Source organism: Pinus tabuliformis, chromosome J, assembly GCF_031772625.1.
Source record: "Pinus tabuliformis cultivar Carrire ecotype Pingquan chromosome J, CPIR1, whole genome shotgun sequence".
NCBI lineage: Eukaryota > Viridiplantae > Streptophyta > Pinopsida > Pinales > Pinaceae > Pinus > Pinus tabuliformis.
The window spans coordinates 676,053,594-676,630,309 of NC_142295.1; the positions used below are offsets into that span (position 1 = coordinate 676,053,594).

General features: G+C 38.3%; 2 protein-coding genes across 2 annotated transcripts; both read right to left on the bottom strand.

Annotated features, from left to right (window-relative positions):
- Nucleotides 1–32,930: 32,930 nt before the first annotated feature.
- On the bottom strand, nt 32,931–286,710 carry LOC149228665 (HEAT repeat-containing protein). Its single transcript, XM_089378318.1, has 21 exons — nt 286,566–286,710; nt 286,014–286,263; nt 268,278–268,433; nt 193,674–193,852; nt 183,210–183,317; nt 177,908–178,078; nt 177,236–177,808; nt 177,049–177,123; nt 176,815–176,943; nt 176,641–176,715; nt 176,319–176,528; nt 175,972–176,124; nt 175,615–175,841; nt 175,287–175,404; nt 112,371–112,503; nt 112,088–112,292; nt 111,851–111,956; nt 111,618–111,758; nt 111,323–111,448; nt 111,054–111,174; nt 32,931–33,647 (listed from the first exon to the last, which is right to left on the bottom strand). The coding sequence occupies exons 2-21, from the start codon at nt 286,210–286,212 to the stop codon at nt 33,277–33,279; spliced, it is 3,576 nt and encodes a 1,191-aa protein (XP_089234444.1). The 5' UTR covers nt 286,213–286,263; nt 286,566–286,710; the 3' UTR covers nt 32,931–33,276.
- A 127,067-nt stretch (nt 286,711–413,777) lies between these two features.
- On the bottom strand, nt 413,778–414,635 carry LOC149228666 (uncharacterized). The gene has a single exon (XM_089380829.1). It carries the CDS (start codon nt 414,633–414,635, stop codon nt 413,778–413,780), a length of 858 nt encoding a protein of 285 aa, XP_089236955.1.
- Between the last annotated feature and the right edge of the window lie 162,081 nt (nt 414,636–576,716).

Below are 576,716 nucleotides of genomic sequence, written 5' to 3' on the forward strand. Positions count from 1 at the left end.
TGTCAAATACCTCCAAGGTCAAGTCAACCTAATGTGTTGTCAAGTCAGCCTAAATGAAGAGCCACGCCCAACCTTGAAGAAGCCTATATATAAGAGGAACTCATCCTCCATTTGGATCACTCACTCACTCATCTCTTATGCGAAGAAGCAGAAGTCAAGAAGGAAGTGTGAAGAAGAGGAAGTCGAAGAAGTCGAAGTTTCTGGGCCTTATCTATTCTTCTAGGAAGTTCGTAGTTAGGGTTTTTCTACACTAGATATTCTGGGGTTCGATTTTGAAAAAGAAGAGAAGGGAAGGCAATTGAAGGTCTCTTAGGGAATCCTACTAGCCCTAGGACTCAAGTCAAGGCAAGAAAAGTCAAGAGGAAGGATATTAGAGGGAGATCGAAGTCTCCTAGAGGAGGAGGAACAATTATTGGGGAGCAAAATTTTCAGATCTACTAGGAGGTCGAAGATATTGCAGTTGGAGGTCATGGTAGACTTGATCTTGGAGGGTATTTGTCTGAGTCTAGGTCATGGTATTCGTCAATTGAAAATTTTGAAAGATAAAGAAGAGATTTACGGATTTCCCCCTCAAGAGGAGTGGTTTTGGCCCTAGCTTGTGGCCTATATACTATGTCATTGTTCTTACTATTTTGGTAGTTGTTTTATGTATTGCACATTGGAATAATAACGAACAAAGTTAATAAGTAAAAAGGTAACAGAAATAGTTATCAAGTTAAGAGAATTAACATATTCATTGCCCTATTGAATTCTCAACACCACCCTGCATGTCTCCCCATGTCTCCCCAAAAGCACGTCGTGGGGAAACATTTCCTCAAACGTCCCCCCATGCCAGGTGTGTGGGTTGCAAGAGGTGCATGTGCACTCCACCCTAAGGGACGTGTCTGCATGGAACATTACTTCCCCTTCTTTGACATTTTGTCTTCTCATAAAGACACACTAAGATTCAATGACTATGATTTAATCTTGGCCATTGAGATCAATAGTGGAGATATAATTTCTCATTGACCCACTTATGTCACTTGAACTTTAATACTCATAGAATCACTTTATCCCCTCATCACCTTTTTCATTAATTAGACCAAAAATTCACTTTACAACTTTAATGCTCATAAAGTCATTTTAACTTTATTTCTCATATATTTAAATCAAGGGATCATGTTGGACACTTTTTCCAAGGCAAGATACCCATGCCTTAGAAAACATGTGTCCTTGGTACAATTTTTCTAGCAACCCACCTATAGTAGTAGTGACTTGGTGCTTTGTGTCCTATTTCGGGGGTTGCCATAGCATGTGTCGGATACTCATAATTCCATTTGCTTTGTGTCATGTGTCAGGTGACTTAGCTTGTTAGGGAGGAATTCCCATATCTATTTTTCTAGCCTAGAAAACCTCGTTACACACGCAATGCAAACAAACATGGGATAGGAGTGATGGAAATGGCATCTTTGATAATGGTATCCCTTTTTAAAGACAGAGTGACAAGCAAAACAAGGACCAAAAATGTATTGTCCCAAATCAGAAATTTTTGGAAAAAGTGCTTCATATAAAACTATCATGCATTTTCCAAAGGATTTCCATGTAAAACCAAAACCATAAATCTATAAATTGCACAAAATCTCATTAAAATATCACAACACAAGGAACAATGAGAAATGCAGCAACCAAAATCCAACTTTATTATATATAAATACATGCCAATGCAATAGTTGGGAATGACCTTCCGATCTCCAAACTGAAATAGAAGAACAGTCACTACGCATGTGGATTTTGAATGAATCCGCCAAGGGGAGATGGGTGCTCGCCCAATCTCTCTATATCACCCGACGGTTTTCGTCATGGGGCTACCAATGGAGTAGAGAACTGGGTCCTCAACCTCTCATACAAGAAACAATATCAAAAACCAAGATGTCCTCCAATGGTCTCCTCCTCTTTTATAGATTTGGACTCCTCTAGAACCTTCTATCACTTTTCCCTCTTTTAAATGAAATAGAAGAACAATCACTACACCTATGGATTCTAAATGAATCCACCAAGGGGAGATGGATGCTCGTCCAATCTCTCAATATCACCCGACGGTTGTCATCGTGGGGCTACCAATGGAGTAGAGAACCAGGTCTTCAACCTCTCATACAAGAAACAATATCAAAAACCAAGATGTCCACCAATGGTCTCCTCCTCCTCTTTTATAGATTTGATGGACTCCTCTAGAACCTTCTATTTTATTATTATTATAATCATGGGACACTTTTCCCTTTTTTATTTCAATTAAAATATTCTTTTTAATGCGGGAAAATGGTAAATTGGCCACTTCATCTCCTGAGGTCATTGAAAATCATATCTAACCATCCCATCATGTAGATCTTCTCGTTCTGGTTCCGACGAGCTATTACACTGAGGTGTTCTGCCACGTATTCCTCCTGAAATGCCACCTTAAGCGCAATTAATTGAGTCAAGCCCACTAATAACTCAGTTTTCTGAAAGTTGTCGGAACGCGCTGGAATGAAAGGCAAACTGTACAGATGATGGAATATAGCAAGTGAATGCCATCGAACCTCATAGAAACTCCTCAAAACTCCATCAGAACCTCTGATGACATTAACTGCTCCACTGTCCTGGCCATCCCCTACCCTGGAAATCCATCCTGGTTGTACTACGAAGAAGAATAAAAATGGGGACATGAGAAAAAGTTGAATGGTCTCCCAAATAAGTAGGTGTGTGAATAAGTTAGGCACACTCTAGTTGTTGCAAACAAGAAAAAGGTTCTAGCACATTGTATAGTTGATTGGAAACTGTATCCAGAATTAAGATTGTTATACTAGTCATTTAGGCATGGTCAGGGCATGATATTCTTCCCTGTGAACAAGTGGATCCACTTTGTATGCAGCAAATTGTAGACTACAATGTTGTTAGACTCACCCGCATCAAATCTCATTTTTTTTTTCCTCATACTTTTATTTTTCAATAAAATGGGTAATTTATCTGAAAATAGAGGAGTGGTCTCTTTCAAATCTATTATTTGGTAGAGAAAGTTGCTAATTCAATTTTTCCTATCAGGTGGAAATATGGTTTGCAAAGCTGTAAGCTTCTTACTTGGATCTAGAAGATACATTTAACAAGGTGAACGTTGGGTGATGATACTAAGCATTTAAAAAATACAGTGTAACCTTATGTTGTACCGAGCTTCAGATATGGATGTGTTCAAACTTCAAGCTCTTGATCTGCACATCAGCACATGACAAAAGTGAACTGCAACTGTTGGCAGCATGTGGTGTGATTTGTTTTATGAAGATTTTCATGCTTTCTACATACATAGGTTGAGGATAATATCTTGATATCAAAATAGGGAATAAAGAAATCCATATAGCAGCTTGTTGGCAATGATAAAGGTGATAGGCAGTGCCATATAAAGCCTATACATATCTATTCAGATCAGCACTTCTGAAAAGTGATGGGTTTAACATATGCATATCTACTAACTTAGCATCCCAATGAATATGATCCAGGCCATATCGTTCTCATGGTATATCAAGCAAACAAATGTAGCACTATGATTAGTTTATCCTGACTCAGAAAAGCACTTAACTCAACTGAGCATATCCATATTGAATTGGCATCATTGCAACTCAGCCTGTGACCCAGCAAGACTTTGCTGTATAAAATAAATGAATCTCAATCAGGCACAAGCATGTTCTTGGAGGTAGAAAGCAAGATTTAGAAAAGGAAAAATGGACTTCCAGATAAGTCTGAATATAGCACTCCACATGAAGACTAAAATCGTACTCACTTTGGAGTAATCTGGATTCTTCTAGACATGAAAATTGGCTACTATGTAGATGAAAGGTGGGCATTTCCCTCATCCTTTTCTTGAGCTGAGTTTAGGCCACCTTAATGCTTATAGTTTCTACCATATTCATTTATTGACGAACCACTATTTTGACAATAGTTGCCAATGCTCTGGAGACAGTTTTCAAGTCCTTTCAGCATGCAGAAACTTTTTAAACTAGTTTTGGGACATGTTCTCTGCTCCTGTTTCAGCATGTTAGTGACACTCTTATAAAGTGCTTTTGTGGTTTTTTAGCATCATTTGATGTTCCATATTTAGAGATCTCAGATGTCACTTGTTATTCATATTTTCATCATAGAAGAGCACCAATTTTGGAAGGACAACCAGCAGTATAAGCATCTTTCCTAAATATAATCTCAACAGTAGTTAAAGTACCATAATTAGCATGTTTTTCAACAACAACAAAAAAAAGTACAAAGTGAGTGCAAATTTTGGATTTGGTTTCTCTCATTTCAGTATAATTTCTTCATTGAGGAAGACATTGATTTTGAGGACATGAAAAGGAAAATGCACTAATTTGGTCCAGTTTCTTTGCCAAGGAAAGCACTTCACTTCTACTGGCTTACGTACATTCATTGTTGATGTTTTTGGGAGATGGTTCAATTATTGAACCTGCTTTTCTTGGACAGACTGATTTTGGGTCTCAAGTTCAATATTAAAGAGATGAACAAGAACAGAAGATCAGTGTCATTCAAAGTCATTTTTTCTTTTTCAGCTATCAAGTTATCCTACATGCTTCGAGTTTTACGGTCTGAGTCTACAAAGCTACAGTGGAATATGATCATAGGTTAATATGGTTTAGCAACGCAAATATCATGTGTCCCCTTTGGCTCCTTAGTGCAGTTCATAGTCTCAAATTGTATCAGATTTGTGTATTTTGGCATCTCTGATTAATGGAAGTTGATTTCTCTGGTCTATGACTAAATGGCAGGGCACATCCTATAGGGGGGCCATGTCTACTATCCAACATGTCAGACACATGACGCAGTAGGACATGTGACTGGACTCCAACACGTGTTTGGCATGTGTCTTACAACAGAACATGTTCCGAACACATGCCCTATACATGTCCTTAAATGTTTGACACCATAGAATGAAAAAGACCTGTTAGGACTTAAAAGTGATTTTTCTTGATGAAGACAAAAAAGAGGATGTGTTTCCGAATGAAGTGGGTTTGGACAGCAGTGAATTGGCATTAGCCAACTTGGATCCTTATGAGCCAGTGCTAGAGCTGGTCACTTTTGATGACAGTGATCCTCTTGAGGGGTCATCTTCCACACTAGTATATGCTTGGATGGGATACAAGGCAGGATAAGGAGCATGAGGATGGGGGAGAGAGAAGTAGCAGTGGTGGCGATTTTGATGATTCTGACATGGAGGACTACTAACTGTGATGAGCTATGAGATTCTTCCATCTGCAGTTCTAGTATCTACCCTATTTTGTATTAACCATTTGAATTCCCACATTTAACATCAGTCAGTGTCTATGTAGTATATATCGATTTTGATGACACCAAATGACTTAATGAGAAAACTACAGTTTACGGTTCTAGCTTCTAAAATTCTAATTTTAGACGTGTATTGGATATTCTAATTTCTTGTGTTTGATCAACATTTGTGTAGTAATATTTTGTACATGTTCTAGCTTCTAAAAATATTGAAAGTATATATATATCAGTGAAGCACCACCCGTATAAGACCCGCGGGTCTTGGCAGGATCTATAGCAAGCCGGGTGAAGCACAAAAATTAGCTATTGTGACGAAGCACAAAAATTTTAGCTATTGACAGCCATGATAAAATATTTTATTAATAATTGAATATATGATGATTACATTCTCTTGAGAGGCCCTGGCTATATACCGCCTTAGGTACCTCTTGGTGAATGGGCATGATCTTTGATCATGCCCTTTGCCCAATAATCTATAACTAACTAATTTTTACATAACATTGCCTTCCTCTCAAAAGAATGCTTTGTCCTCAAAGCATATGTAACGACGGATGTTGCTGAATAAACGTTTCAGTCTCCCATGAAGCTTCTTCTTCTGGTAAGTCCTTCCACTTGATCAAGTATTCCTTGATTGTATGAGATCAAAGCTTCTTTTCTCTAATAAATAAGATACCCTTTGGTTCTAGAATGACCCTTCCTTCATAATCTAGAGATGGGAGCGTTGTTTCGCTGATTGATGGTCGCCCAGTGCCCTTTTAAGGCAGAAGACATGGAAGACGTTATGAACACGACTTTTCTCTGGAAGGCTTAAACTATATGCAACATGGCTGATCTTTTTATTGATCTAATATGGTCCATAGAACTTTGGTGCCAATTTATTTTTTCCTTTTTGTTTCAAGGATAATTGTTTGTATGGTTGGAGCTTGACAAATACCCACTCTCCGACTTCAAATTCTCTTTCGGTTCTATTTCGGTTTACTTGTTGCTTCATACGGTTCCTTGCATTATTCAAATTTTCTTTTAGGGTTTGGACGATTTTTTGGGTTTCTTCTAGTTGGTTTTTAACAACAGGTAGATTTGTCTGGACGGTAGCTAGATCCTTCCATTTTGGGGGTTCATATCCATACAAAGCTTGGAATGGCATCATTTTTGTTGATGTGTGATAAGTAGAATTATACCACCACTCAGCAAGATGCAACCATTGAGCCCACTTATTTTGTTTTTCTATAGCGTAGCAACATAGGTAGGCCTCCAAACATTTATTGACAACCTTTGTTTGTCCATCTGTTTGAGGGTGATAAGCGGAACTCATATTTAGGTAGGTTCCTATGTGGTTGAACAATTCCTTCCAGAAATTACCCTTGAATTTGGCATCTCTATCACTCACAATGACTTTTGGAAAACCGTGTAATTTATATATATTTTTGCAAAATATTTCAGCGATTTGTTTAGCTGAGTCTGATTTCTTTATTGCGATAAAGTGAGCATATTTGGTGAGTCTGTCGACCACTACGAAAATCTTATCCTTACCTTCAGATACGGGTAATCCTTCAATAAAGTCCATCGATATTTCTTCACATTTCTGATTCGGAATGTTTAAGGGGTAAAGTAATCTAGGTGTCATAATATTTTCACTTTTATTTCTTTGACATGTGTCACATTCTGCTACATACTACTGAATATCGCGATTCATCCCTTTCCAAAAGAATGATTGACGTGCATTGTAGTAAGTTTTAAAGACTCCTACATGTCTGGCTGACAGTGAATCATGTGACTCCTTGAGTATCTTGGATTTAAACTTGGAGTTTGCATTCAGATAGATTCTTCCTTTGTACCATAGAATATCATTCTTCCATTCAAATTTTGAGATGTTTGGAAGGTTATTGATTACCGCACTTATTTCTGGATCCTTTGCATACTCACTTCGAATCTCATTAAGCCATTTAGGCACAACAACCAAGACTGCAAGTAGTGTTGGTTCTTCGTCTTTCCTAGATAGGGCATCTTCTATTACATTGTCTTTTCCCCTTTTATGTAGTATTTCCATGTCAAAGGCGGCAATTTTTTCAATCCATTTTTGTTGTTCTTCAGAAAGTGTTTTTTGTTGAAGGAGGTGTTGGAGACTGTTATGAATAAAACATATATAAATAATGTAAAATAATGTAAACAATAATGATCATAAATAATGATTAGTTAAACTAGTAATTAGGTTGAAGAGACATGTCTAAATGAGACATGACTCTCCATGAAGAGACACTTGCTTGGTATATAAGCTAAGTTGCAGGAAACGCTGGCAAGGGAGGAGTTTTCGTACGGAAACGGAAACTAAACGCGGAAACGCATACGGTACGGCCCAGAAATACGTTTCTGGCCGTACTGGCACGTTTCTCGAGGTGGAAACGTGGCTAGTACGGCCAGAAATGCGTTTTTGGGCCGTACGACATTGTTTCCACATGCAACTTGACTTTTTTTTTATTTTTTTTTATTATTTTGTCTTCTAATTTTTAATTAGGTTTTCTAATGCCTTCTAGTTGCTTCTAGATGCCTGTCTAAAGTTATAAAAGTGAACTTTTGTCCTAGCGTTGATATGCAGCTCATCAGGAAGTTTGAGGCATATGCAGTTCATGGTAATGTTAAATTCTTAAAGTAAAAGTGATATTCTCCTTTATTTTTCATTTTCATCCTTTCACTTAAATTTTTAACATTACCATGAAATGACTCAAGATGTTTGAGAGTGGTTTCGCCCTCATTGGATTTCATATGGAGAAAGTAGAATTTTAGATCTCACTCAAAATCCAGCAAACTTATCTGTTTTTCAGGATTTCATGATTGGGGGGATTGCAATGTTTCCATTGGATTTTATCATGTACTAGGGTATGGAACTTGTATTTAATCAAGAGAACCAAGCCCTCTATGCAGGGGAGACTCCCAATAATCAAGAGCATGTAGCGTACTAGGGTATGAAACTTGTATTTAATCAAGAGCACTAAGGTCATTCGACTATGTAGGAGGAGGCTCTCAATCAAGCACGAGACAAGAAATTAGAAATTTCTCATGGCTGATTTTGGATATTTCTATTTTCATTATGTGATCACTCATGAGTAAATGTGATGTAAATTTAGAGACTTATAGTTTATGCATTGACAATTGACAATTTTATTATAATGTAATAAATTGGAATATATCATATATGCTTTATGATTGCACATATTTCTTAAATGTCCTAATATATATATATATATATAGATATTCGTGTTTCCCTGTTTCCAAAATTTGGGGGGGTCACGTTTTGTACCGGTGCCCGTTTTGGAAACTCATATCCATTTCCGCATTTCGTTCAACCTTTTATATAAGCAAGCCTCTTGTTCTCATTGTAAATCATTCTCATTCTTATTCAGATTTTAATATATAATATTTATATCCTCATGGATATCTTGATATTCCAAGTCTTTTGGAGTAATTAATTTATAGAAGGAACTTTGTTCGCTTCATTTGGTATCAGAATAGTCGATCCTTTGGTCGCTTCACTGCTGCACAGAGCTCATTCTCCGGTCACTGGCCCTTGGCCATCAATCGTCATCAACTTTGTTGTCATACTTGAAGCGTTTCGCTACACATTGGGAGATTCTCCAATTTTCAGGTCTTTGGCCATTTGTTTAAAAAAAAATAATAATAAAAAAAAAAAAATTTAAAAATTAAATAAATATATATGTATATGTATACATATAAACTTTCAAAAAAAAAAAAAAAAATACAAAATAGATCAATATAAAATAAAATAAAAAGGCATTGTCACAACAAATATATATATATATATATATTTAAAAAAAGAGATAAGAAAAAAAATATAAGTTCATAAAAAAAATCTATATATATTGGAAAAACATAAAAAAGCAAACTATATAAATATTAATTTATATAAAAAAAAATCAAATAATAATAATAATAAAAAAAAATATGAAAGTCAACCCCAGTAAAAAAAAAAAAAAAGACAATGCGTAGACTGTCTTCTAGCCGCCTGTCGGACGCCCAACAGTCGCCAATGACAACAACATTGGTTGTGACTGTAGTTGTGCCATGTTGCGGGCCGAAAGCCTACACAGCCACCGTACCGTCGCTGTTACCGCTTGATCTCGTTCTTTGCGTCTCCCTGTCAACCATTACCCAACCATGTTGCTTTGTCTTTCAGACACCAATATTCTGTGGCTTCCGTTCTTCTTCCACTATCGTCGTGCCTCCTTCCATTGCCTGTTCGCTTCATTTGGTATCAGAGAAGTTCGATCCTCTGGCTGCTCCACCACTGCATAGAGCCACGCTCGCTGATCCAGGTTCTTGGCCATTGAAATTCGTCAACTTTGTTGTCGTTGAAGCGTTTCGCTACAAACTTTTGGAGGATCTCCAATTCACCAGTTGGCTTGTGGCCGTAAAAAAAAAAAAAAAAAAAAAAACAAAACAAAAACAAAAACAAATTTGTATTAAAAAATATATATATATATATAAATTAAGAGGAAATTAGTAGAGTTAAGGCTATTTAAAAGAGGAGAATATTTGGAAAATATATATATAGAAGAAAGGGATTTATTTTTAAAAAAAAATGATTTAAAAAGTATTTAATATTCAAGAAGCAAAAATGGAGTCTAATACAAAAATGAAGGCCATAATATTCCCAAAAACCTTACCCAGAGACAATAAAGCGTTATTTAACATTAAAGGAAATCTCACAGGAAAAGATGTTATTATTTCTATTTCTCCGGCAGAAGATGCAAATTATATAACACCTAAAATCGCAAACCAACTAGTGATCCCGGAGTCAAATATAACTGAAAAATTAGACTTTTTTCGCAATAAAATATATGACATAGCCAATTTACAGTTAAACATTGAAGATTATACATTTGTATCACAATTCTCAGTTCAGACCCTATGGAACAATCAAGGTGACATTATTTTGGGATCACCCTGGATGGAAATGGTAGGATTTGTCATCTTAAATACGAAGAAAAAGTTTCTAACATTTTCTTACAAGAAGAAGAAAATAACACTCCAAGATGTTACACTGAAACCAAATTTAGTAACGTCAGAAGATATATCAGATATTTTAAAAGTAATTTCTCAAGAAGGTAAAAAAGTATTACAAAATATGCAAAATGAAATTGACAACATCACTGTTGACAAAAATGAAGAAGTTTCTCGACTTAAAAACCATAGTGAAAAATTACTGACGCAAATTAAGAAACTTAAGAAGGATAAGTCATTAGAAAACAAGGTACAACAACTTATCGAGAAGGAAGCATCTAATGTAGGAATTCAAGTTAAGGACAAAACAACAGAGACCGATCCAGTGAATGTCACAACTCAAGAAGAAGACAAGCAAGTTGAAGAAAAGACACACTTGGATGTTGTAGTTCAAAAGATAAACGCCCCAAGTGAAGGTTTGGTAACGAACTCAACCACATCATCCCCTGAAATAAATCAAAAAATTTCCACACACCTAATAAGGGAAAGTAAAGTCCCCTATCGGCATCCAAATCATGAGAATAGACAAATCAACCATGCTATGTATCGGGACCATTCAGACCAGAAACAACAAACTGATGTTCCAGAGAATAATGACATAACATCAATCCAATCTTATACTGACAAATCGTTACAAAATTCCAGTGATCACAATACTACACAGAAGATTAATCTAGGATGGTCTGATCCCTTCTCGGTGCGACAATTTTGTTTGTCACTTAGAAGATCATATCAGCTTGTATCAACGAAGATGATTGTTCAGAGAGAAATTCATTTGAAGCCGAAAAAGAGATCAAGCCTTTTTCATCAACAAGCTTTGAGGACAAAGCATTTTGAGGAAGAAGGCAATGTTATGAATAAAAATATATATAAATAATGTAAAATAATGTAAACGATAATAATCATAAATAATGATTAGTTAAACTAGTAATTAGGTTGAAGAGGCATTTCGAAATGAGACATGACTCTCCATGAAGAGACACTTGTTTGGCATATAAGCAAGCCTCTTGTTCTCATTGTAAATCATTCTCATTCTTATTCAGATTTTAATATATAATACTTGTATCATCATGGATATCTTGATATTCCAAGTCTTTTGGAGTAATTAATTTATAGAAGGAACTTTGTTCGCTTCAGACACTCTTATGGTCTGTTCGAATAGAGAACTTACTTCCCAAAAAATATTGTCTCCACTTAGCCAGTGTGTGCATAATAGCGAGCATTTCCTTGTTGTATGTGGACTTGAGACGTTCTCTTTTATTGAGCTTCCTGCTTTCAAAAGCTATTGGATGCCCTTCTTGCATTAACACTGCACCTATACCGAATCCGAAAGCATCACACTTGATGATAAATGGTTTAGAGAAATCTGGAGTTGCCAATACTGGGGCACTAGACATAACATCCTTCAATTCTTCAAAACACCTTCCTGCTTCCTCATCCCATTGAAATGAATTCTTCTTTAAAGGTTTGTCAGAGGTGTCATTATATGTGCATAGTTTTTAATAAATCTTCGGTAATATCCGGTCAATCCTAAGAACCCTCTTAGCTTGGATACATTAACCGGTTTGGTCCATTCCTTTATAGCTTTGATTTTATTAGGGTCCACTTTTACGCCTTCCTAGGATACAATGTGTCTGAGGTATTCTACTTCTTTCTTTCCAAAGGTGCATATGGATTTTTTTGCATAGAACTGATGCTCTTTTAGTAGTGTAAGAACTTTATCCAGATGTTGTAAGTGCTCCTTCCAGGTTTTACTGTAAATTAAAATATCGTTAAAGAATACTAATACAAACTTCCTAAGATATGGACGAAATAATTCGTTCATAGTGGCTTCAAATGTTGTTGGTGCATTGGTTAACCCAAACGGCATTAATTTAAATTCACAATGACCTTCGTGTGTTCGGAATGTCATTTTTGGTATGTCTTCCAACCTAATTCTGATTTGGTAATACCCTGACCTTAAGTCCGATTTTGAAAAGTATTTTGCGCCATGTAGCTCATCCAACAATTCAATGATAAAGGGTATTGGGAATTTGTTTTTAATCGTTATTTTGTTTAATCCTCTATAGTCAATACATAGCCTGAATGAATCATCCTTCTTCCTTACCAATACCACCGGAGCAACATATGGACTTTTACTTTTCGAGATGATCCCACACTTTAAAAGATCTTGAATTAATCTCTCAATTTCCGTCTATTGGTGAGGTGGATATCGATACGGCTTGATGTTGACGGGGTCTGACCCTGCTTTGACTTCTATTGTATGCTCAATTTCTCTGTTAGGAGGCATTTTCGTAGGCAGGTCTTGAAATACCTTTTCATGCTTTTGAATTAGATCTTGTACCTCTGGTGACTCTTCACTGATTATATTTGTAGATAACATTTCTAATTGGTGACATTGTACTATGTAAGCGGGTGCTCCTTTTCGAATCATCTTCATCATCTGAGATGATGATACAATTCGATTCTCTAGTGCTTGTAATCCGTGTAATTTGTACCTCTGGCCTCCCCAATTAAATCTTATGAACTATACTTGATGGTTGGCAGCATATGTGCCTAGAGTTCGTAGCCATTGGATACCTAAGACCACATCTACTCCACCTAATGGTACAGTGAAGAACAAAGATTCTAAATTAAAGTCTTGAATCTGCAATTTGACCTTATGGCATTTCCCTACCTTTTCAATCTTCTTACCGTCAGCTACCATCACCTTCATGTTTAGTAAGGGGAATAAGAAAATGTTGAGTCTCTTTGCCACAGTTGCATATAAAAAATTGTGGGTGCTACCAGAGTCGATGAGAACCACTACGTTGTTCTTCTTTATATGTCCTTTCAATTTTAGAGTATGAGGTTGTGATATACCTGTCATAGCTGATAATGACACTTGCAAAATACTTCCATCATCTAATTCTGGAGAGAATTCTGGGGCATCTTTTGTTTCTTCTATGTCAAAATCCTCACTGTTTGAGTCATTAGTTGCTTCACAGTTATATAGGTTCTTTGATTCTTTTCCTTTAGCACACCTATGTTTAGGGTCACACTTCTCGCCACAGCGTTTGCATTTGCCTTCTTTTATCCTTTGTATTTCCACATTAGATTTTTAACCTTCATGACGATGTGGTGGAACATATCTTGTATTATTCGAATCCACAGACTGGGGCATTCTTCGTCTCGAATATACTTTTTCCGATTTTGACCACAGTGTTTGTTCAAATTTCTTTTCAATTGTTTTTTCTTTTCATCTTGCTACTTCTATTGACGTAATGTCATGAAGCTCAAGTTCTACTTGTAGATGACTTTTAAGTCCGGAGATGTATGATTGAATTAGACGAGATTCTGATAACCCGGGTACTCGTGTTACTAAAGTCTCCCATTCTCGAGTGTACTCATCCACACTTCTTTTTTGTCGTAATTTGATGAGTGTTGAAAAGAACTCTTCTTCCCTTACAATTTGGAATCTTTTAAAGAATGCATCTTTAAATTTTCTCCAACTGATGGTGATTGTCGTCTTCTTCCACCACATATACCAATTATATGCTTCTCCTTCCATTTTCAGGGAAGCGTGCCTAATCTTTTCGTCATCATTGTCAATGTCGTAAATCTCGAAGTATTCTTCTGTTTTATTCAACCACGCAACACTGCATTTTTCGTTCCCATCGAATTTAGGCATCTCAACCTTTGCCTTTCGCTGACATGTTGCTAATGGTGGAGCGAAAAGAGGGCGTTGATTGTTGAATGCATCCCAGAGTTTCTTAATTGAAAAAGTCGCGTTACTATTTCCTTGATGGGGCGTGGCTGATTTTTTAGGAGATACTGGTTTTTCGTGAGAATCTGTTGACTTTGTTGAATCTGATGAATTGTGCTCTTGATTACCTCCATCATCTTGGAATAGTTGTTCGAGTGTAACCTTTGTCCTTCCACACAAGGTGTTTGGCAATGTTAATGTCTGATTATGATTCATTTCGGATTGGATCTGGTTTTGCCCACGCTGTAGTTCTATCTAATTTGTCGTATCCTGAAGCTTCTTGATATCGTCGGAATGCCTGAAAAATTTACTTTCAAGATCGACTAATTTTTTGTTGAAATCATCGGAATGGCTAGTGATCCTATTCTCCAAGTCAATCAATTTTTTACTGAAAACGGCCATTGACATTGATGACATTGAACGAGTTTGTGGGGGTGTATATTTGTCCGCCAGCTTTTTAATTAATTAATTAATTAATTTTTTTTAACATATATATATAACAAAAAAAAAAAATTAATTAATTTAATTATATAACATATAGTTTTTAAACTATATACTATGTATGTATATATATAAATAAATTATATATTATATACAATTATAATTAAAACGATATAATATATATGAGTTCATATGATGTGGGAAGAGACAGGTCAAACGACGGAGAATTTGGGTGGCCTGAAGAAGATAGTGGACGAGTGTGCAGAGGACGGCAAACAGCGGAACGGTGTGTAGATGATGGCAGACAGCGACAGTGTGCAGATGATGGCAGACAGCGGACGGGCGGGCAATACTTCGGAGAGCCGTAGTGATCTGATGGGGACGGCAAAACAGCAGGATGAAGAGGATGGCACTGAGACGAAAGAACAGCGGGATGATGGGAAGACTAGCGCAGTTGCACAGTCAGATGGCGGAAGGATAGGGTGTGGGAGCACGACAATGGAGTTGAATGAGTGAAGGAAATAGTGATACCAGATGAAGCACAAAAGTTAGCTATTGTGACGAAGCACAAAAATTTTAGCTATTGACAACCATGATAAAATATTTGATTAATAATTGAATATATGATGATTACATTTTCTTGAGAGGCCCGGGCTATATATCGCCTTAGGTACCTCTTGGTGAATGGGCATGATCAAAGATCATGCCTTTTGCCTAATAATCTATAACTAACTAATTTTCACGTAACACTGGGTCACTCGCATAGAATCCACGCTTAAGGCCCAAACTCAGCGGGTATTTTATTAAACCTGGCTACCCTTATAAGACCCGTGGGTATGCCATAAGACCCGCATCGGACCCTTATAAGACCTGTCGACCCTCAAAAGGCATATTTTTTATTTTTTTATTTTTATTTTTATTTTCTTTTTTGGACATGAGGTTGGAGGGAAAGGGAAATTGGAGGGAAGAAAATGCTTTATAAGCCAATTCTCTCCCTTCCATTTGTTATTCACTTGTCATTTGAGTGTTTGGCTAATTTCTATGAGTGTTGAGTGACTCCAATGCATAGTGAAGGAGCTCTTGGAGGAGGTTAAAGGAGGCTTCATCGAATCAGAACCAGCTTGTAATTTCGCTAGTTCTCTTTTATATGTTTGGCATTACAAACTGATAATCTTTGTTGATTTTTTTGCAGCACATTGGTGGATAGATTGTGGCACTGAGTCACCACAATTACAAGAATTCGCCACTAGAGTTCTGAGTCAACCCTGTAGTGCTTCGTCTTGTGAGCGCAATTGGTCAGTGTTTGAGCACATCCATAGCAAAAAGAGACAGGTTGGAGCATGAGAGGTTGGAGAAGTCGGTTTTCATCTACTACACCCTTCGAATGCTCACAAAACAAGTGCAACCAAATGATACAGATCCAATTTTATTGGATACTATTGATTTAGACTCTAATTGGGTTGTGGAGGAGTCCCCTGATTTGAGTTGGCTTGATGAAGAGACTAAGGATTTCTCTAGTTTTCCATCTCAAATGGAGACTCCAAATACACCTACCTCGCAGTTGCTTCAGCGTTCTCATGTTAGCACTAGCTCCACGAGGGCTTATTGTAGGCATAGTCGTCCATGAGTGATGAGACTCGACATTGTTATGAGACAATCATTTATCATTTATGACATATCTATTTGAATTTTGAACTTGTTGACATTTTTTATTTTAATTATGGAATCATGAGTCCTTTTCTTATAAAGTATCTAAATGTTTTGCTTACAAAAATCGAATATGTTATGTTGTACTTTTATAGATATGAGATAATTTAATAAATTATTGCAATATTGTGGTTTTTATAACTTATAAGGATTGGAATTGTCATTAGTTTCTTTTCTGTCCTTAAAATTTACCATATTTTAAAGTTTTTTTGTATTTTGACGAGTCTTATACGAGTCTTATAAAGGTCATTCTCGAGTCTTATACGAGTCGACGAATCAATAGCGTGACGAGTCTTATACGAGTACGAGTCGTGCAACATATATATAATATATATATAGAGAGAGAGAGAGAAAGAGAGAGAGAGAGAGCATGTCACCCATAGCCAGTATCTACGGTCGATGTGTTCCATGTCGGATACTCATATCCACATTTTGTCTATCTCTTGTGTCCCTATGTGACGTAGTTCTATAATTGCATTTAAATGTTGACAATTCCTTTGTGACTATGTCTGCTTTATGATCTCAGATTCTAGGATTTTTAATTAGCAAAATTAATCTATGATTATTTTGCTGATTTTCCTCTCGTCGATCTTCTTTCATTTCCCATTGGACTTGGCACAAGTCACTTAACACAATTTACAACTTACATTTACAAATTATAAGTGCAGAAATGGAATATTATTAGTTCAAATATTCGAGAAATCTGCCTATTGATCTGCAAACTTCATTTCTAGATCTGCATTTTCCTTCACTGATATAAGATCCTAATTTGCATAATTTTTGAGTTCACGAGAAAAGTTCTCATGGGAACACACACTAGTTCCAAAGACAGATTTGTTGTTTGTGGCATAGGAAATGAATCTAGATGTTCTCAGACCCCCTTGTGACTGATTCCCCAAGGGACAATTTTGAGCAAAACAAGGAGGGCAAGAGAAAGGGGAACAGGTTTCCAGGCTGCTGAACATTACCTACAGGTGTACAGGGATGCCAAAAAATAATTTAAAAAATAAAATATTTAGATTAAAAGAAAAACCTTTGACACACAAATTCTAAAGCAGAGGACTCTGATACAACTCAATAAAGTAATTCTTAAAGAACAGATCTGAAATACCTTGTTTGTGATGATATTAAAACCCAAAATGGGAGTAAGGCCCTACAGTACAACAATCTGTAAAACATAGGAGTAAAAACTGTTGTCATGATTATCCCCCGTTACAAAAACATATTATATGAGTATGAATGATGAACCGGTGAATGGCTATCTTTTAGCAGAGAACCAGTCCAACCTAGGTATCGGATTGGATAGGGGGCATCCAGATGTCCCCAAAACAATTGGGAGATGTATTCCAGAGCTCCTATACTTTCTCGTATGCAAGGTAATTCTCACACCTTCATGGGTGTGTCACTGTGTCCACTTTCAAATAGGAAATTCCCCTCGTAGTCCCCAAGTCCCCAAGGATGAGGAGATAGACAAGACAAGTCCCAAGCATGCAATGTTTAGTGTAGCATTATTTTACCCACGATATAAACCCTGCCGAGCTTGCTCCACTTAATACAGCATTTATAAATACTATACAATTATAACTCCTTCAGCAAGCAATTCTAACTGCTAATTAGCACTGTGAATTCAAAGCACATGACCTAATTCACTAACTTCAATAAACATTTTACAATTCTGACTATAAATCCAATTCATCTGCGACAGAAAAGTGCAGAAGAGAGAGGGAGAGAGATCAGTGATTCTCTGAGATGATAAACCACAGAGGAAAGACTTTATGATGCCTCTTCAAACCTAATATTTTCAGGCTCATCAATCCTTTTTTCAATGTATCTCAACTTCTTGTGGCAGTAAGTACCAGCTGAACGCTCCACTTCTTGAACCTACTGGCTGCAAATCACTGAGAAATCAGAGTTCCTCCCACCTGACCAATGAGAACCCCACCCCTCAGAGACATCAGCATTCCTCCCACACGACTAATGAGAACCCCACCCCTCAGAGACCTCAGTGCCAGACCACATCGTGCAAAGCAATATCCACTGGATCCACAAGCAGCTCAACTGACATCAGGTGGTTTTTCTCCAAATTTGATGTTAACTAATCTCAAGAGTACTTCCCAGGATACTGCAGCTAGAGCCTCTCAGCATCAAGTAATAATAATAATAATAATCCAATTTTAAGGTAATGGCTAAGCCAGACACCAATTTGGCATATGAGACCCCCTTGTTTATGGTACAAGGGACCCACCTCCGCACAGCAATTTGACTGCTAAAGTCTAGAAAAGCATACATACTCTATCCCCTCTAGCTTTGAACCTGCTACGTGGAAGATATTATGTAATGAACAAAGTTTGTTATAACAGGTTAAACACTACAAAAGACTTGGAATATATAGATCTCCATTGAAGATATAAGAATATATATTATAATGTATGATGGAGAATGATGACAGAAATGAGAGTGAGGGGCCTGCTTATATACCCTAGGCAGGTACCCCTTTATGAATGGTCATGTCCATAGGGGCATACCTCTTCATTCACTAATTAATCATTACTTATGATTTGTTATTATTATTTATATTTACATTATTTATATCTATATTTTATTCATAACATTGCCTTCCTCCTCAAAAAGCTTTGTCCTCAAAGCTTACTTGATAAAAAGAATTGATCTGAATATCGTCGTCTCAGAACTTTCATCTTTGTCGATACAAGATGATATGATCCTTGGAGTGATATATAAAATTGTCGCACAGAGAAAGGATCTGACCATCCTAAATTAATCTTCCGTGGAATCTTTCGATTACTAGAAACTTGTGATGAATTGTTATCATTGGACTGAGTTGTGTGCACTTCAGTATCCTTTTGAACATAAGTTTGTTGTTTATGTTCTAAGTGATACAAATTCGTATATTGATTGAGACATCTATTCTTGTGATTCGAATAAAGATAAGGATTTCTTTTGGTTTGTCCTTTCCTTATCATTTGTGTGGCAAGATTCTGATTTACTTTAGATTTTGATGTCGTTGAGTTGATTATAGAATCTTCACTTGGGTTTTTCATCATATGAACTGCAACTTTTGAATATGTTTTCCTTTCAAAGGGGTTGTCATCTTCTTGAGTTTTGATATTGACTAGCTTGGTATTCGTTCCTTTTTCTTCAACTTGGACGGTTATGTCTGAAGACTTTGATATGTCTTTCATGTTGAGTTCTTCTAGTTTGTTTTTCAAGGATTTCTTGTCATTTTTAAGTTTCTTAATTTGCGTCAATAATTTCTCGTTGTGGTCCTTGAGGCAAGTAACTTCTTCATTTTTGTTAGTGGTGATTTTGTCAATTCCTCTTTGCATATTTTGTATCGCTTTTTTACTTTCTTGAAAAATTACTTTTGAGATATCTTATATGTCTTCTAGTGTTACTAAATTCAGTTTCACTGTAACATCTTGTAGCGCTATTTTTTTTCTTTTTGTAATAAACTGTCAAAAACTTCTTTGTATTTAGGATGAAGGACCCTAGTGATTCCATCCAAGGCGAACCCATAATTATATCACTATTGTCGCAAAATAAGGTTTTAACAGTGAATTGCGAGACAAAAGTATAGTCTCCAATACTTAGTTGTAGATTGCTTATGTCATATTGTTTGTCACTTGTGTCGACAAAATTCGCTTCAATTATATTTGATTCAGGAATCACTAATTGGTTAGCACATTCAACATAATTATTATTTTGTGTAGGATTGATAGAAATGATAACATCCTTTCCCGCAAGTGATCATTTGATTTTAAATAGCGCACCGACACATATACTAAAAGTTTTAGGAAATCCTTCATTACTAGTCTTCATTTTTTCTTTTTTCGGGATGAGCTTTAGGGTTTTAAAAACATTCCTCCTTTGTACTTTCAAAATACCCCTTATGATATTTGGAGTATAATAGTTTATTTCTGTTATTGTTATGTAAAAAATTAGTTAGATTAGGTTTATTATTTAATTTTCAATTAAATTAGGCGAAAGGGCACGATCATAAGATCATGCCCTTTCCCAAAGGGTGTCCATGGCAGTATATAAGCCAGGAACCCCATTTGTAATCACCATCATCTATCTATTTATCTTTTTAATACAATATTTATACACATATTTCTGCGTATCAGAAGTTTTCTGCTTCATTGGTATCAGAGCGCGTTCGCTCCTCAGGCTATATTCATCCGCTGCCAATCTCGATTCCCATACGCACACGCCCTCCCATTCGCTGCTCTCAACACCTGTCCACAACCACCGTCAGCGTCTATCCCTCTACACCCACCGTCACCCCGTCCCTTCGATGCTACCGTCTCACTGCCAGCGTCGTTCCTCCCTATCCGCGTCCATATACATTATCGTGTCGCTGCCTCAGATCCGGGTGTGCTCGCTAAACCGCATCCATCAGCAATCTGTTGCGTCCAACTGCCAGTTATCCAATCCCCCGCAACGCTGTGTTCCCCGTCCATTGTGGTGGCTCTGCGGTGATTTCCGCTCAAATCTTCTATTAAACTGTCCGTTGGAAGAGTTAATCGCTGCGGGACGTGACGGTCAGCATAGACCTGTTGGGCGTGGTGACATATGTTATATATATATATATATATATATATATATATATATATATATATATATATATATATACGTGACATATAATATATATATATATATATATATATATATATATATAGTTATATTATATATTATATATAATACATATAATTTAATTTATTTATTTTATTTTATTTTAATTTAATTAATTAAAAAATATATATATATATATATATATATAAAAGTTAATTTAATTAACTAAATTTAATTTAATTAATTAAATTTATTTATTTAAAAAATAAATTATGTCATATAATTAAATTAATTAATTTAATTTAATTATTTAAAAAAAAATTAAGCTGGCAGATAAATACACGCCTCCGCAAACTCGCTCAATGTCGACAATGACAATGGCAGATTTCCAGAAAAAAATTGTTGGATTCAGAGCATAAGATAAATAACAACCACGACGAGGTCAATAAAAGATTAAATGAATTTCAGATCAAGCTTGGGAAGCAAGCTGATGAAATCAAAAATCTTCACGATACGACAAATCGAATAGAAACAAAGATGGAAAATTACCATGTCCAAACAGAAGCAGGCATCAGAGAGGTCTTAACAATGCTGAAAATTCTGTGTAAAAGGTCGAATTGTACACCCGAACAACTATTAAAAGAAGGTGACGAGAATCAAGAACACATCTCGTCAGATTCAACAAAGTCAACAGACTCTCATGAAAAAGTTGAATCCCCAAAAAAATCAGCGACACCCCACCAAGAAGTGAGTAACACAGCCTTTACAAACAAGCAACTCTGGGATAACTTTGCCAATCAACACCCTTTTTTCGCTCAACCATTAGCAACATACCAGCGAAGGGCCAAAGTTGAGATGCCTAAATTCGATGGAAACGAAAAAAACAATGTTGCATGGATAAATAAAGCAGAAGAATACTTTGAGATATATGACATCAATGACAATGACGAAAAGCTCAGGCATGCATCCATGAAAATGGAGGGAGAAGCATATAACTGGTATATGTGGTGGAAAAAGACAACACACGTCATTAGCTAGAGGAAATTTAAAGATGCATTCTTCAAAAGATTCCAAGGTGTAAAGGAAGAAGAGTTCTTTTCAAAACTCATCAAATTACGACAAAAAGGAAATGTGGACGAATACACTCAAGAATGGGAGACCTTAGTAACACGAGTACCTGGGTTATCAGAATCTCGTCTAATTCAGTCATACATCTCGGGACTCAAAACCCATTTACAAGTAGAACTTGAGATGCATGATATTACATCTATAGAAGTAGCAAGACGAAAAGCAAAAACAGCAGAAAAGAAATCCGAACCAATATTTTGGTCAAAAGCGGAAAAAAACATATGCAAGACGAAGGATACCCCAGTATGTGGACTCAAAAATACAAGATATGTTCCACCACATCGTCGTGAAGATGAAAAATCTAATGTGGAAATGCAAAGGATAAAAGAGGGTAAATGTAAACGTTGTGGTGAGAAGTGGGACCCCAAACATAGATGTGCTAAAGGAAAAGATCCAAAGAACCTATATAATTGTGAAGCAACCAATGATTCAAATAGTGAAGATTATGACATAGAAGACACAGAAGACGCCCCAGAATTCTCACCAGAATTAGATGACGGAAGTATTCCGCAAGTGTCATTATCAGCTATGACAGGTATATCACAACCTCAAACTTTAAAGTTAAAAGGACACATAAAGAAGAACAACGTAGTGGTTCTCATCGACTCAGGTAGCACACACAATTTTTTAGATGCAACCGTGGCAAAGAGACTCAATATCTTTTCATTTCCCTTGCCAAACATGAAAGTGATGGTAGCTAACGGTAAGAAGATTGAAAAGGTGGGAAAATGCAATAAGGTCAATTTGCAGATTCAAGACTTTAATCTAGAGTCTCTGTTCTTCACGGTACCGTTAGGAGGAGTAGATGTAGCCTTAGGTATCCAATGGCTATGAACTTTAGGTACTTACGCCGCTAACCATCAAGTACAATTTATAAAATTCAAATGGGGAGGTCAGAAGTACAAACTACACGGATTCCAAGCACCAGAAAATCAAGTTGTATCATCATCTCAGGTGATGAAGCTGAGTCAAAAGGGAGCACCTGCTTATGTAGTACAGTGTCACCAATTAGAAATATTATCTACAAATATGACCAGAGAAGAGGCACCAGAGATACAAGATTTGATTCGGAAGCATGAAAAAGTAATTCAAGACCTACCTATGAAGATGTCGCCTAATAAGGGAATTGAGCATACAATAGATGTCAAGGCAAGATCAGACCCCGTCAACATCAAGCCGTACCAATATCCACATCATCAAAAAACGGAAATTACAAGATTAATCCAAGACCTTTTAAAATGTGGGACCTTGGTCATCTTGGACTATCAAGGACTTTCCCGAAGAAGATGCTTTCTGGGAGAATGAATCATTCTTCAACAACATCCATTGTTACTTATGCTTTGAGGACAAAGCATTCTTTCGAGAGGAAGGCAATGTTATGTAAAAAATTAGTTAGCTTAGGTTTATTATTTAATTTTCAGTTAAATTAGGCGAAAGGGCACGATCATAAGATCATGCCCTTTCCCAAAGGGTGTCCATGGCAGTATATAAGCCAGGAACCCCATTTGTAATCACCATCATCTATCTATTTATCTTTTTAATACAATATTTATACACATAATTCTGCGTATCAGAAATTTTCTGCTTCAGTTATATAAAATTAAATAATTTGTAGTTAGTAAGTAATTAAAGGGCATGAACAAAGATCATACCCATTCACCAAGAGGCACCCAAGTTGTGTATAAGCCAGGGCCTCCTACAGTGTAATCATCATTCAAGTTTATTAATAAAATATATTCATTTGTTGTCTAATGCTAAGTTATCCCCACCATATGGTATCATAGCCGATTGAATCCTCCTGCATGTGCTAGTTTCACCATCCATTCTACACTTCCCTCACACCCTCACCATCGTTGGTCCACATTCGTTGTTCCCTGTATGCTACGTGTCCTCAATCGACCGTCCACCCCGACGTTGTTCCGTCCATCCCTGAACCAGTTGCCACAAACCAACTGTTCTGTCACCCTCTGTTCGGCCTTGTCTCTGTCCACCTTAACTCCCGACGTAGACAACAATCGACCCCTTCCCCAACACTACCGCCACCTATTCGTGCCCTATTAGAGAGGGTGTTTGTCAACAAAGGTAGCATAACATAGCCGCCGATTTTTTTTTGGGACACGACCAAGCAACGTGACTAGTCATAACTCGTACGACTATATAAATTATATATCATAACTTATATAACTAATATAAGTTAATTAATTCACAACAAAGAGTATAGAGAGTCAGTTCAAGAAGAACAAGAATGAATTTAAAAAGGATTAGGCAAACCTTTCAAGTAAGGTGGATCAAGCAATGGTGATGTTGAGTTGTATTTGTGACAAGATAAAGATTACACCTGATCAAATACCCCAAAATAATAAAGCTACTCAACATCTCAATTCTCCAGATTCATCAAACTCACATGAAAAACTTGAGTCTCCAAAGACATCTTCCACACCTAATCAAGAAAATAGTAACATGAAATTTCAAAATAGGCAACTCTAGAATCCATACACCAATATGTTGTTTTCAAATCAATACCCCATCTTCGCATCGTCAATAGCTTCATATCAATGAAGAGCAAAACTCGAGCTAACCAAATTTGATGGTAATGAAAAATGCAACGTTGCTTGGTTCAATAAAGCAGAAGAGTATTTCGATATTTATGGTATTGACAATGATGATGAGAAGATCAGGCATGCTTCCATGCAAATGTAAGGTGAAGCATATAACTGAAATATGTGGTGGAAAAAGATGACACTTGCTATCAGTTGGAGGAAATTCAAAAATGTGTTCTTTAAAAGGTTCCAAGGTGTCAAGGAAGAAGAATTCTTCTCAGCACTCACCAGATTGCAACAAAAAGGAGATGAGGACGAATACACTCGAGAATGGGAAACTTTAGCTACATAAGTACCTAAATTATCAAAAACTCGTCTCATTCAATCGTACACTACGGAACTTAAACCCCATCTCCAGGTTGAGTTCAAGCTTCATGACATCACTTCTATAGAGGTAGCCAGACAGAAGGAAAAAGTTGCTAAAAAGAAACACGAAAAAATGCAGTGGTCGAAGGTTGAAAGAGTATATTCAAGACGAAGATTTTCCCAAGCCACGAACACAGATAACACAAAATATGTTCCACCACATCTTCGTGAAGGAGAAAAAGCTAACTTGGAAATGCAAAGAATGAAAAAAGGCAAGTGCAAATGTTGTGGCGAAAAATGGGACCCTAAACATAGGTGTGCTAAAGGAAAAGAGACCAAGAACCTGTATAAATGTGAAGCAACTAATGATTCAAACATTGATGAATCAAACATAGAAGAAATCGAAGATTCCCCACAATTTTCTCTAGAACCAGATGATGAGAGCATTCCACAAGTATCATTATTGGCTATGACAAGTATATCACAGCCTAGAGATTAAAATTAAAAGGACATATCAAGAAGAACAATGTAATGGTTATGATCGATACCGGTAGCACCCACAATTTTTTGGACTCAACCATGGCGAAAAGATGCAACATTTTCACATTTCCCATGCCCAACATGAAGGTTATTGTAGCTGACAGTAAGAAAATTGAAAAGGTAGGGAAATGCCATGAAGTCAAATTGCAAATTCAAGACTTTAATTTAGAATCTTCGTTCTACATTGTACCATTAGGCGGAGTGGATGTGGTCTTAGGTATCTAATGGCTACAAACCCTAGGCACTTAGTCTGCCAACCACCAAAAGCAATTTATAAAATTTAAATGGGAAGGGCAGAAATACAAGGTATATGGGTTCCAACCACCTGAGAACCAAATCATATCATCATCCCAAATAATGAAAATGATTCAAAAGGGAGCACCAACTTATGTAGTACGGTGTCATCAATTAGAAATGTTAACTTCGAATCTAGTCACTGGAGAAGCACCAAAAGTCCAAGAGCTAATTCAAAAGCATGAAAAAGTATTCCAAGACCTTTCAAGGAAGATGCCTCCTAAAAGAGAAATTGAGCATACAATAAAAGTCAAAGCGGGATCAAATCCCATCAACATCAAACCATATCGATATCCACATCATTAAAAAACTGAAATTGAGAGATTAGTCCAAGATCTTTTAAACTGTGGCATCATCACAAAAAGTAAAAGTTCGTATGTTGTCCCAATTGTATTAGTTAGAAAAAAAGATGGATCGTTCAGATTATGCTTCTGTTATCGAGGACTAAACAAAATAACAATAAAAACAAGTTTCCAATTCCTTTTATCGATGAAATGTTGGCTGAACTACATGACGCTAAATATTTCTCAAAATTGGACTTATAGTCAAGTTATTACCAAATCAGAATAAGGTTAGAAGACAGAGAAAAAATTGTGTTCCAAACACATGAAGGTCATTACGAGTTTAAAGTAATACCTTTTGGTTTAACCAACGCACTAGAAACATTCCAAGCTACTAAGAATGAGCTATTCTGTCCATATCTAAGGAAGTTTGTGTTAGTATTTTTTGATGACATTCTAATTTATAGTAAAACATGGACAGCACCTACAACATTTGGAACAAGTTCTTACTGTGTTAGAAAAACATTAGTTCTATGCCAAGAAGTTCAAATGCACTTTTGGGAACAAAGAAGTAGAATATCTCGGACATGTAATATCCTAGGAAAGAGTAAAAGTAGATCCTAATAAGATCAAGGGTATAAGGGAATGGCCCAAACTAGTTAATATCTCCAAGCTAAAAGGATTCTTAGGATTGAGAGGGTATTATCGAAGATTTATTAAAACTATGCCCATATAACCACACCCCTACTGAACCTTCTAAAGAAGAACTCATTTCGATGGAATAATGAAGCAGAAAATGTTTTGAAGACTTGAAGGAAGTTATGTCTAATGCCCTTGTATTGGCAACTCCAAACTTCTCAAAACCATTTGTAATTGAAAGTGATGCCTCAGGTTTTGGCATAGGAGCAGTACTAATGCAGGATGGTCACCCAATCACGTTTGAAAGCAGGAAGCTCAATAAGAAAGAACGCCTCAAGTCTAAATAAAACAAGGAAATGCTTGCTATTATGCACACATTAGCCAAATGGAGACAATATCTCTTGGGAAGTAATTTTTTAATACGAATAGATCATACTAGTCTTCAGCATCTTCTCCAGCAGAAAACTCTATCTACAGAACAATAAAAATGGATAGAAAAAAATCGCTGCTTTCGACATGGATATATTACATAAGAAAGGGAAAGATAACATAGTAGTTGATGCTTTGTTGAGGAAAGACGAAGAACCATCATTACTTGCAGTTTCAGTTGTTGTTCCCAAATGGCTTAATGAGATTCGAAGCGAATATGCAAAAGATCCGGAAAAAAGTGCTATAATCAATAACCTACCTCAGAATTCAAAATTTGAATAGAAGAACGATATTCTATGGTACAAAGGAAGAATTTATCTGAATGTAGATTCCAAATTTAAAACCAAGGTTCTCAAAGAGTCGCATGATTCACTGTCAGTTGGACATGTAGGATTCTTTAAAACCTACTATAATGCATGCCAGTCATTCTTTTGGAAGGGAATGAGTAATGATATTCAAAAATATGTAGCAGAATGTGATAAATGCCAGAGGAATAAAAATGAAAATATTAGGAGACCTAGACTACTTCATCCCTTAAACATCCCGAATCAAAAATGGGAGGAAATATCAATGGATTTATTGAAGGTTTACCTATGTCGGATGCTAAAGATAAATTCTTGTAGTAGTCGACAAATTCACCAAGTATGCTCACTTTATTGCAATGAGGAAATCAAACTTAGCAAAACAAATCGTTGAGATATTTTGCAAAAATGCTTACAAATTACATGGATTTCCCAAGGTCATTGTGAGCAATAAAGATGCCAAATTTAAAGGTAATCTTTAGAAGGAATTCTTCAAACATATAGGAACCTACCTCAACATCAGTTCAGCTTACCATCCTCAAACGAATAGCCAAACAGAGGTTGCCAATAAATTATTTAGAAGCCTCCTTACATCGTTATGCCACAGTCAAACAAAATAAGTGGGCTCAATGGTTACATCTCGCTAATTGGTGGTACAATTCCACTTACCACACGTTAGCGAAAATGACTCCAGTTCAAGCATTGTATGGTTACAAACCTCCCAAATGGAAGGAATTTACTATCATCGAGACTTCCAGCTGTTAAAAAACAATTAGAAGAAACCCAAAAAGTCATCCAAACTCTAAAAGAAAATCTAAATAAAGCAAGGAATCATATGAAGCAGCAAGTTGACCGAAGTAGAACTGGGAGAGAATTTGAAGTTGGAGATTGGGTATTTGTTAAACTCCAACCTTACAAGTAGTTGTCCTTAAAACAAAGGGGAAAAAACAAATTGGCACTAAGGTTTTATGGACCCTACCAGATCAACAAAAAGATCATCCATGTAGCATACAGTTTAAGCCTTCTCGATAAATGTCATGTTCACAATCTTTTTCATGTATCATGCCTTAAAAAGGCACTTGGTGAACATCAATCTGCGCAAATAACACTTCCGACCATAGATGAAGAAGGAAGGGTTATTCTAGAGCCAAAAGGTATTATCTCCATCAGGGAAAAGAAGTTGCGATCACGAGTAATCAAAGAATACCTGATCAAGTGGAAGGACTTACCAGAATAAGCTTCTTGGGAGACAGAAGCATTTTGTCAAACAACACCCATCATTACATATGCTTTGAGGACAAAGCATCTTTTCAAGGGGAAGGCAATGTTATATCAAATTAAATAATTTGTAGTTAGTAAGTAATTAAAGGGCATGATCAAAGATCATGCCCATTCACCAAGAGGCACCCAAGATGTATTTAAGTCAGGGCCTCCCACAATGTAATCATCATTCAAGTTTATTAATAAAATATATTCATTTGTTGTCTAATGCTGAGTTATCTGCCCCACTTCCCCTCTTTACCTTATAAATACCTTCACAATTTCCCTATATATTTTATAATACTTTTTATACCCTTTTCTCTCTCTCTCTCTCTCTCTCTCTCTCTCTCTCTCTCTCTATATATATATATATATATATATATATATTAATAAACACACTTAATTATTAGTGCCCTTTTCACTTTCCAAAGGAAGTGACCATATGACAGCGATTTCGTACACCAATTCGGCCACACCAATTAGCCATACGATATAATGGATTGACCATATGCTACGATGGTTACAAATGAGAGCGATGGTGGTTAGTCAAGAACATGTGACTAATCAGCGTAGGCCTGGATCTTCAATTAAAAAATCAATACGTATTGGCTACGTGAAGGGCGACAAGGTCATTGGAAGATGGTATCGATACAGCGGGGAACAATACAAATGGCAGCGGTGATTTCGATGGATTGGCAGACTCTGGATATAAGCGAGAACAATACGTTTGCAATTGCGGTTGTTGCACCTTGTCTATTTATTTAATTTGGCTATGGTGGTTGGTTGCTAGACAGCCACAGTGGAGGGCACAATAGGGTAGAACACCCAATCGAATGGATGCAATGGTGGTTGAGCTACAATCAAGGACTGCAGGGTCATACGATGTGCAGTCGAACAGTGTTGGATAACGATGGATGGCAACAGAGAGGCAGAAAGTGGTTGGAGAGGTGGCGACATGGTGGTGGTTGGGTCCATTGTGCGTGGTCTGCTATCAACAATCACAGGTAAGCTATTTGTTTGTATATGTATATTTCTTTTTGTAAGCGTAACTTTCATATGTATTTTTTTATTTTTATTATGCAATTTCTGTTTTTATATGATTTTTTCTATATATGTAATTTTTTTTAAAATCTCTTACTTTTCCTAAATTCCCTTTTTTTAAATAACGCTTTTTGTTTCTTTAATAAAAAAAATTATGATTCTTTTTTCCAGTGTTCCATGGGGTCGTGTCCCCTCACCTAGGGGTCGATTTTCCTAGCTCCCTCGCACTCTGGGGACTTGAGGACGACAGGGGATCATTTCCCCACGATCCCAAAAAGCAGGGTGTTTCCTCGATTTTGGTGGTTGAATCCTCCAAATGGGATCGTTTCCTAGGCAAAAGGGATCATGAGAGGTCGTTTCCCTAGAAAAAAACCATAATTTTTTTAATGAAACAAAAAATCCTAATTTTTATGACTTGGGAAGGGTTTGAACTTTAAAATTTATTTTCAATGTTCATTTCACATTGTTTCATCTTTTCATGGTTGATCCTAATTTATTCATGTAGCAGCTAGATGCAGAGACTAGCGGGGCATTACCTTGAGCAATTATGCTCATTTATGATTTATCATTTGATATGTTCTTATGTTATTAACTTATTTGCTTTTCTGTTTCAGACTTCAGTTGTAGACTTTAGTTTATTTTGAATCTTGATATATGATATATTAGACTTGAGTCTTGACTCTATAAAAATTTGACTCTTGATGTATCAGACTTGACTTTTATTTCAATATTCAGTATTCATAGTTGGAACTTCAATATGGTTTAAACTTTAAACATTTATTTTCATTGTACATTGTTAGTAGTTACATTGTACAATTACAAACTTACATGTATGATGTATGATTATATGATATCATGCTTTTCGTTTTAAATTTGTTTCAGACTTCAATTATATGATTCATCGATTTATCATTTATCCTTCATGATGTAAGTGTTATATATTATATAATGATAAAGATAGTTACATTATAAATATTAAAATTTCAATGATATATCATATATTTTTATATTTATAAGTTTTTAAGACCCCGACGTCCCCCCGTGTTTCCTAAAAATTGGTGGGGAGCTTTTGCATAGGTCGCTCCTGCGTATCCCTGCTCCCTCGCCCCCACGTCCCAGAAACTTGGTGGAACATTGTTTTTTTTCTAATATATATTTTTTTATCTTTTTTTCAATCCTTTCTTTTAGTTCTTTTTTTTTAGAATGGCCAAGGGGCCAATTGGCAAAAATGGACAAAACTCCAAAAGCTTGTACAAAATGCTTCAACGGCAACAAAGTTGACGAATTTCGATGGCCAAAGCACTGGATCGAAGAACAAGGCTCTTGTGCAACGGTTGAGCGCCCAAAGGATTGAACAGCTCTGATACCAATGTAACAAACAAAGTTCATTATAACAAGTTAAACACTCCAAAAGACTTGGAATATATAGATCTCCATTGAAGATACAAGTATGTGTATTATAATGTATGAATGACAATGATGATACAAATGAGAGTGAAGGGCCTACTTATATACCCTGGGCAGGTGTCCCCTTATGAACGGTCATGTCCATAGGTACATACCTCTTCATTCACTAATTAATCATTATTTATGATTTGTTATTATTATTTATATTTACATTATTTATATCTATATTTTATTCATAACACATTATCATGCTTTGCACTGATCCATTTAGAGTGACATCTGAAGACAGGGATACCTTTTATCCTCCTTTTTCCTCCATTGTACATCTATTTCTAGTAATGATGTTGATATTGAGCTACAGCCTTGCACCTTGTAGGGTTTTCCTCTTTTACCCATAGTATTCAAAACTGGAACCGATGACCAGACTGATCCACCTAATATACCGAGTTTCAAACCAGAACTAGTCAAACCAGGATTGGTTAGATCCCAATGAATCGGTTTTCAAAAAACACATGAAATAATTATTTTTAATGAAAAAAACTAATTTTAAGATTTAAAACCATGATTCCAAACCAATAGAGACAAAATATGCAAAGTTTTCTCATATATATACCATGTAAAGGTGAATATATCAAAACGGCACAGAATGCAATACATATCAACAACAAAATATATAATCAATGAAGCTCTAAATGGCCTCTAGAGTCCAAAAACAAAGCCTACAAGCTATGGGGGCACTGGCCTACTACAAGTCTACATATATGATATTAGTCATCAACATTATCACTTAAAACTTCTCATCATGATCACACTTAGTTGATTGAGCCTTGACACGTAAGCTTTGCAACTGTGTGAGTCACAAACTTCTTTGTTGGTTGAGTGACTTGAGTCTCAAACTTCTGAAGGTATTCTGCCCTAATATGCCCTATTTCTTCTTTTGGTGCTCTACATGGCTTTACATGGCCTCCTATCCCAGCCAAGTGTTGCCTGAACCTGTTAATGCCCCCTCTTTCAATAGATTTTTGGCATTTTTTGCAGATCATTCTGCCATCAATCATATCACAATGAGCCCATTCAATAACCTTGGCTTTTGAAGGCATGGTGGTTACTACTTAGCCCAAACTCTTTGATGTTCCACTACTCCAGCAAAAACTCATCACTCTCCAAGCTCACAATGAGGCTCACAAAAACTCCAAATGAGATGTGTGAGGCAAATGAGAAGGGAGCCCTTTTATTGGCTTGGAGGGGTTGTTTCTGGAGGGAAACAACCCTTAGTTTCCCTCAAAAACACTTCAAAAGCTGAAAAAAAAAACGTGTTTTGTGGATCCATGGTCGGCTTGGCAGTGAACCAGCCAGTTTATGATGGAACAGACTGGTTTATGGGAAAACCAGCCAGTTGTATCATAAAACGGCCGGTTTTTGCCCAGTTTGACTAAAAAACCAGCAAGGAGGGTAGTTCAACCCAGTTTTTCTACCGTTCCAGTGGCTTTGGCTTTGAATACTATGCTTTAAGTTTTACCTAGATCCCCCTACTCTTTTTTATTGTCAATTGTATCTTTCCCTTTTTGCTACCTTTTTTCAATCTAGGAGTATTTAGTCTTCAATGATTGGTTGTACACTCTAGTCCCATTGACCTATTTCTTGGCCATTTTCTAGACATTAATAAAATTATTGTATCTGATCTATTGAACATAATCTACTTAATAATAGGCCCAACCAATTAACATTTAAGCCAGTTGAGATCCACTTGATTGTTTGCGGTATCAATGAGAATATCATATATCTCCATCCTACTATTAACTTATGAAAGTCATCATGCATTATTAGACAAGCTTATCATTTCTACTCAGACTTGCATATCAAATTAATGTAATATTTGACCAATCCAACCATGAAACAAATTCAAAAATTTTCCTTTAAAAATCAATGATCAAATTTGTATAAAGCAATTGTGATTCAAAAAGACTGAACATGAATGTTTTCAACACAATAAGATATGTATCTTTCCAAAGACTTTCCATGTTCGAAATACACATTTAGACTGATAAGGAAGAACTACTCTGATAAATCAAGGACACAACTTGCATGTTCCACCAAGTGATCCAACCAAGCACCTGGAATTCCCAGGATGATAGGCTACAATGAGAGGGGAAAGAAAAAAGTCGTACTCTGTCTTCTCCAGGAATCACATAATTTATTTTTATATATTACAGAAAACATTTACTGATTAAAAGCAAGTTAAAGATCTGTAGTGCTCAACTAAGAGACAAATGGGCATTTTCTTCTACTGGTTTTCCTTTACCTCTGATCATTTCAGTGAAGTTACCCCTCATGATCCTTCTGAATCTATTATCGTCAGGTTGATACGGCTGTTGTCCAGCAGTATCAGATAGATCCCCTGTATCTTTCTTTCCCAAAAGGCCAGTCTCTCCAAAAATGTTGCTCACTGAAGTCATACTCAGGTGGCTTCCCATCACCTTTGTAAGTGCTTCCAATGTTCCTCCGGACCTTTCTCTGGCTATGATCTCCAGAGCTTCCTTATGAGCTGGATCAAGGGAATCTGGGTCCTTTAATAAGTTCTGAATGGATGGCAAAAGCAATTCCCGGACACTAGTAGGTGCAAGGTCTGCAACAAAAATTTCCCAACGTTATGAAACGCTGCAGTCTCAAGACCAACACATAAAGTAATGTTAACAACATAACTATGACTGTGATTTTATCCACCTGTCACACCAGGAAAATATCTATAAAATACAAAACAAAGACAAAACATGCTATTGAGTATAAACATTGTAACAAACAAATACAATTGCAGATTGACAAAGGGATGAACAAGTAAAACATTTCAACTGAAAATCAACTTCCACAAATTATATTCAATTCAAGGGCCATTTTGCAACACGGAGGAATCCTCTTTATGCAGCAAAAGGCATTTAAATATGATGATGCAAATTCAGATTGACAAGGCAATGAACAAGTTAAATACAAGTTTAATTACGCAAATATACAATGCAACTGCCATGTTGTAGATATGCAAGGGAATAAAGGCCAAAACTTCCAGGTTCAAGATGATCCAAAACTGTTAATTTTTAGTTAACATGTTCTTTGCTTAGGACAGTTGCTTCATTAGCCCATAATTAACTCCATTAATGTATTAACAATCACATTAATCATTAACTTATGACAGTAACTGATGAAAGAACATTCAACATAAATACAGAAGACAAGCCAAGACAGGAGAACACAAGGATATGGCTCAAGCCAGGGAAAAACCCCAAGATGGGGGAAACCCTTGAACAATTCTTCTTATTATCAATATCAAATGTTCAGCAGAGAGAGTACAATAATTTAAAGTCAGAATGACTTGCCAATTGACGACCCTTAGACAAAAGAAGGGCTTGATCAAAACTGTAATTCTGGCACCCTCTAGATTGTCAAGTTATCCTTTTTTTAACATTCTAATTTGTTCCAACAACTTTCAATTAAGGCTTTTCAAACGATAAATTCCTTCATCTAGTTATGAAGGGCCTTCATTGAATTTCTTCTCAAGACCACCTTTTTCTTATTCTAATTTTTGCTTCATAGCCTTGCACTTCTTGACTTGTGCAAGTCATTTATAACTATAATCTTTTAAGCGAGAAATTTCTGCATTTTTATATGTGATGACTTTGTTAAATACTTTTTGCATCTTTGATATTGACTTTTGACTTTCTTCAACGATCACCTCTTTTAGGTCTTTCAATGAAGGTACTATCAAATCTAAGTTCACTATAATGTCCTAAAGTGTCACCTTCTTCTTCTTATCAAGAAAAGTCAAAAAAAAAATTCTCCATGTTTAATACGAAGGAACCTAGTGTTCCAAACCATGTTAAACCAAAAATCATGTCGATTGTTGATTTGAGGTAGCATCGGATGTGCTCTAGCCATGAAAATTGGTGGAGAGGCTAAAGCACATGATATCTCCAAGACCCATAAATGGTTTGAGCAGATTCTAATCGGTTTGGGAGATATTAAAATAATTAAATACATAAAATCATGATTACATTTGTCATTATGAAGACTAAACCTAGTTACATATTTCAACACCCCCTCTTAACTAGGGAGGTATTCATAATCCATACAAGGTACTTAGACATTCTCAAACTGAAGAATTCTCATAAGAAGAGTCGGATTGGGAAGCCATCTCATAAGCTACTCCCTTAGCTTATGCCAGAGCATCTCATCATACTAACCATCATTGTCACATAGCAAGGCCTTGACTAACAGCTCTATCTCTCCACAAGATCGGAGCACAATGTTGATGAGACCAATGACTGACAAACACCATCATCATTGTCTCTCAACGCACAAACCCCAGCCGGGTGTTCACAGGGTATGTCCTTTTAGGACAATTCCTATCTTGGAAAAAAACATCCTCAAGTAACTTCCTCTTCAACTACTCATATCTTGGATGCCCTACCTCATCCTCAAAGAGTATCAGAATTAGTCTCGAATGCTTACCCAATCCTCCATTCTTTCTTCACAATATGAAGACAAGAATGATGTGTCTATCTTTCCCTCTCAACTAGGGATGATATACCCATTCCTATCAAAGGAATGTACCCAAGCTCCCTCTTATCCAGGGACTTGTCCAAGCACCCTCTTAACCAGGGACTTCTTACCAACAATAGCTTTCAACTCTTTGGTGGAGATCTTGGTACCATCAACTGCTTGTAGGGCTCCTCCTTTCGATGTCATGAACTACATCTTCCTCATTATGGAACCTTCATCTTTCATAGGGCATCGGCCATCCATTACTTCCCTTCACGAACCATATCAATCATGTCATCCTTCTCTTTATTGGAAAGTGATCTTCTAGTCCACATCTAGCTTTTCTTCATCCAGCTACCTTTTCCAAGTCATGTTATTTTCAGGATCTTCCATCCATTCTCGGTTGTAGGTTATGTCTAAAACTCTCTTTCGGTAGCCCTGTCTCAACCCAACCAGATGTTGTTCAAAAATCAAAATGAAAATCAAATCAAATTTACCTTTTATGATGGCCTTTCATCATGACATTTGCTTGCTTGCAACATCAACATCATGCATATCCATAAACACATCTCCAAGACATTCAATGTCAAAGGTCTCCTTCCTTTACAGCCTTTATCAGAGTCTTCATGACTTCTCCATGGAGATGTTCTAGCCAATTTTCTTAGTCATTGGATGTTGATCACTTATCTTATCTTTACGTGACCATAGTTGCATTTCTCACGAAGTCCTCTTCCTTTCCTCACATATTCTTCCCAAGAACTTCTACACATAGTTCCTTCAACTTTTGTCAACACCCTCATATTTCGTATGAGGACATATTATGTTGATTTCATCTCGTAAATATGTGAACTAGCTCAAGACATATGCCTTCATGCATCTTAACAAAGGAACAGATCCTTCTTCCTAGAGCATTCACCCATGCTATCTGCAGCTATATGACGACATGACTTAATCTATCAAATATATACATACCTTTTTTCTCCTTTTGGTCATCTAGACTTCCTTCGGCAACTTCCTTTCCTTGCTAGAAAGATATTCAACCATTTTGACATGTTTCACTCCTTTGTCACCATAACATCATCCTTCTAAACAATGGACCGCACACAAGCTGGAACGTAGACCATCAGCGAGACATTTGCTTCTTCCAAGTAGAGGTGAATCTTCTAGTAAAGATTCCAACGGAGGATCTTGATTATCCTCATCTTGCAGATGTTCCTTCCTAAGAATGATGATGCATGATGATTCTTTCTATCATGCTAGATGACGTGCTACTTATGCTTTCAATGAGGTTACCAAGAGCTACTTCCTCTTTGTGATGACAGCTACATTCATGTAGACTTCTACTTCAACTATCCTTCCATGCCTTCTATGATGAAGTCATTTCAATTCCAATTCTAATGCATCCTATTATTCTAGTGATGCTTCCTACCATGATAGCTATATCTTACAAAAATTGAAAAGAACTAAATTAAGGAGATTATCTTAGTCATAGTAGAGATCTTTCACTTCCTCCTTTGATTTCCTCTTGTCAGGTTCTTCCACTTCTTCGGTGATATGGGCTTTCATTCCTTTCTTTCCTTTTCATGTTGTCTTTGTTGAACTTAGGACAATGTCTCTTGTAATGCCCATATTCCTGACAGTGGTAGCATTGGATCTTTGACATATCGATCTTCTTTTATTTCTGAGGATCAAACTTCCCAAACTTTCCTTTTCTCTTAGCCATGGCAGCAAATGCTTGAACTTGCTTGTTTGATCCTACATCACTTTTTTCCTTCAACCTGGTTTCTTCAATCTTACACAATGACCAAAGTTCACTGAATGGGGTAGCTTCCTTCTTTCCATAGATGCTTGATACAAAGTTGACCCATTCCTCTGATAGGACATTGAGCACAATTGTGGTCATCTCTCTATCGGACATTATTTCCCCCAACTCTTGCAATTGATCCCGTATTTCTGACACCCTCATAAGATATGAGGCTATTCCTTCTTCTTTGATGCCTTCATCTTATATAGCTCGATTCTCAAAGATATTACTTCTCCTACAGTGCTTACGAAGAATAATTCTACCAGTTTTTTGTAGATGACTTTTGATTTTTCCAATTTTGCTACATAAGGGATAAGAGAATCCTTGATTGATTCTATAAGGATTCTTTGAGCCTTTATTCCCCCCTTCATATACTTTGTTAGAGCTTGATCTTCTTCCTTTGGTGGTTCGACAATTAAACCATTAACATGTCCAATGACTTCATTTTCTGTGAGGATCAAATCTGTCCTCTTCTTCCATGGAAGGAAATTTGATGACCCAGCCAATTTGTTGCTTTCCTTGCAAAATGAAGTCATTTTGATAGATTTAGACATAGATATAAAGATACTTACTTGTCAAGTGAAGATGCTTCTTTGATGATGATATCTTCAACTTGATGCCTTTCTTGATGATGTTGATGATAGAAGATGTCTTCTTGATGAAGATGTCTTCCTTCAAAAGTGATCCTTGACTCAAAGAGAGGGAGATCACCTTGATTCCTTGATGATGATGACAATGCCTTTTCTTGCTTCCTTGGATGATAGTGTAGAATGTGGTGGCTTTCCCAAGGTGCTTCAAATGTAGAGTCTTTCTTTGATTGAGTGGATGTCGGGTCCTTGAGGTCTTCTTTTCTTTGTGATGAAGATTGTTCAATGTGTAAGCTTCCCAAGAATGCTTCAATTGAAGAACCCTTCTTTGAATGAGCTAGGGTTTTGAGGTCTTCTTTGATGCTCCTTAATTACTTTCTTCAAGATGATGAGAGGGTTAGTCCTTCTTGATGATTGATGCTCTTGATGTTTCCCAGATGATCTTCTTGTGCTTCGGCCCTTGAGTATCCTTCTTTAAGTTGCCTTTCCTTGATGTAGTCACCTTAGCTCTAATACCATGTTGAGAAATCTAGGGGCAACAGATTAGGTGATTTCTCTTACTTTGATAACTTCTTGTGATGTATTTTACTAACTTAATTAGCTTCTTCTTTCACTTGATTATATTTAGTGTTCTTTTCATCAACAGCTACCAAACCATAAAGAACAATAAGCCAAGAGGACACAAGATATAGGCAATCAGCGAAGGCCAAAACCTCTACTCTTAAGAGGAAAACCCACAAGAATTCATCTCTTCTTATAGAACTTCAATTAACGAATTGAAGACCTATGACCCTTGACAAAGACCCCTCCAAGACCAAGTAAAACCTTTCCTACTTGATGAGTTTTCCTTCCAGCAACTTCAACCTCAACAACTTCTACAACTTCGACTTCCTAGCAGATTCTTCTACAACTTCAACCTCCAGCAGTTTCATCTGCAAAACCCCAGGTGACGTGTGAGAAAATGATAGTGATTTTGTCCTTCTTTCTTCTTCACTTGAGATGAATCCTTCTCCTTATTAACTTGGCTTGCAAGGGAGACTTCCTTTAACCCAAAGATCGACTCTCTTGGAGTGACTGTAATTCGATACTTGTTGTTGCAGAAGGATGCCCTCTTCTTCCTCGCTCCTAAGTTTCTTTCTTATCTTGATTGAACTTCTTTTGTTGTTGCATGTGTGTGTCCTCAAAGAAGATTTCCTCCCAGGTACCAACCTATCTTTTATGGTCATTGTTATTCATGTGGAAGGTTTGGACATAGAGCTGCAGAATGTCGCGTGTATGTTTGGAATGAATATAATTCTAGGATATCCTTCAGAAATGGATATTCCAAAACTCAGCATAATATCAACAAATTTGATCAGTTGAGAGAAGATGTCGAATGTTACAAATGTACAATTTTGGACATATGGCTAGGGAATCTGAAATTCCAAACAGGTACAACTATTATCGGCAAAACCCTAGAAAAAAATTTGCAAGATCACAATATAGACACCAAACGAAATCTTCTATGAATAACATTGAATGTTACAAATGTCATAACTATGGACACATAGCTCATAACTGCAGGTACAAGAAGGAATCAACCATGAATGAAAAGCTTGACAACGAGAATAAGAAGGTTTGGAAAGGAAAACAAGTACAGAATGAACAAGTAAAGATGAGCAAGAAAAGCAAGAAGGCAATAAGGTCCCAACAGTTATGCGTTCACAATTCGTAACGAATTGTGAGGAATCAGTAGTTGCTTCGGTTAATGACTCGAGGCGAAACAGTCCGTTAAATGACACATTATCCTGAACAATTCATCTTATCGACTCCTAGAAATTTGAAGATGAGCAGTCTATGCAACAATATATGACACAAGTCTACGATTGACAGACAGGGAGTTTGAACAAGATGGCAGTTTCATTACATGTTCAAGGGGAGACGAATAGTTAAAGTATTACAGATTCAAGAAAGTAAGTGCTGACAAGTAATCTCTATGAGAGAGTGGGTCGAGACAACCTAACAATTATCGAAGTATAAGTAAAGAATTTGCCACAAAAATTCGAACTGAGTTTGAAATGTCTATGCTTGGCAAACTAACATACTTTTTAGGGCTTCAGATTTCTTAGTAGGATAAAGGAATATTCATATATCAAACCAAGTACATCAAAGAAATGCTCAAAAATTCCAGACAGAAGATTGCAAGCCAGTCCTTACCCCTATGATAATAGGTTGCAAGTTAAGCTTAGAAGATTTGTCATAGGATGTGGACCAAAGGTTGTATAGATCCATGATTGGTAGTCTCCTATATGTGATAGCCTCCTGGCCTGATGTCATGCAGGTACAGTGTTACTTGGGAGCGGGAGCAAAAGCGGGGAGCGGAGCGAAAACGGGAGCAGGAGCGACATTTTCAGAAGCTCCCGATTTGGGAGCGAATCCCGGAGCATTTTTTATAATATATATATATATATATATATATATATATATATATTTTGATACATATATGTCAACAAAAACAAGTAGAATAATGAATTAGATATAAAAAACATAAAAAAACATAGATTGAACCATATAACAACAATCATCTAGAAGTTATAATCTTCATCAACCACGTCCACAAGTTAGTAACATAGTAACATACAACATATTGAGTCTCATGATTCATCAATCTTAAAGTTTCAAGCTTTCAAAATTCAATATATAGCATTTATCATCATTGATCACCAAAGTTGTACTTGTAAGCTAAGTGTAACCATTACAACAAATAATATCTAACATGAAATGAAATGTTATAAAATGAAATGAAATGAAACTACTTTCAACTTTCATGAAGCATCATATTCATAATTCATTACTATGAGTTATAATTGCCAACTTCAAACTTAAATTGTCATATATTGTTTAAAACAATATCATAATAAATATGAAAGAGTCAATAGTTATAAAAACTACTAGAAACTAGAAAAGAGAAGTAAATCTATTATCTATTTCTTATGCTTGGGCCTCTTGCCACCACAAGAAATGTTTAATTTTTTAGTCTTGTTGGAAAATCAAGATCTTTGTCATTAATATCACCCTCTAAGCATTAATATCTAGAGGTATCTTTGTTATTACCTATGTATCTGTATAGGGATCTTTGTCATTAATATCACCCTCTAAGCATTAACATAAGATAGAAAAAGCATAGCATGTCAAGTCAAGATTTTGTTTGAGTGATGCATACATTTTTAGGAGGGTCATGATAGAGGAGTTCGACAACCAATGTCACTAACATCAAGGTACATAGAGGGATTGGTGCTCTTGATTAAATATGAGTTCCATACCCTAATACATGACAAAATTCAATGGAAACATTGCAATCCCCCAATCTTGAAATCCTGAAAAACTGATAAGTCTGCTGGATTTTGAATGAAATCTAATATTCTACTTTCTCCATATGAAATCCAATGAGGTAGGAACCACTCTCAAACATCCTGAGTCATTTCATGCTAATGTTAAAAATTTAAGTAAAAGGATGAAAATAAAGATCAAGGAGAATGTCACTTTTACTTTAAGAATTCAACATTACCATGAATAGCATATCAATACTAGGGACATAGACTTGATCATTAAGCTGCCCCACTCAAAAATTATTTGTTTCTTTCAAAAAAAATTGCATTTCGAACATTACTACAAAAAAAAAAAAAAATTGCAAGAAAAGCAAAACAGTCCCGAAAAGGCAGGAAGCGAAAAAAATTTTAGGGAGCACGCTCCCGAGTTGCTCCCGCACAGAGCGCGCATTGGGAACAGGATCGAGGGGGAGGGGGGTGCTACCCCGCAACATTGTGCAGGCAGTTGGACAAGTAGCAAGATTCCAAGCAACACCAAAAGAATCTCATATTATTGTCATTAAAAGAATTCTTCGATATCTTAAGGGCACAACGGAATATTGTCTATGGTATCCCAAAGGAAATGATCTAGTTATCCAAGCTTTTACAGATGTAGATTGGGCAGGAAGTTTTGATGTTCGTAAGAGTCCCAGTGGAGTAGCATTCTATCTAGGTGGTTGTCTTGTTTCATGGTTAAGTAAAAAACAGACTTCAATCTCATTATCCACAACAGAAACAGAATATATCGCGGCAACAGCTTGTTGTACACAAGTTCTCTGGATGAAGCAAACTTTGCAAGATCTTCAAGGCAAGTTTGATGAGCCTATTCCCATCTTTTGTGATAACACCAATGCCATCGGTATCTCCAAGAATCCTGTGATGCATTCCAAAACGAAACACATTCCGATTAAATACCATTTCATTAGAGAGCAAGTCGTCGAAAGGAATATCAAGCTTGAATATGTTGGTACAAAGGAACAAATTACTGACATCTTTACCAAACCATTACCTCATGAAGCATTTCAGTATCTTCGCCAAAAGCTTGGGATTGTCCCAAGTTTTTATTAGACGCTTTCTCTTATCTACTCGAGTAGAAAGGTGGAGTGGAGGTGTGTACAGGTCTGCAGGATGGTTGCTTGTCAGGGGGAGTTACCCTTTGCCATTGATGACAAAGGAGGAGAGAAGGCAGTAGGAAGAGGTGTCATGATCGCAGGGGGAGTACTAGTGTTGCCATCAATGCCAAAGGGGGAGATTTTTTATCAGTGGTTATCATTAATGTCAACCCAAGCAAGGGCTACCCCAATCTTGCATGGGCATTTTGACTTGACAAATTACTCTATTATGAGTCAAGGATCTTCTAGATGTATTCTACTCGTCGAGATGTTTCCGTTGATATATGGCACGCCAAGTAATTCTTCACGGTTTGAGACATATTCATGTTTGAAGTTAGTAACCCCAGTTAGTGGGCTAAAACCCTATGGAGTTGTGGCATGGCACTCATAATTGGTTGTGGTTATTGAATATTAAATAATTAATCAAAAAATTGCTCCTAAAATCCCTCCAACGTTCACTTGTTGAGGACCCTCTCAACTCAAGACATTCATATAAATAATGATCCTCATATCCTCCTCGAGTAGGGATTTTGTGGCTTCAAACAGGTCATCATGGCATTTCGCTATAACGTTTTTTGTGCGAAGCTTCAGAAGATGAAATTAAAACCCATTTGAGCCAAAATCTTGATGAACCTCATGCCGAATTTCAAATCTTGGTTCGCTATATTGTCAAAGATATGATCTGAGGAAGTTAGGGTTTTGCAGGCTCCTGAATTCCATGTCAAATAGGTGACGTTGGGAAAATTGTCATAACTTTCTCTCTGAGCATTGGATTCAAATTTCGTAAATAGTCACAAAAAGAGGACGGATTGTAGTTTGTTGCGTAGCATTTTCAGGGGCCAAGGTCGCAACAGTGATGTGGCACTTCGTACAAGTTCGCTTTACTGAACCGAGATATAATCAAGTCATCGTGGGAGATTGGGCATAACTCTTTCTTAAAGAATCCAATCTTGATCAAACCTGTGGGGTTGCAAAGAGGACTCAAAGGGCTACCACAGGACGAAATTTCAGACCCTGCAGTAAGGACCATACATCAACAGTCAAGGGTAAGTCGCAAGGTATGTATGATTAAGTGTTTACATTTGAATTTTGAGTATCATCTCTGACATATGTTCTTTCAGGACAACGCAAGTATATACAGGGTCTTGGTTATATCTTTATGTCTGTATATGTCACAGTTAGTTTTGATACCACATTTCGAATGTCCTATTCTTGATACTACACATTTGATGCTACACCAAGTCTGCTAAATCTATATGATGTTGTAAGTTCATGTTACTTGTCTTGTCATAGTTGATAGAATGGTCTTTGTTGTTGTACTTATAACTTGGTTCATCACAAGTCCAGGGTCTGTCATCAGTTTCTATTGTATATATCTTTAGGTCAGTTTTGGATATAGCCTTGCATAGAGTCCAAGCCTATATCAAGAGTGGGAGTCTTTGTCTGCAACAAGTCAACAACAAAAGTGACAAGAACGTTTCAGGTATTCATTGTAATTTTAATTTGTATTTATTCATTATTATGCACTTACATGTGTTTTGCAGGCAAAGGTAAGTTGAAGGGTATTTTGTTTTTCCTTTTGAGATTGGGTTTCACTAGGCAAATTTGCATGCAAGTTGAAGAAGATTCAAGGACAGCATCAAGCGAGCATTCAAGAGTTGAAGTATCAAATCAAAGGAAGCATTGCAACAGGACATCCTTTAAAGACATGGCAGCGATCCGTATATTGTGAAGAAGTGTCAAGGCCAAGAGTCATCATTGTAAAGTTGTAAAAGAGTCATTTGTAAAAGTGCCATCAGTGGAAGAGTCATTATTGTAAAAGAATCAATCTGCCTAGAGTCGAAAAGGCATTGTTGGGAGGTATAAGAGTCTCTGTTGGGATGATGTCATGGTTGGGTTGCAGGTCATAGTGTGATTGGGTGTTCAGTCAAAATCATTGTAAATCATATTGTATCGTGGATCATTGTCCCTGGTACAGGAATCCATACTTGTATTATTTCAATCATTATAGGGTGGCAGGGACATGCTAGGCAGGTGCATGAAGTCGCCTACAGGTTGGAGCTTGTGAACACTTCAGGGTGGCAGGTTGGTCTAGGGTGTTGGCGCATCCATTCAGTTGATTACTAAAGAAACCAGGGTGTTGGGGCGTCCTTCCAGTGGGAGCTAGAGAAGAATGTTTTTCTAGAATACTAGGAAGTTGTTGCTTTCATTTCAGTTGGGGCTGAAGATTAAAGAATTTATTAGAAAATCATTCAGTGGTTTTTTACCAAGAGGGGGTTTTCCACCTAAAATATTTGTGCCTATTGTGTTCTTTTATTTACTGTTATTACTGCATAGACATTAATAATAATTTAAGATTAACTAATGCTCTGAAAAGATTTAAAATTGCTAATTGCTAATGAATACTAATTCACCCTCCCTCTCAGTATTTCCAACACGGCCCACCCAAACAAAAGTCTCCCTCACAAAACCGAAGTCAAACAGGGTCAACACTGGTCAAAGTCATTCTCTTGAAATTTGGCCTCCTGAAATTTCGGTCAAATCTAGTCAACGCAACAACTAGAAAAGAGAATTCCTTTGGCACGTGTGGAGAGAGAGAGGCCCAGAAATCCGTACAATCAAGATGAGAGAGAAAGATGAATGAGATGAGATGCCAAAATGAAGAGGAGGCACCTTGTATTTATATGCAACGTTGAATGCTTAAGGAGGCTAATGTGATGGTTGGCCGACCTTGACAATTTGTCCATAATCAAAATAAATTCATAACTTCATTTGTACATGTCAGAATGGGATGATATTTAGATCAATCCTACACCTCTCGGAGAGAGGAATCCAAGAAAAATATCAGCTACCTGATAAGAGCTATCCAAAGTGATGTTTAGACCTAGTTGCCAAATTTAACATTCCCTCTCAACTAGGGAGAACATCACCTGCCAAACTGTCTGCCGATTTGTACCATCCCTGTCACTGCAGCGCTCTGCTCTAGTGAACCATGAATAAAGAAGAAATGATCAAGAATGTATCATACCATTCTCCACTGACCCGAAGTCAGTCTCTAACAACAAAGAATGTGGCATACCACTCATAACTAACCTGTAGTTAGTTTCCATTGATCCTAGATCAATATCAACATCCTATCATAGGGATTACGGTAGTACACAATGCATCCATCGGTAGTACTATGTCCCTATCCTCATTTCCCTACTCATTGTCCAGATGAGAGGTACTTCCCATGAGTCCCGGACTGCATGGGTAGGATGTGCCAGCAGGAGAAGGTGAACCATTCATCCTACTCATATGCCATAGGGGAGGGTGAACCACTCAACCTATGCATATGCCACCATGCAGTATCACAGGGGAAGGTGAACCATTCACCTTGTCCACAGCGCACCACTACAAGAGGTGTGTCACCCTATGGTCGCTCATCGCTCCAAGAAGTACCCTGAGGCCCTGTTGGCTTGAGGGGGCTGGACCCAAGTTTAGAGTTAGTTCCGCTAACCAAGAAAACCCTACACTACCGGGTGTAGTCTCACCCGACGCAGTATTTGGGGATGCTAGAACCAAGTGTCTGCATCCAGAAGGCTATGTGATCTAGTTTAAGGTACTTTTTTGCATTTTTAGTTCTGATCTGACCTTCGCAAACCCTTATTCATGAAACTCAAATGATTTCCAGTTAAATAGGGTTAAACACTTCGTGTAACCATCTAATCATGCATAAAATAACATCTAACAGTTGATCTGATTCTTCGCAGGGTAATTAGGATAAAATACAGATAAATATCATTCAGTTTCGTGTAAGTACAGAAAATACATAAGTGCATAAAGATAGACACATAATTGCTTCAAATATCTTTTATTACTTCAAATCTTCCCTTTACAACTTTCCAGACCCTATGCACACAACTACAAGGGCCCGCACACTCAGTTGCGAACTTTCCAAGGTCTTTGCACACTCCGCTGCAGAAGCCTTCCCCTTCACCCAAAACGCAGAAAGATCTACAAGTACACACCTGAAATCATATCATAATATGAATTCTTACTCTTGACTCACTAGGCCAACCCTTTATATACTATTTTCTATTACAACACCATGATCTGCAAACCATGGGAGGATCTCAAAACAATACCAAAATGTAAGGGGTTTTGACCTTTCTAAAACCCCTTGACTCCTATTTGACCTGCGCTACTCGTGCTCCGCTCCTCAAAATGTGGAGATTTACAATATTTTAACAAAATTGACCCGGGCGACCTTGTCCCAACGGGCCCCCAACACAATTATGTGACTCGTCCTCGAGTCACTCTGCTAGTACGCTCTAGACCTTTTCTTTCAGGCTGGTGAAAGAAGGCTTCATTGGGTGAAGCGCCTCAGTGCATTGAAAGGTTGCTTGTCGAACTTCTTCAACCAACTTTTCCGTAGTTGGCCCGTCTGCTGCTAAGTCGATGGTTCGTTGCGTCTGCTGCATACTCTTAAGTGTGCGTTCCACAGTCTATGAGAGCTACGTTGCTTCTTCCGTTGGTTGCATGCAGTGATGATCTGCATCTTCTTTCGCAGCTCCTCGATATGTCCTTGCAGGGATGTCCCATCTTTCAATCGGGCGAACCGTTGCACAGGGGCTAAGGTGCGCATCGTTTCCTTTATCTCGTCATGCTACAACTGCTTATCTGAATGGCAACTTCGATCTTCTTCACCTGTGGGTCCTCCTGCAGCGAGGCCCACAATTCGAGAGTCCCCTCAAACAACTAGCTACACTCCTTGACTGCAGCATCGAGCTTCGTCCTATCTATTCTTATGGCAGCCTCGCGTTGCTCTGATTTCCGATGGTGTGGTGGGTTGCAACTTTAGTTGAAGCTGAGTAATTTGGAGCTGCAGATCGAAGCGAACTTTATCCATCTACGCCTTTGATTCTCTAAACACATCTGCCAGTTGCTGCAATTTTTCTTCAGAAGTGGTCTCCGACTAAATCTGGAGCTCGGGGCGCTCACTGCATACTCTTGAAATGGCCTGCTCCAACTGTGCCCTTCTCGCAACTGCCTCATCATGGTTCTAGAGATCTTTGTGCTTTTCATCGCACATCTATTGTCTAGTGATCTATGCATCCTTGATCACGATTAGAGCCCACTGCTCTCGCACCTTAAGCTCATCTGTTACACCTTGGTGTAGCTCATGCAATGTGGATAGGGGGAACGTCACGAGGTTAATACTTACGTCTTTGGGTAGGAGGGCAAATGTAAGGATCCATCAGGCAGGGGTATAGCGCAGAGCTCTGATGTGAGGATCGATTGCAAACTACCCAATGTCGTTAGCTCCGCACTCGCTTGAACCTAGCTTGCCTTAACCTATAACTCTATGAGGCCCGCCTGGACCTTTGTCAAAACGGACTAATATTGATCTTCAATATGGCCCCAACTTTCTTCTCTCACAGTCCTAACAATATCTCCAATTTCATCAAGGTCCCCCTCAGTGAGGACCATGGCTTCCACACCAGCGGTCTTATCAGACTTGTGCTTCTTGCGTGCGCCTCCCGCAATTGACCTTTGTCACCATTTAAGAATAAAGGGAGAATCAATGTTCTCCGGGTCTACAATGGGGTCTTCAGTACCCTGATCCAGTTCTTCGGTATGTTGCTCTTTGTCGTGCTTGCCCTCTGGTTCCTGCACTTTATTTTTCTTAAGGCCGATGGTTACCTTTTGCCTTTCCTTTTGCACTACTTTACCGGTGCCGGTAGTGCCTTCTGCACTATTCCCTATTATACCTTCGACAATATCTGTTGGAAGGAGCCAGTCAGTCAGCCACTGAAGGACTAACTGCATGATATCGTCTTCAGTGACCAAAACCGGCAACGTCGTCCATTTCTTCATTAGATCGTGCCTTGCAAGAATGTATACATGATGGAAATCAGCCTTAAAATCTGCAATGCACCGATATTATTTGAACAAAGTGGGTGACAACCATGATTTTTGGTTAATCACCATAAGCAATTCTGTTTCAAACAACACCCAGAACATCTTGTTTTCAATGACACAGTCATGGTCCTTCATTGCCCACAGCGAGGCAAATTTAGCAGCCTCGCACAACTCTCGATTCGTCATTGGGAATTGGGAATCCTCTCGTGTTCTCCAAGCTATCAAAGCGATCAATGATAACAACCACGCGTAGTGGAATGTTTTTCCTTCTTCCTGGGCTTCGCAGAAATCATCCAAGAATTCTTGGCAGAGTTACTTTGCTCAATTGAATTGGACCCCCTAACTGCACTGTGCGGCCAAGGATACTACTGGTGCTTGCACTTCCTCGGCACGACATTTTCTCATGATTTTGCCTGCCAAGATCTGTGTAGCGAACCACACAGATTCATTCGACATAGAACTAATGGCATATCCCCACAACTTCTTCACCAACCCAAGTCACTTTTCATTTGGTCCACAAGATTTTTCACTTGTGACTTCCCCACAAAAGCATCTGCGGGGTTCGCTCCCTGATATGGTAGCGCTATGATTCTGCGGATCAGCATATCGACAATTGGGATGGGCCATCCCAGCCAGAGGCACCCGTGATGAACCAGCGCTAACAACTAGCGCACACAAATGGTATTAATAATATTGAAGCTAAAATGTTGGACATACAACATATTAAGCAACCCTGCGCGCTCAATACCAGTCGCCCACTTCATTGGTTCAAGCCTTGTAACGCTCGTATCCTCATAGCAGACTGATTTCAAGTATTTATTGGGTTCTAATTGCGGCAATTTCTCATGATCGCCCAAATCCCAATCCTTCATCTTCAAAAATGGTACCCAGGCCAACAAGTCGCCCTCAATAGGTACTTCCGTCGGCAGGAATGTCGTGAATACCTTAGTTACTTTGGCGGTTGGTTTTCGTGGGGGTATATACAATGGCAGCTGAGAAATTGGCTCCACGCCTTCTGCGTTGATATCCTCAATCCCCATATTCATTTCTTCTTCGTCCAAGTCCTTGGGTTCCATAGGCTGCTTGTTTTTATCCATGCGACCCTTCTGTCTATGCTCAGTTGGGATTTTTTGTGGTGATTACCGAACCGAGCCCTGTTGTGTCTTTTTCTGCTTTTTCTCTCCTGCCGCTGAGACAATTGGTTTTGGCCTTGGCGACCTGGGTGTTGTAGCAGGGACTGGCAGTATTGCAGTCATGATATTTCCTAACCCTCTTCAAGAATTCTTGCTCAACCTCTACCCAACTCAGGTAACTAGACATATAGCAATACATTCGGCTCTTTAAGCGCAACACATAATAAATTCTCAAGAAGCAAAGTGGCCAAGTGTGGAGCGGGGTGTGATATTTATAACTTGATTTGAATTCAAACTGTCTGTTCCCTCGTCAATCTTGCCCATAAATGTGATTTTGGCAACAGATTCTCTCAAATTTGCACCTTAAATTCACTTCCCTCGCTCCTTTTATCAGCAAAATAGTTGTCAAATCAACTGCAGTTGTGCCAACAATCGCTCTTTGGGCAAGCTGTGTGGCAATCCTCCTTGTGGCGCAACTACCTCGTCGTAGCTGCTATCTGCGCGCTCTTCCAACCAGTGTTGCAGGAACCTCCCCCCCCCCACCCCCCAAGGATCCAAAGGCAGATCCGCGTCCCGTACGGATCTGCCACCGATCCTTCAGCAGAACCGCGGATCGGAAAATCGGATCCGCGGTTCCTCCGTCTTTTGGTGATTCCTACAAATTTGGATTCGTGAGGGCCCGATTCGCGGCTCCTACTGCCCGATCCGCGGTTCTTATTTCTCGATTCGTGGATCCTGAAAGGATCGGGTGCGGATCTGTGGAGGTTCGGGCGTGTATCCACCACGGATTGCCAACGGATCCGAGAAAAGGTGGATGATTCCGCAGGTTTTTTTTGTTTTTGGAAATTTCAAACTGTTTTGTGAGGAACTACACTTTTTGAATACTCCCAAGGTACCCCTTGATGCTCCCTAGACGCTTCCTAGATACTCCCTAATGGTAATGTTAAATTCTTAAAGTAAAAGTGGCATTCTCCTTTTTCTTTACTTTCCATCCTTTTACTTCAATTTCTAACATTACCATGAAATGACTCAGGATGTTTGAGAGTGGTTCCAACCTCATCAGACTTCATATGTAGAAAATAGAATTTCATATGCCATTCAAAATTCAGCAGACTTAACAGTTTTCAGCATCAATGGGATTGTGGCATTCCACTGGATAATATCATGTATGAGGGCATGTGATTGGAATTTAATCAAAAGCGACATGCCCTTTATGTACCCAAGTGTTGGTGTTATTGACTGTTGAACTCCTTTGTCATGGCCTTAGCAATTATGTACCCTTCACTCAAGTCAAAATCATTGATCAGGAATGTTCAGCTTTCTCTACCATATTATAAGGCTTGGATTAAGCTATTTGATCAAAATCAGGCAATGTTGACTAAAATCCTTATAGAATTGAAGTAGAGGCAAGGCTAGACAAGAGAAGAGGAATCTAGATTATAGATGGTTGATGTTGGAATAATTAATCATTGATGTACAATGGATGCCATATCTATCTTGATTTATGTAAAACTATGCATGCTTTCATGTCTTCTACAACTAATTTGGTATTTTGGATGTTTTTTTAAATATAAATGCAAAAAATAAAAATAAAAATAAAAAAATTATATATATAGGAAACGCTTCCAAGACGCTTCGCTTCCTAGATTTTTGGAAAATGACACTTCCGCGTCCCCGCTTCCGAAAACTGTTCCCGTTTCATCCCCGCTTCCAAAAACCATCCCCGTTTCATCCCCACTTCGTGCAACATTGCTTCCAACACATCGTGCACCCTTCCTTCTTTGACAATTTTTTTCCTTAACAGCGTAGTTTATAGTCTCACGCTTTCTTTCAACTACCAGAGGCACTAAGATTTCCTGCGTCCATGTAGTCATTGCGCAAGGGTGGGTTCATCCCTATAAACCTACTCCCATTAATCCTACCCATAAATACTTCCCCATTCAGCTTTGCGAGCTGAACTACACCACCATCCAAAATGTCCTTAATGACATATGGTCCCATCCAGTGCATCTGAAACTTTCCCGGAAACTTAGTAAACTTGTTGTCATACATTAGTACCAAATCGCCAATTTTGAAGGTGTGTTGTTTAATGTGTCGACCATGCCATGCCTTTTCTCTAGCTCTTTGTACCTGTTGATGGAAGCCGGCCAAAAAGCGGTCTTCCTCTAATGCCAGCAACTGCGTGAGGCATTCCTCCATGATGTTGAGACCTGCCATCTTGGTTATTGTTGTGATTCTTAAGCTGGGCACTATGTATTCCATCGACATTACCACTTCTTGTCGGTTGAAAGGGTGTTTGCCAAGTCAATTTCTTACAGGTAGTCCTATAGGCCCATAAAATCGTCGGTATGCGCACATCCCAATCATTCCTATTAACATTGCATACTCTTTTGATGGTACATCTGGAACTCCTCTATTAAAGCCGTGATTCTCTCATTCAAGAAGTGTGACCCTCTATCACTCATCAGAATTTTTGGGCATCCAAACCTTGACAAAATAAACTCAAATATGAACTTTGCAGCACTGTCCGTGCTACAATCCTTCACAGGTTGTGCATCGGCCCACCTGGTTAAGTATTTTGTCACAGTGATAATATAAGGTGCTCCCGTCTTTTTTCCTGGTAGTTGAATAGCTCCAATGAAGTCAATTGTCCATTTATCAAATGCTTCTAATGTGACCTATGGATTTAATGGAAGTGCATCCCTCCTCGATGGTCTCTCGGTCCTTTGACACACATTGCACGCACTGCAGTATTCCTTGGAATCTTTATGTATTGTTGGCCACCATAGTCCTGCGCATAGGATCTTATGTGCAGTGGCCTTACCTGCATAGTCTCCTCCAACGACACCACCATGTGCTTCAGCTAGAATACTGTGTCTTTCATAATCAGGCACATATCGGCGTAGAACTTCATTCGGCCCCATCTTACATAGTTGTCCTGCAATCACAGAAAAATTGGCAGCCCTGACAACTAGTTCCTTCTTTTGCCGCATCATATAACCTTCAGGAGCTATGCCAGTAGATAAAAACTAAATGATATCTGCAAAATGTTCGTCCGCAACCCTGACAGCAAAGAGTTGCGTGTCAAGTAAACCTTCCTCAATATTTGTAGACTCTTTGCCATTCTCGATCCGAGAAAGGTGGTATGGTCCAGCATTCAATCTCTCGGGCTTCACTATGACTTCAAACTCATATTCTTGAAAAAGGAGCAACCACCCAAAGATTTTCCTTCCCAACATAGGCTTATTGACGAGGCACTTCAAAGCAGAGTGGTCCATGTACATTTTAAAGTGCGCACCTAATAGATAATGCCTGAACTTCTATAGTGCATAAACCATGGCCAAACCTTCGCACTTTGTGGTTGAGTAGTTCCTTTCAGCCTTAGATAGTTTCCGACTAGCGAAAGCAATCAGGTGATCAATATCTCCTGCCCTTGGTTGTGTTAAGACAACTCCCAACACTATGCAAGACGCATCCACATGCACATGAAATTCTTTCTTCTAATCTAGGAATACTAGGATTGGCACCGTAACCATCTTCTCCTTTAGAGTATCGAAGCTCTTCTGACAATCACCATCCCAGCAAAACGTAACATCCTTCTTTAACAGCTTCTCCATGGGCACAGTGATATGCGCATAGGCCTTAATAAACTTCCTATAGTACCCAATATGACCCAATGTCGCACGTAGCTGCTTTACGTTCCTAGGGGGCTCCAAATTGATAATGACAGCGATCTTAGCTAGATCTACCATCAATCCCTGCTTACAGACAATGTGGCCTAACAATATGTCGTAAGTTACATAGAAAATACATTTCTTCAAGTTCAGAGAGATCTGGTTCTTCCTATAGGTATCCAACATCAGGCACAGACTACAAAAATGCTTCTTGACCATCCCAAACATTGTCCAATCATCGAACTAGACTTCCAAAAACTTATGAACGAATTCCTTGAACACTGCGACAACCACCCTAGAGAAAATTGTAGGGGCATTTTCGAGAAGAAAAGGCATAATTGTATACTGGAATGACCCCCATTAAGTAGCAAAGGTAATCTTGCTTATGTCCTCCAACGCGATCTTAATTTGGTGGTATCCTGAGAATCCATCCGTAAATGAGTAAGTTTCCTATCCGCCAACATTCTCAAGAACTTCTGTAAACAGCGTAGGGAATGGATCATGGACACATGCATCGTTTAGCTTCTGCAGATCTACGCAAATCCTGATATCGCCTTTTGTTTTCTTCTCTTGGACCACCATAGGAATGACCCACTAGGATTCCTCTACAAGCTCGTACCTTTTCCTTGTATTTGGGGTTAGCCCGATATGGGCATTATTTAACTGGCTTCGCATCAGGTTTTGAATTGATCTTCATCACCCCCAAATCTCCTACTATCCCTTCAAGTTAGAGAACTTGGTTGGAAATAAATCCTGATATTCATGTAGTAATTCAGCTACCTTATCCACTATATCTTCATCCCAATAGTCACCAATGTTCGCGAATTTTGGTTCTTCTTTTGAACCAATGTTAACCTGCTTTGTGCACACCAGTTACGAAATATCAAGGATTTCCGCACTGGGTCCCCCAACTTCGCGGTGTCCCTCTGATTCAGGGATATTAATATTCCGCGGATCCTCATCAGCTTCTTCTGTTGTAACATTGTAACATTATAAAGCATGTTGCAGTTGCATACTCCAGTCAGGTTGTACCCACGTGATAGGTTCGACAAGTGTTCAAAAGATCGTTGTTTTAATTTCCTAAAGCGCTTCATCAATACATGCAAACCTATCTTCAAAACTGAATGTGAGCAAGAAACTTTCTTTCATCTCATCCTAGTCAGCAGTCTCATGTCACAGCTCTGTTTCTAAATACCAATTCTTCGGGATAACATCCAGGGTATGAATATGTGCCCACTCAGGTTGAGGTATTTCACCCCACGCCTTAGTCCATCGCGCCAAACGTTCGCGCGAATCATCCTTCCCTGTGTATTTTTCAGTGAGTCGAGTGTTCGTGTAGCCAAATCTTAATTGCATCATTCAATGATATTCCTTCCAGTCAACAAAATTATCCCTGTGCATACCCCACCATCTTGCAGGCTAGCTCTTAATGCTAGATCTAAGGCCTGGAACTGATGTTCCTCTAGTACATCCCTTTCAAAATGTTCAAGAAATATATTGACATCACCCAAGCCATCATAATAGGGTAACTTATGTACCTCAGTAGATACATAGCGTAGTGATTTTGTAAGTCGATTACATCGCAGCATAGAGACCTCATGCAACTGATTCTGCTAGTTTTCTAACTCTTCATCCGAGTCTGATTAGCAGGATTTGTCCTTCTCCCAGTTGATCCTTCCATCCGCAGTACGATTGTTCCAATCTTCATTCTGTGTAGTTAACTTATAGATGTGCTCAATGTCGTCATCTTCATAGTGATCACAGTTCGTTTCTATGTACAACGCACCTTTAGCTGAATCCAACGGGACAATTACTCGAAGTTCATTTTTCGCAAATACCATACTTTGCTTCTTTAAGTTGATGATTGCATTCTTGTCAAAAGCCCAATCAATCCCGAGCAACATTGGGTATGGATTACTATCATCGAGGATCTCACTAGCTTTTAAATCGGCCACTGCTCTTGCACCTACAATATCTACAGTTACTCCATGCAGGTGCACCATTAGAATTATCTTTTATTGATTCGCCATGCGCAATTGAATTGGCGACTATTGTAACTTACGCTTTCCCATACGTTCCCAAGTCTACCTCAGCCGTACATTAGCGTCGCAGCCCAAGTCTAAGATTACCTAATCCATTTCGAAATCACCCATCTACGCATTCAGCTGCATCTCCCTACCGGTTCTTTTCTTGCTTTAGTTTACCTTATTGACTGCGCGTTGTCCTGGTAACAACTTATCCTTGCTGGCACAGTTATCTATTAGTTCTTGCAGTCCCTCCACTACCTTTTGATCATGCAGTAACTTCATACAGGTCTACAGAAACAATTTCAACACTGTGGGATCTAACTCTTAGGTTGCAGTATCATCTTCAAGTTTCTCTTTGCGCGAGGCGATCAGCATCGGGTTCTAAGATGTAGAAGCACCTGAACTCGTAAAATTATTTCTTGCCTCCATGAATGCCTCTTTTTCTTTACATAAATCAAACCCAACATTCTTTTCACCAGCTTTTCGAAACCATGACTCTAATTCAGGCTCTTTGCCTTCAACCTTGTCTTCACCAATGGCTACACTGCTTCGCGTGACTATGTTGACACTGGGATCGTCTTCGCACAACTCGGATCTCATCATTTGAATATTATGTGTTGGTTGTTGGGTCTTCTACTCCTCCATCTTCGCTATTCAAATCAAGCAATCTTCTATAACATGATCAAACTGACGACAATACTGACACGACGGGTGTGTTGGATTCTAACAGTCGCACACAAAGTGGCCTGGTTCTCCGCAGTTGTAACAAATAATCTAGCCCCGACCTCTTCCAGCTCCTCCTCCTCGTCCTCTTCCCCGTCCTAGAAAGCCTCCATGAACTGTAGGTGAGCCCTGGTCGTTTTGCGCACGGTTTTCAACCTGCATTCTATACAGCGGAGTTTTGTCCATCATTAGTTCGCAGCTTTAACATTTCCTCTCGTCGTGACCAACTAATTTACAAAAGTTATAACAAAGTTGCTTTGGAGATTGTATAAACTTTTGCAATAATAAGCAATTATGGGTTGAATGTTGTCCTGAAACTTGGCAAATACTACACCAGGTACTTGCACCAGTGTTGATCTAACGGAAAACTCTAGTTTTAGCGGGTTAGGACCTCTTGCAGCTATATCATCCTGGAATACAAGACATTGATCCTTATGATAACCTTCAACCTTGCATTTTGTGCACCAAACTTCAGAATGTATCTCTGACTTAACCTCCTTTACCTTCTTTAGATCTTGTAGCTCCATATGCAGGCTTGCAAGTTGTGCCTGGATCTGCTGAACTCCTACATTGATATCCTGGATCGGTGAAGCTTCTAGCTTCATCGTGATTTCCATGTACTTCGGCCTGAGACCAAATCTTCTGTTGGGATAACAATAATCTTAAGTGAGGTAATAGCGAAGCTATGTACCAGTCCCCATGTTGTTCATCTGAGGTCTGAAGGTTAGCTTAACTTGGTAAGCACTTCAGATGCTGATCTATATCCCACACAGATTCATTAACCCTCTGCTTAATCTCCTTGATCTCAGTCACACACTAAGCTTTCGACTTCGGCTTCGTGAATTCTGTGTTTAGTGCATCCATCGTATTAGCCAATGAAGCAGCCGGGTGAATCATGTTGTATTTGATATACCAGGTAAGCGCCATGTCCTATAGCGTTATAACCAATTGTGCTTTCTTCATATCATCATCATTGATCTGTTGTGCTTTCCACACAACTTCTATGACGAACCAAAACTGTTCAGGATCTTCTGATCCCTGGCCTCTGAATACAAGCATTTTTATTGTATTTACCATACTGAATAGTGGAGGTGGAGGTGGAGGTGTAGGTGTAGGTGTATGAGGTGGAGGTGGAGCGGATCTCAAAACAATACCAAAATGTAAGGGATTTTGACCTTCCTAAAACCCCTTGACTCCTATTTGATCTGCGCTACTCGCGCTCCGCTCCTCAAAATGCAAAGACTTACAATATTTTAAAAAAATTGACCCATGGGACGCCATCCCGATTCCCAACGGCCCCTCGTAACTCCCAGAGCTCACTATCCATCTCATACAGGACCCTCATAAGAGGGTCTCTCCACGAATCCAAGTCGTTCAGGGAAGGTTAAGAATTTGACCTTCCCGAGGGGCTTCGTAAGAATATCGATGACTTGCTCATCGGTCCCAATATGATGGAGCCTTATTGCCCCCCGTTGTACCATATCTCGTATAAAGTGGTACCTGATATCAATATGCTTGGAAAGATCATGAAACACGGGATTCTCAGAAAGATGAATCCCACTCTGGTTATCGCAGAAGATCACGGTGGTATCCAATGCATGTCCAAACAGCTCACTAAAGAGCTTCCTCAACCAAACAGCTTCACAGGAGGCCAAACTAGCAGCAATGTATTTAGCCTCAACGGTGCTTAAAGCAACCGACTTCTACTTCCTGCTCATCCATGATATTGAAGCAGAACCTATAGAGAAGCAACATCCTGATGTGCATTTGAGATCCACCACACTGCCAGCCCAATCCGCATCAGAGTAACCATGGAGCCTCACATTCCCAGCAGTGTATCTCAGTCCATAAGTGATTGTGCCCTAGAGATATCTCAAAAGGTTCTTGGCAGTAATCTAATGTATATGATGAGGCTCAACCATCGACAGACTCAATGTGTTCACTGCAAAACATATGTCCGGACGGGAGTTCACCAAGAACATCAGGGCCCCTATGAGTTGACAATACTCAAAAGGATTTCCCAAATCGGGCCCAACAGCACTTCCGCGTAACTTCTTGAAGTTAAGTTCCATCGGAGTAGTCACTGACTTGCAGTCCACCACCCCAAATCTTTCAGGTAAGTTCACAACATATTTTCCTTGAGAAAGGAAAATCTCCCCTTGCTTTTGCTAGACCTCCAACCCTAGGAAGTCATCAGTCCTAGGTCCTTCATATCAAATTTCGAAGCCAACTCTCTCTTACATTAATGAATAAGAGGGTTTGCACCTATCAGAAAGAGATCGTCCACATAGAGTACCAAGATGAGAGGTCTATCATTCTCAACCTTAAAGTAACGGTTCGGATCAGCTTCACTTCTTGTAAATCCCAGCTTCATTAGATAGCTATCGATCCTCTCATGCCAAGCCCGGGGTGCTTACTTCAACCCATAGAGGGATTTCTTCAACCTGCATACATGTGTCTGACGATCTTGAACTTCAAACCCCTTAGGTTCTTCCACATAGACTTCCTCCTTAAGTGAACCATGCAAAAAGGTAGTCTTGACATCCATCTGGTGTAGATTCCATCCTTGCAAGGCAGCAAGGGCTATAATCGAACGGATGGTGGTGTAACGAGAAACAGGTGCAAATATCTCATCATAATCTTAATCTACACCTTCCTTTTGAGAGAAGCCTCGAGCAACAAATCTAGCCTTGAACTTCTCAGCACCATGCTTGATCTTCTTCCCTGTTTGATTTTCCACCAAGGCTTTGAAGGCGCAGAACCATGAGAATATTTCGCCCTTTCTCTTCAAGAAATATATCCAAGTTTTGCGAGAGAAGTCATCCACAAAGACGGCATAATATAAATATCTTCCTAATGATGTCACAGGCAACATACCAGATCGATAAGAATGAACCAATTGCAAAATGTTTGTGGTCTTGCTATCACTTGAGGGGAATGGTCCCCTTGTATGTTTTCCCTCGGCACATCCTTGACATACACCTTCATGTTCTATTTTGAATTTGGGCATACCTGTAACCATCTTCCTTGCGTCGAGTAGAGCCTTATAGTGAAGATGAGCAAACCTCCAGTGCCATAGTTCGGATCGAAGAGATGTGTCGCAAGACATGGCTCCCAGTGGACTTCCTCCAACTTGATATAAACTGTCAACCTTGAATCTAAGAGTAAATGCTTCTTTGGAATTTCTTTTCCACACACGTACCTTTCCATCGATGAATGCCACCTTGAATCCTTTGTCTTTCATCGCCGAGATAGACACTAGATTCTTCATTAGATCAGGTACATATAGTATTTTTTGAAGATGAACAGTGTTACCTTGATTCAATTGAAGGGTAACATTCCCAACTCCCTTCACGAGATAGGTGGCATTGTCTCCAACGATAATTTCCAAATTTGTATCCTTCTCTATCAGATTTGAAAGAGCTTCCATGTACCCGGTGAAGTGCCTTGAGGCACCACTATCAATCAACCAATTTCCCGAAGTATGAAGGAGAAGCAATAGAGAGGGCAGATATAAAATCAAATTCCTTTTGCTTAGAATTTACAACATTAGACTCATAATACCTGGAGTTTCTTGTTCTTTTAAAAGCTAGATCATTTCCAACTTGAGTAGCGCAAGCATTCCTTTTCCCTTTGTTGTTGAACCTGCCATTCCTTTGATTGTTGTTGTTGTTGCCCCTGGAATGATTGTGATCATCATCATGAGATGTGTCCCTTCTATTTGAACACTCCTTGGCATAGTTACCAAACTTGTTGCAAACGAAGCATCTCCCCTTCCTTCCATTTTTGAATCTCGGTCTTCCTTGACTTTGCTTCTTTGAACCTGCATTGTTCTTCCTCTTGGCATGAGCGGAGAATGCGGTAGGATTATTCCTATTCGAAGGCATCTCCAATTCCATCATCCTTGTTTCTTCTTGAGAACATTTAGTCAGCAATTCTTCAAAACCTGGAATTCTATTGTTATTGAGAATAGTAGTGTTGAACACATACCATTCGGGAGGAAGAACTCCAAGGGCAATAAGAGTGAACTGCCTATCAACAATAGCTTCACCAATCGAAAGAAGATCATTTTTTATCTCGGTAATCCTCATGAAGTAGGATTGAAATCCTGACCTTTTCCCTTCTTTATATCTTCAACTTGTTCTTGAGGAAAAGAATTTGATTTGCATTGCTAGATTTGAACATGCCAACCAACCTGTCATATATCTCCTTTGATGTATTCAAACCAGAGATGTAAGTAAGTGCTTATGAATAGGATCCCTGATGATCTTATTGGCTTTGACTTCACCCTTCTTGTACTTTGTCTTAGCAGCAGCCGATGCATTGAAGGAGGTTCTGAAATCTTTCCCTACACATAATCCATCACATCTTGCTCTTCTAATGTCAAATCAAGAGATATTTTCCATGCATGATAATCAAACTTATCACGAAGCTTATCATCAGACTTGAAGTAGGATGTGCAGGCCATCGAGACTTATTCTTAATCAATGAGATCTCCTCTTAGTGATTGCTCTTCACTCTTGCTTGGGCTTTGTCTTCACCTTAGCTCTGATACCATGTTAATTTTAGGATAACAATGGTATGTTCTATGCTTAGAGCAATTTTACTTTAATTTTCTTTATTAGCCCAAAATCATATCCAATATAGCAATCACATCAACATGATAGTAAAATTCAGATAAAACATAAACAATAACAGTAGAAGACAAGCCAACACAAGAGGACACAACATATTGCACCAGCCAGGGACAAAACCCCAATGTGGGGAAACCCTTGACCAATTCTTCTTATAATTCAAAAGTTCAACAGAGAGAGTACAATTTACAATATTCACTTGCCCAAACTGATCAGCCAAAACAACAAGAACAGAAAGCCCTAACCAAAAATTCAACGTTGGTCAACAACGCTGAAATTGACCTCCAAAACAACGAGGTCAACCTAGGTCAACTTGGCCTCCAATAGCAAGATAATGCAGCCCAAAACAGTGTGAAAATAACTAGCCAAATCTGGTTAACAAAACTTAACGCAACAACTTGAATTAGGGCAGTCAACACAGGGGTCAAATTGCCTCGATTTTTGTGCCCAGAACAACAGCATACCTAAGCAGAAGTCTCCCTCATAAAACCGAAGTCAAATAGGGTCAACGCTAGTCAAAGTCAGCCTCCTGAAATTTCGGTCAAATCTAGTCAACACAACAACTAGAAAAGATAGTCCTCCTATTGCACGTGTGGACAGAGAGAGAGGCCCAGAAATCTATACCCAATCAAGATGAGAGAGAGAAAGATGAATGAGATGAGATGCCAAAATGAGGAGGAGACACCTTGTATTTAAATGCAACATTGAAGGTTGGAGAAGGCTAATTTGATGGTTGGTCGACCTTGACAATTTGTCCATAATCAAAATAAATTCATAACTTCATTTGTACATGTGAGAATCGGATGATCTTTAGATCAATCCTACACCTCTCGGAAAGAGAAGTCCAAGAAAAATACCAGCTGCCTCATAAGAGCTGTCCAAAGTGTTGTTTGGTCCTAGTTTCCAAATTTAACAGAATCCTTATGGAGAATTGGTCTTTATGTGATCTTTGTGGAATTGGAGTTGTAATGTTGTGCGACCACATGGGACCAAGTGGACCTAGAATTAGGTCAAGGATGCGGAGTTGATCAACCAAAGAGGGGCTTGACCTAATTATGGAGGAGAAGAGGATCAAAAAACAAATTTTCTTTTGAGAAATGAATGCAATGATCCAAATGAGAACACTAGCCAAGGGAAACCTAGGGAAAGAACGATCCTTGAGCTAGGGCTCGCTATATCTCAAGATCCCACTGTCAGAATTTCTTGAAATTTGGAGGGCCTCTAGAGAAAACCCTAGCACAATGATGGACAAGAGATTGAACTTTTTTGATGGCTACAATGGCAGAAACTCCAAGTATAACTTTGTTCACAATAATCAAGATGAATATTATCTACCAATGGCCCTCTCTACTACTGCTCCCCCAGACTCACTGGGAAATTGGCTTATTAATAGTGGTGCCTCAAGCCACTTCACTGGTTGCAAAGAAGCTCTCTCTAATCTAGTAGAGAAGACCAACCTGGAAATTGTTCTTGGGGACAACTAAAAATATCCCGTGAAAGGCGTAGGGAATGTCACTCTTCAATTGAATCAAGGAAATACAATTCATTTACAAGAAGTCCTATATGTACCTAATCTCAAAAAGAACCTGGTGTCCATTTTAGCAATCGAAGACAAAGGCTACAAGGTGGCCTTCATCAATGGCAAGGTACGTGTATGGAAAAAGAACTTCAAAGATGCTTTCACTCTTGGGTTTTGAGTTGATTCATTATATCAGGTGGGAGGAAGTCCGCTTGGTGTCATGTCTCGTGACACATCTCTTCAGTCCCAACTATGCCATTTGAGATTTGCTCACCTTCATTATAAAGCTCTACCCAATGTGAGAAAAATAGTGACCGGGATGCTCGAGTTCAAATTAGAGCAAGAAGATGTATGTCCGCGATGTGGCAAAGGAAAGCTCAGAAGGGGACCATTCCCCTCAAGCCAAAGCAAGACCTCAGATATATTGCAATTGGTTCACTCAGACATTGTTGGACCTAAGAATTATCCTTGAAATACATCCACTTTCACTCCATTCACACATTTTCTCACCTCTATTCCACCACCATGTCACCACATTAGCTTCACTTTCATCATTAAATGGGTTACCAATGTGTTTTCCAAAACATTATTAATTCTTAGTATTTTAAGTGAATTTGTAGTTAAACTTTAGAAAATAATATCCATATACTTATACCTAACAATTAGAATGAGTTTGTTGACATGTGTAGGTACAAAGGAAGCTTCTAAGGCACCCTTGTGTCGCATTCTATGTTCAAATTCGAATTTGAGGAGATCATGGACCTCATGGATAAGATCATGGACCTCATGGAGAAGATCAGGGAGGATAGGGTTATGTGTCACCATTGGTTGAGAGATATGTGGATCTGAAGAGGGAATAGTGGATCCACATTTATGAGTTTGTTATCATAACTTTTGTATAAATAGGAGTGTTATCTCCTTCATTTGTAATTTTGGAATTTAGAATTTAGAATTGAGAAGTTAGAATTTAGAACCTTAGGAACTTATAAGTTTGTAATGAGAAGTTAGAATTTGGAATCATTGTAATGGAGATTTTAGAGCCTCTTGGAATTGAGAACCTGTAATTGCAATTTGCAATTGAAGATAAATAAAATGGAGCTTCTTTGATCTTCTACATTTGACTTCTCTTTTGATGTGCTTGTGAATCCTTGGAAGGGCCCCCATTGTCTAGCAAGTACACTTTTGTTTTGGTAAGCTTTCATTTTATGTTTGTTTGTAAATTTCATTAGGTTCATATGTTTGAAATATTAACGAACAACCTTTCGTAAGAAAGTATAAACGTTTCTTTCAATGAATCTAATTTGTTATTTAATGTTTGATTTCATTAGTTTAAATAGTTTGTTCATTAAGATGATTAGAAATATTAATGAACAGTCTCCTGTAAGGGAGCTTTAATATTTCTTACACTTGTCACAATGTCTTTAGATTTCATTTTGTTAAATGACTAAATAGGTGTTGGAGATCCCAATGAAAGACCTCCTGTAAGGGAGCTTTGGCATTTCTTCACCTAGCTTAGTTTAGATTGTCTCTAAGTCCATATATATTGGATGATCCTTGAAGTTTACTTACTCGGATTGACAGTAAATGAAACTCTAATTTGCATCCGCATTTTAGACCTAACATACATATCTAATATGATCTCTATGAACTCCTTAGGAGGATATTTATATTACCTCACTTTTACATATGATTATTCTCGCAAGACTTGGATATACTTCTTGAAAAAGAAGGATGAAGTGTTCTCTTGGTTTCGTCACTTCAAAGCCTTGATCAAGAATCAAACCGAAAAGAAGATCAAGATATTAAGGGCTAATAATGGGACTAAGTATGAATCCAATGAGTTCCATGACTTGTACAAAGAGGTTGGCATTAAGAGGGTGACTACAACACCATATACTCCTGAGCAAAATGGTGTGGCGGAAAGGAAGAATCATATGATTGTGGAAGTTGTCCATGCTATGCTCCATGATCAAAAACTTCCTAAAGCTTCTATGGGTCGAAGCTACGAATACCACCGTACATGTGCAAAACCGATGCCCTCATCAAGCATTGGGTTCTAAGACTCTCGAAGCGATGTTCACTGGTAAGAAACCTAACATATCTCATTTTAGAATTTTTGGAAGTCCTGTATATTTTCATGTGCCGAAAGAGAAAAAGAATAAATTAGGTGCATCTAGAAAGAAAAGAATCTTCGTGGGCTATAGTGAAAATACTAAGGGCTATAGAATCTATGTGATTGGTCAAAGGGAAGTCGAGATTAGCCATGATGTCACCTTTGACGAAGATGTGGCTCTTAGCAAAGCTGACAATCTTCCTACTCTAAGGGAATCTAAAGAAGCCGACACCAGGAAACTGGAGGAAAAGGAAGATGAGATGATACCCGATGTGGAAGAACCTATGGATCCTATTGATCCCCCTCCGCAAGAGCCTTCCTCTTCTAGGAAGAGGCCTTCATGGCTTAGGGGGACACTTGATGATGCTGAAAGACACATTGCACCTAGAGCGACTTTCAGGGAAAGTAAGAAGCCGGCCTAGTATCAGGGATACCTGACCATCATGAGCACGATCATCCAAAATGAGCCTTCATCATTTGCGGAAGTTGTCAAGCATCAAGTCTGGAAGGATGTTATGACTGAGGAATAAGAGTCCATCATGCAAAACAATGTCTGGGATGTGGTCCCCAGACCCCAAGACAAAGTCGTTGTCACTTCAAAATGGCTTTACAAGATAAAGCATGGAGCTGATGGAAGCGTTGAAAAATATAAAGCTCATTTTGTCGCTCGCGGCTTCTCTCAAAAGGAAGGTATAGACTATGACGAGATATTTGCACCTGTTGCCCGATATATCACCATCAGCTCGATCATAGCCCTTGCTGCTTCGCAAGGATGGAACCTACATCAGATGGATGTCAAGACTACATTCTTGCATGGTTCGATCAAAGAAGAAGTCTATGTGGAGCAACCCAAAGGATTTGAGATTCATGACCAAGAATCTCACATGTGCAAGTTGAAGAAAGACCTCTATGGGCTGAAGCAAGCGCCCTGAGCATGGTATGAGAGGATCGATAGCTACTTGATGAAGCTGGGATTCACTAGGAGTGAAGCCGACCCTAAACTTTACTTTAAGGTTGAAAATGACAAACCTCTCCTACTGGTGTTGTACATTGCGACCTCTTTCTGACAGGTGCAGACCCTCTCATTCACAAATGTAAGAGGAAGTTGGCTTCTGAGATCGAGATGAAAGACCTAGGACTGATGCACTATTTCCTAGGACTGGAAGTCTGGCAAAAACCAGGGGAGATTTTCCTATCTCAAGGAAAATATGTGGTGAAGGTATTGGAGAGATTCAGTATGGTGGATTGCAAGCCCGTGATTACCCTAATGGAGTTTGACTTCATGAAGTTAAGTGATAGTGTTGTCGAACCTGTTTTACAAAATGCTACCGAGTATCGTCAACTCATCGAAGCATTGATGTTCTTAGTGAACTTCCGTCTAGATATATGTTTTGCAGTCAACACATTGAGTCAACATATGGTTGAGCCTCACCACACACATTGCATTGGCGCCAAGAATCTGTTGAGATATCTTCGTGGCACAATCACTAATGGGTTGAGATACACTGCCGGAAATGTGAGACTACATGGATATATTGGTGTTGATTGGGTAGGCAGTGTGGTGGACCGAAAGAGCACTTCCAGGTGTTGTTTCTCTTTGGGATCTGCCTCGATATCCTAGATGAGTAGGAAGCAGAAGTCGATGGCTTTGAGCACTGTCAAGGCAGAGTACATTGCTGCTAATATGGCCTCTTGTGAGGCGGGCTGGTTACGGAAGCTCTTCAGTGAGCTGTTTGGATTTACATTGGATACTACCGTGATCCTATGTGACAACCAGAGCGGGATTCGTTTATCATAGATTCCCGCATTTCATGATCACTCCAAGCATATCGATATCAAGTACCACTATATCCGAGATATGGTGCAGAGGGGAGCAAAAAGGCTCCAACATATCGGTACAGATGAGCAGGTCGCCAACATTTTGATGAAGCCCTTGGGAAAGGTCAAATTCTTGACTTTTCGAGAACGACTCAGTGTCGTTGAGAGACCCTCTTATGAGGGTCGTGTATGATGCATACATTGGGCTCTGCGAGCTCCAGGGGGTGCGGGGTACTTCTTGGAGCGACATGCGACCACAGGGCGACTCGCCCTCCCCTGGTGGTGCGCTATGTACAGGGTGAAAGGTTCAACCTTCCCCTGTGACACCCCGTGGCGACTGTGGGATAGGATGATTAGTTCTCATGTGGACCAGGATAATTAGTTCTCCTGTGGCAATTGTTGGATAGGATGATTCTATCAGGCCAGGCAGTAACTCCTCAAGACAAAAATGATTCATGTTTATTCCTTCAGGTAGGTCTTCATTAAATACATGAGGGAGAGATTGTTCAATTCATCTCCCGATGACTATTCATATTATTTATTTATCTATTTACATTATATTCACCCAATCACGAGGATTAGGTGTCAACATTCCCCCCCTTAATCTGAAGCGATGTTGGTGAGTCCAAGCATCATTCTGAATTGTTCAAGCTTTTCTCTTCCAAGCGCTTTGGTGAAGATGTCTGCAATTTGCTCATTTGTGGAACAATGACAGAGATGGATTGTTTTGGCCTCAACATGATGTCGAATCAAATGATATTTAGTATTGATGTGCTTCGTTCGATCATGGAACTTTGGGTTCTTGGCCAACTTTATTGCAGAGGTATTGTCAATCATGAGTGGAGTTTATTGTACTTGTTTTACCTGCGAATCTTCAAGAATTTTCCTAAGCCACACAATTTCTTTTGTTGCTTCAGTTGTTGTCACGTATTCTGCTTTTGTTGTGGAATCTGCTGGAACTGATTGTTTGCGTGATCTCCAGGAGACAGCTCCCGATCCAAGACTCATAGCATATCCTGAAATAGATACCCCAATTTCTTTGTCTCCATCAAAGTTTGAATCAGAGTATCCAATCAAGCTGAAGTCGTCCACCTGTGTATACTTGATTCCAAAGTCTTGAGTTCCCTTCAAGTACCTTATAACTCTTTATGCAGCAGACCAATGTCCCTCACAAGGCTTTTGCATAAACCTGGAGAGGATTCCAACAGCAAACGAAATGCCCGGTCTGGTAGTAGTTAAGTAGTTGAGACTTCCTACAAGTTGTCTATACTTTGTTGCATCCTCAAATTCTTTTCCTTCAATAGATGTGAGCTTTAAGTTTTGTTCCATTGGAGTAGTAAGAGGATTGCATTATGTCATGCCAAACTGTTCAATAGATCTCCAATGTATTTCTTTTCAGAAAGAAATATGGACTTCAAATGTTGGGTTAATTCAATGCCAAGATAGTAATGAACATAGCCCAAATCAGTCATTTCAAAACTTTTCCCCAATTCCTTCTTTATGGATGCAATGTAGCTTTCATTGTTCCCTGTCATCAAAAGATCATCTACATATACCACAAGGTATAGAACTGTTTTGCCAACTTTCTTCACAAATAAAGTTGCATCATCAAGATCATAATGTTTGAAATTGAGTTTCAGAAGATGCTCAGTTAGTTTTTCATACCAGGCTCGCGGTGCTTGTTTGAGGCCATATAAGGACTTCACAAGTTTGCATACTTTATGTTCATGTCCTTTCACAGCAAATCCTTCAGGCTGGGACATAAAAACATTCTCTTTTAGATCTCCATTCAAGAAAGCAGTTTTTACATCCATTTGATGGACTTTCCAATCGTTCTGATCTGCTAGGGCAAAGAGTGTACGGATGGTAGCCCATTTTGCTGTGGGGGCAAAAGTCTCCTCATAATCGACCCCTTCCTTCTGTGCAAAACCTTTTGCCACAAGCCTAGCTTTGTGCTTATCAAGTGAGCCATCAGCTTTATACTTGTTCTTGTAGACCCACTTGCAGCCAATTGGTTTGGTTCCTAATGGAGGATCAACCAGCTTCCAAGTGTCGTTCTTTATGAGGGCATCATACTCCTTTTGCATCGCTTCTTTCCATTCATCATGAGAAGCAACTTCTTTGAAGGAAGTTGGTTCAAAATCTGTAGATAAGTTCAATTCAGAATCATAAGAAACATCCATATCAACAGGTGAATTAGAGTCATCCACATCACATCCATTTTGCCGGTTTAAATTTCTAGTTCCTGTCTTTCGAACCTCATCAGGATGAACACTTTCAAGTGTTTCTGTCAGCCACTTTGGGGGACCTTTCTCAGATGGTCCAGGCTGCTCCGTTGATTGAGTTGGGACTGAATCAAGATTGAGTCTCCTAATTCTATCAATCACATCACTTAAAGCATCATCTGTTGTTGGAGTTTCATGCAGGGGAGTGTTCTTCAGAAGAAGATTCCACATGTTGATCTAGTATAGGAATCCCCCCTTCAAGATGTGGAATCTAATTATCAAATTCTTGAAATGATTTTGCTTTTGCGAATCTATCCAAGCGATCAAGTTGTCGCTCATCAACATTGTCAGTTTTGGATGATTCAAGAAAAATTACATCTCTAGATACAACAAACTTTTTATTTACTTCATCATAGAGATGTATGCTTTGGAGGTGTTTGAATACCCCAGGAAGATACACTTACGACTTCTAGCACCAAGTTTGTTTCTATGTACCTTTGGTATCAAGGCATAACAGGTGGAACCAAAGACCCTGAGATGCTTTACCAAAGGAACATGTCCATACCACATTTCATAAGGAGTCTTGTTTCTAATAGCATTAGATGGACATCTATTCTTTATATATGCAGCACATAGAACAGCATCAGCCCAAAACATTATCTTTACATTTTTGAAGAAAAGCATGGATCGTACCATATTTACGATTGTCCTATTCATTCCTTTAGCTACACCATTCTGTTGGGGATTATAAGGCACAGTTGTTTGATGTTTGATCCCATGTTGGCGAAGATAGTTTTCAAATTCATTTGATGTGTATTCTTTTCCATTATCAGTGCGAATAGATCCAATATGAGATTGTGCATCATTTTCAATCCATTTATGAAAATTCTTGAATGTTTGAAAAGCATCAAATATGTTCTTCAATAAATAAACCCAACACATTCTGGTGTAGTCATCAATAAATGTCATCATATATTTATTTCCATTTGCAGAAGGAACAGGCATTGGACCACATAAATCTGAATGAATGAGTTCAAGTTTTCTATGTGCTCTTGAATGTGAATCATGAAAAGATTGTTTGCTATGCTTTCCTAGGATGCAAGCATCACATTGCTTAAGTTACCTAGAAATTGTAGGCAAACCAGCAACACCATTTTTCTTCAAAAGCGGAGGTTGTCATAGTTCAAATGTCCAAATCTAGCATGTCATAATAAACTTGATGGAAGTGTACCTTCTTCATGATGAGAATTGTATGAGAAATGTTGTGCATGCGCAGAGGTTCCTTACAGCTTGAGAAGCCTTTCTTCTTCTATTCCCCTCATGACAAGTGAGTGGTCAGATGCTTTTCTCACCTCAAGCTTGCCATCAAACATATGAATGGAGTGACCTTGCTGGCGGATGTGAACCAAGGACAGCAAGTTTGCCTTCAGCTGTGGGAGATATAGAACATGGTGTAGAAGAAAGTCTGGAAGACCAGGCAATTTAAGCCTGATTGTGCCAAGCCCTGATGGCTTGATTTTTGATTGGTCTGCAAAGTATACTACTCCATCAACATTGTCAGTAAATTCTTCAAAAAAATCTTTTCTATGAGTCATGTGGCAAGTTGCTCTTGAATCAAGCAACCAATCATTTTTCCAAGAAGCAAGTGAAGCATTAAATAAATCTTCATTTACTCCAATGTTACATTGTGCCACAACATAGTGAGCAGATTCAGGTGCTTTACCTTTGTCTGTATCATTAGTTTTACCTTTCTGTTGGTTTCTTTGCTGCTCAATTTTGTCCCATGGTAGCTTGCATGTAGAGGCATCATGTGATCCATTTCTTTTGCAGCGAATGCAGTGCAAATCTACATTTTCTCCTTGAGAATGTCTACCCGCCCTGCCTCTGAAATATCTTCCTCTTCCTCTTCGACCACCTCTTCCTCTTGACGAATCTTGAGTAGGATGCTTTTCTTTATGAGCAAGGCACACAGCCTCTTCAGAAGATTCAAGGGCTGTCTTCTTTCCAAAAGCTTTCTATCTTTCAGCAAACTTTTTCACAAGAGAGTCAAAGGTGTTATCTTTGAGATTTCCATTTGCTTGCAATGACTCAAGATAATTGGAGTAAGTAGGATAAAGTGCCTTGAGAAAACCGATAAGAGCAGTATCCAATTCAACCTTAGTGGATTTGATATCATGCATTATAGACATTACTTCAGATGCAAGAGCAAGAGGATCATTATTTTGCAATTCAAGAGTGAAGAGTTTAATCATGAGTTGAACAACTTCCAGTGCAGAATGTGAGTCATAGAGTTCTTTCAGCATTTGTAAGGCTTCAAAGGCTACAAATAATGCATAAGCTTTGTTGTTCTTGTTTTCCCAAATGATGAGCTCTTTGTCTGAGGTAAGTTGTACTGGTTCATTGTCTCCATCTCCGACACACACTCCTTTCCACAACTCATTGAAAATGAGTGTGTGTTTTATCATCCGGGACCATTCAAGATAGTTCTCCTTGCCAGTGAGAACTATTCCCACCATGGATATGATTGAATGCATTCTGTAACAAAAACTTCTGCTGCAAAATTTTACTCTTAATGGGAAAAATATACATCTGATATGATGCGTTAAAGTATAGAATATGGCAGTGTTTAAACAGCACATATATGACAGCCTTAAACAAGATCACTCCATTGATACATGGGAGAGCATACATTCAATGTACAACACAAATATCAATCTTCACCTATTACAGACCATAGTATTGCCAACAAAAGCGGCAAAAAATATATTCACTGTGTATACATCCAGAAAATCTTAAAAAAAATACTGTTGTCAGAACACTGCATTACAACAACAGCTATATATCATGGAGCGATACCAGATCTCTGCTTCTCGCTAGTCCGACCTGCTCGCTGGAATGGCTGGAAATTTAGTGAGCTCAACGCTAGCAGCACAAACACAGTGTCCCCTTAAAGGGCATTCAATGCATAAAAATTAAATGGCATTCAATGTATATGAGAATGTAGAACTACAAATATACATATGCACCATTAATATGTATACGCATCATTTGAAATTTCACGGTAGGGCATCTCACTGTAGCAGAGTCGGTTCACAAAGGCAAAGTCATTCGGTCTTCCGCAGGGAAATCAACGCACAGACCAGCTTATGCACAGTCTCACAATGAGCAACAATGCATAAAATCCAATGCACCAGCGTACAGCCCTTCAAAAATTCTCAATGCGCACCAGCATACAGCTCATAGCAAAGGAACAAAACGCACCAGCGTACATACCATGTCAGACCAGTGTTAAAAATACCAGGAGAAGCGTATATGTGACAAATATGAAACAACGTTTATATGGAGCAGCGTAAGAACCAGGCAGCGTATTAATGAACACCATATTAACCAGTGAGCGTATTAATGAACACCATATTAACCAGGCAGCGTATTAATGAACACCATATTAACCAGAGGCAGAGCCTCACAATATCCATTCCTTGCTACTGTGCTTTTCCCTCAATGTAAAAATTGGAAATGTTAGAGCCGCACAGGGTGAAAGGTGTGCGTTCATATCCCACAGCTGTCACTGAGATTGAAGCAGGCGACTATTAAGGGGAATATAAAAACTCATATGACACTGAATGGAGGGCGAACAGTTCAAAAACCGTATATAACACTTGAGTTCTGCAAAAATAGGCAGAACATAGGCAGGAAATGGAGTTACAAGGGCAGGAGTAGTAAAATTAGGACTGGCTCTGATACCATGTCAGGCCAAGCAGTAACTCCTCAAGGCAAAAATGATTTGTGTTTATTCCTTCAGGTAGGTCTTCATTAAATACATGAGGGAGAGACTGTTCAGTTCATCTCCCGATGACTGTTCATATTATTTATTTATCTATTTACATTATATTCACCCAATCACGAGGAATAGGTGTCAACAGATTTGTTCTCCTATGGACAAGATGATTAGTTCTCTTATCGAGGCATCCTACCCATGTAGTCTGGGACTCATTGGAAGGACCTCTCATCTGATCAATGAGTAGGGAAATGGGGTTAGGGACCATTAGTAGTACTATCGATGGACGTATCGCTGTATCTACCGCACTCCCTATGCTAGGATGACCTCCATTGATCTGGGATCAAGGAGAGTGGTATGACACACTCTGAGACTGACTTCGGGTCAATGGAGGATGGTATGATACATCCTCAATCATTTCTTCTTCTTCATAGTTTAGCAGAGCAGAGCCAAGCAGTGCAAGGCAGTGCATTTGATGGCAGGGATAGGACTGACGGTCAGACGAATTAGCAGATGGAGTTCTCCCTAGTTGAGAGGGAGTGTTAAAATTGGCAACTAGGGCCAAACTCCATGTGGGTCACCTTATTTATGGCAGCTGATATTTTTCCTAGATTCCTCTTGTCGAGAGGTGTAGGATTGATCTAAAGATCATCCGATTCCGACAAGTATTTATGGAGATATGAATTTATTTGTATTTACTTGACAAATTGTCAAGGTCGGCCAACAGCTAAATGTGTGGCACACATGCCCAGCAAAACATATAAGTACAAGTGAGGTTGATTCATTATCAACTCATCTTCTCTCTCATCATCTTATTGGGCAAGCAAGAAGGACGAACTAGGGCAGCTTCTCTCACACATGCAAGAAGAAGGACGAATTAAGGCAGCGTTGACTTTCTGGGCAGCGTTCAAATTTCTATGGTTGCATTGACCAAACGTTGGGCTATTTTATGATGCGTTGACCAAGGGAAGACCTGTGCTGATTTTTAGGGGGATGTGTTGACCAGCGTTGACCTGAAAGTTGACCAGTGTTGACTGGTTAGGGTTGACTAAAGATTGTTGAACTTTTGACTGTTGTTTTGACTGATTATTGTGGACTGTTTTGGGCTGCTGAAGATAGTTGTTGAAGACCGAGGGCTTCAAGTTAACTAGAAGTCAATCCGGGGCTGTTTTGACCAAGTTTGACTTGGCTGATTTAGGGTTTGTTGATGCTGTTAAAAAATTACAGAATTCTGAATTATACTATTTCTCTCTGCTGAACAACTGAAGATTAAAGAAGAATTGATCAAAGGGTTTCCCCACATTGGGGTTTGTCCCTGGCTAGCCGCCACATCTTGTGTCTCTTGTCTTGGTTTGTTTTCTGTCGATTGTTTAATGTTCTATCTGCAATTTACTTTATGTTTATGTGATTGCTAAACAGTGGCTAATAAAAAGATTTGAAGTAAACTGCTCTAAGCATAGAACATACCATAATTTAACAAGGTGTTAGCCCAAAAACAAATTAGAAAATGAACTTGATGATGCTCCTTCTTTGCTTGGTGATAGGACCTTTCTTGAGATCTTCGCACTTCTATTCCTCACTTTCTTGCTTGTCCGAATTGTGTTCTCAAATGAAGGTCGAGCTGCCCTATATATAGAGATCTTGATCCTTGAAATAGGTCGACTTGTGCCATGGGGTAGGCCGACTTGTCATTCTGGAAACATCTTCATCTCTTTTGAAGGCCGACATGAGGGAGAGCTTGTGACAAGGTCTTGGAGGGTTTGTGACACAATTAACTTTGCTTTTTACAATGTATAATATGCCCAAATGGGTCTTCATACTTTGACATTGACTCAATAGACTTTATGACATGATGACCAACCCTAAAGGCTCACAATGGGAACCTTAACTATAAAATAAAATTCCTTGATCATGAAACCCATGATTCAAGTATTACAAAAATAATTTTATTTTCTTCTTCACATCAATTACATAAAATCACAATTACACGTCATTATGAAGACCAAACCTACTTACATTTTTCACCAGCACCACCCTTTCGCCCTGAAGAATTCTCAGGCTCCAACCCAAAGGAGACTCCACTCTCTTACCTTGCACCACCCTGCCACCCTAATCATTCGGCAAACCACGTTTCACAATTTCCAAACTGGATCCACCAATGCTCTGAATCAATACAATAAAACTGCAATACAAACTTTGTCATTCAAATCTACCTCTACTCAATCTGCACATCAGACCCTAGCTGTCAATATCAACTATCATAAATAATAATGCCTCGGCTTCTGCTCAACATTTCATAACCATATTGATCTCAGCATCAATATACAGTCAATCCTGAATCATGCAATTTGCAACCATAGCCTGTAACTGTCAATGTTACTACAACATGCATAAGTAGCTCTGCTCAACATCATTACCAAAACCTGATTGTTAATATAAATGTTGCAGCTGAAACCCTAGCTCAACAATCTCAATGTGATGTAAGCTTTGTTCAACAACTTACTCAACGCATTCCACTATCAAACCTTAATGTTGCTGAATTGTTTTTATCTGTGCACCTCTACAACCATAAAGATCATACCATAGGGATTCTGGAAAATATATGTGAAAAACTTTTCAGGCCTTTCGATGCATTGTGTTGATAACCCTGATCTTAGAGCATCTTCCAATTTCCAAATTCACTCAAAAGTGAACCCAAAGCCTCCCAAACATTTAAAATCAAATTCAAATCAATCGTTATACAAGTTGCCCTTTTTAAGATGCGCTCTGCAAAATGCCCAAATTAGACAACAAAATGATGTTCTCTAATTAATTAATGATGCAACAAAAGGATAATTATAAAATATGATTTAACTTCATAACTGACCCACACATATATTGTCAATGTGGCATCCTCTCGAACGTGATTTGCAATGGAGAGCTAGCTAACCATTCCTTCGCTTATACACAAATCCAGCGCATCAATATAGACTTGTTTAGTGTCACTGAGAGCCACTGAGATGCGCCAGAAAAATGCAAAGTGTGCACTTTAGATTTAATTCGATATGCACCCAACTTCATTCCAGCCATAATTTCCCAATGCACAGGATATAAATGCACATTGTCTCCACTCGGACTCCAACAACTAAATTGAACCCCATACTCTGCCATATGTAAACTTGATTCTGCACAGATAAATAACTTGCATTAAGCTTCGCTCTTGAAGAACACACAGCATCCCTATGTGACTACACCATTCTTGAGATGACACTCTATTGCCAAAGATGTTGAGAAAAGGAAGACATTCAGAGTAATCTCAATAGGTTCATCAATACAAACCAAACTCGAGCTCTCTGATGCATGGAGAAGTGTAGAACTGCTTAAGAGGATTTCACTCGTTTTCAAAAGTTAAATGTGCCAAGATATGCCAAGAAATAAAGTATGTATAGACCATCATCTGCTACAGATTAAGACACTACGTTGGTGTAGTTTGGATTCTAGGGACAGAACCTCCATCAATTAGGTTTGCAAATTATGTGTTAATCTTCAGAACAATGAAGTGTTTCAGCGTTAGAAACTTCATATCATGTCCCCAAGAAGACCTCAACCGAAGAAATTGCTTCAATACTCTCACAGATTACAGTGCCAAACATTCAAGGTTTCAAAGCTCGGATTTGGGCCTTCATATCTTCGCTGAAACGGTCTCCAAGCAATACATGCTAGCTTTTTGACCCAGATTAGATGCCAAGGTTAGTTCTGGAAATTGCAAAGAGTATTAGACTTAGACGGCGATGCCTCAGAAATAAGTATCAAACCCTTGAACAAAACCTTTTAACAAATATATGACAATGAGCTTTGTGTTGCCGCAGAGAATAGGTAAATTAAATAACAGGGTCATAGATCACATGAAGGCATGAACTTGGACGTCTCTCTACTGCTTTAGAGAAATAGTCTACTTGTCAACAGAAATAAGACTTCAGACCTTCGTTGTTTTAGGGCTAGAGATGATGCCTCAAAACTACATCATTTCATAACGTCTCAAAAATTGAATGCTGCCAGACTGTTGGACACAGATTGTCATTGATGTCAATATGGCAATATTCGAGGAGCAAAGGAGCCAAGAGGAGCAGAACAGAGGATGCAGACAGCCATCGCAGCAACAGAGGAACAAGCAGAGCTTTAAGGAAGCAGATAGAGCCATCAAAGGAGCAATGGGTGCATTTATATTATCGGGAGCTATCGGGCCACAAAAGAATTATATGCATGAAGATACAAGCGGAGGAGCACATATCATACGTATGTGTTAATACACTATCGAAGGCAGATTGCGGACTTGAAACTCTATACATGGGAGTGTTGAGTTGTATCGGGTCCAGCACATCGCATCGCTATGAGGGGTCTACGTTAACGTCGAGCCCTGACCCTATGCGACTTTCGATCGTTGATAGCGAGTATCGCATTGGCACTTCGGAAGTGGGAGCTACAATATGTCAAGCGGTCCATTGCAATCGCCGATAGCGATATCGCATCGGACCTCCGCCAAGGGCAACTCCCGACTGCGATGCATATCCACGTGGACCCGCCGCACATTACAAATATGACTTAATCTATGATCACATCCGTCGCATATCACAAGCTGTAAAGCCTTGCCACATTGGAAGCACCGACTGCGATAGGTTGTGGACCCGACGAGCATATTAACTATGGTTTAATACCATATCGCATCCAATCCATCGGAGCAGTGGAGGATCGGCCGTCAGCCATCGGCAAAGTCATGTGTCCGATATATAAAGGACCCCCGGGAGTCACGAACCGCCGATTGCGATTTAAGCCCGGATCTGATACAAGAATAGGTGTGATTGTAATATTTCCTGAAGTCCGCCTTTTAGTCTGTTTCACTGTTTTTTCTCATATTCTCTGTGTAATGGAATGTCTAGCTTGCACGGGATGTTTTAAGCCGAAAGGCTTACGATGGTTGTTCCAACGGTTCAGAAGGCTAAACGTCAGTGAAAAAGGGTGAATCATGGCAATTATGATTGCGATTGGGACAAAACATCTCCGTTTAATTGAAAGAACACTATGATGCCGCAATCATTGCCAAAAGGAGCACTGTTACGGTAAACCGGGAGGATGTGTTCTTCATGGATCGTTTGGACCAGTCTAATGAATCTACATATCCCTAGAAAGTCAATGAAATTACACAACGCAGAAGAAGCCGCAGCGACTGAGGAGGAAGCCTAAGAGGCAGTGTAAGCGGAAACGAATGGACAAAGGCATGAGAATGTATAAAACAATTAAAACAGAGAACTGTTCGTGTTGTTGTTGTGGTGAAGAAACAAAGTGTGAGGTAGCAGAAGCAGTAGAGGTAGAAGACGCAGCAAAAGCAGTGGAGGCTGTAGAGGCAGCAGAAGCAACAGAGGCAGGAGAGGAGTGAGAGAACCTCGGCTGAATAGCGTGTAGTAGCATACTAGTTTATACCAAGGTTGGGTTGGAGCCCAAGAGATTAGAGCCTCAGAACTGAACAGGACTGAAGTCATTGGGGGTAGGTGCTCCTAAGTGCAGAACCACTGCAAAACAGAGTTGGTGCTCTGGAGGTTGGAGCCTCACTAAAGTCCAAGTTGGAGCTTGGCAACTATTCACAATCAGATATATACTTATATTGTATTTATTTCATTGAACTGTCTTGAGTTTTAATAAAAGCATTAATTCCAGCTCTTGATTTCTATGTTCTGTGTATACATATACATATCCATATATGCTTTTGGCAATCACTAGAACAATTTAAAAAATAAGAAATACTGATTCACCCCCCCTCTCAATATTTCCAACACAGAAGAAGCCTTAGATTGATGTACAGAAAGGGAACAAGAGCACATAAAGATAATGCACACAACATTGCTTCAAATGTGATACAGAACCTCAGACTTCCAACTACAATAGAGCTTGCCCAAACAAATCACCAATACAAAAGAAAACCAAACCAAACCCTAGCCTCTCGTTAGATGGTCCTTTTCTCCGCAGCACCGAGTGCAAATTTAGAGCTAATCACATAAGAATATTCATTAAGTTCATATTATTTGGAGGAGAGATCACCTCCATGACCATAAAACAAATTACTAAATTCTTCGTGAAAGAGCCTTATCATCTTATCCAAAAGAAGACTGCCACAACACCACCCACAAATTGGGTCTTCCATCCTTAATCAAGCATAACTTCCAAACCGTGGAAAACTACGTGGTGTGCCTCATACCACCAAAATCAGGCTGACAAGGAGAATCCAATGGCGAAGATATCCAAGGCAAATTCAATGATCTGCTTCTTCAAACACCTCTGACAAGTGTGAGGTATGTCCAATGCCTAGGGAATCCAAACCCTGGAGCTAGGCATTCCAGCCATCCTTCCATTGGAGCTTCCAACTATTGCAATCCAAACAAATATTAAGAGCATTCATTTACAGATGTTGGCATCAATGACAACACCATTCAACACTCAAAGCATAGGAAACAAGATTTTCTCTAGTTGGGCATGTCTTTGTGGTGAAATGAAGTTTATCTGTGTTTATGGATTTGACTTCTCTTGCACTTTGAGGGTTGGTAAGGTTTCTGTGTATCGTTTGCATATTTTTGAGAGTGGAAGCTTTAACACCATATAGTTTATAGTGTTGTCCTTGCCAATAATTATTTGTGATATTCTTGTAGCTTTTGTATCTTCTCTTTATGTTCTTCTTTTATCTTTGTTTCATCAAGCAATCATCAAAACAAAACATGAAGATCAATAACACTAGATGCACACACTCAGCCAGGGTTAAAACCTCTCTCTAGGAGAAAACCCAGTCAAACTCTTCCACTAATCAAATTGAGATAGACCAAGACCTCAGACCTAACCAAAATACCTTCCTCCTCCACCAAGTCAACCTTCTAATATGATTCAGCAAACTTCAGTAGTCTCTTCTTGTCTAACAGCTACAGCCCAGCAACACTTCAAAATTTTGGCACAGCTACTCCAAAAGTTTGGTCCAACTACTCCAAAATTTCAGCCCTCCTGGTACATCTCCTTCACACGTGTGAAACAGAGAGAAAAAAAAGTTCAACTTCTTTTTGCTTGACAAAGACTTTTTTCTTCTTCGCTAGGGTTTTCTTCCTCTTCCTTGAATTTCGCACCCTTTTTTTTGCTTCTAGCTACTGCAAATCAAACTTCTTTTGCTCCAAATAAGCTGAGTTGTTGCCCTTTTATAGTGGTTGTGTGAGGTCAAATTCCCTTGATGAAGCCAACTAGTCCTTCTTTGAGGCTGACTTGGTGGAGGAGGCCTAAATGACCTATTTTATAAATAAATAAAAAATCTTGACTCAAGAAGCCCAAGAAGGGCCTTTTACATTATGACATGGTCAACAACACTTGACATAAACCCTAGAAGCCTACAATGAAGGCTTTGACCTATAAGAACCAATGACCCAAGCATGAAACCCATGCTTTAATAAGTCCATTTCTTTTATAATAAATTTATTTTTCTTTCTTTTGACAAATACATTACATCATGACTCAAATACAATTATGAAGACTAATACTAGTTACATTTTGCGACTCTCCCTCTTAACTAGGGAGGTATTCATAATTACACATATATAGAGGTACATGAAAGATCTCAAAGTGATATACTCTATGAAGAGTCACAAAACACGCAGTGCTACAAATTAGATACCTAGCCATGGTACTCTAATCAGGTGGGACTAAGGTGTACTCAAGCTTTAGCCACTCTAGATACCATCAGGCTTTTAAGCTCTAACACCAACCTAGGGATCTAGGTGTGTATCCAAGGTCGGAGTTCCATGACCAACGCCACCCTCCCTACTTCGGGATCTAGAAATCAACACATAGGTCAGCCAGATGTCCTCCCAAGCATCTTGTTGCCATAAGATGCCCCACCTCTCCTTATCAACTATATCAAATATATATCCATCAATCCAAACATGCTTCAAATGTTCAATCTATTTACGGAGAGATCATGCACAATCACAGCCCCAATCAGTAATAAACCTTCAAGCATATATACATCAGTAATAAATCTTCAAGCATATATACAAGTAAACACAAACCTTTGGGGTCCTCAATCATTCTAATGCTACTTATATCATCATCAAGTTATCCAAATACAACTCGTTGGAATCTTTTCTTCTTTTACTTCTTTAGTAGCACCAAATACAGCCTCAATACTTCTCAAATCTTTTGTTTGCAAATCCATCAGTATTCATTCATTGGTTTCATTCTTTCTTCAAGTTATTTACTATGATTTTCATAATACGCCCTCCCTCTCAACTGGGAGATGTGCCTTTTCTTCTATCCAAGCTCCCTCTCAACTTAGGGAGAACAACGGCTTTGGATATACTTCCTCCTTTCTCATGTCATCTAGATCATCTTGATCACCATCAGTCTTATAGCTTCCTTAATCATGCTCATCATTATTATCATCTTCAATTACGAACATCTTTAACATCTTGAAGATTATGCACCTGCAAAACTTTAATAGCAAATACAACAAAATACAAATATACAAAAGCATGAAGTCAACTATATCAAAATCATGTCATTATAATGGAAGCATCAAAACATTCAAGCTTTAGACATCATATACCTAAACTTAGTTAAGTTCATAATCAACAAGGGTCACATCTTTTTACAAACTAGATTAAACTTATTGTTAAGGTTTTGTCATAAACCCTAGACTCCATCTTCGAGACACAAAGCCTTAGATAACAATCCAATCATAGTACTATACATCTAAGGTTTCAACAATATGCTTTTAAAATTTACATGTCAAACTCTACTAGGGTTTGTTGCAAACCCTAGATTTTATCATCAAATCTAAATCATATCAATAATCAAAAACAACATCATTATGCCCAAGAATATCAATCTCTACTAGGGTTTTGTTGTATACCCTAGATTTCATCAACTATCAAGATAGCATACTTGCATATACATATCTGGGTTTTCATTATCATGCACTAGCATCTCATATCAATATCCATACCTACTAGGTAAACCCAAGACACAAACATCAATACATCAAAGTTAGATATACAACAATTTTGACCAAACTAGGGCTTCAAATCATGCGGGAGAATATACACCTAGGATTTCTTTCCTAGGATCTTATTATAACTATTGCAAGGGTTTTGTTCATAAACCCCAATTCACCAAACCCTAAAAATCTATGGTTTCATTTAGACAATAACAGCAAACCCTAAAAGACTAGGGTTTTACCATGACATTACCAAAACCCTAAACTTAGAATAGGATTCCATCATATGTTATAGACTTTATCAACAAACCCTAAGAAGACTAGGATTTCATAATCAACATTGACATACCCTTAGCATCAAGAGGCTAGGGTTTTACAGTGAGCCCTATTGACCACTGGAGTGATTATATGAAGACTCCATGCCCAAGGGTAATCCAAAGGACAGTTGTACCATCATATATCATCAGTGAACAGAGCTTTTTAACTCTACTTCTATCTTCTCATCATCTTTCTTGTACCGAGATTCCACACCATGCGAAGAATTGTAATAAGTGATACTAGTAATGATGATTTTTTGAGTCTATAACAGGCCTAGGATGTTGGGACTCGATCAGCAAACGAGTACACCTTGGAGTGTTTTTTATCTAATTAATTATCCCTTCTTTTTCAGAGGCGAATAATTTTCTGGGTTTTTTCACTCGTGTTTTACCCCAGGGCCCAAAGTTGGGGTGACGGTTTGAAGGTTGAGTCCCTAACACATCTTAGTGTCTAGAGTCAGTGTATATTACCATACTAAATCACACAACAAAAATCGTGGAATTTGGCTAGGTCTAAATAGGATTTTTTAATAATTAAAAATTTCACGCAAAACAGGATTTTTTAATTATTTTCTATGTAATGATGTAAATAAGTGGCCTTAGGAAATGTCTAGGGCGGGTGACTACTCGAAATTCATCCTTAGAGACCCAACATTATCCTAAGACCCACTTTGAGAGTCAAAAAACGACTTATAGTCCCTCAAAAACCGAGGAAAAAATTCAAAAAAAATCAATAATTGGAAGAAATTATAAAAATTTCCAAAGTCAAAATAAGTCAAATTTTGACATGGAAATATAAGGGAATATCAAAGGTGATGTGACATCCATGTGGGGCCACCCACCACATGGAGGAAAGGTAATGTCAAAGTTGGAAGTGGCAAGTCAAAACATTCCAAATAAAGTCAAAGAGGGTCCAACATTGAAATATAACGTATGATCAAATTACAAGTTGGATTTAATGTAAATGTTATGGAAATAAAATAATAAATAAAGAAGTGGGAAGGGACCCACTTTACTCCTTTGCATACGTAGAAAGCAGGCCCGTCAAATTAGCACATACAAAAAGGAACTCCATATACACCCAAGTAAAGAAAACTCCATGTTGGCCCAATCAACGTAGTTGCCACTTATCAGCATCTACAACAGTCAATACAATAGTTAATATGTAGATTTGGGGGGGACAGTCAACGCAAGTGTATTTATATATGCCAACCTACAATTCAAATTTTAGAGGATATGCAGATTGGTGGCCAAGCAATGAATATTTTTAATGCAGAAAATCAAGGAATTGTCTCCACTTCACGTTGGCTTATTGCAGTGATCCCCACGTTGTTCGTAAAGTCATCTCCAGCACTCACACAGAGGAAGAACTATAGCAGATTTATTTTGAAGATTTGTCTGATCTTGTCTTACATTTGACAGCGTCAAAGGAGACACAGTGGTCTACAAACAACAGTTTAGAGGCAACCAAACGCACAGCTAAATGCAGTCCAGAATAGGGTACAAATAGCAGTTTGAGTAGAGGTGTCATTCCTTTAATGGATTTGATGAAAAATCAAGGGGAATGTGCTCCCTGTTGAGCTCCTACACTCCACACATGGCAACCATCAAAGGAAATTCGAATTTGGCACATGAGTATGTTGTCCAACCTCAAGAAAAACATTGCCACATCTTAGAAATCAACTTACACAATTGACATTGGAGCTCCACATATCAAATTCGAATTTCCTTTAGATCATCATCAGCATGCCATTTGTCATTTCATTTTTCATTGGGATTGGCTCCCATAGTTCTAATTAAATGAATCTTTGGCTCTCATATTGTATCATGTAATAAGCTATTGGGCTTGAGGAAACGTTGTCATTTTGTACTTGCATGCTTCTTAATACAATCAAGACATTGGGGCTATTTGGTTGGTGTTCTCTTAGCGTTATGAGGGGATGTCCTTTCATGCTACTGCTATTGTGTTTAATTTCTTTTGCATATTGAATTAATATTAGTTTATACTTGTTATCTTGCTTGGATTGATGTGTGCAAGCTATGTTGCACATATCATTGATTTAGAGTAGTATTCTAGAGATAAGCTTGCCAATTCATTTTAGGAGGAATGCTTGGTTTATCTTATTCATTACATTGCTCTAATCTTGTGCAAACTAATATGTGTTCGAGTGTGTAGGAAAGATCTTTTGTATTGTGTGCAGAAATCCATCTGGAAGTGGCAGAAATCTCAATTAGATCAACTCACTCCTACAGTCACAATGACCCAAGACTCAACGATTTTTTTCGCTTCAAGTTTTTCATCCAACGAATAGCAAAAGGGAGTTTTCTTATTCTATAGCTACTTGATCATACATTTAAAATTCAAAATACTTCTTTGGTTCTAGTTCTTTCAAAGTTGTATCTCCTATTCAAGAGTCATTTCTAAAGCTAAGAAAGTATGGGGATTCACTCCCATTACTTGAGCCAGTACTTTGTAAATTAAATTCTAAGTTTAGTTTTGGTTTCTTTTTCCTAATTTCACACTGACAATTGGTTTCTTTTGTGTTTTGCATTGGGCGGCAAGGAGCTTGAGGAGAAGCTTTGGAAAACTACTCACTTGTTGGTATGCAGGACCCCCTCACGCTATCCAAAGACTGATTTCTAGGGAGGCCATAAGCACTTGGGAGAGATTTGCAAATCTGTCTAGGTCGTAGCCTTTTGAGCCTTGTGATTCTCTTTTGGAGAGATTTTTCCATCTTCAAGTTTGTTGTTATATTTTTTGGGGAGAGAGTCTAGCTTTGTTAGAGTCTCATCTTTGTAAAAATCTCTCTCGTATAGTGGGCTGCCCTCTTAGAGGCATTTTTACCCACTTTAAGCGCTAATAAAAGATTAAAAAACAAAAACAAAAACAAAAAAAAATTATTGGAAGGTGCTTGGGATTTTTCCCATGGCATCCCATTTCCTCATTTAGAGGAGGGATTCTTGTGGGTGGCCTAATCTTGCTTTTAGTTTTTCTTAGCTTTCTAGCTTTTAATTTCATATTGTGCATGCTTAAAATTAACATTTCACTCCACATGCAAATTTTACTAATCTTGTATTTAAATTCCCACATGCATATGCTTCCAAATTGTAAACTTGAGAAAATCTCATCTTCTGTGTAAACACTTCATACTTTAGCAAGCTTTAATTGTTTCATAATTTCTTTAAGTATATGTTTCGATACTTGGTCAAATTATGCCATATGTCATGAAAACTATTGGACCACTATCATTTATTTGAAACAATTGTTGCTTAAAGAAATCTATTCCATTTTACTTGTTTATTTTCCATACAATGGTGCAAACACATATGAGCTTATTTACATTCTAGCCTCTCAAGTTTTGCAAACTATTTCTCTTTGAAGCATTAATTTAATTTGGGAAATTAATACAATTTGCACTTCATCTAGACATTTTAGTATAGGAAGGCCCCAAGACTCACTAAAAATTACCTCCAACTTAAGTTCGTTGAATAGACTTTTAGAGACCCTCTACCTCTATTGACTCCTCATTGTGAGATCCAAATGTTTGGGCAAGGATGAGATCTGAGCACTAGTATTCAATTGTAACTTTGTCTTAGCACTAATCAAATAAAATGAACTAAGAACAACATTCCATCACATTTGTTTTGGTTTAAAGTCTCACATGCAAATCTTATTTCAAGAGGCACTTTAAATGCAAGCATTGTAATCTCTTTTAATTTTGCAACAAATTTAATTTTCTTGTACTTGGAAATTGACTCATCTTTTGGTTTAATTGCATATTGTCGTGAATGGTTGATTTCACTTTCAAGTACTATTATTTTGGGTTGCAAACTTAACTGCACGATGTCATCTTGGTCTAACATTTGAGTTCTTTTTGTATCATTTTGAGCAAGGTTGTTTCCATGCTTTGAGTTGTAGACTTATTCATCTTGAAAGCATTTATAATATCTTGTGCTAACAATTTATTGTTTCACTTTTCAGGGTTATTTTGGCTTTCCATTTGAATGCATTTCACTTCATTTTAAGCAAAATACAATTTCATTTCTTAAAGAGCAAATACTTGGAAGGCACTGGTTGTTGCTCATCTGATGATAGTTATTGCTCATATCAGTTTTTGCTTATAAATCTTAAAGAGAATCTATTTAACTCTAACAATTCTCCTAGAAACTCACATCCTTTTTAACTTAACTTTTCATGAGGGACCACCCCCCTTAGCTAACCTAGGAGATAGCTTAAAAGGAAAGAGTCATGATTAGTTTGACAACACCTTCTCTGAGTTTCCTGCCACCAACCACACGTTGTGGGGTTGAAGGCTTTTCTCACTAACTTGTAGGTAGGTGTAGGCAGCAGGGTCAACAAACCCTAAGGGTTAGGGTTTCATAAGAATGATCAAATGACAATAGATAATATAACGAGGGTAGGTTCAATCTAATGACTAATCACCCTAACAAGAATCTTTATGATTCAAAACCCTCGACATAAAGATGTTAGTAATACAAAGCAAATTTCAAAAGAAAATGATCATACCTTTTCTATGAAGAGAACCTTGTAACAAAACTTGTAATCTAAGACATACCTTGAATTGTTATTTAACAAGAATTTCTAACAAAATATATTGAATCTATGAACTATGAAAATCAAAACATAAAAGAAAACATTGCAAAACATAAAGTAGGATATGTGGGGGATAGTATCCCTAAGAGTCTCCCGCAAATAAGTCTTTGAATTCGGATTCTTATGTCTTGTTCTTCTTAAGTGGAGCTTCATCAACAACATTTGCATGTTCTCTTTATCTCTTCTTATTACTTGGATTCTTAGGCCATTGACTTTTGTAATGTCCCATTTTGTGACAATTATAGCACTCAATCTTTGATGGATCAACCTTCTTCTTGTGATAAGCAGAATAGCCATTTGAAATGTCATATTATTCATCCTCCTTGCTATTTACTAATGAGATGCAGGTTTCTTCTTGACTGCATGCATTCCACATTTGTTCAAAGGTATGTGTGTCTTTCCAACCGCTAATTCCTGATGCAAATGAGATCCATGATTTTGGTAGACCTAGTAATGCAACAATCACGAGTTCTTTCTCTGGTACAATTTCATCAATCGCTTGGAGTTCATCTCTTATTCTAGATATCCTTACAAAATATGATGACACAGTATCATTTTTTTCATTTTTATTGTCCTTGGTTCATTCTTGAGGCTAGTTATCTGACCAATGTTCTTGATGGTAAATAACTTGGAGAGAGCTTCATAAATTTCTTAAGCAGAATCTATATTGCATATATATGGGATAAGATTGTCCTATACTCCATCTACTATCAGATTCATGGCCAAGATGTCAGTTTCTCTGTACTTTTCTTTTCTTACACCATCTGTCAGTTTTTCAACTTTTCCTTGAACGAGATCCAAAACTTTATGCTTAGCGAGAATAAGACCTATCCTCTTTTTCCATGCCCTATGGTTGTAGGCTCCTTCTAGATTGTTTTCAGACTTCATTGTCATGTCTTCTACAGTAGACCTTCCTCTTCTTATATGATCCATATCCTTGATGATCTTCCTCTGTTCCTTCCTAAACTCTTTTTTCAATTGACCTTCAAGTTGCCTTTTCCTTCCTCCTTCACCTTAGCTCTGATACAATGTTAGAAAATCAGAAAGGTAGACAGATTTTCTTATGTTGATAATTACTTGTGATATTCTTGTAGTTTCATTATCTTCTCTTTATGTTCATTTATCTTTGTTTCATCAAGCAATCATCAAAACAAAACATGAAGATCAATGACACCAGACGTACGCACTCAGTCAGGGCTAAAACCCCTCTCTAGGAGAAAACCCAGTCAAACTCTTCCACTAATCAAATTGAGATAGACCGCAATGCTTGCCCTTAGCCTATACATCTTTCTCTCTCTAGCTCTAATGATGTGGCTACCGCTTGAGCTAGATCTACTGGGTTTGAGCAGTGTCTGTCCATCTTGGAATGCAACACGAAACCCTTTCTTATCATTCATCAAGATTGAGACAAAACTCCACCTGAGTTCTGATACCTATAGCACATCCTTTGCTTCCATCTTGCCTCCTAACTCAAGTTGGAATAATATTGTTCCAAACCCTTTAATTACATGCCTCATATCAATTCCTAAATTAACATCCAATTATGAGTCCCACTCGGTCAGCGTGGTGAACTGCTCTCAGGCTCCTATCATATGTCTTTTGGTTTCGCAATCTAGCATCCACGCACTTACTAGTAATGTGCTTGAGGTATGGTAGGAAACAAGTGTGAATTCTATCTCGAACTTCCTAGCAAACTCCTCCTGAGATTTTTGCAAAGATAGCTACAATTGGTTGTGTGCCCTTCCCCCCTATCTTCCTCTCCAGAAACTGTGAAGCATAGCGTCTCATCTTAAGCAAATCACAGATCAATTGAATTGTGAAAATTTTTTCTATTGCAGCTACTGGAGATTATTCTTCTAACTCAAAATTAATTCTGCAGTTTTTTTGCTTACGGCAAATAACGAATAAAATCACAGCTACAATTTTCACCATAAAAATACTACAGAAAATAAAATACTAGAAACTGAGAAATTCTAGCATACACACAAAAATTGACACAATTATTTTTGGACAACTGTCCCTAGAAAAACCCAACTTGGGAAAACCAATGCAACATATGAGAGTTTTATTATTAATGTTCAGCAGCAATTCTGAGTACAATAATGTAGATGCATAGCTAGCAATCTAATCTGAAGAAAACACTGCAAAAATATTGTGAGAATTTTTCTCACCCCACAACAATTTTCTGCCTCCGAAATAGCTTCCCTGACCTCTGCACTGAAATGCCTGCGTTAGCCTCTACACTATTTCTACGCTAGCCCTCCGAAGATTTCGGCCTTCCTTCCTTCGAACTGAAAGCTTCCTCCTGAAATGTTGTTGCGTTCCTCCTCCTCCTGCTACTCACCCTGTGGCTCTATCTTCTCTATTGAACTGCTGCTACTAAGAAAATCGAACTACATGGGCAACTAAATATCTGCACTAGATGATCTCCACCACCACATCGACTTTCTTTTATAATCCATTCTTGGAGCACCAACCGCCCAGATTAAAACTTAATCAATGGCTAGAATCATTATTGGGTCGATCAATGTGAGTTTCTAGATGATTCTCGTCTTATCTCAATTAAAATGGATTAATTAACCATATTCCCTAAGTTTAGACTTAGGAAATATTTAAAATTGGTTAATAATCTAATTGAGACACTTCTAGGCGGAATTTCCATAAATGATTTTTTGGTTTTGTAGATCTCATGTATGCTAGCCTCTCCACAAAATTTCGTGGCTAGAACACATCTAATGTTACAAAAACTAACACTACTTCTTAGCGAGGAATTTGTTCTAGTGTTGTTGCCCCCTATAGCAACACCCTGTCTCTATATCATCTCCTGTCTGGCTGCTGTTGCCCACCAACTACTGCGCAACTCTCATATTCGTTGTATTTGTGTTGTTGTTGACCCTGCCAACACTGCATCGGCACTGCAACTCCCTCTCATCTATTGCTATTACAACTGCAACATCCATAATAGCCTATCTCTGCTACTGAAACAGGTTCCCCACCATACCCATCTGTTCTTTGAAATAGACGAACTTAGCTCTCCCTAGAGCTTTCGTGAGTATATCTACAACTTGCTCTTCTGTGGGAACATATTGTAGCTGGATTGCTCCTCGTTGTACACAATCTCTAATGAAGTGACATCGAATATCAATGTGCTTCAACCTATCATGAAACACTGGATTTTCACAGAGCTTTATGCAAATATGATTATCACAATAGACATTGGTTGCCTCCATCCTCTGCCTAAACAAGCTCACAATCAACTTTCGAAGCCATATAGCTTTGCAAATAGTTGTGTTGGTCGTCGTATACTCTACTTCTACAAAGCTCAGTGCTACTGACTTATGTTTCCTGCTACACCAAGAAACCATCCCTGATCCAACACTTAAGCAGCACCCGGAGTTACTTTTCCTATCCATTGAATTGCCTGCCTAATCTACATCTATGTACCCAAAAAGTCTGACACCATCCTCTCAACTATATTTCAACCCGTACTCAACTGTGCCACGAATGTACCTCAGAATATGCCTCGTTGCTGCCCAATTTACCCTTTTGGTTGCACCATGAACTGACTAAGGGTATTAACTGCGAAGAAAATGTCTGGCCTAGTGTTGACCAGATACATGAGAGACGCAACGAGTTGTCTATACAAGGTGGGGTCGACATCCTTGTCATCTGATGCAACTATCTTCTTCCAGTTGGTAATCATGGGTGTAAACATGTGTCTGCAATCCTACATTCTAAACCTCTTCATCCAAGGAAGATATCCCCATCCTTCTGCCACACCTCCAATCCTAGGAAATAGTGCATCAACCCCAAATCCTTCATGTCAAATTTTGCTGCCAGGTTTCTCTTGCAATCCTCTATGAGCTATGATGATCCTGTCAAGAATAGATCATCCACATACAAAACTAGAATGAGAGGCTCATCCTCCACCATCAAATATAGAGGTTTGGATCTGCGTCACTCTTGACGAACCCCATCTGCTGCAAGTAGGTGTCAATTCTATCATACCATGCCATGGGAGCCTACTTGAGCCCATATAGAGCCTTCTTCAATTTGCACACATGCATGCACCTCTCCTAAGTCTCAAAGCCCTCTGGTTGTTCTATGTACACTTCCTCCTCTATCATCCGGTTCAAGAAGGTTGTCTTGACGTCCATATGGTGAATCTTCCATCCCATCTGAGTTGCTACAGATATAACTGACCCGGGTAGAAGTGTATCTGGCAACTAGGGCGAAGGTTTCCTCATAATCTATCCCTTCCTTTTGTGCATGCCCCTTTGCCATGAACCTAGCCTTGTACTTTTCCACATTGTCGTCTGCTGCATACTGGATCTTATAGATCCACCTCGAACCTACAATTGATCTGCCTTCTGGCCTGAGCACTACCACCCAAACATCATTCATCATGATAGAGCTATACTCTTCTACCATGGCATCTATCCACACCTAATGCAATGTGGCCTCCTGAAAATTGGAATGTTCTGCAACCTAAGCTACTAATGATTGGTACCTATCAGGTTGTCTGCATTATCGTTTGCTCGTCCTAGGAGTTGCAATAAACTCCTCTCCATCTCTTAATGTCTGACAAACCTCTTTGCTGGCTCGACCACTAGTCGTGGAAGGTTCTACCAGCTCCTCCTCATCCTGTCTCTGCTACTCCATCTATTGAGAACTCCCCAGATTTCCTGCACCAGAGGAAACACTGGTACTAGTCATAGTACTTGACCCTTGTGACTGTCCTCCTGCTTGTCCCACTGGTTGTTTTTGTTGTTGGATTAAAGGAACTTCTGCTGACTAATTCAGATCACCTATAGGCATCTCACAAGACCTTCTAAAAGCTCAGTCCTCCATAAACTTCACATCTCGCCTTACTACTATCTTCCTACCACTAGGAATGTAGATTCTGAATGCCTTTGAGGTTTCGTTGTACCCAACGAAGAACTCCTTCTCTGCAGTTTGATCTAGTTTAGTCCTTTTATCGTCTAACACGTGACAATAAGCAACGCTGCCAAAATTTTTGAGGTTGTTGACTTCTAGCTTCTTCCCTATGAAGACACCTTCTGGCATTTTCTTCCCTAATGCTCTATGAGGAGTCCTGTTTTGAATATACATTATCGTGTTATATGCTTCTACCCACAGAAATCTGGGTAGATCCTGGTCATATAACATAGCCTTTGCAGCTCCAACAATGGTTCTGTCTTTTCGCTCTGCTAGACCATTTTGTTGTGGATTATATGGAGTTTTCCATTCTCTCTTGATCAATGTTTTTAAAACCGTTTTTAAAAACCGGTTATCGGTCAAACCGGCCGGTTAGCAAGGCTGTCGGTCTGAACCGGCCAAAAAACCCGGTTTGATAGGGCATTTCGCCATGTAAACTGGCCGGTTTTAGGCACGCCCACCGAAACATGCAAAAGGCGGATTTTCACTGTGGTTTAGGGGTTTTGGGGGGGGGGGGGGGGGGGGGGGAACTAAAGGTGTTTTCCCTCCAAAAACACCCTCTCCAAGCTATAAGAGACCCCTCTCACTCTCATTTGTCTCACACAACTAATTTGGAGTGTTTGTGAGTGTTTGTGAGTTTGTTTGTGAGCTTGGAGGGTGTGGAGTTTTTGCTGAAGTAGTCATCTTGGAGTGGAGTTGGAGTTGGAGCTATTTGGGAGATAGTGTGTAGCTGTCAGTGGAGTTGCCATCTTCAGGAGGAGGCTAAGGGAGCTAGTTTGCATTTCCAGGTAAGGATTTGCACTTGATAATTCCTCATTTGAGTCTGTTGTCCATGAATTTTTTTTTCATGTTTTATAAACTTCTCACTTCTATGATCTATCATGTATGCTATAAATTCTCTAGCTCTATGCTATCAAATTTTGTAGCTTGAGCCTTGCATGTGCATTTGTTTTCCTACATTTATCTTTGGTTTTCCATGTTCCTTAGCTACAATTTTTTTTTAAATGGCAGATTTCTTTGCAAATTGTTATTATTTCAAGCAAACATGGCTCCAAAAGGAAAGGACAGTGCATGGGCTCATTGTGATGTAATTGATGGAAAAATGATATGCAAATTATGCCATAAATCTATTGGAGATGGGGGTATTCTTAGGTTGAAACAACACTTGGCTGGGATAAGAGGCCAAGTAAAGCCATGTGATGCACCAAATGCACTGTTAGGTCCTATTAGGGCATAATACATTTCCAAGCTTGAAAAATTTTATGAGGATAAGGTTAGGGAGAAGGCCATCCAAGATGACATTGCAAGGAAGAGGGAATTATTAGAAGCCATGAAAGAGAGTGGGTATGATGATTATGAGATTCAAGACTCCTCTTTTATCCCTTCCACCAATGACCCCTTTCACTATGTTCATCCTTCTGTTGGCCAACCATCAAAAGGAACAAAGAGAACAAACATCCAAAGTTATTTCTCATCTTCTGCCAACATTGCCTCTTCTAATCCCACCTCCTCCCAGCCAAGTTCTCAACCCACTTTGGATCAACATTGGAAAAGACAATGCAAAGAAACTTCTCACCAATACATTGCTAGATGGTGATATGATTCAGATATCCCATTTAATGCTGCTCGCTCACCTTATTACCAAGCTATGTGGGACTCTGTTATAGCTGTAGGAAAGGGCTTCAAAGGCCCTAGTATGCATGACTTGAGGGGAGCTCTTTTGCAAAAAGAGATATCTTCCACTGATGAGTATTTGGTTGATTTTAAAGATTCATGGCTCAAAACAGGTTGTTCCATTATGTCAGATGGATGGTCTGATGGAAAGAACCGCACTATCATTAATTTCCTTGTTTCTTGCCCTCAAGGAACCATGTTTTTGAAATCAGTTGATGCATCTGATAAGGTAAAGGATGCAACCCTTCTATTTGAGCTTTTGGATAACGTTATTCAGGAAGCTAGGGAGCAGCATGTTGTGCAGGTCATCACTGATAATGCCTCAAACTATGTTTTTGCTAGAAAGATGGTTGAGGCCAAATATAAGACCATATTTTGGACTCCATGTGCTGCACATTGCATAGACCTCATGCTTGAGGATATAGGCAAAGTGGAGTGGGTAAAAAACACTGTAGAGCATGCCAAGTGCATTACAAAATACATTTAAAACCACTCATGGGTATTGAACCTAATGAGGAAACACACTGGGGGCAAAGAGCTTGTTAGGCCTGCAATTACGAGATTTGCAACTCACTTCCTCACATTGCAATGTCTCAATGGTCAACATAAAAGCTTGCAGAAAATGATTTCCTCTAAAGAATGGTCTGAATCTCGGTGGGCTCGTAGACCAGATGGAAAAGACACCAAAAAGAAAGTGTTAGACACTTATTTTTGGAAAAGGTCTCTAGAGCTTGTGAAAATTACCGAGCCCCTTGTTAAGGTGCTAAGGTTGGTGGATGGGGAAAGATTGGCCATGGGCTACATTTATGAAGCTATGGATCAGGCAAACGAGCAGATACGGGCAACTTACAAGGACAGGGTAGCTAAATATGGCCGTATATGGGAGATCATTGATAACAAATGGAACAATCAACTCCATCGTCCTATACATGCAGCTGGGTATTTTTTGAACCCAAGGTATCACTATAAAAATCAGCTAGGAGATCAGCATGATGGGGAGGTCAAAGCTAGATTGATTGATTGCTTGGAGCGCATGGTCCCTAGCCATGTAGACAAGTTGGAAATACATAGACAGCTTACTGTTTTCAATATGGCAAGTGGTACTTTTGGCAAAAACTTGGCAAAGATGGCAAGAGATGTGGACCAACCACGTAAGCAATTCAATTTCCATTTTGTTTTTCTTTTCAAGTTAAAATTGTTTACGTTCTTTACAATTCAAATTATAAACTAAGTTACTAATTAATGTCTTTTTCTTTGCAGCACATTGGTGGGAGTCATTTGGTGGCCAGTGTCCTCAATTGCAAAGGTTTGCAATTAGAGTCCTCAGTCAAACTTGCAGTGCTTCAGGTTGTGAGCGCAATTGGTCTGTTTTTGAGCACATACACACGAAGAAGAGAAATCGTTTGGAACAAAAATGGTTAAATGATCTTGTTTTTGTGCAATACAACCTTCGACTGAGGAGGAACCAAATGATGAGCAAATCACCTGATCTAGATCCCATTGTGTTGGACGATATTGATCCAACATCAGAATGGGTGGAGGAGACTGAAGATCCTGTGTTTGAGGCTGATTTTGATATCGACATGGCTTTAGCGGGGGATGAAGCAGATTATGTGGCGGCATCAGAACCAGGATCAGTAGGGGCATCAAGGAAAGGCAAAGAACCAATGGAAGGCACTAGTCGCGCAGGTCGACAAACTCGTGCTTCCATTAGGTCCACTTCTATTGGCATTGGTGGCATTGATACTGAGGTTGCAGATCAAGCTGAGGCATCCTCAGACTCTGAACCAGATGATGTCTATGTAGCTCCTGATGATGATCTTGTGTCTAGTAGTGGTGATGAACTTGATGATTGATCATGTGTACACTGTAGACTTGTAGTAGGCCAATGGCCTCATAGCTTGCAGCATTGTTTTTGGACTTTATAGGCCATTTAGAGCCTCATTTCTTATGACTTTTGCTATTTTGTCGATGATATGTATTGTACTCGGTGCCATTTTGATATATTCACCTTTACATGGTATATAAATGAGCAAACTTTGCATATTTTGTCTCTATTGGCTTGGAATCATGGTTTTACATCTTAAAAATAGTTTTGTTCTAAGTTGCACGAAACGGGGAAACGGGGAAGCGACACGAAACGCGGAAGCGAAACGAAACGCGACCTCCCCGAATTTTGGAAACAGGGAAACGCGAATATATATAATAATATATATATATATATATATATATATATATTAAAAACATTTAAAAATTATTAATATATATATGTGCAAGACTGCAATCATAAAGCATTAATGATACATTTACTTAAACATTTTAACATTAAGATTAAATTTACATCACAATGATCACATTTACTCATGACTCATCACATAATGAAAATAAAAATATAGGAACTGGAAAATCCAAAATCAGCCTTTATTTATATTAGTATATGAGGCTGCAAGTACAATAAAGACTATAAGGCTGCAAGAACTATAGAGACAAGTCACAAAAGACTAATCCTCATCATAACAATCCTCATCAAAAATAGAAGCAGCAGAATGCTCAACAGTGGATGGTGGCGCTGAAGAAGATGATGCACCAATTCCACTTCCAGAATCCTCCTCAATATTCAGGGCAGCAAGAGAGAGATCCAAATCAGGATTTTCTGCATCCACATCCCATTCTTTAGAAGGACCACTGTTGTATTCTGGACCCCTACGAGATGCAAGGCGAAGGTTGGAGTGCACATAAACAAGATCCTCTGCTTTCTGTGAGCCCAACCTATTGTGCTTCACAGAATGAATAAAACCATAAGTGCTCCAATTCCTTTCTGCTGATGAAGAGCTTGCCACTTGTGAAAGAATACGAATGGCAAGGCTTTGCAAATGTACACCATTTGCTCCATGACAAATCCACCACCTAACTGGATTCATGGTGCTTCTCTCCGCCAAAGCTGATATATCTGCATAATCATCTATTCCTGCAGCAAAACTGGCAAATTCCTCCTTTACCTCCCTATGTAGGTGAGAAGGAAACATTCTCATTAGTGCTTTTTTCACCCCATTAGCCACCTCTCTATCCTTATGGGGTGCCTTCCTCTTCCCATTGCTTTTAGCAATAAGCTCCTCATCATAAAATTTGGGGTTCAAAGCATGTGCTAAAGTGTGCAATGGTGTATTGAAATTGTTCCACCGGTCAACAATGATTTTCTTGATCAAACCAGCAAAATGATCATCAACAAACAGAAGTTGTGGAGACTCCTGCGAAATGATTTCCATAGTTTTCTCAACCATGGAATCCATGCCATCATATACCTCTCCCAAGAAAGGTTGGTCAGTGTCAGCACTCCGGAGAAGCTCAAATGCAGGGGTTGTGAACTTTAGCAAGAAATCTACCTTGCTCCACCAATCCTCATCAAGGCACAATCTACGCACCATAGATCCCCGCTCTGAATCTGCTTGTCTCCACTCAATCCACAGTTGACTCACCACCATAGAAACTAATGCATGCTTAACCTCAACAAGGCGGCGCAACATCACGAAGTTTGAGGCATATCTTGTCTCAGCAACTTTTAACAACTCCAATTTGGAGTACTCTCGAAATATGGCCTGAGACTGGTGGTGGTTGGTGATGAATTTGATAATCTCCCTTGCATCCCCTGTGACTTCCTTTATCCAGGAAACTTTGTTGTCGATCTCCTCTAAGATCAGATTCAGATTATGGACAATGCATGGTGTCCAAAATATGTTGTCATACCTCCCCTCAATAATCAAACCTGCAGCTTTGCAAACTGGTGCATTATCCGTGATAACTTGCACCACCCTGTTAGCCCCTATTTGTTCAATAGCTTTTATAATAATATCAGCAATGAACTGTGCATCTTTCACCTCTCCTGAGCAGTCTTCTGCCTTGATAAACATTGCTCCTTTGGGGGAAGTGGCAATGATATTTATCAATGGTCTGCGCCTCATATCTGTCCAACCATCTGAGACTATGGTAACCCCAGAGCTACTCCAGGAAGAACGAATTGGAGCTAAAACGTCCTCCACAAGTTCCTTCTCATTTTTGAGAAGCTGGGTTCTGACTTTCTCATAGTTGGGCCCCTTGTACCCTTGAGGAGCTTTGTTAACTGCCCTCAACATATCTTGCCAGTAAGGAGAGCGAACAACATTGAATGGGATACCACATGCATAAATGCACCTGGCAACTCTGGAATCAGCTTCTTCTCTTGCTTGCACATTCACCAATCTAGCAATTCTGCTATCCTGAACTGATTGGGATGCCCCTGAGCCTCTGGTATGTTTGGGTGCTGCTTGTTCATGTTCTTGACTGTGACCCAGACCACCTCTCCTCTTTCTTGCTTCAACTACAATCCTTGGCTCAACGTTAGATGTAGCCTGAGTATGCTCATCATGCCTCCTCTTAGTACCATCCGCCTCATCTTGCTCTCTTTGATATGCCCTCCTAACCAACGGGTCTACTGTTTTTGAGCAACCCACAATCCCCTGTCCTCCTCCATGCAACAGATGCGCCTTCACTCTTGGGTAGGAGCCCTTGTACGTAATATTGCAAAGAGTGCATCGCCATTCCCATGAGCCACCACCTCCACATTTTTGAAGCTTCACCACATGCCTCCAAAGAGGATAATATTCAGCCCTTGGGTTGGCCCTAGGGTTTGAAGTTGCAGCTGCACTTTGGCTGGAAGCCATTGCTGCAAAAATAAATTAAAAAAACAAATCTGTAAATAATAAATTTATAAAAACGTTTTTCATATTTTTGGCTGTATAAACCCTAGAAAAATTAAAGAAATAGTAAGGAAAAAACTAAGAAATAAATGTGGCTTACCCAAATGAATTATCTGTGGCTGAATCTACCCTAAAATGCCAGAAAAGAGGAGAAATATGGCTGTAGCTGAGCCGAATCTGCTGCAAAAATAAATTTAAAAAACAAATCTATAAATAAAAAACGTTTTTCAGCAATTTAGCTGCATAAACCCTAGAAAATTTGAAGAACTAGTAAGAAAAAACTAACAAAATGAATGTGGCTTACCCAAATTAATTTTCTGTGGTTGAAACTACCCGGAAATGCCAGAAAAGAGAAGATAAATATGGCTGTAGCTGAGCCAAATCTGCTGCTACAGAAATCTCTTGCTGAAATCTCCTTCTCTTGCTGCTGAAATCTCTTTCTCCCGCTGCTGAAATCTACTTTGCTCAATGCTCAAAACACCAACTACTAAAACAACTGCCAATCTCCAAGAGAAACTCAGAAACTCCTTGCTGAATAGTGTGATGAGAGAATGAGAGGCCAAGCTCCTTTATAACTTTAGAAACGCTTTCTAGAAGTGATTAGAAACCCTAACCTAAACCCTAAAGTAATTAGAAAAAAAAAAATTTAACCGACAAGTGTTTTTTTAAAGGAAACGGGGCCCGTACGGCGGGGAAACAAGTTTCCGTCCGTACGGGCGCGTTTCCATCTCGGGAAATGCGCCCGTACGGACGGAAACTCGTTTCCCCGCCGTACGGTACGGGGAAACCCGTTTCCGTTTCGTTTCCTGGAGGAAACGGCCCCCTGCCCAGCGTTTCCTGCAACTTAGGTTTTGTTTCATTAAAAATTAATTATTTAATGTATTTTTTTAAAACCGGTTCGTTTAGACCAAACCAGTCCCGGTTAGACCGGTTCCGGTCGGTAAACCGGTTCATTAGGTGGACCGGTCCGGTCACCGGTTCTGGTTTCAAAAACATTGCTCTTGATGCCTTCCTTCGCATAGAAATCTGTGAAGTCTTTATCAATGTATTCTCCACCATTATCTGAGCGAAGCACCTTGATCTTCTTCCCTGACGCATTCTCCACGAGAGCTTTAAACTCACTGAAACGCTCAAAGACCTCACCCTTGGTCTTCAAGAAGTAGATCCAGGTTTTCCTAGAAAGATCATCAATAAAGGTGACAAAATATTCGGCATTGCTGAGAGCTCTAGTTGACATCGAGCCACAAATATCTGAGTGTATAAGTTCTAACACGCCATCAACTCTGCTGTCACTACGCACCCTCTGCACACATCATCATGTTCGATTCCAAGTTCGGGAACCCTTGTTACAGTTTCTTTGAGCATCCTGAGTGCTCCATGATGTAGATGTCCCATTCTCCTGTGCCATAATTCATTCATCTCCTTCCCACTGCTACTATTCCAGCCTATCAGCGCCATTGGTGAATCGATTTGTAACCTGTACAACCTGTTACTTCGAACTCCAATCTGTCTTAGCTTTTTCCAGCTCGGGTGTTTGACATACACTTTCTTCCCTACGAAGTGCAAATCATACCCCTTATCCTGTAACTAAGGTATTGAAATCAGGTTCATACTCAAACCTGGCACATGCAATACATCTGAAGCGTTGGTGCTTGCTCTTGACTCCCCCTGAAAATCTATGGTACCTCTCCCTGCTGGAGTACATTTCGTTATGTTTCCCATAAAAATCTGGAAATCCATCTGCTCCTCTCTGTAGTTAGAGAAATATTCTCTAACCCCTGTCATGTGAGCTAAAGCTCCACTATCTATATACCAGACTCCCTGTGAAGTTGATCCTGCTAAGCAAGTGAATTCGTCTTTCAATCTGGAAGACAATTTTAGTGTGTTATTTCTCTTTTTCTCTCGACGTGGATTCCGCTCTGCAACCTGCAGAAAAAACTCTTTGCGTCCAACTAGGATTCTGCTCAATGAAAAATTTGAGCTGCAATTGCTCCCTCTAACTGCTAGAATCACTAATCTGGGTAATTTGATTTTCCTGCCTCACTTAAACTGAAAAATCGAACTATTGCCCTAGTAACTCAAACTGCATGTTCTAGGGTCTATGCAGTCTCTTCTGGGAATTTCTATCTATTGCTCCCTCTAAACAACAAAATTCCTTTCTGCTTCTGAGCTTCCTGGCTGATCAATTAAGCTCTGATACCATGTGAAAAATTTATCTATTGCAACCACTGGAAATTATTCTTCTAACTCAAAAATTAATTCTGCAGTTTATTTGCTTACAACAAATAATGAATAAAATCACAGCTTCAATTTTCACCATAAAAATACTGCGGAAAATAAAACACTGGAAATAGAGAAATTCCAATAAAATTGACACAGTTATTTTTGGACAATTGTCCCCGGAAGAACTCAACTTGGAAAAATTGGTGCAGCAGATGAGGGTTTTACTATTAATGTTCAGCAGCAATTCTAAGTAAAATAATTTAGATGCCCAGTTGGCAATCTAATCTGAAGAAAAAATTAGCAAAAATATTGTCAGAATTTTTCTCACCCCACAGCTATTCACTGCCTCCGAAATAGCTTCCCTGACCTCTGCGCTAAAATTCCTTTGTTGGCCTCTCGCAGTCCCTATGCTGGCGCTCTAGAGATTTCGGCCTTCCTTCCTTCGACTCTTCCGGGAACTAAAAGCTTCCTCCCGGAATGTTGTTGCTTTCCTCTTCCTCTTGTTACTCACCCTATGGCTCTATCTTCTGTGCTGAGCTATAGCTACTGAGAAAATTGAATTGCTTGGGCAACTGAGTATCTACACTGGATGATCTCTACCACCACATCGACTTTCTTTTATAATCCATTTTTGGAGCACCAACGGCCAAGATTAAAACTTAATCAATGGCTAGGATCATTTCTGGGTCGATCTATGTGAGTTTCTAGATGATTCTCGCCTTATCTCAATTAAAATTAATTAATTAACCATAATCCCTAAGTTTAGACTTAGGAAATATTTAAAAATTGGTTAATAATCTAATTGAGACACTTATAGGCGGAATTTCGAGAAACAATTTATGGGTTTAGGAGATCTCATGTATTCTCGCCTCTCCAGAAAACTTTGTGACTAGAACACATCCGATGCTACAAAAACTAACATGAATAACTTACACAACTAGGTTCTTAACATACAATGGAAGCAAAAATAAAATAACCAATCTCATAAGACCGACCGACGAATTCTACCCAATCAAAGTTTTTCATTAATAATCCAAACTTACTTGTGATCCCATCCTAGGATAATGGCCCAATTGAGGAACCCTACATCAGATCTAGCTGATCAACCCTCTTTGGCTAATCCAGATCTCCTTGTTACCCTTCCTCAGACCCAACACTCACTCAAAAGATGCTCTCACTTGTGTTATTGTAGTGTGTCTTTCCCATCTCCTTAGCTTTGCTTTTATTAAGTTAAATCCCTAAACCTAGTTTCCAAAGTGATTGACAACTGAGATTGAATCTTGCCTCACTTGAGATCAATGGTTGGTATTCACTAAAGTAATTTACTTTACTTTACTTCTGCATACCTAGACACATAGTCATGTGCAGAAGTACCTGCCCAAGCTACAAACATCAAGAAAAAAAACACTTCAGTTAAATCAATTTTCTTCTCCAGCCCAAGTTCAGTTGACTCTACATGCACTTTTCAATGCACATTGATAGCCATTTCAAGGGTAATTTCACCTCCTACTTTTCGTAAGCAAATTAAGGAATTAGAGGGGGAAAGGAATTATAAATAGTAAATAAAAAGGGCAGGCCAAAGCTCACAAATTCAATTGTCTTCAGCAAGCAGCAGCATTACTCTCGTCTCCATATTCTTTCTTTATTATCTCTTCTAGCTTCTACTTTATTGTGTCTGAATTTTATTGTCAACAATTCTCTAATAGTCATCTTGGTGCAGCCAGCTTTTGGCCTTTGCAGAATAAAGCTTGGTTATGGTCTATTTATCTCTCTAAATTTGTTGACGCCTTGATGGTATCTTATGCAAATTGATAAAAAAAATTAAGCTATTTTTATTGGTGAAATCTGCCATTTAAATACGCCTTATATCTTTTTTATTTTCCATATAAAAAATTGATTTCCAAGGGCTATTCTACATATTAAAATGCTAACAATTTTACAAACTTGTTTGGCCACTAACTTGCCAGTCAAACAGCCATTACTTTGTTGTTTTTTACTTGTTATATTGCAGATTTATAAGCAAAAACAGCACTTGCTACAACTAAGGACACCCCCCTTGAAGTTCGCACACACCAGCCCGAACGGAGAGGGAGATTTGCTAGTTACACTAAGGCAAGATTTTCCTAGATGTTTCATTGATTTCTACTACAGATTTAAAAGGTTCTTATTTACAAACATTGTAAAAAAATTGTGCCAACATATTTCCTCTCTCTTTCAATTGAAGATTCTCTGTCAATTTTTCACTGACAAAATCAATATTTATTGGGTTTTGGCCAACAGAGAAAGCCTTACAAGGATGGATAGCAGCCAAATGGAAACCGAAAGGACACATCAATCTAAAGCTAGGACCGAAAGTCTTTTTCACAGCGATCTTCAACTGCATAGAAGATCGAAACAGGGTCTTAGACAACGGCCCTTACTTCTTCAACGTCGCTGGACTTTATCTACATGACTGGATCGAGCAATTCAACCCGGATAAAGAAGATCTCAGTTCAGCACCAGTTTGGATCCGGCTATACTCCCTGCCGCTGGAATATTGGGATGAGGAATCTTTAAAAGACATTGGAAACGGACTAGGAGAATTCATAAAAGTTGCAGAAGAAACAAAACACAGAAGATACACTTCCTATGCCCGCATTTGTGTCTACATGCACCTGAACAAAGCTCTCCCGGACTCGGTAAGTTTATTCCATGATGATTTTGAATGGGTTCAGACTTTAGATTACGAGCATGTTCCATTCAGATGTCGAAAATGTCATGCACATGGGCACCTATTCCGAGACTGCCCACTCAATGCCAAGCCCTCCTCCACCACCGCCTCAGGGCAAACCGATCAAGAGGGCTTTACTAAAGTGAACTCTCGGAAAAGGAATCACAAAAAGCCTACCTCTCAACCCAAAAATACCCCTACCAGTAATCCAAACCCCTCAACCAGCAATAGCTTTGATATTCTGGCTCAGACTGATTTTGTGGACCCTGTACCCCCCATGCACTCCCATGAGATTCCTAACCAGCCCTCCACTAAACCTCAACCAGATGCAGCTCCTGACCATGTCCCTTAGCAACCCCAAGCTACCCCCTCCACCACCTCCATTAAACAAATGGCCTGGAAACCTAATGGTATGGACATCGATACCCTTCTGACCATTCCCTCACCTGCAGCGAACATCATTACCGAGAGTAGTGATCTCAAGCAAATGGATGAAGAGCCTGAAAGCACTGACCTAGGAGACTTGGATATTTTTAGCCTTGAGTAGGCATGCAAGCAAAAACAATATGATAAGATCCCGACGAGACAACTAGAAAGTCTAGAGGTCATCCTTTCCAGAGCACATCAACAAATATCACTAGGAATCCAACTAGGAAGTCAGTGGGATGGCAAGAACTTGTTCAAGGACACTAAGAAAAGAGGGAGAAAGACATCTACAGCGAACAAACCTGATCGAGGAAATGTTGGTAGAATCTAGTAGATATTCTAAACTCACCAAGTACTACAGGCCACTCCCCAACCCTGAACCATGAAGCTCACATCATGGAATCTAAGAGGGTTGAACAGCCTTGGGAAATACAGAATGATAAAAAACTTGATACAGCAGGAGAAACCTCATATCTTCTTTATGCAAGAAACGAAATGTAACAGTACTCTTCTCAGTACCATCCTTTCAAAAGCATGGTCTGGATGTCACACAATGGCGGTGGATGCTATAGGAGACTCAGGTGGATTAACAATAGCTTGGAATGCACAGGATATTGTGCTCACAGATTTTAATGCAAACCGCCACTTCATTCAAGCTAACCTCCATATCATAGGGAACAATGTGCATGGTCATATTACTAATGTATATTTCCCGCAAGCTGCTGAGAACAAAATCACAATGTTGGACACGCTCACACTGCTCAACACCAACCGAACCCATCCACTCTGGATCACAGGAGGCAATTTCAACATGATCACCAAATTAGAGGAAAAATCAAGAGGCCGAATCAGATTGGACAATGAAAGTGAGTACTTCAAGGAATTCATACAAAGCAACTGGCTAATCGACCTGCCCAACAACAACGGAATATACACCTGGAATAATAAAGGGTTCAGTCCTCATCAGATAGCTTCAAGGCTTGATCGATTTCTGCTATCAGATAACGCCATCCACCTGGGAGGAGACCTCTCATCCTCTATTCTACCATTTGCAGAGTCGGACCATTGGCCAATCTCGCTACAGTGGCAACGGCTACCGTACCTTAACCCAAAGCTACAACAAGCCTTATCTTGGGGTTTACACTAATAAACTTACCCTTACTTCACTTTGACTTTCATTATACTTATCTCTTAGCCATCTTATACTTCACTCATACTCTCTGAGACTAGCTAAGGAACAAGAATATAGGAAGATATAGGAAAGGCTGAACTAATACTCTAACTAACCTTAGCTCATACTCAACTCAACTCTTATCGCTACACTTCATAACTTACACTATATCTTAAGGAAGGAACTCAGCAACTAGATAGATGTATCTGAAACAAGCACTAACCAAATTCAACAAAAAACACAGCTGCAGTACACCAACAATAGGAATTTGAGTTGCTCGAGCAACAAGTAGCGCATGTTGCAGTTCATCCCTAACCTTCATAGGCAGATGGTTGGACTGCGTCAGAGGATACGGGTGAATGATCGAAAAGGCGTATCCTCGTCACTTTGGATACCAAAGCCCTACTTCCTTTCAGTTCAAGACCCGGGGTGCTATACGCAGAATTCTCAGGGCCTAAAATATAGACGACAATGACTTTTTATAAGTAGGAGGTTTATATGCATGCATTTAAGAGCCCCCACGTCAAGCTCGCGAATCTAATGCTTAGCGGGAAACATTGAAATGGAATTTCTATTATAAATAGCCACTGTGACTCTCGTTCGGTTACAAATCCGATATTTTGACTGGGTCGAGTCAATGTAAGTCTCCCACACAATTCACTCCCAACTTCCCCCCCTTCTCGTTACGCTCCAAAAAGCCCTCCTTCCCTCTAGCGACATCATCTAGATGCCCCTCAAGTGGGTAACCGATTGCGCATCTCGGTTTTTGGATACGTTCAGCCCGCCTTTCACCTTATACATAGGCTGCCCATATACGTGCCCATCTCGTCCACTGAGTCCGCTGACTCCCGGGAGAGGGGAGCGCAGCCCTCGGCCTTTCAAACGACCACACTCACCAAATCAGGATCGAAAGGCAGAATTCCCTAAATCGTAATTTAGATCATTCCGGTATTAGGCAGGATACCCGAGATAGTGACCGCTGGCTTGAGAAATGATTTGGATTTGTTTTCATCCCTCTACCCCGGCGTCACTCAAGTACTGACCAAACATTCTCCGCAGGCCGAAGAACCCAGAATTCATTCGATCAAGGCCCCGGGCATCCTCGAGCCTCAATCCCGCGAGGAATGTTCGTTTTTGACAGTATTACTGACTTTGTGAATTACCACAGGCCATACCCTTCCGCTTTGAATCCTTTTGGTTGACCCATCCACATTTCAAAGATCTAGTATGGCAGGCTTGGAAAAGCTTTCTTCCCCTTGAAGGTTCCAAAATGTTCCAATTTCAGCAAAAGTTGAGGTTCCTAAAAGCGCAAATCAAACAGTGGAACAGTGCTACCTTTGGTAACATTTTTCAAGCTCATAAAGCCCTAGCTCAGGAAATGGAGAAACTCCAGCAAACCATCATCAAAGAAGGCAAGACTGAAGCACGCAACGAACAGGAAAAGAATTTTCAAACTCAGATCAATGAAAGAGAAAAACAAGAGGAAATCCTCTGGAAACAAAAATCACGAATAAGATGGTTAAAGGAAGGTGAGAGGAATACAAAATTCTTCCACTACTCAGCAATCCAAAGGAGAATGCATAACAACATCACCCAAATTCACAACCAACAAGGAGACCGACTGGAAGATCATGGAGATATTGAAAAAGAACTCATCAAGCACTTCAAATCAGTCTATCAAGAACCTCACACCAACAAAAAGCCAGCAATTGACAAGATTCTCACTCATATCCCAAGGGTACTAACAGATGAACACAATCAATTGCTTCTTCGTTCGGTAACCTTTCAAGAGGTGGAATCTGCTATGAAGCAGCTTCAGGAAGGAAAAGCTCCTGGTCCAGACGGCTTTACCTCCACTTTCTTCCACAAATTTTGGGATATTATCAAAGAGGAGGTTTGGCAGGTAGTCGAAGAGTCTAGAACTCTCCATTGGATGCTACCCTCCCTGAATGCAACATTTATCACTCTCATCCCCAAGGAAGATCAATCCAATATGCCGGACAAATTCAGGCCTATAGCCCTCTGCAATGTCATCTACAAAATATTTTCCAAAGTTATAGCCTCACGTTTGAAGCCGTTGCTTCCCTTGCTCATCTCGCCAGAACGATCAGGCTATGTCGAAGGAAGGCAAATCATAGATGGAATCATCCTCATCCACGAGATCATTCACTCTCTCAAGCACCACAAAAAAGCAGGTATGCTACTAAAAGTCGATCTCTCAAAGAGTCAAAAGCATTTGACAAGTTGAGTTGGGTGTACATTCAATCGATAACAAACCTTTGTTTCTCACCTGTTTGGGTTTGCTGGATCATGAGCTTAATCTCCACAGCTTTCTTTTCCATACTGGTCAACGGAATCCCTTCCACCCCCTTTCAACCCTCAAGAGGAATCCGCCAAGGGGATCCCCTCTCTCCATTCCTCTTTGTTATCATGGCTGAAGGGCTGTGTAGAACCATAAAGCATGCCCTCCAAGAGCAACAGCGTAGGGGAATCTCCCTTCATAATTCCCCTGCCATTACCCATCAGCAATTTGTGGACGATAACATGTTATTTGGGCATCCCTCGGTCTAAGAAGCCCGAAAATTCAAATCCCTCCTTGATGACTTCTCCGCCGCCTCTCGTGCCAGCATCAACACAGTTAAACCTCAGATCTTCTTTTTTCATACACCTGCCATAACTCAATCCTCCATAGCTCGCATATTGGGTTTCTCTATTTTCTCTCTCCCCTCCAAGTACCTTGGTGCCCCCTTAACTAATTCTGCCCTCAAGCACTCCTCTTGGCAACTTCTCCTCGACAAGCTTGAATCCCGCCTCACCTCTTGGACCTTCAGAGCCCTAAACATGGCAAGCCGATTAATCCTCATCAAAGTCGTTCAGCAATCTATGCCTCTGTATCTGTTCTCGGTTTTAGCAGCGCCCAAATGGGTTCTCAAAAAAATCAAAAATATCCAAAGGAACTTTCTATGGGCATCGGCAGGACATAATCGCAAATGGGCACTGGTCAAGTGGGCTACCGTCTGCCTCCAAAAAAACCATGGGGGAATCAGTCTTCGGGACCCTCAACATAGTAACGCAATCATGAGAGCACGGATCTGGTGGAAATGGCTTTCAGCCCCGCACACACCCTGGGCGACCCTATGGAAAGCCAAGTACGCCAACCACAGATCGAATGAAGAACTAATCAGGCTTACAGACACGGGTAAGGGCTCCCTAATCTGGGACTCGGCCAGAATGCACAGAAATATGATCCATCAGCACAGCTTTTGGGAAATAAAAGATGGCAATAGTGCTCGTTTCTAGGTGGATTCATGGCAGCAAAGACCCAAACTCAACAGCTTAATCTCACCTCCACCAACAGAAGACGAGGAAGTACATCGATGGGAAACGGTCAACCAATACTGGACCCCCACCCTCGATCAGGGATATAGACAATGGCGCAAAGCAGAACTCATCATCAGGAATGGTACAGAGATAATGTATAAGGAGCTGGACACAGAGCTAACCAATAGGCGAATTAGATTTTCTGAAGAAAAGGATATATTACGTTGGGGATATAAACCACGTGGCACCTTCACCACACAAGAGGCACACAACCTTTTAATCAATCCTCAGGCCAACAAGGACCCTCTTTGGGACAAAGTGTGGTCCCCTAAAATCTGGCCCAAGATCTCAACCTTTCTATGGCTGCTTTGCCATAAAAGAATTCTCACTTGGGACAACTTAAGGAAAAAAAATTCATGGCCCCTCAAGATGCCCCAACTACAAGCAACAAGAGGAAACCATACAGCATCTCATGGATTCCTGCAATCTGGCAAACAAACTTTGGGAAAAAACAATTTTCAGATGTCAGAAAGATGGCAGAGATAAAGAAGACATCACCAAAACCATTCGTCACTGGACCAAAAACCCGTACAAGAGTCCCTTGCTTAATGCATTATGGAGAATCATTCCAGGCCTCCTCGTGTGGACAATCTGGAAGGAGAGGAATCGGCGTATCTTCAGGAATCAAGCCACCCCCATAGAAATCATATGGAATAATATGTGCAGCAACCTTCAGGAAACTCTAGCACTCCAATCTTGGAGTATTGAGGACTTTCCCATCGAACCGCAAGAATGAAATATATGGATAAATTGGAACCTCAGGCTCATCCAGACTCAGGAAACACCCACCACTTCCATCCCTGCTCATCAATCTTCTAGCAAGTGGTGTCCTCCGCCCTCAGGATTCACCTAGCTCAATTTTGATGGCGCTTCTAAAGGCAATCCAGGTCAAGCAGGACACGGAGGAGTCTTCAGGGATCATTCTGGCAATCTCATGTTACTTTACCTAGGAACTTCAGGATGGGACACGAACAATTCGGCTGAATTGGAAGGACTATGGCAAGGTCTAAATCTCGCTCAGCAGCATAGCTACTTTCCGTTAATCATAGAAGGAGATTCTCAAATCCTTATCAACATGGCCAAACAAATAATACATGGGACTCCAGTAAACAAGCTATCCTATAGCTGGAGACTTGCAGCTCATCTGCAACACATTGAGCACTTGCTTGCAACTAATAAAGCAATCACTTTCAAACACATCAAGAGAAACGGCAAAAAAGTGGCCGACCTCTTGGCCAATCTAGGGGTGGTAAGTGATCGAACTCTATACACAAGTTCGCTTGAAATTATAAAAGATGCCACACACCAACAGGAATACACCAAGCTGGTGCAAATGGATGCAGCACCCCTGGATGCAGGTGTTAGATGAACCATTAATGCCCATCGGCCATCGGACAAGCAAGCAGCTAATCCTTATGGCAACTTGCGCCTTCCCCCATGGGAATTTAAGGCAGGTCCTGGTGCCTCGGTCGGTGACATTAACCAGCTGGGAAAACCGAGAAATTCTCTGCAATTTCAGAAATATGGAGCAAAGCCCCCTGCATTCACCCATTCGGCCTCTCAATTGCTCTTGCCTACCCGCTGCAGCAGAGCCGAGCCTTCGCACCGCCACGGGAAGACGTTGCAGACTCCTCTGCTGCGTCGACCTGGGCAATGGTCATCATTTTTCTCAGTCCTTTCTCTGCAACCTGCATTTTGAGATCTTGGCCCCTCGCTCCGGACCGGATTTGAATTCCCCTGTTCCTCTCAGCATCCCCTCCATTGTTCTTGCCCCACCTCCTGACCCTGCAATTCATCACTCGTTGCAGCTCTCTCATCGGAGAATCATGCGCCAACGTCATAGAATGAGGTGCAGGCATGGTGGTAGTCGGGGTGGCGCCACTCGCCCTTCATCTCTGCCCCCTTCTGTCTCCACCTCCCCGTCCGCCTCCCCACCCCCTAGCCCTTCCACTTCCCGCTTTCTTGGCAGATACCCGGACACCCGCAGTGGCCGAGGTAGAATGGGTACCAACGAGGTTCGGCGTTTAGGTGGAATCACCCAGCATATCACTTCCACGGCTTCTTCCCAGCAAGCTCAATTCCACTTTCACTGCTCCATGGATAGGCCAGTCATCATTGCCACCATCACGGTGGATTTCCGAGAGGTAATTGACTCATGCCCCGAACCAGAGCTCAGCCCGGAAATGAACCAGGCTCCTCCACCGCCAAGTAACTTTCAGGGGGAGCCGAGCTCCAGCCACCCGCCGAGAGACATGGACCATCCGTCCAGCAGCCGATAGCAAAAACTGGGAGGTGACGCCACCCATAAAGACAAAGGAATTCAAGTGGAGGACAATGCAGGTGGCGGGCAATCAATGGAAACTAGTTCAGAAGAATATGGCTGGTGTCCGATCGTGGAGGAGAAGCCACCAACATAAGCCACCTAGCTGTTGCATGCCAGGTCACGTGTCGGGTCCTGAGTTCGGTTCTGTTTATTTTCATTTTACTATGGTCAATTTTGAGTCTCGCGTCCAGCTCGGGTTCCGAGTTTCGGTTCTCATGAGTTGTTTTACTGTGGTGAATTTTGAACTATATTGTGGGTTTTACTACGGCTGTCTTACTGAATTTTGCAGTCTTTTGGTTAAAAATTTTGAATTCTGGAACTATAACCCCTGCGTGGGTAAAATGAACTCTTCTTATCTCGTTCTCAGACTGGTTTCCCCAACTGGGGCAGTTGTGATATCCAGGCTTGCTGTTTAAAATGGTCATATAGCTGACCTAGTACCGCAGAGGCCAGTGCCTCTTTGTACATTATGTTTTTATTAATAGATCAGTTTTACTTAGAAAAAATATATATATTTTGGATATCTAAAACGCTAAATGTCAATTTTCCCAACAAAACCTGTAATTTTAGATATCATGGAGATTCCTCAATTGTCAGTTATCTCATCCAATGTTATCACATCCAGGCCAATAATCAAACCAGTTGACCCAAAAATGTGAATTAGACCAGAACCGAAAAAAACTAGAACAAGAAACCGTATGACCAAAAAATACATAAAATATTCAACTTTAGAAAATAAAAATAAACATCCATATTCATGTGCATCCATATGAATCCAAACTATTTATACATGAATATGCAAAGTTTATCATTTATATAGCAAGAGTCTATATAACCAAAATAGCACTTAGTGTAATACATCTATGAATCAAAATACATCATCAAATAGGCTCTAAATCGCCTCTAGAGTCCAAAAATAGGCACAGTACTAATAACTTTCATCAGAATCTTCATCATCCTCAGGGTCAGAAAGAGTACACCCTACGGTAGGATTCTGGGTTGCTTACCCTGGCCCTGAAGGGTTGATACTAGGTTGATTTCTGTGGCCCTGAAGAAGTGGGTCCAAGTCCATCCACGAAAGATCTTCACTGTCAAACGTTCATTCCTGAGTCTCCACAACCCACTCTAATGATGGATCAAAGTCACCAGAAACCTTGTTGCTTGATTCAGATATCCAAGCTCAGCTCAAGAATTTTACAAAGCTCAAATGAGTAGTCTGAGTGAAATAGAGTTGGAGGGGTCTCTTAAATAGCTTTGTAGGGGTCTAGGTTGAGTTGGAAGTAAGCCACTCAACATGAACAAACAATTGATTTCTTTTAATTTGAATTTAATGGGTCGTCGTAAGGCATTGTACACAACCAGCTAGTTTTGTACGGAACCAGGCAATTCAGTGAAAAAGCCCAGTTTGGTACCAAACTAGCGTTTTCCAGTTCAGGGCAATTGGTTGGATCGGTTTTGCCTCCAAACCAGTCACACAGGCTGGTTACACCAATTCTGATATCCATATATCACTATGTATGTTGATCACCTCAAAAACAATATAATGTGGACAACAGCTCTACATTAGATTCTGAAAGAATATACTGGTAATAAACCTGTAGCATCCAAAGCACGTATCGCTTCACAAAAGGCATTGGCTCTCTCACGCCGACGAATCAAATCAGTTCCTTGTGTTGTGGTTGTGGTAGTGGTAAGCTGAAATAGCTTATGCAGAAGATGTTAGAAGAGTCAAGAGAACCAAAGAAAAACTGTTTGCAGCATACGGTGGCAGAGCAGGAATAAATGATAAATTGGAATTTACAATAACACAATTAACAAATAATTTATCTTTCATGTTTCTACTAGGTATTGAAATGCCCAGGATATATTCTCGCAGTCTGTCTGTTGTGACGGGGACAGCAATAGCCAAGGCACGGACAACAGCAAGTGCAGCTTCATGTGATCCATCTTCCAGAAAAGCATCCATCTGAACACGAATTTTATCAACAATCTGACACAGAAATATCACATGTTAGTCATCCCCTCTGGAAAGAACATATTGTGGGACAGATTCTGGAAAAAAAGGTGAATTTAGTAGACATTATAGAAACAGAAGTTTCTGTTTCTTAAGCATGTTAGAGGTAAGTTTCTGTTTCTTAAGCATCTTAGAGGTAGCATACCACTTCATTCTTGAAGTGTTGAGCAACGGCTCCAAATGCATCAATACTTGAATATTTGACATTAAGATTTGGATCAGAACCCAGTGTTATCAAAGCAGGTAAAATTTGTGTTGAAGCAACCTTCATGTCCACATAAGCAACCTAGAGCACAACAAAATAAAAAGACTTTAAAAATAAAAATTATACCGGTTACAAAGTAAACACAGTTGAAATTCTCCAAATGCATTACATACAAGAACTTTGAAAAGACTGGCAGCAGTGATTTTGACATTTGCAATTGTGCTGACAACCATCTCCCAAAGTACACCGACAATGGTTCCATGATGCTCCTCAAAGGTACTACATCAAGAGGCATAGAGGTTATATGACTATACTCAGAAAAGACTCCAGAATTTCATGGACAGAACATAATCCTAAATTTCAATGAGAATGTGCTTGAATTTGAAAATAACAGAAAGTCAAACACAGACCAGAGAAAGCGGACAGCATCAATCAGCTCAGGAGTATGAGATGGGGTCCAAGCGCCATGCTTAAGAGTACTGCGTAGAATCAATGACCTTAAATACTCAGCAAGCTGTGCTTGCCTACTGTGAAACCCTAATATCCCTGCAAGCAGTAGCGGAAGCACGCACATCACAGCCAGTCGCTCAGCCACTGCTGTTTTTGGTTTCAAGCCTGCAGTCAACATGTTGATCAGATCTGTTCCAGAAAAAAATATCAAATGCAAGAATGAGGCATAAGTCAAAATCTTACCTCTCATTCGAGATTCAAAACTGGAAGGCACGAGTATTGTGCCAACATTGTCTCCAACTACAGTTAAAAAGACTGGAAGCATTATACCACACAGATAATTTTCCCCAAAGTTCTTAGCCACAGCTAAAAGGAGCTGCATAAGATAATAGACTCATCAGAGCGAAAATCATTTAAATCAATATCATAGCACAAAATCAGATAAAGAGAACATACAATCAATCAACCAAATGGCATTGGTAACACAGATGGAAATTATATGAATGTCCACCAATAACAAAAGTGCTTGAGAGCACTACCATGAATCTCATGAATACAAACATGGAGAGGGGCTTAAAGCATCTCAGATCCATGCCTAAAAATAGAAAATAAATAGAAAATAGAATAGAATAAGTAAATCAGTTTAATATATATCTAAAATAGAATATAATGTAAATGAAACAAATAAACTTACTTAGAGCAGAACATTCCACTGTACCGACTCCAGAGTATAGTGTTAAAGAAGAAGACTGAGGGACAGAATGAAACAGAACAAGATAACATAAATTCTCACTGCAGCGATATTTGTCAGGGGAGCATCACACTGTAACAGAATATTTTTGTTTGCATGACCTGCCACCGGTCAAACTCGAAAGAACTATTATAAATGCAGGGAAATTGATCAGTAAATGGTTGGCCTGTGACCTGTCCATTTCACTGATCCATAAATGAGGGACTTATAGCCCACTCGCTTCACCAACACAGATCCTTTGTGGAATTTTCTTTTGTACACTGTAATCTATGCTCAGGATTGATTATATTGCTTGCTCTTGGGTGTAACTTGATGAAGAAACTGTAAATAGGTTCGGAATTTACAAATGTAATTTTGATCTTTGTACTTGTCAAGAAAAAGAAATATTATTTTTTGTGAATTATAAAAATGAGTTTCTTGCTCATTTCTTAGGAAAGTCAAAGAGTCAATGTCATGCTCTTCTTGAGCCTATATGTAATGTAAATGAGTCAACCTAGTGTCCAGATCAAAGCCCTCCAAGACAAGCACCATCACCTTGAAGAAGGCAGCAAGCGAATGAATTAACTAGCACAGTCATGTCGGCTCAATAAAAGACACAACCATTCACACTGTCATGTCAGCTCAAATGCATAGGCTGACCACTATATATATGCGGCTAGGGTCTACACAAAAGGACAGGAACAGAACTCGCATTCCTCTGAAGTTTCAGATGGCAGCTACAGGAAGGGTTTCGTATGCCACAGGAAGGTAATGTCGAAGTCTGTCCATAATGCAGGTTGGGTATATTTCAGGTGAATACCACTGCCTCGGCACCCTAGTTGCAGTCACTATCTCAGCATACTTACACTCTCAGAATACTATCTCAGTACTGTTACAGTCTTGGCTTAATTGAGATAAAGAGGACTTCGATGATCCTACAGTAGCACTCTCTATCTCGCAGTGACATGTTTTGAGTATGATCTCACAGTGTCATGCATTAACTTGACATGTAATCTGGACGCAGTCATGAATTCAGTCTCTGTCATGGATATGTTGAAGACATAGTTACAAAGTCTTGACCATGTAAAAGTTCTCGGTGCAGCTCTCACGAATACACACATATGGACCTTGTTGTTATGATGGTGATCCTGATGAAGGTGCAGAGATGATCTCAGTAAAGGCACAGTTGTGATCTCAATGAGCAGTCAAGGTGCAGCAATAATGATCTTGGCAAAGCAGTAATGATGATGTTGATCGCAGCACTAAGAAGAGGATTGGTGTCTTGGTCTTGGAGTGGCTTGATAGGTCAAGGGCCATGGTCTTGGTATTCGTCAATGAGAATCTCTATAAGAATTATGTGCGGATTTTCCTCTCCAAGATGGAGAGGTTTTGGCCCTGGCAGAATGCCACTTCTTGTGTTCTTGTCTCTTTGTTTTGGTAGCAGTTTGATGAAGTAAACACACACACTCATAATTAGAAGAAGATCAAGATAAGATAAAGAGTAAAAGCATTTTACAAATTGTTATCAAGTATAGAAGAATCTACCTAATGCTAATTGCCCTAGATTCTTCGACATAACTTGCACACAAGCAACCAGCTAATGATGCAAAACTAATCAGGACATAGTTTGAGATCCTTTTTTGTTAATCATCAAGCAGGCATACAAGAACCAAATATGCTACTTGGCTTCAAGAAATGGCTCTGCATCCATCCTTCAACAGGTAGGAATGGCTTAGTCTGAGATTGGCTCACTGCTTCAGTTCCTTTCTCATAAGGCCAAAGACTGCCAAAAATTGGAGACAAAATCACCTCTTTTTCTAGAGTGCAGCCACAACACTTCAATTTCTACCAGATTGCAAATGGATCTATGACAAAGTTGTTTGCAATAAGAGAAGGTAAAAGATTCTTACATGTTAAGATATTCCGATACATGGGAGATAGTTAAGTATAACTTGGTCTAGTGTAGAGTTAGGTAAAGTGTGTTTCTTTACTATGTACTTTTGTAATTTACAATCCGATGGTCACAATATATTCTAGACATAAAGTGATTCGAAAATTCATTCTCTCCTCGGTATTACCGACACTTAATCCATGGCTTAACACCCGATTGGTCCATGATCTCTATTTAAAGAGCATGGAGGGTCATTTGTAGGGTGACCGTTCATAAGAGAAACTTATGTAAATTTTCTTTCTTTTACATTAATAAATTGCCTGAAGTGGCCGCATTGGCTCAAGTCATGAATTGTTTCCCTCTTTGAGGGTTTTAACCACGTCAAGAATACTGGTGTATTGATCTGTGATCTGTTTGTCAGCGGTGTCCTTTCGTGTTCTATCTAAGGAGCTTACCCTGTAAATTCCTACATAGTATCGGAGCTATTTGAGGGCCGCATGTGTTGGTGATCCAAATCGGAAGCCAGTACAACTACATCCGACTATCGTTTCCTAGATCTATTGTTTCTGACCACTTTCAGGCCGAGAGGACTGCTCTATTGTGTTAGGTGCATCTGTTCCAATGAGGAACCCCTTTCGTTTCACGCAAAAAGGTTTCCAGTAGCCCTAGCTACGTCATTTTTAAGATCTGGAGGTATACCGTCTTTATTTGCAGTTTTAGTTATTTATCTCTCTATTTATTACGGTTTATTTATCTCTCTGTTTTTTAACCAGATCGATACCTTTCATTTCTATGTATGCTCTTTACCCTACGACTCTGTGCGATCTGGGCAAATCAGAAATAGAAAGGAAGGATTTTTCTCATGCGTATGCTCTTTTCCGCCGCACCTTAGTGTGATCTCGGAAAATCAGAAACATTGAGGAAAATATTTAGTTTCCGACAAAAGCTAACTTGAAGCCATAAAGTTCGGTTTTTTTGTATGTTCGTGTTGGGTTGTGTAGTTTTTTATTTTGTAGGCAAAAAGGACTTTTTCAAGTAAGCATGCACCCCAAAGCTTCAGTGACTAAAAAAAAAACCCTTCCTCTTTTCCAAAAATTACTAACCTTTCAAAAATTAGAGCCCATCAACTCGAGAAATGAGTAACCTTTCAAAAATTAGAGCCCATCAACTCGAGAAATGAGTTGCTTACGTTGGACCCCAATAATTTTTCTTCTATTGAAGATTTTTTGTCCAAGTTCAAGACCCTTAAACTTCTCTTGGAAGGTGTTAAGGTTAAGAAAGAAGATGGTAGGCTTATCTATTCCATTCTTACTAAGTTGGGACCAGCCTACTCTGTGTTTGTTTCCACCTTCCATTCTACTAGAGAAGCCTTTATTTCTCAAGGACAAGACTACAAGTCCCCCTCTTTTGATGTCTTTTGTGATTCTTTAATAAGAGAACAAGAAAAATTCTTACATCTTGGTCTTCTTAATCTTGGAAACTTTTCTAAAAAAGCCTTAGCCGACAACAACAACCAAATTCAAAGAATCCTAAGAAGCAGTATCCTAAAAAGAATGGTCCTAAACCAAACAAAGGTCCTAAGCAATTTCAGTCTCAAAATGAAAAATCAATTCAACAAAATGATAACGCAAATAAAAACAAAGGGAAGAAGACTGATAGACATTGCAACTTTTGTAATCGAGATGGCCACTTAGAATATATTTAAGAAGATGGAAGCCTTGGAAGCAACAATGAAGAAGCATAACATCCAATTGGACCACTCTTCAACTTCAACTTCAACTTCATCTTCAAGAATAGCACTTTCTGCATGTGGTTGTCAAGCATCTCGGTCTGGTTATGCACTAAATGTATCTTCTTCTTCTCATTCTCATGAGTGGCTCATTGATTCTAGAGCTTCTTATCACATGGCCAAAAACAAAGCCATGTTTTCTTCTCTAAACGATTGTAACACCAAAAATATATATGTTTGTGATGATAGATCTTTTAGTGTTGTAGGGACTAGAACTATTCATCTAGACAATGGTCAATTTAATGATATATTATGTGTTCCAACCTTATCCTGCAACCTTCTATTTGTATATCAGATAACTCATTCAGGTGAAGGTAAAATCGTTGAATTTTCACCTCATGATGTTGTAATTAAGGACCTAAGAGATGCTAGACAGATTTTAGCTACTGGCATTGTTAATGATTCTACAAGGTTGTATAAGTTTAACAACTTTGAGTCATCAACTCTTCCTCGGTATTTGTTGCTCATAATGACGAAGTGAGCAAACTTTGGCATGAGCGATTTGGTCACTTAAACTATCACTCCCTTCAAAATCTATGTAAAGAAAATATGGTGACAGGTCTTCCTATGGTATCTTGCAGAGATGGTGTTTGTTCCGGATGTGTACTCGGAAAACATCATCGGGATAGTTTTGAAAAACGTGCCTCTTGGCGCGCCTCATCCCCTTTACAACTTGTGCAGTTGTTTCATTCTCTGGCTACAAGTATTTCTTAACTTTCATTGATGATTTCTCCAGACGCACTTGGGTATACTTCTTAAAACTCAAGAGTGAAGTATTTAACATGTTCTTGGCCTTTAAGGCCTTTGTTGAGAAACAATCTGGACAACAAATTCTTAAGCTAAGATCTGATAATGGCGGAGAATATGTTAACAACAAATTCATCAACTTTTGCACTATGCATGGAATTCAAATGCAACATACTGTTCCATATACTCCACAACAAAATGGTGTAGCTGAAAGGAAGAATCGCACCTTAAAGGAAATGGCTAATTGTATGCTTCAATCTAAAGGACTTAGTCTTAATTTTTGGGCAGAAGCAATTAACTATGCAAATTACATAGTAAATCGCACTCCTAGTAAGGTTTTAAAGAATATCACTCCAAAAGAAGCATGGAGCTCAATTAAACCAGATGTAATTCACTTTTGTATTTTTCGAAGTGAAGCATGGGCCCATATTCCCGATGAGAAACATAAAGCCTTAGAACCTAGGAGTGAAAAATGTATTTTTGTTGGATATTCTAAAGATGTCAAAGGATATAGACTTCTTTCACCTAAATCCAAAAATTTTATCATTAGAAGAGATCTAAAGTTTGTTGAAAATATATCATCCTACGAGCCTAGTTCGGCAGATGTCCCACCTCTCTCTATCCCTTTTACTTTTGAAAATATTTCTTCTTCAAATGATGACAGTGAGGATAACAATCCTCCCCCGCCTTCTCAGGATCCTCCTTCAGCTCCTCCGCTTCCAAAATGGGTCTATGCTACTCAGGATGCAACGGGTTCTCTTGCAGGTGATCCTACAAATTAGTGATGTACACGTTCTCAGTTCAATAGACCCTCTTCTTTACTGGCTCAAGCTTCAGCGAATTATGATCCTGACACCTTTGCAGAAGCTTCAAGCCATCCAGATTGGGATACAGCTATGAATGAAGAATATCGTTCATTATTGACAAATGATACATGGGATCTTGTTCCTCTTCCAAAGGGAAGAAAACTTGTTAGATGTAAATGGGTTTACAAAACAAAGTTTGGACCAGATGGAAAATTTGATAAACATAAAACTCGTCTTGTTGCTAAGGGCTTTTCACAAGTTGAAGGCATTGACTATACTGAAACCTTCTCCCCTGTTGCCAAAAAGAACTCTATCCACCTTGTTCTTTCCCTTGCTACCTCTTTCAAATGGGAAGTCCATCTGATGGATGTTAAATCTGCCTTCTTTCATGGGGACTTGCATGAAGAAATCTATATGTCAGCTTAAGAAATCCCTTTATGGTCTCGAGCAAGCCCCTCGGGCTTGGTATGCCAAAATGGATAGCTTTCTTTTAGATACTACCTTTTCTAGGTGTCATTCTGACAATACTGTCTACACCAAGAAAGTGGGTTAAGTCTCTTATCATTCTTGTTCTTTATGTTGATGATCTTATCCTTACTGGTAGTGATCCCAACCTTGTAAACCATGTGAAGTCCAGCCTTAAAAAGAAGTTTGAAATGACAAACTTAGGACACTTGCATTATTTTCTTGGTCTTCAAGTATTGCAATCCAAGGAAGGTATTTCCCTTTCCCAGTCCAAGTATGCCTATGATCTTCTACGTTGCTTTCACATGGAAGACTGTAAGCCAACCCCTTCTCCCTTTCAGTCTGGAGCCAAACTTTTAGTCACTTGTACTTCCCCTGAAGTTGATGCTGCCTTATACCGTCAGCTTGTAGGAAAACTTTTGTATCTGACCCATACCCATCCTGACCTTTCCTTTGTTGTTGGCCTTATTGCTCTGTTTATGCAAAACCCACATGAAAGTCATTGGAAAGAAGCTAAAAGAATACTTCGTTATGTTCGAGGTACAGTTCAATTTGGAATTCATTACAGTGCAGAAGCATCTCCTCTATTGGTTGGTTTCATTGATTTCGATTGGACTGGTGACCCTGATGATTGAAAGTCTACTACAGGTTATGTCTCCACTCTTGCTTCTGGACCTATTACATGGGCTTGCAAGAAACAAAGTGCCATTTCTCTTTCTTCAACAAAAGCAGCGTATCGTGTCGCCATAGAAGCTAGTAAGGAAGCCTTGTGGCTTCGTCAGATCCTGTCAAAGTTTGGCTTCCAACAGCAGCATCCGATTACACTTTGGTGTAATAATCAATCCTTCAATCCTATCCCAAGTTGTTCTTAAGGGGGGATGTTAGGATATTCCGACATATAGGAAATAGTTAAGTATAACTTGGTCTAGTGTAGAGTTAAATAAAGTGTGTTTCTTTACTATGTACTTTTGTAACTTACATCTGACGGTCACGATATGTTCTAGACATGAAGTGATGCGATGGTTCATTCTCTCCTCGGTATTACCGACACTTGATCCGTGGCTTAACACCCGATTGGTACATGATCTCTATTTAAAGAGCATGGAGGATCATTTGTAAGGTGACCGTTCATGAGAGAAGCTTATGTAAATTTTCTTTCTTTTACATTAATAAATTGCTTGAAGTGGTCACATTGGCTCAGCCCGCAAACTATTTCCCTCTTTGAGGGTTTTAACCACGTCAAGAATACTAGTGTATTGATTTGTGATCTGTTTGTTAGCAGTGTCCTTTGGTGTTCTATCTGAGGAACTTACCCTGTAAATTCCTACATTACAGTATGTCTCTGATCACTACCCAAGCACTCAAGATTCTCATCAATCAACTAAAGAAGCAGTTGTCAATTGTTCAATTAGATGATCACAATAAGCACTTGCTTCCACAACAATGCTTGTGTCTATGGTTTCCTTAATGGAATAACAACACAGGGTCCATGAGAACATTGGTTTTGTTTGGAAATGTTTGAACCACTGTGCAATTTTAAACATCACTATTCCAGTCCCAAGATATCAGTGGCATTCATGAACACTGTTGCATCCATACCCCAGCAATTACCAAAGTATTACTATCCATTATTACAAAAAGGAGGATCGTTCCAATCTCTGTTGATAGGAGGGATGTGTTACACCATTCATTGTCAATACAACACTCATTAAGGTGGAGCATTCTATCATTAACAGCTAAGTTGCACGAAATATGGAAACACCTGGAAGTTTCTGAAACAGGAAATGCTGAAAACATGACCCACCAAAAATAGAAACATCGCCCGAAACGTCAGGAAGAACATCATATATATATATATATATATATATATATATATATATATTTTTACAATAATTTAATAAAACATTATCTTGCAAGAAAAAAAAAGTGACACATATATGACATTTTAGAAGGAAAACCAAGCCTATATCAACTCTCACAAATAATGCAAAAATCGAAAATTAGTTTTTATAGATGAGGCTATACATCAAAGGTTCCAAAGAAGTCGTTTATACATGAGGTTGTGTTAAAAATGAAATAAAAAATGAGCTAAAGACAATTATTGACTACATATCATTAATCATAACAATCCTCATCCTCATCAACAAAAACAGAGCAATACGCTTGTTCAGCAAAAGAGAAAACTCTACTAGCACTTCCACTTGCATCACCCCACTAATATCAAGAGCAGCAAGAGAGATATCTAAGTCTGGACATTTTGCATCCACATCCCAACGTAATTTTACATTTTTTCCTAGGGAATTCTAATTCTATGTTTTTTAAAATGAAATTAGCTTAGGAGTGAAATAAACTTTACAAAAAATGTTTAATAAGTGTTTTAAGGCCATAGAGGGGACCCACACCCTTCTTGGCTGCTTGAAAAGGCTTGAAACAATGAGTTAACTCACCGAAATGTTGCAGTTCCTGTCCGAAACGGGCCCAAAACACCATCGGCCATACCATATGAACCAATGTTGCACAACTCGTACTCAGCAAATACTCAGCTGGCATAGCACTCACCGACTCGGGAAGACTCAGGAACAAACTCGGGAAAGACTCAAGAAAGACACAGTAAATAGCAAAAACCTAAAAAATATCTCATTTTTTTGCATAAAAGATAAACTAATGGCATTTCCAACACATGCAAGTTATAAAACCATGGTTTACACAAGAATTCATATCATCATCTCATAAAATATGATACATAAGTTATAACATAACACAATTGAGATTTGTATTCAAAATTTTAAAAGCAAACTGAAAAATGATTTCATAAAGAAACTAACATATGGTAGCAAATTGCAAGTGCTCCATGAATTATAACATAATTAGAAAAATAGACAATGCCTCCATGTGCAATGTCATGTCTCATTCATCGGCACGAGGACGCCTAAAATAAGCCCTCGAGGAGCTAGTGCCAACATCAGTGGGCTCAAACAACAACTCTGAGGCAAGTATGTTTGGAGTTTCCATTTGAGAAAATGGCAGACTAGAGAGATCATGTGTCTCCTCATCAAGCCAACTCAAATCATCAGTAGGCAACTCCTCCACAACCCATTCAGAATCTAGATCAATGTCATCCAATGCAATTGGATCAAAATCCTTTGGACGCATTTGTTTAGTGAGCAGTCGAAGGTTGTAATAGATGTAGACCAACTTCTGCAATTGCTCATGCTCCAACTTGTTGTCCTTTTTCTATGAATGTGCTGAAACACTAGCCAATTGAGCTCACATCCTGAAGTGCTACAAGGCTGGCTTAAAACTTTGATTGCAAATTCTGGTGTCTCAATGCCACAATCTATCCACCAATTGGTTGTAAAAAACAACAAAAAAGTTTAGAGTGTTGCAAATTGCAATGCCAAACTTAAAGAATTTATAGAATTTAAAAATTGAATCTTACATGGCATTTTCTTGTCCCTCAATTGTATGGTTGAGCTAAATCCAAACATGCCAAATGCTTCCTTGTACATGTCTCGTTGCAAATTGATTTTGTCTTGAATTTCTTGGCTCGGGAACATCCTCTCAATGCATATCATGACACCTCTCATCACCTCGAGATCTCTTGAATATTAGACCCCTCATTATAGAATATGCTTGGATTTAGATATGCTCCCGCTGCATGCAACAGTGAATGTAGCCTGTCCCACCTAGAATCAATAATTTCCCATATAGGGAGATATTTAGATGAATCTCCCCTATAAAAAGCCTTGATGGCCTCTTTGGCCTTGTCCATGCCCTCATAAATGTAGCCCATTGGAGGCTTGTCTCCATCCATGATCCTCAAGACTCTCACAAGGGGCTCAGTTAAGCTAACAATCTCAGTGACTTTCTCCCACAAGTCCTCTTTGAAGACAAACACCTTCACAGCCATGGCATCTAGTTTTGTGCAATCTTTCCAAAATAGCCATTGTCAGCGACAAAACATCCATCTCAATGCTTCATACTCATGACAATGGGTTGCTTGAGCTCACCCTTTGTGAATTTTCTCATAAGACTCAGCACCCAAGCATGGTTATACATGTATTTGGTTATTTGTTTACACTCTACAACAACATCTTGCACCCACAACAACTTTCCGATGTCCTCTAAAATCAGGTCTATGAAATGGGCAGCACATGGGCTCCAAAAAATGGTAGAATATTTTTTGGTTAACATTCTTCCAGCTGCTTTGAGAATACTTTAACATTAATGCATAGTTCTGATTCTAGGAGTCATTAAACTCTAGCATGAAATCTTAAGCAATATTTTAAGGACACTTCAACCAATGCCACTTAAGGTTTGAGAGAGGCTCCTTTTAAAAATCAAGGTATTCAGTATAAACAAACTTAGAGGACGTATGTTTTCGATAATTAGACTAGGGCAGCATTTAATTCATCTTTTCCATTGATGATAGTTATTTGTGATATTATGTTCTTATTCCTTATTATGCTTATATTCTTATCATCAAATAAATGCCAAAACAATGAAGATCACAACCATAAAAAAATGAACACAAAATATAGTCTCCAAGCTAGGGCAAAACACCTCCAAGGGGAAAACCTAGAAAGAACATCTCTTCTTATAGAATCAATTTCAAAGGAGACTTCCAAGGCCAAAACCTAGACCATGACTGCCACCAAGAACCAAGCCAGCCACCCAAAACAACTTCCTGCAACTTCGGACCTAAAGCATGCCTAGAAACCCTAGACCTTTTACATGTGTGAGTTGTTCAAGCAGAATTTCAGACCTTCGAACATTTTCTAAGGCTTATTACTTCTTAACTAGGCTCTTCTAGCCTTCTTGGACTTTTGCATGCCTTCTACAAATTACAGATCGAATTCAAGACGTGAATATCAGTGTTGCACTAATCAGGAAATAATCGTGATTATATCGCTTAATCGCGATTATTTCAACTAAACGATAAAATCACACATAGTAATCGGATAAAAAAAATTGCCCGATTTTTTCGAAAAAAATCACGATTTTTTGGGAAAAAATCGTGGGAAAATAAAAAATTAAAAAAAAAAGTATATATATATATATATATATTATTGAGGAGGAGGTGGTGACCCAAGCTACCCCTGTCACAAGAAGAGGACGTGGCCTACCTCCTGTAGCTCCTAATTCTTCAGCTTCTAGAGCACAGCAGACTCCATAGTCTACTGCGGCCTGCCAACTCCACTGACATATACATCTAGAGAGGCAAAGGAAATCAGTAGTATTATACTTCAATTATTTGGTTCATTTCATTGTATATGACATTATGACTCATGACTATGACTCATGTATATGACACTATGACATTATGACATTATGACTCATTATTATATTTTTTGTTGATATTTTGAGGTTGAGTTGGGACTCGGGAGTCGGGACTTACTATTCAGGACATGATTCACTGTTGTGTGATTTTAGCATAGAAATGATATTAAACATCTTATATATTAGTTCTTTTATCATATTTATGTGTCAATGTATTTATTTTATGTTGTAGATGGTTCAGATATTAAAAAAAATTGAAAAAAAAATGAATATTTTTGTACCAAACAATTTTTTCCCGATTATTACTGATTTTTTCCCGATTATTACGATATTTTCCTCACACCGATAGTATCCTAATAACGATTAGTGCAACATTGGTGAATACTTCATGTATGTTCTAATGGCTCGAACCTCCATCTTTATATAGCCTTTCCTAGGGCTCAAATAGCCCTCACAAGGTTGACTTGAGCTAGGCTAGCTGACTTGATTCTCAGGAGTCTTCTAGACTCTTTTACATACAAAAATAATTTTACTTTCTTGATACAAGTGCCCGAATGGGTCTTTTACAATCTGCCAATGACTCTTTGACTCATGTAAACCCTAGGAGACCTAATGACAAATAACTGGAGTATGAAAGCCATGCTCCAAAAGAATTTTCTTTTGTTCTTTACATCATTTTCTTTCTCCTTTTGATAGACACATAAGATTTACATCATGACATCAGTCAAATGACAATTATGAACATCAAAACTAATTACATTCTTCAACACTCCCTCTTAACTAGGGAGGCATTCATAATTGTCCAACATGTACAAGGACATTACTCCCTTTGAAAAGTTCTCATAAAAAGATCTGCACTGATAAGCCATCTGTAAGCATCAACATCAACATTATGATCAACCAGCACTCTCTTTGAGACCTAACTAGACACGCTTTACTCCATTCAAAAGTCTTATGTTGGGAGGTTTTACATGTGATATCGCACTACCTCTACAAGGTGCATACCCCATCCAGATGTCCACAAGGTATGTCCTATTAGGACTATCCTTATCTTGGATTTCCAATTCTGAATCCTCAAAGAATATCGTGTTGAAAAGTGTAACTATGTTCGGTCTTCATAATGACATGTAATTGTGACTTTTGTAAATGATGTATTGAAATAAAATTATTTTTGTAAGCCTTGCTTCATGGGTTTCATGAGCAAGTGAATTTTATTTTAGATGGCTCCCATTGAGAGCCTTAGGATTTGTCATTAAGGTCAAAGAATTAATGTCATGTATGAAGAGCTCTACTTGAGCATGTGTAAAATGTATGAGTCAATTAAGTGTCTCAAAAGCCCTCAAAAGGCAAGCACGGTCCTCTTCTCTTGATGTCGGCTTCTATATTGGTGACAAAATCATGTCGTTTCTATATCGGTGACAAAATCATGCCAGCTCACATAAAGGAGACCCACCCACTAGGATGCTCATGTTGGCTTGAGTATATGGATGAAACACTATATATAGGAGGCTAGGTTCTTCGCATTATCATAGTCCACAACTTCACATATCCCTGAGATTTCGAAGGATTCGGATCATCTATGTTTCGGTGAACTACAGCTTGAAGGTTACAAGACTACAGTTCTGTGAAAGGGAATTTGGATCCGTTTTAAGTGTAGATCACAATGACAGCGAAGAAGTATATTGGTCTTTGTATAGACCACAGTTTGATGCTCTTGAAGTAGTCACAGTTCCGTATCATGCCACAGTGATTCGGTGCTATTAATGTTAGAAGAATTCGATGCCTCACAGAAGAAAGACCACAAAAGATCTATCTTGTTACAAGGAAGGAAGGGCTCGTTGGTATCTTAGAAGGCAGCGAATCTGGTTCAGTTGTAGGTCTTCAAGATTCGGTGTTACACATTGAAGAAGAGGTTCGGTATCCTTGTATAACACATTGACCACAGCTTGGTGTTATCTCTTATGACACAAAGTTTGAAATATAAGGAACCCAGAGAAAGCAATCAAGAAGGTGGAAGCGGACTTGTGTTTTGATCATGGAGTGGCTAATAGGTCAAGGGTCTTGATCTTGGTATTCGTCAATTGGAATCTCCATAAGAAGAATTTGTGCGGGTTTTCCTCTAAAAGAGTGAGAGCTTTTGTCCCTGACTCATAGCCTACATGTTGTGTCTCTTGTCTATCTATATTCATGCATTGGTTATTGCTTGATGAAGAAGAATACTAATAATCTAACTAGAAGAAGATACTAATCTAAAGAAGTAAAAGAAGCATTCACAAAGCTGTCACTAATAATAGATAAATCACCTAATATTAATGCCCTAGATTTCTCAACATGGAAACAAAGCTAAGGTGCTAAAGTCAAAGGAAGGGCATCTAATCAAAGAGACACTCAAGGATCGAGTTTCAATAAGGCACCTAAGCAAGTTGAAGGTTATCAAAGCAAAAGATCAAGATCTACATTCAAGAATCAAACCCTAGATCGAAGAGGCGGTCTACAACAATAAAAGTTTTGGATCCTATAGTCATCATAAAAAAACCACAAAGATCCTCATCAAGTTATCTACAAAGCAAGGTAGCTCGAAGTACTTTAAAGTTGAAGATTACATCTTGGGGAGGACAGTGATGAATTCAGACTCCTAGCACAGTCACACAATAGTTTGGATCTTTGTGTTGATGGATAGTTTCCGATGTCATATCACAATATCAAGTTGGGATCTCCAGGGTGAAAGAAGTTCTTATATGTCTATAATTTCGGCCAGATGATGTATAGAAGCCACAGTTTGGTGATGTGAAGGAGCTGCCATTAAGAGAAGTATTACAGTGTCTTGTTAATGATGCAAAAAGGACAGTTTGGTGTCAAGACAGTAATATAGTGCCATCTCAAGTGTGTCAATAGTTCAACGATATCATGTTATGCTCAAAAAGAAAATGATCTCAATGCATAAGAAGAACTGAAAGGAGAAAGGAGAAGATAATCAAGAGAGCTAGATCTAAAGGCGTTGTCATTATAAAAGGAGCAATCTCCTCTCACTAAAGAAGGGTTCTTCATTTGGAAGAAGATCATCCAAAAGGGAGCACTAATACATCTTCTTCAACCATCATTAAAGTGATCATGTTGAATATTTCATCTTCACTTGTCAAGTAAGTATCTTTCATTCTTTAACCAATTTGGTAAAATGACTGTGTTTGCAAGGAGATCTATAAGTTGGTTGGGTCATTGAAATTCCTTTCATGGAAAAGGAGGATAGACATAATCCTCGAAGAAGTAAAGTCATTGAACATATCAATGGAAAGGCCTCCTCTGAATATATGGAAAGGGATCAAAGGGCTCAAGGGATTCTTATGTAATCAGTCAAAGATCCCTCATCCCTATATAACAATATTGGAGACATCAAAGAGATATATATATATATGATAGGTTGGTAGAGCTATTCTTCGAAGATGCGATAAAGAACGTCACATCACTTAGATCTGATCTACACAAATTGAAGGTATCAATGGATAAAGGGTTATCTTCATAAGATCTCAATTGCAAGATCTGGGAGAGATAATCTTCATTGTTATAAATGCACTAATTGATGAACAAGGTAACCATGTCTATGAGGATAAGAAGGCTATCTCATTCAACAACTTGTGGCTTCTATGCAAGATAGAAGAAGACAGGTTGAGGGAAAAAGTGTTGAAGGATCAAATGAAAGGATTTAGACATTTTGTTGAAAGGAAAGAAGAGCATAGCTAAGATTCAATGCTATGAACATTACAAGAAAGATTGTCCTTAGCCTAAGAAGGACAATAACATGAAGAATAGAGAAGAAGTCCATTTCACCAAAGAATTGGAGGAAGCTTTGTGGAAATTTCACCTGTAGAACAAACCGATATATGCAATGTCCTAAAGCATAATACTTGTTCTACTTCTACAAAACATTAAGCGGAAGCATAATCGAATTCATGAGCAACATCAAGTAGAAACATGCATAACTAATCAAGAGAAATAATCACACATAACACAAGTTATATCCAGGGGAAAGCACCAGCATAAAACCCCAACACTGTATTATCAATCAAGTGTAGATCCTCAACAACATACAAAAAGAATCAGCTCAATAGCTATCCTGCTCTCTCTGTAATCTAAAGATCCTAATGATCTTCAATTAGAAGATGAAAATCATGGACTACCTAGGCCTCATTATATAGGCTGAAATTTGGCCTGATCATACCTGCTGTCACCTCAGGTCCAACTACGTAGTCATAGAGAAAATAGATGCCTTTCTTATGATAGGAATACTTACTAGAAATATCCTAGCATCTGATAGTACAATATCCCTCATCTGATCTCAACTGGGTCTCTGACAGAACTGACATGCAACAGTTATCCATGAGTGAATCCTCAGCTATCTAAAATAATAGTTGTCACAAGCATGCAAGCATTAACAAACTATATTTTATTATTTTAACAACTTGTTAAAACAATCTAACTGGACTTGACTAGTTAGAACTAAGTCAACTGATTCTCTCATTATAGAACTCATACTTATTCCCTCAATCAGTGGAGGAAATTAAGGATAAATTCCTCAATCAGTGGGACAACTCATCTGCATGCTCACAAAGACTTCAAATTCGAATTTCCTTAACTAATTAACTCAATTGAATTAATTAATTAATATTTCCAGCTGTTGTTAAGACCAAAATTAATTTTACTTCCTATAGATAGACTAGGGACTGCTATAAATAGGAAGGGACGCAGAAATGCTATTTTTAGAACTTTCTATTTTTAGCAGTTTCACCTCTCACCCAGTATGGCCAATGACCTCACTAGCCAAACTGCTATTTTTAGAGATGCTATTTTTAGCAGATCTATTTTTAGCACATTCTAAATTTAACATTTCTTGTTGCACATTTTTCAACACTCCCTCTCAACAAAAAAGGCTTTCTCTCAAACCCGATCTTGTAACTCTGGAATGTTCTGCATGCAACACATCTACCCGGTCCACTTGCTCCAACAACACTTGGAACAAAAACACTCCCAACTGACCACTCTGTTGGGCTAGGAACATACTCTGATGCTAAAGCTCTACCTGCTACTGACAAGTGCTCCCTCTCTAACATCTGCGTCACTGCAACATCTCCATGCATCTCGCACCATTGCACACCTCTCTGTGCCACCTAGCACTGTGCAAAACACTTGTGCCTCTCGCATTGTTGCAACCTGCTAGCTATGCACTGTCCTGGGATTCCCTGCACTGTCGCTCTCTCTACCGCTCCATCCGCATCTGTCTCTACCCAATCAGTTCGTTCCTGCTACTCCACATCAGGGCTCCTGTAGCAAGGTCTCATCCAAAAGATTGGGTACCTCAAGGATCCTGCTCCTCCTCCTTGGGATGATCACTCTATATCGCCCCACCTCCTACCTCGAGGTATGGTTGCATGTGTTCCCTCAGGCCACTTAGCTCGAAGTTTCCCCCTACTGGAGGTCTCCACATGAGTAGATGTCTCTAATCGATCTCCTCTCAGCTTCCCCTGTTGTGGCTGCTCCACAACCTCCTGAAGCTGCTACACCAATCGTGGCTCCTCCACAATTGTCTGAGACTTCTTCTGACGCTGCAAGTTGAGGAATAATATACCCTCTCTCTCAACCACCAAGTCTCTAACCTTTGCCTTGCTCCTCAAGGCTTTGCATGCATCTTGTACCTCAAGTGCATACAGGTTCTTGGCTAGCACACCAATCTATTTCCACTTTCCCGCTGTCACGAAACTTTTTGGAAAAAGAGTTGATTATCTCCCTCATCCAAACTCCGATTCAGCTGATTTTTTTTTTATTTTGGGTATTTTTCCGCAAGGAATCCAAATCTGCTATTTGTTTCTGAAAATTTTGTACATAAATTTTCAGATCTACTCTGCAAACTCTCAGGCCAAAACTCAAAACTTTGAAATCTCCTTTTGCTATATTGTTCTTTCTTAATCACCTTTGCTCCGATACCATGTAGAATTTTGTAGAATTTTTCTACAAATCAGCTAGCTCTGATACCATGTAGAATGTTTTCTACAAATCAGCTAGCTCTGATACCATGTAGAAATTCCCACTATAAATCACCTGGTAATGCAATGTACTAAAGCAAAAAACTTGATCTACTTCTACAACCAATTTAGCGGAAGCTTAATCAACCATGAGCAACATCAATAAGAACACATATAACTGATATGGAGAAATCAAATGCAAAACACTTGATCTATTTCTACAACCAATTTAGCAAAAGCTTAATCAACCATAAGCAACATCAATAAGAACACATATAACCTAAGTCACCGGATTCGTCCTAAACCCCCTGCGAATCCCGAATCCGGCGAATCCAACACGATTCGGTCCGGATTCGTGTCCAAATCACAGGACACGTCGTGTCCGAGGGCGTGCCGCGATTTTCAAAAGCGTGTCGTGATTTTAGGACACGTGTCCGGTTTCCAGGACTCGCTAAGCTCAGCGGGGGAATGAAAAGGGCGTGTTTGCTCATTAAAATGGTCATTTGGCAAGTGATTTGTGCTGTTGGAGCGAGGAGTAAAGCATTTTGGCAGCTTCATGATCAAGTTTAGGCCCTAGTATTGATATGCTATTCATGGTAATGTTAAATTCTTAAAGTAAAAGTGACACTCTCCTTAATCTTCATTTTCATCCTTTTACTTAAATTTTTAACATTACCATGAAATGACTCAGGATGTTTGAGAGTGGTTCCGGCCTCATTGGATTTCATATGGAGAAAGTAGAATTTTAGATTTCATTCAAAATCCAGCAGACTTATCAGTTTTTCAGGATTTTAGGATTGGGGGATTGCAATGTTTCCATTGAATTTTGTCATGTATTAGGGTATGGAACTCGTATTTAATCAAGAGCACCAAACCAAGAGATTTTGAATATGTCGCTCCCACTCCCGTTTTCGCTCCCGCTCCCTGCTTTCGCTCCTGCTCCCAAGTAACACTGTTCCTGATGATATGGGTCTGGACACCACTATTGAGTTGGCATTGGCCAACATGGATCTCAATGATCCAGTGCTAGAGCCTGTTAGATTTGATGACTTAGAGGGGTCAACCTCGATACCAGCAGATGCAGAGGCGACTATGGATACAACGGAGTAGGAGGATGTAGAGGAGAGCAGTGGGGACCATGATGATGGGGACAGTGATGCTGATTCTGATGTTGATTGATGCCTTGAGGCTTGTATACCTGTAGTTGTTTTATATTTTCTATTTCTATTTTCCATTGGCATTGCACCAACACTACCTATGTAACACATTTTGATTTGTTGACTTAATGAGAAAACTACAGTGTCAGTGTGTTTATCTTACTATCTTGTAGTTGTAAGTTGTCTTTCAGTTATGAATTATGAATCATGATTTAAATTTTTAATAGATTTATCATTTATGTGACCTGTACCACTGACATTTATTTGAATTTTGTATGTACTATGCATGCTAATAGCTATAGATGAAGATCTATGTTTGAAATCAATAAATTTGTATCATTAATTAAAATTTGTGTAAGAAATATGATAATATCTAATATTTAATATATCTGTATATTTTTTAAACACACACACACACACATATATATATATATATTTAATAAAATAATATATAACGTGTCTTGTTTCGGGGGGTTAGCGTGTCCGAATCCGACACCACGAATCTCGAATCCTACGTGTCCCGAATCCCCGTGTCAGGTGACTTAGCATATAACTGATATGGAGAAATCAAACACACATAACACAAAAGATATAACCAGGGGAAAGCACCAGCTTAAAACCCCAACACTGTATTATCAATCAAGTGTAGATCCTCAACAACATACAAAAAGAATCAGCTCAATAGCTATCATGCTCTCTCTGTAATCAGAAGATCCTAATGATCTTCAATCAGAAGATGAATATCATGGACTACCTAGGCCTCATTATATAGGCTGAAATTTGGCTTGATCATACCTGCTGTCACCTAAGATCCAACTACGTAGTCATAGAGAAAATAGATGCCTCTCTTATGATAGGAATACTTACTAGAAATATCCTAGCATCTGATAGTACAGTGTCCCTCATCTGATCTCAACTGGATCTCTGACAGAACTGACATGCAACAGTTATCCATGAGTGAATCCTTAGTTATCTAAAATAATAGTTGTCACATGCATGCAAGCATTAACAAACTATATTTTATTATTTTAACAACTTGTTAAAATAATCTAACTGGACTTGACTAGTTAGAACTAAGTCAACTGATTTTCTCATTATAGAACTCATACTTATTCCCTCAATCAGTGGAGGAAATTAAGGATAAATTCCTCAATCAGTGGGACAACTCATCTGCATGCTCACAAAGACTTCAAATTCGAATTTCCTTAACTAATTAACTCAACTGAATTACTTAATTGATATTTCCAATTGCTGTTAAGACCAAAATTAATTTTACTTCCTATAGATAGACTAGGGACTGCTATAAATAGGAAGGGACCCAGAAATGCTATTTTTATAACTCTCTATTTTTAGCAGTTTCACCTCTCACCCAATGTGGCCAATGACCTCACTGGCCAAACTGCTATTTTTAGACATGCTATTTTTAGCAGGTCTATTTTTAGCACATTCTAAATTTAACATTTCTTGTTGCACATTTTTCAACAAGTTTAAAGAAGGAAGTCCAAGGAAGAGAAGCATTAGAAGCAAGAGCTCGTGACATTGCCATAGGGAAACATGAAGGGCTGATGAAACACAATCTATGGTAGTCAACTTTGAATGATATAGCTCTTGGTGACCTCATTGAAAGATCAAAGGAAGAAGTCATCAAGGACAAGCTTCATCATACAGCAGTCAAAGGGGAAACATCTGTTGAATAAGGATATGCGAGATCCTCAAGATTCTCTGATGGAATCCTCATCGGAGGATTCACTGATCTAGAATGGAAGCAAGTGTTTCATCAGGAACTCCAACTTGTGGAATTCATGGATGATGATATGATGACATAAGAGATGAAGCAGATCAAGGGGTTGAAGATCTTGTCAATCAAGGAAGTTGCTGAAAGAAGCCTAGATGACCTAAAGGTAAATGAGGTATGTATGCTTATATTTGATTTTACAACGTCATGTTGTATGGTTGCAGGTAACTTGGATCACTGCTCTATCTTGAGAAGCATGATCAAAGGAAAGAAATCTCCTCGTACAAAAGGATATCAGAAGGCATGGTTCACACTAGACGAAATCAACATAATATGTCCTCATTTGAAGTATGAGGTGGTTGACTACAATTAAGGAACTCTGATTGGAAGCTCCTGGGAATGGAATATATGAAGAAAGGAAGGAAGAGATCGTGAGATATGCAACCATGATAAAGGCAATCAATATCCAAAAGACCAAGAAGATATGACTAGGAAATCTCTCGAAAAGATATGAAGACTGATGGAAGTCTGAAAAAGATGAAGACCCTTGACAATGGATATCTTTGGGAGATGTGTCAACATGTATGCAGGATGTTGATACCTACAGGAAGATCTCATAATGAAGGACCATTACAAAAGTAATTTTGATTTAAGTGTTCATTTCTTATTTTTTGAACAAATATCTAGATGGGCTTATGCAGGACTGCCAAAGGGAAGAACTATGGATGATTTCAAAGAGAACCATATAGAAGGATGTAAGATTCTTTTGGAAAATATGGCATGAAGAAAGCAGCATGACATGAAGCAAGGACAGATGAAGACTAATGGATCACTTTTTGATGAAAGGAATGATGACATGACTGACTCGTGAATGAAAGTGATTGATGGTTTGTGCCCTATGTAGAAGCCACAAAAGATGAAGACTCCTGAAAATAGAACTTCATGACATCGAAGGAAGAAGCTCTTCAAGCAGAGTTGGTCGAGGAGTTGTATGTCCCTAATTAAGAGGGACCCTGGAAGCAAGTTTCTTACTTGGAAGAAACTTGGAAATTCCTAAGCCAAGAGGGAACTTAGGTACATTCCTTTTGTAGGAATGAGTACATTCCTTTATTGGAATAGATATGTCCTCCCCGATTGACAGGGAGAGATAGACACATCATTCTAGTCTTCACCTAGGAAGACAGAATGGAAGATTGGGTAATAATCTGGCATCTGATGCTCTTTGAAGATGAGATAGGGCATCCAAGATAAGAGTAGTCGTGGACCGATATTCTTTGAGGACTGGTTATCCAAGATAAGAATAGTCCAAAGAATGTCATACTCTGTGAACACCTAGGTGGAGTATGTACCTTGGGAGACAATGATTATGGTGTCTATGAATCATTGGTCTCGCCAGCATTGTGCTCTAATAATGTGGATAGAGTTGTTAGTCACATCCTTGCTACGTGACAATGCTGGTTGATATGATGCTAAACAAATCGGTTACCAATCTAATTCTTCTTACGAGAAATTCTTCAGATTGAGAATGACCATGTACCATTATGAATACCTCCCTAGTTAAGAGGGAGTGTTGAAAATTGCAACTAGGTTCGATCTTCATAATGACATGTAATTGTGACTTTTGTAAATGATGTAATGAAATAAAATTATTTTTGTAAGCCTTGCTTCATGGGTTTCATGACTAAATGAATTTTATTTTAGATGGCTCCCATTGAGAGCCTTAGGATTTGTCATTAAGGTCAAAGAATTAATTTCATGTATGAAGAGCTCTACTTGAGCATGTGTAAAATGTATATGATTCAATTAAGTGTCTAGAAAGCCCTCAAAAGACAAGCACAGTCTTCTTCTCTTGATGTTGGCTTCTATATCAGTGACAAAACCATATTGGCTCACATAAAGGAGACCCACCCATTCAAATGCTCATGTCGGCTTGAGTATATGGACGAATCACTATATATAGGAGGGTAGGTTCTTCGCATTACCATAGTCTAGAACTTCGCATATCTCTGAGATTTCGGTGAATAGAGACAGCAAAGGATTCAGATCATCTATGTTTCAGTGAAGGCTACAGTTTGAAGGTTACAAGACTACAGTTCTGTGAAAGGGAATTCAGGTCCCTCTTAAATGTAGGTCACAGTGACAGTGAAGAAGTATATTCGTCTCTGTATAGACCACAGTTCGATGCTCTTGAAGTAGTCACAGTTTCGTATTATGCCACAACGATTTGGTGCTATCGCTACTAGAAGAATTCGATGCCTCATGGAAGAAAGGTCACAAAAGATTCATTGTTACACATTGAAGAAGAGGTTTGGTATCTTTGTATAACACAGTGACCACAGTTCAATGTTAGCTCTTATGATACAAAGTCTGAGGTATAAGGAACCCAGAGAAAGAATTCAAGAAGGTGGAAGAGGACTTGTGTCTTGATCACGGAGTGGCTAATAGGTCAAGGGTCTTGGTCTTGGTATTCATCAATTGGAATCTTTATAAGAAGAACTTGTGCGGGTTTTCATCTCAAATAGTGGGAGGTTTTGGCCCTGGCTCATAGCCTACATGTTATCTCTCATGTCTATTTATATTCATGCATTGGTTATTGTTTGGTGAAGAAGAACACTAATAATCTAACTAGAAGAAGATATTAATCTAAAGAAGTAAAAAAACATTCACAAAGCAGTCACTAATAGTACAGAAATCACCTAATGCTAATGCCCTAGATTTCTCAACATATCGATCCTCTTCAACCACTCGTATCTTGGACACATGTCGGTCCCTTTCCTTTCTTGGATGTTCTATCCTCAAGGAAACACAAATGCTTATCCAATCCTCCACCATTCTTTCTTCAAGGCCTTCGCTTAGACTTACAGCTATTAATCCTAGTCAATGCATGACACATGAAGAAAAGAATGCACATGTGATGTCCAACATCACTCCCTCTCAAAGAGAGAGAATATCCCTATTCTCCTTTTTAACTTGAGAATAGATCCTTGCTCCTATTCATGGAGACTCCTTAACTCCCTCTCAAATCTAGAGGAGATTCCTGACTTCCTTTCTTATTGGGAAGTCATATCCACAAGCTCTCTGGCTTGTCTTCCATAGCTGCATGGCTCCCTCTTTCCTTCACATCTCATCGAGGTTGCTTCCTTTCTCAGTATCATGGAGCCATCTTCACTCTTCAATTTTGTGACAAGATCCAAGTCATCTTTCTTGCTTATCACTTTCATCATAGATGAAGGCATTATATGGAGCCTTTCCAAACTTCAAGTTGATAATAGTTTCTTCATGAAAGTGATCTCCCTTATATACCTTCAGGTTATCTTCTCGTACTACTACCTTTCAATTTCAAAATGAATATATCTTGACTTTTTAATTTCCCAGGTATCCTATGGTGAGCTTACCTCAACATTCCATCCATACAGTTGAACTTGCCTCAATTGTCATCATGTATTCCTACAACATCCTTCCAGGTAGCAAAACAATAAGTTAATCAGGTAACCAATAATAATTATCAACATCAAACTTACCTCATCATGACAACTTTCTCATCATCAACATCTTCAAGGTCCATCTCCACCTTCCTTCATGCATCAGAGTGCCCAAGGATCGAACTTGATTACCAAGTTAACATTTTCTTCCAAATATTATACTAGATGTTGATCACTAATATATATATTCTAGAGAGAAAATCTTAATATTCTATCCATTCAAGAGTAAGTCAAATTCATCTTCATAAGCATTATATAACCAAATGAGAGGTTCACAGTGTATAATTTATGACCAATTTTTCTTGCAGGATTATATGAATCCTACCCAAAAGTTACTTTAAACATGCATACTTAATCTTTCACTCAATCATCTAGCTCTATGTATTCCATAAGCAGACCACAACTTGACCAACTGCACTCCTTCATCCCTTTAAGAGTATTTTTTCCAAACAATATGGAATATATACTAATCTCTATCATAATGACTTTTCCAACAACCTCCAAAGTGATGGTTCTTATAGGATCTTGAGGATCCACCTTGGCAACATGACTCCCTCTAACATAATGTTAGACAATTTATGGATGAACAGTATGCAATATGGTCCCCAAGGTTTTCATTCTTAAAAGACTAGATGATTTCTTCCAAGCAATTCAAACAAGTAGACTTTAAATGTGCTAGTATCACATGCTTTTATTTATCATGCCATATCATATAAAGGTTCTTCTAGAAAATACAATGATTCCTGCTTACTCCTTTAATTATTAGTTCCTTCAGGGTCCTTGTAGTCCCATCCTTCCATCATGCTCATCATTAACAAGTCCAAGGATTGCATTGCTTAGCCATCCTTCTCATTTTGCTCCCTTCATTATGTACCTGCAATAAGTACAACCAAGCAAAATATACATATACAAGAGCATAATGTCAATTTTGATGATATAGGCTTTCCATGGTATTCTTAGAGGGTATACACCTAGGGTTCTCAAGAATAAACCCTAAATCCCTTGATCGCTCCCTTCGAAACATCAACCCTAGGATTTTGCTATCATACATAGATTTCATCCAATTCCACCCTCGCTAGGGTTTACCATGTCCTAGATTTTTTTTGCAAACCCCAAATGTCAAAAGCTAGGGTTTCTATGAGGGAACAATTTAAGGTTAGGATTTCTTGTTTACCTAGGGTTTTCTTATCCATGTCCCATCTAGGGTTTATAATCCCTACACACCAAAGACTTTCAAAAAGGTGAAGTCTACAAACCCTAAATTTTTACCAATCACAATTTGGAGCAAAACCCTATTGTATTGCATGTCATTATGCAGACACACTGTATTTATGCATAAAAGAGTTATATGCGCCTTTGTCCTCCATGATTATTGGAAATTTCTATAAAACCTTCTTCAAGATCTCAAAATCTCGATCCAAAGCATTTTCACCTTCATTTGATGCCCTTGATTCTTGAATCAAGCTTATACCATCATACTTCAACTTCAGCCCTCTGATTAGGGCTCACCACAGACCCTGCAAATACCTTGAAACTATGTTCATTATACCTCTCCAACCTCTACAAGGTTTCTTGTTTTACTAGCCTACTAGTCCACTATAGGTCTTCCAAACTGTCATCTTAACCTATACAGATCAACCTTGTTTCTGAGCATAAATATAGAGACCCATGAAGCACCACCCATATAAGACCCGCGAGTACCCGTGGGTCTTAGTGGGTTCTATAGCAAGTCGGGTCACTCGCATAGAACCCACACTTAAGACCCGGACTCAGCGGGTATTTTATATAACCCGGCTACCCGTATAAGACTCGCGGGTATGCCATAAGACCTGCATCGGACCCTTACAAGACTCGTCAACCCTCAAAAGGCAAAAAAAAATAATTTTTATTTATTTTTTCTTTCTTTTTTCTTTTTTGGAAATAAGGTGGAGGGAAAGGGAAATTGGAGGGAAGAAAAGTTTTATAAGCACCTCTCTCCCTTCCATTTGCCATTCACTTGTCATTTGAGTGTTTGGCTAATTTCTATGAGTGTCGAGTGACTCCATTGCATAGTGAAGGAGCTCTTGGAGGAGGCTAAAGGAGGCTAACGAAGGCTTCATCGGATCAAACCTAGCTTGTAATTTTGCTAGTTCTCTTTTATATGTTTGGCATTGCAAACTGATAATCTTTGTTGTTATTTTTTTACATCTCATTGGTGGATAGATTGTGGCATGGAGGCACCACAATTACAAAAATTTGACATCATAGTTCTGAGTCAACCCTCTAGTGCTTCTTCTTGTGAGCGCAATTGATCAGTGTTTGAGCACATCCACAGCAAAAAGAGAAATAGGTTGGAGCATGAGAGGTTGGAGAATTTAATTTTCATCTACTACAACCTTCGAATGCTCACAAAACAAGTGCAACCAAATGATACAGATCCAATTTTATTGGATACTATTGATTTAGATCCTGATTGGGTTGTGTAGGAGGAGTCCCCTGATTTGAGTTGGCTTGATGAAGAGACTGAGGATCTCTCTAGTTTGCCATCTCAAATGGAGACTCCAAATACACCTACCTCACAATTGCTTCGGCCTTCCGATGTTAGCACTAGCTCCACAAGGGCTTATTGTAGGCATATTCGTCCATCACTGATGAGACTCAACGTTGTTATGAGACAATCATTTATCATTTATGACATATGTATTTGAATTTTGAACTTGCTAAAATATTTTATTTCAATTATTGAATCATGAGTCCTTTTCTTATTCGCTATCTAAATGTTTTGCTTACAAAAATTGAATATGTTATGTTGTACTTTTATAGATATGAGATGATGTAATGAATTATTGCATTTATTGTGGTTTTTATAACTTATAAGGATTGGAACTGTCATTAGTTTCTTTTTTGTGCTTAAAACTTACCATATTTTAAAGCTTTTTTTGTATTTTGACGAGTCTTATGCTAGTCTTATAAGGTTGATTCCCAAGTCTTATATGAGTCAACGAGTCAATAGCGTGACGAGTCTTATACGAGTACAAGTCGTGCAACATCGACAAAGACTTGGCCCTTGTTCCTGGTTGTACCACAAACCTTGCAACCTTCCTGTGCAACAGATCTAAGGGTCCCAGTCCTAACTAGATGCTCAAAAATGGCTACTAGTATTTGTTCCATAAACATGTGCCCAGTTTCTAATTGATCTAGCTATCTCAATCCTCAAACAATCTCAAAACCTTCTTGTTTTTGAGCATAGATATAGAGACTTGGCCCTTGTTCCTAGTTGTACTACAAGCCTTGTGGCCTTCTTGTGCAGTGGATCTAAAGGTATCGGTCCTCACTAGATGCTCATAAATTTGCCTTGGTTGGTTACTAGTATTTGTTCCATAAACATGTGCCCAGAACTCTTCAAAGAAATTTAGCCTAAATTGCTTTGTATTTAGGTCTTGAGATGGTCTTGAAGTAGATCACAAACAGTCCCTTTGCCATCCCATTGTTGGCTTTTTCGACCCTCCAAGAAGACACTTACAGGACTCGGCCTATAATTAGGGCACAATCAAAATCTTCAAATCTGTTCCTTGAGAAAATTGACTTCAAACTTATGATTATAGGCCCCGTTCCTCCTTGTGTATATGAACAGGACCCTCGACCTAGAATAGGTCTTTCGTTATGCTTCTTTGATCTCTTTACAAGATGATTAGACTGCATGTAATCTTCCTTTCGGTCTGTGCAACAGAACACTCAGACTTCTTTCTAACTCGACTCTTGATCTAGTTATCTTGATCCTCAAACAATCTCAAAACCTTTCGTCTCAAGCATAGAAGTATTCCCTTTTCAAGATCTTCTTTGCTTCTATGCAGACAATCCTTTCTTTTTGGCTTTTGGATTTTTGCAAAAACTCTTCCAGTGAACTTCCAGTTGCCAATATTCTTGAACTAAGCTCTGATACCAAGTTGGATAATTAGATTAGGGCCGCATTTAATTCATCTTTTCCATTAACAACAGTTATTTGTGATATTATGTTCTTCTTCTTCTTTATTATGCTTAAATTCTTATCATGAAATAAATGCCAAAACAATGAAGATCACAACCATGCAAAAATGAATACAAGATATAGGCTCCAAGCCATGGAAAAACCCCTCTAAGGGTAAAACCTAAAGGAGACTTCCAAGACCAAAAGCTAGACCATGACTGCCACCAAGAATCAAGCCAACCACCCAAAACATCTTCTCGCAACTTTGGACCTGAAGCATGCCTAGAAACCCTTGACCTTTAACACGTGTGAGTTGTTCAATCAAAACTTCATACCTTTGAACATTTTCTAGGGCTTCTTCCTTCTTAACTAGGTTCTTCTAGCCCTCTTGGACTTTCGCATGCCTTACACCAATTGCAAATCAAATTCAAGATGCAAATACTTGATGTATGTTCTAATGGCTCGGAGCTCCATCTTTATATAGCCTTTCCTAGGGCTTGAATAGCCCTCACAAGGCCGATTTGAGCTAGGCTAGCCAACTTAATTCTTGGGAGTCTTTTAGACTCTTTTATATAAAAAAATAATTTTCTTTTCTTGATCAAAGTGCCTAAATGGGTCTTTTACAATGTGACAATGACTCCTTGACTCATGTAAACCCTAGGAGACCTAATGACAAATAACTTGAGCATTAAACCCATGCTCCAAAAAAAAATATTTTGTTCTTTACATCATTTTCTTTCTCCTTTTGATAGACACATAAGATTTACATCATGACATGAGTCAAATGACAATTATGAAGACCGAAACTAGTTACATTCTTCAACAATATGCTTATTCTATGTTAACAGACATAGCCCTCAAAACAACATACCTTGTAATATGTCAACAACAGAAAGGCGATCTTCCTTGGCGATATTAGCAACTTCTATTTGAACTTCAAGTTCTTTCAATCTAAAACACTTTTTCTACTTGAGAACCGTATACCTTAGATGATCCAATCACAACAATATACCAAAACAAGGAATAGTGGTTGAGAAATCTTTCGGCATGAGGCTTTGAGGCTCAATCTGAAGGTTTATCACATTACAATATATATGTGTGTGTGTGTGTGTGTGTGTGTGTGTGTGTGTGTGTGTACTCAGTGCTTCATTGAATTCACTCCTTTAACATAAACCTTAGGCAGTGACAGAACTTCAAAAGATATTAGTCTTCCATTTAAGACATAAGACTATAAGATTCCATATCATTGAAATACTGAGGCATGGCAGAGAGCTTTCAGCTTCTTAGAACAAAGGATTTCGACTTTGAGAAAATGATAGACTTCAATCCTTCATATTTTATTCTCTGAGATATCTCATTAATCATATTACGTCTCCTAAGATTAGATCTCCAACTAGTGCTTCCAAGAATTCACCATAGCTTTGATACCATGTTGATTTTTACATGGTCTTCTTCACTAATAATTTCTTTTGATGTTTTAACTAATCTTTTGGACATTCTCAGACATCACTACGTCATTAAGAAAATCATACAAAAGACATCAACAGTACAATGATAGTAAAACCATGAAGAAGAAGCTAGACAATTAATACAAGATATTACCCTGGGAAAACCCACAATGGTGAAAAACACAGCCAATTGTTACCTTAGAGAATCAATGCAACAAGAGATACATTAAAGTCAACTAATGTTAAGTTATGGTATGTTCTATGCTTATAACAGTTTACTTCTTTTTCTTATTATATTCCACCGATTAGCAATCACATGTACATAAAGTAAAGTGCAGATAGAACATTAAACGATCGACAGAAAACAAGCCAAGACAAGAGACACAAGATGTGGCGGCTAGCCAGGGACAAACCCCACAATGTGTGGGCAAACCCTTTGATCAAATCTTCTTTTATCTTCAATAATTCAGCAGAGAGAAATAGTACAATAAATCTGATTCATATCAGCAGTAGCAAACCCTAGATCAGTAGCATCAGCATTAGCGGCTTCATTATCAAACTAGGGCAGACCATATCTCACAAACCGACAGTCGGATTGACTTCATTCCACCACCAAAAGTTTCGGCTTCCAGAGGAGGTTCAGATGAACCTACAGCGCAGTTCAGATGAGGAGATCTTCTAGGCCACGCAAGTCAATCTTTACTTCTGCAGTTGCAGCTTCAGTTTCAGCAGTTTCCAGCTTCAAACTAGGGCAGTCGATATCTTGCAAACCGTTCGTCGGATTGACTTCATTCCACCACCAAAAGTTGCGGCTTTCAAAGGAGGTTCAGATGAACCTACAGCGCAGTTCCAAAGAGGAGATCTTCTAGGCCATGCAAATCAATCTTTACTTCTGCAGTTGCAGCTTCAGTTTCAGCAGTTTCCGGCTTCAAACTAGGGCAGTCGATATCTTGCAAACCGTTCGTCGGATTGACTTCATTCCACCACCAAAAGTTGCGGCTTTCAAAGGAGGTTTAGATGAACCTACAGCGCAGTTCCAAAGAGGAGATCTTCTAGGCCACGCAAGTCAATCTTTACTTCTGCAGTTGCAGCTTCAGTTTCAACAGCTTCCAGCTTCACATGTGTGAGAAAGAGAGACCCATTTCAGCGCAGTAGAGAAGAGACTCATATCTGCGCAGTAGAGAGAGAGAGATGTGATGAGATGAGTGAGTCCAAATGAGGAAAAGTCCTCTTATATTTATACACAACGTTGGTGGGTGAATAGATGAGACTGTTGGGCTTCTGAGCCTACATGAGTTGTAGGTCGGCTTGATAATAATTCCATAATCAAAATAAATTCATATCTCCATGAATACTTATCGGAATCGGATGATCTTTATATCAATCCTACACCTCTCGACGAGAGGAATCTAATAAAAATATTATCAGCGATGAATAAGATGACCCACATGAAGTTTTGCCCTGGTTGCCAATTTTAACACTCCCTCTCAACCATGGAGAACTTCATCTGCAATCTGTCTATCAGTCGTTACTATTCATCCATCAAGTGCACTGCCCTGTACAGCCTGACCCTTGCCCTGCTCTGCTCTATTCTGCCTATTCTGCTTTGTCTTGTTCTGCCCTGCACTGATACGTACTGTTTTGCTCTGTTCTGCTCTGCTCTTGCATTGTTCTGTTCTGCTCTGCTTTTGTCCGAATTATGAAGAAGAAGAAATGATCGAGGATGTATCATACTGACTCAAAGTCAGTCTCAGAGTATGTACCACTGGTCCCAGACCACTCTCAACCAACCCAAAGTCAGCGTCATAGTGAGTACAACTCCAATGGTCCGAGACCAATATCATCCTCCACTGACTCAAAGTCAGTCTCAGAGTGTGTACCATTGATCCCAGACCAGTCTCAACCGACCCGAAATCAACGTCATAGTATGGTACAACTCCTACCACTGGTCCCAGACCAGTATCATTGATCCTAGATCAATGGAGGTCATCCTAGCATAGGGAGTACGATAGTTACAACGATGCGTCCATCGGTACTACTATGGTCCCTAACTTCATTTCCCTGCTCATTGATCAGATGAGAGGTACTTCCCATGAGTCCCAGACTGCATGGGTAGGATGCCACGACAAGAGAACTAATCAATCCTGTCCTCACAGGAGAACACATCAATCCTGCTACAATTGCCATGGAGAACACATCAATCCAGGCCTCATAGGAGAACACATCAATCCTGCTACAATTGCCATGGAGAACACATCAATCCAGGCTGCCATGGAGAACACATCAATCCAGGCCTCACAGGAGAACTAATCATCCTGCTACACAGGAGAGCGAATCATCCTGTTCCACAAGAGAGCGAATCATCTTGTCCCACAAGAGAGCGAATCATCTTGTTCCAGTGTGCACCACCAAGGGAGGGTGAGTCACCCTGTGGTCATATGTTGCTCCAGTAGGAACCGCAAGCCCTCAGAGCTCCCAAAGCTCAATGTATGCAACATGCAGGACCCTTGTACAACGGTTTCTTGCCGACTCCAAGTCGTTTGGGAAAATCACAGATTAGATCTTTCCTCGGGGCTTTGACAAGGTGTATCAACCTGTACATCATCTTAATGTGATGGAGCTTCCTTGCTCATCAACTTACCATATCCCAGATGATGTCTATCTGCTGGAGCAATTGACGAATACGAGATTCCTCAATAATTGAATCCCACCTCTGGTTGTTACAGAGAATCACAGTGGTATCCAATGTAAATCCAAATAGCTCACTGAAGAGCTTTCGCAACCAGAGTGCCTCACACGAGATTATGCTAGCAACAATATATCCTGCTTCGGCGGTGCTCAAAGCCACCGACTTCTGCTTCCTGCTCATCCAGGATATCGAAGTAGATCTCAAGGTGAAACAGTACCCGGAAGTGCTCTTACGGTCCACCACACTACCTGCCCAATCAACATCAGTATATCCAAGTAGTCTCACATCTCCGGCAGTGTATCTTAATCCATGAGAGATTGTGTACTGAAGACATCTCAAAAGATTCCTAGCATCAATCCAGTGAGGCTCAAACAAATATGAGCTCACAATGCTAACTGCAAAACATATGTTCGGACGGAGGTTCACCAAGAACATCAATGCAAATGAGTTTTTGAAACTCAGAGGCATTTCCCAAGTCTGGTCCGACATCACTACCATATAACTTCTAAAAGTTAAGATCCTCGAGGTAGTCACAAGCTTGCAGTCCATCATACCAAATCTTTCCAATATATTTACCACATATTTTCCTTGAGATAGGAAAATTTCCCTTGGCTTCTGCCACACTTCAAGTCCTTGGTCCTTCATTTCAAATTCAGAAGCCATCTCCCTCTTACATTTGTGAATGAGAGGGTTTGCACCTGTTAGAAAGAGGTCATCCACATACAACACCAGTATGAGAGGCTTGTCATCTTCAACCTTAAAGTGAAGGTTAGGATCAGCTTCACTCCTAGTGAATCCCAGCTTCATCAAGTAGTTATCGATCCTCTCATACCATGCTCGGGGTACTTGCTTCAGCCCATAGAGAGCCTTCTTCAACCTGCATACATGAAATTTTCGATCATAAATCTCAAATCCTTCAGGTTGCTCCACATAGATCTCTTCTTTGATAGAACCATGCAAGAACGCGGTCTTAACATCCATCTGATGTAGGTTCCATCCTTGTGAAGCTACAAGGGCTATGATCAAGCAGATGGTCGTATATCTGGCAACAGGTGCAAATATCATAGTCTATACCTCCCTTCTGGGATAAACCACGAGCAACAAAATGAACCTTATACTTTTCCATACTTCCATTTGTTGCATGCTTTATCTTGTAAAGCCATTTTGAAGTAACAATTGTCTTGTCCAGGGTCTGGGAACTACTTCCCAGACATCATTCTCCATAATAGACTCATATTCTATGGTCATAGCATCCTTCCATAGTTAATGCTTGATGACATCTGAGAATGATGAAGGTTCATTTTGTATGATCGTGCTCATGATGGTCAGGTATCCCTGATACCTGTTAAGTTTCTTACTTTGACGGAAGGTTCCTCAGGGTGCAGCATGTCCTTCAGCATCATCAAGTATCCCCCTAAGCCATGAAGGCCTCTTCCTAGAAAAGGAAGGCTCATGTGGATGAGAATCAATCAGATCCATGGGTTCTTCTGCATCAAGCATTTATTCATCATCCTTTTCTTTCGGTTCCCCGATGTCGGCTTCTTGAGAGCTCCTCAAAGTCGGAAGATTGTTCACCTTGCGATGAACTTTTCTTCAGGAGTCTTAGAACCCAATGCTTGATGAGGGCATCGATTTTGTACATATACGGTGGTGATTGTAGTTTCAGCCCATAGAAACATCGGAAGTCTTTGATCATTTAGCATGGCCCGAACAGCTTCCTTCATCATGCGGTTCTTCCTTCCCACCACACCATTCTGCTCAAGAGTATGTGGTGTAGTAGTCTCCCTCTTAATGCCAACCTCAGGTATGCCTGAGTGAACCAATTGTAATATATCGGAGGTTTTGCTTTGGCTTGAGGGGAATGGTCCCCTTTTGAGCTTTCCTTCGGCACATCCTGGACATACACCTTCTTTCTCTACTCAAAATTCGGGCAGCCCTATCACCATTTGTCTTACACCGAATATAGCTTTATAATGAAGGGGGGCAAACCTCTAATGCCAAAGTTCGAACTGAAGAGATGTGTCATAAGACATGACACCTAGCAGACTTCCATCAACCTGATATAATGAATCAACACTAAACCCAAGAGTAAAGGCATCTTTAACATTATTTTTCCATATACATACCTTTCCATTGCTGAAGGTTACCTTGTAGCCTTTGTCTTCCATTACCGAGATGGACGCTAGGTTCTTTTTGAGGTCATGTGCATTTAATACATCCTGGACTTTCTAGCCTTCTTGAATGGTTGTCCTCTTCCTCGATCCCCGGCTCTTCTCTTACCTTTGTTGTTGAATTTGTCATTCCTTTGATTTGCCATCAGAGGGATTTTGATCATCATCCCGGTGTGAGTCCTTTCTATCACGGCACTCCCTAGCATAGTGACCTTCTTTATCGCAGATGTAACATCATCCTTTTCTTCCACGCTTAGGTCCAGCATTTCCTTTTGATTTAGTCCCGAAATTATTTCTTTTCTTAGCATGAGAAGAAAAGGCAGCAGGAGGACCTTTAGGCAAGGGCATTTCCTGCTCTTCTACCCTTGTTTGTTCTTGAATGCATCTAGCCATTAATTCCTCGAAACTAGGAATTACATTATTGTTCAGAAGAGTAGTCCTGAACACATACCATTCAGGTGGTAATCCTCCGAGAGTTGTGAGTGCCATTTCTCTGTCAGTAATGGTTTCCCCAATAGATAGGAGATCGTTCTTGATCTCGGTGATTCTTAAGAAGTATGCTTGCATACTTTCATCTTTACCCTTCTTGATTTCCCTCAACTTATTTCTAAGAAACAAAACTTGATTTGCATCATTAACTTTAAATAAACTCACCAGTCTGTCGTAGATTTCCTTGGAGGTGTCTAGATCAGAGATGTAGGCCACCAAGCGCTTGTCGATAGAGTCCCGAATGATCTTCTTTGTTTTGACTTCTCCATTTTTCCATTTGTTCCAGACAGCAGCAGATGCATTTGATGAAGGCTCAACAATATTGCCTCTTACATGGTCCAGCACTCCTTGATCTTCAAGGGTTAGATCGATAGACATCTTCCAACCGTGATAGTCAGCTTTCTCACGGAGCTTGTCTTCAGCAGGAAAGAGTGTTGAGGACCCCATAGTTCTTTTAGGATAGCCTTGCCAATCTTCTCTTCAATGATTGCTCTTGCTCTTGCTCGGGCTTTGTCTTCACCTCAGCTCTGATACCATGTTAAGTTATGGTATGTTCTATGATTATAACAGTTTACTTCTTTTTCTTATTATATTCCACCGATTAGCAATCACATGTACATAAAGTAAAGTGCAGATAGAACATTAAACGATCGACAGAAAACAAGCCAAGACAAGAGACACAAGATGTGGCGGCTAGCCAAGGGCAAACCCCACAATGTGTGGGGAAACCCTTTGATCAAATCTTCTTTTATCTTCAATAATTCAGCAGAGAGAAATAGTACAATAAATCTGATTCATATCAGCAGTAGCAAACCCTAGATCAGTAGCATCAGCATTAGCGGCTTCATTATCAAACTAGGGCACACCATATCTCACAAACCGACAGTCGGATTGACTTCATTCCACCACCAAAAGTTTCGGCTTCCAGAGGAGGTTCAGATGAACCTACAGCGCAGTTCAGATGAGGAGATCTTCTAGGCCACGCAAGTCAATCTTTACTTCTGCAGTTGCAGCTTCAGTTTCAGCAGTTTCCGACTTCAAACTAGGGCAGTCGATATCTTGCAAACCGTTCGTCGGATTGACTTCATTCCACCACCAAAAGTTGCGGCTTTCAAAGGAGGTTCAGATGAACCTAAAGCGCAGTTCCAAAGAGGAGATCTTCTAGGCCATGCAAGTCAATATTTACTTCTGCAGTTGCAGCTTCAGTTTCAGCAGTTTCCGGCTTCAAACTAGGGCAGTCGATATCTTGCAAACCGTTCTTCGGATTGACTTCATTCCACCACCAAAAGTTGCGGCTTTCAAAGGAGGTTCAGATGAACCTACAGCGCAGTTCCAAAGAGGAGATCTTCTAGGCCACGCAAGTCAATCTTTACTTCTGCAGTTGCAGCTTCAGTTTCAACAGCTTCCGGCTTCACATGTGTGAGAGAGAGAGACCCATTTCAGCGTAGTAGAGAAGAGACTCATATCTGCGCAGTAGAGAGAGAGAGATGTGATGAGATGAGTGAGTCCAAATGAGGAAAAGTCCTCTTATATTTATACACAACGTTGGTGGGTGAATATATGCGACTGTTGGGCTTCTGAGCCTACATGAGTTGTAGGTCGGCTTGATAATAATTCCATAATCAAAATAAATTCATATCTCCATGAATACTTATCGGAATCGGATGATCTTTATATCAATCCTACACCTCTCGACGAGAGGAATCTAATAAAAATATTATCAGCCATGAATAAGATGACCCACATGAAGTTTTGCCCTGGTTGCCAATTTTAACAACTAACCAGTAGGATAACCAACCACCAAAGACCAAGTCAACGCTCCAATTTTTTTGTTCAAAGAATCTCTGCAACACGTCCTCTAAGGGTGCTTCGAAACTCGCATTATGCCACTTGGGTCAACCTCTTTCCACATAAAATTAACCATAGGATTCTCGGCCCCTTTCCTCCGATGGATTTCTCAGGTTGTCAGCCCTTTATCTTATAGATATAAGCCTCAAGTTCTCAGCCCTTTATCTCTAAAATAAGCCTCAAGGTCTCGGCCCTTTATCTCTAAAATAAGCCTCAAGGTCTCAACCCTTTACCACAGATCAATGTTGCATGAAACAGGGACGAAGCGAGGACGTTTTCAAGAAGCAGTGACGGGGAAGCATCATTTCCCAAAAATATAAGGAAGCAAAGCATCTCAAAAGCATCCATATATATATATATATATATATATATATATATATATATATAATAGACGCTTTTATATTCAAAAAAAACAACGCAAATACCAAATTAGTTGTAGAAGACATGAAAACATGCATATTTTTACAAAAATCAAGATAGATATGGCATCCATGATTTCATTGTACATCAATGATTGATTATTCGAGCATCAACCATCTAGATTCTAGCAATTACAAACATACATCAAATTTTTAAGCATATCATAAAACATAAAGCATTTAGAAGATAAAATCATCAAACATTCGCGTAACTTATCTAGCAGGTGAGCAACTGTCAACATGAGTCATGTCCAAAATTCAAATAATAATGTTTACAAAATAGGCCACTTGGCCACCATATATATATATATATATATATATATATATATTTGCTTTTATATTCAAAAAAAACAACCCAAATACCAAATTAGTTGTAGAAGACATGAAAACATGCATGTTTTTACATAAATCAAGATAGATATGGCATCCATGATTCCATTGTACGTCAATGATTAATTATTCGAGCATCAACCCGTCTAGATTCTAGCAATTACAAACATCAAATTTTTAAGCATATCACAAAACATAAAACATTTAGAAGATAAAATCATCAAACATTCAAGTAACTTATCTAGCAAGTGAGCAACTGTCAACATGAGTCATGTCCAAAATTCAAATAATAATGTTTACAAAATAGGCCACTTGACAACCACCAAGACACAAGTACACACTGAACTAGGAAGAGAAACACAAAAAGTTCGAATTCACAACAAAACTACAAGTCTAATCTATGACAAAAGTAGTAAATTGTGAATATATCTACTAATCTCTCATCCTTCCACCACGAACGAGTCATGAGGCTCCACGTGGTAGCAATGAAGTGTTGAAGAATGTAACTAGGTTTGAATTCATTTGGAGCACTCACTCTCTCACACAAGTTCGATATCAAGAAGAAAGAGTTGGAAAAGTGCGAAGTAGGAAAAGAAGGGTAAAAGGAGTGCGAAGTTGGAGAAGAAGGAAGAAAAAGGCAAAATCGAAATTTTGGGCTATCTATTGCTCTATCGTATGGATTCCTCTACGAGATCGAAGACTCTCTTGTCAAGTCAAAGTTGTGGTTGTTGTTGTTGCTGCCAGTTGTTGGGTCAAAGTTGTTGCTAAAGGGTTATCATTTGCAAGAAGGAAGAAAGGGATGACTTGGTGTGGAGGAAGTTTGTGTCTAGGTCAACAGTCTTGGATTATCTCAAGAAGTTATTAAGGAAGAATTGTGGACTGGGTTTTCCCTTAGATAGGGGTTTTTCCCTGGCTATCTACCTATATCTAGTGTTTGTGATCTTTGTGCTATTGTTTTGATAATTGCTTGATAAACTAAAAGATAAAAGAAGAACATAAAAATAAGAAAGTCACAAGTAATCATCTATATTAAGGAAAATATTTATGCGTTTCTGATTTTCTAACATGGTACCAGAGCTAAGGTGAAGAAGGAAAAAGACAGTTTGAGGATCTACTGAAAGGACTCTAAGAACGCTCGTAAGGTTGAGCAAGGGATCATATAAGAAGATATTATAAGGAAAGAAGCTTACTACCTTCAAGGACAATGTCTAACACAATGGAGAGAACAAATTAGAAGGAGCATCAAATTATAGGTCATGGAAGAAAAGAATTGATCTCATTCTTGAAAAGAACAAAGTATTGGATTTGGTCAGAGGAAAAGTGAAGAAACCTACCGAAGGATCTAGTGATGCAGATAAAGTGAAGTTTAGAGAGTCAAATATTGGCTATGACACTAATGGTAGAAGGTATAAAGGGCAATCTTGTCCCATACTTTTCAACATAGACCATGCTCAAGAAATGTATGAAGCCTTATCAAAATCGTTCACTATCAAGAACATCGGTCAAGTAGCAAGTCCTAAGAATGAACTAAGGACCACAAAAATGACAAAAGATGGCATTGTGGCTTCCTTCTTTGTAAGGATAGCAAGATAGAGATGACCTTCAAGCCATAGAAGAGATTGTACTAGAAAAAGAACTAGTGACTAGTGCATTATTGGGATTGCCACCTACTTGGAGTGCTTTTGCTGCAGGAATCATCAGCTGGAAGGAAACTCCTTCATTCAAAGAATTATGGAATGTCTGCAGCTAAGAAGAGATGAGAATCTCATTAGTAACCAACAATGAAGAAGCGAGAGTTCCAAATGCCTACTTTGTTCATCACAAGAAAGGAAACTTCAAGAAGTCAAAAGGGCCAAGAATAAAGGTAGACGTCCAAAATAGAATGCTACCAATGTCATAAAATGGGTCACTATAAAAGTGACTATCCTGAAAATTTGAAGAATAAGAAAAGAAACGGGGATCAAGCTAATGTTGTTGAAGAAGGATCTCCAAAGAAGAATAAAGTCGAAGAATCTTATATAAGGGACTTACACCACTAAGTCCTTTGCTCTAAGCTTTAGTTGTTTCATTTTTTTTTATTTCTAGTATTTGTAGGTTTAACATTTTTGAATTGTTTTTATAAAGTTATAGGTATCCCTCAAGTTTGGAGGGAGCCCTCGCCAAATTCCAAAGATAAGTATCTTATTCCTTATATTACCTTTTCATTTTCTGGTTTTCCTTACTTATCTAAGTTTGTTTGCATTAAATACTAATCACATTTCTATTCATATTTTCCTTGTTTAGGAAAGGCTTGCTGAATACTCAAGGATTATGGAAAAGGGCCTCACAAGACAAAGCATTGGAATTACAAGGTTTATTAAGAAACAAAAGGTATGCCTTAGATTAAAAGTTTTGCTCTCTTCATGATAAAGGTATATTCATTCTTGATAAGATATTCTATATTATTAACATTATTGTGTCTAGTTCTCTTGAATCATAACGATTCTTGATTGGGTGATTCATCATTAGATGAATCTACCTTCCTTGTATCTTCAATTATTCTTGTGGAACCCTAAAAAGTTCTTTTTTCAAACCTTAACTTAAGGGTATGTCGATGATAATGTGTGAAACCCTAGCCTACTTAGGGTTATTGATGAAGTTTCAAGAAAATGTTTGATGATGTCATGTTTGGGGTTTTGGTATGGTTATGAAAACCCTAACTTGCTAGCGTTGAATGGTGATGTCTGAAATCCCAAACATTTGAAGTATTGATAAATTAGGGTTTGTTGTTGAAACCCCAGATCTTTAAGGTTTGGTAAGGTTTATGAGCAAGACCATTATTTTAGATAATGTCCTAGGAATGAAACCCTAGGCATATGTTTGTCCATCTAATCAAATACATTCGATGTCTGAGTTTGTTTGTGTCATTGGGTTTGACTAACATATGTTGTTATGATATGCTTGTGCATGATGATGGAATCCTAGATATATGTGTTGACCCAATTGTTGATAGTCATAAGTCCCAGGGTTTGGAACTAAGCCTAGTCGAAGTTTGATACTCTAGCATGACAGTGTCTGTGAATTCTAGGGTTTTGTAACTAAACCTTAGTAGAAGTTCAATTCTCTAATATATGATGACAATGTGATAATCTGAGATTTAAGAAAGATTGTTGAAATCTGAAATTGAGTTGTGATTGGTTTTGATTGTTGAAGTAGTGTCTCATGTATGGAATCTAGGTTTTGCATTAAATCCTAATAGAAGTCTAACATATTGTTGGATGCATTGTAGAACTATATTAGTTTGAATTGCATCTATTGTAGAACTATATTCGTTTGCAATCTATTGTAGTACAGTATGTGATGTCTAGAAGAAATATTGAAGCCCTACATATAATGAAGGTTGTTATCTAGATTGAGGTGCTCGAAGTCTTGATGATGAAATCTAGGGTTTATGACAAAACCTTGGCATGTAGTTGAAGTATAAAAGTATGTGTTTTTAGTTGTTTATGAACCTAACTAAGGATAGGTATCTAGCGTCTAAAGTCTAATGCTTCCATTATTATAAAATTCTGATATGGTTAACTTCATGCTTCTATGGATTTGATTGTACTTGCTATCTAAGTTGTGCAGGTACATAATCATCAAGATAATGAAAATGTTTGTAAGTAAAGTTGATAAGCATGACGAAGAAAGTTATATGAATGATCATGCTCATGATGACTCTCATAAGAAGGATGGAAGCCATGAATGATTCTTCGATATTATAGACAGAAGTTGATCTCCTTAAGTTAAGAGGGATCCTGGATAGAAGAAATATTCCAAAGTTGAGAGGGAGGGCATATTATGGTCATACCTTGAAGAAGAAATTGCAGAATGCACTTTGAGGTACTTTTGAAAGAAGGAAAGCAGGATTTGATTGTAGATTATGTTGCTACATGTGAAGTAGAAAGGAGGTTGTATGGTTGAAGAAGCTTCTGACAGATTTGTTTGAGAAGCCTCTGGGTCCTACTGTGATAAACTGTGATAATCAAAGTTGCATCAAAATGTTTTAAGATCCCATGTTTCATGTTAGGGCGAAGCATATCAAAATAAGTTCCACTACATTAGGAACTTGGTGCAGGATGGGATCATGAAGCTACAATATGTCTCGACCGATGATCAGGTAGTTGATATAATAACAAAGTCATTTCCTAATAAGAAATTTGAATATCTTAGAAAAATGCTTGGTTTAGTAGATATTGTTGTTGAGGATGATAAAAGTTTGAAAGAGATTTGTTGAAGCTTTGTGTGTGAGACACATTACCTAAGAAGACATCAGGTCGGCACTATGTGTTGATGTCTAGATCCCGAAGTAGTGAGGGTGGCGTTGGCCATAGAGCTCTGACCTCGAATACGCACCTGGATCCCTAGTTGATGCTTAGCAAGTAAGCCTGATGGTACCAATGTTTTAAAACTCCGACTCCAATTCGGAAACAGTCGAGGGTCGGCTCCAACTCTGACTCTGTATCGACTCGAACAGTTTGATTTCAATGACTCAATCGTTGTAAAAAACACATTAAATATTTATTTTTTATAAAAAAACATAATTTTAAAGATTTTCATTCATGTTTCCAAACGCAAAGCTTTAGAATATAGAGAGAAGACAACATATGATCAAAGTAGGCTCATGAATATATCCATTATATCAAGATGGCACCTAGTGCACTACCCAATACATACATGAATGATGATATAGAGATCAAAACAAAAACACATAACCAAGGAGACTAGAAATGGCCTCTACAACAAAAGTAAACTTTGAAACATCACTAGTCACCAGTACTACTAACTACTGCTAGAGGAGCCAACATGAGTCAGAGAGGGAAACCCATGGCCCCTCCTCATCACCATCTCCAACTGCAACTGTAGAAGTTGTAGCACTAACAGGTTGCGGAGCAACTGCACGCTGAGATAGACGAGATATGCACTTCTGTCGTGGCTGAGCAGAGGAAGCACCTACAACCAGAGGACTTGGGGCTAGGCCTGAGGCTGGTACAAGTGTATCTGCATTCAACTAAACATTTTGTTCAAGTAATACCTCCGTCTGTAAATCAAAATCAGGATCCTCATTAGAATCAAACTTTGCTGAATGACTCTCCACTACCTAATCTGATGTTGGATCAATATCTTCCAACACAATGGGATCTAAATCAAGTCTTTTGTTCTGTAATTGGTTGTGTCTAAGCCGAAGGTTGTATTGGACATAGACTAGATCATTTAACCGTTTTTTATCCAAATAGTTTCTCTTCTTCGTGCGAATCCTCTCAAAGACAGACCAATTGCGCTCACACCCAATAGCACTGCAAGTTTGACTCAAAATACAAATTACAAACTTCTCCAATTAAGGACAATGGCTACCAAAAGCCTCCCACCATTGCGCTGCAAAAAACATAGTAGTGTAATGAGTTAGCTCAACAAATTATATCCAACTTCCAAATTATAAACAACTTAACAGAATAAGAATTTGAAAATTGAAATTTTTGTTTACCTAGCTCATCTGCTTCCCTTGCAATCTTTGCTAGGTTCTTACCAAAGGTACCTGTGGCTTTGCTGAAAAAAGTGACCTGTCGGTGTATCTCCAGTTGATCATTCTCCAATGGGATCATGTGATCAATGCAGTCAATCAATCCATCTCTAACCTCCCCACCCAAAGCTCCTGCCTCCAGAGCTTTATAATGATACCTTGGGTTCAAAAAATACCCAGCTACATGTATAGGGCGATGGAGTAGATTGTTCCATCTTTCATCAATGATTGCCCAAATGGGTCCATACTTAGCCACTCTGTCCTTGTATGTTGTCTTTATTTGCTCCTTTGCTTGATCCACATCCTCGTAAATGAAGCCCGTAGCCAATCTTTCCCCATTCACCAACCGCAACACCTTAACCAGTGGCTCAGCAACCATCACAATCCATGCTGCCTTTTTCCAAAATATTTCTTCATTAACTTTCTTTTTCAAATCTTTGCCATCATGTTTGTGAGTCCACTGGCTTTCATTCCATTCATCACTAGAAAACATCTTTTGCAAGTTTCTGTGTTGGGAAAGCATAGATTGCAATGTCAAAAAATGAGTTGCAAATCTAGTGATGGCACACCTAATAACATCCCTACCCATTGTGTGTCTCGTCATCGGGCTCAAAATCCATGAATGATTGTAAATACATTTTGTTATGCATTTGGCATGATCTATAGTGTTCTTGACCCAATCTAATTTGCCAATATCCTCAAGCATGACGTCTATGCAATGTGCACACATGGGGTCCAAAAGATGGTTTTGTGTTTTTCCTCTAACAGTTTACCAGCAAGAACATAGTTAGAGGCATTATCTGTAATGATTTGAACAACATTAGCCACCCCCACCTCCTCAACAACCTCATCCAAAATCTGAAACAACAATTGTCCATCTCTCACCCTATCAGATGCATCAACTGATTTTAGAAACATGGTTCCATGTGGGCAAAAGATAAGAAAGTTTATGATGGTACAGTTCCTTTGATCAGTCCATCCACCACCATCTAGCTATGTAATCACAAGCGGTCTCCCTCAATCCTTTCTTCCAATGCTCATCTAAAGTGGGTTGCATATGGCTTCTACTAGCTTGAGGACCATGTGCATCTAATGGAGAGGAGGATGTGACAGTGAAATAACTTTTGATATTCATATCACCTTTCTTTTTCATTTTACCCTTTTATTCTTGCTTGGACTCCAAAGAGGGAGGAACATAGCGGAAGGAGTTGGATGCATTAGTACAAGGGATAAATGAAGAACCCTCAAAATTAAAATGGGGGTTGGTAGCCATCATTTGTTGTATACTCCTCTTCCTCCCAATTTCAGCTTCTATTTCTTTTTTCCTAGCTTTTTCTTCCTGAAATTTCTCAAAGCTATTTAACAACTCCTTCCTAATGTCCCCAATTTGCGGTGATTCACATGGAGTAATTTGGCCTCTAATACCAGCCAAGTGTTGTTTCAACCTATGAATGCCCCTAGGACCCTCCTCAATTTTTCTATGGAAAAATTTGCAATGCATTTGATTATCAACCATTTCAACAGATGCCTAAGCAGCATCTTTCACTCTAGGAGCCATTTTTTGACTTGGAAATGAAAGGAAAAAATCTGAAAATGTAAACAAAAACAATAGCATTGCCTCAATGTTCATTTCTTTTACAAAAAAGACTTTTCAATTTCCAGATTTTCACAAAAAAATAAATAAGCAAAAACAGATTTTAGAAGTGAAAAAAAAATACCTCTAGGCACAAACCACCTCCTCAATGTTGCTCCAAAAAACCAACTCCTCAATGTTGCTCCAATGGCTGCCCAAGAAGCTCCTCACTGCTGCTCCAATGCTTGTCCAAGACTCCTCACTGCTGCTCCAAAAACAAACTCCACAACTCTTCACAAACTCCTCACAAATTCTCACACAAATGCAATGAGATATCTATGAGGAAATGAGAGGGGTTGGGTAGCTTTCATAGGGTTGCGAGAGGTAAATGGACCTCAAAATAACCCTAAGGCAAATTAAAATTGGTTGTGAGGTCCAATTTCCGCCCCTAAAAAATTTGTTGTCCGTGCTTTTGTGTCAGTGACCGAGTCGGCCGAGCCAACCAGGTTGTTACCATGTCGGCCGAGTCGATGACCGGCTCGGCCGACTCAGTAACAACTCGCCCATTCGTTCTGTTTCAGTCACCGAGCCAACCCGGCCAGGCATTGGCTCAGTCTGGCTCGGCCGAGTCATAGTTGGCTCGATCATTTTTTAAAACACTAGATGGTATCTAGAGAGGCTGAAAGCTTTAGTGTGTAACGAATAAAATATATAAATAATATAAATATAATATAAAAGATAATAATCATAAATAATAGTTAGTTAAGCTAGTAATTAGGTTGAAGAGGCATGTCTAATAGGACATGACTCTTCATGAAGAGACACTTGCTTGATATATAAGCAAGCCTCTCTTTCTCATTGTAAATCATTCATCTTATTCTTATTCACATATTTAATATATAATATTTGTATCTTCATGGATATCTGTATATTCCAAGTATTTTGGAGTAATTAATTTGTATAAGGAACTTTGTTCGCTTCATGTGGTATCAGAGCCACGTTGGCTGATCACCAGGCCTTTGGCTATCAACCTATCTACAACTTCGTTGCTGTCATAATTGAAGTGTTTCGCTACATATTGGGAGATTCTCCATTTTTTAGGTCTTTGGCCATTATTTAAAAAAAAATTAATAAAAAATAAAGAAGAAGGGTATATTAAAAAAAAGAGGAAAGGAAATATTATATTCCGAAGAAAAAAAAAGTGAAAAAAAATATATATACATATAAAAGGGTTTTACATTATTGATAAAAGTGCATAATAAAGATAAGTGGGAATCTTTTCAAGTATATTTAAAACTTTTTACGTGGAGAACCACGCGGTTTTAAAAACAACCCATGGTAATTGCCCATGGTATTTTAGAAAGTTAAAAGAAAAAGAAAGAAAAACAAAAAACAAAAGGAATGCGTTTTACATTTTACGTGGAGAACATTAACCGAGGTTTTAAAAACAACCCATGGTAATTGCCCATGGTATTTTAGAAACCAATGGTAATTGCCCATAGTTTTAGAAACCAGTGGTAAGTTTTACATTTTACGTGGAGAACATTAACCGAGGTTTTAGAAACAACCCGTGGTAATTGCCCATGGTATTTTAAAAGTAAAAGATATTTTGATAACATTGGAGAAAAAAGGTGTGATCTAAATAATTTTAATCGTTCAAATCTAAAGATTGTGACGGTACCAAGAGTCACGTCTCATCCAAATTTTCTGAGAAAAAGAAATATTATTATAATTATAAAAAGGGATACTATATAAGCCTTATATAGTTACATATAAAAGGAAAAGCGGGTCTCAAAAAAGTATATATAAATTTTATATAATTATAATTTTATAATATATATAAATTAAAATTATATAATATATATAATTTATAATTATATATATTAAAAAAATTATTATTATATAAAAAATTTATTAAAAGAGTGAACAAAAAAGGAAGAAGAAGAAGAGAATATTTGAAACATATATATATATATTAGATTTTTATAAGAGAGAAGTGGAAATATATTTTATAGATTAAAAGAGTATATACAAAAAAAAGAGAAATTATATAAAAAGAGAGTAAAAAAAAAGGAGAGAGAATATATCATATATAAATTAAGAAAAAAAAAAAAAAAAAGTGAAGAAAAAGAAAAAATATGGAATCCATGAGTAAGGAACAAAGACAATCAATCACAAGAGATATAGAACAATTAATTACAATATTTGAGCGACTTGAGAAGAGACAGAGAATGGATGATTCTCTACATCCATCATACAAAATGATGTTATCCAATGTACCGAGAAAGTGCGGCTAAAAGATCAAGAGAATGACAAAATAGCCAAAATTCAACAAAGCAAGGAAGTGTTAGAATGCGAACATAAAAATCTTGTGGATATACATTACAAAGAAATAATGGAAAAGGACGAAGAAATTTCCCGTCTCAAGGACCACGTCGAAAAATTACTGGCACAAGTGAAGAAGACTAAAGTCTCAAAGAAAGAACTCAAGCAGCATTTATCAAAACAAGAAGAGGAAAATTTACGTTTAAAGAACCTTAATAAAAATTTATTAGAACAAATCAGAGATCTAAAAGATGAAAAACTTAAAATTCAAAACACTGAAAATAAGGTTGATGAATCAAAAACCAAAGAACTTTTACGTCTGAGAAACCATAATCAAAGTCTGCTCAATCAAACTAAGAAACTTAAGGAGGATAAGAAAGCATTAAAAGATAAGTTGGAACAAGTCACTCAAGAAGAAGTATCGAAATCTCCAGTCACAACAGTTCAAGTTGAAAATAAGGGAACAAATACCGATCCAGTGAATATGACAACTCAAGAAGACAAGTCACTTGAAAAAACGACACACGTAAATGTGGCAGTTCAGACAATGGACATCCCAAGTAAATGTTCCATAACCAATTCAACATCTTCGCCAGAAGAAAATCTAAAAACTCCATATCGACATCCGAATCACGAAGGTAGACCATGTAGGAATTTACAAGGTAAGTTCCTCAGACAGAACACCAAAGGACACCGCTCACAAACAGATCACAGATCAATACACCAGTATTTTGACGTGGTTAAAACCCTCAAAGAGGGAAACAGTCCACGGCCTGAGCCAATGCGACCACTTCAGACAATTTATTAATAAAAGAATGAAAATTTACATATGCTTCTCTCATAGACGGATTACCCTACAAATGACCCTCCATGCTCTTTAAATAGAGCTCATGGACCAATCGGGTGTTAAGCCACGGATCAAGTGTCGGTAATACCGAGGAGAGAATGAACCGTCGGATCACTACATATCGTGACCGTCGGATTGTAAGTTACAAAATGTACATAGTAAAGAAACACACTTTACCTAACTCTATACTAGACCAAGTTGTACTTAACTATTTCCTATGTGTCGGAATATCCTAACATCCCCCCTTAAGAACAACTTGGGATAGGATTGAAGGATTTACAAATATGACACAATAGGAGAAGGAAGGAGGCACTAGAGCCTATCCCCCCTTAGTGACAACTTCCTGAACTCCAACCATAAATTGAAGTTTAGTGAACTTCGCCTCTGTGAGAGCCTTTGTAAAGATGTCTGCAACTTGATCATCTGTTGAACAATATTGCACTTCAAGAACATGGTCGTGAATGAGCTTTCTGATGAAGTGCATGTGCAGTTCAATGTGTTTGCTACGCTGATGTTGGACTGGATCTTTGCATAGTTGAATGGCACTTTGATTATCACACCAAAGTGTAGTTGGATGCTGCTGCTGAAAGCCAAACTCTGACAGGATCTGACGAAGCCACAAGGCTTCCTTACTAGCTTCTACGGCACCACGATACTCTGCTTCTGCTGAAGAAAGAGAAATGGCACCTTGTTTCTTGCAAGCCCATGTTATAGGTTTTGAACCAAGAGTGAACACATAACCTGCAGTAGACTTCCGATCATCAGGGTCACCAGCCCAATCGGAATCAGTGAAACCAACCAATAGAGGAGCTGCTTCGGCACTGTAATGAATCCCAAACTGAACTGTACCTCGAACATAACGAAGTATTCTTTTAGCTGCTTTCCAATGACTTTCATGAGGTTTTGCATAAACCGAGCAACAAAGCCAACAGCAAAGGAAAGGTCAGGACGACTATGGGTTAGATACAAAATTTTTCCTACAAGTTGACGGTATAAGGTGGCATCAACTTCAGGAGAAGTACAAGTGACTGAAAGTTTGACTCCAGACTGAAAGGGAGAAGGGGCTGGCTTACAGTCTTCCATGTGAAAATGGCGTAGAATATCACAGGCATACTTGGATTGGGAAAGGGAAATACCTTCCTTGGATTGCAAGACTTGAAGACCAAGAAAATAATGTAAGTGTCCTAAGTCTGTCATTTCAAACTTCCTTTTAAGCCTAGACTTCACATGGTTTATAAGGTTGGGATCACTACCAGTCAGGATAAGATCATCAACATAAAGAACAAGAATGATAAGAGACTTGCCCACTTTCTTGGTGTAGACAGTATTGTCAGAATGACACCTAGAAAAGCCATTTTCTAAAAGAAAGTTATCCATTTTGGCATACCAAGCTCGAGGAGCTTGCTTGAGACCATAAAGGGATTTCTTAAGCCGACATACAAGGCTGGAGTCTGTTTGTATAAAGCCAATAGGTTGTTCCATATAGATTTCTTCATGCAAGTCCCCATGCAAGAAGGCGGATTTAACATCCATCTGATGGACTTCCCATTTGAAAGAAACAGCAAGAGAAAGAACAAGGCCGATAGAGTTCATTTTGGCAACAGGGGAGAAGGTTTCAGTGTAGTCAATGCCTTTAACTTGTGAAAAACCCTTAGCAACAAGACGAGCTTTATGTTTATCAACTTTCCCATCTGGTCCATACTTGGTTCTGTAAACCCATTTGCATCTAGCAAGTTTTCGTCCCTTTGGTAGAGGAACAAGATCCCATGTATCATTTGCCAATAATGAATGATATTCTTCACTCATAGCTGCTTCCCAATCTAGATGGCCTGAAGCTTCTGCAAAGGTGTCAGGATCATAATTCACTGAAGCTTGAGCCAGTAAAGAAGAGGCTCTATCGAACTGAGAACGTGTACGTCGCTGATCTGTAGGATCACCGGCAAGATCATCTGCTGCATCCCGAGTAGCACGGACCTATTTTGGAAGCTGAGGAGCTGAAGGAGGATCCTGAGAAGGTGGGGGAGGAGTTTCATCCTCGCTTTCATCATCTGAAGAAGAAATATTTTCAAAAGTAGAAGAGATAGGGAGAGGTGGCACATCCGCCGAACTAGGCTCGCAGGCCGATATATTTTCAGCAAACTTTACATCTCTTCTAATGATAACATTTTTGGACTTAAGTGGAATAAGTCTATATCCTTTGACATCTTCAGAATATCCAACAAAAATACATTTTTCACTCTTAGGTTCTAAAGCTTTATGTTTCTCATCTGGAATATGGGCCCATGCTTCACTTCCAAAAACACGAAAGTGACTTACATCTGGTTTAATTGAGCTCCATGCTTCTTTTGGAGTGATATTCTTTAAAACCTTAGTAGGAATGCGATTTATTATGTAATTTGCATAGTTAATTGCTTCTGCCCAATAATTAAGACTAAGTCTTTTAGATTGAAGCATACAATTAGCCATTTCCTTTAAGGTGCGATTCTTCCTTTCAGCTACACCATTTTGTTGTGGAGTATATGGAACAGTATGTTGCATTTGAATTCCATTCTCAGTGCAAAAGTTGATGAATGTGTTTTTAACATATTCTCCGCCATTATCAGATCTTAGCTTAAGAATTTGATGTCCAGATTGTTTTTCAACAAAGGCCTTAAAGGCCAAGAACATGTTAAATACTTCGCTCTTGAGTTTTAAGAAGTATACCCAAGTGCGTATGGAGAAATCATCAATGAAAGTTAAGAAATACTTGTAGCCAGAGAATGAAGCAACTGGAAGTGGACCACATAAATCACTATGCACAAGCTGTAAGGGGGCTGAGGCGTGCCAAGAGGCATGTTTTTCAAAACTGTCCCGATGATGTTTTCCGAGTACACATCCGGAACAAACACCATCTCTGCAAGATACCATTGGAAGACCTGTCACCATATTTTCTTTACATAGATTCTGAAGAGAGCAATAGTTTAAGTGACCAAATCGCTCATGCCAAAGTTTGCTCACTTCATCATTATGAGCAACAAATACTGAGGGAAGATTTGATGACATAAAGTTGTGAAACTTATACAACCTTGTAGAATCATCAGCAATGCCAGTAGCTAAAATCTGTCTAGGATCTCTTAGGTCCTTAATTACAACATCGTGAGGTGAAAATTCAACGATTTTATGAATGAGTTATCTGATATACAGATAGAAGGTTGCAGGATAAGGTTGGAACACATAATACATCATTAAACTGACCATTGTCTATATGAACAGTTCCAATCCCTACAACACTAAGAGCTCTATCATCACCAACATATATATTTTTGGTGTTACAATCATTTAAAGAAGAAAACATGGCTTTGTTTTTGGCCATGTGATAAGAAGCTCCAGAATCAATGAGCCACTCATGAGAATGAGAAGAAGAAGATACATTTAGTGCATAGCCAGACCGAGATGCTTGACAACCACATGCAGAAAGTGCCATTCCTGAAGATGAAGTTGAAGTTGAAGAGTGCTCCAAATGGATGTTATGCTTCTTCATTGCTGCTTCCAAGGCTTCCATCTTCTTAAAGCATTTGGATTCTAAGTGGCCATCTCAATTACAAAAGTTGCAATGTCTATCAGCCTTCTTCCCTTTGTTTTTATTTGTCTTATCATTTTGTTGAAATGATTTTTCATTTTGAGGCTGAAATTGCTTAGGACCCTTGTTTGGTTTAGGACCATTCTTTTTAGGATACAACTTCTTAGGATTCTTTGGATTTGGTTGTTGCTGGGGGGCTAATTCTTTCTTAGAAGAGTTTCCAAGATGAAGAAGACCAAGGTGTAAGAGTTTTTCTTGTTCTCTTATTAAAGAATCACAAAAGGAATCAAAGGAAGGGGACTTGTAGGTTTGTCCTTGAGAAATGAAGGCTTCTCTTGTAGAATGGAAGGTGGAAACAAACACAGAATACGCTGGTCCCAACTTAGTAAGAATGGAGTAGATAAGGCTACTATCTTCTTTCTTAACCTTAACACCTTCCAAGAGAAGTCTAAGGGTCTTGAACTTGGACAAAAAATCTTCAATGCAAGAAAAATTATTGGGGTCCAATGTAAGCAATTCATTTTCAAGTTGATGGGCTTTAAGTTCATTTTTAATTCCAAAGACTTTAGTAATCTGTTTCATTGCTTCATCAGGAGTATCAAGTTCTGCAATATGGAATCTAAGATCTGGAGAAATAGACATCCCTATCAACCCACGTGCTTGGTCTTGCCTATTTTCCCATTTAGCTGCCTTGTCTTCATCTTTTGGTTTGGTCTCTTGGCCTGTGGCTATTCTGTAAAGACTTTTACTTCTAAGTAAATCCACAATGTAGGACCACCATTGGAAGTAGTTGGTGCTGTCAAGAATAACTTGGCATGGACTTTCCATTTTAAAAAAAAAACTGAAGCTATAGATGCTGAAACTAAGTGTTTCAATGGAAAGATCTCGAAAAATTAGGTTGTTTCAAAAAAAACGGTTCTGAAAACGGCTTCCGGATGAAGAAATTATGGTTTTTTGAAGAAAATTTGATGAAGTCGCCGACGAAGTGCGAAAATGTGTGGAAATGAAAAATCCGCCCCCACAAAATGGAAACTTGAACCCAAAACCTCTACTCTCATAAATTAGCTTTGCACCAAGTGAGCTATACAAAAAGTTTGAGAGAGAGAGGGGGGGGGTTGATGCTTTGGGTTGCGTGCTTGCTTTGAGAAAGCTCTTTTTCCCTACAAAACAAAAAACACAAAACCCAACACGGACATACAAAAAAAAAAAACGAACCTTGCGGTTCGAAGTTAGCTTTAGCCGGAAACTAAATATTTTCAAAAACAAACCTTGCGGCTCGAAGTTAGCTTTAGCCGGAAACTAAATATTTTCCTCAATGTTTCTGATTTTCCGAGATCACAGTAAGGCGCAGCGGAAAAGAGCATACGCATGAGAAAAATCCTTCCTTTCTGTTTCTGATTTGCCCAAATCGCACAGAGTCGCTTTGCAAAGAGCAAACGCAAAAATGAAAGGTATAGATCCGGTAATTAAAAAAAGCTAAATAAACCGAAAACCGAAATAAAGAGAGAGAAAATAACTGTAAACTACAAATAAACATTGTATACCTCCAGATCTTAAAAATGACGCAACTAGGGCTACCGGAAACCTTTTCGCATGAAACAAAAGGGGTTCCTCACTGGAACAGATGCTCCCAACACAACAGAGCAGTCCTCTCGGCCTGAAAGTAGTCAGAAACAGTAGATCTAGGAAACGGTAGTCGAATGCAGTTCTACCGGCTTCAGATTTGGATCACCAACGGACGCGGCCTTCAAATAGCTCTGATACCATGTAGGAATTTACAGGGTAAGTTCCTCAGACAGAACACCAAAGAACACCGCTCACAAACAGATCACAGATCAATACACCAGTATTTTGACGTGGTTAAAACCCTCAAAGAGGGAAACAGTCCACGGCCTGAACCAATGCGGCCACTTCAGGCAATTTATTAATAAAAGAATGAAAATTTACATATGCTTCTCTCATAGACGGATTACCCTACAAATGACCCTCCATGCTCTTTAAATAGAGATCATGGACCAATCGGGTGTTAAGCCACGGATCAAGTGTCAGTAATACCGAGGAGAGAATGAACCGTCGGATCACTACATATCGTGACCGTCGGATTGTAAGTTACAAAATGTACATAGTAAAGAAACACACTTTACCTAACTCTATACTAGACCAAGTTGTACTTAACTATTTCCTATGTGTCGGAATATCCTAACAGACCAATCAACCATGCTACGTATTGGTACCATTCAAACCAGAAACAACAAATTGATGTTTCAAAGAATAATGACGTAAAATCAATCCAGTCTTATGCTAACAAGTCATTACAAACTTCCAGTGATCAGAGTACTATACAAAAGATTAATTTGGGATGGTCTGATCCCTTCTCAGTGCGACAATTTTGTTTGTCACTAAGAAGATCTTATCAACTTGTATCGACGAGGATGACTATTCCGAGACAGAAAGACTTTCGAAGCAGAAAAAGAGATCAAGCCTTTTGTCATCAACAAGCTTTGAGGACAAAGCTTTTTGAGGAAGAAGGCAATGTAACGAATAAAATATATAAATAATATAAATATAATATAAAAGATAATAATCATAAATAATAGTTAGTTAAGCTAGTAATTAGGTTGAAGAGGCATGTCTAATAGGACATGACTCTTCATGAAGAGACACTTGCTTGATATATAAGCAAGCCTCTCGTTCTCATTGTAAATCATTCATCTTATTCTTATTCACACATTTAATATATAATATTTGTATCTTCATGGATATCTGTATATTCCAAGTATTTTGGAGTAATTAATTTGTAGAAGGAACTTTGTTCGCTTCATAGTCCATCTTAGTCCCACCCAGATAGATTGTCGTGGTCAAGAATCTAGTATGTGGCACCGTGAGTGCCTAAACTATTGGAGGACCTTAGATGATTGCCCTCGTCAGGAATCTAGTCCATGGCATTGTAGTGCCTAAACTCTTCATAGTTCATATGTTTTGAGATTATCCTTGTACTTGTTATTATGAATACCTCCCTAGTTAAGAGGGAGTGTTGAAGAATGTAACTAGGTTCGGTCTGCGTAATTGGATTTAAGTCACAATGAAATGTACTTATGAAAAAGGATTTTATTAATGTTATGACTTATTAAAGCATAGGTTTCATGCTTGTGTCATCATGTTTTAGGTCAAAGTCCCCATTGAGGACTTCTAGAATTTATTCTGAGGCATTAGAGTCATTGTCCATTAAAAGACACCCTTCTTGGGCTTTTGAATCATGTAAAAAGAATTAATATTGAGTCAAATAGGCTATTTGTCCCCTCCACACCAAGTCAGCCTCAATCTGGGTAATTCGACCTCACCAGAAGCCTACATATACAAGCAGTTTGAAAGCATTTGAAGCACTCACTCTCTCACACAAGTTCGATATCAAGAAGAAAGAGCTAGAAAAGTGTGAAGTAAGAAAAGAAGGCTAAAAGGAGTGTGAAGTTGGAGAAGTAAGAAAAAGGCAAAATCAAAATTTGGGGCTATCTATCTATCTATCTCATATGGATTCCTCTTGGAGATTGGAGTCTCTCTTGTCAAGTCGAAGTTGTTGTTGCTACTATTGTTGCCAATTGTTGGGTCGAAGTCGCTGCTGAAGGGTTATCATCTGCAAGAAGGAAGAAAGGGTTGACTTGGTGTGGAGGAAGTTTGTGTCTAGGTCAAGAGTCTTGGATTACCTCAAGAAGTTATTAAGGAAGAATTGTTGACTAGGTTTTGCCCTAGTTGTCCGCCTATTTCGGGTGTTTATGATCTTTGTGCTATTGTTTTGATAATTGCTTGATGAACTAAAAGATAAAAGAACATAAAAATAAGAAAGACACAAGTAATTATCTATATAAAGAAAATCTTTCTACCTTTCTGATTTTCTAACATGAAGAAGATGGTGAAGATGGTGGCTCGAGAAGTTATGGCAATGGAACTAATGAAGATGAAGCCCCTGTTGTTGGTGTTGAAGCATGGAACCTGGGAACCAAGGGACCCAATGGGGGTGGCATCTCAACTCGATCATCATCATCCTGGATAGGAGCATCCTCCAATTGCTCTATAATCGCAACACTCCATCCTCCCAAATAGGCTCCTCTGGAGTTTTGTCCCAAACCTTAAGGTCTTTATTAGTCTTTGCATCATCACAGTAATGGGACAACCATTGCAAGTTGTAGTGAACATAAACCAAGCTCTATGCCCGACCTAAACTTAACATGTTCCTTTTAACACTATGGATGAAAGAATAAGAGCTCCAACACCTCTCTGCAGAAGAAGATTTTACCACTTGTCATAGCACCCGCAATGCCAAAGTTTGTAGAAATAGTGGCACCTCCATGCATGTTCCACCACTCAAGAGAAGATAAATTCTCTCGATCTCTAATTGCATGCATGCTCCCAAATGGACTAGTGCTAAACGTATAGTTTCTCAAATGTTTTGTAGCATGGCATACTCCTCTTCATCATGGACTAATGTATCCAATGCTTTCATATAACCAGATAGAACCTTTGGATCTAGCTGTGGTTTTCTTCTGCTCCCACCTAGGTGCTGGTGTTGAATGTCGTGATGGATGATAGTATTTAGGTGTCAAAACATATGCTAAGGCATGCAATGGAATGTTTAGCATATCCCATCGTTTTTCCACCTCTGCACGAATATAATTGTACAAGGTGATATGTCTAGGCTCAACAATGTCTTTAATCTGCCCCAACATGCTATCCATTTGCTCATACACCTCCCCAATTATTGGTCGATCTGAATCTACAAACTTGATCATGTAATAAATTGGTTTGGTGAATTGCAAAACATATTTAATCTGTGACCAAAAGTAATTGTCAAGAATAGTGTCCTTGGCTACAATAGCACTATCTCTATCAGTGTTAATGTCCTCCCATGATTCAGTGGTCACCATATTAGTTAAAGCTTGTCTCCCCTTCACTAGCCACCTAAAGGTGAGGTAATAACTTGCAAGTCTTGTTTTTGCAAGTTTAAGCAACTGCAATATGGAGTAAGTGTCATAAAAGTAGTTTACCCTTGTATGCCTTGTGATAAATTTAATGAGTCACTTCCCTCTCTTGTAAAGCTCATTAGTCCATCCACATTCTCTATGCTTCACAATATCATGCATCAAAAGGTTCAATGTGTGCACCAAGCACCCGAACCAAAAGATGTGTGGATGAGTACACTTAGTAATTTTTCCTGTTGCATTATCAGTGATCACTTGAACCACATTATTAGGACCAACATCTTTGATTGATTGCAATATGAGATCTTCAATGTTTTGGGAAGTTGCACTGATGGAGGAGTCATGACATGCAATAAACATTGCACCACTAGCATAATCACCAAGACCATTTATCAAATGTTGGTTTCTAACATTTGTCCACAATCCACCCAATCATTTGTAAAACGTGTCAAAGCTCTTTGAGCCTTTGCTTGTTCTCTTTCTAAATACACTATTCAAGCTTTCTCATAGTTGGGGCTCTTGTATCCTTTTAGGGCTTTATTGATGGCCTTAACCATATCATGCAAATAGGGAGAAAAAATCACATTGAATGCTACACCGCAAGCACAAAGAAACCGGACTATCTTTCCATCCACATCATCCCTCCCAACAACATTCAGGAAATCCCCTATTGTTCTTCTACTTCCAGAGGTTGCAGAAGTACCATGAGGAGATGAGCTACCAAATCTAGAGGTTGCACTTGATTCAAAATGAGTTTTTTGTTTCTTGTTTTTCTGTTGTGCAGCCTCCTCTATTTGGATGTATTTTCTTCTTTGTTCAGCTGAAACCTTTGGGCAAATTTCTATCCCCACGCACCCTTTTTGTCATCATTGTCCAACACCCCACAAAGATGCCTCCTCACACAGGTATATGAACCACTATATGGTTTTCCTCCATGACAACCATGAGGGCACAAAAACTTGTAGCTTCCACCACCTTTTCCCCCTTCAAGTTTGGTCACATAATTCCACAAGGGTGTCAATGCAGCTTTCCCCTCTAGCATTTCAGTGTCCTCTTCATCCCCTTCCTCTTCAAACCCTTCCTCCTCATCATACATTGGGTCACTCATATGGGGACCACTATCCTCTTGTTCTTCTTCCCTTCTATTCCTACTCCCCCTTGCCATCATGAAAACCAAAAGTGGAATGATATATAGAAGCTCAAAGAACACCATTTTGGAATATGAATATAGATGGACAACCTGCAATGGAATGAGCAAGAAGAAAGAATGGAAAAGAGTAAAAGAGGGAGGAGAAAAAATATAAACAATGATAGAAAAATGGAGTTTGGGGTTTGCACTTACCTCTTTAGCTCTTGTGGATGGACGCCCTTCTTTACTCCTCCAAGCTCCTCCTCCTTCACTACACCTAGCTCCTCCTTCACTCCTCCAAGCTCTCCTCAAACCTCTCTTCTCCAAGCTCTCTTCTCCTCTATTTCTCCTCTCTTCTCCAAGCTCTCCAAAAATACAAGAGTGAGGAAATGGGAGGGGGAAATGAGCTTTATACCCATTTATTATTTCCCTAACTCAACCTAAACTGACTCCCAACTCAAGTTAGAGAAAAAATGAAGTTTTTGGGTCAATCGCCGCGGAACTGCTTGTCGGGCATTACATCCGCTCGAGATCCATAAGGATCCATGCCCGATCCACCGTCAGATCCGCCATTCAGAAATCCGAAACCGCAAATCAGGTCGGCACGGTTTTGAATTTCTAGGAACTGTGTTCGTCAGCCCGATCTGCAATTCCAGATTTTCAAACCGCGAATCTCATGGTGGATCTCCCACGGATCTGTACGGAACATGTATCCTAGTTTAGATCCTTGGCAGGGAGGTGTTTTGTGAAACATTGCCACAAATACAAGCCTTAAGGTCTCAACCCTTTACCACAAAACCATAGTGCCACAGAACCCTTTTGGAAAAACTCCTGATTTTATCCCAACTTTTTCAATAAAATCCAGATTTTTTCCAAAAAAAAATAAAAAGTCATTACAAAAACTACCTCACTCACGATTTTTTGGAAAAACTCCCGATTGTATCCCTACTTTTTCGATAAAATCCTGATTTTTTCGTTTTCCAAAAAGTCGCCAAAAATTCGGCCGATAAAATCGGCTAGCTCAAAAAATCAGACTTTGTCGATTTTATTGCGACTTTTTCCACACTAGTTCATGCATGCGAAGAGGCGCCTCATGGGCAGGCCAACTTGATCCTTGGAGGGTCGACTTGGTCTTTGTGGAGGAAAAAATACAAATTTAAATTTTTCATTTTCCCACTCTTAAAGAGCATACAAATAAATAATTTATTTTTCTTGAAAGCATGAAAAACATGCTTCATAAAAATTTCCTTTTGCATATATAATTCATAATCCAATATTACAATAACAAAAAGAATATTATGAAGACCGACCATAGCTACAAATTCAACATGTACAAGTATCTAGTACAACCAAAATCTTTGCCCAAATTTGCATGAGAAAACAGGTTAAGGGGGCAATAATATAAATTAAAAATAATAATAATAACTTAACCCAAAAAATAAATAATAAATAAATAAAATAAAAAATAATAATAATTAATTAATTAATTAAAAAAAATTAAAAATTAAAATAAAAATTAAAAAATTAAAAAATTAAAAATAAATAAAAAATTAAAAATAAAATAAAATAAAATAAAAAATAAATAAATAATTAAAAAATTAAAAATTGTATTGTCATGGAATCCAATCCTCTTAAATTTGATCACACCCCTAGGTCCATTTGCAATAGATTTTTTCTTCTGAATTTCAAGCAAAATGGTAAGTCTTTTTCTTTTTCTTTTTCTTTTTCTTTCTCTTTTTTTTCTTTTTTTTGTCAAAAACCTCAATATTGGAGAACTCCAACAATCATTGTGTGGCTAAAAGCCTACAATCTATTTGACAATTTATTCACAAATGATAATGAAATTTGACCAAGGGTCAATGGCCAAAGGTTGGGATCGAAGAACATGGCTTTGATACCAAAATGTGATCACCACATATGGTTCACAAACTAATAATCCAAAACATTTGGACAATAAAGATATCCATTGAGGGTAAAACAATGATATATAAATGTATAAGTATGAATGATATGATATGAGAGTACAATTGGGGCCCCATATATATACCTAAGCAGTAGCGGCCATTTATAAAGAGTCATGCCCATTGGGACATGTCCTTTCATAATTATTAATTATACTGTATTAATTATTATTATCACATTTTATTTATTTTATCCATATTTATGTTCATAACAAAAAACTAACTATATTGTGAATAGGATGTAATGTCAATCATGGAAGCTATAACAATACAAGACAATATGATGGTGGGTTGAGAAGAAGCGAGTCATTCTATGTTGCAAAAGTTTCCAGAATGTCAGTACAATGGGTATATGGGTACAAGTATTTGGTACAACTAGAAGCTTTGCCCAAATTTGAAGGAAAAAACAGGTTGAGATTCAGGAGTGAGTTAGAAATAATATAAATTAAAATAATAATAATAATGCCCTAGGTGACCTAATGGGGCTAGACTTGGGGGAAAAGCGGAAAATGTTAAAGATAGGGTTAAAATGATCACCCTTTTTGAGGGATCAGTGCGTAGTTCACTTCGGGATATGGATTCAAGGATAATGATGAGTAAGAACTTGGTTTCTTGATCAAGGAGGCCTGGAAATTCAACTTCGTCCAATGTTGAGAGAAAGAAAAGAAAAGTGACCTTCAAGCACTTATACTTCAAAGCAAATGGTGCAAGATTCTCGAGATAAATAAATCTCTAGGACATTTCATTCTTATAACATTGGCCCATACATTAAATTAGCTAAAACATGCTCAATTCCACATTTCAATAATGCAGCAATTAGCCCTAATTTTAGCAGTAAACAACAACAAGAATAATAGCATTAAAATTTACTTACAATGTTATAGATTATACCAGCATTTCATTTGCTCAATAAAGCTCCAAGAAAAGAGAAATAGCCCAAATCCATACATCAAAATTTATCAATCTCCAAAAAATATCCACCAAGGAAAAATTGTGAAATTCTCTATGATTAGATAGATCCCAAGTCAAGTGATGATCCAAATGAATGTATCTAACATCAATATATAGCCTCCTAAGGAGTTCGAATTAGCCTATGGGCCTACCTTAGCCCCTAATGATAAAATAATGTGCAAATAAAACCCCTATTGGTGACATGCCCACCAAACTAGCTCACAAATGTAAAAATAAGCCTCACAAGGGGCCAAATAATAATATGTGCATGTTGTAGGGCCCTCCAAAGGCTCAATAATATCCTGATGTGCCATATTGAAGAATAAATTCCTCAAAATATGATGGACAAGGGCGTGGCCGCTTGTTCTCCAAGTAGTAAACATGTGGTGCTCCCAGTGGGTACGAGGGCACATAGATGACCCCATGGGTCTCCATATGAATCGGAGATCCTCTGCAAGGATCCAAGTGGTGGAATGAATGTTGTCATGACATCATACAAGCCCTGGGACACCTGTCAAGAGTGTGGGGCTCCTATGGGGGCCTGCTAGCAGAATGTACCAAGCATATCACCATCATCCCAGAAGTGGATCACAAGTAATCTCTGAGCATCCATGAAGATCCGTGGAGTGTTGTCTGCTATGGTGGAGGCCAATGGCTCTCTATGCACACCCTACATGTGCCAATCTAAACCTCTAGGGGTTAGGATCCCATATAGGGAGACTAAACCCAAATGGAAACCACCTGTAATCCTACATAAGATCCAATGTGTCCCCTAGGCTTCCAGTACAACCAGTCATTAAAATAATCAGATAAAAGAGTTTACAAACCATGGATAACAACGAAGGCACTTCATAATGGCATGCCCTTCCATAGTGGGCTTTGGCATGTGCTAGTGTCTCCAGGCTCCAAAGGGGGTTAGCCAAGTACCTTATTAGGTGGTTTCAGCGCTTAAAGGGATAGTATGTCCAAGGTAGATCCCTCTAGTTCGGGTGGCAAGTGACAAAAAGTGAGATGGAATAGAGAATGAGAGGGGCAGCCCTAGGCCATATAGTGGGGCATAGGGGTAGCTAGATAAAGGGAAACCCATACATGGGTATGTAAAAGGAGAGAGCATTCGTGGTACATGAGATGCCCCGACCTTCATTTTTCCACCCTTCTTCACATACCTTTTGCCTTATATGAATTTTCTTTACTTAACTGCTTGAGGCTCAAAGGACAAGAGCATGATGTGTAAGATATAGCAGTGATTACCCCCTTTTAGGTAGGGCGGTTCATTGCCCTCCAGGGTTTGGGGCAATCATGGGTTCCTGAATGATAGAGGAGGCTCATCTAGGGCCTATGGGACCAGGGTGATGGCCAATGATTGGGGTAGAGCTCATGTAATGGCTTTTGCCCACGTGTTAATTATTTTTGTCCTAACCATCTTTTGCATTTTGTGGTACAATTTCCTGTTAAATGTGGCCAATTATGCTTTTTTACTTTTTCTTTTAATTGCTCAACCTTCGGGGCATCATTCCAGGCCTGACCCATGGTGGTGGCAAGGGGATAGGGAGGCTAGCCCTATGTGGACCCAGGATGGGAGAAAAGATGAATGGGAGTATAGTGAGTGGAAAGGGAGTAATATGTGCGGGGAAAGGAGTGGAACCACGCACCCAAAGTCAAGGTTTCCCAAGTAGTAGCACCCTAGAACTTGGTCAATAAAGGAGATCCCACGGGACTCATATCCAAGGGTAACAACCAAAAGAGATCAAGGGGACAAGAGCACAAACTAAGCCCACTCTTTCCGCCAAATCCCCCCATCAATCCATACCCAGAAGTATCCCTGATAAGTAAACTCAATACTCAATTACCAAATGACAAGACACACCTTTAGATTCAGGAGGCCCACTGTCAAACATACGATCAATACAGGTGGGTGAGGGACCACATGACTGGCTCAGGTGGCAGAGAAATGGCACAACGAGCTTGTAGGAGGCATCAAGGGGCTGCTGGCTGCCCGCTGAGGCTCATCATGGAGAAAAATTTCCCCTAGGGATATCACCCACAAGGTGGTGAGTAACAGTAACCACTGCATAATTCTCGTGTACATGAACATGACTGTTTCAAGTTTCAACTAACAACAAACTTTCAAAGTCTTTGGTATTTTGAATTTGATGTTGTTTATGAGCCGATATTGCATATCAATCAATAGGAATAGTGTAAGCTAGTTATCAACATTTGAAACATAAATTAGAGTTGTTCAATATCTTATTACTGGGTAGAAAGATCCATGTTTCTTCACTTAAGTACATTGGCAGTTTATGCCAAGTGTGCACAGATCTAAAGAGCTAAGTGGCATGAGCTCTCTTAACGTATATGACGTTGAGAAATTTGTAAATGGCATGACTGATAGATTCAATTGATTTTTCTATTGTTCGTGATTTCTAGGCATGTGAAACAAAGATCATTTAATGGATTTTCGGCTTGTCCTTATAATTTTGGGCCCCACATGACCAGGAGCTTGCGGAAATTCCCTGCATGTCAAGGAGCTTCTGGAAGCACATTCCCAAAAAGCTCTCAAAAAGCTCCCAAACTCCTGGGAGCAGTGAAATGCTAGGTATGGGTTGCACAATTCCCAGGAGCAGTACTTCTGATACTATGAATCCATTTAATCTGGCCAATTATGCCTTCAAGCCATCACCAACCACTGGAAAATTTACCATAAAATATTGAATGACACACTTCACAGAGAAAGTGAAGATAGTATTCAAGATGCCTGCTGCATACTCTTGGGTTTTCGTTTCGTGACTCTCCAATAAACTATTTAAGCAAGGTGAAAATAAAACAAGAAAGAAAAATTGGAAATAAAGCTTTCCACCAGTACCTTTGTGATACGTGTTCGAAGACTGTCCTCCCTAGAAGGCAACAGACAAGTAAGTTGGATCAGTGCTGGCAAACAGTCAACATGTAGCCAGTCAAAAGTTGGCCATTCTAATTCTTCTCTGAAAGACACCCAATTGAACAAGATCAGAATGAAAGAGGATAATTGGATAAGCAATAGAATGAACTAGTTATGTACACAAGGTTCAAGGAAAAAACCTACATTTTAATATCAGCAAAGCCCAAATTCATGATAGCAGGAAACTGATAGTGTATCTTGAAATTGATTACAGATGGTGTACTTGGAAGTGATCATAGAAAAAAAAACATACCTTGCATATGTTTCCAGCAAGTAATTGGAAAAGAATGAGTCATCTGCATCTGGTGTCTCAGAAAGGTGAGAAGGAAACGGACATGTTTCAATGGATGTCTGACACACAACAGGAAGCAGTTCTGTTAGCATGCGCAACAGAACATCAATGTTCCAACGTTCTTTTTCACCCAGTGCTCGAAGATGAGCTTCTATAGAACCATCAACCCCTGAAAGAGGTGGGCAACGCTGCAAATTTTCAATAAATGAAAAGTCAATGTGTCTGGATAATAAAAGATGAAAACTCAACATGGTAAAAACTCAAGCAGAAAGATACTAGGAAAAAAAAGATAGTCTATCCACTATTTTAATCAAATACCTGGGCACATGCTAAAAGATGAGAAAGCAAGACACGTAGAATATGCTCCAACTTTCCACCCCAACTAATCACAGCTGGTACTAGCTCTCTAAGTGAAGTATCAACTACTATCCCCGACGGATCACAAATGAGTTGAAACATCAAATCTTCAACCTACAAAATCAAAAGCTATAAGAAAACTTAAAAGATACTTCTTTTCACAAACAACTGTGACCATTTTGACAACATCTGCTCCTTAGTTTCCAAACTATAGCTGTTGTAACTTCTAGAGCTTACATTGCAGCCCATCTTGTCAACTCAGTTATCTGCTCCATGTTTGCTCCTGAGCAGTTATTAGTGAGGCTGACCTTGAAATATTTGTCCATATTTGGAAAGAGTGGTAGCAGCAGAGCCAAGTTATGAGCAGCAGCCTCCCGAACAACAGCAGCAGGATCCTCGACCAATTGTTGTACAATAGATAAGATGAGAGAAGTGCGGATCTCAGGTCGAACAAATTCTGCAAGCTCGCCACATGACTGGGCAACAAGCAATCTCCTCTCCTCATATTTGTGGTTGATCTGCGCCTCATCAAGATGACAGCTTAGGTCAGGACTCAGAATGTAATGTTACAGAAGTGTCAAGTACTACATTCTAAAAAGTTGTCATAATCAACACATACATGTAACTTACCTGCTCCCAACACTGAGGAAGTAACTCTGTTTCAGTTCGCATATCTCCAACATTCTTCGACAAGATCACACATGCCTATGATTAGAGAGCAGAAGTAAATTAGATCATTTTATATTTTATGTTACTCAGATACATCAGTAAAACTACAATTTATCATGGGCTACCAATACTCACATCCATTATACTTCTTCTTTGCTGTTCGTCAGGCCGTTTGATTAGGTTGAACAGAGTATGTGTCAAGGAATCGCGGGTACTGTTATCAGGATGCCGTTCAATTGCACACATTATCAAAGGAAGAAGTTCCTGTGCACAAGAAAAATTAAATATGATCAGACATACTACATGTCTACAATAGATAATAATAGTCAAACATCACAACAAATTATTGAACACTGTTTGCAAACCTACCTCTCTGTGGTTTATTAGAACATATGGGACAATCTTAGGCAGAGCATCTGCAAGGACCTGAATTGTGTCCAAACCCTGCAAAACAATCAATATAAAAGCCAGATGAAAGACTATTCTAGTAGCATGATCAAAAGAAATATCCACCGACGCTTCTCAACAACATTTTTATGATGCTGGAAACTCTTACCATGCTTGACACAGATATACTGTTGAGACCTGTTTGAGCAAGTGTGGTATTACTCTGAGAACTCACATGGGCAGCTGGTGTGTCTTTGTCATCCTTATTAATGACGGTAACATCATTCCCAGAGCCAATAAATAAGTCTCCCAAACTTTCTACTGACTGTGCACATTTATTAGTTGTTTCATCAGAGGGATTTCCATACACTGCATTATCTGTATGTGTGCTCACAGGTGTTAAGTCTGTTGAAATGGGGATAATTGCTTTTTCTTTAAGAATTTCCAGCTCTGGACGCCCCATATGCTTATCTTCAGTCACGTGGTCAGCCAAATCTTCTGAAGCTTTGACTGATGAAGTTGAACCCTTTAAATTTACAATTTCCAGCTGCAGTTTCTGGATTTCAGACTCATAGGCATTTAATCTGTCACTGTATGAAGTTGGCAACAATTCACTTTTAGAATTGTCCCATCCCATAGTAGTTCTAGAGCCCTCCAATTGTAGTTTTAATGATGTGATTTCAGATCTGCACTCGTTATGCTCCTTTGTTGCAAGTTCCAACAATTCTTTCAAACTTTGGACCTGGTGCATGTGATTGAGATTCTTATAATTAGAGTCCCATCATAAACATTAAAATAGAGCAATAATGAAAGGGAATAAAACTTGTATCTTGACTATGACCTGCTTATCTTTGTCCTTCATATCTCTTTGAGCTGATTCCAAAGATCTGCCTAGAGCACTTATTTGTGCATCAGCCAGCTCCTTGCTTTTATTCAGAGCTCCCTTTTCCTGTAGAAGTGCATCATTCTCCTTTCTTAGAAACTCTTTTTCTTGTATAATGGCTATCTTCTCCTGCATCAAATATCAAAATAGCAAGTCCAAAGTTTAATAGTTTTTTATAGTTATATCTCCATTGCAAAATTAAGAAGCCTCTCCCTTCAATTGGATGACAAGTATAACTCATGCAGTTCTTAGTATCAATTCATTTATTTCATCAAATTCTATGAAGTTTTGCATGCAATGGCATTTAGATGTATCGTGATAGCACCTTATTCTATATGCCAACAAAATCTCAGCCTGCTCCATAAACAATTACAGATAATTTTCAAACAAGCTTGTAAATCTCCTACTTGTCTGGACATTGTGTATCACCATATTAAACATAAAAATAGACAGACAAAACAATAATAACTAATGTCATTTTAAATTAGTTGTATTGATAGATTGATAAAAATGGTGTTTGAGATGTTTGATGGCATTATTTAATGTTAAACAGGTTAGGTATAAATTTTAATCTAAAAAACATTTGGGATACTTTTGGCAATTTCTACTTGCTGCTCTTCTTCAACTAATTAAAGATGAATGAATCACATTTAAATTTTGAACTTTGATGGATCTAAGCTCCAAATCAGGTAATGGGGTAGGTATTGTTCTCACTTCTCCTGATGATGGAAGTCTTTATTTTTATTTTAGATTGGAGTTGGAAGCAACACACAAAATAGTAGAAAATAAATGTTTATTGCTTGGTTTAAATATGGCTAAAGAATTAGGAATTAAATTGTTCGTGATTATAGGTGATTCTGAACACATTGTTATACAAGCAAAAGGCATCCATTCTTGTAAGAATGAGAAGCTCAAAAGATGCAGGCAGGCAGTTCTTATAGCCATGGATTTATTTGAGGCCTTAGGCCTTGAAGCAGATCCAAGTTTTATGAACACTACAGCAGACCTTGTTGTGGTTGGGGAGATGTACCCTATGCATATGCTTGGTTTGGCCTCACTGATTGATCCCACGGATCAGTAGGGCTCTTACCTGGATGCCATAGGCTTGTGGCCTTTGGGATGTGTTGGGTGCTATGTATCTTTCCTTATGATGAGACTAATGATCTTTCCCTTAGGCTATGGGCCGAGAGACCTATAGATTGGTCGGAGAGATTGATCTTGACAGAGAGAGAGAGACTTGTACTTGTAATCTCTCCCTTAGGCTATGGACCGAGAGACCTATGGATTGGTCAGGGAGATTGATCTTGAGAGAGAATTAAAACATCCTCCCTAGCTCAAAGGGAGTGTTGGAAATATGGTAGCCATGGTCGGTATTTTCATCATGTGAAAAAATTGAAAATTTGAATTTAAATTTTGCCTCCTAAATAGCTCAAGTCAGCCTCCTATTGTTTAAGTTGACTGGGACCCTTGGAGGCACCCATTAGACCCCCTTTTGGAAGACTATAAATATTTGAGCCTCTCCTCCTCATTTGGCACATCAATCATATATCATTTTCTCTTTGTTCTAGTGAAGAAAGAAGGAGGAGGAGATTGGGAATCTCAAGGAGACTTGGCTCTTATTTCTTGTCAGCGATTATGTTATGGTTTTCTGGATGTATTAATGAACTTTGAACTCTCTCTCTCTCATAATGAAAGATATATGGGTTTTCAACTTGTGGGTTTTCAATGTTCACCTTGTGGGTTTTTCCTTGGCCTCGGGCCTAATTTCTGTGTCTCTTGTCTCATGCTTATTTTCTAGCGCTCTTTCATGTTTATTGTGAGCTGATTCGGCCTCCGCCAAACTGAATCAACCCTCTTCCAGCAACTTGCTAAGGGGTTTTCGACTATTCACACTGCTTGTACGACTTCCCTTTACCTGCCACTCCGGCACTAGAAAATCACTAGGAAACTCTCTAGAATCCTGCTCCCAAATTTTCTATTGCTCCCTCTCTCTAACGCTCTCCCTCTGGCTCGAGCTACGCCCTCATTGAATCTGAGAACTGGTAGCTCGATCTGCCAAGATAATTGATGTTTGATGTGTCTCTCTCCATTCCTTCGAGTTGCTCTTTTAATCTCTCGTTGAGTCTTCAATGGCCATGATTAAATGTGCATCAACGGCTAGGATCAATTAGAATTCATCAATAGACGTCTCTAGAGCAATCTCAAACATCCTTAATTAATTAACTTTAATTTGCCACTTTTCCTAAGTTAGACTTAGCAAATAATTTAATTATGGAAAATTAATTTAATTAAGGTGTTTCAAAGCCATATCTCATGAAACCATTTTTGGGTCTTGGAGATCTTGTGTTCCTTAGCCTCTTAGCGTCAACTAAGACTAGAAAACTTGTCTAATGCTACCATAAACTAACACTCCCTCTTAGTGAGGAAGGTGTTCTCTCCATCATACTCCTCTACATCTCTTGACCACGACGTAGGTGTCTGGCATCTGTTACACCTCCTTTCTTCACATCTCTCATTGATTTCACTCCCTATAACTGGAATCATTGTGAAGAAGTTAATCTGCAAACGTTATCCATCATGCTACTGCATATACTCTAATCTCTCTCACACTATTTCTTCCATTGCTCAGCCGCTATCACTGCACTAATGCTACATTACTGCAATAGTGAGTCTGATCTCACCCTATCTCCCTCTGAAACAGAACTGGGAAATATCCCTTGGATGGAAACTTCCATATGGAGTCTCTCTTTGGCTGGAACTGCTCCTACAAACTATAACTGGGCAATTCGCACTACCTCCAACTAAAACACGAATATCTTGCAACTACAACTAAAGACTCGATCTCTACTGGTCTACTATTTCACTGCAACTGGCTCTGCAAATGTCCCTTGGGTTTATGACGGTAACTAGCTTTGCACTATCTACTAAGCACCTATTTGCATCTAATTGGCTTTGTTATTGTCTCTCACGCATCTAACTGAAACTAGCTCTGCATCATCCCTCAAGATCTGACTGCGCCTTGTTGACATGTCGATCCTCCTACTACTTTGTACTATGCGCTCTCGTAGCAAAGGTGTTGATACATGTGAACAGCAACTAGATATGAACTTGACTTTCTGCTGCTCACCCATGGATCCCACCCATCCAAATATCTAAAGTATCACGCTCCTCCATCTGGAGGTATCGCTGCCATCAATGCAAATTCCTCCAATCTAGAGGTCAACTCATCTATCTTTGTCGAAGTTGTTGTTTGTTGTTGCCCCTTCTTGTCCTTCTTCCTCTTGGGACACTGGGTGACATAGTGACCGAACTCACCACACTCGAAGCATTTGACCTTCAACAGGTCCTTTTTTTTCTTCACTCCTTTTGAGTTTTCTCCCTGACTAGGACCCTTCTTCGCGTTCCCTTTACCTGCAAGGACTATGTTTTCTATTCTTCTTCCTCCTCAACTTTCGGTCCCTTGCCACTACTGTTGGTAGCTCCCTCGATGAGGCTGAGTCTCAACTCCTCCTGAGTGAAATCACTCCATAGGTGTTCCCATCCTACCAGTTGATCTTATCCAGTAATCCCCTAAACGAAAGTCCGTTATTCCTTAGTAAACTCGTTTAGATTTGTTCGCACAAGTTCACTGTCAACGGGTTTTTATCCAACAACTACAAGCTCATCTCGGACTCCCTGAATCCTGGTGAGGTAGGAGGTCACATGTTGGAATTTCTAAGTCTAACCCCTTATAAACCCTTCATGTACTTTCTGATTTATTCCTACCTACTTGTTCTGTTATTTACCATGTGAATACTGGAAATAAATACAAGTGCATGCTCAACACATTACAGATCATCAACTGAAGGAAACAGAAACAAGCACACAAGTGACACCATTGTTTTTGGATTAATGTCCTCGGAAAAACTCAATGCGAGAAAACCGATGCAGCTATCTGAGGGTTTGATTTATTAAGCAATTTCATAATATAATCTGGGTGCCAAATCCGGCTCACCCAACAGAGAAAAATCTCGGCAGTAGTACCTCTCTATTCGAAAGCAGATATTCTGGCTAAAACCCCGGATAAACACTCTGGTAGCTTTACAGCTCCAATCTGCACCATGAAACACCAGTGTCAGCCTCTAGGGACTGCGTCAACCTCTCTCTGGCCCAGCGTTAGCCCAGCGTCACTTTGGCTTTGCCTACTTCAGCCTATGGAGGCACTGCATCAGTCCTCTGGCCCTCTGTGTCACCCACGCTGGCCCTCTAAGGCACTGCGCAGATCCTGGTTGCCTTTGCGTGAGCCCTGGCTGGCTCTGCATCCCTTTCTCCGGCTATTGCGCTGATCCTCCCAGTGCTATCTCTGCCTCTCTGCTTCTGTATTCACTGCCCGTCAGCTGCAACTCTAATCACTCTCTCAACTTTCTCAGCAAACCCAGCCCCAGAAAGTCGAAATCTTGATCTCTTGGTGCGTTCTCCAAGTGACCCTCAAGCCTCCTCTTATACTTTTCTCGTTGACAAATCAACGGCCGAGATTAAGTCCCTAATCAACGGCTAAGATTAGATCTGACTTGATCCATGACTTTTGGACCATTCTAACACAGTTTTATATTAATTCACATTAATATTTTAATTTCCCTAAGTTTAGACTTAGGGATTCCATTAAAAATATTGATTATTTTAATATCTCCCAAACTGTTTAGAATCTGCCCAAACCCTTTCTGGGTATTGGAGATCGCATGTGCCTTAGCCTCTCCACCAATTTTCGTGGCTAGAGAACATCCGATGCTACCCCAAATCAACATCACGCTGTCACCCTTCTGCATCTTTGTTTTCCTCAGCTTCTCCTTGAGAATCATTTTATGATTCTCAGATTTCAACTTAGACAAACGCCAAACGCCAAAGAAATCGGATTTCAACTTAGAACCTCACACCCATCAGCATATGTGTAATATGTCTACGAAAGATATATCTACATCCATGCTTATATATTTTTAATCTATGAACACATGCATATGTATTGATTAGCGTCTTGTATCGCACACCAAGCAAATTACAATTTACAATCTCCTTGCACTTGGCATGCCAAATTATTTATTTCATTTCAAGCCATCAGTATATTGCCTGTTAGATAAAAAAACATCTGAAGACCATAAAAACCTCATAAAGTGATGTTACCCAAAAAAGCATATCTTGAAGAGCTTGTAATGAATTACCTATTCAACACATTATTGGAAAAGATATTTTTGAAGTTGTTGATTCATTCAACAAGAACAATTACCTCTGCTGCCTCCACAGTTGAAGACAGATATTGAAGGTAATACCGCCGTAATGCATCTGGTACACATGCTGCCCTATTCTGCCAAACGTCAAGATTCTGATCTGTAACCTGTATCATATGTTAAACATGATGATAAATTTTAGATGAAAAATTAGATCTGAAGATAATATCCTTAGAAGAAACTTCAATCATGAAATTTTAACTAAAATACAAACAAAACAACAGATTTAGACAAAAAATCATATTTTTTAGAAATGGCAATGTCATGCAACCTTTCATGGAAAGTTTATTCTTTTCCAATTGGAAAAAATCAGAACCAATAAAGAGAGAAGGCCGGACAGATTTCCACCCAAATTGGCATTTTTAGTAAAGATGTAGATTCTTGATAGATTGAAGCCAAAGCAGACACACTAGCTCACCATGCTTATGTACAGAGTTAACCATGGGATTGAATTATGGTTCAATAATTTATCTGTTGGAGTATAACAGAAAAGTATAAAATATATGGTCACTTTATTAGTGCCATATGACCAATGTAGAATTATAATGTTAAGGCTAAGGGATTGGTGATCAAACACCATACTCAAATTAAAGCGTTATACAAAGATGGATTCTTGAAAGATTATTAAATGAGTGTGATATTTCAAATGTTGGGTAGCCTACCTTGCGATCCCATAGATGTACCTGCTGCAGCATCATTAGTGTATGTGGCCTTTAAGAAGTTGTTAAACTTTAATTTGATGAGTAGAGATGTAAAAAAATCCACTGTAAATAAGACAAAACAAAGATATCCATATAGGATAAAAGTATTTAATATAAGTTGAAAGATCATGTTACAAAAGCTCTTGTGACGATCTAGATACTCATTGTTTGATCACAAGCCTGGAGGATTCTGACCCTTGGGTATATGATCATTAAAATTATTAGCATCACTCTTTCCCCTTATAGGACATGACCTCAAAGCATGGTTAGGACAAGCCAGATCTTCGTTCCTTCTCATACAGCTTTTGCTACTCTTGATGTTGCGTTGCCTAAGGGAACAAGATGGTAAGAGCTTCAAAGTTTTAAACAAAATTGTTATTATGAAGGGGTCAATTCACCTTAATGTTTTTCAGAATTAAATGATGAGATGATTGAATAGTACTTCTTCAACTGAGATTCTCAATATATCTTCGGAAACAAGTTGAATTGGTATCTCAATATTTAGGAATGTGGACTGAGTTTTGTCTTGAATAATATTTGGTATATTGATTATTCCATATGATGACCTCCATGATTAGAGTGACAACAGGATCTAATAATTTATAATCATTTTGATATTCAGCAACCAAGGATGAGGGTATCAACACCTTTGAGATTTCATATGACTTCATTAGGTACAAAGAATAGAGCTTCAAAACCAGATAGGTAGGGTTAACTTGTCAATCAATGAAATATTGATCTTTTTACTATAGTAAAGATTTCGCTAATAGAAACACTTAGTTTTACACTTTTATTGCATTTGTGACGGTTTTCCTATTTACAGCTTATGCCTTGACTTTCACAAGTACTATTTACTCAACTAGATCTGTTAACATTTCTTTGTCAATCTCAGGAATAGATATGTCCTTTCTTCAATTGTTTTACTTCAATAAGTAAAGTTTGACATTGCTTCCTTAAACATGAGATTTCTTTATCTTTCCCAAGTAAGAATTTTCCATGCTTCTGTTAATTTTATTTGAAATCTTGATTATGTTGTTGTGAAACCCAATCATTTTGCTCATATTTTACCACCTTATGTTTTAAATGATAAACTTCATCATTGAAGCATTTGTTTCTCCTTTGCATTTCTTTAATTTGTTTGTAAATTATTCACGTCAATTAATATTTTCTTACAACTTATGATTTTGATGCCCTTGTTGCCCCTGTCGTTAACGTCATCACTTCTGTACTGATATTTTTACTAGATAACTTGACACTAAGTGGGCACACAAAGTGCGACGCTTCCCCTATATATATATATATATATAAAATACTTCTTTGTCCTTGTCAACTGTCAATACTGCACTAAGAACTGTATAAAACACCTTATAGCCACATGTGAGATTACACTATTCGCAATACTTCAGAGAGGTAAATTGACAGTTATATCTATTTTGTTTGTTATTCTTATGCTTCAAAATAGAATTGCATTGATGATTATGGATGATGGTTGTGAGCCGGTACTCTTTTTTTTAGACTCGATATACATTGATTATCCTTTTTCCCTGGATGGCCCTTGATGATGTATAAGTTTGGCAGCACCAAAATAATTTGTGTGGGGAATTTCTGATTTTTTGCTGGACTATAATAACTCGATCTCATTTTTTCCTTATTTTTAAAGGAGCAGAGTAATTGTTTCGCAAAAAAGTTGGTCACCAGCCAGTGGTAATAATTATAATGGCCAAACGCTGGATTTTAGACTGGCTTTGAAAATAAGTTGCCAAAGGGCGAGCTGGAACAATCTCCAATACCAATGTTACGAACACTTTAGCCTGACAACTAGAGGTGTAAAATCATCAAATGAAGATAATGGAAAATTCAGAAACCCATATAGGATGTATGTACTCAACATTCATAAGTAATGTTGTTACATAAGCTCTCATGATGACATAAATACTCATTGATAGTCACAAGGCTGAAGGGTTATGACCCTAGGGCTTATTATCATTATTGAATGTAAACAAGGCAAAAACAAGAAACGCATATAGGATGAATGTATCTATTACTGGTGAATAATGTTGTTACAAGAGCTCTCGTGATGACATAAATACTCAATGATAGTCACAAGGATGAAGGGCTATGACCCTAGGGCTTATAATCATTATTACTATTATTATCATTTATACATAATCTATAAATCTTATGTTCGACATTTTCATGTTTATTTTATCCTAGAACAATAACAGTAATGTATCTAAGAGTAATGATGCAATGTCATAACATGAGCAACAGATCATCATAATAAGATATGACATTTAAGTGATCGGAACAAGATGGTCGTCCACACCGTGATGCTCAAATCAGGGTTTGTAGGGTTTGATTTGAATACCATAGTAGAGTCAAGGTTTGTTGGATTTGATGCATTTTGGCTCTCTAAGGGTTGGGCTAAGAAGACGATGGGGAAAGCGCTTCCAAATCTGAGCAAACCTAATCCGAAGGATGCCCAGGGCTCAAAATCGTCGCTTGCACAAGAAAAGAAGCCAAATGCTCCCAAGCCCAAGATCGAAAAGAAATCTCCAATCGCGAATCCTAAAGCACTTGCAACCAAAGCTCCCGCAAGGGCCCCTTCCAAGACCTCTAAGCCCACGACTCCAAAGAAGGTCGAGAAGTTTGCAACTCCAAAGAGACCTACGAAATCCACAGCTCCAAAGGCAGCAATTCCCAAAGCCAAAAAACCATCTGTCACGGCTCACCATAAAGTCAGCTACTATGAAATGGTCTTCTACGAAAACAATTAGAAAGACAACAGCTCCCAAGGATGTGAAGAAACCTACTCCCAAGATAGTCGGTGGGGCTACAAAGAAAGCCAAGAAAATTTAGAATGAAGCAGATCGGGAAGGAAAACCCCCTCACACTCCTCCAAGATCAGGAAATTTGTTTGAAGATCTTTCCCCCATGGCTTGGTTTTCTTGCCACTCAAATCGTCAATGTTCCAAGGAAGCGGAAGTACCAAATTTTTCAACAAGGATCAGATCACATATCAGTAGTCTGTGTGTCATGGTCATCTCATTCTGCAAGTTATATATTTTAAATGATCTTAGTAAAACCATGAGTGAATTTAATGACAAATTCCATCCTAGGAGGTATTTTAACCTCACTGATTACCTAAGTTTTTCGACACGGCTAATCAAAAGAGTTTTTTCCCGCCAGCTTAAGCCCCCAAAGCTCGGGTGAAATTTATTTTCGAATTATTAGGTGAGTCCTAGTGTTTTAGTCGAGTGATGTAAAAATGGTTTGGGAATAATTTAAGCTAATTGGCTAAATTATTTTAATTACAAATCACTCGGTTTACTAGATCATATTAAGTCGCAGATGAGTTGTGTCTTGAGGGTCTAAGACGAAAGTGTATTCCCTCTTTGAGTCTTGTAAAATAAAAATCATATGCATTAGAGGGTTGGAAAAATAATTAATCCCCTCATGTTTAAATTAATTAATTTTTCTAGCAAAATAAAATTAAATCCTAATCCAGAAAATTAATTAATTAGAGCCAAAATTAAATTGTCTACAAAAATAAATTCTCCAAATAGAAAAATTCGTAGATCTTGAAAGAATAAATTTTTATAATTCCTCCACCGAGGGAATATTGTCTTTTTCAAGAAAAATTGGACCATTGGACCTTGGTAATTAAGTCAAAGTCAAAATTTTGAGGAAATTAACTCTAAATAATTAATTTTGAGCTAATTAAAATGGAATTAAATGATAAATTCGAAAATTCCTCAAAAATAAGAAATCAAGGGCCAAGATTAAAAGATTTTGAAGTATTTATCAACAGCCAAGATTATTTCGACAAAGATCAAAGAAACTAACCATTATTTTTCCGTTTTGAGGATTTATCTATAAATTAGAGAGTCATTTGAGTCTCTAGTCATCTTGATCTCTGGCTGGAATTGTTGTTGAAGCACTGTGTAAACTATTGTCTCGCTGGTAACTATTTTTTCTATCATAATAAAAGACTTTGGGGTGCAATTCAAGGTGTTCTTGCTTATTGATTTGTGGTATGTGTTGACTACGGGCATCTATATGTTGGTTGAATATTGATAAGATCTGTTTTCTCATTAAATGGAGATAAAATCATACTATTGATAGTTTTGAGCTAATCTTAGGTGATGTGATTCCCCATGTGATCTAACAAATTATTTTTTGAGATAAATACATAATGTTTGCAGGGATTTCAGTCCTTAGCCTCCAAGTTCACAAACTTAGGCAAGAACCATTGTTGCTTGGATCTCTAGTTTTTATATGGAGCATTTAATCTTCACTTGGGCTATAGTGAATCATTAATTTTTTTGAAGCATTTTAGTCATTCTTTCAAGTAAAAAATATTGGAAATTTTATTTTCTCAAAATCCATTTAAAAACCCATGTATATTTTGTAAATTAAATTGTAAATTAATTTTTCTAACTTGGTTGGGGTTTGGGTGTTTCTATTTTTATTTTTGCAGGTTAGATCAAGGAGTTAAGTGGAAGAAGAGCTAGATCTAGGCGAATTAAGGTCTCAAAATTCATATAGTAAAGATGGCCTCCAAGAGATTTATTAGACATTGGCCCACACACATCGGAATGAATGAGGTCTAATATCTCCTTAGACCTTGTATCATTGATTGTAAAAGGTTTCCTACTATTCTTTGTCAAAGCACGTCCCTTACATACTCTTTCACGATCTCCCTTGATGTTGGGGATGCCTTTTACCATTTGACTAAGAGAGGGTATTATCTTGTAATGAATATGCCCATATCTTCTATGCCATAGTTCGATAGGGTTGATCTCCATGTGAACTAGGGCTTGAGGAGATGGTGTTATAACTCTATATAGTCTTCCTTCACAAACTCCAATAACCTTTGCCTTTTCAATACTTGAATCCTTTCCCCAAACCAAAACTTTACCATCTACAAAGGTAACCCTATCTCCTTTATCTTCTAAACAAGAAATGCAAAGTAAATTCTTTTTCAAACCTAGGACATAGAGCATGTTGTTGAGGTGTAGCTTTGCTCCACTTTCCAACGTTAATGATGTACATCCAAGGCCCTTGACTACATAGTTGTTGTTGTCTCCTAGCTCCACTGCGTGTGATGATGGTTCCCTTGATAGAGTATGAAGTTGTCCACTTTCTCCAGACATATGTCTTCAGGCTCCACTATCAATGATCCATGCATTGTCATCATCAAGGGTACTTGTAAATACAAACAAGAACATTTCACTCTTGACTCTTGATTGTAGATGATCCTTCCATTCCAGCTTGCTGCAACTTTCATGATATTGAGACCCCTCGTCAAATAACTTGCCATAGAGGGAGTAACATTTTCTTTCAAGACTAATTTTCCCTTCTTCAAGTGATTGCCAACAAAATGATCTTCAACCTTCTTCGACATTAGCTTTGATTCCATGTTGAGAAATCAATGCTTGGAATTAGGGTTTGATTCCTCTTTCTTGATAATTACTTGTGAATTATGTTGGCTTCTTTTGCTTCTTTATTAGTTTATCTTTTATCAAGCAATTACCAAATTATATGTATATGAAGACCACAAGAACAAGAAACATAAGATGTAGGCACTCAATCAGGGCAAAACCCCTTCAAAGGGAAAACCCAATCCAACTCTTCCACTAGTAGATTCAGATCAAGATGAGACAATCCAAGGCCCTTTACACCTAGACAAAGACCTCCAATCACCAAGTAAACCCTTCCCTTTCATAGATGATCCCTATAAAAATATCCAAGTGATAGCTTCCAAATAGCAGCTTCAATCCAGAATTTTGGCCCCCAGCAATAGATTTTCGGCCCCTAACTTCAGAATTTCAGACCTGCAGTAGATTCAGAATTTCGACCCCAACAATTGCCTAGAAGCTTCGCACGTGTGAGAGATAGATAAACCAAGAACTCGTTTTAGGTCTTCCCAACTTCTTTCGTCCTTCTCCAGCTACTTTGCCCTCTTTTCTACTTCTCTTCCTTGAAGATCGAACTTGTTGAGTGAGTGCTCAAATAGGTTGAACTGCCTCTCTATATATAGCCTTTCTGTTGGGCCAAATTTCCCTAAGGTGGGCCAACCTCATGGGGACAGGGCCGACTTGGTGTGGAGGTGACAATAACCATTTTGACTCAAAAATAAAAAAATAAAAAATTACATGATACAAAAGCCCAAGAAGGGTCTAATAAAAATGACAATGACTCTAATGACTCAAGACAAAACCTAGAAGCCTTCAATGGAGGCTTTGACCTAGAAAACATTGACCCAAGCATGAAACCCATGCTTTAATAAGTCATTTTCTTTAATAATAAAATTTCTTTTAACAAGTACAATTATGAAAACCAATAATAGTTACATTCTTCAGCAGGAGAGGGCAAAGGTAAAAGCAAGCATATGTAAGGCTCCCTTTTCATGTCTCTTTTTTTTTCTTGGATAATCATGGTTTTATGTTTTAGTGGTTAGTGTTATTATTGTTGGAAGTGATATTTTTGAAGGCAAATATTCACACATGAGAGAAGACTAGGTGTGAGGATTTCATCCCTCCTTACCCCTTGAAGTAGTCTTCATATTCGGAGAGATTTATGTTGTAATAAAAATTTGACGTCTCATGTGCTAATGACTATTTTAATCCTATGAGATTGGTATTTTAGATTGAACTTGTTGTTTGGGTTGTCCATTCATTTGAATGCTTGTCTTTCTTCGTGATTTTTCCTTATCATCTCATGTTATGGCTCTTCCCTCACTATTTGAGTTGCATGTTAATTTGTATTTAACACATTGGTTGTGATGGTGCATCTAATACTAGGGCTCTCACTTACCCTCATATAACCTAAAATCCATTTGGACTAGTCATGGCACATCAATGTATGACCATGTCTTCCCCATATCACTACAAGCCCTTTTTGTTTGTATTCCTTGACTTAATAACCCTTTGATTGGCACTAGTCTTAGCAACCCACCAACTACTTAAATCTAAAGTATATCTTCCATCTTTGTTTTGTTAAGTCTAGTTCTCCATCTACACTAGAGATTTCATTGCATAAATTAAGTAGCCTTGTCTTAGGGAAGCCCCCCTTTGCGAACCACCTCCCAAAATTTTGCCTTACCTTCGTTTTGGAGCCTCCCTACCAACCATACTCAGCAACATGTCTTGCCTTGTCAAGTACACAAGCTTCAGTGATTTTCTAGCAGATTGCCAGCCTGTGCATGATAGCTTGTTGCACCCCCCTCAAAAGCCATTTCTCCAGACTTAGTCCAACTGCAGGCTGAACAGCTCCCCCAAGAAATTGCGCAATTCTAGAGGGGAACCAGCATTCCCTCTAGAAATTGCGCAATTCTGTCTGGCAGCGTGTTAGGCTCCAGAATTGCACAAATCTTCCAGTCAAGCTTCACTGAGAAAATTGCGCAATTCCTCCTAGCAGGACTGCTCAGCCCAGGAATTGCGCAATTTTGGGCAGCAGTCAGCTGCTCAGCCCAGAAATTGCGCAATCCTTCTGGGCAATCAGCCCAGCTCCCTCCCAGAAATGCGCAAATTTTCCCCTCAACTGAGCAGGCTGTTGCATGTGCCATTGAGTTGACCGGTTCCACCCAGGATCGAGAAAACTTGACTTGCATGCATGGGTTGCCTTTTCCTAGAATAGCAAAAAGAAACATGCAAAAAGCATCCCTATATTTTAGGGAGCTATTTTTAGCAACTGGAGGTTACATGCAAAGATCGTTTTAGAATCTTTCCTCCAAGTGTTGCTTTTTCCTAGATTTGTGGCATGCACATCATGAGCCTCAAACTTATTTATTCGATGCTTCAGAGCTCACTTATTCACATCGATCTTGGAGCTCTGACATCCCACATCACATCCAGGAGTCTTTGACACATCTAACTCAGCTATTCATGGGTAAGTCCTATTAACTTGTCTTTTGCAGCATTTCTGTCGCTTTTTGTGTTTTGGCTTGTGTGAGTGTTCTTTGCTTGATTTTTTGTGAATGCTTGTTGTCGTTTACATGCATACTAGCTTGTACTAGCACTGTTTCAGTTTTCGCATCCCACCGCTATCGCATGCATGAAGTTGTTTTGCACCAACAGTGGCCCATTCGGCGACTCGCTTCACCCACATGCATGTTGTTTCGTTTTCTGAATCTTTCACTCATTGTTTACATGCACGATCATTCACTCCTGCTTATGCTTAGTATCGCCATGCATTCACATTCACATTTGCTTTTAGTTGCCCGTCGGTGGGTCTAGCAGCCTTGGCCTAGACTCTACCTCAGCAAGACAGCGTTGCGTAATCCTGAGAGGGAAGGCTCTGTCTTCCTCTCAGGAAATGCGCATTTATGCCCAGTGACTGTCCTCTAGCCTTGCATTGCACAATTCTGAGGGACAATGACTGCTGGCCCAGAAAATTGTGCAATGCAGTCACTGGGCATGCAACCATTGCCAGCGGAAATTGCGCAGTTCCAGCAGCTAGCACGCCAGCCTAGATTGCGCATGCGCAGTTCCAGCAGCTAGCACGCCAGCCTAAATTGTGCATTGCGTAATTCCAACAGCCAACGAGCCTCCCAGACAGCCCAAACTACCTTTTGCGTAGTTCTCGCAGCCAGTGTCCCAACCTCCCAAGAAAAATTGGGCAATCCTTGTCAGTCAATCCCCAGGCATGTTGCATTTCGTTCCTCAAGTTTGCTTTGGCTTTAGCTGACAGATTTCTTGCCATGCATGTTGCTTTGTCTCTAGATCTAGCAAGTGTTCGTCCGCCTCTTAGCAGTTCGAGATCACTGGACTCCAAAAGAGCAGGATCAAAGGACACTAACTATTTATACATAATTTTTTAATGAGATTTAAAAAGCAAATAAAAGGTTGCCAGTAAAGGCTATTGCAGCCACATGGGCTGCAAGGATTGTTTAAGCCCTCAAGGGTTTGCATCATGTGGCAAAACCCACACTGCTCAACCTTTTTTAATTTTATCTTAATATATACGTATATAAAGAACAAATAAGTCCTATATGGGTCCACATAGCCTGACAGATGGGCAAATAATTTCCTCCCTATTTTTCTAATATTAGTAAACTAAGTTACCTGACACATCCCCCCATCCCCTGATGTCACAAATCCTTCGTGTCAGACATGTCACGTTCATGAAGTGTGTCAGACACAAGTTTGGCGCATGTCCCAGGCACAGGACACAAGTCAAAGTCGTGTCTGGCACGTTCCAGGATCATGTCCCTGTTCCAGACATGTATCCACTGTAAAGTGCCCTCCATGCAGTTTATACCTCTTTCGCTCATTTGTTCACTGTTTTGGAGCTGTGGAAGCATTTGGAGTGTGAATCAGGGAGAGAAATGAGTTTTAGAGGAGATTCAAACTTCAAATTGCAGGTAAGTAAATTTGTTATCCAAAAAAAAAATATTTCTGCTAGAGCAGTCTATTTTTTCTTCATAACACAGCAATCATGGCTCAATCAAGGGCAGCTGGAAAAGGGAAAAAGGAGGGGAGGAATGCCCCCACTGATATGCACAACTTTTGACTTTCAAAGGTTTTCATATCTTACAATGGTTGAAATATTCTTGGTCAAAAGATTATGCAGAGATTATTCTAGCATGTCACACCACAAGCAGAAAACAATATTTTTGTATGATTCTGCATTGCAATATTCTCAATGGATCCTGATTAGCAGCGTATTTGTTTCATTAATATCTAGCAACCATGAAAACTACGATAACCTCAACTTAATATCTTGTATACACAAGTGTCTACTTTGTCAAGCATTTACCTCTTCATAGAAAGTCATTGCAGTAAGTTTGTAGCCTGCAGAAAGCAAGAATTCCTTAACAGCACAATTTAGATCTCTTCTTTCATTGTCCTTTAGAGGACCCAAATTTGAAAAATGAATCTTTCCTCCACTTTGTTGCCAAGCTAAATTTTCTGTTCTGGGGGATGCACTGAGTTGACCTGAAAAAGAATTTTAAAGGAAACACTTACAAAAAAATTATTTGGAATAAGCACCCAAGCACAATGAACAAAAACTAAATAATTTAAAGCAAACCCAAAAAGAGGTCTGTCATATTTGCACAATGCCCAAATTCACGCTTGTCAATGATTCATAGTTCACTTTTCATTTGAATGCAATCAAGAAAAGAAATTGGTGACATCTGTGCAGGTAACAGTCTAAGACTCTAAAAATAAGTTATAATGTGACATGATTCAAACATCTGCCATTTAGTAATCCCCAACATGAAATTGCTCTCTCCATCATACAATATCCGAAAAGAAATCTTCATGCAGTACTGCGTTTTAGAGTTATTGAACATAGTTGTTAATATTTGTTCACATGATCTTCCAGATAATATAAACTGTTATGAAGCATTGATTGCTCTTATCACCACATCTATTGCCTTTGAGCACAAATAACTACCAACAGTTTTGCAATTTCCTATAGGTCTTAAAATTTCCTCTGAACCTCATTGTCAATCTTCTACCAAAGTTGGTTAACTTTGAACAAGCATTGGTACCAAAACACAAGAAATCCATTGCACACAATCCAACAAAAGATAAGAATTCTACCACTATCAAAGGTCAGTCTTGCATGACCTTGATACACAAGACCTCAACCATATATCCTCCCTGAAAGAGGCCAAAGAAGGTGAAGAAATCAAGCTCTACGTACAAAGTTGATTGTGCATGAGGAAATGGTGGACACTGAAAACCTGAGGATGAGAAAAATGACTTTTCTTCGGCAAGAGATAGAAAAGATAAAACAAGCAAATTTCTAGCAGGAGCCAACATAATATCTGAAACACGCACATGGCTAATCATGAATCTCTCCAGTATGGATGAGCAACCAATTTAGAGTTTACACTGGACTCAACAAGAAATTTAAATAAAGCGCTGGGAAAGCTGGCAATCCAAAAGCCTATTAGAGAAAGGAAAAGCACCACGACAACTTGGCAGAATGAGGACAAACAAAGGATTTCAACAGGCTTGTCCATTTTATCATACATTCATGATAACCTGGATTCTAATGACATATTCTTTATGGTGTTCTCTAGTGTCTAGCATAGCCAGCTTAGACAACTTAATCATTTTGATCTGATGTATACATGCCTATATTGACATATTTGGTGAGGATAACTAAGAGGTTTGTCTAGAGGTTTTGTTTGTAGATATGGGTTGAAGATAATAAGGAATGGCGTCATTTTGTTTAACAATAAGACAATGAAGAGTTCAATGCCCTATAACAAGATGTTTTGTATTACAATTCTATTTTAATATTAGATAAATTAATTTCGTAAAAAAAATGTAAATATATTCTCCCTTGAATGTAGGACTGATCCCTGTAAATTTTAGAGCCACTTATTTAAGAGACAAGTTCGAAAGTACTGTCATGAAATTTACAGTGTTCCAGAAATACCTTCGCAATAAAACAAAACAATTTAAGCTACAACTGAGATACTAGGTAGAGATGAAATTTTGCTTGATATGATAAATGATAACAATAATAACAATGAGAAAGAACAAGAGAGACGGTGCACTATAACAAATGATTCATTATGAAGGTAAGAAATACACCATTTCGACATAACAGGCCTAACTCTCTAAACATATCAGGGTGTATCTAAATCCCCAACTACGTAATTAACTGCTCACGTGACATAAGCCTAAGCAACCTTTTTACTTTTACTTTACTTAGACATACTTTATTTCATAAAATTGACATTAGTCATTATATCTCTAACACCCTCCACTAATAACTAACTTGTTAGCTTTGACATCTATCTTGTTTCTAAAATTTACAATCTTCTCCTTGAATAATGGGTTAATGAGGATAATAAAGTTGATTTGGGGTAGCATCGGATGTGCTCTAGGCCTCAAAATTTGCATGAAGGCTAGAGACATGAATTCTCCAATACCCAGAAATCGTTTTTGGAAATTCCACCCGAAAACAGTTTTATTAAAACAATTAATTATTTTTAATCGGACCCTAAGTCTAAAATTATGAAATTAAAATAATTAATGGGTATTAATCTAAATTGTGGATGGAATTTCTAGAAGAAGGCAAAGATCACGTCAAATGATCCTAACCATTGATTAGAATCTAATCTGGCTGCAGTTGAATGATCAACGAGAGGATTATAAGAAGAGACTTGACGAACACTTGGAGAACACACCAGAGGCAGATACTCAATTACCCGAGTAAGATCGATTTTCTCACTGGTCGAAGTTCAGCAAGAGAAAATTGAATCAAAGGGAGAGTTGCAGGTGAGAAAGAGAGTGGGGGCATCAGCACATTCAGACAGTGCAAGGCAGCAAAACGCAGAGCAAGAACAAGGTGACACAGAAAGAGGCAGGGCAAAGGCAGTTTGACGCAAACCCTGCGCGGGCAGCCTAACGCTGAGCTTGGGAGAGCAGTTTGACGCAGAGAGGACTAGAAGGATTTCGGGGAAGAAGAAGTGCTTCACCTGGGGTAGAACTTGGTCAAGAAGTGTCTATAAAATTTCTCATTCCTATTTCGCTGGTTGTAATTTGTACAAGAGAATTTGCTGAAGAATAATAAAAACCCTCATCTGCTGCACCGGTTTTCCCACATTGGGTTTTTCTGGAGACTATTGTCCAAAAATAACTGTCATTGTGGTTGTATTTGTGCTAGTATATTTCCTTACATTTATTTTCTGCAATGTTTTAAATGTGAAGGCAGAATATATTTCGATATTTGTCGTAATAATATTGTGGATAACTTATTTCTGAGGTAATAAGTAGAAGAAATAATATTAATCATTTCAGTAGGATTTCTGTTTAGAAATTTTCACATGGTACCAGAGCTACAGGGAAGCAAAAGAAAGAAGCTGGAGGACCCAACGTTGAAAGGAAAAGTGAATTCGAAATTCTTGCAGGGGCAAAAATTCAAATCTCCCAGAGGATTACGCAGTTCAAGCCAAGGAAATTGGATTTTGTGGGAAAACTCTCTCTGAGTGAGTTGACAGAGAGGTAAGTCTTTCCAATCGAAATTTGTTAGTGATAGAAGGAACAACGTAGTAGAAGATTCAGCAAGGAGGGTTGTCTCAAGTGGGACACAGTTCTTCCTGCAGCAGTTGTTGGGACAGGTTAGCATCAAAAATTGGCACAATATGGATACTCAAAGTGTCTCAGATTTATCTACCAAATTAGATAAAGAATTCGCATTCCTAGCAAATTCAGTGTCAGCGGATGTTTGGTACATTGATAGCGAGGCTTCAACTCATATGACTGGAGTACGAGAACATTTCTCGAACTATCAAGAAGAACAAATAGACTTCCAAATAACTATGGGAAACAGAACGTAACGTACTCCAGTAGGGAGAGGCACCAATGGAAGCAGGGACCAATGTTTTGCATGTGCTAGAGTTAGGAATGAACTTGATTTCAGTGTCCCAGTTACAGGAAAAGGGATATGATGTATACTTCATGGGAAAAAAGGTATGCATCAAACATCCAAGTTGGAAGAAGAAAAAGCAAATTGGGGTTTGAAGCAACAAGTTGTATATGTTGCATCTCGGATCACCAAAGGCACTGATAGGCAGCAACTGTAATGGTGAGAAGGAGCGAAATAAATTATGGCACAAGCGAATGGGGCACTTACACCATGGAGCACTGAGGATGCTCAGAGAGACTATTACAGGGGTACCAATCCTTAGTAGTGAACATGATGACTTATGCAAAGGATGTGTGCTAGGAAAGTACGCTAAAGCAGCTTTTTCCAAAAGTAACAATAGAGAAGAATGTGTATTAGGATTAATACACTCAGATATCTACAATCCTATGTCCACAAGGAATCTTAGTGGTGGCGAATACTTCATCACCTTTATCGATGATCACTCCAGAGAAACCTGGATCTATTTCTTAAAGACCAAGGATGAGGTCTTTAATCATTTACGAGAGTTGAAAGCTCTCGTTGAAAATATGACAAGGAAAAAGATAAAGGTATTGCGTTTAGATAATGGTGGAGAGTATACAGACAAACACTTCACATATTTCTAAGCAAAGGAGGGCATCAAAAGAGAGTGGATAGCTCCATATAATCTGGAGCAGAATGGAGTAGCAGAACAGAAAAACAGAACTATTGTTGGGGCAGCCAAAGCTATGTTGTATGATCAAGTTCCACCTATGTATCTATGGGCAGAAGCTTGCAACACAACAGTATATATCCAAAATAGAACTCATAGAGCATTGGGGAAGAGAACGCCTAAAGGAGTTTTCATAGAGAAGAAGTCGGAAGTCAGCCATCTCGGGATATTAGGAAGCATGGCTTATTGTCACATTCCAGGCAAGAAGCACAGTAAATTGGATCAAACTACAGAAAAGGGGTATCTCGTAGGATACAGTGAAACCTCAAAGGCATATAGAATCTACATTCCTGGCAACAGGAAGTTTGTAGTAAGATGGGATGCAAAGTTCATGGAAGAGAGAGCTTTCAGGAAATCTCGTGAGATGCCTGCAAAAGACCAATCAACATATGTTCTGTTAGTCCAAGAGCAGTAGGGGCAGCAAGAAGGACAGGCAGGAGGACATACACCTAGATCAAGTACAGTGACCAGCACTAATATCTCCTCAGAAGGAGGAAATGCAGATGATTCTCAACAGTCAGAACGACAAGATCAAGAGGAAGATTCGGTTGAGCCTCCTACCACTAGTGGTAGAACTAGCAGAGAAGTATGACAGACACTGAGGGACGCAAAGGAGTTTGTTGGAGCTCCTAGAGCCAAGAAGAGGCAACGTAGACAGCCAGATAGATACCAGGCATTGGTAGCTCAGGTTGAAGAACCCTCTAGCTTTCAAGAAGCTATTCAACACCAAGTATGGGTGGACAGATGCCATGGTGGAAGAATACAACTCCATCATGACGAATGATGTCTAGGAAGTAGTACCTAGACCAGAAGATAGATCACTTGTAAGATCACGATGGATCTACAAGATCAAGTATGCCGCAAACGGCAATATATAGAAGTACAAGGCAATGTTCGTGGCAAAGGGGTATGCTCAAAAAGAACAAACATACTATGAAGAGACCTTTGCCCCAGTTGCTCGATACACCTCTATCAAATCTGTTATATCCCTAGCAGCTCAAATGGGATGGGAGATTCACCAGATGGATGTCAAGACAGCATTCTTGAATGGAGTGATAAAAGAGGTGTATATATAACAGCTCAAAGGCTTTGAAACTCATGAGAAGAAAACCCATGTTTGCAGGTTGAAGAAAGCCTTGTACGGGCTCAAACAGGCACCCAAAGCATGGTATGGTCGAATTGATAGTTACTTGCAGCAGTTGGGATTTGTCAAGAGTGATGATAATCCCAATCTCTACTATTTGTTGGTAGAGAATGAGCCACTTATTCTGGTATTGTATGTAGATGACCTGTTCCTAACTGGGTAATCCAGGCTCATCCAGGATTGGAAGAAGAATCTTGAAGCCGAATTCAACATGAAGGACTTGGGATTGGTGCATTATTTTCTGGGGTTGGAAGTTTGGCAGAGGAATGGGGAGATCTTCCACGGACAAGGAAGGTACGCTACAGAAATTCTGAATAGATTCAGAATGCAGGATTGCCAACCCAGGGATACTCCCATGATCACCAACAGGAAGAAAATAGATGCATCAGAACACAAGGAAGTAGATCCCACCTTGTACAGGGAACTCATTGGGTCGCTTATGTATCTGGTCAACACTAGGCCAAACATTTGTTTTGTTGTCAACACTCTTAGTCAGTTCATGGTGGAACCAAAAAGGGTGCATTGGGCAGCAGCAAGACACATTCTTAGGTATGTACGCGGAACAATCGGATATGGGTTGAAGTACTCCCAAGGGGAGGATGTCAGTTTGAATGGGTTCACTGATGCAGATTGGGCAGGTAATTTAGTAGACCGAAAAAGTACCTCAGGGTACTGCTTCAGTGTTGGATCAGGGATGATATCTTGGTGCAGCAGGAAGCAAAAATCGGTAGCACTGAGCTCAACAGAAGTAGAATATATGGCAGCCAACACAGCTACGTATGAAGCCATATGTCTCGGAAAATTGCTTGTGAGCTTATTCAGAAAAAGGATGGAAGCAACCAAGGTTTACTGCGATAATCAAAGTTGCATCAAACTCTCTGAGAATCCAGTATTTCATGATCAGTCGAAACATATAGATATCCGTTGTCACTTTATCAGAGACTGTGTTCAGCATGGGACAGTACAGCTACAGTATGTCCCCACAGGAGAGCAGGTGGCCGATATACTCACAAAGGCTCTCGGAAGAGCTGAGTTCATTCAATTCAGAGAGCAGATGGGTATGGTTGAAAATTCATTTCAGTAAGAGCAGCAGTTTGCAATGCAGGGACAGTTGACAGTGACAATGCCAACAGTAGCACAGATGCATACATTCAAAGGGAGTTGTAGTACAGATATAGCAGTAACAGTGGTAGTGTCAAAGGCAGCAGTAGAGTTGCAGCAGCAGCGCAGTAGTTGGTGGACAGCATGTCAGGCATCAACAACGCAAAGAACGATGCTTCAGAGTCAGAGCAGTATGCAGTAGCAGTATATTGGTAGAGCACATTCCTCACTAAGAGGGAGTGTTGATTTGGGGCAGCATCGGATGTGCTCTAGGCCTCAAAATTTGCAAGAAGGCTTAGACACATGCAATCTCCAATACCCGGAAATCGTTTTGGGAAATTCCACCCGGAAACAGTTTTATTAAAATAATTAATTATTTTTAATGGGACCCTAAGTCTAAACTTAGGAAATTAAAATAATTAATAGGTATTAATCTAAACTGTGGATGGAACATCTAGAAGAAGGCAAAGATCAAGTCAAATGATCCTAACCATTGATTAGAATCTAATATGGGTCGTTGAATGATCAACGAGAGGATTATAAGAAGAGACTTGATGGGCATTTGGAGAACACACCAGATGTAGATACTCAGTTACCCGAGTAAGATCGATTTTCTCATTGGTTGAAGTTCGGCAAGAGAAAATTGAATCAGAAGGAGAGTTGCAGATGAGAAAGAGAGTGAGGGCATCAGCACATTTAGAGAGTGCAAGGCAGCAAGACACACAGGAGGAACATGGTTGTTGAAGAATCTAGGGCATTCAGAAATTAAGTTGATTCTTCATTACATGATAACAATTTGTGAAGTATTTATACAATTTATCTTAGCTTAATGTTTCCTTCATTATTAGTGTGTATATGTTAGCTTCATCAAACTGCTATCAAAAACCAAAAGAGACAAGAACACAAATATTTGGCTTTCTGCCAGGGCCAAAACCTCTACCTCTTGGAGAGGAAAACCCACGCAAAATTCTTCCTATGGAGATTCACTTGACAAATACCAAGACCATGACCCTAGATAAAATCTGCCTCTCCAAGACCAAGACATCAATCCTCTTCCTTGAACACTGTTGAGATCATCATGATTGTTGCACTACTGAAGCCATTATTGTTGCATCACTGAGATCTTCATTATAGCCTCTTTATCATCTCTACTTACCATCACACTCCTGCTACATCTTCACTTCTTGTTCTTTTCGTGTAGGATGTATACTCACATTAGTATCATTAACACAATGAAGCCACTGAGATATCAGGCTCATGATCCATATTCTATCCATACTAGAAATGCAAAGATCCTTCTTCATCATTAATCTATTAGGATTGTGATATATCTACTACAGAGATATTATCATGTGCTGCGTTTCATGAATATCATTACTAAGGGTATGCCGAGAATGCAAGTCATTGTGATCTTCTATTTTAAAACTGAGACAGTTATGGTTATGCCGAGAACGAAGACTTACTTCTTGAAACCCTCATTACTGCTGTACATTGAGATTGCAACAGAGATCTTACTTGGATCATCCGAGGTGCTAGATCCGAGTCACAATCATGCCAAGATTATCATACTCTTTCTCTGTCCTGAATCCGAGACTTGATTATCCTTATTGACATTGCGACTCATCAAGACTGTGGTACTATCCAAGATAATGAGACTATCCATCCATTCAAAGTCCTCTCATTCATCCAAGATCTGGTCTTGACTGTACCTTTCAATCATAGATATGTCGAAGTCCTGTTTGCACCTCTATTCATAGTTTGCCTGCACCTTAAACCCATCCGAGGTGCAGTCAAGCCCTTCTTTGTATCATAGTTTTCAAAACCGACCTTGCTAACCGGTTACCAGTCTAACCGGCCGGTTAGCAGGCCCACCAGTCGAAACCGGCCAAAAAACCCGGTCAGAGGGGGCACTTCTCCATTTTTAGCCGAAAATCGGTCCTATCCGGCTGGTTTAGGACGGAACCGGCCGGTTTGATACAAAAGCGAGAGTTTAAGCTAAGTAGTAGTCATCATGCCTCCAAAAGCGAGAGATACTGCATGGGCTCATTGTGATATGATTGATGACAAAATGATCTGCAAATATTGCCAAAAAGCCATTCAAGGAGGGGGTATTAATAGGTTCAAGCAACACTTGGCTGGGATAGGAGGCCATGTAAAGCCACGTGGAGCACCAAATGAAATAATAGGGCATACTAGGGCAGAATACCTTCAGAAGTTTGAGACTCAAGTCACTGAACCAATACAGAAGTTTGTGACTACAAAGTTTGGGAGTCGAGACTCAACCAACTGAGTTTGATCATGATGATTCACGAGAAGTTTCAAGTGATAATGTTGATCACTATTATAGTATTATCATATATGTAGACTTGAGTCTTGTAGTAGGCCACTAGCCCCATAGTTTGTAGCCTTTGTTTTTGCACTCTAGAGGCCATTTAAAGCCTCATTACTTATGTATTTTATCGATGACATGTATTGCATTTGGTGCCATTTTGATATATTCACCTTTACATGGTATATAAATGAGCAATCTTTGCATATTTTGTCTCTATTGGCTTGGAATCATGATTTTAAATCTTAAAGATAGTTTTTTCATTAAAAATTAATTATTTAATGTATTTTTCTAAAACCGGTTCGTTTAGACCAAACCAGTCGCAGTTAGACCGGTTCCGGTCGGTAAACCGGTTCATTAGGTGGACCGGTCCGGTCACCGGTTCCGGATTTAAAAACACTGCTCCGTATGCCTGCTTGTAGTGCGTATTTATTCCTCTATTCAAATGTGAAATTTCAAAGAGAAGAACCTGAGATTTGTCCCTTGCATTTGCAGATACCCTAGATGGGTATTTATAGTAGTGAGTGCTCCTATTTTGAGCCGACGTGAGCATATGGACAGTTGTGACTATTACCCAAGATGACATGACTTCCATTTATTCAATAATTTCCTTTTAATTCATTTTTGGAGCCGACATTAAGATCTCTTCATTGTTTTGCTTGCAGATTTCCGTGTGCTTGCTCTTGGAGGATTTTTCTTGGTCATGGAGGGTTGATACACAACTTTGAGGACTTGTCTACATTTACATAAGCTCAAGAAGAGCTTTCATTACATAGGCTCAAGAGAGTTCAAATTAGCGATTCGATATGCTTGGAGGGAAAATCGAATGGATGGAAGGAGGGGCCCACATGAGGCTAAGGAGGCCCAAGGAGTTATAAGGAAAGATCTGCCCTCATTTTGTTTCATCTTTGACATTTACAAACAACTACTCATCTATTCACTCTGTTGTTTAGCGAGTCTACCGGCTATTTAGACACGAGTCTGTCAAGCGGGAGATTCAACCTTTACTTCGGGCGACCATCCGTGCCCGCCCTAGGGAGGTTGTTCCACAAGAGTTTTCAAGAGTTTCAGGGCAGTGACATAAACAAGCAGCCAACGCAGAGCAAGGAGTGCGTATTTCTGGGAAGCCAGGAAACAAGTAGAGGGAGATTGAGGCCAGCAGAGATCATATTTCTTGTCGGGGAGTCTGGGCGCTAAGGTAGCAGCACTAGACCAGCATCTTTATTAGGTTTTACAGCCAGCTGAGCCAACATTCCAGCAATTCGAACTGTTGGGCTGAGGGACAATGCAGAGGCCACTCAACAGATTTTCGTGGTGCTTGGGAGCAACTAATTTGGGCCAAGAGCTTATTCGAGAAGTCAGAGGTTGGATAGTAGGGGTGAACTGAACATTTTGGAGGTGTTTTCAAGTGGATTTACAGGTAGTTTCCAACAGACTGAGTTTTGCAGCTACAGTTGAGGTGAGGCTCCAAGGGGTCGAAAATCAGAAGTCCAAACCAGCGAAAATCCCTTCTAGGTTTTTCTGGGTTTTGGCCAAGGAGTCCGGGGTTAAAAGCATATAAATTTTTGGGCAATTTTAGTACACTTTCCAACCATTCGAACTTTAGCAAAGCAACAATTTTATGGGCAGCGCAGTGCAGATTAGTGCAGCGGCTGGGCAGCCATCAGCTTAGCCATTTTCCTACATGGGTTTGGTCCTGCTTGTTCATTGAGACAAGCCCAGGTGCACCATTTCATCATCTATTGTATTTGGCTTTTAGAATTTAAATAAAATGGCTCAGAAGTTCTCCATTTGCAGTTTTTCTATGGGTGCTTGATGAATATTCGTTTTTGTAATTTGCTACATAGAATATTTGTTGTTATCACTTGCATTCCTGTTTAAGATCATTATAGTGGTATCAGAGCCTAGTTCTTGGCTCAGTTGTGGGGATTGTCTCCTTTTTTAGAAGGAGACCAGCAAAACATCACCTACCTGAGACAAAAGTACAGGAGCAGAGAAAGGGAGTTAGAGATTACTCCAGATACGGAGGACAGGGGGAAAGCGATAACAGAAGGGGAGGAAAAGGCAGAACCCAAGAGCAGGGAAGAGATGGCTTTCGACAGCCTTTCGAGGGCCCTGAGTGACTTGGCCAAGGGACAGAAAGGCATGCTATAAGAAATCAAGTCGCAAAACAAAGAGAGGACCACCCCTAGAGGTTTTCTGTGGGGAAACTTCTTGGGCCTCTCAGCCATTTAATCACCCCTCACCAGCAGCGCATAGCCCTTCAGTCAATGTGCCAGCTCATGCTACATTACCTTCCTTCGTGCCAGTGGCACAAATCAAGCTTGCAAGGGAGGAAGACACCCCTCAGATGAGAGATTACTTCGGAGAGTGGCAGTCTATGGGCAGAAGCCCTGTCCTTCAGAGATTACTGCAAGCTCAAGCAGAGTGAGAAGAACAAGGGGTATGGAGGACAAGGGACACAAAACTACGAGTTGTAGAGAACCATAGGGAGGATGTATTTCCCTACTTTCGATGGCATTTCCAAGTGCACAGCCAGGGCTTGGGTTGAGAAGATGGACACCTACTTTCGACTCAACCGGATGACAGAGCAGGAAGACATTAAGAGGGCCACGCTGCAGATCGAGGGGAAAGCCCATGATTGGTGGTTTCATGGCTTCACCACCCTAGGGCATGCCCACATAGTTTCTTATGAGGACTTCACCAAGAGGGTGGTGGAGTGATTTGATCAGAGGGACCCAAAGGGTCATTTCAGAGAGCTGACCCAATTGTGCCAAACAGGCAACTCGAAGCAGTACTTCTCTGGTTTTCTACAGGTGCCAGTGATGGTTTCGGATCTATCTGAGGCAAGGAGGGTGTATACCTTCATTGAGAGCTTGCTTGAGCCCCTGCGTGGACTAGTGAAGTCACACAGACCCTCCATGCTGCAGGAAGCAGTCTTGTGTGCCAAAGATCTGCAAGGGGCCATCCCCAAGACTAGATCACAATTTCCTGCATGAACCCCTTTCCCACAAAAGGGGCATGAGACTAGACCTCCACCTCAGAGGACCATATAGGGGAGGGGGCAGTTAGATGAGGAGACACGGAAGGACCTCTGGAGGAGGAAGTTGTGCTTCACATGCAGAGAGCCCTAGGCACCAGCGCATCGGTGCACTACTGGGAGAGCACACTACATTGAGGTTATTTCTGATAGTGACCAGGAGGACGAGGTGCGGCAGGATTGCAGTGAGGTAGATGGCGAGAGTCAGACAGACAGAGGACCACCACAACCACCTCCACAGGACGAAGCATCCCTTGCCCCAACAGGGGGAGTTCTCGCTTCCTTATACGGGATTCCCATATTTTTTACACTGAGGATCAAAGGCACTGTACAGGGACAGAGTGTGTCAGTGTTAGTGGACAGTGGGGCTACCCACAATTTCATAAATGCCCAGTTGGTCCAAAGGAGGGGCCTCACCACAGCAGAGTTCGAGGGCTTCTCATTCCTAGTTCCAGGTGACCATACCTGACAGTAGTTATGGGGAACTACTTGATGACGAACCATTTCTTTTTGGTCGATGTGCCAGACACCAACATGGTGATGAGCGTCCAGTGGTTGTATTCCCTTGGACGAGTCAAGACAAATTGTAGGAAGTCAGAAATGGAGCTCATTGGGCCGGATGGAAAACTGGTAGCCTTGAGGGTCATGTAGACTTATCCACCTCAAACAGTTTCGGCCCACAGGATGGAGGCAGATTTACGACATGGGGACATTGCATGGGCAGTTGAGCTGAGGATCTCAGAGGTTGGAGGACAAGCTCAACCACCACTGGCAGACATACAGGCCTTGCTGGATAGATATGCAGTAGTGTTTGGGGACATTCCACCAGACAAAGGATTTGAGCACGCTATTGAGTTGGAGCCGGGTGTGCAGGCAGCGATCACCACTCACGGGCATCACAAAGCCTATAAGGATGAGAGAGAGAAGGCCATCTAGGAGTTGCTAGCATTGGGCCATATCAAGCCAAGTTCTAGTCCTTTTGCTTCTTCAGTGGTGTTGGTGAAGAAGAAGAACGGAACCCTTCAAATGTGCATTGACTACCGGGCCTTCAACCGGAAGACACTGAAGAACTGGTACTCGATTCCCCGCACGGATGAGCTGATGGATGAGCTTAGAGGATCCAAGTACTTCTCTAAGATTGATCTGCGTTCAGGGTACCACTAAATCAGGGTGAGGGATCAGGATATCCCTAAGACAGCTTTTTAGTGCCACTATGGGCACTTCGAGTTTCTGGTCATGCCATTTGGGCTGACCAACGCTCCGGCCACATTCCAATCATGCATGAACCATGTCTTCCCTGGATAATTGAGGAGGTTCGTGCTAGTTTTCTTCGATGATATTTTGGTTTACAGTCAGACATGGGAGGATCACCTCCAACACCTAGAGGAGGTATTGCACATTCTGGAGAAGCAGTAGTTTTATGCTAAGCTCTCCAAGTGCGAGTTTGGGTTGACAGAGATGCTCTACCTAGGGCATATCATTGGCGCTCATGGGGTGAAGGTCCACGAGGAGAAGATTCAGGCCATTCGGGATTGGCCAATACCCCGAGATGCGACTACGTTGAGGGGTTTCTTCGCTATTTACACCTACTACAAAAAGTTTATAAAGGGTTCTCACGGCTGGCAGCACCCTTGACCGACTTGACCAAGAAGGGGGCCTTCGCATGGAGTGACGGAGCACAGGTTGCCTTCGATCGCCTCAAGGAGGTGATGAGTAGTTGCCTTGTTTTGGCATTTCCGAATTTTTCCCAACCATTCACAGTGGAGTGTGATGCATCTAGGGTAGGAGTTGGAGCAGTATTGTCACAGGAGGGGCATCCCATTGCTTTCAAGAGTCGAAAGCTCCTACAGCATGAGTTGTCATATTCCATATATGACAAGGAGATGCTGGCCATTATGCATGCATTGGCCAAGTTCTGCCAGTACTTGGTGGGCAATCGGTTCCGAGTGAAGATTGATCACAACAGTCTTCAACATTTCATGGGGCAACAGGGCCTCACTGACAAGCAATAGAGATGGGTCAACAAGGTGCAGGCTTGTGACTTTGATATAGAGTATGAGCGTGGAAAGAAAAATCTGGTGGCTGATGCTCTATCTCAAAGACCAGTTGGGTTATCTCTCATGAGCATCTGCCATGATTGGAAGGCTTAGTTGTTGGTGGAGTACTCCAAAGACAGGAGAGCATGCGAGGTATTGGAGGGTACCCATGCAAATGAGTGTTACTGTGTGATGGATGAGGTCATCTATTACAAGGGGCACATTTACTTAGTGCCCAACTTGTAGTTGAGGGAGAGTGTACTCTAGACAACACATGATTCACCATTGTCCGTGCACCAAAGGTTCCAGAAGACTTATATGGTTTTCCGAGAGAGATTCACGTGGAAGGGCCTCAAGGAGGACGTGTTGCAGCACGTGCAGGTGTGTGAGGCTTGTCAGAGGAACAAGGGGGAGCTAACCCACCTAACAGGATTGCTACAGCCACTTCCCATCCCGGAGGGGAAATGGGTAAGTATTTCGATGGATTTCATCACAAGGTTCCCCACAATGCATGGGAAGGATTGCATATACGTAGTAGTCGACAGGTTGACCAAATTTTCCCAACTCTTTGCCATCCCCACCAAGTACACGGTTGCACAGGTTCTCGAGTTGTTCTTCCAGGAGATTTTCAAATTGCATAGGCTCCTCAAGACCATAGTGAGCAACAGGGACAGCAGATGCATGGGAGGCTTTTGGCAGGAACTCTTCAGGTTGGTTAGGACATAGCTCACTCCTAGCACCAGCTATCACCCTCAGACAGATGGCCATACGAAGAGAGTTAATCAGTGGTTGGAGGGTTACCTAAGGAACTACATGACCGGTCAACAGAGGACTTGGATTCGGTGGTTGCATCTAGGCGAGTACTGCTACAACACCATGCACCACATGTCCATCGGTATGACTCCTTTCCGTGCCCTTTATGGATATGATGCATTGTCTTTTGTTGATATTGTTTTTGGAGACAGTCGGGCCCCAAAGGCCAAAGACAGGGTCCAAGAGAGCCAAGATATCCTCAAGGCTCTTAAGGATAATTTGGTGACAACCCAAAATCAGCAGAAACTTTACGCAAACCGACACGGGACAGAGAGACACTTTGAGGAGGGGGACTTGGTATACCTCCAATTGCAGCCTTACAAGTAGTCAACGCTAAAACAAAAAGGAGTTGAGAAGCTACAACCACGCTTCTATGGGTCCTACAGGGTGATTAGACGAGTTGGAGAGGTGGTTTATGAGCTAGAGCTGCCTCAGGGGAGTAGGATCCACAATGTTTTTCATGTCTCATGCCTTAAGAGGGTGTTGGGACAACAGGTGACAGCAGCAGCTGATCTACCCCCACTAGATGATGAGGGCCACTTGGTGTTGGAACCGGAGGCCATTTTGGAGAGCAGGGAGAGGAAACTGAGGAGCAGGACCATTAGGGAGTTCTTCATGCGCTAGAAGAACTTGCCAAATGAGGATGCCACCTAGGAAGGTGAGCACATATTGGAGCACCCAGCTTTGAGGTTGCTTGAGGTCAAGCAAAATTTGGGAGGGGAGGATTGTCATGTCCCTTCTCAAAGACATTAGTAACAGGGTGTTGCTACACAATTTTGCACATTTTGACTAAGGAAGAGGACCCCACACTTTCGACTTAGGGGCCAAATCGACCTTATTTAGCAGCTAGTGGAATGGGGGGGCCACTCACATGGGAGTTCGAATTAGCCATTCAATATGCTTGGATGGAAAATTGAATAGGTGGAAGGAGGGGCCCACGTGAGACTAAGGAGGCCCAAGGAGTTATAAGGAGAGATCTACCCTCATTTTGTTTCATCATTGACATTTGCAAACAACTACTCATATGTTCACTCTGTTGTTTAGTGAGTCTATCGGTTGTTTAGCCACAAGTCTCTCAAGCAAGAGATTCAACCTCTACTTCGGGGGACCATCTGTGCTTGCCCTAGGGAGGTTGTTCCACAAGCGTTTTCAGAAGTTTCAGGGCAATGACATACACCAATAGCCAGCGCAGAGCAAAGAGTGTGTATTTCTGGGCAGCTAGGAAACACACAGAGGGAGATTGAGGCCAGCAGAGATCATATTGCTTGTCGGGGAGCTGAGGTAGCAGCACTAGACCAGCGTTTTTGTTGGGTTTTACAGCCAGCATTCCAGCAGTTCGAACTGTTGGGTTGAGGGACAGCGCAGAGGCCACTCAATAGATTTTTGTGGTGCTTGGGAGCAGTTGATTTGGACCAAGAGCTCATCCGAGAAGTCAAGGGTTGGATAGCAGGGGTGAACTCAGCATTTTGGGGGAGTTTTCAGGTGGATTTACAGCCAGTTTCCAGCAGGCTAAGTTTTGCAGCTACAACTGAGGTGAGGCTCCAAGGGTGTCGAAAATCAGAAGTCCAAACCAGCTAAAATCTCTTTTGGGTTTTTTTGGGTTTTGGCCAAGGAGTCCGAGGTTAAAAGCGTATAAATATTTGGGCAGTTTTAGTGCACTTTCCAGCCATTCGAACTTCAGCAGAGCAGTCGTTTTCTAGGCAGCGCAGTGCAGATTGGTGCAGTAGTTGGGTAGCATTCATCTCAACCATTTTCCTACCTGGGTTTGGTCCTGCTTGTCCATTGAGACAAGCCCAAGTGCGCCATTTCATCATCTATTGTATTTGGCTTTAAGAAATTAAATAAAATGGCTCAGAAGTTCTCCATTTGCAGTTTTTCTATGGGTGCTTGATGAATATTTGGTATTTGTAATTTGTTGCATAGAATATTTCTTGCTATCACTTGTATTCCTATTTAGGATCATTACAATGTGCCATGCTTGGTCTTGTTGGTTCACTTCCTTCAGCTCTTCGTTCAACTACTAGATGTGCTTTGGGATCAACAACCCCAACTCCACTAGATAGCTCCAAAATAGTTCCAAGATGACAAAGAACCTCCAAACTTGTTGTTGTTCCTCTAAAACTCAATGTTGGTGCAGAATTTTCCAAGCTCTCATATGAACACAAACACTAGAAATCAAATGTGTGAGGCAAATATGAGCTTAGGAATTCTTTTATAAGCTTATGGGGCCATATTTAGAAGGGAACCTACCATGGTTTGCTTAAAACCACCTAGGAGTCACATCAACATGCCCAACCATGTGGCTTCCTAACCGACCTGTTTTTTTCAAAAATCAGCCAATCAGGTACCAAATCAGCCGAACCGGCTAGTTTGGTACCAAAACCGATTGATTTGGTATCCAATCGGCCTTGACTAGCCAACCAATCAGATTTCTTAGGCCAGTTTGATATTTCAATGAGCTAACCGGTCGATTTGACCAATTTTCGATTCTACCAGACCAGTTTTTAAAACTAGGGTTCACAAATCGACAATGATATTCAATGAATTTGCCCGAAATTGCTTAGAATGAACTAAGATTTTTAATGATTTGTGCCTTGTCCTTGATTATCAGAGTAAATATGTGAAAGGCAAACAAATATTATTTGTATTCGAAAGTTCATGTACTTTAGAAATAAAATGTACAACAAGAGCTATGCAATTATTTTTTTCTTGAACCTAGTACCAGGCAACATATTAACCTAACAGATTGCAGATCTACTAAATAAATGCACAGCTTGATGCTTGAGTTAATTAGTGGAAGCAAATTTACACATACCTAATCTCAATCACAATTATACAAACAGAGTCTGCCCAATCAACACTTCTTCATTAAAAATTCTGAACCTATTTGGGATCCCATCCTGGGATAATGGCCCAACTGAGAAAGATTACGTATACAATATGTCTTAGAACTGATCTAGCAGATCACGCCCTAGATTGGTTCTAGATATTCTTGGCTAATCTGGGTCTCCAAGCTGCCCTACTACACTTTTTTGAACATGGCACGCTAAAGCCTCACACTCCTCACTTGAGAAAATCCCTCTCTCATGTTGAAAATATCATCATCCTTCGCAATCTCCAAAATTTGATCTGGAGAAGGCTTTTCACCATACAACTCAGTGACCATATCTCTTTCATCATTAAAGTTATCTACGCCGTAAGAAGAATGGAGTTGCTTCACACTTTGACTTCTCTCCACAACCTCCATCCAATTCTCCATAGACAAGTGATGTTATGCTCTTAACCTGCAAAATGATACCCAAATACAGAATATGCGAAGAAATGATACCCAGAACATAGAACAGCAATGATTTTATTATTCAGAGAGTAATGTTCACTTGCCTCTTCGAGGGGGCAACCTCCAGTAGAGCAGAGCTCGCTTACAAAATAAGACACGATGCTCCTCGCAGGGAGTCTCTATCCTTTATATATGACTCATACATGCAATACCACGGATCAATACCGTGGGTTTTATTAATACCATCTATCTAATACTACGGCCCATTTGCAACTAACTGTGGTCCCGTCATTAATTGCGGGTTAACCACTTACAAATATTAGTATGGGCTTTATTGACTCTTGACTATGACGTGATCCCATTACATAAATAAGGGGGTTAGGGTGGGACCCTAACATGCCCTCCCCCTTGAGACTAGCCTTGTCCTCAAGGCTGAAGCTGCGGAAACTGCTGAAGAATATTGGCTGGTTCCCAAGTTGCATCTTCCGGAGAGGTGTCTTTCCATTTGACGAGGACTTCCTTAATCATGCGGCCACGCAGGTGCTTGTCTCGTGTGTCTAGGACCTGTTCGGGTTGAAGCCAGATTGACCCTTCTTCATCCAATTCAGGTAGACTCGTTTGAATTCTGCAATTGTTCCCAATCACTTTCTTGAGGCATGAGACATGGAAAACTGGATGGATTTTTGCAGTATGCGGCAAGGCCAACTTGTAAGCCACTTCTCCAATGCGCTGAAGTACTTGATATGGTCCGTAGAATTTGGGAGATAGTTTCTGACAACCCTTGTCTTTGAGTGATGTTTGCTTATATGGTTGCAGCCGTAAAAAGACCTGATCCCCTTCTTGAAATTGGCGCTCTGAGCGATGCTGTTCTACTTGTTCCTTCATGCGGTTTTGAGCTTGATGAAGATTCTCTTGAAGATGGGCGAGCATGGTGGCGCGGTGTTGTAGGAGTTGATCCACTGCTTGTACCTTCGAGCATCCCTTAATATAAGAAGTAGGGGAAGGAGGGAGTTGACCATAGACTGCTTCATAGGGAGTCATTTTGGTGGTGGCATGATAGTTGGTGTTATACCACCATTCAGCCAGAGGTAACCATTGTACCCAAAGATGTTGCTTTTCTGAAGTGAAACACCTAAGGTAGGTTTCCAGACATTTGTTGATGGCTTCAGTTTGACCATCCGTTTGTGGATGATAGGAAGTACTGAGTTTCAGTTGAGTGCCTTGTAGCCTGAAGAGTTCCTGCCAAAAATTACTTGTGAAGATTGGGTCACGATCGGACACAATAGAAGTGGGCATGCCATGCAATTTGAAGATATGATCCATGAAAGATTGAGCGACCAAAGTTGGTGCAAACGGGTGGGGTAGGGCGCAAAAATGAGCATACTTCGAAAGTCTGTCTACAACCACCATGATGACTGACTTGTTTCCTGACTTTGGAAGACCTGTAATGAAATCCATAGAAACCTCTATCCATATTGATGCCGGGATGGGCAACGGTTGTAATGTGCCTGGTGTATTGACTGTCTCCCCTTTGTGTCGTTGACAGACATCGCATTCGGCTACGAAAGTAAGGATGTCCTTTTTCATACCTGTCCAAAAAAATGATCTTCTGGTGCAAGCATATGTCTTCTAAAAGCCTGAATGTCCTGCAATGGGGGATGAGTGCAATTCTTCCAAAATGCGACTTTTGAGGGTGGAGGTTGGTGATATGACGACTCTGTCCTTATAGCGAAGAATCTCATCCTGCCACGAGTAGCCCTTGTTGGAATTTGGATCCGTCTGCAATTGAGAAATGAGTTGGGAGAGCCTGGGATGTGAAAACCATTCCCGGCGAGCTTCTTCAATCCATTCTGGAATGGGAAGGGAAATTGCTAGCAGGGTACTTTCCTCCTCAAATTGGCGAGATAATGCATCTGCTACCCTATTGTCTTGCCCTTTCTTGTAAATGATCTCATAATCATATCCCAGCATTTTGGCTAGCCATTTATTTTGTTGTGGGGAGGATAGGCATTGCTCCAAAAAATATTTAAGACTGTGATGGTCTGTGCGGATTTGGAAACGTCACCCCAATAAGTAAGGTCGCCAGGTCTCTACTGCATGTAAGATGGCCATCATTTCCTTCTCGTAGGTAGATTGGCCCAGATTCTTCCCACTGAGTTGTTGGCTGGTGAAGGCCAAAGGTCGTCCTTCCTGCATTAAGACTGCCCCAATACCCGTACCCGAAGCATCACATTCAATGACAAAAGCTTTGGTGAAATCAGGTAGTGCTAAGACTAGAGTGGAACACATGGTATTTTTTAGAGTTGTAAAGGCCTGTTGTGCTTCCTCATTCCAGAAGAATGAATTTTTCTTCAGGAGTTGAGTGAGGGGCTTTGCTATGCGACCATAATTGCGGACAAATTTGTGATAATAGCCTGTGAGACCCAAGAATCCTCTCAGGCTTTTCAAGGTCCGAGGTTGAGGCCACTCCTGCATTGCCTGGATCTTTTTGGGGTCCACCTTGACACCTTCACGCCCCACAATGTGGCCCAAATACTCAACTTCTTCCATGCCAAACGCACGCTTGGACATTTTAACAAATAATTTATGCTTGCGGAGCAGTTGCAGGAGTAGATCTACACGCTGAAGATGTGCGGCCCAAGTGCAACTATAGATGAGGATGTCATCGAAGAAGACAAGGACAAATTTCCTGAGATATGGTTTGAGAAGGTGGTTCATAAGGCTCTGAATAGTAGATGGGGCATTACAAAGACCTAATGGCATGACTAGGAACTCATAATGGCCTTCATGAGTACGGAAAGCAGTCTTTGGAATGTCGACTTCCTTCATGCGAATTTGGTGGTAGCCTGAGCGCAGATCCAGCTTAGTGAAGAATTGAGCCCCATTGAGTTCATCCAGCAAATCATCAACCACTGGGATGGGAAATTTATCTTTGACTGTCAACTTATTGAGAGCCCTGAAGTCTGGACACATCCGCCACTCCCCATCTTTCTTGAGCACCATGACCACCGATGATGAATAAGGACTAATGCTGGGACGAATGACACCTGCTTCCAAAAGTTCCTTGATTATTTTTTCTATTTCATTCTTTTGGGTGAATGCATATCTATATGGGCGCACATTTGGGGGTTGGGCCCCTGGAACCAAGGTGATGCTATGATCATGTTCCCCTCTCGAGGGTGGAAGCTCATGAGGCTTGTCAAAGACCGGCAGATGGTTATTTAAAATCTGTTGCATCTCCGGATGAATTGGCAGAGACTTGGTTGCGACTGCCTGGATGGCATTAAATTGAGCTATAACTCCATGATGGCCCTTTTTTAGCAATTTTTCCATCCTATGTGAGCTGATGATAGAGGGAGCTCCCGCCTGGAGTCCCCGAAGGGTATGTGTGGAGTTGTTCTGCTTAAAACTCATATATAACTCCTGGAAATCCATTGTGATAGGCCCCAGAGTGCGGAGCTAGTCAGCGCCGAGGACAATGTCACATCCTCCCATGTGTATGGCAAACATGTGGGTCTTCAACTGATAATCCCCCATTTGAAGTTTGACATTTTCACAGCGGCCTTCACATTTCATTGTGCCCCCATCCGCGATTTGAACTTGGAAGTTAGAAACTGCTCGTACAAAACAATGCACTGCTTTCGCGATTTTTTGATGGATGAAATTGTGTGTACTTCCACTATCAATCAAGACTACTACTGGGCGATGTTTAATAAAACCTCTGATTTTGAGAGTTTGAGGTGAAGAAATCCCTGCCAAAGCATGCAACAAAATAACTGGTTCGTCAGGTACATTGTCCTATTGGTTGTCCTCTTCTACCTCCTCATGTTTCTCCAGTGGTGGATCTTCCTCCGATGAGCTATAGTCAGTGGCATCAATTTGAAAAAATTTGGGCTCCTTGCATTTATGACCTGGGGAGTATTTTTCATCACAATAGTAACATAATCCTTGCTTTCTTCTTTCGGCCATTTCTGCAGGTGACACCTTTTGGACCTTAAGTGTTTGAGTGGTGCTGTGAGCCTGTGGGGAGCGACCCTTAGCGGGGAAATTTGGGCGACTGTACTGGGCTGCTAACACACGTTCCACGTTACGAGCTACCTTGCAAGCCTCTATCCACGTGGGAGGGTGGTGCAGTTGGACTTGGGCTTTTATGGCTTCTTTAAGACCGTTGATAAAACATTCCGTGTAGAACGCATTTGAGAGATCCCAGGTGCGGAAGGCTAAGGCTTCGAAGGCTGTAATATATTCGTCCACTGTGCCAGTTTGTCGGAGCTTAGTAAGACGACCCAAAAAAGAAGATTCTTGGTCAAAGCGGTCTTGAAGAGCTTTTATGAAGGTGGTCCAAGCCCGAAAAGGTCCACTGCAACATTGATGCCATTCCCACCATTGCCACCTTTCATTGTCCAAGTACATGCTCGCCACCATAAGCTAAGTATCATCATCTAAGATGTTATTCAAATTGAAATACTGCTCCATTTGTGCTATCCATGTTGTTGGCTGAGACCCATCAAATTTATGCATATCCAACTTGGGACGTCGCTGACGAGATTGTTGGTGGGTGCCCCAAACGTGAGGAGAGTGGCTAGACTCACCCTCACTATGTCCCTTGCCATTATACGCCTCCTCGTGGGCTTCCTCCTTGCCCTTCAAGATTAGTTTCGATAGGCTTTCAATTTGAGTTTGGATGGATTGCAAGGTTGTTTCAAGGTTGTCCATCCTCTCATTGGCCATAGCTTGAGCTCTAGTTTCTACCATGCACCAATCAGATGTTCTTGAGATTTGGGACCGCCCAAAAAAAAATTCAGTAAGAATTGAATGGTACCACCTTGCTCAGCTCGTCGTCCTGATTCTGATGGGCTAGATCACCAATAAGCGCCCCGGGAGATCTCAAACTTCTTTTTTTCTGAAAACTCCTAACAGAGTTTTACTCCTTCCTTATGAATACTGCAGTCGCCAAATCTTCAAAATGTCAATGCTGCAAAAAGTCCTGCGAAAATTATGCCCCGGTATAGGAACCCCACACACTACTCAGATCTGGTGGATCTGAGAGATCTGAATGGCGGATCTGATGGCTCTGCGGCTCTGATGGATCTAATAGATCTGAATGACTGATCTGTGAACTCGAGACTGCCAGACTGATGTCTGTTGCTGCTGCACCCCTTTGCACAAGCGGATCTGGAAGAAATGATGCGTGATCCCCCGACACAAAAGGGAACTATGGTCTTGAGGAGTGTCAGGTGCTACAGATCGCAATATACATAAGGGTCTGGCAATAGTACTCGGCCCAATGTTTCAGGGCTCTAACTAAGGAGGATCGACCGTACCCTTAGCCGTATAACCCAACTACCCTATCGTACGGGCGAGTAATCTCTCCGAGTGCTATTCTCGGTGTACTGTAGCCGCAAGACGGCCGACGGTTTATCTATGGCGAGGTTTCAAGGGAGCCTAGGGGGCTTCTGATATGCCCAGAGGGTACATGGAAGACAGTCCATGCGCGGTTCTGTCTAATGTGCTACTACTCGAAGGGGTACCCACAGGGGTTACAAGGGAGTCCAACAGACGTGACCACCTCTTGTATTTCCTGCGTGCATGCCTCCCCAAATCCGCAGGTTTATGCGCTCAACGACAAATCCCATGGTTTAAAGAGGCCGGAACACGTCTCTAGCCAAAAAAAAAAATTGCTAAGAAATGGAGATCCCACTGACCCTGGAAAGTGCTCTGATACCACTTGTTATGCTCTTAACCTGCAAAATGATACCCAAATACAGAATATGCGAAGAAATGATACCCAAAACACAGAACAGCAATAATTTTATTATTCAGAGAGTAATGTTCACTTGCCTCTTCGAGGGGGCAACCTCCAATAGAGCAGAGCTCGCTTACAAAATAAGACACGATACTCCTCGCAGGAGTCTCTATCCTTTATATATGACTCATACATGCAATACCACGGATCAATACCGTGGGTTTTATTAATACCATCTATCTAATACTACGGCCCATTTGCAACTAACTGTGGTCCCGTCATTAATTGCGGGTTAACCACTTACAAATATTAATATGGGCTTTATTGACTCTTGACTATGACGTGATCCCATTACATAAATAAGGGGGTTAGGAAATAAGGGGGTTAGGGTGGGACCCTAACAAGTGATGTTCTTTACCAACAACATTAATCTAGTCACTTGTCCCTGCCATTCCACTTTCAATGATCCTTTTCACAATAGGGCAGGTAGCCTCATCATGAAGGTCATCACAAGGTTTACAATAAGGTGGAGCTTGATCAACAAGATTTGTGGACTCAAGTGGGTTTGATGGCCTATGCTCATTAGGAGGGCCTCTTTTCTGCCATTTATCATTACTTCTATTATTTTGAAACTTATTTCCCTGGGACCCATCCATGGAAACCAATCGATTTTGAAGGGCGGTCATTTTATTAGAATGATTAACTTCCATGGTCTTTATAAGTTGTGTTAATTCTTTAATGGGATCACTTTCAGCTTCTTTAACTTCCTTTCCTTTTGACTCATTCCTAAGATGACCTCTAGTAAATCTCGGAATCTCAGACTTCCCTGATGCTTTTCTACATTTCTCCAATTCTTCAGCTAAAGCCTAAGCAGCCTTTAAATCATTAGGCTTAGCGCATCTTAGCTCATAAGAAGTTCTAGCTCCATACGCATCAACATAATAGATCAAGAGAGACTTTTCAAGAGGCTTAACATCCTAAGGTAAACTTTTGACAATATCATTAAACTTCTTATTAAAGTCCTCCATAGTCTCATTCTTATTCTTCTTGATATTACTAATAGCATTAAGCAGGTGTCTTTCTTCTCTTTTTCTCCATATTTTCCATTAAAAGTATCAATGATGGATCTTAAAGAATCGAAAGAGTTAACAGGAAACTTTGTGAACCAATCTATAGCATCTTCATCAAGAGAGTGGACGAAAAGTATCATATTTAAATCTTAATGGTTAGCATTGTTACACCATTTGCTCACACAAAGGTTGAAGTTCCCAAGGTGAGTTTTCGCACTAATAGTATTATTACCTTGGAATGAAGGTAGCATTTCGATGGCTTTGTCCGGAATAGCATTTAGATAACCATTAATGTTTGCAAAATTACAAAGAGCAAACAAGTCATCCATGATGTCTTGCTCAACTTGACATTGAAAGAGCAAATAGATATCAAAAATAGCTTCATGAAGCTTAACAAGAAGTCTATGAGAAGAGAGCATGTTTGATCGCACTCTAAATACCTTTTCAGGATCAAGAGTGGGGATAACCAAACTACTTGGATTCCTTCTAGTAGAAACTCTTGCAGAAAATGAACCAAGTGGAATCGCCACTTGAACATGAATCTAACTCCAAAAATCCAAAACCAAAAGTTAGTCATATTCCAGGTCAAAGAGGACTTATCCCCGGCAACAATGCCAAAAAAGATGTTGTGCACAAAATTGCACACCTAGGAATGTGGGAAAATCCTGAAGCCCACAAGGTGTGTTCTTTGTGGCAATGCTCAGAGAAAGGGTTGTCACCTATTCCCAACTCTCTTCATTTAGGTTCTCTCCTAGCTAAACCAAGGGGGGTGGTCCCTAAAGATGATTTCTAAGGAAAACATGTTAAAGATAACAAGTTCTAAGAGATTGGGATGTTAATTAGATGAGTTGAGCCCTCACCAAATTAACAACTTGAATTATATCTTGAATTTAGATTAATTTAGCAAGTACAAATAATTAGGAGCATATAACAATGAAGATAAATCAAGTAGATTGAACAAGATAGATCTTGAAAGGAAAAGCTATATTAGTAGACTAGTGCCAATGATCTTGCAAATATGATTTTCAAGTTATAACAAGTTGCAAAAAATGGAGAAGCTACAAGGAAAGAGTTAGTGAAACAAAGCCACAAGAGATTAGATACAATTTTGAGATATGAGCAATGAAATAACGATGGAGCTTGCAAGAGAATGTATCTTGTACTCAAATGAAAGATATGCTCAAATATGATGGAATGGCATTAAAGGACAATTAGCAAGAGCATGTAAATAAACAAGTACAAGAATATGAATGTAATACTTGCGAGTAAACAAAATGCCCACAATCCATATTTGTACGATAACCGATTATATGCAATATAGCAAAGTAATGTGAGTGTGTGATGCAAGGAGTGGTCTTTGTTAATTATTAAAGCCTACGTTAAGGTGTGACTTCCCCTCAATTCCTTCAACTTGGTAAGCACTGAGGTAATTGCAAGAAGGCAAGAGTGAGGAGGCAAAGGCCTCATTAATGAATACCCACCTAGGACTTCAATACAACTCGCATGCCTTCATTCCTACAAGGGACTCGACCACATGAGAGTTGCGAGGTCATGTTGTTTAACCTTTGCTCCAAACTCAAATTTAGGGAGATTGAATGATAGTTGAGGAAGTTGTCTCTAAATGTCTATCAACCAAGCTTATGCTTGGAGGTCAATTTTAGAGATGCAATGTTAACACCAGAGCTTCAATTGAGATGTAGATTTGGCAACTAAGAATAAAATGCTTCAAGTATGAAATATCTTATGAATATCAATTAGAAAAATACCATTTCACTTAAATGATCAATCAATTAATCAATGAAACAAGTGTGAATGAGATCATGAAATAAAGCTACTTCAAACGGAAATGACAATTAGATCAAATAGCTAATGAAATTACTCAATGAAAATGAAAGCAAGTTAGATCAAGTAGATGACAAGTGATTGAAACTACTTGCAAAATGAAAACGAAATTAGATCTAGCAACTAAATGACGCAATGAGCAAGAAAATAAACTAAGCTAGCAAATGCAAAGTAAACAAGTTAGTCACTAACCATCCAAGAGATCCTCCTACCAAATGAGATGGGATACCAGGGGGGAAAGCCCAAGCTCCCTCAAGGAAAAAAAAAAAAAATTATTATTATTACAAGTGAAACCCTCTTAGAGAGAAGTGAGGGTTTAGATCTAGAGGAGGGTTTACAAAATAGAGCTTTAGGGAGTTGATACCCTTCCTCAAAAAAACCAAGAAAGATACAAAAATTATTTACAATGATTATAGCAAAGTTTACAATGAAAATTTCTCCAAGCGACAATTCGCTTATACCTCTAATTAATTTCGTTAAAAGAGATTAGATGTCCAAGATTCAAAAGCAATTATGCACAAAGGAGGAAGGGAAATACTCTTATATGCTTACTGCCAAGGGGAAAAAGGGGCTCAAAAGATGTAGATCTATAAAGTTTCAAGCCTCCAAGTGATGATCTCTCCAATATCCATCCCAAAACCCTAGTCGTCTAGCAAATTTGCGCAAGGAATGAGGGGGGTGAAGGTTCGATCCATGATCTAGCGTAGGTTTAGCTTCCAAAAAAAATATTTTTCTCCTTGATCTTCAAGCATCCACCTATAAAAAATTGTGAAACATCTCTGAGCCAAACCCTCCTCCTTCAGATTTGCGCAAGCATAGAAAAGGAGATCCCAGTATATACAAGAGGAATATGTGATTTATAAACAAAATGGTTAGAATATATACATAAAAAATACAAGTGCTAACCCAAAGAGTATGAGGACACCTTCGTTCTTGGGTAAGCAAGAAACAAGCTCTAAAATACCTAGATTATTCAATAAAAGCACATTCATAAATAAATAGAGCTTTAAATTTATGATGTTCACAAGCTATGGCAAGGAAAATCCCTTAAAAAAAAATTCATATAATAAGCCTTTGAGGGAAATCGATGTGAGTTCTTCCAATTTTATCCCTTGAGAGTTGGTTCCTTCAACCGAAAACTTACCTAATGCTCAAGATCCGATTCAGAAAATAGATCTCTACACACTTCCAAAATATATTGTTAGATCCATAGGGGAATGGATAGCACAATGAAAAAAGAAGACTAGGGGTTCAATCGAAAACCCACTAGCGCTTCTAGATCTAGAGTATTTCTCTAATCCAGAAAATTACAAAAGGTAAATTGCATAAATTAGTCCAAGAAATGGCAAATGAATACTACTAACAGATTATAGATCAAATCATGTTAGAGCATTAAGCACAAATAAACCAAAAAAATATTACCATAGAAGTAAAAGAATAACACCACAAAACATGTGCCCCCAAAGTCATTCTTTATTATTCAGAAAATATCCAGTACAAAAATCCTACAAAGCTTCACTTAGCCAATAGCTTGATTTTACAATGATCTACAATGAGGAGCTTAGAGCTCAATTTATAAAAAAAAATGAGAGGTATCCTCCAAGTGGAAAATGTCTTGATCGGCTGATGAAACAGCGAGATCCAAGCCAAAAAAATTGTCACCCTTGATGAGGCCTACACAGATCTCTAGGATAGGTAGTATTTGCCTTGGAGGAGTGATAAATCAATGTCGGAGTGGCTTGTTCCACTAAAAAAAATTCTCCACCATTTTCCTCGAAAAACTCTCATTCAAATCAACCATCTTGAACAGTCCTCTCAAAAAATTTGATTTGCTGGGACATTAGCATTCTTTTTGGACCATCAAATTTTCTCTGGGTCATAGCTTCCTTGATGAGTGGAGATTCCATCTTTGACTTACTCTTTCCTTGGGAAAGTCCACTTCATTTTTAAATCATTTTCCACTTGGACAAAAATTTTATTTTTCTCTCATTTTGTTTTCGGGCTAATTATTTGCCAACTTTTTGTCAAAAATTGGAAAAAAATGGGTTTTGAGGGGAATATACATATTTTTCCACCCTCAAAGTGTGTCTAAATAGAAATTTGAGGTGTAGATGTCTAATTTTGATTACTCATACCCCCTACAACTTCTACAGACAACACTAATTACATTTACATCAAAATTTACATAAAAATCCCATCTAGCGGGGAATTTTTAACAATAAAAATTTGACACTTACAATCGACCAAATTCCGCAAAACTTTAGAGATAATGTAGTATGGTAATATACATTGACTCTAGACACTAAGACTCACCTAAGACTCTACCATCAAGCCGCACTCTAGCTTTGGGGTATACCTAGGAGAAAAACTTAACCGATTATAAGTGTTAAAAAACACAAATAATGAGCTTAGGAAAAAAGAACTCCCTATAGTGAACTCACTTGCTAATAGAGTCCTAAGTGACCTAAGCCTTTTACATGACTCTTTTTCATCATACTAGAATCATTTTTATGATGTCCCCGTAGGGATACGGAATTTGAACAGCAAATTGAAGAAAAGATGCAGATGAATTTTGGAATTTTGCCTGATCTAACAATGTTGGAATGCTCTAAATTGTGCTCTGGCCATGGAGTCTCTGACAAGTCTTCTACTGTAACTTGAGCGGTTAACAGGACCTAGGGTAACCCATCCGATTTTGAGCTATGTGGCATGTTCTCTCTCTCTTCCAGTCCCTCTCAACAACTTTTTGATCGCTTCATTACCGAAGATTCCTCATCCCTATCAGGGTCATCTAAACCTCATTATTTCTTCCATCCTCACTCGCCTAGTCCCTCCTTCCCTCTAGGAGGCTCCTTCCCTCTAGGAGGCCTAGGCTATAACCCTCCTAATATCTCCACACAAGTACTAGCTCAAAACAAAACCCTGGTTGACATGGCATTAGGACTTCAACTCTCAATCAATGGGGCGCTTAGAGTAGCGAATGCCCCAAAAGGTGCTACCAAATGATCTTTCTCTCCCTCAACTGCAGGGACCTAGACAGCTTTCAAAAACATCAGGCTCTCTGATGTCTAGTAGAACTCAAGGGAGTTGTCATTCTCCGTCTTCAAGGAACTTTGGGAGCGGGGGGTCACATCTTTGACATTTTGGGAAGAATACTACTTGGATGGCAATTCATATGCACATATCCTCGAGGACGTGCTGGTGGCCAAGCGATAGGGTGAAATCCTCGGTTCGTTAACGCCCTAAATTTCTAGGGGATGGACTTAGTGATTAGCCTCAAATTCAACTCTACGAAGCTCTATCAAGATCTCATGCTCATTATATATGGGACCCCCAGAATAAAATCCATTTTTTGGACTCTTTATCTCTAAAATTATGTATGGCCGAGGACAATCTTATCATTGGAGGGGGCCTAAATTTCTCATTGGGTGAAGCAGAGAGCTTGGTGCCCAGAGCATAGGCTAACCCAAATACAGAATATTTCTCAAGTTTTCTCATAAATCACAATCTCATTGACATCGACCCAATCAAGCTCAAACCCACCTAATGCAACAAAAGAACGTGGGAGGACCGAATTACAAAATGCATTGATTGCTTTCTGTTGGCTAAGCATCTGGTAGATAGTCTGCTTTATAAGGCAATGGATTGGAGAAGGTGGCGGCTCGAACCACTCCCCGATCATACTGGAAATTAAATCCATGGGGAAAAGTCCCCCCAACCCTTTCAAATTCAACTCTTCCTGGGTCACCGACAAAAAGTTTCGCTGAGCTAGTGAAAGCCACCTGGAGGCCTTTTGACCCTTTGTTGAATGTTTCAACAAGAAGACATGTCGCTCATAATCTCAAATCAGTGAAGGAAGCCACCATTAAATGGTCAGTAAGTGAAAGGAATAGGGACTCTCAGGAACTATGTGAACTAGAGGTTGATCGAAAGGCAACATCATAAGGCCCATTCAAATGCTATGACTCGAAGGAATCAAAGGAAAATATATCTCGCCTCGAAGGGAGGAATAAAAAACTCTTGGCTGTCATTGAGGCTACCTGGAGACTCAAAAGTCAAGCCATCTAGCTGGACGGGATGAGAACACCAAGTTTTTCCAAAACTTCACTAAAGGGTGGAAAATAAGAAATACAATCTAAAAGCTAAGGGACCCAGAGGGGAATTATGTTTCCTCTTTCGAGAACCTTGTTGCTCTAGGGACAAATCAGTTTAACTCTCTTTTCAAAGAACCCCAAAGGGCATCCATTGCAGAGGTGATCAAACTGGCCCTTTTCTTCCCATGCTTCACAATACCATATGACAATTGAGCACTTGATGGAACTAGTAACTATAGCTTAAGAAGGTCCTGAGCGAGTTCCAAAAGGTCAAGAGCCTAGGGCCAGATGGATGGTCAATTGAATTCATCCGAGCGCTTTTTGAACAACTATATGAACCATGAAGAAATTTTAGGCACCGCAATACCATCAACTAGATTCCTAACCAGGGCAATCTATTCAAGTGGGACTAAGATGGACACAAGCTTTCAACCCCTTTAGGTACCCTCAGGGTTACTTGCTAACCATCAACCCAAAAATCCAAGTGTGTATCCAAAACAGAGCTCAATAATCAACACCACCTTTCCAACTTCTAGACATCAACATAATGTGTCGGCTAGATGTCCTCCAAGGCAATGCTTCGCTCACCAAGCCTCAACACCCCTTGATCCAGCAGATCAAGAATGACCAATATCTCCCAATCAACCTGATTGGTAACCAGCATGTTATCAAAACCTTTGAGAGATTCACATGTACAAACACAACTCCAATCAATAATATACTTTCATATGTGCATAATCAAATACAAACCTTCGGAGTCTTTCAAACAACTTTGATGTTGCTTCTCAACTTTCCATAGTAGGACTATCAACCGAATCTTTGACAAAAGATTCCTCAATCATACATTTTCCCTTCCTACTTCCATGCAGCAACATATCCTCTGAAATTCGTTCTTCATCAAGCTATTCCCTCCCTCTTAACCAGAAAGCATCTCTTTATCCGAACTCCCTCTTAATCCTAGAGAGATCTCTTCTATTCATGCTTCCTCAGGGAGATCAGCTTCTTCTTTTCAACATCAGAGAATCCTTCGTGGCTTCCAATTATTTCATCAGAGTTATTATCATCCTCATCATGCTTGTCACATCGAGCATCTTCACCAGGTTGAAGATTGTGCACACAACTTAAATAGCAAGTACAACCAAATCTATAGAAGCATGATGTTAGCCATATTAGAATCACGAAAGCATTTCATCTTTATACATATCAGATACCCAAACTCAATTACAAACAAGAGACATATACTCTTCAACATCTTGCTAGGTTCTTTTGTCACACACCCTAGACTACTTCAGAACACTTCTCATTCCATCTAGGGTTTCAATGTTTCTTCCAAAGGTATGGCATACCTTCCTTCAACATATAGCAAACCCTAGAAACAATTCACACAAGTATAAAGCATCTAACAATCTTTCAAAAAACATATGTTAGACTTCTTACTAGAGATTTATACAAATTCTAGATTTCATACAAAAGAATCAATCAAAGTCAATCATAGTGTAGTCTTTAACCTAACCAGCTTCCACTAGGGTTAGTTCCAACCCCCATCAATCAATCACTAACATGACCAGTTATCACTAGGGTTAGTTGCAAACCCTAGATTTCTAATCAATCATCAAATCCATTCAAAACTCAAATTTCAACAATCTTTCACAAATCTCAATATTATCATATTGTCAACATTCATTAGAGATTTCAACTTCGACTAAGGTTCAACTCCAAAACCCTAGAATTCCATTTTCACAATCTCAGCAATCATACACAAATCTCAAATCATATTTCAAAGATTTTACATTGACTAAGGTTCAACTCCAAAACCCTAGAATTATATTTTGACAATCTCAACAATCATTAAATGCATAGATCTCAGATTGTTATACATTAGACAATGTCACTATTAGGATTTAATTGCAAAACCCTAGATTTTCATTTTTCAGCGATCATTTAAATCAATGTTCCACCAAGACTTTGAACGGGTAGACACGGGTGCGGGGAGACGCAAAAGAGGGACGTGTGGGAGTACCCTCAAATTTTAGGAAAATTTAGGGGGGGACAGGGGAACGTCGAGGTATATAATTTGTTTTCTTTTTTAATATATATATATATATATATATATATATATATATATATAAAATTCATATTCAATAATGAAAGCATAAATACAATGATACATACATAATTGAATTAAATAATGAAATACATTGATCCATACTCATCATCCTTACTAATACATACATGATTCATCCATAGACCACGAGATTCAATAATGAAATACTTTGATCCTTATTCATCATTCATTATTCACCATTCTAGGATCTACATTGATTTAAAAATTAAATTCATCATTCATCATTCTAGATTCTAAATTGATTCAAAACTAAAATTCACCATTCATCATTCTAGAATCTAATTAGTACTAAGTAAAATAGACTATAATAGATACCGAAATTTGAAGACTGTAATAGTAAATTGGTATAACTAAAACTCAAAAACAATGGAGTGATAAGTCTAAAAGTCACTCTAAAGTACACAGAGGGCTTGGTGCTCTTGATTAAATACTAATTCCATACCCTTGTACATGACAAAATGCAATGGAAACATTGCAATCCATTGAATCCTGAATTCTTGAAAAACTGTTAAGTCTGCTGGATTTTGAGTGAGATCTAAAATTATACTTTCTCCATATGAAAGCCAATGAGGTCGAAACCACTCTCAAACATCCGAATCATTTCATGGTAATGTAAAAAGTTAAGTAAAAGGATGAAAATGAAAGATAAAGGACAATAAAACTTTTACTTTAAGAATTTAACATTACCATGAATTGCATAGCATTATAGGGAAATATGCTCAAATACTAGGTTTCCCCTATTACAAACCATTGTTTACAAGCAAATTTAAGGGGGGGAATAGCCCATTTTGAGGGGGGCGTCCAGGTGTCCCCCTTTGGGAAATGCCCCCCAACGTCTCCCCGCACCTCCCCAAAAGTGGGGTGTGGAGAAATGTTTTTCCAAATGCCCCCTATCCCAGGTGCGAAGGGTACGCGCACCCAAACCTGTGGGACGTGTCCCCATGGAACACTGATTTAAATAGATTTCAGATTGTTATATCACACATACTATACAGTTTAACTTCACTAGCGTTTAGCTACAAAATCCTAGATTTCCAAATATCATCATCCTAGAATCTCAAATAAGGACTTCCAATACATCCTAAAACTCATGACCATCAATGGCTAGGTCAACACACTTACCTAGGAAATCATAATCATTCATAAGCATATCATATGTCCAAAAACGTTAATACATTTGACCTAGACCAAGCTAGGGTATCAATCAAAAGGACATATCCATACATGCCCAGAATTCATCATTGTACAAAGACTTTTCATATCATGTGTTAGTCAAACCCAACTTCACAATGATCAATAAAAGTTAGACACACAACCATCTTGATTACACTAGGGTTTGATGAGACAAACACACCCATACCAAGGAAAACATTTCTAAGACAATATAAGGGTCTTGCTCACACCTTCCACCAAACCCTAATGAGCTAGGTTTCCAATGTAGAAACATAGCAAACCCAAGATCGGGATTTTAGACCTTACCATTCAACCCCAACAAGCTAGGTTTTCCTAATCATACCAAAATCCTAAACATGACATCATCACATAGCAACATAGCAACACAGAAGTACAAGACCTCAAAACAGTTATAAATGCATCAGTATATCAGTACCCAATTTGCATATGAAACGAGTCCTACCAGGTCTGATCTAAGTCTGTGGGCAGACTTCATCATCACACAATTTCCTCTTATGATTGTGGCTTTCACTTCTACAAACAGTCTCATACCTGGAACAGCCTCTATCACATTATTGTCATCTATAGCAATGAGCTGTCACCTACAGCAATTTGATCATGCTTCTTCTTGATGTGTTGGGGCTTCCTTAGTTGACCTCCTTTGCAGTGTATTGAAGCTCCTTTGGACAGCTGATAAATCATACATCAAACTGTGGTTAGATACCTCCTTTTTCTGCGGCTAGATATCTCTATCCTTGCTGCGTCTGAGGGTTCCTTTTAATGTTGTGATAAGGGCTCTTCTAACTATGGTTTGAGGGCTTCTTTCACAGCGTATTAATGCTCCTCCTGGACAGCATATAAGTGCTTCTTGGACAGCAAATTAGGATCTTTCCTAAATGCGGATTAGGGCCAGAGAGAAGCCTCTTGTGGCAGCGGTTTTAGGCCTTCATTTGTTGTTGGTTAGGGCCTCTCCAACTACAGCTAAGAGACCTCCTTTTTGTGACTAAGTGTCACCCTCAACTGTGGATTAAGGTCTTCCCTTTACTGCGTATAAGTGCCTCTTGCTGCATAGAAACCCTCATTGACTGAGGCCTAGAGCACCCTTAAATGGTGTGACTAGAAGCATCCTCTAGTTGCTCCTTAGATCTGCGTAGAGCCTTCTCTTTTGACTGCGTCTAGATGTTCCAACTTTAACTGCGACTAGACTACTGCTAAGGCATCCTCCTTACTGCAGCTAGACTGTTGCTAGGGCATCCTCCTTACTGCGGCTAGGGCATCATAAGACTTAGGCCAGCGTATACTCCTAGTATCTCTCCTCCCACCAAAACCCAAAGACGTGGAGAGGAAGAGATCACAAGAAGAGTGTGTGTGTACAAATGACTTGAGACCTCCTCCTTTTATAGTAAAATGTTGAGCACAAGTGGGGTATATTTGGTTGCTGGCCGACCTTGATGAGTTGTCCCATAACACAAATAAATTATTCCATAAATACTTATCGGAATTGGATGATCTTTAGATCAATCCTACACCTCTCGATGAGAGGGATCCAAGAAAAATATCAGCTTCCATTAATAAGATGACCCACATGGAGTTTGGCCCTAGTTACCAATTTTAACACTCCCTCTCAACTAGGGAGAACTCCATCCGCTGATCCATATGTCCAACTGTACTATCTCTGCCATCAATGCCATGCACTGCTCTGCTTTGCTTTGCTCTGCTGAACCGTGAAGAAGAAGAATTGATCGAGAATGTCTCATACGATTCTCTAGTGACCCGAAGTCAATTTCATCTGAAGAGAGTGTGTCACATCACTCTTACTGACCTGAAGTCAGTTTTATTGATCCCGGATCAATATCACAAGAGAGTGTCTCAAACCACTCATACTGATCCTCGATCAGTTTCATTGATCATAGATCAATGGAGGTCATCCTCGCATAGGGAGTACGGTAGATACAAATATGCATCCATCGATAGTACTAATATGGTCCCTAACCTCATTTCCCTACTCATTGATCAGATGAGACGTACTTCCCATGAGTCCCAGACTGCATGGGTAGGATGCCTCGACAGGAGAACTAATCATCCTATCCACAGGAGAATGAATCATCTTCTCCAATGGATGCCACAGAGAACTAATCATCCTGGCCCACAGGAGAACTAATCATCCTGTTCCACAGTCGCCACGGAGAACGAATCATCCTGGCCCAAAGGAGAACTAATCATCATGTTCCACAGTCACCACGGAGAACTAATCATCTTGTTCCACAGTCGCCACTAGGTGTCATAGGGGAAACTTTTACCCTGTACATAGTGCACCACCAGGGGATAGTGAGTCGCCTTGTGGTCACATGTCGCTCCAAGAAGTATCCCGCGCCCCCCTAGAGCTCCCAGATCTCAATACATCATACTCGATCCTCATAAGAGGGTCTCTCAACGACTCCAAGTCGTTCAGGAAAGTCACAGATTTGACCTTTCCCCGGGGCTTTGACAAAATGTCTACGACCTGTACATCAGTCTCAATGCAATGGAGCCTCCTCGCTCATCGACTTACCATATCCCAGATAAGGCAGTATCTGATGTTTATCTGCTGGAGCAATCATCAAATACAGGATTCCTCAATAATCGAATCCCCCCTCTCGTTGTCACAGAGAATCACAGTGGTATTCATCATGTGTACAAACAACTCATTTAAGAGCTTTCACAACCATGCAGCTTCACACGAGATCATACTCGTAGCTATGTATTCGGTCTTGGTGGTGCTTATAGCAACCGACTTCTGCTTCCTGCTCATCCATGATATCAAAGCAGAATCCAAAGAGAACCAGCACTGAGAAGTGCTCTAGTGATCCTCCACACTGCCTGCCCAGTCAACATTCGAATAATCATGTAGTTTCATATTTCCGGCAGTGTATCTCAATCCATGAGAGATTGTGCCCCGAAGATATCTTAGAAGATTCTTGGCACCAATCCAATGAGGCTCAACCAAATATGAGCTCACCATGCTAACTGCAAAACATATGTCTGGACGGAAGTTCACCAAGAACATCAATGTGAAAGAGTTTATGAAACTTAGAGGCATTTCCCAAATCTGGTTCGACATCACTACCATATAACTTCTGAAAGTTAAGATCCTCGAGGTAGTCATAGGCTTGCAGTTTATCATTCCACTTCCGGAATCCAACTCCCTCTTACTTCTGCAAATGAGAGGCTCTGAACCTGTCAGAAATAGGTCATCCTCATAAGGTGTCGGTATGAGATGTCTATCATCCACAACCTTCGGGTAATGGTTTAGATCGGTTTCATTCTTAATGAATCTCAGCTTCATCAGACAGCTATCGATCCTCTCATACTACGCCCGGGGTGTTTTGCTTCAAGCAATAGAGGGCTTTCTTACACCTGTATACATGAGATTCCCGATCATGAATCTCAAACTCCTCGGGTTGTTCCAAACCTGTGGACCCGCTGCATGAGGGAATGGTCCCCTTATAAGATTTTCCTTCGGTACATCTCAGACATGTACCTTCGTGCTCTTCTTGAATTCAGGGATCCCTATCACCATCTGACTCACATTGGGTAGGGCCCCATAAGTAGACCTCTGGTGTTATAGATGTGATATGTCAATTGACATGATCCCAATGGACCATCCTGCAACTTGATACAAATTGCCAACCCTGAACCCATGAGAAAAACATCTTTGAAAATTCTATTTTTTAACACGTACTTTTCCATCAATGAGTGCCACCCTCTAACCTTTGACTTCCATTGCCGAAATGGACACCATGTTCTTCTTGCGATCAGGTACATAAAGGAGATTATGTAAATGAATCGTGTTACCCTCATTCAATTGAGGGGTAACATTCCCTACACCCTTTCCGGGATAGATAGTATCGGCTCCAAGTATAATCCCACGATTGTTTCCATCTCTACCAAATTAGAGAGTGCACCCTTCTATCCGATGAAGTGCCTAGGGTTCCTTACTTTCTTTGAAGAGTTGGCCATTTCCTTGATAACCTACATTACCTGTCATTCCTTTGATCATTGAAGATGTCCCTAGAATGATTGTTATCTTTATCAAGAGATGTGTCTCTGCGATTCGGACACTCCTTTGCATAATGGCCGAACTTATTGCAACCAAGGCATCTGCCTTTGCTTCCACCCTCAGATTCGGACTTCCCAATGAAGTGATCTTTAGGTAAGCCATTAGAAACTTCCGCTGCGCCATTCTTATAATATTCTCTGCTTCGATTTCACCCTCGGTGAATTTGAAGAGGTATGAAGAATCCACTGACCCTTTTGTCCTTTCCCAACTGTCTTCAGTGATTGCTCTTTCACTCTTGCTTGGGCATTGTCTTCATCTCAGCTCTGATACCATGTTAACTTTAGGGCATTGTCTTCATCTCAACTCTGATACCATGTTAACTTTAGGGCATTGTCTTCATCTCAGCTCTAATACCATGTTAACTTTAGGTATGTTCTATGCTTAGAGCAATTTATTTCAATTTTCACAATTAGCTCAATATCTTTTCCAAATTAGCAATCACATCAGCATTAAAGTAAACTGCAAATAGAACATAAACATAAATCGCAGAAGACAAGCCAAGACAAGAGGACACAAGATGTGGCGCTAGCCAAGGACAAACCCCAATGTGGAGAAACCCTTGATCAATTTTTCTTCTATGTTCTTCAATAGTTCAGCAGAGAGAGAGAGAGAGAGAGAGTACATTTACAACAAAAGTCAACACTTTGACTTTCTAGATAAGAGAATAGATAATCTCTACATGAGACCAGTTGAAGACATGTTGCTTCAACTGATTCTCCAAGGTGACTCCTTCACCTATCATTGTGCTGCATCTCGTCCATGTGTTGTAGCTCACTGTGTTGCACCATGTTGCACCCATCATCACAATCTGAGACCTCATGCAGCTGTTGTCCCAGTGTTTATCATTGTTGTACATAGTGCCACTGTTGCACCATGTTTACTGTTGTCCCAATGTACTTGTTGCACTGTACTTGTTTTTGTCCATGCTTTACTATGTTGTTGTTGTCCATGATTCTTCATGCTTGCAGTTGACCCATGTATAACTTGTTGATCTGATGAGGATATCTGAGGTTGTCCAACGCTTCCTATATGATCTTCAAAATAGACTTAATAGAGAGCAGCCCCAAAGAAACCTTTGCTATGGTGCTATGGCCTGTGGCCTAGCACATAGCAACACAAAAGTACAAGAACTCAAAACAATTATAAATGCATCAATATATCAGTACCCAATCTGCATATGAAACCAGTGCTACTAGGTTTGATCTAAGTCTGCGGGCAGACTTCATCATCACACAGTTTCCTCTTATGACTGTGGCTTTCACTTCTACAAACAATCTCATACCTGGAACAGCCTCTATCACATTACTGTCATCTACAGCAATGAGCTGTCACCTACAGCAATCTGATCATGCTTCTTCTTGATGTGTTGGGGCTTCCTTAGTTGACCTCCTTTGCAGCGTATTGAAACTCCTTTGGACAGCTGATAGATCATACATCAAACTGTGGTTAGATACCCAGTTTCCTCTTATGATTGTGGCTTTCACTTCTACAAACAATCTCATACCTGGAACAGCCTCTATCACATTACTGTCATCTATAGCAATGAGCTGTCACCTACAGCAATCTGATCATGCTTCTTCTTGATGTGTTGGGGCTTCCTTAGTTGACCTCCTTTGCAGCGTATTGAAACTCCTTTGGACAGCTGATAGATCATACATCAAACTGTGGTTAGATACCTCCTTTTTATGTGGCTAGATATCTTTATCCTTGTTGCGTCTGAGGGTTCCTTTTAATGTTGTGATAAGGGCTCTTCTAACTATAGTTTGAGGGCTTCTTTCACAGCATATTAATGCTCCTCCTGGACAGCATATAAGTGCTTCTTGGACAACAGATTAGGACCTTTCCTAACTGCAGATTAGGGCCAGATAGAAGCCTCTTGTGGCAGCGGTTTTAGGCCTTCATTTGTTGTTGATTAGGGCCTCTCCAACTGCGGCTAAGAGACCTCCTTTCTGTGAGTAAGTGTCACCCTCAACTGCGGATTAAGGTCTTCCCTTTACTACGTATAAGTGCCTCCTCTTGCTGCATAAAAACCCTCATTGACTGCGGCCTAGGGCAACCTTAAATGGTGTGGCTAGAAGCCTCCTCTAGTTGCTCCTTAGATCTGCGTAGAGCCTTCTCTTTTGATTGCGTCTAGATGTTCCTCCTTTAACTGTGGCTAGACTACTGCTAGGGTATCCTCCTTACTGCGGCTAGACTGCTGCTAGGGCATCCTCCTTACTACGGCTAGGGCATCATAAGACTTAAGCCAGCGTATACTCTTAGTATCTCTCCTCCCACCAAAACCCAAAGACATGTGGAGAGGAAGAGATCACAAGAAGAATGTGTGTGTAAAATGACTTGAAGACCTCCTCCTTTTATAGTAAAACGTTGAGCACAAGTGGGGTATATTTGGTTGCTAGCCAAACTTGACGAAATGTCCCATAACACAAATAAATTCATATCTCCATGAATACTTATCGGAAACGGATGATCTTTAGATCAATCCTACACCTCTCGATGAGAGGGATCCAAGAAAAATATCAACTTCCATTAATAAGATGACCCACATGGAGTTTGGCCCTAGTTGCCAATTTTAACAAAGAGGCAGTGTATCGGAATTCTGTAGCAACTTTTTCCAAAAACGTCGTTGAAATGGAGGAAGAGCTCATTGACTACTCCACAGATTCGATGGATTCAACACCAATATGGACAAATGATCCACCTCAACATCCATCCATGCACTCACCGATGATCCCCAGGGAACCGAATGACCAGGTCGGGCCATATATATCTGAAATGGAGGATAGTGTGTCCTCCCCAGTGTTTTTAAAACCGGAACCGGTGACCGGACTGGTCCACCTAATGAACCGATTTACCAACGGAATCGGTCTAACCGAGACTGGTTTGGTATAAATGAACCTGTTGACCTCTACTGGTCAACTACCCATGCAGTGCATCCCGTTTTTCTTGACAGAAAAAGCAGCACCTGATCAGCATGTCCGTGCCATCCTGCCATCATCAGCAGCTTGATCATTTTTGTTGTAAACCCAGTCTGCATGTATAAGTTGTAAATAATCTAAGCAGATCAGAGTCATGTATGTAAAGTTGCCTAGGTGGACCTAACTTTCTAATGATGATCTGCGTCCCGGGAGGTTTTTCGTCTCACCGATCTACGATCGGCAGAGTTTTCCTTCAAACCTGACCCCAAAGCCGAGATGGATTTCGTCATTAGAACTTTAGGAGAGTCTTATATGTTAATCTGCTAGATTATAGTTGTGTCGCAGAACTGGGTGTTCTATGAGGATCTGTATTAAGTGGGTTCATCCCTTTGGATGTAAATTGTAAAATCATGATGAAATGTGTCCTGAGGGTTGAAAAATGTTGTAAATCCCCTCATGAGTCCTAAGTCCTAGGTCCTAGGTGATGTTTCCGAAGGCTTAGTTCAGTGATCCATTTTAAAATGAATTAAAAAATTAAAAAAATGAATAAAAATAATAAAATATTGAAAAATAATAAAAAATTAAAAAAATCAAGCAAAAACCCTAACAAATAAAATAATAATATTTTAAGTTAATAAATCGACAGATGAGATCAAGAGATGTCTTGATCCTCATCAACGGTCGAGATCATTTCTGCATGGATCACTCGAACTAGCCGTTAGGATCATTTCCTTTATATAGGGTCTTAGGGGGTCATTTCAATTCATTCGATCTGTGAGTCAAAGACTGAAGAAGCTCTCTTGTAAATTTGTTCCTGGTTAATAAAGAAGACTTTGGGGTCCATATCTTGCTGGTGTTACTCTCTTGAAAATGCTGTGAGATTGTTTTGATTTTCTGCATATGTGATTTTCAGCTGTTAATAATAGCTTTTGTAGAGTATTGTGGGTATAGGTATCTTGCTCACTTGCTAGGGTTTGGGTGCTGTTAGGGTTTCTGAAGTAATGGCAGGTATCTCCATTACTTCCTGAGATCTAGCAGCATTCTTGCCCTCTTTACTGATGGTTGTTTCTGAGCTGTGCAGAAAAACCCTTGTTAAAGAAGATTTGGTGGGCGTTAGGGGAAGTTCTCGGCTGAACCAGCCAACTCCCACAAGCATTTTCTGCTGAGCCCAGTGGATTTGATCCTGGGTCTATCATTCGGTTTTATTTTTCTGATCTGCATGAGAGAATTTCTGAAGTTTCTTTTTACAGTGACAATCTGAAATTTCTTTTCTTTAAAATTTTCCTGTTCTTATTGTTAAATCTCGCTGTGAAGGGGCTAAATCTGTAAATTATCAGCTGTCTAGGGTTTTTAATTTTTTGATTTTTACAGGTTTCATTAGAGTTTTGTTTTCTTGTACAGGGTTTTCATCAAGATCAAATTTTCAGAAAGAGATTCTCGAAATCATAAAGGGATTGATCGAATTCTGGAACCCAGCAAGCCTGCACTCCAATTCAGATATTCAAGGCCACCGTCACTGTCTAACGAATCTGCGTGTTAGCGTTGAAATCACAACCGATTCACGTTTCACTTCCTATGCCGTCTGGTTACTGGTCTCAAGAAATGGTTTAAGGCTCTTATAGTGATGAGCAAAATCTTCAGCATGAGGATCAGCACTTGAAAGACGTTAAGGCTGCCTGTTGTCTCTGCCGTAAATGCAAAACCCTGCTGCCAAGCTCCCATTTTGTCTGCAAACGTATCGATTTGAAAGCCAGTTGTTGATCGATGTAATCGGTGACTTTAGCATTCATCCACACAATCTTCTCCAGATTGCCGCCATCACCTGTGCGTAAATGAGCTCTGGTGTGATTGCATGTGATTGACAGCGCATCATCGTGTAGCCATTTCACCTGCACATCTAAAGTCGATCCGCAGCCAAGAAGATTACGCTTGAAACTCTGCAAACATTTCATATGATCTTCACCGCCTCCCACGATCCCTGCATTCGTTCAAACAAACAAGCAAAAGATAAAAAATATAAATAAAATCGTTGAGATTTCCAGAGGAGCCACGGTTTTTGCCCAGGCATTTCAACTTAATAGCAGCACTGGCCTCAAATCTGCCCACGCGTCTTTCTTCAAATCGCTGTCGTCTGCCCTGCGGATTTAGCAATCATCAGGTAAAGCTTCACGTGAAACATTTTTTTTATTCAGCGCATGCCAGGTAATGTAAGGGCAAAATCGTATAATGGTGACGCTGTTATTTCTTCCGACGGTAGGGTTTCTCTGAAACGGGTTCTCATTCTGATTTTGGTACGCTGTGTTTTCTTTCAGGTTAACAGCGTAGTTTTGTTTCTTTTCGTTTTTAGTAGGTTAGCATAGCTTCAGGTTTAGTTAGGTTTCAATTTTTGCATAGTTTTGTTTATAATTTAAATAGATTTTAATTTTAGATTTTAAATTAGCGTATATTTCAATCATATGCAAATAAAAATGTCGTTTTCATTTTTAACGTGATTTTAATTCATATTTAGTTTATGTTTTGTTTTATTTAGATTTCAATTTAGTCTTTTAAATTTGGCTTTTAAAATATGAAAAATAAAAATAAAAAAAATATTTTTTTAGTTTTATAGTTAGATTTTAGATTTAGATTTTAGGAATTTTTTATTTAGTTTTAAATTTTGAATTCTAGAGTTTTTTTTTTTTTTTTTCCTTTTAAATTTTTATAATATAAAAAATAAAAAGATTTTAGATTTAGTCTTATATAGTTTTAGATTAACTTTTAGATTTTTATTTTTATTTTTAGATTTTATATAAAAAAAAAAAACAAAAAAAAAAAAACAAAAAATTTTGAAAAATATAAAAATTTCGTGGAAAATTTATTTTTGCCAGATTTCAGTTACTTTCACGTTATATCTTTATTGCTGAGATCTAGGGTTTTTTTTAAGCCGAGATGCGAAATTGATATCTGGTTGATGGTTATGATTCTCGTGGTGATTTAAAGCATTCATCTTTTCAAATTTTTAGTTGCTGGATATCTTTTTTTATCATTCTAAGAGCATTGTGTTTTAGCTGATGATAGATGATTGTTGTTCATGGTCCATCTTTTTTATATCATTTAACAAGTAATCATCTTAACCATAATCTCTTAAGGCACTGGTCTGCTAAATTAATCAAATCCTTCGAGTGCTTTTTATATCGTATCTCGTGTCTCCCAACCAACTGGTCGACAGTTGGTCCTCATCATCTCACAGGGACTACCCCCCTTAGCCGCGGGAGACAGGCTTAAACGGAGGGATCGGGGATCAGAGTGACAGCCCCCGGTCTGAGCGTTGTCGTGTCAATCTGCGCGACAACATTTTTTTGGCGCCGTTGCCGGGGAAATTGTCTTCTCGGCGTTTCAACGACAATCATCCTTCTCATTTCCTATCTTTTCATCTGGCCCGGCAACGCCAACATTTTTTGGCGCCGTTGCCGGGGATAGATTTTTTTGTCCTTGGTTTTTCAACATCTTTTCATCATTCATCGTTCATCTGTCTATCATTCGTTCGAGTCGGCAACGCCAACATTTTTTGGCGCCGTTGCCGGGGATACTTTTTCTCGGTGTTTCAAACGACAAATCATTTTTCTCATTTCTTATCTCTTCATCTGGCCCGGCAACGCCAACATTTTTTGGCGCCGTTGCCGGGGACACTTTGTTCTCGGTGTTTCAAACGACAATCATTCATCTCCTCATCTTTCTCATCTCTCAGTCGAGCTGGCAGATTCAATATTTTGGCATCTTTTCGTCACGTATCAGCAGTACCTCTTGGGTTTGTTTCCTGTTTGGGTGGCGACTCCATTTTCTTATTTTTTCCCAGACAAGAAGCCTACCGCATATCTGTTTGTTGATTGCTTTTTGGATCTTAGAATCAGATTTATCGTTCGAGTGGCGACTCCACCTCTTTCATCTTTTGATTTTCTTGAGCATAGATCTAGTTCTATCATCCATATCATCCCTTATTATTCATCATGGATTATTCATGTAAACCATGTCGTTTTACTCACCGTCTCCATGATTTTCCGGAGGAGGCCCTTCCTGAATTACCTATTTTTTCAGATGGTGATCCAATCGCTGCTAAAAGGCATATTGACTTGTTTATTCGCATCATGATCATATATTGTAGATCCCCTCAGTTTAATCATGACGATATCAAAATGCGTCTATTTGTCCTTTCTTTAGAAGATGATGCTTTGAATTGGTTTAACAATTTTCCTAAGGATTCTTTCACTTCTTTGGTTGATATTATCAATGCTTTTGAAGATAGATATTGTTATCCGAACAGCTTGCCTTCTACCTCTAAAATTGTTGAACAGAAAGAAAGTAATTCCACTGTTGAAGAAAGATTTCAAAGTCAGAATGTGTCATCAACCGAAAATACTGCAGATCAAGTTCATGATAATGAAAAATCAGGGGCAAATGACAATGAAAGGGAAGAGCAAAAGAAAATTTTATTAGATCTAATGATGCTGGTGAGAAATATGGAAAACAATCAAATTAATTATGTCAATGATGTGAAAACTTTATGCACTCATCTGGAAAAACGTATTAGGGAGATTGAGGTCACGCAAAGTCACCATGCTAAAGAAATTGAGGCCATAAAAACTAAATATGAAACAGAAATTGGAAACATGCATAGCAAGATGTCAGTCTTAGAGGAAAATATGGTGACCATGAAAGCTGATCATGATAGGGAAATTGACTCTATGCAAAATAAGTTATTCACTATGGATGAGGAAATGACTATCATGACATTCAATCATAACAATCAGTTGGCTGACATGCAAGCAAATCACATAGAAGAAATAAATTCCATACAGCACTGCTTGATGAACATAAAGGAAGGAAATGTTAAAGTAATAAAAGACATGCAAGAATACCATGCCAGACAAATCAATGATATAAAGGTTAAACACTCTAGACAGATGGATGCCATTAGAATGCAGGTTCAAAGGTTTCAGCAATTGGAAAATGAGAGAAACCAGGGAACATCAACAGATCAGGAGCCTTCTCATTTGTTGCAACAAGATTCATCTTATTATTGGGAGGTTGTTGATTCGATTGAAAGATGGTTGATTGAGGGTGATCCAGATGGACTTAAGAATGATAAAAATCAGATGCGGGCAAAAGAGAGACATATCACGCATACTTCATCTGATAGTTTCGAGACAGAAAGTTCCACCTCATCAGTAATTTATCCTGCCAGAAAGAAAAAGCGCAAGAGGAAGAAAATGAGACGAAGATTTGACGCATCAGACGGCCGCGAGCAGCTTGATTTTCGGATAGGAAGGAGTCCTACCATATGCAAAATTGGACATGGCACATCCGACAAGCAGCCGACAGATTTGCCTGAAAGCAGGCAAATGCTCAGTATGCACTATATTGAACACATCTGATGCCGTGAGGCATTTTTTGTATTGTATTTCTAACTCTACTCCTTGTCTTTTCAGCATTTCATTTCTGTTTTAGGATTAGATTTACTTTTCATGTTATTAGATAGTTAATAAATGAAGAGCTTTTATCTTTCCTGTGCTTAATGTATATGCTGATTTTTTGGGATGGACGCTACTTATTTTTGTGTTGTATGGATGCAGATTCTGGATTCTCACATTCCTGCAAGCAGCAACGTGTCCCCAAGTAGAGCCAGATGTTGACCTCTACTGGTCAACTACCCATGCAGTGCATCCCGTTTTTCTTGACAGAAAAAGCAACACCTGATCAGCATGTCCGTGCCATCCTGCCATCATCAACAGCTTGATCATTTTTGTTGTAAACCCAGTCTGCATGTATAAGTTGTAAATAATCTAAGCAGATCAGAGTCATGTATGTAAAGTTGCCTAGGTGGACCTAACTTTCTAATGATGATCTGCGTCCCGGGAGGTTTTTCGTCTCACCGATCTACGATCGGCAGAGTTTTCCTTCAAACCTGACCCCAAAGCCGGGATGGATTTCGTCATTAGAACTTTAGGAGAGTCTTATATGTTAATCTGCTAGATTATAGTTGTGTCGCAGAACTGGGTGTTCTATGAGGATCTGTATTAAGTGGGTTCATCCCTTTGTATGTAAATTGTAAAATCATGATGAAATGTGTCCTGAGGGTTGAAAAATGTTGTAAATCCCCTCATGAGTCCTAAGTCCTAGGTCCTAGGTGATGTTTCCGAAGGCTTAGTTCAGTGATCCATTTTAAAATGAATTAAAAAATTAAAAAAATGAATAAAAATAATAAAATATTGAAAAATAATAAAAAATTAAAAAAATCAAGCAAAAACCCTAACTAATAAAATAATAATATTTTAAGTTAATAAATCGACGGATGAGATCAAGAGATGTCTTGATCCTCATCAACGGTCGAGATCATTTCTGCATGGATCACTCGAACTAGCCGTTAGGATCATTTCCTTTATATAGGGTCTTAGGGGGTCATTTCAATTCATTCGATCTGTGAGTCAAAGACTGAAGAAGCTCTCTTGTAAATTTGTTCCTGGTTAATAAAGAAGACTTTGGGGTCCATATCTTGCTGGTGTTACTCTCTTGAAAATGCTGTGAGATTGTTTTGATTTTCTGCATATGTGATTTTCAGCTGTTAATAATAGCTTTTGTAGAGTATTGTGGGTATAGGTATCTTGCTCACTTGCTAGGGTTTGGGTGTTGTTAGGGTTTCTGAAGTAATGGCAGGTATCTCCATTACTTCTTGAGATCTAGCAGCATTCTTGCCCTCTTTACTGATGGTTGTTTCTGAGCTGTGCAGAAAAACCCTTGTTAAAGAAGATTTGGTGGGCGTTAGGGGAAGTTCTCGGCTGAACCAGCCAACTCCCACAAGCATTTTCTGCTGAGCCCAGTGGATTTGATCCTGGGTCTATCATTCGGTTTTACTTTTCTGATCTGCATGAGAGAATTTCTGAAGTTTCTTTTTACAGTGACAATCTGAAATTTCTTTTCTTTAAAATTTTCCTGTTCTTATTGTTAAATCTCGCTGTGAAGGGGCTAAATCTGTAAATTATCAGCTGTCTAGGGTTTTTAATTTTTTGATTTTTACAGGTTTCATTAGGGTTTTGTTTTCTTGTACAGGGTTTTCATCAAGATCAAATTTTCAGAAAGAGATTCTCGAAATCATAAAGGGATTGATCGAATTCTGGAACCCAGCAAGCCTGCACTCCAATTCAGATATTCAAGGCCACCGTCACTGTCTAACGAATCTGCGTGTTAGCGTTGAAATCACAACCGATTCACGTTTCACTTCCTATGCCGTCTGGTTACTGGTCTCAAGAAATGGTTTAAGGCTCTTATAGTGATGAGCAAAATCTTCAGCATGAGGATCAGCACTTGAAAGACGTTAAGGCTGCCTGTTGTCTCTGCCGTAAATGCAAAACCCTGCTGCCAAGCTCCCATTTTGTCTGCAAACGTATCGATTTGAAAGCCAGTTGTTGATCGATGTAATCGGTGACTTTAGCATTCATCCACACAATCTTCTCCAGATTGCCGCCATCACCTGTGCGTAAATGAGCTCTGGTGTGATTGCATGTGATTGACAGCGCATCATCGTGTAGCCATTTCACCTGCACATCTAAAGTCGATCCGCAGCCAAGAAGATTACGCTTGAAACTCTGCAAACATTTCATATGATCTTCACCGCCTCCCACGATCCCTGCATTCGTTCAAACAAACAAGCAAAAGATAAAAAATATAAATAAAATCGTTGAGATTTCCAGAGGAGCCACGGTTTTTGCCCAGGCATTTCAACTTAATAGCAGCACTGGCCTCAAATCTGCCCACGCGTCTTTCTTCAAATCGCTGCCGTCTGCCCTGCGGATTTAGCAATCATCAGGTAAAGCTTCACGTGAAACATTTTTTTTATTCAGCGCATGCCAGGTAATGTAAGGGCAAAATCGTATAATGGTGACGCTGTTATTTCTTCCGACGGTAGGGTTTCTCTAAAACGGGTTCTCATTCTGATTTTGGTACGCTGTGTTTTCTTTCAGGTTAACAGCGTAGTTTTGTTTCTTTTCGTTTTTAGTAGGTTAGCATAGCTTCAGGTTTAGTTAGGTTTCAATTTTTGCATAGTTTTGTTTATAATTTAAATAGATTTTAATTTTAGATTTTAAATTAGCGTATATTTCAATCATATGCAAATAAAAATGTCGTTTTCATTTTTAACGTGATTTTAATTCATATTTAGTTTATGTTTTGTTTTATTTAGATTTCAATTTAGTCTTTTAAATTTGGCTTTTAAAATATGAAAAATAAAAAAATATATATATTTTTTTAGTTTTATAGTTAGATTTTAGATTTAGATTTTAGGAATTTTTTATTTAGTTTTAAATTTTGAATTCTAGAGTTTTTAGATTTTTTTTTCCTTTTAAATTTTTATAATATAAAAAATAAAAAGATTTTAGATTTAGTCTTATATAGTTTTAGATTAACTTTTAGATTTTTATTTTTTTTTTTTAGATTTTATATAAAAACAAAAAAACAAAAAAAAAAAAAAATTTGAAAAATATAAAAATTTCGTGGAAAATTTATTTTTGCCAAATTTCAGTTACTTTCACGTTATATCTTTATTGCTGAGATCTAGGGTTTTTTTTAAGCCGAGATGCGAAATTGATATCTGGTTGATGGTTATGATTCTCGTGGTGATTTAAAGCATTCATCTTTTCAAATTTTTAGTTGCTGGATATCTTTTTTTATCATTCTAAGAGCATTGTGTTTTAGCTGATGATAGATGATTGTTGTTCATGGTCCATCTTTTTTATATCATTTAACAAGTAATCATCTTAACCATAATCTCTTAAGGCACTGGTCTGCTAAATTAATCAAATCCTTCGAGTGCTTTTTATATCGTATCTCGTGTCTCCCAACCAACTGGTCGACAGTTGGTCCTCATCATCTCACAGGGACTACCCCCCTTAGCCGCGGGAGACAGGCTTAAACGGAGGGATCGGGGATCAGAGTGACAGCCCCCGGTCTGAGCGTTGTCGTGTCAATCTGCGCGACAACAGAACCGATTTTAGAAAAATACATTAGATAATTATTTTTTAATCAAAAAAAACTATTTTTAAGATTTAAAACCATGATTCCAAGCCAATAGAGACAAAATATGCAAAGATTGCTCATTTATATACCATGTAAAGGTGAATATATCAAAATGGCACCGAGCGCAATACATATCATCGACAAAATACATAAGCAATGAGGCTCTAAATAGCCTCTAGAGTGCAAAAACAAAGCCTACAAACTATGGGGCCAGTGGCCTACTACAAGACTCCAGTCTAGACTCTACATATATGATAATAGTAATACTATAATAGTGATCAACATTATCACTTGAAACTTCTCAAGAGTCTCAGTCATCATGATCAAACTCAGTTGGTTAAGTCTCGACTCCCAAACTTTGCAGTCACAAACTTCTCTATTGGTTCAGTGACTTGAGTCTCAAACTTCTGAAGGTATTCTACCCTAATATGCTCTATTATTTCATTTGGTGCTCCACATGGCTTTACATGGCCTCCTATCCTAGCCAAGTGTTGCTTGAACTTGTTAATACCCCCTCCTTGAAGGGATTTTTGGCAATATTTGCAGATCATTTTGCCATCAATCATATCATAATGAGCCCATGCAGTATCTCTGGCTTTTGGAGGCATGATGACTACCTAGATGGTAGATCATAGAAGTGAGAAGTTTATAACACATAAAAAAAAATTAATTCATGGGCAGTAGTCAAATGAAGAATTTTCAAGTGCAAATCCTTACCTGGAAATGCAAACTAGCTTCCTTAGCCTCCTCTTGAAGACAGCAACTCCAATGACAGCTACACATTATCTCCAAAATAGCTCCAACTCCAACTCTAAGATGATTACTTCAGCAAAAACTCAACACTCTCCAAGCTCACAAACAAACTCGCAAACACTCCAAATCAATTATGTGAGACAAATGAGAGTGAGAGGGACCTCTTAAAGGCTTGGAGAGGGTGTTTTTGAGGGAAAACACCCTTAGTTTCCCCCCAAAAACCCTAAAACACAATCTGCATTACACATTTTGGACAATACGGTGGGCATGCCTCTAACGGGCTGGTTTAGGACGGAACCGGCCGGTTTGATACAAAACCGGCCGGTTCCGTCCTAAACCGGCCGGTTAGCACCAGTTTAGGGCAAATTTTAGTGAAATGGGCGATCGAACCAGGTTTTTTGGCCGGTTTTGACCGGTGAGCTTGCTAACCAGTTAGCAATACCGGTTTTTAAAACTATGGTCCTCCCTCGAGGGCCTAGGGTTTTTGCAACTGACCTCTGCAACAGCAACGGGCTTCAACTTCATTCTACAGGATTACCAACCCCAGTCGGTACTTACAGTACCATCTCCATCAAAGTTACAGTTATGGGAACCCGAACAGTTGGCAAATCAACCATCTGGACCAGGTGAATCATCCGTGGCGGCAGGGGGTTTACCCGGACCCAAAGCAGTTACTTTTGGTTTTGAAAACCTAGGGCTTAACATTCCAGGCGAAACATTAAACGACCCTAGAGTTTCTCGACCGTTACACATAGTAAAAACCTTCGGTTGTTTTGAGGGCATCTCCCAATAGATTCATGCCCAAGACAAAAATAGGGTTTCAAACTTGGACGATACCCAGCCAGAGGTCCCAGAGCATACATGAGCAAATCTACCCCAGAGATAGGGTGGCAAAAAACCTAAGTGTACCAAGGTAAAGGAGATTGGACGACTACTTGTATGTGGTGAAGGTATCAACATGGCGTAGGATAGAGAGCTTGGTGGTAGTTGACAGGGTCAAAGGCCGTAACTATTCCACTGCAAGGCTAAAGAGATGGACGATGGAAATTTGGGGACACGTCCTTGAACAATTACTGGCGGTCCTCACCATGACGAGAGGATGGTTTGCCCTCATATTCGCACACCCCGACCAGGCGAATTGGGTACTCTCCAAGTTCTAGCACATTGAGATGACCCCAGTCCTGCTAAAACGTTGGTCGCCACTATTTGATCCTAACAAAGAGAAATTGGGGGCGGGCCCAATTTGGGTTAGAATACCAGGATTACCTCTTCAATTATGGTCAGAGGATGTTTTCAGGTGTATTGGGGACGATTTGGGGGTTTACTTAGATCATGACAAATCATACATAGAATCGGGGAATGTAGCCATAGCCAAAATATTGGTACATTTGGACACCAGAGGACTTGTGGAAAGCCTCTATTTGCAATACTGTGGGTTCATACAAGGATTGTCCATTGATCACATCTGCAAACAAAGAGTCTACCAAGAGGCAAGAGACTACTGGTACACAAACTCAAGCGGATGAAGGATCGGCCCCTACACAAAAAGCATCCACAGATCCTCCGAGGAGACAAACACAGGGAAGCCTCCTCAACAACCGGTAGCTTGGCCACCTTCAGCAAGGGTCACAAGATCACACTCTTTTGGATCTAGTCTGATACCGAGTATTACACTCTCATCCTCTCCTCCCATATCATCTCATGTTTTTAATTCTATATGTGCCAATTTATATCTAGCTGCATCTGGTTTTGTTTTATCTGCTTGCAATTTAAGCCCCATCACTTGTCCTGTTGCATCGGTCCCCCCTACCAACCCTGCACCTAACCCGACCACTATGGAGGGTGCCCTCTCCTCTCATACTGTTAGGGCTGAATCATCGGACAACAACTCCTATCATAGATATAACCTCAGATCCCTCGCTCACCCCAAGCCTCACCCTACCTTTGGCCTGACTGACAACCCTCCCCCAAAACCTCGGAAAATCTACAGGGAAGACAATCCAACATATCCAAAGCTATCCATCGGGTTGGGATAGAGGTGGCATCTGGTAAACAATCCTCCATTGACCGGGTTCTTAGAGCACAAGGCAACCCTGATTTGGTTACCTCATGAAGTGCTTATCCTTCAACTGTAGGGGTTTGGCTAGCCCTAACAAAAAATTGGCCCTTAGGCGACTATTTGAATTTGAAAGGTTAGATGTTATATACCTTCAAGAGACCCTGGGTGATGGAGCAACGATCAACACACTTCTGGCATCTATTTTACCTGGCTGGACCTTTCAAACCCTTGATGTGAGAGGACAATCTGGAGGATGTGCAATTGGATTCAACAACAGAACTATCAAGATTGAAAATATTTGGGGATGCGAAGGAGTTTTGGGAGCTGACATCATTTCTGTTGAACTTGATACCCCACTTCGCTTGATCAATATATATGGGCCCTATCACAACCGCGTAGGTTTCTGGGATAAACTGATGGCTTCATCATTCATGAATAAGGATAATATCATCATTGGTGGAGATTTGAATTTCTCACTGGGACATGCTGAATCGTGGGGATCTCGCGCACAAACTGACCCCCTGACTGATTATTTTGAGCACCTATTGGACTCACATAGTCTCCTGAATATAGACATGCCCAAAATTCAACCCACTTGGCGTAATAGGAGGATTGGGGAAGATGCACTTGCCCAAAGACTGGACCGTTTTCTCATTAAAGCTCAGCTGGTGGAACAATTGGACAGAATAAGACAATGGGTGGGCTCTGGGGGTATATCTAATCACTCCCCTATTTTCTTCGAAGTTATGAACTCTAACTGTAAGCCAAATACCCCATTCAAATTCAACTCTGCATGGCTTGAGGAGACTCAATTCCATAAAATCGTTAAGGAATCATGGATCCATTGTTGCCAAGATTCCAACTCCTCACCAGTTGCAGTCATATCAAACAATTTGTCTCGGATCAAACACAGGACCATTGTATGGGCAAAGGAAAAAAGAAAAGAGATGAAGCTACTCTATTGAAGATTGAAGTTGAACTTGCTGAGTTGGTGGACTCAGGCAATTCCAGATTTCAATCCATTGAACGGAAAAATCAATTAATAAGATTGGAAGCAGAAAAGATTAAACTCTTAAGACAGAAAGAGGAAGCATGGAGATTAAAAAGCAGAGCCATATGGCTTCAAGCAGGGGATGACAACACTAAGTTCTTCCAACAATGTGCCAGAGGGAGAAAATTAACCAATACTATTTGGAAATTAAGAGATCAAACTGGTAGGGAGGCCAACACATTCAGTCAGCTAGCGGACATGGGCATCAGACACTTCACTCAATTGTTCATATCTCCTCAAGAAGCAACCATAACAAAAGTGCTCTGCATTACCAGGACAATGCCTCGTTTTGTGAATGATGATGATGTGGAGAACTTGAACAAACCGGTCACATTGGGGGAATTGAAGTTGTCCTGAAGTGGTTCAAAAAAGACAAAAGTCTCGGACCAAATGGCTGGCCCATTGAATTTTATCTTACCTTCTTTGACTCAATAGGTAAGGATCTCCTACTGGCAATTGAAGAATGCAGACTGTCCGAGAAGATGTATGACGGATTCAACTCTACATTTATTGCACTCATCCCCAAATCTGACAATCCCCTGACTTTTGATGACTACAGACCTATCTCCTTATGCAACTGCATCTACAAAATCATATCCAAAATCATTGCCAACCGCATTAAGCCTATCTTATCCCTGCACATATCCAAGGAACAATTCGCTTTCCTCAACCATAGACAAATCCATGAATCCATTGGTACTGCTCAAGAAGGCCTTCACTCTATTAAACTCAAGAGCCTTAAAAGCATCATTCTCAAAATTGACCTATCAAAAGCCTTTGACAGAGCTTGCTGGACATACCTTCAACTCATTCTAACGCACATTGGCTTTCCTCACTCTTTCATTAACTGGATCATGTGTTGCTTCACATCCGCATCCTATAGCATTCTCATCAATGGGGTTGCATCCAATTTTTTCCATGTTGAGAGAGGCCTCAGACAAGGGTGCCCATTATCACCCCTTCTCTTCCTCCTGATCATGGAAGGATTAAGCAGGCTCATATCCTCAGCTCGATCATACGGGACATTGATTGGGGTCAAGCTGACTGATGTAACTTATCTTTTGCATCTTTTATTTGTTGATGATGTACTAATATTCTTAGATGGATCCATTCGGGATACAACAAGTTTCAAGCATATTTTGTCCCTGTTTTGTAAAGCTACAGGAATGATGCCTAATCTTATCAAATCTACCATTATGTCTGTAAGTTGTTCTCTCAATGAACAAAGGTATGCTCTACATCAATTTCAATATAGACGACTTGACATTGAGGAGGGCCTCAAGTATCTAGGTTTCAGACTCAAACCAAATGATTATCGTATTACAGACTAGACTTGGCTCATTGCAAAAATTGAAGGTCACATCAACATTTGGCAGCAAAGATGGTTATCTAGAGCAAGCAAATTAGTGCTAATCAAGTCAGTGCTAGAAGCTATGCGTGTATGCTGGATGACTCTGGCCTGGAACCCTAAAGGTATCATCTCCAGAATACAACAAATTTGTCGCAGATTCTTATGGAGAGGGAATCAAGATGGCAGGACCTTTGCCTAGGTGAAATGGGAGAGAATAGCAAAACCCAAAAAATGGGGTGGTTGGGGCTTAAAGGATTTAAATAATTTTGCTAAGGCTCTTGCAGCTAAATTGGGCTGGTAGCTATTAACATCAAACAGCTTATGGCAAGAAGTGGTATATCACAAATACATTTCCCCCCTATCAACTCTTGAATGGATCCACAGCCCGATCAAAGGCAGGCCTGGTTCCTCCACCATCTAGAGAGAAATCACACAATCCATCTTGGTCATAAAAAGAGGATTGGCATGGCGTATTGGAACTGGTGAACAAGTCTGTATAGGCAAAGATGCATGGTCAGGTTGTGGGAATGCGCACATACTATCGTTGGAGCTCAGGCAGACTCTCAAAACAGCAGGAATTATACAACTCTCCCAAATTGCAGATGATGAAAACTCTACATGGCTCTCACAGGCTTGGAAATTGGCTCAGGATCTCATGATACCTGACATCTGGCGAAATGAATGGAACAAATATATTGGAGCCCTAGAAGAGTCCCATGTCAGAATAACAGATCGAGAGGATGAACTCATATGGGATGCCTCTCCCTGAGGACGCTACACTCCCAAAGATGGCTATACACTCGTTATGACGGAACATGAACCTGTTGTTGCCAAATTGTGGTGGTGGCCCCTATGGAAACTAAAGGCGCCTCCTAAATCTCAATTGTTGATGTGGTGCCTATTATCAAATAAAGTACCTACTGATGATAATCTCAATAACCAATCTATACATGCCCCTCTCGATGCAATCTCTGTAAGGAACACGCTGAAGACATAGACCACCTCTTCTTATTACGCCCTTCAACCAAACAGGTATGGCATCAGATATATATCTCCCTTGACATCACCATCAGATGGAAAGAGGAACATCTCAGCACTGCTTCGCAATCTTGGTGGAACACTGCACCATTACAGAAAATCCGAAATCTCCCCCTTCTAGTCTGTTGGGACATCTGGTAGGCAAGGAACAAAATCATATTCAAGACTCCCTCATCCAGTCGAACACCATATGCAACAACATTGAAGCCCTTTATTAGTTGATCCCTGAGGAGGAACCAAAGAATCTGTCCCGTATCATAACACTAGAAGCAATAGACAAATCTTACCCATGGGCTTATTTTGATGGATCTGCCCAAGAAGTGGGATGTGGAGGAGGTGCAATCCTATACATCTCGGACAAACATTATTTCAAGCTCAAAATGGGTTTAGGTCGGGGTACAAACAACTATGCAAAATTAAATAGCCTCAGAATCCTCATATTTGCACTTGAGAAAAATTGCACCAAGATTCAGATTTTTGGAGACTCAAAAATTGTCATCAATTGGATCAACTCTATATCTCAATGTCACGTGCACACACTCAGAGGTTTACTAGATGAGGTTACAACTCTAAAATCACATTTTGATTTTATTGTTTGCTCACACATTTACAGGGAAAGGAACCAGATTTCTGATTGCCTTTCCAAGGAAGCCGCGCAGCAACCCAGGGGTCAATGGATAATACAAGAACATCAAGATCAGAAGCAGTACCAGTACTATCACAGGCCTTTTATAGAGCATACAGGAGAAGATGAGTCGTATGATTAGCATACATGATCCTTCGGCAAATTTTGATAGCTTTATATGACTGATACTATGCATCTCACATTTATACCTTCGGCAGATTTTGATAGCTTTATATGACTGATACTATGCATCTCATGTTTGTATATTCTAGCACTTTTCCATGTATATATTTATGGACACTTTTTGCATGAACTATGAACTGATATATTGGATAGATGGCTTGGTCCATCTCTGATACACGCACAACACTTTATGCAACTGACACAACATGTAATTTTCAATATTTTTTATAATGGAAATTACGATTTTTCCTTTGGAAAACTTTTTTCCTTAATTAGCAAACAATAAGCTCTTTTAAAATAGCAAATCTATTTAGTTAAAGCCCAATATAGAGAGAATATATAAGATAAATAATTTTTTTACAAGCAATGGCCAAGAAGCCCCTGCAAAATTTTGTTAGATAAGTCTTTGATAGCAACCAAAGTAGGCTCTTCAACTTCTATGTGTTGGGAGATGGTTGGTTCAACCAAAAATGTCCCCTAACGCCCAAGATCTGAAAATAGAATGATCTCTACACACTAGAGATGAAATTGTTAGATCACGAGGAGTTAGATAACACAATGAAACAAAATATCTAGGGATACCCGCTAAATCGATTAATTCAAAATGCTTCTCTGAACTCAGATACTAATGCAAGATACCTATACAAATAGTAGATCCACAAATTAGCGAGTGAAATAACAAATTTTTAATATTACCAGTAGAGCATTAAGAAGAACATTCAGAAAGAATTTACCATAGAAGATAGAAGAGGAACACCACCATGAATTAACCCCAAAGACTTCTTTATATTATTCAGAAAAAATATGGAGCTTCCTTAGCCAAGAGCTCGATTACAGTGATCAAGAGAGACCAAAGATGATTACAATGACGAGCTTAGAGCTCAATTTATAGAAAAATAAGAGATCTAGATCCCTCTCCAAGTGAAAACGGCTAGGTCCAAAAAGTTTCACATCTTTGACTTGATCCCATGAAGAAAAATAGCTAGATCTTCCCAAAAATTTGTATCCCTTGATTGCCTGGCAGATCTTGAGGAAGGAGCTCGATTTGCCTTGATGAATGAGTTGGATTGACCATGATTTGATCCTAGACCAAAAATATTTTCTTTTAATTTTATCCTCGAAAATCCCTCATTCAATTTTACCTTCGTGAACCACTTCTTTAAAAATCGACCTTTTTTGGTCATGGGCCTTTTTCCTTGGACCCTTGCTTTTTTGGAAAATGGAATTCCCACAAATTTTTAATATTTAGGAATTTACATCCTTTTTTTCCAATTTTTACTTGGAGGGAACTTTTATTTTTCTCTCATTTTATTTTCTGGCTAATCTCCGGCTAATTATTTGCCATTTTTTGCCAGAAATTAGAAAATGTGACTCTATAGGGGTATATACATATTTTTCCACGTTCAAAGTGTGTCTAGATAGAAAGTTGAGGTGTTGAGGTGTAATTTTAAGTACTCATACCCCCTACAACTTTTATAGACAACACTTCTTATATTTTACATCAAATATTACATAAAGAATTTCATTCAAAGGGGGGAAGTTAAAAATTGAACCCTAAACACAACCAAATTTTGTGAAACTTAGACATGATCTAGTATGGTATTTTACATTGAATTTATACACCAGAACTCACCTAAGACCTCACCATCAAGCCTCACTCTAGCTTTGGGGTATATTTGGGAGAAAAACTTAACTAATTATTTAGTGTTTATAAACACACATAGATATCTTATGCTACCTAGATATGTTACATGGCTTTATATTCATCATACTATAGTCATTTTTACATCATTCGCACAGGGGTGCAGAATTTGGATTACTATTGAAGGCCAGAGGTTGAACGATGATGACGAAGTTCTAAAGTTTTGACTTTCGGACCATGATCGGATGCTCAAAAGAATACTTTGCTCATGGGGTAGATGACTAATCCTCAAATGTATATTTGAGTAGTCAATAGGGCCCAACCACCATAGCCACCAGGAGCAGTCACGGTTGAAAGACAGCACACAGGCAGTCGTCAAACACAAACGGGCAAGCCAAGTAGTGGCTGCAGGTTAGGGGTTTGGAAGCATACACATGCAGGAGGAGAAACAAGTTGCACATAGTCGAAAGCACATGGAATCGGCAAAGTAGTGAGGAGCATCGACAATGGTTGAGAAAACGCGATCAACAAAGCTGTGAACAAGGAGTTGTCGAGGGTTGACGTAATGTGTTGTGCAGGAAGTGAATCGTTGACCTGAGTAAAGATAGCTACCAGGATTAGCGCAGCATGGAGCAACAAAACCAATGATCGACAGCAACGTCGAAGTTGTCTGATTATGGAGAGAGGTCGACAGACCCTATGGGCAACTAGCCATCGGTCAGAAACATAGTGATAGTCAAACAACGTAGAGAGTGCAGCACGTTACGCTAGGTCGTAGCGGCCAGCAAGGCCAGAGGGCATGGTCCAAAGTAGAGCACGAGAGCAGACCAGTCGCCAATGGTGTAAGAAAGGTTTAGGCCAGAGATTTTAGTCGCAAAACGCTAGGCAGACCGTCAAGGAGGAGCCACTAATGTTATCCAGATGAGTCGAAATCTAACATATGTCGTGCAAGTTGCAGAAGAGATGCGCTAAACGTTGAGGGGCCACGGAGAGCTGACAAAAGATTGTCGATAGAGCAGAAAGTAGAAGGCAAGTATGCTTGCGGCACGAAGGAGCTACCGACACCATAGCAAACTCGGGGGGTGAGGAGCTCAAGGCCGCAGGGTGACACAAGTGGTCACGCCGCAATGAGACAACAGGTCAACCCAGGGTGCAGGCAGCAGCTAGAAGTGTTGTGTGGCACAGGGGGGCCAAGGAATAGGTCGTGATAGCAAAACACGAGGAGACTTAGAAGAGTTGCATACGGACAGGCTGTGACAGGTTGGTACAAAGTTGGCAAAGCTATTGGGCAAAGGCATGGTCGTGGAACACCACAAGGGATCCACTAACAAAGCCAAAGCCAATACAGGTGTGTTGTCGACCAGGGAAACTAGTAGCCGCAAAAGAGCTCAGACAACAACCAGAATTTGTGGGTGCAAAAATTAGTCTGTTAAGGATCGTGCCACGAGCAATGTGTCTTGTTGGGCATGATCAAATAATGATAAGTCACAATAGACAACAAGGAGTCATTGGAAAAGGGATCTGCCATGACAAATTGTGAGTGTCGACATGATTTGTCCGATAGAACATGGTACAAAAGATAGTTCTAGAAGTGTAGCCAGCAAGATCGACAAAGGTCAACCCTTAGAGGGAGAGAGGGAGACCGTACCAGTCAAGGGTTTGGCAGCAAAGTTTGTGGGTGTCTTAAAGGACCAAGACACCTACAATTGTGCTAGAAGGACTTAGCACAATAGCAATGAAAAAAAAATAGGGAGCATGTAGCTCCAACGATTGAGCAGCTCAAAGGGAGTTAGCCTTTAGGTTCATGTAGGGAGAAGCAGCCAACAGATTCCTCCAATTCTGTCAAGAAACTTATTCAAGAGAATAAGGCTTCTAGAAACAATGCCAAGGGTAGTTGGACATTGAGGATCTTTACAGACCAAGTGGAAGAGAAGCCTTCCAACTCAAAGGAAGCAACCAAGGCAGCGGATACAAGTCCAAGATTGAAGATAATTCCAAGGGCAGAAGTACCTCCCTCGCTAAGAGGGAGTGTCGATTTTTGTAGCTCGGATGACTACTGCACAGGCCTTGTGTCTTGGATTGACCCTGGAGGTATTTTGGATCACAATCGAATCATCCTCATAGTTGAACTTGATGAAGTAAAATCCCTCCTCCCTTCTGTTTTAACAACTCTTAGCTTAAAGATTTTATTAATCTTGTTGAAACCTCTTGGTCTCGTCTGAGGGAGGACTAAAACACTTCTTATATGGTACAATTCTCTGAAAATTTTAGATTTATAAAATCCAAGATCAAGGCCTGGAGCAAGTTGTTCATTGAAAAACAACAGGCTTCCCTTAAAGAAATTGAAGGAAAGATTGTTGAAGTTTTCCAAAGCAATGTCACAGGTGTTTTTTTCCCAAGATACCTAGGAGTCATTTAGATCATTAGAATCAGCTAAAAGAGAGCATGTGATGAGGAGCTATCGAGACATAAAAGTAAGGCTCTATGGATTAAGGAAAGAAATAATAACACGAATTTTTTACACTAATTTGCTAATTCTAGGAAAACTAGGAATACGATTGGGGATTTGGAAGACCAGTTTGGCAATATTGTCAGCGCTTTCTCGAAAAAGGCTAGCGCTAATGTTAATTATTGTTATAGGATGGGATCAAGATTGATGCTGAAAGGGTTGAGGCAATTCAAAAGATTCCTCTGCCCCATAATCTAAAATCCCTCCAATCCTTCCTAGGAAAAATAAATTTCCTTAGAAGATTTATTCTGAATTACGCAGAATTAGCAAAGCCTATTCAAAGTCTTTTGAAAAAAGACGCAAAATTTATGTGGAAAGAAGACAGTAGAAAGGCTTTTCAAGAAATAAAGAATGCTATAGCCAAGGCTCCTGTTTTAATCAGTCCCGATTATTCCAAGGATTTCATGATTTTCTCTTTTGCTTCTGAGGATACCATTGTTGGTGTCTTACTTTAGAAAAATAAGGATGGGCAAGAACAGCCTATTGCTTTCATGAGTAGAGCGCTTCAAAATTATGAGTTCAATTACACTACCATGGAAAAGCAAGCTTATGCCTTAGTTAAATCTGTTAAGCATTTCAGGACATGTGGGATATTCCAAAGTCATAGCATACGTCCCGCATTCTGCTGTCAAAGATATATTAACTCAAACTGATTGCTTAAGGACCCGTGCTAGGTGGGTAACGAAAATTCAAGAATATGATTTGGAAATTAAATCCACCAAGTTGGTCAAGGGTCAAGGTTTAACAAAGATGAAAGCTCTTGGTTTAATTTGTCTTAACGATTCATCTTCACCTGAGCTGCAAAGGTTAGGAGAGCATGAATGGTACAAGGATATTATATATTACCTGTTGAATCTTACATGTCTTAGCCATTTAGTTGTTCATAAAAGAAGGTCTCTTAGATTAAAGACTTCTAAGTATTGCCTCATGAAGGATGGCCTAGGGTGGCAAAATCCACAGGGCATTATAATTAGATGTGTTGACGAAGTTGAGTCTAAAAAGCTGAATTCCGAGTTTCACTCTGGATTTTGTGGAGGGCATAATGCTGCTACAGCTACTACCCACAAAATCCTTAGAGTTGGAAATTATTGGCCTTCAATTTTTACTGATGTACACAAATTTGTTAGATGTTGCCAATCCTATCAACTATTCACTAGGAAACAGAAGCTAGCTGCCTTGCCCCTTCAACATGTGGTTATTGAGCTCCATACTTGCAGCTCCATTTCTCGCATCTCCCTCAACCTCTCGCGCCTAGCTCTCTTTTGCCAGTCTGCTGCCTCTTCGAAAATCGTTGCCCTCACCACAGACTTTCTTTATTCTTCTTGTTGCACGCTCTTCCCATCGCTGCAACTCCCTCCTCCTTCTCCTGTCGGCTTGTCCGCAGCCCTCCCCTCCAACCTGCAAACAATCTGCCTACTCCATTCGACCTCCCACGTCCAGTTTTCCTCTGCCTAGGCTCCTCGACCTGCAAACTTGTGCGAGTCAACTCCCTCCATCTTTACGTCGTCGCAAACTTGCACACTAAAACACGCTTTTATTTCATATAATGTGAAAGGTTAGTTTCATTTTATTCATTCAACTTTTTCTTTTTATTTGTATTATGTGTGCGTTAGTCTAGGGTTAGTATATTTTTTTAATTTTCATTTGAAATTCAATTTCTTTGGTTATGGTTTTTCAATTTTTTTTATTTATTTGAATTTATTTTTGTTTTACATTTTTCATTTTTTATTTACAGTTTTGATTTTTTTTCATTTGAAAAAACATTCAAAAACATAAAAATTTCTAAAATTTAAAAAATCAAAAAAAATTGGTGACTTGAGAATTAAGAATGAAATAAATTAAAGGATTTGCACATTCACATTAAATATTTTTAATGTGGCCTATGGCCCATTAAAAATTCAATTTATTAACCCTTTGATTTAGTTTGATTTCTTCATTTACCACATTAAATTTATTGCCTAAGGAATAAACAAAATTCTAATTTAAAGCTCCTTGGTGTTTTTGGTGTTAAATGCAATTTTTGTGATTTCTCTACTGTCAAAAGCAATAAATGTCTTAAAAAATTCATACTGACTTTTGGAGAAAGATAAATTTTGCTACATGCTAAAGTTTTGATCATTTTACAATTAATCATTCATGATCGTTTTTTTACTCACATTTATAAATTGATCTAGATAACTGGTTTTCATTTAGTCTATGGTTAATTGAATATAAGGCACTGGTCTATAAGCATTTGTTTTATCTTGTCTTATTTATATTAATTGTCTAATCTATCCATCTCGGTTGACCAAGACTTGTTCTAAGTTCATCAAGTTGTTCATTCTTAAAATCTCCCAGAGCCTGTGTTCCACAGACTATCTTCATCCATTCACCTTAGGGGCTACCCCCCTTGACTTGTCTAAGAGAGAGTCTAAACGGAGTGAGTAAGGATTAGAGTGACAGCCCTTACTCTGAGCATTGTCGCGGTGCCTAGACACTTTGCGCAACAACACCTCCTCACCAATAGTCATGTCATTAGGAACATACCTCTTCATTCACTAATTACTAGTTATTTAATCATTATTTATTGTTTTTATTCTTTACATTATTTATATTATTTTATTCATAACATTGCCTTCGTCTTCCAAAAGCTTTGTCCTCAAAGTTTATTGATGAAAGGGCTTGAGCAATTTTCTCATTTTGAATATCTTCTCACCTCTGAACTTTCTTCTTCGTTGATACTAGACAATATGATGCTTTGAGTGATAAACAAAATTGTGGAACTGAGAATGGATCTGACCATCCTAGATTAATCTTCTGTTGAATCTTCCAATCACTGGAAATTTGCAATGAATTGTTATCATAGGACTGTATTTTGGAAACTTCAGTATTCCTTGGAACGTAAATCTGTTGTTTTCGCTCTGACTGGTTCAAATATATAGACTGATTTAGTTGCTTACTCTTATGGTTCAGATGTCGATAAGGAGTTTTTCCGGTTAGATTTCCCCTCATCATGTGTGTGGTAATTTCCTTATTTACTTCAGGTATTGTAATTCCTTGTAGATTCAAACTGCTTATGTAATATGTTAAAACAAAAGACTTGAATCTACTCTACACATCAGCAGAAACAATAAACGATCAATGAAATCACAAAGCATATAAGAGAAAGAATTCAATCACACATAACACAATGATTTTTTGGAGAAAGCCACAGCTTAAAAACCTTTGCTATTTGTATATTGCATTAATCAGAAAATATGAGAATATTACAATGCTTTGCTCAAACCCGAGCAACCTCTGCACTATCTCTATCTGTCTCCTTGCTTCCCAGACAAGCTCAAGCCAATATTTAGCCAATTCTATTGTCCGCCAAGCTCCTATTTCCTTGCGCAATTTCCTAGGGAATTAGCCCATATTTAATTGAGGAATTCCACAAACATGAATTTTGCAATCCTCATAGGCCTTCCTCTGATTGCATGCACCACCTGTACAATTCAGATGATTATACAATTGATAGTACATTGTCCCTGAACTCCAATCTCAACTGGGTCTTTCTCTGATCTAGCATGCATGGGTTAATTATGAGTGAATCTTCAGTTTACTAGTTGATCAATGTTGGTTACACCCCACTACCGGATCTCCCACTAATTCCTCCATCAGTTGGAACTAGTTTAACTGAATTAAATAATTACAACTCAAAATAAACTCAACCAGGGCTCCTAAAAAGTAGGAGACACTCTACATGACTCTAGTTAAGCCCACAACTCGAATTAAATGAGCTAACTAAATCAAATTAACTTAGTTAACTACTACAAGTTTTCATGAGATGTTGAATTACAATTTAATTCAAGGACAAAATTAAATTCGGATTTTCTTGTTGCATTTTCAACACTGTTATTGTTGAGTTGGCTACGGAATCATCATTTGGAATTTCCATTGTTTGAACTGCAACATTTAAATATGTTTTACTTATGTTGGCTTCTCATCTTCTTGAGTTATGATATTGACTGGATCGGTATTTGTTCCTTTATCCTCAATATATACTGTTACAGTTGGAGGCTTCAATACATATTCTTGAAGTTGTTCTAACTTGTCATTTAGTGACTTGTTGTCACTTTTAAGCTTCTTTATTTGCTTCAGGAGGTTTTGGTTATGATTCCTTAGACGTAAAAGCTCTTCGCTTTCTGGATTGTTGACTTTATGTTTAGTATCCTCCTCATCTTTTAAACTTGATTTGTTCTAATAACCTTTGGTTAAGGTTCTTTAAGCATAAACTTTCTTCTTCTTTTCTTGATAGACTTTCGTTGAGTTTCTTTTCAGAAATTTCTTTTTCTTGTTCTAACTGGTTTTTCTTAGCTTTACATTTTCTCACTTGTGTAAGTAGTTTTTGATTATGCTCCTTCAAACATGAATTTTCATTGTTTTTGTTGCATATGATTTCTTCAAGCTATTTTTGCTTCTTTGATATTGTTTTTGGATTCTCTTAAAACATTAGTTTCAAAATACCCTTAATATCATTTGATAAAGGCATTATCAATTCTGATTTCGTTATCATATCTTGGAACGTGACCATCTTCTTCTTGTAAGGGAACATCAAGAAAAAAAAAAATGTGTTTAAAATGAACGTACATAATTCCTTGAACCAAGGCCAACCAAGAATTATGTCAACCTCTTTATCAAGCATAAGTTACGACACAGAACTGAGATATGTACTCATAATGATCAACTGTCACTTGTAAATCATTAATTTCATATTCTTTTTTGCCAAATATACCTTTTCGTTCGCCTATATTTGGCTCTAGAACTGATAATTTATTTGCCAAATTAATATTGATGTAATTATCCTCAACGCTTGGATTAATAGCGATACTAATATCTTTCCCTTGGATACACTCTTTTAATGTAAATAATCTAAAATCTACAATGAAGATACCTTTATAGGAAAATCTTCCTTCAGCCGTTTTTTAGGTTTTCCCCCTTTTTTTATATGTAAACCTTCACAACTTTATTGCGTCTTCAACTTCAATATTGAATGGTTAATAATCCTTTCTTTAAAGCACTTCTTTTTTCCAACTTTATATGGAATTTATACCTTTTAATTTACTTTATCGTGTGTGTGTGTATATATATATATATATATATATATATTTTAATTTACTTTATCGTAATTAATTTTTATGTAAACTTTAATAGTTAGTATATACGCCTTAATATTTATTAATATGCTCCTACTAATTAAAATCGCACCTTTTCATAAATGGAGTAGAAATTTATATACATACAAACGGTTGATAGCATGAAAACGACAATGGCGATTACTAATTCAATTTGGTTATACGAATGGAATTGCCTAACAACTTCGATAAGGTATGAGAAACAACATAATTAAATGTTGGCAACGATTTGATTCTGTATGAGAGCGAATTTCTAGGACTGTGATGGTTTTAGTGTATTTTAAATATAAATGGTGGATTTTGGTTGAGCATTGTGACTTCTCAGCACGGTTGTCACAATTGACTCTCAAAGTTCATTTGATTTGGGCTTTTATAATTGCGGAGAGAAGGGTAAATGTAGATCGGCTGTTGTTGGGGGTTGTATTCAGCGGCAACTGTGGAAGGGTTGACAAGGTGGAGCAGGGACTTTTGACCGTTGTTAGAGGCAGCGATGGAATAACAGAGGCAGAAGGATGCAGTAACAGTGGCTGATTAGCAATTGATCACAGTGTGGTAGTGTGTCGCTAGAAAATGGAGTTGTCGAACTATGGGTGCAACAGTGTGGTGAACGTGGTGCTCTGTTCAGCCCGTAAGTTAGCAGTTGGTCTACTCTTTTTTCTTTGTGGTGAACTCTTTTCGTTTTCTTCTTTTCTCTTTTTAAATTTGTTTTTGTCTTTTTTAATAATTCGCCAAAGGCCTAGTAGCGAAATGGAGAACCTCCAATTGTGTAATGAAATGCTTTGATTGTGATGGCAACCAAGTTGACGACGAGTTGATGGCCAAAGGTCGGGATCAGACATGGCTCTAATACCAATGTAACGAACAAAGTTCGTATATGCAACAGAGTAATCTTCAAAATACTTCGAAGACAAAGACATATCTTATAGGACAAGTAATGTATATTAAATATTATAAAAGAATTGATGTGAGATGATTACAAATGAGAATGAGGGCTTGCTTATATAGCCTAGGCAGGTACTTCTTCACCAACAATCATGTCCTTAGGGACATACCTCTTCATTAACTAATTACTAGATATTTAATCATTATTTATTGTTTTTATTCTTTACATTATATATATATATATATAACAAAGAGCCAATAAGCTACCTATATAAGGTTAGGTCCACTGTTGTGTCCTCTGATGCATCTATCTTCCTCTAGTTGGTAATCATAGGCGTAGACATGGGTCTACAGTCCTGCATCCTGAATTTCTTCAGGATCTCCATAGTGTATCTCCCTTTCCCAAGGAAGATCTCCCCATCAGTTTGTCATACCTCTAGTCCTATGAAATAATGCACGAGTCCCAAATCCTTCATCTCGAACTCCGCTACTAAGTCCCTCTTGCAGTCCTCTATGAGCCCTAATGATCCTATCAGAAACAGATCATCCAGATACAGTACGAGAATGAGAGGCTCACCTCCTACCATCAAATAGTAGAGGTTCAAGTCTACCTCACTCTTCACAAAGCCCATTTGTTGCAAGTAATTGTCAATCCGACCATACCATGCTCTGGGAGTTTGCTTGAGTCCATATAGCGCCCTCTTCAACTTGCAAACATGAGTATCCCTCCCATGCATCTCAAATCCATCTAGTTGTTCGATATGCACCTCCTCTTCTATTACTCTATTCAAAAAAGTCATCTTGACATCCATCTAATGAATTTGTCATCCCATCTATGTTGCTAGAGAGATCACGGCTCTAATAGAAGTGTATTTGGCCACTGGAGCGAGTGTTTCCTCATAGTGTTTCCTCATAGCCTATGCCCTCTTTCTAAGCAAAACATTTGGCCACGAACCTAGCCTTATATTTGTCCACACTGCCATCTGCACCATATTTGATCTTATAGATCCAACAAGAGCCAACAACAGTCCTCTCCACCGATCTAACCACGACCTCCCATACATCATTCAACATGGAGTTATAGTCCTCCACCATTGCATCCTGCCACAGCTGATGTTGCGTAACCTCATGATAGTTGGAAGGCTCTCTATCAATGACCTTTGTCACCAACGCCTTATACCTGTCTAGTGTCTTCGCTCTCTAGTGTTGTCTCTAAGAGCTCCCACAAACCCCTACGCATCTCTCAACGTTTGAAGCACCCGCCTATTTCTTCTCCCACTGGTAGTGGGTGGAGCTTCACGCTTCCCATCATGTCCTTGCTGCTCCATCTGTTGTGAACTCTCCTCTGCACCTGTACTAGTCATTGTACTCATACTAGTGCTCTAAGATTGAGATCCTTGTTCAACTCTCGAAGCATCTGCTGACCCACTCTGATCATCTACTGGCAACTCGCGAGATCTTTTGAAGGCTTTCACATCCCGTCTCACGATAATCTTCCTGCTACTAGGAATGTAAATCATGTATGCCTTGGATTTTCACAGTACCCAACAAAATATCCCTTCTTCGCAGTTTGATCCAACTTGTTGTGTTTATCATTTATCACGTGACAATAAGCTATGCTATTTTAAAGTGTCCAACCTCTGGATTTTTTCGTGTAAAAGCCTCCTCAAGTGTCATCTTCCCCAACACCTTGTGAGGAACTCTATTCCAAATATACATTGTTGTACAACATGCCTCTGCCCCAAGAAATTTAAGCATGTCCTGGTCATACAGCATCGCCCTTGTTGCTCCAACTATTGACATGTTCTTTCGCTCCATTCTCTCTCGATGCCCTCCTACACACAGAACCCTGTGAAAACCTTATCTGTGTACTCGCCTCCCTTATTTGTACGAAGAATCTTTATTTTTCTCCCTATCATGTTCTCCAAAAGAGCCGTAAATGTAGAAATTTCACCTGTAGAACAAACCGATATATGCAATGTCCTAAAGCATAATACTTGTTCTACTTCTACAAAACATTAAGCGGAAGCATAATCGAATTCATGAGCAACATCAAGTAGAAACATGCATAACTGATCAAGAGAAATAATCACACATAACACAAGATATATCCAAGGGAAAGCACCAGCATAAAACCCCAACCATGTATTATCAATCAAGTGGAAATCCTCTTCACAATACAAAAAGAATCAGCTCTCAAGTTATCCAGTTCTCAATGAACTATGAAGATATGAAGATATGTCTCATGAACCAACCAAGCCCTGTATATAAAGGCTTTACCTATGGTCCAATCCCTATTTCCTTGCGCAGTTTGCTTAGGAAATAATAGCAAAAGCATATGCAATTAATTCCAAACATACCAAGTTAGCCAATGGTCCAACTACGCAATCTTTGAGGACACTAGTTCCTCAATCATGCAAAAACTACTTACTAGAAATAGTCAAGCATCTGATAGTACATTGTCCCACATCTGATCTCAATTGGGTCTCTGACAGAACTGACATGCAACAGTTATCCATGAGTGAATCCTCAATTATCTAAAATAATAGTTGTCACATGCATGCAAGCATTAACAAACTATTTTTTATTATTTTAACAACTTGTTAAAATAATCTAACTGGACTTGACTAGTTAGAACTAAGTCAACTGATTCTCTCATTATAGAACTCACGCTTATTCCCTCAATCAGTGGAGGAAATTAAGGATAAATTCCTCAATCAGTGGGACAACTCATGTGCATGGTCACAAAGACTTCAAATTCGAATTTCCTTAACTAATTAACTCAACTGAATTAATTAATTAATATTTCCAACTACTGTTAAGACCAAAATTAATTTTACTTCCTATAGATAGACTAAGGACTACTATAAATAGGAAGGGACCCAGAAATGCTATTTTTAGAACCTTTTATTTTTAGTAGTTTCACCTCTCACCCAATGTGGCCAATGACCTCACTGGCCAAACTGCAATTTTTAGACATGTTATTTTTAGAAGGTCTATTTTTAGCACATTCTAAATTTAACATTTCTTGTTGCACATTTTTCAACATTAAACTCTTGGAAGCGTCTAAAGGCATCATCTATGGTCTTCAAGAAATATATCCAAGTTTTCCTGGATAAGTCATCAATGAAGGTTACGAAATACTCATAACCCCGGAGAGATTTTGTAGACAACAGGCCACATATATCAGAATGTATCAACTCAAGGGAACATTGCTTTCGCAAATTTCCTAAGTATGCACCCTTTGCACACATCATCATGTTCCGTGTTGAATTCTGGAACTCCCGTTACGGTCTCCCTGAGCAACCTAAGTGCTCCATGGTGTATGTGCCCCATCTTCCTATGCCATAATTCTCCCAAGTCTCTACTACTATTGTTGCTAACCAGTGCCTTTGGAGAGTCTAACTGCAACATGTATAGCTTGTTGCTTCTTACCCCAATTTGTTTCACCGTCTTCCAACTCTGGTGTTTAATGTACACCTTTTACCCTCAAAAGTAGACATCATATCCCTTGTCCTGAAATGTAGAAACTAAAATCAGGTTCATTCCTAAACCTGGCACATGCAGCGCATCTGTCACAAGTATTCTTGCTTGACTCCCTCTGAACAGTGACAGTCCCTCTCCCAACTAGAGTACATTTGGACTTGTTCCCCATCTAAATCTGGAAGCCCATCTCCTTTTCCTGATAACTAGAAAATTATTTTCTAACTCCCATCATGTGACATGACGCTCCATGGTCAATATACTAGACATATGTAGATGTAGAGCTAGAGAGGCAAGCTATGAGAGTGAACTCATTCTCTAGCCTCGAAGATAAGTCCTCAATGTCCATTGAAACTGTTGTTTGATGCTTTTGTTCTTTTTCTCTCCCTTCTTGTTTAGACATTGGTTGACATAGTGTCCTTTTTGACCGCAACCAAAGCTCTTGATTTTACTCAAGTCCTTTTTCTTCTTCTCTCCCTTGGACCCTTTATTCAAGCCCTTCTTGGTTTTGCCCTTTCCTACTAGAGCCATGTTTTCGTCATCTTCACGCTTTTGAGTTTTACCACTTTTGCTGCCACTGATGAGGCTCTATCTAAGTTCCTCCTGAGTGAGATCACTCCCAAAGTGATCCCAACTCTGTAGTTTATCTCATCCATTAATAACTTGAATGAACACATCCCATTGCTTTCAGAATCCATTCGATGTGATTCTCACTAGCTCATCATCATCTAGTTTATCATCGACAATTGCTAACTCGTTCTTGATTGTTCTAACTCTGGTGAGATAACTCACAACACTTTCCCCTTTGTTCATGTTTGTTTTTCTCATTTTTTTCTCTAAGGATCATCTTCCTATCTGTAGTAGCATCCTAGAACAACTTCAAAATAGCATCTCACAGTTGCTTCGTTGTATCTAACTCAGCGATATGTGGAACTATATGATCCTTGACTCCATCAAGAATAATCCTCCTAGCTTTGGCATCTTCCTTATACGTTGAGAGTTGTGTTGTATCCGTTGGTACAGCTATCACATTGGGTGCATACTCCTTGAGACCATTCTTTTCCAACAAGATAATTTTGGCTTTTCAGACACCAAAAATTAGAGGCTCTATCCAACCTATCCTGATTTTTCAAACCTGTTGAGGCCATTTCTTGAAACCCTCAGAAACTGGACAAAACTCAATAGATCTAAAGAAGTTCAAACTGGGTTTTACAAACCTCTCTTCCTGTGCCCTACACTGATCTACTCTAGTAAATCCCCTATGCTTTAGATATGCTTTGATACCATGTGAAATTTCCTTAATTGCAATTACTAGAAATTATTCTTCTATCTTATGCAGATTATTTGTCATCAAAAGTTAATTATAGCAAAAAACGAATAAAATCACTACTGCAATTTTCACCAATAATAACAGAGAATAAGAAAAGTAATGCACACAAAATTTAGACACCGATATTTTTGGACAATAGTCCTTGGGAAAAACCCATTGTGGGGAAAACCAGTTCTGCAGATGAAAGTTTTATTATTATTAATAAATTTTTCAGCAATTGAGAATACATAGACTGTTTGCCTCTCACTGGCAAAGCTCTAGTATTATTTTTCCTTCACGTCTACTAGCCAGAACAATCTGGAAAATCCTCTGCAAATAAACTCGTCCCTTCTTTGTGCAATTCGCACCTTCTCCAACAACACCCACTGGCAAACTGGAAATGCGTACAGCCTCCTCAAGAACTCACACTGCCTCCGGAAATTCATTCCAGCGATAACATCTACCTCTAGTAAATCGCTAGAGCAACTTGCACCTCCTCCGACAACTGTCTCCAGCAACTAGAAATCAAACTGCTGCCCAGCAACTCACACTAATTAATGCGGCCTATCTACAAAATAATTCAGCTTCCTTCCTTCTCTCGGAATAACTAGAATCTTTGTTAAGAATTTCTCCGGAAATTCTATCAATTTTCCTATTGAAACCCAATTGTTGGTGTCCTCCACAGTATCGCTGCGCCCTTACTCTCACTACAATTCATTGCATCTCCAAATGCCCCATTGACTTGCTCTTATAATCTCTCGTGGACGATTCAACGTCCACGATCTAACTCCAATTGATGGCTAAGATTTTCTTGACCCCTTCTCATGACTTTTCTAGAAGTCTCTAGAGAAAATCAATTTTGTCTCAATTAATCTGATTTAATTAGCCAATTTTCCTAGGTTAGACTTCGGAAAATAATTAAAAACTGGCTACTTAATCTAATTAAGGCATTTCCCTTATAAAAAAATTATGGGTCTTGGAGATAATTATCCTCGTGTTCCTTAGCCTCGTAGACACCAATAGAGACTAGAACACATGTCTGAGATACAAAAACTAACAAGAAAAAGTTGGGTTTTCTGCTCCTCATCTGTATCATATTCTCAGAGTGATTAAAAGGGAATTTCTAGTGCTGGAATGGTATTCTTGTAAGCACATATATAGGGAGCTCAACAGTCTTGTCGATTGCCTTTCAAAAGATGTTGTACATGGTCCAATCGGAAGGCTCAAGATCCACAAATTCATTGAAGGGCAGGCCCATGAGCCAGTGGTAATCAATCTGTAATAATCTATGCATACAGTTTTGCTTTTTTGCTACAGTTATAAAAGATGATCACAGTATCAAGAATGATGTATATTTTGAACAATCATGTCAAAAAATAAGTACAGATACATTTTCTTTCTTGAAAAAACAGTCTAACAACGGACCTTTCTAAAGAGAGCATGCCCGGATGATCCATCAAGTAGGATTCCACTTCCAAACAAATCAATTACATTACCGTCACGTAAAGAAGAGAAACTCAAGGGTTCGAGATCGAGTCGAAGAGGGCACATTGGCAATTACAAACTTACAATCAAGAGGGTTCGAGCTCTGAGCGCCAAAGAATGAAAAGCGAAAGCAGCAGGGCAAGAGTGTAATACCATGTGGCACGGCGGGAATGTGTGCAGCCGACTTTTACCTCAAACCCCTAGTGATTTTTTACTTCAAACCTCATAAAATATTCAGAAAAAATCACCTTGAAATTGATGTTGGGGTTCAAATTCAAGCCAATTCGAATTTGTTCAAGTTCAACTTGAGGTTCAGCTAACCTGAACGAATTTAAATTTTTTTCAGGTTCAACAAATTTTGAACATCAAGGTTCGAGTTCACCAAATTTTGAACATCAAGGTTCGAGTTCACCAAACCCTATGATATAGTTTTTTATTAGACATTTTTACTCAAATTCACATAAAATTCAAGATCTCGAACACAAAATAGTATCATACAATTAATGTGATATGCATGTTCCCATTTTTACTCATTTACGAATTCCATAATCAATTGATGTGCTATCCTTTAGTAACTGTAAACAAGCTTAACATGAGAATGTACATGCACTTCTTCGTACATCTATTAATATGAGTAAAGATATGCAGTACTATTGTTAGAGACACAAGACCGAATAATATATTTGCTAATAGACAGTAAACCATTAAACTCTGAGTGGCATGACAAGAATCATTTCAATTCATCTATCATTATTGAAACACCTAAGTCATATCCCTTAACAAATTTTTATATGACAATGCAAGAAACAAATGTAATATTTTTTTTGGCATAACTATATACTCAAAGCTTGAATATGGAACAGTTCGTACATGAGATAAATATCAAGTTCAAGTATACTGACCATCTAAATCTTCACATGCAGAAGCCACTGCTCTTTTTTCCAATTCAGTCTTCAGTTTCATAATATCCTCTTGAGCTAAGCGCAGTTCATATTCAGTAATTGCAACTTTCTCATCTAATGCTTCCTTCTCCTTCAGTAAACTTTGTGGATCCAGCACTGAATAACATAGAGATAATCAAATTGATTATAGGCAACACACGATACTTCAGAGAGAAGAAACACGGCAAATTAAACATGTTATTGAATGCAGAAACTTATACCATGTTGAGTAGAACTGAAATGTGCAGTTTTTGACACTGAAGGAATTTATAAATTATTGCATTAGATGCAACAAATCAATTTGACCTAAGATTGACTAGTACCATTGCCAAGATCTAAATTTGACCTAATATCTAATATTGACTAGCAGCATTGCCAACATCTGGCAATAAATTCAATAAAGAAGATAGTTTCTGGTGCAGAAACACGAAAGGCCCTGACAGCAGTGGTACATGAATATTTTGATAACTGAATTGCAGTGAATCCTTAAATGCATTATAAAATCTTACTTGATAGGAAAATGCAGTTAACAGGGAAGTTATTATGCAAGTGTGGGAGTACTTCATATATGAATGCAAGAGTGGCACATGCATGGGGGATCATTCTAGATCTCGAAGGAAACCAAGAAATTGTCTTTGCCTAGAGATCAGGTGAGACCACCAATAATCAAATGGAGGTTTTGGTACTAGTTGATGATTTTGAAGCAGAAGTGAATCGATCAAATCTTGGTGAATGGGGATTAATCTGTAATAATTCATCATGAGCATTATCAATCGATCCATCAAGCTAATCCTGTGAGCAGGCGAGTTATCAAAGCTCAAATCCTGGTGAAAACTTTTGAATTCATTGATTATTATCAGGTTCTAAGAATTCATGTTTCCTCTGTGGATAACCAAAGAAAAAGAGAGAATTTATTTAATCATAAGAAAAAATGGGGGAGCCTAGGTCAATGATACAAATATCATCCTTGCAAGGATGGGACAGGTGAATTCATGTGGGATATCCCTTCAAACAGTCTAAAGTTTGTTTGTTGTTGCTGGTCTAATTCCTCCTTTTGGCATTCAGCTTCAGATGAAGAGAGAGAGCCTTGGAAGTATTGCATTCTGATAAAGGCTCAATCTCACCATTATGCCTTGTAGTCAGTTGGTCAGCTTGGTTTAGTTCTAATTCAATGGGCAATGCACATGGTCATTCAGAATGTTGTACCATCTTTGAGCATTATGAACTACGGTGGGCAATTCAAAAATGTGAAAGGCATAATGGGAAGACCCAGGAATGTTTATTGTTATATGTCCAGTAATGGAAAGGATGGAGAAGAGGATGGGAGAGAAGATATGCTCTAGAGGCTTAGGCAACACAAATAATCCAAAATGGGATCATTATAAAATCTGTCATCTATCTCGGTGCTTTCTAAGTAAAAAAACTAGACAAATTAAGTCATGGAGCCCATTTTAGAGGAGGCATGTCCTGTTACCCCCCACATGTGGGTAGTATTCATAGGGGAAAAATTTTCTCCTAGACGGTCCTTAGCCGGCAGCCCGCAGCCCCTTGCAGCCACCAGATAACTTGATGTGCCACTATCTCCGCCACCTAAACCAGCCATGCGGTCTCTCGCCCATCTGTTATGATCGTATGTTTGAAGGTGGGCCTCCCAACCCCGAAGCTATGGCTTTTCATTGTGCAGTTGAGTATTTTTGTTTACTTATCATGGACACTTTTGGGCATGGATTAGTGGGGGGATTCAGCGGAAAGAGTGGGCTAGGTCTGTACTCTTGTCTCCTTGACCTGATTTGATGGTTAACCATGTACCCTAGTCCTGTGGGATCTCCTTTATTGGCTATTAGCTTTAGGGGTGGCACTACACAGGAAACCCTGATTTTGGTAGCGTGGTCCCGCTTCCCAACACCACATACATCACCCGCCTCCACTCATTATAACCCCATTCACCATATCTCCCATCTGGGTCCATATTTGTTCATTGGATCCACAAGGGGTTAGCCTCCCCCTCCCCCTCCCCTTATCCACACCTTGGGTCGGGCCTAAAACGATGCCCAGAGGTTGATGCAGCTAAAAGAAAAGGAACAAGCATAATTTAGCCACTCTCAACAAGAAACGTACCATAAAATGCAAAAGATAGTCGGGATATACATATTTAGCACATGTGCAAAAGCCAAACATGAACTCTACCCCTATCATTATGGCCATCACTCTGGTTCCTAGGGTCCCTCATATTGACCCTTTTCATCATTAAGGAACCGATGATTGTCCCAACCCCTGGTGGGCAATGAAGTGCCCCACCTTAAGGGGGTAATCACTGCTAAATACTACACATCATGCTCTCATCCCCTGGAGCCCCGAGCAGTTATGAAGAAAAATCAATCGAAGGAAAAAGGCATATGAAGAAGGGTGGAAAAACAAAGGTTGGACTAACTCATGTACCACGATTGCTCCCTCCCACACTCATATACCCTAGTGTGGGCTTCCCTTATTATGGCTACCCTTGTACTATGGCATGTGACTTAGAGCCTTCACCTGATGCCACATTCTGTTCCACCATTATATCACATGCTACCTACCAATTGATGGATGACCATGAACATGTCACCCCCTTTAGAGGTAGAAACCACTTAATAGGGTCCTGGGTTAACCCCCTTATTGAGCTTGGAGACACTTGTACATACTAAGCCCACTATGGAAGGGCATGCCACCATGAAGTGTCCATTTGATTTCATGATTTGTAAGCTCTTTTACTCGATTACTCTAATGATTTGTTGTACGAGAAGGCAAGGGGACGCATTGGATCTTATACAGGATTGCAGGTGGGTCTTCGTTTGGGGTTTGGCCTCACTATACGGGGTCCAAACCATGGGCCTCCACCATAACAGAGAGAAGATTGCCACTTCATGGATCCTTCAGTACCGTTCATTGATCACTCGTGTCCCACCTTTTGGGGTGAGGATGATACACCTGAACCACACTGCCTAGTCAGCTTCACACTTGCACCACACACTTGGTAGATGTTCCAGGACCCAGAAGAGGGTGTGTCTCACCATGGGACACAGAGTGAGGGCTTATGACATCATTCTAGCCCTTACAAATGGTATACAGACATTATAAATCCACTTGGAGACCCATAAATATGTCATTGTGCCCCCCACACCTTTTGGAGACACCACATTGGAATTGCTTAAGTATCATGGGGCCACTGCCTTGATCACTATGTTTGGAGCCCATTCTCTCACATTGGCACACTTTGGACTCCACTAGGCGTCTTCAATGGCCCAACGACTCGTTGTATCTACTATTTTCCCTCTTGGGAGGTTTTATCTTTGTATTATTGAACTATCTTGGTGGGCTTGTCACCAAGTCATCTTGCTATTGTAAATTATTTTATTTTTTGGGGCTTAATTAGGCCATTTAGGTTATTCGAACTCCCTTATGGATTGTATAAATAAATGAGAGGTTAATTCATTCCTCTCATCATCACTTGGATTGGATTAGTATCTCTTGTGACTTTTGCAGTTGTTCTCTTGATGCACTATGATGTTTGGATTTTCGCAATTGTCTTTGGAGCTTTTTTCTATACGAAGTTGATGAATGCATATATTGTCTCTCTCTTGTAAGTAAAATTTAATGCTATTCTTGTTATCTTACTTGTCTAATGCATGATATTGTTATCATTATTCTTGTATGGGTTATAAATGAAGTGAAATTCTTCTTGAAACATTCAATAAGTGATTGAATGCATGCATTTCTCTTAGAGAGAGAGGGTGAATGTTCTTGGAGGCCCCTAATAGGTCAAAAGCCTTGAAACTTCATCTCCTTTGCAAATTTGAGGTATAAATCCCTAATAACCTTGGCGTTGCACTTGGAAAGGCTAGTGAAGGTCAATTAGGGCTACTTAGCATATGAAAATTCTCGATCTAGGTGTATCTCGACTCCAATAGGCCCAAGAAGCAAGGCATTGATCCTCGCATTCCTTTGGTGGTCAATATAACCTTCTTTTCTTGCTTTCTTCTAACTCTAGGCCTAACCCTACAAGGCCTCCAATGGCATCACACGAAATCATTTGTAGCCATCAAAAACCCTTGATATTTGGTCTAGAGTTGCACTGGGGCTTCTTGAGGGGTCCTCCAATTTTGAGCTCAATCCAACGGTGGAATCCCAAGATATTGCAAGCCCTAACTTGAAGATCGTTCTTCTCCTTAGGTTCCTTTGGGTTAGTGTCTTCATTTGGATCACTACACTTAAATTCCAAGAGAAAAATTCTCCTTTGATCCTATTCTTCTCCCTAACCTGGGTCAAGTCCATCTATTGTTGATCAACTCCACACCCTTGACCTAGTTTGGCTCCACTTGGGTTCTTTGTGGTCCTACAACTTTGTGACTCAAATTCCACAAGGATTACATAGAAACCATTTCTCCTTTAGGATTCTTAGGTCTAGGTTACATCTTGTTAAGGGATATTCTCCAAACCTAGGTCTAGGTATCCCCTTAGCCCTTCTTAGAGAGCCAATCACCGTGCTTTCAAAGCAAGTAAGCCAATTATCTGAGCCTCTCTTATGAATAGGCTTATGGAATCACTCCACATCGTAGTATTGATCTATCTATCCTCGTGATTCCTCTCATATCGGGACTCCTCCCATCAATGAAAGTCCGTAAAGAGCAGCGAGCTTTAGCTGAGGTGACGGGGGGCTATCGCTCCATTATTGCCACTGGACCTAGTAGTTGCTCTATAGGATCCCCTCCTAGGACCCCTGCTAGTTTGAGTGGTAACAAGTCCTAATTTCAAAATTTGGGATCTGGAACCTTCCTAAGCAATTTTTTGGCATTAAACAGCACTTTTTCAAGTCAAAATTTCATGCGCATAGCTTCCAAGTTCCAAACACTCAACGTTATTCTACACACTAAGACCTTTTCAACAATGCAAAAAATCACCTCAATCAGAGCCCACATATGAAACTTATGCATATTGCAAGTTGACCACCATGATATGAGTGGATACCACATCAGTGCCCATTACTCACACATGTGGGGCTAGCCATTTGTGGACTTTCAGGAAAATCCTAGAAGGTCCAAAACCATATCATTTGTTGAGGTTTGAGGATGTAAAAACCCGAACCCTAGACAATATCTAACCATGTTAAATATAGGGCCACTAGGAGAAGAAGGGATTTCATTCTTTGGCATTATACTTGTTTCATAGTTGAGCAGAGCATCAAAGAGTGGGATTTGAGGGCATAATAGAGGAGGAAAAAGATTTTGTAGTAGCCATTCAGGCCATAGTGAATGCCACTTTCTCTGTATTTGCATTTCCATAATTGATTTTCTATAATTAAAGAAAAGAGAGTAGAGCAGAGACCTCACCTTCTAGCTGGGTTTTCTCCCATATTTGGTTTACCAAGATACATCTTATGTCCATTTATGTGGATGTGTTCTTTTAATCGTTTTTTTCATTTTTTATTTCAATCATTTCTTAAATTCAAGCAATGAGCTAGTAATAAAATCTAGGATCTAAGGAAATAAATTGCATAATATAAGCTTTCATAATATTATAGGATCTATTATGATGAATTGTTCCTATTAAATATCCACAATGGTTTACAAATCATATTGGTATTAGAGAAGTTTTCCTTGGGATATTTATGGAAAGTTGCAAAATATAAGAATTGGCTTTAAGAAGGAAGTCGCAATAACCCTAGCCATTGTGAATGAGTCTATTCATAATGATCCTCAGAATGCAACAAAGAGATTCCCTAGCATGGAAGAGCAAGTTGCTAATATCTTTCGCAACATGGCCCTCCTCATGGCAGCCAACCCTAGAAAGCTAGTTTGGACCTTTCAAGAAGGTTAGTGGATCTAACTCAAAAACTGATCTCAAGTGAAAACACGAGATAGTGAAGACTCAAAAAGGGAGTCAAGGAAAGAGCCTGAGAAAGAGAAAACAAGTTCCGATGCCATTTCTCCTTCACAACCTCTATTCAAAATGGAAGCAAAAGTGGATGTCAAACCCAATCAAGGAGAGATTGATGATGTTAAGTTGAATCATTCATTGCAATAGTTAGAAGTGTATTTCAGTGTCCATAATATAGATGAAGAGTAGAAAAATTCATTTTCCCAATTGAAAATAGAGGGGTCATGCAGTAACCTAGTGGGACAACCACATAAAGACATTTAGTCTGTCCAAGAGAATGCCAACAAATTATGGAAGATGGTGATCATGTTGGGTATCTCTCCAAGTAACCCAAATGTACTTCTTAAGTATTTGGGCAATCTACACTGTCATTTGCACAAGCAAATGATGCTCTTCAACCCTAGGCCCATGTGCAAGCACGATACCTGGAGAACATAGGCCATAAGCAAGGACAACCAAGTGGTTCTAAACGAAAAAACTACCAAGATACTTCCGAGGGGAAGAAGAAGTGGGAATGAAAGGACAAGAAGGCAGTAACCATTGCACATCAATGTAAGGATCTAAACAACCACTACAACAATTGCAATATCACTAATCACATCAAAGATAAGTGTTGAAAGCTACATCTACAATTCAATCCAAAGAAAAGTAAGAAGGGTGCCAAGAAGAAGAACCTACTAGGCAAGGATTCGAGCAACTAGGTGGAGAGCAACAAGGATGTGGATGAGTAGAATGTATGCACCCCAGTGTAAAAGGAGGAATTTCTAAATCGCCTTCATCACAAGGAAGAGAAAAAGAGGACAAAACTCTTCCATATCAAAATCCAGGTCAAAAAAACCAAGGTAGATGCTCTATTCAGTTTTGACTCATAGGCCAATCCCATAGCATATGATCTAGTTAGCAAAATTGGGTTGGAGGTCCATGATCATCTGAGCCCATATTGCTAGATTTTGGGCACTAGACTCAATGCGCACACAATGTTATCAAAACCAAACCAGCGATCGAACCGAAAAACCTTGCAGACCGGGAACTGGTCGAAACCATAATTATAAAAAAAAATTAATAATAATAATAATAATCGGTTTACCAAAAACACATAAATATTCATATTTTAAAGAAAAATATATATATTCATGTGCATCCATATGAATCCAAACCATTTATACACAAATATGCAAAAATTCTCATTTATATAGCAAGTAATAGTGCATATAACCAAAATAGCACTTATCGGAAAACATCATTGAACCAAAAAAGTTAAAAACATCAAGAAACATGCTCTAAAAGGCCTTTATAGTCGAAAATAACATGATAGTATGACACTACAGTCTACAATACTACAGCTACAGCCAACAAGTGCTAATTGTCAATGTCATCAATCATCATCAAAATCATCATCCTAAACTTGACCGACGGATTACTTCACATTGATTTTAGCCGCTAAAGTAAGGTGAAAAACAAGAAATTTTTGCTTTAAATGTACAAGGTGTTATTAATGTTCCTCAAGCCTATAGTTTCCTTTATATATCCCCAAATGCTAATGCAATATCTTCCCATGCAACATAAGAAATAGGTAAAAAAAAATATTAGAAAATATTGACTCAAAACAATTCGAAGGATGATTATGCAACAACCATGAAACATTGAAAACAAACCAAGTAAACAACATAGAAATGCATATCAGTTCCATTGACATTCCTAACAAATACATACATCCATGCCAAAAGGGTTTTTCCAATAGATTTCCTTAGTATAATCTTTGAAAAGGTATTTTGCAAATTCTGGGGTATGCACTAAGCACTAAAGAGCATTATTTATGGAACTAGTATTCCTAAGATTATGTAACATTATTAACCTTATAGGGCCAAATGTAACACAACTATTACCTATTCCCTCTAATTTGTTTAATGATGAACTCAAACGGTGAACCATTAATAAGTCTAGGTCAAAAAATCTTCAAAGTACTATTGCTTAAGATTAGACTACTTTCAAGATATGTTTTTGAGCTAGAAGTTTCAACTAGGAATAGAGATAATTCATTTCCAACTACTCTAAAAAAGGGAAGAAAATCAATAGGAAATCCCTAACATTACATCATAAATTTGATGTTTATAATTTGTCAAACAATTAAAATTTGGAAGTAGCATAACTTGAGTTTTGAGCTCTACTTAATTTAGGATAACAACCTAATACAAACATGTAATAGACACTGTAGTATTGCATGCAATTTCAACATCAAGTTTGAACTTTGGACTGGCGAAACCAGCCTCCAAACCGGAATAGGCCCAGTTCGGTACATTTGATGTCTATAATTTGTCAAACAATTAAAATTTGGAAGTAGCATTTTGAGCTCTACTTAATTTATGATGACAAACTAATACAAACATGTAATAGACCCTATAGTATTACATGCAATTTCAACATCAAGTTTGAACTTTGGACCGGCGAAACCAGCCTCCGAACTGGAATAGGCCTAGTTCGGTACCGAATCGGCCTATTCTAGTTCGGAGGCCCGGTTTGGAGCGGAATTTGGCCCAAAATAGCTGAACCAGTCGGTTCTTTAGGTTCTAGTCTGATTCTGATAACATTGTGCGTACACACGCCAGATCTCGTAACAGTCTCAAATTAACTTTATACTTGCTAATTAACTAAAACAGACTGATGTGCCAAAACTTTACACAGCGAAAACTTTAAAACTAGTAATCAATTCATGTACAGTGACACAAAATTTCAGCCTCTAAATCACAATTCTTATTAGTCCTTCAACAAGAATCTAGGGCTCCCATACAAGGGAAAATGGCCATTTTACAATACTCAATAAAATGTCAAATACAAGGGAGAACTTACACAAAAAAACCTTGTTTTGACCCACAAAAAATTACTCAGAGAAATGACACCTAAAGGAGAACCTATAACTAGGCCCCCTGGAGATTATGGTTGCCTGAAAACTCAAATGTTGAACTGGATTCGGCCCTAAGACAAACTTGGCCTCCTTGAAGTGCACTAGACCCCCTCTCCCTGCTCACAATCTCTCTGGCAATTGTATGGCCCGTGCACCTGTCAAATCGACCCAAGGAAAAAACTCGGCCTCCATAACAAAGTGGCCCCCTCGCTCGGTCCTTCTCTTCCTGCTCGACTTCCCTTGAATATCTTTGGGAATCTCCCCCAGCAATTCCTCGTTAATATTCTTCATTCAACTAGAGCCTCTTGGCCCTCCACAGGCCCTCAAGATGCTCTCTTGCCAACTACTCTCCATAGGCCCTCAAGGGGTATGAGCCCTACTCGACCTTCTCCTCCACAAGATGCTCTTTTGTCAACTACCTTCCACAAGCCCTCTCAATCCTCAAGGGGCTTGAGGCCCACCTGGCCTTCTCCTCCACAAGATGTGCTCTTGTCAACCACCGTAGGCCCTCTCGACCCTCCACAAGCCTTCTTGACCCTCTACAAGTCTAAAGCCTATTCGGCTTTCTCCTCTTCAAGATGCTCTCTTATCAACCACGAGAATGAATCACTCACCTTTTCCAAAGGTTGCAATACCATGGGTTATTAAAATACCATGGCTCATCATAATACTAGGGGTATATGGGTGCAAAGCCCCATCACTTCGCCCACACATGAGAATACTCACGATGCTACCCGAAACATCAACACTCCCTCTTAGCAAGAGATGTATTCTCACAACACCCCCTAGAAGTGGCTCTGCCTTTGAATCTGGAACACATTTCCACCCTTGATCTGCTACCACAGTTGCTCCATATGACAGAAGTAATTCTTGTTGTATGATAAGGACACCCTTCTTCGAAGACATCCTGCTCCTAAAAGCTTCCCGCTCCTAAGCATCTTGCATGGCCATCTTGTACCATGACTTCCTGAACCTAAAGGTTGTCTTCCTCTGAGCTACTTACTCTCTCTAAAGACCGACTCCCTCCTAAGTCTACTCACTCCCTCTGAATCCTAACTCCCTCTGAATCCAGATCACAATCCTTCTCAGCCCTCAAGGTCTCTTCTTAACCTTCACTCCGAGTTTCTCACTCGAATCTCCAATGGCTATCTCAGCCCTCTGACCATCTCGATCGTGCCTTCTCAGTGCCTCTCCTATCACAGGAATAAATATGGCCCTTACCCGGCCCCTCCAATCTCAAGTCTCTTCACAAAAGCTTCACATCTAGATCATAATGAATCTCTCATTCATTTTTCTCTATCTACAAACCAAGTTGTAAGTGTCCACAACTCCTTGAGTGAGCCATCTGCTCCATGTCTCACTAGGGTGGTTGATCTTGGCCCTCATAGCCCATACAAGTAGTCTACCATACTTAGCCAACTCTCAAACACGGATAGAAGATTTCTCAATGCCTTTTGTCTAAACTATGGGAAAATATTAAAACTAAGTTGAAGACAACATTCCATCTACAAACAAATTGTTAGACAAAAGTAGTCAACGTGACTTTGGTTCAACTTTTGAGGGGTTACAACAAAAAACATCCAAAGATCTAGAATGAAAATATGACCTACATTCAACACTCTTATAAAAAAGAGCGCATACTTCTACCAATAAGTCCCTTTTTGAAACATTTTTTACGTATATTCCACCTTCGCCCTTGGATGTTGTCTATGAACAAAAAGGAGTGAGGGATGATATTACGGTAGAAGCATTGAAAGCGGAGAAGTTTGTTGAAAAGATTAGGCAAATAGTTCTACAAGTACAAGAGACGCTGAAAAAAAGTAACAAGAAAAGTACAAGGGCCAACATGATAAGCACAAAATAGAGAAATCATTCAAATTGGGAGACAGAGTTTGGTTACAACTAAGTAAAGACTAAGGGGTCTTCATAAGAAGATGAAGGCTTTGTGGTATGGTCATTTGAAGTAATGGAGAAAGTGCGTGGTAATGTCTATAGACTCAATCTACTCGCATATATAAGCTTTAATCAATAGATAATATGGACAATCTAAAACTCTATGAGCCTTATGTTACCTCTCAAACTAGGAGGGGATCCTATGGGAAATTACTAGGTCGAGGCAACAATGGAGTGATAACCCACTGTCACCTTAGCTAAAGCTCCTTGCTCTTTACAGACTTTCATTGATGGGAGGAGTGTCGGTATGAAAGGAATCACCAGGATAAATGGACCAATGATAAGATATGGGGTGATCCCTAAGGCCTATTCACAAGAGAGACTCAGTTATATAGCTTCCTTACTTGAAAAGCAAGGCGATAGGGTCTCTAGGAAGGGCTAAGAGGATTCTTGAGGCTAGGGTTTGGGAATATATCTTGTCAAGAGGGTTTCTAGACCAAAGAATCCTTATGGAGAATTGGCCTTTATGTGATCTTTGTGAAATTAGAGTTGTAGAGTTGTGGGACCACGCACGACCAAGTTGACCCTAAATTAGGTCAAGGGTATGGAGTTGATCAACCAAGGAGGGGCTTGACCTAATTAGGGAAGAGAGGAGGATCAAAGGACAAGTTTTCTTTTGAGATTTGCATGCAAAGATCCTAATGAGGTCACTAACCCAAATCAACCTAGGGCAAGGAATGGTCTTGTGGCTAGGTCTTGTTATATCTCGGGATTCCACTGTCGGAATTGCTTGAAATTTGGAGGACCACTTGAGCAAACAACACCGCAGTAGTGGACCAATTTTCAAGGGTTTGGGATGGCTACAAATGATTTTGTGTGATGCCCTAGGAGACCTTCTGGGGTTAGGCCTAGAATTGGAAGAAATGAAGAAAAGAAAGGTTATTTTGACCATTCAAGGGCTACGAGGATCAGTGCCTTATTGCTTGGGCTTAATGGAGTCAAGATACACATAGATTGAGAATTTTCATAAGCTAAGGAGCCCTAATTGATCTTTGCTAGCCTCTCCAAGAGCAACAACTAGGTCAATAGGAATTTATACTTCAAATTTGAAAAGGAGACAAAGTTTCGAGGTCTTCAACCTAAGAGGTGCCTCTAGGAACATTCACCCAATCCCTCAAATCCCAATGCATGCATTTAATCATTTATTCAAGATCCTAGAAGAATTTCGCATCACATTAACCCATAGTACATACATGAACAATGATAACAATATACATGCATTTGACAAGATAACAAGGATGGCATCAAAAATTTGACTTACATGAGAGAGAGAGAGAGTATATCCATTTATCAACTTTGCATTAGAAAGAAGCTCCAAAGACAATAGAGAAAATCCAAACATCATAGAGCATCAAGAACGCTCCAAAAACTTAGCCCAACGAAAAGTGTGAAAATCTCTCAAGATATACTAATCCAATCCAAGTGATGATGAATGAGAGAGAATGCCTCTCTTTTATTTATACAATCCTCTAAGGGATTCGAATGGCCCAATTTGGACTAATAATGCCCCTAAAATAAAATAATGTGCATAATAACAATACTTTTGGTGACAAGCCCACCAAATAGCTCCAAAACATAAAAATAAGCCTCTCAAGAGGGAAAAATAATCAACATAATGAGTTGTTGGGCCATTGAGAAGGCCTAATGAAGTCCAAAGTATGCCATGGTGAGAGAATGGACTCCAAACATAGTGGAAAAGGGATTGGCCCCTTGTTTTTTCCAAGCAAGTCATTGTGTTGCTCCCAGGTGGGTGTGGGGGCACGATGACATCCTCATGGGTCTCCAAGTAGATCGAAAATGCCTGTAAACCATTTGTAAGGGTTGGGATGATGACATAAGCCCTCCCTCTGTCTCCTACAGTGAGACACATCCTCATCTGGACCCTAGAACCTTTGCCAAGTGTGTGGTGCAAGTGTGTAGTCGGTTGGGCATAGGGATCCAAGTGCATCTTCCTCATCCAAAGGTGGAACACGAGCAATATCTGAAGGGTGTTGGGAATCCATGAAGTGCTCTCTGCTTAGGTGGAGGCCTATGCCTCTCAACGCTCACCCTACAAGTGCCAATGTGGCCCTCTAGAGGGCTCAAACCCCGTATAGGGAGACCAAATCCCAAATGGAGACCCGCCTACATTCTTGCATAAGGTCCAATGCATCCCCTGGCCCTCCAATACGACAAATCATCAAAATAATTAAGAAAAAGAGTTTCGAAATCATGGATCCAAGTGGGCACTTCATAGTGGCATGCCCTTCCATAATGGGCTTTGGCATGTACAAGTGTCTCCACGCTTAATAAGAGGGTTAAACAAGGACCACATTAGGTGGCTTCGCCCTTTAAAGGGGGTGACATGTCCATGGTAGTCCTTCCAATGGTGGGTGGCATGTGATATAATGATGAGATAGAATGGGGATCAAGGGAAAAACTCCAAGCCACATGTTAGGGAACAAGGCTAGTTATAATAAGGTAAGCCCACACCTGAATGTATGAGTATAAGAGGGAGCAATCGTGGTACATAAGTTACCCCGGCCCTTGTTTTTCCACCCTTCTTCATATTCCTTTTGTCTTTATTGATTTTTCTTCATAACTGCTCGAGGCTCCAGGGAATGAGAGCATGATGTGTGGTATATAGCAATAGGTACCCCCCCCCTTTAGGCGGGGCATTTCATTGCCCACTAGTGCTTGGGACTATCATGGGTTACTCAATGTGGAGAGGGCTCATCTAGGGCCCATAGGAACGAAGGTGATGGCCATGGATAAGGGATAAAGCTTATGATTGGCTTTTGCCCACGTGCTAAATTTGTATGTCCCAAACATCTTTTGCATTGTATGGTACATTTCCTGTTGAGAGTGGCCAAATTATGCTTTTTCTTTCCTTTTTAGCTGCATCAACCTCTGAGGCATTGTTCTAGGCACGACCCAAAGTGTAGATAAGGGGAAGGGGAAGTTGACCCCTTGTGGACCCAATGGACACATGTGGACCAGGATGGGAAATATGATGAATGGGATTATAATGAGCAGAGGGGAGTGATGTATATGGCACGGGAAGAGGGGCCACACAACCAAAATCAGGATTTTCCATGTAGTGTTAGACCTAAAGCCGACAACCAGTAAAGGAGATCCCACGAGACTAGGATACAAGGCTAACCATCAAATTGGGCAGAGGAAACAAGAGTACAAACCCAGCCCATTCTTTCCGCCGAACCCCCCAACCAATCCGTGCCCAAAAGTGTCCATGAAAAGTAAACAATATTACTCAACTACACTAATGAAAAGTCATACCTTTGGGGTCGAGAGGCCCACCTTCAAACATACGATCATAACAAATGGGCGAGGGACCACATGGTTAGTTCAGGTAGCGGAGATAGTGGCACATCAAGTTATCTGGTGGTTGCAAGGGGTTGTTGGCTACCGGCTGAGTACCATCTAGAAAAATTCTCCTATGCATACTACCCACAAGTAGTGGGTGAACACCTTCCACGTTGGATCAAGGACTTAGCACCAAAAACTCAAGCAAAGTTGGCAAACTACACATTCTTTCAAAAGAAGTCCAAAACTACAAGATCAGGTTGAAAGCACAACTTCTAGGCAAGGCAAAATGGTACTCCAAAGAGAAGTAGAGAAAAATGTCATCACCCCATTCAATTAAATATTTTGGGGACGAAAAGCGTCCTAAATGGGGAAGTATGATCTGGATTAAATCATTATATAAATTTTCATCTATCCTAGTACTTTTGAGTGGAAAAACTAGAGGAATTGGCTTGCAAGGCCCATTTTAGTGACATGTCCCAATTTGGAAATTTCGGGTTTGGAAACTTCATAAGCCATTTTGGGGCAACAAATGGCACTTTTGGGGTCAATGCTTTTTGGGCATAGCCTCAAGCCCCTTTATGATGTTCTACACATTGAGATCTTTCCAATAGTGCAAAATCACCTCAATTAGAGCTCCTATGCAAAAGTTATGCCTCCCATATGTGGGGTTAGCCACGTGTGTACATTCAAGGAGATTCTGGAAGGTCCAAAACCTTATCACCAAGTGGGGGTTGAGGATGCAAAATCCCTAACTCTAGATGGCTATCAAGCTATGTTAATCAGCAAGTCACTAGGAGAAGGGGTTCCATTCTTTAGCATTGTACTTGTTCAGTAGTTGAGCAAAGCATTTAGGAGTGTGATTTAAGAGCATAATAGAGGAGGAAAAGGAATTTGTAGCAACCATTCAAGCTTGTCCCATAGTTGAGCAAAGCATTTAGGAGTGGGATTTTAGAGCGCAACAAAGGAAAATGATTTTGTAGCAACCATTCAAGCTATAGTGCAAAAGGGGATTCAATAGTGAGTGCCTCGAGTGGATGATAATGCTTATAGACTCAAGCTACCCCCATATATGTGTATTTACTCAGTGGTAAATGTGGAGAATCTAAAACTCTATGAACCTTCCATGTTGGATCAAGAAACTAAGAAACAAGTGGAACCTACCATAAGGGTCGTAGCACCAAACGCTCAAGCAAAATTGGCAAAAGATACATTCTTGCAAAAGAAGTCCAAAACTACCAAATTGGATTGAAAATTCAACATTTACGAAAGGCAAAATGGTACTCCAAAAGACGGTAAAGAAAAATTTCCTCACCTCATTCAATAAAATCTTTTGGGGACCAAAAGTATCCCTAAATGGGGAGGTATGATCCAAAATGAATCACTATCTAAATTTTCATCTATCTTGATACTTTTGGGTGGAAAAACCAAAGGAATTGGTTTGCAAGGCCCATTTCAGTGGTAGTTCCCACTTTGGAAATTTGGGGTTTGGAACCTTCTTGAGCCATTTTGAGGCAACAAATGGCACTTTTGGGGTCAAAATTTTGTAGGCATAGCTCCAAGGCCCTCATTGTTGCTCTACACACCGAGACTTTTCCAACAATGAAAAATCACCTCAATCAAATCTTGTATGCGGAAGTTATACCTCCCACAGCCCTCATTATTGCTCTACACACCGAGACTTTTCCAACAATGAAAAAATCACCTCAATCAAATCTTGTATGCGGAAGTTATACCTCCCACAAGTTGAACCACCTTGTTGACCACCATGGTAAGAGTGGATGCCATGTCAACCCCCATAACTCACACATGTGGGATTGGCCATGTAAACTTTCAAGAAGATTTTGCAAGGTCAAAAACATTATCACTAATTGGGGGTTGAAGAGGCAAAAGCCCTAACCCTAGATGGCTATCAAGCTATGTTTAACACTGAGCCGCTAGGAGAAGTGGTTCCATTCTTTGAATCTTTAGCATTGTACTTGTTCCATAGTTGAGCAAAGCATTTAGGAGTAGGATTTCAGAGCATAACAAAGGAGGGAAAGGATTCTATAGCAACCATTCAAGCTTGTTGCATAGTTGAGCTAAGCATTTAGGAGCGGAATTTGAGAGCACAACAAGGGAGGAAAAATATTTTGTAGCAACCATTCAGGCTATAGTATCAAAGGCAACTCCATAGTGAGTGCCTCTTTCTTCGTATTTGGATTTCCACAACGAAAGAAAAGAGAGCAGAGCATAGGCCCCCCCTTCTAGCTAGGTTTTTTCCCCTATTGGGTTCCCCTTGATACATCTTGTGTTCATTTGTGTGGATGGTGTGCTCCTTTGTTCATTCCTTTCAATTTTATTGCTCATAAGTTCAAGCAATAAGCTAGTAATAATTAATCAGAGAAATAAGAAAATAAATTGCATAATCTAAGATTTCAGGATATTATAAAATCTGTTGCGACAAACTATTCCAATGGAATATCCATGGCAATTTACAGATAAGCAAAGGCAGCTTACAGGCATAAACTCCCACGTAGAGTCACTCAAAAACAAGCAAATGCAGTTTGAAATCTATATGGTAAATGATACTCGGAGGATGGAAAAAAAATGGAAGAGAGTGAATGGGCTGCAGGGAAAGAGATAAGAAGCTCTAAATGGAGAAAAGGTCTGCTGTTGAGATCATTCAGCCAGTGGCTCCTCCGAGTTTTTTCTGTTGGGTCTTCTGAAATGGAAGATATGATAGCTTGGGAAGAAAATACAGTCAGGATTCAGTACAAGAAAAGAAGCAATCCCTTGGCATTCAGACATTCAATGTTGGTAGCAAACTGAGAGCTCTTAGTGGGCATGCACTTTTTTTAATTTCTGAAAATTGCAATGATCTGTAAATTTGCATTTTTGTTAAGGCAGTTTGTATGGCAATATACGTGTCAAGTAGATAGTGGTAGATCTAGAACTTTAGGACTAGTACTACTACAGATAGTAAATGGTAGTACTGAATGTTTGAGAAAATTTCTAATGCTCGAGACAGTTTGTCTATGTAATTGTATTATCCTCCTGGACGGCTTAGCCATAGGCATAATTTAATATAAAGATACCCGTTTCGTTCCACACACACAGTAGATAATAGTGCTGATTTTTTGAGAAATTTTTCTGTGCTCAAGACAGTTGTATTATCCTGCTGGACCTTGGCTACAGGCATATTTTAATACAAAAATACCCGTTTATGTCTCTCTCTCTCTCATACAGACACATGCAGGACGGTCTGCATTGTTCTTCCCAGATGCTATGTTTCCGTCAATTTCTTAACAACAATGCAGGATCTTGTATTTAATGTTTTCAAAAAAAAACAAATAGAATTGCATATCAATACTATCGCCACAAGTGCTAATTTTTCTTGCATTGGAATTGGGGTGCATCAGAAAACATATGATTTTCAAATTTTGCCTACGTTATACCCAACATTCCTCACAATCAAGCCATATTTTCAACCATCCATTCATCAATGACGACAGCACAGACTACCTTGAGAAATTAACCCCAACAAGAAGAAGATATCAAGGAAACATTTTTTTACCCAAAAACCAGACTTCAAGGTAACTAATTTCATCCCAATGAAATCCAGGAATTAAGGAAGCACAACTCACCTCGCAAATCATGCAATCGAGAAATCTGATCCGGCGGAAACATGTTTGTATCAGCAAAAAACTCTATAAGTCTAGTCGCGTGGCCTTCCCGCCCATCTTCAAGAAGCTCGTGCAATAACTCAAATGCCGTCAGCAAATAATTCTCTTCTAGTAGAAAATTCACCACACAGTTACACAGCGAGGCCTGTTCCACCTCCATGCTCCCATAAATCTGACAGATCCCTTCACTCGGACTTGGGACGCGTCAAATCTGTAAATTAAATTAAATTCTTACCAGTGAAATTGAAACCCTGTGAATGTAAAGATCTGAAAAGCTTGTCATGCAAAATTGATACGCGTAGCTAAATCCACAATAAGAAAAACGGGTTCAAACTGCCGCATGAGATGCGGTGGGCATCGCTAGTCCTGCGAATAGAACCAGATCTAGAAGCCGTTCTATGGTGGCACTCGAAAGAAAATTAGGATGAAACTGCAGAGGACAGACAAGGAAGCAACCTGATCTATAAATTAGAGTGACATTTAAATAACAAAATGTGCCAAAAATGTGAAAACCTTTACGTTCCGCTTCCACTTCCGGTTGCCCTTTACAGATCTGAGTTTACCACGACATAAATTGTGTACTGACTTTTGGGCTGTCGATCAACCTTGAAATTTGAAGTCTTCACACCAACTGAGAGGCTTATGGCAATTTTACAAATTTGTTATGTTTTATCTCAATATTTAGAATTGGTTAGAGTTTCAAGGTAATTTTATCATCGAGTCTATTTATTTTTAAATCGAAGGTAAATGAGGTAATTGTCAATCTTCAATTATGCAATTTAATCCAACTTCCACAAATTTTACATACAATTTGTTAACATTTAGACTAATTCTTGAAAATGTCAAAAGAAAAATTATTAAATTTTAATTTTACTTTACTTAAAAGAGGAATAATCTAAAGTCTTTGTATTTTTTTTTTACTATTTTAACCCATTTAAATAGGATGTCAAATTTAAAGGAACTAAATACTTGTAATTTTTGAAAAAGGAATAATCTAAAGTCTTTGTATTTTTGTTGAAGTATTTTAACCCATTTAAATAGGATGTAAATTTTAAATAAACTAAATACTAATAATTTTTGAAAATATATTTACATGTGTGGGAATATTTATTTTGGATAAAAAATAATAGTTATGTTATACATATATATATTAGAATAGAGTAGTGTAATCTAATTTTTTTAATAATATTTAATTAATTATTTTTGGAATTACAAATACTTGTATTTATTTATATATTTTAAATAATAAAAATGAGAATTTCATCAAAAATTATACTAACATATTGTGATAAAAAATATCATAATTAAGAATATTTAAATTGTAAAAATTATTAAGCATTTAAATATATAAATTTAATGAATGTTAGTAAAAAAAATTATATTAGTATAATTTGAGGAAAGATTTGCACCTCTCCATGTTTCGTAGATATTCTTTACCAGCCTAGATCCGCTTTAACTTCGGATCTATCAAGCGTCAAGAAGGATCAAATCTCTCAAAGTGCAAACCTCTTTTTGAGTGCAAAAATTGAGAGGTTTGATCTCTTTTTAGCTCTTGGTGTGTGTGTGTGTGTGTGTGTGTGTGTATGGGGGAGGGCGGGTGGGGGCTCCTAAGGTCTCCTTGTCTATACATGAAGACACGTCTCATTTCAGCTTGGTTCGTGGTAGCCCAATTTGTAGCTTTGTTCATGCTCGTAGGCGCATCTTCATGCAAGTTTGTCGTCCTCTGATGGGTCCTTTCATATTCAAGTACCCCATACCCCTTTGCATGCAATTATTTTTTATTCAAGCTTTTTGTGGTTCCTAGATGATTTGCCCCTTTAATTGGAAGTCCCCTTTGTTTCTCTACCTTTGGGGCATATTTGTCCCTGACCTAAAGAACGTTTGTATTCCCCTTGCTCCCCCCTCTAGGATGTGGTCACTACAATCCAACTCTCACGATGTTTTCACCTATCCTTGAAATGTAGTTGTCCCTTTCACTTCTTCTAGTAGCCCTCTAATTGGACCTTTGACTCCTCTGAGTGTCATCCTCTCTAACACCTGACTTCTTTTCTCCAACAATCTAACAAGGTTGTCCAGGAAAGAAAAATTAGTAGCAGCAGGGGACAATAATAATTGTAAAATGTGCTCATAGCAAATCGAAGCTCTACAACTCGAACATATGGACATTAAGTGGAAAATTCACCAGCAGATGGCAACCTCCATCTCTCTCATGGATGAGATTCAGTCCCTCAAAGTTAAAATAACGCACTAAGATGATGCAATTGACACCTTGCATACGCAATTGGAAGACCTTAAGTTGTAGATCAAGCCAAATGAAAACAAGAACTCCACAAGCACAACATCTAGTCGACCCATGGGAAAATTGCAACTAGATCTCAACAAACCTCCAAAAGAAGATCTCTCTCCTCTTTTTTGATGATCTCATATTGTAAATGTGTTTTTCTACCTAGCCAATTTTGTAAAGTCTATGTATGCCAGCTTTTTGTAGCAGTCGGTTTTCAATTTAGCCTCTTTGAAACACTTGTTAATCCCTCCTTGGAGGAGCCTCCGCAAGAAGAATTAGTGTAATGTACCAAATTTCTTGTGTACTTGTTGCGTCTGGACGTAGATTTTAATAAAAACCTTACTCATTTTTGTAAAAAAAATATATATTGTTTTTATTTTTATGTAATTTGACCAAGTCAAAATGTTTACGTAACAAGACAGGACATTACAACATCTCTTCCATCAATAGTCTTATTTATATTTATATAAATTTCACATCTCTATATATAACCAGCCTAGATTTACTAAACGTCAAGAGGGATCAAATCTCTTTTCACTCTAAAAGAGGTTTGAACCTCATATTTGATCCATGTCAGGGCTTGGTAGATCTAGAATTAAGATGAATCTGGGTTAGTTTAAATATTAATTATAATTATGATTATTTATTTATTTTTATGTACTTTTACCGAATCAAAAATGTTTTAATTAATAAATATAATTATCCATTTTTTTATGTTATTTGTGTTGAAAGTGTAACTAGGCTCAGTCTTCGTAATTATCTTTGTACTTTTATCAATATGTATTTCACTTAAAAAAAAGGAATAAAATTTATTATTATTATTCTATGGTTTATTGAGTCAAGAAGAAAAATTATTATGTGTCAAAGTCCCATTTGGACTATCTGTAACAAAAAGAAAATTTTTATTTTGAGTCAAAAAGAGTCATTTTGTCCCCTCCGCTAAATCTGCAGCTTTAAATGCTCTTTCCTTATGTCTGGAACTAAATCCTATCCATAATGATCTCGCACTCGATGGTCTTGAAGTCAACTGGGTAAGCTCCCCTTCCCCTTGTTCCCCTCCTAGCTTGCTTTCTAAAGAGATCCCACTAGTTGGAAACTTCGTTTGTCCTCTAAAGAGTTGATTAATTGGAAAAGGTAGCAGTAGAAATGGGTTTTTCACTTTGATGGGGCCTCTAAGAAAAATCCAGGGGTGGCAGGAGGGGGAGAGACTTTCATTAATCCTAATAGAAACCTCAAAATTAAGTATGCATGGGGATTGGGAAAGAAAACAAGCAATCAGACTGAGATGTACGACCTCTTCCAAGAGCTATGTATAGAAAAGGACAAATGTATTATTGATATTGTCATTCTTGGAGACTCTCTAATCCTAATTCAATATCTTATCAAGAAAGACAGGCTAAAAGACAACTCTTTGGCTCAAATTCTCTAAAGAATCAAAAATTTGTTGTATTCCTTCCACTCAAAAAAAAATCCATATCCTCTAACTCGCAATATTAAAACATACTCACAAGCAAACAAAGATTGTACCTTGGATGAGGCCAAGCTTGTTATTAATGATATTTACAGTTCCTACCCTATTCCCTAAGAAATCATGGCTTATATTAAGAACTTGGGTTTCTTTGTTCCCTCCCCTTCCTATTACTTTCCCCCTTCCCTTCATTTTCTCCCCCCTCCCTGACCCTTATTCAATCTCCCCTCCCCCTCATTTCGCCCCTCTTTCCCTGCAGGTTGTTCATCCCCTCTTCTTCATGATCTCTACAGGCTCTTTGAATTGGTGACATACTTCAATCACGGTTTACGTAGCAATCCTTGATATGAGTTTCCATGCATTTCATGTCTTTCCTGATTCACATGTGTATTATATACAATCCAACCTTCCTAGATCAATGCTTTGTTCTCTGCTTGGGGTAAAGATTAAGTTTTTTGGTTGAAGTACAGGTACGATTAATTATTACAAGTCCATAAGTGCGTGGTCAAGCGAGGGATTCGTGGATAAAGCTTGCTTCTACCTTAATTTTATTCTTATGCATATGTTGGTTTCAAGATCTGTTCTGCCACCCTTGCAGATTGACAGAGGTGCCTTCGTTTCAACCTTCATAGTGACTCCCTTTCGGCCGCCTAGCATAAAGCTTTGTAAAGAGCTTCTCCACCTCGAAATTTCAGTTATTGTTCATCTTAAAGCTTCCTAGAGGGTTTGGCATTTTTTTATTTTGAATTGGGTATTATTTCCTTGCGGATTCTCAGATCAACCCGATATCGCTCGAGCCTTCTATTCTTTTAGTTTTTTGCACTTTGCTTCTCTGACTAACGAGCCTTCTAAATTCTTGTTCTCAATTAGGTGCCTATCTATGTCAGTTCTATTTTTGGTTTTATATGTGTGTCTCTGAGCACTTGTCTTGGCTTTGTTTTAGGGGAGAAGGCTTGATTAGACACTTCTCTTCTAGGTGGATATTTTGGTCTATTCCCTCTCTGGGCTTGGTCAAGGCTTGGCGTTGTGGTTATCTCTTGGTCCTTATGTGTTGGAGTTTCATGTATATATCTTGAATGGGGTTTCCCTTCTAATGTTGTCTCTAATCATGTCTGGAACTTTGTAATTAGTTAGCTCCTTCTGTTTTCACCTTAACATCTCCTTCTCGGGTTTTGGCCCCAGTATACTCCTTTTGCATTTTGTCAAAGTCATTGTGTTCTTAGAGCAATGAGCAACAAATTTAGTTTAGAGACTTCTCCCATTTCCATCCATTGTTCTCACTGCACGTAGATTAATGAGGACTTGAAGATGGTTGATCATGATTTGCAGGTCAAATATTGCCAATTATATCATTTCCATATCGAGCAATCAAATTGACTCATGGTTTTCTAGCAATATATTTCAAAGATATAGGATGAAATTGATGCTCTCTGGGATCTTCTTGGGGACCTCAATCTTAGGATCGAAGACAATTCTTCCAACTCCAGGGGTATGGTGTTATCCGAGAAGAATTATTTTGATCTGAATAAGCCTGCTCCTGATGATGACTAATATGTGAAGCATATGTTTTTGGTTTTGAATATTGTAGTTGTCTTAAGATCTCCCGATTTCATAACATTTATACTAATTTGAACTCTATTATTTAAATCTTTCTATAGTGGGTTTTGTAACGGGTTCCGGGTTTTTTTTTAGCATGGATCAAGGATGAAATCTGGAATGTAATATCATGGGTATTTGTTGCGATGGGCGTACTACTGAATTTTGATATAAAAAAGGAGCCTTTTGTCCCACAAGACCAAGTCGCCCTTAAAGAGGCCCTATTTGACCTCTTGGATGGTTATACAAGGTAGAAACTTCGACCTCATTTGATCACCTCCTCACACACTTTGATTTCTATGCAAGAGAGGAGAAGAAGTTCTAACACCTCCTCCTTAAGCTCCAGTGCATTTAGATATCAACCCTTGTGAATTATGGCATAAAATGTATGGTCACCTTCATTATAAGATATTTCCATCACTAAATTATATGGTTACTGGTATCCCCGAACTAAAAGAAGAACTTGAAGGAGTCAGTAAGGAATGTTCTCTTGGCAATAATGTGAAGAACACATTTTACTAGTAGTGACACAAGATGCAAGGAAATTTTGGATCTCATACACTCTGATGTTTGTTGACCTATGACAGAGAAGTCACTTGGTGGTCATCAATAATATGTAACATTCATCGATGATCACTCTAGAAATACTTGGATTTACATCCTAGAGTCTAAGGATGAAGTATTTGAGAAATTTCAAGTGTTCAAGGAAAAAGTAGAAAGTTCGATGGAAAGAAAGATCAAAACCCTAAGACCAGATAATGGTGGAGAATATACTTCAAGAGAACTTGTGGATTTTTGCAAAGAAGCGAGAATTAAGGGGGATTTGATAGTTCCCTGCAATCCTCAATAGAATGGTGTGGCTGAAAGGAAGAACTGATAAATTGAAGAATGTGTTAGATCCATGCTTCATGACCAAGACCTTCCCAACTTCTTATGGGGAGAAGATTTTGTAATAATATTATATATACAAAATCGAAGTCCTCATACAATTCTTAATGACATGAACCCAAAAGAACTATTCACAGGAAATAATCCAAGTGTTGACCATCTCTAAATTTTTGGATGTCCCATGTACATTCACATTCCTAAGGGCAAAAGGAAGAAGTTGGGCCCAATAGGCATAAGAGACATCTTTGTTGGATATAACACTTCATCAAAAATATAGAGTCTACATCAAGAAAGATATTTGTATTGAAGTAAGTAGAGATGTCATTTTTTATGAAAATATTGCATACAATAAGTCCAAGGATATTCCTTGATCCTGATGAGGAAGAAGAACCTATATTTGCAAATGAAGAAGTTTTAAGGCATGATAATACTTCAGAACCTACAACCAATCATGAAGAAAATAAAGGACCAAGTGAGGCTGTGTAACAAGTCATCATCCCAAAAACTCAAAAAAGGCCAGCTTGGTTAAAGTCAACTCTGCAGGAAGACGAAGGATATGCAACAACTAAAGGAACATTCAGAGAAAGCAAGAAGCCTAAGAAATATTTAGGTCATGCAACTTACATGACTAAACTTATTGAAGCAGAACCTACCACTTATGAGAAGGCAGTCGAACATCAAGAATGGACGAATGCAATGCAAGAAGTGTAGAAATTCCGACTGTAGATCAACAGAATATGCAATATGCTAAAGCAAAATACAAGATCTACTTCTACAACAAACTTGCTGAAGCTTAATCGAATATGAGCAAGATCAAATAGAACACATAACAGATGAAGAGAAATCAATCACACATGAACACAGAAGAAATAACCCAGGGAAAGCCTCAACCTAAAACCCCAATCTCTGTATTATCATAAAGTGGAAATAAGTTCAAGTTACAAAAAGAATCAGCTCTCAAGCTATCTTGCTCTCTCTGCAATCAAATAATACCGCTCATAGACAGTCAAAGGCTCTCACAACCTTCTCCTCTGCCCTCCAAGCCTCCTATTTCCTTGCGCAGTTTTTCCTGGGGTCCATTGCTTCCACTTGTGTGAATTCCCACCTCACACTACTCACTTGGCTCATAAATAACTGCACAAACCTGAAGGAGATAATTCCTTCTGCATGGATGAGTTTCCTATATAAGAAAAAATCCTTCAATTGATAGTACATTGTCCCTTCCTTTGATCTCAACTGGGTCTTTGAATGAACTGACATGCATGAGTTATTTATGAGAGAATATTCAGTTATCTGGAGAGCAGCAGTTACATGCATGCAAGCATTCACTAACTGAACTCACAATTAATTCAACAAACTGTTTGAATTAATCTAACTGGACTTGATTCAGTTAACTGAGCTAACTAATTACAACTCATCCTTATCTCTTTAACTGATGGATAAATTCCTCAATTACTGGATAAATTGTTGCATGTCCCCACATAGACTTCATGTTTGATTTTCTACAACTAATTAACTCAAGATGAGTTAATTAATTGTTTTACAAACAGCTCCTAAGATCAAATTCAAATTTTACTTCTTTATTTTAGTTCAAGGACTAACTAAAATATGAAGGTATCCCAAAATTCTATTTATAGCAATGCTATTTTTAGCACTTCCATTTTTCATTCCTTGTTGATATGTCCAACACTGGTACCTGAACTACTATTTTTAGCACTTCTATTTTTAGCATTTCTTGTTGCTATTTTCAACACTCCCTCTCAACAAGAAAGGCATTCAACTCGAATCCGATCTTGAACCTTTGGGATGTTCTGCATGCAACACTTCTTCCAAGTGTTGTTTCTCCAGTAACTTTAGAAACAAAAAATCTCCCAACTAACCTCCCTATTGGGCTAGAAACATCCTCTGATGCTGAAGCTTCCTCTGCCGCTAACAAGTGCTCCCTCTATGACCTCTGAGTTGCTGCAACACTCCATGCATCTCGCATCATTGCACACCTCTCTGTGCCATCCTGCACTGGTGCAACACTCATGTGCCTTTCTCATTGCTGCAGCCTGCTAGCTCTGCATTGTCTTGGGATTCCTGCACTGTAGCTCTCTCTGCTGCTCCATCTGCATCTGCCTCTACCCACTCAACTAGCCCTGCTACTCCTCATTAGAGCTCCTGTAACAAGGTCTAATCAAAGAGGTTGGGTACCTCAATGATCCTGCCCCTATTCCAGCCTTCTTGGGACTGTCACTCCACATCGCCCCACCTCTGACCTAGAGGTATGGATGCATGTGATCCCTCTGCCCACTTGGCTCGAAATTTCCTCCTACTGGAGGTCTCTGCATGAGTAGATGTCTCTACTCGATCTCCTCTCAGCTTCTCTAGTTGTGGCTGCTCCACAACCTCCTGAAGTTGCTTCACCAATTGTGGCTCCTCCACAATTGTCTGAGACTTCTTCTAGCGTTGCATGTTGAGAGGTAATGTACTCTCCCTCTCAACCATCAAGTATATAACCTTTGCCTTGCTCCTCAAGGCTTTGCATGCATCTTGTACCTCAAGTGCATACAGGTTCTTGGCTAGCACACCAATTTGTTTCATCTTTCCCGTCATCACAAAATTTTCTGGAAAAAAGGGTTGATTTTAAATCAACGATATCTCCCTCATCCGAACTCTGATTTAGCCGATTTATTTTTTGAATTTGGGTCTTTTTCTGCAAGGAATCTAGATATGCTATTTGTTTCTGAAAATTTTGCACAAAATTTTTCATATCTACTCTGAAAACTCATGGCCCAATTTATTTATTTTATTTATATTTATATTTATATTTATTTTTTACTTCGAATTCTCTTCTTCGTATATTGTTTTCCGCTTTGATCACCTTTCCTTTGATACCATGTAGAAATTTTCCTATAAAACCTTGCTTCGATACCATGTATAAATTCCCACTATAGATCAATAGATTATGCAATATACTAAAGCAAAATACAAGATCTACTTCTACAACAAACTTGCGGAAGCTTAATCGAATATGAGCAAGATCAAATAGAACACATATAATAGATGAAGAGAAATCAATCACATATGAACACAGAAGAAATAACTCGGGGAAAGCCTCAGCCTAAAACTCCAATGTCTATATTATCATAGAAGTGGAAATATGTTCAAGTTACAAAAATAATCAGCTCTCAAGCTATCTTGCTCTCTCTGCAATCAAACAATACCACTCATAGACAATCAAAGGCTCTCACAACCTTCTCCTTTGCCCTCCAAGCCTCCTATTTCGTTGCGCAGTTTTTCTTGGGGTCCAGTGCTTCCACTTATGTGAATTCCCACCTCCCACTGCTCACTTGGCTTAGAAATAACTGCACAAATCTGAAGGAGACAATTCCTTCTGCATGGATGAGTTTCCTATATAGGAAAAAATCCTTCAACTGATAGTACATTGTCCCTTCCTTTGATCTCAACTGGGTCTCTGATTGAACTGACATGCATGAGTTATTTATGAGAGAATATTCAGTTATCTGGAGAGCAGCAATTAATGCATGCAAGCACTAACTAACTGAACTTACAATTAATTCAACAAAATGTTGGAACTAATCTAACTGGACTTAACTCAGTTAATTGAGCTAACTAATTACAACTCATCCTTATCTCTTTAATTAAGGGATAACTTCCTCAATCAAAGGGATAATTGTTGCATGTCTTCACATAGACTTCATGTTTGATTTTCTCCAACTAATTAACTCAAGATGAATTAATTAATTATTTTTCAAACAAATGCTAAGACCAAATTCGAATTTTACTTCTATTTTTAGCATTTCTTGTTACTATTTTCAACAAGAAGAATACCAATCAATAATGAAGAATGATGTTTGGGAAATTGTTCCCATACCTAAAGGAAAATCAGTTGTGACTTCCAAATGGGTGTACAAGATCAAGCATGTAGTTGATGGAAGTATTGACAAGTATAAGGCAAGGTTTGTGGCAAGATGATTCTCTCAACAAGAGGGAATCAATTATGAAGAAACCTTTTCCCCAACAACAATATATACAACCATTAGATCACTCATTTATATTGTTGCTACTATGGGATGTAATAACCATCAAATGGACGTAAAAACAACTATTCTAAATGGGAAAATTGATGAAGAATCTTACATTGAGCAACCCCAGGGATTCAAAGTTCATGATAAGGAAACACATGTTTGCGAGTTGAAGAAGGCTCTATATGGTTGAAGCAAACACCTAGAAGACTCAATTTTGTCAAAATTTCTGCAAACCATACTTTCCACATCAAGGTGGTTAAGAATGAACCGATGATCATACTACGATATGTAGATGACCTACTAATAACAGGTGCGAAGTGTCGTATTGAAGAATGCAAGAAGTAAGTTACAATTGAATTTGATATGAAGGACCTTGAACTAATGCATTACTACTTGGGAGTAGAAGTATGGAAAAAACCTCGTGAGATCTATCTTGGTCGAGGGAAATATGTGATCAAGATATTGCAAAAGTTTGATATGTTGAATAGTAAACTGATGACAACTCCAATGATCACTAATCTGAAAAAGTTAAAGAGTTTAGACTCAAGCCTTGTTGATCCCACACCCTATTGACAATTGGTTGGCTTCTTGATGTACCTTGCGAACACCCGGCCATACATATGTTTTGCAGTAAACATTCTTAGTAAATTCTAGATGGAGCCAAGGCATGATCATTGGATAACAACTAAACATATTTTGAGATATCTTTGTGGGACTATACATCATTGTCTGAGATATGTTGTTAATGAGATACAATTATTGGGGTATACAGATTCAGATTAGGGAGGCAATGATGCAGATGGAAAGAGAACTATTGGTAGATGTTTTAGTTTGGGATCTTATATAGTCTCATGGATGAGTAGGAAAGAAGATTTAGTTGCATTCAGTAGTGTTGAAATTGAATATATAACAACTAGTGAAGTTGGTAGAGAAGTTATTTAGCTCGGAAAGTTTCTTTCGGATTTGTTTGAAGGACCATTAGACCCTACCATTATACATTGTGACAACCAGAGTTATATAAGGTTGACAAAGGACCTAGTTTTCCATGTAAGGACAAAGCATATCAATAATAAGTACCACCATATTTGAATCTTGGTACAAGATGGGGTTGTAAATCTACAATACATCTCCATAAACAAAAATGTAGTTGACATATTGACGAAGTCTATTCCAAACAAAAAACTTGAGTATATGAGAGACAACCTTGGACTTGTGGATATTTCCTCCCTGATTGAGAGGGAGAGATGAGAGACATTGGATTCTCCATGTGTCATGCACTAGGCTAGGACTAACAATTGTATGTCTAGTGAAGGCACTAGTAGGGAAAATGGAGGATTAGATAAGCAATTGGGACCAATACTTCTTGATGATTACGAATCCAAGATAGGAGTAGTCCGAAGGACCGATACTCTTTGAAGATGAGGTAGGGCATCCAAGATAAGAGTAGCCTTGAGGAGGACCAATATTATTTGAGGATTAGGAATCCAAGATAAGAATAGTCCAGTAAGGACATACATGGTGAACATCCAAATGGGGTATGTGCCTTGAGAGGCGGTAGTGGTGGTGTCCAAATGTATGCCTCTCAACATTGTGCTCTAATCTAGTGGAGAGTTGGATATTGTCAATCAAGGCCCTATTATTTTGTAATTGACAATGTTGGTTATGATGATGATGCTTGATGATGCTTATCAATATGAGCTATTCTTATGAGAATATTTCGATTTAAGTATCCTTGTATCTCATTGTGCAGTTATTAATACCTCCCTAGTTAAGAGGAGGTATTGAATATGTAATTAGACTCAATCTTCATAATTATTTTTGTACTTGTATCAATATGGATTTCATGTAAAAATAAATTAAAAAATATTTTTATTATTGTTTTCTAGAAAAATCATGTTCTTCATTCTGATAGGGTTTATTGAGTCAAGAAGAAACTTTATCATGTGTCAAAGTCCCATTTGGACTATTTGTAACAAAAATATTTTATTTTATTTGGAGTAAAAAAAAGGTCATTTTCTCCCACAAGACCAATTCGGCCTTGAAGAGGCCCTATTCGACATCCTGGATGGTTATAAAAGGAAGAAATTTCGACCTCATTTGATCACTCGTTCACACACTTCTATTTATGTGCAAGAGAGAAGAAGTAGAGTGAAGGATGAGGAGAGAGAGAAGAATATAAGGAAAGAAGGAAAGTCAAATTTCTGCTTGTCTTTGTTCACACGTGTGAAGTTGATGGGGTTACTCCCTGGATTATAGGGTCAAAATTCAGTCTCTATGAAGTTGCAGGTCTGAAATTTCGATTAGAAGAGGTTTGACCAACTTTGATTCTTGTTGACTTGGCTTGGTTGAAGGAGATCTTAAGGAGGGTTGACTTGGTTTCTTGTATAGGTTTTGATCTTGGGTCTTGGAAGTATCACTTGGATTTGATTATATAATAAGAGAAGTTGTTTGGGTTTTCCCGTATGTGGGGTTTTTCCCTGGCTTGGAGCCTATATCTTGTGTTCTTTGTCTCTTGTGATCTTCATGTACTTTATGTTTTGGTAATTTATTATTGAAGAAAACATAATTAAGTAATAAAAGCCAACAAACGCTCACAAGTAATTATCAAGTAAGACAAATCAACCCTAATCTACAAGTCTATTGATTTCTCAACAATTTGACCAAGTTAAAATGTTTACATAACACAACAAGACAAGGCAGGACAAGACAAGACAACATCTCTTTCATATTGGGTTGGAGAGCGCCTCTCAGTACAAAAAAATTATTATTTTTAATTGTATTAAAAATATTATAATACACATAGTCTAAGTCACATTGTTGGAGTTTGGGTTCTGGTTCAGCAACTAATCCAAAGACCTGTGGGCCTCGTTCGACAACTATCAAGTTCAACTCAGATTCAATTTTTTTGATAAGGTTCATATGGGATTCGACTTTAGGTTCATCTAAATAAATAAATAATTTGAATGTAATTTAGATTAAATGTAAGATAAAGGAACATACCATAATAAGAAATGAGTATCAATACACACAAATAAATAAGAAATGAGCACAAAGAAGTAGAACATATTCATTGACTATTGAAAATAGTAGTGAGTAAGGTCTTCTTTTGCTCCCGCCTTAGTAAAAAAGACCACAAGTAGTCTTTCTTTAACATGCACAAGTTCGTATAAGGTAGGACAAGTTCATGAAGCAATTTAACTCATGTGTATAGTTGGAGGCTCAATTGTTTGTCTCCTAGTGTGAGTTATCTATGGAAAAGGATAAACAATTGAGCTTATGTTTCTAATTAAGGCAGGATGAGTTCCATGAGTCAATTAGACTTAGTTAACTTAGCGGTCCTAGGTCCAAGTTCCCAAAATAAACTTTCTAGATTTAGCTTATGTGAATTGCTTATAAGGAGGATGAAGGCACAAAATTGGATCATAGTTTTTGTGAGTAGAAAATTGTGAGACAATAAAATAGAGAACACAAATTTGTGTGAGGAGAGTTTCCTTATGGTGTGCATATACTTGAGTACCAAGTGCACATAGATTGAGGTATTTGACTTACAAAATAGGGATGTTAATTTTTATTAGGGCTATATTGTTCTTTGCTTTGATAATTGCATTTTTTCATTAACACATTACATTCACCCCATAACATCATAACATTATTCAAAGTTACATCATTATTCAACAACATATGCAATTATATAGAAAGAACAATATCATCATCATCAATTTAGTGGAACATAAGGGAACAATAGAAGAAAAGCATTCACACACAGAGACACCAGGATTGGTCGAAGCCTAAGGCAAAACCCAATATGGGGAAAACCCTTTCAAATTATTCTTCTTATTAGATTGTCATCAAATGATTCAACAAAAGAGAGTACAATGATCCATATCTTCATTATACAACTATTCATGAAAAGCAACTACAACGTCCATGAAATGAACCCAAGAATTCTCATACTCAAAATCCTGATTCTAAACCCTGTAATGAACTGTCATTGTTTATGGTCAATTACCTAACACTACGGTGACTGAGCGAAATCTTCGAATAACTAAAATTACATCATTTAGGTCTCGATTGCATGGAGGAGGATTCATGCGTGCGTCTGGGAAGCTTCCAGTCGCTCTTTGGAGACTACAAGTGAGCGACTATAGTCTGCAATTGAGATTCTGAAGCCCTAGATGTCGGTCACATGGAGGAAGAGTTGTGCGTGTGACTGAGATGCTTCAGTCGCACAGATGAGCCTATTAGCGAGTGGCTGCAGTGAGATCTCGTTGTCCTCTACCCGCGACTGAGGCCAAAACCCTAAAACAGAAATGCAAGCTTCGAAGCCTACAAGTTTATCTTCAAACGAACTTGTTCCTCAGCGGATGAGCCTTAGACCTGTGCAAGCCAAAAACCAAGATTGAAGAGTGTATCATGATGATACAAAAATGAGGTATAGGTCACTTGTATTTATAGTCTTCCAAGGGTGTCCACTTTGCTTTAGGGTTGACCTTATCATATATGCACATGTGGGATTTTCTTCATAAGTACACTTTCCCTTATTCGTTTTGAGTGATCTTTAGGTTGATTTTGGTCCTCTCGAAAAGAGGAATTATATGAAATCATTATCTCCATCAAATGAGATATCGAAGTGGAATTTGGCCGTAGTTTCATATTTTAACACTTCCTCTCAACTAGGGAGAATTCCACCTGCATCATGTCACATGTATCCTGTCATCAAGTCATATCCAATCACAAGTATCTCATTATCAGGTATCGACATTATTCATTTGATTCATCTCTTACTTATTGTTGCTTATATATTGATTGTCCCTGCTCATATGTTGAACATTCTCGAATCTAAAAGAAGAAGAATTTTGACATCGAAGGGGAGCTCAATCTACCACCCTTTTTCCATGAGGGAACCACTATTACCACTCGGAATCTCTGCCAGCGGGGAGCCCAATGCTACCACCCGATAAACATTAGTGGGGAGGAAAATCTATGACCCACATCATCATAGGAGAGCATATCATCACGGAGCACATCTCAACCTGGAACCACATTGGGGAGCATATCTCAACCCGAAATCACATGGGATGCTAAACATCTACAACCCTATATCAAGCAATAGGTGATATAGGGGAGCTATTACTCAACCCATCCTATTCCCTACCCATCTTCCCAAAAATGACCCTCAATAGTCATGTGGCAGAACACCTACATCATAATCATCTTGGGTTGTACACCCCAAGTACACTTTCAACATTTTGGCTAGACGAGGAGCGGTAATCCCAACAAGCCTATCTTGTGGATATGATGCCTGTTAGCTCTACTATTACTTTCAACATTTTAAGGACAAATGCGGGCCTGATTGGGTTGTTGACGATCAAAAAGGGGGGTTGGAGTAGTTGTTTTTCCTTCCCTCCTTCACTTTCTTTACAACTATATAATTCCCGCTACCTTCGTTTCCCCCTCCTACTCCATTCTTCTACGTTCCCTTAACCCGTCATTTCTGTTTTCCTCTATAATCCTTTATAAATCCCATATTAACCCATTTTTCCCTCGGGTCCCGGGTGCAAAGTAAACCCATGAGATCGTGGTCATATAACCGCGCGCATACGAAAAAAGTGCTACCGGCGAGGCCCTCCCCTGTCACATCAATCAAAACATGTGCTTTAAACCTTGGCTGTCCGATCATTTCCCGCGAGATCCAACGGTATTCGCAGCTCTCGCTCTCGTAACCTATATGCTGGTTAGTCAACGGGGAAAGCGGTTTCCCGCGAGTTACATCCGCCATGCGTCGCAATTTTATTGCATCGCGCCCCCGCATACGGATACCGCCTACCCTCCCGAAGTGGTGCGGGGAAACCACTTACCACCGTCCCGCCCGCCCCCGCTTGTTAACATCTGCACACCTTTCCCGCACGATGACCGTTGGATCTGCCACATCCAGATCTAACGGCTCACGTTCGTCTGTCCACATTTCCTCCCGATAGCTCCCTCCAATTCGTTCTTCACCCTTCATCTGTTGGATCCGAAAACCAATAATTATTCCCATCATATTATCGCCTCCGCCATACTGTCCGTGCCACCCTTGAATGCTCTACACTGCTAAAGGATGAAGGTGGTCATTTACCAGCTCTCTGCACAGTTAAGCTTCAACTATTGCATTCAACACAGTGTACACCCGAAGGACGAGAAGGACAACCTTGAGCAGATAAACACATTTATCAATCATGGAACGTCTTTTGTACCATACTCCAGCTGCTCAAGAAGGACAACATAGTACCAGAGAATGTCAAATTCATTTATGGAAGCAGCAGATTGTATCAGAGACCCATATCAGAAAGTTAAGGTGGTAGGTGGTCCATTGTGACCACTCCACGCATAGGATAGCAGATATTTTGTAATCAACCTCCATATATACCTGGAAAGAAGATGTAATGGGGGTTGATGGATATTGTTTTGATGTAAAATTCAACTTCTGGAGACTGTAATTACTGTGATACCTGCAGCGTCTGGTCTTCATTTTCAGCTAATACAAGTTTCTTTTGTTGTTAATTGCTCACTTTCCACTTCTTCTTTGTTCCAGGTTGTGCCTGTTATGCATTTTCATGTGCTCTTGATGTTTAGCATTAGAGGGGCTGTCATCCCACCTCTGTGTTAGAATCTAGTAAGTATTATTGAATGTGTATGCAGGTCTCTATTGTTTTAATGCCAGAGAGCTGTCATCCTGTCTGTGCATTAGGGAATAGATTTACAGACCTTTTAACTGGTTGCAGTCGGCCATCACAGGGTTGTGTGCATCTGCTAGTGTGGTCAGTATTCTCCATGTTCACCTATTCCTTAAACTATGATTAATTGGTGGTCTAAAACCTTGTAGTCTGGGGGTGTTCACCCATGTCTGGGGTTAAGCATAGTAGAAGTGGTTATCTGGCTTGAATATGCATCATTCATTCCATTCATCCACCATTTTCCAACATTTTTGTTGAGTTTGTAATGTTCCTGAGCATCTCTGATATACAACCTAGGAGAGTTTTTTGGGGTGATAACATTACTTGGCGCCGTTGTTGGGGAAAGGAGATTGAAGCTCAGCTTCCCTGGGAAAACGACATAGTTCCAGATTTTGATGATAGACGAGGTTTGGGCACATCTCTGGTTGTAATCATCTATCTGGCGACTCTACTAGAGGAAGACCAACATTTGGTGACTCCACATTGAAGTTCTGGCTCAGTTTGTGAGACATACTCGAAGAAATTTTCAGAAATCACCAGCTGAACCAGTGCCTGACCCTGAGAGGACTGTCAAATCGAAGAAAGTATCACAGAAAGGGGCATCAGGATCATGTAAGCCTAAGAAATCTCATGCATCTTTGAAAGATAAAATCATAGCTGAAGATATACAATTTGAAAACTTAGAGCCCAACACTGTTAATAAGGAAATTCCTTCAGAGATTAATACAACCCCTTGTCCATCTAGTTCCCCTTTGAATATCAGTCCAAAGAAAGTTTCCCATACAGTCTAGAACATCCCTTTGTCTTTGTCATCCATTTCATTGTTTCATACTGCTCAATTTGCCAGCGTTCTTCCACATATCCCAATCATGGCAGGCCAGCAAGCACCCACGAAGATAGAAAGAATTGTAGCTGCCAGGTATGGAACTTTGGTCTTGCCTGTTCCTTTGAATCCTATGCCTCTGGGGGAATATCAGAATTATATGCCTAAATTCACTGGCATAGAGGGAGTAACAGCAGAAGAACACCTTGAAGCTTTTTACAGTTATGCTCATAATTTAGATATAAGTGAAAACGATGTGTGGATGAGAGTTTTTATCCAAAGCCTTGATGGAGAGGCCAGAAAGTGGTTCAGAGAACTAGCCCCTAGATCTATTGCTGATATTGAAGCCTTAGATGATGAATTTTTGAAGCACTGGGGAGATAAGAAAGATTTGCTATATTACCATACTGAGTTTGGTAACCTGAAGAGGGAAAATGATGAATCATTGCCTGATTTTAATAAAAGATTCAATCGTATGTATAGTAAGATACCAGCTGAGGTAAAGCCTACCCCTACCTCCGTCAAACTCACTTATGCCAATGCTTTTGATTCTGATTTCTGCCTATTTTTGGGAGAAAGGAGGTGTGCTACTCTGGCAGACATGCAGGATGCAGCTCTAGAAGTAGAGTCTAATATTATGGCTGCAGAAAAGCTCAAAGGTCAAGCTGACAGAAGGAGGCAGAGAGGTCAGGCTTCTACTTCCTCTGCTTCATCTTCAGAACCTAAATTAGATAAAATGACCAAGATGATATAGTCATTGGCTATTGAAATATCTAAGTTGAAGGTTGAGCAGAATTCAGGAAAGACAAGGCAGCAGAACGCATTTGCTCCTAGAAATCAGAATCCATTCAGAAGAGCAAATGAACAGTTACAAATAATTTAGAGTGGTAAAGAAACAAATGAAGAACAAAAGGTTAAACCTCCTTTCCAAAATGTAGTCATGGAGGGGGAGCAATTTGAAGATGAGGATGATTCACTGCATGGAAGATAAAGGCAGCGTTGCATTTTTTACATTGACTGCTTATGAAGAATCTTTGCTGCAGGAACAAGACAGTCAGGAGTGGGACAGAGAGGCTGTTCTACAAACTGGTGAAGAACAAAGATACAATCTGAGGTCAAATGCAAAAAATGTCAAGGAGAATCCTGCCCAAAGAGCTGTTGTCCAAACAGAGCCACAAAATATCAAACAGAGAAGACCAACAGCTGATCTAGTCATCCTCAAAGTTCCAATTCAAGAGGTAAGAGGTTCTGATAAATTACCTTCCTATTTCAGCCTAGAGTCAGAAGTCCAAAAGATGAAAATCTTTGTGCCTCTGGTAGAGTTGGTAAAGAGTGAAATGTTTAGAAAGCCTATCCTTGAAGCGCTTGAGCTAAAAACCACACAAACCTCCACTGACTCTGTCAATCTGCAAGATGATAAGCCTGATGTTGTGCTCAACCCTATGATTGAACCTGCTGATAATAATTCTCCATCTTTTTATGTCTCCTTGACCATTCATGACAAATCCTCCACAATTGCCTGCTAGACACAGGGGCCAGCCACAAACTGATGCCTAAAGCTATCATGGAAGAGTTAGGCCTTGACATCACCAGACCATATCATGATTTATTCTCATTTAATTTAAGGAAAGTGAAACGCCTAGGATTAATCAAAGACCTGGCCATTACCCTAACTCAGTTGCCCATGAAGAGTATGATGATGGATATTGTGGTAGCAGATGTTCCTCCTAAGTTTGGCATGCTTCTGTCCAGAGGATGGATTAAGAGACTAGGTGGGACATTGCAGAATGATCTGTCTTATGCCACTATCCCAGTTTTTGGAGGAGAAAGCAGGGGATTATACAAAGAATCAAAGTTGGCATATATCATCAGTGATGAGAAGAATCCTACTAATCATCCCATATATGCTATGGACACTGATTTTGGAGCATGTATCCTCCAAATAGAAGAATATTAGAAGGCCTCATTGCAGATTAGGAAACCAACAGTTCAGGTCGAAGAAGTGCAAGGAAGTCAGGTTTAGGAGATGTTCTTTGATGGAGTGTGTTCCAGGGAGACTGCAGGAGTAGGGGTGGTGTTGATATCTCCACAACAGAAGAGCACACAACTGTCTTTTAAGCTGGATTTTTAAGTCACGAACAATATAACAGAGTATGAGGCTTTTCTATTGGGCCTTAATGCAGCAAAAGACAGAGGAATCGGGAATGTAAAGGTGTTTGGAGATGTCGATCTAATAATTCAGCAAATAAATAAAACATTTCAGACAAAACACCCAAGGTTGAAAGCGTACAGAGATGAGGTATGGAGACTCAAAGGTTCCTTTGATTGCTTTTGTATTTCATATATCCCTAGAGCCAAAAATCAGCTTACTGATTCCCTTGTTGTGTCTGCTAGTCTATTTATCCCTCCAATGCCTCCCAGACTGGTGTATGAAGTCCAAATGAAATATAGACCATCCTTGCCTGATAATGTCCAACATTGGAAAGTTTTTGATGATGATGATGAAATAAATAGGTTTCTACAAGTCATTGATGAGTTTAATGAAATGCAAATTGACCAAGAGAATGAAGCCTTGGAGGAAAGTCCCAAATCCCAACTTAGAAATAATATTGGTAAAAATAGCATTGTCCAACTTCCCAACAATCATATTCCTAAGGGTTTAATTCCTCTAGAAAGACTGTTTGACCAGAATGATGTGCCTTATAAAGCTGCTCAAAAAGAAGACCAATCTGCAGTCTGTAAGCATGACATAGGAAGTCCAGGTCAGCCTAGATACATAAATTTGTCCACTCATTTGTCTACTAACCAAAGTTCTAAATACTGAAAATTAATGAAGCAATTTGCTGATATGTTTGCCTGGGAGTATAGTGACCTGAAAACTTATGATAAAAAGATTATTCAACATAAAATCCCTTTAGAGAAAGACACCATTCCTTTCAAACAGAAGCTGAGACCAATAAATCATATGCTTCTTCCTCTAATTGAAAATGAAATTAAAAAATTGCTGACTACCAAGATTATAGTTCCTCTTAGATATTCCAAATGGGTAGCCAATCTAGTAGTGGTGAGGAAGAAAAGTGGAGAAATTAGACTGTGCATTGATTTCTGAAACTGAAATAAGTGCTCTAAGAAAGACAATTATCCCCTACCGAAGATGGAGCATTTGTTGCAAAAGGTCTCAGGAGCCAAAGTAATGTCTTTCTTGGATGGATTTTTAGGCTTTAATCAGATTGTTGTGCATCCAGATGACGAAGAGAAGATTGCATTTACCACTCCTTGGGGCACTTTTATGTATGCCAAGATGCCTTTTGGATTGATGAACGCTGGAGCAACCTTTCAGAGAGCTATGGATATAGCATTTGTAGGAGAGAAGGATAAATTTGTCCTTATCTATCTTGATGACATAACAGTATACTCCAACAGCCATCAAAATCATTTGCAGCATTAAGAAAAAAGTGTTTCTGAAGTGCAGAAGGTTTGGGATTTCAGTCAATCCTAAAAAATAACAATTTGCTTTAGAAGAAGGCAAGCCGTTAGGACATGTTGTTTCTGCTGCAGGTGTTCAAATTGACCCAGAAAGAGTAAAAGCGATACAGACTTTGCCTGTCCCTAGATCAAAGAAAGATATCCAGTCCTTTCTGGGCAAAATTAATTTTGTAAGGAGGTTTATACCAAATTTTTCAGAACTGGTGAAGCATGTTACCTCCATGTTGAAGAAAGGGTCAGAGGTCAGATGGACTAATGTAGCAAGAGGATCTTTTGAGTCTATCAAGAAAGCTATTATGGAGGCTCCCACTTTAATAAGTCCGGACTACAGCAAGGAGTTCCATGTATTCTCATTTGCCTTTGAAGACACCATTGCAGCAGTTTTATTGCAGGCAGATGAAGAAGGTTCAGAACATCTAGTGGCATTTTTCAGCAAGAACTTGAGGGATGTTGAACTGAGGTATGATATTATTGAAAAACAAGCATATGATCTTATCAAATCCTTGAAAGCTTTCAGAGTTTACATTCTGCATTCCAAGATAATTTCATATGTACCTTCTGCTGCAATAAAAGATGTTTTGACACAACCTGATGCTGATGGAAGAAGGGCTAAATGGATTGCAAAATTGATTGAATTTAATATAGAACTGAAGCCCACCAAGCTGGTCAGAGGTCAGGGTCTTGCCAAATTATTGGCTGAAGAAAATTGCAGATCATTGGATATTGATTTCCTGTGCACAATTGTAGAAATCAGTCACGTAGATAAAGAAGAGGAAGCAGTTGAGCCAGAGAGAAAGCAGTCAATGGCTAAAATCTAGCTTCTTGTGATTGGTATTCTGCAATAGTTAAATTCTTGCTGAAGCTAGAAATCCCTTCAAGCTTTACTCAAAGTCAAGCCAGAACTATAAAGCTTAGGGCAGCAAAATATTGTATCTATGAAAATCTGCTCTATTGGAGGGATCCATCTGGAATGTTTTTGAGGTGTCTGGACAAAGAACAGTCAATAGAAGTTATGCATCAATTTCATTCCAGCATGTGTGTAGGGCACCATTATTGGAAGACTACAGCCCACAAGATCCTCAGAGCTGGGTATTACTAGCCCTCCTTATTTTCTGATGTATTTTCATTTTTTAAATCTTGTGACAGGTGCCAAAGATTTGAAGGAAAGCAGCAATTGAAATCCCTACCCCTAAAACCAATACATGCAAAAGGACCTTTTCAACAGTGGGGTTTGGATTTCATTGGAGATATCAATCCACATTCCAATGGCTAACACAGATGGATATTAGTAGCCACTGATTATTTCACTAAGTGGATTGAAGCAGTCCCTACCAGAAAGGCTGATCATAATGTGGTCATGAAATTTTTGACAGAGAATATCTTTACCAAATTTGGTTGCCCACATAAATTAATCACAGATAATGCAGCAGCCTTCAGGGCAAAAGAATTGGTGGAAATGTGTGATTCAATGGGTATTAAACTTGTTCATTCCACCTCATATTATCCTCAAGGAAATGGTCTGGCAGAATCCTCTAATAAAAGCCTGATAAGGGTAATTAAGAAGCTGTTAGAGGACAACAAGAAGAATTGGGATTCTAAGCTCAAGTATGCACTTTGGGCTGATAGAGTGACCATTAAAAACTCCACACGAAATTCTCCTTTCAAGCTGGTATATGGCACTGAAGTTGTATTCCCAATTCAGTTAACTCTCCCTATGGCAAAATTCCTTCAAGAAGAGCAGAACGAGGAAGAAGACATGGCGAAAAGGATCACTGATTTGGCAGAGGTACTTCAGATTAGAGAACAGCTGGTTGAAAGGGTTGCAGTACACCAGAAGAAGATCAAGCAAGCTTTTGACAAAGGGACAAAAACAAATAATTTTCAGGTTGGAGACTTGGTTCTGAAATTGGATGCATTGAAGGAAAAGAAAGGCAACCATGGGAAATTTGATGCTTTCTGGACAGGGCCTTTCATCATTTCTCAGATTCAAGGGAACAACACTTTCATACTGAAAAGTATGGGAGGAGAGGCAGTTTTTGATGGCCCAGTTAATGGGCGTTTTCTAAAAAATTATGTGGTTTAAGGTCTATGGCCTTAAAAGTTGTAAATATTTGGTTTTTATCAGTTTTGTGTTGGCAAAGTAGACTCCATACCCAATGGAACAAGAATTTTGCTAATTTGTTTTCATCAGGAAGGCATTGATCTACAGGTTCTTGAGACCTCACAGGGAGGATCTCATCCCCAGAAGGAGCCAGTGTTAGCTCTGTTATTACTTTCAACATTTTAAGGACAAATGCAGGCCTGATTGGGTTGTTAACGATAAAAAATGGGGGTCGCAGCAGTTGCTTTTCCTTCCCTCCTTCATTTTCTTTACAACTATATAATTCCCGCTACCTTCGTTTCCCCCTCCTACTTCATTCTTCTACGTTCCCTTAACCCGTCATTTCTGTTTTGCTCTATAATCCTTTATAAATCCCATATTAACCCATTTTTTCCCTCGGGTCCCGGGTGCAAAGTAAACCCATGAGACCGTGGTCATATAACCGCACGCATACGAAAAAAGTGCTACCGGCGAGGCCCTCCCCTATCACATCAATCAAAACACGTGCTTTAAACCTTGGCTGTCCGATCATTTCCCGCGAGATTCAACGGTATTCGTAGCTCCCGCTGCTGTAACTTGCACACTGGTTAGTCAGCGGGGAAAGCGGTTTCCTGCGAGTTACATCCGCTACACGTCGCAATTTTATTGCATCGCGCCCTCGCATACGGATACCGCCTACCCTCCCGAAGCGGTGCGGGGAAACCACTTACCACCGTCCCGCTTGCCCCCGCTTGTTAACATCCGGACACCTTTCCCGCACAATGACCATTGGATCTGCCACGTCCAGATAGCTCCCTCCGATTCGTTCTTCGTCGTTCATCTGTTGGATCCGATGGCTAATAATTGTTCCCATCATATTATCGCCTCCGCCATACTGTCCGTGCCACCCTTGAATGCTCTACACTGCTAAAGGATGAAGGCAGTCATTTACCAGCTCTCTGCACAGTTAAGCTTCAACTACTGCATTCAACGCAGTGTACACCCGAAGGACGAGAAGGACAACCTTGAGCAGATAAACACATTTATTAGTCATGGAATGTCTTTTGTACCATACTCCAGCTGCTCAAGAAGGACAACAGAGTACCAGAGAATGTCAAATTCATTTATGGAAGCAGCAGATTGTATCAGAGACCCACATCAGAAAGTTAAGGTGGTAGGTGGTCCATTGTGACCCTTCCACACATAGGATAGCAGATATTTTGTAATCAACCTCCATATATACCTGGAAAGAAGATGTAATGGGGGTTGATGGATATTGTTTTGATGTAAAATTCAATATCTGGAGACTGTAACTACTGTGATACCTACAGCGTCTGGTCTTCATTTTCAACTAATACAAGCTTCTTTTGCTGTTAATTGCTCACTTTCCACTTCTTCTTTGTTCCAGGCTATGCCTGTTATGCATTTTCATGTGCTCTTGATGTTTAGCGTTAGAGGGGTTGTCATCCCACCTCTATGTTAGAATCTAGTAAGTATTATTGAATGTGTATGCAGGTCTCTGTTGTTTTAATGCCAGAGAGTTGTCATCCTGTCTGTGCATTAGGGAATAGATTTACAGACCTTTTAACTGGTTGCAGCCGACCATCACAGGGTCCTGTGCATCTGCTAGTGTGGTCACTATTCTCCATGTTCACCTATTCCTTAAACTGTGAGTAATTGGTGGTCTAAAGCCTTGTAGTCTGGGGGTATTCACCCATGTCTGGGGTTAAGCATAGTAGAAGTGGTTATCTGGCTTGAATATGCATCATTCCTTCCATTCATCCACCATTTTCCAACATTTTTGTTGAGTTTGTAATGTTCCCGAGCTTCTCTGATATACAACCTAGGAGAGTTTCTTGGGGTGATAACAATGCCAACTGGGGTATACTCTGCAAAGACCAATATAGGGTGAGATACTACTCCAACCTTATGGTTAATAGATAGGGTGAGATACTACTCCAACCCTATGGATAATATATATGGGAGCAACATCTACGACCCTATTATCCATAGATCCCTCAGCTCTAGGAGCCCTCTATCTCAATTCCTCACCCCGGGAGCTCAGAAACGGGGGAAGAGCTAGCTCAGTGTTCTCGATCAACGGTGCTCTCAATAAATCAATAACATATCATCATGCTTATATCTGGTGATCATCATATCTCAATAGCAGTTGTCTCCAAGACATGAAATCAAATATCATATATAACAAAAATATATATATCACAAAAAGGACACCATAGTCATACTCCATCTCAATGAGGTGCCAAACACAAGCCTAAGCTTGTCTCGTACAACAACATTATCTTAATGAAGATGTCTCAATCCTAGCTCTATGCATGATTCTTTTCCAATCGGATTCCACTCTTTATCATCGCAATGCATCCATGTCATATCCATAACTTTCTCAAACATCTCTCCAAAAAACTTCTCCATCCTGCCTCATAGCTAGCCATGCTAGAAACCTTACACTCAACCTTGGTCTTTCTTAAAACTAAAGACATCTCATATCATAGCAGATCTCATACTAAGGCAACACCCAAATACACTCATCAATAATAATCCCAAACATCATCAGTACATCCATGCAATCACATATCACAGGAAGAATGTCTTAGTCCAAAAATTGTTCACTCCATGCAAATATCTTAAAGGATGCTTGACGAAAAATCAAGTTGTATGAAGCGACTCAATCATGAATTCAATCATGTTCAACATATGCAGAAGAGTGTTCAAACATAATACCAATGCTTCAATCAATTATCAGTTTCCAAGTCAGGTTCAACAATACCTTTTCAAAACTTATTGAAATTCAATCAAAGTGTCCAAGGATTTGCATTTCCACTTTCCAACACTTCTTCAATAGCTTCGCAATATATATTTTATTTTCCCAACTTCAGAAATCGATTCATCATGCCATGATTCATTATTTGGAGCTTCTGAAGCCATCTCCCTCTTACTTAAATCATCAAAAGCTCATTACCCGTTAATAGTAGGTCATCAAAATATAAAACCAAAATCAAAATCAAAATCAAACCTTGGAACACTTTTGAAGTAGGGGTTTGGATCAACACATCATCCTTGCTTCACTAAATAACTGTTAATGCAGACACATCAAGTTCAAGGAGCTTGCTTCATACAATGCTCTCTACAAACATAACACTTTACCAAACCAATATGTTTAGTCTTACATAAATCAATATTGTACAATTAAATCAACTAAGTCAGCTTACCAAAGTTTAGATGCGAGATCATAACTAATATCAAAATCATCAATATCACAGTATTAGATTCTTTAGACCAAGTGATAGGTAGAGCTCTCTTCGAGTCATGACTTCATCTATTAACATGCCAACAAGTTGTCATCTAATTATCAAACCAAGCTTCGTCAAGTTGTCTTGGTGATCATAATATAAGTCAAATAGGTTCCATCCATTTATTGTGAGATTACTTCACACTGAATCACAGTTTTCAATACTTTAACCATTGTGCTAAGAACAAGGAGGCCAATACAAAACCATTATCGAATACCAATATTAGTCACCGAAAGTCACTATGCCCATATAACATTATTATCAAGGCAAATCATCAGTCGTCAAATCAAATCATTATTCATCATGTCAAATCCCAAATTTGCTATCATAGTGAGATATATAGACCATCACATATCTCAATCACTAAGTCAAAGTTCTAAATCATTATCAAGCATCATGTCGAATTTCTAAAACATCACCAATCATTCAAGCCAATAGTTCAAATCTCATGAAATTGTTATCATACACAGTCATACACTAACATCAATGATCAAATTGAAATAACATACTCATATGCATGTTTTGGTCACCTGCAAACACAAGTTTAATCAACATATTCACATTATAGTAAGTCAAATATTCAAGCTTCCTTGCTCATATAAATTTATGTTGTCTGCTCCAAGTTTGTAGGATTGTGATCCTTCAAGTGTACTTGTGATTTTATGCACAAAGCTTCATTCTTGTGTCCTATAGGCATAGTTGCACCCATAAGCCTTTCTCCGTGCGGTTGGGAGGCTATAGTCACATCCTTAAGCTTGCTTATGTACGACTGAGGCTTAGAGTAAGAGAAAAATCTCTCTTCTCAAATCAAAACTTTGTTGCAGACCAACAATATCATATTTATATCCATAAACCATACTTCAACAGTAAAGAATATACATATAATGCAAATAATAATGGGAGTAAGAATCTTATGGAGAGATTCTCCCTTTGAATGGGAATCCACTTTAGTCATCTTCATTCATGCCATTAACCAGAGTTTCTATCAAACCCTTCTAATATCCGGCAAACCCTAATACAGAAATTGCCTAGTGTTTTCTTCAAACCCTCAAATTCTTTTAGGTGTCCTCCATCCTCTCTTGCCTCCATCAATGGTGTCATCGTAAGGGTGATCTCCATGACTTTTCTTCAGCCTAGATCTGATACCATTTTAATTTTTCTTAGGGCTATGTTGTTCTTTGCTTCGATAATTACATTTCTTCATTAACACATTACATTCACCCCATAACATCATAAAATTATTCATATTTACATCATTATTCAACAACATATGAAAGAACAATATCATCATCATCAATGTAGCGAAACATAAAGGAACAATAGAAGAAAAGCATTCACACATGGAGAAACCAGGATTGGTCAGAGACCAGGACAAAACCCACTATGGGGAAAACCATTTCAATTTCTTCTTCTTATTAGATTGTCATCGAATGATTCAACAAAAGAGAGTAAAATGATCCATATCCTCATTCATACAACTATTCATCAAAAGCAACTACAACATCCATGAAATGAACCCAACAATGCTCATACTCAAAATCATGATTATGAATCATGTAATGAACTGTCACCGTCTGCGGTCAATTGTTGAACAATGCAGTCATTGAACAAAATCTTCGGACATCTGAAATTCGACCATTTAGGTCCCGGTCGCATGGAGGAGGAGTCATGCATGCGACTAGACTCGGGCCTATGTGAGACAAAAACCAATATAGAAGAGTGTCCCATGATGATGTCCAAATGAGGTAGATTTCACTTGTATTTATAGCCTTCCAAGGGTGTCCACCTTGCTTTAGGGCGGACCTTATCAAATATACACATGTGGTATTTTCTTGATAAGTACACTTTCTCTTATTCGTTTTGAGTGATCTTTAGGTTGATTTCGGTCCTCTCGAAAAGAGGAATTCAATGAAATCAATATCTACATCAAATGAGTCATCCAAAGTGGAATTCGACTACAGTTGCATATTTTAACGAGGGAGGCTCGTTCACATAGGTTTAGGACACCAATACATTGCAAAGTAGGAAACTTTGTGTGCAAGAAGGAACGCTAGTTCACATAAGAATTCAGTTCTGGTTGTATGCAAAGGATAGGAGTGAAGGTCAAGTAAGGATCTGGGCAATTTTATGTTAGGTCAGTAGAATAATATCTTTGTTCTCATAGACAAATTGTCTTGTATTTTGATCAAATTACTCTATCAATGAAACTACACCAAACAAAGGGTTTTCCCACTTGGGTTCCCTAGATAAATTTTCTGTGTTGTTATGTTGTGTGAATGTGTTTTTAATTCAATTCTATTTCACTGTAAATAGTAGAGAAATTTTGTGTCTTAGTGTTACAAATTAGTTTCATATTTGTTCACTACAACAGTTGCAAAATTTTCAAGGATTTTCTACATCAACTTCAAAATTGGAAAAGAAATATATGTTCAAAATGTGAAACACTTGTAGTTCTTAAAGTAAATTTACAAAATCTAAAAGATGATCATACTTAAACATATGTCATTTCATCGAGAGGTGCTCTCTAGCCTAGTATGGTAGAAAAATGTTGTAATGTAATCTCCTGTAAACAATTTTTTTGTAAGCTTGGTTGATCCTCCTTTTTCATTAATTATGAAGCAAATTTACACCACATAGATTGGCTAGGTGGCCTCAACTTTCCCGGTGGGAAACCAAGTCTGTTGGCCTCCTATCCACATTGTATGTCATCTAGAAACAAGAAAAAACCAGTCTTTCTATCCAAGCTATATACGTCTCAGATTCTTGTCCATTCTCTAGAGACCTACATACATATATATTTGCATAAGGAAATGTAAAAGTTATTCACAGATATAAACCAAACCATAAAAGTAGACTATCTATTCATACTGCTCATTAAAAGCGGATTCCACAAGCACTGGAACTTTGACATTCATCCCCGACATCTTAGTCTGGACTAGAATACAAAGCAGGTGCCTCTCAATTCGTCCAAGTCTAACATCCTGTCTGTGCAGTGACAACCATGCCCACCGAAATATGTTCCATAGCTTTACCCAACAGACTTTTCATCAACTAGTACAGGTAGAGGGTTTTCTTGTATTGAGTGATTATACCCCTCGTGTTTCCAGGGTCTGGGACAAGGGTTCTCCAATCCTTCATTTCCATGTCTGTCTCACTCTCCTATTTTACTTCGTCTTCCCAACCCTCTAACAGTTTACGAATTTCCTCATTGGTGCCTTCACAGTAGGCAACTGCTGCTTCACTTATAAGCCTTTCAACAGATTTTCTGCCTCGACGTCCCTCAAAATTGCCTGGTTCCGTGCCCTTCCTGGTCGATTTGGCTCTCCTTCCATGACCACAGGTTTTTGTAGGACGAGCCATGGTTTTTTTGACCCCACCCTGTTCATTGCAACAAACCATAAGCCAATTATAATTCAACAAAATATGACAGGGAGCTTTCACACAAGTGGTAGGATTACTGCACACCAACCCGCGTTTCTTAGACCCACCCCTCCCAGTTTTAATGCCTTTCCTTTCAAGGTTGCAGGTCAGTTCCCCGGAGGGGGCCAACCCACAACCAACGCCAGTGGATACACTTTGCTTAAGACAACGCTTCTAAACCTCGATTCAGTGTGTTTCTTCCCCTCGGTTCCAAGTTGTTAAACACCGCTGCTTACCAGCTCTCTGTCAACCTTGGCTAACATACAATTTACCCTCTGCCCAGGACGTGAGAGGAGGACATGACCCAATCTTCCACCCATCCCAGAGCCCCATGATGCCACTATCGCCAATATGCCTGCCATAGCCATTCCATTCCCTTGCTAGACTTCCCACCCATAATTCTCAACCTTCTACCTCATGTCAGGGTTGCAACCTACCTCTCTGTGTCTACGCATGGACCTAAAGCAGAGGCTACCACCCAACATGTAGATGGATTGGCCAACTCTACCTCCAAGGCTCATCTCCCTAGCTTTACCAACATGACTCCTATAAATTGTAAAACTTGTTCCTCTGTAGAGTGCCAACAGAATTCCCATACGGGATATGAAAACTTCAAAGCAAAGTGAAATAGATAACATGCCAAATGGGTACGAGAGAGAGACATAGATCCAAACATATGCCACCAGCCTACGCCCCCAATGCTTCTCAATTTTGAAATTCTCCCCCATACTTCCTCCCCTCTCCCCCATACTAAAACTAGAGAAGTTCAACATTACGAGAGCATAAATATGTCTGAGTACATACCCCTTACCCTTCGTGCATAGTTAGTAGGCTTGTTACAGTTGGTGGCGCCACAGACCCCACCCGTTTCACCAGTCTCCACACTCACAGACATTTCAACCAACACCAACCTTCACTCCTTCCTTATTACTAAAACCAACATTGTCTTTACTACCTCTACCACCTTTCCCTTGTACATTGTATGCCATCGTGAAAAGGGCCATTGCACCCATCACCTCGAGTGTGTGTGGGGCGGTGGTACTATATGCTGTTGTACAAACCATTACTCCCTTGGCTGAGTGCTTAACTGTCGGCTCAGTCTCCTGTAAACATTTTGACTAGGTCAAAATAAAATAATAATAATTGCAATTATCAATAAAACATTTTGACTAGGTCAAATTACACAAAAATAAAATAAAATAATAATAAAATAAATAACAATAACATTATAATTAATAATTAAACTAGTCGATATCCATCTTAACTTTGGATCTACCAAGCGCCGAGAGGGATCAAATCTCTTGAGGTACAAACATATTTTAAAGTGAAAAGAGATTTTATCCCTCTCGATGCTTAGTAGATTCGGAGTTAAGACAGATATAGGCCTGTATAGTACAAATACTACTACAAGTCTACAAATTTCAAAATGAAATATAACACATTTATCAAATTTTAAAATTTAAAGTAAGTACATAATGTCAAATAGTTGTAATGTCAAATATTTATAATCCCTCAAATTGTTTCACAAAAATTAAAAGCAATAAAAATGTTTATTCTTATGGCCAAAATTGCAACATCGTAAAGTTATAAATCATTAATAACTCATGGGTTCTCACTAGTAAAGGCACTAGAAGTGTGTTCATCAAACTCATCAATAAGTGGAACTCTATCATCACTAGTCTCATCCAATGATTCACCATCACTTCCAAGATCATCTTCTTTTGCACTTTGAATAGCCTCAAACCATGGTTGAGAGGAACTAGATGTATCCTTGGACATGTTGCTCAAAACCAATTGTAAATTACTGCAGACATAATTAAGGTCTTCCAACCCTGTAGATAGTAATTTGTTTCTTTCCTTTGATTGTATATGATTAAAGATAATTGAATTCCTTTCATAAGTAGAAGCACTCGATCCTTGGCTCAAAATACAAATTGTAAAATATTACATTTCAGGTGTTTATGATCCATGAAACTCCCACCATTTCCCTAGAGGAGTAGTGGGTCTATGCTGTATGGTAGAATTTCTTCCAAATATCCTCTCTTTGAACCTGTGAGATCAAAGTTTCTCTCTAAGTTTTATAGCTTCTTCTAGATCTAGAGTAAACCACTCAATAGCTACATAAGGGCCACTCATGACTTCTAAATCGATTATATATATATATATATATATATATATATATATATATATATATATATATCCCAAACAATCTAGGGTTAAAATAACAAGTCGTTGCATGCAAAGGTTTATGCAACATCTTCCACCTTTCATCTATTATCTAGCATATTTCCATTTACCCACTTTCCACACTATTGAAGAATTTTGCAATAGTTTTTTTTACAACAATGTGCGCCCTCATAAACAAAACCCATAGAAGGGGTGTTGCTATCAGCCATGCAAAACATATCAATAATTGGTTCATAATTTTTTATAACCTTCACAACACTTTCATAAAAAGCATTTCCATTTTTTTTATTATCCAACTTTGCTTTAGCTTCCTTTGAAAGGTGAGAAGTTTCCCACTCTATGTTGCAGATAACATTTCTTACGCTTATGTTTTCCTCGACGAATCTTTTAAGAGTAATATAATATGTTGCAAATATGGTGTCACAAGGCCTTAATAACTCTTTAGACGCTTGCTTCCTATACAAGTCCAGTGTGACTTGATGGTTAAATATGAAGTGGAAAATTTGTTTCCCCTTTCGAACTGCCTCATTAATCCATGAATACTTTGCTAAATCAGGCAACAACATGTTAAGGCAGTGAGCAACTGATCCGAACTTAAACAGGAACACAACAACTTACATATATAATCATAAAATACAGAGATGCAACATAAAAACACTTCACTTCATTATTAGAAAAATATTGAACTATGCTTACAAACATAATGGAAATAAGATAGCTTGGGTGATGGTATCTTAACTTTGAGAAGATATGTGGCAACTACATGCCTCTGAACTATGTTACAATGAGGCTTAAGGGCCTATTTATTATTGGAAAACATGAGAAAACCTTAAACAACCAAAACCCTAACCCTAGGAGATGTAACACCAAGAGTTTGTGGGCCCCGTTGGGATTAGTTGGGTAGCCAAATTCATGTGGTCGTAACTTGGTCATATTATCTCTGTTTGGCGCGTATGATATCTTGTTGGAAAGGTCTCTCCAGGTACTATAGGTTTAGCCGTAGGCCCTTTCCCATGGCTATGGGCCTGTCAAGGACCCCAAACAAACTTCGTTTAGGGGGTCAAAACTGCTTCAGAAGTTCAGGACCTAAAAAACTGCTAAAAATAGTAAATGTTGAAATGAACAAGGAAACAAATGAAACTAACTAGAGGGTCTAGGTGGAATAGGCGGGTGGCCAGAAATATCCACTTGGATCATTCCTCCCCTTTAGGAAGCAATGACCCCCATTTTTTGCAGAGCCTCCATGAGGTGAGGAAATTTCTATTGAACCTGGTCCCTCGTAAACCACTTGCCCTGGTGAAGGAATTGGCCTGCTTTGACAACTCGATATAGCTGTGTCCTATATTGGCAAGTTTTCTTGATATGTGTGTCCATGATTTGATTAGTTGTGTCCTGTTCCATGTAGTCTGGGTTGAGCTCTATTGGTGTGAGTTTTTTTGCAATGTTAGATGTGTCCAACAATGCTAGAAAGTATGACTCAAGGCAGTGTACATTGAACACTAGGTGCAGACCAAGGAACGATGGGATATTAATCTCGAAGGCATTGTCATCAACAACTTTGGGGATGGTGTATGGACCATATCAGAGTGGGCGAAGCTTGGGGAAGGGTCTATCAAGGTGATCCTTTTGCAAATGTAGCCAAACTTTGTCGCCCAACTGGAACTTGTGCGACACTCGATGCTGATCATGGCACTGCTTGTGCTTAGCATTGGTTCTATCCAAGATACCATGGACCTACTGGTGGGTGTGTTAAATGTGCTCAATGAAGTTGTTAGCCCTTTCAACTTCGGACTAAACGTGAGCCAAATCTGCCTAAGTGGCTGCAAATGGTATGACCACATCAATGGGGCATAATGGCTTAAAATCCCAACCTTACCTAAAAAGGGCTATGACATGTTGAGATGTGGAGAGCTCTGTTGTAGCTATGTCGGACATAGGAGAGAGTTTCATACCACATGTGTGGATTCTTAGAGTTTTACATGTGCATAATGTGTACAATCATCCTATTGACAACCTCTGTTTGGCCATCAGTTTTGGGATGGAAAGTCGTGGACTTGGTAAGTTTTGTATCCAGCATCAACCAAAGACTTGACCAAAATGCACTCAAGAATTTGTTGTCTCGATCTGAGACAATAGACTGTGGGATCCCAAAGTGTACCCACACTCACTCAACGAAGAGCTTAGTAGTGGCCTCTGATGTGATACTCTTCTTGCAGGTTGCCATGATGGCCATCTTAGAGAATCTGTCGATGACCACAAAAATGCAATCGTTTTCATGCTTAGTAGAAGGAAGGCCCGACATGTAATCCATGGAGACAGAGTCCCAAGGCCGACTAGGAGTAGGTAGAGGAGTATACAGGCCTTGCTTCTTGATGGTTGGTTTGGCAATGGTGCAGGATCTAATGTACTTCCCAACATCTTGATGAATTTTCAGCCAACAAAAATAATTTTTCAATATCGTCACTATCTTCTCTACTCCGAAATGTATAGTGACCTGACTGTAGTGCACCTCCCAAATCATCTTGGAACGCTCACTTTAAGGAACACATATGTGTCCCAAGCGGCATAATAGTGCATCCTGAAGGTGAAAATATAGAACTTGCTTCCCTTCCAGGAGCGTCTGGTATATGCTATCGAATTATGGATCGCTCTTGTAAAGGTGTGGCCACCTCGATGTCTTGTGCCCACGGGAGTCGAGCGCAATGATCAGCACCATGACTGGTGGTCAGCTAAGGAAATCAATGACATTATTGGTGCTGCCCTTCTTATACTTAATGTTCAAATGGAACTGTTGCAGATAGGTGGACCATTTCTAATGGCAATAGTTCTGTGACTTCCCTTGTGTCTGTATGAACTGTAGAGGTCGGTGGTTTGTGTGGATGACTGTTTCTTTCCCCATAATGTAATGCTTCCATTGACAACAAGCCTGCACAATGAAATACATTTCTTTGTCGTAAGTGGGGTACTTTCAGACTATGTCTGAAAGTGTCTCACTGTGGGTCTGAAAGTGTCTCACTGTGGTAAGCTAATTGATGCCCATGTTGAGTGAGAACCGCGCTAACAGCATAGTCAGAGGCATCTGTCTCAATCTCAAATGGTTGTTGCAAGTCAGGTAATGTGAGCATTGGTGTAGAAAAAAGGCGATTCATCAACTCAGAGAACACTTGCTGTTGGGTTTTTGACAATTTTTTTTTGCTTTTTCTCTTCCCTTGGTGACTTGACTTAAAGGCCAAGTAATATGAGAGAACCCCAACACAAACCTATGATATAAATTGTGAAGATCCAAAAAGATGCGGAGCTCTGTTAGAGTGGTTGGGGCTGGCCAATACCGAATGCCTTGTATCTTGGATGGGTCCACATGTACACCCTTCTCATCAATGATTTACCCAAGATATTGAACCTGGGTCAGGCTAAAGGTGCATTTCTCTAAGCTAGCACATAACTTGTGTTGTCGCAGGGTTTGAAGGACCTGTCGAATATGGTGGAGGTACTCTTCCAACCTCTAGTTGAAGATCAAGATGCCATCTAAATACACCACCATGAATTCATTAGTGAAGGGTCACAAGATTTCATCCATCAGCCTCATGAAGGTTGCAGGGGCATTCGTCAATCTGAACGGCATGACCAACCATTTGAAGTTAGATTTGAAGGCAACCTTCCACACATCGAAGGATTTTATAGGCACCTAGTGGTAACTTGACTTCAAGTCAATCTTGCTGAAATATTTGGCCCCTTGAGCTGGTCCACAAGGTCATCAATATACGGGATTGGGTACCTATTCTAGACAGTGATCTTGTTCAACGCCCGATAGTCAATACAGAGCCTGCAGGTCCCTTCCTTCTTCTTTATCAATAAAATCGGGGTCCCATCGGGTGATGAGATTGGCCTGATGTGCCCTTTCTGTAGTAGTTGTCGAAACTTCCTCTTGATCTCATCGTTCTCCAGAACAGAGTGTTGATAGATCGATTCATTGGGCAGCTACGTGCCCGGGGTCAGATCGATGGATTTCTTGACCTGACAGTGCAGAGGTACCCCTGTGGGTGAGGTGAAAATATCCCTATACTCCTCCACGACCTTGTCCATCTGTTTCTGTTGTGCAGAGGAGCCCTGCCTAGAAGTCATGGCCACAACATTCTTTTTGCCCTAGGGATGAATCATAAGGAAAACAAATTTCCTGGTCTGGGAAATGATCTTACTGCATTGCTTTGCAATGATCAAAGAGATGGTGGCAGGCGGGGCTACCTCCGGTATCCTGTACAACTTATTAGCCAAAGTAATAATCACATAGTGAGGTGCAGACTCATATACAAGATGTCTCTTCCACAAGTATGGTTGTCTCGACAATACATCACAAAATTCAAGAGGAACAATGTCACACAGTACCTCATCCATGAAGGACTTGATGTTGTAGGGAAGGCGACACTATTGGCTGACGTGAAGATCTTGTCCTTGGTGAAACCACTCAATGGTGTACAACTGTGGATGTGTTGCAGTCTTTAGGCCCAGCCGCTTCACGACCTTTGCTGAAATGAGGTTCTTTTGGATCCCGATGTCGATAATGAATTGCAGTGGAGAACACTTCACCCACATCTGTGAATGGAAGAGGAATTTCCCCTCCTTTGGATCTTTAGGCTCAATCTTCTAGATCTTGATGGTAGCCACAGTGACAATAGGCTTCGCATCAATGATCTTCTTCCCTTTGTCAGTTCCCTTATTGGGTTCTAATTCAGAGTCAGAACCTGCATTTGATTCAGAAGCCTTAGGCTCGGGCACCAGTGACTACTTGGGATGACACTCACTTGTATTGTGAGTGGAGCTCTTATGGAACTCACACCATTTTCCCTTGTCCTTCTTTGTCTTTATGTGTTGTTCTTTGCTTGCGGCTTCAGCGGGTTGTCTTGGGTGGCCCCGCCTTGGCTTGGTCCTTTATTCTATGGTTTGGGAGCATCTTTTCCTTGCTTTGGATTCACAAATCCAAAGTCCCACTTCTTCTATTTAAACTTCTGCTCAATCTTGACAACGTACCGATACGCCATGCTGAGCGAGGAAATGTCCAGGAACTCCATCTCATCCTGGATGTACTTGTGTAGATAGCCACGATACTTGAGTACCAAATGCCACTTAGTATCCTTGATACCCAGCTTCATGCGAAGGGTATGGAAAGTATGCGTGAACTCTGACACATCTTGGTCCCTTCCCTGTCGTAGCGTGGTCCACTTTATGTATTTATCTTCATAGTTACCGACAGGGTAACATTGTTCCTTGATGGCGTCTCAGAAAGAATCCCAAGTGGGTGTGGCTGAAAACATCAAGGGTTCACTCTCGTCCTTTTGTTCACAGTAAATTTTCCACCAGTACTTGATGTGTGGGGTAGCTTTGAGAAGTAAAAAAGTAATATTTTCTCGATTAGAAAAGTTATGAACTGAAAAGTATCCTTCCAACAGATTTAAACATTTATCTATGACATCTGCATCTATCAGGCCTTCGAATATGGTAATATCGAAGTTTACTTGTACCTTAAAAGGAGTGACGCCTCCATAGTGGTTGTTGGATGAAGATGCATCGCTTATGGGTTGCCGTCGAAGGATCTGGGCAAAGTTATCCATCATCGTGTCCCTATGTCACTCGAGGGCTTCCTTGAGAAACATTTGAAAGGATCTCCTACTCCCTCATCTTTCTTTTCTTCTTCCATGGGAGGTCGTTGGGTTTTGCGAGGCTGATCTTGCAATGGTTCAACCAGATCGAGCCCTAACTCCCTATACCCTGACCTTGTTGGGGACATTCAAAGAAAAACAGAGAAAAAGCAGATTGCTCTGATACCACTGATCCAAACTTAAACAAGAACACAAGAAATTACATATATAATCATAAAACACAGAGATGTAATAGAAAAACACTTCATTTCATTAATAGAAAAATATTGAACTATGCTTACAAATAAAATGGAAATAAGATAGCTCGGGCAATGGTAGCTTATCTCTGAGAAGAGATGTGGTGGCTACATGCCTTTGAACTGTGTTACAAGAAGGCTCAAGGGCCTATTTATTATTTGAAAACATGAGAAAACCCTAAACAACCAAAACCCTAACCCCAAGGGATGTAACACCAAGAGTTTGTGGGCCCCGTTGGGGTTAGTTGGGTAGCCAACTTCCTGGGGTCGTAACTTGGTCATATTATCTCCATTTGGCGCGTACGATACCTTGTTGGAAAGGTCTCTCTGAGTACTATAGGTTTCGTTTGTTTATGGGGTCAAAACTGCTCCGGAAGTGCGGGACTCGAAAAAACTGTGTAAATGCTTAAATGAATAAGGAAACAGATGAAACTGACTGGAGGGTCTAGGTGAAATAGGCGTGTGGCCACCAATATCCACTTGGATCAGCAACATAAGGGATTCAATATATTTGTTTGTGTTTGTCTATTATCATCTTTTTTGCTCCCACATAATTTGAGCCATTATTAGTTACAATCTGGACCACATTTTCTTCCCCAACTTCAAGAATGGCTTTCTCTAAAATCCTGAAAATGTATTCAAAAGTATCCTATGTCCTGATGCATCAACTACCTTAAAAAATAATACTTCTTTAGGAAATAAATGAACAAATTTATTGGTAGCCTATAAATCTCTAGCAACATGTGTCACACATGGCTTTTGAAGCAATGTGTGTCTCATTGTTTACTCCAATATGCCCATTCTATCCATGAACCAAAGAAGCATTGTTCCTCTCAAGTTAATTAAATGACTCCATAATGATTATAATAATTGAAATTCTACAACTATGATTAAAGTAATATAACTTCATTTTTTCATGGCAATTTTCTCTAAAATTATGTGCTTGCTTAAATTTTAAAGGAATCTCTTCTGTTCACCATAGATGATCTCTTTGATGGTGTTCTCAATCTCGAGGGCATTAACCAAATAGAGGCACTAGCTTTTACATAGAAACTCCCTTCTTTTCACCATAGTTGCTCGTTTTGATGACAATCTTAATCTTGAGAGCAAAGGGAATATAAAATAAGGTGGCAAGAGGAGCAAACACCATGTAGAAGGTACAAAAGGAAATCATGGAACGTAAATTGAAGGTAGCGTGGCAATAAAAATGTGATATGGACATCAATAACCTTTGAAAATTTTGGAAATAATGAAAATCAACTTCATTGAAAATATATTCACGTCGAAAAGAGGCCAAATAAGGGGTAAAACATGTGGATTGAAATTTGGTATGTTTTTGAACCAAAAATTAGGATTAAAAGCAAATAACCACATTATTTTACATGTACAAACAAAAACTCGTTTATATAATTCCTATATCATAAAGGTAGGGACTAATAAGGATTATGTAACAACGTTTTGCATTTCTTCTATTTTATTCATATTGTGTCATTTGTATCGTTAATATTGAACTTCATCGAGGGAGTATAAAGTATATTAGTAGAAAATTTGAAAAGCAAGCCTTGCAATAAATTTAATATAAATTACTAATAAAGACAAATTACTAAATTATAATATAAATATTTGTTTTACAAAATTTGTTCATTAGCTTGCCCTGAGGGTTAGCTCAATTAGTCGATTTCGTGTCATTAAAAGCACCTTGCTAATGGAAGGTCATGAGGTCAATCTCCTCAACGCACTCAGGGTTAGGCTCTGCGAATGAGTCGATAGGAAGTGATCCCTTCGGGTAAATCTGCTTGGATATTATCGTGGATGCAGCCACCAATCTCCGGTGTACGTGAACCACCAAAAAAATGTTCATTACGAGTATGCAACTTTTTTTCCAATAATAAAATATGTATTTTTTTGAGATAAACGAAAATACAATACTTAGGTGCCCTAAGCACATTGCCAAAATGATCATCTAAAGATAGATATCTTAAAAAAAACACTATAGATTCAAAAATATCCACAACCTTCATGATATCAAGAATATTGTCTATCATGTAATTGAAAAACAAATAGTGAACTTCATAGTGCCATGTATTGACAAATTACAAGTTCAAAAGGAGCACATAAATCATTACATGAAAATTGTAGTAAAACCATTATATGGCCATCGTATATTTCTTCCAAACAACCATAAAACCCATGTAGATGAAATATCTCATCTAAGAGTTTATTTATAATCTTATATGTGCTCTCTATAAATATGTGTATAGCTAACTCAAAGAGATTGATTAGATATTGCCTTCAATTATTGTGCTAGTGGAATGAGAGAATTAGTTTGTACTTAGAAGATTCCTTTCATCCAATTAATCACCCATGACCTAAAGCTTATCAATCCCTTTGTCTAAAATGGATTTTAGTAAGTAGTATAAGGCCTTGAATTCCCCTTGGTTATTTATTCCTCTTCATATACTATCATTGACCTAAATTTTGCGTATCTTTGAGAGATATGAAATGAAGCCAATGGCACCAATATAACCGAGGCCTTGCTAAGCCCTGTTGAAATATCCCCAAGATAAAGCCTTGTCCACCTGTATCTTCTAGAGAAATCCATATGGTTTAACCTTTTGGGTAACATTATAATATGCAAATAAAGCATTAACCTAAGAATCTAAATGAAAAGTATACATTGTCTCCTCTTCAAACAAAATAGAGTTTCTAGCCATCCAAATTCCCCATAGAACTAGAAAAGGGATTGCCTTAAAGTAATTTAGATATTGCTAAGTAAACCAAATATCAAGACATGTATCTACAAATTTTCATTTCCAAAGGTTTTAGATGCCCAAAGACTTCGTAACCTCAACCCATAATTTCTTAGAAAAATTACAATGTAAGAACAAATGTGAAGTATTCTCCTCATCGCATCTGCAAAGTAAACAAATACTTGGACTTCTTGTATTTCTTTATTGAGGCTTCCTATGTTAAAAGCTTATTGTTCATCATGAGCCACATAAAAAATTACACTCATGACGGGCCTTAACTTTCTAAAATTTTTACCACCACCATTTGTCATTACCTGGTCCTAGTCCAAAAAGAGTTGAGTATCTAAGACTAGGGGTATAATTGTCGCCTGCTCCTTTTAGAGCCCATAATAATTCATTTAAGGAATTGTTCAATCTTGTACGAGTCTTCTTAAGATATTCTAAAAAGTGATCCCACCTTACCAATTTTCCTTCTAGACCAAGATCAATTACCCTTCTTAGCTTTCGAACCATAGGGATGTGTCATATGGGTTGTTATTCAAGTTAAGTGTACATGTGCCATTTATATATAGGTGTTGTGACTTTTTCGGAGAGGAATATATCTCTACCACACCCCATTATTGCATCCTTCCCTCGTCTTACTTGAGATCTATCTCCCTTTGTTTGTGCTATATAAAGCCTGTGATCATGACTAAGCTCAATTCCTTTGAGTAGTTGGATACATTCACTATACTCTTCCTTTCCTTTTTAGTTCAATTGAATATACTCTTGGAGAAATGTATTTTTGTATAAGAATATTTTCCCACAAGTTTTATTTTGTGATGAAATTCCATACAAATTTTTTTACTAGAGCTTTACAAAATAAATTATGTTCTTCAACTCCTAACCACAAAGCGCTTTTAAGTTGCAATACTTTGCCACTTAACTAGATGACACCTTTGTAATTATTGGTCATTTGCCATGTAAAAATAAAACACAAAAAATGTTTTTTCAATAATATGTTTGGATGTGGGAGCTAGGGTGTGCCGATATACTGGAATAGCTTCTAGCATTGACTTTATTATAACCAATATACCTCCATTAGGGGGCCACTTGTCTACACCAAAAAGAGTTGTGCTTTTCAATTTTAGACAACAACAAAAACCAATATACCTTTCTATGGTAGGCTTAAGAGTATAGTCCATATAAATTAAACCCTTTAGACACGTCTAAGTATTGAAAAGGAAAACATCCTCCAATACCCATATCCTAAATATCTCCCAAAAAATCGTGTAAATTGCAAACTTATTTTCATGTATTTCCATGGCTATATCCTTATTGTATAGCTATAAAATGTTCTTGAAAAATTAACCCTCTATTTTTTATCCAAAACAAAACAATATAATGTCATTTATGAGAAATATGTGTGTCAGTACCTCATCACTTCTTATTCTCACACCTTTGATTCACTTCATTCTCCTAGCTTCAGTTATGGCTCTACCTAATCCCTCTACTACCAAAAGAAACAAGTAGGGTAAGAGTGTGAAGCGTTGTCTAATCCCTCTTGGAGTCTTAAAAAAGGTTGATGCTAATCCATTAATTAATACCGCGAAGGAGGAAATAGTCACACATCTCGTAACTCACTTGACCAAGGGAAGTGAGAACCGTGTGTGAATTAAGATTAGTCAAGAGCACAACCATGAGACCTTATCATCGGCCTTAGAAAGATATAACTTGGAATTGATTCCTAGAAAAAGTGAGGTTTTAATAGTGTGCAACCCCTATTTTTTTGGGCCTATAACATCATTTATCCGGTGTTGTTCTAGGAACCTAAATTACTCTAGTGAGATTACTTTGGAGAGGCTAATATTCAATTTAACTACAGTGAACTTAGAGATAATCTTATAAATGCAATTGCATAAGGAGATAGGTTGAAAGACATAAAAATTCTCAACACAATCCACTATTGGGATGAGACCAATAAAAGTGGAATTAAAATATGCATGCGCTCTCCCATAAGTCCTCACTTCATCAAAAAAATTTGGCATTTCCTCACGCAATGAGTCAAAACCCTCAATATAGATTTCTATAATCTAGCCATTCAATCATAGACTTATATATTTATTAAAGGAATTAAGAACATAATGAAGTTCCTCATTTGTGACTACTCTATACATCCTATCATTCTCCTCTTCTCTAACCAATCCAAAGAAATAATATGCCACCCTGAGAATTTCTTCTATATTTGCATTGTTTGGTTTTCCAAAAACCTCTTCAAATCATTGCATTCCTAATTCAATCAAATCTGGAAAGTTGTTGGCATTCCTCCATTCCTTGTTGGTTATGTTAGTGTCAGTTAGTTCAGCCTATCACCAGTGATCAAATATGCTCTTACAAGGTGTTGTTGGGGTGTCAAGTGAAATTTTTATCATTTCAGTGAGTCTTCAAATATAAATTTGGTCATTGTTTATCATGTCTAGGTCACCACTGCTCCCTTCACTTACCCATGGTATTCATCATTCATCATGGTCATTGTCTTCTTCGAGTTATCGTATCTTCATTTACGTGTCTTGGGTCATGAAATGGTTAAATTCCTCATTTTAGGGCATGGTCTAGGGTTTCACTCCATGTGTAATCATAATACCATATGTTTCCAAAAACATGTCCATTATGTGATTAAGTAGGTAAAGGGAGTTAGCAACTTATGGAAAGAAAAATAAAGGTAACGGTAATGTTTTATTTCAAATAAGACAATGTTGCAGTACACTACCTTGCCTCATCATTCCTCATAGGGACATGTTTGATTCAAAATATTTTTTTGACAACATGGAGACTAATTTTAAAAAAGTGAAAGAGGTTTTTATCCATTATAGTCCAAGGAACACAAACCTCCTTCAATTTATGTACAGGTGTTATGATTTGAAAGAAATGCCCCAAATACTTGCTACAAGAGTGTTGCTTCACTTCTGGACAACTCGGCTTCAAGATAGTTTTTCAAGGGTTTGGAGCAGGTTTTGTCAGTGCTTGAGGACTCTATTGTGTAGTAGACATCCTAATATTTCCAATGGTACCTTTAGCATGTGATTCAGATTAGTGGAAGGCATCCAAAAGTAATCTGCAAGTTGGCGCTGTGCTCTTGTCAAAGAAACCCTGAGTTTTTGGAGAGATTTTGGGAAAATCATTTTTTCTCCCTCATGGAGTGTCCAAATTACATTCTTGAGGTGTCCATCTTATAGAAGACTTCAAAATATTTCCAATGAGTTATCAATATCTCAATTTGGAGCAGTTTAAGGCCTCCAAAAGTAGTTTGGAAGATTGCGCTGTGCTTCTGTGAACTGCACTGCGCTTTGGCGTTGTGCGTAGTGCCCAGAAATCCTTCAAAACTCTCCCAAATCTCAAATTTTCACTTGCAAGCTTGATTTTACTGACTTATAAGCTAAGGAACAAGTAAGTACACCACCATCCTCCATATTTTTCTTTCCCAAATTCATCTCATGTCAGTGATTCTTCAAGTTAGGGTTTGTAGCAAAATTTGCATGGGAAATGTTAGGGTGAAAATGGCCATCATTATTTTTGATTTCCAAAACATGTAAAATGATATCATACACCTGCATATATGTTGAGTGAGCCATTTTGACCATTTTACCCACCTCCAAACAAAGTTTAAAGACTCAAAAAGCAAAACCCTAGCTCATTCCTAGAGGTTTTTTGGAAAATCTCATCATAAATCCTTTTGTTCCCACCTACAAGAAAATCATTTTTCCACCATTTCTCCACTTATTTTCATAAAATTTCAAATTCCTCTCACATTTCCCAAGACCCCTCCCATCATTTTGTCAAAATCCACCTTCACATCACTTCATTTCCATTTACACCTCACATCTATTTTAACTTCTTACTGCTAGGACTTTGTGTCATCGTGGAGGCTGAATCTTCGCCAAAAAGAAAGAGACAACAAAAAGGAGGGAGGACTCTCAGATATGAACCATCAGACTACAACACAATCAATTCTTATCCTTTCATCAAACAATGCTTTGAGGATGTTCACAACTTGGAATTTTGCAAAGGATAAGGATACAGTGGAGCATGAGTTTGAGCTAATTGATCTAGAGGTTGAGGATCAAACCACAAGCATGAGACAGGATATCAAGGACAAAGACTACCAAATCGAGGAGCCGATGATAAATTTGGAAAGGGCAAAGTATGTTATATCATTCCTCGAACATGAAAACAATCAACTCAAAGCAAAAGAGTTGATCCTAGAAAAGGAAAAAGCTAAGCTAATGCAACAAATCAACAAAGGTAAGGAGATCATGACATTAAGCGATCCTGAAGCATTAGAGGTGAGAGGAAAAAGGAAAAGACCAAGAACAAGAGGCCTCAAGAAATATTTGCAAGAGGAACAAGAACAAATTCTGCTTAATGAGGATCTTGATCTAGAAGATAGAATCACCCTAGAGGTTCATCAAGATGAATATTGGCTTAATAGGGTGAATGAAAACTTGGAGAAGCTCCGTGAGAAGGCAAACAAAGACAATCAATTGCTCAGACACATGGTGCATCACTATCAAGCTCAAAACATGATCGCCAATGTCAAAGTGAAACAACTTGAAAATAAGCTCAAGGAGGCCAAAAAACATCAAAAGGATGAGGGAAACTTGGAGATGCTTGGGGAAGCATCCATGAAGCTATAGAAAACATATTTTTACACCTTCCCTCCAATTTTGAGCAAATTCTGAGCTTTTTGAGTTTTTTGACAAATTTTGGTCTAAAAACCCATTTGCCCAGATTTTGCAGAGGTGGCTTAGTTTTGGAGAAAAATGCAAAAAAGTGGCAAAAAACAAGCATTATGGACCATTTTTTGACAGGTGTTGCGCTTCTGGAGTGACCTTGGGAGAATGGATTTTTGAAGGTCTTCCCATGCTCAAAATTCAGAAATTCATACTATTCTGGAAACTAGACTTGAAGGGATAGTTTACTGTTCTCTCAGATTTTCATTTTGACCCATGGAAGACACCTGAAAATTAGATCAAAGTTGATGCTACACTTCTACACTTTTTGTGTTTTTATTTGGAAAATTTCACTGTGTAAAATTTCTAGTTTCTAGTCTGATTTGGTCAAAGTCAAGATTCTTTATGTAATGGAACTATTTACAAGGCTAGGTGATGTAGGCATGAATAAATATATATCATAGGTTGTTTTTTATGTTTATTAGGCCTCATAAAAGAAGCAAACTCCTAAACAAACTCTTCATGAAGTGTTTGAGTTTCACCTTCTCACTCTCACCTGTTGGTTGAGAGAATCTTGGAGTCAGTTCCTCCACCAAGGAATTTGACTCTTGAAGGTGGGAAAGTGGTCTAGGAGAGTCTATATGTATCATTTCACTTCAGGAGAAGAGGGTTGAACTTTTTTTGAAGGAGGCTTGCATTGCAATCATATTTTAGCTAATACAGATACACGTTGCAACTATTTTCAAGGAACTCTAGCCCAGTGAGTTCATGGTGCTTGTACTTCATTATTTTTATTTTCTAATGGTATAAACATCTTTATCTACATTATATCTCTTCTTTCTATGAATGCCTTGTGATAATATATTCAGAATTCTTATTTTTCAAGCTCTGTTATCTGGTTTTCATAGTTATGTGTTTTGTCTTCCTAAGCTAATGAAATCATGTTTATTTATGCTCGTTAGTTTCTTCCACACTATATCCTCTGTACTACACTGATAAATACTCAAATTACACCATGGCTTCTGATATCTAGCTCCTTATGTTTTCTCCTTCATTCCCAGAACCTAGACCTACTTATGGCTCCAAACCCTAAGTTCATCAAATCCTAAAAACCAAATTTTCACAAACAAAAAAACAAACAAATACACATATCTAGCCTAAAATGCATTTGCTTTAAAGTCATATCACTGATAAGAGACTTAGAGAGATCCCTCTCATGCTCAGTAGGGCTAGCTACTGAGCTGAAGTGGTTTGAGGTTACCCTTGTTGATTTCCTTCTCAGGCTAGGAGATTGTAAGGAGTAACATTTTTGGTGCCGTTGCTGGGGGACGAAAGATCATATCTTCCCTGGGAAAGGATGACAAGGATCAGATCTGATTGCTGATGGTGAACAGTGATCAAACACAAGAAAGGTTGTGCATCTTTCACCTAGCGACTCCAGTGTCGAAGAATCCAAAGGTTCAGAATTTTCATGGTGACTCCGTTGTTCAAAATTGGTAGTTTGAAGAACTTATTGGTGACTTAACTGTTTTCAAAATGGATTCAGCTGCTCGAAGGTATGCTCCTATGAATCGAGCTCATATTCCTGGTTTTTCGAATTGTATTCCTTGTATAGATTGGAAAACAAGGTTGCCAAAGTTTAAAGGTCAGGATGGCCAAGATGAGGCCAATCAAATTTGATTGGCATATACATAAGCTCAGGTTCAAGTTTCATGAGGTATGTTTGATGAAAATGTTTATGGCTACCCTAGAAGGAAAAGAAAGATCTTGGTATGAAGGATTGAAGCCAGGTAGCTTATACTCTCTTAAAGATTTCCACACAACATTCTTTGATTTTTATGGGAAATCTCATCATTCATTTTTGTTGTTTGAAGATTGTTGTGAATCCTATGAAAACTTTATTCAATACCTTGAAGAAACTTTTGGTGATGAAAAATGTCTAGATTATGAGATCATAGAGGCCCTTTATGAATATTCTTCCCAACAAAAAATAACATAGATTAGCTACTTTGATACAAAGGATCATTCACAACACACATCAACTCCTTCTTTGCTTGAAGATAAAACAGATCTGCATCCTAATAGTCAAGAAGAAATTGGTCCAAGTGAGAATTCTGAAATTTCATGTACAGAAAACTTAAGCAGTGAACCATCTAATGACAACGATCATCTACTTTTGCAAGGAAATAGTGAACAAGAAGTTGTTTCCCTTGATTCTTGTGGCATTCAAATTGATATTCTTCTTGTTGAAGCACATGAGGAATCAAACATACTTGAAGTGGTTGCTGCATTTAAAGTTTTCCATGAGCATCCAAAACCCTGTCTTTAGGATGAGAGGTATGAAGATAGCCATTCATTTGTTATTTCAGGTTGTTCTTTCTCTGAGGTTTTATTTCAAGATCAGGGTTGTGAAGACCAAGATGAGGTTTCTGATGAAATGTATAAACAAGGATCTCTAGACACTCACCACTCATATGTATCTCCAACTCATCCATTTTCTGAAGCACTATTTCAAGGGCAGATTCATGCAAATCATAATTTTAAATTGGCATGTGTGAAGGTTTCGGACAATGCAATTATGGCAGAGAATAATCATAAAAAATTACAAGCAGATTATGAAGAGGAGAGCAGTGACAAAGAAGAGGTTGTTTTAGAGCCACTTGCACATGATGATGTTCCTCCAGATTCAGAAAACAAAGAGTGTTCTTCTATTTCTTATGACTTTCAAGATATGATAATGTCCCAGATTATTATAGACCCTATTGCCAATTTGTTGCATCCATCTGGAAAGATGATTTTTCTTGTATTAATGGATCATGAGCACATATTCAGTAGACACTCGGAGTTCCCTAGCTTTTGTTTGTTCTACCTGCTCAAGGAAAGTACAAGCAGAATTCAAGTAAGTAGCCACTTGCTGGATTGGTTACACTGGAGGGAGCATTACACATGATTGCATATACATATTCAGCAGGTGAGCGGTTATCATTAGGATTTGAAGCCTGAGGTGAAGGCCCTAATATCTCAATGGTCTGCTGCCATAAGTAAGTTCAGTCAATATTTTTTTTATAGTCAAGTTAGTCGGTTAGTCAGTCAGTTTTCAGTTTGAGTTTAGTCTTTGCATTATGACTCCATGCCCAATGGATAAGGCTACTTGGTATACAGTGTTCTTGACACCTCTAAGGATCTGCCATCCCTAGTTAGAGCCAATGTTAGTGTCAGTCAATTCAGCCTATCACCAGTGATCAAATATGCTCTTATAAGGTGTTGTTAGGGTGTCAAGTCAAATTTTTGTCATTTTAGTGAGTCTTCAAATAAAAAATTGGTCATTGGTTATCGTGTCTAGGTCACTGCTGCTCCCTTCACTTACCCATGGTCTTCATCACTCATCATGGTCATCATCTTCTTCGAGGTATCATATCTTCATTTAAGTGTCTTGGGTCATGACATGGTTAAATTCCTCATTTTAGGTCATGGTCTAGGGTTTCAATCCATGTGTCATCTCGATAGCATATGTTTCCAAAAGCATGTCCATCATGTGATTAAGTAGGTAAATGGAGTTAGCACCTTAGGGAAAGAAAAATAAAGGTAACGGTGATGTTTTATTTCAAATAAGACAATGTTGCAGTACACTACCTCGCCTCATCATTCCTCATAGGGACATGTTTGATTCAAAATATGTTTCTCACAAGATGGAGACTAATTTTACAAAAGTGAAAGAGGTTTTTGTCCATTATAGTCCAAGGAACACAAACCTCCTTTATTTTATGCACAGGTGTTATGATTTGAAAGAAGTGCCCCAAATGCACTTGCTACGGGAGTGTTGCTTCACTTCTGGACAGCTTTACTTCAAGACAGTTTTTCAAGGGTTTGGAGCAGGTTTTGTCAGTGCTTGAGGACTCTATTGTGTAGCAGACATCCTAATATTTCCAATGGTACCTTCATATTGTTATTTGGATTAGTGGAAGGCATCCAAAAGTAATCTTCAAGTTGGCGCTGCGCTCTTGTCAGAGAAACCTTGAGTTTTTGGAGTGACCTTGGGAAAATAATTTTTTCTCCCTCATGGAGTGTCCAAATTACATTCTTGAGGTGTCCATCTTATATCAGACTTCAAAAAAATTCCAAAGAGCTATCAAGATATCAATTTGGATTAGTTTAAGACCTCCAAAAGTGGTTTGGAAGATCATGCTACTCTTCTGTGAACTGTGCTGCGCTTTGGCGTTGCACGTAGGAACACTGCGCTGCACGTAGGACAGAGTGCCCAAAAATCCTTCAAAACTCTCCCAAATCTCAATTTTTCACTGCAAGCTTGATTTTACTAACTTCTAAACTAAGGAATAATCAAGTACACCATCATCCTCCATCTTTTGCTTTCCCAATTTCAGCTCATGTCAATGATTCTTCAAGTTAGGGTTTGTAGCAAAATTTGCATGGGAAATGTTAGGGTGAAAATGGCCATCATTATTTTTAATTTCCAAAACATGTAAAATGATATCCTACACCTTCATACATGTTTAGTGAGCCATTTTTACCATTTTACCCACCTCCAAACAAAGTTTAAAGACTCAAAAAGCAAAACCCTAGCTCATTCCTAGAGGTTTTTGGGCAAATCTCATCATAAACCCTGTTGTTCCCACCTGCAAGAAAATCATTTTTCCACTATTTCTCCACTTATTTTCATCAGATTTCAAAGTCCTCTCACATTTCCCAAGACCCCTCCCATCATTTTTTCAAAATCCACCTTCACATCACTTCATTTCCATTCACACCTCACATCTATTTTCACTTCCTGCTGCTAGGACTTTGTGTCATCATGGAGGCTGAATATTCACCAGAAAGAAAGAGACAACACAAAGGAGGGAGGAATCTCAGATATGAACCATCAAACTGCAACACTATCAACTCCTATCCTTTCATCAAACAGTGCTTTGAGGATGTTCACTAGGAATTTTGCAAAGGATAAGGATACAATGGAGCATGAGTTTGAGCTAATTGATCTAGAGGCTGAGGATTATACCATAATCATGAGACAGAATATCAAGGACAAAGACTACCAAATCAAGGAGCTGGCGATAAATTTGGAAAGGGAAAAGTATGTTATATCATTCCTCGAATAGGAAAACAGTTAACTCAAAGCAAAAGAGTTGATCCTAGAAAAGGAAAAAGCTAAGCTAATGCAACAAACCGACAAAGGTAAGGAGATCATGACATTAAGCGATCTTGAAGCATCAGAGGTGAGAGGAAAAAGGAAAAGACCAAGAACAAGAGACCTCAAGAAATCTTTGCAAGAGGAACAAGAACAACTTCTGCTTAATGAGGATATTGACTTAGAATATGGAATCGCCCTAGAGGGTCATCGAGATAAGGAATATTCACTTAATAGGGTGAATGAACACTTGGAGAAGCTCCTTGAGAAGGCAAATAGAGACAATCAATTGCTCATACACATGGCGCATCACTATCAAGCTCAAAACATGATCGCCAATGTCAAAGTGAAACAACTTGAAAATAAGCTCAAGGAGCCCAAAAAACATCAAAAGGATGAGGGAAACTTGGAGATGCTTGCTGAAGCATCCATGAAGCTATAGAAAACTTATTTTTACACCTTCCCTCCAATTTTGAACAAATTTTGAGAATTTTGAGTTTTTTGACAAATTTTGGTCTAAATTCAAAAATTTAGCTGCTCCAGAAGCACATCGCCTTGGTGTTGCGCTTTTTCGTTAGGCCTCCATGTGAGGAAAGGTATACATTTTTTGAAAGGTCTTGCCATCCTCTAAAAACCCATTTGCCCAGATTTTGCAGAGGTGGCTTAGTTTTGGAGAAAAATGCAAAAAAGTGGCAAAAAACTAGCGTTCTGGACCATTTTTTGATAGGTGTTATGCTTCTGGAGCGACCTTGGGAGAATGTATTTTTGAAGGTCATCCCACACTCCAAATTCAGAAATTAAAACTATTATAGAAACTATACTTGAAGGGCTAGTTGACCGTTCTCTTAGATTTTCATTTTGACCCATGGAAGGCACCTGAAAATTAGCTCAAAGTCGGTGCTGCACTTATGCACTTTCTGTTTTTTTATTTGGAAAATTTCACTGTGTAAAATTTCTAGTTTCTAGTATAACTTGGTCAAAGTCAAGATTATCTATGTAATGGCACTAGTTACAAGGCTAGGTGATGTGGGCATGAATAAATATACATCATAGGTTGTTTTTGATGTTTATTAGGCCTCATAAAAGAAGCAAACTCCTAAACAAACTCTTCATGAAGTGTTTGAGTTTCACCTTCTCACTCTCACCTGTTGGTTGAGAGAATCTTGAAGTCAGTTCATCCACCAAGGAATCGACTCCTGAAGGTGGGAAAGTGGTCTAAGAGAGTCTATATGTATCATTTCACTTCAAGAGAAGAGGGCTGAACTTTTTGTGAAGAAGGCTTGCATTGTAATCATCTTTTAGCTAATACAGATACATGTTGCAGCTATTTTCAAGGAACTCTAGCCCAGTGAGTTCATGGTGCTTGTTCCTCATTCTTTTTGTTTTCTCATGGTATAAACATATTTATCTATATTATATTTCTTCTTTCTATGAATGCCTTGTGAGAAAATATTCATAATTCTTATTTTTCAAGCTCTGTTATCTAGTTTTCATAGTTATGTGTTTTGTCTTCCTAAGCTAATGAAATCATGTTTATTTATGCTCATTAGTTTCTTCCACACTATATCCTCTGTACTACACTGAAAAATACTCAAATTACACCATGGCTTCTGATATCTAGCTCCTTCTTATGTTTTCTCCTGCATTCCCACAACCTAGACCTACTTGTGGCTCCAAACCCTAAGTTCAACAAATCCTAAAAACCAAATTTTCACAAACAAACAAACAAATACACATATCTAGCCTAAAATTCATTTGCTTTAAAGTCATATCACTGATAAGAGACTTAGAGAGATCCCTCTCATGCTCAGTAGGGCTAGCTACTGAGTTGAAGTGGTTTGAGGTTACCCTTGTCGATTTCCTTCTTAACTTAGGGGATTGTAAGGACTAACAAGTTATTCCCAAATTGTATTAACATTTTACATGATTGTTAATTTTTTGAAAGAATTTGGTATTTTGATCCCCTAATTCAATCTACGGAGCCCTACTCTCGAGCCTCCTTTCCCTTTCCTTGTGCATAAGTAAATTGACATTTTTGACTTGAAATATTTCAAAATAACCTTATCCCCGTCACCGAGGTAACATCTTAGACTAGCATAAAAAAAATGATTCCAAGTTCTCCACTTCTTTTGGTTGACCACCCCTTTCCCTATGTCTTTTTCCTACTAAGTTGACCAACTTAAATGTTTTCAAAGCCTTTATATATTGTTCATAAGCAATGCCTTCCTCTGAGGTGCCATACCTCAACTAATTTATCTTCACCAAATATCTAAACTTCTCGTCACTAGCTCATCTTGGATTAAATTGGAAAGGAGCTTACATCTTTGTATTATAATCATCCAATTCAAAAACAATAAGAAAGTTACTTGAGTGTCTATTAGATCCTATCCATGACCATTACCTTGCCACCTTCTATAGAAATTCCCCATAGATTATAAACTTATCAAGCCTCTTGGAAACATAATATATACCTGATATATTATTTCTCTAAGTTGGCTTGAGCTTAATCAGTCAATGTCCATGACATTGACATGATTAAATAAATTATGGAAGAATCCATATAATGCATCCACTCTAGTGTTGGTCCCCCATATCTCCTTTCTATTCAAAGTATAATTTAAGTCCACCACCTAGTAATGAGATTATCCACTTTAATACACTCAAAAGCAAACTTTCCTAGTAAATTTGCTTACCCTCATAAGGCCCATTGACATATAGTAAATTCATGCTCAAGTCAAATATTTTATTATATACCTGAAATATCCCATAATAATAATAATAAATAAATAAACATAAAAAGATAATAATAAATAAATATATAATAATAATAATAATAATAAAGTAAATAAAATAATATTAGTATAAATCCAAAACCCTACCCGCATCAAGGATTTGGGGATGACTCTCCACCCAACCGTAGGCTTAGCTGCTCAGTATATTTCAACAACTAGCCACCCCTAAGCCCTCAACCAACTTACTACTGCCAATGATCTATTCCCTCCAACATTTCCTTCCTAAAAAATGAGTGAATGAATGCTTGCCTCTTCTTCCCCCTTCTCCGCCATTAAATAGAACAAATGGCTCTAAAAATCATAAGGGGGTTGGAAAGGGATCTACATGTACACCATCCATGTGTCCATGCCAACTTTTATTTTATTTATTTATTATTACATTTTCTTCGTTGTTTGTTATTTTATCTTTTCTTCATTATTTGTTGTTTTATTTATTTATTCATATATTTTCTCTTCGTTAATTGTTAGTTTATCTATTCTTCGTTAATTTTTATTCTATTTATATTAATATTATTTTATTTACTTTATTATTATTATTATTATTATTATTAGTATTATTATTATTATGTATTTATTTATTATTATTATTATTATGTATTTATTTATTTATTATTATTATTATTATTATTATTATTATGGGATATTACAATACCTCTATGCAAAGCCCCAACATAACCAAGAGAATTAATAAGGGTTACATTATGATTGTAGACAATGATTGACCCAACTACAATTCCTTTTAAATCTAAAGCAAGAAAGTACCACCCAATTGAATTTTTGAGTCCTAAAATTAACTAGTCTGCCTTTCCCATTTTCCGTTATACTATATCTATATTTGGTTTGTTTAAATTCACCAATTGCTTGAGAGTCAATCATTTGCCTTATCTCCTTAGGCATCTCATATTAACTAAAATAACTTTCATCGAGACACCAAGGAGGAGTTTAAGCCTACTCTAAGAATTCTTGTAATCAACCTTTATTTACCTCGATTCACTTCTTTAATTGCACTCTCTCGAGCAAGTTTCAAAGTTGACTTCCTCCTTGTAGTCAAGGTCCTAAGTCTTTTGGTAAATCCAAAACTAGACCCCCAAAAACTGGAAAACTTGTGGGGCCAACCTCCTCTTTTGAATTTAGGAGGTAATTCCCTTACCCCCTCAACAAAGGTTCCTAAGGTGGCCTAATTATTCCATCCACTAATAGGATTTTCGTTATCAATATAATGAACAGACTCACATGATTGGACATCGAGGGAATTCCTATTCAGAACCCCTCTAAACAAATTCAAATAACCCAACAAGGATACTATCCCACCACTACGAATAACCTTTTGATTTGATTCCACCAAACATTTGTCTAGTTCTTCCATATTTTAAAAAGTAGAGGACTCCACAAACATATTAAGATGTAGTGTATTAGACTTACTTGAAAGGTTGAGATCCTCCATTACTAGATATTGCATGCAATCTTTCTTATTTGAAAAGGATAAAGCATACAAATCCAAGTCAACCTCTTGATCCAAAGCTTCATCTTGCCCCAACATTGATCATGAGCCTGTAATCAAGGGTATAAAAAGGTCCTCAACTCATAGGTTAACCTTCATCTTGTCCCCCATCTCTTGAACCCTACCCTTTATGATAATTATTCAGCCATGGTCTTTTAAACCCTTTTCTTCAACATCTTCCCTTTATAATGGATCCCATATCCTTACCCTCCCTCCCACAATCTTCAGCCTAGATCTCCTTCATTCACCAAACCTTTTTGTGCTAAGAATTGGCATGAACGAGACATGAAAAGAAAAGTAGCAGAATTTGATTCTTGTCATTCTCTTATACTATCTTGATCCTATGATATGAATTTATAATACATCAATTAGCCTTCTAGATCTATATCTATATCTCACTGACAACTCATAAGTGGATTGTGACAACACCTCGTCAAGATAAGAGTTACAACTCATGACAATTGTATTCTTGGACTTGTGATTATCTAGGGACTCATAGTCTAACATTCCCCCACTTAATCACAAGTTTGCATAATTGTATAATACCTGTGCTAATAATTTGTCATCTTCAATATGAACTGTTGAACTGATCTTTGACGAATATATATATATTTGGAAAAACCATTAATATTTAAATATATAGAAGTAAACAACTACTATGTATGAACATTTTCATTCAATAATTAATATGATTTTCTGTTAAGGAGACAAATTTCTATGCTAGAATCCCCAATTTCTAACTAAATGCTTATTGAATTTTTATTGGTAAAACTTTGAAACTTGAAGCCCGACTATGTGATATTCCCTGTTATAGACATTTTTGGGCACTGCAACCCCAATCATAAATGTCCATAAAGCAAGGGCTTTTGAGTCCCTAAAAGTGTTGTTCCATCCTCTAAAAGAATAAGGTCAACTGATTACATCTTCTCCCAGAAGTTCTCCATGAAAAACTACTAAGAACTGGTCAAAACTGGACCATCTCACCTGCTCCATGGTCAAAGTACACTGCATCCCACCTAAATACACACGGGAGGTGCGATGCATACTGAAAAGCCCTTCTATGGGGTACGATGGGCGAGAGTGGACAAATGGCAGGGTCAATCTGCGAGGTGGAGGATCATGGAATCTTCCAGAAACTTCTATTGTGACACTTGCCTCTCTGCATTCGCCCAGGGATGAGTAAGAGATCATCAATCTCCAAGTGGAACCAAGAAATATCAGAGAGAGGACACTAATCAAATTTCAAAAGCTGACTCACCCCCCTTGCAAACATCTATATATGGATCCCTCATCCCAGAGATCCAGAGGCTGGAATTTTGTATCTTGTAAGGAAGTGCTGCTGGTTTCTTGGTGTAACATCATAGTGTTGGGTGATCTAAGCTTTTCATGAGGTGAAGAAGGGCTTTCTTGCTGAGAGGATGATGCTGGGTCAGAACAATTGGTTGTAATCCTCTTTGCTATTCTTGATTATTAATAAAGCTATTCAAGTTTTCCTCCATATTCTTGTATGATTGATGATATATGCATTTGTGTGGTCAATATATATCTGGTCCTATATTGTTTATGATAGTAGATCTACGTTCTTGGATAGTGTTATGCTGCTTTGATTCTACAGGTGCTCTTTGAAGCTGGGTAGACAAGGAAGCGAGTGGCAAAGATCTATCAGAAGGGAGAGGAATCAAGCAAGGAACCAAGTGCAAGACAGAGGTTGGTCTCCTTTATTCCCCTCTTATCTACTTCTCATAAAGGAAAATGAAAGTGGTTTTAGTTTGCTTGTTTCTAAGGTAGCTACTAGCCTTAGTGGGACTAGCAGCTCTGCATAGACACTAGATTTCCCGATAAAAAAATGGTGACTCTGCTGGGGAGCGAATAGATTGTTTGTTTGTCTATATTTGTTTGCTTTATAAACTCACAGACGGAGTCTGAAGTCAAGCCAGCTAGCCTTCGAACTGCATTTGCTATGCAAGTGCAAAGTAGATCAATGCTGCTTCAGTTTATCTCTGGGTTTTGTTTATGAATTGAACAATCGATTTACAAGCTCTTTAATTGCCCTTTTGGTGGCTCTAGTAACCTCCTTAGATCTACCCCTGTGATTTATTTACTGATTACCACTTGCTCGGCCTAAATCCCTGAACTGAGCTGCAAACTGTGACCCGGAACTCAGTTGAAGTCTCATCCCTGGACCATCGCACTGTCTCTTCTTTGGAATCTGGATGCATCGCACTTCCTGAGTGTAGTAGGTGCGCTGCATCTCACTTTCCCTGTGTTACAGGTGCGTTGATCAGTCAAGACCTCTTCTGCTCTTAGATTTTGCTTTCTGTGTTCACTCTTTTCAGCTCTATTCAGGAGTTTCGCTGTCTGTAGTCAGTATACCTCTGTTGAAACCCCCTTCCTTGCCATTATTCCGCCTCCATTGTGCAAAGAACTGTAAATGTTTTTATGTATTGTGATCCATTTTCAGTTCTCTTTTACAAAGAAGTAGCGTAATTGAACTGTCGCTTCTTGATTTGAAAGTGTCGCAAGTGTCATTTTCAGTCATAGAAGAGAATCTGATTGTTCTTGATAGTCGATTACACTGTTACTCTTGTATTTGATTTGAATTAGTAGTTTTTCAAGCGTCGAAAGCAAGTTTTCAATTCCAAATCGCAATGTGTCGTCATTGTCTTCATTTTGTCTTGAAAAGAAACTTGTTAGTAATGTCGCTTTGAAAAATAATTCAGATTTGCGCTTAGTTTTCTTTTTATCATTCACACATTAAGAAGGCTAAAAACAAATACATGCATGTGCATTTGCATTTAGACTGTTTGTTGGTTTGATTTAGGATAGTGCATATAGTGTGTGCTCTCTGCTCTATGTTGAAAGAATATTGTCTCTCTTTCCTTAGTAGCTAGGATTTTCATTGCAAAAATAAGATTAAACGATTGTTTATCATCTTAGACTACATTTTAGGAATTGTACATCTACATCACGTGGTGAACCTGAAAGGCAAATTTCTTAAGCAAGATCAACTGTAAAATAAATTTAATAAATCTAAAAACGCTTTGGAACCTAACGCACAACTTTTAGAAGTTTAGCCTAGAGACATATTCCGGCGTTGTAAAGCCTGGTAACTGTTGTTTTTCATTGCTGGTTGGGTGATTCCTCCACTTTGAGACGATAAGTGCTAGTACGGACTTGTGCTCCCACGTACCATCGAGTATATATTGGGAGACCACAATAGGCTTTATCCGTTATCCATAGGAAGCCGTGTATGCCGCCCTATCGATCGCAATGCACTGTACACAACATTCGGGAAGATTGACTACCGTACTGTAAAAAGTATTCTGCAGTTTTGCGATTGGTTTGGTAATCCATCTGTCTAGATTTCCAGAGTAGTCTCTTTCGTTCCTTTTCAGACTCCTTAAAGGAAAAGGTCCATCTGAGCACTTGTCACTTCAGGCTCATTAAAAATCGAAGGCGACTAGAGTCATCTTTTGTTTTTTCTAGAATCTTGAAAATTGAAAAACAAGTTGTGTCAAAGCGTCTAAAATTTATTTTAATCAGAATAAACATCACCTTTCCGACGTTGGTCTTAGGTTGAGAAAAATGGAGTCCACCAACCAAGGATTTCCCCTTGGAGGAAATCCTAGTCCTTTCTCCTCTTGGGGAGATGTTGGTGCACCCCATATGGCCACATTGTCGCTTCCAGGATTGACAATCGGCTTGCCCGTATGGCTCTTCTCAACCTCTGTCGTTCAGAACACCGTGATTCCTGAACAATCAAGTTAGCAACTAAACGATACCAGATTTACCCCCCAACCTTCTACTTCGTCCAATTCTTCCTCTCCTCCTTCCTCTTCACTTGATGAAGCTGGTAAAGCCAAAAATCAAGTAACCGGGAAGAAGAAGGAGAAGAAGAAGAAAGAGAAGAAGAAGAAGGAGCCAGAGGCGAAAAGGGGCAACCAAGCATCATCTAGCGAAAATCCACACACTGCACCGTCCAGGCCTAAATCGCCATGTGTCATTTGCAAAGGAGACCACTATCATCGAGATTGTCCTTGCATCCCTTTGATCTTAAGGGACTGGTCTCCTCGTTTTCACAATCCAGTGTTATCAACCTCTGATGATCATGTTGAAAATACACGGTCGACTAGTGAAAGTGAAGCCCCTGGACAAAAAGGAAAATGTAAATTTCCTTGTAAACCGTGTGAAGGCAATCACGCCGTCCACCGTTGTCCCTTCTTAGACGAAGCTAAAAGAGTTTTGGACGACCGTCCAGTTTCACCGTTACGACTTCCTCCTGGATATAAGAAGCTCTTGCTGAGTTCGTCACTAGTTGAAAATCCGACTGACATGCCATTGTGGTCGGCCAAAGCATCTATCATTGAAGATAAACCATCTGAATCCACACCAGACGAAAGTCAAAAGGTCGAGGTGGTAGTTGACCCGGTCTTGCCTTCAGAGGATCCATCTTCAGATGATACAGTCACTGGAGAGAACAAGAACGACACCTTCCAAATTCTCTTCGTAAGCACAAACTCCGATGAACATGGGGGCAGTCTACCTGTTCCTTTACCGCAGGAAGGAAGTTTGTCAGAGTCGTATCCGGTCGTCTATTCGGTCCCACCTCCAAGCAACCTAATTGTTTCCTTCGATTGGAATCTACTAGGCAGACCCCGCTTACCGACTAGTGTGCCATTTCGAATCATTGCTCAAATATATAGAATGGTCATGGCCGGTACCATCATAGATGAAGGGGCTTCTGTGAGTATCCTTTCCTCAACTGCTTGGAAAGTGCTTGGTTCGCCATCGCTTTTTCCTGAAATGAGAAATCTAACAGGCTTTGACAAAGGAACCAGTCGACCGTTAGGGATCCTTCCCAGTGTGCTGATAATATTGAGAAGGAAAACTGTTCACATGAATGTAATGGTAGTCCAAGGACCCCTGGATTATAATCTACTCCTTGGACGTGACTATATTTATTGCATGGGAGCCATTGTCTCCTCACTCTTTAGAGTAATGTGTTTTCCGCATGAAGGAAGAGTGGTCAAGCTCGTAGACCAGCTTTCATTCCCCAGTTCACACATCGCAAATAGTCAAATACCATCCCTGAATGGTCTTTTCACGCAAGGAATGTCTCATCAATCCCCAGTCCGTCCACCTGATGAGCGCGAGTGATTCAGAGGACATGATTGAAACCGAGGGGGCATGCACCCTGGTCTGTTTCGACAGGAAAACCTTGGGCATAGAGTAGGTTTCTGCAAAGGATATATGACTGGTTGACACACCCGTCCATTTAGGAAAATGGGGTTAGACTGGAATAAGATACCTCTGTTAAAAGGTAGGCCTTTCTCGATAAAACAAATGTTTTGTCTGCAAATTGAGGGGTAACCTGGGAACTCTACTTCACTATACCTGGGGGCATGCAAACCTTTTGGCATGCAAGCGAAGAGTGACCATTTATTTTTTTAAATTTGTTGGTCCTCTAACCCTTTAAACTCGTAGGATTGGTCATTTCCTAACTTGCATAAAGAAAGGATGCAGGGCACAGCTTTAAAAAAATGCCATTTTTAAATGAGACATCCTTATTATACGACTTGATCGAGCAGTTTTAACACAGAATTCAAGCTCGTTAAAAAATAAACATAAGCAATGAGCAAATGTTCCCCCAAAGTTTAAGCTCATTAAAAAATGAACCAATTTCCAGTAAATAACCATCGTGAATGTATTATCATCAGCCTTTGAAGCCTTGGTCGTGTTCTCATCATCACCTCCACTCTGTGTTGGCCGATCATTCACCTCCATTTGATTGTTTACCCTTTTTGAGGAACAACTGCGAAGAGTGATCCTGTTAGCCATCCTTGTGACACTGCCGTGATTGGAAAATTCGAAACCTTACCTGGAATTAGCTGCTACCCGAATTTATCACTCGTTCCTCAAAAAACGAGTCTCCTTTAAGCTCTTTTCAACTGACTCGTAAAATATGAAAAGATTGCCGAGCAATTGGCCTCTGCAGCTCGTTAAAGTGACCGAAAGTGCTATCCCTCCTTTAGATTTTAATCTTTTTGGACCTGAGGGATTATTACACAAAAAGATCGAGTGCTTGTTTTGTTTGGCTCGTTAAAAGTACCGAAAATTCATCCCTTTTGTATTGTTTTATACTTTTTCGGACTCAAGGGATTATATGACGAAAGAGGATTATTGGAGTTTTCTTTATGTCCCTTTTTCAGACTCTCTAAAATTGAAAAGGACCGATTTACCCTTGTCGTTAAACTCGTTAAAACCGAATAGCGACAAACTTGTCCATACAGACAAGAACGAGTTTCACTATCGTTAGGCTCATTAAAACATAGCGATGGGTTTGCCCGAAGGGTAAATTATAGAACAAGCATATGTTATCCTCCTCAAGCTTGACAAAAATAAAGAGGTATTGGTCAGCAATGACTGGGGAAAAATTAGGAATAAAAATTGAAGAAACTTTGTTGGTAGCAAGTCGCTCTTGAACATGACACTTTCACTCTGCATTCGAGTCGGGTTGGGTTGTTCCATTCACCGGTCATATCACCATTGGTCCATCACACCATCCATATTTGGGGTTAACGCTACCAATCCATCATGTCAGTGTTGCTGATATGTTCAAGAGAAGTCGCTCAGAGAATTCACCTGTGTCTCATCCACTGCAATACATTTACGCTCCATCCTTTCATGACCGCCACCCTAAACCTTATATCAGCAGATCGTTTTCACCTCCATTAAAATCATTTGCTCTGTTCCGTGTCATTGATGTGGGATTCACTAAGGCCCTCCTATGACGGATCACTTCTTGTCGACATCAGATCATTATCCAGAAAGTCGATCTTGGAACAACCCTTTCAGTACTTTGAAGCTTGCATGCCTCAAGGACAAGTTTCTCACTTTCGGTGATAGGTTTACATCAATGGCCTTCGACCGAAAGATTTTGCGTGGTGTTCAACGCCAAGTCCCTTATTCACACCATGTGAATTTTACTGTAGTACCTTGAGGGTCATCATCATTATCGGTGATTCCTCTCGCACCTGTTAACAACTTACATCATTGGCTGGTAATCAGGCGATGTCTTTCCCTGTTCGACTCCAGAACATCTTTCACATGGATCGACTTGTACTTTGAGTGAAGATCGAACAAGATTGAAGACCCCAGATCTAGTTCCATCCATCTGGGCTGCGATATATATTCAGGAAAATAAAGACATCAAATGTACATCATTGCTGCACAGATAATCATCCAACCCAAGGGATGATGGCTCTACCAGAATCATCAGTCTGCACACAGACGATTGTCTGTCTTATGTACATGAAAATGAATTTATAAAGCCGAGCATGGGAATGCCCGCCTCAGCTAGATCATGAAAATATTATGAAGATAATGTATTGTATTGTATCTTATTACAGGTCGCCTTCCATCTTGAAAAAACTTCGGATCCTCATGATAAAGCATTTCACCCGACATCAAAATAGATTAACGACCTCATGCTTTAGGGGGCAACTGTTATAGATAGTTTTGGGCACTGCAACCCCAATCATAAATGTCCATAAACCAAGGGCTCTTAAGTCCCTGAAAGTGTTGTTCCAACCTCTAAAAGAACAAGGTCAACTGATTACATCTTCTCCCAGAAGTTCTCCATGAAAAACTACTAAGAACTGGTCAAAACTGGACCATCTCACCTGCTCCATGGTCAAAGTGCACTGCATCCCACCTAAATACACACGGGAGGTGCGATGCATACTAAAAAGCCCTTCTATGGGGTGCGATGGGTGAGAGTGGACAAATGGCAGGGTCAATCTGCGAGGTGGAGGATCATGGAATCTTCTAGAAACTTCTCCTGTGACACTTGCCTCTCTGCATTCGCCCAGGGATGAGTAAGAGATCATCAATCTCCAAGTGGAATCAAGAACTATCAGAGAGAGGACACTAATCAAATCTCAAAAGCTGACTCACCCCCCTTGCAAACATCTATATATGGATTCATCATCCCAGAGATCCAGAGGCTGGAATTTTGTATCTTGTAAGGAAGTGCTGCTGGTTTCTTGGTGTAACATCTTAGTGTTGGGTGATCTAAGCTTTTCATGAGGTGAAGAAGGGCTTTCTTGCTGAGAGGATGATGCTGGGTCAGAACAATTGGTTGTAATCCTCTTTGCTATTCTTGATTATTAATAAAGCTATTCAAGTTTTCCTCCATATTCTTGTATGATTGATGATATATGCATTTGTGTGGTCAATATATATCTGGTCCCATATTGTTTATGATAGTAGATCTACGTTCTTGGATAGTGTTATGCTACTTTGATTCTACAGGTGCTCTTTGAAGCTGGGTAGACGAGGAAGCGAGTGGCAAAGATCTATCAGAAGGGAGAGGAATCGAGCAAGGAACCAAGCGCAAGACAGAGGTTGGTCTCCTTTATTCCCCTCTTATCTACTTCTCATAAAGGAAAAAGAAAGTGGTTTTAGTTTGTTTGTTTCTAAGGTAGCTACCAGCCTTAGTGGGACTAGCAACTCTGCATAGACACTAGATTTCCCGATAACATTCCCCCATGTTAGGTGCAAGGTGAGAGTTTTGTAATAGTTCATTATGGAAAGGATCCAAGTTGGGGCTTTGGATTCTTCAGGTGGTGGTTTTGTTGGTTGAATATTAACCATATTCCATGGAAACTATTGGTTTAAGGTTTACCACTAACCAATTTGCTTTAAATGATGTAGTGGTTTTTGGATGACCACTAACCAATCTTCACTTGAATAATATGGTGGTTTTTATGACCACTAACCAAATTGACTTCATTAATCTACCACCTTAAAGGTGTAGGAGAGTTTCCTTTATTGTTTTTCTCCCCTCTTTTAGATGTGGAGAGTACCATTTTTTACTGTTATCCTTGTTTGTGTGTCTCTACCTTTGTTTTTGACTAGGTGGTAAGATTGATGTATTTGCTTCACTTTGTGATTCCATCTCTAGGGATTTATCCATCTGTAATGTTTTCTTAGGTTCTTATTCTTTCAACATCTTTCTGATAGGTGCTTTGTCTTCAACAATGAAGACAAGGATGGAGATAAAAAAACTGACTCTATATATGACCATCTTTTTTACAATGCTAACACTTTTTAACAAGATTTTGAACTTTCACAAGGAATCCCGCACTCACAAATTGAATTGGTTTAGATTAATCTATAATATGCAAGCTATCATCCTATGTGTAACCAAATCTATATCAATTCTTATTAAATGATATTTCTTCCTAAGGTCTAAGAAGCATGCTTGAAAGACCATTTTGTTGTTATTTTTCTTATTCACTATTGCTTTTGCTATTGTTGGTGCTATTATTGTTGTTATTCTATCATGGTGTCTCATTTAGAATTATTATGTATTTTCTATCACAAAAAGCATTAATCATCTGTGTTATTTCATTTGTGTTATATTTGATCACACTTTTTGAATAAGATATTTTGTACAACACATTGCATCACTTTGCTCTATTAGCTCCTTTAGGCAACAATTTGCATCAATTGTCTATATGGATTAATTTTTATCACAAGATAAATCAACCTTTTGTATTAGATCTTCTATAATGCAAATTTCATTGACATTCATTGTAGATGTTGCATCAATCATACCATCAATTTGATTATGCTTCTCTCTTAATTTATTCTGAAGTGCATCAAGAAATTGATGCTTCATGCCTATTTCTCTTTGAAGATGTTTTGCAGTTGCTAGTGTGTTAGCCATTTAATCAAATATGTTTTGGTTTTGCTATAATTTCCACTCAAGTACTTTAATTTTATTGTGCAATTCATGGTTGGACTTTTACAAAACTTTAATTTCATGAGAGGCATTTAGTAGGCGCTTTCCTACTTTACCCATTTGTACTTGACACACTCACTTTCTCACTTGTACTTACTCGCTAGCATTCGTTCTCTTGATCACGATCGCTTGATTTTTATGTCAGCTTAGGGTGTCAGGTACTACTAATTACACACCTTCAAGTGTGAATTTTACAAGGATTTAATTTTACAACTCTCATGACCTCCTTATTCAATTTCAGGTAGGTCCAAGTCAACTCAACACTACAAAATGAATACTAAAGAAGTGCATAAACTGTCATTTGATCTCTTCTCTTTTTACAAATTTCTCTATTCATACAACTTTCACTATCACTCTTTTAAAAAAATTTAAAACTAAATATTAACTATCCCATAAAATCACCCATATGTAACTTTAAATCACCCACAAATGTTATCATTCAACCATGCAATCCTCACTCACTTTATATTTGAAATGACTTGGTAAAATGTTCAGACTATCCAAACAGGCACCTTTTTTCTTCCTTTTTATTAAATAAAAAATATTAACCATGAATGACATAATATGAGCCTAAGAAGAAAATACCACATAATTCACACCTTTGCTTGAGATGAGGATTTATGCAATATAGCTTGAGTTTGCAGGATGGCCAAAGAACTCCAAGGCAAGCTATCCATGTTTACCATATGCATACACAATATAAGTTATATGATATTGGATCATTGTGACTTCATCACATAAAACAACTAGATTTAGGCCTCCTTCTAGGATCGAAATAAGAAGTTCCGAAGAAATAAATGGAAGTAAAAACTACCATTGTAATTGTTAGGCCCTTGTTCTTGTCACTTCTCAATTAAGGTAAAGGAAAATCACTTTGCCAAGAACTAAGTAGAATATAAGAAAAATCAGAACATTCTTTTAGTGAAATTCTTGAATGTTCCTCTATTGAGACGTTCAGATTGCATAAGATACTAAAAAGTTTGACAAGTGTGTTTGATACCAGTTCATAAATTACTATGCTACAACTCGTTCAAATCATCTTATCATCATCAATGAGTATTCAAACACGTGGGGTTGGGAGCTCATTGTTGGTACATTTTCTCGCAATCTTGCAAACCTTCGACATCATATACTACAACAAATCGTTGTGATTAACTTCCTCTTTTTCTCCCCTTTTTGCTTCCACTGATTATTTTAGTGTATTTTTCTGCACATATTTGAAGAAAAAAAGTAGCACTATTTATTTGGGTACCACTAATTTTGGCATTTTTTGTCGATCACAGCCAGTCAATGCTAAAGTTGGCACTAAATAGCATCGACCTAAATGCCATGTTTAACCTCTTCTTTAACTCTATATGTAGCTTCATCCTTGTTATGGCATTGTTTTTAGCATCCACTTAACCAATCATGAAATACTGTACAACATTGATCCAATCAATTTCATTGTACAACCCTATGTCATCATAATGGTAAGCCAAGGCAGGTACATTTGATTGTCATTTACTTGTAGGATTTGGATTTAACGGATGACATGACTTTTTCTATTACACATGTCGAGGACGACTTTTATAATTAAGTTGAGGAGAGGAGTGTACCGTATCTATTGTACGATACACTATGACTGTACCCCAGTTTGGTAATTATCATCTGGTTGACATACAATACACTTATCCTAATTCAGTAGTTACCCATTGCTGTCGTTACTCCTATTTTCATTTATGAAAAACAATGTGACTACTTGGAAATCATTCTTGGTAGTTGTCATTTATGATGAAAAGCCTGAATTCAATGAAAGGATAACCTTAATTATTCCCTACCCATTGCCAAGTTTCATTCGACCATTGTTCTCTACCCTAGCAAGTGTTTATATTTACCACGTATGGCCATGTAATAGTCTATTATGAAAAGCCTGAATTCAATGAAAGGGTAACCTTAATTATTTCCTACCCATTGCCAAGTTTCATTCCACCATTATTCTCTACCCTAACAAGTGTTTATATTTACCAAGTATGGCCCTGTAACAATCTCTAAGACAATCGTGGGAGGAGCGACACTATGTAACCACCCTCCCCCCACATTTACCCAAGTTAACCGGTTTGCTGGGGTAAATATGTGACGAGAGGCTACTATGATGTGATTCGAATCCCCATGTATAGTTAAGGCAGTGCAACTGACAAAACAAAATCATTATGACTTTCCACACATGCTACAAAACCTTCAGGAGCCAACCAACCCTTCCAGGTCACCAACCCCTGAGACAACTTGACATTTCACTGACTTAGACCCTTAGCTGCTCCCATGAAAAACCATACATGTGTATGAGGCCTTCCAGTTGCTCCCACAACAAGGCATGCCAATGATTGTGGAATTTCTCAGCCAACGACCCTAGGTTCTGTGCCACTTTTTAAGGGCTAGGGCTCAGGCCACTACCCAAAACTTCATGAAACTTTCAGAAATGATAAATAACAATGGAATGAGGCAAATAATGCAATCACTGGTACAAGTACTTGATCTGACCCCTACTAACCATGACAAGCATTTTGTCAAACATGTCACAAATATGTAATTTACAGGTCATAACAACATATCTGAGCATAGGGTTCTCATATGTAGATAAGATTCGTAAGGAAGCATTGATGCATTATCACAATAGATGCATTATCATCTATTAGATCGTATATTCATTGCTCATCCTTTTGTTAATCAAAACATGATGAGAGCCATGCATCAAGTCTGTCATAAAACATATTCATAACCAACATATAACCATAAGAATAATATATGAACAAGTATATTTACCCATAAAATAAAGGAGAAAAGGAGCTCTTATTAACATATACAAAATGGAACAAGGTCGGGGGCTTCCACATACCACCCGACCATTGATTGACTGAACATAATCTTTCTTTTAGCTAATCACCCCCGTGCCATATTGCAAGCATGAATGTGGGATCTCATGAAACAAATCAAGCAAAACCAAACCAGGGCTTCCAGGACTACTAACTCAACCCAGAACTGTTGTCAGTGTTGTAGATTGTTTGTCTAACTAGGGCTTCCAAGATTAAGAACTCAACCCAAGTTGTTACAGGGCTTCTAGAACGTTTGTCCAACAAAGGCTTCCAGGAACTAGTAACTCAAACCACAACCATAAGGAACATGAGAACCAACCAGAAAACAAAAGGAAGACACCCACAACACCATGGCTATCCAGGAAATGGAAAGGCTAGGAAAATCCACCATCAACCCAGACAATCCTCCATGCCAATGACAGATCATAATCAAGAAACCACATGCATGTGCCATGCATGAAAAAACTAGTAAGGAAATAATACATGAAACTCGGTACTTGTAAGCAAAACTCATTGTAGTTGTTGATCCCAATGTCATATTGTGCTTTCTTGCTCTTACTTTGCCTTGCTGCTCCAAATCCCAAGTATGCCACACTCCTGCAAGAGTGCTTCAAGAAAACTATGTGTGTCCAAGAGTATGAGATAGAGAGAGAGATAATAGAAAATGAGAACTCCAAAACTGAACTGGGAAAAAAAAAAAAAAAAGAAAAAAAAAGCCCTTGCCAATTTCCATAGCCATTAATTAATCACAAGTGATCCCCATCACTATTTTTTTCCCAACATCTCCTATTTTTCATTATTTTCATAGATAAAACACTTTTCCTTTTCCTTTCCAAAGCCCTTTCCAATTTCCATAGCCATTAATTAATCACAAGTGATCCCCATCACTATTTTTTTTCCCAACATCTCTTATTTTTCATTATTTTCATAGATAAAACACTTTTCCTTTCCAAAGCCCTTGCCAATTTCCATAGCCATTAATTAATCACAAGTGATCCCCATCACTATTTTTTTCCAAACATTCAGCTTGGAATACATGTCCCATGACCAGGGTTATTATAGTTTCCTTTATTAACTTTATTACACATATTTTTGACTAGGGCTATTACAGAACCCTCCCCCTTGGGGGAACATCATCCTCGGTGTGCAATGACAGCAACAACTAGCAATACTATTGAAAAGAAAAACATATTTCACATGGAGATTTATAACTTAGCTCATTGTAGTATTTACAATGATCATCTTGTTGAGAAGCAAACCAACACGAGAAACATAACCACATGACAACCATAACTACATACCACCCATACCGCTTATTGGAGCTTTATAACACAACTCATGATGATATTTACATTCATATACATATACCAAACATCACACCAAAACATATGCCAAAAATATTTGCTCAATTAGCGAATAAAGAAAGATGCATAGCCCACATCCGATCCACCATCTCCCATGTAGATTCATCAGGCCCAAAGTGCTTCCATTGCACTTTAACTTGCTCGATTGCCCGGTTCGGGAGCATGAGCATCTTTCTGTGCAAAATGCACTGAGGTTTCCACTGGAATTTTCCTTTTGGTTCCACCTGCAATATAGACCAGTCAATCACATGATCAAAATATTTAACATACTTCTTAAGCAATGACACATGGAAAAAATCATGGACTTTCATTGTTGGAGGCATTGGAACTCTATAGGATACTAGTCCAATCCTTTCAAGAATCTTGAAAGATCCACAAAATCGATGTGCCAACTTGGCACATGATCCAATCCTCAAGGAGCTCTTCTTGGGCTTGATGCGTAAGTAAACATGTTCCCCAACCTAAAACTCCTTAAACGTCCTGTTATGATCTTCATAACTCTTCTGCCTATCATGTACTTCCTTTAGATTATTCTTGATTACCTGCATTTCCTGTTCCATTTCCCCCAACATGTCAGGTAGAATCAACACCCTGTTCACTAGATCACTCCAACTAATGGTAGTATTACAACTCCACCCATACAGTGCCTCAAACAGACTTATCCTCAAATATTACTGGCACCCATTGTTGTAAGAAAACTCAACTAGTGGAAGATACTCTTCCCACCTCCATTGTTGATGCATCACATGCATCCTGAACATGTCCTCCAATATCCCGTTGACCCTCTTTATCTGTCCATCTGTCTGTGGATGATAAGTTGTACTGAAGGCCAACTCTGTACCCAAACCTGCAAATAACTATTTCCAGAATTTAGAAGTGAACTTGACATCCCTGTCTGACACAATTTTCTTTGTTACGCCATGCAACCTCATTACATCTCTGATGAAGACTTGTGCTACATCATTAGTTGAATATGTAGACTTCACTGGAATGAAGTGCGCTACCTTTGTCAACCTGTCCACCACAATTATGATAGAATCATGTTGTCTAGACGTCCCCAGCAATCGCGTATTGAAATCCATGGAAATTACCTCCCATTTCCACTATGGAATCAGAATCGGCTGGAGCAAACCACGTGGATGCTTGCACTCTTATTTTACCTGTTGACAATTCAAGCACCTAGCCACAAACTTTACCACTTCTTTCTTCAAGTTTGGCCAATAGTAGAACTTCTTCTCCATTGTCAATGTCTTATGATATCCTGGGTGACTTGAATATGGTTTAGCATGAAAATTCCATCAATATAAGCTTCTTGAGCTCATTGTTATTTGGTACATATATTATGTCCCTAAATATGATTAAACCATCTGGTGTGAGATGATAGTCCACATCCTGATCACCTATACCTTGTTGTAACCTGTGCATAAGCTCCATGTGCCTGTCATCCTATCGCCCTGCATGTAAAATATGATCCTGTAAGTCTGTCCTGTAGGAGCTCATAGATGTTATATGATTTACCTGTAGCCTCTTGCTAAGAGCATATGCAAACCTATTCGCTTTCCCCTTTATATACCTAATCTCAAAGTCGAACTCACTAATCATGGCCAACCATATAGCTTATTTGGAATTCAGATTTCGTTGGTCAAATAGATATCTCAATCCATTGTGATCACTCATCAAGATGAACTTGCTGCCAAGAATAGAGTGCCTCCACATCTTCAAAGCATGGATGATCGTTGCCAACTCAAGATCGTGTGTCGGATAATTCTTCTCGTGCTCACTAAGTTTCCTTGATTCATATCATACTACCTATCCTTCCCGGATAGGGAATCCACCAAGCCCTCTCTTGCAAGCATCTGTACATACCACAAACTCTTTATTTGGATTTGCAATCTTTAGAACTACAACATTTGTCAACAACTACTTTAACTACTCAAAACTCACTGCACATTCCTCTGTCCATTCAAATTTCTTAACTTTTCTTTGAAACGACGTAATAGGATAAGCAATCTATGAGAAATCCCTGATGAACCTCCTGTAGTAACCTGCTAACCCCATGAATGATCTTACCTCATCCACATTTCTAGTAGCTACCTACTCCATGATAACCTTTATCTTTTCTGGATCCACTGTTATTCCTTCCTTTGAAACCACATTCCCCAAGTAGTGTACCTTTGTCTTAAAGAAACTACATTTGCTAAGCTTAGCATACAACTGACGGTCTCTTAGCAATCTCAATATTGTTGCTAAATATTCGACATGTTCTTCTTCATTCTTAGAATATACCAATGTACCATAAATGAATACAATAAGAAACTTGTTCAAATAAGGACGCAACACACTATTCATCAAGCACATAAAAGTAGCTGGAGCATTAGTCAAACCAAATGGAACTATAAAAAACTCAAAATGCCCATACCTGGTCTTGAAATCAATCTTGTAGATGTCCTCTTCCTTAATGCGTACCTGATGATATCCAGATCTCAAGTCAATCTTCGAGAACATTGCTTCTCCCTTCAACTGGTGAAATAAGTCATCAAGCCTTGGTAATAGATACATGTTCTTGACGGTTACCTTGTTCAACTAATTGTAATAATTGCATAACCTGAGAGTACCATCCTTCTTCTTCACAAACAACATCGATGCACTCCAAAGTGACACACTTGGCCTAATGCATCCCTTGTCAAGCATCTCCTTCAACTACAACTTCAACTCCATCAACTCTAGTGTGCTCATCCTGTAAGGTGCCTTTGATGCTGGCATTGCCCCTGGTACCAACTCAATACAAAAGTATAATTCCCTGTGAGGTGGAAACTCTAAAATCTCTACCGGAAACACATCCTAAAATTGTTGTAGAACTGGATACTTGCTCAAGACATCTGCATCCTCAAATTCCTTACCTTTGTCACTAGAAATATGCACTACAAATAACACACACCGTTTTCTATGATTGCTCTTCGCCTGCATAGTTTTCATCATTCTAACTAATGTTTCCTTCTTCTTACCCTGCAAGACTCTTTGTTCTCCATTATCCAGACACTAAATAGCCTTGTCATAACAATCCACCTTGGTCCTATGAAGATACAACCAGTCCATACCCAACAACATACTATATGATCCCAATGGAAGTACATTCAAATGTGCTAGTGTAGACATATCATTTAACTAGAATGCACTAGCTATTACCCAGTGATGAACTCTCTTCTTTGTACTTGTAGCCAACTACACTAACCAAGATTCTACATGCACTTATTTATTCAAACCAGACTTACCAATAGGTGAGGATTAACATAACTATAATTAGATCGAGGGTCAACCAAAATAGAAACAACTTGATCACAAATCTTACCGTCCATCTCAAATATAGATGGTTGGTGATCTGCCAGCATGTTATCCACCGCTGTATAAATCTGAGGAATACTCTGTCCAACATCTCCCACTATTTGTGCCTGTTGGAATTTCTAATTTTAACCCATTAGAAATTCTTTCTGTACTATCTGGTTTATTTCTTCCTACTTGTTTAATTACTTAACAAGTTATTTACCATGTAAACACGGAAAATAAACACAAGTATAATATCAAAATCTACAGATATCAACTGAAAGAAAACAAGCACACAAGTGACATCGTTGTTTTTGGACCAATGTCCCCGGAAAAACCCAATACGGGAAAACCAGTGCAACTATTCAGAGGGTTATATTATTATGCTTTTTATCAAAGTACAACTGGGTGCCTAAACTAGCTCACCCGACAGAGAAAAAGATACGACAACAATACCTCTATATCTAGAAACAGGTATTCAGAAAACCTGTCCCATGAAAGCCTCTCCGATACAACTGAAGCTCAACGCTGACCCTTTTGGCCTCTGTGTCAGCCTCCCGCTAACCTGTGTCAACCCTCTTAGGCACTACGCAGCCTCCGGAAGCCTCTGCCTCACTCCCTCTGCCCTCTGTGTGGATGACGCAGTCTCTCTGGGCTTTGCGCTGCCTCTGCTAGATTGACTACTGCTCTGGCTCTCTCCACTTCTATGCTGGTCTCCCAATATTGTCCCTACCTCTCTACCTCATACTCACTACTGCTCGCTGCTGATCACTGATTCAACTTTGCTTAGCAACCCCACTCTAGCAAAATGAATGACTGATCACTCTGGTGTATTCTCCAACTGACCCTCAAGCCTCTTCTTATACTTTTCTCGTTGGTCCTTCAACGATCGAGATTAAATATCTAATCAACAGCTAAGATTAGATTTAGCTTGATCCATGACTTTTGGAACCTTCTAACCCAGTTTTATATTAATACCCATTAATATTTTATTTTTCCTAAGTTTAGACTTAGGAACTCCATTTGAAATATTAATTATTTTAATATCTCCCAAACCGGTTAGAATCTACCTAAACCATTTATGGGCCTTGGATATCTCATGTGCTTTAGCCTCTCCACCAATTTTCATGGCTAGAGCACATCTGATGCTACCCCAAATCAACACTCCCTCTTATCGAGGATTGTGCTCTAGTAATACTCCTCACTGAGTATCACATTGATTATCGGCACCAGTCCCTTTGCTGATGCTAGGCCTCCTAGCCCAACATCCTCTGCACTACTGCATCCTATACTGCTACCCATGGCCCTACCACTTCCATTACTGCATCCATACGACTCCCTCTGCATTTGTGCTATTTCTAGTCCATTCTCCCAGCACTACAACTGCATTGCATCCCCTCTCATCATGTTGCGTCGTGCTACTGCATACTGCTACTGCACTGCAACTCAGTTACTGAGAAGTAAGTAACTGATCCACCTAACTCTGTCATCGCTATCAAGTTAGAGACACTCGTGATGCTGAAGCTCCCTCTGCCGCTAACAAGTGCTCCCTCTATTGACCTCTGCTCTGTTGCAACAACTCCCTACATCTTGCACCGTTGCACACCTTTCTATGCCATCCTGCACTGGTGCAACACTCCCGTCCCTCTCGCATTGTTGCAGCTTACTAGCCTCGCACTGTCTGGGGACTCCCGCACTATATCACTCCCCGCCGCTTCATTTTCATCCGTCTCTATCGACATCCGCCAGTCTTGCTACTCCTTTTTGGTGCTCCCATAGCAAGGTATAAATCAAGAAGTTGGGTACCTCAAGGATCCTGCCCTTCATCGCCTGTAGTCCTCCTGACTACAGCTCAATGTCTCCCTACTTCTTCTCAAGTGGCACATGAACACTCATGGCACAATCATCCTCCTCCTTGACTTCTTTCTCCACCTTTGCAGGCACTGCCTTCGAGTCTGAAGCCTCTCCCTTGCTCTTCTTCCTAGGACACTGGTTCACAAAATGACCCAGTTCCCCACAATGGAAGCACTTGATCTTGGAGAGGTCCTTCTTATTCCTCTTCTCCTGATTTCCTGGAGATGCTAGAGCTACATCCTCTTCTTCCTCCTTCTTGATTCTGACCCCTTTGCCGCTACTCCTCGCCTTGGTTAGCCGTTTGATCTCTTCTTGACGAAGAGCCGCCCACAGTTCTTCCCAATCTAGAAGACTCGTCCTACCCAATATGCTATGGAAAAATACCTCCCAATCCTCAGGAACTACATTTATTGTGGTCCTCACCATCAATTTCTCATCTGACGTGGCCCTTATGGAAGTTAGCTAGTCACGGATCTCCTTCAAACGACCGTGGAAGACATCTATCTACTCTCCCTTCTGCATCTGGTATGCCCTTAGCTGATTCTTTAGGAGCATCTTCCTCTGCATGGAAGTATGCTGGTACAATGTCTTCAAGGCATCCCACATGTCCTTTGTTGTTTCCTTCTTGACAATATGTGGTACCACATGATCCTTGACCCCATCAAGGATGATGCACTTAGCCTTAGCCATTGCCTCCTCGTACATTTCAAGATCCTGGCCTTCCAGACCACAAAGTTGGATGCTCCATCCAGCCTATCTTGATCTCTCAGCCCATTCATGACCATCTCATTGCTCTTCTTTCAACTCCTTCGAGTCTCTCTACTTCATGTCTAGAATTTGTCGGTTCGACTCCCTCTGAGTCTCAATTTCCCTTATGGAAATCCCTCAGCCAATGTCAAGTTGCATCACTGATCTAAATTTCTTGGCTAGAAATCCACCTCAGCAACAACTCCCTCCCCTTAGTCTTGCCCTCCTAGGTACTATTCCGACCACAGTACCCCACCAGCTTCACTCCACAAATTACCCACAACCTCCTATGCCCTAGCAATTGAAGGATTGAACCACTTGGCTCTACACAATCCCGGCACTAGCAGGTCAGCTCCCCCAACCAACTGCATCAGCCCTCTTGGCCTCTGGGTGGCTCTACGTGAGCCTAGTTTTGCCTCCCTTAGCGTCTGCACTGCCTTTCTCTAGCCCAGAATGATGACACAGTCCCTTTGCATCACTCCTTCTTCTATCACCTTCTGCAAGGATCAACTCTGTCAATTGGGACAACTGAATCTGTTGCAAATGCTCTGCTCGGCTGATGCCTTCAGTTTTCTTGTGGTCTGCAACCACGCTCCGATACCATGTTGGAATTTCTAAGTTTAACCCGTTAGAAATTCTTCTTGTACTATCTGGTTTATTTCTTCTTACTTGTTTAATTACTTAACAAGTTATTTACCATGTAAATACTGAAAATAAACACAAGTACAATATCAAAATCTACTAATCATCAACTGAAAGAAAACAAGCACACAAGTGACACCATTATTTTTGGACCATTGTCCCCGGAAAAAGCAATACGGGAAAACTGGTGTAGCTATTCAGAGGATTATATTATTATGCAATTTATCAGAGTACAACTGGGTGCCTAAACCATCTCACCCGAGAGAGAAAAATATACGGCAACAATATCTCTATATCCGAAAACATGTATTTAGAAAACCTATCCCACAAAACCTTCTCTGGCACAACTGAAGCTCAGCATTGGCCCTTTTGGCCTCTGTGTCAGCCTCCTGCTAACCCATGTCAGCCCTAAGACTCTCTATGTCAACCCTCCGAGGCACTGCGCAGCCTCCGGGAGCCTCTGTGTCACTCCCTCTGCCCTCTATGTGGATGATGCAGTCTCTCTGGGCTCTACGCTGCCTCTGCTGGACTAACTACTGCTTTGGCTCTCTCCGCTTCTGTGCTGGTCTCCCAATATTATCCCTGCCTCTCTGCCTGGTACTCACTACCCTTCATTGCTGATCACTGATTCAACGTTGCTTAGCAATCTCGCTCTAGCAAAATGAATCACTGATCACTCTGGTGTATTCTCCAACTGACTCTCAAGCCTCTTCTTATACTTTTATTGTTGGTCCTTCAACGACCGAGATTAAATTTCTAATCAATGACTAAGATTATATTTGGCTTGATCCATGACTTTTGGAACCTTCTAACCTAGTTTTATATTAATACCCATTAATATTTTATTTTTCCTAAGTTTAGACTTAGGAACTCCATTAAAAATATTAATTATTTTAATATCTCCCAAACTGTTTAGAAACTACCCAAACCATTTCTGGGTCTTGGAGATCTCACGTGATTTAGCCTCTCCACCAATTTTCATGGCTAGAGCATATCCTATGCTACCCAAAATCAACAGTTCCTAATGATCATTATAGATTTACGGACTACCACCCTGATGTTGTGGACAATCTCTCCTATGAAGCTCTCCACAAGTCCAACACTGCAAAGGCTTCTAGCCTGCACCCTCGTTCTACTCTTCAGATGGAAATCTCTGTCCTCTATCAGATGCATTGAAATTCTTATGCGGTGTTGCATTCTCTTTGTTACTTATATCTTGAGGTCTTGTTTGCTTCTTATCCCATTTTCCTTTATTCTTTGCATTAACTTTCTAGTCTACCTTAGTCTCAAATCTGCGCTTTGATTGTTCGTAACAATTCTTTAGCTTCTGGATGACCTCCTCCAATGATCTTGGCTCATCAAACTCAATCCTATCCTTTAATGCTACCGACAACCCACTGATAAATATATGAATCTTGGCCTTCTCCTCCTTGAGGTAAGTCACATATCTTAATAACTCAAAGAATCTGCTAGTGTACTCCTCATCGGTCATAGATCCCATCTTCAACACATAGAACTCTTTTTCCTTGTCATCATAGTATCTATCCGATAGATACTTCTTCGTGAATAGTCTCTTGAACTCACTCTAAGTCAACTCCTCTTCATGAATACTTCTGAAATTATTTACATCTTCCCACCAGATATCTGGTTTACCTTTATGACTGAATGTCACTATCCTAGCCTTCATGTTCGATGAGTAATCATGTAACTTGAAGAGCTTATTCATCCCAAGAAACCATGCTTCGACATCCTGTGACTTCATCATTTCTCTATCAAATATAGGTGGCTTTGGCCATCCGGGGTAAATATGTGACGAGAAGTTACTATGATATGATTCAACCTCCTAAGTAACCTCAAGGAAGTGGAATCGAAGGAAACACAACATACAAACCTTCCACATCAGTAACAAGACTCTCATGAACCATCCTGACCTCTCAGGTAACCAACCCCTGAGTCCCACTGAGTTTTTAGACCAATTAACCCCCGGATGCTCCCATGATGTGGGAATGTTTGTGTCCAGAAGGCTTTAGATTCTCCCACAACATGGTATGCCAACGTCCATGGACTATTTTGCTCAATGTTGTGCGAGGGTCCCTGAGTTATGAGCCACTTTTTCAGGCCCAGGGCCTAGGTCACTGCCCAGAACTAAATGACACCTTCAGAACAGAAAGATACCATCCGAATAATTATACAAATGCAATTACTTGAACAAGGAGCTGATTGGACCCCTATTATCTATGACAAAAATTTCATCAAACTTATCACAAATATGTAATCTACAGGTGTAAACAACGAATCTAAGCATAGGGGTCTCATACTTATTTGAGAATCGCTAAGAATCATTTATGCCTCAATACATTAGATGAAATTTATCACATAAAACACATCAATCCAAAACCATACATGGATTTTAGAGGCCAACACCTCAACCTATCAAACAATGATTCCACTTCACAGTCAGACATCACAAAACCATCACCATATTGGTCTCTACCCAAGCCTTCCAGGGCTCCAGAGAATTTGTTCCAACCAAGGCTCCAGGACTAGTAACTAAACCCACAACTTATATAGGGCTTTAGAGTATTTGTCCAACCAATGCTCCAGGACCAGTAATTCAACCCACCAAGGGTTCCAGAGCATTTTTCCAACCAAGGCTCCAAGACTAATAACTCAACCCAAGATGTTACAGGGCTCCAGAGCGTTTGTCCAACCAAGGTTCTCGGAACTAGTAACTCAACCCAAGCTAAAGGAAACATGAAAACCAACCAAAACAAAACAAAGAAATAAATCCACAATCACCATGGTTATCCAACAAATGGCAAGGCTAGGCAAATCCATTGTCAATCCAGGAAATCCTCCATTTCAGTGACAAATCATGATCAATAAACCACATGCATATGTCATGCATGCCAAAACTAGTGAGGGAAACATACATGCAACTCAGTACCTGCAAGCAAAACCCGTTGTAGCTGTTGATCCCGATGTCCTATTGTGCTTTCCTGCTTTGTCTTTGCCTTCTAGTTCCAAAACTCCATGTATGCCACCCTTCTCCAAGAGTGCTCCAAGAAACTTGAAGTGTCCAAGAGTATGAGAGAGAGAGAAAATATAAGGGACCTCCACCAAAAACATGTCAAAATCTTACCAACTGATCCTCATAAGCATTTTTATCAATGAGGCCTCTATTTTCTTCATTTTCCATTATTTTCCTTCAATTTCTTCCTCACATGCAACTTGTGACCTTTCACCTTCCTTTTCTCCTAATTTCCACTATTTCATAAATAAAATGCCAATTAATATCTCATTGCCTTTCCAAAACCTTTTCCATTGCCTTTGCCAATTTCCTTAGCCATAATAAATTGAATGAACACCCACTAGGATGTTTTTTCCCACCATTGAACTCGGAATACACATCCCATGGCCGTGGTCTTATATATTTTTACATGGATTGTTAACCAGGGTTGTTACATAAACCTCCCCCTTAGGGAACACCATCCTTGATGTTCAATGACACCTATAACCAACAAGTCTGCTGAAAACAAAACATACTACCCATGGAGCTTTATAACATAGCTCATTGTAGTATTCACAATGACCATTTGCTAAAACATGACAAACATACCATTTACTGGAGCTTTATAACACAAATCATTATGATATTTACAATAATAACCACATATACACATATATACATTTGCTTCACCCAACAAATAATTATACTATCTGTGGAGCTTTATAAACCAACTCGATACAATATTTACAATAATATACACATATACACATATATACATTTTCTCAACCACCAAAAAAGGATACGATGCATGTATCAAGCAACAAGGGAATGCAAAGGCTCACACCTCCACCCTCAAAAGTGGTACCAGGATTCACCTCCTTCCCAGGAAGTCCAGAATCCAATGCAAGGTCAAAACTGCAACCAATGTCTAGTGATATAATCCTACATCATTTGTCCTCCCAGTGAACAGTTACCGACTCATTGTTCCATGGCACACTCCTAATGTGCATCTGATTCCATCTGGAAATGCTAATGACCAAAACAAATCCATCCCCGACCTTCCCTTCTCTACTACACAATCCCTCGGGCAATTTGGTCACCCTCTTCTATGTAGTCACACACATTCCAAGTTTTGCTTGCACTTCCATCCCGGGAATTCCAACCCTTGGAAAGGCTTCCTTGCATCGAAAGATACAAAAACAAGGCATATCCTTGCCTCAAACCATCATACCGGTCATAGCATGCTCATGGAAATCAATGGGCATTATTGGGTACCAATGTCCCACAATGGCCCTACTCCTGAATGCTTTACCAAGATACTTCTGCCTGTTCCAATTCCTTTTGTTCTTGCTACTAATTCTTGTATTCAGTTTCAACCACTCAACCGAGCGTTTCTGTGCTTCCTGTACCAAGCGCATAACTTCCATTAGATTTAAAATAAATTGAAATAAATTCACATCATACCTCATTGGTAGCTCGTTAATAAGGTACACTTGCAATCTTGTTTACTTCATGTCACCACAAATTAAACTAATTGTTTGATCAAATCATCATGAATAAACATATCGCATCTTGTTAGCTCAAACTCAACCATCATTAATTAAAATCACGAATCACATGAAATCAAAATAAACCATAATCGTAAATCACATGTAACTATCACAAGTCAGAATCATAATTCACATGCATAATAAAACTGAAATAAAATACTGATACTTATCCTTTAATCAATTCTTAGCTTCAACATCTGTCCTTATTTCGTACACACTCTGGATCGGTTTCCACACCCGACAAACATCCAATGCCTTCTCCTCAATCATGTGCACATACACATAGTTTGCATCACACGCATATAACCACACATGACATACAACATCATACAATACATGCACATACACCTAACATACCACACATACATCTACACTCAGTGTACAACACAACACAATACATACTCCTACATCCAAAGTACACCACACCATAATGCAGACATCTACACCTGGTGTGCAACACAATATAAATACGTACACAAAGTACAACACAATGAATGCATATGTAACGATACCACGACTACATAATAAACATACATAGTACTGCATGCCTGCAACACAACATGTATGACATGCACAAAATACAACATGTACACCAGTACCGTATGTACAACGTCTACAAAGCGCCACCTGCACAATGTGTTCACAACATCACATGTACACAACACCACCTGCACAACGTGTACACAACACCACATGTACAATGTGTATACAATACCATATGTACACAGTACCACATGCACTACATGTACACAACACCACATGTACACAACACCATATGCACGACATGTACATAGCACCATCTATACCCAACACTGCATATGCAATATTCACACAACACTATTTGTACCACCCAATACATAATATTACGTAAACAACATGCACACACACTATATATACACAAAATTGCATGCACACGCCATCACAGATGCAACATGTACAACATATACATAACAGTAGTACCACACATCCAAAACCATAATGCCTCTACCAAGCAACCTTGCTTCCAGTGTCTTGTCGCCATCCATGCTTAGCCTAGCATGTCGGGGATCTCACTGATTTCATTCAGCTGATGTATCCCTCAAAGTTACCTGTCATAACATAAACATAGGCATATACAAGCATATAATATTAATTCATATCTACCTCATACTGACCTTGTAGATCTATCAGGGTTACTCTTCTAACTTGATTCCTCATAATACTAGGAACCTCTTCATTCCATTCACTTGCATAAGCAATCATTCTGTTAGAGCCTAGATCGACCTCAGGCTAAAGGGAGGCAATCTTAGGATAACCACAAACCACGCTTAACCTGGTAGTTAGCCCTACCAGGTCGGGAGAGGGCTCTCTCCTTTTCAATCTCAGTTGAGATGACTGAATTGAATATATATTTTAGGCTAGGTATAATAGCTCTAGGGTTTTTGATTGATTTTGATGGTTTTGTTGTTGGATCTAATGGAGCAGGCAGTTTTGGGTTCGGGAAATGCAGGGTGTTCTATGGGGCGAGGTAGGTAGGTGTTTAAGCACTTGAAATTGAGTAAGATGGTAGCTCTAAGACTGGTGAGGAGCTGAGGAGGGCATGCAGATCATGAGTCCTCTTCAAATAGTAGAAAACATCAAAAACTAAATGAATTCCCAAGGCAGAGCACTATAACCAATGTATTCCACCTATCTATCTTGATTTCATTTAATTAGAAGAATGAATAAGATTGTGGCACACATAACACATGGGAAAAACTAATTACAGAAGAAGAAACAATGCAAAAACACATTACCACAAGAATCCCACAAAAATAGCTGCAAATCCTGGTTTATTTCCTTGCCAAACTGCTGATACAAGTGTACAATGAAGCTCAAAGCATCCACAAGAGTCCAACCTTTACAAATGACTAAGAAAGTACATAATATAGGCATCAAACCACCTATGCTAGCCATCAGGGGTCGAATCCATGAGAAGAGGGGTGGTTTCAACCATATCTAAACTAAGAACAAGAATATAGGCAATGGAACAGCGTGTCTCTAAAACCATGGAAACTGATTCATTCAATTCCAAACCACTTTTAACTGATGTATCTACCACCTCAAGTCATTTTACATTCATATTTACATTGCATTACATCATTTACAATCATAAAATTACCAAGGAAGAGAGAAAAAGTCAACTGGTAGTCAAACTAGGAGAAATTCAAAGTTCTGAGCAAAACTGGCAAAATCAACTATATGCGCAACGCCATATCCTATATGCATAGTTCCACTTCTAGCCCACTTTTGGAGCTCTTATACTCCACCAAATCAGGCCCAAGATAGCTTGTTGGAAAGGTCTACCTATCTAGTTTCTTGAACATCTTGAATTTCCTGATTTGGAGGTCATTTACCCCCTCAAAAGTGGATTCTCCCAAGATTTCTTCCTTTGTGTGCAAAAAGTGGCAGAGAGGGCATTTTTTGAGTGTCTTTTGCCCTTTAGGTGACCTAGATTTGCTCCAAATTTGATGAAACTTTCAGGGATTGATGTCCTCTTGATTTTGAATCCAGATCTATACGCCATTTCTCCCAAGGATGCACCAATCAAATGCGCAGTGCCAGTGGCGCTGCGCATATACCACAAGTTCCTGTGTTGCATAATTCAAAAATTTGAAATTGACAAAATTGTTTCAAAATTTGCCTAGTTTTGGCTCAAAGCTGCTTCATGGGTTACTTTTTTGGGCTAGGGTAACATTAGCCAAAATGTTGAGCTTATCATCCTTATTTTTGCCTTTTAAGGCCCTCCTTAATCTTGCCTTAAGGTGCTTGATCCTCCTGTTGCATATCCTATTCCGGGTCAAATAATGATGGGTCGTATGCCTTAGCATCTTATTGCCTCTATTTTCTTTCTTTAGAAACCCCTCAAGGTGAATGTTAACTCTTTCAAGCCATATTTCTCTATCATGCTCCACTTATTTTTCAATAGGAGTCAAGGGAATCAGATGTTCTTTGTTGCTTTGCCTTTGAATTTTTAACATCTCTAACTCCATTTGGCTTTGTTTACCCTCTAACTGCTTGTTCTCCTGCTCTAGATAATTTATAATATAACTTCCTCTAGCTATCTTGTCCTCTAGCATGTTAATGTAAGCCTCCTGTTCTTTCAAAAGCATTCTTTGATCAAAAGAAGGGCTATCTAGGTGTATTACCTGAGTATGATGAGGTGGCACATCAGAATCATGCTCCTCAAGCTAAAAATCACTCTCAACATCATCATCAAGCTTTTCTCCTCGGACCTTTCCTTTCCCTTTGTCTACCTACTGCAAATTCCTTTCCCTAGTACTGTCACTTAGGGTGTCCTCCTCAAAATCAGGGCCACTGTCTCTTTCCATGCTTGTCTATATGGGATGATGTGGTGATGATATGGTGAATGGTGGATAATAGACGGGGGAAAAATATGGGTATGAAGAGATTTGTGAAAGGAACAATAGTGATGAGGTGAGCTAGGGGAGTGAGAGGGATGGATAGAGGACCTAGGGTTTTGATGTATGAGGGGTTTAGGGTTTCATAAAGGGATTAGTTTCTTAGGGAAAATAGGTTAGGGAAAATGGGATCAAGGGGTAGATTTAGGGCAAATGAAGTTGAGAAAAGGGACAAGGGATTATGGTTTGCAATGGTATGAAATAATGTATAGAAGCAAACTAGGGTTTGACTTTTAGGAGACAAAAATCATGAACCATACATGAAAACCTTATTTAAGCTCAAGATATGTTGATACTTACTTGTTGGGAGGTGAATGCAGCAAAAGAAGTGATGGAGGATGAATTTGGGTGATTTACAAGCTTGGAAGCTCAATGCATAGCACAATCCACCCAATGCACAGTGCCTTCCCAATGCACAACGCCAGTGCAATTTTGTGAAGGAGAAATGGCTCTGATGCGCAGCGCCTGCCCAATGGGCAGCACCAACCTCTTGATGCGCAACACCCTTTTTTAGACAACTTTTGAAGGCCTTCCTAGTGTCCAAATTGGGCAGTGATAGCTCGTTGGAAAGCTTGTTGAGTCTACTTTCCAGAACATCTTGAATTTTTCAATTTGGAATTCATTTTCCCTATCAAAAGTCAAATATCCCAAGACTGGTCAAAATGTGCAGAATGAGGCTGCCTAAATGCAGAGTGCTGTTGCAGTCAATTTTTGAAGGTCTTCCTCAACTCCAAATTAAGCTCATGATAGCTCTTTGGAAAGCTATCTTTGTCTAATTATCATTTGACTCATCAAGAAAGTCATTTGGTCATCCTAGCTAGGTTAAATATTTATTTTCCCAAGGTCACTCCAGAAGTGCATCAATCCTCCTGAGGCCAATGATGTTTTCGACATTTCTCCCAAACCATGAAACCTATGTAAAACCTAAAATAGGTTTTTCTTCTTGGATCAATGATTGAAAAAACCTCTCTCACTTTTGTCAAATTCATCTTTTCTTGCTCAGAAACATAGTTTGAAGAAAACCTATCTCGATATGTGGAACAGGGTATTTGTAAAAATGAAGGGAAATGAAGGGGATGAGGGGATTCTAAATTATTGAGAAAATTTTTGGAAGTAGGGAGGGATGTTAGGAAGTAGGGGAAAGTGGAATTTCAAATATTGAGTGAGGGGAAGGGGTCCAAAATGGAAAAATACAGGCCTAACCTAGAAAATTGTCAAATTGTAGCAATAAGATAGGGTTTGTGGGAAAATGACGAATTTGAGGGATATCAGTGATGGGAATTTTTTAAGAAGGTATATTATGGATAGGGGAAGGTGTATGAACATCAGGACACAAGTTTTTTTGATCATTTGGCCATCCAAGAAAAAATATCTTCAAAACCCTAGGAGAGGGAAATGGGCCTTACCCAAGTACAGCTGAAGCACGAACAAGGTGTAAAATGACCCATTGGAACCTGAAGTGATGATGAAAACTTTTTGAACGATGGTACACTCAGCCGAATGGTAACATGGATAGACACTTGGAAAACTTTGGAAAACAAATCCTAGACCTAATACTTGGTCATCAAATTTTACTTGAAGACTCACTGAAATGACAAAATTTGACTTTGACACCCTAAGACCACTTTGTAAGAGCATGTTTGATCATTGGTGGAAGGCTTCAAAGACTGACACTAACACATTCCTCCACAAGAATATCCCCTAATATCCCTGTCAGATAGTGAGATAGATAGATAGATACATACATACATATAATCATTAGCATAAGCAATCATGATCGTGTCAGACAACAACATATATACGTACATACAAGTGTACATATTTAGACATAAGCACAATCATGATCACAACATAGTTATCAAACATCATAAGGTCAATATTAAGATAACTCCCTTTATTTGTGTGCACCATGCACAACATTGAGAACAATCATTCCCATAATAGCCAAGGCATCAAACGCCTCAGATCCATTTACTTCACCTTTCATGTTACCTTTCTCATGACTGTACTGCCACTGTCCATTTACACCAATGGACTGAACCAATCCAACCGATTGTATTATTCTTACCTTCAACTTCCCTTACTCATGCACCGAGATTCATTCAGGTCTTACATTACCTTCTAGGTTTCATTCAGCTCTCCCTGAGCTCCATTAACTTTCCTCTTTCCCAACCAATTCCCAAGACCCTCAAGACATAAAAGGCAAGAAAAAATGCAAGCAAGAAGAAAATCATGAAAACCAATAACAATACGACACTGCGAATAAAGTGTTATGGCCATACACTAGACATAAACAAAGCTACAAATTAAGGGAAAGCAAAGCACAAAGAATCGAAATCACAAGACTCTCAACAGAAATCATGACTCAATCCCCATGGTTCCCAGTGCTTCCAAAGAAAAGATCAACCTGAGCCTTGTTTAGAATTTCATGGCAGTCTCTTTGCCATGCAATCCCCTGCATCATATTTCCATAAACACATAAGTGTCAGTGCATAAATAAACATAACAATACACCAATTACCTTACCTTGTTGTGCCCAAACGTTGCTTGCAACTAAACACATCCACATTATCTCTCAAGGGACTCCAATCCTTTGGCGAATCTAGCCATAACTAGAACCATATATTATAACGGTCAAATACATATTTATGAATATAACACATATCCTCATAATGTCAAACAAATTCAAGGTTAATAAGACTTCTTATATGCAAATTAGTCATCCATTCAGAATTGCGGTTTCCAAACATAGCCAAAGGAATTTTCACCCAATTCCTTTATTTTACCTTTTCATTGCTACAATTGAGTCTTACTATGCACTATCACATCACTCAACTGTCTGTTATATAAACACATCAACTATTACCTTATCAAGCTAATACCAGGCATGTTTCCCTGCAGCTGCTCACACATGTCAGTCTCACATTCCAAAGATCGAGACTCAACAATACATAACACTACAACTATCACCTACTTACACTCAAGTACATATCAGTGGTCTCAACACATACGTATTAGTACAACCATCTTAAAACAAGATCATTTATGCAATAAATTTTATAGACACATACTCATATCATTCAAGTAATCAAACATTTAGACAAAAAATATATGACATAATAGATACGAAATACTCAAACACGAAATAAAAGACATAGTAAAAAATTCAAACACATAATAGATGACATGAGCAACTCATACCTTAATATATCTCAGGGTAGGCTATCTTGTCTACACAATCAATCTATATTAGGATGATATAGCTTCACAACATATCAAATCAAACACAAATAGGGTCACAATATCCATAATAGTCACTAGCTAACACGTTCACATCAGAAACTCATAAACAATTATCATTCATACATAATAATCACATCTACACAGTTAGTCTAGATTAGTACGACACAGTGTCACAAATAAGTCAACTCATACATGAATGTGGTAACCCTAAGCACTTGCATAGGCCAATCTAATTTAACATGATACATATAACATCAATATATTAATGTTATAACCCTAATCATCAATTTAACTAACATATAACAACAATACGTTAACATATAACATACTCATCAACAACATGTAGCATAATAATCAAGTTAACTAACATAAAACAACAACAACAATGCATACAACCACAAGTTACTATCATTCATGACTACCTGACACGTGTATATGATTACATTGGTCAACTAGTATTTATCATATATGTAACCATAACATCAATAGAATGAAAGCTATACACATAACCATAATGCATATAACAATCCTTAACCTACATACCTGCATTCCCAACATACAACCTATATGACGACATGCCCTTGCCTTTAGGTCTAATGTTGCAACTTCACTTTAATGATTTGTATCTCCTGCTCTATCTCAGCCAACTCATTAGCATAATAACATAACATTAGAATCATGATGACATAATTGCATACAACGACCTTACAATGCATGCCTGACCTACCATACATGCATAACCATAACCACGACGATGCATGCATAACATCATATAGACACCGACATGCATAAAAAATCATATATAACCATACACTCATGACGACACATCCCACAACATCACCATCATCTTTCACACGGCGACATCACTACAATCATGATCAAGACCATGCAAATTCAAGAAGCACATGAACTACAAGCACAAGGAACACATATGCAATCAACATGAATGCATGACCAACACACCGCCCATCCAGTCTGAGGAGTGAACTATTATATGATTCAAACTCCTAAGTCACCTTAAGGAAGTGGAATTGACGAAACACAACATACAAACCTTCCAAATCAACAACAAGACTCCCAGGAACCATCACAACCTCTCAGGTAACCAACCCCTGAGTCCCACTTAGTTTTTAGACCAATTAACCCCTAGTGGCTCACATGATATGGGCATGCTTGCGTCCACAAGGCTCTGGACGCTCCCACAACATGGTATGCTAGCGTCTAGGGACTATTTTGCTCAGTGATGTGCTAGCGTCCCTGGGATTTGAGTCACTTTTTCAGGGCCAAAGCCCATGTCACTACCCAGAACTAAATGACACTTTCACAACAGAAAGATAAAAACCAAATTATAATACAAATGCAATTAATTGAATAAGGACTTGACTAGACCCCTACTAGTCATGGCAAAGATTTCATCAAACACATCACAAATATGTAATCAACAAGTGTAAACAACATATCTAAGCATAACGGTCTCATACTTATCTGAGAATCACTAAGAAGCATTGATGCCTCAACACATTAGTTGCAGTTTCATCCATCAGGCCATGGATACATTGTTCATTCAATTACAAGTAAAAATATGATGCGAGCCATACATATCTATTACCATAATACATGTTCATAACCAACATAAATACCAAGGAAACAAAAACCATATAAACCAGTGTAATTCTCATGAGATAAAAAGGATAAATAACCTCATATTAATGATGGAAAAGCCAACCAGGTATGGGACTACCACGTTCCACCCGACTGTAGACATGGTTGAGCCAATCTCTTTTCAACCAGTCACCCCCATGCCATATTCCAAGAATGAATGTGGGATCTCATAAAACACATCAATCTAAAACCATCCAGAGCTTCTAAAGGCCAACACCTCAACCCATCAAATAATGATTCCACCTCACGGTCAGATATCACAAAACCATTACCATATTGGTCTCTACCCAAGCCTTCCAGGGCTACAGAGTGTTTGTTCCAACCAAGGCTCCAGGACTAGTAAATCAACCCACAACTTATACATGGCTCTAGAGCATTTTTCCAACCAAGGCTCTAGGACTAGTAACTCAACCCACCAAGGCTCCAGAGCATTTTTCCAACCAAGGCTCCAGGAACTAGTAAGTGAGCCCAAGCTAAAGGAAACATGAGAACCAACCAAAACAAAATAAAGAAATAAACCCATAATCACCATGGCTATCCAATAACTGGCAAGGCTAGGAAAATCCACTGTCAATCCAAGAAATCCTCCATGCTAGTGACAGATCATGACAAATAAACCACATGCATATCCCATTCATGCCAAAACTAGTGAGGAAATCATACATGCAACTTGGTACCTACAAGAAAAACTCGATGTAGCTGCTGATACCGATGTCCTCTTGCACTTTGCTACTTTCTCTTTGCTTTCTTGCTCCAAAACTCCAAGTATGCCACACTCCTCCAAGAGCGCTTCAAGAAACTCTAAGTGTCAAAGAGTATGAGAGACAGATAAAATAGAATAGAGCTCCACCAAAAACCTGTCAAAATCTTACCAACTGATCCTCATAAGCCTTTTTTTATCAATGATTCCTCTATTTTCTTCATTTTCCATTATTTTCCTTCAATTTCCTCCTCAAATGAAACTTGTGACCTTTCACCTTCCCTTTATCCTAATTTCCATTATTTCATAAATAAAATGCCAATTATTGCCTCTTTCCCTTGCCAAATCCTTTTCAATTGCCTTTTCCAATTTCCTTAGCCATAATAAATTGAATGAACACCCACTAGGATGTTTCTGCCCGCCATTCAACTTGGAATATGTGTCCCATGATCGTGGTCTTATATATTTTTACATGAATTTTTAACCAGGGCTGTTACAGAACCCTACCCCTTAGGGGAACACCATCCTCGGTGTTCAAGGATAACTATAACCAACAAGACTGCTGCAAACAAAGCATACTGCCCATGGAGCTTTATAACATGGTTCGTTGTAGTATTTACAATGACCATCTGCTAAAACATGACAAACATACAACGTACTCGAGCTTTATAACAGAACTCGTTATGATATTTGCAATAATAACCACATATACACACATACACATTTGCTTCACCCAACAAATAAATATACTATTTGTGGAGCTTTATAAACCAACTCAATAGAATATTTACAATAATATACACATATACACATATATGCAATTGCTCATCCAACAAATAAAAGGATACGATGCCCATATTAGTCAACAAGGGAATCCAGAGGGTCACACCTCCACACTCAAAAGTAGTACTAGGATTCACCTCCTTCCCAGGAAGTCTGGAATCCACTGCAAGGTCAAATTTGCATCTAATGTCTAGTGCTATACTTCTGCGTCACTTGTCGTCTCAGTGAATAGTTTGTGAGAGATTTTTCGGCGAAAATCACATGGTAGACAAATGGTATCCCATGTGATTTTCACCGAAAAATCTCTCAGAAACTTGATATGGATCACAGAAGCCTGAACTCAGTGAATAGTTATCGACTCATTGTTCCAGGGCACACACCCAATGTGTGTATGGTTCCATCTAGCAATACTAATGAAAAAAAAAATCCATCCACGACCTTCCCTTCTCTGCTATACAATCCCTCGGGAAATACAATCACCCCCTTCTGTGCAGTCACACACCTTCCAAGTTTCGTCGGCACCCCCATCCCGAGCAATCCATACCTTGGCAAGGATTCCTTGCATCGGAAGACACAAAACCCAAGGAATATCCCTGCCTCAAACCATAATACCAGTCATAACATGCTCATGGAAATCAATGGACACTATTGGGTACCAATGTCCCATAATGGCCCTCCTCCCGAATGCTTTACCAACAAACTGTTGCCTGTTCCATTTCCTTTTTTTGTTGCTACTAATTATTGTAGTCAATTTCAACCACCCAACAGGGCATTTCCATGCTTCATGATTCGCATCATACCTCATTGGTAGCTCGTCAATAAAGTACACTTCCGATCTTGTTTACTTCCTGTCACAACAAATCAAACTAATTGTTTGATCAAATCATCATGAATAAACATATAACATACGTTAGCTCAAACTGAACCATCATAAAATAAAATCATGACTCGCATGAAATCACCATAAACCACAATCATAAATCACATGTAACTATCACAAGTCAGAATCATAGGTCACATGCATAATAAAACTGAAATAAAACATTGATACTTATCCTTTAATAAATCCTTACCTTCCACCTTTGTCCTTATTTCGTATGCACTCCGGATTAGTTGCCACACCCGACAAACACCCAACGCATTCTCCTCAATCATGTGCGCATACACATAGTGTGCATCACACATAACATATGACATCATGCAACAAATGAACCTACACTCGACATACCATACATATATCTACACCTAGTGTACAACACAACACAATACATACTCCTACATCTGAGGTACACCACAACACAATGCAGACACGTACACCCGATGTACAACACAAAGCAAATACGTACACATAGTACAACACACTGAATGCATATGTCACGAAACCATGATTACACAATGACATAGTACTACATGCCTGCAACACAACATGTATGACATGCACACAATATCACATGTACACCAATACCATATGTACAACATCTACAAAGCACCACCTGCACAACGTGTGCACACCATCACATGTACACGACACCACTTGCACAACATGTACACAACGCCACATGTACATCGTACGACATGTACAACGTGGATACAATACCACATACACTACATGTACATGACACCACATGTACACAACACCATATGCACAACATGTACATAGCACCATCTATACCCAACACTGCATATGCATATTCACACAACGCTATGTGTACCACCCTGTACATAATATTACATAAACAACATGTACACACATTGTATATACACAACATCACATGCACACAAAATCACAAATGAAACATGTACAAGATATACAACATATGCACAACAATAGTACCACACATCCAAAACTACATTGTCTCTACCAAGAAACCTTGCTTCCAGTGTCTCTTTGTCATCCATGCTTATCCTAGCATTCCAGGGATCTCACTGCTTTAATTCATTTGATGTATCCCTCAGAGCTACCTGTCATAACATAAAAATAGGCATAATAGAAGCATATAATATCAATTCATATCCATCTCATACTGACCTTGTAGATATGTCAGGGTTACTCTTCCCACTTGATTCCTCATAATACTGAGAACCTCTTTGTGCCATTCACCCACATAAGCAATCATTCCTCCACAAGAATAACCCCTAACAACTATGTTAGACAATGACATATATATATATATATAGATTCATACATATATATAAACATTAGCATAAATAATCATGATCCTGTCAGACAATGACATACATACATACATGTATACATATATAGACATTCGCTAAATCATGATCACAACATAATTATCAGATATCATAAGGTCAAGGTTAAGAGAACTCCATTTATCTATGCACACCATGCACAACATTGAGAACAATCGTTTCCAACATAGCCAAGACATTAGATGCCTCAGATCCATTTACTTCACCTTTCATGTTACCTTTCTCATGAATGTACTGCCACTGTCCATTTACACTAGTGGACTGAACCAATCCAACCGATTGTCATATTCTTACCTTCAACTTCTGTTACTCATGCACCGAGCTTCATTAAGGTCTTATATTACCTGCTAGGTTTCATTCAGCTCTCCCCGAGCTCCATTAACTTTCCTCTTTCCCAACCAATTCCCAAGACCCTCAAGACATGAAAGGCAAGAAAAAATGCAAGCAAGAAGGAAATCATGAAAACCAATAACAATATGACACCGCAAACAAAGTGGTATGGCCATACAGTAGACATAAATAAAACTACAAATCAAGAACAGACAAAGCACAAATAATCGAAATCACAAGACTCTCAATGGACACCATGACTCAATCCCCATGGTTCCTAGTGCTTCCAAATAAAAGCTCAACCTGAGCCTTCTTCATAATTTCATGGCAGTCTCTTTGCCATGCAATCCCCTGCATCATATTTCCATAAACACATAACTGTCAGAGCATCAATAAACATAACAATACACCAATTACCTTACCTTGTTGTGCCAAGCACGTTGCTTGCAACTGTGCACATCCACGCCATCTCTCAAGGGACTCCAACACTTTGACGAATCTAGCCATAACTAGAACTAGGTGTTATACCAGTCAAATACATATTTATGAATATAACACATATCCTCATAATGTCAGTCAAATTCAAGGCTAAGAAGGCTTCCTATATGTAAAGCACTCATCTGTTTGGAATTGTGGTTTCCAAACATAGCCAAAGGAATTTTCACCCAATTCCTTTCTTTTACCTTTTCCTTACTGTAATTGAATCTTACTATGCACTGCCACATCACCCAACTGTTAGTTATATAGACACATCAACTATTACCTTGTTAAGCTAATACCAGGCATGTTTCCTTGCAACTGCTCACACATGTTAGTCTCACGTTCCAAATATCAAGACATCATGTATATTAATTTGAAATTAAGCTTTACCAAGTCTAGCAACCATGTCATACTCAACAATACATAACGCTACAACTATCACCTACTTACACTCAAGTACATATCATCTATATCAACACATATGTATTAGTACAATCATCTTAAAACAAGATCATTTCGGCAAGAAATCTTATAAACACATTCTCATATCATTCAAGTAATCAAACATTAAAACAAGAGATAAACGATATAATAGACACCAAACACTCAAACAACAAATAAACGACATAGTCAAACATTCAAACACCAAATATACGACATAAGCAACTCATACCTTAATATATCTCAGGGGAGGTTATCTTGTCTACACAATCAATCTAGATTAGGACAATATAACTTCACAACATATCAAATCAAACATAAATAGGGTCATGATGTCCATAATAGTCACTAGCTAACATGTTCACATATTAAATTCATTAGCAATTATCATTCATGCATAGTAATCACATCTGCACAGTTAGTCTAGATTAGTAGGACACAATGTCATAAATAAGTCGACTCATAACTGAATGTCGTAACCCTAATCGTCTGCATAGGCCAATCCAATTTAGCATGATACATATAACATCAAGATATTAATGTTATAACCCTAATCACCAAGTTAAATAACATATAACAACAATAAGTTAACATATAACATGCTCATCAACAACATATAACATACTAATCAAGTTAACTAACATAAAACAACAACAACAATGCATACAACCACAATCTACTATCATTCATGAATACCTGACACATGTATATATGACTACACTGGTCAACTAATATTTATCAATATGTAACCATAACATCAATAGAATGAAAGGTATAGACATAACCATAATGCATATAACAATCCTTAACCTACATACATGCATTCCCAACATACAAACCTATATGACGACATCCCCTTGCCTCGAGGTCCAATGCTGCAACTTCACTTTAATGATATGCATCTCCTGCTCTATCTCAGCCAACTCATTAACATCATAACATACCATTACCATCATGATGACCTAATTGTATACAATGACCTCAAAATGCATGTTTGACCTACCATACATGCATAACCATAACCATGAAGATGCACACATAACATCATATAGACAATGACATGGATAACAAAAGCATTTACAACCATACACTCATGACGACACATCCCACAACATCACCATCAACGTTCACATGGATATATCACTACAACCATGATCAAAACCATGCAAATACAACAAGCACATGGACTACAAGCATAAGGAACACATATGCAACCGACATGAATGCATGACCAACACACCTCCGATCCAGTTCAAGGGGTGAACCATGCTCTGATACCACTCTGTAACACCCTCATCCCACATCTACCGAAGTAATCGGCCAACCGGGGTAAACATGTGAAAAGAAGTTACTATGATATGATTCAATCTCCTAAGTCACCTTAAGGAAGTGGAATCGATGGAAACACAACATACAAACCTTCCACATCAGCAACAAGACTCTCAGGAACCATCCCACCCTCTCAGGTAACCAACCCCTGAGTCCCATTGAGTTTTTAAGCCAATTAACTTGCATACGCTCCCATGATATGGGAATGCCTGCGTCCAGAAGGTTGTAGACGCTCCCACAACATGGTATGGCAGTGTCCAGGGACTGTTTTTATCAGTGATGTGCCAGTGTCCCCGGGATTTGAGCCACTTTTTGCAGATCCAGAGTCCAGGTCACTACCGAGAACTAAATGACACCTTCTGAACGGAAAGATAATAACTGAATAATGATACAAATGTAATTACTTAAACAAGGACTTGACTGGACCCCTACTAGCCATGAAAAGCATTTCATCAAACATATCACAAATATTTTTTGAGAAAAGTTTTCAGCGAAAATCACATCATAATTCATTTGTCGATGTGTTTCGAACCAAAAAGTGTGGTTCATCATGAGGACAAGTTGAAGAACTAGATCATGGCTGCAGGATAAATAAAGAGAGCAGATCATCCAATGACTATACTTGAACACGAACAACTAAATTTGACCAGAAAATGACTACATTAGACTGGGTAATAGGACGAGACCAAGAGAACTGGAAAGGGAGACATAATTAGTTAATTAATTAATTATTTAGTTTTATTATATTTATTTCTTTTGTAATAGCTTGTATTAAACTAAATCAAGAGTGAACTAAGAACTAACTAAAAGACTTTTTTATTATTTAAATCTTCAAAAACTAGATAAAGATTTATATTATTATTATTATAAGAAATATTATGGAGAAATAATAAATGATTAATAACTAGAAAACCTAATTAGTTGGTTAATTCTATGACTTAATTCTAGATCCAATAAATTTAACTATATTAAATATGTAGCAATTCCTATAAATAAAAGTCAATGAATAATTATGGAAAAAAATAGCTCTTTTAATTATATTTATTTTATATTTATTTGTTTTACCCAAGGTTTAACGGGATTGGTTGGTTTATAATATTAGAATTCTTTTATCTATGATTAGGTATAAAATATTTTAATTTATTTATATATTATGTTAAAATAATTAAGGCATAACAAAAATAAAAAAAATAAAAAATTTCTTAGAATCCATTAAAAACATCTAATTCTTAATTTTTCGTTAGGATTAAAATAAAATAAATTAATGAATAAAAATCAAAGAGAAGAAAATGAATAAAATGGAAAAACAATCCAGAGGAAGAGGGGGAGAGGGACCAGAGAAAAACACAATAAAAAGAACAACATAAGGGGCAGGGGAGGGGCGGGGGTGGCGGCTAGGAAGAAAGGGCAGGGATCCAACATCTGCTAATTTTCCAGCCATCATCCCTATTGAGATTGTTCGACCTTTTTTTCAATTTCTAAGGCCTCCCTAAACTTTCGGTGATGAAAAGGCATAATCTTGGTAATAACACGGGCCTCCTCAATAGATATGTGATGTTTAGTCTTTTTCTGCATGTTTTGCCAGGGTGGAAGATCGAGTCCTCCCATGTTTTATGTTAGCTGAATGTTCATGAATCCTCTAGTTAATAGAGCGACCAGTCTCACCAACATAGGGGGTCCCATAGGAACACATAATAACATAGACACCTTTCATGTCCTTGGGGTCAACAGGGTCTTTTACCGATCTAAGGGAGCTACAAATGGTGTTAAGGGGTCTAAAGGTTGAGGGAACATTATGCTTCCTAAGAATCCTCACAATCTTATCAGTAGTCCCCTGGATGAAAGGGATATGAACCCCTGAGACTCGATCTTTAGGGTCTTTCCGCCCTTGGGTAAGAAAGACCCTAAAGATCGAGGCTCAGGGGTTCATCTCCCTTTCATCCAGGGGATTACTAATAATATTGTGAGGATTTTGGGAAGCATAATGTTCCCGCAACCTTTAGACCCCTTAACACCATCCGTAGCTCCCTTAGATCAGTAACAGACCCTGTTGACCCCAAGGACATGAAAGGTGTCTATGTTATTCTGTGTTCCTGTGGGACCCCCTATGTTAGTGAGACTGGTCGCTTTATTAACCAGAGGATTCATGAGCACTCAGCTGACATAAAACATGGGAGGACCCAGTTTTCCGCCCTGGGAGAACACCTGGAAAAGACTAAACATCACATATGTATTGAAGAGGCCCGTGTTATTTCCAAGATTGCGCCTTTTCATCACCGAAAGTTTAGGGAGGCCTTAGAAATTGAAAAAAGGCCGAACAATCTCAATGGGGATGATGGATGGAAAATTAGCAGTTGTTGGATCGCTTCCCTTTCTTCCTAGTGCCCCCCCCCCAGTCCTTCCCCTCTGCCCTTGCCCCTTGTGTTGTTCTTTTTATTATGGTTTTCTCTGGTCCCTCTGCCCCTCTTCCTCTGGATTGTTTTTCCATTTTATTACTTTTCCTCTCTTTGATTTTTATTCATTAATTTATTTTATTTGTATCCTAATGAAAAATTAAGAATTAGATATTTTTATTGGGTTCTAAGAAATTTATTTATTTATTTAATTTTTTTACGCCTCAATTATTTAACATAATATATAAATAAATTAAAATGTTTTATACCTAATCATAGATAAAAGAATTCTAATAAGATAAACCAACCAATCTCGTTATACCTTCGGTAAAACAAATAAAAATAAAATAAATATAATTAAAAGAGTTATTTTTTCCATAATTCTTCATTGAATTTTATTTATAGGAATTGCTACATATTTAATATAGTTAAATTTATTGGATCTAGAATTAAGTCATAGAACTAACTAACTAATTAGGTTTTCTAGTTTTTAATATTTATTATTTCTCCTTAATATTTCTTATAATAATAATATAAATCTTTATCTAGTTTTTGAAGATTTAAATAATAAAAAGTCTTTTAGTTAGTTCTCAATTCACTCTTGATTTAGTTTAATACAAGATATTACAAAAGAAATAAATATAATAAAACTAACTAATTAATTAATTAACTAATTATGTGTCCCTTTCCAGTTCTCTTGGTCCCGTCCTGTTACCCGGTCTAATGTAGAACTTGGTCCCGTCCTGTTACCCGGTCCAATGTAGTCATTTTCTGTTCAAAGGTAGCCGTTCCTAGTCAAATATAGCCGCTAGATGATCTGCTCTCTTTATTTATCCTGCAACCATGATCTTGTTCTTAAACTTGTCCTGATGATGAACCACACTTGTTGGTTCGAAACGCATCGACAAATGAATTATGATGTGATTTTTGCCGAAAACTCTTCTCAAAAAATTGATATGGATCACAAAAGCCTAAATTCAACAATATCACAAATATGTAATCTATAGGTGTAAACAACAAATCTAAACATAGGGGTCTCATACTTATATGAGAATCACTAAGAAACATTGATGCCTCAACACATTAGCTGCAGTTTCATGTATTAGGCCATAGATACATTGTCCATTCACTTACAAGTAAAAGCATGATGAGATCCATACATAGCTACTGCCATAATTCATGTTCATAACCAACATAATACCAACATAAATACCAAGGAAACAACAACCATATAATCCACATATAAACCAGCATAATACTCATGAGATAACAAGGAAAAATAACCTCATATTAATGATGCAAAATCCAACTCGATATGGGACTACCACGTTCCACCTGATCGTAGACATGGCTGAGACAAATCTCTCGTCAGCCAGTCATCCCTGTGACATATTCCAAGCATGAATGTGGGATCTCATAAAACACATCAATCCAAAACCATCCAGGGCTTCTAGAGGCCAACATGTCAGCCCATCAAACAGTGATTCCACCTCACGATCGGACATCACAAAACCATCACCATATTGGTCTCTATCCAAGCCTTCCAGGGCTCCATGGCGTTTGTTCCAACCAAGGCTCCAAGACTAGTAATTCAACCCATAACTTATATAGGGCTTTAGAGTGTTTGTCCAACCAAGGCTATAGGACTAGTAACTCAACCCACCAAGGGCTCAAGAGCGTTTTTCCAACCAAGGATCTAGGACTAGTACCTCAACCCAAGTTGTTACAGGGCTCCAGAGTGTTTTTCCAACCAAGGCTTTGGGAACTAGTAACTCAACCCAAGTTAAAGGAAACATGAGAACCAACAAAAACAAAACAAAGAAATAAACCCACAATCACTATGGTTATCCAGGAAATGGAAAGTCTAGGAAAATCCACTGTCAATCTAGGCAATCCTCCATGCTAGTGACAAATCATGACCAATAAACCACGTGCATACGCCATGCATGCCAAAAATAGTGAGGAAAACATACATGCAACTCAATACCTGCAAGCAAAACCCGTTGTAGTTGCTGATACCAATATCCTCTTGCACTTTCCTAGTTTTTGTTTTCCTTCCTGCTTCAAAACCCCATGTATGCCACACTCCTCCAAGAGTGCTCCAAGAAACTCTAAGTGTCCAAGAGTACGAGAGAGAGAGAAAATAGAAGACATCTCCACCAAAATCCTGTCAACATATTACGAACTAATCATCAAAAGCCCTTTTATCAATAAGGCATCTATTTTCTTCATTTTCCATTATTTTCCTTCAATTTCCTCCTCACGTGCAACTTGTGATCTTTCACCTTCCTTTTCTCCTAATTTCCATTATTTCATAAATAAAATGCCAATTAATGTCTCTTTGCCTTTCCAAAGCCTTTTCCATTTCCTTTGCCAATTTCCTTAGTCATAATAAACTGAATTAACACCAACTAGGATGTTTTTGCGCACCATTCAGCTTGGAATACATATCCCATGACCATGGTATTATATATTTTTACATGGATTTTTAACCATGGTTGTTACAACTATCAAATTTTCACATGGCGACACCACTGCAACTATGACCAACACCATGCATATGCAACAAGCACATAGACCACAAGCATAAGGAACACATATGTAATCGATATGTATGCACGACAAACACATTCTGCCCATCCAGTCCAAAGGGTGAACCATGCTATGATACCACTCTGTAAACACCCTCCTGCAACATTTACCAAAGTTAATATGTGACGAGAGGCTACTATAATGTGATTTGTCTCCCCATGTACAATTAAGGAAGTGAAGCCAACAAAAAAAAACCATTCTGACCTTCCACACATGTTAAGGCACCTTTAGGAGCCAACGAACCCTTCCAGGTGTCTAACACCTGAGACAACTTGACATTTCACTGATCTGGACCCTTAGCTACTCCCATGAAAAGCCATGCATGCGACTGAGGCCTTTCAGTCACTCCCACATCAAGGCATGTGAGTGGCTGTGGACTTTTCCAGCCAGTTCTGAGCCGACGACCCCAGATTTTGTGCCACTTTTTCAGGGCCAGGGCTCAGGCCACTGCCCATAACTTCATGAAACTTTAAGAAATAATAAATAACAATGGAATGAGACTAATAATGCAATCCATGACAAGTATTTCGTCAAACATGTTACAAATATGTAATCTACAGGACATAACAACATATATCAGCATAGGGGTATCATACTTCTTTGAGATTTATAAAGAAGCAATGATGCCTTATCACAATAGCTGCATTATCATCTATTAGGTCATATATTCATTGTTCGTCCTTTTTTCTAATCAAAACATTATGAGAGCCATACATCAAGTCTGTCATAAAAAATATTCATAACCAACATATAACCATATTAATCATATATGAACAAGTATATTTACCCATCAAATATAAGAGGAAAGGATCTCTTATTAACATATGCAAAATGCAAATAGGTCAAGGACTTCCATGTACCACCTGACCATAGATTGGTTGAACCAAATCTTTCTTTCAACAAATCACCCCAGTGCCATATTCCAAGCATGAATGTGGGATCTCATGAAACAAATCAAGCAAAACCAAACCAAGGCTTCTAAAGGCCAAACTACGTCAACCCTCAACCAATGATTCTGCCTCATGGTCGGACATCACTAACCATCACCAGATTGGTCTCTACCCAAGTTGTCTAGGGCTCTAGACCACTTGTTCCAACCAGGGCTTCCAGGACTAGTAACTCAACCCACAATTGTGGTTGGGCTTTTAGAGCGTTTTTCCAACCAAGGTTTCCAGAACTAATAAATCAACCCACCAAGGGCTTCTAGAGAATTTTCCCAACCAAGGCTTCCGAGACTAGTAACTCAATCCAAGCTGTTATGTGGCTTCTAGAGCGTTTTTCCAACCAAGGCTTCCAGGAACTAGTAACTCAACCCACAACTATAAGGAACATGAGAACCAACCAGAAAACAAAAGGAAGACACACACAACACCATGACTATCTAGGAAATGACAAGGCTTGGAAAATTCACCGTCAATCCAGGTAATCCTCCATGCCAATGACAAATCATAATCAAGAAACCACATGGATGTGCCATGCATTCCAAAACTAGTAAGGAAATCATACATGCAACTCGATACCTGTAAGCAAAACCCATTGTAGCTGTTGATACCAATGTCCTCTTACGCTTTCCCGCTCTTCCTTTTCATTCTTGTTTCAAATCCTAATTACGCCACACTCCTTTGAGAGTTCTCTAGGAAAACTATAAGTGTCCAAGAGAATGTGAGAGAGAGAGAGAGAGAGAGAGTAGAAAATGAGAGCTCTAAAACTGAACTCACAAAAAGCTACAGACTGATCCTCAAAAGCCTTTTTATTAACGAGGCCTTTATTTTCTTCATTTTCCATAATTTTTCTTCATTTTCCTCCTCACATGCAACTTGTGACCTTTCACCTTCTTTACTCCTATTTTCCATTATTTTCATAAATAAAATGCCAATTGATTTCGCTTTGCCTTTCCAAGGCCTTTCCCAATTTCTGCAGCCATTAATTAATGATAGGTGAGCCCATCACTATGTTTTTTCCTAACATTTGCTTGGAATACGTGTCCCATAACCATGGTTATTATTTTTTCCTTTATTAACTTTATTACATGGATTTTTGACTAGGGTTGTTACACATTCTGTCATGAACGAGGCTCCATTGATGTGCTACTACACCATCCAAAAGCCTTAGAAATATTTAGGAATGTTGGGTGGTTAGTCTGTTTTGAGAAGCTGCAGGGTTTCAGAAAACATATTTCTATGGAATTCACACAGGATCTATAAGAGAAACATTCAAAGGCTAGAGGATTCAAAATTTCCATTATAGAGGACATAATTGCTAGGGTGACAGGTTTACCTCAGATAAGGGATCATTGGTTTTCTAAGAAAACAATATTTCCAATAGCTAGGAAAACATTTTTATAGTCATGAGAGGAAGTACGTTGCAAGAGGAGAGGTATTTATAGAAAATCCCTTCCTTGCCCTTGGGATGATGTGGATTTTTTTATTTAGAAGTTCATTTCTTGGGAGGGACATCTTGGGACAATATTCAATTATCATTTTTTAGTTATTGGCACATCTTCATAATGGACAATTGATAAATTTGCCCTATTATTTGCTAAAATATTTACAACATATGGTAAAGGTGGTGCGTATGGAAAAACATCCAAAGACCTACTTAAGAAAGCATGTGCTCATTAAGTTAATCATAATTCATTCACTGCAACAACATGGAAGCAAATGGACTAGTTTATTGGCAAAGTTACATTCACTAGCCATTGAAATAGAGGAAAGTAAAAATGAAGAACAAGAGGTAAGTGCTGAAAAAACACCAGAAGATAGAGCAGTTACACCTCCCAAACAAAGTAGAGAAACTACTCTTCATAGACAAAGAAGAGCGGTTACACCTCCTAGAACCTTTCGTAGAAACCCTAAGAGATGGAGTTTCATAAGAATGCCTGTTGCTGCATTTGCTGAAGGAAAAAGATCATGCACCAAAGAACCTATGGATATAAGCATTGGACAATTTGAGGATAGTTATTATGCATGCTTTATTGAGGAAGAATTTTATGAAACAAGCTCACAAAAAGATAGAAAAGATAGATAAATGCCTTAGAAACCAACCTCTTCGAGGGGGAAACCTCCTTTACATTACACAAATGAACAATTCTTTGATGATACAAATGACGAGACCTCCTTTCTATATATAGGAGTCTAAGGGGTCATAATATAATCAAAGCCGACATAACAATAATAATGTAAGGGCACAATAATAACAATAGCGAGCTTCTTTGGGGCACAATAATAACAATATGGGGACTACATGGGCACAAGAATATAATAAGGGGGTTGTACTAATAACAATAAGGGGTTACACTAGTAGTATAGGGACCTAACATGCCCCTCTCCTTCAAAAAGTGTTGTCCTCAATGCTTGAGTAGTTCTTGATGCTTATGTATAAAATTCTTGTCCTCGCATGTGCAATCTTTAGCCGGTAAGTTCTTCCACTGGATGAGATACTTTGAAATTGATCGATTTCATAGTTGTCGAGTTCTTGTTTCTGTGACTGCTCCAAGTTCCAATATGATTTTTCCTTCCTCGTCAAGTTTGGCAAAATTGTTTGAACTGGGATCTTCTACAACTTTTGAATGAGTGTCCACACTTCTTCTTCCTTCTTCCATTCATCCCTTGCTTCGTTTATCCAATCTGGTTGGATAATAGAAATAGCATAAAACAATGCTTCCACATCCTCATCCTTTCTTGAGAGTGCATCTGCAACAACATTTTGCTTCCCTTTTTTGTAGATGATTTCAAATTCATAACCCAACATATTTGTGAGCCATTTTTTCTGTTCTTTTAAAGATAATCTTTGTTCTAAAAACATTTAAGACTATCGTGATCCATTTTTACCTTGAAGTGTCTTCCCATTAGGTAAGGTTGCCATTTCTTAAGTTCATGTAGTTTTGCCAACATTTCCTTCTCATAAATAGCTTGCTTGAGATGTAGTCGTAAAAATAACCAATCACCTACCTTAAAACTTCTTTCACTGCGATGTTGATATGCTTGTTGTTTCATTCGATTTTGCACCAAAGTGGTGTTATCCTTTAAAAGTTGGAGAACTTGTTGTTGATGCTCAATGTGATCTTTCGATGCCTGAATCTTTTTCTTCTTGACATGTCCTTCTATCTTGAGAGTTTGAGGAGTGGTAATTTCTTCCAATGCATTACAAGATATGGCTATATTCATTTCTTGATGCTCGATGTGTTGTTTCACTTCTTGAACATTTTTGTTCTTGATATGTCCTCCTATCTTGAGAGTTTAAGGAATGGTAATTTCTTCCAATGCATTACAAGATATGGTCGGATTCATTTCTTGATGCTCAATGTGATCTTTCACTTCTTGAACATTTTTCTTCTTGATATGTCCTTCTATCTTGATAGTTTGAGGAGTGGTAATTCTGGCCAATGCATTACAAGATATGGTCGGATTCATTTCTTCTTTCTCGATGTGATCTTTCACTTCTTGAACCTTTTTCTTCTTGATATGTCCTTCTAGCTTGAGAGTTTGAGGAGTGGTAATTCTTGCCAATGCTTTACAAGATATGCTCAGATTCATTTCTTCTTTCTCCGGGGTTGGTTCCTGGTGTATATCCTCTTCTTTTGACATTTCTTGATCATTTTCTTCCTCTTCTTCACAATCAATGTAAAATAATTTCTTCTCAGCACACTTATGACCTTTAATGTATTTGCTACCACAGTTGTAACAAAGCCCTTTTGCTCCTTTTTCTTCCAATTGTTGTGGTGTCAAAGTTGTAGGTTTTGGAAGGATAGGAGAAACAACACTTCCATATTTATAGTTGTGATGGGTATACTTCCTTGCTGCCATTGTTATCACTCAGGTTTTTCCCAAAAGTTGTAAGAAAGGGAATACTGCCGAGGTAACCACAGACCAATCTTTTAGACACAGAATCTAGCCAATCTGTATCCAGATAGGGCTCTCTCTTTATGATTTAGCTTTGTTTTTGAAAGGTATTAGGCTAGTTATGAAGTTCAAGGGTTTTGTTTTGAGTTTGGGTGGTGAGATTCAATAGAACAGTGAGGTAAAACAGAATAGTTTAGTCCATTGGGCAAGATGGAGTCAAAGAAACAAGCTTTCTGGATTTGGTTTCTTAATAGAGGATGGATTCACAGAGCAAGGTAGTCAAGGGAACAAGTGAAGGAATGAAAGCAAATGGAATGGGCTCAAATGGGAAGGGCAGTTAAGAATCCTTCAACATATTGAAAGAGGGAAAATGGATGATTACTGATAAGGAGAAGTTAAGAATTCCTTAGCAAATAAACAACATGAAAGAATCAGGAAAAAGGAGCAATTAAGAATTCACTGTTTATTCTAATTCTGAAGAAAACATAGAGAATAATAAAGACTGAAAATAGAGTGCAATCAAGCATATTATGAATTAACCATTTTCTTTATCATTCAGATTACAAAACGCAGATGATATAGTAAACCCAAAAACTGTAAACACAAGAGATAGGGGACTTATTGATCCGGAATTTGATTCAAGAATTCTTGTGACAAGTTCTCTACTTCAATTCTTCATCCAGTAGGCCAAACAACAGTTGGTTCCAACAGCTTTGTATTCCAAAATATTCAGTATTACAGCACAGTCTAGGAATTTACACAACACCCACCTCCTGACTACTCTCATGGAGGGGGTATATATACAACAAAATATGTACAAAAATATCTCAGAACAACTGTGAGATAATATCTAGTTTTAACCTAAAATAGTTTACAAGTAACATAGAAGCGGCTCGAGAAAGATCACTGATGTTGTGCTGGAGGCAGGCCTTTATGGTTCGGCTTGTAGCTGTCTTCTGAAGTAGCTCTGTGATGACTGCTTGTCTTTACTATGCATTAATTCTGATTTGCCCTCTTTAATTCTGTTCTGACATCTTCAATGCTGATCTGGTACACTTTGACTTGTTTTCATCTTCTTTAATGCTAAACTGACCCCTGCCCACCGTTGTCTAGCAAAATAGAATTGCTAACGTGTCTTCACACCGCCTTTCCTTTGGCAACTTGTATCTTCTGAAGGTCTACTAGTTAAGGTAGAAAATATCCATGTTCATCTTTTATTTCCTTCTTCTGCAAGCTTGGAAGTCCTTCTGTGTTGTTTCAAACTGAATTAAAGAGGAGGAAAACTGTAAATGGCAGCTTGGTTGAGGCCGCGGGCTCATTGCTGGAGCTTTTCTGGTCGGGAGGCGGTTTGAAACTAACATATTTGATTTTGGTCGATTTTATACCTCGAGCGCGCGGGGTGCCGTATGCAAAAAAATAAAGAAAAAATGACTTTTTCCCTTTTTATTCGACGAAAAGAAGTTTTGGCGGGAAATTTTTATAAGTAGGACAGATGACATAAGCATAAGTCCGGATGATGTCAGCGAGAGGATGGGGCAGGTGACGTTGAGGGGACGTGGTAGATGATGTCACAAAAGGACAACTGACGTCAGCGGATGATGTAAATGGGAGGCGGTGGTAAGCGGTTTTGCCCGCAACACTTTTGGGGCTGGGCAGTTTCGGGCGGGGAGAGAGCGGGCATAGCGAGAGTGTGACGCGTGGTGGGAGTACGGCGGCAAAACCACTGGTTCCCCGCAAGTTAACATGCGGTGATAAAGGGTGGTGTGAAATGGATATCAACCGTCAGATGGATGCGTGGAGATCGGACAACGGACGCTCATGGAATATGGCGGAGGGTTAATGCGCAGGCCAGGTCTATAATAAAACAATGTTTTTAATGCATCGGGGCTATTTTTATTGGTTGGCGGGGTTGGTTATTAATTAATCCGGGCGGCTAATTAAATCCAAAACTGTGCAACGGGGAAGGTTTAGGGTTCTTAATAAGTTTCAAACAAACTTATTAATCCCTACTAAAATGTAACTATGGTCGTATTCGACTGGGGCGGGAAATATTAATATTTGGGTTTTTTTCATATATTTACATAGTACGGGAGTGGGGTAAAAATGTTTATAAGAGAGTTACATATAATACATGTTAATCATTAATATGAAAAATGTGATGAACGAGCGCTAAGTTAAAATACTAGGAGTTACACTTAAAACTTAGGCTGAAGTGGGAAAGAAAGGGATTTATGGGAAATTTCTGCCATTTTCCTAAGTAAAATGGGGTTTTACTTAGGCATTTGATGAAATGGAATGAGTGATTTTAGTGACATTAAGCAGATCTTAATACCTTGAGGGGGAAATTAGCAAATGTTTTTAGGGAGAAGTATGAAGGGGAGTTAGTTATGTAATCAACCTCGCTTGAGCTGCATCAACAAATACCTGCCATGCACTTTGTGATGGGAGTACATATTTTTAGAAACATAATACATCACAAGTCTCTTTCTGCAACACCAATCTACCTACCCTACCTACTTGGCCTAGCATTTTTTCTTCTTTCTTGGGTGCGCTTAGACTAGCAAACCCTTTTCAACTTTTCTTTTCTTTTGCATGGGAAGCCTACCTAAGTCTGCACTTATTACTTCCAAGGGCTCAGATTAAACTGTTGAGCTCCTTTGCTTCTCTACCTATCTACTTATCTGCCAAGATTAAACAATTTGGTCAGACTTTTATTCTCTATCTCTAAAACAGGAAATTCAAGCATGGATTGACCAAGATTGAGATGTTTGGCCATGCATCAATTGTGGCATAAAGTTTCAACAAGCTGCACACAATGCTTTATTTACAGAAAATGAAATAGTAGTGGCACTTGGACTTGCACACTTTCCTGGTCTTTATTTATTTGGGGTTAATTTCTTTTCATTTTTTCATTTTTGACCATTTTTTTCTTTTTACCCTTTGATTTTTCTTTTAGGGTATACCCTCTTTACATTTTTTAACATTTTTTGATTTTTTTATAATATGGAAAACCTTTGCAACAAGAAAAAGGATGAACATATTACAGAGCTCAACCAGTCAATCATGAAATATGACACCTATTGGTATAGGAGTATAACAACCATAATTTTTCTTTCCACTTTTCTTTCCAACCGGAATGCATTCTCCAATGAATCAGGTTCCAAAAGACGAACCTCATGTTGAATGTTATCCTTTAAAGTCCCTATGGAGACATCAATCCTCTACTTCTCTGGAATATCATTTTCCCTTATATTCAATTTTTGAAAGTCCTCAATGTGCTTTTCCATTGAACACTTTTGTTTGAGATTTATCAATTGGCTAAAGAAGGTGTTTCTCTTTGTATCCTCATAATGTGCTATCATTTCCTTCGTGAAAATTGACCACATAACAAGTAGTTTACGAGAACAAAGCCATTTATACCATAAAAATTGATCTGGTTCTAAATATGAAGATGTAATACATACCTTTTGTAATAGTTTCACTTCATGTAGGTCAATCTTGAAATGGATGTAACTTTGTAATTTTATATCTCCAAGTTCTAAAATTGCATCCTGCAGTAGCCCTCTACGTTCTCTTTCTAACCCCGCAAGTTTGATAAAGATTGGATTTTGCAAGGAAGAGTTATGTCAAATCTCCCATGATGACTTGATTATAGACTGGTTTAGTAGAGCGCAGTGTATGAAGTGCCACATGTCACTGTTTCAATATTAGGATATGAAAAATATATATGGAAAAGTACAGACTATCCTCTTTCTATAAGTTCTTACGAAATGTCAATCTGATGCTTAGAGAGAAAGTTATGTCGATTTTCCCATGGTCACTTTTTTACAATGTAATTCAGGAGTCCGAAAAAAACCCTAACTTCCTCAGATTATATCTCCTAAGATATAGCGAGAAAACATCTAATATTCGGACTTGAGCTTCACCAAGATTCCGGCTCAAATGGGTTTTAATGTTAGAGTCTGAACCTTCGTAGAAAAAATATTATAGTGAAAATTCCACGATGAACTGTTTGAGATGAAATTCTGGATCTTGTAAAAACCCTAAGTTCCTCAGATCATATCTTTGAAAATATAGCGAGATAAGATCTGAAATTCGGACTCGAGGTTCAGCTCAATTTCTTCTCAAATGGGTTGTTTTTTAGCTTCTGAAACTTCATATCGAAAAATTTATAGCAAAAATTCCACGCTGACCTGTTTGGAGTAGCGAAACCCTAGAATCCAAAGCTCTGATACCAAATGTTATGAAACTAGCTCACAAAAAGATAGAAAATATAGATAAACGCCTTAGAAACTAGCCTCTTCGAGGGGGGAAACCTCCTTTACATTACACAAATGAACAATTCTTTGATGATACAAATGACAAGTCCTCCTTTCTATATATAGGAGTCTAAGGGGTCATAATATAATCAGAGTCGACATAACAATAATAATGTAAGGGCACAATAATAACAATAGTGGGCTTCTATGGGGCACAATAATAACAATATGGGGACTACATGGGCTCAACAATATAATAAGGGGGTTGTACTAATAATAATAAGGGGTTACACTAGTAGTATAGGGACCTAACAAAGAAGGGCTTGAGTTAGAGACTTTTGAAACAGGGGCACCTATAACAATGTTAGCTGAAGTAGGGGTTCCTAAAAAAAATGCCTGTGGAATCTAAGGAAGTATTTGAAAAATATACTCATGTAAAAATTGTGGTGAAAAATAGGAAATTGAAGAAGCCATTGGGTGGAAAGAATCCCAAGAAGAGAGTGCAGGTAACTGTTACACCATCAACTACCCCAATACCTAAGGAATGCATCGATACGATAGAACCAAAGGAGTCTGAGGGACAACAAAATGAAGAGAAAGAAGAATAATTTGTAAAAGAACATACCTCATCACCTAAAGTTCATGTTGTTCCACCTGAATCAAAGGAACATGAGGAACAACAAAAAGAGGAGGAGCTAAAAAAGGAACAAGAAGATCTCTCTTTACCATGTAAGTCTGAAACTGACCTCCTTGTTTAGAAAATTAATAAATTGGATGAAAATGGTAATTTAAGGAACAAATTACCATGGTTGAAGGGAAACTTCAGTCTAGAAAATAAAATGGATGAGAAACCATGACATAAGTGGCATAAATAATGTCACTTAGATTATGTAATGGATGTAAGCAAGTGTTGGAGTAAGCATATTGTGAAAGGCCAACCACTATTTCTATTGGAATTCAAGTTGGAGAGAAAGATGAAGAATTCTAAACCCTTGTTCCACAAGAACCTGTTGAAAATGCTACTGTTACACAAGAAACAACAATTGAAGCATAGCGAGATGGAGAAAAATAGTGCGTTGTTCCATAAAAACATGTTTATGATGCTACTGTTACACAAGAACCAATCGTTTAAATAAAGAAAACAGAAATAAAACTAGTCGTTGCTCCATAAGAACCTATCGATGATGCTGTTGTCACACAAGAACCAACAATTGAGATAGTGCAGCTAGTGCAGAAAGGGGATGAAGAGATGCTTCAGGAAACTGTCGAAACTATCATTGTAACAATAATAGAAACAAATCAGTTAAAACATGCGGAGCCATTGAATTCAACGTTTTTTTATTGAGGAATTGGAGAAGTGAAGGAAATTAGCAATCTTGTTGAAAGTTAAAGCTATTCCTTTGAAACAACATAAGGATTTTTTTGATAATATAAAGAGGACATGGGATGAAAAATTGAATGTTCAAGACTTGGTGAGGATTCAAAAAGAAAGGAAGCATTCATTTTTGCAAGTGGAAGAATTGAAAAAGGAAGTACAACTGTTACAATAGGAAAAGGAGTCTATGTATGAACTTGTTCACAATATATTAAGCTACAAACCTCCTTCTCCGTTCTATCCCTTGGTTTTGCAAGAAAAGTGCTTCCTTTTTCGATTGACAACCCTCAAGGAGAAACGACCATATGAGGTAAGGGAGGCTCAAGACTTTCTGGAAACTCTATAGAAGGCCACTTTTCTAGAACAACATCTACTGTGTGAACTATATCTGCATGAATATGTTTATTTTGGTGAAATATCTCTTAACCTCACACCATATGTTGGAGATGTTCAGTTGAGAGCCTTTGTGTTTGTGCAAAATCATGTTAGTTGGAAGGCTACCCATGATACTATAACATCTAATGAAGAAAGGGTGAAATTGCTTATATGAACTGAACTAGGGTCTGCTGAAAGAGTCTTCAGGCCATATAGTAGGATATGGCAATATCCATACACTAAGAAGTTAATGGAGTTTAGAAACAAGGTTTTTGAATGTTGTATTAGAAGCATAAGAGGGATGAGATATGATGCATTAGATGGGAGCAAACTTAGATGGGATGCTTGCAGGAAGGAGTTAAGAGATGAGGACCCTTATTATTTTCTGAATTTTAAACAGGCACTCTCTAGGGTTTTTCAATATGTGGAGTGCATTAGGAGATGTAAGACTAGTTGGCTTGGACTTAGGTTCATATTTACTCTTATTTGGCTCCCTACCTATCAATATCAACATCCATATCATCTTATTGACATATTATGGGAAATGGAATTGGTACTTTCCCAAGGCTACAATGAAGATATAAGAGGATACTATAGGAGCCTACAATTTTTCAGGATTTCACTCTCAACACATTAGGAACCATTTAAAAGGGTCTACATGAGGACATGAAAATAATTAATTTGGGGGGAGATGTTGGGACGTGAAATTGACATCTTTTTGCACTCATTTTCCTACCTTTTATTTACCCTTTTTCATTCTCGAGACCATATTATGCCACTGTAACAACCATTATCAACCTAGGTATGTCTCTTTTATATGTCATCCTTATGATCTGATTCTACTTGTAATTTGGCATGAGAAATGTTATTTTAGGCTATTTTTCTCGTAAAACTAACAACTAGGTTGTTACAGGGTTTGTTATATGTTGAGATGTTGTTGCAGGATTACACTTTCCAGTTTTGCCTCACCAAGGACAAGACAAGGACTTGCTGAGCATTGTTGTTACACATGAAGATCTATTTTGGACGTGTTGACCTCCTTCAATTAGTTATGAAGATCAATTTGGAAAGGATCTAGTAAAAAGATGGTTCAACTGTCAAAGGATAAATTTATGGACAACACAATTGAAACAGTTAAGATTTTCTATTGACAATTATTGTAATTTGGAAAAGTTGTTACAACTTTGTCCTAACCTTGGAAATTGTTAATATTTATTCTCAAATTAGATCGCATGAGAATCAAGAAATTCTCATGATGATCTTATCATTGTAATATGAAATTAAAAAGAGTTGTACTCTATGCCCACCTGAGATAGACATATAGAAACATATAGACAATGATAGAGGGGGAGAGCACCATCATTGCAATCCTGTATTTTTCATTACTGCAATCTCAATCATTCATGCTGCCATACCTTTATATTGACTAGCTTGTGTGTTATGTAGTCTACCAACCCCTGTTGGAAAGGAAGGGACCTCCTTCTTAGCAGGGATCACTAGTTAGGAAGGTACTGTAGTTGTTTGATTTATTTCCTCTCAATTATAATTAATGTGTGATTCTTGTTAATTTTATTATTAGTCATTTTCATGCTTTAATGATTACAGAATTCTAACCTTGTATGGTGTAACAACATAGGTCTTGGACCAATCCTTTATTAGTGTGAAAGTTATTTAATTCATGTTATAGTTTGATGGCGTTTCCATTTGATTTGAATGTGTTTCAACTTTTTTTGAGAGAAGGATTTCTAAGAGTGTTGTTCTTTTTTGAATAAGAGTGGCAGTGTGACGTAGTGGTTTTATTCTGCATTGTGTGTTTATTTCCTGAGAGTGTGAACAAGGTTTGAGAGTGTAACAACCAAAGCATTGATTTGCTGAGAGTGTGATTACAAGGATTGAGTTTGATATTCATTAGCACTAGTCATCATTTTCCATTGCATATATTTTGTGTAATAGCCTTACAATAACAAGGCCTACTCAGATTGACAATGAATGTGAAGAGTTTGAACTACTGCACTGAATTAAAATGATTATTGTTTTGCCCAACATAAAGTTGAAGCAAAACATATACACAACCTTGAGATAATGTAGGTTGACATAAAACTTGGAATGTTGTATGAAATTTGAAGTAGAATTATTTAAGGATCAAAGTAAACATATAATAATTCAAAAGTTTGTAAAACAATTAACTAAACAGTCTACAATTTGAATAATTCAAATTTGCCAATAAATGAAGCCTTGGCATGCATTTTAGTGAAGCAAGGAAAATTTCGCCTACTTCACAAAAATACACACCGAGTGTTCATTACAAGGCCAAATTGAATGATTCAGATTGGAGAGTACTTTTTAGTGATAATTAAAAATAATTTTGTGCATAGAAATTTCTATTGTGCAAGAATATGCCAAAATGGATTGATTTTGTAGGGTTAATGTCAAGGTTTGTGTGCCTCTAATAAATGCACACTAGGACCTGTAATTAATTCACTGCGTGATAATGATAATTCCAACCTAATTATAAAACCATTTTATGCAACATATCATAGTCATTTTCCTAAAGGAAATGTGATACACTGAAACCCAAGTCTACCGGAATAACAATTGATCATATTTGCCAATGATCAAAGTCGGAACAAATATGCACTCATAGGCCAAACCAATTACACTCTTGGTAATCTTTTGTGAAATGGGACTTGATGGGATAATTAAAAACCTTAGGATATAACCTTGCATTATGTCTGACAAACACCCTACATTACTATATTCACACTTATACACAACTTTCACATAAGGCAATTCAAAGCAAAACTTAGAATGTTATATGAAATCTGAAGTATAGATATTTAAGCTCAAAGTAAAGATGTAACAATGTAAAGGTGTGCATTGACAAGCGTAAATATTCCTCCTACAACTAGTGAGTATTTTCCCAATTAGAGTCCCAATTAGAGTCCCAATTAGACTCTTTTTCGTTTAAATGGCCATATACTCTCCGGAACAAAGGCCCAATTTCCTGTGCTAACTAAAACTAAAATTAAACTAAGAAAAACTGTGATTAATCTAAGGAAAGGATATGATATATTTTATAATTTACAAAATATCAACACAATTTGTTGGTATGATATGATCAATTTAAAAAAAGGAAATCAAAGGATTTAAATGAACATAATACCATGTGAAATATCATGTGATTTAACATCCTAACTAGAATTTGAGTCCAGAAAACTGAACAGATAAATTTTTGAGAAGTTTTATGCAAAAAATCCAAAAATATATTTTTAATTTTTAATCCTATTCAAACAATTTTTTTGATATTTTTTGAAATACATATATGCATGCATTACCTAAAGTAAATTAATGATAATTTCTATCTCACAAACGAGAGAAATAAAATCATATCTTTGAAAATCAGATTCCAATGTTCAAGCAGTAATAAGCAAATTAACATTTTTTCAACTCTTGATGATAAAAGGATGTAGACTGCAACATGCCATAAGAAATGTTAAAGAAAATAACCAAATATTCATTCATAATTAAATAACACAATATATAGAGCAACACTAAAGGTATCCATTAAGTAATTAATGACATAAATCTCATAGCTCACCACACATTAAAACTGAAAATGGTCTTCAAAAAAGCTGGTACTTCAAAACTGATTAAAAAATACAAGTCTGTAGTCTTCACCATTTCTCGACCATTTGCACCAACACAAAAGGGTCTATAAATAAAAAAAATAAGACAAGTCGTGAAACAAGAGAATCAACAGATTTTTTGAAAGTAAATGCTTAATTCTAAAAAATAAACCCTATCCTTGTTCAACTCATATCTGCCTTAGAAATAGGCAACCTTTCCTTATCTTCAAAATATTCGTAGTTGAGACTAAGCAATAGGTGGGGTGCATGAACTTCGATATTCTTTGCCCATTGTGAATATACCTGGCAAACTATAGAGAAATGAATGGAAGGAAACTTATTAATGTTGATTTGGCAGCTAGTAATAAAACCTTGGACCTTTTTCTTTCTTTTCTGATACTTGATTTCAAATTTGGCAATAAGCTTGATTTATTCAAAAGGTAGCTGTAGAAATTTCTAGAAAGTTTGTTGTCTCCATAATTTGATCCTTTTTATTAATACTTGGTCCTTGGTAACATGATCTTTTGTAGGCTACTTTAATTCTCTTGGAACAATTTATTTTAGTGGCTTGGAACGTGACATGTCAAATTCTTCTATAAAATCTATCCCTTTTCCCCATATTGTCAAACATTGTCCTTGTGATGTTTGTATCCATGTTCTGATTTCTTTAGCTTCATCTTTCCCGTGGCTCGAGGATGTAAGCATCAATCTCTTGTCTACCTTTGAAACTTTTGGAATCTCATCAGATTGAAATTCCTTTTCCCAGTCAAGAATATACAAAAAATTGTTTTTAATAGATTTGTCTTGTTCTATTAGTGAATCAATCCTTTCATTTAAGTATGTAATTTCTTGATAAAATCTTGAGATTTTATCCATATTTTTAGAGAAATTTGATTGGTTTTTCCTTAAAATTAGACAAATCTGTAAAGCTTTCTCTCTAGAAACTCCTAGACTCTGTGTTGCTTCTTGATTCTGACTAAGTGGACTCTGAAAATATTTTATTTTCTCTTTTATATCCATGATCATAATCTCTGATTACTTTCAGCTTCTCCCTTCCAAATATGGGTTTGTTCTTCATGCATTTTATTAATTCCTGAATGTGTTGTTCATGTTTTGCATTTACCCCTTTTAATTCTTTCTGAAACTGCTTATGTAGATTTTCCCTTTCTACAACAAATCCTTGAATTAGAGTTGCATAATACTTCTGCCAATTTTCTTCATTAAACAATTCACTTTTCTCCAATTTTTTCTCTAAAAATTTATTTTTTTGCAGACTATTATCATATGAGGTTGCAAGCTCATTCAAATGATATTGGTTGTAATTAACAAAAGCTCCTAAGGTCTAAGAATATTCTTGGGATTTTTCTTTCACATCTCCTTGAGATTTCCAGTTGAACTCATCCACAGTGTCTAAATAATCATGTTTTCTTTTCTTTGTTCTTCTTACCATAGATGTCATTTGAGATGTGAAATAATAATATGTCATAGAAGGAATTGTATATGGAACTGCCTATAATTCAGAAACTGGTTTGAATAGAAATGATTCCCAAGGAATCTTGGTAGAAATGGGTGTTACTAAGGTCTTAGGAGATGTAGTTGAAATAATATCTATCTTTTTATGAGATTCTATTGTCTCCTCATTCTTCTTGGTAGTGGTTTCACGCTTCTCTTTCTCCTCATCAAATTCCATTTCTTCACTTGTTGTAGTTTCTAGTTTCTTTTGCTCTGTTTCCTCCGGGGAATTAATCATAATAATTTTTTGTTCAATTGTTTTTGTTGTTACTGCACTTCCCTGCTTCTCTTTCAGAATTTCCATCGTTGTGGTCTCTACTTTCTTACCTACTTTTGGTGTCTTGTAAGTAGAGTATGAGATGAGGAATGGGTTGAAGCTGACCTCCTCCGGTAACAGATTCTCCATTTCTTTAATTTTCTCCCTAATCGGCTCCATTTGTTGTTTCCATGTTGGAGATTTTCCTTTTTTCCCCATTTTATGACTCGTGAACAAAAAACAAAGCATATATCAACTTCTCCTATTTAAAATTTGAAATTGAATTAAGAATTACACATAATATCATCTTGCTTACACAAAAAATTTGCGACTGATATCGTATTTTCTCAATTCAATTTTTTCTATGAACCAGGCTTAAGAAAACTGAATGCAGGTGAAATACTCTAAGAAATTGTGAATTTTGATTAGAAATCCAAGAAAGGTGTGAATAAATTTATTCATTAATTTTCCGTAGAGAAATCCAAATGTTCCTTTCTGTGAATCGAGAAAGGATGAGAGAAATTTATTGTTGATTTAATAGACAAATCAATTAAACATGAAATGAAAGAATTTCAAAATCCATTTCAAAAGTGAATTGCACATAAATCAATAAAAATAATATTTTATTTGGATAGCCGTACAATCAGATGATCGGGTGATTTTCGTTTCTTGTTGTTTTATTTCATCTTGACCTCGAATACACAATAGTCGGGTTTTGCCTTTAAGGCGAGTAGTCAGATGGTTGGGCAAGCGGGTGTAGTATTTACAATTCTTTTTGTAATCGGCCCAACCTTCTAGTTGGGAGGTCAGGTAGTCAAGTAGTTAAAGGGTCGGGCATTTTCATAGTTTTATTTAAAAATACTTTTAGATATCTGACCTCTAACCTAAAACCTTTTTTTTTAATGAAAAACAATAAAATTTGTTTAGGGCCTTTTGTTTTTTACTTATTACTTATTTTTCTTATGTACAAAACAAAAGAGGGCTGTTGTAAACTTGACAACAAATGGCGACACACTGGGAGAAGTAGTTATCTTTGTCAAATTTAACTGTATTTTGAAAATAAAATAAAGTTTTTCAATCTTTTTTTTTTTTTTCTAAATTATGATATATCATTAAGACACTTCATAAAGTGCCAATGGTACAAACAATCAGAATAGAAGTACTAATGAAGAAAAATGATTTTATTATTATTATTTATTTATTATTATTATTTTTTTATGTAATAAGAGTCAAATAATGAATTTATTTGTATTTCTAGAACCTTATAATTCAATCATCATCTAAAATTTTAAACACTAAGTTTAGGATTTTAATACTATCAAAGTTTTTCTGCTTTGCGTTATAATCATCTCTCTTTGAAACTTTAAATTGCTTCACTTTTTGTGAATGCAAATATCCCCTTTAGTTGGATTACAAACATCGATCTGCTGCCAACAAGCGTTCATAGCCTCGATGGGTTTGTTCGTTCTCCTTTTAATGTAAAACTTCATGTTCTCACTTTTTAGCTTATGATTGATTTTGAAATTTATCATATATAGCCAAGTGACAGAAGTGGGGTTTTTTAGAGAGTTGCTTTGATAGAAAATACTTTGATGTATTAAAATAACTCAAACTCTGTATTATATTATTCATCTTCTTTTAGAGAATTTGGTTTATTTCTTTAAATTATTTGAAGATGATGGAACTCTATAAATTATAAATATGCCAATTAATCATTTTCCATACTATCGAAAGTTTAAGCAAAAGCTAAAATAACATCAAGTATTTTTGGATTTGTCATATTTTGAGAATACTTTGTCCTTAAACTTTAGTTTATTTTAAAACATAAGATAATATATGCTAAAAATTATGTGTCTTGAATTTGTAATCATAGTTGTAATTCTACAACTAAAGAAATAAATTCAAAGAAAGAATATGTATAAAAATCGAAAAATGATAAAAAATGATTTTATTTTTAGGATACTAACATCCTTATTAAAACATAATATTTACATATGTTCTTGAGAGATTTTCATTTATGAAAAATATCTTTTCAAAATTTGCCCATTTACTGGCAAATTTTCTACTTGGCCTTCTAATGTTTGTAGAATATAAGTTGACAGACCAAGTTTTGAAAATATTTGAAAAGGACCAGTCCAAAGATGTTGAAACTTAAAATGTTTGCCTTTCTCTTCATGGCTTTTATCCCATTTGAGAACTAGGTCACCAACAACAAATTCTCTATCGGTTTCTAAATGTTTATCAAACCATATTTTGATAATTTGTTGATGTTCATGAAACTTAGCTTTTGCTTTTTGTTGTTCCTCTTCCAATTTCAACAATGTATATAATCTGACATCCATATCTTTGATTGAATTATGCCTTACAGATTGAGCTAATTTAATAGATGGTAAGAAAATATTTGGTGGCAAAATGACTTCCTTACCATGTACCAGAAAGTATGGAGAATTTCCTAATGCTCTTCTAGGAGCGACTCTATGAACCAAGAGGGCGTTGGATAACTGATTATGCTAATTCCTTTGGTGATTTTGGGCAATATTTTTAAAATATTTGAATCAGGTTTTTATTTGTAGATTCTGCTAAACCATTACGTTTAGGGTAATAATTAACAAAGAATTTAATTTAAAACCTTTATCTTGGAAAAAATCAGTCATCTTTAGAGAAGAAAAATATGAAGCATTATCAAATACAAAGGATAATGGAACTCCAACCCTTTTGATAATATGGGTTTCCAAGAAAGATTGTACCTGTTCATCATTGATTTTTTCCAACAAAATTGCTTTAGTCCATCTTGTGAAATACTCAGTAGATGTGAGAAGGTATTTATGTAACTTTGAAGAGTTTGGATTAATCTCACCAATGATATCTAGTCCCCATTGTTCGAAAGGTCCTTCGACCTCAATAGGTTGAAGAGGAAGAGTTGGTATTTTTTCTTTTTCTGTTGTTGTTTGACATTTTTTACACTTCCTTGCATATAAAAAGGAATCCTTAAATAAAGTTGGCCAATAATAGCTTGCTCATAAGATTTTATGTGGAGTTGTTTCTCCTCCAAAATGTCCACCAGAAGGGCCATCATGTAACTCCACTAAAGCCTTTTGTACACCAGATTTCTCAAGAATGCTATCAATTAATTGATATTTAGAAAATTTCAATCTTAAATCTGTTTTTTGTTTGATTGATAGATGGTTCAGAGAAGTAGCATGAATTAAGCAATGTTTTATATCTGCATAGCATGTATTTTTTGGTACAGGTACATACAAAAATTTTTCTTGATTCATTTCGAATTCATTTACCATCCCACTTCAGAATTGGAACTTTGATCTTCCTCTAGGTGATATCCTTCTACTTCAACCTATAATTTACACAGACCCTGCCATCTTATGATTTTAAATGGCTTAATTTCTAAATCATATTCTTGCAACATCGTCATCCAGTTCGCTCTTTTTTCCCTAAGTGTTTTTGAACCTACAAATTTCTAATTGTAGGATGGGGAACTATCACTTTAGTATGAGATTTCAACAAAAAAGGTCTAAAGCATTTGACTGATTTATAGACATCATAAGCTTACTTATCTATTTCTGGATAGTTTAATTCAACACCTTAAAATCTAGAACTCATGAATGAAATAGGAATTTCTATATATTTAGAATTCTTTTGAGTAAGAACTGTTGTGTGAGAGATATCAAATGCAAATGTATACAACAAAAATTCTTTATCAAAATTTGGAGTAATTAATGATGGAGCAGTAGAAATGCCTTCTTTGATATTTTGAAAAGCATCTTTTTCTAGAGATCCCCTTTTAAAAATATGATGTTTCTTAATCATATCTTGCATTGGTCTAACTATTTCAGCAAAACTTGGAATAAATCTTTGAACAAAATTAATCTTTTCGAGAAAAAAATGCATAGATTTTTTATTACGAGGAAGAACAATTTGCAAGATTGATTTGATTCTATTTGGATCAATAACAATACCTTCTTTAGAAACTATAAATCACAATAATTTGCCCTCAATGATAGCAAATATCGTTTTTTTTTTAAATGATATTCCATATTTTCAACATCTTTCAAACATTTTCCTCAAATGCTCAACATCGTGAATTATTTTCTTTGAATAAAATGTGATATCATCCAAATAAACCACCATGAATTTATTTATAAGTCCATTAAAAGAAATATCCATGGCTCGTTGAAAAGTAGCCCCGACGTTGATTAATCCAAATGAAATCTTTTTATAAGCATATGTGCCCCATTTGGTTCAAAAAGTGGTTTTAATTTGATCTTCTGGTGCAACCAAAATCTGATTATAACCAAAGAATCCGTCAAGAAGAGAGAACATTTCAGATCCTGTAACTAATTGAAGAATCTGTTCCATTTGAGGGACATGATAATTGTATTTTTTCAGATGATTTATTCAGATTTCGAAAATCAATGCAGATTCTAATATCTCTATTTTTATTTTGAACTGGAACTAAATTTGATACCCATTGTGAATGCCTGACTGGAAAAATAATCCGAGCTTTTAAAATTTTATTCAACTCTTCTTTAATCTAACCTTCAAGTCTAGGATGCATTTTCCTTAATTTTTGTTGAAAAGGTTGAGTGTCAGATTTGATTGGAATTACATGTTGTATGATTTTAGTATCATAAAATTTCAAATCATCATAAGTCCAAGCGAAAACATCCTTGTATTGCTTGAACAATTTGATAAATCTGGATCTTTCAGTAGGTGTAAAATTGCTTCCCAAATTAACATTTTGAGGTTGTTTTTCTGTTCCCAGATTAACAACTTCAAATTACATTGAAGACTATTGGTTTTGCAGTTTGTACTTTGATGTTAATTTGAAAATCATATAAATTTTCCAGTTGGATTGTGGATTTTGGAATAAAATTTTGATTTTTTGAATCATCTGGTAAGTTAGATTGCAATTGAGCAGTATGTTGATCTTCATCAATAATAGATCCTTTGAAAGTATCTTCTAAGGTTAAGAAATATTTGATTTGATCATCATCATCAAATACTCTCCAATTTTGAATATTGTCGGGAATTGAAGATTTGAACAGAATTTCGACTGAAAAACATTATGGAGAAAAAATTTCAACTGGAAATAGCTTTGATGCAACATTAGCAAGTAGATCAATATCAAAATTTTGAGAACGAGACATAGAATCTAACTCAAAGTTATCAAAATTTTGAGCTAAGTCCCATACTTCTTGTCTGTAATTTTTCAAAAGGTTGGATACACAATGAATGGTTTTATTGCATTGTTTTACAATAATTTCTAAATCGCCTTAACTTTGATATTTTTGATATCGATTTCAATGGATTTGCAACTACCTTGTAATAAAGCCTCATATTCAGCTACATTGTTTGTACAAGGGAAACTCAATGTGCAAGAAAGAAGAAATTTATTCCCTTGTGAATGAATTATGAAACATCCAATACAACATCCTTCATTTGATTTGGATCCATCAAAGTATAATGTCCAACTGTCAATCTGATCAGTTGTAAATATGGGTGGAGCCTCTGTATAAGAAATTTTCCTTGTTTTTGAGGCTCGTACTTGGAGAAAGTTTAGGTATTCAATTTGAGTTTATGATACAAATGATTCTTTAGATGAAAAGTGACTAAGATATGTATCAAATGTTTATTTACCTAATGAATATTCGGGAGCATTTATTGGCTCATTGGAATTTTCAAGTTCGGTAACTATATATTTCATGTTTTCTCATGCTCAACCTTCATGTTATTTGGTTTACCGTTGAAAGGTAACCATAAATGAGACCAATCCGTAGAAAAATAACCATTAAGTTTTTTTGACCAATCTCGGCTAAGAATTAAACCATAAGATTCTGGAATATCTGTGACAATAATGATAATCATCGAAAAAAAATGGGATTTGAGGCAAGTTTGGTTAAAACACTTTTATTTCTCCTAAAACTTCTACACTTGATGTACCCAGTTGAACAATTTGGGTAGATGAGTTCCTGAACAACAGATAAGGGCATTAAATTAGATGAAGCCCCTGAATCGACTAAGCAATTATGTACATTTCTGTTGCATATTTAAAAAGTTGACAAGAAAGGAAGAGTTTGAGAGGATGACCTATCTCCAATAAAAGTTGCATTAATGTTCAATTTTTTCTAGATGGAGCTTTATTGGATTTTTTTTTTTAACAAATTCGGTTGCTATATTAATCTCTGGAAAAAAAAGGGGAGTCAGGACTCCTGAAATACAATAGATGCAGAAGAAATTCAGGATCTGAGGAGTTACATAGCAGAAAGTTCTCCTTAATCCTGCTTGTTCTTGTTTTGAGGAATTCTCGACAGGAATAAATTCTTACAAATTGGGACAACAGAAATTGACATTGACAAATCATTTCTGATCTATGCTAATGTGATTGTGATGATGTGCTGTATATTCCTCCAGCTTTTCTTCACATTCCTTATGACTGGCGCTTGAGGGATTTGAGATTTCGCTGTTGGAGATATTCTTCATAAGCTTCAGGGTCGCTTTGAGCTCCTTAGCCTGGCTGCCTCTTATGGACCGATGATCGAGTTGGTGAGGGAGTGGAAGGATCCCGTGCTGGATAAGATAGAGGGAATTGGTTGACTGCCTATGAGTGTTAACAAACAGGTATGCAAATAAAACCTCTCGGCCACCAGAAATCAGCGAAATAGCAATCAAATGATTTAATAGAACTGTATAGGGCGCTGAGTGGTAACGATGCGAAGGGCAGGATGGTCGAAAGTCGACCTTGGGGGAAGAGAGGGGATCCGGATAGGGGCGAAAGAAGGTGGAGATAGAACAAAAGAGGAATAGAGCTTTGAGAAAATCGGGTCTGCACCAATTCCTGTTGCATTTAAGGTAATTGCTGGGAGTCTGGAGGAGATGAGACCACTTCTTAGTGTCAGGGCAGATTGGATTGATGCAAGTTAAAGAGAATCGGTTCATGGCAGAGGTTGATGACTCACCACAGCGTTGCAGCATAAGCTGCCCATAATCCTTTTGCAGGCCTTGTTTGCATGCCGGTCAGCATGCTTATTGAGATTACGGAGAATGTGATGGTATTGCAGGTTGCCCAATGTTTGATTCAAGAGCTGGCATCTCTGGATGACCTGCTGAAGGAGGATGTTGGGAGACTTTTTTTGATGGATCATAAGGCTTATAACCACCGAGGAGTCTCCAAAAATCTTTGCTGTTCTTATTCCAAGCCTGATAAGCTGCGTTAATCCCTGATAAAGAGCCAACGCTTCTGCCCGATTGTTGGATAAGTTGCCAAGACCCCATTCATAATAGAGAACGCATTCCCTATTAGCATTAAAGATCAGGCCTCCCGCTCCAGCTATTCTTGGGTTTGACTTGAATGCTCCGTCAAAGAACAGGTAGTAGCTGTTGCAGTTCTGTAACCAGTTGGAAAACTCCTCCTCTTTTAGCCTGATTTTCCATGGATGGTTTTCCTGATTGTGCTGGACTTTCTCTGTCTTACCTTTCTGAATGTTGTTTTTTAATCCAGGATGTAACTGATGAAGCTTCTTTTCTTGACGCTGTACTTTGTTACATCGATGTTTCTATGTGTTTTGACTGAAATGGTTTCGAGAGCAAGATCCTTTACCTTGTTGCTGACAATTCTTGATGCTGTATTTTTATCCTTAAAAATTCTCCGGTTTCTTGCTAGCTAGATACTCCACAGCATGGTGTAGGGGAGGGTATTCCATACTCTCTTCACTAGGTTGCTTCCCTTATTTCCCCAGGGACAGCTCTTTTTCCAGGCAAGGATAACTTCCCCTATTGATTGCTGGGAAGTCCATGGTAACTTGTCAACGAGGTCTAAGTTTTTCCAACAATCCATAGCATAGGTACAGTTAACAAAAATATGATGCATGGTTTCTTCAGTGCCATAACAATTGGGACAACGAGATGGTCCATTAATACCCCTCTTCTGCAGGTTCTCTGCTGTTAAGATTTTCCCTTTAAGAAGGGTCCATGTAAAGAATTTGTTTTTAGGTAGCGCCTCAGATTTCCAAACGATTCTCCATTGATTCCATAATGGCATGTGGAGGGTGCTGTAGCTGATATGCTGATGTCCTGCTTGAATAGAGTAATCCGATCCTGAGGGGTCCCATTGGAAGTCGTCCTTCTCGTTTTTCTTGATGGGTGCTTTACCATGGAGCAGAGACAGAAGTGCAGATAAGCTGTAATTAATATCACTAGGGATAGCTGGAAACGTCCATCCAAGCCAAATGTGAGACAAAGGGTCCCATCTGGAGATTTGATCAAGATAAAAGATCCCTCTGTTGTTGAGGAAAGTCAAAATAGGAATAGCTTCGTTATGCCTGTTTATTGGCTGCTGTCCCAAGATTTTATCAGCCCCAATGTTTATGCTAGATCCTCCCCTAGGGACTTTGGAAATATTCTGAGTCATCATAGGAATAACTTTTTTGCATAGTCACCAAATTTTTGAGGAGTCCCTATTGGGGATATCAGAGTCTAGGAGCTGCTGCCTGGGGAAGTTCAGATATTTTCTTTCCAGGACCTGTTTCCACCACGCCGGAGGACCAGTGATGAGCCTCCAAACTATCTTCCCTCCAAAGGCAAGATTAGTGAAAGTGGGTGACCTAACACCGAGACCCCCTCTGTCCTGAGTCTGAATGACTTGTTTCCAACTGACAAGGTTGAATTTCTTCTTATCGTTTTCCCCCCTTGCCAGAGAAAATGTCGTAGGACAACATCCATTTTGTGAAGGAAAGAGGCAGGAGCTTGGAAGAGAGAAAAGCGATAGAGGGGTAGAGAGGAAATACCTGATTTCAGAAGGGTGAGCCGGCCTGCTGGGTTGAGCCACATTGAACCCCATTGCTGAACTTTCCTCTTCATCTTGTCAATGATGCTGTCCCAGGTTCCTGCTTTCAAAGGTCCTAGGCTCACTGGCATGCCCAGGTAAGAGAAATGAGTCCATCCTAGGTTGCAAGAGACTCCAAAGATATTTGCAATGTTGTGAATGACCTGGTTAGAAGCGTTCCATCCATATATACAACTTTTTTGCTTGTTGATCAGACCTCCGGAGAACTCCATAAATCTGTCAAGAAGAGACTTGAACCTTCGTGCTATGGTGGTGGAGGCTCCTCCAATGAGCAAGGTGTCATCCGCGAACTGTGAGTGGTTGATATTCTTAGCTCCATTTCCAAATTTTATGCCTGAAATGAGACCCACTCTTCTATTGTGGTTCAAAGCTTGGCTGAAGGATTCCGCCATGAGAATGAAGAGATAAGGAGAGAGGGGGCAGCCCTGTCTGAGACCCCTAGAAGATTGAAAGGCATCACCCGACCTTCCATTGATGAGAGGGGAAATCCAAGGTCCAGAGATGCAAGCAGAAATAAGACTGAGGAAGGGCGACTCAAACCCCATCTTTCTTAGAACAACAAAGAGGAAGGAGTGTCTAACTCTATCAAATGCGTTGGCCAGGTCAAGTTTGAGGATGAATCCTTTCTCCTTCCTGGATAGACTCAAGTGGATGGCTTCCTGCACAAGTAGAATAGAGTCAATAATTTGTCTGTTGGGCAAGAACCCTCCTTGATTTTCAGAAATCAAAGAGGGGAGGAGAGGTTTGAGTCTGGATGCCAGGATTTTGGACAAGATTTTGTAAGAAGCATTGCAGAGGGATATGGGCCTAAACCGAGAGAAGGAAGAAGGTTGATTTTCTTTAGGGATGAGGGCAAGGAATGTTGCATTAGTATAACCACCTATCTTACCCTTCCGCTGAATCCACCTGATCATCTTGATTAGATCCTTTTTGATTAATCCCCAGAATGCCCTGTAGAAACATATGGGGAATCCGTCAGGCCCGGGCACCTTATCAGGATTCAGAGTCCAAATCACACTTCTTATTTCCTCCTCTTCGATTTCTTTATTCAGGCTATCATTCATGTCCTTGGTGAGACCTTTAGGGAGGTGTTGAAGAAGATCATCATAATTCTCTTCTCCTTTGGTTTCAGTGAGCAGATCTCTATAGAACTCTGTGGCAGCGTTTCTAATGGCCTCTTGAGTGTTTTGCTGATTGCCCTCCTTATCCAAGATTGAACAAACATTGTTCCTGAGTTTTCGAGCTGTGGCCTGCTTATGAAAAAATGCAGTATTTTTATCTCCTCCTTGAAGCCAGAGTTGCCTAGATTTTAGCCGCCATTTGGATTCTTCTTCCCTGCTTATATGACTCAGTTGAGAGTAGAGGTTCCTTTCTTGTTCCATACTCTGCTGGGAGAGTCCTTGTTCTTCTATCGTTCTCTGGATTTTCTCTAGATCACCCTTAACTTTCTTTTTGGTCTCCTCAGGTTCCTTATAGCTAACTCTTGCCCACTCTTTGATGGCCTGCTTGACTTTTCTTTGCTTGGTCTCCCAAATGAAACCTGGCGACCCTTCTACATGATGATTCCACGTTTTCTGGACTATTTCTCTAACAGCAGGAATCTCATTCCACAAAGGGCTATATTTAAACGGAATGGGCCCAAGGGGGCATTGAGATTCCAGCGTGAGGGTAATGGGATAATGATCAGAGGCAGATGAGGAGAGAATGGTGGCATATCCCACGTAGAAAGAGGAAAGGAAAGAAATGTTGATGAGAAACCTGTCCAGTCGTTCCATAATGTTGCCCGAGCCAAGTCTGCGGTTGCTCCAGGTGTACCTACGATTCTTTGGGGCCACGTCCATTAGATCGTGGTCTTGAATGATAGCCTCCAGCCGGCCTCTGAAGGGATCTAGAGAAAAGGTGCCGCCCCTTTTTTCATTTGCATGCAGTATGAGATTGAAATCACCTGCCACTATGATGTTTGAGTTTAGTTCGCCATCGATACTAGCCTGAAGATCGCCCCAGCATGTTTCCTTTTCTCTGTAATGATTGGGCGCATACACGTTGTAGATGATTACTGTTTGGTTATTCATTCTGCTATCGAACGCTGTTCTGATCCAATGCTGCTGTAGATTTACTAAGACGTAGTTCCACTTGTTGTGATCCCAGAGGGTGGCTATGCCTCTCGAAGCTCCTCTTGCATTGCTTACGCACCCTTTGTATTGATTCTGCTGGTCTACAATGCTTCTCATTGCTTTTTGATCCTGTTTTGTTTCCTGAATCAGTAAGATTTCTAGCTTTTGACCGTGGATTAAATCTTTGAGGGCATAGATTTTGGAGGGGTGCCCTAAACCCCTACTGTTCCAAGACAGTATTTTCATCATTGGGTAATTGGCGTGCGCAGAGATGCTCGCCTCTCTTGCTCTTTGTGGTTTGTTTCTTTTTCTTGGTGTCCCTGAATGAAAGACTCTATTGGGGTTTGAGTTCCCATGGCTATATCTTTCTGAGCGTTCTCGTCCCTATGTTGCTTTGCTGATTTTCTGCCTGGTCCAGGTTTCTTATGGGTGTCGCTGGCAGTTCCATGTTCTTTAGTGCTGCTTCTGGTATGTCTAGGAAAGGAGGGTTCAAGAGAAGCTTGCGAAGAAGTGATCAGAAAGGGAGGGGGATCTGAGGGCTCGGAAAGGTTCAGGGGGGGCTGAGGAGGATCCATAGAGGGTGGATCAAGGGAGGATAAGACAAGGAAGGGGTTAGAAGAAGAGGGGATCGAAGGATCAGGAGAGGGGTGGACAGATGAAGGAGGGGAGGATGAAGATGGTCAAGAAGCAGAGGGAGCTGGAGGAGCAGATTCCTGGGAGGGTTTCGGAGGCGGGGCAGACTTCTTCTTTTTGACTGATTCCCATTGGCCCTCTTGGTCACCGCTTTCTGCATCAACGAGTTTAGGGCATCTATTGGCGAAATGTCCATATTCATGGCAAACCTTGCATTTAAAAAGTATCTGCTTGTAATCCAGCTGCTGGATATGGCTCCATTCGTCCACTTTCAGTTTTATTGCTTCTGGCAGACCTTTGCCAAGATCCACTTCGACACAGATCCTTGCGCAGGCCTGCATGTTATCTTTTGGCTCACTGCGATTGATGTATTTGCCCATCGCATTCCCGATGGCATAGACAGACTCATTTCCCCAGCAATGGAGGGGGAGGTGAGGAAGACGGACCCAAATCGGGACAGCGCTGGGAACGTCCAGTTCAGGATCAAAGTCTGGAGTCCATTTGTTGAGGTAGAGACCCCTAGAGTCCATAATATAGGGCCCGTTTTTGAAGATTAGGTCCTTATCCTCTTTGGATTCAAAGTGGAAAGTGAAGTATCCTTTCCCATAGAACTTGATGGAGATTTTACCTTGGATCTTATCGACCCAGTTTCTTTCGACCCATCTTTGTACAGTTCTTGGAGAAGGCCACAGGCCTGTGAATTGTCCTATGACTCCTTTTTCAGCGAGAGACAAGGTCGCCATGCGTGGCAAGACAAAAGGCAGCTGAACTTCCTGAAGCACATCTAGCTTCTTGACAAATCTTGTTAAGGCGGGCCCGGGGCGCTGAGGAGATAGGGATTTCACCAGTTCGAAGAAAGCCTTCTGAGTGTCGACCCCCTCCAGAGGCGGATCCGAGGGGGCCATGGCCGGTGGCCTGCGCCCAGGCAGGCGCAGTGAATGCAGGGTAGAGCAGGGGGCTCACGCGCGCAGTAGAGGAGCACCGATCCGCAGTAGTCTTGTCGAATGAATTGAAATTTTTAGGTGGATCATTTTCTAGAGCTTTTATCAATTTATCTCCTTGCTAAGTGAGTTTTGATAATTCAAATAAAGAGATATTAGCTCTAGTTTTCTTCATATCTTCAACTAAATCATAATCCAAATGCTTTATGATAGGAAGAGTATTAGGTGTAGAAGTAGCCTTATCAATAGTTTAAGTTTTCTTTGTTTGAGCCAGAGAATTAGGATTTGATATAGATACTTGATTTGGAGAAGCACTTTGACTTTTTTTTTTTAATCTAGTTTCTACAATGTTAATTTCTTCTTCATCTTCCATAGAATCATTATCAATTAGTCCTCCTTGAGAAAAATCTCATAAGACATTAATTTTACTAGATTCATCTTCTTTCTTGATTTCATTCCTTGGTTGACTTTCATTCTTACCTTCAATAAATGCTTTAAACATGTTTATAAATGTGGAACAAGTTTTCTCAGAATTTTTATCATTATGAGCTCGACAAAAATCATTATGCACATAAACATCAATGTTGAATTATTCAAGGGAATTTTGATTAGGATTGGGATGTGGACACCTTCTAAAAGGTCTCCAAGGTTTTTTTATAACAAGATTTTCAGATAGGACATTTTTCACACCCCTGATTGTTTGAATAGAGTCTAAATCAGTATTATCTTTCTCTTTTTTGTCATCAACTATTTTACTAGTTGAAGATTTTTTAGAAGAAGATACGGTTTTATTTCTTTCTTGTCCTAATTCATGTTTCACAACAATATTTAATATTTGTTTTTCAACATTTAAGCCTCTTCCATGTTTAGGGATAATGTGGTTTTTTCTGCTCTAATAACAACAAGTGCGATATTAGAAGGAAGAGTAGTAGTATAGACCTCATTTAACACATCATCACCTGACATAGAAGCTGCAGGGATCCTATCAAGGATAGAAAGAAATTTTGATTAAAATCCTTGATTGATTCTCTTGAATCCATTTTGATATTTGATAATTCAACAACTAAGGCTGCTTTTGTTTTGTCCTCTCCATACTTTTTGATAAATATTTTTTCAAAGGATTCCCAATTTTTAATAGCGCCATCAACTATATGGGGTGGTAGGAGGGGGTGGGATTCTCATTAATCCCGAAGGAATCATTGAATTTAGTTATGCTTTGGGGCTAGTTCAGAAGACCAATAACCAAGCTGAAGCTTATGGAATGCTCCTGGGACTAATCATGGCACAAAGAAATGGGATAAAAAATATTCAAGTGTTATGAGTCTCCATGATTGTTATAAGGCAGATGATTAACATTTCAAAGGCTAAGACCTCTAACCTGAATCAAATCATTATGAGAGCCTAGAACTTGATTCCTGCTTTCAACTCGGTGACCTTTTATCATGCCTTGAGGGGAAATAATCATGATGCTGACAAAGAGGCCAATAAGGCAAGCTATCTAGAAGAGGAAAAATGTGTAATAAACGATGTCGTGAGCACGACAAAAATTCCTTAAGAAAATGAAGAGAGATATATGTAGGCCGGAAATAAAGCCTCAATGGATAACTACGGATGTGGAAAAGTTTCATCTAACATACCATCATGATATGAAGCCCCCCCTTCAACCCCTAGCTCTCTCCTGGCTTCTTCGCCCCCACTCGCCCTTCCTATCGCTTCCCCTATCTCCCCCGCCTCCCTTCCCCTTTCTCCCATTCCACCTCCCTTCCTCATTACCCTCCCCTTTCCCCTTCCCTATGGCACCTCCCCTTTATAAACACCACCTCTATGTTATAATCTCCACCCTGGGTTCCTCCTCCCCTTGTTACATCACCCTCTGCAGGCTCTTGCAAGCCATGTGGACTTGTGGCAAGCCGGACACCCAAACTCGCTCGAAACGTGGCGTCCTATGGAAATTTTGTACCACACATGTTTCAAGTTTAAGTCACAACGTGCGTCCTCACCATTTCTGCCCTGGTTCTTGGAGAATTGGGCGGTGCAACACCTCAGGCGTCTGCAGGGATTTGATTTTAATGGAGCAAAATTTAATTCAAGACCTCTGTGAAGTTAGGTTCATTCGCGGGAGAATTAAGGGAATAACTGATAGAGATCAGGAGCTTGGTGGGAAATTAATGGAGGAGGGTGGAATTATGATGGAGTACTGATGGGATCTTGATTGCAGCAATCTCCTCGCTCTTCTCTACATCACCTCCTGGTTAGTTAGAAGGTATAAAGTGAAAACTAGTATGTGGATTTTGTATGTTTTAAGGTTTGAGAGTGGACGGTGGCCTCTGCGAAAGCATGGTGGCTAGAGCCTAGGCTGCTATGTATCAATTTCTGTGTCACGAGGTTGGGAATTATGCTATGAAGAGTCTAAATGAGGGTAGGAAGGTTTGTCTATTTGAGGTTTTGAAGGAAAATAAAGAAATTCTGAGTATAATTGGAAAGTTACGGGTGCTGGGCTTAGGTTGTCTTGAGTGTTTGCAGCCAAACTAGATTTGGGACACCGGGTGGGTTCGTAATTCTTTCCAGAATAGGGAGGAGAATTGGAGTCAGCATGAGGTTGGGCAGTGCATACCTGCTGAGGATCAGGGCAGTCTGTTTTGGGCGAGAGTGGGTACCTGGCTATGGGAGATCGTGGAAAACAATGATAATTTTTGGAGCTTGATAAAAAGTGAGGTTTTGGAAGCCAACTTGCAGGCTTCAAAAGATAGTTCTTGGTCGGGCATGTGGGGAAGCCACAGGCTAAGGTTTGGTGGGCTGAGGGTTGGTTCCTCGGTGGAGGGTGGCAACTATAGATCCTCTTGCCTCACCTGTGTTCAAGATCATTGGGACCCACGGGAAGCACTATTAGAACTCCAATGCAACATGCACTAGCAAATGCACGGGAATATGACCATGCATGAAAGGGAGATTGAGAAAAGGGAACACTTCAGGCAGCTTGAGGACGAAGTGGACACACTGCACCATTAACTGGAAAATTTGAAGCTCAAGGTGGAAGCAATGGAGGAAAACGTGGAGGGTGTGACAGACCAAGAGAATTCCAAAGACTTAGAAAAGGCCTCTATAGGCCTGGATATAAACAACCCAGCCCATATGGATATCTGACCACCTCTGTATTGTTTTTGTTTTTGTTTTATTGAAATGATGAACTATAAATGTATATACCTCTTATTTCAATTCTGTTGAGGTTATATTTCTAGATATCCTAGAATGGAATTTTTTTGTAAGCAAGAGAGCATAGCTATTGCAATAGTCTAGATGGACCAAGAAATGTTTATCAGTATGTTGAAGCAGGGATAATTCGATGTAAAGACCCTATTTTGTTGCAAATGTGTGTGACTTTTTTAGTATAAACTATACTCATTCCGGTTAAAAGAAATATAGTGCCATCAACTTTAGTGAAACACTAAGCATTTGCTTTTCCTTCAAAAGTGAAAGGAAACAATGTGCAAACTTGGTCGTCGTGTTGAACTGCACCTAACTTAAGGGATAACATGAATTGTTTAACATGTTCTTCAGCGGTAATAGGACCATCATGATTATACTTTGGAAGCCATCTTTTAGAATGCTTAGGTAGATCATGTTGATCTCCTGCAACAACATTATGTCCAACAAATAGCCAGGGTCGAATTGCCATAGGTTACTTTGGAGACGATGAACTTGAACTTGATGAATGAGGTGAAGGAAGGCCTTGAAAAGAAGGGCTTGAAGGAGGGATAATCAGAGGTGGAGGGACTAATATTTGAAGAACTGATGAAGTGGATGAATTTGGAACCTGGACAAAATTAGTTGAGGGGATTACTATTTGATATGCAATAGGATAAGTTTCCCAATCAAATTATTCCAAAGGGAATGTTGTGTTTGTAAAATTTGTAAACTCAGATGAAGCTCTAGGACTAGTTTCTATTGATGACATAGGACTACCTTCAGAGGAGGATGATATTATAGCTTCAACCTCATGCCTAGGTCTTCTCCTTCTAGATATATCAAATAAGATAGGGGATAAACCTGAGACTTTTCTTTGAGATCAAGTATATACTCTAGAAAATTGAATTTGAGGGTGCACAGGAACAAATGATACCTCAACTGATTCTTCTGGTGAGATTGTAGTTGTTAATGAAAGAGGTAAGGGTTCAGTTGGCTGAACAACCATAGATGAGTTTCTAATATCATATGATGTTATAGAATGAATATGATTAATAGGTTTATCAACCATACAATATATGTGGCCCTGCTTCTAGCGCCAAATTGTTGACAGGCAGAAATATTCCTTCGAAAAGTAGTGAGTATTTGCCCGATTAGAGTCCCAATTACACTCTTTTTTGTTTAAATGGATGTATATTATCTGGAACAAAGCCCTGATTGCCTTTGTTAACTAAAACTAAAATTAAACTAAAAAAACTGTGATTAATCGAAGGAAAGTACATGATATATTCTCATAATTTACAAAATATCGACACAATTCGCTGGTATGTTATGATCAGTTTAAGCAACATAAATTAAAGGATTTAAATGAACATAATACCAGGCGAAATATCATGTGAATTAACATCCTAACTGGAATTTGAGTCTAGAAAACAGAACAAATAATTTTTTGAGAAGTTTTATGCAAAAACTCCAAAAATATATTTTCAGGTTTTCATCCTATTCAAACAATTTTTTTGGTGTTGACGTTTGAAGTCTACAACATGACTCATCTTCAAGAAAAATCTGAAGAGAAGAGCAAGGAAGAAGGGAATAAATAGTGAAAGGAGGGATAAGCAGAGAGAAAAGGCCGACCATAAATCTCCATTCACTCAATTTTTTTGGTATTTTCTGAAATATATATGCATGCATTGCCTAAAGGAAATGAATTATAACTTCTATCTTGAAAATAAGAGAAATAAAATCCTATCTTTTAACATTATATTCCAAAGATCAAGCACTAATGAGAAAATTAACAAATTTTCAACTCCAGATGATAAAGGGATGTAGACTATAACTTGTCACAAGAATTGTTAAACATAATAATCAAATATTCATTTAGAATTAAATAACACAAGTTATAGAGCAATACCAGAGACATCCATTAAGTAATTAAAATTATGTCATGACATAAATCTCATATCTCATCACACATTAAAACTAAAAATGGTCTTTAAAAAAGCTTGTACTTGAAAACTGATTAAAACATGCAAGTTTATAGTCTTCACCATTTCTCGACCCTTTGCACCAACGCACAAGGGTCTATAAATACTAAAAAAAAAAGATAAGTCTTGAAACAAGAAAATCAACATATTTTCTGAAAGTAAATGCTTAATTCTAAAAATATAAACTCTATCCTTGTTCAAATGATATCTGCCTGAGAAATAAGAAACCTTTCCCCATCTTCAGAATCTTCGTAGTTGAGATTGAGCATTAGGTGGGGTGCATGAACTTTGATGTGTTTTTCCCATTGTGAATATACCTAAGAAACTATAGAGAAATGAATGGAAGGAAACTGATTAATGTTGATTTGGAAGCTGACAATCAATCCTTGGACCTTTTTCTTTATTTTTTGATACTTGATTTCAAATTTAGCAATAAGCTTGATTTGTTCAAAAGGAAGTTGTAGAAATTTCTGGAAATTTTTTTGTTTCCATACTTTAATCCTTTTTATTTCTACCTAGTCCTTGGTAACAAGGTCTTTTATATGCTTCTTTAACAATTTCCTTCAGTGGCTTGGAACATGGCAGATCAAAATTCTCTATAAAATCTGTCCCTTTTTCCCAGATTGCCAAACATTGCCCTTGTCCTATTTGTATCAATGTTCTAATTTCTTTGGCTTCACCTTCCTTGCGGCTCAAGGATGCAAGCATCAATCTCTTATCTACCTTTGAAACTTTTGGAATCTCATCAGATTGAAATTCCTTTACCCAGTCAAGAATAGAGAGAAATTTGTTTCTAATAAATTTGTCTTCTTCTATTAGCAAATCAATCAATTCATTTAAGTTTGTAATTTCTTGATAAAATCTTGAGTTTTATCCATATCTTTATAGAATTTTGATTATTTTTTCCTTAAAATTAGACAAGTCTATAAAGCTTGCTCTCTAAAATCTCCCAAACTTTTTGTTACTTCTTGATTATGATTGAGTTGACTCTTAAGAGATTCAATTTTCCCTTTTAAAGATGTGATCATAATCTCTTCATTAATTTCAAATTCTTTCTTCCAAATGCGGGTTTGATCTTTATACATTTTTCTTAATTCCTGAATGTGTTGTTCATGTTTTGCATTTACCTCTTTCAATTCTTTTTGAAAATGATTTTGTAGATTTTCCCTTTCTAAAACAAATCCTTGAATTAGAGTTGCGGAATACGTTTGCCAATTTTCTTCATTAAACAATTCACTTTTCTCCAATTTTTTGTAGACTGTTATCATATGAGGTTGCAAGCTGATTCAAATGATATTGGTTGTAATTAACAAAATCTGATAAGGCTTAAGAGGATTCTTGCGCTTTTTCTTTCACATCTCCTTGAGCTTGCAACTGAACTCAGACACAGTCTCTAAAGAATCATGTTTTCTTTTCTTTGTTCTTCTTACCATTGATTTGGTTTGAGAATTTAAATAATAATCTATCATAGAAGGAATTGTATCTGGAACTACCTCTAACTCAGAATCTAGTTTGAGCATAAATGATTCCCAAGGAATCTTAGTAGAAATGGATGTTACTAAGGTCTACGAGATGTAGTTGAAATAATATCTATCTTTTTATGACATTCGATTGTCTCCTCATTCTTCTTGGTATCGGTTTCACCAGATATTTGCTTCTCTTTCTCCTCATCAACTTCCATTTCTTCACCCGCTGTAGTTTATGGTTTCTTTTGCTGTTACTGCATTTTCCTGTTTCTCTTTCATAATTTCCATTGATGTGACCTATGCTTCCATACCCGCGTTTTGTGTCTTTTAAGTTGAGTCCGAGATGAGGAATGAGTTGAAGCTAACCTCCTTCGGTTGTAGATTCTCCATTTCTTTAACTTTCTCCCCAATCTGCTCCATTTTTTGTTTCGATGCTAGAGCTTCTCCTTTTTCCCCATTCTATGACCCATGAACAAAAAACAGAGCATATATCAACTTCTCCTATTTAAAATTTGAAATTGAATTAAGAATTATGCATAATATCATCCTGCTTACACAAAATTTTTGTGACTGATATTGTATTTTCTCAATTCAATTTTTTTCTCCGAATCAGGCTTAAGAAAACTACATGCAGGTGAAATACTCTAAGAAATTATGAATTTTGATTAGAAATCCGAGAAAGGTGTGAATTAATTTGTTCATTAATTTTCCGTAGAGAAATCCAACTGTTTCTTTTCATGAATTGAGAAAGGATCAAATAAATTTATTGTTGATTTAATAAAAAATTAATTAAACATGAAATGAAAGAATTTCAAAATCTATTTCGAAAAGCGAACTGCATGAAAATCAATAAAAATAATATTTTATTTGGATAGTCGTATAGCCGGGAGGTCAGTTGGTCGAGAAGTTTTCATTTATTGTTATTTTATTTCATCCCGACCCGACTACACAATAGTTGTGTTTTGCCTTTAGGTTGGGTAGTCGGATGGTCGGGCAGTTGGGTGTAGTATTTACAGATATTTTGTAGTCGGCCCGACCTGCTAGTCGGGAGGTCAGGCAGCCAGGCGGTCGGATGGTCGTTCATTTTCATAGTTTTATTTAAAAATGCTTTTAGATATCTGATCTTCGACTTAAAGCTTTTAATTTTTTGGGTTTTTTTAAGGAAAAATAATAAAAAAAATTAGGGCCTTTTGTTTTTTACTTATTATTTATTTTTCTTATGTACAAAACAAAAGAGGGTTGTTGTAAACCTGACAACAATGTGAAAATTCATTAAATAAACAATCTTCAATTTTTATTAAATAGTTTGGCCAATAAAATGAAGCCTGGGCACATTTTAGTGAAGCAAGGCAATTTTGGCCTACTTCACACAAATGAACCCCCAACCTTCATTTCAGGGCCTACTTCAATCATAGGTAATATTAATACAATTAAATATTTTCAAAATTTCAGATATATATATTTCTGTTGTTCAGGAATACTGCAAATTGAATGGATTTCATGGGGTAAAAGAGAAGGTTTGTGTGCCTCAATTAAATGCACACCAGGAATGTTTGAAACAAGGGATGGACTAAGAAAAATCAAATTTGAATTTTAATAGTTGAAACTTGTAGTTTCTTGGTTTAAACCCTATAATTAAGTAATGTTGAATGACCTTATTTTAGTGGTAATTAGGTTTAAATGTTGACAATGGATAGATAAAGAGATAATAGCTAGGGTTTGCAAGGTATATTTTAGGATTTTTCTATATTGTACATATATTTTAGGGTTTTAAGTTTAAGATTAGGTCAAGTGACCTAGTTAGTGTTTTAAGATAAGTAGGTGAGGAGAATAGAGACAAATACGACTAGTTCTTATTTGTTGTTTTGCAATGAAGTCGAAGTAGATCTAGGGTGCCAATGCCACTCATCAATTGTAAAAGTCCTAAAAAGGAATTCCCAACACACATGAAAATGGTGACTACAATTCTAAGGTTTAAGAGAATGAAGGAATTTATGGGATTCACTATCAACTAGGGCATTTCTACTAGTACTCAATATTTAAGATCTACCTCAGTGCTAACATGCCATGATAATACCTCAAGAAAATACATAACATTTCAATGTTAAATAAGTATTAAAAGATGAAAACTTAAAACCAATCTCAGAAAAACACATAGTACCTCATAAACCAACAAATTTCATCATCATGAGCATCAATTCCACAACAGTGCTACTCTTTCTCAATAATGTAGAATTTCTTGAAGATCCACTGCTCATGTAATTTCCTCAAACACAATGCAAGAATCTACTCTACTCTTTACAGAGGAAGCCAATAAAGGTCAATGAAAACAATAATCGACAAGAGGAAGATAATCAATGGCACATAACACAATATGTATCCGAGGAAAGCCACAACTCAAAATCCCTACTATCTATATTGCATTAATCAGACATCCAAGATGAGAATACAATGCTTGTTCTCACAAGAACAATCCCTACACAAGTATAATCAACTCTCAGCTCACAAGCTAGCTCAATCCCAATCCTTAGCATATTCTACAGCTCTCCAAGCCCCTATTTCCTTGCACAATTCCTATGATGAATAGCCTGTACTTAAAGGGAATTCATGCTTCCAAAACTGTGCAATCTTAATTAGGTCCTCTTCCTGATTGCATGCATGATATTTACAACTCAGTAAATCATACAACTGATAATACACTGTCCCTGCACTCTAGTCTCAATCGGGCCTTTCTCAGAACTGACATGCATGAGTTTTTGATGAGTGAATCTTTAGTTATCTGGAGTAGCTCCTGTGGATGCACTAATGTACTAACTCACTACTAGACCTCTACTAGTTCCACAAATAGTTAGAACTAGTTTAACTGACTATAACTCAGTAAATCGAGTTATCTAATTACAACTCAATCTAAATGCATACTGGACCCCTAAAATTTAGGGAGAACATATACATGACTTACAAGAGACTTCCAACTCGAAATTCCTAAGCTAATTAAGTTGATTAAACTTAATTAACTATTTCAAGATGCTATGAGAAAATAATTACAATTTTAATTCATAATTTAATTCAAAGACAAATTAAATTGGAATTTCTAGATTCTATTTTTAACATTTCTTGTTGCTATTTTCACACAATGCCACTCATTGATTGGAAAAGTCCTAAAAAGGAATTCCCAACACACATGAAAATGGTGACTATAATTCTAAGGTTTAATAGAATGAAGGAACTTATGGGATTCACTATCAACTAGGGTCTTTCTACTAGCATTCAATATTTAAGATCTACCTAGGTGCTAACATGCCATGATAATACCTCAAGAAAATACATAACATTTCAATGTTAAACAAATATTAAAAGATAAAAACTTAAAACCAATCTCAGAAAAACACATAGTACCTCATAAACCAACAAATTTCATCATCATGAGCATCAATTCCACAACAATGCTACTCTTCCTCAATAGTAGTAGAATTCCAAACAAGAAAAAGCAAAAGGTAAGAGAGAGTGTATTCCTTCCTCTTGGCACCAATGTGTTACAATTAACAAATTAGAAGTCTCTTCCTATTTATACATGACCTAAGAGACCTTTGAAATGTGTGGGGAACATGACGACCCACATAACATGAAGTACATCCTCATTAAATTTGAGTGGACAATAACTCATCCTCATTAAATTTCTGTTGTGCATGAATACTCCAAATTGGATTGATTTTATAGGGTAAAGGACGGGGATTATATGATTCAAATAAATGCACACAAGGGCCTGTAATGAATTGGTAGTGCAACAATGATCATTCCATCATAAATATACATCATTTTCTACAACATATCCTACTCATTGTCCTATGAGAAATCTTACTCACAAAAATCCAGGTCTGTCAATGTAGCAATTCATCATATCTGCTAATGATCAAGTTAGAACAAATGTGCACTCCCAGACCAAACCAATTACACTCTTGGTAATGAAATTTGAAATGAGACATGATTGGAAAATACCTAACCTTAGGATATAACCTAACATCATGTCTGACAAATATCCTACATAGCTATGTTTCCCACTTATAGTACAAAAGTTTCACATAAGGAAAGTTGAAGCAAAACTTATACTGTTGTATGAAATATGAAGTATATAGATTTAAGCTCCAAGTAAATATATAACAATGTAAAAGTGTGTAAAATCATTAAATAAACAATCTATAATTTGAATCAATTATATTGGCCAATAAATGAAGCCTCAACGTGCATTGTAGTGAAGTAAGGAAATTTGGTCTACTTCACACAAATGTACACACAACCTTCATTTCAAGGCTAAATTAAATGATTCAACTTGGAGAGTATATTTTTACTCATAAGTAACATTTTTGTTTGTTTGTTTGTTTGTTTGTCAAATTGTCTGTGATCCTCCAGGCTTGACTTGTGGCTTGAGGAGCCGTGACCCAGGGGCATCTAATCTATCAAAGTCACCCGGGGATCGCACTCGGCCTAGGCCACACCAGCGCTAAGTTGACTGGATTTTTTAGCATGTCTCCTCCCCCCAACATAGGGCACAACCAACCCCCCTTGAGGTTTGATCTTGGTTCACCTTGCTGAGAAGGCCCATCCTCAACCAGTTGTGCTAGTGGAACTTGACACTTATAGGTAACATTAAGACAATTAAATATTTTAATTTTTTCACATATATGTTTCCGTTGTTCAAGAGTACTCCAATTGCATGGATTTCATAAGGTAAAAGGTAGGGTTTGTGTGCCTCAATTAAATGCACACCAGGAATGTTTGGGAACAAGGGGATGGACTAAGAAAAATCAACTCAAGTCTGCCAATGTAGCAATTCATCGTATCTGCCAATGTTCAAGTCAGAACATATGTGCACTCCTGGGACAAACCAATTACACCCTTGGTACTGAAATTTGAAATGGGATAAGATTGGACAATACCTAACCTTAGGATTTAACCTTGCATCATGGCTGACAAATATCCTACATAACTATGTTTCCCACTTATACATAACTTTCACATAAGGCAAGTCAAAGCAAAACATAAAATGTATTATGAAATCTAAAGTATAAATATTTAAGCTCAATGTAAAGATATAACAATGGAAAAGTGTGTAATATCTTTAATAAACAATCTACAATTTTAATCAATTAGATTGTCCAATAAAATATGTGGGAAAAAAGTATTTATTCTGAGGAATGGATTAAAAATGCAAGATGTGCCCTAAGGAATTTAAAAATCCTTGATTCAAGTTGTCTTTAGGACAATTATGAATCATTGCAAGCGTGATATTTCTAGTGACTTCATGTGGATATTTATTCATTGGGTTGAAGACAAGGCCATAAATGTCCCTCATCTATTGGCTAAAAAATTACATTATGCCCTGCAAGAAAGTAAAATTAAGAAGGTTAAGTTTAGTTTTCTGGGAACACTGCATAAAATTATTGATTTGTATCGATCTGGTGTTCTATCAAGTCCTCTTAAAACTTACATTAGGATATTAAAACCAAAGAAAACATTTGAGGAATAACCTAAACAAACTCCGGTTGAAGGTGTGGAAAATTTTACTGATACATTTTTCCATGTTAAAGATATAGATACTAGTGTTGTAGAAAACTTACATGTATGTACGAATGAAGATGAGGAGCAGGAAGGTATGGACCACTATATAGAAACATCTAATGATGATTTTTCTATAATAGAGAGAATTTGTTCTAAACAACTGGCACTTAGGAAGTATAATTTCTCTTTTATGGGTGATTCAACATCTACATCTCCAAGTTTAAATGTGCACAATCCAACATATAATTTTGATAAAATATTTGTTTTCTAAGTATATGATAGAATGGTCCACTACAAACAAGTTGAAATGGAGGATTCTTCCTCTATATACAGATGGAAGGAAAAGAATGAATTGAAGGAGAAGGATATTGTTGAATGCATGAATAAGATTGTAGTGTTGTAATAAACAATTGTGCAACAAACACAAAAATCAATGAATGACATAAACACTAAGGATAAAATTATTGATGATTTTCATAATCAAGTATCCATAATGAGTGACGAAGGTATGAATAGATAGATGCACTACAAGCAAAGTTCAAAAAATTTCAAGCTACATATTATGAAAAAATTAGTGAGATTGTAGAGGAGTTGAGAAGAAGACTGAAGGTTCTCAATATACCTCTATTGGCAACTTCAAATACTTCTGAGGTGAAATTAGTCTAGATATTGAATGAAAAAGATAAATTTATTGAATATTTAAAGGTTGAATTTGCAAATAAATATAGAGAGGACTGTTATCAGTCCAGGAAACTCTCCTAGGTTGTAGCTCGGAGATGCCTAGTAACATATAAATCTTCAATATCATTCTCTGAACTATTCGAATGGATTGGGGTTTGGATCAAGTGAGATGACCATTTCAACTCTATTTTCACTTAAGACATGCATGAACATCCTCAGCTTGAAAAGGATTTCAACCACTAATGCTCAATATTTTATATATCCAATGAATAGATGGAGAATCCTGACTGTACCAGCTGATACATACATAAACACATATGAGTGGCTAGCTACAGAAAGTAAATGAAGCTTGCAAATCTAATTTATCAACGCAAAGATAAGATGATAGTTATCTGGCATTAGACACAGAAGAAAACATGAATAACCTATTCAAGTGCAAGCTTAGAACAAAGGAGAAGATGGCAATTGAACATGTAGCAAAAAAAGAAGCTTGTATTACTGGAATGAAGATGAGACGCTGGGAGGAAAAGAGTATCCACGATCTCCAAAAGTTGAACCTCTATTCCTTTGAACTTTCAACCATTTATAGGCTTTTCACAATACTCTCGAACTCTCTGAGGCTTGAGATATCTTAATCTATCCCCTCTGTCTTCTAAGTACTTGATGCCATAACTAGACAAACATGAGCTCAGAGAGCTCTATTTCTAACAAACACGGTAATCAACTTCTGGTAATTTCTCCATGCTGTCAAGTGGTTCGCTCGTGCCAGTAATGTTCCATGATCATTTCTGTTGGTTTAGATGCCTCGTGCTGTTGTTTTTTCCCCTTTCGGCCATGCATTATGTTATTTCAGTTCAACTGTCCGATTGTCAAAAACATTGACAAAGCCAACAAATTTCCTCCTCGGGTGACTGGTGGGAAGTGGGGTATGGGGGCATGTGGGCCATTGGATGGGATGGATCGACGGTCGGGATGTTCATCAGGCAATGCAAGACGAACTATGGTGATTGTGAATGCGGGCCATTGGATCGGGAGGAATGGGTGGAGGAGATCAATCGCCGGAGGCTTGAAGTCGTGGTGGGAGCGGAATAAGTCCGAACCGTCAGATCTTAGATGGGTAGATCGAACGATTAGCGGGTGGAGGAGGTGCTTCACCGTTAACGCTTGGGAGTGGTTTACTCAAGCATAAATGGTTTATAACGGGCGGTCATCGGGTAGTAAGTGGTAAAGGCTGGAGCCTGCCCGATTCCATTCATCGGGCACCACATAGCAGCGGAGGAGAGAGAGGAAACCGCCTTATCGGGTGGGTATTCCTCTCTCTTTTTGCCCGAGCGATATGTGCGATAGCTGTTAGATTTGGTAGAAATGATCTAATGGTGGTGATTGGTCGAAGCGAGTGAGTGTATAACGTTGGTCGGATGAAGTGTGGATCGTCAGATCATTGGGAAGATCGACGTCGGGGGACACGAAGGTATGGAACGACCTTGAGAAATGTGCAAAGGGGCACATATGGATGAAAAGGTAAGGTTTTGGGGGATTTTGCGCATTAGTGCATGTTTTCATGCGCTCTGAAAAATGTAGGTTTAAACCACGTATAGAAATTACCTGCATACGAATTCTAAAACACATAAAATAAAAATGCGAGAGCATAACACATAAAACACATATACACAGAGATTTTCCCCTGGATCTCAAAACTGACTACCAAATTGATTTTTAATTATTTTCCTTTCAATGTTAGAATACATATTTATACATGTCAAAGCATCCAATACCATGGACCGAAAACCATCGCGTCCAAAACCATGGATCAAAAAACTATAGGTAGGTTCGCCCAACCTAATATAGGTTCCCAAATTTTTTTTTTTCCAGGGAGCTGCACTAGACCTCGTAGAGGGGGGCTACCCGCCCCCCTCAAACCCCCCCCGGACAGGGGGGCTGCTGCCCCCCCTATGACCCCCCCGCTGCGCAATCGGCGCAACGAAGGGGGAACCTCCGTCCCCCCTCTAACCCCCTGGTTCACTACGTAGGTTAGTTGTGGAAAGAATATAACACAACCCAACATTCTCCCACTTGTTGTTTTCTTTCCACAAGGGGCCACAAGAGATCTTAGTCATTTTTCCAGCCCTGAAACATCCATTGTTTCTCCACACCAGGAGAACTTCTCAAAGCTCACAGATTTTGTTAATGCATCTGCATTATTCTTCAAAGTGTCCACCTTTACCAACAACACCTTTTTGTCTTCTATCATATCCCTCACAAAGTGATACTGAACATCAATGCGCTTTGTCTTTGAATGATAAGCAGGGTTCTTTGCTAAGAAAATTGCACTTTGGCTATCAAAATCTATCCTTATAGCTCCCTGTACTAAACCCATACTTGAACACAATCTTTGCAACCAAACTGCTTCCTTGCTTGCATGAGTGGCTGCCATGTATTCTGCCTCTGTAGTTGATAGTGCCACTACATATTGTTTCTTACTCTTCCAACTGACTGCACCTCCAAATAGGTTAAACACATACCCACTTGCAGATCTTCTCTAATCCAAATCTCCAGCCCAGTTTGCATCAACAAAGCCACAGATATCCAAAACTCTATCCAATCCCGATCTTCCTTGGTAGCACAAACCATAATCTCTAGTGCCACAAATACCTGAAAACCCGCTTCACTGCTGTCTAATGCTCCTTCCCTGGTTTTGGCATAAACCTGCTCAATACTCCCACTGCATGTGCAATGTTTGGTCTAATACAGACCATTGCATACATCAGGCCACTGATTGCACTTGCATATGGAACACAGGACATATCCTCTTCCTCTTCTTGTGTCTTGGGACATTGTTCAGCAGATAGCTTTACACGTAAAGGAATAGGAACCTTCACCGGTTTACTATCCTGCATATTAAACCTCTACGGTATTGTCTCGACATACTTCCTCTGGTTTAACCAGAGCTTCATCTTTACCTAATCTCTTTTAATTTCCATGCCCAAAATATAGTTTTCAACACCAAGATCTTTCATGTCGAATTTGGAGGACAATTGGGTCTTCAAATCCTGGATAATTTCTTTGTCATTTCCAACCAGAAACATATCATCCACATACAAGACCAGATAAATAACACGGTCACCAATTAATTTAAAATACACACAGTGATCTACTTTGCTTCTAGTGAAGCCAAGTCCTCGTATAAATGTATCAAATTTCTGATACCACATCCTTGGTGACTGTTTTAACCCATACAAAGACTTCTTTAACTTCCATACCAGTTCTTTCTTACCCTTCACCGCAAAGCCTTCAGGTTTTTTCATGTACAAATCCCTGTGAAGAAATTTTGTCTTCACGTCCATCTATTCTACCTCAAAATCAAAAGCGGCAGCAACAGACAAAAATAATCTAATAGAAGTTACCTTGGCATCAAGAGAAAAAATTTCACCAAAATCAATTCCCAGCACCTGGGAATAACCTTTTGCTACCAATCGAGCTTTGTATTTCTCCACCTTTCCTTCCGCATTTCTCTTCTTCTTGAACACCCATTTGCTGCCAATGGGTTTCCTTCCAGCCGGCAACTCCACCAGATCCCAAGTGTCATTTTTGTGAAAAGATGCCATTTCATCAACCATGGCCTCTTTCGAGAGTTTTCCATCCTTTGAATCTACTGCTTCCTTCACAGTTCTGGGATCATCATTAGTAATAGATAAAGCAAAATTTGAACAGAAAGTAGATGGACTATACCTTTCTGGCTGCCTTCTTTCTCGAACTGATCTTCTCACACCCGGAGTTTGTGGCTCTTCATCTTCTGATTCCTCATCTACTGTAGAGTTTGATTCTTCCTCCTTTAGCTCAAACTCTATCTTCTCAAGTTCCTTTGGTTGGACTTCATGTTTAATAACATCTTTCACCTCTCTGAACACCACATCTCGGCTGTACACAACCTTCCTTGTTGCTAGGTTCCAAAGCTTATAACCCTTTAAACCATCCTTATACCCAATAAAGATGCACTTTTCAGATTTACTATCCAACTTGGTTCGTTTCTCCTTTGGAACATGTACATATGCATCACATCCAAATACCCTCAGATGTGAAAGAGAGGGTTTCTTACTAGTCCATATCTCTTGTGGAGTTTTATCCTCCAATGCTGATGAAGGTGATCTGTTGACCAAGTAACATGTTGTCTCCACCACCTTTGCCCATAATTCTTGTCCTAACCCGGCACCACTGAGCATGCTTCTTTCCCTTTCCATCAAGGTCTTGTTCATTCTTTCTGCAACTCCATTTTGCTGAGGTGTATATGGAGTAGTCTTCTTCCGTGCTATACCACAATTCCTACAGAATTCTTCAAATTCCTTACTGCAAAACTCTCCACCGTTATCTTTCCTCAGCACCTTTATCTTCTTATATGTCTGGTTTTCCACCAGAGCCTAAAATTCTTTAAACCTATCAAAGACTTCCGATTTCTTCTTAAGGAAATATATCCATGTATTCCTTGAGAAGTCATCTATAATTGATACATAGTACATAGACTTACCCAATGATGGAACCTTCACAGGTCTAAACACATCACTGTGCACAAGATCTACTATCAGTTTCGCCCTCTTACCACTAGAGGGGAAACTCACCCGATTTTTCTTCCCATATACACAATTTTCATAGAAATCAAAATCCAGAGAGCTATTACTCATACCTTCTACCATACCTTTACCATGAAGTATTCAAAGACCCTTCTCTCCAATATGTACAAGCCTTTGATGCCACGACATGGTATTCTCTCCAGAGACCACTAGATTTTATGCTCCACTTTTAGGAACCACATAACTGTTGCACCCATCAACAATAGTGCTACCTTGCAGCTTGTATAGAGTTCTAGTCTGAACTCCCCGAATCAATACCAGTGCTCCTCGAACCATCTTGCAGGTATCCTTCTCAAACACTGTTTTTACACCTGCATCATCCAACCTTCTTACAAAAATCAGATTTCTGGTTAATGCAGGAATATGCAGAACACCCGGAAGTGTTCTAACCCTTCCACCTTGCAACTTCAACTTTACTTTTCCTCGACCAACGATTCTAGTCTTCCTATCATCCCCTAAGAAGACGTAACCACCATTGTATTTATCATACTCGCAGAACCATTCTCTATGGGGAGTGAAGTGAAAGGATGCACCTGAGTCAATCAACCATGCCTCATGATATACATGTGTACTTGAAGAAGCCAAGTACACATCCCCACCTTCATCTAAGGTGGTTTTCACCTCTGCAGAAGAAGTATCATAAGATCCCTTTCCTTTGTCAGGAGCTTTAGATTTACAGTCCCTTTTATAGTGCCCTTCCTTTCCGCATTTCCAGCACACAACCTTTACAAGTTTTCGTGGAGATTTAGATCTCCCTCTAGGTTTAGATCTCCAACTCGATGACTTATTTTTGTTTCTGTCTAGGACCATCCTCGCATAGACAAGGCATCACCATTCTGGCTCTCCATATTTTTCCATCTCATCTCCTCCGCCAGCAAGGATGAGACTATTTCATCAAACTGCAAGGCAGTTGCATTGCTACCTATTGCAATAACCAGACTATCCCACGAATCTGGTAGAGAACACAACAAACTAATGCACTTATCTTCATTTGAAATTTTAATATCAACATATGCTAACTGACTTATCACAGTATTAAATGCGTTTAGATGCTATTTCACCGAGTCTCCATCATTCATCCTCAGGTTATACAACTTTTTCCACAGGAACAATTTATTCACTAGAGACTTAGATTGGTACAAAGTCCCTAACTTGTCCCACAAAGCCTTCGTTGTAGCTTCCCCTGATACATTCATCAATACTGAATCTGAGACACACAATCATATTGTGCTCTTTGCCTTTCGATCCAACTTCTTCCATTCTTCATCGGACACTCCCATTGGTTTAGTACCCGGATCTACCACGATCCACTGATCTTTATCCACCAACAGATCCTCCATCTTGAGTTTCCACAACTCAAAACTCTAACCATTAAATTTCTTGATCTCTATCTTTCCACTACTCGCCATCTTCTTTCACCACCAGAATCAATCTCACAGATCTCCCATTGCACAGGGTTTACCACAAGCCCGAGCGAAACCCCTCAGCAACAAAGGCATCCCCTTGAAGCCAAAATAGCTCTGATACCAAATGTAGGTTTGAACCCCATACAGAAATTACCTACATACGAATTCTAAAACGCAGAAAATAAAAAATGCGAGAACATAACACATGAAACACATATACACAGATATTTTCCCCTGGATCCCAAAACCAGGACTACCAGATTGATTTTTCATTATTTTCCTTTCAATGTTACAATACATATTTATACATGCCGAAGCATCCAATACCATGGACTGAAAACCATCACATCCAAAACCATGGACCGAAAAGCCATAGGTAGGTTTGCCCAACCTAATATAGGGTCCAATTTTTTTTTTTCTTAGGGCGCTGCCCCAGACCCCGTAGAGGGGGGCTATTCGCCCCCCTCAAACCCCTTGGACAGGGGGGCCTGCCAGCCCCCCTGTGACCCCCCCGCCCCCCTTGTGACCCCCCCGCTGCACAATCGACGCAACGAAGGGGGGGATTCGCCCCCCCTCTAACCCCTTGGTTCACTATGTAGGTTAGTCATGGAAAGAATATAACACAGCCCAACAAAAAATAATAATACATAGGGGGGAAAATGGATTAATTCGCGTAGGGCCAAGGCAAAAGTGAGTTTTGTTATGATGTGAGGGTTGGGTTAGGACATGAGTGAACATGTATGGGAGTGGATGAGTGAGAAAAGTGAGGTGATGGATTGTACGGGAACCTCTCCATGACAACAGAATAAACCATTTCCCTCCTTTAGTCTTCAAAATAGCAGCATTGCACCTCAGGGCTAACACTGGGTCCTTCTGGGGATGAAAGCCTCCCTGTGAGGTTCCAAGAACTGTAGACTACTGCCTTTTGAGTAACAACCAAAATAAAATTATCTCCTAGTGTTCCATTAGGAATGGAGTTTATTTGCATAGAAAAAGAAAACTAAAAAAACCTATTACAATATTAAGGCCTTAAAGCCTCATATGAAGTAAAGTTTCAAAAACCGCCCATTGACTGGGCCATCAAAAACTCCTTCCGCCTCCAAATTGTGCAGAATGAAAGTATTGTTCATCTGAACTTGAGCAATGACAAACGGTCCTGTCCATAAGGCATTAAATTTACCATGGTTGCCCTTCTTTTCCTTCAATGCATCCCATTTGAGAACCCAGTCCCCAACTTGAAAACTGTCCATTTTTTCCTTTCTATCAAAGGTTTCTTTGATATTCTTCTGATGAATTCTTGACTTCTCAACCAGTTGTTCTCTGATCTGCTGTAATTCAACCAGGTTACTCATTCTCCTCACCATGTCATTCTCTTCATCCTGTTCTTATTGCAAGAATTTGGCCATAGGGAGAATCAACTGGATAGGAAAAACAACATCAATGCCATAAACCAGCTTAAATGGAGAATTTCCTATGGACTTCTTGTTGGTAACTCTGTTAGCCCACAGTGAAAAATTCAACTTGGAATCCCAAGTCCTTTTTTTGTCCTCCAACAATTTTTTGATTATCCTTACAAGACTCTTGTTAGATGATTCTGCCATGCCATTGCCTTGAGGATAATATGAGGTAGAATTCACCAATTGAATGCCCATGGATTCACACATGTCGACCAATTCTTTTTCCCTGAAAGCTGTTGCATTATTAGTGACTAGTTTGGTTGGGCAACCAAATCTAGTGAAAATATTCTCATTCAAGAACTTTATGATAACCCGATGATTAACATTTTTAGTGGGTATAACCTCAATCCATTTGGTGAAATAATCAGTGGCTACCAAGATCCATTTGTGTTGGCCACTGGAATGTGGATTGATCTCACCTATGAAGTCCAAGCCCCACTGCTGCAAGGGACCATTGGCGTGTACTGGCTTCAAGGGCAGATATTTTAGCTGTTGTCTTCCTGCAAACCTCTGACATTTGTCACAAGACTTCACAAAAGAAAACACATTAGAGAACATAGTAGGCCAATAATACCCAACTCTCAGGATCTTGTGGGCTGTGGTTTTCCAATAATGATGCCTTCCACAAATGCTAGAATGGAACTGGTGCATGAATTCCACAGATTGTCCTTTGTCTAGACATCTCAAGAGGATCCCTGATGGGTCTCTCCAATAAAGTAGGTTTTTAATAATATAGAATTTGGCTGATCTGAGCTTAATGGCATGGGCTTCACTTGAGCTATGCCCTAGAGGGACTTCTAGCTTCTGTAAAAAACAAACTACACTAGAATACCATTCATAGATGGCTAGATTTTCAGCCAAGGATTGATTCTTATCTTGCTCTTCTGCTGCTTCCTTTGTCCACTCACCACCTAAATTTGAGCCCATGCAATTGATGTCTAATAAACTACAATATGCCTCAGCCATAAGCTTAGCCAAGCCCTGGCCTTGACAAGCTTGGTCGACTTCACCTCTATGTTGAACTATATGAATTTTGCAATCCATTTAGCTCTCTTTCCATCAATATCTGGCTGAGTTAGGACATCTTTTACTGAGGATGAAGGTACATATGAAACCACTTTGGAATGCAGAATATAGCTTCTGAATGCCTTTAAAGATTTTATGAGAGCATAATCTTGTTTTTCAATAAGGTCATACCTTAGTTCAACATCCCTCAGAGTTTTGTTGAAAAAGGCCACAGGGTGCTCTACACCTTCATCATTTTTATGCAATAGAACTACTGCAAGTGTATCATAAGAGGCAAAAGAGAAGATATACAACTCCTTAGTATAATCTGGACTGATTAGAGTGGGAGCTTCCATGATAGCTTGTTTGATGGCTTCAAAAGATCTTCTTGCACCATCTGTCCATTTTATTTCTGATCCTTTCTTCAGCATGGAAGTGATGTGCTTCACTAGCTCTGCAAAGTTTGGAATAAACCTTCTGACAAAGTTAATCTTACCTAGGAAAGATTGAATGTCTCTTTTTGACCTTGGGATGGACAATGTCTGAATTGCTTGGACTCTTGCTGGATTGATCTTCACACCTTCAGCAGAAACAATATGTCCCAAAAGTTTGCCTTCTTCTAGAGAAAAATGTGACTTCTATGGGTTCACAAAAATTCCAAACCATCTGCACTTTAGAAGCACCTTCTTCAAATGCTGCAAATGGTCCTTGTGACTGATGTAAAAGACTGTTATGTCATCGAGGTAAATAAGGACAAACTTGTCCTTCTCTCCTACAAAGGCTATGTCCATAGCCCTCTGAAAAGTAGCCCCAACATTCATCAGTCCAAAAGGCATCTTGGAGTACATGAAAGTGCTCCAAGGAGTAGTGAAGGCGGTCTTTTCCCGATCTTCTGGATGTACAACAACCTGATTGTAACCTGAAAATCCATCTAAGAAAGACATTACTCTAACCCCTGAAACTTTTTGCAACAAGTGTTCCATCTTAGGCAAGGGGTAGTTGTCTTTTTTAGAGCATTTGTTCAGATTCTTGAAGTCAACACAAAGCCTAATTTCTCCATTCTTCTTTCTTACTACCACAAGGTTAGTTATCCACTTTGAATACCTTTGGGGAACTATGATCTTGGCATCCAACAGCTTCTTGATTTCCTTTTCAATCAAATGAAATAAGAGAGGGATGATAGGTCTTAATTTCTGCTTAAAAGGGATGGTGTTCTTCTCCAGTGGAATCTTATGCTGAATGATGTTGGTGTCATAGGTCTTAAGATCACTGTACTCCCAAGCAAAAATATCAGCACATTGTTTCATCAGGGTGCAATACTTGGAACTTTGGGCAGAAGACAAGTGAGTGGACAGATTTAAGTACTTTGGATGGTCTGGACTCCCTATATTATGTTTATGAACTGTAGACTCGTTTTATTTTTTGGCAAGCTTATAAGGTACATCATTATGATCAAAAAACTTCTCTAGGGGAACCAATCCTTTGGGTATATGGTTACTAGGCAGTTGAACAATGCTATCTTGATCAATCTCGTCCTTTAGCTTGGACTGGTTGCATTCTTCAATGGTTTTGTTTTCTTGGTTAATGTGCATTTCAGAAAATTCATTAATGACTTGTAAAAACCTATTAATTTCATCATCATCTTCAAAAGCTTTCCAGTATTTGAAATTGTCAGGCAGGGATGGTGTATATTTCACCTGAACTTCATAAGTCAATTTAGGAGGCAAAGGAGGAATAAACGTGCTAGCAGACATAACAAGGGAATCAGCAAGCTGGCTCTTCATTCTAGGGATGTAAGAAATGCTGAAACTATTAAAATAACCCTTGAGCTTCCATACCTCATCTCTGTATGCTTTCAGCCTTGGATGCTTTGCTTGGAAAGTTTTGTTCACTTGCTAAGTGATAAGGTCTGCATCTCCAAACACCTTCAAGGCTTTGATGCCCATTTCTTTAGCAGCGTTTAAGCCCAATATCAAGGCTTCGTACTCTGCTATGTTATTTGTGACTTGAAAAGTTAACTTGAAATATAAATGAATGCATTCTTGTTTGGGGGACACAAGGACTACACCTGCCCTTGCAGCTTCCTTAGAGCAAGCTCCATTAAAGAACATGTCCCAAATTTGTGGGCCTTCTTCCTCTGTGATCTGGTAAACTGGTTTCCTAAGTTGCATGGAGGCCAACTGGGATTTTTCAATTTGAAGAATACAAGCTCCAAAATCAGTGTCGACAGCATAGATGGGATGATTAGTGGGGTTCCTTTCATCACTGATGATATAAGCTATCTGAGCTTCTTTGTATAATCTCCTACTCTCACCTCCAAAAACTGGGATAGTAGCATATGACAGATCATTTTGCAATGTTCCATCTAATCTCTTGATCCAACCTCTGGAAAGCAACATGCCAAACTTGGGGGGTACATCTACTACCACAATATCCATCATCATGCTCTTCATGGGCAGCTGAGACTAGGTGATGGCTAGGTCTTTGATTAATCCCAAACATTTCACTTTTCTAGAGTCAAAAGAAAACATGTCATGATAAGACTTGGTAATGTCAAGACTCAACTCATCCATGATAGTCTTGGGCAGTAGATTATGGCTGGCTCCTGTGTCCAGAAGGCAGTTGTGAAGGATTTTGTCATGAATAGTCAAAGAGACATAGAATAATGGGGAGATGTCATCATAATTTTCATCATGGGGCTGAGAACAACAACTGGTTTGTCGTCTTGCAGATTTACAAAGTCAGTGGAGGCTTGGATGGCTTTAGGCTCAAGGGCCTCGAGGATAGATCTCTTGAAGGACTCATTATTCACTAGTTCAATCAGAGGTATATGTATTCTTAGCATCTGAACTCTCTGATTCAAAACTGAAAGGAGAAGGAGACTTGTCAAGGCCTCTTACCTTGTCAGTTGGAGCTTTGAGGATGATGGGATCAACTGTCAGTCATTTCTTCTTATTAGCTTGCTGTATTGCAGGGACATCAGCTTTCTGAACTAGAGTTTCCTTGGCATTATTCATCTTTGACCTCAGATCATATCTGTGTTGATCATTAGTTTGCAGAACAGCTCCACCATCTCACTCTTGGCTAATCTAGTCATTGAATAATGATTTTTCATAGGCAGCTAAGGTAAAAAAGGAGGCACTACCTTTGTCTTCTAGATAATGGATCTCATCATATTCTTCAAACTGTTCTTCTTCCATGACTACATTCTGGAAAGGGGTCTTCACCCTTTAGTCTTCATTGGCATCTTTGCTTCTTTGCAGAATCTGCAACTACTCATTATCTCTTCTATATGGATTTGGATTTCTAGGAGCAAAGGTATTAGGATCTCTTCCTTTCCCAGGTTGTTTCTCAACCTTTAATTTGGAGATTTCAGAGGTTAATGGCTCTATCATCTTGGTCATTTTATCTATCTTTGGATTTGAAGATGATGAAGATTCGCCCCTCTGTCTCCTTCTATCAACATTCCCCTTGAGCTTCTTTGCAGCCATGATGTTTAATTCTACTGCCAAGGCTACATCCTGCATATCAGCCAAGGTAGCACATCATCTCTCCCTCAACAGTAGCCAAAAGTCATAATCAAAGGCACTGGCATAGGTGATTTTAGCAAAGGTAGTGGTGGGTTTTACTTCAGCTGGTATCTTGCTGTACATTCGGTTAAACCTCTTATTAAAATCAAACAACAACTCACCATTTTTCCTCTTTAAGTTCCCAAACTCGGTGTGGTAGTAGAGTAGATCCTTATTATCCCACCAATGCTTTAGGAATGCATCATCTAAAGCCTCAATATCTGCTATAGACCTTGGGGTCAATTCTCTGAACCATTTTCTAGCCTCCCCATCTAGACTTTGGACAAAGAATCTCATCCATACATCAGCTTCACTAATGTCTAGGCTATCAGCATAGCTATAGAATGATTCAAGATGTTCCTCAGCTGTAACACCTTTAGTCCCAGTGAACTTAGGCATATACTTCTGATATTCTCCAGTAGGCATGACATTCAAAGGAGTGGGCAGTACTAGAGGTCCATACCTAGCAACTATGATTCTTTCCATTTTGGTAGGTGCTTGTGATGCTGCCATAACTGTGGTGGCTATAAGGGTATTGGAAGTATGAATGACAGAGGGTTGAGGAGTGACTGATAGGACTAAAGGAGTATGATGGACAGGAGGAGAGGCTTCCTTTGGGCTTACAATGAAAGAAGAACCGAAAGAATAAGGAGCTTTATGGATCTCTGAGATTTTTTCTTCACTGCTAGTATTAGATGCTATACTCTCAACATGTATTTGTTCTATTACAAGATTTTCTTGAAGAGATATAGAATATTGTTTAGAGCTACCTGAACCTGATGCTCCTTTCTGCAACACCTTTCTTTCTTTGATGATTTTTTCAGGGTCGGGTACTGGGTCAGCTCGTGGCTCTGAGGATTTCTCCGAGTATGCCTCACAAACTGAGCTAGAACTATGGAGTGGAGTCGCCAAGAGGTTCATCCTCCAGTAGAGCCACCAGATAGATGATTACAACCCAAATAGTGTCCAAGCTTTGTCTATCATCAAAGCTGGATCTGTGTCATCCCCCAGGGAAGCTGAGCTTCAGTCTCCTCTCCCTGGTAGTGGTGCTAATTATGTTATCACTCCAAGAAACTCTCCTAGGTTGTAGCTCAGAGATGCCTGGTAACATATAAATCTTCAATATCTTTCTTTGAACTATTCGAATGGATAGGGGTTTGGATCAAGTCATATGACCGTTTCAACTCTGTATTCACTCAAGACATGCATGAACATCCTTAGCTTGATAAGGCTTTTGACCACTAATGCTCAATAGTTTATAGGTTCAATGAATATATGGAGAATCTTTATTGTACTAGCAGATATATACATAAACACATATGAATGGCTAGCTACAGAATGTAAATGAAGCTTGCAAATCTAATTTATCAACGCAGAGGTAAGATGACAGTTATCTGGCATTAGACACAGAAGAAAACATGAATAACCTATTCAAGTGAAAGCTTAGAATAGAGGAGAAGATGGAAATTGAACATGTAACAGCAAAAGAAGCTTGTATTATTGGAATGAAGATGAGACGTTGGGAGTAACAAAGTATCCACGGTCTCCAAAAGTTGAACCTCTATTCCTTCGAACTTTCAGACATTTATAGGATTTTTACAATACTCTCGAACTCTCTGAGGCTTGAGATGTCTTAATCTATCCCCTCTGTCTTCTAACTACTTGATGCTATAACTAGACAAACATGAGCCCAGAGAGCTCTATTTCTAACAAACACGGTAATCAAATTCTAGTAATTTCAGCGCGCTGTCAGGTGGTTCGCTTGTGCCAACGATGTTCCATGATTATTTCTGTTGGTTCGACTGCCTAATGCTGTTGTTTTTTCCCCTTTCGGCCATGCATTATGTTATTTCAGTTCAACTGTCCGACTGCCAAAACACTGATAAAGCCAACAAATTTCCTCCTTGGGTGACTAGTGGGAAGTGGGGTACGAGGGCATGTGGGTCGTTGGATGGGATGGATCGACGGTAGGGATGTTGGTCAAGCGGCGGAGGACGAACTATTGCGATCGTGAACGCGGGCCATTGGATCGGGAGGAATGGGCAGAGGAGATCAATCGCCAGAGGCTTGAAGTCGCGGCGGGAGCGAAATAAGTCCGGGCCATCAGATCTTAGATGGGTAGATCAAACGGTTATCAGGCGGAGGAGTTGCTCGAAGGCTAATGCCCGTGAGCAGTTTACTCAAGCGGAAATGGTTTATATCGGGTGGTAAGTGGTAAAGGTCAGAGCCCACCCAATTCCATCCATCGGGCGCCACATAGCAGTGGAGGAGAGAGGAAACCACCTTATCGGGTGGGTATCCCTCTCTCTTGTTGCCTGAGCGATATGTGCGATAATCGTTAGATCTGGTGGAAATGATCTAACGGTGGTGATTGGTCGAAGTGGGTGAGTGTATAATGTTGGTCGGATGAAGTGTGGATCGTCAGATCAGTGGGAAGATTGACGTCGAGGGACATGAAGGTATGGGATGGACTCAAGAAATGTGCAAAGGGGCGCATATGGATGGAAAGGTAAGGTTTCGGGGGCTTTTGTGCATTAGTGCATGTTTTCATGCGTTCTGAAAAATAATAATACATAGGCGGGCAAAAATGGATTAATTCACATAGGGCCAAGGCAAAAGTGAGTTTTTTTATGATGTGAGGGTTGGGTTAGGACATCAGTGAACGTGGATGGGATTGGATGAGTGAGAAAAGTGAGGCAATGGACCGTATGGGAACCTCTCCACGACAACAGAATAGACCATTTCCCTCCTTTAGTCTTCAAAATAGCAACATTGCACCCCACGGCTAACAAGGACCAATAGAAGCATGAATGACAGGTTGAAGAATATAAGAAAAAGAGACTAAGTTGGATAAAACCTATAATAGGCAAGCTAATAAGTTGAAAGAGAGATATCTTGAAATTATCTGAGCAGAACTTGAAAAGGAAAAATATTGGCATAGTAAAGAAGGTGATACTAAGAGTGGGGATAAAGGAAAGGGTAAGGGTAAATGCACAAGTGAGGATACATGAGTAAAACAAGTGAATGCAAAGGATTTGGAGAAATCCCAGTTAAAAGAACAAGTGATGGCTTTAAATGACACTATCTCAACCATGAATTTTATGGGTGATCGATATGCCTCACCACCACCTGTTGAATCATTAAAGAAGACAGTAGCTGAGAGAGAAAAACAAATTATAAAGCTACACAAAATTCTCATCAGCAACAAAAAAGCACAACATTTTGGATGTGACATGGAGATACAAAATTTGAAATCCCAAGTTTCTAATTTCCAACAACAATTACAGAGGGAAAAACAAAAACAATCAACAAATCATTAACAATTGAGGGAAAAACAACTTGAGGATAAAGTACAACAATTTGCTAGTGAATTGGCTAATTGTAGATATCTACTGAAATCTACAAAGGAAGATCTTAAAATGAAGGAAATTGAGCACAAGTAGAAATATATGAAGAATGTGCAATTATTGAATAGGCTAAGCGAGGAAAAAGTGAATTTTAGAGAAAATTATGAAAGAAAATTCCAGAGCTTCAACAAGAATTAAAGGATGTGTCTATTGTAGCACCAGAACAATCACAAGTCTCCACAGAAGGAAAAATACACTCTTCTTCTCAAGAGGAGGGCTTGTAGAATCCTCCCAAGCATCCTCGAATCCCAGAATAACAATTTTTAAGTGTTGTATATGTGCAGACACATTTCAAGATGTAATATATATATATTCTGTTGAATAAATTGATAGTATTTTTTGAGGACTTACTTTTATGTCTCCTTCATGGAGTTTTTATCTGGTTGTGGCCTCACTAAGATCTAGGTACTATTTTATTTTTGGACAACATAATGGATTTTTATAAGTTGATAGCTTATTGAACCGAGATATTTTGTTGAATAAATTGCTAGTCTTTTTAGAGGACTTACTTTTATGTCTCCTTCATGGAGTTTTTACCTAGTTGTGGTCTCACTAAGATCTAGTTACTATTTTATTTTTGGACAACATAATGGATTTTTATAAGCTGATAGCTTACTGAACCGAGAAATTGATGCTATGGAATGTACTAAATTTCTATTTGAAATACAAAATATCTCTTCTTTCCATAATATAACAAATTTACAATATTCTTAGTGCATCATATGACAAATTTATTGTAGGTTGCCTCAAAAGGCAATCTGGGGGTCGCTGGAGTTAGAGGTGTAACTTTTAACCAAAATGGTAAAAAAATCATGTCTTATGACTAGGGGATTGGCATTACCTCAATTAATCTGGTAGAGATGTGGGATACTTGGAAAGGTCCCTCTATTCTTTTCCAACATGGTTTTTTCTATTAATAAGAAAATTGCATAAAGCTTACATGAGATAAAAATTTAGCAACATCAAAACAAAATAGTTGCATAATAAGATTGTATATATCAACATCACCAAGAATATAATCTACTAGAAAAAAATATCCTTATAAGACTGACAAAATAGCACAAAAATAAGTCTTAAAGTCTCAAGAAATTATCAACTCTAGCTCCAACATTCCAAAGTATCAAGCAAAAGACATAACGTTTTTTCTTAGTTAGTAAATAAATAATATACAATTTGAATCAACCAAATTGGCCAAGAAATGAAGCTTGGGTGTGCATTTTAGTGAAGCAACTCAATTTTGGTCTGCTTGACAGAAATGCACACCCAACCTTCATTACAAAGGCCAAATTGAATGATTTGACTTGGAGAGTATTTTTTTACTCATAAAGAACTTAATACAATTAAATTTTTCTAATTTTTCCCATAGAAAAGTAATTTTCTTAGGCTTAGTGAACATTTCAATTTGTTTTATAATATAAATTAATGAACAAACTTTGCATACATTTAACCTAATGGTTTGGATTTACATTGTTTTACATATATGATATATGTAATTATATTTTTTAACAATTTCATATTTAATGTACTGTTATTCAATCGAATTTTCATCCTAGTTCAGTCCGAGTCTAACCAATAAGCTAACAACACCTCTAAACCATTATAATTGTAATTTCCTACCATAAATGGAAAATTACATGCTGTAGATACCGGTGGCATATGTTGTATGTGTGATCATAGCCATCAAAATGTATAGGTCTGTACATAAGTACCCGCTAGGGGTATACCTTGAAAGTTCAGTAAATGATTATACAAAAATTATACAAACTTTCAAAAAAATTTCTTTGCAAATTTTCTGATATTTTTAGGATCATATGATCTATGTAATTATGTCTTGTTGGTCCTCTACTGCATATGGTCTATATATGGCCTATGGTAAAATTGGAAGATCTCTTTCTCCCTCTGTTCCTGTATGAGCCATTCACCCCTAGGTTAATGCACTGCCTGCTTTGAAAGCTAATCTGCAATCTGGTTGCACTCCCATTAAATGTGAAGACATGTAATATGTTCAAATTGTGATTTTAAATGCAATGCATCCTCCAAAATGTTCTTGAGAGAATGTGCATGACAAGAAGATGTGTAGTTGAACCAACTGACGACAATATTAGAATCCCCAAAGCTCTGAATGTGTCTACAATTATGAACCAATGCAAAGTATAATATATGGCGAAGTGTCACGAGCTCAGAAAAGTTGTTAGTGCCAGCACCCAGCCCCATATGGATTCGATAGGAATGAGTATCAGATAGGTGTAGCAGGATACCCCCCCCCCCCCCCCCCCCCCCCCCCCCCCCCCACAAAACACCCCTGGTCTTAGGAATATTCGTCAAAATAAGCCCATGGGTGGTCATGGCCAATAACTTTGGGAGTGATAAAATGAGTGCGAATGGATTGTTCATCCTCAGGAATTTCAATGAAATTGTTGTAGATCCTAGTGATAATCAATGGCCACCAAATATGAAATTTTAAAAATGATTTTGTTCCTACTTAACCAGATATGCCAACATATGATCAATGGGAGGTTGCGGTTCTTCATGTTGGAGGAAGTTGTCCACCAACTGTTCTAGGCCTCCTTGATGTTGAGACCCTCCCAACATTGTGTCATGTTCAACGAGGATAGGACTTGCTCCCAGATGTGTCGAGTGGTTGAGCAGGATAAGAATAAGTGATCATTCAAATCCTCCTCCTTTTGGAAAATGACACACCAAGAAGGACCCAAGAATGATCTTTTCATCAGATTCATGCATGTTGGAGTCTTGTTCATTATGGTGTTCCACATGAAAATCCACGTTTGGGGTGGTGCCTTGAGCTTCCAGATCGCTTTCCACCAACTCTCCAGGACAGGGTCCTTATGTGCAACATGAATAATGGGGTATCGCTCTTTAGGAGAGTAGGCTTCATGTGCTGCGGGGGCCCATATGAGATCATCTTCACCATCCGTAATGCAAACATGCGATTCAGATAAGGCAGTTGTATAGTTTCCCCAATTCTGTGTCCATTGATCTAGGATGCCAAGAGTAGCTGCAAACTTCCAGGCCTGTAGGAATATAGACGAATTCTGTTGGTCCACAATGTATGCAATCGAGTTGATGCCCCTATTGTTAAGGGATGCAATCAGTGCCAGAGGGAGTTGATATAGATTGTCGCATCCTATCCATGGATCTATCCCAATGCGGATTGTTGTTCCATCATTTATACACCAGGTTAGGGCACTCTTGATGGTAGGGAGGGTTTGTAAAACAACCTTCCGAATGACTAATATTCCTTGTTTGTTCCAGGCTGGTAGTCAGAACCAGTCCATGAGATTTTGAGGCCAAATGTGTTTATTGATGACCACTTTTGTCCACAAACTTCTGGACTTTAAGAGGAGCCATCCCAATCTGGCAGCCAATGCATGTGCAAAAGAAGGAAAATCTTTGAAGCCCCGTTCCCCCCACTTTTTTGGTAGAGAAATACGACTCCATATAACCCAGGCAAATGGCTTCCCTTCCTTGTTCCCCTTCCAAAGGAAATTGCAACAATTTTTTTGTATTCTCGAGATAATTCCTTGTGGAATCCAGGCGAGTGACATCCAATATACTGGAGTGGCTTCTAGGACAAATTTGATAAGCACCAATCGCTCTTCTCTTGACAAATATCGATGGTTCCAATTGATCATCCTTTTTTCCACCTTAGTCACCAGCTAGGTCCAGTCAACAATTTTGTATCCATCTGATTTAATGAGAAACCCCAAATATTTTAGTCCATCGTCTAGTAGAAGGTTTTGGAAGGGAAACTTCTGATAAGAATTTCTAGTTTCATGTGGTGAGCAAGCCGAGAAGGTGATGGTGGACTTTGGTCTATTGATTTCCATCCTAGTGGCTGAACTGAATAATTGCATTATATCAAAAAGAGTATTATAGTCATGAATGCCTCCACTGAGGAAGATAAGCACATCATCAATGCAAAGGAGATGAGTAGGATATATTGATCAGTGATTTTAAGTCCCTGTAATCTCCCAACTCTTTTCTCATGTGAGATCACCTTGCTTAATCCCTCCATGACCAACAGGAAAAGTAGTGGGGAGAGTGGAAATCCCTGTCTGAGACCCCTCTCAGCATGGAAGAAATTGGATGTAGATCCATTGATAAGAACGCTAAAAGAGACAGTAGAGATGCAACACATAATCCATCAGATGAAGGGGTTTGGGAAGTTGAGATGTGTTAGTAATGTTCTGATATAGAGCCAGCTAACACGATCAAAGGCCTTTGATAGATCAATTTTCAGAATGGCTCCTTTAAAATTCTCCAGTTTGATTGAATGGAGGGCTTCCTGGGCAGTGCCTATAGCCTTATGAATCTGTCGATTGTGGAGGAATGCAAAATTTTTCAGAGGATATGTTGTCTGAGAGAATGGGTTTGATACGATTGGCGATGATTTTGGCTATAATATTGTATAGGAAATTGCAAGGGAGATGGGTTGAAAATCATTGAAATATTGAGAGGAATTCACCTTTGGTATGAGGGAAATAAAGGTGGTATCAATGGCATCATATATATACCCAGAAATTCTGCATTTCTCTATGACCTTGAGAAGGTCCAAGCCCAAAATCTCAATGAAGGCTAGGTAGAATTCCACTGACCAACCGTCAGGACCCAGGCTTTTATCCTTCTTGAACAATTTCAGGGTGCTCTCCAATTCCCCCATGGTTACAAGCTTGTTAAGGTCATCAGATAAGTCTGGGTCCAAAAACCGTGGGAAGTGACCAGCAATATGGATGATTTCAACAAGCGATGCTCCTGGGGAGATTTGAAGAGCTGCTGAAAATGTGAATTTCCCAAGTGTGCCAGCTGATGAGAAGTTTGTGCGTACTGTCCTTAATCAGTAGGCATTTTCCAGATGGTGTTATAGTCCCTCCTTCCCTTGGAAAAATTGTGGAATAATTTTTTGTTGTCATTCCGTGCCTTTAGCTAGATGGCTATGCTTCTAAGTCTCCAAGTCTTGTCCCGTTCCTGTAGTATCTTGAATCTCTGTGCCTCCAGGTCGGTGAGGGTAGCTTTTGCTTCAACAGAGATGAATGCCCCACCCTAGTCATCAATCAAATCTGCAAGTTGGTGTTCAATGTCACAGAGAGTCTGGTCATCTCTGGATCACTTTGCTTTGGCCCATTGAATGGAGAGAAATTTAAGTTCCATAAGATTCCAAAAAAATCCTTTAGCCAGATTGCGACCTTGTGTAGGAGGATGGTCTCTAAAATACTCAGTAACTAATTTATGATAATTAGGGTCCTATAACCAGGTCAAGTTGAACTTGAAGGGTGATATGGGATTTTGGGATGGACCAACCAGTTCCAAATATATGGGGGAATGATCAGAGATCCCCCCAAATCTAATCCACTGACAAAAATTTGTGAGGGTGGCAATAACCATGCTAACTCTTATCCAAGTAATCCTATTTTTTTATTGCCAACAATTCATACCAAAGATTGAACACTTTAAGGATATTGCAATAGGTAATTTATATCGACACAAATAACACTGAAGCATTTCAAGGTTTGGGCCATAAAAATCATTATTTTTTAAACATGGATTACAAATAATTTTGAAAATTTAGAAGTCTTGCTCATTAACATTATTATCTAGAACAATTTCATCTAATGTATCATTGTTAATGTTCATATGTTCTTTTAAGTATTTACTATTATGATCATCCTCATCTTGACCTGCATCATCTTAATCATCATTGAAATTTTACTACAAACCATCTATATTGTTACTAGATGTATTTGGATTATCATTTTCCATACCATCGATATTGCTGTCATCTTTAACATCATCTAACTTTGACTTGTTGTCTTCTTGGTCCTGAACATAACCATCTTCAACATCATCATGGATGTCAATTTCATTAGTGTTCTCTAATTCCTCTCTCTCATTTTGCTGCCCATCATTGTTCTACTCAATATCCACTAATGTATTGTCAAATACATGCCTTAATATTGGATCAAAATGTATGGAAAATATCCATTTCGTGTCCATAATATATTCATAGAAAAGTACTTGAACATGAACGACGTAAATGTATTAGAACTATGTTATAACATTTTTATTCTTTAATAAACACACACACACATATTTGTAATAAACTATGAATTGATAAATTAATGATCACTACTGCTTCGGGTTTGAGTTAAAAAAATACCTGCTCATAATGAATTCGTAGAACATAAGGCTCATTATCCTCTAGTAGAAACCTCGAGGAATCTATAGAAAAAAATCCACTATGGGTATCATGTCTCCATGTCCTCTCAAATGCTTCATACCACAACATTTAAAAGAGTATTAATCCAACTCAATAATTTCTTGGATGTTCCCAACATATTGTAGATTCCCTTGAATAATATTCTTACCTTTTGAGCTTGATCTCAGGTGCAGCTCGCTCTGTAAGCTCTGTAGCGTGAACCATCAGGGGCAAGCTGTGGCGATCCAACCAACCAACTAACCTAAAGGGGGAAGGGTCGAAGCGTATGTCCTGTTTACACGGGGTAAAGCGTTAGAGCTTCCTGGGCAGGTTCCTTCTTACGCGGACTGGGTGGACTTCTCTTTTCTCTCGTCTGTCGGTAAGGGTACTTGGAATGGGTGCACCTCACGCTGGGGGAAATGAGAAAGCAAGCAAACCAAGTTCATCATATCCAGGGATAGCAAGATCTCCACCTTCGGCAAGGAGCAAGTGGTATGGATCAGCAGATAGGTTAACTGTGTACTTTAGGTGTTTTCACTGTTTCACGATGGGTTCTTTCTCTCTCGGGTCTACTGTAATGGGGTGTATATGTACGTATATAAAAAAAGCTCTAGTCAATCTATGTTGATGTGATGTTATTAGCTGTAATAGGTTAGGTTAGTTGTAGCTTAGTGGTGGCCGTTGGTGTCCTTCCTTACTGGGCGAACTTATTGGGCGGGTGCCTTCTTACTTGGCGGACAGTTAGCTCTAGGCTCAGGCAGGTAAATTGCTTGAAATCAACCATGATGCTACAATCAAAGGATCATCTTTTTACATCTACACTTTCTACACGATAATGTCGACCATATGCCCACATTGCAGGATATTTCCTTTCTTGTGAAAAAAACATCTATTTCAGTGAAAACAAATATAATGACAAATATTAAAGTAGTTAATAGTGTCAAAATTGTAAGAAAATAACATTTTGAAAAATTCCAACTATACCTTTCTTTCATATCCTCTACACATGTTGATTTCATCTTCATTTATGTTTGAATCTATACCTGCATCTTCTATTTGATTTTGAATTTGTTCAGTAACCCATTGTAGTGTGCAATCTTTACGCCATTCGCAAGCATATCAATGGGAAGTGGAGTATTCCTTGGGTTCAATATCTTAAGTTGTCTCCTTGCTTCTAACACTTATTCTCTCTTTTTATCATATAATTCAATCCTTTTTTTCATAAAGTCCATGTGGTATAAAATTAACTTGTCGAGTACAACACTTTTGTTTACACCTATTACATGTCAACATGTTTATTTCAAACTCCAAATGTCATGCCATATATTTTAAAAATAAATTACAAAGTAAATTAATGATTGCAAGGAAAACAACCACAATGATCATGAATTTACTTATTAATTTCTACTTCAACACCATTATATTGTGGTTTTTCTCCATCAATAATATATGATGCTCGTTCTTCATCCCAGAAGTGTGGCGCATCTTCAAAATCCTTACCAAGGAATTCACATATGAAGAAAAATGATTCATTCAATACATAACCTTGTACCATGCAACTCTCTCAATGTGCCTTTTGTTGGACATATCTTTTTAGAGTTTTCATATACCTCTCAAAGAAAAACATCCACCTCGTTGATACGACACCCACCAATTCAATGTCATTGACTAGGTGTATAAGTAAATGGACTTGTAGGTCCATGAAAATTGTAGGGATCTCCTTCTCAAATACACATACAATTTCTAGAATTTCCTTCCATTTTGGCACTTCAAATTCGTGGATCTCCTTGGAGGTCACCCACCTAATATAAGAATAGAAAATTAGTATGAACCTATAGTAAAAAATAAAAGCAATATAATATCTCTACGTCTCTTACATATGAACATTTCATATCACATACCTTGCAAATGTTGACAATCAACTTATGGCATTCCTTAATTCAATAGTAAGACATGAATCCTCCCTAGTTTCCAATGGCACGATATACTATCAATCAAATTTCTCAAAGGTAATTATTAATTTTTATGACAAAACAAAATATCAAAATATATTTTGTACTTAATCAATTTTACCAGTAAAAATTAAATGATGATAATACCTTCATGAAATTATGAAAATCATGTGTTTTAAATCCTATCAGATGTCGATCAACTGTAAAATCCTTTTCCAATGATGACCCATAGCCAATAGTTGTACTCATTGAACATATAATTTTTTTTAGTTGAAGGACATATTTGATGGAGGACATTATATGTCGTACATACTTTTTCCTTTCCATGATAGTTGCATCTCATCAATAAAAGGCGCAATATACACATCCATTTTTTTACTTGATGTTTCCCTAGAATGATGAGAGTCAGCGCAAGGTGCTCATTTCTAACACTCATCCATGGGGGTAAATTGTATACTATCATTTTTCCTGGCCAAACACTATAATTTGAGCTCAGGAAAGAGAATGGGCACACTCCAATTGTAAGACTAAACCTAATACGACGAGGTTCATCTTTAAATTTTCTTGGCCATTTTTCCACTGTGTTTCCTTGTTTTGGAGTAAGTTAGAATTCACATGAATCCATCTTTACTCCTATTCTTTGCAGTCCAATCCATCAGTTATGGAAGTGACTTGCAACAAAACATTCGTTGAAGTCTAGGTGTAGTTGGCATGTGACGTAAAACCTTCTTTGGAACTGTAAGACCTTGTACATATGTACAATATCTCTTCTCTTTGCATACAAGTCATTCTAACTTGTCTTGATATTCATCTCTGTATAAAATGGAATCATTTTTACATGAATGCACTTGTTTATATTCAATCCCTAACTCAACCAAGAACTGACGCACTTCTCTGCAAGTTGATGGCAACACATTCTCTTCAGGGAATATTTTAGTTTTTAGTGCCCTGTAAGATTTCCCGAGATTAAATCAATTGAATGTTTGACTTATGATGAACATGTTTGATATGTCAATCTATACTAGGACTGTTTATATACAATATATGGTTTTAAAATCCCCTTAAAGAAATATAAACAAAGTTGATGAATGTTTACAAATTACATACACTAATTGATAATGCAAAGTAAGAAATAGATTTCAACTCACTTCAGTAGGGTAGTGAATCCTTTATCTAACCAACCAAATAGTGACTTGATTTCTAATAATATTAATGTGCATGCAAGTTTTGAGGTTCTACTTGCACCTGATATGAACACGAGTGTCTTAGTTGCTTGCTTGATTGAGTCTTTTAGGTTGTTATCATCAAGATTATGTTGGTGGTAACTACCCCTGATATGATCATTACTTTCAACCATATGATCATTATCATCATCATCGTTTCCATCCCTAAATAAACCTATAAGCATTTTATTCAATCCTTCTTCATACATTGCATTTTCACTATCATCATCATCTTTAAGGCTAGGTGGCATGTCATCAATATATGATAATCTCATACTCTCTTCAATCTTGCTCTTTTCACCCTGGTATGGTTTAAAGGATGGTTTTGATCATCTTGTCCAAATCTTAATAACCTAGTTTGACCTTATTAGTAGGCGTATCATCATTATCTTATAGCTATCAACAAACACAAGCATTATTTAATGTTAGGCAATAATTGGATCAATCATGAATGTATCAATTTCAAAGAAATATAATAAAATGTCTTAACAAATAATAATAATATATATATATTGAATAATGGAACATTATTTTATAGACTAGCTTTTTTATACAATAATTTGAAATAAACACAATTTTGTTAACACATAGTTTATAAAACGTCTATCCACACTCATTGATTATTCTTTTGTTTTCTACCCTTAAAAACATCCTCAGGGAGACCTTGTTCTTCCCTTTTCTTTCACGCATGAGTGCATTTTAAGAAGGGTTAATTAATAAATAACTCATCCCCAATGCTAAGGTCCATAATAGCCTCAACCATTATCAATCTATCAACCTCTTTTTTATTTTATTTTCTTTTTTATTATAATGTGGTTCATGGAAATTGGGTGGCCGCTACATCCACAAGAAAATCCATGCAGATCAACCTGAAAGGATCTACCTGTTGGCCAGAATAGCAGGGCCTAAACCCAAGGGCATCAAGGAGATTTGACCTCGTGACCTCCCAATTGGCGAGGTACTTAGAAACGAGAACTCGACCAATTGAGCTATCCCTTGGGGCTTATCGACCACTCTTTCCATTTCTCCATCTTTATCATTTATAACCTCAACAAACTGAAAATTCAGTCTTACAATAGGGTCCCTTCCCTTACTACTATTTATAAATCCCGCAATATTTTTGTGTGTGTATTCACGTCCATCTATATACATAAGATGGAATCTATTAATTTCTTTTCCACTTTCCAATTGGACACTATGTGTATACTTATTTGAATTTAGACCATATGTTGACATGCTATGCTCATATTCTGCTAGTCTTCTCCTTTCACCATTGTAATATGACAAACCATAATATGGCATTAATATCCTAGTGGTTTATTGTGATTTGTTTCTATGTTTAGATATCGCCTGGACATTTTGGACAATAAAGAGGCCTATATTCACCCCATGAATATTGGAGGGTCATATTATGCACCTGTATCCAAAAAATCAAAACACCTCATACACTCTAGGTAGTTGTTGATCATTGGGCCAAGCACAATATAGTTGACGATCAAATGTCTCTTTGTAAATTGATCTCAAACTCAAGGGAAAGTCATCATCTCCATCACATTCATTCTCATATGGTATGTAGTCCACCTTTCCCTTGTCTTTAAGCAAATTATGCATCTTTAAACAGGTTCTTGTTATGTTACTTGTTTTCATCAATTCCTCATCTTCTGAGCTGGTATATGTGCACATATTTTTGTTATATGTATCATTGGATAAATGATCATCTCCCTATACGCTGGAAGTTAGTGCTCCAAGAAACTTAAACCAAGAAATTTATCTTGCAAGTAATCATTAAGATTTTTTTTTTTAAAATAATATAAAATAATGTTTAAAATAAGAATACATATTATTTATATCAAATTGGAAAATTCCTTACCACAATTCCTATTGGATTCAAATCGATTGTAGGAGACATAGTACCCACTAGACACTAAGTATCTATGTAATGTATTTGTAAATTCGCTTGTTTGATTTTTTTTTTCCATGACATAGAAAACATCCACAAACAATAATTTTTTCAAAGCATTCATCCTGTGTACTATAGTCCTGACCAACTTCTTGTTTAGTGCAATCATCTATTGTGTCTATAGGATCCATTGTCATATCCTATTCCAACCACTATCCTCTATGTGATTTAATAGTTTTAGGTCCATGTCCACATACATATCTTTTTCTTTTGCTAGTTAAAGGCTGAGGCTTTGCATTTGCTCTAATATCCATCTAAAATAATCAACACCATCCATTATTTTATGTCATGATTGGATAATACACTATAAATTTTAATAATATCATGAAAAAATATGGACGCATCACAAAATACCATTATATCAATTTTTCCTAGGTTAAGTCAAAATTTGAGTACCTGATGTCCCACTTCATCCATTGTGTCCTCATTTGATATGCCGCGATTTATTTCCATGGCCTCATCTGACTCCTGTAATACACAACATAGTCAATAATGTTTAGTACACCAATTATATTATTTCAATGAATATGCTATCCAACACAAAACTTAACTTTAGTCATATATTTGACATATTGATATCATGATAATTTGGAGTTGAGAAAAATAATTTTATGACCCTAGGTATATACATCGAGTCAAAATTTCGATAAGAAAAGTATCCAAAATCATTATCCGAAGTGGCCATCCTAATTTTCAAACATTTATCTTGATCATAGAATCACATTTAATCACCATTCCTATGCATTTTTAACCAATAAGTTTGACTTGAAAGGCCTCATGGAAAAAAAATTGACTTTCTCTCCTGTATCCAAGTTTGTGAATGCAACAGTTCATCATATCTACCAATGTTCAAGTTGGAACAAATATGCACTCCCAGGCCAAACCAATTACACTCTTGGTAATGAAATTTGAAATGGGATATGACTAGACAATACCTAACCTTAGTATAAGCTTGCATCATGTCTGATAAATATCCTACATAACTATGCTTCCCATTTATACACAACTTTCACATAAGGCAAGTTCGAGCAACACTTAGAATGTTGTATGAAATATAAAGTATAAATATTTAGCTCAAATTAAAGATATAACAATGTAAAAGTGTATAAAATAATAAAATGAACAATCTGCAATTTGAATCAATCAGATTGGCCAATAAATGAAGCATGGGCATGCATTTTAGTGAAGCAAGGCAATTTTGGCTTGCTTCACAAAAATGCATTCCCAACCTTCATTTCAAGGCCAAATTGAATGATTCAACTTGGAGAGTATTTTTTTACTCTTAAGTAACATTAATAAAATTATATATATATATATATTATTTTATTATTTTATTTTTCACATATATATTTATGTTGTTCAAGAAAACTCCAAATTGCATGGATTTCCTAGGGTAAAAGACAGGGTTTGTATGCCTCAAATAAATGCACACCAGGACTTGTAATTAATTTTCAGTGATATACAAATCATTCCATCCTATCGGCTAGAAAAATTGTACCTCAGTATTGTGGTGTAACAACTCCCTAATGGGCCTCATTCTTCTGGTGTAACAACACCCTAATGGGCCTCAGTTCTTGGGTATGACAATGACCTCTTTGGGCCTTCTTATCTATGATACGAGAAAAGATTATGACAGAGATATGGAGGAGATATGTTGATCCCTATGACATCATGATATCATCTGTCATCTATGATATCATGACAAATCTATGACAAAGATATTGTGACATACCTATGACAGAGATATCCTGACAAACCTATGACTGCTCCATTGCATTTTTTTAACGGTAAAGAGTAGATAGATTATATTAATTTGCTCCCGTATGCATCCAAAAACTGGGAGAAATACAAATGGTTTACAATGTCATTCATGGCAACCATATTTTCAGACTATTCATCCAAACTCCACTTCTTTGCCAAAATTACAAAATTCCACCTATCTACTTGAACCCCGCTATATACTCGACAATACCGATTCAACAACAAAATACATTTATGTTTTGACATCAAAAAATAAAAATGCAGGGAAATAGCTAATCCCCTATTGTCAAAGGATAATTGAGATCAATTCCAGTTGTGTCATCCTCAAACCGAGCATTCTTTTCTTCCAGCTTGAGTTGGAGTTCTTCAATTTTTCTTCTCCGGGCATCCACTTCATCCTCTAACTAATGAATTTTCAGATTATTTTCTAACTGTCACTTCTGCATTTCATATGCCTCATTTTGTTGCTGTTGGCAACACATTTTCATCAACGCCAACCCCTACCTGAATTCAATATGTTCCTTAACACATTTAATAAAATCAGAAGTAAGGAATTCTGTCTGTGGAGTGCACCTCCCCTGATCCTTCACTGTGCGCCCCATCATTCTTCCAGAACGAGGGCGATGATGGCCCCAAGAACTCAAAACCGAGACCCCCTTGTGAGAGTGACTCAAATCCTCCATGATAACAACCAAGATTATTCTAACACAATTGCCCGAACTGAAAGTATTATCACCCAACCTCTAAATATCCCAATGAAGAACATAGTGGTGGACATAGAGCATAGTGAAGACAGGGCCTGCCAAATTCTCGAAACCATAAATGCAAATAGGAGAAACCCAGAGCCTCTCAATTTCCCTACGAAGACCACAACTAGTAAATCCCAGATCTCAACAATGACGACACCGAGAGGAAAAACAAGGAGCTTCTCAAATGCCTTGATCTTGTCAAATGACCTGTAGCCCCCCTCTGTTAACACAAGATTACACTCTCGAGTATTTCTACCCTCTAATCTATTAGTCATGACAAACCCCTAGATCCCTAGCATTCCCAGAACCTGCCACCGACTCCCAAAGTTGATTATTGCCAAGACAAAGAGAAACACAGACTCATGCTTATGGTAGAAGTTTGATCCATTATTCCTTCTTAAATAGAAATTCTTGAGCCTTCTCCAAATACGAAAATGATAGACTTTGCACTTACCTCCTACATCCCAATGCTCCTCCATCTTGATCCTAAGTGCTGAAATGACTTGCAACTTGTCTGAATTGATCATCCCATGCGCGAACAGACTGCACCAAGTTCGATGGATTAAATGCCAGTATCGTTCTAATTGAATTCTCTTGTTACCACCTTGAATGCAGCTACTATAGAAACTGATATGAGAATTTAATACCAGATCTCCCAGAATAGAGCACAAGCTAGCTCCAAGTGTTATCACATTTTGAGGACATCGAGCATGTGGCAATGGATAAATCTCGTCATGCCGAGGAGAGTCTCCACAGAGTATGGAGGAGGGGTGTAAGATGAGAGGGAAGATGTTGCAAGGAGGGGAGGGGTGGTAGGGGGGGAAGAGGAATTAGCAACCAAGGTGTACAAGGTGACCAGAAGAGGTGAGTGATGTGGCGAAGGAGGTGGAATAGGGGAGGGAGGGGGAATAAATATGAGAGGAGGTAGAGGGAGGGACCTAGGGGGAGCCAAATGGGAGCAATTCAGGGTATGGCGGGAGAATAAAACCACATGAAATCCATCTTTTCCAAATGGTTATTTCCATTTTTAAAGTAGGAATAAAAAATAACTCTCAAGAGTTGGATTATCATATAAGAAACTAGGGAATAGGAAAATGACCCACTACCCCCTTCACTTCATTACTTTCTTGTTTCATATGGCATGCCAAGTTGGTTTGCCTGTCAACTTCCTTATTTTTCCATCTTAGGATGTGGAAAAACTTTAATTGTCCAAAATTAGGAATCATACCTTGGGCTATTTTGAGGATTTGATTAAGCTTATTGTTCTGAGTTGCCGAGTTGTGGTTCATTTGATTTATGATCAGAAGGGAGTCCCCTAGAATATTCATATCCCTGATTCCTTTTTTCTGAGCCAAGGTGAGGCCTAGAAGCAAGCCATGAGCCTTGAATTGATTTTTTATCTTCTTTCCCAACCCCTAGGCATATCTATATTCTATGATTCCTTCGGGATTAATGAGAATCCCTGCCCCTCCTGCCACTCTAAGATTCCTTTTCGAAGCTCCATCAAATTGGAGAACCTGCTTTTTTGAATTTTTCATCCCATCTATTTGTTCCATTTCATTATTATTGCTAATGTTCTCTCTACATAATTGCTTATGATGATATGGGGTGAATGCAATGTAAAAATGTTGAAAATGTTTTCAAATGCAATTATCTACAACATAGACTTCTAGCCCTAAGAAAATTAACATTTTTAGTATTCTACTAGTTAGTAAAGATACAAAAATGTAAAAGTGTGTAAAATAATAAAATAAAAAATCTACAATTTGAATCAATCAAATTGGCCAATAAATAAATCTTGGATATGCATTTTAGTGAAGCAAGGCAATTTTGCGTACTTCACAAAAATGCATGCACAACCTTCATTTCAAGGCCAAATTGAATGATTCAACTTGTAGAGTATTTTTTTTACTCATAAGTAACATTATTACAATTAAATTTTTCTACTTTAGTGATTCAAAGGTTGAAGTTAAAGTAAATGAAATTGCTGGAGCAATCGTAGTTCACAATGTCTCCCCAAAAGTGTTAACAATTTATGAAGAGAAAAAACTTACAAGAAGAAAATTAGTAATGAAATAGTATACAATTTGAATCAATCAAATTGGCCAATAGGTGAAGCATGGGTGTGCATTTTAGTGAACAATGGAAATTTTGGCCCACTTCACAAAAATGCACGCCCAACCTTCATTTTAAGGCCAAATTGAATGATTCAACTTGGAGAATATTTTTTTTACTCATAGGTAACATTAATACAATTAAATATTTTTATTTTTTCATATATATACACACACACTATAAATTTCATAATATTGTGAAAAAAGATGGACGTATCACAAAAGGCCATTATATCAATTTTTCCTAAGTTAAATCAAAATTTGAGTACCTGATGTCCCGCACCATCCATTGTGTCCTCATTTGATATGACACGATCAGTTGCCATGGCCTCATCTAGCTCGTGTAATACAAACATAGTCAATAACATTTAGTACACCAACTTTATATCATTTCAATAAAGATGTTATCCAACACAATACTTCACTTTATTCATATATTTGACATATTAATATCATGTTAATTTGGAGTTGAAAAACAAAATTTTTTTATGACCCTAGGTATATACATCGAGCCAAAATTTCGACAAGAAAAGTATCCAACATCCCTATCCCACATGACCACCCTAATTTTCAAACATTTCCCTTAATCATAGAATCACATTTAATCACCATTCATGTGCATTTTCAACCAATAATTTTGACCTGAAAGGCCTCATGGAAAAAAAATGACTTTCTCTCCTCTATGTTGTAGTATTTGTGAATTCATAAAGACCTTCCTCTTTTCGTTGAGGTTGCTTTATATTATTACCTGTATTGTATCTGCAAATTCGATTGCCATATCTTCTTTGATCATCTTTCCTCTTCGCGATTTAGTATTTCTACGTTGTCCATGTCCTATGTCCATGGCCTCCTTTAGATCCTATATTACACAATAATGACAATAATTTTTAGTACACCGATAAAACCCAATTATCAACAATGAAAAAAATACGTGTAGGGGCAGAATTATTGGTAGACTATAGTTTGAATAGAGCATAATTTGTGCTTACAACATAGATTTTAATTGATATTAGCATTTTCCCCCATGTAACACAATTTACCACTAATGTATATATCAATTTTGTTTCTTTCCTCATTTATAACTTAGTTTATGCAATCATATTAGAGCTAATTAAATTACTCTATAATGAATGTAGTGGATTAATGAAATTATGGTTATTTTAATGAATGTATTTGATTAATGTTTGATTTTATTGGAGAATAATGTTATATTCTTATAACATTTCTATGTCTATTTTTTAATGGAAAAGGAAACTTGATGGTGCTAAACTAGGCGCCATTTGCGCCGAATTTTACGCCTCAACATGATCACATTATTTGACCTAATTGGCACAAAAGTCAATAACGGGCGAGTTGAAATTTTAAAATTTCCATGGGCCAAAAATTCAAAATTAAATACCCACCAACTATTGAACTAGAAAAAAAATTTCAGACTCTTTCTTTCTCCTCTGAGAATTTTTTTCATTATTGATAGGCATGAACGCGGAAAGAAAAGAATAAGCTCCTATGCCCTTGCCTGGTTCTCTATCTAGGAGCTTTGAAGTCCATTCGTTCCGTTGCAGATGGAAAATTTCAATATTTCCTTTTTTACTTGGATTCGTGGTGACAATTCAAATACCACAAAAAAATGACGAAGTTTGATGATCTTCAGTGGATTTTAAAAAATATTAAGGATTCAGAGGGAACTTACACGATATTTTTATTTTTCTCCCTTTTTGGTCCAAAAATTGGATCTGCAAATTGGATTTAGGGTTAAATTGCAAGATATTTATTCATGTGTTGGTCTCCTTCCTTGCACGTTCTTTTCCTTGTCTTGCCTCCACAAACAGGATTTGCTAGCCCAACCTCAAAATGTCGAGTAGAGGGAAGGGAGCAGATTGTGGATAGAATGAGGTAAGTCATTATAAAATTATAAATATGTAATTGTTTAAATTCTTTCTTTGTTTTTTAGTGTTTTTTTTTTTTTTTTAATTCCAAAATTTAAAAATAAAAATTTATTTTATGCATCTAGGGACATGAGACTGACCAGGATAAATAGGACTTGGCTTTGATATTGGGGATAGAGGTAGTTAAAAAACTTGACGACGTGGACTCGAAAATGCTTGCTAGATATGTAGGAAAACAATCAACTAAAACCACTGAAACATTGCAAGCACATTAGTCGGTTCAAAGGGAATCAATTGATTACCCAACCACTCTTGGATCGAGCATAAGATCAAGGAGGAAATCATTAAGCATAACTACTAATAATCTGGAATAGGAAACATAGACTTCCAATGCCCAAACCACTCCCGGGACACAAATCTCTTCTTCCACCACTCCACATTATGAATCTTGCATTTGTAGTATGATACAAGGATAAAATACAACATAGTTTTAGGTGAAATCCATAGATCATATATTGGGAATTTTTTTGTGAATAGGTTGAAGGAATCATGCCCTAACCAGTTCAAAGACCATCTCCATTTGACATTCTCAAAGATATTGTTGCACCTACGAACAAGGAAACTTTTAAGGATGATTTTTTTTCTCAAAGTTTAGAAACCTTGGCGAATCTTACTAGTACCCAAATTGAAAATTATAAAATGTTTGTTGATATCTTTGTAAAAACATGCAAATTTCTAATAGATTTATATATAGTCTTTATACAATTTTGGAAATTTTTAAGGTAAATGAACTCTATACTATAAAACTTGGGCAAATAATTGTTAGAAGAAAATGGAAATTAACGAATCTTATTTTTGGAAAAACCATGGAAAATTAGCCCACTTGCGAATGTTAGCCCCTAAAATTTTCCATGCCTACGAAAAGTGGTAATTCACAACAAGGAGACTAAATTTAGCATAGGTTGGTCTGTAAAAAGGGTTAAACTACGAATGTCTTAGAACTGCAAGAGATTTAGGTGCAATCAAACAAAGAAGATAAAAACAATTCTTCCCAAGCAAAGACTCAAAAGAAGGACAACTGATGTAAGTACAAAGGTCTGGAAGTAACTTGTAAAAATGTATGATAATTTGGATGAACAAAGGAAGTTCGGTGAGGAGAGTACCCAGGTTTTTGAATTTGCTCATAAGTGTTAGAAAATTAGAAAGGAAAAAATATTTTCTTTATGCTGATAATTGCTTGTGAGATTCTTATGTTACTTTCTTGTGTTCTTATTTTATATCAGTTCATCAAGAAATTACCAAAACAATAGCACGAATATCAAAGACACTAAATGTAGGCGAAAAACTAGGGAAAAACCCCAATCTAGGGGAAAACCTAGTCAACAACTATTCCTTCAATAGTTTCACGAGATAATCCAAGACTCTTGACCTAGATACAAACTTCCTCCACGCCAAGTCAAACCTTTCTTCCTTCTGTAGATGATAACCCTTTCAGCACAACTTTGACCTAGCAACAACAACTGGCAGCAACAACTTCGACCTAGCAACAACAACTTCAACCTGGTAGAAACTGGAAATGATAGTTTTTATGTAGTAGTAGAGACTTCGATCTTCCTAAAAGGTTCACATGTGTGGGAGATAGATGGCCCAAAACTTTGATCTTGAACTTCCTTGAAATTCTCCTCCTTTTCCAACTTCACACATTTTAGCTTCCTCTTGTTTTAAATCAAAGTTGTGTGAGTGATTATTCTCGAAATGAATCAAACTGCTCCAATATATAGTATTTTGATGAGGTCGAATTACCTTGTTTGAGGCCGACTTGGTGTGGAGGTGACAAATAACTTATTTGACTTAATAATAAATCTTTTTACATGATTGCAAAACCTGAGAAGGGTCTCTTTAGTGGACAATGACTCTAATGACTCAGTATAAATCCTAGAAGACCTCAATGGGTACTTTGACATATAACATGATGACCCAAGCATGAAACCCATGCTTTAATAAGTCATAATAATAATAATAATTTCTTTTTCTTTCTTTTGATCAATACATTTCATTATGACTAAAATATAATTTATGAAGATGAAACCTAGTTCCATTCTTAAACACTCCCTCTTAACTAGGGATGTATTCATACTTACACATACAAGTACATGGAAGATCTCAAAACACATGGACCATGAAGAGTTTAAGCACTTACGATGCCACAAACTAGATTCCTGACTAGGGAAATCTATCCGAGTGGGACTAAGATGGACTAAAGCTTTCAGCCTCTCTAGGTACCATTAGGCTTACTTACTAACCATCAACCTAGGGAACTAGGTGCGTAATGCAAGGTCAGATCTCTATGACCAATGCCACCCTCCCTACTACTTCGAGAACTATACATCAACATTGTTGACACCTAATCATAGGGATTGGGTGAACAACTGTAAGTAGTGTAAATAAATAATAGAGAAAATGGAGAGCCATTGGGAGATGAAACTCAAAAATCACTCCCTCTTGTATATAATAATGAACAACCTAAATGAATAATACAATCTAATTTTTGAGGAGTTATCTCCTGGCCTGACATGGTATCAAAGCCAACTTTATTTTTAGCATTCCTGGCCTTGTAACTCCCTTTCTACCTATTTTCCTATTTTGCCTATCTTCTGCCCATATTGCAGAATTGACATCACTGACATGGTACTGTGATGTGATGAGCGCATATTTGGTGATATCACATAATTTAATGCTACTCCATGATGTTTTTCAAAAATGTAATTTTGATGTTCTGGGCTTGTGCAGTTCTATGTGCTGTATATGTAAAGAATAGATGTCCATCTAATTCTATTAGAAACAAGACTCCTTATGAAATGTTGTATGGGCACATTCCTTCGGTATAGCATCTCAGGGTCTTTGGTTCCACATGTTATGCCTTGATACCAAAGGTACATAGAAACAAACTTGGTGCAAGGAGTCGTAAGTGTATCTTCCTGGGGTATTCAAACACCTCCAAAGAATACTGTCTCTATGATGAAGTCAATAAAAATTTTGTTGTATCTAGAGATGTAATCTTTCTTGAATCATCCAAAACTAACAATGTTGTTGAGCAGCAACTTGATCGCTTGGATAGATTCGCAAATGCAAAATCATTTCAAGAATTTGATAATCATATTCCACATATTGAAGGGGGGATTCCTATACTAGATCAACCTACAAAATCTTCTTCTGAAGCACTCTCTTCCCCACATGAAACTCCAACAACGGATGATACTTTAAGTGATGTGATTGACAAAATTGGGAGACTCAATCTTGATTCAGTCCCAACTCAATCAACAAAGCAGCCTGGACCATCTCAAATAGGTCCCCCAAAGTGGCTGACAAAGACACTTGAAAGTGTTCATCGTGATGAGGTTGGAAAGACAGGAACTAGAAATTCAACTCGACAAAATGGAGGTGATGTAGATGACTCTGATTCACCTATTGATATGGAGGTTTCTTATGATTATGAATTGAATTTGTCTACAGATTTTGAAACAACTTCCTTCAAAGACGCTGCTTCTCATGATGAATGGAAAGAAGTGATGCAAAGAGAGTATGATGCCTTGAAAAGAATGGCACTTGGAAGGTGGTTGATCCTCCATTGGGAACCAAAACAATTGGCTGAAAGTGGGTATACAAGAACAAGTATAAATTTGATGGCTCACTTGACAAGCATAAAGCCAGGCTTGTGGAAAAATGTTTTGCACATACGAAAGGGGTTGATTATGAGGAGACTTTTTACCCCACAACAAAATGGGCTACCATTCGAGCACTCTTTGCCCTAGTAGCTCAGAACGGTTGGAAAGTCCATCAAATGGATGTAAAAACTACTTTCTTGAATGGAGATCTAAAAGAGAATGTTTTTATGTCCCAACCTGAAGGATTTGCTGTGAAAGGACATGAACATAAAGTATGCAAACTTGCGAAATTCTTGTACGGCCTCAAACAAGCATTGCGAGCCTGGTATGAAAAACTAATTGAGCATCTTCTGAAACTCAATTTCAAACATTATGATCTTGATGATGCAAATTTGTTTGTCAAGAAAGTTGGAAAAACAATTATATATCTTGTGGTATATATATATGATCTTTTTATGGTAGGGAACAATGACAGCTACATTGCATCGATAAAGAAGGAATAGAGGAAAGGTTTTGAAATGACTTATTTGGGCTATGTTCATTACTATCTTGGTATTGAAGTAACTCAACATCTGAAGTCCATATCACTTTCTCAAAATAAGTACATGGGAGATTTGTTGAATAGGTTTGGCATGGCTGAATGCAATCCTCTAACTACTCTAATGTAACAAAACTTAAAGCTCATGTTATCACTCAGGTTGTTCCCAAAAGTTGTAAGAAAGGGAATACGGCCGAGGTAATCACAGACCAATCTTTTAGATACAGAATCTAGCCAATCTGTATCCGGAGAGGGCTCTCTCTTTATGATTTAGCTTTGTTTTTAAAGGTATTAGGCTAGTTATGAAGTTCAAGGGTTTTGTTTTGAGTTTGGGTGGTGAGATTCAATAGAACAGTGAGGTAAAACAGAATAGTTCAGTCCATTGGGCATGATGGAGTCAAAGAAGGATGGTTTCCTGGATTTGGTTTCTAACAGAGGATGGCATCACAAAGCAAGGTACTCAAACATGGAACAATTAAAGAGCTGAAAACAGATGGAATGGGCTCAAATGGATGAAGGGCAGTTAAGAATCCTTCAACATTTTGAAAGAGGGAAAATGGATGCTTACTGATAAGGAGCAGTTAAGAATTCCTTAGCAAATACTCAACATGAGAGAATCAGGAAACATGAGCAATTAAGAATTCACTGTTTATGCTAATTCTGAAGAAAACATAGAGAATAATAAAGACTGAAAACAGAGTGCAGTTAAGCAAATTCTGAATTAATCTTTCTCTTTATCATTCAGATCATGAAACATAGATGACATAAAAACTCAGAAAACTGTAAAAAATAAGATATAAGGGACTTATTGATTCGAAGGTTGATTCAAGAATTCTGTGATAAGTCCTCTGCTTCAATTCTTCATCCAGTAGGCCAGACAACAGTTTGATCCCAACAACTTTTTATTCCAGAAGTTCAGTATTACAACAAAGTCTAGGAAATCTACACACACCCAACCTCTTCAAAACTCTGATGAAGGGGGTATTTATACAACAAAATATGTACAACAAATATCTCATAAAAGCTGTGAGATAATATCTAGATTTTAACCTAAAGTAATTTACAAGTAATCTAGAAGCGACTTGAGGAAGAGAGGAAGATAAATGATGTAGTGTTGGAGGCTGACTCTTTAGGGTTTGGCTTGTAGCTGTCCTACAGTAGCTCTGCGTCGATAGTTTGTCTTAACTATTTTTTAATTCTGATCTGCTTCACTTTGTCGGCTCTGATACTCTTTAATTCTGAGCTGATATTCTTTGACTTTGATCTGATACTCTTTAATGCTCCTCTGATACTCTTTAATGCCGTATTGATACACTTTGACTTGTTTTCATCCTCTTTAATGCTGAACCGACCCTGCTCACCACTGTCCGGCAAAAAATAAGACTGCAACGTGTCTTCACACCGCCTTTCTTTGGCAATTCATGTCTTGGAAGGTTCACATTGGCTGGGGCAGCAAGTATCCCTGTATATCTTCATTTCTGTCTTCTGCAAGCTCGGAAGTCCCTCGGTGCTGGTTCAATTGTGTTAAAAGAGGAAGCAAGCTGTAAATTGGCAAGTCGGCAGAGTTTGCGAGCTCATTGCTGGAGCTTTTTTTTGGTCTGGAGGTGGTTGAAAAACTGTGAACTTGGTCGTTTTTAAGCCTGGAGCGCGTGGGGCACTGTATGCAAAAACATAAAAAAATGACCTTTTCACCCCTTTAATTGACAAAATGAATTTTTGGCGGGAAATTTTGGTTTCAAGGACAGATGACGTAAGCATGATGTCAGCGGGGGGTACGTGATAGATGACGTGGCTGGTGATGTGGCAAATGATGTCAGCAAAGGACAACTGATGTCAGCGGGGGGAGGGCGATAAATGGTTTTTCCCGCACTACTTTTGGGCTTGGGCGGTTTCGGGCGGAGGGGCAGCGAACATAGCGGGCGGGCGACACGTGTCCACGGTATGGGGCCAAAACCACAGGTTCCTCGGGAGTTAAACAACGACAGAAATATGGGTTACGAAATGGTTATCGGTCGTCTGATGGTGGAGTGGTGATCAGACAATGGGCGCTCTGCGGAGATGGCGGGAGTTTAATGCGCGGGCCCACTGAATCAATCATGTTTTTAATTGTATCGGGCACATTTTGATTGGTTATCGGGGCGATTGGTTATTAATAAATGTGGGGTTGATTAATCCCATTTGCGCGTCTGAGGCTATTAAAAAGTTCCAAATGAACCTATTAATCCTTGATTAATCAGTGCTATTGTTATAGTTAACCGGGGTGGGGATATTAACATTTGGGGATTTTATACATATATGCATATTACGGGAAGGGGAACAATTGCATATGGGATTTATATAATACAAGTTAATAGTCAATATGAAAAAAATTGTAAATGAATTTGCTAAGCCATAATGTCAGAAAAGTTAGGCTTCTTAAGTGAAAAAGGGGTTTATGAAATGAGATGAGTGATATTAAGCAGATCTTAATATCTTTGGGGGAGCTAGTGAATGATTTAGGGAAAAATATGAGGGGAGTTAGTCATGCCTCGCTTGAGCTGCTCCAAAAAATATCTGCCATGGCACTTGTGATAGAAGTGTAAGTTAACACACATTTTGAGAAACATAATCCATCACAAGTCTCATTCGGCAACAACAATCTAACTACCCTGCCTACTTTGCCTAACATTTTTTCTTCTTTTACTTTGGTGCACTTAGACTAGCAAACCCTCATCAACTTTTTTTTTCTTTACAAGGTAAGCCTACCTAAGTCTGCACTTACTACATCCAAGGGCTCAGATTAAACTGTTGAGCTCCTTTGCTTCTCTACCTATCTACTTATCTGCCAAGATTAAACAGTTTGGACAGATTTTTATTCTCTATCTGTAAAACATGAAACTCAAACATGAACTGGCCAAGATTAAGCTGTTTGGTCATTCATCAATTGTGGCAAAGAGTTTCAACAAGCTGTACATGATGCTTTATTTACAGAAAATGAAATAGTAGTGGCATTTGGACTTGCACATTTCCTGGTCTTTCTTTTTTGGGGTTCATTTTTTCTCATTTTTTCTTTTGACCATTTTATTCTTTTTACCCTTTGATTTTTCTTTTAGGGCATACCCTCTTTACATTTTTTACATTTTTTTGATTTTTTTTGATAATATGGAAACCTTCACAGGAAGGAGAGGTATGAACATATTACAGACCTCAACCAATCAATCATGAAATATGACACCTATAACTATAGGAGTATAACACTGGCTCCACTTGGGTTGGCTTTCCCTCGTGGAAAGTCAAGAACAACAGGTCAGATGGCCTTCTGCATAACTTTTGCTCTGCTCTGACATTTTCCTTTGTTGTTTGCTTTATTTGTATATATGACAACATACTTGTGGAGCTTAGGGCCTTCTCTCTGGGCTTCAATTGCAGCAAGTTACTATCCCATCCACACTTAAACATTTATTCTTCCTTTTTGAATCTTGCTTGAGCACCTGGTCACTTGGGTAGGAACTTTTAGCCTTGGTCTTTCTGTCAAAATCTTCTCAACTTTTTCCTGCACAATTTGAGATCTGACTTGAACAAAAAGGTGCTGCAACTTTCAAACCAAATTAGTAAATCATCAAAATCTTTAGGGCCTTTTGATTGGATTCAAACATTTAAGGATTTATTTTCTAACTTACTGAAAACTGAATTAAAACAAACTGAAATCCTACCTACTTTACTCTAATCAGCTTTCTGACTGCTGGTTAGGTAAAATGAAACAACCAATGCAACCACTTAAGCATTATATACATTAGTGACCTGTGTTGCTTGTGTTTGATGGTGTTTAAAATTGAGATCTTGCAATCAAATTTGGCTCTGTTAATCTTTGAGAAAATAAGGAAATCCTGATCTCCTTTGCTGAATCTAGAAACTGTACAAAAGGATCTTGAAAAATATATACACTATTCTTGAACTGATTCAAACAACTGTACAAATGTCCTGGATAGCTCTCATGCCATGAAACTGAAATATCACCCTTGTCTTTATCACCATGTATGTTTTCAACTGTTCTTTGTGGTGATATTTTTACTGATTGTAATGTCTGTCTTGTAAAACCATTATCATCTTGTTTTTGACCCTTATAGTCTGTTAATGGAGAAGAATTCTGATTTCTTTCATCATTCAACCTGTCAGCTGATGGATCATAAAGAACTTGGAAGGATTCTTGCAACTTATTACATACAGGTTCAAATGGAACTTGACAGATTTCTACAAGCTGCTCTTCTTTTTCTTTAAACAATTCAGATGATTCAAAACAAAGGGGCAAGGAATCAACTTGGATTTTTTGATCATATATTGCTGCTTCCAAGTCTTCTTCTGCAACCTGACATTCAATGGCATTTTGGGGCTGCAAATCTAGATATGATAAATCTTGAACAAAGATTTGATTGCCCTCTAGATGGTTAATATCAGGACTTGTTGACATTTGATTTCTTATTGCCTAATAGTTATCTCTGATAAACTGAAATGAATCAAAACAAAATGGTAAAGTTCCTTCACTGATTTCAAAACTTTCTGCACTTTCCTCCTCCTCATCATTGCTACAATGAACAAGCTGATCACTTCTTTCAAGCTATTGAACTGGAATTTCCTTGTTCCCCAAATTAGCTTCTGATTCCTCTGCAAGGTTAATTTGGATTTGAGAAACATAATCATCATCATATTGATCATATTTGGGTGAATCATTGAAATAAGAAATGTTATCAAATTTACACATTAGATCAGGAGATTTCTCCTCCACATATTGATCTATGAATCTATCATCTGATCTATGGTAGATCAAGTTGGTAGGAATTTTCTCATGAATATCAACCCTTTCCTCTTGTGAAAGAAATGTGTCATGATGATTTTGAACAAAACATTCAACTTTCATTGTGATCTTCCACATCATTTCCTCTGCTTACTTTACCAAAATGTCAAGTTTTTCCTCTTTCTCTGTTTTCATCTTTTCTTTTCTGATTTTCAGATTAACCTTGACATCCACTGCCATGTTCTGCATCTGTTCCATAGTGGAGGGGTTTATTTCTCTCAGATGAAATTCTATCTCTGAATCAAATGCTCTTGGGTAATGCATTAGAGCTGAATCAGGGAGAGGTTTTACATTTAATGGTATTGAATGATAGATTTGATTGAATCTGTCTGAAAATTGTTGTACTGTTTCACCTGGATGTCTTTTTAACTGATTATATTCTTCTATGATCATGAGGATATTGACTTTGATTGTCCATCTATCAAGGAAGAGTTTGAGAAACTGCTCAAGATTTGAGATGCTTGCCTCAGGAAAGTTTTTGAACCAACTCCTGACTTTGCCTTGCAAAGAAAGAGAAAAAAGCCTAATATTAACATCCTCTTCATCCACTTCAAATAAGTTAAGATAATCTTCAAAAACTTGGATATGTTTTTGGGTAGTGACACCATTCTCTCCATCAAATCTAGGGAGATACTTGGGATAATTGTTAGGGAAAACATGGACTGTAGGAGGCAAAATGAGTGGTTTATACCTATCAGGAACTTTATGAGGTACCAGAATATGTTCAGGGATTGGATGATTGGTCTTGATTTTTGGATTCTCCTTAATTAAAAAATGATCTTCATAAGAATTAGAAGACTGCTGTTCAAATGTGTAAGGAGACTTTTCATCTACATTTTTGGAAGGAAAATAATAAAAATTTAATCTAAAGTCATCTCTAAAATACAATATACATTGAAAAATCTTATCAATGAGAAAGAACATAATGTCTTGGATAACAATCCAAATCAAAAGCCTGATCTTTTCATATAGTTCTTTCGGGTTCATTTCTCCAGTGGAGTCTTGATGGTGAAATTGATGTGGAGTTGCCAGGTGGATGATTTTAACCTTTGTGTGTCTGATCCCTGTCCACCATCACAGACCAGATCTAAACCTGTAAAACAGTTCTGAAGAGAAGGTTTAGTTCTCCAGGAAACCAAATTTTTGAGTATTTTTTGATTATTTCAATTTTTTTGATTTTTCAAAACAACTTTTATGATTTCTTTAAGAGGCTTTAGATATGAGATTTAAACTTTCCTAAAGATTTATTTGAAAAAAGGAACTGATCAAGTATTTGAAACCAACTGTTCAAACCATAAGCTAAACCGAAGATAGACTAAAGTAACATTTATTTACTTCCGCAATTCCAAAGCAAAAGCAGTTTCAAAGGCTACCTGGCTAACTTCAGGCTCCATCTATAGCTTATACAAAAAACAGTAGCAACAAGCAATTATTCAGGTCCCTAGTGGAGCCGCTAATGATGTTATCACTTAGGTTGTTCCCAAAAGTTGTAAGAAAGGGAATACGGCCGAGGTAACCACAGACCAATCTTTTAGATACAGAATGTTGTGGGGAAAAATGCCTATGCAGGACGATCCTATCCACCTAAGGTGTGACAGTGCCTTAGCAACAAACAGAGACAGATATTCTAGTATTCTTCCTTTATGAATTAAGAATGAAGAGAGATAGATGGACTAACCGGTGTCTTCCGTTTGTCCCTCGATCCGATCTCTCTTCTCTTGGAGGATTCCCAGCTACTTGCCTTCTCGCTCGCCCAACTTCAAGAGGTTTCTGCAAGATCACAAGAAGAGAACACTACACAAGACATTGATTCATATTCATAACTAGTTCAGGATTAGAAATAAACTAAACATACTAATGCAATCATACATCAAGAATACATCAGCATATAGGAGAAACCAAGATAGCTTTATTGATGAATAACAAGGTTCAGGAAGAGATACAACCCAGAGGGCTCCAATCCAGCATCTCCTTCCCAGCAAATGGAATTCCTATCTTCACCCCCTTCAAAGCATTAAGCATCCAATAGTTCCAGTCTCAAACCAACATCAATTCTTTGCAATAACAAAATTCCAGCCTCTAGATCTCATGGAGGAGAGATCCATATGTAGGTGTTTGGAGAGAGGATGAGTCAGCTTGAGATTTGACTAGTGTCCTCTCCCTCTATCAGTTCTTGAGTCCACTTGGAGGTTCTTGCTTCCACTTGGAGATTTGGAACCTCTTACTCATCACCAGTCGAATTCCTTGAGGCAAGTGTCATTTTGGAAGCTTCCTGGGTTTTGACACCTTGAGAAATGAGCCTGCCACATGTCCACTCTCGTTCAGCGCAGGTAGCCAGTGTTCCATTTGACATTCAACGCAGGTAGCTAGTGTTGGCTTTGACATTCAGCGCAAACAGCTAGTGTAGCCACTGAAATGATCCTGAATTGACTTGTTTTTGAGCAGTTTCTGGTGGAGAACTTCTGTGAATTGCTGTGGTTTGTTAGCCTTGTTCCTCTAGGGGTAGGAACAACATGTTTAGGGACTTTGGATCCCTTAGATTATGGACATTTCATGCTCAATGCTGTAAGGCACAAAAATGTCTATAACAGTTGCCCCCTAAAGTATGAGGCTGTTTATCAGGCGAAATGCTTTATCAGGGGGATCCGAAGTTCATCCAATGCTGAGAGGAGACCTGTAATAAGATACAATACAATACATTATTTTTCATACTACCTTCATGATCTAGCTGAGGCGGGCATTCCCATGCTCAGCTTTATAAATTCATTTTTCTGTACATAGAACAGACAATCGTCTGGTGGTAGACTGATAATTTTGATGAAATTATCATCCTTTGAGTAGGATGATTATCTGCTACAATGATGAACATGTCAATGTCTTTATTTTTCTTGAATATATATCGCAGCCCGGATAGATGAAACTAGATCCGGGGTCTTCAAACTCGTTCGATCTTCACTCTAAGTACAAGTCGATCCATGTGAGAAATGTTCTGAAGTCGAACATGGAAAGACATCGCTTGATTACCGGTCAATGATGTAAACCGTTAACAAGCGTGAGAGGAATCACCGATAATGATAATGACCCTCAAGGTACTGCAGTACAATTCACGTGGTGTGAATAAAGGACTTGGTGTCGAACACCACGCAAAATCTTTCGGTCGAAGGTCATTGATGTATACCTGTCGCCGGAAGTGAGAAACTTGCCATTGAGGCATGCAAGCTTCAAAGTACTGAAAGGGTTGTTCCTAGATCAACTTCTTGGATAATGAGCTGATGTCGACAAGAAGCGATCCGTCAAAGGAGGGCCTTAATGAATCCCACATCAGTGACGTGGAACAGAGCTAATGATTTTAATGGAGGTGAAAACGATCTGTGACATATGATTCAGGGTGGTGGTCATGAAAGGATGAAGGATAATGTATGGTAGTGGATGGGACACGGTTGACTTTTCTGAACGACTTCTCTTGAACATATGGCGACACTGATGTGATGGATTGGTAGCATTACCCCAAATATGGATGGTATGGCGAGACCATGGATGTGACCGGTGAATGAAACAACCCAACCCGACTGTGGTACGGAGGAACAGTGTCATGTTCAAGAGCGACTTGCTACCATCAAAGTTTTCTTTAGTTTCTCCCAATTTTTCCCCAGTCATTGCTGACCAGTACCTCTTTATTTTTGTCAAGCTTGAGGAGGATAACATATGCTTGTTCTATAACCTGCCCTTCGGGCAAACCCATCGCTATGTTTTAACGAGCCTAGCGATAGTGAAACTCGTTCTCGTCTAAAGACAAGTTTGTCGCTATTTAATGATTTTAACGAGTCTAACGACAAGGATAACTCGGTCCTTTTCATTTTTAGAGAGTCTGAAAAGGTACATAAAGTTAACTCCAAAAGTCCTTTTTCGTCATCTAATCCCTTAAGTCTGAAAAAGTATAAAACAATATAGAAGGGATGAGTTTTCGATAGTTTTAACGAGCCGAATAAAACAAGCGCTCGATCTTTTTGTGCAATAATCCCTCAGGTCCAAAAAGATTAAAATCTAGAGGAGGGATAGCACTTCCTGTCCCTTTAACGAGCCGGAAGGCCAAGGACTCGGCAATCTTTTCATATTTTACGAGTCAGATGAAAAGAGCTTAAAGAAGACTCGTCTTTTGAGGAACGAGTGATAAATGGGGTTAGCAGCTGATTCCAGGTACAGGTTGGAATTCTCCAATCACGGCAGTGTCACAAGGATGGCTAGGTGAAATCACTCTTCGCAGCTGTTCCTCAAAATGGGTAAACAATCATATGGAGGTGAACGATCGGCCAAATGAAAAGTGGAGGTGACGGTGCAAACACGACCAAGGCTTTAATGGCTGATGATATTACATTCACAATGGTTATTTACCGGGATAGTTCATTTTTTAGCGAGCTTAAATGCGGGTGGAAACATTTGCTCGATCTTATGTTTATTTTTTAACGAGCATGAACTATGTGCTAAAACTGCTCGGATCTTGCGTTTATTTTTTAACGAGCATGAACTTTGTGCTAAAACTGCTCGAATACCCAGTCATATGATAAGAGTGTCTCATTGAGATTCTATTTTTTATGGAGCTTCATCTCACAAAGCTTTGCCCCGCATCCTTTCTTTATGCAAGTTAGGAAACGGCTAACCCAAAAAACAGGTAAATAACCGCTCTTTGCTTGCACTCCAAAAGGTTTGCATGCCCCCAGGTATAAAGTACGATTTCAAGGTTACCTCTACTTCTTTTCCTTCAAAACAATTGTTTTAAAGAGAGAGGCTTACCTCTTTTAGGTTACCCAGAGATTGTCTCGTTAATCTTTCAAACAAAACACTTCCTCAGCAATGCCTACCGAAATAGACAAAGGTGAGTGACGATGCCCGCCAACTCACATAACTTTGACAAAAGAATCTTATTCTAGAACAACCCCTCTTCCTCTACGGACGAGGTATGGACTAGTCATATTCTCCCGCGGAAACCTACTCTATACCCAAAGTTTCCCTGCCGAAGCAGACCAGGACGCATGCCCCCTGGGTTCCAGTCATATCCTCCCGGATTACTCGCGCTCATCAGGAGGATGGACCGTGGGTTGAGACACTTCTTGCGTGAATAGACCATTTAGGGATGGTACATGACTATTTGCGATGCGTGATCCGGGAAATGAAAGTTGGTCCACGAGCTTGACCATTCTTCCTTCATGCGGAAAACACATTACTCTAAAGAGTGAGGAGACAATAGCTCCCATGCAATATATATAGTCTCGTCCAAGGAGTAGGTTATAATCCAAGGGTCCTTGAACGACCATCACGTTCATTTGAACGGTCTTCCCTTTCAATGTTATGGGCACATTGGGTAGGATCCCTAAAGGTCGACTGGTTCCTTTATCAAAGCCTGATAGATTTCTCATTTCAGGCAAAAGCGCTGGCGAACCAAGCGCTTTCCAAGCAATAGAGGAAAGGATACTCACAGATGCCCCCTCATCAATGATAGTGCCAGCCATTACCATTCTGTATATTTGAACGATAATTCTGAATGGTATGCTTGCTGGCAACCGGGGTCTGCCTAGTTGGTTCCAATCAAAAGACACAACCAGGTTGCTTGGTGGTGGGACCGAATAAACGGCCGGATATCGCTCTGATGAACTTCCTTCCTGTGATAAAGGAATGGGGGCATTGCCCCCTTGTTCATCAGAGTCAGTGTTGATGAAAAGAATTTGGACAGTGTCGTCTTTATTCTCCTCTGTGATGGTATCATTCGAAGATAGAGCCTCTGAAGGCAAAACCGGGTCAACTGCCGTCTCAACCTTTTGACTTTCGTTAAGCATGGATCCAGATGGTTCATCTTCAATGATAGGTGCTTCGGCTGACCACCTGAGTGGGCCAGCCGGGTTCTCAACTAGTGAAGGACTTGGCAGGAGTTTTTGATATCCAGGAGGAAGTTGCGCTCGTAAGATCGGGCGATCTTCCAAAACTCGTTTAGCCTCATCTAAGAAGGGACAACGGTGGATGGCGTGATCGCCTTCACACAGTTTGCAGGGAAATCTAGCTTTCCTTCTCTGTCCTGGGACTTCACTTTCACTAGTCGACGGTGAGCAGTCAACATGGCTATCAGAGGTTGATGCTACCGAATTGTGCAAACGGGGAGACCAGTCCCTTAGTATCCGAGGGATGCAGGGACAATCTCTGTGGAAGTGGTCTCCCTTGCATATGACACATGGCGATTTAGGCCTGGTCAGTGCTGTGTGTGGATTTTTGTCAGACGACACTCGTTTGCCCCCAGTCGCTTTTGGCTCCTTCTTCTTCTTCTCTTTCTTCTTCTTTTCCTTCTTCTCCTTAGGAACTTGGTTTTTTGTTTTACCAGTTCCGTCAAGCGAAGAGGAAGGAGGAGAGGAAGAGTTAGATGAAGTAGAAGGTTGGTTGGCAACTCTGGTCTGGTCTAACTGTTGACTCGACTGTTCAGGAATGGTGGTGTTCTGAACGACATTGGTTGAAAAGAGCCAGACCGGCAGGCCAATCGTCAGTCCTGGAAGCGACAATGTGGCCATGTGGGGCGCACCAACATCTCCCCAAGAGGAGAAGGGACTAGGATTTCCACCAAGGGGAATTCCTTGGTTGGTGTGCTCCATTTTTTCAACCTAAAGATCAACGCAGGAATAAAGGGTGATTGTTCCGTTTAAAATAAATTTTTAACGACGCTTAGACACAACTTGCTTTTTCAGTTTTAAAGAGTCGAGAAAAAGCTAAAGATGACTCTAGTCTCCTTCGATGTTTTAACGAGCCCGAAGTGACAAATGCTCAGATGGACTTTTTCTGTTATAGAGTCTGAAAAAGGCCAAAAGGAACTACTCTGGAGTTCTAGGCAGAGGGTGTGCCAAACTTTTCGCAAAACCGCAAAATACTTTTTAGGGTACGGGCGGTCGATCTTCCTGAATGCTGTGTTCAGTGCATTGCGATCAGTAGGGCGGCCGACACGGCTTCCTAAGGATAAAGGTTTTATGCCTATAGGGGTCTCCCAATATATACGTGACGGTACGTGGGAGCACAATCCGTACTGGCGCTATCGTCCCTCAGGAGGAATCACCCACCATCCACGAGATCGACAGTCACCAGGCTTAACGACGCCGGAACACGTCTCTAGCCTAGACCTCTATGTTGTGCGTTATGTTGCAAAGCGTTGTTAAGTTCATTCAATTTATTTTAGGTTGATCTTTTTAAAGTTTGCCTTTCAAGGTTCACCACGAGATGTATGATACAAATTCCTAAATGCAGTCTAAAGATGATAAGCAAGCTTTATATCTTTTCAACTTTGAAAATCCTAGCTACTAAGGGAAAAGAAAGACACCATATTTTCTCAAAGAGCAATCAGCACACTCTAATGCAATTTTCCTAAATCCAACATGCAAACATATCAAAATGCAAATGCACAATGCAGGTGTTTGTTTTCCGCTTTCTTAGTATTGATGCCTACAAAGAAAGCTTTTTGCACAACTTTGAATTTGCTTTTAAATGACCAATACAAACAAGTTTACTTTTTCGAAATCAGAGAGGGTAGAAGAGATTACAACACTTAACGATTTTCGAAATGAAGACTTGTTTTGACACTTAAAAGAGACAAACTCAAACCAATAAGCAAAAGCAAATGTATAATCAACTGCAAACAGCCAATGAACTCTCTCCTAAGATCACAATCAATAGATCTGAATCAAGGGCTACAGGATGATTATTTCACTCATGCAAAGGAAAACTGCGAATGACGCCACAAACACATAAAAACACTCACAATCTTTTTGTACAAAAGGAGGCGGAATCTAAGCAGAGAAAAGGAGTTATCAGACTGGTACCTATGCTGGTTACAGGCTGCAAAAATCAGAGATCAAAACAAGGAAAAACAGAGCAGAGAACCCCAGCTGCACAAGGGCAAACTGGTTCAGCGCAACCTCAACACAGGGGTTTTGACATTCAGCGCAGGTAGCCTTCATGGGACCTACGTTGAAATGTAGAATCCCTTCACTGGGTCTACGCTGAAGGAGAAACTCTCGTTTCCCACAGGTTCTGGGTCACAGATTGCTATTTAATCAACTGTTTCAGGCCAAATAAAAGCAACAAGCAAGGTGCAATCAAAGGGATGCTTTGAGGGGGTACTAAGATCTATCACAAAGGATGATCAAATCATTTGTGAGTCCATTGTTCAGATCATAGACAAGTCCAGTGATTGGATCAAAGCAACAACTGTCTACTTTGCATCCGGGAAAAGCAGATGCAGTTCGATTGTTGCTGTCAAGTCTATGAAACAAACAATGATAGAAACACAAATAAAATGACTAAACAGATCTCCCTAGCGGAGTCGCCAATTTGTTGTGGGGAAAAATGCCTATGCAGGACGATCCTATCCACCTAAGGTGTGACAGTGCCTTAGCAACAAACAGAGACAACTATTCTAGTATTCTTCCTTTATGAATTAAGAATGAAGAGAGATAGATGGACTAACCGGTGTCTTCCGTTTGTCGCTCGATCCGATCTCTCTTCTCTTGGAGGATTCCCAGCTACTTGCCTTCTCGCTCGCCCAGCTTCAAGAGGTTTCTGCAAGATCACAAGAAGAGAACACTACACAAGACATGGATTCATATTCATAGCTAGTTCAGGATTAGAAATAAACTAAGCATACTAATGCAATCATACATCAAGAATACATCAGCATATAGGAGAAACCAAGATAGCTTTATTGATGAATAACAAGGTTCAGGAAGAGATACAACCCAGAGGGCTCCAATCCAGCATCTCCTTCCCAGCAAATGGAATTCCTATCTTCACCCCCTTCAAAGCATTAAGCACCCAATAGTTCCAGTCTCAAACCAACATCAATTCTTTGCAATAACAAAATTCCAGCCTCTAGATCTCATGGAGGAGAGATCCATATATAGATGTTTGGAGAGAGGATGAGTCAGCTTGAGATCTGACTAGTGTCCTCTCCCTCTATCAGTTCTTGAGTCCACTTGGAGGTTCTTGCTTCCACTTGGAGATTTGGAACCTCTTACTCATCACCAGTCGAATTCCCTGAGGCAAGTGTCATTTTGGAAGCTTCCTGGGTTTTGACACCTTGAGAAATGAGCCTGCCACATGTCCACTCTTGTTCAGCGCAGGTAGCCAGTGTTCCATTTGACATTCAACGCAGGTAGCTAGTGTTGGCTTTGACATTCAGCGCAAACAGCTAGTGTAGCCACTGAAATGATCCTGAATTGACTTGTTTTTGAGCAGTTTCTGGTGGAGAACTTCTGTGAATTGCTGTGGCTTGTTAGCCTTGTTCCTCTAGGGGTAGGAACAACATATTTAGGGACTTTGGATCCCTTAGATTATGGACATTTCATGCTCAATGCTGTAAGGCACAAAAATGTCTATAACACAGAATCTAGCCAATTTGTATCGAGAGAGGGCTCTCTCTTTATGATTTAGCTTTGTTTTTAAGGGTATTAGGCTAGTTATGAAGTTCGAGGGTTTTTTTTGAGTCTGGGTGGTGAGATTCAATAGAACAATAAGGTAAAACAGAATAGTTCAGTCCATTGGGCATGATGGAGTCAAAGAAGGATGGTTTCCTGGATTTGGTTTCTAACAGAGGATGGCATCACAGAGCAAGGTACTCTAACATGGAACAATTAAAGAGATGAAAACAGATGGAATGGGCTCAAATGGATGAAGGGCAGTTAAGAATTCTTCAACATTTTGAAAGAGGGAAAATGGATGCTTATTGATAAGGAGTAGTTAAGAATTCCTTAGCAAATACTCAACATGAGAGAATCAGGAAACATGAGCAATTAAGAATTCACTGTTTATGCTAATTATGAAGGAAACACAGAGAATAATAAAGACTGAAGATAGAGTGCAGTTAAGCAAATTCTGAATTAATCTTTCTCTTTATCATTCAGATCATGAAACATAGATGACATAAAAACTCAGAAAATTGTAAAACATAAGATATAAGGGAATTATTGATCCGGAGGTTGATTCAAGAATTCTGTGATAAGTCCTCTGCTTCAATTCTTCATCCAGTAGGCTAGACAATAGTTTGATCCCAACAGCTTTTTATTCCAGAAGTTCAGTATTACAGCAAAGTCTAGGAAATCTACACACACCGAACCTCTTCAAAAATCTGATGAAGGGCGTATTTATACAACAAAATATGTACAACAAATATCTTATACAACAAAATATGTAAATCCTAGATTTTAGCATATTGGAAACAATATCACCATATCCTAGAATATCAAACTTCTACTAGGGATTAATTACAAACCCTATAAATTTATGAAGATAAACAATTTTGGTTAGCTCATATATCTAGGATTTCATAATCATACACAAGCATATCACAACAATATCCATTAGGTAAGCTCAAGACACAAATATCAATACATTAAAAGTTATACATATAACGATCTCGATTAGGCTAGGGTTTTGATCAGACAGACAAACATACACCTAGGGTTTCATTCCTAGGAGCTTACTCTCGATACATAAGGGTTTTACTCATAAAACCTAAGTTACCAAAACCTCAAGGTCTAGGAAAAATTACCATCCAACCCTCAAGGACTAGTGTTCCCATAACAATACTAAAACTCCAAACATATCATTACCATCAAAACCCCAAACATCAAAATAATAGTATCTTCTAGATTTCATCAGTAACCCTATGTAGACTAGGGATTTCACATTAGCATTGACATACCCTTAGGTTAGGGTTTTATAGAGAAACTATTAGGGTTCCACAAACATGATGATTTTAATGAGGGTATATTCATTCTAAAGATTAATCTCCCAAAATACGAATATTTAAGATTCAAAGGTCCTAGACATAACACTTGTTAGTAATGTAAAGCTAATTTATTTGAATGAATGAATATACATTTATCACGAAGAGAACAAAGCTTATGGTCTAAAACATACCTTTGATTTTTTTTCTAGACAAACCTTATAGGACATCAATTCCAATGCTTTGTCTTGTGAGATCTTTTCCATAGCCCTTGAGCATATCCACAAGCTTTTCCTAAACAAGGAAAATATAAAAGTAAATTTTATTAGCATATAGTATAAACACATCTAGATAAGAAAAGGAAAACCAAATATGAAAGATAATACATGGAATAAGATACTTATATTTGGAAAATGTTGAGGGCTCCATCTTAATCCAATATTTAGGGATATTTATAAGTTTAACAGACATAATTCAACAATCTTTTTCCAAAGCATGTTAAACCTATAAGTACTAAAAATCAAAATACAAAACAATTCAAAAATTTAGAGTAGAGGGACTTAGTAGTATAAGTCCTTTATTTACGATTCTTCTGTCTTGTGCTTCTTTGGAGATCCTTCTTTGGAAACATTTGAATGATCCCTATTTCTCTTTCTATTTCTTAGATTCTCATGACAATCACTTCTATAGTGACCCACCTTGTGACAATTGTAGCATTATACTTTGGATAGGTCTATCTTCCTTCTAGGCCCTTTAGACTTCTTGAAGGATCCTTTGTTATTGCGATGAGTGGAATAGGCATTTGAATCTTTCTCCTCTTCATTCTCTTTGTTTCTTACTAGATAAATTATAACTTCTTCTTGACTGCATGCATTCCATAATTGTTTGAATGTAGGAGTTTCCTTCTAACTGTTGAGACTTGATGAAAAGGCACTCTAAGATGCTGGTAATCCTAGAAGTGCAGTGTTTAAGAGTTCCTTTTCAGGTATTATCTCATTGATTTCCTGAAGTTCATCTCTGATTCTAACTATTCTTACAAAGAAGGATGCCACAATGTCTTCCTTTGTCATATTTATTGATCTTAGTTCATTCTTAAGACTTTTATTTGACCAAGATTCTTGATTGTGAATAATTTGGATAATGCCTCATACATCTCCTGAGAAAAATCTATGTTGGATATATATGGGATGAGGTTATCCTTTATTCGATCCACTATTAATGTCATGGCCAATAGTTCTGATTCTATGAACTTTGCATTTTCTGCATCACTTGACACATTTGTAGGCTTCTTTACTTTTCCTTTGACTAGATCCAAAACTTTATTCTTTTTGAGGATGAGGTTTATCCTTTTATTCAATGCCCTGTAGTTAGATACTCCTTTTAGTTTGTTTTTTCCCTTCATTGAGTTAGAAATTGTCCTTGAAGATGGAAGAATTGACTTCTTATATGACCCTTATTCAAATTTCTTAAAACTCATTCATCTTTCAATAGATCTTGAAGATGCATTTTTCCTCCTTCTTCACCTTAGCTCTGAAACCATGTTAGAAAATTAGAAAGGTAGAATTAATTTCTTTATGTTGATAATTTATTGTGAGATTCTTATGTTCTTATTAGCTTTCTTGTGTTCTTATTTTATCTTAGTTCATCAAGCAATTACCAAAACAACAACATGAAGATCAAAGACACCAGATGTAGGCAGACAACCAGGGAAAAACCACAATCTAGGGGAAAACCTAGTCAACAACTCTTCCTTCAATAGTTTCACAAGATAATCCAAGACTCTTGACCTAGACACCGACTTCCTCCACACCAAGTCAACGCTTTCTTCCTTTTGTATATGATAACCCTTTCAACAACAATTTTGACCTAGCAGCAACAACTAACAACAAAAAATTCGACCTAGCAGCAATAACTTCGACCTGACAATAATTGGCAGCAGTAGTTTCAATGCAGTAGTAAAGACTTTGATCTTCCTATAAAGTTCACACGTGTGGTAGATATATGGCTCGAAACTTTGATCATGACCTTCCTTGCAATTCTCCTCCTTTTTTTCCAACTTCACACTTTTTATCTGCCTCTTCTTGTATATCAAACTTGTCTGAGTGAGTATTCTCAAAATGAATTGAACTGCTCCAATATATAGGCTTCTGGTGAGGTTGAATTACCCTGTTTGAGGCATATATAAGGGCATATTAATTAGTTTAAAATTCCATGTGCCATGTTTTGACAGGAGGACAAACATGGACATCATCCAACACACTTCGAAAAGGACATGTTACAAAACAAAAAGTGGATTGACTTTGTTATCTAGATGGAGAACGGGGTATCAATAGTTGACTTTCAATAAGTTAGTTGGATATTGTTGTCTTTATATGTTAAATTGCAATTTCTTGCAACATAGAGTAGAGGCAACATGCCATTGTTTGCCAATTTTCCCAATGGAAAATGTTATACATTCTAATTGTAAAATTGGTTGGAAGATGTTTGGAACATGATAGGATAAATGGAATCCTCCTAGGGTAATATATCGATGGAATGTTTCCCACCATATCAATGGAATGTTTCCTGTTACCACATAATCTAGTAGGGCCCTAAGGAAGGGAAAAACTAAGGGACAACTACTAGACTAAGTGACAACAATGGGACAATGAACCACTATTTCTTTAGTAAAGGTCCATTTTTCTTTACATAATTTCATTGATGAGAGGAGTCCGGGAACACTTTACCAAAATCTGGGTTTCCCAAGTAGTTCCCTTCCTGAAGCTATAATCCATTAGGGGAGATCCCAGGGGACTAGGATTGAGGATTAACCCCCGATTTAAGATGAGGGAACAAGACCAAAGTCAAAACCCTTCCTTCCTCCAAGTCACCCAATCATCCATGCCCAAAGTGCCCAAGGAGAAACAAACATAGGCACCCGATTTTGTTAAATTTTCTTAGGGCTATATTGTTCTTTTCTTTGATAATTTCATTTCTTCATTTACACATTAAATTCACCCATAACATCATAATATTATTTATATTTACATCATTATTCAACAACATATGCAACTATGTAGAAAGAACAATATCATCATCATCAATGTAATAGAACATAAATAAACAATAGAATAAAAGCATTCCACATAGAGACACCAGTCAAATTTGTCATTTGGTAAGCTTGCGACTTAGAAACAAAATCCTAGAAAACACGTGCGAGATTCAGACCTTGTAATCTCAGACCTGTGCCAAACAATGTCCATGAACTTGCCTCAGATCTGTGCGAGCCAAAACCAAAGAAGAGAATGGAAGAATTCTCCACGATGACGTCCAAATGAGATAGAGGTCACTTGTATTTATAGCCTTCCAAGGGTGTCTAATTTTCTTTAGGGCGGACTTGATCAAATATGCATATGTGGGATTATAATTCAAAAAAACACTTTCCCTTGTCCAAATTTGATGATCTTGAGGTCGATTTTGGTCCTCTCTAAAAGAGGAATTCAATACAATCATCATCTCAAACAAATGAGATGTCCAAAGTGGAATTTGGCCCTTGTTGCCAGTTTTAACACTCCCTCTCAACTAGGGATAATTCCACCTACATCATGTTATATGTATCCTGTCATCAAATCGTATCCAATCTCAAGTATCTCATGATCACATATCGTCACTGTTCATCTTGATTCATCTCTTGCATATTCCTCCTTATTTCTTGATTGACCCTTCTCATATGCTAAAAATTCTCGAATCTAAAAAATGAAGAATTTGACGGAGGGTAATTTACCACCCTCTATCCATCAGGGAGCCACTATTACCATCTAGAATCTCTGTTAATGGGGATCCCAATGATACCACTCAGTAAAATTAGCGAGGAGACAAATCTACAAACTGCATCAACATAAAAGATCTTAGTTCTATCCGGAACAACATCAGGGAGCTTAATCTCAACTGAGAATCTCATGGGAGAGCTAAACATCTACAACCCCATATCAAGCAATAGGTGATATAGGGGAGCACATATCAACCCATCCTATTTCCTACCAATCTTCCCAACAATGACCCTCAAGAGTCATGTGGTAGAACACTTTTTTCAATTTTACAACAACCTTCTTTTGTTTTATACATATGAAAAATGAATAAAAACAAAAGGCCTTAAATAAAAAAAATCTTTTTATCCATTTTTTTATTATTATATTTGAAAGCTTAAGTTAGAGGTCGGGTTCATAAAGGTTGTAAATAAGTTCTAACCTCCCAACTATGCAACCTTCCGACCACTTGACTAGCAAGTCAGACCAACTATTAATTTTTTTATAAATAATATGCCGACACGTTTCGACCACCCAACCACCCGACTGCCCGACTACCCAACCTAAATATGAGACCTGACTATGGTATAGTCAGGGTCAATATAGAATAAATCAATCATAAAATAAAAGTCACCCGACTACCCGACCCCTCAAATGTCCAACCATTCGAATAAAATATTATTTTTTCTTGATTTGCATGCAATCCATTTTTTCTATAGATTTTCAAATTTTTTCCGTTTTGTGTTCAATTGATTTTTTGTTAAATAAATAATAAATTCTCTCATTATTTCTTGGTTAACGAAAAGAAAAATAGTTGGCTAAATTATGGGAAATTAATGAATGTGTTTAATCACAATTTTCTTGTATTTCTACACAAAATTTAAGGATTTTAGAGTATTTTGCGTACTTGCTGTTTTCTTAACTCTAGTTCGAAGGAAGATTGAATTAGGGGAATAGAGAGCCAGTTTCAAAAATTATGAGTAAGAATGATGTTATTTTACAAATTCCTCAATTCAATTTCAAATTTTAAATAAGGAAAATTATATATGCTCTATTCTTGTTCACACGTCATAAAATGGGAAAAAAGGGAAAATATCTACCAGCGAAGCAACAAATGGAGAAAATTAGAGAAAATATTAAGGAAATGGATGATATGCTACCAGAGCAAGTCGGATTCAACCCTTTCCTCATCTCAGATTCGACTTACAAAACACAAAAAGCAGGTACGATGAGTTGGGAGGAGATATTTGATTTATTTGAGGAGAAAGAATGGTTAAAAAACATGATAGCTTCTCAAACAAAGAACAATCAGTTTGAAACAATCATAGCAACAAAGTTACATAAAGTAGTAGCTAGGGCCAAAAATTTTCCTTACTATGAAATGATTTCATGGATTTTTTCTCACGCTGATATTGAAACCCGAACAATATCAGACCATCACGAAATTGTCATAGCCTCATGTAAAGATGAAGTCCTATAAGCCATATACAAGCTCAGTCCCTCAGAAATCCATCTTAATGTTGACTTCCTTAATAAGTTTCGAAGTACTATCTTGAAGAAATGTGGAGAGAATTATGATATAGTAATTGAAGACTAGTTGAGGGAAGAAGAGCAAGGTTTCAAGCTCAAAGCAAAAAAGGAATATCCCATATTTATTTTTAAGAAGGATATTAGATTTCTTATTAAAAAGCTAACCAAATTATATGGAGAACAAGATCCTGAGCATTGAAAAATTAAATGGATACCAATAATCCATAGCATTTTAAATGAGGGGAAACACATAAATTGGGGGGAAATCTTGGCACTGAATGTCACAGATTCATTAAAGCTCTCATTTTAAACTCCCCCTAGGTTCAAACATATTTTCTATATGTATGGCTATTTGATAGATGTTGTTATTTCCGCAGTTCCATTCCCATTCATGAAATGGAACTACCCTTCTGATCAACAATTACCCATTCAAAATTGTGCTCCTATTCTATGGGAGTCTAATTTTAAATACCATTTTTATGATATTTTCCATTATGTTTTGATCCTTTAAATGAAGTACTGTTTGGATCAATACCTCCCAGAATTAGTCGAAGTTTGAGAGAAGGCCTAGAATCAATAGGTGTCTGGTTTGTGGAGGAATTATTTTCCTATATTAGAGTTTTTGGTAGTGAAATTGGTCCCCACCTTCTACCCTGATATATCCCGTAAAGGATTTCTCTAAGAGAGGTGGCTAATCAAGTTGTTTCGAATGGCTAAGCCAAAAAATTTAGTAAGCCACAAAAGAAAATCCTACCTAATTTTCCAATCAAGTTTAGTGACATCAATATCCGAGACAGAGGGAATGGAGTCAAATAAGCCAAAGAGATTTGAGAAGTTTGGTTATTTTCTTTGCCTCATTATGACTATGATCCTAATGGAATCATTAAAAATAAATTATATATAAAAAAATATTCATCAAAAACCCCCTTTGATGAGATTTTTATAAACATTGATGACTTTCAGTATGCTGTTTAGGAAAGTTTGTTGGAAAATTTCCTAAAAGAAATGGTTCTCCATCTCAACATTTCACTTGAATAGTTAAATACTTCTGAATTTTTCTAGTTTAATTTCAACCAAATCACCTCATATCATTCTATTGTTTCTCAAAAGGAACAAGGGGTTGAAATTGAAAAAATAGAAGATTTTGTTTTCACAGGTAAAGAAGATGAGATCACAACAATGAAAAGTTTAAAGGAGAAGCAAGAAAGTACATGAACAACAAAGACTCCAGAAAAATCGAAAACAACTGAACATGAGATTATTTGGATTAATTCCACTGGGGAGATAGAGTAAAAGAAACCAGAAACTACAATATTCGAAGAAATGGAAGTAAATAAGGAGAAAGAACAACAAGTATCAAGTGAAACCATCAACAAGAAAAATGAGGAAGAAATGGAATCACATAAAAAGATCGATGTGATGAAACTAGCTCACAAAAAGATAGAAAAGATAGATAAACGCCTTAGAAATAAGCCACTTCGAGGGGGCAACCTCCTTTACATTACACAAATGAACAATTCTTAGATGATACAAATGACAAGACATCCTTTCTATATATAGGAGTTTAAGGGGTCATAATATAATCAGAGCCGGCATAACAATAATAATGTAAGGGCACAATAATAAAAATATCGGGCTTCTATGGGGCACAATAATAACAATATGGGGACTACATGGGCACAACAATATAATAAGGGTGTTGCACTAATAACAATAAGGGGTTACACTAGTAGTATAGGGACCTAACATGCCTCTCTCCTTCAAAAAGTGTTGTCCTCAACGCTTGAGTAGTTCTTGATGCTTCTCTACAAAATTCTTGTCCTCCCATGTGGAATCTTTAGTGGGTAAGTTCTTCCACTTGATGAGATACTCTGAAATTAATCGATTTCGTAGCTGTCGGGATCTTATTTCTATGAATGCTCCAGGTTGTAATATGATTTTTCCTTCCTCGTAAAGTTCTAGCAATATTGTTTGAACTGGGATCTTCTGCAAATTTTGAATGAGTGGCCACACTTCTTCGTCCTTCTTTCATTCATCCCTTGCTTCATGTATCGAATCTGGTTGGATAATAGAAATAGCACAAAACAATGCTTCCACATCCTCATCCTTTCTTGAGAGTGCATCTGCAACAACATTTTGCTTCCCTTTTTTGTAGATGATTTCAAAGTCATAACCCAACAGATTTGTGACCCAAATTTTCTATTCTTCTAAAGATAATATTTGTTCTAAAAAGTATTTAAGATTATCATGATCCATTTTTACCTTGAAGTGTCTTCCCATTAGGTAAGGTCGCCATTTCTTAAGTGCATGTAGTATTTCCAACATTTCCTTTTCATAAATTGCTTACTTGAGATGTAGCCGTAAAAATAACCAATCACCTACATCAAAACTTCTTTCACTGCGATGTTGATCTGCCAGTTGTTTCATTCGGTTCTGCACCAAAGTGGCGTTATCCTTTAAAAGTTGGAGAACTTGTTGTTGATGCTTGATGTGATATTTCATTGCTTGAATCTTTTTCTTCTTGATATGTCCTTCTATATTGAGAGTTTCAGGAGTGGTAATTTCTTCCAACGCATTACAATATATGGTTGGATTCATTTCTTGATGCTCGATGTGATCTTTCACTTCTTGAACATTTTTCTTCTTGATATGTCCTTCTATATTGAGAGTTTGAGGAATGATAATTTCTTCCAATGCATTACAAGATATGTTTGGATTCATTTCTTGATGCTCGATGTGATCTTTCACTTCTTGACATTTTTCTTCTTGATATGTCTTTCTATCTTGAGAATTTGAGGAGTTGTAATTCTTGCAAATGCTTTACAATATATGGTCAAATTCATTTCTTCTTTCTCTCAGGTTGGTTCCTAGTGTATATCCTCTTCTTTTGATGTTTCTTGATCCTTTTCTTCCTCATCTTCACAATCAATGTAAAATAATTTCTTCTCAGCACACTTATGACCTTTAACGTATTTTTTATCACAATTGTAACAAAGCCCTTTTGCTCTTTTTTCTTCCAATTGTTGTGGTGTCAACTTTGTAGGTTGTGGAAGGATAGGAGAAATAATCCTTCGATATTTATAGTTTTGAGGGGTAGTCTTCCTTGTTGCCATAATTTTGCTTTCCACTTTTCTTTCCCTGTCCAATGAATCAGGTTCCCAATGACGAACCTCATGTTGAATGTTATCCTTTAAAGTCCCTATGGAGACATCAATCCTCTGCTTCTCTGGAATATCATTTTCCCTTATGTTCAATTTTTGAAAGTCCTCAATGTTCTTTGCCATTGAACATTTTTGTTTGAGATTTATCAATAGGCTAAAGAAGGTGTTTCTCTTTGTATCCTCATAATGTGCTATCATTTCCTCCATGAAAATTGACCACGTAACAAGTGCTTTACGTGAAAAAAGCCATTTATACCATAAAAATTGATCCGGTTCTAAATAATTAGATGCAATACATACCTTTTGTAACAATGGTACACCATGTAGATCAACATATTTCTCCATATATAGTATCTAATTTACCAGATCCTTGCCATCAAACTTCCTCATCTCACTTTTTCTTGATTTTAGGAGCTCGATATTGAAATGACTTTAACTCTGTAATTTCAAATCTTTAACTTCTGAAATTTCGACTTGTAATAGCCTTATGAGTCCTCTTTCTAACTCCACAAGTTTGATCACAATTGGATTCTTGAAGAAAGCTTTATTCTAGATATCCCACAATGACCTAATTATAGACTAGTTCTATAGAGTGAACTTGTACGACATGCCACGTGTCACTGCTTAAAACTTAGGTTTTAAAAAATATACCCAAACAAAATACAATCTGTCCTCTTTCTGTAACTTCTTACTAAATTTCAGTCTGATGCTCAGAGAGAAAGTTATGACGATTTTCCCAAGGTCACCTGTTTAAGATGTAATTCAAGAATTTGCAAAAACCCTAACTTCCTCAGATCATATATCCGAAAATATAGTGAGTCAAGATCTAAAATTTGGATCCGAGGTTTAGACCAATTTTTTCTCAAATGGGTTTGATTTTTAGCTTCTGAAACTTCGTAGATAAAATGGTATAGATAAAATTCCATGATGACCTATTTTAGATGAAATTCTGGAGCTTCCCAAAACCCTAACTTCCTCAGATCATATCTTCGAAAATATAGTGAGAAAAGATTTGAAATTTGGACCCGAGGTTCAACGCGATTTCTTCTCAAATGGGTTTGTTTTTTCACTTCTGAAATGGCGTAGAAAAAAATTTATAGCGAAAATTCCACGATGACCTATTTGGAGCAGTGAAACCCTAGAATCCAAAGCTCTAATACCAAATGTTATGAAACTAGCTCACAAAAATATAGAAAAGATAGATAAACACTTAGAAATAAGACTCTTTGAGGGGGCAACCTTCTTTACATTACACAAATGAACAATTCTTAGATGATACAAATGACAATACCTCCTTTCTATATATAGGGGTCTAAGGGGTCATAATATAATCAGAGCCGACATAACAATAATAATGTAAGGGCACAATAATAACAATAGTGGGCTTCTATGGGGCACACTAATAACAATATGGGGACTGCATGGGCACAACAATATAATAATGGGGTTGCACTAATAACAATAAGGGGTTACACTAGTAGTATAGGGACCTAAAAATCGATACTATATCTACTACATCTCCTCAAACACCAGTAACACCCATTCCACTAAGATTCCTTCAGAATATTTTTTGTTTAAATGGGTTTCTTAATTAGAAGAACTTCCATATACAATCCCTTCTTTAACAAATTATTATTTTAATTCTCAAACAAAATCAGTTGTTAGGAGAACAAAGAAAAGGAAACATGATGCTTTGGAAACTGTTTCTGAATTCACCTGGCAAGCTCAAGGCGATGTAAAATAAAAAGCTCAAGAATCCTCTCAGGCTTTAGGAGCTTTTCTTAATTACAATCAATATCATTTGAATGAGATTGCCACTTCATAGAATAACAATTTGTAGAAGATTAAAGTTTTGGAGAAGAAATGAAAGAAAAATGATTCTTTCAATGAAGAAAACAAGCAGAGGTATTCTGCAACTCTAGTTCAAGGATTCAGCGTAGAAAGAAAAAATCTACATAAAAAATTGTAGAAAGAATTGAAAGAAGCAAATGCAAAACATGAACAACAAATCCAACAATTGAAAAAATTACATGAAGAGCAAACTTGCATCTGGATGGAAGAAGCAGAAAACAATTATGAGATTATTATCATAGCCTTGAAAGAGAAAATTAAATCTCCTCAGAATCAAATGAATAAGAATCAAGAAGTAGCACAGGGTCTAGGAGTCTTTAAGGAGAAGGCTTTACAAATTTGTCTAATTTTAAGAAAAATCAATCAAAATTCTATAAAAAGATGGATAAAACTCAAGATTTTATCAAGAAATTGCAAACTTAAATGAAAAGATTGATTCATTAGTGGAATAAGACAAATCATTTTTTTTTTGTCTATCCACGACTAGGAAAATGAATTTTAATATGATGAAATTCCAAAATTTTCCAAGACAAAAAAAAGATTGAATCTTGCATCCTTGAGTTGTAGGGAGAATGAAGCAAAAGAAATTAGAGCACAAATACAAACAACACATAGACAATGTTTAACGATCTGGGAAAAAGGAACAAAATTTATAGAAGAATTTGACCTATCAGGTTCCAAACCATTAAAGGAAGTTATTCCAGGAGAATTAAAAAAATCTACAGAAGATCTCGTTGCCAAGGACTAGGTAGAATTCAAAAGGATTAAAGTTTGGAAACATCAAACTTTCTAAAAAAAATTCAACTTCCTTTTGAACAAATAAAGCTTATTGCTAAATTTGAAGTTAAATATTAGAAAAAGAAGAAAAAGGTCCAAGGATTGATTGCCAGCTGCCACATCAAAATCAACCAGTTTTCTCCCATTCATTTCTTTGCAGTTTCCTAGATATATTCACAATGGGAAAATCAAATTGAAGTTCATGAACCTCACCTTCTGCTCAATTTTACTTAAAAAGATTCTGAAGATGAGGAAAGGATGCCTACTTCTTTTCCTAATATCAATTGAATGAAGATATAATTTTTATTTTTAGAATTAAGTATTTAATTTCAAAATATCTACTGATTTTCTTGTTTCAAAACTTATATTATTATTTTTTAGTATTTATATGCCCTTGTGCGTTGGTGCAAAGTGTCGAGAAAGTGAATACTACCAACTTGTATTTTTCAATCAGTTTTGAATTAACAACTTTTTTGAAAACCATTTTCAGTTTTAATGTGTGATGAGCTATGAGGTTTATGTCAAGATATCATTTTAATTACTTAATGGATGCCTCTGGTATTACTCTATGACTTATGCTATTTAATTCTGAATGAATATTTGATATTTTTTTTAACATTTATTATGAAAATGTTGTAGTCAACATCCTTTTACCATCAAAAATTGAAAAATTGTTATTTTATTCATTACTGATCAATCATTGGAATCCAATATTCAAATATAGTCATATTTTCTCTTGTTTTTGAGATAGAAGTTATCATTTATTTCGGTTTTCTCGATTCAAATTCCAGTTAGGATTTTAAATTACAAGATCTTACACATGGTATTATGCGTATTTAAATCCTTTAATTTATATTGTTTAGATTAATTAAATCATACTAGCAAACTGTGTTCATATTCTTTAAATTATTAGAACATATTACACATTTTTTTCTTAGATTAATTATATTTTTAGTTTAGATAGGAAACTGGGCCTTTGTTTCGGAGAGTATACGACAATACCAAATGAAAAAGAGTCTCGGGCAAATACTCACTCGTTGAAGGAGGAATATTTCTTCCTTTCAACAATTTGACGCTAGAAGGAGGGCCACACATATTGTATGGCTAATAAATCTTTTGAGTATACTCATCCTATAAAATCATCTGATATTAGCACCTCATATACAGTTGTTTACCCAATTGAACCCTTACCTATTTCATTTGTCCCTGTACACCTTCAAATTTATTTTTCTAGGGTATATACTTGATCTCAGAGCAGAGTCTCAGGTTTATCCCTTATATTATTTGATATATCAACAAGGAGAAGACCCAAGAATGAAGTCGAAGCTATAATATCATCCTCTTTTGAAGCTAGTCCTAGATCATCAACAAAACCAGTCCTAGAGCTTCATCCGAGTTTACAACTTTCACAAACCCCCTGTTCCCTTTGGAAGAAGTTGATTGGGAAACCGATCCTATTGCATCTCAAATAGTAACACCCTCAACTACTTCGGTTCAAGTTCCAATTTCATCCACTTCATTAGTTCTTCAAATAACAGTCCCTCCACCTTCGATTATTCCTCCTTCAAGTTCTCCTATCCAAGGTCTTCCTTCTCCTCATTCATCAAGTTCAAGTTTGTCATCTCCAAAGTCACCTATGGTAGGTCAACCCTAGATATCCACTAAACCTATTGCTGTTGTAGGAGATCAACATGATCTACCTAAACATTCTGAAAGATGGCTTCCGAAATATAACTTTGATGATCCAATTACTACCAAAGAATATGTTAAACAATTCATGCTATCTCTTAAGTTAGGTGTAGTTCAACACAAAGATCAAGTTTGTAAATTGTTTCCTTTCAATTTTGAAGGAAAATCAACTGCTTGGTATTTCACCATAGCTGATGGAACTATTACAACTCGGGGATCCTTTGAAAAATTATTCATCAAAAGGTATGCAGAGGATAAAACTAAAGCAACCTTATTGGTTGAATTATAAAATATTAAAATGGATTTAGGAGAATCAATAAAGGATTTTAATCAACGATATTTTTCTAACCTTAATAGAATCCCTGCAACTTCCAGGCCAGGTGATGACATACTAAAGAATTCTATACTACTGCTTTTCCATCTGATATCACATTTTCTGTTATTAGAGTATACAAATCCACATTAGGCCTAAACATGGAAGATGCCTTAAATTTTGAAAAACAAATATTAAAGATTGATGCAAAACATGTATTAGGACAAGAAAGAAATAAAACAATGTCTTCTTCTAAAAATCCTTCAACTAGTAAAACAATTGATGACAAAAAAGAAAAAGATAATATTGATTTAGACTCTATTCAAAAGGTAATAAAAAAATGTCTAATGAGATAACAAATGTAAAAATTGTCCTTTTTGAAACTCCTATGATTAAAAAATCTTGGAGACCTTTTAGAAGGAATCCACCTCCCAATCCTAATCAAAATGCTCTTGAAGAATTCAACATTGATGATTATGCTCATGATGATTTTTGTTGAGCTCATAATGATAAACATTTTGAAAAAGCTTGTTCCGCTTTTATAAATATGTTTAAAGTATTTACTGAAGGTGAGAATGAGAGTCAACCAGAGAATGAAAGCAAGAAGGAAGAAGAAACTAGTAAAATTAATGTCTTATGGGATGTTTATCAAGGAGGACTAATTGATAATGACTTGATTGAAGATGAAGAAGAAATCAACATTGTACAAACTAGATCAAAAATTCAAAATGTTTCTCCAAATCAAGCATCTACATCAAATCCCAATTCTCTGGCTCAAACAAAGAAAACTCAAACTGCTGATAAAGCTACTTCTACATCTAATTCTCTTCCCATCACATAACATTTAGATTATGATTTAGGGGAACATATGAAAAAAACTAGAGCTAATATGTCTTTATTTGAATGATCAAAACTTACTTAGCAAAGAGATAAATTGATAAAGGCTCTAGTGAACGATTAATCTGAAAATTCTAATTCCAATAAAGCTCCATCTAAAAAAAATTAAAACATTAATGCAACTTTGATTGGAGATAGGTCATCCTATCGAACTCCTCAATTTACATCAAATTTTGAAATATGCAACATATATGTACATAATTTCTTAGTGGATCCAGGGGCTTCATCTAATGTAATCCCCTTATCTGTTCAAAAGTTAAATATGTCTCCTACAATCTCATCTACTCAATTCGTTCAATTGGATAGATCAAGTGTAGAAGTTTTAGGAGAAATAAAAAATGTCTTAATCAGACTTGCCTCAAATCCTAAAATATTTCAGATAATTGATATTATTGTTACAAATATTCCAGAGTCGTATGGTTTAATTCTTAGCTGAGATTGGTCAGAAAAACTTAATGGTTATTTTTCTACAAATTGGTCTCATTTATGGTTACCTTTAAATGGGAAACCAAATAAAGTCAAGGTTGAGAGTGAACAACATATGAAACATATAGTTATCGACCTTGAAAATACTAATGAGCCAATAAATCCTCCCCATCTTCATTAGGTAATTATACATTTGATACATATCTCGGTAATTTTTCATCTGAATAATCATATGTAACAAAAAATCAAATTGAATGACTGAACATTCTTCAAGTACCAACATCAAATACAGGACAAATTTCTTATACATAGGTTCCATCTATATTTAAAACTAATCAAACTAATAGTTGGACATTATTTTTTCATGGATCCAAAACAAATGAAGGGCTTGGTATTAGACGTGTCTTAATTGATCCACAAGGGAATAAATTTCTTCTTTCTTGTAGTCTAAATTTCCCTTGTAAAAATAATGTAGTTGAATACAAAGCTTTCTTACAATTCTTCGTAAAGCTATTGAGATGGATATTAAAAATATGAGAGTTTTAGGAAATTAAGAAATTATTGTAAAACAATGCAATAAAACCATTCGTTGTGTATCCAATATTTTGAAAAATTATAGACACAAAGTATGGGACTTAGCTAAGAAATTTGATATCTTTTAGTTAGATTCTATACCCTAATCTCAAAATTATGACGCTGATAAACTTGCTAATGTTACATCAAAGCTACTAGCATTTGAATTTTTTTCTCTAGAACGTTTCTTAGTTGAAATTCTGTTTAGACCTTTAATTCCTGAAAATATTCAAAATAGGAGAGTATTCGATGATGATGATAAAATCAAAGATTTCTTAACCTTAGAAGATACTTTTAAAGGATCTATTATTGAAGAAGATCAACATATTTCTTAATTGCAAACCGATTTACTAGATGATTCAAAAGATCAAAATTTTATTCCAAAATCCATAATTCGACTGAAGAATTTATATGATTTTCAAAATAAATTCAAAGGAAGTATTAGTTTTTTTTTTTCTAAATAAGATTAATCTATTAACATAAAGGGAGTAAAATTAAAGCGTGACCGTAGTCAAAAACACTGCCCTGAAGAAGGGCAAAGTTGTCAAGATAAGCATAGAAGGAGACTGCTCAACGTCAGGGAACTCAGTCTTGAACCAATTATCAGAACCCACGTAAGGGAACAAGTTATGATCTTCTTGAAATTGCAAAGTTTACAAAAATTCAGATATAAACAAAAATTCCACATAGCTGTTTGAACATAAACATGCCCAGTTGTATGGGCTACAGGGCACGAAAGCAAGGCAACAGTGAGCAAACTAATCATCTGGAGGATCTTCAACTATAAAGCACCAACCGGTATCAGGCAGATCCCTAGAAAGAGCAGCTTCAAATTCGGAAGGACTAGGATCAGCCGACACCATCACAACAGCCTGAGCACTGTGAGCTTGAGCATCCAGAACTTGCAAAGATCGCTGCCAATCCCTATCTGGAGGTTCGAAGTCGAAATAGTGATAGAGCCAGGGCCCTCTGAATGAGAGCTAGACTCCCCCTCCTAGGCTTCCTCATGGAAGACCACCGAAATGTGAGCGGTAATCCTTGGGCGGTTCAGAGAGCAGTTGAAGGTGAAGAGCACGGAGCTAGACGAGGGAGAAGGCACAGGATAGTGGCTGGAGGCAAGAAGACGCCCTCTCCCACTATGGGTGCGAGGGTAGTGGCTGACAGAGAAATCACTGGAAAGGGAAGGTGAATCGGAGGAAGGGCTGGAAGGCGTGCGCCGAGGTTGGCCCATGCGGGACCGCATTGTATGGCAGCGACGAGGCATAGGGGAGACATAAGCAGCGGGAGAAAAACGAGGCTAGGCAGTTGCAATGACAGGGCCAGAGCAAATCAGAAGAATGACAAAGCGAAGGCCAGAGGCCCAAGAGATAAACCAAGGGATTAATGGAGGCGACTCCGCATAAAGACCAGAGCAAAGCTTCAGAGTAGCCTCCCCTTTCAAGCTACGAGAGGCAGCAGAGAAGACGGGGCCAACACCATACAGATAGAAACCATAGCTGAGGCCAGAAGCTAGATAGTAATGCGAATGAATCGACGAAGGCGGTTCCACAGCAAGCTCATGGCTGAGCCTTAAATTATAATCCCCCTTCACGCATCGAGAAGCACTCGCCATTACTGTTGCATTGAAGAGAGCTGAGGTCTGAGGCAAGCCAGAGCGTGCGAAGGCATTAACCAGAGCATCGGACAAGATGGGAGATCCAGAGCCACTTGAAATATAGCAAGTGAACACTGCGCTTCTCAAATGCCGAGATCCTCCATTCATAAACCATTTATCCATTATGTACTGGGTAGGTAGGTGTCATTCCACCTCGTGAAACCCCTGTCCCATCAGATTTAAGGCTCTTCTATACACCCGCATCCGGGGGAGCTGCATCCATTTGGACCAGAATTTTGCACTCCTATTCTTAATCATGATTCTAAATTATGTCTAGAGCTCCAGTGAGAAGAGTGTGCCCATTTTCCACCCCCAAATTAGCAAGTATATCAGCGACCTTGTTTCCTTCCCGTTTAACATGATTGACTATGATGGCACTTGGTATGAAGCGATTGTTCTATTGCATCCAATCTGGCTTCGAGTCTCCAACTGTTGGCAATTTTATGTGCATGAGCCCCATTATGGAGTTGATTGACCAGGTTGATGAGGAGTAGGGAGTCACCTTCGATCTCCAGAGGTTGGAAACCATGTCGTTAGGAAAGGAGTAATCCTTGCCAGAGACCCTCCAATTCAGTCGAGTTGTTCGTGTCCCAGCCAATGTTTCCAAAGTATATTATGAGAGGCGAACCCTCATGATATCTGAATATGCCACCAAATCTTGCTTTACCGGGGTTGCCCTTTGAAGCTCCAGCAAAGTTGAATTTGAAAGTGTGCTTTGGAGGGGGGGTCCATGAGTGCTTTCTGATGATGTTTCCTTTTGAAGGTCTGTGATTGTGAGTGCCTTGTGGGAGTTGTATGTTCCAGTTTTCCCAGATGGCTTTCTCATTTGCAAGAGTGGGGAAATCGTCCGAGTGCCAAGTTTGAAGCGCCAAGGTCTCTTTAAGATTGAGACAGAAGTTGCTCCAAATGATTTCTAGAGGAGTGCTTTGATCTTTGAATATGCACTTGTTCCTTTCTTTCCAGATTGTCCAGAGGAGGAGGCCGGGAATCAATCTCCATAATTGGTTGAGAAGCTTGCTTTTATAAGGGTTTTGGTGCCAATGACGAATGGAGTTGATAATATCTACGGACCCTCTGCATCATTTTTGGCAACGGAAACTAGCCTTCTCCCACAGTTGGTTGGAAAAAGTGCAAGAGTCCAGGTGATGTTGGAGCATTTCCTCTTGAGGATTACAGTTGGGACACATGGAGGGCCCATGAAAGTTTCGTTTCCTGAGATTATCCCAAGTGAGGATTTTCCGGTGCCCAACAAGCCATAGGAATAGGGAGACTTTGGGCCAAGTACCTGGTGACCAGATTCTGCCCCAAATTGGATCCAGGGGTGTTGCATCTTTGCATATAATTTTATAAGCCTCTTTGGTGGTGAAGGATCCTCTGGGGGTATATCCCCATCTTAAAATATCCTTGCCTTCGGAAAATCTAATGCGCCGATTTTGGAGCTCCCTCTCCAAGGCCTCCTTAGTCTGGTTATCTACATTCCTGATCAGCCTGTCGATCTGCTTCCATTGTCTATACCCTTGTTCTGTCTCCGGAGTCCACTGTTGCTGGACGGATTCATTTTGTTGCTCCTCCCACTCTTGGCAAGGAGGCGGTCTGAAGATGCCGTTGAGCTTTGGTAGTTGATTCCAGGCATCCGTCGAACTGAGCAGTGCTGCTGTTTCTTATTTCCCAAAAACTGTGTTGTTGGATCAACGCGAAATGTTGTCTAGCAGCGTTCCCTATTAGTGATCCTTTTTCATTAGGAATGAATCTAATAAGCTCCTCCACTGGTTTGTGGTTGGCATATTTAGCTGTCCATATGGCTTCCCATGGTTTATTGGGTACAGAGAGCCATTGCCACCATATTTTTGCGCCCATGACTGCATTGCTGTGACTAGGATCTCACAGACCTATACCCCCTTTTTCTTTTGGCTTGCATGTTGTGGTCCATTTTGCCAAGGCCCATTTGAGATTTGTTCCTGTTGCACCCCAGAGAAAATTGCACTGTAGAGCTTTTATTTTTTTAAGGACCCATTTAGGCGCTTCCAGGATTGAGAAAAGGTAGAGAGACATTGCCTGTAGCACAACTTTGATTAGCACTAATCTGCTAGCTATGTTCAGAGTTCTGTGAGTCCATAAAGTGAGGCGAGATTCAAGTTTCTCAAGGAGCATACGCCATGAGGCGTGCTTGATGGCAGAGTCTATAAGGGGGGCTCCAAGGTATTGGGAAGGTAAGGAGGCTATGAAGAAGCCCAGAATATGGGCAATAACATGTTGAGTGACAAGGGGGGTGTGAAAAAAGAAGATCTGCAATTTAGCCGTGTTTATGCTCGTTCCTGAAGCGTTAGAGAAGTCATTCAAAAGGGATTTAAAAAGGGTGGCTTCCTGAACAGAGGGGTACCCAAAAAGCATGTTGTCATCAACGAACTATTGATGAGTAATGGCTGGAGAGTTGTGAATGGATAAGCCTTTAAGATGCTGGGAGAGGAGGGCTTGTTTGATATGGCGTCCCAAGCCTTCTTCCATTAGAACAAAAAGGAAAGGGGAGAGGGGGTCTCCTAGTCTGATACCTCTGGAGGGACTGAAAGGTCGAGAGGGTATGCCATTTATGAGGATAGAGAAGAATGATGAAGAAATTAAACTTAGAATCCAACGAACCCACATTGGGGAAAAACCGAAGGCTGTTAACATTTTTTGAATATAGGTCCAGCTTAACTTATCAAAAGCTTTAGAGAGGTCAATCTTGAGAATCATACCTGCCTATTTGGAGTGCTTGAGGGAGTGTATGATTTCATGAGTGAGGATAACGCCATCCAAAATTTGTCTTCCTTCTACATATCCAGATTGTTCAAGTGATATGAGCACGGGCAGAAGTGGCTTCAACTTGTTGGCAATGACTTTAGATGTCACCTTGTAAATGACATTGCAAAGTGCGATTAGACGAAATTTGTCCGGAGTGCTGGTGTTCTCTTCTTTTGGGATGATGGTGATGAAAGTTGAATTTAGGGAGGGCAGAAGCCAATGAAGAGTACGCGATTCCTCCACCACTTGCCACACCTCCTCTTTTATAAGATCCCAGAAAGAGTGGAAAAATGTAGTAGTGAAGCCATCCAGACCTGGAGCTTTGCCCTCCTTGAGCTGGTTCATAGCCAGATCCACCTCCTGAGGTGTAACTAGTCGGAGAAGGAGTTGGTTGTGTTCTTTTGTGATGATTTTCGACACATTTTGAGTGATCCTTTCTATAGCAGGCCGTTTGTCAATTTGGGGTTCTTGATGGACCTCCTAGAATTGACTGATGAACTCCTGCTCGATCTCTGCATGGTTTTCCACTCTTTCCCCTCCTTGCTTTTTTATGAAAGAGATGGTATTTTGCATTCTTCTCTGTATTGTTGTTCTGTGGAAGAATTTAGTGTTCCTTTCTCCTTCTTTCAACCATATAATCCTAGATTTATGCTTCTAGAGGATTTCTTCCTGCTTTCTTCTCTCCTCCAATTGATTGTGAATGTGCTTTTCCTGTTCCAAAGTCCCTTCCTTGTATCCCGTTGTGATTATTTGTTGTTGGAGTTCTCTCATTTCTCTGTTTAGACCTTGTTGAGCCTGGAAGATGTTGCCAAAAGTCTCTTGATTCCAATGTTTGATTTGGGATTTCAGGAATTTGAGTTTCTATTGAAACTGAAACATTTTTGAACCTTCTGGCGAAGGGAAGTTGTTCCAAGAGGATCTGATGAAGTCGTTGAAGGCAAGATGTGTGAGCCAGAAAGCTTCGAAACGGAATGGACACCTAGTAGAGTTGCCTGGTCTTTGCCATTGGAGAGAGATAGGCCAATGATCAGAGCTTGAGAATGGAAGAATTGAAGTCGAGATGTCGCCTCCAAGATGCACTGCATTATCAGAGATGAGGTATCTGTCTATTTTAGAAGCAATTTGTTGCCACCCAACCCTGCGATTGTTCCATGTGTGCATTCCATTGCAGAATTGCAGATTAATTAACAGATTGTTTTGGATAAATTCTTTAAAGCGGCTATTTTCCAATTCTAGCTTGGCGCAACCTCCCTGCTTTTCCTCTAGCTTGGTGATCATATTGAAGTCTCCTCCAATGATCCAAAGAGGATGGAATCTATTGAAGTTAAGCACTTGTATTGTGTCTAGAAGAGCAATTTTGTTACCTGCTTCCTATGGGAAGTAAACATTGGTGAGATGGCCATGAATGTTGGTGCCGATTATATGAAAAGTAGCCTGCATAATGTGATGGGATGCATGAAAGTCTGAAAGCATTATAGATTGCGTGTTCCAGGCGATTACCAGTCCCCTGGAGGCACCCGAAGCATCCACTGCAACCAAGTGACAACCCGACCAAGCTCTAGAAAGGATGTTTCCAAGTGTGTTGCTATTACATTTCGTTTCCTGCAAAATGAAGATCTGGGGCTGCTCCTGCTTTATCATGTTTTTTATCATCTTGAGTTTCCCGGGGCTATTGAGCCCTCTTAGATTCCAAGAGGTGAGCTTCATGATTCACTATTAGTGGTGGACTTGTAATACTTTGTCAACTTAGCATATCTACCTGAGTCTACCAGGATTTTCCCTATGGCAATAGTTCTTTGAAGATTCGTCTTTCTTCGGCATTTTTTGGAATCTTTAGGAGGGAAGCTGCCATCCCATTGACTGCCTGGCTGTATGCCCAGTTGTCGTTGCTGATAAGCCCTGGAGATGATGACTTCCAGTGTACTGAGCTGATGCTCTTGAATCTTGTCGTAGTCTTTCTTTCTGCATGCTTGTTCAAGCTTGAAAATGTCAAGCCCTCCCAAATCAATGATTTCTGTTTCTTCTTCCATGTGTTGTGTCTGACTGCTTTCTGCTGAGGTGATTTCTAGGTGCAGGGTTTGACTAGGGAGTCCGTAAACATCCATTTGATTAGGTTTCCAATCAGGGTCCTTTCGAGCCGCCTCAGGGATTCCAATGTTGTTTTTTAGGGGCAAGGGAGTGGGAGAGGAGCCAGAAAGAGGGGGGGGGGACGAGATGATCAGCGGTGGGATTGGCAAAGAGATCAGAGGTGGGTCTTCTGAAGTTTTAGCAAGAACCTCAAAGCTGTTGTTTGTGGAGGGAATGGAGGCAGTGTCTTGCTGGGGATTTTTTCCGGAGGAAGGTTTTTTATGCGATCTTTTGCGGTTTGCGACCTTGGTGAAGCCATCATGGGCCAACCTGTCTGAGGGGTCAGAGGCTTGGGGTTTAGCATTTAGAGGACAATCCCGGAAAAGATGCCCATGGGCATGACACTTACGACAGTGAAAGGGAACATGTTCAAAATCCAAGGGTTGGATCCATTCATAGTCATGGAAGAGACTTACCGAGTCCGGAAGGGCTTTGTCCACGCGCATGAAGAAACAAATTCGAGCATAGGAAGTGTATCTGCGCAGCTTCATTTCTTCAACAATTTTTATAAACTCCCCCAGCCCCTTACCAATGTCTCTGAGCGATTCTTCGTCCCAGTATTCTGACAGGAGCGAGTACATCCTAATCCAGACTAGTGCCCAACTAAAATCCTCCTTGTCAGGGTTAAATTTCTCTACCCATTCCCTTAAATACAAACCAGCTGAGTTGAGGAAGTAGGGACCTTTATCCATGACCCTGTTCCGATCTTCGATGCAAATGAAGATTGTAGTGAAAAACCCTTTTGGTCCTAGCTGCAGGGTGACATTTCCCTTGGGTTTCCATTTGGCAGAGATCCATCCTTGCAGAGCTTTTTCAGTCGGCTAGAATCCAATAAATTTTCCAATGAGCGCATGGTCCTTTATGTACTAGATGTGACCATTGATTATTTGGCTGGGAAGTTCTATCTTGGGTCTTTCAGCCGCTATGGGTTTGCATGTCACTGAAGTAACCTTGGACGTTTCCTGTTGCCCATTCTTTTCTTCTTTGTCGTTTCTTGCATTGGGGAGTCTCTTTTATCCGCATCTCCTTGTTCTGGACCAGTCGGTTTTGTCGTATTCTTAGCTTGAGGATATCTTTTGATTGAAGGGGAAGGCATCGAAGGCCCCCCCTAAGGGAAAGCCATTGTAGAGCGGACTATGCCAGTAGTTTGTTGTCACGTTGAGGAAGGCGGATGGAGAGTGGAGGCAGAGAGGGATCAGACTGTGCCGTTGCAAGGCCTATCAGAAACCTTAGGTTGTAGAGCGCGCTCCTCCCCAAATTTTCAAAGGAAGTATTAGTTGCAAAAGAAATAGTTATTTAATGAAATATGAAGTTGTTAATATGGGAACAGAAAAACAACCTCAAAATATTAATTTGGGGAGCATTTGTACACCCACAGAAACATCTAGATTCATCAAATTATTCAAATAATACAAGGATTTTTTCATTTGGACTTATGATGATTTGAAATTTTATGATACGAAAAGCATACAATATGTAATTCCAATAAAATATGACATTTCAACAAAAATTAAGGAAAAGTCATCCTAGAATTGAAGGACAGATTAAAGAAGAGATGAATAAAATTTTAAAAGCTCATATTACTTTTCTAGTTAGACATTCACAATGGGTATCAAATTTAGTTCCAGTTCATAAGAAAAATGAAGATATTAGAATATGCATTGATTTTCAAAACATGAATAAATCATTTGATAAAGACAAATATTCTATCCCTCCAATAGAACACATCCTTCAATCAGTTGCATGATCTGAAATGTTCTCTCGCCTTGATGGATTCTCTGGTGATAATAAGATTTTGGTTGCACTAGAAGATCAAATTAAAACTACTTTTCAAACTAAGTGGGGCACATATGCTTATAAAAAGATTCCATTTGGATTAACCATTGCTGGGGCTACTTTTCAAAGAGCCATGGATATTGCTTTTAGTGGACTTATAATTAAATTCATAGTAGTATACCTAGATGATATCACAATTCATTTAAAGAAAAGAATTCAACATGTTGATCATTTGAAGAAAATATTTGAAAGATGTTGAAAATATGGAATCTCATTAAATCCCAAAAATACAATATTTGTTGTCACTAAAGATAAATTACTGGGGTTTATAGTTTCTAAAGAAGGTATTGTTATTGATCAAGACATAATCAAATCAATTTTGCAAATTGCTCTTCCACATAATAAGAAATTCATGTAGTCTTTTCTTGGAAAAATTATTTGTTTTCGAATATTTATTCGAATGTTTTATTGAAATAGTTAGACCAATGCAAGATATGATTAAGAAATATCATGTTCTTAAATGGGATTCTCTAGAAAAATAATCTTTTAACAAAATCAAAGAAGCCATTTCTAATGCTCCATCCCTAATCAATCCAAATTTCGATAAAGAATTTTTGCTGTATACATTTGCATCTAATATTTCTTATGCAACAATTATTACTCAAAATAGTTCTGAATGATAAGGAAATTCCTATTTCATTTATGAGTTCTAGCTTTCAAGGTGCTAAACTAAATTATCCATAAATAAATAACCAATCTTATGCTGTCTATAAATCAGTGAAACACTTTAGACCTTTTTCTTAATTGAAATCTCATACTAAAGTGATAGTTCCCCATCATGCGGTTAGAAATTTATTGGTTCAAAAAAATTTTGGAGAAAAAAAGAGAAATTGGATGATTACGTCACAAGAATATGATTTAGAAATAAAACTATCTAAAGTCATAAGAGGGCAGGGTTTATGTAAATTATCAACTGAAGCAAAAGGATATCACCCAGAGGAAGATCAGAGTTCCAATCCTAAAGTAGGATGGTACAATGAATTTGAAATGTTTCAAGAATAAATTTTGTATGTATCTGTACCAAAAAACACATGGTATGTTGATATGAAATATTTCTTAATTCATGGTACTGCCCCTAACCATTTATCAATTAAACAAAAAGAGCTTTACAGTTGAAATGTGTTAAATATCAATTGATTGATGAAATTATTTTTAGAAAAAAATACGATGATGTTTTACTAAGATTCCTTGAGAAATATGATGCATAAAAAGTGTTAGTATAACTACATGATGGACCTTTTGGTGGACATTTTGGAGGTAAAAAACTGCACGTAAAATCTTATGAGCAGGCTATTATTGGTCCAAACTATTCAAGGATTCCTTTTCATATGCAAGGAAGTGTAAAGAATGTCCAATAACAACATGAAAAGAAAAAATACCATCTCTTCCTCTTCAACTTGTTGAGGTTGAAGGACCATTCAAACTGTTGTACCTTAAGAAACCAATTTCTTGGCTGTAGAGAAATTGTGCTTAAGACATTAATAAATATTATTTACTGTCACTTATTGTTTGTTGTATTCTCAAATGAAGGACCTGGAAAACTTGGTCTTTAACCCTTAATACATGTATGACTGGAACATCTGAGAATGCCATTTGTTTCTAGATATAAATGATGAGTGAAGAAGGCTTGAAGGAGAAGTTAAAGATAATATGTTGGTTTTTCACAGAAAATACTATCTGTAACTTAGAAGAATTATGAAAATGAGAACTGAATCATAGACAATATGTTGCTTAACACAGAAACTACTATCTGTGACTCTTGGAGAAGTTAAATATAATATGCTGGTCTTTCACAGAAACTATTATCTATAACTTAGAAAGGAAGGTGGAAACTTCAAGTATAGGAGCGCTCTTTTAAGGAATTTTAACTTTATCTACATAAGCAAATAAAGACCCGCAACTTCATTACTATGCTTGAAAGAAGAAAACATAACATGACACATGACAGAGAAGGTTACAAAATTATACCCAACAACTCATGGAAACTTCTGATTCTTTCATTAATCAACGATGATATCAGGAATACAGTGGCCTAGTCTCTGGGTTCTCCAAAATTCGAACCACCAACCCCTTCTCTGTAAATTTTCCTCTTTTTATACATTATGAAACAGTTGCTGATCTTTGAAACTGTCAAACTACTAAAACTATTTCTCTAACTATTTGAAGTAAGAATTATTACAAAATATTACACAGAGGGTAAAGACATCTCAAAGAACCTAAAATAACAAAAAATAACTGAACATAGAAGATGACTATGAGTGCTGACTTTTCGGCTCTGTTAATCCACTGCCGAGTTCTTCTATATATGTCTTAATCCACTTTAATCATAATGAATTGTGTTTGACTTGTATAAACCCGGGGTTACACATTTATTAGATACATTTTAATTGGCTAAAACACCGAGAAGCTCGACCAATTGCCTTTTCTTCAAATTTGGCTTTAACATTGATTTTTCCTTTAGACAACAAAATAAACACAAAGCACACAAAAGCGGAACTGAAAAAGAATTAACCTAGTTTAATAACTCCATTGGATCCATCCATTCATAGTTGCATTAACTTCCCATCGCAAATCACAATCAACCCATTTTATTGTTATATCAACCCAATCCTTAATAAATTGCGGCATGATGGACGCGACGGAGTTATAAAACATAATATATATCATATCGGGTCCAAAACCCATCTCAAATCGCAATTGACGCTATCCCTTAACAATATGTGATATGGCGGACCTGTCGGAAATATAAAACATGACATATATAATATCGGGTCCGAAATCCCAATCGCAAATCGCAATCGGTGCTATGAGCCAACACATATACATAAGGCTTTCTACGGACCTGCCAGCATTATAAAATGCAATATATATGTTTTCGGGTCCGGCCATCACATATCGCAATCGACATACCATATACATATATATAAACGTTATATGATGATCGTGGACCCACCGGGGCTTATAAAACATAATATATATATGTTTCGGGTCCGCCTATCGCAAACCGCAATTGGCGGAACCCAATGTACATAGCTCTGTGGTGCAGGAGACCTGACGAACTTTATTTTTACTTGTTTCTTTACAAAGAAAACATACCCTATATACCATTATTACTCCTTCCTCTTGCTTTTATCTATTTTTGAAATATTTTCAAGTTCTTGTATGAAAAATGAATATTAAGGGTAACAAAAAATGCATGTTACAACATCTGGCTCCACTTGGGGATAATGCTTCTTCCACAAAAGCACTAAGAACCATAGAATAATGCCTTATCCATTGGGTATGGAGTCATATATTGCTTCGCCAAACTTAGCTATGTAAAAATTTTGTATAGTGAACCCACGCTGATCTTTGCAGTGACATGATGCTTGTACCTTGATAGAAAAATATTGAGAATTGTAGATTAGTAGCCTTAGTTGGGCATGGAGTCCAAAACCGTGAAAACCCTGAAATTTGACAAACTGGAACATGAAAATCTTGAAGTCTGAAACCTTTGTAAACCAGTTTCCAACTGGGAAAGTCACCCTTATTCATCAACTAATGATTAAATTGAAGAACTGCAATTGGAAACCAAATTCTCAACACATGTGCTTATTTATGCACAAGTTCCTACATATGTACATGATTGATCCCTATCAGGTGAAGTCAATCTTCCAATGGTACCAGGTTAGCATTTGAGTGCTTAATCTAGAACCATTCTGCCAGTGAATCTTTAAAAAACAGTTCACCCTGAACAAAAAATAAATTATGCATAAAAGCAACTCACAACAAAGATTAGGAGTATATCCAAAAAATGATATGTGTAGATTGTTGATAAATGATATGTGTAGACTGTTGATAATTTATTCCATGTAATCTACCATAGGATCTTCAAAAGTATAAGAAGAAATATGTTCTTGATAAACTCCAAAAAGAAATTCCCTATGTATGAAGGTTCTTGCTCAATTGAACCTTCTGTTGGGATAATATGTTAAGTAGAATAATCAACAATATCTTTAAGAAAATGATCTATGTCACTTTCATGTCTCCACTTTTCATCTCTAAGCTTTGACGAAAATAATTTGTAATTTTAACCTCAGGAAGAAAAAGAATTTTTTTCACATTACTATATGACATATGGTCAACTTCAAATAGATTGTTTACCTCTGATCCATGGGCATCTTTATTTTCTTCAATGCACTGATATACAATCTCTTTTATCATCTTGATTTTTACATAGAATAGCCTCTTTTGTTATGATAGAAGGCTCAATATACTGCTGTCCAACATATCTCACTTGCTGGTTTCTTTCTCTATATTCAACACCCAACTGACGAACTTGAAGAGTTTCGCCCTGTTCTCCATTTAAACCATTTTCATTATAGATAGAAGGAGCATAAAATTTAACACAATAAGAACTCTGGGGATTTATTTGCAACTTAATTTTTTCTTCCTCTTCTCGACCACTGAGTAGAAATTCTTGATGCATGTTTGAACTTTCCTCCATCTGAATACTATCTTGATTTGCTTGGAACAACATCAACCAATTACCTGCTTGGGATATTATTGGAGATAAATCTTTTATAAACTTCTCCACATCATTTTGAGAAAACGATGCTCGATCTGCTTGGAACATAGCCAACCAATTCATTGCTTGGGAGATTATTGAAGATAAATGCTTTATAAACTTCTCTGCATCATTTGAGAAAATGATAGTTCCTCGCTTCCAGAGACTTACTTTTAGTTAATTTGGCTATAACATCTCTGAATGCTTGATATATTATCAACAAGATCAATAATTTCTTCAACAAGATTATCTTGAGCCTTTAAAGTTTCTTTAGCATCATAATATTCACAACAACCTTCAAAAAGAAACTTGTGTGGATAATAAATTCTACAAGAAGAATTGAACACTGAATGGAAATCTTTCAAAGATGAAATGCTTGCAAAAGGCAGAGACCTGAACCAAACCCTAGCTTCTAGGTCCAAAGAAAACAAAAACAACTTCATCTTCACATCTCATGAATTATTCCTTTCTGCTCCATGCATTCATGAAACTCTTGGAGATGCTGAGCTGGATATTAATATTCCTTTCTACTGAATTTTGGAAGATACTCACTCCATGCGAAAAATGCAGGCATATCATGAGGATAGCCAGTGATCCCAGTAAAATCAAATGGATTAAATTTATGGTCTAAGAATGCAGAGAGAGCCATTAAAACCCAGAAAATAAAACTTCAAAGTGCAGTGGAATCGCCAATCAATGTTGTAAGTGAAAATCACAGGTGCGAATGTACAACCAGCTGTTGAAACTTGTCATTCTCAAGAATCAACTTCAAAGTTGATAAACCCAAGGAAAAGTGCTCTTATTTAATTGCTTTTATTCAAAACAGCTAAATATTTCCTCCTCACTAAACAACCAGAGGAAAATATAGAAAACCCAGGGAAAGATGTTCTTGTCTTCTCTCCTCGGCAACGACGCCAATTAATGTTGTACCTTAAGAAACCAATTTCAGGCTATAGAGAAATTTTGCTTAAGACATTAATAAATATTATTTAATGTCACTTATTGTTTATTGTGTTCTCAAATGAAGGATCTGGAAAACTTGGTCTTTAACCCTTAATACATGTATGACTGGAACATCTCAGAATTCCATTTGTTGCTAGATATAAATGATGAGTGAAGAAGGCTTGAAGGAGAAGTTAAAGATAATATGCTGGTTTTTCACAGAAACTACTATCTGTAACATAGAAGAATTATGAAAATGAGAACTGAATCATAGAAAATATGTTGCTTAACACATAAACTACTATATGTGACTCTTGGAGAAGTTAAAGATAATATGCTGGTCTTTCATAGAAACTATTATCTATAACTTAGAAAGGAAGGTGGAAACTTCAAGTATAGGAGTGCTCTTTTAAGGAATTTTAACTTTATCTACATAAGCAAATAAAGACCTGCAACTTCATTACTATGCTTGAAAGAAGAAAACATAACATGACACATGATAGATAAGGTTACAAAATTATACCCAACAACTCATGGAAACTTCTGATTCTTTCATTAATCAATGATGATATCAGGAATACAGTGGCCTAGTCTTTGGGTTCTCCAAAATTCGAACCACTAACCCCTTCTCTGTAAATTTTCCTCTTTTTATACATTGTGAAATAGTTGTTGATCTCTGAAACTGTAAAACTACTAATACTGTTTATCTAACTATCTGAAGTAAGAATTATTATAAAATATTACACAGAGGGTAAAGACATCTCAAAGAACCTAAAATAATAGAAAATAATTGAACATAGAAGATGACTATGATTGTTGACGTTTCGGCTCTGTTAATCCACTGCCGAGTTCCTCTGTATATATCTTAATCCGCTTTAATCATAATGAGCCATGTTTGACTTGTATAAACTTGGCCTTACGCATGTATCAGATACATTTTAATTGGCTAAAACATCGAGAAGCTCGACCAACTACCTTTTCTTCAAATTTGGCTTTAACACTGATTTTTTTCCTTTACGCGGCAAAATTAACGCAAAACATGCAAAAGCGGAACTGAAAAAGAATTAACCGAGTTTAATAACTCCATCGGATCTGTTCGTTCATTGTTGCATTAAATTCCCATCGAAAATCACAGTCGGCCCATTTTATTGTTATATCAACCCAATCCTTAATAAATTGCAGAATGACGGACGTGACGGAGTTATAAAACATAATATATATCATATCGGGTCGAAAACCTATCGCAAATCGCAATCTACGCTATCCCTTAACAATATACGATATGGCGGACCCGTTGGAAATATAAAACATGGCATATATAATATCATATCTGAAATCCCAATCGCAAATCGCAATCGGCATACCATATACATATATATAAATGTTAAACGATGATCGCGGACCCGTTGGGGCTTATAAAACATAATATATATATGTTTCAGGTCCGCCTATTGCAAATCGCAATCGGCGGAACCCAACGCACATAGCTATGCGATGCAGTGGACGCGACGAACTTTATAAAGCGTGATGCTGGAGCATCCAAACACCTTAATGGGAAAAAAAATTAGAGAAAGAAGACACGTGGATAACCACATGGACAACCACATGGACAACTAGGCCAACCTTGAATAAAATTCAGTTAATGAACAAATTTTAGTTAAAAGAATCAGTTAAAATTGAATGTATGTATAAAAAGAACTTAGGGATTCATTAGTGAATCAAGAAAGGGAGGAGAAAACCCTGTGCGTGTGAGAGAGGGAAAAATGGTTGCTCGAGAATTCTTGATTAAGGCTGAGATGCCTTAAATTGTAACTTGAGTTTGTAAATAAAGAAAATGGCTCTTTGTGAATTTGTGTCTGTGTTTTTATTTTTTTGTTTGAATTGTTTCACCAGCATTTGGCAGACAAACTAGACCTGTCTGTGTCTGCTCTCCAATACATGATGAATGAATATACAGGGATTGAAGAAGAGAAAATGCGTGCGGCAATTGGGAAATTTGGTTTGACAGGAAAGGTCAGATTATGCCGATGCAGAATCTGTATTGATGGGCAGAGGAGCCATGTGATTCACTCGCAGAGGCACTGAATGAGTGTGTAGATTCGCGTTTGAAAGGCTCTACACACGGGCTATAGGTACATGTTCTTTGACCGACTTGGATCGACTCTGGGCTTGATGAGACTAAGTGGGTTGGCCAATACCTATATCTGGATTATCTGGATCCAGAGAACGAATAACGAATGAACCTGGTGAATATTAAACTGCCGCTTTAGGTGCTTCGATGGGATCCAGAATTCAATCTGCATCTCGATCAATGCATCGTATATAACAGTAAGTGTGCATTTCCCTGCTGAATCAAGATGGGAAAAATTGATCTCAACGAATCGAGATTACCTTGGCACTTCGAGAATACACGCTTACTCTGGCACTGGAGGCCATCACATTATAGTAGAGAGAAGCAGTAGCGAAAGATCATGGGGTCTCAGTCCCTTAAAAATATGAAGAAATCCAAGCCATGTTGTCGCAGAAGGAGTCCGCCCTTAAGGGGTTGAATTCTACCCACAAGTAGCTCAGGACTCGGTTTAATGAAGGGCAAAGGAAGATGGAGGATGAGAAATGGAAATTGGCTTCTAAGCTTGATGATGCAAACAATAAATGTGAAGAGAATGGAGAGAACGTCATCATGCATTCTGAAAGGCTTCGTGGGCCCATAAACCATAGGCCTCAAGATCGATTTATTGGGGAAATGGGATTTTGGTTCACCCCAGAATCTCGCCCCCATCAAGTGGTATCAGAGCGGGAAAAGATTTCCTGCGGAAGGGAGATTTTGCATGCGAAGAAAGAAGAGGTACAGTTTTGCTGAAGATTTGTAAGCTTGTAATTTTTTATTTTATTTTGTGAAGGTGAGAAGATTGCAACAAACCTGGAGCAGGAGTGCTCAATGGGTTCGAGAGGAGAGAACTAGAGAGATGCCGAAAGACTAAGCTCAGGAGAGAAGCTTGGCAAGGTATCTGGTAGCAGGGAGGACTTGCTATCACAAAGGTTTGGTTGCAGCTCACATGAAGGCAGTTCCACTAAAGAAGTGAAATAGTGGGTAGAATTGCTAAGGAAACGCATATGACCAGGAGGTCATAAATTTTGTACCTCGGGAGTCTGATGCAGGAGCATCCGAACACCTTAATGGAAAAAAAATTAGAGAAAGAAGACACGTGGACAACCACATGGACAACCAGGCCAACCTTGAACAGAATTCGGTTAATGAACAAATTTTAGTTAAAAAAATCAGTTAAAACTGAATGTATGTATAACAAGAACTTAAGGATTCATTAGTGAATCAAGAAAGGGAGGAGAAAACCCTGTGCGTGTGAGAGAGGGAAAAATGTAGTTGCTGGAGAATTCTTGATTAAGGTTGAGATGCCTTAAATTGTAATCTGAGTTTGTAAATAAAGAAAATGCCTCTTTGTGAATTTGTGTCTGTGTTTTTACTTTTTTGTTTGAATTGTTTCACCAGCATTTGGTAGACAAACTAGACCTGTCTGTGTCTGCACTCCAATACATGATGAATGAATATACAGGGATTGAAGAAGAGAAAATGCGTGCAGCAATTGGGAAATTTGGTTTGATAGGAAAGGCTAGATTATGCCGATGCAGAATCTGTATTGATGGGTAGAGGAACCACGTGATGAGACTAAGTGGGTGAGCTAGTACCTATATCTGGATTATCTGGATCCGGAGAACGAATAACGAATGAACCTGGTGAATATTAAACTGCCACTTCAGGCGCTTCGATGGGATCCAGAATTCAATCTGCATCTCGATCAATGCATCGTATATAACAGTAAGTGTGTATTTCCCTGCTGAATCAAGATGGGAAAAATTGATCTCAACGAATCGAGATTACCTTGGAACTTTGAGAATACACGCTTACTCTGGCACTGGAGGCCATCACATTATAGCAGAGAGAAGCAGTAGCGAAAGATCATGGGGTCTTAGTCCCTTAAAAATATGAAGAAATCCAAGCCACATTGTCGCAGAAGGAGTCCGCCCTTAGGGGGTTGAATTCTGCCCACGAGTAGCTCAGGACTTGGTTTAATGAAGGGAAAAGGAATATGGAGGATGAGAAGTGGAAATTGGCTTCTAAGCCTAATGATGCGAACAGTAAATGTGAAGAGAACGACGAGAACGTCATCATGCATTTTGAAAGGCTTCGTGGGCCCATAACCCATAGGCCTCAAGATGGATTTATTGGGGAAGTGGAATTTTGGTTCACCCTAGAATCTCGTCCCCATCAAAGAGTAAATATATATATTTCAGGTCCAGACCTTTAACTTTATCACTTGTTTCTTTTGCGATTTCGATACACAATTTATTTGCGATATATATATATATATATATATATATATATATATATATATATATATATAACCATTGGCTTAATCCTTGGCTATACGGGGCCGATTCTTTTATTTTTACTTGTTTCTTTACAAAGAAAACACACCCGATATACCATTATTACTCCTTCCTCTTACTTTTATCTATTTTTGAAATATTTCAAGTTCTTGTATGAAAAATGAATATTAAAGGTAACAAAAAATGCATGTTATAGCACAAACAATGGGGATTAGATATCATTGGTGAGATTAATCCAAACTCTTCAAAGTTACATAAATACATTCTCACAACTACTAATTATTTCACAAGATGGACAAAAGCAATTCCTTTGAAAAAAGTTAATGATGAACAAGTAAGATTATTCCTTGAAACCCATATTATCACCAAGTTTGAAGTTCCATTATCGTTTGTATTTGATAATGCTTCAATTTTTATTCTCTTAAGATGACTGAATTTTTCCTAGACAAAGGTATTAAGATTAAATACTCTGCTAATTATTACCCTCAAGGTAATGGGTTAGCAAAATCTACAAATATAAACCTGATTCAAATCCTTAAAAAGATTGTTTAAAATCATCAAAGGAATTGGCATAATTAGCTATCCAACCCCCTCTCGGAAGATAGAGTCACTCCTAAAAGAGCATTAGGAAATTCTCCATACTTTCTGGTATATGGTAAGGAAGCCATTTTTCCACCAAATATTTTCTTACCATCCATTCAGTTAGCTCAATCTGTAAGGCATAATTCAATCAAAGATATGGATGTCAGATTATATACATTATTGAAATTGGAAGAGGAACGATAAAAAGCAAAATCTAAGTTTCATGAACATCAAAAATATATTAAATGATGGTTTGATAAACATTTAGCAACTGATAGATAATTTGTTGTTGGTGACCTAGTCCTCAAATGGGATAAAATCCATCAAGAGAAAGGTAAGAATTCTAAGTTTTAAAATCTTTGGATTGGTCCGTTTCAAATCTTGGTCCAACAATTTATATTCTCCAAACATTAGAAGGCCAAGTGGAAAATTTAATAGTAAATGGGCAATTTTGGAAAAAAAAATCTTCCCAGAACACATGTAAATATTCCATTTTACCAGGGATGTTTATATCATTTAAAAACCATTGTTTTTATTACTTTTATTTTTATTTTTTGTTTTGTTTTCAAAATTTTATACATATTCTTTCTTTAAATTTATTTTTGTAGAATTACAACTGTGATTACATACTTCAAAAAGCATATTTTTACCATACATTATCTTATGTTTTAAAATAAACTAAAGTTGAAGGACAAAGTATTCTTAAAATATGACAAATCCAGAAATACTTGATGTTATTTTAACTTTCGCTTAAACTTTTGATAGTATGGAAAATGATAAATTGGCTATTTTATGTTATGAGAGTTCCATCATCTGCAAATTATTAAAGAAATAAACCAAATTATTTCAAAGAATACGAATAATATAATACTGAGTTTTAGTTTATTTTAATACATAAAAGTATTTTCTATTAAAGAAACTCTCTTAAAAACACCGCTTTTGTCACTTGGCTGTATATGATAAATGTGAAAATCAATCATAAGCTAAAAGGTGAGAACATGAAGTTTTAAATTAAAAGGAAAACGAACAAAACCTTTGGGAATATGAACGCTTGTTGGCAGCGGGTTGATGTTTGTAATACAGTTAAAGAGGATATTTTCATTCACCAAAAGTTAAGCAATTTAAAGTTTCAAAGAGAGATGATTATAACACAAAGTAAAAAAAAAAAAACTTTGATAGTATTAAAATCCTAAACTTAGTGTTTAAAATTTCAGATGATGATTGAATTATAAGGTTCTAAGAAATACAAATAAATTCATTATTTGACTCTTATTATATAAAATTTTAAATTTCTTCATTAGTACTTCTATTATGATTGTTGAACCATTGACGCTTTATCAAGTATCTCAGTGATATATCATAATTTAGAAAAAAAATTCTGAAAACTTTATCTTATTTTAAATTATAAATTTAAACTTGATAGAGATAACTGCTTCTTACATTGTGTTGCCATTTGTTGTCATGTTTACAACAACTATCTTTGTTTTATACATATGAAAAATGAATAAAAACTAAAGGCCCTAGAAAAAAAAAATCTTTATCCATTTTTTTTTGAAAGCTTAAGTCAGATGCCAGGTTCGTAAAGGTTGTAAATAAAATTCTAACCTCTCGACTACTTGACTAGCAGGTCAAACCTACTACCAAAATATTTATAAATAATACGCTGGTATGTTCTGACCACCCGACTGCCCGATTACTCGACCTAAAGATGAGACCCAACTATGGTATATTCAGTGTCGGGATAGAATAAATCAAACATAAAATAAAAAAAATACTCGACTACCTGACTCCTTGACTGTCCAAGCATCCAAATATAATATTATTTTTTCTTGATTTGCGTTCAATCCGTTTTTTATATAGATTTTCAAATTTTTCGATTTCTCGTTCAATTGATTGTTTGTTAAATCAATAACAAATTCTTTTATGCTTTCTCGATTAAAGAAAAGAAAACAGTTTTTCAGCTTATGAGAAATTAATGAACACATTTATTCGCAATTTTCTCGTATTTCTACACAAAATTTTAGGATTTTAGAGTATTTTACGTACATGATCTTTTCTTAAGTCTGGTTGGAAGGAAGATTGAATTAGGGGAATACAATGTTAGTTTCAAAAATTCTATGTAAGCAAGATATTATTTTACAAATTCCTTAATTCAATTTCAAATTTTAAATAAGGAAAACTTATATATGCTCTATTATTGACCACAAATCATAAAATGGGAAAAAGGAGAAAATCTCCAACAACAAAGCTTAAATGGAGCAAATTAGGGAAAAGATTAAGGAGATGGATGATCCACTACTAGAGCAAGTCAACTTCAACCCGTTCCTCATCTCATATTCAACTTACAAAACACAAAAATCAAGTACGATGAGTTGGGATGAGATATTTGATTTCTTTGAGAAGAGAGAATGGTTAAAAAACACAAGAGCTTTTCAAACAAAGAACAATTAGTTTGAAGCAATTAGAGCAATAGAGTTACATAAAGTAGTAGCTAAGGCCATAACTTTTCCCTATTATGATATGGTTTCATGGATTTTCTCTCATGCTGATATTAAAACCTGAACAATATCATACCATGAAGAAATTGTCATAGCCTCCTGGAAAGTTGAAGTCCTATCAGCCATATACAAGCCTAGTCCTTTAGAAATCCATCTTAATGTTGACTTCCTTAATAAGTTTTGAAGTACTGTCTTGAAGAAATGTAGAGAGAATTATGATATAGTAATTGAAGACTGGTTAAGGGAAGAAAAAAATGGTTTTAAGCTCAAAGCAAAAAAGGAATATCCCATAGTTATTTTTAAGAAGCTTGTTAGATTTCTTATTAAAATTCTAGCCAAATTATATTAGGAACATGATCCCAAGCATTGCAAAATTAAATGGATCCCAATAATCCATAGCATTTTAAATGAGGGGAAACGCCTAAACAAGGCTAAAATCTTGTCACCTAATATCATGGATTCATCAAAGTTGCCATTATCATCTCCCCTCGGGTTCAAAAGTATTTTATATATGTCTGCCTATTTGATAAATGTTGTTATTTCCATAGTTCCATTCCCACTCATGAAATGGAACTACCTGTCTGATCAACATTTAGCTATTCAAAATTATGCTCATATTATATGGGATTCTAATTTTAAATACCCTTTTTATGATAGTTTCCATTATGTTTTGATTCCTTTCCATGAAGTCCTGTTTGGATCAATACCTCCCAGAATTAGTCAAAGTTTGAAATGAGGCCTAAAATAAATAGGTGATTGGTTTGCAGAGGAATTATTTTCCTATATCAGAGTTTTTGGTGGTGAATTTGGTCCCCACCTTTTGCCTGATATATCTTGGAAAGGCTTGCTCTAAGAGAGGTGGCTAATCAAGCTATTTTGAATGGCCAAGCAAAAATATTGAGTAAGTTGCAAAATAAAATCTTACCTAATTTCCAAATCAAATTTGGTGACATCAATATCCTTTACAGAGGGCACAGATTCAAAGAAGCTGAAGAGCTTCAGGAAGTTTGGTTATTTTGTTTGCCTCATTATGACCATGATTCCGATGGAATCATTTGCAGTCATTATATAACAGTCAGTTATATAAATTTTTATTCATTAGAAACTCCCTTTTTCATGATATTTTTATAAACATTGATGACTTTCAACAGAATGTTGAAAGAGGCAAACTCTTAAATAGTTTAACTATAGGACAATTGCAAGAGTTCAGGGAAAGTATATTGGAGATTTTCCTAAAAGAAAAGGGTATCCATCTCAACATTTCATTTGAACAGTTAAAGGCTTTTGAATTTTTCCAGTTTAATTTCAACCAAATCACTTCATACCCTTCTATTGTTTCTCAAAAGTAACAAGGGGTTACAATTGAAAAATAGAAGATTTTGTTGTCACAGGTAAAGAAGCTAAGATCACAATGATAAAAAGTCTGAAGGAGAAGAAGGAAAGTACAGGAACAACAAATACTTCAGAAAAAGAGAAAACAACTGAATAAGATATTATTTTGATTAATTCTACTGAGCAAAGAAAGCAAAAGAAACTAGAAACTACAGTAGTTGAAGAAATGGAAGTAAATAAGGATAAAGAACAACAAGTATCAAGTGAACCCATTAGAAAAAAAAAATTGAGGGAGAAATTGGATCACAAAAAAGGATCGATACTATATCCACTATATCTCCTCAGACATTAGTAACACCTATGTCTAGTAAGATTCCTTGGGAACCTTTTTTGTTTATACTGGTTTCTAAATTAGATGCAGTTCCATATACAATCCCTTCTTTAACAAAATATTATTTTAATACTCAAACAAAATCAGTTGTCAAGAGAACAAAGAAAAGGAAACATGATTCTTTGGAAATTGTTTCTGAATTCAGCTGACAGGCTTAAGGCGATGTAAAGAAAAAGATCAAGAATCCTTTTAGGCTTTATGAGATTTTGTTAATTATAATCAATATCATCTGAACAAGCTTGCAACTTCATAGGATAACAATTTGCAGAAGATTGAAGTTTTGGAGGAGAAATTAAAGAAAAATGAATTGTTCAATGAAGAAAACTGGTAGGCGTGTTCTACAACTCTAGTTCAAGGATTCACTGTAGAAAGAGAAAATATATAGATTTTTTTTTAGAAAGAATTGAAAGAATCAAAGGCAAAACATGATCAAATCTAGCAATTGAAAAAATTACATGAAGAGAAAACCCACATCTCAAAGGAAGTAGCATAAAACAATTATGAGATGTGATCACAACCTTGAAAGAGCAAATTGAATCTCTTCAAAATCAACTCAATCAGAATCAAGAAGCAAGACAAAGTCTAGGAGTCTTTAAGGAGAAATATTTCCAAATTTTTCTAATTTAAAAAAAAAAATCAATCAAACTTCTATAAAGATACGGATAAAATCTCTAGATTTTATCAAGAAATTACAGATTTAAATTAAAGGATTGATTCATTAGTGGAATAAAAAAATCAATTAAAAACAAATTTCTTTCTAAAAAGTTTCTAAGAAAGATAAAAGGTTGATGCTTGCATCCTTGAGTCACAGGGAGAAAGAAGCCAAAGAACTTAGAGCATGGATACAAACAACACACAGACAATGTTTAACAATCTAGGAAAAAGGAACAAACTTTATAGAAAAAATTGACCTATCAAGTTCCAAACAATTAAAGGAAGTTGTTCGAGGAGAATTAAAACAATCTACAAAAGATCTTGCTTCCAAGGACTAGGTAGAAATAAAAAGGATTAAAGTTTGGAAACAACAAACTTTCCAAAAAAAATTGCAACTTCCTTTTGAACAAATAAAGCTTATTACTAAATTTGAAGTTAAATATCATTAAAAAAAAAGAAAAAGGTCCAAGGATTGATTGCCAGGGGCCATATCAACATCAATCAGTTTCCTTCCATTCATTCACAACGGGAAAATGACATCAAAGTTCATGCACATCACCTATTGCTTAGTTTTACTTACGAATATTTTGAAGATGAGGAAAGGATGCCTACTTCTTTGCCTGATATCAATTGAACAAAGATAGAATTTTTATTTTTAGAATTAAGTATTTACTTTCAAAAAATCTGTTGATTTTCTTGTTTCAAGACTTATCTTATTAATTTTTAGTATTTATAGGCCCTTATGTGTTGGTGCAAAGGTTCGAGAATCAGTGAAGACTACAAACTTGTATTTTTGAATCAGTTTTGAAGTACCAACTTTTTTGAAGACCATTTTCAGTTTTAATGTGTGATGAGCTATGAGGTTTATGCCAGGACATCATTTTAATTACTTAATGGATGTCTCTATGAATTATGCTATTTGATTCTGAATGAATATTTGATAATTTTGTTTAACATTTCTTATGACAATGTTGTAGTCTACATCCTTTTATCATTAGAAATTGAAAAATTGTTAATTTATTCATTACTGCTTGATCGTTGGAATCCAATATTCAAAGATAGGCATATTTTCTCTTGTTTTTGAGATAGAAGTTGTTATTTATTTCCTTTAGATTATGCATGCATAGATATTTCAGAAAACACCAAAAATCTATTTGAATAAGATGAAAACCTAAAAATATTTTTTTTCGAAGTTTTTATATAAAACTTCAACCAAAACTTATCTGTTCAGTTTTTTGGATTCAAATTCCAGTTATGATTTTAAATTACATGATATTTCACGTGGTATTATGCTTATTTAAATCCTTTAATTGCTGCTATTTAAATTGATTAAATCATACTAGCAGACTGTGTTCATATTCTGTAAATTATTAGAACATATTACATATTTTTTCTTAGATTAATTATAATTTTTTAGTTTAATTTTAGTCTAGATAGGAAACCGGGCCTTTGTTTCGGAGAGCATATGGTCATACCAAATGAAAAAGTGTCTAATTGGGACTTTGATTGGGAAAATACTCACTTGTTGAAGGGGGGATTTTTTCTACCTGCTAACAAACACCTACATCATAATCAGAGCTTGGGATAGATACTCGTCTTACCAAAAGGTAAGGATCACATTCCCCAAGCCTCCTCAACCCGTTGGCTAGATAGGGGGGGGGAAATCCCAACAAGCCCGACTTGTGGGTATGATGACAACTAGGATATACTCTGGAAAGACCAAGATAGGGGAGAAACATCTCCAACCCTATGGGTAACAGATAGGGATGATACCCTATTGTCTAGAGATCCCTCAACCCTAGGAGCCCTCCATCTCAATTCCACAACATGGGAGCTCAAAAAGGGGGGAAAGAGCTAGCTTAGTGTCTAGTCAATTTAACGTCTTAAATTGCTCTACATAAATTATCAATCTGGGTATCGCAAACTGATGAAGTGTGGTGCACCATATGTGCTTAGTTAACCTTTTTCTTACTTCGTTGTTTTATAGATTTTATTTTGTTTTGGGGTTTTGTTTTTGTTGATCTCCTAAAGTGTCTAATGCAAATGGAAATCCTATTCTAAGGTCTTTAGAATACTTTTAAAGGTCAAGTATGGATGTAGATTTCAAGACAATGTTTATGTCCCTAATGGTAACTTCCAAAACTTAGCACTTCAAAAGATCTCAAAACATGTTATTGATGGAATTAGTACTTAAACAAAAGTGTAAATATGCAGCTACTTCAATCAAATAAAAGATGAAATACTGATCATGAAATCACTGTCTCTGCTGCTTGTCTAAATATGGAAATAAAAGTTAAGCTATTGCACTCAAACAAATCAAAAACTACAAACTAATAAAAGTAAAATCAAATCACATCATTCATAGTTCGATTCCTCGCTAGTTAGTCTAGCTATGGCTTTCAGAGATAATCGTCAATGACATGAGCAATCTAATATCTAATTGCAGAAAAGTAAAACTAAAATCAAATCACAACATTCATAATCCGATTCCTTGCCAGTTAGTCTAGCTATGGCTTTCGGAGATAATCGTCAATGACATGAGCAATCTGATATCTAATTGCAGAAAAGTAAAACTAAAATCAAATCACAACATTCATAATCCGATTCCTCGCCAGTTAGTCTAGCTATGGCTTTCAGAGATAATCATCAATGACATGAGCAATCTGATATCTAATTGCAGAAAAGTAAAACTAAAATCAAATCACAACATTCATAATCCGATTCCTCACCAGTTAGTCTAGCTATGGCTTTCGAAGATAATCGTCAATGACATGAGAAATCTGATATCTAATTGCAGAAAAGTAGAACTAAAACCAAATCACAACATTCATAATCTGATTCCTTGCCAGTTAGTCTAGCTATGGCTTTCGAAGATAATCGTCAATGATATGAGGAATTTGATATCTAAACTAACTGACAAAGCAAATAAATAAGACTGAAATCAAAGCATAACTAAAATTGAAAATTAAAAAAAAAACAAAGTCAGCAGAGAGGCAAATCTCATGTCACTCTTTGATGCAAAAACATGTAAAGAAAAACTAATCTGCAATCAACCTGTTGAACACACTTACATGAATTAAAATTGCATGAATGGGAAAATCTAATCTATCAAACTTGAAAGCAATCAAATGACATAATGAAATCAAAGAAAAATTACAAAATGAAATCTACTCTACCTTACATTCTAATATGCTCCATGACATCTACTTCACATCTCCTTCCATGTTGAGAACATCAAAGCTTTATTCAAATTCTTCAAAATTACAAAGTACAACAAAGCTCTCCAAAGCTTTCCAAAGCCATCTCACAAGCTAACAAGCTTAAGAACTAACAAGCTAAGACTAACAAATGAAGGAGAGAGATCTCCTATTTATACAAAAAGATGAGAAGCCATCTCATTAATGAGAGTCCATGAATCTCTCCCTCTACCTCTAGAGTCCTAATCAAAATAGGAACTGATAAGACACATGTCTTCTTAGAGTTACAATACAATTAGGAGATGTGACACATATCCTCATGATCCCATGATTCTTTCCACTCAAATTCGAATTTGGCCTTAGAGTGCCACATAAGGGTCTTCTAGAAGCCTCATTTTAACCTACACATGTCAACAATCTCAACCCACTTGTTAGGTATAAGCATATGCACATTATTTTCTAATTTTTAACCACAAATTCACTTAAAAAGGCTAAGAATTAATAAAGATTGGAAAAACATAAATGTGGCCCAATGATAATGAAAGTGGAATAGATGTGGTGACATAGTAGTGAAATTGAGGTGAAATGGAGGTGATATAATGGACATAATAGTGAAAGTGTAATGGAAATGAATGACATTTTCAAGACTCAACACTTAGTGTGCTCAATAAGCAATTCTCTTTGTAGATCATAAATATATCATCATTCTCATATCTGATAATCATTATCCATCCTCCCTCTCATGGAGGAAAAAACCACAATCCTAAGCTTGTCTCGTACAACAACACAGTCTCAATATATCAATCCCAACAATATATGAGATTTTCTACCAATCAAATCCACTCATTATTATTACAATGTATTCCTGTCATATCCTGAACCTGCTCAAACATCTCTCCAAAGAGCTTCTTCACCCTGCCTCACAACTAGCTATGTTAGAAACATCGTAATCAATTTTAGACATGCTTAAAGCTATGGATTTCTCATCCAAAATATCATGGCAGATCCCATACTAAGGCAACACTAAAATGTGCTAGTCAATAAAGATCCTAAACATCATCAATACATCCATGCAGTCACATATCATAGAATGGATATCTTAGATAAAAAAAATGACCGTCCCATGCAAATATCTCGAAGGGTGCTTGGCGACAACTCAATGTGTATGAAGTGGCTCAATCATGAATTCAATCAGTTTCCATGCACAACACACACACACACACACACACACATAAACAGACGGGTGTTGGAACATCAATGCTTTAATCGACTTTCAATTTCCAAGTCAAGTTCAATAATATATCTTCACAACTTCTTGAAATTAAATCGGCGTTTCCAAAAACTCTTTAATAGCTTCACGATATAGATTTTCTTTTCCAAATTTTAGAAATCGATTCATTGTGCCATGATTCATTATTTTGAGCTTCAAAGTCTAAATCCCTCTTACCTTGATCATCAAAGGCTCATTACCTGTCAAGAGTAGACCATCAATATATAAAACCAAAATCGAAGTCATACCTGGACCCTTTTTAAAGTATATGTTTGGATGGGCACATCATCCTGGCTTCACTAGATAAATGTTAATGTGGACATATCAGGATCAGGGAGCTTGATTCATATAATGATTTCTACAAACACAACACTTTACCAAACAAATATGCTCATCCTTACATAAATCAATAATGCATAATCAAATCAACTATGTCAGCTTATCAAACCTTTAGATGCCATATCAAAAACTAATATTGAACTCATCAATAGCACTGTAACAAGTTCTTTTGGACCACGTGACAGGTAGAGCTTACATCCAAATATCAAGTTATGGATTTATCTATTGTCATGTAAACAAATTGTCATTTACCAAGCAATGTCAAACCAAACTTCGTCAAGTCATCCTCATGATCATAATATAAATCATTTCTGTCACTAGAAACAAGCACATACACAAACGATAAGTCATGCAGGTTCCATCCATTTATTGTGAGATTACTTCATATTGAATTACAATTGCTTATAATTCAACCAATGTGTCAAAGCTAATGATGTCAACACATAATATCACTAAACGTCGCTATGCCCATATAGCATTGTTGTCAGGGCAAATCATCAATCGTCAAATCAAATCATCGGTCATCAAGTCAAATCCTAAATTTGCTATCACAGTGAGATCAAAACATATCTCAACATCAAGTCACAATTCTGAATCATTATGATGCATCATGCCAAAACTCCAAACATTTCTCAAACAAATATTGTCAAACCCTTGTAACTATTATTAAATACTATCATACACAATATTCAATGGTTAAACGATAATGACATATTGATATGCATATTATGGTCCCCTACAAACACAATTTTTGTCAACACATTCACATTCTCTATAGTAAGTAAAAAATTCAAACTTCCGTACTCATAGAAGTTTTTGTTGTTTGCTCCATGTCTATAGGACTGTCATCCTTTAGGTGAACTTCTAATTTCATGCACAAAACTTCACTTTTTGTCCTTCAGGCATAACCACACCCATATGCCTTCTTCTGTGTGGTTGAGAGGCTAAAATCGCACCCTTAGGCTTGCTTATGTGTGACTAAGGCTACATTTTCACCCTTAGGCTTGCTTCCATGCAATTGAGGCTACAATCGCACCCTTAGGCTTGATTCCATGCGACTTGTTAGTGTCAGTATTTATAGCCTTCCTCCAGTGACCAAACATGCTCTTATAAAGTGATTTTAAGGTGTCAAGGTCAAATTTTGTCATTTCAGTGAGTCTTCAAGTAAAATTTGGTCACTAAGTACTAGGTCTAGGGTTTGCTTTTACTCCTGTCAAAGTTGTCCAAACGTCAGTCCATGTCACCATTCAGCTGAGTGCACCATCATTTAGAGGGTTGTCATCATCATGTCAGGTTCCAATGGGTCATTTTATACCTTGTTCATGCTTTAGTTGTGCTTAGGTAAGGTTCATTTCCCTCTCCTAGGGTTTTGAAGGTAATTTCTCTTGGATGGTCAAATCATCAGCAAAACTTGTATCCTGATGTTCATACACCTTCCCCTATCCTTAATGTAACTTATTAAACACTTCCCATCACTGAGATCCCCCAAATTCCTCATTTTTGCACAAACCCTAGTTTCTTGCTACAACTTGACAATTTTCTAGACTAGGGCTGTGTTTTGCCCTTTTGTACCCATTCCCCTCACTCAATATTTGAAATTATACTTTCCCCTAATTTCTAACATCCCTCCCTACTTCCCAAAAATTTCTCAAGAATTTGGAAGCCCCTTATCTCCTTTATTTCCCTTCATTTTGACAAATCCCGTGTTCCACACATCGGAATAGGTTTTACTCCAATGATGTTTCTGAGCAAGAAAAGATGAATTTTGGAAAACTGAGAGAGGTTTTTGACAGGTGTCATGGTTTTAGAGAAATGTTAAAAATACAGTTGCCTCAGGAGAATTGATGCACCTCTGAAGTGACCTTGGGAAAATCAAGTTATCTCTTAGCTTGGTTGGCCAAATGACTTTCTTGATGAGTCAAATGATAACTAGACACAAATAAATTTCCAATGAGCTATCATGAGCTCAATTTGGAGTTGAGGAAAACCTTCAAAAGTTGACTGAAACAGCACTTCGCCTTGAGGCAGCCTCATTTGGCACATTTTGACTAGTCTTGGGAGATTTTATTTTTGACAGGGAAAATGAACTCCAAATTCAAAAATTCTACTTGGGTTGGAACGTAGACAGGAAGAAATTTCCAAAAAGCCCACTTGGAGAAAATTTGGACACTGGGAAGGCCTCCAAGAGTGGCTGAAAACAGGCGCTACGCATAGAGAAATCAGCGCGGCGCATAGGGGAAATTTTGCTCAGTTTGACCAAGTATACTTTGTTTTCGCCTAGTTCCTTGACAATTGAATTTTCTCTTCCTTAATGTCAAAATTGTGATGTAATTTAATCTAAATTTATGGATCTTGATGTAATTATGTCAATTTTTCACTCATGAAGGTAGATTCATCCATGAAAAGTTAGTTTGCAACTGAATGAATCAGTTCCCTAGTTTCTAGAGGCATGCTGTTCCACTGCCTAGTTTCTAGTTCTCAGTTTAGAATTAGCTGGAACAACTCCTAAACTTGTGAGCTCGACCCCTGAAGGCTAGGATGAGTTTTTTTTTGCCTATATCTTATGTTTTTTCAGCCATTAGCATGGTTGGACTCTTGAGAAAGTAAGGAGCTTCATTGTACACTCATAATTTCCTTTTGGCTAAGGAATTGAGACTAGGGTTTGCAGCACTCTTTGGGATCCCTGTGGCATTTTGTTTTGGTACAGTGATTTTATTTGTAATTATGAATTTACTTATGTGTTATGTATGACATTATCTATCTTATTTCTTCCTAACTAAATCAAACAAGAGTGAAAGTAGAATCCATTGAAATTGCAGTGCTCTACTTGAGGTTTGCTTTAGTTTCTTTATGTTTTCAGCTGTTTGGAGAGGATCCATGGTTCCTCTTGCCCTCTTCAACTCCTCACCTGTCTAATCCCTCCATCTCATTTGAGTTGAAGTACAAAAATTAGTTGCCTACCTTGCCCCATTGAGATCTCTGCAAGATTGAGCCTCATTCCCTACACCCAAAATTTTTCTTTCCATTTGAGCCAACAAAACATCTTTAAATTCAATCAAACTCTTTTGCACACATACCTAGCCTAAAATCAGTCATCGTATCAGTCATCTCAAGCTTTCATTGACCATATTTTCCTGAGATTGAAAAGGGGAGAGCCCTCTCCCGACCTGGTAGGGCTAGCTACCAGGTTAAGCGTGGTTTGATGTTACCCTAGATCCTACCTTTCTCAGCGTGAGGTAGATTTAGGCATTAACATAGTGGTGAATCCACTGGGGAACGAAGTTTATTATCATTGTTTTTCTTTGTAAACTACAGACAGAGCCTGAAGTTAGCTAGGTAGGCTTCGAAACACTCTTGCATTACATTAGCGAAAGTAGATGAATGCTGCTTCTGTCAATCTCCGGTCTAGTTTATGAACTGAACATCTGGTTTCCTCAGTAAAATGTAATCAATTTCAGATCTGATTGTTGATGGTGGACAACAATCAGACACCACAAGGCTGAAATCATTCACCTGGCGACTCTAAATCAGTTTCAAGATCAGATACAAGGACTCCACTGGAGGATGAACCTAACCAACAGAAACATGAAAGGACAATATGGAAAGATTAGGTATTCAAGTTGGAATTTCATCCAAGAAATTTTTTTTTTGTCATAAATTATTTCTTCTCTTTTCCCGAGAATGTCAAGAAGGCTTTGCAAAGTATATTGTATTTGAGAAAATATCCTCAACTTGCAATTGATTCTTTCCCTTTGAAGATTGTAAATACCAAAGATTCGTATGCCTTTGATCCTGATCAAGACCCTTCTTCTGAATCTTGTGATGACTGTCTTCAAATAGATGAGCCTCAAGAGACCAAGACTGATTCTATACTTTCTGTACATACCCCTCTACCTTGTAAAATTCCGGATCGATACAAGCCTCTGATTTTACCTCCTATATCCCATGCTTTCCCTAAAAATCATGACCTATATCTACCAAGATTTGATGGTGAACGCGACAACATCACTGCTGAGAGACATGTATTGAATTTTGAGTCCTTTCTTGACCTTTTTGAAGTTGATGAAGAAGATGTCAGTATAAGGCTTTTTGCTCTTTCTTTGCAAGGCAAAGTCAAGAGTTGGTTCAAAACCCTGCCTGATGCGAGCATCTCAGATTTCCAGTAGTTCGTCAAAGTTTTCCTCGACAGGTGGGTGGTAAGACAAAACCCTTTCTTGATTATAGAAGAGTATAACCAGCTAAAAAGACTGCCATGGGAGACAGTACAACAATTTTCTGCCAGATTTAACCAAGTTTATTTTTCGATGTCGGTTAATATAAGACCTCCTCTTGGATCCGCTCTCTTGCACTACCTAGGTGCCTTTGATCCGGAAATGGAGTTCCAGCTGAGAGAAAGGAATCTTGAAACACTTGAAGAGATGTAGAACAGTGCAGTAGATGTAGAGGCTCATTTTCTGGTTCGAAGGGAAAAGTTGAACGAAGAAGAGATGAAAAACACAGATCCGGAGGAATCAACATCTCTAGAGGTAAAGCTTGACATTTTGGTAAGTGTAGTGGAAGAGATGATGCAAAGGATCACCAAAAGGAATGAGTATGATGTTCAAGCCCATGGCTCACTAATTGAAGAAGAACAAGTTGCTGATCCAAAAAATTTTGTTTCTTATCCCAGTTATCATAGATCTGATAATGATTGTTTTGTAGATCATCTTGGAGAAGAGAGATCTGTTGATATGACATGTATGCTTGATGATGTGTTTTATACTGACGATTTGCCTCAGTTTTATCAGTATGATGATGATTATGTTCTCCAAACAGAAGCTAATCTTGCAGACCAATCAACAGCTAGTTTGTGGGAGGAGGAAGTTCACTTACAACAGCTTGAATACAATGATCAACCGATGCATATCAGCTATGACAGTGAGGAGGAAAGTGTAGCAAATTTTGAAGTAAGTGAAGGATCTTTGCCTTTTTGTTTTGCTTCGTTTCAGTTCATCCGCGACAACATTCATGAATTCAAAAATCAATTGTCGACAAGTCTTGATCTGGACCACCTTGAGAGCAATGAAAACCTTGTTCAAGACTTCTCATATCCAGATTTGCAGCCCCCGAATGCCATTGATTGTCAAGTTGCAGATGAAGACATGGAAGCTGACACATATGATCGAATGATACAAGATGATTATGTACCATTTTGTTTTGAATCATTTCAGTTTTTGAAGGGTAAATTGCATAGTATATCTTCAAAGGAGCAGCCTGTATGAATTCATGGAATCTCATCGGAACCAATAGAAAATGGGTTGCAGTAGTCTTTTCAAGTTTTTCATGATCCAATAGTTGATGTGTTGGATGATGTCTGCAGTCCAAGTCCTTTTCCATTGACTACGTGTGAGCTTGAAATGTGTGCTGATGCAAACTTGATCCGACAGCCGATTTCTTTGTCATTTTCAGTAGGAGTCTCGTCACAAAGCTCAAAACAAAGTTTGTATTCATGGTATGAGGAGAAGAGAAGTAATCCATTGGATGAGCTAAGTCCCAGTGTGCATGAATTTCGAGATCCTTATGTAGTATTTATGGAGGCGGATAGAGAATCTATAGTATTCAATGGATCTGTTCAAGAGTTTTCATGGGAGTTGCCTTTCAGTAGTTCTCTCTTGTTGGTCATAAGCAAGCACTTGCGGAGAATTCAAACAACAACTGGAATACTTACTTGGTTGCATTGGTTGTTTCATTTCACTTGATCAGGTGATGAATGAAACTGTTAGAGTAGGTTTTGATGAATAAGCTCTACTTTGAGCATCATTTCTAGTTTTTCGGTTGTGTTTAAGTATGAAGTCAGTTTTTAGTTGAGTGAGAGTCAATTTGTGTCATCGAGTCATCAGTTTTCAGTCATGCATTTCAGCTTGAGTTTTTGACTCCATTGCCTAATGGATGAAGGCACTGTCTGCTTTCCAAAGATCTGTAGTTCTTGGCACCTACAAGGAGCTACCATCCCCATTGGAGCCAATGTTAGTGTTAGTCTTTTCAGCCTTCCTCCAGTGATCAAACATGCTCTTACAAAGTGATTTTAAGGTGTCAAGGTCAAATTTTTTCATTTCAGTGAGTCTTCAAGTAAAATTTGGTCACTAGGTATTAGGTCTAGGGTTTGCTTTTACTCCTATCAAAGTTGTCCAAATGTCAGTCCATGTCACCATTGAGCTGAGTGTACCATCATTCAGAGGGTTGTCATCATCATGTCAGGTTCCAATGGGTGATTTTATACCTTGTTCATGCTTCAGTTGTGCCTAGGTAAGGTTCATTTCCCTCTCCTAGGGTTTTGAAGGTAATTTCTCTTGGATGGTCAAATCATCAGCAAAACTTGTACCCTGATGTTCATACACCTTCCCCTATCCTTAATGTACCTTATTAAACAATTCCCATCACTGAGGTCCCCCAAATTCCTCATTTTTGCACAAACCCTAGTTTCTTGCTACAACTTGACAATTTTCTAGACTAAGCCTGTGTTTTGCCCTTTTGGACCCCTTCCCCTCACTCAATCTTTGAAATTATACTTTCCCTTACTTTATAACATCCCTCCCTACTTCCCAAAATTTTCTCAAGAATTTGGAAGTCCCTTATCCCCTTTATTTCGCTTCATTTTGACAAATCCCCTGTTCCACACATCGGGATAGGTTTTACTCCAATGATGTTTCTTAGCAAGAAGAGATGAATTTTGGAAAACTGAGAGAGGTTTTTGTCCAAAATAGGCCAAGGAAGAAAAAATTCCTTCACTTTTTACACAAGTGTCATGGTTTTAGAGAAATGTCAAAAATACAGTTGCCTCAGGAGAATTGATGCACCTCTGAAGTGACCTTGGGAAAATCAAGTTTTCTCTTAGCTTGGTTGGCCAAATGACTTTCTTGATGAGTCAAATGATAACTAAACACAAAGAGATTTCCAATGAGCTATCATGAGCTCAATATGGAGTTAAGGAAGACCTTCACAAGTTGACTGCAACAACACTCTGCCTTGAGGTAGCCTCATTTGGCACATTTTGACCAGTCTTGGGAGATTTGATTTTTGACAGGGCAAATGAACTCCAAATTCAAAAATTCCACTTGGGTTGGAACGTAGACAGGAAAAAATTTCTAAAAATCCCACTTGGAGAAAATTTGGACACTGGGAAGGCCTCCAAAAGTTGCTGTAAACATGCATTACTCACTGAGAAATCAGTGCGACGCATAGGGGAAATGTTGCTTAGTTTGACCAAGTATACTCTGTTTTTCGCCTAGTTCCTTGACAATTTGACTTTTCTCTTCCTTAATGTCAAACTTGTGATGTAATTTAATGTAAATTGATGGATATTGATGTAATTATTTCAATTTTTCACTCATGAAGGTAGATTCATCCTTGAAAAGTTAGTTTGCAACTGAATGAATCAGTTCCCTAGTTTCTAGAGGCATGCTGTTCCACTGCCTAGTTTCTAGTTCTCAGTTTAGAATTAGCTGGAACAACTCCTAAACTTGTGAGCTCGACCCCTAGAGGCTATGATGAGTTGTTTTTTGCCTATATCTTATGTTTTTTCAGTCATTAGCATGGTTGGACTCTTGAGAAAGTAAGGAGCTTCATTGTACACTCATAATTTCATTTTGGCTAAGGAATTGAGACCAGGGTTTGCAACACTCTTTGGGTTCCCTATGGCATTTTGTTTTGGTACAGTGCTTTTCTTTGTAATTGTGACTTTACTTATGTGTTATGTATGACATAATCTATCTTGTTTCTTCCTAACTAAATATAACAAGAGTGAAAGTAGAATCCATTGAAATTGCAGTGCTCTACTTGAGGTTTGCTTTAGTTTCTTAATGTTTTCAGCTGTTTGGAGAGGATCCATGGTTCCTCTTTCCCTCTTAAACTCCTCACGTATCTAATCCCTCCATCTCATTCAATTTGAAGTGCCAAAATCAGTTTCCTACCTTGTCCCATTGAGATCTCTGCAAGACAGAGCCTCATTCCCTGCACCCAAAATCTGTCTTTCCATTTGAGCCAACAAAACATCTTTAAATTCAATCAAACTCTTTTGCACACATACCTAGCCTAAAATTAGTCATCATATCAGTCATGTCAAGCTTTTATTGGCCATCTTTTCCTGAGATTGACAAGGAGAGAGCCCTCTCCCGACCTGGTAGGGCTAGCTACCAGGTTAAGCGTGGTTTGATGCTACCCTATATCCTACCTTTCTCAGCCTGAGGTAGATTTAGGAACTAACACGACTGAGGCTTAGATTAAGGAAAAATATTTCTTATTAGACGAGAAATTTTCTATAGACAAAAAATATAAGATATTTGTCTAATCATTTCCATAAATATTACTTTAACAATAAATAATCTTCTATACTTATAATGAAAAGGATAGTAGGTGTAGGTATCTTATGGAGAGATTATCCCTATGAATGGGAAGCACTCTAGTAATCTTCATTCAAGTCATCGACCTGTCTATAATACTGTCATGCATCAATAGATCTGTTAGATCATAAAGTCAGACTATATCACATATTTATCATGGTCATATCATGTTAGCATCATCTACTTCAACATTACATCATGAAATCAATCTTTAATCAAGGGTTGGTGTCAAATATATAATAGGAGTATACTTCAAGAATCATGATCACAAAATTATTATTTGTCACATAACTCAATCCATTAGGCCAGGGTATTCAATTTTACCATATTCCATAATTACCAAGGTCATCAAAGCTTATCATGACTATTAATCTCATTGTTAGACTTCCATCATCATGGTTACCATGCTTATCACAAATATTATCAACAGTCTTAAGTTACCGTCTATTAAAATCAAGGTGTTATTCCTTCTTTATGGGATCAAGATGATAGATGTTAGCCAAACATCAAGTATGCCAATACATCTAAGATCAATATTAAGTAGCTTCATAAAATCAAGAAGTTCATCATGTCTAAAAATTAATATACTTGTTCACTACCAAGTGCATCATTTCATCATAGATATCATGAATCACACCTCCTTTCACATGTATACATGAGCCATTTCTGAAGGATACATTCTCATCATACCTTAGGGCTTACCTTCCCATCCAATATTGAAACAATATTCCATGGATACCTTGTAGTATTCAAATACCTATGCATCTTCTTTTTGACATAGGCGACCTGTATCAATTTATCGCCTTTTCATGAGGTGCCTCTTTATCTTTTCCAATGCTAGTTCTTCTCTTCCTTCACTAGCCATGACACTTAAGAAGGATCAACTTATCACAACTCATCAGGAGGTTAGAAGCATCCAAATACTCAAACATACATACATGAAGTATAAGTAATAATCAAAACAATAATCAGATCCATAAGTCTAAACAAAAGCAAATTCATAAGGGAGCATCATAAATCCAAAAGTACTTATCTTCAATGAGAGGTGATCATCTCCCTCTTGAATCGACTTTCAAGAGCCATCATTGTCCATATAATAATTTTTCCTTCAATATTTCAACCAATTTTATCAGCAAATAGGCCTAATATAAACTATCTCATCTAGGGCTTCATCAAATATGTCACAAGTGCTTGAGCATCTTTACATTTACCATGCTAGGGTTTCTAGATTTCATATCTAAAATCTTTTCCATATCCATTAAACCCAAATTTCCTGGGGTTTCCTTCAAACCCTAGAATTCTTTTAGGCCTCCTCCATCCTTTCTTTTTTCCATCATTGGTGTCATCATAGGGGTTACCTCCATGACTTTTCTTCAACTCAACTCTGATACCATGTTAAATTTTCTTAGGGCTATATTGTTATTTACTTTGATAATTACATTTCTTCATTTACACTTTAAATTCACACATAACATCATAACACTCTTCAAATTTACATCATTATTCAACAACATATGTAACTATCTAGAAATAACATATAATCATCATCAATGCAACATAACATAAAGGAAAAATATAAGAAAGTAATTCACACATAGAGATACCAGGAATGGTCAGAGACCAGGGAAAAACCGACTACCAGGAAAACCCTTTCAAATTCTTCTTCTTATTAGATTGTTATTGAATGATTCAACAAAAGAGAATACAATGATTCATATCTTCATCCAAAAACCTAAAAAACAAAATTAGCTAAACAATATCCATGAATGAACCCAATAATGCTAATACTCAAAACCCTGCTTTAGAAGCATGCAATAAATTTTCATTGTCTGCGATCAACTATTGAACCTTGTGTTCAACGAAAAAAAATTGGTCAGCATAAAAATGCAACTTTTGGTCCCAGTCATAGGGAGGAAGTGGGGATGTGAGTGACTGGGAGCTTTCAGTCGCTCCCTTCTGCCTGTAAGCCAACGACTAGTCAAATCTATCCTTTTGTAAGGTTGCGACTGAGAAACAAAACCCTAGAAAACACAAGAGCTTAAGACCTTGTAATTTAAGATCTGTGCCAAACAATTTTCGTGAACTTGCCTCAAATCTGAATGAGCCAAAACCAAATAAGATAATGGAATAATTCTCCATGATGATGTCCAAATGAGGTAGAGGTCACTTATATTTATAGCCTTCCAAGGGTGTCCAATTTTCTTTAGGTTCGACCTAATCAAATATGCACATGTGGGCTTATAATTAAAAAATACACTTTCCCTTTTCAAAATTTGATGATATTTGGGTCAATTTTGGTCCTCTAGAAAAGAGGAATTCAATGCAATCATCATCTCCATCGAATAAGTTTTCTAAAGTGGAATTTGGCCCTAGTTTCCAATTTTAATAGATTTCACAATGAAATTCATACATTTAGTATTAGATTTCCCATCTTCAAACACATTCTCCCAACAAGTGGACGAGGGGACATACGACTGGCTCAAGGAACAGAGATCAAATGACACAATACGTTGAATACACTAGTGGATTTCAAGGGCTACTTGCTACTAGTTGAAGACAAATCTGGGAGAAAAATTCTCCTATGGTGTCACCCACTTTTGGTGGGTAACATTGCCACCATATCTTGTGTTGTCATCCTAGAGATATTTCCTGGTTGAAAGGGAACCAATGCTTAGGACTTCCACCAAATTATTTCAAAACCTTTAAAACATTGTCAAAAAATTTATGAAAATGTGCCTAGAGGTGATATATTCCCTTGTGTAACAGAAGTTAATCTTGGAGATGAACCTTTATGCCCATATTGGCCTTATATTAGCAATACTTTAATTATTTTGTTGGAAAGGAGAATTCATAAGAGGCTAGGGTTTATAACTTGGGCCCTTTAAAATAATCCAAATTTAAAATTTTAAGATGAAATTATGAATGATTTACATTAAGAATGGAAGTACAGAAGCAGTGGAGATCCTATTAAGATGTATTTGAACATAACTTATAGGTATTCATTGTAACTATTAATGATACATAAAATATATCTATAACTTGCTCAAATAATTTTTTTATGATCATACATGTGCTTCAAAGAAGGAAAATGAATATGGAAAACACATAACATAAACAAAACATACACAATGTGCTAATACATACTGGAATTAACTTGGTGACTTTTATTATTCTCTCAAAGAAATCCGAAATGATTACACAAGTACTCAAAATGCCAAAAATCTGAACCCTTTTCTAGTGGTTCTAATGTATTTTAAATATTACAACAAAATTAGTCACAAAGGTAACTGTCAAAAAATATATAACTACTTAACTATATGTAACTAAAAAGTCTTTTACAATGTTACAAAAAGGAATTTTCTCATTTTTAAGAAGTCAGATGACTAGTGGGACGTTGACTTTGAGGATTGGTGCTTAGTTCTTCCATTTGAACTTCAACTTCAATAGGATAAATCAACCTTCACACTTCTTCGTGTAGAAATAACTTGAGATTTGTAGCTGCTAACGAATTCATATTTAAAAAAATAGACACAAATTTCTTCTACTCAATCCACGGAAGGGAAAACATGCAATAACATGGAACCATTCAATCATAATGAACACAATGTTTTTACTGGGGAACCCAACTGGGAGAAACCCCTCCTTTGTTTTGTATTAAATCAAATGAGATTATTAATCTATTACAATGACAACTTCAATCCTTGAAGCTACAATTGCATTGCAATATTCATCTCTTGTTCTCTGACCTGCTCTAACCAACACTTAGCCAAAATAGGCCTCAAAATTCCTCCTATTTCCTTGCGCAATCCTTGAGGAAATAACCCCTAAAAAATAGGAGAATTCCCTATTCCTTGCGTAAATCCAGAAGGAATTTATCACTTGATCTAATGAAAAACATGTACACTCAACTAGTATACAATTGACAATTACAATGTGCCTTTTCCTCCACCTCAACTAGGAAATTTGAATTCCATGCATGACTAGGGATATTTTTAGTAAATTGATTAGTTAACTAAGATATCAATGAGTTAACAACAATTACTACTACTCAACTGAACTCCTACTGACTCTATTCTAGACTAAATCTCAAATAACTGAGTTTAAGTAACAACAACTCCACTATATTTGTGTATTTTAGCAATCAAATCATGCACAACTCTACTTCTAACCTACAAACTCGAATTGACTAATTTAAATGAGTGAATTTTCCATGTCACTCATGCTAATTGCAACTTGGGTCATCTTGTTGATGTGGAAAATCGAATTTATCCATTTGACTAAGGCACAAGTCAAATGAAGCCTTCTCTTGCTACAATTTAACACTCCCTCTTAGAAATAAAAGGGTTCTTTAGCACCCCAATCCTGCTCCCGTGGAACTCAAACTTATCTCTTGACAAAGCCTTTGTCAATATGTCTACATCTTGCTCCATTGTAGGAATGTACTACAACATGATGATCCCCCTCTACACACAATCTCTCAGGTGATGGTACCTAATGTATATATGCTTGGACCTATCATGAAACACTGGATTTTCAGAGAGTTTGATACAACTATAATTATCATAGTGGATCAATGTAGGATCCATCCCCTGATTGAAGAGACCAACCAAGATCTTCCTCATCCAAATAGCCTTGCATGTTGCTTGACTAGCATCCATATACTTGGCCTTTACTGAGATGAGTGCTAGAGATCTTTCTTTCCTACTATACTAAGAAATTGTTGCTGACCCAACACTAAAGATAACTCCCAATGTGCTCTTCTTTTTTGATAATCTGTCTACCAAATCTACATTTATGAAGCCTTATAGATTCACTCCATCAATCATACTATACCAAAAACCAAAATCTATCATGCCTCTGAGGTATATGAAAACTTGTTTTGCTGCTTTCCAGCGAAGCTTGGTAGGCTCCACCATAAATTGATTAATAAAAAAATAAATATCGAGCCTTGTGTTCACCAAGTACATCAAGGACTCTACCATCTGTTTGTAAATAGTGCCATCTACTGCCTCTCTTTTAGAAGCATCCTCTTTCCTCCAGTTAGTAGCTAAAGGAGTGTCCATGGGCTTGCAGTCCTGCATATGGAATCTCTGAAGTATTTTATAGGTGTACTTCTCCTAACCAACAAATAACTCTCCATCTCCCTGCCACACCTCCAAACCAAGGAAGTAGTGCATCAAACCCATATCCTTCATCTTGAACTCTCTTGTCAGGTCCTCCTTGCAAGAATGGATCAACCTCTCATCTATATTCAGGATCAGATCATATACATACAAGTCAATATGAGTAGACTGCTACCTACCAAAATGTAGTATAGATTGGCATTTGCTTCACTCTCAGTGAAGCCCAATCGATTTATATAGAAATTTATGCAAGTGTACTAGGAATGAGGTGCCTGCTTGAGACCATAGAGGGATCTACTGAGTCTACACACATGTCTCTCCCTGTCAAGTGTCTCAAATACCTCAGGTTGCTCAATGTAGATCCATTCCTCAACCACTCCATTGATGAAGGCAGTATTAACATCCATTTGGTGGATCTTCCACCCAAACTATGTTGCCGATGCTAGTATGGTATTGATAGAAGAATATCTTTCCATAGGGGAAATTGTCTCCTCAAAATCAACTCCCTCTACATGTGAGAAGCATTTGGCCACAAATATGGCCTTATACTTCTCAACACTACCATCAGCTGCATGTTTCACCTTATACACCCACCTAGAGCCAATAATAGATTTTCCCTCAGGTCTAGGCACAAAATCCCAAGCATCATTCTTCATGATGGAGCCATAAGCCTCCACCATGGAGTCTACCCACACCTGCTGGGAAACTGCCTCATCAAATGAAGAAGGCTCAAAATCAATCAATTATGTTATGACTTCCATATATCTAGTATATCTATTTGGTGATCTATCCTGTCTGTGCTAGGAGCTAGGAGCTCCAACATGCTCGTGAGAATCATGCACCAATCTCTCTGCCTCCATGGTTCTCTTATTCCCTTCTTAGGAAGGATTTGAGTGAGTGGGTTCCTCCACTCTACCTCTTCTCTACTCCTCCACAACATATTGTGGATTTGACTCGGGCTCCTCCTTTGGAACTAGAATCTCCTCCTGTGGTGGAATTCTCAACTCTCGCTCTAGAGAGCTTCTCATGGACTTATCCACATCAAATTCGACATATATCCTCATCAAAGTCATTTTGAGTGAAGGTATATACACCCGGTAAATATGAGGTGTCTTTTTGTATCCTACCAAGATTCCCCTCTCTGCAGTAGGCTCCAACTTTTTCCTTCTATCCTTGAAGGCATGGCAATAGACCATGGATCCAAAAATGTAGTGGGAGACATCTGAATTCCTCCCAGAGAAAGCCTCTTCAGGTGTGATCATTCCAAGTAGTTTGTGATGGCTCTTGTTATGCAAATAAACATCTGTATTGCATGTTTTTTCCCACATGTATAGTTGTTGTCCATGATCATGAAACATTCTCTTGCAACCCCTACAATGCTTCTATTTTTCCTCTTTGCCACCCCATTTTGTTGTGGGTTGTGAGGTGCAGTCAATTCCCTTCTAATACCCTCCTTGGAACATAATTATTTGAAGGCATTAGACACATACTCTCCTCCATTATCACTTCTTAGGGATTTAATTTTCTGTCTAGTCTCATTTTCAACTAAGGCTTTGAATTCAAAAAAAATTGAATAAACCTCATCTTTCTTCTTCATGAAATAGATCTAGCATTTGTGAGAAAAATCACTTATAAAAATCACATAAAACTTGTGCTTTATAACTGAGACTATAGAAAATGGTCCACACACATATGAGTGAACTTGCTCCAAGATGGCTCCAGCTCTACTATCTCGGCCCTGGAAGGAGGATTTAACATATTTTCCAAGAGTGCATCCCTTGCAAACATCATGTTGATCAAGGGTTTATTTTGGAAGTCCAGTGGTGATCTGTTGCATTATTTTCAAATCTCCATGGTGTAGGTGTCCCATGCGCCTATGCTTGAGCTCTCCAACTTATCAGCCCTAAACATGTTCTGCTTTGCTGCTCAATTCAGGTCATGCATGCACCTCTAGCTTGTAGATATTTTTAACCCAAACACCAATTTTTTTACTTGTCAAGTAGCAATATGCTTCAGATAATCTTTCCCCCTTTTGAACACCACATCATATCCACGATCTTCAAGTACATATATAGAAACTAATTTTTTCCTCAGACTAGGCACATACATTACATTCTTTAGGTGAATATGGGAGCCTGACTCCCTCTTAAAGGTGACAATGCCAATCCATTTGGTACTATACCTTCCATCATCTCCAAGTTCTATGTGTAATTGTAGGTCCTTCTCCTATAGGCTGCTGAAAAACTCCTTATTTCCTGTCATATGAAATGAAGCACCAAAATATAAGTACCATATAATGCCTCACATAGTACTTTCCATGCATGTAATGAGGGTGAAATCAAACTTGAATTGTGATGTGAGAGAATCACCTTCTTATGCTCTTGCAAACTTCTTACTGGATTTCTTATGCAGATACTTGGTTGCATAGTGTCCATATTCATAGTAGTGAAAACATTTAATTTTACCAAGTTCTTTCTTATTGCCATGATTCTGGCTCAATTCTATCTTCCCTTGGGCCTTCTTTCTTTTTCTTGCTAGAGCAAAGTTTTCTTCCTCCTCAGATTTGGATGTGACACCATCTTTAGTGCTTATTCTAGTCTCCTCCTACACCAAATGAAACCAAAGTCTCTCCCAATATGGTAGCATGTCTCTTCCATTAACTAAATCTTGATAGTTGTATGATGATTTCAGAAGGCTAAGGAGTGATAAGCTCACAAGTTCAAATGATGAGACACTTTCTTCAACTCCTCCAAGTTCATATCGAACCTGAGTAATTCTGGATAGGAATTGAACAACAATTCCGTTTTTACCCATTCGAATATAATTGGAGAGATTGTCTCTCAATGCCAATTTCCTAGCATCACTGCTACTCTGGAATAGATATGTGAGAGTTTTCCACATTGCAAAAGCAGTCTCCTTGCCATGAAAATTTGAAACCACATGATATCTGATACCCTCCAGAATAATATTCCTGGATTTTGTTGTGTCTTTCTTCCACTGAGCAAGTTCTTATGCATAAGATGTTGTTGGTTTTAGAATATCAATTTTTGTGTATTCTAGTACTCCATTGTCATCCAGGACAACTCCCATCATGTCTTTCCAAGAAAATAAATTTGAGGTGCCCTTTAATGCATACTCAAGCCTCAATCCATTGAAAGACATTGTTCATGCACTGAAGAAAATCTGCACCAAAAACTTTGCAAATCGAAATTTCTTTGAGAGAAGATTTAGAATCTGGTTTCTATGTAATCATTAATGGTTGTGATACCATGTATAAATAGATTGAAATTTGTAGTTTCTAATGAATTCAGACTGAAAACAATAGACACAAATTACTTCTGCTCAATCCTTAGAAGGGAAAACATATAATAGAAACACATGCAATGACATGCAACCATTCAATCACAATGAACACAATATTTTTATTGGGGAACCCAACTGGGAAAAACACATCCTCTATTTTGTATTAAATCATATTATAACATGGATCTATTACATTGAAAACTTCAATCCTTCAAAATACACCTTCAATGCAATAATGATTTCATGCTCTCTGACCTGCTCTGACTAACACTTAGCCAAAATAGGCCTCTTCCTTCCTCCTATTTCCTTGCACAATCCTTAAGGAAATTAACCCCTAAAAAATAAGATAATTCCCTATTTCCTTGTGCAAATATTGAAGGAATTGATCACATGGTCTAATGCAAAACCTGTACACTCAACTACTATACAATTGACAATTACAATGTGTCTTTTCCTCCACCTCAACTAGGCAATTTGAATTCCATGCATGACTAGGGATACTTTTAGTAAATTGATTAGTTAACTAAGAGATCAACGAGTTAACAACATTTACTACTACTCAACTGAACTTTGACTCTATTCTCGGCTAGAGCTAAGATAACCGAGTTTAACAAACAATAACTCCACTAGATTGCTAGATTTTAGCAATCAACTCATGCAAAACTCTACTTCTAGCCTACAAACTCGAATTGATTGATTTAACTAAGTGATTTTTCCATGTCACTCCAATTAACTGCAAATCAATTCATCCTGTTGGTGTGGAAAATCAAATTTCTCCATTTGACTAAGGCACAAGTCAAATGAAACATTTTCTTGCTACAATTTAACATTTTCAAAGTGCTTCATTTGGGAGCTTATACTAGATCATTTTATGGAATACAAATTTCAAATTTGAAAGCTTTGTATAATTTGGTTTTGCAATAAATAATGTCTTCATCAACCAAAGAAGTTGGAAGTCCCTTTGCAAATAATTCACTACAGTTATTCCCTTTATAATCATTGTCTTTTCATGTGTTGTATCTGCTCTGCTTTTAAAAACCACTAGTTCCTTTTCATATAGTTCCCAAGAAAGAAAATTTCCTTTCTAGTCCCAACAACTAGGTAGACTAACTCTAGTCCTCTAGTCAAATTTGGAATCAAAAAAAGATATTGACTTCTGAACCTCCTTTAATATGTTCTTAGCCTGAATACGAAGTAGGTTTTTCTCATTCATTTTACTGATTTTCATAATTACTCCAGCTCTATCTGTCATATCTAATTCCCTTAGTTCAGTTGAAGATTTTCCATTTAAGTATTTGATCATATTTTTAGCCTTCACTGCTTCTTTCTATACAGTTTTCTTGCATTCATCAATGCTTCATTCAGAATGATTCATCATAATCCTTTTTGAGCAATTATATGAATATACTCCCATACAGAACAAACTTCCTGAATTATATCATCTAAAAAAATTGTCTAGCTTCATTTAAATAGATATTTCCCTTCAATATGGTTTTTAACTCCTTGATCTCATCTTGTGCTGGCTTGTTCTTGGTGGTAAATTGATCATTGTTTTATTTTACTATATTTAACTGTCTCTCCTTGATATCAAGTTGTTCATTTACCTAAGTTAGGTTTTCATGAATTTTCTTTAGTTAAACCTTTGAAATTATGAGTTCTACCATAAATTTTGTAAATTTCTCTTAGGGGTCATTTAAATCACTTGGGACCACTATAGTGAAAACATGGATTTTCATTGATTCTTGTAAGCTCTGCACTTGTTCTTGCAAAATGACAATTTCTTTATTTATGTCCACTAACTCTCTAATCAACAATTCCTTCTCTTTCTCAACTTGATCTAGTTTAACTGTTTAAGCATTCTCAATCCTAGGCATTTCAACTTCTTCCTTAATGACCGCATCTCATATTATGTTTTTTGCAATAAGGTTTTTATATGTTCTTTGTTTTCTTGATCTATTCCCAATTTAACAATTGGCTTCTTATAGTCCCCATTTTGAATATGCAATGCTCTAGAATTTACTTTTTCTTACTTGAGCTAATTTGAAACTTTCTCCAAAATATTTTTTGCTTTACTTAACGTTAAAGAACTTTTTCTTAGGTCACTATAGAGCATTCCCCTTTCTTGTCTATGCAAATTAATCTTGTTAGGTAGTGGGATGTCAACTACATTTATGGATAGATCTTAAATTTTAAAATCAATTCTTGAAGGAAGAGACTAAACAATTGGATGCATGAGGGGCAATTTTAATTGTTTCCTTTCCAAATCCATAGCAGTGGGTTATCTTGTTTGATAAGTTGGAGTTGCTTGTGCTGCTATCTAGGTTTCCATGTTGCTTCTCACCTTATGACTTCTTTATTAAATCTATTGATAATTCCTCTGTAACACTTATGTGGAGAAGGGAGTTTCTTAAATTTAGAATGATACCAAATCAGTAGAAACAAAGGATGAGGTAGATCACTCTGGCTTTCCCAATTACTTTTGAAAACCTTGTTGGTTTGAGGGTCCTTATGTTTATTTAACTTGTACCTCTACTTCTTCCGCTCTTTGAACTTTTGATCTCTTTTGCAATTGTGAGTCTTCTATCTCAACATCCATTTGTTTAGGTATATTTCTCTTCAGGCTCTTCTCCCTCACTACAGGGGTTTGAACATATGTTCTTTACTGCATTTTTCTATTTGGCCATGTTTCTTGATTTGTCATTTTCTCAAGTTTTGGCTTGCTTTCATGAATATAAGGTGCATAATTGATTTCCCCTCTTTTATTTGAAATTATATGATGAGGGTCATATTTCCACTTCTCTCCTTGATCAAAGCCAAACTCCTTCATCATTTCTTAAACTTGCAGGTGGGATTGTTTACTATTCATGATGAATGGCCAAACAATTCTTTCTAACTTAAAATTATACACTTTGCGTGCAAGAACAAAATGAACGTGGTCAACATTTAGACTCTAACTTATAAATTCAAGAGAAAATATCCTCATAAGAAAAAATATTGGCAAATGATATGGTGATACTTCAGCCCCATATAGTCTTATCTTAGTGTAATCTTCAAAAATATACTAGTCCCCCACTCTAGTGTCCTTGCTGAGCTGCAACAACTCTTTTGCTTCAGGAAAAATCCTTAGAGGCTACTGATTGTTCAAAATAGTATATACAATGGCCATGAATGATGACAAGTAATAAGAAAAGCCCTCATTATTTTCCTTCTTCCTAACAACACTAGTCCATTCAATCACATATTTCATTTGATTCTTTGAATCCCACATATTCATACCCAAATGACCAAACTTATCAGCATGTACATATAAGAACATATAGACCAGGATAGAGGGATATCTAAAATAACCATAAATATGATAGTTCTGAAATTGAAAAATGATAGACTTGGCTAGGTAAGAAGGGATATCCAAAAAAATATCTGGTTGCAACATCAAACTCAAAAACCCTAGGGCTTGTTCACTTACTATCCCAGTATCATCTTCTCCCAAAAGAGACAAAATTATAACTAAGACATGTTGTGCAACTTCAGAAAATAAGGTTGTTGGATAATTCACTACAGGTGGAGGAATTTGGGAATTTGGTGGCAGAATGAGTTTAAATAGACCTTCCTTATTCTCTTTAGAAAGATGTTTATAAGTGAGGAGTAAGGGATTCATCTAAAAATATTTTGGGATTCTCAACTACTGGAAAATTAAAATATTTGTGTATTAGCCTTGAAGTGACCTAAGAAATATCCTCCCTAAATAATACATAACAAAATTTCTTTGTGGGACAAGGGAAGACACTAATCAAATGAAAAAATCAGGGAAATTATAGGTATGTGTGACAATTACATGATAAAGGCCAGACTAAACAACTCGAAAAAGATTATCTGAGTCACTGGAATGGTCAAGAATGTCATCTTGAATATCCAAAAGGTCCAAGGAGCAATGAAAATCATATACTTCTACTTCTCTGTTCAAAAGGGGTATATGAACAAAGAAGATAGAGATTGCAGGTTTTTTAGTTGATTTCAATGTTTTTTTCCATGTTTACAATTTGAAAGAAAGGGCAAGGAAAGAATGTGGAATTATGAGTCACTCGGTAGCCAGAGACAATGAAGAGCCAAATGCTGATGTGGACTCCACAATGTACACTCTGGACATTGATCACCATAACTTTGCAATTGGAGGAAAAAGAAAACAATAAGTGGGATGACCCTTTATCTTTTTTTGTACTGAGAAGGAAAAATGAAAATATCTTGATGTACTATGGGGTGTGGAAGGGTGACATGGATATATGGGAGATGACGTGGAGGGGTGAGGTGGAATGATGATGTGTAAGGGCCCGCTTGCTTTCTTAGCTCACCTAAAGGGTACATGAGCCGTCACCAACTTTCGATGCACATTTTTCATAAAAACCATTAACCAATTTCAAGGGGTCCCCATAGTGGTTTGTGAAAAGTGGAGGGGACCTATTGGAATGAATTGTGGCTATTGATTTGTAGATGGGATGTTTAGCCATCCTTCTTTCTAATGGGTCCCCATCCGGTAACTTCAATTTCTTTAACATGTCAGAAAGCATTTGATTCCTCAGGTTGATTTTAATGAGTGACAATCCAACCCCAAACTTGTGCACATTTTAATTTCCAATTTATAAAAGTTTCAGAACCACTTTTATATAGTTTAAGGTTGCGCTTTTCAGCTTGAAAGGTTAGGATCGTATAAAAAATAGAAATAAAACTTTTGAAAAGGGACTGTTATATAAAAAATTTCATAGTCCCTACATCCAAAGTCTTTTATCTCTCTCTCTCTCTCTCTCTCTCTCTCTCTATATATATATATATATATTGATTTTTTTGGAGGAAAAGTAAAAAGTAACCTTTGACTACAACACCTTGCATTAAATAACTAGATTACTTGAATTCTTTACCCTTCCAACTCTTCTTTCTTATTCATTTGGGATTCCATTTAGGTACTAATGTATATAATGGCTTTATGAAAGATTTCCAATGGACTGGCTAGGTGTCTCATCTCCTTCCTTATCTCATGCATCTTGTTACATTAACACCCTCTAGGAGGAGGATAGCTAGCCATGGCATGATTTTATCTAGGAATTTCCAAAATGCAAGACTCCAAGTATATCCATAATTAACGTTACCACCACACAGGAAAAAGAAAACAACAAGAGGATTGGAGGGAAAAAGCCTTTTTGAGTATTTTAAAAGATAAATCAACTCAAAAATCACTTTAAAATCCAAATAGAAACAAAAAAATATAATTACAAACCTATCCATACTTTCAACAGGGAAAATAGGTTCATTACTGTTGGGTAGGTAAATCCCCTTTGCGGACAGAGGCGATCCCACTAGCCTAAAACAGAACTAGCCACAATCAATTCACGCTGCCACGCAAGTTCCTAGTTGTACATTAAAGGTGAATTAAGAAGACCAACCTGGAATCCAACGCTATAGTCGAAGCAGGGTTGGTATTCCTGCTCCCTCGCTCCGGCAGGTCACAATCCTTGCGATCCTTGCAAACGGACCCCTGCACATGCAAAGGAAGAAACAAAGACAAGCATAAAATCCACCAAGGCACAACTATATTTCAGTCAGAAAGGAAATAAATCAAACATCACTATAATAGACAATGAGATTGGAACCATAACAGTAGTCGTTCATTAATAAATAATAGACAGGAAAAGTTACAACCAAGGTTCTGACGTTGAACCTCTCCTCTGGCTGGGCGAGCAACTATATGTGTCTTGCAATGTACCTCCTCTCCGGCAGCATAACCTTTCTATGCTTCATTATCACTCACGACAAGTATAATCACAACTAGCATTCCTCCAAAAACTCCCCTGTCTAATGCACGAGGACAGATATTTATAGATGGAGAAGGGAGAAAGATTCGATGAACTAGGACACCCATTGTGGATTGGCATTATCTTTGAAAAGCCACTGTGGATAGATATCAAGGATAGATGATGACTCTCGACGTTTATCAGATGGATTTTTCCCTCAAAAGACTTCGTGATCTGAAGGGAAAAAACAGATGGGCGTGCGTTTAGAAAAAATCATTACCAAACTGGGCTGGCGCGGGTGTTGTTCTGTGACAGAGCGCCAATGGTCGCGCCCTCTTTTGAGGATCTCAGTGATTGGCGCGAGTAAGATACTATGGACCTGCGCCAATGGAAAAAGAGCACTTTTCAGGGAGAATTTGCAAAAGGTGTCTTCAGGGAACATGAAGTACATACTCAGGGGAACATAATGCAAGTGTTTTTGGGTTATGTCACTGCTCACAGGTCCCGGAATGCGTCCTCCAATGTACGGAAACAGGGCGATAGGGACGGTGACCAATGGTGACAAATTACTGTGTAACAGATGCCCCCTAAAGCATGAAGTCAGAGAGGGAGAGAGAGGGGTGAAATGCTTTATAGGAACACACAAGAACACATATAGCTGCCGCCGAGGATCTGCATTAAGAGACACGACTGATAGTTCAATTACATGATGTACGTGGTATGGTCGCAGCCATCCATAAGAGAGTACATAAATAATCTAGATCCGTAGTATGGACGCAGCCATCTGGTTAGGATCAATGAATAGACTCAGGCATGGTCGCAGCCATCCAGTGAATGAGTCATGTATCAAGAATCACGCCTGGATTACAACAGACACAATCCAGGGTCTTGCGCTCCATCTCGACCCGAACAAGAGTACAAGTTCAAGCATGCGAATATATGAGCTGAAGTCGAACATGCATGAACATCGTCTGATTACCAGTCAATAGTGGAAACTGTTAACAGACGCGAGAGGTACCACTAATAATGACAATGGCCCTCAAGGTACTATAGGTACAATCTACGGCGTGTGAATTAATGAGCTGGCGTCGAACACCCGTAGAATCATTCGATCGGAGGCCAATGATGAAAACCTCACGTCGAACACGAAGAACCTGCCATTGAGGCATGCAGGCTCCAAGGCACCGGAAGGGAGTCTCTAGATCAGCTTCCTAGATAATGATTTGAAGTCGACAGGAAGTGACTTTGATCGAAGGTGGGCCATAATGTTTCCCACATCATCGACACGAGACTGAGGGATAATGTTGTGAATCAAGATCATGTGAACTATCAGATGGAGGTTGTTTCTTTTCAGAGGTCAACTTCTCTTGAACATATCGGCGGCACGATAATGGAATTGGCAGTATTTGACATCGATGGATCAAAGGTCATGATGACGAGGCAATGAGTAGATGAGAGGTCAAATAGGGTACCCAAGTCCATGGAAGCAAGTGAAAAATATGAGATGAGATATCCCCACCTTGGACACGAAAGCAAAGAAGTGCCATGTTCAAGAGCGACATACTGCCGACACGACGGTAATTATGGTTTCTTTTTTCCCCCCCCGCCATTTCTGGCGAGTACCCCAATTATTTTTAACAAGCTTGATGGGGATAGCATATGCTTGTGGTACGTCATTTCGACAAAATCCGATGTCATCAGGTTTTAACGAGTCTGACAAAGGAAGAACTCGGCGTCTTTTCATGTTTAGAGAGTTTGAAAAGACAACAAAAAAGGAAACTCCAAGGGTGTCCTTTTTCGTAAAGTTGTGTCTCTCGGGCCCGAAAAAGTATAAAATAATGCCCGAAAGAACCGCCCAACCATTACGATCGAGGAGTACTTTTCATAAATAGTGATTTCGACCCGAAAAAGTAAAAAAGCGGCCAAAACCACGTCGTTTCATGACCATTAACGAGTTTGAAATGACACAACCCGGTAATCTTTTTATGTTTTAACGGTCGATAAAAAGAACTTAAAACGACCGCCCCTTATTAACGTTTAACGAGTCAAGAGGAGTAACTCGGCAATCTTTTCCTTTTTAAATGGTCAGAAAAAGAGCTGAAAGCAGACCTCCATTTTTATTCTCTTTAACGAGTCAAAAGGAAAAAATACTCGGCAATCTTTTCATATTTTACGAGTCTGAAAAGAGCTTAAAGGAGACTCGTCCTAGAGGAACGAGTGGTATAAAGAGTAGCAACTGGTTCCGGCAATGGTGGAACTGCTCAAAACATGTAATGGTCAAGAGGCTGGCTAATAAAACCATTCATCGCTGCGGTTCCTCAGGAAAGGATAAACAACCAAGTGAGAGCATATGATCGACCAAAGAGATGGTGGCGATGGAATAAAACAACCAAGGCTCATCTAGCAGAATTTAGCAGATAGGCGGCAATCACAAGATGTGAATCAGGTATGGGTTCATTTTTACACAAGCTTGAACCATGGAGAACTTTGCTTGGGTTCGGTTTCATGTTTACACAAGCTTGAAATGAAAAACTATGCTTGCTATAAATTTGCATGCCCCCAGCATGATAATGCAAATCGAGGTACATGCCCCCCAAGCTTCATGGCATTCACGGAGTGGATGGAATGAAGTTTCACTTGGAAAGACTCGATTTTGAAAAGGAGGATGCATGCCCCCCGGGCTTCAGTCACGCGCCCGGGTCAGCTGCCGTCATCAGGATGACGGACTGGATGTTGAGGCATTTCCTGTGGAAATAAGACCATTTAGGAATGGAAGATGACTATATGTGAAGTGTGAACCGGGGAACGAAAGTTGGTCTATGATCTTGATCGTCCTTCCTTCGTGCGGAAAACACATCACTCTGAAGAGTGAGGACACAATTGCGTGTATGCGATAAATATAGTCTCGCCCAAGGAGTAAATTGTAATCTAACGGACCTTGGACTACCATGACACCCATTTGAACGGTCTTCCCTTCTAATGTGATAGGTACATTGGGAAGAATTCCTAAAGGTCGAATGGTTTCTCGATGAAAACCTGTAAGGTTTCTCATCTCAGGCAGAAGCAGTGGCGAACCAAGAGCTTCCCAAGCTGTTGAAGAAAGGATGCTCACAGGAGATCCCTCATCAATAATGGTACCGGCCATAACCATTCGGTAGACTTGGACTATAATTCGAAATGGTATGGAAGCTGGTAACCGGGGATTGCTTAGTTGATCCCAATTGAAGGAAACAACTAGGTTGCTTGGAGGTGGGATCGGATAAACGACCGAATATGACTCTGATGAAATTCCTTCCTGCTGCGAAGGAATGAGAGGGATGCTCACTTGATCATAAGAGTCTGTGTTTATGAATAGAATTTTGATGGTGTGGTCTTCATTCTTGACAGTGATAATATCATCTGAGGATGGAACTTCTGAAGGCAAAACCGGGTCAACTATCATCTGGACCTTTTGAAAGACCGGGTCAACTGTCATCTGGACCTTTGGACTTTCGTCTGGTTTGGATTCAGATGGTTCATCCTTGATAGATGATGAACATAAATCAACACTCTTTCCGACCAGGGACTGGTCTGGAACAGGCTGAGCACAGCCAGATTCAGGAAGAGGAGGCTGGACAAGAGAGGAATCTTGGTTGATTTCTTTGTCAGCAGGGGAAAGATGATCTGCAGTTGCAAAAAGATGCTGATATCCAGCGGGTAGTTGAGGTAAGGGAGCTGACAGACTTTCCAAAAGATGAGAGGTTTCATCCATAAGTGGAAAAAGGCGAAGGAGATGATTACCTTCACAAAGTCGACAAGGGAAACGAACCTTCCCTTTTCCCTTACCAGCTGATAAGGTATCGTCAATCTGCGATGACGAGGGGCGAGTCGGGTCACGGGACCATATATCTAGGACCCTGGGAATACCAGGACAATCAGTAAGAAAATGGTCCTCCTTGCATAATTGACAAGGAAACTTAGCCTTCCACGGAGGAGCAGAAGGTGGCTTTACTTGAGGTATACTCGGGGTAGATGCGACCTTTCCCTTGGGAGACTTTTTCTTTTTGGTCTTCTTCTTCTTCTTCTTAGCCACCTGGTTACTTAAATCCAGAGTTTCACCAGGCGAAGTAGAAGATGAGGACGCAGCAATAGGCGAAGAAGGGGAGGGGTCCACCTTGGAATCAACATGATGTTGTTCGGGTGGAGGAGGTGGTGGTGGAACAGGAGTTATCACACTCGAGACTACCGAGTTTGAAAACAACCATACGGGCAAACCGATGGTTAACCCAGGCAAAGACAAAGTTGCGATATACTAAACACCGACATTTCCAACAGGAGGAAATGGACGAGGGTTTCCATCAGGGGGAACACCTTGGCCGGTGGACTCAGGGAAGGATGCCATTGAGCGAGAAAGAATCCTACTCAAGCTAACGCAAACAAAATCTAATTGGGCAAATGTTATCGTGGCCAGATAAATTTTAGGACGCAAAGACACAACTTGACCTTTTCATGTTTTAAGAGTCGAGAAAAGGACAAAAGATGACTCTAGTCTCCTTCGAATATTTAATGAGCACGAAGTGACAAGACGCTCACAGGCACCTTTTCTTTTAGGGAGTCTGAAAAGGATCAAAAGTGACTGCTCTGGAAACTAGGCAAGAGGTTTACCAAACAATCCGTAAAACTGCTTATACACCTCGGCAATCAGATGAAAACCAAGGACTTCCCGTACTGCAGTCAATCTTCCCGAATGCTGTGTTCAGTGCATTACGGCTTGTAAGGCGGCAGACTCGGCTTCCTATGGATAAAGGATGATAGCCTAGTGGGGTCTCCCGTATATACGCGACGGTACGTGGGAGCTCAGTCCGTATTGGCACCTATCGTTTCACCGTGGAGGAATAAGCCAACCACTCAACGGTAAGCTACCAGGTTTAAAGATGCCGGAACACGTCTCTAACCTAGACCTCTAGAATGTTTGCGTTAGGTTCCAATGCGTTGTTATGTTCATTGAGTTTATTTTAAAGTTTATCTTCAATTATGTTTCAGTTTTTTGGTCCTACCGTATGTGATATCTCAAAAGCTTCTTAGATGCAAACTACATTCCAAACTATACCATTTCATTCGATGAATTCTATCTACAGGAGGGTTGAGATCTTTACACAAACGAAATGATCACTCAGCAAACAACAAAGATCCTAATTCAGCTAATAACAAGAAATGAAATTTTTTCTTTTTAATAGCAACAAATAACAATAAACGCTAACTAATATGATGCAAAAGATCTTTTGTTTTTCTTTCCTTTAAGATGGCATGATGCATTTAAACAAATCTTAAGAGATATTCACAAGTATAAACAAACCAAGTTCACTCGATAAAATGGAACCAATTCTGAAACACCAAGATGAACTATCAAAGCAAGGAGAAACACAAAGACTTTCAATGAACCATGTAATCTAAGTTCAAATGAAGTCGAGCAAAATCCAGAGAAGCTAGAAGTGAATCACCCAAAGCATAGAAGACCAAGCTTTAACAAACCAATAGATAGGTGTGGAACACAACCAACAAGTTGACTGGAAAATCAAAAGACCGAAACTTCCCACAGAAGGCTAGACACGCGAAGCCACTAGATGTTCTAGGGCTGAGACGAAAATCACTAGAAATAAGCAAACAACTGAAGGATAAAGGCCAAAACCAGTCAAACAGAGGTTCAACACACTTCCAGAGGCTGTAAGAGATATAAAAAGATAAAAATCTGGGTCGAAAGAGCTTCCAACCAACGCACAGGCAAAATTCACAGGGCTGGCACGACCGTCAGCCTGCAACTTGCGCTACCAAAATATTGGCGCGGGTTGCTGTTGGGCAACATTCGCCAACTGGCGCGACTGTTAGAATAAAAACCGCGCCAACAAAGCTTGCCGGCTTAAAAAATAAATAACACGACCCCAGGTCGGGCTGACAGTGTTCAGATGGATCAAACAGTAAAGAACAATCTCAAAAATGACCCAGAAAGCTCAATCACTCAAGAAAGAAAATTAACATGCAAGACAAATTCCAAATAGCTTCTCCCCAGCGGAGTCGCCAAATTGTTGGGTAGGTAAATCCCCTCTGCAGATAGAGGCGATCCCACTAGCCTAAAACAGAACTAGCCACAATCAATTCACGCTGCCACGGAAGTTCCTAGTTGTACATTAAAGGTGAATTAAGAAGACCAACCTGGAATCCAACGCTATAGTCGAAGCAGAGTTGGTATTCCCGCTCCCTCGCTCCGGCAGGTCACAATCCTTGCGATCCTTGCAAACGGACACCTGCACATGCAAAGGAAGAAACAAAGACAAGCATAAAATCCACCAAGGCACAACTATATTTCAGTCAGAAAGGAAATAAATCAAACATCACTATAATAGACAATGAGATTGGAACCATAACAGTAGTCGTTCATTAATAAATAATAGACAGGAAAAGTTACAACCAAGGTTCTGACGTTGAACCTCTCCTCTGGCTGGGCGAGCAACTATATGTGTCTTGCAATGTACCTCCTCTCCGGCAGCATAACCTTTCTATGCTTCACTATCACTCACGACAAGTATAATCACAACTAGCATTCCTCCAAAAACTCCCCTGTCTAATGCATGAGGACAGATATTTATAGATGGAGAAGGGAGAAAGATTCGATGAACCAGGACACCCATTGTGGATTGGCATTATCTCTGAAAAGCCACTGTGGATAGATATCAAGGATAGATGATGACTCTCAACGTCTATCAGATGGATTTTTCCCTCAAAAGACTTCGTGATCTGAAGGGAAAAAACAGATGGGCGTGCGTTTAGCAAAAATCATTACCAAACTGGGCTGGCGCGGGTGTTGTTCTGTGACAGAGCGCCAATGGTCGCGCCCTCTTTTGAGGATCTCAGTGATTGGCGCAGGTAAGATACTGTGGACCTACGCCAATGGAAAAAGAGCACTTTTTAGGGAGAATTTGCAAAAGGTGTCTTCAGGGAACATGAAGTACATACTCAGAGGAACATAATGCAAGTGTTTTTGGGTTATGTCACTGCTCACAGGTCCCGGAATGCGTCCTCCAATGTACGGAAACAGGGTGATAGGGACGGTGACCAATGGTGACAAATTACTGTGTAACAATTACCATCCCTAGGTGACCTATAATTTTGACTCTCTCCCAAATAGGTGTTTAATTTTATGGATTAGATTTGACAACCATATAATTTATTGCACTTTTCAACATTTACTCAAGCATATTCATTATTAACCATTAATAAGTAGAGTAATAAAAATGTTAATTTTCTTAGAGATAGAATTATTTATTGTATATAAGTGCATTTGGTTACATTTTCAACATTTTCACATTGCATTCACCCCATATCATCATAAGAAATGATGTAGAGAAAACATTAGCAATAACAATGCAACAAAACAATCACAGGTCTGTCATAGGGCTCAACATATCTCCCTCATATCTCTCTCATAATATTTTCTCATATCACAGATAAGAAGGCATAAAGAGGTAGTTTTCATACCCAAGAATTGAGGCCCATTAGGGAGTTTTTACACCACAATAATGAGGCCCATTAGGGCATTGTTACCCCAAAATAATGAGGCCCATTAGGGCACTATTACTCCACAAGAATGAGGCCCATTAGGGTGCTGTTACACCACAAAATTGTGGCTCATTTGTTGGCATTATGGCATTATGGACATGTGTTGAACTTGATGGCAACCCTTTCACAGACAGACATTTCTCTTGATGGGGACAAGAAGAGCCAAAAGGAGAGAAGAGGGGCCATTTACATATGCTTATTGGAACCTTTGAGCCATTGGGAGCTTATCGGAGCAATAGAGGCTCTTTCTCATATATAAAGAGCTTATCGGGAGTGATCAGGCCTCATATGCATGTATTAGTGTTATCGGGAGGTGTTTGGGCGCTTAAAACCCATATATGTATGCATTATCACTATCGGGAGCTATCGGGCTTATTTAAACCCATATATGCATGCATTTATATTGTCGGGAGTTGGTTGGGTGCGTGAAACCCATATATATGCATTATATCCCCTTTTCGGCGGTTACATGAATAATATCATTGCGGCATCGAAGTCTCGACATATTGCATAACAATTATATATATATATGTTTCGGCATATCGGCGCATTGGGGTTTCGGCTGTGTAACCCGGAAGCATATCGCAATGGACCCGATGGTGGCATTAACTCTGGCTTATAATAATATCACATCCGCAGTTCGGCATATATGCGCGTCGAACTTCGTTGAAACCTCCGATTGCGGTCGGACCCGATGGAGGCATCAAACACGGTTTATAATATATCGTGTCCACAGTATATCGGAATACATAAAGGGTCACTCACCCCAATCCTCCGATTGCGAGCGGACCCGATGGTGGCATCAAACATGGCTTATAATAATATTGCATCCGGTTATGTGACTTTGGTGAAATCCTCCGATTGCGATAAGAGGGGTCAGACCCGATGAAGGAATTAAAAGCATTTCATATTAAATCGCATCCGCAGTGTTCGCCCATAAGCCTCCCACTTCAAATCGCCGATAGCGATGAAAGGAGCGGACTCGATATATTAATAAAGGCTGGTTAATGGGGCATATCGCATCCGATCCATCGGATCGGACGTCGGGCATGTATTGTTAGCGATGAGAGCAGACCCGATATATTAATAAAGGCTGGTTAATGGGGCATATCGCATCTGATCCATCGGATCGGATGTCGGGCATGTATTGTTAGCGATGAGAGCGGACCCGATATATTAATAAAGGCTGGTTAATGGGGCATATCGCATCCGATCCATCGGATCGGACGTCGGGCATGTATTGTTAGCGATGAGAGCAGACCTGATATATTATTAGTGTGGATGCATTATGTTAAAAGACCACATTTGTGGTGTTGGGACCATTTTCATAGTTTTTCCCGCTTAAGCCTATTCTTAAGAGATTGGTCAAAACAGCTGCGCCTCAGGTTTTCGGATCCTCTGGTTTCGATTCATGGTATTATCAAAAGCATGATTATATAAAGAAAAAGGGGATCCGGTGGCAAATGATCGATTATGAATTGAAGATCTTAAGGAAACTGTGCAGCCGCAGACACGCAAAAGGCAGAAGTCTCTTCAGGTGTGGAGAATCGCTATTTAGGAGGTGATGTGGGAGCGGTCACCCACAGGTTCTTTTTAACAAAGCTGCAATCATTTCTTATATATGCTCTAGCCACTTCTGCTGTTTACTAAAGGGTTCTAAGTGCGCAATATTAAGTTTTTTCTTGTTTAGCCTTTGGGTGTGCAACAGTATGTAAATCCTCTGTTTGGGTCTTGATATCAGCCTCTGTTGTCTATATCGAGTGATAACTATCATGTATATGGATCTGGTGCTTGGGTTGGCCCTTGAGTGATTCTGATAGATCTGCTGTTTGGGTAATTTTGAAGATTTGTTTGTACTTGATGACCATTTTATCTTCTTGGATCCAGTTTGAAAATTAATGAAACGTGGTCCTTGAACGAAGTAGGGGGTTGTAGCTCCCTTCCAGGAGAGACTGGAGAACGAGAGAGAGTTGTAGCTCTCTGCAGGTTGCAGCCTGTGTATTGGTAAAGGACTGCACCAGTACAAAATCATTGTAAAAGAAATTCTATTTGAAAGAAGATAGAGAGATATTGCAGCAGGTGGTTTTCACCCACATTGGGTTTCCACCTTATATCTGGTGTTCCTTTGTGTGACTATCTGTTTTTACTGTTCTTGATTCATTATTATATGGTTCTGATATACAAGTTAATTATCAATATCAGAAGAACACTTTAAAGCATAAGTCTGGATGGTTTATTGAAAAGAAATTAATAATACTGATTCACCCCTCCCCCTCTCAGTATTATTTCCAACAATTGGTATTAGAGCGGGTCCTTCAGAGAATCTTGATCGCTTGAAGGAAGATCGTTCATTATGAGCAACTACGAGAGGGAAGCATCAATCAGGCCACCGATTTTTGATGGGACAAACTTCAATTATTGGAAGGTAAGAGTTACTGCCTATCTTCAATCTCTTGGTACAAAATTTTGGGATATCATAGAGACAGGCTACACTTTTCCTTCAGCTACTCCTACAGATCCGGCCAAGAAAAAGAAATATGAAACAAATGCTAAAGCAGTCAATACTCTGTTGGGATGCTTATCTCAATCAGAATTCATAAAGGTTATGCAATATAAATCCGCAAAAGAAATATGGGACAAGATTGTCTTGAGCTACGAAGGAGATGAATAGGTAAAGCGTGCTAAACTTCAAACCCTCAGGATTCAGTATGAGAATCTCAGAATTTATAATGATGAAAGTGTGGCTAACTATTTCCTTAGGGTAGATGAGATTGTTAACTGCATGAAAAACTTGGGTGAAGAAATAAAAGAGGCTATTGTGGTTGAAAAAGTTCTAAGATCCTTGTCCACCAAGTTTGAATCTAAAGTGTCCGCCATAGAAGAAAATGAGAATCTACGAACTCTCACCATGTCACAGCTGCATGGAATTCTAATTGCTTATGAAATGAGAAAAGGAGGTCCTTCAGATAGGAGAGAAGCTACCTTCAAGGCTTCAGGCAAAGGAGAGTACCTTGAATCAAGTCATGTGTCAGAAGAAGAAGAAGAATCAAATTTTGTCAGAAATCTTCAACGAGGTACTGGCAGATTCAGAGGTAAGTTACCCTTCAAATGTTTTGCTTGTGGAAGAGTAGGTCACTATGCTGCCAAATGTCCTCATAAGGATAAGATTGACAAGGGAAAGGAACCTGTTAGATGGAACAAGAAACAGAATGCAAATAAGAAGAGCTATTACACCCATGAAGACAATGATGGTCTATCAAATAGCGATGAAGATGAACAAGGTAATCCCTATAAAATTTTAATGGCTTTTGAAGATGATGATTACATGGATGCTCTAGATATAGGTAGCTATTATGAGGAGATGTCTAGACTCAAGACATGCTTAGAAGAAAAGAATGTGATCATTGAGACTCTGCAAATCCAACTTGATGAAAAGGAACAATCTCTTCAAAAGTTAGAATGTGAAATTGTTGGGCTTCGAAAAGAAATTGAGAAAACAAAGGCTCTCAATCTTAAATTTGTTAAAGGATCTGAAACTCTGGATGAGATCATCAATGTACAATGCTCTCCTCTAATTAAGACAGGTCTGGGGTATAATGGAGAAACATCTCAAGCATCCACCTCGAAGAGTTATCTCGATGCTGCAAGAAGATATGAGCAAAAGCCAAACAGAGATCACCAGGTAAAACAGGGACAAATTTCATCAAGAATAAACAAAGACTACCAGACAAATCAGGGACAATTCACCTTAAGGATGAACAAAAGCTACAATCAGCCAAGATCCTCTCAATTTACCTCAAGAATGGATGAAAATAGAAATCACAATCATATGCCTGGTAAATTTGATAATCACAGAAGTTTCTTCAATGGCCAATGTTTCTCTTGCCATAACTTCGGTCACAAAGCAACTCAATGTGTTGCCTACAAAACAATCATGACTAGAGAAGCTCAAAAGCAAAGAAGTATGACTGGGATTACAAAAAGGACCTATAACAACTTCTCGGCTCTTGAAAATGAAATTGAATGCTCTATCTGTAATAACTTTGGTCATGAAGACTCTGAATGCAGGAGTAGGTTTCTGCAAACAAAGGAACAAGATTCAAGCACCAGAACATGGAGAATAAAGGAACCTCGACCAGAAAGATGTGGGATAACATTTTATGCAGAAGGACAGGAAAATCAATGGTACATCGACAGCGGATGTTTGAAGCATATGACAGGTGATAAAGAAAAACTTGAATCATACACTGCTTTAGAAAAAGGAAAGAAAGTTTCATTTGGGAATGATACTCCTGCTGCCATAAAAGGAAAAGGTATTGCTCAATTGAAAGAAAAGGTCAAAGCAGGAAATGTTTTGTACGTTGATGGATTGAAACATAATCTTCTAAGTGTCAGTCAGATGTGCGATCAAGGAACCAAGGTAATATTTAGATCAAATGGATGTCGTGTTCGTGATCTTGATACAGGTGAAACAGTGATCAAAGGCAAAAGAACTCCAAACAATCTATACATATTTGAAGAAGGACAACAACAATGCTATATGAGCAAGGATGATGAGCACTGGTTATGGCACCGGAGGTTGGGGCATCTAATTTTTTCACAAATAAGGAAAGCATGCAAGTATCAGGCAGTTCGTGATCTTCCAGATATCAAAATTCCAGAGAATACATTATGCAAATCATGTCAGTTTGGTAAACAAACCAGGACTAACTTCCCTGAGAAGGAAGGATCAGCTAGCAAACCTCTCGAACTTATTCATACAGATGTATGTGGTCCATTTAGGACAAGGACACCTCGAGGAGAGGAATACCTTATATTATTCATTGACAACTTCTCTAGGTTTGTTTGGTTAGGACTTATGAAACACAAAGACGAAGCATTTGAAAAATTCAAATCCTTCAAAGCCTTGGTCGAAAATGAATCAGATCACAAAATTAAGTGTCTCAGGTCTGACAGAGGTGGGGAATTTACCTCAAATTAATTTTTCGATTTCTGTGAAGAGCATGGAATAAAAAGGGAATTCTCTACAGCAAGGACTCCTCAGCAAAATGGAGTGGTGGAAAGGATGAACAGAACAGTCCAAAAAATGGCTCGTGCCATGCTTGATGAATCTGGAACTCCCGCAACCTTCTGGGCTGAAGCTGCATATGCCGTGGTTGTTATTCTCAACAAAACAAATGTCCGAGTGAACAACACTCAAACTCCTCATGAGCTCTGGTATGGTAAGACTCCTTCGGTAAAGCATTTTAAAATTTTTGGAAGCAAATGCTATATTAAGAATACTGATGAACAGCTTGGAAAACTTGAGCCTAGAGCAGATGAAGGCATTCTCCTTGGTTATTCGCCTTATAGTAAAGCATATAAGTGTTACAATAAAAGACTTGGAAGAATTGTTGACAGCATTGATGTAGTGGTTGATGAAAAAGGATACATTCCTAGGCAAGTAATCGAAGAAGATGAAGACTACCCTCAAAGACAGAATGATGAAGAAGAAGAACCTCAAGAAGCACCAAAGGAATAGATAAGGATAGAAGAAAAGACTCCATCCAGGTATGTACAGAAGAATCATCCAGAATCTCAGATTTTGGGACAAAAAGAGGCAGGCGTACAAACTAGAAGAACAACTGCAGAAGCTTCAAGCTATTTGGCATTACTCTCCTCCACTGAACCACAAAATGTAAGAGAGGCATGCAAGGATGAATGTTGGGTCAAGGCAATGGATGAAGAACTTGAACAGATCGAAAAGAACAACACTTGGGAGTTGGTTCCTAGACCAAAGGATAAGAATGTCATAGGAACAAAATGGATCTTCAAAAATAAGTTGAACGAAAATGGGGAGGTAATTAGAAACAAGGCAAGACTGGTGTGTAAAGGGTATGCCCAACAAGAAGGAATAGATTTTGAAGAAACATTTGCTCCTGTTGCAAGACTTGAGGCCATTCGAATGTTCCTTGCTCTCTCAAGCTTTCAAAAGTTCAAAGTATTTCAAATGGATGTGAAATCAGCTTTTCTGAATGGAGACTTAGAAGAAGAAGTATACATTGAGCAGCTAGATGGTTTCACTCTTGGGAATGATCCAAATCTTGTATGCAGATTAAAAAAGGCTCTCTATGGTCTTAAACAGGCTCCAAGGGCTTGGTACTACCGTTTGGACAAATATCTTCATCAACAAGGTTTTTCAAAAGGATCAGCAGATAGCAATCTTTATATAAAAATCGAAAATGACAAGTTGCTAATACTTCTTGTGTATGTAGATGATATTATCTTTGGCAGCAATGAAGAAGCTATGAGTCAAAACTTTGCCTTGGTAATGCAGAAAGAATTCGAAATGTCCCTACTAGGCGAACTGACATACTTTCTTGGATTGCAAATCCAACAAAATAAAGACGGTATCTTCTTGTCACAAACCAAGTACCTCAAGCAGATTTTGAAGAAGTATGGCATGGAAGATTCAAAGCCAGTATGTACCCCCATGGTTACAGGATGCAGTCTTAGTGCGAATGATGAATCAGCTGCAGTTCATCAACCAACATACAGATCTATGATTGGAAGTCTTATTTATTTGACAGGTACCCGACCAGACATCATGCATGCAGTTGGAATAATTAGAAGATTTCAGGCAAATCCAAAGGAAACTCATCTTCAGGCAGTAAAGAGAATCTTCAAATATCTTCAAGGAACTCAAAACTATGGTTTATGGTATCCTAGAGACAAGGATCTCACACTTCATGCTTACACAGATGCAGATTGGGCTGGAAGTGTGGATGACAGGAAAAGCACAAGTGGTGGTGCTTTTTTTATGGGTTCCAGATTAGTATCATGGTTTAGCAAGAAACAAAGTTCAATTGCCTTATCTACATCTGAAGCAGAATATGTAGCTGCTGCATCTTGTTGCACCCAACTTCTTTGGATGATGCAGACCTTACAGGATTTCCAAATCACTTGTACTCCACCTATCTCCATCTTATGTGATAATACAAGTGCAATCAACATTTCAAAGAACCCAGTCATGCATTCAAAAACCAAGCACATACCGATCAAGTATCATTTTCTCAGGGAACAAGTGCTTGAACAAAAGGTTAAGTTGGAATATGTTTCTTCTAAGGAACAAGTGGCTGATATATTTACCAAACCATTGCCCAGGGAGACTTTTGAATACCTCAGGCAAAAGTTGGGGGTTGTCGACGCATCATCCTGTTGTTAATTCTCAGATTGATGCTTGTACGCAAGGTTCGTATGGGGTATACGCGTACAAGGCTCAGGGGGAGCATATCTAATCCATTGTTGGCATTATAGTATTGCACCATATTTGATCTCAGTAGGAGCAAACAGGGCGGATGGCGGTCCTCGGTAAGTTCTTGATTAAAGGTGCCGAGTTCGATCAATGGAACGAGCAGAAGGGAAAACAGGGCGGTCTCTGTATTATAAGTAGCCAGTAGCTGTGGAGTGGAATGGTTACTCGAAAAATCTGAAGTTGATATCGCTTTCAGCATCCGGTTCATAATCAGGCGGAACAGGTCATCAGGGGGAGAAATCAGGAGGAGCAAGCTCTCAGGGGGAGAAATAGTCAGGAGATGCAGATATCCGCCCTTTTCCCTTGATGTCAAAGGGGGAGAGTGCTTTTTGTGCTTTTTGGTCGGTGTTGTTGCCATCAAGTCCAAAGGGGGAGATTGTTGGCATTATGGCATTATGGACATGTGTTGAACTTGATGGCAACCCTCTCACAGACAGACATTTCTCTTGATGGGGACAAGAAGAGCCAAAACGAGAGAAGAGGGGCCATTTACATATGCTTATTGGAACCTTTGAGCCATTGGGAGCTTATCGGAGCAATAGAGGCTCTTTCTCATATATAAAGAGCTTATCGGGAGCGATCAGGCCTCATATGCATGTATTAGTGTTATCGGGAGGTGTTTGGGCACTTAAAACCCATATATGTATGCATTATCACTATTGGGAGCTATCGGGCTTATTAAAACCCATATATGCATGCATTTATATTGTCGGGAGTTGGTTGGGTGCGTAAAACCCATATATATGCATTATATCCCCTTTTCGGTGGTTACATGAATAATAGCACTGCGGCATCGAAGTCTCGGCATATCGCATAACAATATATATATATATATATATATATATATATATATATATGTTTCGGCATATCAACGCATTGGAGTTTCGGCTGTGTAACCCGGAAGCATATCGCAATGGACCCGATGGTGGCATTAACTCTGGCTTATAATAATATCGCATCCGCAGTTCGGCATATATGCGCGTCGGACTTCGTTGAAACCTCCGATTGCGGTCGGACCCGATGGAGGCATCAAACACGGTTTATAATATATCGCGTTCGCAGTATATCAGAATACATAAAGGGTCACTCACCCCAATCCTCTGATTGCGAGCGGACCCGATGGTGGCATCAAACATGGCTTATAATAATATCGCATCCGGCTATGTGACTTTGGTGAAATCCTTCGATTGCGATAAGAGGGGTCGGACCCGATGAAGGAATTAAAAGCATTTCATATTAAATCGCATCCGCGATGTTCGCCCATAAGCCTCCCACTTCAAATCGCCGATAGCGATGAAAGGAGCGGACTCGATATATTAATAAAGGCTGGTTAATGTGGCATATCGCATCTGATCCATCAGATCGGACGTCGGGCATGCATTGTTAGCGATGAGAGCGGACCCGATATATTAATAAAGGTTGGTTAATGGGGCATATTGCATCCGATCCATCGGATCGGACGTTGGGCATGTATTGTTAGCGATGAGAGCGAACTCGATATAATAATAAAGGCTGGTTAATGGGGCATATCGCATCCGATCCATCGGATCAGATGTCGGGCATGTATTGTTAGTGATGAGAGCGGACCCGATATATTATTAGTGTGGATGCATTATGTTAAAAGTCTGCGTTTGTGGTGTTGGGACCATTTTCATAGTTTTTCCCGCTTAAGCCTATTCTTAAGAGATTGGTCAAAACAGCTGCGCCTCAGGTTTTCGGATCCTCTGGTTTCGATTCATGGTATTATCAAAAGCATGATTATATAAAGAAAAAGGGGATCCGGTGGCAAATGATCAATTATGAATTGAAGATCTTAAGGAAACTGTGCAGCTGCAGACACGCAAAAGACAGAAGTCTCTTCGGGTGTGGAGAATCGCTATTCAGGAGGTGATGTGGGAGCAGTCACCCACAGGTTCTTTTTAACAAAGCTGCAATCATTTCTTATATATGCTCTAGCCGCTTCTGCTGTTTACTAAAGGGTTCTAAGTGAGCAATATTAAGTTTTTTCTTATTTAGCCTTCGGGTGTGCAGCAGTATGTAAATCCTCTGTTTGGGTCTTGATATCAGCCTCTGTTGTCTATATCGGGTGATAACTGTCATGTATATGGATTTGGTGCTTGGGTTGGCCCTTGAGTGATTATGATAGATCTGCTGTTTGGGTAATTCTGAAGATTTGTTTGTACTTGATGACCATTTTATCTTCTTGGATCTAGTCTGAAAATTAATGAAACATGGTCCTTGAACGAAGTAGGGGGTTGTAGCTCCCTTCCAGGAGAGACTGGAGAACGAGAGAGAGTTGTAGCTCTCTGTAGGTTGCAGCTTGCGTACTGGTAAAGGACTGCACCAGTACAAAATCATTGTAAAAGAAATTCTATTTGAAAGAAGATAGAGACATATTGCAGCAGGTGGTTTTCACCCACATTAGGTTTCCACCTTATATCTGGTGTTCCTTTGTGTGACTATCTGTTTTTACTGTTCTTGATTCATTATTATATGGTTATGATATACAAGTTAATTATCAATATCAGAAGAACACTTTAAAGCATAAGTCTGGATGGTTTATTGAAAAGAAATTAATAATACTGATTCACCCCCCCCCCCCCCTCTCAGTATTATTTCCAACATCATTAGGGCATTGTTACACCACAAAACTGAGGTACAATTTCACGAAACCATAGAATGGAATGGTCATTATATCATTGCCAATTAATTACAGGTCTTGGTGTGCATTTATTTTAGGCACACAAACCCTTCCTTTTACTCTATGAAATCCATGCAATTTGGAGTATTCTTGAACTATATATGTCTATGTGTGTGTGTGTGTGAAAATCTAAAATTATTTAATTGTATTAGTTATCTATGAGTAAAAAAATACTCTCCAAATTGAATCATTCAATTTGGCTTTGAAATGAAGGTTGGGCTAGTATTTTTGTGAAGCAAGCCATTATTTCCTTAGTTCACTAAAATGCACGCCCAAGCTTCATTTTGTGGCCAATCTAATTGATTAAAATTGTATACTATTTAATTAGTGATTAATAGTCCTGGTGTGCATTTATTTGAGGCACACAATCCCTGACTTTTACCCTATAAAATCCATCCAATTTTGAATATTCATGAATTGTATAAATTTAATGAGGATGAGTTACTATCCACCCAAATTCAATAAGGATGTACTTCATGCTATGTGAGAAGGCATGTTCCCAACACATTTCAAAGTTCTCTTAGGTCATGCGTACCTATAAAGATGTTTTTAATTTGTAAATCATAACACATTGGTGATGTTGTATTTTTTTTATTTTGCAACGTAGAGTAGTGGAAACATACACTTGTTTGCCATATTTAGCCAATGAAAAATGTGGCACATTCTAATTATAAATCTGGTTGGAACATGATAAGATAAATGGCATCCTGCTAGGGTAATATATGGGTGGAATGTTTCCCACTATACCTTGCATTAAATAACTAGGGCCCTTGAATTCTTTATCCTGATTCCAACTCTTCTTTCTTCTTCATTTGGGATTCCATCTAGGTACTAATGTAGAACATGGTCTTATGCATGCCTTCCAATTAACTGAATAGGTGTCTCGTCTCCTTCCTTATCTCATGCATCTTGTCACTATAACATCCTCTAGGAGGAGGATATCTAGCCATGGCATGATTTTATCTAGGAATTTCCAAAATCCAAGACTCCAATTATTGCCAGAATTAAGACTAGCACCACACAGGAAAAAGAAAACAACAAGAGGCTTGGAGGGACAAAGCCCTTTTGAGTATTTGAGAAGACCAATCAACTTAACAATCACTTTAAAATCCAAATAGAAACAAAAAACTAAAGTTACAAACCTATCCATATTTTCAACAGGGAAAATAGGTTCATTACCATCCATATGTGACCTATAATTTTGCCTCTATCCTCACATAGATGTTTAATTTTATGGACCAAATTTTACAAGCATATAATTTATTGCATTTTAAAACATTTACTCAAACATGTTCATCATTAACTAGTAGATTACTAACAATGTCAATTTTATTATGGATAAAAGTCTCTGCTACTAAAAATTTCATTTTTAAACATTTTAATATTGCATTCATCCCATATCATCATAAGAAATTATGTAGAGAGAACATTAGAAATAATAATGAAATGGAATATTCATAGGTCTGTCATAATATCTCTGTCATAGGTTTATCATGATATCTCTGTTATAGGTCTGAACATATATCCTTCACATCTCTGTCTTAATATTTTTTCATATCATAGATAAGAAGGCCCAAGGAGGCCGCTTTCATGCCCAAGAATTGAGGCCCATTAGGGAATTGTTACACCACAAGACTGAGGCCCATTAGGGCGTTGTTACACCACAATACCGAGGCCCATTAGTGCATTGTTACACCACAATATTGAGGCCCATTAGTTGGTAGTTACACCACAAGTCGAAGGCCCATTAGGGCATTGTTACACCACAAGGCTGAGGCCCATTAGGGCATGGTTACACCACAATACTGCAGCCCAGTAGGGCACTTTTACACCACAAGTCTAAGGCCCATTAGGGATTTGTTACACCACTAGACTGAGGCACATTAGGGCTTTGTTACGCCACAAGGATGAGGCCTATTAGGGCATTGTTACACCACAATATTGAGGTACAATTTCACAGAGCCATAGGATGGAATGATCATTATATCACTGCTAATTAATTATAGGTTATGGTGTGCATTTATTTGAGGCACACAAACGCTGCCTTTTACCCTATGAAATCCATGAATTTGGAGTATTATTGAACAACATAAATATATATGTGAAAAAATAAAAATATTTAATTGATTGATATTAATTATGAGTAAAAAAATACTGTCCAAGTTGAATAATTCAATTTGGCCTTGGAATGAAGGTTGGGCATGCATTTTTGTGAAGCAGGCCAACATTACCTTGCTTCACTAAAATAGACACCCACACTTCATTTCTTGGCCAATCTAATTGATTCAACTTGTATACTATTTAATTAGTAATTATTGGTCATGGTGTGCATTTATTTAAGGAACACAATCCCTGCCTTTTACCATATAAAATAAATCCAATTTGGAGTATTCATGCACAATTTTTTTTTAATGTGGATTGAGTTATTGTCCACCCAAATTTAATGAGTATGTACTTCATGCTATGTGAGAAGGAATCTTCCCCACACATTTAAAAGGTCTCTTAGGTCATGTATAAATAGGAAAATACTTGTAATTTGTAAATAGTAACACATTGGTGATATTGTCACCCTAGAGATAGTCCCTGGTTGAAAGTGAACTAGTGTCTAAGACATCTACAAAATTGTTTGAAAAGTTTTATAAGATTGTTAAAAACTTGTTAAAATATGCCCAGAGATGATGTATTCCATTGTGTAATAAAAATTTACCTTGGAGATGAATCTTTATGCCCAGATTGGCCTTATATTAACAATTAGAGACTTTAATTATCCCGTTGGAAAGAAGAACTGAAAGGAGATTATGGTTTATAATTTGGGCCTTTAAGAAAATCCATATTCAAAACTCTAAGATGAAAGTATGAATTATTTAGATTAACAATGTAAGTGTAGAAGCAATGGAGAGCCTATTAAGATGTCTTTGAATATAAATTACATGTATTCTCTGTAACTGTTAAAGATACTTAAAATAAACTTGTAAATTGCTCAAATGAATCTGCTACGATCATACACGTGTTAGGGCGTTGTTACACCACAATGATGAGGCCCATTAGGGCTCAATTACACCATAATAATGCAGCCCACTAGGGCACTTTTACACCACAAGGTTGAGGCCCACTAGGGCTTTGTTACACCACAAGGCAGAGGCACATTAGGGATTTGTTACACCACAAGGCTAAGGCCTATTAGGGCATTGTTACACCACAATATTGAGGTACAATTTCGCAGAGCCATAGGATGGAATGAAATTACATCACTGCCAATTAATTATAGGTTCTGGTGTGCATTTATTTGAGGCACACAAACCCTACCTTTTACCCTATGAAATCCATGCAATTTGGAGTATTATTGAACAACATAAACATATATGTGAAAAATTAAAAATATTTAATTGATTGATGTTAATTATGAGTAAAAAAATATTCTCCAAGTTGAATAATTCTATTTGGCCTTGAAATGAAGGTTGGGCATGCATTTTTGTGAAGCAGGCCAATATTTCCCTGCTTCACTAAAATAGACACCTACACTTCATTTATTGGCCAATCTAATTGATTCAATTTGTATACTATTTAATTGGTAATTATTGGTCATGGCGTGCATTTATTTAAGGCACACAATTCCTACCGTTTACCCTATAAAATCAATCCAATTTGGAGTATTCATGCACAACAAAAATTTAATGAGGATTAAGTTATTTTCCACCCAAATTTAATGAGGATGTACTTCATGCCATGTGAGAAGGCATGTTCCCCACACATTTAAAAGGTATCTTAGGTCATGTATAAATAGGAAGAGACTTCTAATTTGTAAATTGTAACACATTGGTGATATTGTCACCTAGAGATAGTCCCTGGTTGAAAGTGAACTAGTGCCTAAGACATCTACAAAATTGTTTGAAATTTTTTATAAGATTGTTAAAAACTTGTTAAAATATGCCCAGAGATGATGTATTCCCTTGTGTAATAAAAATTTATCTTGGAGATGAATCTTTATGCCCAAGTTGGGCTTATATTAACAATTAGAGACTTTAATTATTTCGCTGGAAAGAAGAACTGAAAGGAGATTAGGGTTTATAATTTGGGCCTTTAAAAAATTTCATATTCAAAACTCTAAGATGAAAGTATGAATGATTTAGATTAAGAATGTAAGTGTAGAAGCAGTGGAGAGCCTATTAAGATGTCTTTGAATATAACTTACATGTATTCTCTGTAACTATTACGGATACTTAAAATAAATATGTGAATTTCTCAAATGAATATGCTATGATCATACACGTGTTTCATAGAAGAAAAATGAATATGGAATACGCATAAGAGAAACAATACATACTTAAATATGCTAGCATATACTGGAATAAACTTGGTGACCTTTATTATTCTCTCCAAGGAAGCCAAAATGATTACATAAGTGCTCAAAATGTTGAACCCTTTTCCAGTGGTTCTCATTTATTCTAAATATTACATCAAAAAAGTTATAAAGGCAGCTATAAAAAATTCTATAACTACTTAACTATTTGTAAATTTCACAAAACTTAGAAAGAATTTGCAAAAAAAAATTCTAGGCTCCAACAGGCCCTCAACACAAAAAAGTGGCTTGCCCTTGAGCCACTCAGTCCTCCTCTTATCCCCATGAATCTAGTAACCTATGTCCTTACTGAAATTGTCTTCAAGCCTATGTTACAACAACTGCAGGGGCATTTAAGCAGCTTGGTTGCTTTGGATCTCTTCAAACAATGTAGGAGGGGAGTGCCAAGTCCCCCCTCTCCATAAATACATGCTTGTAAAAATAATCCTTGCACCACTATTGCTCTAGGGTTGAGTTTTATGTTTGCCCCTGACCCTTTCCCCCTTCTTGTTTCCACACATGCTCCTTCCTCTAGCAAGTGGTGGCTAGATTTCAATCATATAGCCTTCTCCACGATACTATGAGGGTTGATGTAATGAGGTAGTTCATCGTTTTTTTTTTTTTTTTGCAACCACCATGCTTTCTCAAGGAGTTTGTGGTTCCATCCACTCCTAAAGTGTTATAAATTAATTAATGGAGCAATGAAATACATAAAATATTGCGGAAACACAAATAAAAAAACAAATAAAACAAGAGAGACACAAATATATGTGGTTGACCCAATTTAGGCTACGTCCACGAAGAAACATCCACTCCTTTCTTTTATATTATTGAAAAAAATGAAGAGATAAAACCTACAACAGATCAGCTGTAATTTCCTCTTCACTCTCACACAATCTCCTCTCTCTCTTGCTCAAAATAATAATACACAATCGCAATACAATTCCATCAAATAAACAGAGGGTTGCCTTATAGGGAAAAAACCTTAAATTAACATAACTTCTACTATCAGATCATCCAACTAATGAATGACCCAGATTGACTACGAAATTATAATATTTTACAAGGAAAATTTTCATCTATTTTTAGCTTCATGGGTGTTGCCCTCGAACCCCTACTGGAGGGGGGGGGGGGGCAGCTCATAAAATTTGTTGTCACCCCCCAGACCCCCCTGATGATGATTAAATGTGCAGCATTATTTCCCCGTTAGGAACGACGATCCAACACGGATGAAACAAAAACCTCTGAATAATTAGGAAGATAATCAGGCTCCACACCCAACATAAAGTAGGGGTTTTTCCCTTGATGTCCTTGTGCCATGCCATAATGCAAGGGGAAAAGGTTGTCCAACATCTACAACCCACATAATGGATACTATCTCGACACTAGTATGTTGAATATACTTGTAAAGCCTTCCTAAAATCAATGTCAAGCTAAACTAATCGGTGAGAGTGTAGCATGACGTGAAAACCATCCTTGTGAGTGGAGGAGGCCCTCCCTTATCTGGGCCGCCTGATGTAAACTAACTGCCTCCTCTAGATGAAATCTCCTTTTCTTATTCTGCCATCCCAGGCTCTTTTGACATAATCTCCTCTTCCATAGATGAATCACCTTACCATCATCAATACTTGGGGCCCCTTTTCTTGTAATTTCCTTAGTATTTTTCATTCCTACTTTAGTTACCTCTGTTTGCTTCATCATATTCCTCAGTCTTTATTTATATAAATAATGGTCGCATTTCCATTAACTCTTTGTTGGGCTATGGAAGGCTCCACTTCTTAAGCTATTTATTAGTATTTTAACTATTTTGGTTCTCATTTTTTATAACTTTCTAGTTACATTAATCGATACAGTCTTTTTAGGTTCAAAATTTTATAGTTTCTTTGGCTCTATGGATGATTGTAAACATGTTTTCCACAGACAATATTGAAATCTTCAACTCTGCGTTGTTACATTGGCATCATTTTCAGTCAAAATTTTTTAGCTTGTAAAAACAACAATAACTTGTGCTTTGTTTTATTCGAAGGAATAAAAAGAATATTTTTTTTCATTGGAAAGAAAAAAACTCTTACTTGGGTTAGCCATATTCACGGAAGGTGACTTCTGATCTTTCCCACCCTCTTATTAAGTATAGCCACTATACTTACCTCCTCAGATTCATCCCTAGATTAGGTAATCATCTTCATTTCCTCAAAAGTGTTGGGGAACACACTATTCCATATGGGAGCCTTAAAGTCATCCAAGGACTATGCATTTGCAACACAAGAAACTAAGAATGACAAGTAAATTGTATAACATATTTTTTTATGATCTTTGCTAATGTTTATTAGAATTATTGCATGTTTTACATCATTGGAATGTCATCTTAGCTATAGCTCAATTGAAATTTTATTATAGTATATATGTGCACTTTGATATGATATAATATGGTTATGGTTCTGTTTCATATGTTGTAATATTAAAATATAACAAAAATACTAAATATTGCATGAAATAAATAATAAATTTTCATTTTGAATGTTTTTTTTTGTAGAACACAAGTCTTACAAAAGATCTAGTTGATCTTGAGATCGATCTGAATTATGTTGGGTCTGGTTCAGACATTTGAGACAATGATGATGTGGTAGATGGAGAGGACATCGAGGCAGACTATAATGATGATGATCATGATAGACTTGACAACGATGATGATGATCGATTTGCTAGTAGTGTCTAGTGAAACTGATCATATAAACTCCATCTGTAATGCTTCCTCCCATATTTTCCCACTTTTACAAGCTCTACAAGGTAAACATGATCTAAGAGTTACTATGACATGGTCCTGTCAGGCGGAAAGAGTCGATTGTGCGGACACAACCAACCTCCCTAGGAGCCTAAGACTCTCTAGTGACAAACAAGACAAACAAGAGCAATCCTTCTCTAAACATGCATTTACTATATGGGAAATCAAGTGTTTAGATCCTACCTGTAATCCAACGTTGTTGTAGCAGTCCAGCTCCGCTGATCCGGATGAGCTCCTCCTTCACTTTGAAACCTGCATACACTAACAATCAAACGATTAAATAGCACTTGATAATCTCATAGAATAAAACATATTTAACACATAGACCAAGGAGTACATGAAACAACTCATAAATAACAAGTTATTGAGAAGAATGGACTCATTTGCATTAATAGGTAACAAAAGGAACAAATACAACCTGAGCCTTGGTGTTGTGCAAGTCCCTCCCAGGGTCCATCAAGAGTTCTCCTTTACTTTGACAAAGCTCACCCACTTCCAAATAGAACAAGCAAAGATGGCAATCTCTCCTCACAAGCTTCTAAATGGGAGTCCTAATTCCTGCAGCATTTACCCTTAGAAATGTATAGCTTCCAACCTCTTCCCCTTCTGGCCCAATGCCTGTATTTATAATGCTCAAGAGGAAGTTAATCAGGTCCACCATCAATGGGATAATCCCCTCTTTGGATGGGATAGCTCCCTTATTGATGGGATAAGTTCCTCTTTGGTAGGAGTGCATGAACCATCTGGAGGCGCTCAATACACGTCGAACAACCTTCTAGAATGCTCTAGAAATGACCACAAGTGACTTTTTAAAGATGAAACTTGCGCATTTTAACCTTTACAGGGGGACGCACCTGCCCCTTTACATACAGAGCGTCCAAAGACGCAGCTTTTGTGAACATTGGGTGCGTCCCCGCAGGTAAGGTTGAGAGAACCTGCGTCCCCAGAGATAAATACATTTAGAAAGACTTTCTCTCTTTTTGGAGTTTGACATGGAGAGCAGAGGCATAAGATTTGCCTAAGAGGGTAGCATGACTGTTGATAGAGTCATCCTAACTGTAAATAGTCATGGTGACATTTTTTAGTGTAACAGGTCCGACCTGCAAGTTCCAATTATGGAAGTGGGGACTACTAACTAGAACCCTTACTGCCATCCATCAAGGATACTAGATCACTCAGGAGTCTGAAAACCACCCTTGATGATCAATCCATAGGTTGGAAATTATTTTCACAAGCCTTACCTCCCAACCACACCACCGACACATTGTGCATGTGATTATGAGGCTCCAACCGCACCCATAAGCCTTCATACATGCAATTATGACCAAAATTTCCCTATTTTGTGCATGCCGTGGCGAGATCTATGCCATTGCATGCACAAAACAATTTGTTTTTGGTCATAACTACATGTAGGAAGGCTTATGGGTGTGGTTGGAGCCTTATAACCACATGCGCAACATGTTATTTTTGCAATTAGGGTGTCAAGCTTGTGAAAATGAGTTCAACTCAAGGATTGATCACCAGGGTTGGTTGTCAAGTTATTGAGTGATCTATTGTCTCTGAGGGGTAGTATTATGTGTTTCGGTTGAAGGCCCCACATCCATAAGTGAAAATTGGGGCTCAATTCATATCATTGTAACTCTCAGCTCATGTCTACCTTGGAGAGATTGTAAAAGTGGGTAAATGTTGGATGGGGTGGTTATCGAGTGGTATCCAGAGCGAGGTTGCAACACTAGAGCTCGAGGTAAAAGTAGATTGTTATATAGGTTTATATGTTTGGCATGTAGGCATGATGGTTAATGGTTGTTATATGCATTTTAGTTATATGCATGCTTGTGATTCTATTTCTGTTGTGGTTACATGCATGATATGTTCTACTTTTTTAGTGCGGTCATATGCACGTGCATCAGTTAGTCATGTATGATAGTTAAGTTGTTGTTATATGAATTGAGTTCATATGCATGATGATTATTGTCATTTCGGTTAAGTTCTTAATATTATTATGTATCATGCTAATCTAGGGTTACTTGTGAAGATGTAATAGCCTCCCCTAAGATACACTGAGGTATGATTTTGAATATGTCTTCTATTTGGTTTATATAACATGGTATGTTTTTAGGAAGTAGAAGATCAGGGATGAAGAGTAGAATGGTGGAATATAGTTCACATGAATCTCCTTACAGACCTGATGTGAAATCATAGGAATGGTAAAGGTGAGTTGAGTAGCGAGGAGAAGAGTATTATCCCGATCTAATAAATACACTGAGGAGTCTGAGGAAAAATATTCAAATTTGCAAGGTAGATAATAATAGGCTGATTGAGGCATATGAAATACTTGCAAGGGCTTAGGAAAAGCAAGCAGAGGTCAATACAATAATCCTTCAGAGCATTTCAAATTTGTATAAGCAGGGACAATTGGGGATCAATCATGGAGATAGAAAGGAGGAGAAGACTAATGGGGCTTATGGTAGCAGGTCTTAGAGAAGATACAAAATGGATAGAAATGATACAATCATAGGGGAAGATATTTGGATACACCTAACAAGAGGGGTAACACTTATGGATTTTATTCTAGCTTCGGTTCTGAGAGGCATCATCATCATTATCTCCAACATCCTTATAAGAGGAGTAAGAGGGGGTACTTTCCAGATGAGTTCAAGAAATCCAAGCCTCCTACATTTGATTGAGAGATGAATAAATCAAAGATGTAGAAGCATGGCTCGTTGGGATGGGGAATTTATTCAGATTGCATGAGTATTCAAATAACATGAAAGCAAAGATTCAAAGGTTCATCAGTGGGTTTCTAGTACCATTCAAAGACCATATTGAGTTTGATGAAACTTGGTCATTGGAGGAAGCCATTAGAAAGTTGAAGTATTTTTATGAGCAGTCAAAGCGCAAGCTTGAGTTTAAGCGTGATTGGAAAGGTAATGCGAAGACTAAAGTAAAGTGGCCTTAGAAGTGAGGAAGACCTTAGGATGTAAGCGGCAAGGAAAATGTAGCACCCCATAAGAATTTCAATGCTGAGACAAGACATGGTCTCATCATGTGGAGCAACATAATAAAGGTGATGGCAGAGAACGATTATGGTGTTGAACCTATGGTGGAGATCATCGCAGGAAGGATTTCCCTTTGTATTAGAGTGGCATAGTGGCAGGCAGACAAGTCACTAGATATCCATCATTGAGGTGGAAGTGGAACCAGGGGGAGAGTTACAAGAAAAGACTCAAGGCATTTTGTAGCAAAATAATCTCATGCTATGGGCTCGAACAATAGATTAAGTTAAAGTGCTTGGAAGAACTTTGGGGATGAAAAAGCGAAATGGAACATGGTTGATTAGATGTAGGAATAATAACAAGTTTTCAGTTATAGTTGGATTCATTAAGGGATTTGGAATACCTTAAGAGATGGTATGTGTAGATGTTTAGTTGTAGGGCAACATGCTTGGTACACCATGGTAAGGTAATTGGTATATTGTGATATTATTTATGCACTGACAATTGTGTGTTTATGGAAATATGATGCAATAATTGCATGGCAAAAGAGTTTGGCTTGAAATCTTGAAGAAGCATTGGGTTCAAATTTCTTTTGGAAGAACGGGGAACCATGAGGTTGAGTCATGGTGTATGTTGAAAGTTTTGTGTTTTTAGTGTTTTCTGATTTGTTTGTGCTTGATTTGCTATTTTGACTGTTACTAGTGCATGCCCATGCCACTTTATTTGTGTTGTTGTATTTTTGTTTGGTTTTCCTTGTTTTCTTTATCTTTCTTTATTGTTCTTTCCTTTTATGTTTTGAGGATCCTAGGAATTGGTTGGGGAAAGAGGAAAGTTAATGGAGCTCAGGGAGAGACGAATGAAACTCCACTGTGTATGTGTATGTATCGTGAAAGGGATTGGTTCTAAAAATCCTTGAGGCTGTGGATTGGGACAATACCTTTAAATCCCTATAACAACTTGGGTTCACTAGAAGTTGTGGGTAGGAGCCCTGTAACAACTTGGGTTCCCTAGAGGATGTGGGTTGAGATAGTGGTACCTAGATCCCTGTAATATTTGGGTTCCCTAAAGGTTGTGGGTTTGAGCCCTGTAACAACTTGGGTTTCCTAGAGGCTTTGGGTTGATATAATAGTCCCTGGATCCTTGGACAAATTGATAATATACCAACCTTGAGTTGCTGATATTGAGGGTAGAGGAGGTATAGTCTATGGATGCCATTGTTGTTGATACTTCATATGGAAGAGAAGGCATTGGGTGATTTCTGGGTTGGCAAATGATCAGTGTGTGCACACGGTCAAAGAGAAGAGAAGGAACTAGGTGCTTGTCGGGTTTGGCAACCGATTCAGTGTGTGTACGGAAAAGACAAGGAACAAAGGTGGAAGCAAAGAACAATTTAAAAGATGAGTATCAATATTTATTTTAGTTTTTAGTTATGCACATAATCTATGATTCTGATTTATGTTGGTTGAGTTTTGAGCTAACTAGATGTGATATGTTTATACATGACTATTTGATCAAAGTTCTAATTTGACATTATGTGATAGGAAGTAAACATAATTGCAAGTGTACCTTATTGACTAGTTATCATTGAGGTATGATTTGAATTTATTTCAATTACTTTTGATTCTAATGGAAATTATGTGTTTGGTACAAGAAAGCATGGAAATGCCTGGTTTGGGTGGTTGGAATTGACTGCAAGAGTGTTAGCAGCAGGAGTAAAGGGAATTGGAACATGCAACAGTGTGTTGGTAAAGCATTCAAGAGCAGGTCCATTGTGGGACATTGGTACCCAATAATGTCCATTGATTGCCATGAGAATGCTATAACCAGTACGATGGTTTTGAGGCAATGATATGCCTTGGTTTTTGGACCTTCCGATGTGATAAAACCTTGCTAAGGGATGGATCGCTCGAGAAGGCGATGTCAAGGAACTTGGAAGGTGAGTGATTGCATGGAAGGGGGTGACCGTATTTCCCAAAGGACTGGGAAGCAGAGAAGGGAAGGTCAAGGAATATTTTTTTTTTTGGTAATTAACATTGTTATATGGAATCAAAATCACATTAGGAGTGTGCCCTAGAATAATGAGCCAATAACTGTTTACTGAGAGAACAAGTAGTGCAAGGATTGTAGCACTGGACATTGGATGCAGGATTTGATTTTGACAGTGGATTTTGGAATTCCTTGAAAGGAAGTGAATCCTTCATACTACTTTTGA

Coding starts and splice junctions, on each gene's coding strand:
- LOC149228665 (XM_089378318.1), bottom strand. CDS start 286,212: ATGGAGGTGGAACAGGCCTCGCTGTGTAACTGTGTGGTGAATTTTCTA. Junction 112,504..175,286: donor TTCGAACACGTATCACAAAG/GTACTGGTGGAA, acceptor TATCTTATGCAG/CTCCTTTTAGCTGTGGCTAA. Junction 33,648..111,053: donor ACGTGCTTTGGATGCTACAG/GTTTATTACCAG, acceptor TTTTTGTTGCAG/ACCTTGCACCTACTAGTGTC.
- LOC149228666 (XM_089380829.1), bottom strand. CDS start 414,635: ATGGCCCCCTCGGATCCGCCTCTGGAGGGGGTCGACACTCAGAAGGCT.